At 38.8% G+C, this 521,163-nt stretch overlaps 3 protein-coding genes and 2 pseudogenes across 7 annotated transcripts; 3 read left to right on the forward strand and 2 right to left on the reverse strand.

The window, feature by feature from the left end:
- The first annotated feature begins 3,408 nt into the window (after positions 1 to 3,408).
- Positions 3,409 to 61,915, forward strand: CAPZA2 (capping actin protein of muscle Z-line subunit alpha 2). The gene is made up of 10 exons (XM_090287401.1): positions 3,409 to 3,564; positions 26,923 to 26,986; positions 30,643 to 30,694; positions 37,842 to 37,905; positions 42,639 to 42,845; positions 44,336 to 44,415; positions 49,565 to 49,643; positions 51,694 to 51,765; positions 59,785 to 59,847; positions 60,551 to 61,915. Exons 1-10 carry the CDS (start codon positions 3,526 to 3,528, stop codon positions 60,689 to 60,691), a joined length of 861 nt encoding a protein of 286 aa, XP_090143527.1. The 5' UTR covers positions 3,409 to 3,525; the 3' UTR covers positions 60,692 to 61,915.
- On the reverse strand, positions 55,845 to 58,236 carry LOC150001907 (uncharacterized). Its single transcript, XM_090287757.1, has 3 exons — positions 58,230 to 58,236; positions 57,612 to 58,056; positions 55,845 to 56,932 (listed from the first exon to the last, which is right to left on the reverse strand). The coding sequence occupies exons 1-3, from the start codon at positions 58,234 to 58,236 to the stop codon at positions 55,864 to 55,866; spliced, it is 1,521 nt and encodes a 506-aa protein (XP_090143883.1). The 3' UTR covers positions 55,845 to 55,863.
- A 69,801-nt stretch (positions 61,916 to 131,716) lies between the features above and the next one.
- On the forward strand, positions 131,717 to 480,287 carry ST7 (suppression of tumorigenicity 7). Of its 5 annotated transcripts, none has more exons than XR_016513065.1 (17): positions 131,717 to 132,032; positions 321,906 to 321,988; positions 338,913 to 339,072; positions 357,176 to 357,230; positions 357,875 to 357,990; positions 359,571 to 359,646; positions 361,724 to 361,792; positions 363,681 to 363,835; positions 365,904 to 366,001; positions 412,364 to 412,478; positions 437,632 to 437,704; positions 439,175 to 439,277; positions 460,196 to 460,346; positions 469,357 to 469,449; positions 472,348 to 472,487; positions 477,690 to 477,875; positions 479,968 to 480,031. XR_016513065.1 is itself a non-coding variant. In XM_090287402.1 (16 exons), exons 1-16 carry the CDS (start codon positions 131,882 to 131,884, stop codon positions 473,388 to 473,390), a joined length of 1,737 nt encoding a protein of 578 aa, XP_090143528.1. In that variant the 5' UTR covers positions 131,717 to 131,881; the 3' UTR covers positions 473,391 to 473,543. The 5 variants fall into 5 exon arrangements, 3 of the variants coding, with proteins under 3 accessions (XP_090143528.1, XP_090143529.1, XP_090143530.1); XR_016513066.1 differs by lacking the exon at positions 131,717 to 132,032 and adding an exon at positions 222,106 to 222,142; XM_090287402.1 differs by lacking the exons at positions 477,690 to 477,875; positions 479,968 to 480,031 and adding an exon at positions 473,292 to 473,543.
- LOC150001909 (U1 small nuclear ribonucleoprotein A-like) lies at positions 291,269 to 292,628 on the reverse strand (annotated as a pseudogene).
- Positions 480,288 to 483,231: 2,944 nt separating the features above from the next.
- On the forward strand, positions 483,232 to 484,468 carry LOC150001910 (eukaryotic initiation factor 4A-I pseudogene; annotated as a pseudogene).
- The last annotated feature ends 36,695 nt before the right edge of the window (positions 484,469 to 521,163 follow it).

Consider the following 521,163-nt stretch of genomic DNA (forward strand, 5'->3'; position numbering starts at 1 on the left):
TGACAGAGGGGCGTCCTCCTGCTATGAACCTTATGTCCCTTGAGTTCAGGGCATTAATGAGGTCTATTTCCTCGTTCTCCTTTTCTTCCTGTGTACTATCAGGAAGAGGTTTCAAGGCTCCTTGCCTTCTCTGCACCATTAAGTGGAACTCTGTCTCTGGTGAAATCCTATGCAATTTACATAAATGCCTTGACATAACGGATTTCACCCCATTTATGCAACTGTTGGCAATACTGTTCTAGTTGCATAACAGTACAGTAACCTAGGGAAACACCCATGGGCCATCTTTCCCCACAATCCAAAAGGTACATAGGCCACACAAGATTACAGTAATAAACCAATACTTCCTTGGACATTGGATAATGGTTATAAGTCCACTAAAATTCTACCCAGTGGGCTCCCTCCAGGAGCCAACACAGAACAGCCCTCACTGGCCCAGATGTACAGGCCTAAAGCTATGATGGAAAGAATGCAGGCAAACTGGGAACATATAAGGAAAACCTGAACCCACAACTCCATTATTCCAAAGAGTACTCACAAGCAAGCTTTCTACCAATCTCACAATCAGTGAACCCAGACAATGGCCTCCCCCAAAACAGCCAGCTCTCATCCAGACCCTGGTTCACAGCCCTAAAACTCAGTGATCCTTCCTCCTTCCCAGAGTTTGTTCCCTTTCCAGACCCAGTTTCTTTCCACCTGCCAGGCATGCTTAAGCAGCTGATTCTCCTAACTGGTGTGCAGAGAAATTCTCAGCAGCTGGAAAGCACTACCGGTCCCACTCCTTGGAGGTGGGGGGGAGGTGGTTGTCAACCTTCCACAAGCAGCTAGTGGGCTAGTGCCCCACGTTGGAAACCACTACTTTAATCAAACTAATGGGGTCCCACTGCCTGCCTCCTGTAGGCAATAATTCTGGAGACACAGTCTAGTAGAAGGGAAAATGGAATTTTTATTTATTTATAATGTAGGGGCATCAGCTATTCTCTGTAAAAAGTTGCAAAGGTCTGCTAAATATGCAGGGACTTTAGTTATTCTCTGTAAGAAGTTGCAAAGGTCTACTAAGAGGTATTGTTAGGGGACTAGGAGGTTACAGCCACTCAGTGATTTACCAGCTCATCTCCTTCCCATTTGCTTGAGACTTGTTTATAACTCTTGTGAAGTTATATTTTACAGGATATCTAGCCTTTTGAAGATAAATTGCTTTACAGAGAATTCGACCCTGAGTGGAGAGCTGCGCTGGTGCAACCAGAGATAACTTTATGGCCCTGAGAACTTTTGGCCCTGCAAACTTCTGTTCCTGTTACTGCTTGACACCCCAGCAGCCCTGTCCTGCCCCACCACTTCCCAAGGCTGCTTCCCACTGGAGAAGGGGCAAAAACTCTATATAAACCCTGCCCTGAACCCCTTTTGGGGTTGGTGCTTGTTAGAGGCCTGCTCAGGTCTCAGCCCGACCACTGGCAATAAACTTTTGCTTACTTTATATACTGCCTCAGAGTGTTCAGTCTCGCTTGTGTAGCCGCAACAATAATAGTAGATTTCTTGATGCCATCCCTGCTCCTACTGCCAGACTAATGAGCAGGCTGCTGACAGGTGGCTGTTGCAGCAGTTTCCCACATTGCTTTGCACAGCGGGGAGGGGCATGGAACTTGTCACCTGGCCACGCTGCATCCTGGTACCTGCCAGCCCAAATCTCCTCTCTCCACCCTGCCACTGCCTTCTTACTGGACTTGCTCCCAGCACCAGCAGTGCTCCTGGTCAGGCCCAAAGTGCTCAAGGAAGAACACGTGGCCTGACTCTTCCCAGCTGCATTGGGCCCATAGCCCACTGGCCCACACTGGTATGAAATACGGGTGGGCAGCAGTCACCATGGCTTCCCATGTGGGAAGGCACGTGGGGCTTCCCGGCTAGAGTCGCCAGCCCGAGCCTCCGCCAAGCACACTGGCCTGAGTCTCCCTTGCCTTGCCCTCCTATACAAAACCTGCTGAACCCCAGGACAAGTGGGTCCTACAGTGCTATGATAGGAGGCATTAGGAATTTCTCTGGCTAGGTCCCCAGCTCAGGAAATTCAGTCCTCAGCCACAGATCCACCAGCCAGGGGGTGGGGGAGCGAAAATGCCCAGTGCTTGTGTGCCCTCTGCCTTTTAAAGACCCCCTCCCATAGTCCCCCACAGCAGAGGTAGATGGGCCCTCCCAGCCGATCACCTTCCTAGTTTTTGGCACCAGCCTTGTGTGCCTCTTTTTTTTTTTCTGTCATGTGCGCATCCTCCCAGTTGTCAGGGCAATGCATGCATACCCCGTCTTTCCTGCTTCTCCACCCTTTCCCATTTCCTAGGGGGAGTAGCCCCGTTACACTCTCACGTGTCATTTACATGCAGCCATCAGATTCATTTTGAGGACATATTTCTGATGACTGTTCAAAAGTCAGTTTTCTACTGAATAAAATATTTTTAATATATATTTTCATTGACATATAACACTGTATTAGTTTTAATGTAGAACTTAATGATTTAAGTCTTAACTGCTATGTAAACTCAAAGGTCTTCTGGGAGTTTGTTAGAAATGCAGATTCTCTAGCCCTATCCTTAGACCTACTGAGTCAGCAAAATTCCTAGCCAAGTCATATATACGGCTTTGACTACATCGTAGTTATCTTGCTAAACTTGGGAAGGTTCAGAACTAGGGTTGCCACAGGTAGTAAATAAAAATAGTGGATGTCCAATAAAATTTGAAAACAATGGATAAAATTTTTTAGTATAAATACATCTCAAATGCTTCATGGGACATAATTATACTTAAAATACATATTCATTGTTTATCTGAAATTCAAATTTTATTGGGCTTTCTGTATTTAATTCAGAAGAATAGGATCCATGTCCTACATAACTTTGTATTCCCCTTCGATAGTACAGTGCCTTCCCCAACTGATCAATGTATGTTTGAAAACAGGTTTCTCTGGTTTTTGCTTATCATTGTATACCCCCAGAGACTAACACATTATCTGGCACACAATGAAGGACCTATAAGTATTCTTCATGAGTATATCTAGAGCAATCTTCCAATTACAGGCTGCGTTGTGTGTGTGTATTCTAATGAAACGTAAATATTTTTCTAGTAATTTTTTGAAAAACAGAATTTTTAAAAGCTTCTATTCGTACACTTTTTCACATTCTAGCGGAGAGAGTTCAGGACTTAATGGGAACATAATCAAGGGCGCAGAATGTACTTGTCGCAGACTGGATTCATATGGTCAAGAGTGAGGAAAGACTCCCACACTTGGGATGATGACAAGCCTACAGCAGGCAGCGGCGGGCAACTCCTCCCTCTCTCCCGCCTCCGCGCACGCGCACAGCCGCGCTCGGCCCCTCGGGAGGGGCTCCGGGGGCGCGTGCGCGGCGGCCTGGGCTGCTGGCTCCTCCCTTGGCGGGGGCGCGCCGCACGCAGGGCCGTCTGAGAGAGGGAAGTCAGGTGGCCGCTGCTGCTGCCGCCGTTGCCGCCGCCGTTAACGCCGCGGTTTGTCGCCGAAGGAAAATGGCGGACCTGGAGGAGCAGTTGTCTGATGAGGAGAAGGTAAGAGCTGCGGGGGTGGCGAAGCCCGTCGGGCCGGGAGCCAGCAGAGCCCCGGCCTATCAGTCTGGAGCCTGGCCGCGGGGGAAGGGCATTGGTCTGTGCCCTCGGCTGCCCTTCCTCCTCTTCTTTGCGCCCAAGTTCTTGTCCCTGTCAGTCACCCGAGGCCCCGCGCGGGGGCAGGTCTCCGCTTAGCCTGTGCTCCGCTCCTTGTAGGGCGTGTGCTCGGAAAATGGGAAGCGGGAGCGGCGCGGCTAGTGTGGGCACTGAGGGCGGCGAGGGCGGCGGCGGCGGCGTGGGGGACCCTGCCCGTCTATGTGGGCCGCGGGCCCGCGCCTGGTGGGGACTGCAGTGCAGTCTGGGTCCCGGCCTGCGAGAGGCCCCGGGGCAGTGCCCATCCGGACGGCCTGGTCGGAGTGTAGCCGGGGTCAGGGCTAAGGGGAAAACCCGCTTAGGAAGCAGACCTTCACTTCTCCCTTCGAATTCCTCCTTCCAAAAGCAAAATGCTCCCTTTCCTTGTCCTCGAGGCTTTTATTCCTTCTTTCTCGTTTTCTTTTTCCGTCTTTAGCTCTACGTTTTGTAGCTCCCGTATTTAACGGGAGTTGCTCACAAAAAAATCTCTACTAGCAGCAGTTTCCTGCCCAGGTAGGCAGCAATCCCCTGGGAGCTGTTTAGGTGGCGCCCCATCGTCCGGACAGGAATTTTTCCGAAGGAGGGAGATTGTGCAACTCCTTTTACTGTATCTTAAATACTGTGACAGCACTGAAACCAGATGAACGACTTTTCTCAGGCATTTAAATGGAAATCTGATCATTGAACTAGTTCTCTCATTTGCTGTTTCCGTTGGCTACTGTAAGGCCCCATTCCCGTGTCTGGGGAACCCTACAAATTTTGAGTTGTTTCCTGGAAAGGACTTTGATGTTTCTCAGACTCCCAAGTAACTGACATAGCGTATGCACCGGGTGGTTGCAGGTTTCAAAGTGTCCACTCTTAATTTAACACTATTTTTTTGAGTTGCAAAGCAGTACAGTCGTGTAGGAATTAGGAAACAAACTTATCACGGTGTTTTAAGAAGGCCTAGTGTAATTATGCCTAAGGATCCTTTCAGTTGGAACTCTCTACTCCGTGTTTATTTGTTTTATTTTTAATCCTCACCCGAGGATATGTTTATTGATTTTAGAGAGAGAGGAAGGGAGAGAAAGAAAGAAGCATTGATGTGAGAGAGAACATGAGAGAGAAACATCCATCTGTTGCCTCCCCTTGGCCCCTGACCAGGGATCAACGACAACCTTTTGGTGCAGGGTACATGCTCCAACCAACCGAGCCACCTGGCCAGGGCTGTTGCAAGTGTTTTTATATCCTGTGTTCTTGCCCCAAAATGTAATGTTCCATTTTACTTCCTCTTGTAATTGTGCAGATCAGCCTCATCTTCAGTTTTGAAAATATTTTTCTTTGTGCTTTCTGGTGAAGGTGATAATCAACAAAATAGGGATAGCAACAAGATTCTCCAGAACCCAGAACCTGGTAGGCAGGTAGATCCCTTTACACAAAAAGTTGCTGTGCAGTATTCACATGTAAATATTGGTAAATAACTATAAGCTGGTAACTAAAAATGTATGCTGGTATACACATGTTTAATATTAAGTAGTGCTAAAAAGTTTCTTAAGTGGTGACTACTAAGTAGGACATTTGGCTAGAAATCTAGCTTAGGAGAGTACTCAGTGGGGGAATTAATGTAGACCTGCATGTGTTGTAACTTATTGTAAGTTTGAGATATGTTTTATTATTACCATTTCACAGATAACTAAAATAAAGTTTCAGTAGCTTTAAGTAATTCACCCAAGGACACCTAAGAAGGAAGTGACAAAGGTGGTATTTAATCCTGAGTTTGTCTGATTCCAAAGTTGATGTTCTTGTGACACTACAGTTCCTTAAGCATTTGTTGATAATAAGACCCTCTTCTGGGTTTATATCTCTTTGTTTTTAATTTGTTGACAGCTTATTTTGAAAAAGGACAAAAGGTGGTTATTTTTGTTTTTAATAAAAATTGTAAATACTATAAATAGCGCTGGGTTCTAAATCAAATTCGTGTTTTGATCATTTTAGAACAAAGTATATTTAACACACTTAACAGTTATATACTACTGGTATTGTTTCACATATGTTTATGGTAGAAAACATTTTAGTACTGGTATAGTTTCACATGTGTTTATGGTAGAAAACATTTTAGAAATGAATGTAGAATTAAATCTTTGCTTTTTTAAGTCATGTAAAATTGTTCTTTGGCCACACAGGGTTAATAAGAAATGAGTTATCTGAAGAAGCACAGTGATGTTCTTTTTAAATTTTTTTCTTTAAAATCCACACCCAAAGACATTTTTTCATTGCTTTTGAGAGAGAAAGACAGAGAGAGACAGGCAGGCATGGGACAACGCTCCACCCAACTGAGCTACACTGGCAGAGCAGCACAGTGATTTTCTCTAAAGCTGTTCATTTGCAGTAGTGTGTTTAAGACTTTTTTTACATAAAGAAACTAAGCAAAAAATAGTTATGCTGTACTGTACTGTAAAGCATTTTTGTGAATTTGAAATTATATGAAATTGTGGCTCAAATGAGAAGAACCATTTCGAAACTCCTCTCCAGGTGAGAAATTTAATAAGTCACTCCAAGCTCCAGAAGAAAGACAGTTATTGCTTGAAAGGGATCTTTTTTTCTTTCTGTAAGCCCTCCCTTCTTTCCCTAGTGATTAGAATTATCCACTCCCATAGCTTCAACTTTTATATCTTTGTTGATGTGTCTCAAGTGCATAACTGGGCCCTAACTTCTCTCCTGAGCAGTGGTCACACATTTTTATCTGCTGATCCTGTTCTCAGGAGATGGTTAATGAGATACGTTTAAATGGAACCTGCCAAAAGCTAAATTCGTAAACTCCCCTCTCCTTTTCCTCTACACCAATGGGGGCAGAGATCTGTCGCCTCCTGCTCTTTCTTTTTTTTTTTTTTTAGGAGTGTTTGTAGGCTAAGGAATGATTGAGGGGAGAGAAAGAAATAGAAAATGTAAGACAAATAATAGCTTATGTAACTTTTTCAGTTAATGATCACTTTGGATTTGTGGGTTTCTTAGAATATTTAAAAAATGATAAAAACATATTTAAAGAAAAATTGATGTTGAATTTAGTAGATGACCTAGTTTAAAATGGGCTTTGTTTTTAATTACCTTTCAAAATTATAAGTATAAAGAAAAAAATTACGGAAAACTTTCTCAAACAGATTACCACTCTTAAGTAGATTCAAAATAAATTGGTCTGTAACACAGACACACAGTAGTGCTCATTGATCATAAATATGATAGAGCTTTAAAAAGTGGTTTTTATTGTATGTAACTCAAAGGCATAGGCAATTTTTAGAGAGTTATAGGGAAACAATACCAAATAATTAATATTGAAGTGGGAAAATGCTTAATAGCTCTCTACATCTTTACTACCTTTTTTAGTATTATATTCTTTGAGAATCAGGTGAACCCTAAGGCACTTCAGAAAAACCAAACACCTCAAATTATGCATCTACATACAGTCTCTTGCAGGGCAGTGGGTATAATATCTGGCCACCCATCAGAATCACCTTGGGTGGGGGGAGCAGTTTAAAATACAGATTTCTAGGTCTTAATTCTCTGAAGATTGATTCAGTAGGTCAGGGATGGGACACATGAATCTGTTTGGGGTGTTTTGTCTTATTTTTAAAGCTTTCCAGTGATTTTAGCAGACATCTGGATTTGGGAAATCTTTACCTTAATGTCTTCTGCCTTGATCAAGGAGGAGATAACTATGTGGGATAATGTCCAACATGTGGAAATTAGAGGGGTTGTTGACAGGGTTGTGGTTAAATTTGAATTTAAGATGAATTACAGATAATTTTTAGTTTATTTCCTATGCAGTATACTTTTGCGTGACTGTAGAGTGCAGGACTGTTCGGTTCCAGATAGCTATTTTTATGTGGTGTGTATGTCTGCTTTTTATAACTTCCATCTCCTCTCTTTTTCAGTTGCTCAGGGCTTTTTAAAATGGTTACATTTTTGTCAGCTTACTATAGTTAATAGCTGCGTTGGTGAGGGCTCCATTTCCTGCTAAAGAATGAAAGTTTTTTTCAGACAGTCTTAAAATCTAGAACTAAAATTTTACCTTAGTGTTTGTAAAAATCTTGCCAATTTACAGTGTCCAGCGAAAGCATCAGGAAAATCTGGAGAATACGTAGGCACAGGTAGTTGAAGTAACATTAATTTTGCTAATAATTTCTATAAATTTTTGGCAACAGTTAATTGACAACCTACAGTAAACTCTCCCACCCTGTTGTTTCTTCATGTTCTAGCTAGCAATCATAAAGTTTGAAGTAGCACTGCCAGAGGCTCACCTCTTCCAGTGAGAAATATATTTTAAAAAGGCAGGATAGGCTTTTCATTACTTCTACCCATGGCATTTCACCATGAAGCTTGGTTTTACTGAGAAAGGTGCATTCTGTAGCACTTATGCAAAGAGTGATAGAATCAAGGACTGAAAGGCAGAGAGCTACATGTGGAGTTTATATATAACCGGCCTTCCTTCCCTTTGTTTTCCTTCGCTGAGAAGTTTTTTAGTCTTACAGAGCAGTGTAGGTTTAAGGTAAGATTGTAGATTTTCAAAAACTTGATGTGTTGTACTAACTAGTTTTTCTGGGGCATGACAATTCCAATACATTGTTGATATTTGTCTGGATCATCAATGCATGCCTAATGACACCAAGAATGTTGATCACAGCTTCTTATATCAAATATGCCTTATCTTCCATTTATATCTGTTACAACACTGAAAGAACCAAGGAGTTGGAACGGCTTAAGAAAAGTAAGACTCACTGCTTCACAGGATTTAGCCCCAAGTAGTTTTCTTTCAGGGTATTGTGACTAATATCTTCCCATCAATGAGATAAAAGTTTAGCATCTTCAGATGTTAGTTCAACATGTATTCAAATGCCACACAACCTGTCAGTATTATTTGCTCATTATCTGGAGACACTGATTTTGTGTGTAAGCTCAGGGTGCAGTCATGGTCTGTGTAATATGAGGGGCATCCTGTCTCTTGTTGACAGCACACGAGGAACAAATTTGTGGCAGGCAGCATCCCAGCATTAGCATAAGAGTTTTTTCACTGTCTGCAATCTGACGCACCTCTGATCCTAAGTGATCATCTCCTGACATTTGCAAAAAAGAAAGTAGTGCTTGGAAGAAGGCAGGAGATAATTTCCCTTGAGGTTTATCAAAATGAACTGGATGGACAAGATGACGTTCTTTCCTCTTTTTCCTACAGAAAAGATTTGGGGGATTCTCTTAAAGAATAGAGGAATCAGCCCTGGACAAGTGGTTCAGTTGGTTGGAGCGGTGTCCCATACACCAAAAGGCTGCAAGTTTGATCCTTGGTCAGGACACACACCTGAGGTTGCAGGTTCAATCCCCAGTCAAGAGGCATCCAATCAATGTTTCTCTCTCACCCTCTTCCTCTCTCTAAAATCAATATATCCTTAAGTGAGGATTTAAAAAAAAAAATAGTGGAATCAACTTCATCTGCTATTGAAAGATAAATGTTCTTATTTTTCCCTTGTCTGAAAATTTAAAAATTTACAACTGAATTTTGTCCACATTCTTCAGGCATTTGTGGGGATTCTGATCCAAAGAAGGTTGAATAGAATCACAAACTACCAGGACAATGCAGAGTCATTTTTGAGGAACTCCATCACTTTCAGGTCTTCTAATTTGCTTCATCAAAGACTATTCCTCACTTCTTAGCAAACTAATTTTATGTTCTAATTTCTGAACTGGCAAGGAGTTCTCCTGGCCAAGGAGTAGAGAAGAGTGGAGAAGGTTACCTAAAGTTATAGAATTCATCTTCCATTCCACTGACCCCATCACAAGATTTTCCTGTTATATGCTCAGTCACTGGGTAGAGTTGCCAGTAGCTCTGGAGGTTTTGCACTGTTTATCTACATAATCTCATAATTCAAAATCCTCATCATTTTCATCTGAAAAGGTTATTGATGTAGCTTGTACTTATTCTCAAATAATTCACATACTGTACTATGAATTTTAGAGCTTTCTTTTCAAGAAGTTTGCTTAGCTTCTAAATTTCAGGATTTGATTTGTAATTATTTTTATTGTTGTTCTTATAAAGGAACTTTGTTTTTTACAGCCTTTGCAGGTAGGCTCAGATTCTTCCCTTTTAAAATTATAATTATCAGCCTTTCCCATCCTCCCTTCAAATCCATTGGAGGATAGGAAACTCGATAACCACACTTGTAAAATTCTACCTGAAATAAAAATAACGAAGATCTGTGAAGATTCTTTCCCATATATTTATTTATTTATTTGCTTGCTTGCTTAACTGAATTCATTGCTTCTAGTTCCCAATTACATATCTTAAATTCAAGCTTCCCCTATAAGTTAGGTTTTTTATTTGCCTCCTCTTCACTTTGTTGTTAAGAAAGGGGTTCCTGCCATATGGTTATAGGGAGGGCTGAATACACAACAGCTAACACTGGATAGATGAGATAAACAGCAGTTTATTAATCACATATGCTCGATAGCCCAGGACAGGGGGACACAACATGTATTGCAGGGCCACTTGGGGTTTGCACTCAGGAACAGTGAACAAGCAGAGGCCATTGGGGAGGCAAGCTTCGTAGCATCAAGAGGCTGGAGTGATCCCTGGTTCCTGCGGAAGAATGTGATTGACTTATTTTAATAATCCTGAAGGCTGCTACTTAGGAATAAGCAGGAAGCGTGCCTTTTTTTTGTGATAAAGAGGCTCTTTGGCTAGGGGCACCTTATCTGCAGGAGCAGAATAAGGAGGGGAACTTGATGTTAGGCCATTCAAGGCTCTCCCAGTTTTCCCCAGATGTCAGTGCACGCATAATATTGGCTCTTATTTTTAGGCTTTTATGCCACAGGTCTCAAAAGTATTAATCATTTCTAAATAAAATGTTTGCTAATGATTGTCGTACTAAATAATATGTCAAGTTTTTAATAGCATAATTTGATCTTAGAGTTTTTCTTTCTGTATGAACCTTTCTTCTGTCAATTTGCAAAGTTAAAGGTATTTTTTCCTACTGTGTACAATTTCACCACAAATAAAGATGGCCAAATCATATATATGCAATATAATATGGAGGCCTGAAAGACAAGAGTTCTTGTTGGAGATACTAAATGAGTGGTGAGGCTTTAGTACTGTGTATACATGGGATAAAAAAAAGAGTGGGTAGTTGTAGGAGCTAGTAAGTGGCAAAGAGAGTAAAAAGGTAATAGCTATTATCTGAGTGCTTACTCTGTGCCAAGCATTTACTGCAAGTGAGGAAACTGAATTCGCTAGTGGTAATACAGGTAGTGGGCAGTGTGGAACTGTAGTCTAAATCCATAACCCATAGTCTTAAGAGTTTATGTTGTTAACAATTACATTTTTACAGCTTTCAGATATGGACAATCCTTATATGTCATGCTAAGGGCTCTGGACTTCATCTTGTTGGCCCTGGGAGACAATTAGGTGATTTTAAGCAGGGGGAGAAAAAGACTTTATATTGAAAAACGTCAGTCTAGTGACAAGATGAAAAGTGAATTTTAATCCTCACCCGAGGGTATGTTTTATTGATTTTAGTGGGGGAAGGAGGGAGGAAGGGAGAGCAGGGGAGAGAGAGAGACAGACAGACAGAAACATCCATCAGTTGCCTCCTGTACATGGCCTGACTGGGGATCAAACCCACAACCTAGGATTGTGCCCTGACTGGGCATTGAACCTGAAACCTTTGCTATACCAGATGATGCTTCAAACAGCTAAATGAATTTTAGAGAAAGGTGTGACTACAGGCAGGCCTATTGTCACAACCTAGGAACAAAGTCACTGGGTCTGAACAGAATGGAACCAAAGAAAAGGAAATTGGATTTGTGGGAGAGGCAGAGACAGACACTCATTGTTCATGTGACAGACCTGGTGAGGGGGGGTGTGTGTGGAATGATTTCTAGGTGGTGCCAATAATTTTATCAAGGACAGAAGAGAGTGGATTTGAGAACAGTCTCAGGTATCTTTGAAGCATTGTAATGGAGATTTCTAACACATAAGTTATAGTGAGAAAAATGGATCCTGATCTTGAGAGAGGATGTGATATGAGGTGTATAGATTGAGAGCTATTGTTGCGGTAGATGAGTTTACTCAAGCATTTCTTTTCCCATTCTATCTTCTGAATTATAGAACAGTTATGTTGTATTGGAAAGCAGCTCTGTGAAAAGCCTTAGACTTTATTCAAACCCCCTTTCTGGGTCTCTTTTCTCTTTCAGAGAATAGTTGAAGATAATATTTTATCTAGCAGAGGCAAGGGTTTTAGAAAGTTAAAATATGATATATTTCATCTCCCTTAGTTTGCCTATTAAAAACAGATTTATAGAAGTTAAAAAAATTAAAACTTTGATGCAGATTATTTGTCTTGATTAGTTAAAAACCCAGATTTTAACTGCACATTGCCGCTATGCAGCTAGGAATTTAGCTTTTTCTCCTGTGTACTGTTATCACTAGTTTTTGAGATGGACAGAGTGAAGTAGAGTGGGAAGGGATGATTTCCAAGTGAGGAGATAGGTTGGTGTGTGGGAAGTGAATGCACTACAACAACCAAATGGGTGGGCATAAGCCACCTTGTACCACTCACTGTAGGGCACACACACAAAAAAGACATGTAATGCGAAAATGTTTCAGAGCTGTTTTATAAGAATATTGGAACTCTACTAATGCAAGTATACTTATTACTACTATTATTATTAACCCAAGTTCAAATAGCTAATGAATAGTGGAGATGAAAATCCAGCCCAATCTGTCTGGCTCCAGAGGTCATGCTTTATATTAGCATAAGTTTTTTGTGATTTTGAATATGTTATTTGAAAATCAACAGCCTACATATAAAATTGCATTAGCAATAACTCTTAGAATACTCATTTCACTGAAATACTACATCTCTGATTATTCTAAACAAATGAGAGTTTATTCTCATAGATTTATTCAACTCATAATAACTATCTACTAAGTGAGGATTGTAGGTCAGAGACAACAGGGATTCTGCCTTGCAGAGAGATTGAATATTTATTTACTCAATGATACTTAAGCACCTTCTATTTACTAGGCATGATTGATTCTAAGCACTCAAATATGGCAGTATATGGGCAAAAATCTCTTCCTCTCTGATTTCTTTTTCTTTTCCTTCTGATTTCTTTTTCTTCCTAGTCCCAGACATTGAGAATTTTGGAAGCAGAGGGGATGGAAATTTAGCCAATTTTTAAAAAGTTAATTTGATAGGAGATTTTAATATAATTTTCTGAAAACAAATTTTAACATTTGCCTAAGAGACTCTGGGTCCCTCGGAGTGGATGAAGAAACTACTCAGACACTCTCCATTTGAGGTCGGTCGTCAAAGTCTTTCAAACCATGCCTGCCTGTCTCCCACATACGACTATAACATATTTACAAGAATTTTGTATTGTTACTCTTTCAGCAGTTATTTTAATAAGGAAAACTAATAAAATAGCATTTTCACCTCAAATTTTGTATCATTAAGTTCAGTGATTTAGAGCTGAAGTGTAGGGATTTTTTACTTATACAGTATATTGCTTACTTGGTCTACAGTCTTCCATAGAACATCGTACTTCAGTGATCAGCTAAATCTTCCCTGTAAACAGAAACTAGTTGATGAAAACTAAGAGTTCGAATTGTAGAAATTTTATTGCTGTGAGATATCTTAGGAAGGTGACTTATGGAATGGTCAACTTCAGTTTATTCAGTGTGAGCACTGAAATTTCTTTCTTATAAATTGTACACTGATAAAGGTAATGGTGATTAGAGTAAAAACATTATCTGACCAGAGTCCGCAACTTAAGCAACAAAATGTCCCAATGTTTTTTAAGGAGACTGAAGCAAATGCTTTACAAATACAGATTTATGGCAACATACTGCTTTCTATGATTCAGAATGAAAGTCTGACCCCTTAATTTTTGTTTCTTTAAGCTTTTACCTTTAATTTTTTTACTGTATTTTTCATTAGAAAAACAAAAGGTTGGATAAATGCATTTTGCGAATTTTCAGCAATAAAAATTAATGTTAAAAGGTTTGTGGTAAATTAATTAGAAAATAAAGCTAATATTTGATTCCTTAATTATCATGGTTACCAAGTTTTTAAATTAATAAACATTTATAAAGAATAACAAATAATATATGCTATCATATATATGAGAGAATTGCTTAGCATTTTTTAAGTTAAGACATAATTTACCTACTATAAGTATACAAGTCTTAAATGTTTAGTTCAATGGATTTTCACAATTATATAAATCTATGCAACCATCATTTACTCAAAATAAAATAAAAGAACATTTTCTATCACCTTAAAAAGTTCCCTCCTGCCTTTTTCTGATCAATCCCCACACCCTTTTCCCAACCATATTCTTTATCACCATAGATTAGTTTTCCCTGGTTTGTGATGTCATATAAATGGAGTCATACAGTATATATTTTTTGTGTCTGGCTCCTTTCCATTTAGTATGTTTTTTGTATTTTGTTTTTTATTGATTTTTTAGAGAGAGAGAGAGAACCTTTGATTTGTTGTTCTACTTATTTATGCTTTCATTGGTTGATTATTGTCTGTGCCCTGACCCCAGGTATTGATCTGCAGCCTTGGTTTATCGGCATGATGCTCTAACCAATTGAGCTACCCAACCAGGACCTCAGCATGTTTCTGAGATTCATTCATGGCATTGCTTGTATCAGTACCTCAGTTTACTGAGCCATTTTTTCCTTGATGTACATCTGGGGCTAACATGAATAAGGCTGGTATGAAATCTTGTGCAATCTTTTTGTGGATATGCATTCATATCTCTTATGTAATACCTAGTTATAAAATTGCTGGGCCATAAGAGAACTTTGGAAGTAAACAATTTTGTTTTTGTCAAGTGAAAATTTGTGTTAAACAGATAACAAACCCTCCTGAAACACAAATTGTGTAGTTCTTTAATGATAACTTAAAGTGAAGTTAAATATGTTTAGCTATAGAAGAAGCATCAAAAAAATCACCCATTCACTTTGTTTTTATAAAGTCTAAACTAGAACAGTTTGGTTTTGGGTCTTGAAAATCATGAGTTGGTTCAAATAGTAGTAAACAAACAAAAGGTAGAGGTGATCATATCTTAATTAGAATTCAGATAATTAGAATCCTCTGTTTAACCCAAAATTGCTTAACTTGATTTTAAAGAGACAATGGCTCATGGTGAACTGTAACAGTGCCTAAATAACTGTACTAGAATATTTTGCATACAAAAATGAATTATTCATTACTTCTAGAGATAACCAAAGGAAGTCTAAACAAATTGTTCATGAGAAGAAATGGAATATTAATTTAATGTAACATCGCTTAATATTGATATTTCCTTAGTGTTAGCCAGTACCTCTGTAATAACTAGATAGTTATCTCTTCTTGCTGTTTACTGCTGTTATTGAATATTCAAAAGTTCCTTAAGCGAGTTACGTTCTTGCAATTACTACTTGAATGATCACTGCTAAATTCATTAGACATTTTTTCAGTAGCATTTTTGGAACTTATTAAAATTGTGACATGTGTTTAGTATATCTCTGACTTTATATAACTTGTGGTATCTGCTCTTTTACAAGCACAACATAATGGAACATACTTTTTATGTTATGTTTCTCTTCTCTATATGTTACACAAAATAATGTTTGGATCCAAGAGAAAGAAAAGAAGTATAGCTCTTTTAGCTTTTAGCCCAGGTTAATACATTAAGCTCTCCATTATAGGTTAACTTTTCAAAACTATACTTCTTGGTGCAATTGTTATGAGGTACACCTGTCAGCTGCAGGTGACCAACATAGGTAAGAGCTAATCTCCCATCTAGCCACATCTTCCCAACAAAACCAAGGCACCCCCCCCACCCCTAATCTAGAATCGCAGTTCAGAAATTCAATAAAAGTAATAACTTTGTTACAGATGGGGAAAGAGAGCCTCGAGTTAAGAGGCTCTCTCCTCTGTCACAGTTCTTGTCTTGCCAACAAGACACGAATTCAGTGAGAGACAAACATGTATAGTGGAAATGAGATAGGCGTCCTTAAAGTTGTTAGTAAGTTTGTTCTATACACTTGAGCCAAGGCTACAGTACTTAGCTAATCTAAGCATGCCAAATATTGGGGTTCAGCGGTTATATACCTCAGGCTGCTTTTATGGTCCTCCTCATTTTCCCCTTGGGAATAATGTACAGCTGCAAAGACTTTCTTTCTTAGTTAGCAAAGGCTCTTTGTCTTAGTGAAATTGTTACAGAGGCCCTCTTTCCCAGCATAGGCCCCCTCTTTCTCCTATGCAATTCCACACCCAGCAGTCTTAGTAAGATTGTTACAGAAGCCTCTTTTCTCAGCACAGTCTCAGGGATTCTCCCCTCATCCTGTGTTGTTTTGCTTGTCGTGCTTGGGACACCTGGCAGTCCTACCGCCAAGCTCAGGACTCCTGAGTTAATTGGTGAGACATGTTTTCCTTTTACTTCTAGCCTCCTGTATTAAGTTCTTTGTTAGATATAACAGCAAGAGCCCTGCCTTTTCTTCCCCTCTGGCCACTCACTCCTAGCTGCTGCCTAACAGCTCTTTCTTGAATCAGATTTCAATTTAGAAAGACTTGATTTCAAGTATCATATGGAGGAAGATGGTGGTTAATGAAGAAGATTCAGCAGTGGACCTAGGAATGTATCCGATAATTCACTGGGCTCTTCGGGGGGTGGGGGGCTGAATACTGTAATATTCCCAACAGTAAACAATATAATTCCATGTGTATTAGAAAATGTGTTTTGTTGTTTTCAGAAATTCATTCTCTTGGGACCTCTCATATAATCTTTTTTTCTTTCTTGGGTTTAGAAGTGAGATAGAGGAAATAATTTTTGAAATTAAAATGTCAGCTAGGAAGAATGGATGCTGGGGAATGTTGAGTCTGTAGCAGATGATTGAACTTTTTTTCAGGAAGCCTTTGCTGTGCCAGCCCCAGGCTAGACTGTGTAGCTCACAGTTCTGGCACTGGGAAAATAAAGCCTCATAGTTTCTGATTGGGGTTGGGGCAGCAGAAGAAACTGCCGGTCTAAGTTCATTTAGAAGGCCCCCAGGGTCCTAGAACGTACGCAAACCGACCTACTCTGGGAATCATCACCAAGGCAACATCTAGAGGGGTGCAGTCACGTACGGGAAGTGAATGAAGTGACTAGAAAGGGGGCAAGCAGTATTGTTCCCTTCTGACCCCTCCCCAACATCGTCGTCGTCGGCAGCCGTCCGTTTCGAGAGACGATGGTGTAGCTTCTTAAGAGTCTATCTGCACCGCCGAGAATGGCTGTGCAGTCCGACTTGGGAGTGACACGGTATCCGTCTCCTCCCGTGTTGAATCGACATCTTGCGATGACGCTGGAGTGTCCTCTCCAGTGAAGCTGAAGCTACAGAGCCTGGGCAGGGTGATATGGAGGGTCTGCTGTTGCCCATGCAGCAGACCCTCCCTCTCTTGGCAGCTGAACGGTCCAAGGGAAAGACGGAGTCAATACAGCTTGGCTTCAGGTGCGCCGCAGGAGTTGCCGGTGTTGACTACAACGTCGAACCGCCTTAGGGACTCCGGCTCCGGATTTTCTGTCGGGGTTTACTCCCTTAGCCTTTCCCCTGAAGAGGTATGCCGCAAGGCAGCGGAGGTTTTTTGGAGTCAGAGTTTTCCTTCTCCCCAACATACAGCAACACAAAAGTAGTGAAAGGGGTTGCCCCACACTGACGAATACCTAAGACTCCACCCCTAACAATGTAACAGGTGTGACAGCTCTAGCTAATACACAGAGGCAAAAACAGGAAAGCTCTCAGGTTGAGACAGAGAAGTATGGCCCAAAGGAGGAGCAGATCGAGGTTCCAGAGGGATAACTAAGCAAGAAGGACATAGACAACCTAACAGATGCAGAGTTCAAAACACTGGTGACAATGATGCTCAGAGAAATGATTGAGTACGGCAAATGCATAAGGGAAGAAATAAAAGCTACACGAAAAATTCACATGGAACTAATAGTGAAGGGAAAGAAACCAAGGTTCAAATCAATGTATTGTAACATAAGGAAGAAATAAACAGTCAACGAGTACAGAGTGAAGAAACAAGAATTGAATAAAACAGGTAGAGGCTTCGGAACCTCTGGGACAACTTCAAACGTACCAACATCCGAATCGGGTGCCAGGGGAGGAAGAGGAAGAGCAAGAAATTGAAAACTTATTTGAAAAAAATAATGAAAGAAAACTCTTAATTTGGCAAAGGAAATAGACATACAAGTCCAGGAAGCACAGAGTCCCAAACAAGGTGGACCCAAAGAGGACCACGCCAGGACACATCATAATTAAAATGCTAAAGGTTAAGGATAAAGAGAGAACCTTAAAAGCAGCAAGAGAAAAGAAGAGAGTTACCTACAAAGGAGTTCCCGTAAGACTATTAGCTGATTTCTCAAAAGAAACTTTGCAGGCAAGAAGGGGCTGGCAAGAAATGATGAAAAGCAAGGACCACCTACCAAGATTACTGTTTCCAGCAAAGCTATCACTTAGAATGAAAAGACAGATAAAGTGCTTCCCAAACAGGGTAAAGCTAAAGGAGCTCATTATCACCAAGCCTTTATTATCTGAAATGTTAAAGGGACTTATTTAAGAAAAAGAAGATCAAAACTTTGCACAGTAAAATGACAACAAACTCACAACTATCAACAAATGAATCTAAAAAACAAAAACAAACTAAGCAAACAATTAGAACAGGAACAGAACCATAGATATGGAGATCATATGGAGGGTTATCAGCTGGGAGGGAGAAGGAGGAGAATGGGAAACATAACTGGTAGGCACAAAAAAAGAAAGGGGAATGTTAAGAGTAAGTAGTAAAGGAAATGGAGAAACTGAAGAATTTATATGCATGACCCATGAACTAAGGGGAAGGGTAATATAAGGGAAAGGAGAAAAAATTGGGACAACTGCAATAGCATAATCAATAAAATATACTTTTTAAAAAATTGTTTCACTTAGTAATATTTTAACAAAAAAAGTTTATATTGTGGCAGTTGTTTGGGGGCTACATTGCTACATTCTACCTTGTTCAGTTTTGGCTGGCTGAATTTTACTCATTCTACCAAAACTTTTATATCTGAAAAGCAGCATAATTGTAAATAAAAGTGTAGATTCAGGAATCAGACTGACAGTTATATAAGTTCTGCTTCAGACACTTCATCTAAAAATGTGCAGATATAATAGTAACTACCTCATAGGGTTGTTGTGAAGAATAAATGACATAATCTGTGTAAAGGGCTTGGTAAGCACTAATTAGAGCATCCTAATTTTGTTATTATCTTCATCATTGTTACTGCTCAGTGCTATCCAACAACACAGATTTGCTTCAAACTCTTCAGTATTCCAGACTATAAAGGCTTTTCATTTTTTTTAATTGACATTTTCTAACCCTTTTAAGGCCTTGTCACATACGTGGCCTCTTAACTGGGAACATATTCATTCTAGGCATATGTACTTTTTCATCTGTGTCTTCTGAAAACTTAGATGCATGTACACACACACAACATATATGAGGTCTGTCCAGAAAATAGCTGTCAGCTGCCCTGTTGTATTTTCCTGAATCTCTATGGTTTGAAATCTCTTTCCTTTCAAAGGTGATTTTAGTTTTGGTTAAAGCCAGAAGTCACAGGGCACCAAATCTGGGCTGTAGGAGGGCTGAGTCACCTGGTGATTTGATGTGTCACAAAAAACTGCATGAGTGGGCACAGTGTCCTGATGAAGCTGCCCATCACCAGTTGCCCATAGCTGCAGCCTTCTGAATCGTCGGAATAGTTTCCATAGAGGAATGTTCAAGCTTAATGCAAAATTTGATGCAGATTTGTTCCTCTACTTGTTCAGTCATTTTGAATGTGACAGCCACACAGTACACACGCTCAGTCAGTGGCTTATACTTGCCCCCACTGACTAGTAGAGTGAAGTCATCATTGTTCATGCATGCGAATTATAGTCCACTCTCTTGGGCTGCCAGGTTACAGTGACATCTGGCAAACCATTCCCATTATATGAACAATGGCTGGACTTTTTCCAGACAGACCTCATGTGTATAAGCATAAATATTTTCTGTTCTTTCCATTATTTTTAGTTTCCACAACAACTTAAGTCACAATGCTATTAAAGTGGGAAATAAGAAAATAACCCAAAATTTCATTTTTGCAAGTATGGTCCCTAATTCAGTGAATCCTTGAATGTGTATTAAAAGGTCACCTGGAAAGCTTGTTTAAATAGTATTTCCTGGGCCTCACTTCCTGAGTAATTGAGTTGGTCAGGGTGAGACTCATGAATGTACATTTCAAACACAATCACTGGTGCTGCTTGCTGCTGCTGCTGCTGCTGCTGCTCCTTCAGAAACACTGCCTCATCTGAGTCCAATGTAAATGTGTAGTGGTTGGAAAACTTATAAACGCTGAAGACTTCTTCACTAAACTGTATTACGGGAATGCTGTTTAATATCTCTGATATATTTTCATTAGAGATTGGTCTCTTTATCAAACATAGTCTTTATTCTCTTAAAATATGCCTGTCAGTACACTTGTTGATATTTTCTCTGTCACTTACCATTGAACTAAAATTTCCTAGTATCTAGTCAGACCTACCATTCTTCCCCCTTCCTTTCTCTATTTTTTTTAAAAGTATATTTTATTGGAGACAGATACCGTGTCACTCCCGAGTCGGACTGCACAACCATTCTCGGCGGTGCAGATAGACTCTTAAGAAGCTACACCATCGTCTCTCGAGACGGACGGCTGCCGAACGATATTTTATTGATTATGTTGTTACAGTAGTCCCAATTTCTTTTCCCTTTGCTCCTATCTTCCCAGTACCCCCCTTCCCTCCAGCAGTCCCATACCCCTTCGTTCATGTCCATGGGTCATGTATATAAGTTCTTTGGCTTCACCCTTTCCTATATTATTCTTAACTTACCCCTGTCTATTTTGTACCAACCAATTATGCTTCTTAATCACCGCACCATTTCCCCATTTCTTCCCCTTCCCTCTGCCAGCTGATAACCCTCCAGATTATCCCCAAACCTATTATTCTGTACCTATTCTAGTTTGCTTATTTGGATTTTGTTCTTATTTTTTAGATTCCATTGTTGATAGTTGTGAGTTCGTTGTCATTTAAGTGTTCATAATTTTGATCTTCTTTTTCTTAAGCAAGTCCCGTTGACATTTCATATAATAATGGCTTGGTGATGATGAACTCCTTTCGCTTTACCTTGTCTGGGAAGCACTTCATCTGCCCTTCCATTCTAAATGATAGCTTTGCAGGATAGAGTAGTCCTGGTTGCAGGTTGCCTTTTCTCACATTGAATACTGCTTGCCAGTTCCTTCCTGCCTGCAAAGTGTCCTCTGAGAAATCAGCTGATAGTTCTATAGGCACCCCCCTATAGGCAACTCTGCCTCTCTCTGGCTGCACCCAGAACTGTCTTTATCTTTCACCTTTGGCATCTCAATCATGATGCGTCCTGGTGTGGTCCCCTCTGGGTCCAGCTCGCCGGGACCCTCTGTGCTTCCCAGACCTGTATGTCAATTTCCTTCGCAAAATTTGGGGAATTTCTCTCATTTTTTTCAATTCTAGCTTCCTCATTCAGCACTGGTTGACTGTTTTTTTTTCTTCCTTATGTTCCTTCCCTTCACCATTGGTGTTTGTGTGGATTTTCCTTCATTTCACTTAGCATAGCCTTCACTTCTTCCCTTATGCATTTGCCGTACTCTAGCGTATCTGTCAAGCCTGTGACCATCTTTATCACCAGTGTTTTGAACTCTGCATCTGTTAGGTTGGCTATCTCCTCGTAGCTCAGTTCTCCCACTGGAACCTTGATCTGTTTCTCCTTTTGGGCCATACTTCTCTGTCTTCTCATTCTGACAGGATCCAGTGTTTGTTTGCCTCTGCATCCCAGGTAGAGCTGTCGCTCCTGTTATGTTGTAAGGGGGGGAAGCATTAGTGATTTGTCAGTGTAGGGCGACCTTTTTCACCATGTTGTAGCGCTGTATGTGGAGGAGGGGTCTGAGAGGGAACAATGCTGTCTGCCCAGCAGTCACCCCTTTTCTAGGCACCTCTCCCACTTCTGCACCAGACTGGCGCCCTCCTAGCTGCTGCCCTGGCCGTCGTTCCCAGAGTGGGTGGGTCTGTGGAGGTTTTAGGACTGTGGGGGCCCTTTAAACAAGGGGACTGTGCTGAGAGACCGACAGTTTCAGCCTCCACGCCAACCCCCTCTGGTCTGCACAGTCTGAAGCAATGAGGCTTGATTTTCCCCGCTGCTGGGACCAGGAGATGGGAGGCCCCGTGAGGAGCTGAGAGCACTCCCCAGGTGTGCCTGCCAACTTTTTAAAAGGTGTGACTGTGCTTTCTGCAAGCCTGTTGCTGCTGCCGCTGCCACCACCACACCTCATCTTCTTCGCCCCGGCTCCACCCCTCCTACTTGTCTGGATGAGTATTTCTTCTTTATATCTTTGTTTGCTGGACTTACATGTAGTTTGGTTTTCTGGAACTTATGGTTGTTTCTAGTTTTGAGGAGTTGTATTCCTTATTAGTTGTGGAGGGAAACACAGCGTGTCTGTCTACACCTCCATCTTGGCCAGAAGTCTCAGCTGATAATCTAATAGGCACCCCTTTGTAGGTAACTCTCTGCTTTTCTCTTGCTGCTTTTAAGATTCTCTTTATTTTAAACCTTTGGCATTTTAATTATGATGTGTCTTGGTGTGGTCCTCTTTGGGTCTAGCTTGTTTGGGGTGCTCTGTGCTTCCTGGACTTGTATGTCTATTTCCTTCGCTAAATTTGGGAAGTTTTTCTTCATTATTTTTTCACATAAGCTTTCAGTTTCTTGCTCTTCCTCTTCTTCTGGCACCCCTGATTCGAATGTTGGCACGTTTAAAGTTTTCCTAGAGGTTCCTAATTCTCTCCTCATTTTTTTCAATTCTTGTGTCCTCATTCTGTACTGGTTGACTGTTTCTTTCTTCCTTATGTTCCAAATCATTTACTTGAACCCCAGTTTCCTTCCCTTCACCATTGGTTTTGTGTGGATTTTTCGTTTCACTTAGCATAGCCTTCACTTCTTCCCTTATGCGTTTGCTGTACTCTAACGTATCTGTCGAGCCTGAGCATCTTTATCACCAGTGTTTTGAACTCTGTGTCTGTTAGGTTGGCTATCTCCTCGTCGCTCAGTTCTCCCACTGGAACCTTGATCCATTCCCTCTTTTTGGCCATACTTCTCTGTTTCCTCATCTTGACAGGCTCCTGTGTTTGTTTGCTTCTGTATCTTAGGTAAGCTGCCGCTCCTGCTACGTTCTAAGGGGCGGAGCCTTAGGTTCAGTACAAGGCAACCCATTTCACCATGCTGTGGTGCTGTGTGGGGTGAAGGGGTCTGAGAGGGAACAATGCCGCCCGCTCAGCACTCACTGCTCTTCCAGGCACCTCTCCCACCACCCTATGGGACTGGCGCCTCTCTAGTTGTTGCCCTGGACATTGTTCCCAGAGTGGATGGATCTGCAGGTGTTCTAGTGTCATGGGAGCCCTTCAAACAAGCGGACTCTGCTGAGAGACTGGCAGTCTCCTCCACCCCAACCCCCACCGGCCTGTACAATCAGAAGCAATGAGGCTATTTTCCCTGGCATTGGGACTGTCAGCTGCGTGGACTGGGAACACTCCCCAGGTTACCCTCACGATTTTTTTAAATGTGTGACTGCGTTTTCTGCCGGCCTGCCACTGCAACATCTGCCACCACCACACCATATCCTCTCCACCCCTCCTACCTGTCTGGATGAGTATTTCTTCTTTATATCTTTGTTTGGTCCGTGCAGCTCAATTTTCTGGAACTTCTGGTTGTCTCTAGTTTTGAGGTAGTTGTATTCCTTCCTAGTTGTGGAGGGAGATGCAGCATGTTTGTCTACGCCTGCATCTTCACTGAGAGTTCCTCCTTTCTCTATTTTTGACTAATTTGTGACTTTATAAATACATAAATATCATTGTACTTAACTCTTTATTCTTCGCACATACAGATTTCCTTGATAAATATTTTTCCCATTTTAGTTTAAAAGAAAAATTTGTTTATAAAAAATTATTTATATGTAGGTAGCTTTGAAATCATAAATCCATGACATTACATATGTAAATATTTTTTCTTTTTAAAAAAATTTTTCTCCTACCTCTTCTCTTAACTCCAATCAGCAATATGCTCTACATATGTACATGAACTTAGAAACCTGAGTTTTTGCTTGGTTGGTTGGTTGGTTGGTTTAGACCCCACATATAAAAGGGAACAGAAGGATTTGTATTTCTCTGTCTGATTTATTTCATTTAGCACAATGCCCTTGAGCCCCTCCATGTTGTCACAAATGGGAAGATTTCACCTATTTGATGGCTGAAGAAAAATAATTTCATTCATTCATTTATTGTTGGACACTTTAGGTTGTTTTCATGCCTTGGCTATTATAATTAATGTTTGCGTGAATATGGGGGTGCAGATATCTTATTGAGTTAGTGTTCTCATTTTATTTGGATAAATAACCAGAAGTGAAATTGCTGAATCGTATATGGTAGTTCTATTTTTAATTTTTTTATGAACCTACATTGTTTTCCATTGTGGCTGACCAGTTTATATTACTACCAAAAGTCTACAAGGGTTTCCTTTTCTCCCTATCCTTGCCAACAGTTATTTCTTGTCTTTTTAATAATAACCATTGTAATGAATGTGAGGTTATATCATTGTGGTTTTGATTTGCAGTTCCCTGATGGTCAGTGATGTAGAGAACATCTTTTCATGTTAGCCATCTTTATTATGTCATTTTTGGGGAAAATGTCTATTTAGATATTCTGTCCACTTTTTAATCACATAGTTGGGTTTTTTGTTTTTGTTTTTTTGGCTATTGTTTTATGAGTTTTTTTTATATATTTTAGATATTAGCCCCTTATCAGATATATGATTTGCAAGTATTTACTCCAGTAGGTTGTCTTTTCATTTCGTTGATGATTTCCTTTACATGTTAATTAGATGTAGTTTTTGCTTTCTTTGCTTTTTTTGTTTTTGTTTTTTAGGTTTGTTTGTTTGTTTGTTTTTGGTGTCTAAGGTATAAAGTCATCACCAAGACTTATGTCAAGGAGCTTACTGTCTATCGTTTCCTCTAGGAGTTTTATGGTTTCAAGTCTCTAATCCGCTTTGAGTTCATTTTTGTATAGGGTGTAAGATAGTGGTCGTTTCATTCTTTTACATGTGACTGTCCAGTTTTCCCAACACCATTTATTGAAAAGACTGTCCTTTCCCCATTGTATTTTCTTACCTCCTTTGTCTTAAATCAATTGATCATATGCCTGTGGATTTATTTCTGGGATCTCTGTTCTGTTCTGTTGATTGATATATGTCTGTTATTATGCTAATATACTGCTTCATTATCATAGCTTTGTAATATAGTTTAAAATCAGGAGTGTCATGCCTCCAGCTTTGTTCTTCCTTCTCAAGATAGTTTTGGCTTTTCAGGGTCTTTTGTGGTTCCATACAAATTTTAGGATTTTTTTTTTCTGTGAAAAATGTCATTGGAATTTTGATAAGGGATTTACATTGAATGTATAGATTGTTTTAGGTAGTATGGACATTTTAACAATATTGATTCTTCCTGTACATGAGCATGGAATATCTTTCCATTTATTTGCTATATTTTTCAACTTCTTTCATTAATGTCTTGTAGTTCTCAATATACAGGTCTTTTACCTTCTTGGTTAAATCTATTCCTGGTTATTTTTATTCTTTTTGTTGTTTATAAACTGGGTTGTTTCTTAATATTCTCTTTCGAATAGTCCATTGTTAGTGGATAGCAGTAGTTTTCAACGAGTGTGCCACAAGAATTTTTAGGGCTTTTTGAATATGTCATCTGCAGATAGTAACAGTTTCACTTATTTGTTTCTAATTTAGATGCCTTTTATTTCTTCTCTGATTGTTATGGCTAGAAATTAAATGCTATGTCAACAAAAGTGGTAAGAGTGGGTATCCTTGTCTTTTTCCTGTTCTCAGAGGAAAAGCTTTCAGCTTCTTCCTTTGAGTATGTTGTTAGGTATGGGCTTGTTATATGACTTTTATTATGTTGAAGTATGTTCTCTCTGTATCTGCTTTGTTGAGAGTTTTTATCTTAAATTTATGTAGAATTTTGTCAGATACTTTTCCTTCATTTTTTGAGATGATAGTGTGATGATTACCCTTCATTTTGTTAATGTGCTCTATCACTGACTGATTTACAGATGTTGAACCATCCTTGTTTACATCCCTGGAATAAATTCCACTTGATAATATTATATGATTCTTTTAATGTGTTATTGAATTGTTTGCTAATATTTTGCTGAGGATTTTTGTATCTGTACATCAGGGAGATTGGCCTGTGATTTTCTTTTCATGTGGTGGTCTTGTCTAGTTCTGGTATCAGGGTAACACTGGCCGTTTAAAAGTTTGAAAGAGTTTCCACTTCTGTTTTTTTGAAAGAGTTTAAGAAGAACTGGTATTAATTATTCTTTGAACATTTGGTAGAATTCGCCAGTGAAGCTATCTGATCCTGAACTTTTTGTCTGTTGGAAGGTTCTTGGTTACTGATTTAATCTCCTTACTTGTTATTAGCCTGTTCAGATTTTCTATTTCATAATGATTCAGTCTTGGCAAGTTGTGTGTTTTTAGGAATTACCAGTTTCTTTTAGGCTGTCCAATTTTTTGGTTTATAATTGTTCATAGCAGTCTCTTATGAGCCTTTGTATTTCTGTATCGTTTGTAACAGTTCCTCTTTCATTTCTGATTTTATTTATGCGTCTTCTTTTTTCTTGGTATGTCTAGCTAAAAGGTCTTGTCAGTTTTGTTTATCTTTCCAAAGAACCTGCTCTTCGTTTTCTTGATCTTCTCTATTGTCTCTGTATCATTTATTTCTGCTCTAATTTTTGATACTTCTTCTTACTACTAATTGCGGATTTTGTTTGTTCTTTTATCTAATTCTTCCAGGTTGTTGATTAGAGACATATATTTTATCTACATTTAGCCTGTACATTATGATTTTAATAATAAATGATTAAAACAGTAACAACCTTTAGGTGTTTAACTAAAGTGTCACTGTCTTTAAATTTTTCTTAAGCCATTTCCCACAAAACTTTAAAATAGTATAATTTTGCATTTTCTGTTGCTATTTTGGTAGAGGCCTATACTATGGGAAATTATATCTTCATTTCTATTTTAGGTACGTATCGCAGCAAAATTCATCATTCATGCCCCTCCTGGAGAATTTAATGAGGTGTTTAATGGTGAGTGTTTAATTCATAACAGTAAGACTTGATATATCAAGCACTCTTTTTTAAAAGAATAAATGATATAACCAAAATAACTAAACTAAGGGGGAGTACGTAGGAGAAAATACTGTGAAAATTTTTGTCAATTTGGATTTTGTAATGGCTAGAATATAATATATTTGATATATATGATAATTATGTTTGAATAAATTAATCCTCTAAAAATTATTTTAAAAGACAAGTTTTTAATTATAACTACCTTTTGGAATTGGGAAATTCATTTTTGTATTTATTGTAAATAAAAACATACTAGATTAATATGAACAGCCAAAAAGAGGGGGTGGGGGAACATCATTTCACCATACTTAGATAACAGCACATGTAAAAACATTTGTTATTTAAATTATATCTCATATATTAGTTTACAGTATGCTTTTCTATAAACTGCACTGACATTTTTATAATTATTCACCTGTAGATCAAAAATATACACTCTTGTATAAATATACAGCAACTCCTGGTTTTAAGAATATGCTACACAAACACTTTAAGTGTGCTATTTCTAATTCATAGATATATTTGACCTTTACCATGTCTTAGAATAAAATTAATTTATACAGGGCTTTTTAATTTTCTTTTTAAAACCTTCTACCCAGAGTACACTATTTAAACATGTTTATTAAGAAGTTTAATCAGTCATTTTTATTCATAGTTTAAGACAGTAATTTTCAACCAGTGTGCTAAAAGGATTTTTAAAACATGCAGTACCTGACTATTTAGTCAGAGACACTGACTCTTTTCCCTCAGATTGTCAAATAAAAAATGACAACAGCCAATACAACAGTAGACAACTGGTGTGAATGAATCAAAGTTATACTTTTATTTTATTGTCTGATCAGCAAAAAATATAATATATATTTTGGTGTTCCACCGAATTTTAGTAATTAGTTTACATGTGTCATGAGATGGAAAAAATTGCACATCACTGGTGTAAGATAAAATGAAATCTCACCTCAGAAAAGATCAGGATTTAAAGGCAAAAGTTGTTCAAAGTTAAAAATACCCGTGAAAACCTCTTAAATCATTCACAAACTATAATAATACATGATTTAGTTTATGCAGTGACATATGATATTTTTATGCATTTAAAAATTTAACCACTGAGCTACACTTAGAAGCTAAGATTGGCAAGTCTACCTTGTAAAAAAAATCTGGAAATTAACATGATTCTGCCTTTTAGGATAGTTTTAAAATCTGTAGTAGTGAATTTAGAAGTTGGGGAGAATTCAGAAGTATTTCTTCTTTCTGTAGGTTTTAATTTCTCTTAATATTCAGCTTCAATAACCTAAGTATACATTAATAAATTTGATTGTTGGGACATTAAAGAAGATAAAGAAGTTACAGTCTCCTCTCCTGAGGTTCAAAAGTTAACATGTACAGCAACTTAAATTGATTAAGGATTAAACTGCACTAAAATCAATGGTCCTCAGACTTGTATACAATTCATAGAGAAAGAATAAATTATAATTCTAAGTAACTTTTTCACTTACTATTTTTACCCTGAATTAAATGCCCTACAAATTTGTTAATTGGAGCCTAAAAGAATGTATGAGTCTTAGAAATTACTTTTCTAAGTCTTATTGGGAATTGATATTGAATTGATACATTCTGTGTTGAGATACAGTAAATTTGGGCACTTTGGATGAACCATTCAGTAGGCCTGGGATGGAGAGTGAACTATAGACTAAAAATGGGTTCAGCTAAGGGGTTATTTTAGAGTATAAAAGTAATTAAATATTTGAGGGGGAATGTGTCACTTTAATTATTTTCATTTCATTCAATTTTTGTTGATAACATTGACATCAGAATGATTTCAAGAGGAGCCACAAATTTTAGAATTGCAGTCATAAAATCTTGTCAGTTCAGTGGTTCCCAAATATTATTTCCTATACCAGCTACATTAGAGTCATTGAAACAGATTTTGGTAGATCTGGGCTGGGATTCTGAAATACGTGCACCTTTTTTTTTTTTTAAGCCACCTGCCACTACTCTATGATCTGATGTGTAGCCTGGCTTAGAACCACAGCCTCAAGTCCCTTCATTAAGAGTAGTATTTTATTCAAATTCTATATTTCTTCCACTGTTCTCTGCTTATGATAAAAGCACGGTTTTATTTTTCAGAATAAAGCTACTTGATCAAATAGATTCTGCTTTTAAATTATTTTTTCATTTAAAACTGTAAAAGATACACTATCGTGCAATATCACATTTAATGATTGTTTTAAATATTGAAGATGAAAGAGTGATATTAATCAAATAGAACTTCCCAGTTTGCTTTGTGAGATAGGAATAACTATAATTGTTAATGATTGTGTTTTTTAGGCAGAAGCTACTGTTGTTTAAAATCAGTTAATTTAAAAATCAAATTAATATTATTTAGTGGTTAGCAGAAAAGATTGTTTTTTAAATCGAGTCCTACTACTAAAAAGAGGTATGTGAATAGGAACTATTTTTTCTTTTGGAATAGCTTTGTTATTTTTGTAAAAATCATTCCGTCATAAAGTACCAAAAAAAGAACAAAACCTAAAAATCACACAAAGTTCTGCCCTCTAGTTCTCCACTGTTTGAATGGAATTCTTTCGATATCTCTCAATTAGGTATACACATGACATTACATAAATATGATAGTAATGTATGTGCTGAGTTTCCCTTGTCCTGTTTATTGTAGTTTGGATGTTTTTTATTGTTGTTAAATACATATCTACATTAATTTTAATGGCTACCCAATTTCACATTGTTTATAAGAACTATAGTCCATTTATATATTATTAAACCAATTTCTTTATGGGAGATACTTAAGTAACTTGTGTTATTTGATTTAATGAAAAAATTAGGATACATTCTTGTATGTACTTTATCATAGCAACAATGTAAAACAGCCAAGGTCATAAGAGAAATAATGAAAAAAATATATACCAAGAGAAGAGTAGAAATTTGGTTGTTTTTGGTGAAATTGTGGGGTTTTTTTCTTTATGATTTACATAGATTTTCCAGGAAGAGTATTATTTAAAAGTCATGTTTTAATGATTAATAGACAAATGTCTGTATAATAATTAGGACAATTAAGAATTGATAACAAAAATGAGATTACTGAATCAAATAAAGCATCTGTCATAACGAACTAAATACGTTCCTCTTTCTTTGAAGATAAACTGAGGACAGAATTGCCTACTTCTGCACTCTGTTCACAAGTGTTTCTTGTTTAATCACTTTTCTATAGGGCAAGTTCATTTGAAACTCATGATAGTGTTGTCAAACTAGAGGCACAGAGATAAGTGCAAATCTTATTACACCATCTTTATGTTATCTGTTATCTTCAGTTCTTTGGAGATACATTACAGTCTGACTGCATTGACTATTAAGGGTATAAAACAACTTGTATTTCTAATTCATTTCCTCTTCTGTTTCCTAACAGATTTTTAAATTAATACCGTGATGTGTTTTCGTGCTTACTTTGGTCATCAGAGTGATATTTTGATCTTGCTTACATCTTGGGCTGGGGGTGGGGAGGCTGGAGGGTGGGTGTTAAAACATGACCAAAATAACCGCATTTATTGCATAGAAATTTCAAACATAGAAAAATAGTAACAGAAAACTATTTGTTTTTACAGATGTTCGGTTACTGCTTAATAATGATAATCTTCTCAGAGAAGGAGCAGCCCAGTAAGTATTATATATTATATTAACATAATGAAAGTAACTTAGGAAAAATATCAACTTTTGCAAAGTTGGATAAAATTATTTTAGAAACTTAAGATATTTAAAATTGTGATTACTTTCACTTTTATACAGTTTTTAATTTTTGCTTTATGTTTGACCCTAATAAGGAATTTTGAGGGTTATGAGATTTTATTCATCCATAAATACAGTACCTGACACATAATTACCTACAAATACTTACCAGATTTGTGAGTGATTCAGAGAACTAGACAATTCTACATCTCAACACATCATCCTGACCAGGTTCATTGCTTTGCCACAACTCTCTTAGGATTTCAGTATTGACTATATTCTCTATGTTATACTTGACATCCCCATGCCAATTTTGTAACTACCAATAAAATTTACCTTTTTAACCAGTTTTAGGGGTACAGTTCTCTGGCATTAAGTACATTCACATTGATTGTTATATAATCATTACCACCATCTGTATTCAGAACACTTCATTATCCCAAATCAAAACTCCATACCATTAAATGATAATTTCCCATTCTTTCCTCCCCCAAGCCCCTTGGCAACCACTACTCTATTTTCTGTCTCTATGAATTTGACTTCTCCAGGTACTTTATAAGTGAAATGATACAGCATTTGTCCGTTTGTGACTGTTTTATTCTACTTAGGATAATGTCTTAAAGGTTTAGCCATCTTGTTGCATGTGTCAGAATTTCTTTCCTTTTTAATACTTTATATCATATTTTGTTTATTCATCTGTCAATGGAACTTGGTTTGTTTCCACCCCTATTAATTATTACATTAAAATGCTTTATAGAAATCAGTTTATTTTATACCTTTGACTTTGGTTGTTAGCTGTTTAAGTTATTTTGTGTATTCAAGTGAAATTAATTTTCCTTCTAAGGCCATATAGCATGTCGACGAGTCTTATGAAAGTAAAGAAATATACAGTATTTATGAGCTTTTAACTTTGAAAGTAAATTTTTCTCTGAGTTCTCTATGGTAAATAAATTTGTGGGTTGTTTTAGGTAGATGTAAAAAGTAGTAGTTTTTTTAAGAAAATGAGAAACTTGATTTGTTGAAAGACAAGTTTTTCCCATGGCAGAATATGGTTTAATGAAGGTCAGATAAATATTCATAATTATGTAAGTGGTATGAAATATATTTGATTAAAAGATACTGAAAGTATTGAATTTTATTTGTCCTAACAGTATTTACCTGATGATGATTGTTATATTTAAATTAAATAACTTGGATTTGTTCTAAAAAGAAACTGGAATGTGAATTACATTTTTCTTTTATTATGAACCAGATTTCAAAGACAGTAGTGATCCATGTTTCAAAGGTATCCAAGGTCTGTCCAGAAAGTATCCAGCCACATAATGTGAAAAATAGAGACATTTATTGAAAAATATACAAGAAACATTGTACATAAGACAACGATACCTCAGTCCCCTTCAAAGTAGGCACCCTGGGACCTCACACAGTTCTCCCAGTTGCCATCAGTAGCCCCATCATATATTTTCCTGAATCTCATCTCATCGACAGTCTCAAATCTCTTCTCTTTCAAAGGTGATTTTAGTTTTGGGAAAAGCCGGAAGTTGCAGAGCACCAAATCTGGGTTGTATTGGGGCTGAGTCACCTACGTGATTTGATGTTTCACACAAAAAGTGCATGAGACATGATGTTTGAGTGGGCATGTTGTCCTGATGAAGCTGACAATCACCAGTTTCCCATAGCGGTGACCTTCTGAATCATGAATAGTTTCTGTGGAGGAATGTCCAAACTTAATGCAAAATTTTATTCAGATCCATTGCTCTACTCGCTCAGCCATTTTGAATGCAACGGCCACACAGTACAGATGCTTACTCAGCAGGTTTCTACCACCCCCACTGACTAGTACAGTGAAGTTGTCATTGTTCATGCATGTACATTCCAGTGCACTTTCCTTGGCTGCCAGGTTTCATCAACATTGGGCAAACCATTCTCATTATATTAACAATGGCTGGGCTTTTTTGGACAGCCTTATGTACATTGAAATGTCTGATACTCTGATTTTTTTTTTTTTCTTTAGAAAATGAATCTGTGGGGAAATAAATAACTAATGATAAAATGTTTATAGTATAATCCCAAGAAGAAATATTAAAACCTTCAGTAGAAACTTCAGATTCTTTTGCGTGTGGTTATACTCTCAGTAAATGATAGTAAACAAGTTGAACAAATAGAGAAAATATTGATGCTTTTTGTTGACTTCAGTAGTATTCTTGGTACAGAATTTCTCTAAAGTAAATACTCATTTGAGTTCATTTTGTGGACATCTAACGATAACTGAACTGCAGAAATATACTATACCATAAATCAGCAATTTTTAACCTTTTTCATTTCATGGCACACATAAACTACTAAAATTCTGACAAAAGCAAGTATAATTTTGATTCACACTGGATGGTATTTGTTGGCTGCTGTTATTTTTTTTATTTGACAGTCTAAAGGAAAAGAGATCAGTAGCCCCTGACTAAAGAGTCAGGTGTTGCTTGTTTTAAAAGTTCTTGCAGCATGCTCATTGAAAATTGCTATCTTAAATCATTGATTGACTTTGAAATCGTATTAATCTGGTTCACTGGGTCCTTTCTATGAAATATTTTCAAGCAAAAATAGTGTTACACCCATTGTTTCTGAATTATTTTGAAACATCTTCAAACCTGGTTTTACACTCAAAAGATAATTTACCACCTATCACCGAGGCCGTGCAAAACTACGTAAGCTTGGAAAGCATCATGAAAACATTTAGAATGTGTCCTAGTGGTAGTTTCACCAGATTAAATGGATAGCCATGGTTCTGTTTCTTCTTCAGTTGCATTTTTTGATATGAATTACTTTTATACAAGTACTTTCTGCCACATACATGTACCTCTTCCTTTTTTTCACCTCTTCCCTGTTGCTTTAACTCTTAATAATTTTTTTCTCATTTTACCTTATAAGAGGGAAAAAACATTTAAGGGTTATTCTAACTAGAAGTAAATAATTGGTATTCTCAATTCTAGCACACTTAGAAATATTCAGATATAGCCTTTATTCAACAGACATGAATGCTAAACTTCATTTTGATAATGAGATAAATAAGGCTCTTAGAGATTTTTCCAGTGGGGAATCAGACATGTTCATTATCAGGCCAAAGGAAGTAAAATATTATCATAACAGAAGCATAACAAAGGCCTCTGGAGCCCAATGGAAGAAATTTTAAATTTCTATTTAGAGTTGGTTTTTGAGCTGAGTTTAAATAATAGGATTTGAATAGTAAATAAGGGAAATGATGTGGGAAACACTGGTGAAAAATGTAAGATGTGATTAGTGAGTGATTAATATAGTCGTTGTCGTTGTCGTTGTCGTTGGCAGCCGTCCGTCTCGAGAGACGATGGTGTAGCTTAAGAGTCTATCTGCACCGCCGAGAATGGCTGTGCAGTCCGACTCGGGAGTGACACGGTATCTGTCTCCTCCCGTGTTGAATCGACATCTTGCGATGACGCTGAAGCTACAGAGCCTGGGCAGGGTAATATGGAGGGTCTGCTGTTGCCCATGCAGCAGACCCCCCCTCTCTTCGCAGCTGAAGGGTCCAAGGGAAAGACGGAGTCGATACAGCTTGGGTTCAGGTGCGCCGCAGGAGTTGCCGGTGTTGACTACAACGTCAAACCGCCTTAGGGACTCCGGCTCCGGATTTTCTGTCGGGGTTTACTCCCTTAGCCTTTCCCCTGAAGAGGTATGCCGCAAGGCAGCGGAGGTTTTTTGGAGTCAGAGTTTTCCTTCTCTGATGTACCCTGACTGGAAGATCGAACCAGCGACACTTAGCTCGCAGGCAGACGCTCAATCCACTGAGCTAAACCAGCCAGGGCATGATTAATATAGTAAAGTGTGTAAAAATCTACATACAAGAACAGGTGATGATTTGGCTACAAAACTACAAAGGCAAAGAAATCATTGTTTTACTATGTCTAACATACCTCTTCAGGGGAAAGGCTAAGGGAGTAAACCCCGACAGAAAATCCGGAGCCGGAGTCCCTAAGGCGGTTTGACGTTGTAGTCAACACCGGCAACTCCTGCGGCGCACCTGAACCCAAGCTGTATCGACTCCGTCTTTCCCTTGGACCCTTCAGCTGCGAAGAGAGGGGGGGTCTGCTGCATGGGCAACAGCAGACCCTCCATATTACCCTGCCCAGGCTCTGTAGCTTCAGCGTCATCGCAAGATGTCGATTCAACACGGGAGGAGACAGATACCATGTCACTCCCGAGTCGGACTGCACAGCCATTCTTGGCGGTGCAGATAGACTCTGAAGAAGCTACACCATCGTCTCTCGAGACGGACGGCTGCCGACGACGACGACGACGACTATGTCTAAGAGAGTGCTTTACACCTTAATATTTACATAGGTGTAGGGTTGAGTGAGAGGATGATGAACTGGAAGGGACTTTGGAAGTCGTTTAGTCCAAATCTCTCTTTTTATAGATAAGTTAAATAGGGCTCGTATTAGCTAGTTACAAGTTTTGAACAAAACATAGGTATTCTATATTCTGATTCCTAAGTTAGTGATTAGATTTCTGACTATCCTGTGTAACTGTCACCTATTTAACTTGCTTTGAACATTTAAGATAAAATTTTATCTATTTCATAGTCATTGTCTTCTTTTCAGATTTCCTGTTATCCATCTTCTCCCAAATTACAGATAGATGAAGAGTGTATTATTATGGGTAGTAAAAGGCCTAGGACCAAATTACTATACAAATTTATTATTTAAATGTCTTTTACTGGAAAATGAGTCCTAAATTCCAAGTGATTAGAAATAGTCCCGTGCCACTTAGCAACAGACATGTTCTGAAAAATGTGTCATTAGGTCGATTAATCATTGTGCAAAAGTGTATTTATACAGATTTAGATAGAATAGCCTACTACACACCTGGGCTGTGTGTTATAGCCTATTGCTCCTATACTGCAAACCTCTACAGCACATTATTACACAAAACAACACAAGATTAAATCAAGGACAAGAGAAAATGGTGCAGTCAAGAGATGTGATAAATGAGATGTGTGAGGCTGCTGGCATAACATGGCATGTGGCTTTACAGCCCACTTCTTGTAAGTTGAAAGAATACACTCTAAAATAACGATTAAAAGTACAGTACAGTAAGTACCTAAAAGAGTAACAGTTTATTATTATAAAGTATTATGTACTGTACATAATTATATGTTACGCTTTTATAAGACTAGAATGCAGGTTTGTCAACACCACCATTACTGCAGTGCATTAGACTTCACTAAGTGATAGGAAATTTTCAGCTTCATTATAATGTGGGACTATCATCTATATGATTCATCATTCACTGAAATATCCTTATACAGTGCATGACTGTACTTATGAGATAAGTTCATTTAAGGGTTATTAAGTGCCTGGCTGTGTTGAGGCTGTTCCCAGGAAAATTAAGAGTTTTAATGAATTAAGAAAATAAGAAGTGAATAGATACTTCTTTCTCCATCCCCATTCATGCAGTTCTATATTTACGTGCCCCCCCCCTTTTTTTTTTGGACATGCAGTGTCAGGAATTTGACAGTTGGTAATTTAATCTTACTTTGCTATTTTCACATTTACTAGTCTCCTGTTAACTCATGAATATTGCTTTGGTCAACAAAACATTCCTTTCTAGAGGATACTCAGTAGCTCATACCTGAAAATTCAGTGGATGTGTTGCCATCCAGAGTAATCTGGAAAGCTTCCAAATAGATTAGTTTTGATATATTCCTAAATTTTAAAATTCTCAATATCTTTTTTTAAGTGAAATAAAATTCTCAATTATAGATTTAATAAAACAATATAATCATTACATAATTCTAGATAATTATTTGTACTATGAGAGTTTTTCCTAGAAATGTATTATATAATTACATTATACAGTATTTACTCAAGTGAGAATAGAGGAAGGCTTTATTCTTGAATTTATATCATCACCATTTTCTAGTTCAGACTCAGCTGTTCTGGCAATAGTTGCTTCATTGCCCAATTTGTCAAACACAGTGCTGCCAAATTTATCTTCTTTAGAATGTATTTCTAGTTTTCCTTTCTCAGAAAACTTCTGTGATTATATGCTTCCCAAATGAAGAAATTATTCCATTATTCAAGCTTTTCAATTCAGTTCAGTAAATATAACACCTGCTATGTGCCAGGCATTGAGGTTGGTGCTTTCTGTGATGTTGGACCTAACCTATCTTTTCCTGTGTTTTGATCATCCTGGTTCCTCTAATTGAAATATCCCTTTTTTTTTTTTTTCCCTACCCCTCCAATTTCTACAAAACCAGAGACCTTACCTGGTATTTCAAGGCCATTAGGAAATCACCTGTAATTCTCTTTTCTTTTTACCCTTCAGAAGAATGTAATTTTAAAAAATGTATATTCTCCATGGTATTTTTCTGGTCATTTTCTTGTGTACTTTCTGTAATACTTTGTCTTATATTTATGTTTATCTATTATCTCTGCTGTTCAACTAAATAAGCCCTTTGATCACAGGATTAGTCTAATTACTATTTGCTCTCTCACAGGACCTACTTTGTTTCCCAATATGTGATATACTGAATATATGCCTGAATAATTGGATATGAATCTTATAGAGTTCTAACCTGTATTTTCAGAGTTTTGAATGAAAAGACTAATTATATTAAGTAGTTTAATTTTCATTTGCTAAACATTGAAAGCTGGGTATCATTCATCAGTTTTTTTGATAAGATTTAATTTTATTTGTTTTTTATTTATTTACTTTAGAGAGAGGGGAATGCAGATAGAGAAACTTCAATGTGCAAAAGAGAGACCTCTATCGGTTGCCTCGCACGCCCCCAACTGGGGACCTGGCCCCCAATCCAGGCATATGCCCTGACTGGGAATCAAACCTGAAGCCTTGCAATGTGCAGGCTGGCACTCAGTCCAGTGAACCCCACCAGCCAAGGCTTATTCATCGGTTTTAAAAATATAAGACCAATAACGAACACTTATAATTTTATTTTACTTGACATATGACTTTTATTGACAGATGAATTGTTTGAGATTTTTTAAGGGTATTAAATAAGTAATTTAAAGTAATTCACCTTCTTCTTTTTCAGTGCATTTGCACAATATAACTTGGACCAGTTTACTCCAGTAAAAATTGAAGGTTATGAAGATCAGGTATGTTTAATATAAACACCAGATCTGGCTGTTCTTTGTTTCAGTTTTAATGGTTAATGTTATCCTGCAAGAATTGTGAAGTAGCATAAAAAAAATGTTCTAAGATTTTAGAAAATAATTGCTTTAAACCTACTTTCTTGTTTTTTATAGAAAAAAAATCAATCCTATGTTAACACATTGTGTACGGGTGGCGAGAATTCTTGTCATTTCTAAAAGGTATTTAAATACCCCGGTACGCAACATGTTAACCCAAAATCTAGAATATATAGTAGTAGATTTATGCATAATTTGGTTGCTCTAGAGTTCTAGAGTTCTTCATGTGAATAACTTAGCATTTAGTAATTATTATATCTTTTCTTTCTGAAGTGTTAGTTAGAATTGCTCAGCTAAGAAAGGCCACAAAGGATCACTAGCATTCTTTTTATTTTTTTGGTTTAGAGTTACTAATAATTGAACCATGATTGTATTAATTAATACAGTGCTTATGTGAAGAACAATTTATATAAAACAACATTGCTGACTTTCACAATAAAAGTGAATATGTTGATTCATAAACCACAGAGTCCAAAGGAACTGGTAGGTGGAACATAAGACAGAGTGTAACGATTAGTTCTTAAAGACCAATTATATTAAAGCTTGTATTTGTCATTACTTGTTATGTAATATGTAGTTTTATAGTTAGAGGGGAAAAAGAGAGACTAGACAGAAGATGACTTATAACTGATTGGAAAACACAGCTTAAATATAGATATATGCATGTGTATATACACACATATATAAAAAACTATACAGTATTTCATTTTATTAATCTGCTAAATTTATTTTTTTATATCTAACAACATTTTGGCTTTTTGATTTTTTTTTTTTTGATGTTATAAACAAAGTTATATTGAACATCTTTGTACCCCCAGGCACATTGCCTATTATTTTCTTAAGATAAATCACTAAAAAATTTGTTAGGTCCAGGTAATGCATCTTTTTAAAATGTTGGAAAGCTCCCAAATTTATTTTATAAACCTAGCATAATTTTAATATTTAAATCTAATAAAACAAAAAGAAAGCAAACTCTGCAGTGATCTCACATACGACTATAGATTTAAAAACTTTAAATAGAAATTAACCATTAGAATTCAAGAAAACGAGGGGACCCGCCCACTCCCCTGCAAAAAAATAGAATTATCTTCTGGAGGGCAGGCCCCTTATAGCACAGGTTCCCCTGCTAGGTCAATGTTCTAGGAACCCATCTGTCTTCAGTGTACCAGCTTGCATTGTTGTGAGAGGCTGCATTCAGCTTCAGTGAATTATTTTTAAAGACTCTTTCAATACGTTTGCCCATTTCAGTTTGGGTGATTTATGAATGCACCTGCCCACGTGGCACTGAGTGTTCAGCAGTTTTTGACCCAAAACAGCATTACCCCTGTCCCCCCGCCCTTCTATTTCACGTGATTGCTCCCCAAGCACTTATTTTGTTTCCCTGGATGAAAATAGTCCTCAAAGGGAAACATTTTGCTGATGTCGAAGAGGTGAAACAAAAGACAAGGCACTAAACAGCGTCAAAATCGACCACTTCAAAAACTGTTTTGAAGCAGTGGAAAAATACCTCGATAGGTGTATTGCACCAAATGGAGAGTACGTTGAAGGTGACTAAAGTTTAAACATGTGAGAAATACACAATTTTTTAATAAATAAATTTAGACTTTTGGGTCACCCCCCCCCCCGTGTATTAACAAAAACCAAGAGTAAATACCATAAACTACAAACACGAATAACATTAATTAAAATAAAAATTAGCCAAGTATATCTATTACAATTTCTAATAAAAGGAGGTGTAGCAAATACAAGAGAATGAGAACTTTCAAAGCTTTAGAAAAGAAAAACTCATAGGTTATATGATTTATATATTTTAAAATACTGAGTGATTTTAGTAAAATTAACCACACAACCAAAAACATAGGTTTAAAATAATTCCCTGAGATGGCTGAATTTCAGGTAAGTATACAAAACTCATTAGCTTTCTTCTATTATAGCAAGTAAGTACTTAAAACTAGAAATGGTTGGAGTCTAGATCCATTTTAAAAAGTGGTGAAATTAGACATTAATCTAGAAATAACCTTGACAAGAAAGAAATAAGATCATAAAGAAAATGGTGGTTGTGTTCTTGAAATACAAAAAATAGGATCTGAGCAGTGGAAAGGCACACCACATTTCATTTTGAGGTAGAAAGTTAAATTATTTAAAAATTAAAATATGAATTTAAAGCTGTTTTATTATAGTCCTGATAGTTTTTTTAATTAGTTGGAATTTTTATAAGGTGTATGTGAAAAAATAAATGCTTTAAAAAAAAGAAAAATATATAAGAACAGTAAGAATGGTGAGAGAGAATTGCCTTACTAGATAGCACAAGATCCTTTATAATAATGTACAGGGTCTGTCCAGAAAAAGTCCAGCCATTGTTAATACGCATATAATGAGAATGGTTTGCATGACATCAATGTAACCTAGCAGCCCACGAGAATGGACTGGAATGCGCATGCATGAACAATGATGACTTTACTAGTCATTGGGGCTGGTAGATGCTTCTGAGTGAACATGTGTACTGTATGGCCATCACATTCAAAATGAGCACATAGAGCAATGAATCTGCCTCAGATTTTGTGTTAAGCTTGAACATTCCTCTGTGGAAACTATTTGGATAATTTAGAAGGCCATAGCTATGGGCAACTGGTGACTGGCAACTTCATCTCAACAATGTGCCTGTTTATACGTCACATCTCGTGCAGTTTTTTTGGGAAAAGTCACGTCACCCAGGTGACTTAGACCCCCTACAGCCCATATTTGGCACCTTGCCACTTCTGACTTTCTCCAAAACTAACATCACCTTTAAAAGGAAAGAGATTTCAAAACATTGATGAGATTCAAGAAAATATGATAGGGCAGCTGAGGCAATTGGGAGAACTGTGTGAGGTCCCAAGGTGCCTACTTTGAAGGGGACTGAATCATCATTGTCCTATGTATAGTATTTTTTGTATTTTCTTCAATAAATGTTCCTATTTTTCATATTATGTGGCTGGATACTTTCTGGACAGACCCCGTATAGTCAAATCAGGGTGGTATTGTATAAAATAAATCAGTAGAGCAGCATATAGAACCATGATTTAGTCCCAAAATACATGGAAAATTTTATACATGACAAGCTTATAATTTAAACAGACATATAATAAAAGATTTTTAATTTTTAAATATTTAGAGAAGGAGAGGAAGGTGGTGGGGGATAGAGAGAAACATCGATCTGTTCCACTGATTTATACATTCATTGGTTAATTCTTGTTTGCCTTCACTGGAGATCAAAATGCTACCTTGGCAAATCAGGGTGATGCTTTAACTAACTGAGCTACCTGGCCAGGGCTAATAAAAGGTACTGGCACAACTGGTTTTTATCAAAAAGAAGTTAAGTTGAGCCTCTGTCTCATACAATATACAGAAATAAATTTCAGGTGGATTAAAATTTTTTAAATGACCAAAATTTTAAAAAACATCTCTGGGTCGAGTGCTGACCTGTGAACTGAAAGGTCTCTGGGTTCGATTCCCTATCAGGGCATGTGCCTGGGTTGCAGGCCAGGATTCCAGTGGGGCATGAGAGAGGCAACCAAGTGATGTTTCTCTCACACATCAATGTTTCTTGCCCTCTCTTTCTCCCCCTCTTACCCACTCTGAAAAATAAATATTTTTTAGGGTGGGGCAGGGGAGAGCAGTGGGGGAAGAATGGGACAACTAATTGAAAGAACAATAAATTTTTAAAATAAATAAATATTGTTTTTAAAATTAAAAAAATAAATAAAAATAAAAACATGTGCAAGATAGGGTCAGGGAGACCATTTAAATAATACTGAAGATCTAGAAACTATAAAACTAATAATAATTATTTTAACTGTAGGATTAAACAGGTACCTTAAACAAAGCATTCCTTAAATTAATGAGAAAAAATAAACAGGAGAAAAATATTAAAGGGTATTTGTAGGATTGACTGAAAGAATTTTAAAAGGATACTTCTATGTTTTTATGATTTACATTAGAGAGATGGGAAAGTTTTGTCATAGATATGTCAAAAATTGGGAGAATTGCAAGGGAAGAAAAGGGGTAACTAAAAATAAAGCACAGAATATTGAATTTATGCATGTGTAATATAAATGTACATAAATGAATAAATTAGACTTCAAAAAATTTAGAAGTTTCTTGACAATAACTGTCAATGATTAGCTTATAAAAACAGGAGGGAGACACTTCAAAGTGGATGAGATTGTGGCCCTAGCAGCACTATAGGACACACTGAAGAGGAGTTTTAGTGGATTAAAACCATTCTTGTAAATGTCCTCATTGAAGGTTGTTATCATTTCCTTGGGTTTGTGGAGCTGCAGACTAATAACAGAAATAGTAAGCTGTTCATGCTTCTCAAAAAAAAAGATTAACTCCAGCATTGTATTAGAAGATGTATTTTTTCCACTGGAACCGGAAGTTGTGTTAGATCAGATCCGCTGATCCAGGCTGAATGAGAGTAGCCTCATTGTCTCTACAGTATACTCATTTGAAGCATTATAGTTGTGCCATATAGTTAAAGCAATTGTTTGGAGTAGACGTATTTTATAATATTAAGTAGAAAACTTAAGTGGATGTTTACTAATATATATCAGTATATTTTAAATACTTTTTTCCAAAAATTTATTGTATCATTGAAGGTATTGATAACAGAACATGGTGATGTGGGAAATGGAAAGTTTTTGGATCCAAAAAACAGAATCTGTTTCAAATTTGATCACTTAAGAAAGGAAGCAACTGATCCAAGACCATATGAAGCAGAGAATGCAGTTGAATCATGGAGAACTTCAGTAGAAACTGCTCTACGAGCTTACGTAAAAGAACATTATCCAAATGGGGTCTGCACTGTAAGTGTTCAATGTGTACCTGTTTCTGTCTTATGTAAATATGACTTTTTATGATCTCCTGAAATTTACAGTAATATGCAGAACTGACATTTTATAACTTGCCATTTTTTTTCTTGAAGTAAATATTTTAAAGGATGTTTACTATTTCTTCAAGAAATTCTGAATAGTAAATATATTATGATAGCCCCAAATGGAAAAATGTACTTTGAATAAAATTCAAGTAGGAATTTTCATGTTGAGGAGTGTGATTATTATGTAATTCTTTAATCTCATGTTTATGACTCATTTCAGTAAATTTACATCAAATCATTTTGATTAAATTACAAGATCTTATAACAAAACTATTTGAAATCATGTCCTCATGTGTTTTATAATAAAATTTCTTATTTCTTAAATGTTTTTCATAGGTTTAAGCTACTTTTATGTTTTCAGGGTGAAATATGTTAGAAACTAGGAGGGCTTTCTTTTTTCTTTCATAAGATTGTTTGTACTCAGATAGGCTTTTTAGTCCCCCACATTTTATTTATGCTACTGTGATCGCCATAGCAAGAGCAATCTTTTGAAATACCAATCAGATCATGAAAGTCCTCTTCTTAAAATCCTTCACCAATGCCCCATTGCACTTAGGATAGTGTCTAGGCATCTGCACATGGCTTTCAAGGCCGTATTGACCTGGCCTCCACCTACCTCTGCCACCTAAGGCGATCATATATCTGGTTTATACTTGCTGTCCCAACATAATTATTAATATTTCCAACAGAACCCTATTTCACTCTCAAAAGTTTCCTGGTTAAGACGGAAATTCATATGGTACTCTTAATTATCTAGTTTTCAGTAATTAATTGAGAAATATAGCAGCATAACCTAAAATACCTTGTAAGTCCTTTGAATTATAACCTTGTTGAATAGGATTATTTTGGAAGAATAACAAAAGATAGGTTGAGTTAGAGAGAACTTATTCCTAGGAGGTTGAAAGGCACAATTTAATCATTACTTTTAAAACAGTAGGCAAAAGATAAAATAACATTATTATAGCATCATAAGAATTTTTTTAAGAACCTTAGTTACAAGTAAATTAACTTCATTTATCTATCCAGATGCTTTTTAAAATGACTAGAGAAATTGCAATTCCTAGGATTTTGAAGTAAACAAAAATGATAATCATAATCTAGGTCTAGTTTTTATTTGCATGGAAACAGCCAGATTGGTATCTGTATATTTACACTTCTCATGATATTTGTATTTGGAATGAAAAGTATGGTATGTTTAGAATGTTTATGACTACTTTAGAGTACTATCAATTTTACTCAGTAAATAGTATTTTATGAATTGTGAGTTCTTTTAAAATCAACTAAGAATCTGTGATTAAGTGTACATATTGGAGTTTTATATGTTCCTGCCAAAGTGCTTACAATTATATTTTGTAGATGTTTAAAGTTGGACTTTCCAAGGCCCTACATTCACTTTTGTTTGTTTTCTTTACCATCAAGGTATATGGTAAAAAAATAGATGGACAGCAAACCATTATTGCATGCATAGAAAGCCACCAGTTCCAAGCAAAAAACTTTTGGTAAGTTAAAATTTTTGTGTATTGGGGACTTTTGAAATTGTTTATATTTTTGTAAAAGATTCTTACTCTATACTATACCTTGTTTGTGAATGATTGACTAAGCAATCTAAACATAATATAAAACTTCAGCATTTTTATGACTCAGAGATTTCACTTCTAGAAATCGTCGTCATCGTCGTCGTCGTCGGCAGCCGTCCGTCTCGAGAGACGATGGTGTAGCTTCTTAAGAGTCTATCTGCACCGCCGAGAATGGTTGTGCAGTCCGACTCGGGAGTGACACGGTATCTGTCTCCTCCCGTGTTGAATCGACGTCTTGCGATGACACTGGAGTGTCCTTTCCAGTGAAGCTGAAGCTACAGAGCTTCTAGAAATACATCTGAAGAAAGCCAAAACACTAATTTGAAAAAATATATGAATCTCTTTGTTCATTGTAGAGTTGTTTACAATAGCCAAAATATAGAGGTCCCCCAAGTGCCCTTCAGGAGACAAGTGGATAAAAAAGCTGTGGCATATACATACAATGGAATATTACTTAGCCATAAAACAGAATGAAATCTTAAGACAGCAAGGATAGACTAAGAGGGTATGCTCAGCACAATAAGTCAGTCAGGAAAGACAAATACGAGGGGGTACCAAATAAAAACCGGAATTATCTTCTGGAGGGTGGACCCCTTGTACAGGACCCCATCTGTATCTGTGTACCAGCTGGCGTTATGAGAGGCTGCATTCAGCTTCAATGAGTTTTTTTGTGAAGATTCTTTCAACATGTTTGCCCATTTCATGATGGGTGATTTATGAGGGCATCTGTCCATAACTCACTGAGTGTTCTGCAGTTTTTGACCAAAAACAGCATCACCCCACCCTGAGCAACTTCTTTTTGTTTCCCTGGATGAAAAAAGTCCTCAAAGAGAAACGTTTTACTGATGTGGAAGCAGTGAAAACAAAAAACAGTAGAAACACTAAAAGGCATCAAAATCTACGAGGTCAAAAACTTTTGAGCAGTGGGAAAAAATGTCTCGATAGGTGTATTGCATCAAATGGAGAGCACTTTCAAGGTGACTGAAGTTTAAACGTGTAAGAATAGATATACTTTTGTATAAACAAATTCTGGGATTTTTTTGGTCCCTCCCATCCCCCGATACCGTATGATTTCACTTATGTGTGAAATGTAAAGAACAGAATAAACGAACAAACAAAATTGAAACAGACTCATAGACAGAGAAAGCAAACTGGTGGTTGCCAGAAGGGTTGGGTATTGGGGGACTGGGTGAAAGAGGTGAAAGAATTAAGAAGTACAAATTTGTAATTGCAAAGTAGTCATGGGGATGTAAGTAAAGCACAGGGAATGTAGTCAGTAATATTGCAATTACTGTGTATGGTGCTAGTTGGGGTACTGGAAATATCAAGGGGAACATTATATAAAGTATATTATTATCTAACCAGTAAGCTGTAGACCTAAAACCAATACAAAATAAAATGGAGGTAGGGGGGACCTTCAGCCTTTCGGTATAAGAATAGTATCTGCTCTGTAATCAGCCTAATTATTTAAAGTTAGCAGTAAATCCATTGACACTCAATGAAAAGAGCATGGGAGAATATTGGGTGTTTTCAGAGACTAGCAAGCAGCATCCTAAGGCAACATGTGTGCCTGCAAGCAGACCAGTTAGAGGCCCATATGCTCATTCTGAGAAGGGGTTCCTGAATGAGACTTAATGAGAGAGGAGAACAGAGGTAATTATAGAGTGAATATTTGTGTGTGTGTGCCCTGGCTGGTTTAGCTCAGTGGATTGAGCGTCGGCCTGCGAGCTAAGTGTCGCTGGTTCGATCTTCCAGTCAGGGTACATCAGAGAAGGAAAACTCTGACTCCAAAAAACCTCCGCTGCCTTGCGGCATACCTCTTCAGGGGAAAGGCTAAGGGAGTAAACCCCGACAGAAAATCCGGAGCCGGAGTCCCTAAGGCGGTTTGACGTTGTAGTCAACACCGGCAACTCCTGCGGCGCACCTGAAGCCAAGCTGTATTGACTCCGTCTTTCCCTTGGACCCTTCAGCTGCGAAGAGAGGGGGGGTCTGCTGCATGGGCAACAGCAGACCCTCCATGTTGCCCTGCCCAGGCTCTGTAGCTTCAGCGTCCTCGCACAGGAGGAGACAGATACCGTGTCACTCCCGAGTCGGACTGCACAGCCATTCTCGGCGGTGCAGATGGACTCTTAAGAAGCTACACCATCGTCTCTCGAGACAGATGGCTGCCGACGTTATTTTTGTGTGTGTGTGTGTGTGTGTGTGTGTGTGTGTGTGTGTGAGAACTTTAGGGGCCCTGACGTAGATATTTTCACATGGATTGCCTTGTGCCTGGTTGGCCAATGTGAGGGAGTAATAACATATTTCACTATACAGACAAGCAAATTACAATCCTGCCTTACAATTTTGTGTACAAATCATTTGATTATTCCTTATTAAAGCCTGGTCCCCTAAAGCACTGACTTACCCTGTTAGTCTTTGATCTTTGACAAGTTGTTAGACCTTTATTATTTTTAGACAAGACTGTTTCTAAGGTATCTTCTCTTATAAAATTCTGAGGCTTTTTAGGAATTTATAAGTTCAGAATTAAATGAAATCCTTAGTTTTATATCCCCCTTTTTAGTTAATATATACTATGGTTATCAGAGTAAGTATGGTCATAATATTTACCTTTTAATATTAGTCTTCGACTTGTTAGACAGGTTGGTTGGTATTGCTCCTGAGGTATCAGTAACCCCTATGGACCATTTTGATCTGTGGCCCAAGCTTGCTCTACTACTTAACCATTTCAGAAATCAATCAAGGTTACAAGATTAACCAGAAACATTTGGAAGAATGTAGATACATTATCATGAATGGAAAATCAATTTCATATGTAAACATGCCAAAATGACAAGCCACAGTCACTTAAATATGCTGGTGCACAATGTTATTTTTGTATACTTAATATAAATGTAGTTTCTCCATTTTAGGCTTAAAATTTTGTACCATTAATATACCAGTATCCTAAATAAATAAATCTCCATAAAATCACTATTAATTTATGCTCTTTGTGCCAGGATATGTATAATAAAATCCATCTTGTTGAAATTGAACTACTTTGAGGGAAAAATTCTTGTTACTAAGTTTTACCTTAAAGTGTATTGGAGATATTCTAATAAATTTACTAATTAGTTTTCAAAAATATAATTTATTTGTGCTTTAGCATATGTAAAGTGGAGATAATGTCTGTTCTTGACTTTTCTGTTCTCACTATTTCACTTTACATATCTGAATATTTTTTTCCTGAACTACCACTATGAATATATCATTGAAGTTAAAAATGATTTCCACTTTTTGGAAAAGACCAAATTTATATGATATTCCAAAGTGCTAAGCATACATATGACAATGATCTCAGTAAAATATTAAAATCTAAATATTTGGGTACTTAGAAATACACTTTTAAGTCACTGAAAGTAGAGATAGAACAAAAATCAAAATATTAGTCATGAATCTTTTGTATATTTCACTAGGGACATTCTCTTCTTGGTATCTACTGTAGTTTCCCTAATGGCTAGCACTGTTGGGGACTTAATGTTTGTTGAATGAAGACGCATTAGTAATTACAGTGTTAATAGCGGGAGGAGGGGGAGATAATTAAAGGCTAGGACATCTTGACTGTTTACACCATGATGAAAGGGTACTATTTATTCTTACATATAATAATGTCTTTGGAAGGTCCTTTGAAATAGTTTTCAGCCTTTGGCAGTGTGGCTCAGCTGGTTGGAGGGTCGGTCGTCCCATAAACTGAAAGTTTGTGGATTCTATTCTGGTCAGGGCACATGCTTAGTTTATGGGTTTGGTCTCCAGTGGGGGCACATGCGAGAGGCAACCCATTGATTTTCCTCTCTCTCTTTCCCTTCTTCCCCCTCTTTCTAAAATCAATAAGTATGTCCTGGGGTGAGAATAATAAATGAATAAATACATAAATAAATAAATTTTAAAAAATGAAATGGTTCTTAAATTGGTACCATTACTTGATTTGGAGTTTTTCTTTTCACAATCAGTGATATGTGGATATTGTCATAATCAAACTGTATATGCTTAGAACTCACTAGTGCTTGATACTGATACCTAAATTAAAGGTATAACTTCTTTTGTAATCATGAAATAAAATGAATACATCTAGGTTCCAACTGAGCTCTTCTGGATAATTTTGGATGAGTCACTTAAAAGTTAAGATATGTTACACAGTTCTCTTATTTTGTACAACATATACATTATTCTGTTAATAGCACTTTTCAAATGTTAAGTGTTAACTTTAGGTGTGAGAATATCATTCTACAGATTTTCATGATTGGTTAGACTGCAAGAATATCAAAAATAATTAACTTTACATAATAATTAAATAATCTTATACCAAACACGGTATAGTGATCTGTTAGCCCTGTGATTATTTTAGAAATGTATACTATTCAAAAAAAGCTAACAGTTACAGATTTGCATATCAGAATGTCTTTAGCATGCAGAGAGCAAGTAAAGGTCAAAAATAAAGGAGTTGCTATGAAAAAGCTATCAAGAAAAAAAAAAAGGATCAAATTCACTACCTGGGAGACAAAGTGTTATTACATACCTGTTGCTTGTTTGTAACATCACAGTTTCCTTCCATGATGACTGTCTATTAATTTGTATACCAAAAGTCATTTCAAGAAGTAGGAGGAGGATGTGCCTTTTATGTGAAAACTTTAAACCTAAAATTGGAAAAGGGGGGAAAATTCTGATGCTCATAATTCTTTATAGCTCTTCCCAAATGTCAAAGCCTCTTTAAGAATGTTGTAATACTATCCATTCTTTTTCAATTACTTGGTACTTTGGACCACTCAGTGGATGTTAAATTGCATTAACCATATTTGCAAAAGCCCCTGATAATTGAATATTTATTCATTTTATTCTTAATTTAAACGTGAGTCAATTAAAGAAGTAGCTTAAAATTTTTCTCCAAAAGTACCTTATATATTTTAGTTTAATGAATGTTCACCATCCATCCCCAGTATTCTCTCATACTGTAACATTAAATTTAAATCTGGACCTTAAAATTTATTCAAATTATTTTCCCTACCTATTTACAGCTGCTGTTTTTATTTTTAAGGAATGGTCGTTGGAGGTCAGAGTGGAAGTTTACAATCACTCCTTCAACTGCTCAAGTGGTTGGCATCTTGAAAATTCAGGTATGAAAAAAAAATTTGTTCACTGATCTCTAAATGATTCTGAATAGAAAACTGATTCATAAGTTTAAATTTTCATAATTTATAATAGCCATTTTTTTTCAGATCTTCATGTTAAGGTAATGGGAAAAATAAGTAGTGCTGATTTCATCTTTTTAATAGCCTTATAGTTAATTCTCTATATTCATTGAAAATCTGCAAAAATAGCTGACAAATTCTAAAAACTCAACTACAATTATGTGCTATCATTTGGTCTTCTCTTTATATAATTTGTTCATATGAGCATCTTCTGTTATCTCAGTTGGGTGGAGTAGCGTGTAGTAGGATATTAATATATGCATGTTTATATCTATGAATATAGGTATTATATGTGTATATTAATATATGTACACAGTACATATATAAGTACCTTCTATACTTATATTTGACTTCTTATATGAAACCCATTAGAACTGAATTCTTTGACTTTTAATGTAAGCTCAAATGTTTATATAGAAGAACATTTGGTAACTAAGACCAAGTATTTCAGTATAGATACTACTAAATGAGTTAAAGGAAAATATTGATTAATCTTTTTCTATCTTGGCTCACACATTTATTCAATACATTTGTTGATCAGCTATCATGAAAGGTTCTGTGCCAAGAGCCATAAAGGCATAAAGATGAATTATCATCTGGCTCCAATATACATTTCTAGTTTATAGTCTTATATCCTATTACTTTTATGTCTTGGTGACTATCCCATAGGGACTAGAGAAATGAGGTTAAGAGCATGGATTTTGAAATCGAACTTCCTGAGTTTGAATCCCAGCTCTTTTTGTTTGTTTCTGAAAGTCATTTAAGCTCTTTGTTTGTTTCCTCATTAGCTTAAAAAATTTTTTTAGAAAGCTAATGTAACCATTTAAAGATTAGTTAATATGGATAAAATGGTTATAATAGAGGCAGACATAAAGTACGTAAGTGAATGGTAGCCATTTTTGTTGACATTCTTCCCTTTGGTTAGGCCTCAGCAGCTCTCACCTGGATAATTTGTAAAATGCTACCCCTGTTGGACCAAAGCTTGAGAGCCAGGGTTTTCTGGTTCACGTTTTCAATCTTCAGCACTTAGTATCATGCCTGACATATAATTATAACTTTATTTTGTTGAATTGCTGGACCTTTTGCCATTCCCTAATTGATTTTTTTTTCACACTGCCATCAAGAAGAATTATTTTTAAATTTAAAACTGGATATGTTAATTGCCTGTTTGCTGTCACTTTAGCAGTACACTCTCACCTGCTAAATAGTCCAGGCATATTTAAATGGCCTTCGGGCCCAAAGTTGACTTGACTTGTTCCCCACCTATATATATTTCTCCAGCCAATCTTCTCCCTCCCTGACCTCACACACATTTCATCCACTAGTATCTCCAAGCCTTCCTCAAGTATGCTGTTCTCTAAGCTCAGTTTCCTTATCTTCCATGATTAGTAAGTCATTTTATTAAACCCGAGTACAGTGTTGCCTCTTCTCTGAAGTCCTTTTTTAATGCTTAGAGAGAGTCTGGAGTATTACTAATCTGCTGTTTACATACCTCTTACGTTGGGTTGAAATATGAGTTTAGGACCTATCTTTTTAAAAGCTCTGTGTCCCTAGAACTTCTTAATAAGAGGCATATGAAGGAATCACTTAAGGTTTAGTGAATATCATGTCTTTGAACCTGAGGAATTAAATGGTTGGTAGAAATATACAAAAGAGGAGCAATGTTGGGGAGGGAGTATTGTGAGCTCCATTTTGGAATTCTTGAGTTTAGGTACTAGCAGAATGTCTGAGGTAAAAATGTCAAGCAATTAGGTCAGTGAAGGGCTTACCTGAGTAATTGCAGAAACTGCTAGCTAGTCTTCTCACTTGACTGAAGGCAGGAATTCTTAGTGGGGTTTGAAAGGTTAGGAGCTCATCAAAGAAGTAGGTTAGAGCTGAAATTGATAATCATCTATATTGATGTGATTGTGAAGCCATATGGGTCTTGATGGTTCCTGCTTATAATATGGTTTCTGTAATTCCCTTTTTTTAATAGGTTCATTATTATGAAGATGGTAATGTTCAGCTAGTGAGTCATAAAGATATACAAGATTCCCTAACAGTGTCTGTAAGTAATTAATTCTAAAATAAAATTTAAACAACATAATACTTCTATAAAACCAGAACAGCTTTGGAAGTAACATTTTAAGTAATATTTCTGCTTTAGATTAAGTGTTTTCAAATAGATTAAAGATGGGTAAGTAATGGAAATTGATACCTAACCTTTTTTAGCATCTTTATTGAGATATAATTTACATACCATTCATTTCACCCATTTCAACTGTAAAATTCGGTGTTTTTTTAGTATATTAAGAGGATTGTACAACAATCAGCAGTCTGATTTAGAGCATTTTTGTCCTCTAAAAATTCAGTACCCGTTATCGGTTGTTCCTTGTTTCCAGCTCCCCACCCTCCACCAGCTCTTTCCCTAAAACCACTCTCAGGCCTGGACAGCCATGAATTGATTTTCTGACTATGGATTTGCCTAGTCTTGACCTTTCATATAAATGTAATTCTACAATACAGCGTCTTTTGTGACTGGCTTTTTTCACTTAGCATATGTTTTCAGGGTTCATCCATGTTGGAGCATATATCAGTACTCCACTCCTTTTATTGCGCAATAATACTCCATATACCACATTTTATTTATCCATTTATTAGTTGATGAACATTTGTGTTTTTTTTCTACTTTTTGCTGCTATGAACCTTAATGTACTATTTTTTGTGCAGAAATTAGTTGTAATTTCTCTTTGGTATATATATATGTAGCTTTGGAATTGCAGGGTCATATGGTAGTTCTATATTTAACCTTTTAACGGCGCAACCTCTGAGGCCTTCCCAGTCAGCAGCGGAGTAAAGCAGGGCTGCGTCCTCGCGCCTACGCTGTTCGGAATCTTCTTCTCCATGCTCCTCCAATACGCCTTTAAGGACTGCAGCGAGGGTGTCTTCATTCACACCAGATCCGATGGCAAGCTCTACAACCTGGCCCGTCTACGAGCCAAGACCAAAGTCAAAGAGGTGCTCATCCGTGAGATGCTCTTCGCCGACGACGCAGCTTTGACATCACACTCCGAAGAGGGACTCCAGCAGCTAGTCACTTGCCTTTCCCATGCATGCAAGGAGTTCGGACTAGCCATCAGCCTGACGAAGACGAATGTTATGGCTCAAGGCACGGGGACTCCCCCATGCATCACCATCGATGGATACACCCTGGAGGTTGTCAACGACTTCACTTACCTCGGGTCCACCATCTCGAGCTCTCTGTCAGTCGACTTGGAGGTCAACCGGAGAATCGCCAGGGCAGCCACAGTTATGGCCAGACTGAACCGGCGAGCGTGGAACAATTCCAGCCTCACTGAGAAAACCAGACTGCGCATCTACCAAGCCTGCGTACTCAGCACTCTCCTCTATGGCAGCGAGACATGGACCACCTACGCAAGGCACGAAAGAAAACTCAACAGCTTCTACATGAGGTGCCTGCAACGCGTCCTGCATGTCGCCTAGCAGGATAAGGTCCCCAACACCGAGGTGCTGAAGCGAGCCAATATGAGCAGTTTGCATGCAGTTCTTAGTGAGAGACGCCTCAGGTGGCTCGGCCATGTCAAAAGAATGGATGCAGGCCGTATTCCCAAAGACCTCCTCTACGGCGAGCTAGCAGAAGGCAAGAGGATGACAGGGCGCCCAAAACTGCGGTTCAAAGACATCTGCAAAAAGGACATGACACAATGCTCCATCAATCTCAACACATGGGAAGTTCAAGCAGACGACCGCCTAGCCTGGAGGCTCGCGGTCAGGCAAGGTACGTCACGCGCGGAGGCTGCGCGCAACGAGGAGGCGGTCCAGAAAAGATCGAGGCGGAAGCAGCGTCAGCAGCAGCAACAACAGCCATCTGCCTTCACCTGTACCAAGTGCGGCAGGGATTGTCACTCCCGAATCGGACTGCACAGCCATTCTCGGCGGTGCAGATAGACTCTCAGGAAGCTACGCCATCGTCTCTCGAGACGGACGGCTGCCGACGACGACGATATTTAACCTTTTGAAAAACTGCCAGATAGTGTTTCCAAAGTGGCTGCACCATTTTACACTGCCATTAGTTATATATGAGGGTTCCAATTTTTCCACATCCTCACCAAAATTTATGTCTGTCTGTTTGGTTATAGCCGTCCTGGTCGGTATGAAATGATATCACATTGTGGTTTTTATTTACATATTCCTGACAGATGATGATAATGAGCATCTTTTTATGTGTTTATTGGTCCCTTAATGTATTGAAAATTTCTATTCAAATTCTTTGCCTATTTCTTGATTGGTTACTTGTGTTTTTATTGTTGAGTTGTAGTTTTTGCTTATGTATTTTGTATACAAATCCTGTATCACATATATGACTTGCAAATATTAGCTCCCATTCTGTATGTCTTTTCACTTTCTTGATAACATTATTTGCAGAACAAAAGATTTCAGTTTTGATATAGTCCAGTTTTTTTCTTTTGTTACTTAGGCTTTTGGTGTATGAGTAGCAGCCATTGTCTAACCCACTGTCATGAAGATTTATCTTGAGTGTTTTCTAAGAATATTATAGCTTTAGCTCTTAAATTTACATTTCTGATCCTGTATCTACCTTTATGTTTGTATTGTTTTTCCCCCTTTATCTATTGAGATTATGACTTAATGAAGTTTTTCTGAAGTTCAGCTTTCAAATCCAGTTGGTCACACATTCTTTCCATTGCACATGCAGCTATTTCATGGTAGAATTACTTTGCCCCAAGGATATTAATATAACATTAACGTGATGTTTTCCCATGAACATTTGTGTTGTATACCTAAAAGTACCATTCAGTATATTTTAAACATCAACTGCTGATATACAAAGTTAGTTGTCTTACAAATACTAAGGAGAAATTCATTTTTAATTTAAGTAAGCATTTGATTTAACATTAACATGTCTGAATGTGTTAAGCCAAATGCTACCTGAGAAAAGAAGAAAGCTGTTACTTTCTTTAAGTTTTCATTAGTACTTTGGTGATTTCAGCTTTTTTATTTTGCTAAGTAGTACTCTTTTTGCAAAATTTGCCAGTAAAAGAAACTTACAAATGTCTGTTTTTCCATGACACATTGTATTCAGTATAGTTCTATATCCTGAGTATACATGCAGTATTATTTGCTTAACAGGATACTTGGTTAATATCTTCTTGGGGAGCTTGATCTTGGGCAAAGATTCTTCCTAAGAGACATTTGTCTACATTTATATACTGGAGTTGTGGGAGGTGGTTATTATAGTAAACTAGCATGTCAATTTTTGCTGAGTTTTTTAGGAGTGTGTTCTATACTTTATCATATAGGGTTTTCATTGTTGTCTTATTATTTTTGGACAGAGAAAAATGCACTCATTAGAGATGTATAAATATATGTGTGTAAATATGTTGGGTTGGCCAAAAAGTCCATTTAGTTTTTCTCATAAAATAAGAGACACGTTTTTCATTTTCACCAATAACTTTACGGATTTGGATATTTTTAGTATGTTGGCTATGCCCGTGTGGTATAGTGTTGATTGTTCTTCAATTAATGTCTCAATTTAATCGCTGTCAACTTCAACGGGTCTACCTAACAAGTGGAGCATCATCCAGCGTGAAATCTTCAGCACGAAACTTCGCAAACCACTTTTGACACGTTGGTCAGTCACAGCGCCTTCTCCATACTCTGCACAAATCTTTTTTTGCATTGCAGTTGCATTTTAACCTTTCTTGAAATAATAAAGCATAACATGCCAAAAATGTTGCATATTCTTCCATCTTCAATGTTAAAATGGCTGCCCCAAAACTCATCAATTTTGATAAGTATTTTTTAAAATGCACGCTGATATGACAGCTGTGACAATACAGTCTACCAAAATTGTTATGAATGAAGTTAAAGACAACTAAGCGCTACTAGAACCATCTTACTGAACTAACCAAATGAACTTTTTGGCCAACCCAATATATAGTTGATTCTTAAACAATGTGGAGCTTAGAGGTGCTGACCTTCTTCACAGTTGAAAATCTGCATATAACTTTTTACTCCCCCAAAACTTAACTATTAATAGCCTACTGTTGACCAGAAGCCTTACCAATAACATAAATAATTAACACATATTTTATATATTTCCTTCATCCCTAATATTCAAGGCTTTCTAACAAGTATGGATTCTGTAGTGTTCAATGAGCTGTGCACCAAGAATAAAGGCCTGCCCACATTCTCTACATTCATAAGGTTTGATACCAGGATGAATTCTCTGATGTTCAGTAAGTTGTGAACTACGAATAAAGGCCATTCCACATTCCCTACATTGATAGGGTTTCTCACAAGTATGAATTCGCTGATGATGAGTCAGTTGTGAAACACGAATAAAGGCTTTCCCACATTCCTTACATACATAGGGTTTGTCACCTGTATGAATTCTTTGATGTTGAATAAGGTATGAACTACGACTAAAGGCCTTCCCACAGTCCTTACATTCATAGGATCTGTCACCAGTATGAACTCTTTGATGTCGAGTAAGCTGTGCATGCTGTCTAAAGGCCTTTCCACATTCCTTACACTCATAAGGTTTCTCCCCAGAATGAATTCTTTGATGTCGAGTAACTTCTGAGCTATGAATAAAGCCCTTCCCACATTCCTTACATTCATAGGGTTTCTCACCAGTATGAATTCTCTGATGCACAGTAAGTTGTGAATGCTGTCTAAAGGCCTTCCCACATTCTTTACACTGATAGGGTCTAGCACCTGTATGAATTCTCCGATGAACAGTAAGTTGTGAGCCGCGAATAAAAGCCTTCCCACAATCTTTACATACATAAGGTTTCTCACCCGTGTGAGTTCTTTGATGCAGAATAAGTTGTGAATGCTGTCTAAAGGTCTTTCCACATTGTTTACAGTCATAGGGTTTGACACCGGTATGAAGTCTCTGATGTAGAGTGAGTTCTGAAGTACGACCAAAGGCCTTCCCACAGTCCTTACAGCCATAAGGTTTCTCACCTGTATGAACTCTCTGATGTTGAACAAGGTGTGAGGCACGACTAAAGGCCTTCCCACACTCCTTACATTCAAAGGGTTTTTCTCCAGTATGAGTTTTCTGATGTTGCATAAGGTGTGAACCACGGCTAAATGCTTTCCCACACTCATTACATTCAATTAGTTTCTTGCCAAGCTCATTGCTCTGATGTAGAGTGAGGGATGTATGATGCTCAAAAGTGGGTATGAGATACCACCTTACACCAGTCAGAATGGCCATCATCAACAAATCAACAAGCAACAAGTGCTGGCGAGGATGTGGAGAAACGGGAACCCTACTGCACTGTTGGTGGGAATGCAGACTGGTGCAACCACTATGGAGAACAGTATGGAATTACCTCAAAAGATTAAAAATGGAACTGCCTTTTGAACCAGCGACTCCACTACTAGGATTATACCCGAAGAATCTTGAAACACCAATTCAAAAGAACTTATGCACCCCTATGTTCATAGCAGCACTGTTTACAATAGCTAAGTGCTGGAAACAACCTAAGTGCCCATCTGTAGATGAGTGGATCAAAAAACTGTGGTACATTTACACAATGGAATACTATGTAGCAGAAAGAAAGAAGGAACTCCTACCATTTGCAACAACATGGATGGAACTAGAGAGAATTATGCTTAGTGAAATAAGCCAGGCAAAGAAAGAAAAATACCATATGATATCACCTAAAGGGGGATAAGTAAGGGAAGGGTTTAATTAAAGAGCCTGTATGAAGGACTCATGGACATGGACAGCGGGGAGGGATATGATTGCGGGAGAGGGGGTGGGCTGGGTGGGGGAGAGAAATTGGGGGAAAAGGGGACAACTGTAATTGAAAAACCAAAATAAAAAAAAAAAAAAAAAAAAAAAAAAAAGTGGGTATGTTTTCATATGTGATTTTCACTTGCTTGAAATAACATTCCTGATTTACTTGTCTTTCAAATTGGTGTTTATATTCCCAGTCTTCTTTAAAACTAGAGCCTTCAAAACCACAGCATTTAAGGCTTTCCATTAGCTCCCAACTGAATGTCTTTAATTCAAAAATATCTTTTTGTGGAAATTTCTCACACCTGGACTCCAAGTCTGAGAACCATGGTCCTGCTATATCATTTGCAACCATCCAGGGTTCTTTCCCTTGCTCCAGTAAGGAGATGACATCAGGCTTAGAAAAGGAAAGTCCTAGTGAGACCAAGTTACTGAAGTTCTCCAAAGTTACATCCCTGTACAAGTCCCTCTGGGCAGGTTCCAGACACTTCCATTCTTCCTGAGAGAACTCTATGGCCACATCCCTGAATGTCACCAATCCCTTATAATATTGCACTTTATGTCCTATAAGATGTAATCATTCCATTATCTGGAGGACACTGAGTTTAAACAGGATTTGTTAATATTTATCACCCTTCACTTCTACTTTTTCCTGGGCCATGGCTTTTTAGAACTACCTGACCTGCTCAGATTTTTCTAGGTTCTTCTCTTGGACAAGTACAGAGTCCATACAATACCAGGCATGTTCCCTTTGGAAGCTTTGTTTGTTCTTTCTGGAATGTTCCTCTCCTAGATAGTCAAAGAGCTGGCTTTCTTCATTTATGAAGGTTTCTGCTTAAACTTCACCTCCAGCAAAGTTATCCTTTAGGTACGAAAGAGAAATAAAGGCTTTTTCCAGACATACAGAAGCTGAGGAAATTCACAAGACCCAAATTACAGGAAACTCTGAAGGGTGTTCTTCTACCTTCTGCCTCCCCTTAGTTGTGTCCCGGTCCCTACGGAGATAACGATCTCGCCACCACTTTGAGAGACTTAAAGTTTACACCTGACTTAACATCAGAGAAGGAAAACTCTGACTCCAAAAAACCTCCGCTGCCTTGCGGCATACCTCTTCAGGGGAAAGGCTAAGGGAGTAAACCCCGACAGAAAATCCGGAGCCGGAGTCCCTAAGGCGGTTTGACGTTGTAGTCGACACCGGCAACTCCTGCGGCGCACCTGAAGCCAAGCTGTATTGACTCCGTCTTTCCCTTGGACCCTTCAGCTGCGAAGAGAGGAGGGGTCTGCTGCATGGGCAACAGCAGACCCTCCATATCACCCTGCCCAGGCTCTGTAGCTTCAGCTTCACTGGAGAGGACACTCCAGCGTCATCGCAAGATGTCGATTCAACACGGGAGGAGACAGATACCGTGTCACTCCCGAGTCGGACTGCACAGCCATTTTCAGCGGTGCAGATAGACTCTTAAGAAGCTACACCATCGTCTCTCGAGACGGACGGCTGCCGACGACGACGACGACGATTTTATATATTTATTATATATTGTATTTTACAGTAAACTAGAGAAAACTTTAAAATCATAAGGAAAGTACATTTACAGTAGTGTATATTTTTTGAAAAAACTCCAAATGTAAAAGTGGATCCATGCAGTTCAAACCCATGTTGTTCAAGGTCAACTATAAATAATATATATATAAATAAGGTATTTGAGGATTTCATATTAATACTGTTTTATACTACAAAAGTCTAAATTTCCATTACATTTACTGATAGCAAAAAAAAAGAAAATACTCATATATTAGAAGATTTTATTTAATTCTCAGAAAATATTTAAACACTTCAGTAAATTTACCTTAAACTTTAAAATATGCTCTTCCTAATTGGTATTATTTTTATAATGAATTATGGCAGTAAATATGGTAAAGTAAATTTAACAATATTTACATATAGTAATTAAAAATCTTTGACTAAATTCTAACCTATAAAGATTGTCTATTAGAATATATGTCAAATGTTATAATTGCATTTTTCAACACTGTACATTATTAAAAATTTTTTTTCATTAGTGACACCCTGAGACCAGCCTCATTCTCTAGACTTAAAATATATTTGCCTAGATCCCCTTGAACTTACAATAATCCTCTTAAGAGTATTTTCCCTTTATTTATTATAATTTACATCTGTTATATATTAAATTATACAAATTGTTAACCATACATATATTGGCATACCTATTTAAAAATTATAGTAGTATAGTTTTAAGTTAATATTCACTTTTGTTTTTGTTTTTTATTCAGAATGAGGTACAGACAGCAAAAGAATTTATAAAGATTGTAGAAGCTGCAGAAAATGAATATCAGGTATGATTTAAAATTTTTTTTAATCTATATTTGCTTATAAATGACGGCACTGAAATTTTAGTCATAAACCTGAATATTTTTTTATTGTTTCATAATAATGAGATCTAGTCCTTTTACGTGTGTGTTTTTTTGCTGGTTTGCTTGTTTGTTTTTAGTTCAAGGGCAAACTTGCGAAAGCCTAGACAAAACTCAGAGTATTGGTCAAAATATGCCAAGGTTTTAAATGGTTATTGTGTTTCTGATCAGAAATTTTAACATAGGTGGTGTTTCCCAAAGCATCTGGATTATGTGTAGTTTGTTTAGATCATATTTTGTTTTGTACTCTGCTTTTTACATTATCAGCTTCTAAACTGCACTCTTAAAAATGTTTTTAATTTGTGGATTGGACAAGTTTTCACTCCTTACAGACAGTAATTTATGAAATTGTTATGAGTGAATAATAATAGATCTAAAATGAAGATACACAAATGTTAACTTTTATTTACATTTCATTTTATTGAATTTAATTATTGAAAATAATTATAAGCTTTTTCTTTTAGCTGCTTTTAAACAACTTTTAAAACCATATTTGGGTTTTTATTTTACTTTTAAAAGGGGTGAAACAGACTGCTTAAATAAACGTTTTTCCTAAGTCAGCTATATGTTTTAGAAATTGTGGTTTTCTTTTTAATTTCTTTAAAATTTTAACTACTGTTTTTCACAGACTGCCATCAGTGAAAATTATCAGACAATGTCGGACACTACTTTCAAAGCCTTACGTCGACAGTTGCCAGTTACACGCACTAAGATTGATTGGAACAAGATTCTTAGCTACAAGATTGGCAAAGAGATGCAGAATGCATAAGATGAACATTGCATGATTGGATCATTTTAGTGTCTTCGCATTTTTTTAAAAATCATTGCAAGAGTATTCAGAACTGTCAAGCTACCCAGATGGGCTGTTGCCATTTAAAAATCATTGTAATTAGTTTGGTTAGAGCACAAAGCTTAGCTAGTCAACCATTATTTTTCATTTCTTTTGTTCAAAGAGGATTGAAAATCATTTCAATTTAAATGTCTTTCACTTTCTGTTATGCCTTTCTTAAAATGAAGAGATGATTCCTCTAGTTTAATGTTAAAAGTTTTTGAAGGGTTTCAAAAATATTTTACTTAACGATAACCCTAAAATTGTTGTCCTTTGGTTTATGAAGTGTGTAACTTTTGATATTTGTCCAGTTCTTTTTAATGGGGTCAATAATGGACATTCTAGTCTAAGTTGGTTGATGGATTTAGCTGCTAAAGAAATTGTCTACCGTTTCTGAACCCTTAAGGGAAATCATTTTCTATATCAATTGTGTTTAAAGCTTTCAAGAAGGTTCTTCAGCTAGCTTGGTGTTTAACTAAACTTTTTTAAACAAGGCCAAGGTCTAATGCAGTTTTGAGATTCTGGAATTAAATGAAAAAACTTATTTCAGAAATGCTTTTAATGCTTTTTTCTTGTGACAGTTATGCAAATTAGCTTAAATTCCATATGTCCCTGAGTTATTTTTATCATAAAGCCACAAATGTATTATAACAAGGCAAATTGTAATATATATAATCCTAAACTCATTACTATGTCTCAGTTGATTTTTTTTCTTGGATTGAAAAGTACTCAAATTCAATGTGACATTAAAATGAAAAATTTCATATTTATTTGAGTAGAAAATCACTTAGCAGTGAGTCATACATTATTTTAAAATACTTTCTTTAAATATTGTGATTCTTGATGGGTTAAAAATTAGAAAAGCTTGGAGTACATAAGGTGTGCAGTTAGTCTCAATTTTTTCCATCTTCCTTGGCATCATATGCATGTTTGTAATATTTTTAAAAATACATTTACTGATGCTACAGGAATTTCAAGCCTGTGGTGAATGTCAGTATTTACTTTAGGGAGGAGAATGGACTGTAGTTTCAACAATTGAGTATCACTTACTATACTCCAGTAGAATTCTTTACTCACATACTCCTGCAGGTGTCTGGGCCTGGAAATATTTTTTTTTTAAGCACTACTTTTATTATGTACAATAAAATATTTCATTAGCTTGAAGTGTATAGGTTTTTTAATTTTTTCCTCAATGAAAGCATGTTATTTAATTTATTTTAAAAAATCATTGTTGGGCTTTGAAAGCATTGAAAATATATGAAATTACGAAAATGTTTATTAAATTGTTTAGTTTTAAAATACAAGTTTTGCCACTTTGGGATTCCTAAAAAAATGAATTGGCAAATTTAAGACATTTTCAACAATTTGGTGATGATTCTGAACTAAATAATAGATGAATCTTTAATTAATTAGCTCAGTTGTATCAGTTAGGCTATCGTGAGTTTGTATCCCCTAAAGGTCAATTACTTTGGCTCTGTTTTATGATCTAGAATGCTTTCTTGAAAATAACATCCAACTATTTTTAAGGTTATGTGTATGTGAAAGATAATATTTATCAAAATAATTCAGAACATAGTTTGAAATAATTGTTGTGCAATAGAGTAGTCTTTTATGGTCTAAGATTAGCATTTTATTAAGTGCAAGAATGGAAACCCAGTATAACTGAAAGTTCAGGGATGCATTTCTACTAGGATACGTAATATCTGTTGAATAGGCTGAAGTGTGGAGGCAAGGGCAGAATCAGGGAGAACAGTTAGGAGGCTATTTCAGTAATCTGGTTGAGAAAATGCTGGGTTGTCCTGAGGTCTCATAGCTGTAGGCTATAGAGCTGGTGACTTCTGGATATATGTTAAAGGTAAAATCAAGATTTGCCAAAAGACTGGTTGTGGAATGTGAGATAAAGACAGTGCCAAGGGTTTAGGGGTTGAAAAATTAGGAAAGACTAGGGTGGGGGGTACTGGTCAGAAGCTTGGTTTAAGATTTCAAGGGGAAATACCATAGCAGTCATATACTTTGGGTAGAGAAGTGCCCTGAGTTAGAAGAATGGGAAACATAGTTTGAAAGCCAGGCAAAATGAAAGACTCTTCAAGACTAGTGATAATTTAAAGTGAGACCAGTGAATATGGCTATTTTTCTTCAACCTTTTAAAGTTGCTTGGGTGCAGGCATAGAGTAGATAAATTGAATTTAACCAAGGTAGCCATTTTGTCAAGAGAGTATGACTGACCATATGGGCAAAGGGGCAAGGTTATAGTGATAATCTGTGGAATTTAAGCCAGGTAAGCAGAGAAGTGAAAACTTGACAGTAGGAGAAAGATAGTGAAAATTGTGGCACAATCCATGGATTATCAGCATAAGAAATGTCCAAACCTAAAATTTTTGTAAGATTTTATTTGAACCAAACTGACAGCAGACATTTGCAAGGAACAAGATCTAAAATGCTCCAGAGAAGGATAGTTTGCAGTTACTTTTATGCATTTGAGATTAAGAAGGGAACTTTAAGGAAAATTACATGAAGGTGGTAGAAAGCAGGGCGAGATTGGATTACAGGCTAGTTAAGACTAAATTATAGAATTCTGGCCAAGATGATAGCATAGACAGACATGCTGCGTCTCCCTCCACAACTAAGAAGGAATACAGCTACCACAAAACTAGAGACAACCAGAAGTTCCAGAAAATCAAAGTGCATGGAAGTCCAGCAAACAAAGATATAAAGAAGAAATACTCATCCAGACAGGTAGAAGGGGCGGCGCTGGGGCAGCAAGGACACGATGTGGTGGTGGCAACAGCAGCAACAGCAGCAGGCCAGCGGAAAGCACAGTTACACGTTTTAAAAAGTCAGGAGGGACACCTGGGAGTGTTCCCAGCTCCTCCCCAGACGGCGCAGCTCACTGTTCGAACACTGGGGAAAATCAAGCCTCATTGCTTTTGACTGTGCAAACCAGTGAGGGTTGGGACGGAGGCAGAAACTGCGGGTCTCAGCAGAGTCCGCTTGTTTAAAGGGCCCCCACAGACCTAGAACATCCACAGACCCACCCACTCTGGGAACGACAGCCAGGGCAGCAGCTAGATAGAGGGGCACCAGTCCGGTGCGGAAGTGGGAGAAGTGCCTGGAAAAGGGGCGAGTGCTGGGCAAGCAGCATTGTTCCTTCTCAGACCCTGCCCCCACATACAGTGCCACAACGTGGTGTAACAGGTTGCCTGTTACTGATGAATACCTAAGGCTCCACCCCTTACAACGCAGTAAGAGTGACAACTCTGCCTGGGACAGGGAAGTAAACAAATACAGGAGGCTTCCGGCCAAGATGGAGGCCTAGAATAACGGGGTTCATCTCCTTCCACAACTTAAGAAGGAATACAACTACCGCAAAACCAGAAATAACCAGAAGTTCCAGAAAATACATGGAAGTCTAACATATGAAGTTATAAACAAGTGCTCGTCCGGACAGATAGGAAGGGCCCAGCAGGGGGGAGAGGTCAAGCTGTTCTGACTGTGGCGGCAGCAGCAGCAGCAACGGAGGCAGGACAGCGGTAAGCACAGACACCCATATTTAGGGGGAGGCAAGAGGCGCCTGGGGAGCACCCCCAGCTGCAGACCAGACCCGTCAGCTTGCGATTCTAAAGCCGGGGAAGGCAGACCGCCATTGCCTGGGACTGTGAGGCCCTGAGGGTGTGGAGATGGAGGAGGAGGCTCCCGGTCTTAGCGGAGAGTGAATGGCAGGAATCTATCTTGGACCCCCAATGCTGCAGAAAACACCACAGCGTGGTGAGACAGGTCACCTGGTTGTGACGAGTGCACGGGGCTCTACCCCCTATAGCGTAGGAGGTGTGACAGCCCTGCCCAGGAAGCAAAGGTAAATACACAACAGGTCAGGATGGCACAGATCATGATAGAGATCCCGGTGATGCAGCTGACCAGACAGCAAATATCTAATCTAACAAAGCAGCAGATAGGAAATCTTTCTGAGGCCCAGTTCAGAGCTTTGGTTATATTATAAAAATGCTTACAGACCTAACAGCAGATCTTAAGATGGGGAAGGAATGAAGGCTAGTCCTGCTGAAATGAACAAAATTACATACAAAACTTGTGGTGAGGGAAAGAAAACCAGAGATCAACAAATCGGAACATAGGCAAGGAACAAACAGTCAACCAGTGCAGAAAGAGGAAACGAGACATGAGGGAAATGAGGAGAGGCTCAGAAACTTATCAGACAGCTATAAGCCGGCCAACATCCGAATCATAGGGCTGCCAGAAGGTGAAGAAGAACTAAAAATTGAAAAATTATATGAAAAAATAATGAAGCAGAACTTCCCTAACTTGGGGAAGGAAATAGACTTACAGGTCCAGGAAGCACAGAGAGTTCCAAAAACACTGGACCCAGGGAGAACCACACCAAGACACATTACAATCAAAATGTCAAAAATTAAGGATAAAGAGAGAATCTTAAAAGCAGCCAGAGAGAAGAGAATTACATACAAAGGGGTCCCAATAAGACTATCAGCTGATTTCTCAAAAGAAACTGCAGGCAAGAAGGAACTGTTAAGAAATATTCAAGGTAATGGAAAGCAAAAACCTACAACCACAATTACTCTATCCAGCGAAGCTGTCATTCAGAATAGAAGGGTAGAGAAAGTGCTACCAGGACAAAGTAAAACTGAAGGTATTCATCAGATCTTAACCACTGTTATATGAAATGTTAAAGGGACTTGTTTAGGAGAAGGAGGATCAAACTATGAACATTAAAATGAAAACTGTATCACAACAACCAACAACAGAAGCTAGGGAATTGAAACAAAGGCAGACTAATTAGGCAACGAGAGTGAAAAGAATTATAGGTATGGAGAACATTTTGGGGGGAGGTCAGCAGGGAGGGGGAGGGGGAAAGGGAGGGAGATGGTACAGGAATTAAGAAGCATAGTAGGAGGGAGTGGAGTAGATAGGAAGATGTTGAGAAGAACTATATGCATAACAAGTGGGCATGGACTTTGAGGGACAACTGGAGGGAGGGGGATCACTGGGTGGAGGGGAACAAAGGGAAAAGAAATTGGGACAACTGTAATAGCCTAAACAAGCATATTTTTAAAAACCTGAGAAACTGAAGAAAAAAATAAAAAGACTATGTTATATTCTCTCGGGGACAGTTATTATTCCTGGTATTTCAAAGGTGTGTTAACCTAGATGCACAAGGAAAATGGACAGGGCTTGCTTAAGGACCTCTTTAACTAAAGAAGTTACAAGCTTGGGGCACGACCACCCAGTATAACCTGCCTAGTTAGGGATTTATGATTTATTACAGAAACCCTTTTCTGTCCGTGGTATATTTAGAGTGGGGATACTAAAAGGAATGATCTCAAAAATGCAGGAAATGGTAGGTAGAGTGTGTGCTTAAACATGAGATTTTGAGGAGTTAAATTATTAGCTTGGTAAAGTTATTAGTAGTGTTACCGAGCAAAGGTATTGATGTGGTGCCTTGGTATAAGACCCAACAATTAGTGTTGAGAAAAACAGGTCTTTATTTACAATATTCCAGCTTGGCGGGGGGTGGGAGGGGATGCTGGGAGCACTGCTGCTCAGAGCCCTGTTCTGTGAGACCTCACACTTCCCTTGCTCCGCAAAAGGCTGTTTCCCAGACCAAAAAAAAAAAAAAAAAGGCAAAAAGAACACATAGCCACCAAATCAGATTTGCAATAGATGCTAAAGGGACTGCTTTAAGAAGATAAAAGAGAGAGAAGAACACAGGTACAAAGGTAGAAAACCACAATTAATAAGCATCTATCAATAATAACCTTAAATGGAAATGGATTAAGCCAACCCCAAACCCAATAGTTTCCCATTCCTTATCTGTCAGCTCTCCTTCCAGATCTGGGGTATGATGTCATCAACCTCCATATAATAGTCCAGAAAAGCAGGTAGTGCTCTACACTGGATGATGAAGTCCCAGAAAGGCACAAGCCCTAAGAGAGTGTCCTCTGCGTGTCCTGAGTTCAGAGAGTCCAGATAGAGTCCGGTCTACAAGGCAAAGTCCTTACTGGCTTCAGAATCAGCTGGAGCAGGCACAACCAAAGCAGCAGCACGCCTGCTTTCTTACTAGCCCAGGATGCACAGCTGGATCCTGACTACAAACTGCATGGCTAGTTCTTACATGGCTGCTACAACCTGCTTCTCTATCATGCTCCTCTAACATGCTTTTTCCATTGTGCTTCTTCTCATGGTGGACAGGAGCCCTTCTTCCCATCAGACTTCATGGAGGACTGATTGGGGTTCCTCTGAAGTCTTTCAAAACCATGTGGCCCAGTACCCCAAATGGCTGCTGCCTTTTTCCTTCTGGCTGGCTCCTTTCTTTCTGGCTCTACCCTTCTGTAAAGGCTAGGCTCTCTCCTTGCCATTGATACACAAAGTACCTTAAACAGTATCATCAACCCTTCTACCTGTCCTAGCTACCAGCCTGCCATAGCTATGCAAAGTACCTTAAAAGATGCACTGTTTCCTTCCCCCAGCCCCAAAACCAGGGGCTGTGGAGAGTTTGGGGAGGGCTCTCTGTTACAGTATGACCAAGGGAGTGGTCGGCTGAGGTGAAGAGAGGCAGAGGGTCCAGGTACCTGTGGGGCTGGAGCCTTGGATTGCTGAGGGTGCTAAAATCAAGTTAATGGTAGAGTTAAGTGTTCTGATATGAGTACTGTTTTTGTAGACTATACCTAGTATACAATTGTATGAATTAGATAAATATGTGATATTCATGAGGTTTTTCCTCAGTCAGGATTTTGGAAACTAAAGCGAAAACAAGCATTCAATGAAAGTTGTGGTAGAAGTCCTGGTTCAGTACAAATGTTTCTTTTTTCTATTTTAGAGGAAAGGAGAGAGGGAAAAAAACATCGATTTGTTGCTCCACTAACACATTTATTTACAAATGTTCTTGAAAAATGAAGTTCTTAGGGAAGTAATTAAGGACAGCTGTAGATAACTGTATATAGCATTTGGGTGGCCCTTTCTGTGCTTAAAATCATTTTTAACTTAATAATCACACCAAGATCCTTTGAAAAGATCTTTCATACTGATCATCAGTTTGTGCCTTTGCCAGCAGTTAACACAGGTGTTCTGTGTAATGCATGTATGTTACGAAACATCCTGAGAAGAATATGTGTTTCTGTTCACTTCTCTATGGTAGATTATTTAAAAGCAGAGTGACAATGTACTTGTATTCCTAAATTACAGTATTTTTGGCCTTGAAACAAACTTTTTAAAGGCAAAACTTTTGTATAGGCATTTTCAAATTTGACATTGTATATGCAAAAGCTATTGGAGAATATGCAAAATATTCACCCATTAAAATTAACCAGTTAAACTTCTAAGGTCTAATTGGTATCAGAAACTAATGTCAGGTCATTTGAGATTAATCACACTGTGTTCAGAGGATTGATTATTCCAGGCATTGTGGAGTCAGGAAAATATAAAGCTGTTTCTTAAAGGTGTCTACAGAGAACTCATGTGACCACATAGCAGTGTTTTCCAAACTTTACATCATAGCATATATAGAAAATGACACTTGTAAGTCACTCTAGGTGGAATGGACTGAGACACCATAGTGAAAAGCTAGCAAAATTCCTTGGTAAGGTGGAATAGGGAAACTGAAACAGCTGAACACAATAGCTGAGCAATTTACAGCCAGGTGCAGATGGTCACCAGGGCAGAAGGCACCCCAAGTGCCTGGCTGGGGACAAAACTGGGAAAACAAAGACTGCACCCCCAGGGTAACCTCTTCTCCCCTGGGCTTTCCTCCCTAGAGATAACATCTAGGGCTTAACATCTAGACCTCAGTTTTGTTTCAGTTCCAGGTCCAGAAAAGCAGCCAAAACCAGGTGGGCAAAGCCAGAACCAACTGCAGTGACTAAAGACCTGCCCTGTCACTGGCCAATCAGTGGAGACCATGACCCTGAAAAGTCACACCCGGAGAACTGTTGAATATTCTACTGAAACCCTCCCCCCAAGACCTCCCCTAAGATTCCTGCCTGCAAGAATGATAAAAGCCTCAAGATAAAGGCCCCAGGGTGTGCATGCTCCCCCTTTGGGGAGTAGCCAGCACCGTTACCTTTCTTTTCTTCTTACCCCTTACTCCTTTCTTCACAGGCATGAGTCTCTTAAACTCTGAGGCAATGGGCAGCTGGCAGCTTGTCCTAGATTGATCCTCTGAACCTGTACCCAAAGTTTCCTTTTCTCTGATTTCCTAGTGAGCTAAGGCAGCCTAACCTAGGCTCCCCTGTTGCTTCTATGCTAAGCCCTTCCTTATTTCATTATCCCTATGGACCCTCATAGTCACATGGACTCGTGTTGTGAAATCTTTCCTACACAAAGTCAAGAACCCACACACTACTACTGGCTGGCCCCAGGCAGACCCACTCAGGGCCAGGGTCCTGTCCAGTAACAAGATGAGGCTGGTTGCCAAATGCCCAACTGCTTGAGGCAGATGAGTATCTAGGTACACCTTGAGCCTATTTAGGAAGTTGTGCCATGGAGAACACATATAAAAGACTTTAAGATTGTTTACAAACTAACAGAAACCCTAACTTACGTAAGGTAGCTTTTAAAGGGACCACAGGCCGAATAAAGTTTTCCTGGAAAGAATGTGTTAAACTCTACTGCAGCACACTAATATTTTTGTAAGTATGCATGTATGTAACTGGTAGGAAATTCTGTTGTATTGTTACAGAGTGGCGGTCTCCAAAAATCCACAGAGCCTGCGGGTTGGGGGATGGGGAAAGGAAACAGCTTTTAAGATGCCTTCACATGCGTGTGGCTAGTGGCAAGTGACTTTGTTACACAAATGGCTTTGATACTTACAAGGTACAAAGAAGATGGGAAGGGTTTTTGGACCATGGGATGGTATGGAAAGAGCACACAGAGCCTGTGTAAGGTTCTGTGAATGGTCGAAACTGTTTACCATGCCCACTGCATCACAGGACGCCGCAGTCAGGGATTTAAAAATAAACGGCAGACATTTTTTAAGGAACACCATGCGGTTTTGGAAAGGAAAGGGAGAACTCCATGCAGTTTACAAGGAGGCTGGGAACTCCACGCGGTTCTGCATTAAAAGCTGGCAGGCACCACAACACAGGCAAAACCTCCCCAATCAGGATCGAATGATTGGCAGCTACCAGTAAAGCTGAACTGTGTCTAGGAAGTAGGGAAACAGTATCTCTAACTTTTCTAAAACTAGCCTGGTTTGGTAGGGGGAGTCAGAACTATGTGTTTGTGGCTGTTTTAAGGAAAATAAGACTTAACGGCAGAAATCTGCAAATAATCTAAATCTATATAACCATTAAATAAACAATTCTTTTTCTTTTCACTAAACTCTGGTACTAAGAGTTATACTTCTGGCAGCGGGCAATCAGGTCCCTAATAACTAAACAGCCCATGGGTTCTGTTTCAATCGGAGCAGCCTGTGGGTTCTGTTACAGTATCTCAATGAAACATCAAAGGTTTCTAGTATAACTCACTCAGATACATCATGGTTCAATAGTATTAGTTGAAAACTAAATCTGACTTTGCTTTTTTTTAATACATGTCACAGTACAAGATGGAGTATGGCTAATATGACACTAAATAATTTGTATCCTTGTTTTGGTATAATTAAGAAGAGTGTGCTTGTTAGTTTTAAAAATACAATGTTAAAAATCATTTTCATTGCAGTGTGACTGTATCAGACACTGACTAAAAAACATGCATATCACATGTTATATCAGCCACTCATTATATCAGCCACTCATTCTAGTAAGTCTTCACTCATTCTTGTAGGACTCCATGAAGTTAAAGCTCACTGAATTAATAAAAGACTTAAGGAAACAAAAGTTGGTATACCTAAGATGACTAGTTAGAGAAATTTGTAAGATGTCTATCTCTTACACCAAATAAATATCCAAGGAGTTCTCTTACTAAAAGGATGCCAACCCAATCCCCCCAAATCTTGTTGACTAAACTGTAAAAATCACTGCTGTCCTCTTTGCTTCAAGTTTTGTGCTGCTAATCTGCTGACTTAGTAGAATCTAAATACTGATGCAGTTCCTGGGCTTGCTTCTTGTCTCCCAAAAGTATACTAAAGAAAAATACTAAGGATCTGTAGCTCTCTGAATTAAAAATTGGATATTTAGGGAAGACTAATTCTTTTGGAATGCATAGGAAAATATAGGAGATCAGTGTTCCAGGATACTGTAAAGATCTCAAATGAAGAGAAAGCACTCATTTTCCCCTTTGGGGCTTTATGGCCAAGAAAGAAAAAAAAAGTAAATTTCATGCCAGAGATTTGTCATTTATCAATCTAAATATCCAACAGAGAATGAATACAGATACTGTAGTTTAACGTTGGGATAGCATGAAGCTTTTAAAAACTCATGAGCTGGAGCTTCATGTAACAACATAATATAAATGTTGAGAGAAATGTTGCAGAAAGGTAAGTTCAGTACAATATTTTGAGTAAGTTTTGTTTTAATAATAGCAAGTGGCCCTGGCTGTTGTGGCTCAGTAATTGAACACTGGCCTGTGAACAAAGGGCCACTGGTTTGATTCCCAGTTAGGGCACATGCCTGTGTTGTGGGCCAGGTTCCCAGTTGGGGTGCATGAGAGGCAACCACACATTGATGTTTCCCTCCCTCTCTGCCTTTCCCTCTCTGAAAATAAATAAAATCATTTTTAAAAATAGCAAGTGTATAAGACATGCAGTGGCGTTTTTACAAAATCAGGATATTATATGTGTGGGAAGGAATGTAGAGGAATTGGATTGGGGAACAGAGGTATTCAATTGTATCTAAGAATATATTTCTTAAAATGGGTGATAGGTACACAGGTATTCGTTAAAACATTCCCAGTTTTTTTTTATGTCTGATATATTCAGCAAATTAAAATATACAACTTATGCAAATATCTTTCTAACTCTGAGAAGGAACTAATATACAAAAAGTTATTAGACCCATATTTCACAGTGAATATTATTAAACTTCTCATATACAGATTATTTCTATTACAGAAATTACTCTGGATGGTAGAAAAAGATGAAAATTATTACATGAAACTAGCATAATCTTAAATAAGAAAAGCATTAGAAAAAGGAAAACTATTGAAAACTCCTTGTAAAATTAAAAGCAAAAATTCTTAATACAGTAATAACCAAAATTATTATTACCAAGTAGAATTTATCACTGGAATACAATAGTTGTTCCTTGTTAGCAAATTGAATAATGTAGCATTATTAATAGCATATTAAAGGAAAGAAACTTGTAATTCTCAGTAAATACCATTAAAATATTTCATAATTTTGTACTCAGTTCTGATTTTAAACACAGCATCAATAGTTAAAGATAAGTTACTCTACAAATAGTGTTGGGAAAACGGTAATCAGCTGGGGAAAAAAGTTAAACTGGATCCATGCATCACATCTTATACCAAGTTAAAATTAGATTCAAGATTTAATGGTATAATCATCATAAAGTTCTTGAAAGTTATGATAACAATTTTAAAATAATTTCAGAGTATTAGAAGACATAAGACAAAACCCTCAGGTTTCATACAATAAAGATGAATGTATCTGACATCACAAAAATCAAGATTTTCTATATGCCTTTTAATGCTCTAAGCAAAGACAGACCACCCACAGGAGAAAAATGAAACTTATGTGATAAATCGTTCATTTTCCTAATGTCTAATTGATAGGGGGATTCAAAAGTTAAAGATTTTAGCCTTAGTTGATAGGTTTAAGAGATTACTGCATGTGGAAAGCTGTTATTCCAGGAATTGGAATGCAAGACCAGTGATTCCAGGAGGTCACAAGCAATTCAATCTTTGTGCCCCAGGGGATCTGCAAGCAATGGAGATGGTATCTGAGCCATTGTGTTAGGGGACATCTGATGCACATAAAGAATTGTTGATTAACAGATAAAGAAGTATTAGGAAAGTCACCTCAAGACTGCAATTCTTAATTCAATTAATCTTTTCCCCAAACCCCTTACCCACTCTTTCTTCTCTTTATAAAAAGGTCAGCTTGAAATGAGATATTAAGATGGTTTTTGAGGATAATGAGATCGCCAGCCATCTGAATACAGTATTCCCTCACTTATCGCAGGTATTACGTTCTAGACCACCACCACCACCACCCCACAATAGGTGAAAATCCACGGAGTAGGAATCTTACATTTCTTTTAGTATTTATATATATTTTAAGGTTTTATAAACCCTTCCCACACACTTATAAACATTCCCAGTCCCTTATTAACCTTTCCCACTCCCTTATTAACCTTTCCCACACTTTCATAAACACTACTTATGTTCTTAAACATATTCTACACTTGTAAACCTACATAACTTTAACAACATGTATACAGTACTGTAAAATTTTATATGGGTACTCACCAGTGAAGTATACGACAACTTGAATGATGAAGATGAATTAGCTGTGCACTACTGATTACGATGAAGGTGATGAAGGTGAGATGAATGTATTGCACAGCAAAGAAGAGCATTACAGTTCTTCTAAAGGCACCACTTCATCAGGCACTTTTTCAGGTGGTGCAGTAGTATCTTCGGCCTCGTCCGTAACTTCTACTTCTGCTAAATGCATAGGCATAATTGACCTCTTCGTTCGAGTGATGAACATAGTTATGGGGAGTTCCTGGCGCTGCTTCTTCTTCTGATTGAGAATGTTTTTGTAAACTGACATGAGCTGTTGATTGAATTTGCAAACTGCAACGAACAAACCATATGGGAGTCCAATTCTTCAGCCACTAGTTGAAGTTCTTTAGCCATTCTGACTATGGTTGCAAGACGATCAAGTGTTAGGCCAACCTCCTCTTCTTCTTCAACCCGTTGTTCGTCTTGTTCCTCATCCTCTTCTTCACTTGCTGACTTAGTTAGCTCCTTCAGGTCTTCGTCCATCAACGGTTGAGAGTGCACACCAATCAGGATATTTATGTCTTCAGTACTCATGTCACTGAAGCCCTCTCCTCCCAGCATTTTTGCCAGCTTCATGGCCTTATCCACCGCAGAGTGATGGATTTCATCAGGAGCGAATCCCTTGTAATCATGGACCATTTATGGCCACAATTTTTTCCAGCTGACATTCAAAGTCTTATTCTTCATGTCCTTTGTGGCCTTTTGAATATTTTGCAGACACGATGCAATTGTGTACTCATGCCAGGATGCCTTTAGTGAGAAGTCTTCATCTGAGTCCATAGCTTCAATGAGGTTTTGCAGGGTATTTCTGGTGCAGAGTGCCTTAAAAGCGTGAATAACACCTTGATCCACTGGCTGAATGAGGAATGTGGTGTTCAGTGGCAAGAAGTCTTATCTGGACACCATCCATATGTCAGGTCGACAGCATGGCCTCCAGCATTGCCCATTATCAGAAGCACTTTGAAATCAAGGCCTTTTCCTGCCAGATAAACATTGACATTTGGGATAAAACATTGATGAAACCAATCAGTTGTGAGGAGTTTCGTGATCCAAACCTTAGGGTTGTGCATCCAGTACGCAGGCAACACATTCTTATTTTTGTTTTTTAGGGCCCTTGGGTTCTTGGACTTATAAATAAGCCCTGGCGTTATCATAAAGCCTGCAGCATTCCCGCACCTGATTAAAGCTACCCTATCTTTTCGGACCTTGAAACCAGGGGCTTTTGCTTCTTCCTTCATAATGAAAGTGCAAGATGGCATTCGTTTCCAGAATAAGCCCATTTCATCCATGTTGAAAACTTGTTCAGGCTTATAGCCTCCTTCTTCAATGATGTCTTTGAACATGTTGTTCATGTACTCCTCGGCTCTGGCTTTATCCACAGAGGCAGCCTCTCCTTGCAGAGGAATGCTCTTGAGTTCAAAGTATTTCTGAAATTTGTCAAACTAGCCCTTGCTGGCACTGAATGGGGTTGGTCTGGTTGGAGAAGCACTTGAAGGTCCTGCTTCACCATCGTCGTCGTTGTTGCCCTCTTCATTCTCATCACCATCATGATCATCCCTTTTTGCTGCTAAATGATCATACAGTTGCTTGGCCTTCATCTAGATGGTGTTTGTATCCAACGAGACATTCTTTTTTCTGCAATCATTTATCTACACAGCTAATGCTGACTCCATCTTCACAATGACCTTATTGTGGGAAGTAACCACCCTCTTTGCTATTTTGTTGAAAATCACTGATGCCATAGACCTGATATTCTTCTTGTCCTTCTTTATATAGCAAACCGTAGACTCGTTGATCCCAACAGATGCATAGCTTCTCCTTTCCTTCAACATGTCGAGAAGTTCCACCTTCTCTTTTATAATAAGCATCTTCCTCTGGCGCTTAGGTTCACTGCCAGAATCCCTAGAAGATGCAGAACGTTTGGGTGGCATCATAGGGCTTGCAATAAATTCAGTCTTTAAGGAAAATTTCACAAAACATAACACCGCAGAGCAAAACTACACACAGCGATCGGAGGTAGAAGTGAAATGGACAAGGCGAGATGTTGAACGTATGCACACAGTGTGGGATAGCAGACAGAGTGATGCTATGGTTACCGAGCCAATCAGCGCCCAGGATACACAAGACAATGCTCTGGTTGGTCCCCTTCCATCAATCAGCCAATCATGTGCCGTGAACAATCTCATATAGGCAAAGGAGCTTGAGCGTACATCTAGTTTTCAGTGTAATATATTGTTTGTCTGCAAAAAAAATACATACTGTAAACAGTATGCAGTATTTTATTTTGATTTAATATTCTTTTAATGTTAGAATCATTTATTATATATATATTTTTTGAAAAATTATAGAAAAAATCATTAAAATCATAAATACTACGCATATAAATACGTATACAGTACCCCGAAATTCTGCAATATAGCAAAAAATCCGTGATAAATAATTAAATATAATATTTTTAAAAATTCTGTGACACAGTGAGGCCGTGATAAGTGAACCATGATATAGAGAGGAACTACTGTAAAACACCCATAAAGATTCAATCCTTGTCTCTATTTATTGGTTCTGGTAGTAACAAGCAGCACAAACACCAACATTTCTGGTTTCATATTGAGCACCTACAACACAATAATTTAGATTCTAATTGAAAATTGAAAAGCAGATGTTATGAAGCTTGAGTACCTGACATGATGGAGAGCCTTACCTGTCTTGAACTGCCTAATCAAATTTTGAGAATAAACTTGTATCTTGTTTAAGCCACTGCTGTTTTGGCTTTTTCCTCCCATTTGAAACGCTCACTTTTGCCTCTCATCCTACATAGAATTTGGTACCAGAGATGTGGTCCTAAGAGTAACAAGACACTCCGGCCAAGATGGAGGTGTAGACAGACATGCTGCATCTCCCTCCACAACTAAGAAGGAATACAACTACCACAAAACTAGAAACAATCAGAAGTTCCAGAAAATCAAACTGCATGGAAGTCCGGCAAACAAAGATATAAAGAAGAAATACTCATCCAGACAGGTAGGAGGGCTGGAGCCAGGGTGGAGAGGATGCAGTGCAGTGGTGGCGGTGGCGGCGGCAGCGGCGGCGGCAGCAGTGGCAGCAGCAGCAGGCCACAGGAAAGCGTAGTCACACATTTTAAAAAGTCAGGAGGGACACCTGGGGAGCGTTTCCAGCTCCTCAAAGGACCTCGCAGCTCATGGTCCCAGAATCAGGGAAAATCAAGTCTCATTGCTTCTGACTGTGCAGACCAGTGGGGATTGGGGTGGAGGCAGAAACTGCTGGTCTCTTAGCAGAGTCTTCTTGTTTAAAGGGCCCCCACAGTCCTAGAAAGTCCGAAGACCCACCCACTCTGGGAATGAAAGCCAGGGCAGCAGCTAGAGGGGTGCCAGTCTGGTTCAGAAGTGGGAGAGGTGCCTGGAAAAGGGGAGAGTGCTGGGCTGGCGGCATTGTTCCATCTCGCATCCCTCCCCCACATACAGCGCCACAATGTGGTGAAACAGGTCGCCCTGTACTGATGAATCCCTAAGGCTCCTCCCCTTACAACGTAACAGAAGCAACAGCTCTATGTGGGACATGGAGGCAAACAAACACAGGAGTCTTTCAGAATGAGGAGACAGAGAAGTATGGCCCAAAAGGGGGAACAGATCAAGGTTTCAGTGGGAGAACTAAGTGACAAGGAGATAGTCAACCTAACAGATGAGGAGATAGACAACCTAACAGATGCAGAATTCAAAACACTGGTGATAAAGATGCTCACAGACGTGAAAAATATGCTTGAGTATGGCAAACGCATAAGAGAAGAAGTGAAGGCTATGCTAAATGAAACAAAGGAAAATCCACACAAAACCAATGGTGAAGGGAAGGAAACCTGGGTTCGAATCAATGATTTGGAACATAAAGAAGAAAAAACAGTTAACCAGTGCAGAATAAGGAAGCAAGAATTGAAAAAAATGAGAAAAACTTCCCAAATTTTGCGAAGGAGATGGACATACAGGCCCAGGAAGAACAGAGGGTCCTGGGCAAGCTCAACCCAGAGGGAACCACACCAGGATGCATCATGATTGAGATGCCAAAGGTGAAAGATAAAGAGAGAATCCTGGGGGCAGCAAGAGAGACACAGAGAGTTGCCTACAGGGGGGTGCCTATAGGACTATCAGCTGATTTCTCAGAGGACACTTCGCAGGCAGAAGGGACTGGCAAGCAGTATTCAATGTGATGAAAGGCAACCTGCAACCAGGATTATTCTATCCAGCAAAGCTACCATTTGGAATGGACGGGCACATAAAGTGCTTCTCAGACAAGGTAAAGCTAAAGGAGTTCATCATCACCAAGCCATTATTATATGAAATGTCAAAGGGACTTACTTAAGAAAAAGAAGATCAAAACTATGAACACTAAAGTGACAACAAACTCACAACTGTCAACAACTGAATCTAAAAAGTAAAAACAAAATCCAACTAAGCAAACCAGAATAAGAACAGAATCATAGTTATGGGGATCATTTGAAGGGTTATCAGCTGGGAGGGGGGGAGGGGGAGAAATGGGGATATGGTGCAGGGATTAAGAAGCATAATCGGTTGGTACAAAATAGACAGGGGGAAGTTAAGAATAATATAGGAAAGGGTGAAGCCAAAGAACTTAGAGACATGACCCATGGACATGAACTAAGGTGGGTGGGATAGCTGGAGGGAAGGGGGTTACTGGGCAGAGGGGAGCAAAGGGGAAAAGAATTGCAACTACTGTAACAACATAATCAATAAAATATACTTAAAAAAAAAAAAGAGTAACAAGACCTAAAATATTGCATTGGCTAAAAACAATGCACACTAACATTTGAATAAAATACAATGTGTAAACTTTGCACTCTAGTGCATTTATCACTTCTGCCCCAAGGCACCAAATGCCAATGGCAACACCTAATCCTTGTGACAATAAAAAATAACCCCCTAAAGGAAAGAAATATTGCTCCACTGGCCCTGGTTAGGCCATGACATTGAAATTCTTGCCTCTAATACCTTAGTGAGTAGAGTAACAATAGGAAAGATGACTGTGCATTTAAGCAGAAGATAGCTAATCTGAAAGATGAGATGCAAGGAAGCAGTTAATACCTGTACTTAATCCTTCCCACGTCTGGGATGCTTGAGAAGACATGAACGCAGTTGAACTTTCAACATCAAATCTCTTGCAAGTATTGCCATGTACTAATTACCAAGTCACAGTGGTTTTTGATAAATAATAATAATATGTAATTTCCATTTTGTTTATTTCTGAATTGGGGTTATTCTGTTCCTACACTTACATTTATATTGAGTGTTTTGGGTTAGATAACATCTTTTATAGTTTGCTGGATAATAAGGAGATACATTTGTTCCTGGTGAAGAGAACTACACATTCATCCAGATGTCTTGGACTTTGAGCTGACTGCAATAAAGGGAGAAGTGTTTGCTGTGTGGTAAGAAGGGTACCTTTACAAAGGCTAAAGGGTAATCTGTGGCAGAAATAGCTAGTTGCCCCCCTATATCCAGTTTTAGCCACTCATCTACTTTTGAAGAACAAAAACTATATTTCCCAGATTTAAGGAAAGCTGGGAGTGGCTATATGACTACATTCTGGCTAACTAGATAAGCAAAAGTGTTGGGTAAATTGAGAACATTTCTACAGTTCCAAACCTGTGTGCTCCCTTCTTGTTTCCCTCTTTTCCTGTGACCAGGAACTTGGATGCCACCATCTTGGACCATCAGGTCCAGGCATACGTGGTGCATGAACCCTTTGAGCACCATACCACCTTGAACTTTAACTGTCTACTTGGACTTTTACATGAGTAATAAACCTCTATCTTGTTTAAGCCACTGCTATTTTGTTTCTTGTCACCTGTGTTAGGGATAAAGAAGAAAGCCAGTGACTCAAACCAATAGGAGATAATTAACCGATGAATCATGGAAAAGGGGCAGGAAATGACATTCCGAAGCTCCTCACACATATCTCTGGGATCAAAAGGAGAAAGATTGTCACCAAACAGAGAGAAATGGGAAGATGTAGCTAGATAACTTTGCAAATAAGTTGGAGATAGACCTATAACTAGATTACCCTTACTTAATTACACCCTGAGTTATGCCCTGGCTGGTTTAGCTCAGTGGATTGAGCGTTGGCCTGCGAGCTAAGTGTCGCTGGTTCGATCTTCCAGTCAGGGTACATCAGAGAAGGAAAACTCTGACTCCAAAAAACCTCCGCTGCCTTGCGGCATACCTCTTCAGAGGAAAGGCTAAGGGAGTAAACCCCGACAGAAAATCCGGAGCCGGAGTCCCTAAGGCGGTTTGATGTTGTAGTCAACACTGGCAACTCCTGCGGCGCACCTGAACCCAAGCTGTATCGACTCCGTCTTTCCCTTGGACCCTTCAGCTGCGAAGAGAGGGGGGGTCTGCTGCATGGGCAACAGCAGACCCTCCATATTACCCTGCCCAGGCTCTGTAGCTTCAGCGTCATCGCAAGATGTCGATTCAACACGGGAGGAGACAGATACTATGTCACTCCCGAGTCGGACTGCACAGCCATTCTCGGCGGTGCAGATAGACTCTTAAGAAGCTACACCATCGTCTCTCGAGACGGACGGCTGCCTACGACGACGAATTACACCCTGAGTTAAATAGTTAATCACATTAGATTGAGAACCCGTATTAACCAGTATGGGGAAATGGGGGATAAAGATAGGGGAGGGGGAGCTAATGGCATTAGGGAGAGAGCTAATTCCATTAGTATAAGACCAGTTTTCTTTGTCTACTTTGCGTACACATTCTCCGGCTGGTGGTATGCCTGACTCTGCAGACTCATGAATAAATGCCTCACTTTGCTGCTCAAGTCCTGTATCCTGCTTTTTTATTGTGAGCACTCCTCACAATCTGGGGGCTCATCCGGGATCCTCTACCTGTGTGTGGGAAGGGTCACTGAGCTGAGGGAGGGAAACGCGTCCTACCCGCTTTTGGGTGGCCCGCTCGACCCAGGGCCCACCCACCTCACAGTGTCCGGAAACAGACCTGAGACTTTTTGTTGGGACAGCAGTAGAACCGATACAAGGGAGAAACAAAAGTAAACACCATGGTAACCAGGCAACCTCATACATGGGCCAAGGTAAGAAAATTGGGTTAATTACTGCCTCTGCATCCTCGGAGATCAAATGTGTGTGTGTGGCTGAGGGCTGTAAGCAAGAAACCCCCAATATGGGGGTTGAGCTCACAGACTTGTGTGCAAGAAATCTCCGATACAGGGGGTTAAGCACACAAGTTGTGGACAAGAAACCTCCAATAAAGGGGGTTGAGTTCACGGGCCATAGGCAAGAAACCTCCAATATGGAGGGTTGCGCTGATGGCATTTCCATATACAAGAAATCTCCAGTAAGGGGGGTTGAGTATTTGGGGTCTGTATACAAGAAACTTCCAGTATGGGGGGTTGAGTATACAATGTGTGAACAAGAATCTTCCAATACGGGGGGTTGAGCTCATGGGTTCGTGTTCAAGAAATCTCCAGTATGGGAGGTTGAGGACACAACAAGATTCAGCCACCGCCACAGGAATCAACTGAGGATGGGAAATAAAAATTCTAAGCCTAGGGAAACTAAAGAATTAGGGAAAATGTTAGAGCATTGTGGAGAAGATCCTCAGACCAAGACTAATAAAAATAAAAGAAAATGGTAAAATATTGCTATCTCCTTTGGCCAAAGGAACCCAATAAGGGACAATCTGTTTTCTGGCCCCAATTTGGGTCTGATGAAACTTGGGTTTGTCAAGCCCTGATCGTATATGTGAGTGATCAGGCATCAGCTTCTAGGGAAGAGAAGGAATATGCTCTCTGCTGGTTACAACATACCAGCAGGTCTACAGGTCTCTTCTCTGTAAAGAAAAAGAAGACAAAGCCTGAGACCCTCTTTCCTGTCTCCTGCCACCTTACAGCCCTGGCCAGCCAGCGGCCAATTTGGCACAAGCACCGCAGACAGACAGTACAGACAAATCAGGCCAGGGACACCTAACAGCTGCCCAACTGGTAGCTGTGCCCATGACACCTACGGCACTGGCAGGAACTTACTCTAGATTAAGGAAAGAATTAGAACAATGTAAGCAAGACCTGAAAAACTTTCCTATTCCCTCAGAGAAGCCAATGTTTCCCCTTAGGGAGGTCTCCATAGGCCCAGGACATATTGGATATGTCAAACGCTCCTTCAACAAGCACTGAAGTTAGAAACTTCAAGTGCAATATGAAGCATTTGGTAGAGACCCCTTTGGATTGGCAGAACAATTAGATCAGTTCTTTGGACCCAGCATATACATGTGGACAGAATTAATGTCTACGCTAGACATCTTCAGTGGGGAAGAGAGGTGAATGATCAGACGGGCTGCTATGAGGATATGGGAAAGGAAACATCCTCCCGGTCAGGGAATTGTCCTGGCAGAACAAAAGTTTTCCAGTATAGACCCTGAATGGGATAACAGGCCAGAGGATAGGGCTCAAATGAGAGACCTTAGGAGCCTCATTATCAGGGAAATCAAGGAGTCCATTCCCCAAGCACAGAATGTCTCCAAGGCATTTGAGATACACCTTATCAGCATTCCTACAGAAGCTCAGGGACCAGATGAGGAAGTATTCTGGTCTAAATCCAGAGAGTGCTCTAGGGCAGGGATTCTTAAAAGTCACCATTGTAATAGAAGCTGGCCAGATATTTGTAAGAAATTGCAGAAAGTAGATGAATGGACCATATAGAACAATTGAAAAACTCCTCAAGAATGCTCAGAAAGTATACATTAGAAAAGAAGAGGAGAAGCAGGAACTTCAAAAAGCTGCAGGATATCTCTGCAAATCCAGGCACTTTTAGCTGCCAGATACTGAGTTCGAGTATAGTCCTTCACAGTGTGGAAAAGAACAAGGATTGGAAGCATGTTATGATTAAATCTAAAGAAGTAAAGGGTATTTAGAAAGCCTGTGAATGTTGCAGAAGGTCTGTGGAAAATTGTAATGATAAAAAGGAAAGTTATGGAAGTTTAAAACCTGGGAAAAGGAAACCTCAGCTGCTTTTGTTCTGATTTTATGAAAGCATACTTTGGTCTGTTCTGCTGTGGCATTCTCTCTATTTGTTTTTGACCAATGAGACCTAGGAAAGGTTTTCGGTAAACCGGTTGGCAAAAATTCCTTTTGCTACCCAGGACCCAGGAAGGGTCATTCACGGCTGCTGAGTACTCCAGCCTGGGCGAGTGAACATGTCTCTGCCAAGGTCACGTCTCTCTAGGAGGCCAGTGGATATACTGGAGAGAGAGGGCCTAGCTATCTATGTTTTGAATTATTACTCTGTTTATGCTCTGAAAGGAAAAGTTGAGGTTTCCCAGGGAAAGTTAAAACTTCACATGAAACACAAGGAACCAGGGAATGTGTAAGATATGAAAATGGAAAGGTTTGTTAGAAGTTTATAAAGGTTTTGAAAAGAAATTGTACGGTTTTAGTAATGGAAGGTATAATGCATGGAAATGCAGTTTTGAAGGACAAGGTTTTTCCTTCACACCTTTATATTTTTCTCCCTGTCTGAACCCTTCAGTATTTGGCATTCTAAAGAAGTAAGAAATGACATAAGGTTCCTTTGCATAAAACTAATAAGACCAGTTGCTAATGGTGGTTTTTGTCAGCTGAGGCTTTGACTGGGATTCCATGCCTGAAGAAGGCATGCCTAGGCTCTGGTTGTTACCAGAAATCCCTGAGGAATGGAAGTTGACTTTCAAGGTTAATGAAAGCCAAGGAGGAAAAAGCCTGATACCCTAGTTGGTTGTGTGGTTCATGGCAATCTTTCTAGGGAAAGAACGAAGGTTGCTTTCCTGATAGATGGCTAGGAAGAACCTTAAGGCACAATGGAAAAACCTTAAGGACTTGTAAAAAGCATGGGTAAAACCCATGTAAAACAGGCAAGGCCAGATGGCAGGTGTGTGGCTCACTTCTGTGCCCAGAGGACAGACTGAAGGTCAACCTGAAGGTTCTTTGTGTTGCGTTGGTTGTGATTTCGGACACTGAAATAAATCCGGCAGCCAGGATGATTGACCAGTAACGAACGGAGGGCTGTGGCTCGCTCAGACCATCAGCGGAGAGCGAGAAGCCTCATCCTCTTTTTATTAGGGTTTCAAAAGTTACTAAAAATAGAACAGGGGGTGTGACATTCCAGCCAACAACAGGAGAATTTTACAAGTGAAAGAATTCTTACAGTAGCATTAATATGTAAAATACGGCCAGGGTAACTCCTGTTTTATCTAGCACCTATCAAGGAAGCAAGGCAGATCCACTAATCCTCAAGGCCAGCTCCATATCAAGACTTCATTAACAAGGAAGCAGATGGAGTACACAACAGAACCTGTTTTACCCAGGATTCCATGACTCAGTGGCCTCGACAGCCTAAAGCCGAAGGCGGAGACGAGAGTTGCTCATCATCTCCTGAGTCACGGGATGCCACCTGGGTGGTGGGGCATGAGAATGCCCCTACCCAGAGATCTGTCTTCCTGCAACATCTTTGTGTGAGTTCCAGCAAAGCAGACTTAAAAGATTATATGTGATCAACTGCTCCTCTTGTTGTGTTTATGCAAATGAATAGGCTAAATTAAAACTGGACTTAATGCAGTCCCCTTAATAACAAGGAGGGTTATCTTGAGAAAAATCATGATTTTTCCTCAGAAAATCAATGCTCAGTGGTAGACTATAAACTGGTGCAGCTAATTGTCTTTAAAAGTTTGTTTTCACTTAGAAGTTAAAACTAGGTTTGTAAAATCATTGAAAATGTTCAATCTATAGGCAAGGAGGACCTGTCAAATTGACACTGTTAAATATCATTCCAGCAAAGGCCCTGTGGCTGGATGTCTCTACAGTCTTACACATTCAGAGGCTGGTTTGTGGGTTATGTTGTGTGAATTAACATGTATATTCTTCCTTCTGTTTGCATAGGGCATAAGCCTATAATATCATTACCTGAGTAATTATCTGTATGTATAGGCCTCACTGAAGAAGCGCATCTGCATCGCCACCTCCTGAGACTCAATGTTTTGGCTGAACTAAGTGATTGGTTAGTAAAGTGTGGGGCAGTCTGTGGGCTTCACTTTAAAGGTGGTTTCTCTTTTTCTGTCCCATAGCTTGGACAGAAAGGGCCCAGAGTTCTGAGAAGGGGAAAATCCTAAAATATTCCCCTCAGCCCAAACTAAGTTTAGTATGTAAAAGGGCTTTGAACAGGTGTGACATGCCTTGCACACCTTCTGCCAAAGAAGCCAATTTTTTTCCTAATGTAGGACATTAAACATTAATCCCTGCCTATTGTCATCTAGTGGTTATAGTTTTAATTATGCCTTTTAATCCTGTTGCCAAATCTGTTGCCCCCAGAATATGACAAGGATGCCAGTTTGTTCAGTAGTGCCAGCCCTGGAAACTGAGCATGCCACTGCCTGGGGACAGCCAACTGACCTGGACTTTACAAAATCCTCCCCCATGTGGGAAGGCCATCCTTCCTTCCTCACTCCCACTCTATTAGGGATTTCTAGATCCAATGGTAGTAGGACGACGGCCATGTCCAGCTTGAAGCAGCTAAAGGAGCACGAGACATTTGCCCACTGTCCTTATAAAGGGTCTTAAGTCTAAGAAGGGGAATTGTTACAGAGTAAGCTCCCCCTAAATTCCCCAGAGCCTGTAGTTGGAGGGTGGGGGAAGAGGACAGCCTTCAAGATGCCTTTGTATAGCTATGGCTGGTAGCTAGAATCTTAGTTATACAAATGGTTTTGGTTCTTCCAAGGCCCCAAGGAGATGGGAGGGATTTTGACTATAAAATGGTGATGAAAAAGAGGTCAACAGCCGCTGGTGGATCGTTCGATCCTCACATCTATATCGATGCCACTAGGGTCCCTAAAGGAGCTCCAGAGAGTTTAAGGCTAGGAATCAAATAACGGCAGGGTTTGAGTCAGTCCTCTTCTGGTGGCCAACAATTAATAAGAATGTTGATTGGGTAAACTATATTTATTATAATGAGCAGAGATTTATTAATCATACCAGGGATATTATAGAAGAAATAGCTCAACAGTTAAATGCCACCAGTCGAATGACCTGGGAGAATAGGATTGTTACAGAACCCCTGGGCTGCTCCAGTTGAAAACAAACCCACGGGCTCTTTAGTTAGGGGCCCGATTGCCCGCCGCCAAAATTATAACTCTCAATACCAGAGTTTGGTGAAAAGAAAAAGAATTGTTTATTTAACAGTTATATAGATTTAGTTATTTGCGGATTTCTGTTGTTAAGTCTTATGCTCTTTAAAATACCCACAAACACATATCCTTGCCTCCCCCCCCCTTCCAAACCAGGCTAGTTTTAGGAAAGTCAGAGAAACCGTTTCCCTACTTTCCAAACACAGTTCAGCTTTACCAGCAGCTGCCAATCATTCAATCTGATTGGGGAGGTCCTTTCTGTGCTGTGGTGCCCTCCAGCTCTCAATGCAGAACCACCTGGATTCTCAGCCTCCTTGCAAACTGTCTTCTTCCTGAAAACTGCATGGATCTCCTTTCCTTCTCAAAACCGCATGGCGAGAGCCTCTTAAAGCAGCCTGGAGACCCCTTCTCCAAGCCACATGGAGAAGGCCCCTTCACCAAGCCACGTGGAGGGAGCACACGGGAGAGCGAGAGAGCGAGAGCCCGAGAGCGAGAGCGCGAGCTCGAGAGCGAGAGTCCCAGAGTGAGAGCATGAGCGAGAGCCAGAGCGCGAGAGAGCCCAAGTCAGAGAGCGAGAGAGTCTGAGAGTCTCAGAGAGCACGAGCGAGAGCCAGAGAGAGAGTCAGAGCGCCAGAGCCAGAGCGCGAGTGAGAACCCGAGTCAGAGAGCGAGAGTGTCAGAGTGAGAGCACGAGCGAGAGTCCGAGCGCCAGAGCCAGAGCGCGAGTGAGAGCCCGAGCGTGCCAGAGAGAGTCTGAGAGCGAGAGTCTGAGAGAGTCTCAGAGTGAGAGCACGAGCGAGAGCCAGAGAGAGTCTGAGAGAGAGTCTCAGAGTGCCAGTGAGAGCCAGAGCCTGAACGAGAGCTTGAGAGAGAGTCCCAGCTAAAATGTCTGCAGCTGCTTATATATCCCTGACTGCGTCATCTGACGCAGTGGGCGTTGCAAACAGTTCTGACCATTCACAGACACTTACGTAGGCTCTGTGTGCTTTCCATACCGTCCCCTGGTTCAAGACTCCTCCCATCTGCCTGAGGCTTTGGATGCATTAAAGCCATTTGCATAAGAAAGACAGTAGCCACCAGCCTCAGGCATGTGGAAGCATTTGAAAAGCTGCTTACTTCTCCCCATCCCCCAGCAGCAAACTCTGGGGATTTTTGGACTCCCCTGTTTCTGTAACAGGATGACACTAGGTATGATGCTAGCAGAAAAAGGAGGTGTATGTGTAATGCTCAGGGGACAGTGTTGCACTTTTATCCCCAATAATACAGCTCCTGATGGGACTATCACTAAGCCTCTACAGGGACTGACCACCCTAGCAAATGAACTAGCATAAAACTCAGGCATCAATAATCCTATAACAGGATGGTTAGAAAACTGGTTTGGCAATTGGAAAGGAATGATAATGTCGGCTCTTGTCTCCCCTCCCTCATTGTAGTAGCAGGCGTCCTTACTGCTTTAGGCTGCTGTATTATTCCCTGCATCAGAGGTTTAGTTCAGAGATTAATTGAGACTGCACTAACTAAACAGATGCCAGTAATTTACCAACAGAATAATGTCCTCCTCCTAGAGGCTGAAGAAAATCCTTGCTATGAGGCAGAGAATTGAGAAATCCTCATGAGTTTTGAAGGAACAAATTAGAGGTTTGAGTAGTCAATTTTTCAAAAGAGACAGAGGGAATTGTTAGGGATAAAGAAGCAAGCTGGTGACTCTCAAATCAGTAGGAGATAATTAATAGATGAATCATGGAAAAGGGGTGAGGAAATGACATTCCGCAGCTCCTCACACATATCTCTGGGATAGAAAGGAGGAAGGTTGTTGTCATCAAACACAGAGAAATGGGAAAATGTAGCTAGATAACTTTGCAAATAAGTTGTAGATAGACCTATAACTAGAATACCCTTACTTAATCACACCCTGAGTTAAGTAATTAATCGCATTAAATTGTGAAGCTGGATTAACCAGTAATGGAGAAACGGGAGAGGGGAGGGGGAGCTAATGGCATTAGGGAGGGGAGCTAATCGCATTAGTATAAAACCAATTTTCTTTGTCTACTTTGCACACACATTCTCTTGGCTGGTCGTGCACCTGACTGTAGACTCGTGAATAAATAACTTGCTTTGCTGCTCAAGTGTTGTATCCTGGTTTTTATTGTGAGCATTTCTCACACCTGCAACTTAACCTAATCCTAAAAGATAGAAAGAAACCCACTCCCTACCCAATTCCATCTGATTAAAACAAAATCCAAATGGCCTAAAGATCTAACCAAACTAAGGAGTGAATGTTTTTGGAACTAATAATCTTGAGGTTAAAAAAGAAAAAAAAAAGTCCTAAAAAACAGACAAAACTCAAAATAAGTCATAAGGGAAAAGGTTGACAGATTTCTTCTCTGAAAACATTTAACATGTTTGACCACAGAAGGAACTGTTGGTAGTGGTTACAATCTTTTTCTCTTCAGCATTGCTTTGTTTTCCAAGGAATATTTAATAAGGCAGATAACATGCTTTTCTAACATTTTTATATCACTGAAGCTAAGGCAAAACATCCTGTGCTTAGGTATCTTTTGTGTTAGGCATCTTCTGTGGTCAGAAATGGTATCACTACGTGTCTCATTGAGCAGTTCAAAATTCTGCTAAAAGGAAAAGCAGTTTGTGTTTCTGAGCATATGTTTGAATAGGATGATGTTACATTTCTGAAATTTTTACCAGAGAAATGGTTCACGTGGCAGTTCCTTAGAGAAGCCAGCAGGTGTCACTGTTTTCACTTAAGGCTTATGGCCATTCCAGATACACTGAAAGGCAAAAAATGAGGTCACCATGGGCTATGTCTGACCACGTGGAGTACCTGGGCATGTCATGACTTGGCAGTTGGTTACTCAGTGGAAGTGTTATAGAGCGAACCTGGCTACAGGTTCCATTAGTCCCATCTGGGGTCGCCAAAACTGTTACAGAGAGAAAGGAGGTTCTTTCACATGATGTGGTGCCTTAGTGTAATACCCAACAACTACTGTTGAGGAAAACAGGTCTTTATTTACAATATTCCAACCTGGGGAGGAGAGTGAGCACTTCAGCTCAGAGCCCTGTTCTCCCACAGGCCCAGCACTTCCCTTGCTCCCCAAAAGGCTAGAAGCCAAAAACATTCCCAGAAGTTCCCCATCCCTTATCTGTCAGCTGTTTCCTCCAGGATCTGGGGTACAATGTCATCAGCCTCTGTATAACCGTCCAGGAAAACATGTGCTTTGCCCTTTCAAAGCCACATGGTATTCCCCCTTTCGAAGCAGCATGGAGTTCTCTCTTCCTCTCTAAAATGGTTACTACCTTATTTTTAAATCCCTGACTGCATCCTGTGATGCAGTGGGTGTGGTAACCAGTTCTGACCATTCACAGAACCTTGCACCATTCCATGGTCAAAACACCTCCCATCTCCTTGGGGCCTTGGAAGAACCAAAGCCATTTACATAACTAAGGCACTAGCTACTAGCCATAGTCATGCAAAGTTGTTCCCTTTTCCCTATCCCCCAACCCACAGGCTCTAGGGATTTTTGGAGACCCCCACTCTGTAAAAGAAGGACACTGCTGGTTCTGGGGAAAAAAATTTTCATAGCATCCTAGGAAAGCCCTTTTGATATAGAAATATTCTCTCTCTCTCCCTACCTCCTTCTGAAATATTTAGCAATAAAATTAGGGTACTTCCCACTACAGTTGTATAAAATTTTGGGTATATTCAAGCCAATAGTACAGTGTTTCTTAACTATTTTTGAAGTTGAGGAGTCAGTTGGAAATCTGAAGACTACTATGATTCTTCTTAAGAAAATGCATATGTATCTGCATATTCATATCTACCAACACACACATACTTCATAAGAGTTTAATGGAGTTACTGGTCCCTATAACCTAATGTCTCCTGATCTAAGTAATATTCAGACATATTTTATAGAAAAAACTATTTTTCAGAACCCCACTGTTGGGGTTAAATTGTTCTTTTAAAGATTTAATTTATTTGTTTATTTGTTTGTTTATTTATTTATAGAGGGTAAGAGAAGGAGAGAAACATTGATTGGTTGCCTCTTGCACACCCCCAACTCGGCATGTGACCTGACTGGGAATTGACCTGGCAACCTTTTTGTATGCAGGCCAGCACTCAACCCACTGAGCCACACCAACCAGGGCAAATTATTATTTTAAATAAAGATTTATTTATTTTACTAAACTGTCCTCCAACTCTTCCCAGTGCCAGATACTGTTTTAGGCACTTAGGACTATGGCTGTAAATCAGACAGTGAAAAGTCCTTACTTGCTAAGGGAAAGACAGGTACTCAGCATGGAATTACACTGGAATTACAACTAAAATTTAGAAGAATAAACCTGAATAACCAACTGAAAAAAAAATGAAAAAGAAAATGCCAGATAGAGATAAGTGTATGAGGGAAACATAACAGAGAAAAGGCCTCTCTGAAGAGTTGTCATGTGAACTAATAAGTGAGACAGCAAAGGGACCTAGGCCCTAGAATAGAAAATACCAGGTGCTCAGAAGGAACTCAGGCAAAAATGGCACACACACACCCCCACCACCACCACTCCCTACACAAAAATGTAGAAGTAGTTGATTTTACCTCCCTTCTGCCTGCTTAAACTACTGACCTGCAGGCTCAGTTGATCAAGGTTTGGCCACTACAGGATCTTAGGGTGGTGGTAATAAGTGGTCTGCCATCTTGCCCCACATCTCAGGCACAAACACAATTACCAGGCAATATTGTTGGGAAAGGAAACCTCTGGACCCTGAAATGGAAAAGTCCACAAAGCTGCCAACCAGAGCCAGCCCCCCACCGCCCGCCCCAAACCAGTTCAGAGAACCCAACTTTCTTCTGCGCTAACTCCCTTGTGCTTGAGCATAAGCTTAGTACAATATGTCTAGAAATTTCTCTGGGGTTTCCTCTCAATTCCTATCTTGGAACTCTGATGTTGGTAACAGAAGGAGTATGGCAGAGGTGCCTCACACACCCTAGGCTCGGTTGGATGTTGCTCTGTCCAGCAGAGGCTTTGTGACCACGGCAGAACAAACTTTTACCCAGGACAATTTGTTATGTCTGGGGGAAGGAAGGTGACTGCCTCTCTATTGGAGACCAGCAATTAGACCTTCTTCCCTCATGCCTTTTATTGAGGAGGATACACATGAGAGATACAAGGTCAAGAGTCATGAATCATTAATAGTTTGGAGATGTTAGGGTTACAGCTAACAATAACAGATTACATGTACAAGTACAGGGGGCACAGTGACCAGTCTGTGTTATGGTTTATCAAACATTTTGATGCCACACTGACAGTAAGTGCAAGGTTTCATACATTCCTATCTAGAGATTGTTTATGTTATACTACAGATAAAGAAAGCAGAGCGAGTTCTAAAGCATAATATGCATTTTTCAAATCTAATTCTCATAGCAACCCTCTGAGTGGTTTTCAGTCATGTTCCACATGCAGCCTTATGTTGAAACTAAAAGACAGGCACGGCCAAGATTGCCGCCAGCAGTCATGCTCAGGCCTGGGCTACAATTCCCTAAACCACGAGGAATGGTTGCCCACAAAGGAGGAATAAAAAATACTCAGGTAAGAAAGTTTGTAGCAAGGGAACTACTCTTGCAAAGGCCCCTCATAGGTGATTAACTTGGCTGGATAGGTAGGGCTATGGCCATTTTCCTCAATTCCTCCCTTTCTCTCACCCCCACATCTAGCTGACAGCAAGCTCCACCAATTTGACTTCCAAAATATACCTTAAGTCCATTTCCCTCTATCACAATGTCATCGTCCGTCCTATAACAAAACACCTAGACTGTGGAAACAAACTGGTTTTCTGCTTCTACTCTTGTATCTTTCCAATCCATTTTCTATAGCCACAGCAGAATGATCTTTCTATACTGCATATTTTGTCATTTCCCTTTCCTACTTAAAAGTTCTCAACACCTCTTATTAATAAACAAGACCTCTGCCTGTCCAAGTCTCACATCATTCCTCTCTTTTCTTCCCCTTCTGGCTTCTTGGAACTGATCTCCTTTCTGTTCTGGAATGCATTAAGTACTCTCTACCACAGGGCACTGTACATGCTGCTCCCTTTCCCCCTCATCTCCTTTTTCCACTTCACCCTTCACAGGACTTGCATTTTCTATTCTGCAAGTCTCAGATCAATTATCAACTCCTGAGGTCTTTCCCAAATGACCTATCTCAAGTAGTCTTCCCTGCTTCCCCCACCCAAGTTATTTCCTAGCCAATCAAGCAATTTATTCCATTCACATTACTTACAGTAATCTCTCATTATCTTGTATATTTTTTTGGCGGGATGATATTTGAAGTATTGATTACATTGTTTCTTCATCCCTCCTTCCCCAAATTTTATTTAGACCAGGAGATGCAAAGCAACACCTGCCTAAGGGGAAAGAGAGAGCAAACAGGGAACAAGGACAAATGGTCTTGAATTTTACATTCAAAGGCTGGATCTGAGAGTTGTATGATAACAGCAAATATATTGAAAGTATATTGGGTGAGTCAGATTTTTACTCTCCCTCAATGCCAAATAAGACCTGTAACCTGGAACACAGGTTACAGGTAATTCCAGGGTTAGTTCAGCAACTCAGTAAGGACATCAAGAACACAGCCTTTGTATATTTCTTTGCTCCATAATTTATGACATGTGGATTTTGTGTTTTTTTGTTTGTTTAACTTTCCATGGTCACAAAATGACTGTTGAAGCCCAAGCTTTGCAACTGATAAAGGGAAATAAATTTAGACTGTTCATTTAGAAATGAGACATTTCAGCCAGTGTGGAACAGATACGGACAACAAAAGACCAGGATTAGACAATTGCACAATACTGCCAAGGCCAGCATAGACAGGACAGAAACTGAGAGGTAGATAAGATCTCCTCATACAATGGTGAAGCACAACATAAGCCCAGGGCTTAGAACTAAGCTGGTAAAAAACAAGGGGCAGAGGACAGGATACTATTGTGTATGTAGAGAACCCTAAAGATTCCACCAAAAGACTACTTACTAGAACTGACAAATGAATTTGGTAAAGTAGTAGGATATATAACAAATATTCAAAAATTGAATGCATTCTTATGCTTCAATAATAAACTATCAGAAAGGAAACTAAGAAAGTAATACCATTGACAACGGCATTAAAAAAAACAACAACTAGACTTCTGGCCAAGATGGAGGCATAGACAGACATGCTGTGTCTCCCTCCACAACTAAGAAGGAATACAACTACCTCAAAACTAGAAACAAACAGAAGTTCCAGAAAATTAAACTACATGGAAGTCCAGCAAAAAAAGATATAAAGAAGAAATACTCATCCAGACAGATAGGAGAGGTGAAGCTGAGGCGGAGAAGATGCGGAGTGGTGGCAGCATCAGTGGCGGGCCAGCGTAAAGTGCAGTCACACGTTTAAAAAAGTCAGGATAGACATTCCCAGCTCCTCACCGACCTCGCAGCTCATGGTTACAGCACTGGGAAAGATCATGCCTCATTGCTTCTGACTGTGCAGACCATTGGGGTTTGGGGTGGAGGCAGAAACTGCTGGTCTCAGCAGAGTCCACTTGTTTAAAGGGTCCCCACAGTCCTAGAACATCCACAGACCGACCCACTTGGGGAACGACAGCCAGGGCAGCAGCTAGAGGGGCACCAGTCTGGTGAGAAAGTGGGAGAGGTGCCTGGAAAAGGGGAGAGTGCTGGGCTGGCAACATTGCTCCCTCTCAGACCCCTCCCCCACATAGAGTGCCACAACGTGGTGAAACAGGTCACCCTGTACTGATGAATCCCTAAGGCTCCGCCCCTTACAATGTACCAGGAGTGACAGCTCTACCTGGGATGCAGAGGCAAACAAACACAGGAGTCTGTTGGGATGAGGAGACAGAGAAGTTAATTCAAAAAAGGGAATGGATCAAGGTTCCAGTGGGAGAACTAAGCGACAAGGAGATAACATAACAGACACAGAATTCAAAACACTGGTGATAAAGATGCTCACAGGCATGACAGATATGCTTGAGTACAGCAAACGCATAAGAGAAGGCTATACTAAGTGAAATGAAGAAAAATCCACACAAAACCAATGGTGAAGGGAAGAAAACCTGGGTTCGAATCAATGATTTGGAACATAAAGAAGAAAAAAACAGTCAACCAGTGCAGAGTGAGGAAGCAAGAATTGAAAAAAATGAGGAAAACTTCCAAAATTTTGTGAAAAGATGGACATACAGGTCCAGGAAGCATGGAGGGTCTCGGGCGAGCTGGACCCAGAGGGGACCACAGCAGGATGCATCATGATTGAGATGCCAAAGGTGAAAGATAAAGACAGAGGCCTAGAGGCAGCATGAGAGAGGCAGAGAGTTGTCTATAGGGGACTGCCTATAGGACTATCAGCTGATTTCTCAGAGGACACTTTGCAGGCAGAAGGGACTGGCAAGCAGTATTCAATGTGATAAAAGGCAACCTGCAACCAGGATTACTTTATCCAGCAAGGCTATTTGGAATGGAAGGGCAGATGAAGTGCTTCCCAGACAAGGTAAAGCTAAAGCTAAAGGAGATCATCATCACCAAGCTATTATTATATGAAATGTCAAAAGGACTTACTTGAGAAAAAGAAGATCAAAACTGAACACTAAAATGACAACAAACTCACAACTATCAACAATGAAATCTAAAAAATAAAAACAAAATCCACCTAGGCAAACAGAATAGGAACAGAATCATAGTTATGGGGATCATTTGGAGGTTTATCAGCTGCGAGGGGGGCGGGGGAGTAATGGGGATATAATGCAGAGATTAAGAAGCATAATCGGTTGGTACAAAATAGACAGGAGAATGTTAAGAATAATGTAGGAAAGGGTGAAGCCAAAGAACTTATATACACGACCCATGGACATGAACTAAGGGGGGTGGAATTGCTGGAGGGAAAAGGGGTACTGGGAAGAGAGAAGCAAAGGGGAAAAAATTGGAACTACTGTAACAACATAATCGATAAAATATACTAAAAAAAAAAAAACTAGGAGTGGCAGAGTCGGGGTGTAGAGGACATGGTATGGTGGCAGCAGTAACGGTGGCAGTGGCAGGCCAGTGGAAAGCACAGTCACACAGGGGGGGGTCACCTGGTGAGTGCTCCTAGCACCAGAGCAGACCACAGAGCTCACAGTCTCAGCACCGGGGAAAATAAAGTCTCATTGTTTCTGGCTGTGCAAATCAGTGCGGGTTGGGGCAGAAGAAGAAACTGCCAGTCTTTCAGTAGGGTCCGCTTGTTTAAAGGGCTCCCACAGTCCTAGAACATCCTCAGACCCACATACTCTGGGAAGGACGGCCAAGGCAACAGGTAGAGAGGTGCCAGTTCCATACAGGAAGTGGGAAAATTGCCTGAAAAAGAGGCAAGTGTTGAGTAAGTGGCATTGTTCCCTCTCAGACCTCTCCCCCACATACAGCGTCACAACGTGGTGAAATGGGTTGCCCATACTGACGAGTACCTAAGGCTCCGCCCCTTACAATGTAACAGGTATGACAGCTCTACCTAAGACACAGAGGCAAACAAACACAGGAGCCTGTCAAGATGAGGAGACAAAGAGGTATGGCCAAAAAGAGGGAAAAGATTAAGGTTCCAGTGGGAGAACTCAGTGAAGAGGAGATAGCCAACCTAATTGTTGCAGAATTTCAAATACTGGTGATAAAGATGTTCACAGGCTTGACAGATATGCTTAAGTATGGTAAATGCATAAGGGAAGAAGTGATGGCTATGCTAAATAAAAAGAAGGAAAATCCGCACAAAACCAATGGTGAAGGGAAGGAAACCAGGGTCCAAATCAATGATTTGGAACATAAGGAAGGAAAAAACAGTCAACCAGTACAGAAAGAGGAAACAAGAATTGAAAAAAATGAGGAGAGGCTTAGGAACTTCTGGGACAACTTTAAACATACCAACATCCGAATCATTGGGGTGCCAGAAGGAGTAGGGGAAGAGCAAGAAATTGAAAGCTTATGTGAGAAAATAATGAAGGAAAACTCCCCAAATATGGTGAAGAAAATAGACATACAAGTCCAGGAAGCACAGAAAGTCCCAAACAAGCTAGACCCAGAGCATACCACACCAAAACACATCATAATTAAAATGCTAAAGGTTAAAGATAAAGAGAGAATCTTAAAAGCAGCAAGAGAAAAGCATAGAGTTACCTACAAAGGGGTGCCTATAAGACTGTCAGCTGATTTCTCAAAAGAAATTTTTCAGGCAAGAAGGAACTGGCAAGAAGTATTCAAGGTGATGAAAAGCAAGGACTTACAACCAAGATTAGTCTATCCAGCAAAGCTATCATTTAGAGTGGAAGGGCAAAAGAAGTGCTTTCCAGACAAGCTAAAGTTAAAGGAGCTCATCATCACCAAGCCATTATTGTATGAAATGTCAAAGGGACTTACTTAAGAAAAAGAAGATCAAAATTATGAACATTAAAATGACAACAAACTTGCAACAGCCAACAACTGAATCTAAAAAATACAAACACATTCAAACTAAGCAAACCAGAATAGGAACAGAATCATAGTTATGGGGATCATTTGGAGGGTTATCAGCTGGGCAGGGGAAGGGGAAAAATGGGGAAATGTTGCAGGGGTTAAGAAACATAATTGGTTGGTACAAAATAGACAGGGGGAAATTAATAATGTAGGAAATGATGAAGCCAAAGAACTTAAATGCAAGACCCATGGACAAGAACTAAGGGGGCTGGGAATGCTGGAGGGAAGAGGGTTACTGGGCAGAGGGCAGCAAAGGGAAAAAAGTTGGGACTACTGTAACAACATAATCAATAAAATATACTTTAAAAAAGAGGGGGCTGGCAAGAAATATTCAGAGTGATGAAAAGCAAAGACCTACAACCTAGAAAAATAAAAGTCAGCCTAGGACTAAATTTAACTCAGAAAATTATAAGACACTGAAGAAATTGAGGAAGATATAAATTAATGAAAACATACACCATGCTCATGTATAGGAAGCATTAACATGAAAATGTTCATACTACTCCCTATAGATCAGTGCAATTCCTATCAAAATACTAATGGCATTTTACACAGATCTAGAACATATAAAATTATATGGTACCACAAAAGACTTTGAATAGCACAGCAATCTTGAGAGAAATGAACAACATTGAAGGTATGACATTACCTGACATCAAACCATACTACAAGATTAATAATTGAAATAGTATGGTACTGGCATAAAAACAGACACATATATCAATGGTATAGAATAAGACAGCCCAGAAATAAACCCACACCTATATGGTCAATTAATATATGACAAAGGAAGCAAGAACATACAGTGGAGTAAAGATATATTCAATAAATGGTGTTGGGAAAATCAGATAGATACATGCAAAAAAAATTAAACTAGACCACCTTCTTACACCATATGCAAGAATAAACATAAAATGAATTAAAGACTTAAATGTAAGGCCCTGGCTGGTGCGGCTCAGTGGATTGAGCACTGGTCTGTGAACCAAAGAGTCATCAGTTCAATTCCTGGTCAGGGTACATGCCTGGGTTACAGCCCAGGTCCCCAGTTGCAGGTGCACAAGAGGCAACCACACATTGATGCTTCTCTCCCTCTCTTCTTTCCTTCTCTTCTCTCTAAAAATAAATAAATAAAATATTTTTTAAAAATAAAAATAAATAAAAGTGTAAGATTCAAAACCATAACACTCCTAGAAGAAAACATAGGTAGTAAACTTGCTGACATTTCTGTTAGCAATATATTTTTTTATATATGTCCTTGGGGAAAGAAAACAAAACTAAACAAAACAAAATAAGCCACAAAGGACCCCTGGCTGAGTAGCTCAGTTGGTTAGGGTATCATCTTGATATGCCAAGGTTGTGGGTTTTATCCTTGGTCAGGGCATATATAAGAATCAACCAATGAATTATGGGTAACTGGAACAACAAATTGATGTTTGTCTCTCTAGCTCTCTCTTTCTCTCTAAAAATAAATTTTAAAATAATTTAAGTACAAATGGGACTGCACCAAACTAAAAAGTTTTTGCACAGCAAAGGAAACCATTAACAAAACAAAAATATAACCTACTGAACGGGAGAAGAAATTCACCAATGATACATCCAATAATATCCAAAATTTATACAAAACGCATATAACTCAACACCAAAATAACAAACAACCCAATTTAAAAATGGGCAAAGAAGCTGAACAGACACTTCTCCAAAGAGGATGTACGGATGGCCCATAGACATATGAAAAGATGCTCAAGGTCACTAATCATTAGGAAAATGCAAATTAAAACCACAATGGGATACCACCTCATACCTGTCAGAATGGCTATGGTTAATAAATCCACAAACAACAAATACTGATGAGGATGTGGAGAGAAAGGAACCCTTGTGAACTAGTGGAATACAAAGTAGAGCAGCCACTGTGGAAAGCAGTATGTAGGTTCCTCAAAAAATAAAAAAACAAAACTACCTTATGACCCAGTGATTCCACTTTTTGAAACATATCTGAAGGCCCAAGACACTAATTTGAAAGAATTTGTACACCCCCATGTACAAATTTCATTGCAGCATTATTTACAACACCCAAGATCTGGAGGCGTCAGGTGCTCATCAATGGACAAGTGGATAAAAAAATGGTGGTACATATATACAATGGAATATTACTTGACCATAGAAAAGAATGAAATCTTACCATTTGTGGCAATATGGATGAACCTAGAGGCTATTATGCTCAGTGCAATAAATCAGAGAAAACCAAATATGATATCACTTATATGTGGAATCTAAAGAGCAAAATAACTAAAATTAAAACAGACTCATAGATACAGAGAACAGACTAGACTGATGGTTGCCAGAGGGGGAAGGGGTTCGGGGGCTGAGTGAGGCAGGGAAGTTAGAATATGGAACAAAAGCCTCAAGCTCTGTCCCTCCCCTTTTCCATCCTGGCTGGAACATCACGGATGCAACCTTCACTGACTGCCTGTTCCCTGCTTCCCCCTGCCCAGTTTCCTTTAATTGAGAGGACCAAAAAAGAAAAAAAATTGCTGTCTGGGGAGTAGGGATGACAGTGAGCCCTATCAGCAGGACCACCCTATCCTCCCATCACCCTGACAACATTTAATAAAAACCTTCCACCCAGACGCCATCGGTGCATCTGTTCTCCAAGGTCACCCTCTTTCTTCTTGAGTGCATACTGTTACTTTAATAAATTTACCATGCTTGGCTAACTCTTTCTGTCACAATCTCTAATTCCTTCTTGGGTGGTGACAAGAACGTGGATTAGGTTGAGGCCTCCCTTGGCCTCTCCAGGTGCCACCTGGCATCAGAGATAACAAGTACAGATCAGCAGTCACAAAGTAGTCCCAGGATTGTAGAATGCAGCATGAGGAATGTAGTAAAAATATTGTGATGACTATTTGCAGTCCCAGTTGGATACTTGAAATATATGATAATGAGTCTACTATGCTATACACTTGAAACTAATAAAAAATAATGTTGAATATAAACTGTAAATAAGAAATAAAATTTTAAAAAAGGAGAAAAACTCTGAAAGTGACCAAATTAATCTGGAACATCACTAGAAATTAATCTGGATATGATAGAAATTAAGCTGTTAAAGATAATAAGGTCAGCTGCATGGGGGTAGATATCTTGTTTGTCTTATTCACTACTGTGGCAGATACTTCTGATTGCCAACTCAAAATGCTTCCTTTCGTTCCCCTCCTTCCTTCTTCCTTCTTCCTTCTCTTTTTGGTGCCTTTTGTCTTTTCCTCTCTCCCTCCCTTCTTTTTTTTTTCTCTCACAGCCCTCAAAGTATGCTGGGAGTGGCAATATGCCTGGTTAAAACATATATTTACCCAGTTTCCTTTGCAGCCAGGGCTGGCCATGTGATGAGATGTAAACACAAGTAGCTTGGTTGGGCTTTGTGAAATGGTCTGTGAAAGAAACAAACTCTTTGGCCTTTTGTCCTCTGCCCTTCTTCCACCCTGGGATGTGGGCCTGTTTCCTAGAGATGTGGTTGCCATCTCGCAGCCATGGGAGTAAAAGCTGCTCACTATACCAGAAGCAGAGGAGAGCACCCCGCAGAAGAAACCTGGACTTTGGTGACTTCCTTGAACAGCTGCATGAGCCCTAGACTCCAAACTTTTTTTTTATGTGAGGAGAAAAAGAGATCCCCTTTCACCTCCCCTTGTTTGGTTAAACTACTTTATTTCAGTTTTCTGGTACATCGACTGAACACAGTCTTGATGAAAATCTGAATCCCCCGCTCCTAAAATTGTACTGCTGTAGAAGATTCTCAGATCGAAGAAGATCTTCCAGTCAGGGCACATCAGAGAAGGAAAACTCTGACTCCAAAAAACCTCCGCTGCCTTGCGGCATACCTCTTCAGGGGAAAGGCTAAGGGAGTAAACCCCGACAGAAAATCCGGAGCCGGAGTCCCTAAGGCGGTTTGACGTTGTAGTCAACACCAGCAACTCCTGCGGCGCACCTGAAGCCAAGCTGTACTGACTCCATCTTTCCCTTGGACCCTTCAGCTGCGAAGAGAGGGGGGGTCTGCTGCATGGGCAACAGCAGACCCTCCATATCACCCTGCCCAGGCTCTGTAGCTTCAGCTTCACTGGAGAGGACACCCCAGTGTCATCGCAAGATGTCGATTCAACACGGGAGGAGACAGATACCGTGTCACTCCCGAGTCGGACTGCACAGCCATTTTCGGCGGTGCAGATAGACTCTTAAGAAGCTACACCATCGTCTCTCGAGACGGACGGCTGCCGACGAGAAGATTCTCAATAATCATTTATAAAATGAATGAATCAAATGCCAAGCCTTATGGCAATAGATGATTTTGTAGAAGGTAGTTAGACAGGTGTGAGCAGAGTAGGAACAATAGTCCAGGTGCAGAGGGTCACTGGGGCAGAGAGCCGTGGGTGCCTAGCAACAAGCAAAACTGCAAGCCTTTATGTGAATGCCTCCTTAAGGCATAATCCCTGGAGATGACATCTGGGCCACAGCTATGTTTCAGCTCCAGGTCCGATGAAACAGCAAAATCAGTTGGACGAGCTGCATTGACTGATGATCCCCTGCCCTTGCACCAACTAATCAGTAGAGACCACAACCCTGAGTGGGCACAAGTGAAAAGCTGAAGAATATCTATTGAGATCCTCTCCTGAGACCTCCAGATAAAAGCCCTTAAGACAGAGATCCCACACATGCTTTCTCTCTTTTTTTCACAGCACATCTGTGTCTTTCCTCCCTCTTTTCTCTCTCTCTCTCTCCCCCCTCCCCCCACCCTCCACCTCCCTATGCTCCAAAGGCCCTTCTTTTGCTTTAACTTGTTTCCTGATCCTATTTCTTCTGTGATTCAGTTCTTCTATCTCTGTGACTTCCTAAGTAAACTTTCTCTGATAGTTTGAGTCTTGGCTCTCAAATATTTCTTAGCCAGAACTCAAGGACCAAGATCTAACACCTGGTGCCCTTTTATTGCCAACAGTTTTAAGATGATGACAGGAACCAGAGAATTTCTTGCCCTCTTTGTGAACATCTCTCTTGGAGTACAAATTAGCACAGTGTGAATACCACCTCAGAAATTATGCAATATGGGGCACTGCCCAGGTCATCCCAAATGCATGTACCTCAGCTTTTCATGATTATCATGTAAATGACAAAACATAATTCAAAAGTTCTTCTAAAGATTCTTTAAAAACTCACAGATCTCCAAGAATATTTTACTCTGAGATATAATGTCTAGAAGAGCAATGTGGCTCCGAGGTTTTCAGGACAAAGAGGTGGCCACATTATGTGTGAAAGGTAGGTGCCTCCTTTGAACATTTTTTGTTGGTTGCCGTGGGCATTGTTTGCCATGATCTACTTGTATAACTTCAAGAGATGGAAAAAAAATGCCTATGTGTGCCTCCTCTTACTAAATGTTCTGCAACTTCCTGGTTAGACACCAGCACAGTTCAGTGCACAGGGTGGGACTACACTTTGTTTCAGCTACAACATACCTATTGATTACCACAGCAGATTCTTCATTCATAAAGCCCTTCTCATCTGCATCCTAAGGTAAACTGTTTTTGAATTCTAAACATAGGCATACAAGTATTACAGCTTGCTTTTATTAGGTACTCTTTAAAAGCACCCCTTTGCCCTGTCTGGGTGGCTCAGTGACTGGAGCATCATCCTGTGCACCAAAAGGTTGTGGGTTTGATTCCTAGTCAGGATACATTTCTAGGTTGTGGGTATGATCCTTATTTGAGGTGCGTACAGGAGGCAACCAATCAATGTTTCTCTCTCCCTCTCTCACTCTATCTCCCTTCCTCTCTCTTTAAAGTCAGTAGAATTATCTTCAGCTGAGGATTAAAAAGAAATTTTTTTTACAGCAATGCTTTCTACCCCCTCAGGGCACCTACGAATATCTACAACAAAAGGTATATAAGTCATTCAACAAATAAACCATTTATCTTAAATTTAGGGAAAGAAATATGGGGATTTCTTTTGTTTATTGTCTTTCATCCTTCCTTCCCTCCTGCCCTCCTGACCTCCTGTAGCCCACCTATCTGGGATATAAGCTCCACAGAGGCAGAGGTCTATGTTTTGTTCAGTGTAGCCCACACACCTAGAACATCGACCAGCATTGAATAATTTGTGATGAAAGAATGAACAAACTGGAACAATTTGTAATTAGTGTAATTGCATATTGTAGAGCCAGCAGTCCCAAAAGGTTTGGTATTTGAAGTATAAGAATAGATTATTTCATCCACAGAACAAGAATACTTTCTATTATAAATTATGAAAGATATAGAAATATTCCTAGAAGCATTTTCATAAAACTATTATACTGTAAGGTTCACTCTCACCCATACTTATCCCTTTGCTGAATTGCCTTTTTTTATTGTTGCTGTTTCTCTTCCTTCTACCTGTATGGCTGTCGTGAGTGATACTCTAACATTACATGTATCCATGCTATAGTCTTTCCTATAAGCCAGCCTCTAGCCTTTGCCATGGACTAGAGGCACGGGCTGCCTATACAACTACCAGCCATATAGGCAACACTGGCACCAAGGAATAACAGTGAGTAAACACTGGTGACTATGCTATTCACTCAGCTTTTATTAATGAAAGCTCAGTCCAAATCTATAATAACTTAATAGCAATAACAATCACTCAGAAACAATCAGTAATAACATCACACAAGAGAATTAGGGGATTACAAATCCTAGGCCCAAGAGTCCAGATCAGGTCCAGGTCCAGGAGGCAGCCAGTCAGCATCTGGCAAGGCAGAATCTATGGTGGGTTCAGAATGAGCTAGAGCAGGATCAATCAGAGCAGTGGGACAGTCTCAGCTTCTCTCTGCTGCCTCAGCTCTCTGTTTGAAGGCTTTTGCTTTCATATTTTTGTGTGATGCAGTGTTGCATCAGCCTTTGATTAACACATGTAGTTTTGTGCCACTTCAATAAGCTCATGGGGATTATGTTGTTCTACTGCACATGCTCTGAGAGGGTAGTGTTACCCTTCAGATAAACACATATTGTCTACCACATTGTACTGTGAATGTTTGAAGAATTGCATCATCCCTCTGAGTCATTGCTCTACTGTGCGTGTTCTAAACATGGCTTCTTAGTTGATAGGACTGATGCCATCTTAGTTCAGTCCTGCTCTCCACAATGCCCTTTCTACAAGTCCAAATTCGCCCTTACCTTAAGGATTGATTCAAGGGATAGATCCTCTAAAAAAGCCTTTTACAAATGGATTTCTCTCTCTTTTTGAATCCTTATAATACTTGATTTGTGCCTTTCTTAACAAGACTTTCTATTAAAAAATTTGTTACATTTATTGGGGGATATCTTAATGAATTGAGAGCCCATTTACCCTCATGGCTAAAACAACAACAAAACAAAATACATAAAACAATTTTCAAGACACTGGACATAAAGCAATAAAGGACAGTGATTCCCTAAGGTTTGAGAAAAAAATGAAATGAGTCCCAGCCTATTGCCTTGAGAGAGTTTCCAGACACAGTGCATGAAGGGGAGATTGCGGCAGAGCCTGACAATCTGAATCAAGGAGATACTGCTGAGAGTGTGGGGAAACTCAGACAGCTAGAATTCACAGGAAAGAGTGCTGGAGATACGAGAGCTACACATTAAGAAAACTCAGGAGATCTGCAGAGGGGCCTCCTCATATATTTGACAGAGTACTGATCAGTGCATGTGTGAGGAAACTACGTAATGCTGGAGAAAGGCATCCTAAACTAAGAATCACAGGAACTAATTAATACTTAGTGCTGACACAAGTCTAGAATATTGCCTGTTCCCCTCAGCCAAACTAGAAGACCTCATAATTCACAGAGCATTGGGTAAATTATTCAGAAGAGTCTTTCCTCAGTACTGGGTAATAAATAATTAGCCCTCAACTATGCACAGCTCTGGTCTCATTTAACAAATCTTAAAAGCAGGACCCAAAAGTATTAAGCTGTTTTCAAGTAGCCTGATTATATCCTCAAACAAAGCTCAAGAATAAAAAAATATCCAGCACCCAATAAGTGAAATTTGCTATATCTAGCATCCAATAAAAACTTATTAGGCATAGAAGGAAGCAGGAAAATGTGACTCATAATGATGATTAAGATTAATCAATAAAGCAGACCTGAAACTGACCTATATGTTAGAAAAACAGACAAACACTTTACAACAATTGTTACAACTGTACTCCATATGCCCTGATTGGTGTAGCTCAATGAGTTGGGTGTTGTCCTGCAAACCGAAAGGTTACCAGTTCAATTTCTAGTCAGGGCACATACTTGGGTTGCGGGCCTGGCCCCCAGCTGAGAGTGTTCAAGAGGCAACTGATTAATATTTCTTTTACACATTGATGTTTCCCTCTCTCTAAAAAAGTAAATAAATGAAATCTTAAAAAAAATTTTACTCCATATGATAAAAAGGTTAATCAAAGATATGACATACTTGGCACTGGCCAGTGTGGCTCAATTGGTGGGAGCATCGTCCTAAAATCAAAATGTCACTGGTTTGATTCCTGGCCAGGGCACATACTAGGCTGCAGGTTTGGTCCCACTCAGGGCACATTCAGGGCACCTTATTGATGTTTCTCACATCCATATCTCTCTGTCTCTCTTCCTCTCTCTCTGAAATCAATAAAGGTATCCTTGGGCAAGGATTTTAAAAAATTATTTAAAAAAAACACGGCATATCTGATAAAGAGCTAAATCAGACTCTAGAGATTAAAACTATACTATCTGAAATGAAAAATACACTGGATAAGACCAGTCAACTTGAAGACATAGCACTACAAAATATCCAAAATGGAACTAAATGGAGCTATAGGATAACTTCAAGTGGCCAAAGGAAAGAAAAGTGAGGAAAACAGAAATAATATTTGAGGAAATAATGACCAAGTATTTTCCAAATTCAATGAAAACTATAAATTCATAATTTAAAGAATTTTAATGAACTCCAAGCACAAGAAACATGAAGAAAACTATACCAAGTCACATCATAACCAAGCTTCTTTAAAAAAGTGAAAAAGAGAAAATCTTAAAAATAGTCAAAGAACAAAGATAAGGATGACATGTAATTTCTCATTGGAAACAATCCAAATGAGAAGTCAGTGGAAAAACATCTTTAAAATACTGAAAAAAAAATCTGTTAGCCTATATTTCTATGTATCTAGTACAAAAATCTTTCAAATATGAAAATGAAATAAGAATTTCTTTAGACTTAAAAAAGCTAAAGGAATTTATCATCAGTCAGCCTGCACTACAAAAAACATTAAAGGACTTTCTTCAGGCAGAAGGAAAACGGTTCCAGTTGAAAATACAGGTCTTCCCAAAGGAATGGAGCACACTGGAAGTGGTAGCTACATGGATCAATACACAGGGGCTTTTGTTTTTGTCTTATTATTTCTACATCTTTAAAATATAATTGACTATTTAAACCAAAATAATAATATAGTATGAAGGGTATATAGCAGATTTATAACTTATGCAAAGTAAAATATATGACATCATAACATGAAGATCAGGAGGAGAAAAATGTAAGTGCACTGTTCTAAGATTGTTATTCTTTTATAGGTATTTTTGTACCTAAGTCATCTTTCTTATTAGTCTGCGAGTATAATCTCTCTTTTTTTTAAATAAGATTTTGTGTGAACATATGCTTTTATTTCTCTTGGTTAGATACCTAAGAATAGAATTTCTGGGTCATATGGTAACTCTATGTATTAACCTTTTGAGGAACCCAGATGGTTTCCAAAGCAGTTGCAACATTTTACATTCTCACCAACAATGTCTAAGGGTTCCATTTTCTCTACATCCTTGCAAACACTGTGTCTTTCTGATTGTAGACCACACACTGGGGGTGAAGTGGGATCTCATTGTGGTTTTTTTAAATTAACAACTCCCCCCTCTCAGACTTAAGACTCTTTATAATCTTATAATGAACAATGGGAAAAGGTCTTGCACTCCTCTAACTGCTTCAAGCTGAACATGGTTGTTATCCTACCTACCCTTGGGTCCATAAATCCCTAATAAGAGTGGAGTTGTGGAGGGGAGGGTGGCCTTCCCACATGGGAAAGGATCTTGCAGACTCCAGGTCAGTTGGCCATCCCTGGACAGCAGCACGCTCAGTTTAGCAGGCTGGCATCCTTCTTGTATTCTGGGGGCAACAGATTTGGCAACAGGGTTAACAAGCATCAATAAATTCATAACCACTAGATGAAAAAAGGCAGGGATTAATTTTTCAATGTCCCACATTAGGGAAAAAAGGGATTTCTTTGGAGGAAGGTGTGCAAGGCATGTCACACCTGTCCAAAGCCCTTTTGCCCACTATACTTAGTTTGGGCTGAGGAGAATATTTCAGGTTTCCCCCCTGAGAGTATAATCTTTTTATGCTAAGATATTATTTATTCACTTTTTTGAAAAGTATATTTTATTGATTATGTTGTTACAGTAGTTCCAATTTTTTCCCTTTGCTCCTATCTGCCAAGTACCCCGCTTCCCTCCAGCAATCCCACCCGCCTTAGTTCTTGTCCATGGGTTGTGCATATAAGTTCTTTGGCTTCACCTTTTCCTATATTATACTTAACTTCCCCCTGCCTATTTTCTACCAACCGATTATGCTTCTTAATCCCTGCAACATTTCCCCATTTCTCCCCTTCCCGCTCCCACCTGATAACCCTCCAAATGCTCCCCATACCTATGATTCTGTTCCTATTCTGGTTTGCTTAGTTGGATTTTGTTTTTATTCTTTAAGTTCAGTTGTTGATAGTTGTAACTTTGTTATCATTTTAATGTTCATAATTTTGATCTTCTTTTTCTTAAGTAAGTCCCTTTGACATTTCATATAATAATAGCTTGAGGTGATGAGGAGCTCCTTTAGCTTTACCTTGTCTGGGAAGCACTTCATCTGCCTTTCCATTCTAAATGATAGCTTAGCTGGATAGAGTAATCTTGGTTGTAAGTCCTTGCTTTTCATCATTTTGAATACTTCTTGCCAGTTCCTTCTTGCCTGCAAAGTTTCTTTTGAGAAATCAGCTGACAGTCTTAAAGACACCCCTTTGTAGGTAACTCTCTTCTTTTCTCTTGCTGCTTTTAAGATTCTCTCATTATCTTTAACCTTTGGCATTATAATTACGATGTATCTTGGTGTGGTCCTTTTTGGGCCTAGCTTGTTTGGGACTCTCTGTGCTTCCTGGACTTGTATGTCTATTTCCTTCACCATATTTGGGGAGTTTTCCTTCATTATTTTCTCACATAAGTTTTCAATTTCTTGCTCTTCCTCTTTTCCTTCTGGCACCCATATGGTTTGGATGTTGACATGTATAAAGTTGTCCCAGAGGTTCCTAAGCCTCTCTTCATTTTTTTCAATTCTTGTTTCCTCATTCTGTACTGGTTGACTGTTTATTTCTTCCTTATGTTCCAAATCATTGATTGGAACCCTGGTTTTCTTCTCTTCACCATTGGTTTTGTGTGGATTTCCTTTGTTTCACTTAGCATAGCCTTCACTTCTTCCCTTATGCATTTACCATACTTAAGCATATCTGTCAAGCCTGTGAGCATCTTTATCACCAGTGTTTTAAGCTTTGCATCTGTTAGGTTGGCTATCTCCTTGTTGCTTAGTTTTCCCACTGGAACCTTGATCCATTCCCCTTTTAGGGCCATACTTCTCTGTCTCCTCATCCTGACATGCTCCTGTGTTTGTTTGCCTTTGTGTCTTAGGCAGAGCTGTCACTCCTGTTATGTTGTAAGGGGCAGAACCTTAGGTGTTCATCAGCACAGGGCAACATGTTTCACTACGTTGTAGTGCTGTGTATGGAGGGGGGTTCTGAGAGGGAACAATGCCACTTGCTCAGCACTCGCCCTTGTTCCAGGCACTTCTCCCACTTTGTATGGGACTGGTGCCTCTCTAGCTGTTGCCCTGGCTGTTGTTCCAAGAGTGGGTGGGTCTGCAGATGTTCTAGGACTGTGGGGGCCCTCTAAACAAGCAGACTTTGCTGAGAAACTGGCAGTTTCTTCCTCTGCTCTAACCCCCACTGGTTTGCTCAGTCAGAAGCAATGAGATTTTATTTTTGCTGGCGCTGGAACCGTGAGTTGCATGGTCTGGTCTGGTGCTGGGAGTGATCCCCAGGTGTCTCTCCTGACTTTTTAAAACATGTGACTGCGCTTTCCGCCAGCCAGCTGCTGCCGCTGCTCCTGCCACCACCACACCGCATACTCTCTGCCCTGGGTCCGCTGCTCCTACCTGTCTAGATGAGTATTTCTTCTTTATATCTTTGTTTGTTGGACTTCCATGCAGCTCAATTTTCTGGAACTTCTGTTTGTTTCTAGTTTTGAGGTAGTTGTATTCCTTCTTAGCTGTGGAGCGAGACACAGCATGTCTGTCTAGGCCTCCATCTTCTAGTTATTTACTTTTTCTAATCCTCACCTGGGGATATGTTTTTTGTTGCTTTCAGAGAAAGAGGGAGAGAGAGAAACAGAAACATCAGTGTTAGAGAGAAACATTAGTTGGTTGCCTCCCATAGGGACTGGCAATCTAGGTATGTGCCTTGACCAGAATCAAACCCACTACCTTTTGGTGCATGTGATGATGCTCCAATCCACTGGAACACCCAGCCAGAGCCCTACTTATTAGTCTTTTAAGATTATGTGTTGTAAAATAGTCTAATATACAACGAATTGAATGAATTGGCCTTGGCAGATGAGTCCTTTTTCTCTATTTGTCTTCCAGGTGAGTAAGTGGAGAGTGAAAAAGCTGACTAGATGAGAGATGGTGGCTTTGCATATCTGAGGAGATCTCCTGGGAAGGCTGTTTCACAAGGTATCTGCTTTGAGCCAATGAATACCCTATTTGCTTGTCTAGTTCTGTTATTTATCCTTAGTCTAAACTGCATTACTGAGAGCCTTGGCAAATTCACAATCTGAAGCTGTGAAAATAAAGAACAGTGAGGTAGATGTGTCTCACACACCCTAGGCTCTGTTGGAAGCTGCTCTGTCCAGCAGAGTCTTTGTGACTACGGCGGAACAAACTTTTACCCAGGACACTTTATTATGTCCGATGAACAAACTTTTACCTAAGACATTTTATTATGTCTGGGGGAAAGAAGGTGGCTGCCTCTTTAGTGGAGAACAGTAATTAGACCTTCTTCCCTCATGCCTTTTATTGAGGAGGATACACATGAGAGATACAAGGTCAAGATTCATGAATCATCAATAGTTTGGAGGTGTTAGGATTACAGTTGACAGTAACAGATTACATGTACCAGTACAGAGGGTACAGTGACCAGTCTGTGTCAGGGTCTATCAAACATCTTGATGCCACACTGGCAGTAGGTGCAAGGTTTCATACATTCCTTGCTAGAGATTGTTTATGTTACATTAATGATAAAGAAAGCAGAGCAAGTTCTAAAGCACAATAAGCATTCTTTAAATCTAATTTCCCTGGCAACCCTCTGACTGGTCTTCGGTTATGTTTCACACACAGTCTTATGTTGAGACTTAAAAACAAGCACAATGGAATGCCGGCTGCAGTCATGCTCAGGCCTGGGCTACAATTCCTTAAACCACGAGGAGCAGTTCCCTACAGAACAGTAGGAAAAAGTTATCAAAAAAGCCATAAGTCAACTTATAAAGACCAAGAGAACTGTTAGGCAGGATAGATAGCAAACCAAGGCAGGAATGGGGAAGACATGCTTCATTCATTACTCTGCTGTTCTAAGCCTGGTCAGATTATTAACTCAGGTCTTACCCATTAACTCAGCATTCCTGAGCCTGGTCATATAAGATTGCCAAATGTTCCAAAGGTCACAGGAGAATCCATGATAAGTGCAGGAGCAGAGAGACCTTTGAAATTCTGTGTGCATTGTTTCCACTATTTGAGAAAGGAAGGCTTTGAAGCTCTATGTTAATCCCAAGGCCAGGAAAAGGAGAGGGAGTCTGGAGGCTGGATGTAAGCATAAAATCCCTAAAACCCCCAATGGGTGGGGCAATCAGACTAGCTGGGTGCCCACTAGTAGGTTCATGCTCAAGTATATTTCATAAATAAACTTGCTACCTCATTTCCACTGTACCTTTTTTGTCTCTCACCTGAATTCTTTCTTGCAAGGGAGACAGAACTGAAGAGGGAAAGCCCTCCAACATGGGTCTCCCCAGTAACTTCGTTTTTGGCGCCATGACTTGGATTGCTGCTCACACTTTGTCTCCAGCTCAGAATGCAGTAAGTTTGGTCTCTCTGGGGATGGTGTTTTATTTGTTTGTTTGTTTTCGTTCTTTTCCCTATTTCATCTTTGGAGTTGAAAAAGAAGTTGCAAAACTGTAGGAGGGAGGTTATTCAAACATGCCAGGCCTCTGTTTGGAGGCAGAAACAAGGGTATAATCTAAAATGAGTGCTCTGGATTGCCCAAGCTCTGAAAATTGAAGAGGCACGTCCTTCCTCTGGTCTGGGTTCTTGAGTGTCCCTATGTGAATAGGGGCCTGGTGGAGATGTCTGTGATTTAATCCCTGAGACTCATCACTGTAATGTAAATGCAGGTCATCCGGGGATGTCCAAAATAAGGGTTGGTCACCCAGCACTCTGAGCTCCCCTGGATTGCCTTAGACAACCAGGGGAGAAACCAAGGTACATAAAATAGTTGGAGATTACCAAAGGTGTAATAGCCATTGGGAGCCCCACTCACAAGTAACACACTCAGACCCACTCCACAAATTCCCTAGTCTTTTATGCCTCTAAAACATAGCTGGGGGAAAAATAAGTTTAAATCATTGGCCTATTGTAAGTTTGCTGCACCTATCCTCTCCAGGTTACTTCTATCTGCAACTTTATTCCCCTTATAGGAGCTGCAAAGAGGGGCAATGTTGTGTAGGTCAGGCAGCCAAAAAGAGAACTAGTTGGGGCTCCCTCACATTTCAGAGAGACTATCCAAAAAGTCCAGAGGATGTCCCTCTCTTAGGCTGCCTGTATAAGCATTGTCATGAGAGGCATTGGCCCAGGTCATTAGTCCACATCTGGTAATAGTCTGTAGACAGAAACATCCTAGGAAGACTTTAATGGGGCAAATAGAGGGGAAGGTTTTAAGCTTTTTCTTAGATTGTTTAGGGCTTTACACTCTACCCCATTAATCCAGAAACTGGTTCCCCATCTGCTATGGAACAAGTTGGACCAGGGCACCTTTTTTTATTTTTTTATTTTTTATTCTTTTATTTTAAAAAATTATTTATTTATTTGTTTGTTTATTTTATTTTTAGAGAGGGGGGAAAGGAGAAAGAGAGGGAGAGAAACATCACTGTGTGGTTGCCTCTCACTTGCGCCCCCAACTGGGGACCCGACGTCCAACCTCGTCATGTGCCCTGGCTGGGAATTGAACCAGCGACACTTGGCTCGCAGGTTGACGCTCAATCCACTGAGCCACAGCAGCCAGGGCTGGGCACCTCTTTTAAAATGTACTTTATAAGAGCACTTATCCCAAGTTACAGTACACATTTATGGTTTGTTAAATATATAGAAAAAGCTGATAAAAATAACCAAAATGACAACTTTGCCCATAGGGACTCTACAAAGTTTGGGTGACTAAGGGGAATGGCTCTATGGATGTAGACCAAGAAGGAAATACCACATATATTCAAACATCTACTGTGTTTAGCCCCTCAGAATCCATGAGATTGGGAAATGACCAGATACTGTCAGGTGTTTAGGCATTTGAGTGATTATATCTATTGAATAAAAAATTTTTCCAAAAATCCAGAAATTGTATAAGAAATACAGGAGGTGTTCTCACTCCAATGGCTAGCAGACACATTCCTTCTTTGCTTTCTGTACAAGCAGGATATCTGGCACTTAATCAGGGCTAATAATTTAGGGATCTACCACCTACATAAGAAGGGTACACCCAGAGGGTGTGGAAGTTCCCTTCAAAATCCCCTCAAGGGAAGGTGAAGACTGAGAAGAATGAGGTTACTTCTCAACAATAGAGATATATTAGGGGTCTCATAAAACATGGCAGGCCAGCTTTGGGTTACACAGTAAGATCTATTAATTCTGGAAACCCAGGGCTGAGAAGACAAACTTTCTCCAGCCAGGCACATCTGAGTTACACAGTAAGACTAGTTAATTCTAGAAACTCACCATCAGAGAGGAGATGCTCTCTCCTGAAGGTATACAAACATGGGAGAAGAAGCCGGGGACACCAAGCTTCTCCCATGTTCTCCTCTATTCTCTTTCAGATGGGAAACCAAAGCTCAGTACCAGAAGATACAGCTCTGAGATGCATGCTTTAGAATTGGGATAAATTTGACCCCCAAACTTTAAAGAAAAAGAGATTACTATATTTCTGTAATACAGCATGGCCTCAATATAAATTAGGAGACAGGGAGGTTTGGCTGAGAATGACAATGTAAATTATAACACAATTTTACAATCAGATTTATTTTGTAGAAGGTAAGGAAAATGGACAGGGATACCATACATACAGGTTTTTATGGCATCAAAGAATGATATTGAGCTATGTAAAAGTCTTAAGGTAGATCCCACCCTCTTAGCAGTTATGAATAAAAGGGAACCAAAACCTAGGGAGGTAGAGGAAAATCCTGTTCCCCCACTGTGACATCCCAGGAGCCTGAAGCCCCTTCAGCTCTGGAACTAGCATCACCATATGCAGAGTCCTTAGACTGTAAAAGTGACAAGGTGACTAGGCCTAGAAAGGAATATAGACCATCACCTAGGGCAGCATCCCCTTAGCTCTTTCCCCTACAAGAAGCCTCAGGATTGGATGGGATAGTAAGGGTCTAGGCCTCATTCACCATACAGGATTTAATGGACATTCAAGATATATTAGATAGCTTCACAGATGATCTCAGTAAATTTATAAATGAATGGAAAAAAATAGTTTTGACGTTTGATCTGTCCTGGAAGGATATTAATTTAATCTTTCAAGAGGCCCTAACAACCTCTGAGAGAGAGAGCATTATGGGAAAGGCAATAACTTATGTCAATAAAGCACACATGCAAAATAATCATTATCTGCCAGAAACTGAGACATTACCCTATGTTGACCCCCACTGGCATTACAACTCATGGGATGGAAGATGGTTGAGAGACACAAAGGAAAAGACCATGTGAAGACTGAGGCAGATATTGAAGTTACTCTGCCACCAAGGAGAGCAACCAGAGGCAAGGAAAGAGTCTCCCTTAGAGCCTTTGGAAAGAGCATATCCATGCTGTCACCTTGATTTCAAATTTCTGGCTTCTGAATTGTGAGAGAGTAAATTTGTGTTGTTTTAACCCACCAAGTTTGTAGTCACTTGTTATAGTAGCTCTAGAAAATTAATACAGATAGTGTATTAACCAGTCCGTGAAGGGTTGTTCCTCAGAGTGAATTTTCATTGACTCTTTTCTAGACAACGAATAGATGAAGACTCTTGAGAATAAGATATAATTTCCAAGGGGGTGATGTATTATTCCAATGACTCGGTGTTAAGTGTTGCTTGCAGTGTACAGTGGTTTAAGTTTGCAAATTTGGAATTTTTCCGATAAACTGATAGAAGATAACTGTTGTTCACTGGGGATTAAGTTATTTTCTATTGTAGTTCATGAAAAATTTAGAAGGGAAAGTTTTTCATTTTATCAAGTCCATAGTCAAATTTCCACAGATTTTACCCAAAATATGAATTACGTAGCTTTGAGTAAATAAGTGGAAAATAAAATTATTTGCAATAAAAATAGGCATTTTCTCACCAGCTGCACTGCTTGTACCACAGATATGATTTAGCTGATTCACAAGGCAGAACTCCTAATGCATGTTGCACAACCATTTTCAACCATGCTATAGCTTCAATTTGTGGTTATTTAGGATTTTATACAGTCAGGATGAGTGGAGTTTTTAAAGATTGTTTTTGAAGAGCAACTGGGAAACATGTGTGAAGGAACTTTAAAATGTTCTTAACTTTGGAGACAAATAAAGATGGCGGTGTAGGTAAATGGCTCACCTCCTCATAAAACAACATTAAAATTACAAGTAAACTATAAAACAACCATCTTTCAGAATCATCAAGCATCAAGCTGAATGGAAGTCTTACAACTACATAATTAAAGAAGAAACATCCAGATTGGTAGGGGAGCAGAGACATGGAACAGACTGGTCCCACACCAACATGTAGCAGATAAAAATTGGGAAGGATATCTTGGGAGACAAGGGTCCTAGCCCCATACCAGGCCTCTGAGCCCAGGGTTCCAGTGCCAGGAGGAGAAGTCTCCATAATTTCTGGCTGTAAAAACCAGCAGGGATTAAGGCTGTGGAAGACAGAAACTGCTGAACTCCCTGGCAGTTACTCTTATTAAATCTTTTCTTTTTTAATTTGATTTCTTGGTTTTTCAATTACAGTTGTCCCATTTTTTCTCTATTGCTCCCCCGCCACCCAGTCCACCCCTTCTCCCACAATCACATTCCTCCCCATTGTCCATGTCCATGAGTCATTTATACATGTTCCTTGACTAAACCCTTCCCTTACTTATCCCCTTTCTCTCCCTCCCACCTCACCCCTATCGACTGCTATTCTGCTCTTTGTCCTATTTAGTTTGTTTGTTTGTGTTGTTCTTTAGTTTCCTCTATTAAGTGATATCATATGGTATTTTTCTTTCTTTGCCTGGATTATTTCACTAAGCATAATTCTCTATAGTTCCATCCATGTTGTTGCAAAGGGCAGGAGTTCCTTCTTTCTCTATGCTGCATAGTATTCCATTGTGTAAATGTACCACAGTTTTTTGATCCACTCATCCACATATGGGCTGTTGGCAGCATTTAGCTATTGTAAACAGTGCTGCTATGAATATAGGCATGCGTAAGTTCTTTTGAATTAGGGTTTTAGGATTTTTTGGGTATAATCCTAGCAGTGGAATCAGTGGTTCAAAAGGCAGGTCCAATTTTAGTTTTTTGAGGTAATTCCATACTGTTTTCCTTAGTGGTTGCACCAGTCTGCATTTCCACCAACAGTGCAGTAGGGTTCCCGTTTCTCCACATCCTCGCCAGCACTTGTTTGTTGATTTGTTGATGATAGCCATGCTGACAGGTGTAAAGTGGTATCTCACTGTGCTTTTTATTTGCATCTCTCTGACGGCTAGTGATGCTGAGCATTTTTCATGTGTCTACGGACTTTCTGTATGTCCTTTTTGGAGTAGTGTTTGTTCAGGTCCTTTGCTCATTTTTTAATTTAGTTGTCTGTTTTCTTGATGTTGAGTCGTATAAACTCTATATATTTTGGAGATCAGTCCCTTGTCTGAAATATCATTGGCAAATATGATTTCCCATATGGTTGTTTTCCTTTTCACCTTGCGGATGTTTTCTTTTGCTGAGCAGAAACTCTTTAGTTTGATGTAGTCCCATTTGTTTATTTTTTTCCTTTATTTCTCTTGCCTTAGGAGATGTATCCATGAAAATATTGTTACGTGGGATATCTGAAATTTTCCTGCCTATGTTTTCCTCTAGGACTTTTATGGTGTCACAGCTTACATTTAAGTCTTTGGTCCATCTTGAGTGTATTCTCATGTGTGGTGTAAGTTGATGGTCTAGTTTCATTTTTTTGCACGTGCCTGTCCAGTTCTCCCAGCACCATTTGTTGAAGAGGCTCTTCTCACTTCATTTTATGTTCCTTCCTCCTTTATCCAATATTAGTTGACCGTATAGTTCTGGATTTATTTCTGGACTCTATTCTGTTCCATTGATCTGTATGTCTGTTCTTATGCCAGTACCAGACTGTTTTGATCACAGTGGGTTTGTAGTATTGTTTGATGTCTGGTATTATGATTCCTCCTGCTGTGTTCTTCTGTCTTAAGATTGCTTTGGCTATTCGGGATCTTTTTTGGTTCCATATAAATTTTCAAAGTATCTGTTCTAGGTCTGTGAAATATGTCATTGGCATTTTAATAGGGTTGCATTGAATCTGTAAATTGCTTTGGGTAGTATGGCCATTCTGACGATGTTGATTCTTCCCATCCAAGAACATGGTATTTGCTTCCATTTATTTGTATCTTCCTTAATTTCTTTCTTCAATGTTACGTAATTCTCAGAGTACAGGTCTTTTATGTCTTTGGTTAAGTTTATTCCTAGGTACTTCATTTTTCTTGTTGCTATAGTAAATTGTGGTTTCTTTTTTGTCTCTGTCTCTGATATTTTATTGTTGGTGTACAGAAATACCTTAGATTTCTGTATATTTATCTTGTACCCTGCTATTTTACCAAATTGGATTATGTCCAGTAGGTTTTTAGTGGAGTCTATAGGGTTTTCTATGTATACTATCATGTCATCTGCATATAATGATAGTTTTACTTCCTCTTTTCCAGTCTGGATGCCTTTTATTTCTTTTTCTTGTCTTATTGCTGTGGCTAGGACTTCCAACATTATGTTGAATAGGAGTGGAGAGAGTGGACATCCTTGTCTTGTTCCTGATTTCAGGGGGAATGCTTTCAGTTTTTGTCCATTGAGTATGATGTTGGCTTCAGGTTTCTCATATATAGCCTTAATTATGTTAAGGTATGCTCCCTTTATTCCCATTTTGCTGAGTTTTTTCATCATAAATTGGTGTTGTACTTTATCAAATGCTTTTTCTGCATCTATTGATATGTTCATGTGATTTTTGTCTTTCATTTTGTTTAGGTGATGTATTATATTTATTGATTTGAGAATATTAAAGCATCCTTGCATCCCTGGGATGAATCCAACTTGATCGTGGTGTATGATCTTTTTAATGTATTGCTGGATCCTGTTTGCCAATATTTTATTGAGGTTTTTAGCATCTACGTTCATCAGTGATATTGGCCTGTCACTTTCTTTCTTTGTTGCATCTTGACCTAGTTTTGGAATTAGAGTAATACTGGTTTCATAGAAAGAGTTTGGGATTTTTCCCTTTTTTTTGGAAATTTTGGAATAGTTGAGGAGGGTAGGAGTTAGTTCTTCCCTAAATGTTTTGTAAAATTCACCTGTGAAGCCATCCGGTCCAGGGCTTTTGTGTGCAGGGAGATTTTTGATTGCTGTTTCAATTTCCTTCTTTGTTATTGGTCTGTTGAGACTTTCTACTTCTTCTTGATTCAGTTTTGGAAGGTTGTATGTTTCTAGAAATTTGTCCATTTCTTCTAGGTTGTCAAATTTCTTGCCATACAGTTGTTTGTAGTAATTTCTTACAATTGTTTGTGTATCTGTGGTATCAGTCGTCATTTCTCCTTTTTTGTTTCTGATTTTGTTTATTTGGGTCTTCTCTCTTTTTTTCTTGATGAGCCTGGCTAAGGCCTTATTGATTTTGTTTATTTTTTCAAAGAACCAACTCCTAGTTTTGTTGATTTTTTGGATTGTTCGTTTAGTTTCTATGTCGTTTAATTCTTCTTTGATCTTGATGATTTCCTTCCTTCTTCTTGCCCTAGGCTTTGTTTGTTGTTGTTGTTCTAGTTCTTGTAGCTTTAGGGTTAGATTTTTTATTTGAGATTCTTCAATCCTTTTCAGATATGCCTGTATTGCTATGAACTTCCCTCTTAAGACTGCTTTTGCTGTGTCTCATAGGCTTTGGGCTGTTGTGTGTTCATTATCATTAATTAATTTCCAGAAACTTCTTGATTTCTTCTTTGATGTCATTGTTAACTCATTCATTATTTAATACCACGTTATTCATTCTCCATGAGTTTGGATGTCTTTAATTTTTTTTTCTGAGGTTAATTTCTAGTTTCAAGGCATTGTGGTCTGAAAAGATGGTTGATATGATTTCAATTTTCTTGAATTTGTTGAGGCTTGTTTTATGTCCTATTATGTGGTCTATCTTTGAAAATGTCCCATGTGCATTTGAAAAGAATGTATATTTTGCTTCTTTGGGGTGAAAAGTTCTATATATATCAGTTAAGTCCATGTGGTTTAGTGTGTTGTTCAGTGCCTGTATATCCTTGGTGTTTCTTTGCTTCGAAGATCTGTCTATTGTTGATAATGGAGTGTTAAAGTCCCCTACTATGAGTGTGTTGCTGTTAATATCCTTCTTGTGGTCTTCTAGTATTTTCTTTATGTATTTGCGTGCTCCTATGTTGGGTGCATATATGTGTATCGGTGTTATATCTTCTTGATGGATTGTTCCCTTAAGTATTATGAAATGTCCTTCTTTGTCTCTTTTTATGGCCCTTGCTTTGAAATCCGTTTTGTCTGACATGAGTACTGCTACTCCAGCTTTTTTTTTTTTTTTATGTCTATTTGCTTGGAATACTTTTTTATATCCCTTTACTTTCAGTCTGTGTAAATCTTTTGTTTTGAGGTGTGTTTCTTGTAGAGAGCAAATATGTGGGTCCTGTTTTCTTATCCATTCCATTACCCTATGTCTTTTAAATTGGAGCATTTAATCCATTTATGTTTAAGGTTATTATTGACAGGTATTTATTCATTTCCCTTTGTACCTGTGTTCCTCTCTTCTTTTTTTCTTCTTTTTCTTAAAGCATTCCCTTTAGCATCTCTTGCAATGCTGGTTTGCTGGAGATGTATTCTTTTAGTCTTCTTTTGTCTGAGAAACTCCTTATTTTACTTTCCATTTTGAATGAAAGCCTTGTTGGGTAGAGTATTCTTGGTTGTAGGCCTTTGTTTTTCATTGCTTGAAATATTTTTGACCATTCCCTTCTGGCTTGTAGAGTTTCTGTTGAGAAATCAGTCGATAGCCTTATCGGAGCTCCCTTGTATGCTTTTTGTTGTTTTTATCTTGCTACTCTTCCTGGCAGTTACTCTTAAAAGGCCTGCACACAAACTTACTCAGACTCACTCCTTCTTGCTTCAGTGCTGGGGCAGAAGATCAAAAGGCAAGAAATATGATTGGAGGAACTGAATTGTCCAGCATCAGTGCAAGAGATGGGGAGCACATTTTACCCAGCCAGAAATGCTGCTTTCCAACTGCTTCTTCGCTGAACTTTCCCAAACAGAGCTGGCTGGTGGGTGCTATATCTGAATCTCCATCAACCTGGCTCACACTGTTTGCCAACATGGGAGATTCCCTGAGGCCCTTCCCAACCCAACTTTCCATCTCACTCACCTGTACCTCTCACTAAGATGCTCCAGGTCAGGCCCTAGTAATAGCTAGCCTTGGTTCACAGCTTGGTCTTTCCTGTGCACCTCCAAACCCAGCACAAGTAGCAGTCATCTGCACATCGCTTTGTAGCTTATGCTGTATGACCCTGATGGAATATGGGAAGTGGTGCCAACAGCAATGGAGACATAAGTACAACAGGAGGGTGTACACAGTCCAGACAGTGAATGCACCTTGGGTACCCAGCTTGGTAATAGGGGAGGCTGTGCCACTGGACCTTACAGTAAGCCACTCTAACAAGCCTGGGAAATGTAGCAGCTCTACCTAATACATAGAAAAAAACACAAGGAGGCTGCCAAAATGAGAAGACAATGAAGCATGGCCCAAATGAAAGGACAGAACAAAACTCCAGAAAAATAACTAAACAAAATGGAGACAAGCAATCTACTAGATGCAGAGTTCAAAACAATTGTTATAACAATGCTCAAGGAACTTAGTGAGAAATTCAGCAGCATGAAAAAGGACATTGAAACCATAAAAAAGAACCAATCAGAAATGAAGGATACACTAACTGAAATAAAGTATACAGGGAATCAACAGTAGAATGGATAAAGCTGAGAATCACATTAGTGATTTGGAATATAAGGAAGCACAAAGCAACCAATCAGGACAGCAAGAAGAAAAAAAGAATCCAAAAAAATGAAGATAGTGTAAAAAGTCTCTAGGACCAACATTCTCATCATGTGGGTGCTGGAAGGAGAAGAGAGAGCGTAAGAAATTGGAAACCTATTTGAAAAAATAATGACAGAAAACTTCCCTAAACTGGTGAAGAAAATAGACATAGAAGTTCAGGAAGCACAGGGAGTCCCAAACAAGAGACACTCGAAGAGGTCCACTTCAAGACACATTATAATAAAATTGCCAAAGGTTAAAAACAGAGAGAGAATCTTAAAAGCAGCAAGAGAAAAGCAGTTAGTTACCTACAAAGGAGCTCCCATAAGACTGTCATCTGATTTCTCAACACCAAATTTGCAGGCTAGAAGGGATTGGCAAGAAATATTCAAAGTAATGAAAAGCAAGGATCTCCAATAAAGATTACTCTACCTAGTAAAGCTATCATTTAGAATAGAAGGGCAGGTAAAGAGTTTTTTAGACAAGAAAAAACTAAAGGAGTTCATTATCATCAAACCGTTATTATGCAAAACATTAAAGGGATTTATTTAAGAAAAAAAAGATAAAACATATGAATACTAATATGGCAATAAATACATAGCTATCAAAAATTTATCTAAAGATAGATGTAAAGTACGGGATGTAAAGTCGTCGTCGTCGGCAGCCGTCCGTCTCGAGAGACGATGGTGTAGCTTCTTAAGAGTCTATCTGCACCGCCGAGAATGACAGTGCAGTCCGACTCGGGAGTGACACGGTATCTGTCTCCTCCCGTGTTGAATCGACATCTTGCGATGACGCTGGAGTGTCCTCTCCAGTGAAGCTGAAGCTACAGAGCCTGGGCGGGGTGATATGGAGGGTCTGCTGTTGCCCATGCAGCAGACCCCCCTCTCTTCGCAGCTGAAGGATCCAAGGGAAAGACGGAGTCGATACAGCTTGGCTTCAGGTGTGCCGCAGGAGTTGCCGGTGTTGACTACAACGTCAAACCGCCTTAGGGACTCCGGCTCCGGATTTTCTGTCGGGGTTTACTCCCCTAGCCTTTCCCCTGAAGAGGTATGCCGCAAGGCAGCGGAGGTTTTTTGGAGTCAAAGTACAGTATAGGAAATAAAATAGCCAAAGAACATATATGTTTGACTAAAGGACATGGACAATGGTGTGGAGATTTACTGAGGGAGTGGGGAGGGTTGCTTTTTGGGGTGGGGGGAAAATGGGGGAGAATTGGGACAACTGTAATAGCATAATCAATAAAATATAATAAAAAGTAAGTAAAGTGTTCTTAACTTTGACCACCAAATCCACTTCTGCATATCTAGCCCAATAAAATAACCATAAATTAAAAAATGAAAAGCTAAAAATGCAATAGTACTTATTATGGAATTATTTAAAATAATAAAATATTAATAAGTATAGTCATGGAATGATTTACAAATTTTATACCCTATGGAATATCATGTAATCATTAAATATGATGCTTTTGAAAACTTTATAGTAATGGAAAACATTTTAATAATAATATGTAAGAGCAACTTGCAAAAATGAACATAGAGAATGATTAAACCAGGGTAAAAATTATGCATGGAAAAATCAGTAGAGGGAAATACACTAAAACATTAACAGAATATTTATAGGGTCATTGTTTTCCTTTATTTTTATCTAATTTTTCTTATTTTCCAAATATTATTGTGAACTGACCAAAGCCAAATGGCTCCTATGCAACCACTGGCTTTTTTTTTGAAGGGGGATTGACATCAACAGCTACGAAGAGTTATATGTAGCTGTAGGTCTTTGTCCCCTCCTTCCCTTGTAGCCTCTACAACCTAGCTACCAGATAATATCTTAAACTGAAAACAATTCTAGACCAAATTCTGACATGCATTAGAAATAGACAGTATAAGAGTTTATATAACTTGTAAGCTAGGTAAAGTCCCCATTTTTTGAAATTTTTGGTGTTCTGCCACTGTTACATGAAAAAACTGCCTGGAAATGAAGAATATGGTTAACCATACAGTTGGCATGAGGTAACACAAAACCCTCCAACTACCAACTGGTCCCAGAATTGTTTAGAAATAATGCTTTTTGCACCATCCTCCCCCTTTTGTTTCTTTTTGGTATCCTGGGCTGTGTGTCTTTAAATATTTTAGACAGTTTCATATTGTGACTTGCACTAGTTTCATGAAGAAAACTTATTTTTAACATCCCTGCATTGCCTAGCAGAGAAAAAGGTAAACCCTCTCTAGTACATGGAAATGTCATCTGGAGCAGCCTCTATAATTCTTTTTATATACAATCATGAACATCCATTTAAAAAATTTTTAGACATATCAAGATAAAGCCAAGAGAGAAAGAAAACCCTGATAAATACTAGCAGTATATGAGCCAGATATTAAAGTTAACAGATATAGACTTTAAAATAATTATGACTAATATGTTCAAGAATAAAGAGAAAAAGATAAAGATAGATAAAAAGAATTTCTACATTTTTAAGAACTGGAATCTAAACAAAGAATAAAATAAAAATGCTAAAACCAAATACATTGCCATTATTATAACAGTGTTACATTTAGAAAAAAATTCCTGCCTTGGTCAGGTTGCTCAGTTGGTTGGAGCATAGTCCTGTACACCAAAAAAGGTTGCAAGTCCTATTCCTCGCCAGGGCACATACCTGGATTGCAGGTCATCCCAGTTCAGGTGCCTATGGGAGTCGATGGATCAATGTTCTCTCTTGCATCGATCTTCTCTCTCTCTCTCTCTCTGTCTCTCTCTCTCTCTCGCTCTTCCTCTCTCTAAAGTCAATAAACATATCTTCAGGTGATGATTAAAAATAGTAATAATATTAAAAATTCCCTGTTGAGTGTGAGCTGAGATAAAACTTTTGTAGAATTTGCTAACAACCTTTGCCACTCCTGTTAAATATTTTTATCCGCTGATTTATACATGGGCTAAGGAAACTTCTGGAAACTTATAGCCTCTGTGGAGGTTCAGACATAAACAGTCATATACTGATGAACTGGGCCATGCAAGAAAGCTGTGCAGAGTAGGATGAGACTTAGATGCAAGTAATACTGCTTGGGGCTCTCAGATGAGTGAGCAAAAAGATATCTCCGTCCAAACTCATTGTAGAATTAGCTGTGGTAAGCAGCAACATTGTTATGTAATTTAAGGGAACTGGTAATAATGAAGTAATAGTCAAAATACTAGTTCTTCAAACTACTGATCCTTAAAGTGGGGTGCCAGCAGTACAGAAATACATAGATAATCTGTTGGGTTTAAGGGAGGAGATGTTAAAACATATTTATATTCACCCCAACTTTGAAATGCCTATATACTTGTTTTTATTTTGTACATAGTATATAGGTATTGCAGAATATACTAACATAAATAAATAGATATACATACCTTTGGAGTGGGTTTATATTTTTTTTTAACTGCTAGCCAAACCTTGGAGACCATTCCTCTAACCCTACATATTCATTTACTGAATTCCATGTTGCTTCTACTATTGTATGATTAAATTCCCACCACTGCTAGTTAATGACTAAATTTGGAGTTTTATTTGCTTATCTCAGTTTACTCCAGCTATAATTTCTTATAATTCAGGTGTTTTGTGAACTAGACTAAAATAACTACCTTAACTTGCAGAAAGAAAAAGAGGTAGTTTTTCTCAAAATTAATTTTTCCATACATTCTTTAATTAAACCTTTTCTTATTATCATTTATTTTCTGCAGTCCCAGAAAATCATAAAACAGATGAGTAAGTAGTTAATCAGTAATAAAAGAAACAGTAAGCTATAGATGCTTTTTTAGCTTGTCTTCTTTTTTATTTTTAATGGATAACCACGCTCTTAGCTAGTGATTTTTAAAATTGCAAATGTATAATATACTCCATATTTATTTTAATATGTATAAGGGAATTAAACTTAACAGCATGTTATGGTTAGGTAAGGGCCTGCTGACTCCCAAGATATGCTGATACTTGCAAACACTTGAGAAGCATTATTTTATTTTATGGTTTTGATATATAGTACCTGTAAATAGCACTTGGAAAGAGTAACTTTTTTAATTCTTACCTGAGGACATTTTTTTAATTGCTTTTTTTTTTTTTTAGAGAGAAAGAAAGGGAAAGATAGAAACATTGATGAGAGATAAACATTGATCGGTTTGCTTCCTGTACTTCTGGGGACCAGGGAACCTGCAGCCTAGGTATGTGCCCTGACCGAGAATCGAACCCACAACCTTTAAGTTATGGGACACTTCAACCAACTTAGCCACACCAGCCAGGGTAGAAAGAGTAACTTTTTGAGTGGACACATATTTTATTTATGCATAAATAAACCAGTAGTTGGGAGAGCAGATATTGAGAACAGACAAGTGAAGAAGTGAAAGCGCTGGGTAGCTGAGGAAGAAAGAAAGCCTACTCAAAGATGTGGAAAACAAGCATTCTCCTACCTCTCATTTTTGCCTGAGGTTTGCCCTGCATCCTAGAATCTTATGAAACTCAAAGTCATTTAGCTCAGCTGTGACTAAGGGGGTTCTAGGACACAGGACTTTCAGTTTTAAAATTGAGAAGGTCTTTGCAAACCTCATGCAACCTCCCAGAGTCCGCAGGGATCACTTTCTACCTGATAAACACACGCTATTATTGTTCTCGGTTTACAGGCGAGGCTGGTAGGCGGCCAAATCTCTGTTAGAACATTCTCAGCAATTGAAAAGTAGGGTCTATTAGAGGCTTAAATACTTTCCCAGTCATTTATATCATTGGTCCTTTCTTACATGAAAATCACACAGAGCTTAAATCTTATAATTCTAGAAAACAAATTGTTTGAGGTGTCAAAAAAAATCAAACAATCCTATCTTTTTATCCTCTAGCTTTCACATAATCATTTCAATTCAATGAAATAGTCCTGGAAGGAATCTGATAAAAGAACATAGACCAATGAGTAAATCTATAACAAATAGTTAATACATGTATTTAAATAGCTTAAGATAAGTGTCTCTTTTGGAATAAAAGTGTAATCTGATAAGCATATGAGAAATACAAGTACTGATAATTAAATATGCACGATAGCAAGTAATTTCCTACAGTTTGTTCAATCAGCCAAATTTGACAAGTTAATTCATATTGACTGATTATGTGGACATCTTCAGATTGAATGAGAAACTTTGATCAAGAGAATACTGTAAAAACAGTATTTTAAAGATTATTTTGAGGAGGAGGAAAAACTGAAGGGAAACCACAGCTATAATTATAATCTATACTCACTGTCATCATTAACAAGGAGATATATCCCATTATGGTTGAATGTGCACAAGGTGCTTAATGTAGCTTCTGTACAATAGCATTGAAATGCAGAATTAAAGAAAAACCTGAAATAATGTTTGCAAGACAAAGTAAGGAATAGAGCTTAGAATTTCAGGAAGTCCTTACTTAATGTTTTGGATAAGTTCTTGAAAACTGACTTTAAGAGAAAAGATTATACCAATTTTGCCATAGGTTAATTGATATAAACCAGTTAAACTGATTTAACTGCATAATTCTGGTCTCAAAAACATCCTCACACTTCTAAATAAAGATCCCAAACTCTTCTAATATTAAACATTGAAATAAATGTGAGCTTTACATACATTAATAAAGATTAATAAAAACAAGTAAGATGATGATTTTCCAACCAGTTCAGGGTCTGTGGGTAGTGGGAGCCTCTCCCAACAGCTCAGCGCACAAGGACTGCACCCACCCTGAATAGGACACCTTTCCATCCCAGGGACATTCCCCCTGCCCCTACACTTACTCAGACTGATGTAGACACGCCAGTTTATTTCATTAGCACATCTTTGGGATGTGCGAGGAAACCCAAGGCCCCAGAGAGAACCCACACAGACACGGGAGAAGGTGCAAACTCCACAGACAGTGGCCTCAAATGGGAATCAATTTTTTTCCTCATTAACGTTGAAATGAAATGACATTGGATGAAATGATGTTATTCAGGGACCTGCTGTAATATTAGAAATATAATTAATTTAGCTGGAGTCAGCAATTGCATTACTTAATACTAGCCCGAAATGTCTCTAATAGAAAAATAATTTGATTATTCTTTCTTTCCCTTTTTTTAGATTAGGTTTTGACATAGGCCAAATATAGGAGATGACTATGAAATTTCCACTTTAATTTGCATGCCTATTTATATAGTCTTGCACATTAGAAATGAAAACAGCCCTGGCTGGTGTGGCTCAGTTAATTGGAGTGTCGTCCGGTAACCGAAAGGTTGCAGGTTCGATTCCTGGCCAGGGCACATACCTAGGCTGTGGTTCGTTCCCTGGTCTGGGTGCATGCAAGAGGCAACCAGTCAATGCTTCTCTCTCACATACATGTTCCTCTCTCTTCCTTCCTCTCTCTAAAAAAGCAATGAAAAAAAATGTCCTTGGGTGAGGATAAAAAAATAAATAAATGAGATCGAAATGAAATATAACTGATAAAATGTAAGGGAATATGTCTTGGTTAAATAATGGAATCAATTCTCAGAACTTAAAAGAAAGTGCTCTGTCAATAAAAACAGATCTAAGCTTATGTATGACTATCAAATGTTTCTTAGTTCTACCGATAATTCTATAACATCAGTCTAATCCTATTTCTGGATTTTTCAAAGCAACAGATTATGTAATTAATATGTCTAAATTTTTCAGGTGCTTTGGAGATTTGTGTGCATGAATTTGAAATTTGAAGCCAAAACCACAAAGTAACATGCTATGTACATAACAAGTAAACAGATAGAATATTATTTTTTATTAGTCTTAGAATTGTTTTATATGCTGGTTACCACTAGTGCTGGGTATTTTTGAAATAATATAATTTTTAGCAAAAACAAACAAACAAACTATATATATATATATATATGACTCGACTCCCTGAAACTCTAGCCAGTCATAGACAAAAATATTCAATTTAAAATAAAATAATAGTATAGGAATAGCTGCTGATGTTTTACATATACAGAACATTTCAGACGATAGATTTTTATTTTGATTAAAAGTGCCATAATGAAAAAACCTCTTAGGTTTGAGTATCATGAATAAAAAGAAAACTATCCTATTATTATTTCTATACTATTTAAAGTGCAACTGAAAAACTAATGCATCTTAGAGTGTCTTCCCAAGAGTAAAAAATATTGAACACTATAATCAAGAATAAAGACAGTAGGTAGTTTTGTTACTTCTCATGATTGATTAGCCTAGGAATCCAAAGATCACTCAGAACTTCAGAAGGTTCCTTATTAATACATATTTCTATTCTTGTTTTTGTTGAATACATCTATTTTCTGCTCTCAGAATGTTTTTTAAGTCTCATTCACTTTCCTCTGCTCTTCTCTCATGATTATATAACAACAGTGTAAAAGGGGAGGCTGTGTTGACTAGCTACTTCTTTCCAAAGGAATTTTATATTTTCGTTTCCTTTGGAAATGAGGAACCATTCTCCATTGACTGGAACAGGTTTTTAGGGGGATAATAGGGTTAGGTTGACTTCAGATTCTTTATACAAGGCTCTGATTGTCTTAGCTTGCACTCTTGCTAGCAGAAGTAGTCTATATGTCAACAATCTTTTCTTATTAAGATAATTTTGATTTTTTAAACAAGTCAGAGATGCTAAGGAACTGAGCGTATAAAAGGCTTTACATAGAAATCAAGATATCTTTTTTATGGAATAGAGAACAAAAGCAAATGTGGTTATAATTCATCATATAATTTATATATCTAGTCATTGTGAATCTTTCACTAAAGATTACAGTGTATGTGTATGTCAGTGATGGAAATGCATTCTTTCTTATACCTGCAATATTACATCTTGGGGACCTTCTCCCCAAGACTTTACTACCTATATCATCTTTTTAACTATATACAAATAGTTGAAGTTCCATCTTTTTAGTACAATATGAGAAAGTGTGTTGCCTTGAAGAAGAAACAGCAAATTCCTTTTCAAATTTGTTTGTCTGCTCTACTGGTTCTCAAAACTAAACTAGATTGGATTTGTACTTATCCAGGTCTAGGTGAGTCACTAAATATGGATATTCAGTTAGTTAGGATGTTATCCATGAGCATATAATATTGACTAATTCACAAATTCAACCAATAAATGTGGGTGAGATTTTAAAATTTTAACCAAAAATCAGAAGTTACTCCTTGCATTTAAATCTCAGGTGAACTCTGAAAACCATTTAAGAAAATAGATTTTTAAACTTATAACAAAGTATAAAACTAAAGACTATGAAAGCCAATATGTGCATATATACTTCCAAACTCCACTTAAAACACAAGAAACAATTGAGAATTAATTTTTAAAAAATGTGAAGTTCTTCCCTAATATGTTGGTTTCTTATTCAATTCAGATATTTTATCAGACTAAGATATACATTTAATCAAACATATAAACCAGTTTAAAAGTATATTTCTTTTGCACAATTTTCATAAATTAATCGTTATTTAACTCCTAATATATAATCCACAGTTGGTTACACCTCTGGAAGCAGATTTTCAAAGAAGCTCACAATGTAGTGGAAGATCAAATCTTAACTTTATCCCTGAATTAAATCCAAGTGTAGTATTCTTTGTGAAAGGTAAGCTTTGGAGTTTCTTTTGATATAATTGATTTTTTATTCCTTTATACACTAAATACTTATTGAGCATGTACCATGTGTTAAACACAGCACTATTTGTACGAGGAGGTACAGAGGATGACAATAAACAACAACAAATTATTTACCATTAAAGACCTCTATTTATTAACAGAGAGGAAATATATTGACTAGGAGTTGTGCTAAGCATTTTTAGTACATATCTCATTGAGTCTTCCCAACAACTGCATGTATGATAATAGGTACAAGTGTGACCTGTTGTACAGATGAAGAAACTGGCTCCAGGAAACTCAGAAACTTGAAAAGAGCACCCAGGTAGTGAACAGCAAGCTCAGGAACAGGGCCCAACATTGTCTGGCTTTAAGCCTGGGCTGTAACTGTTCACCATAAGCTTCCTTGGGCTGCATCTCAGGGAAGACACAGTAAACTGTGGGAGCAGGAGGGAGCTGGAGCTATGTCAGGAAGAGAAGGTTGGGTAAGAAGTATAGCACAGAGAAGTATACTATGGGCAGCAGATCCAAATATGTGAAAGAGAATCGCATGTTTGCCAAAATGCTGGTGGCATAAAGATTGTCTAGAGTGGGGTATGAGACTGCATAGGTTGGTAGGAGCACTCTGCATAGAGCATTGTGTAATATCTAGATTTTATCCTTTAGGTAGGCATTGATGTAGAGTTAAGAGTGAAGTGGATTGAGCCTTGAAGAATTTTAAGCAGGGAGTAAATGATCAGATTTATGCTTTTAAGGGTAACTCTGACAAATAAGCACAGAAGAAGGTGAATTAGAAGGTATGTGAGGGGGGTTGCTAGTGGTGGTGATGATGGTGGTAGTGTTGGTTGTGGGGAAACTGAAGCCAGGGAGCCCAATGCCTTTTTCTCCATGAGAGATGATCAGGCCATGAGAGACCAGAGGCTATTTTAGGAGAATAGAGAGAAGTGTTAGATCTGAGACATACCTTAAAATTTGATGCCCTCTTGAATGTGGAGAGGAAAGGAGGTGAATGAGAGAGAACATAGATGGAATTATCCTCAGATTTTTGAATTAGGGAGCTGAAAGGGTTGTGCCTATTCCCTAATGGAACTCTCTCTGGAAGGAGGAGCAGTTGGGAGTGAGGAAGTAAAGTGTTTGATTTTAGATGTAAAGAGCTTGAGGTGACTGTGTGCCATTCCATTGGTAGATGGTCAAGAGAGAGCTGAATATATCTGGGTTGTCACTATTTTATTTAAAGTCCCACTCAAGAGGTACCCTTTACCCTTTATCTTTCCCCAGCCTGTCCTATCAGTCACCAAGGCCTGTTAATTCTCCCTCCCTAATATTTCTTTAATCACCACTTAAGTCTCTGGATTGGTCATTTGGATTAGTGTGTGCAATGCCAAATAACTGTGAATACTTTAGTGTCTTTACAAGGCCCTTCAAACTCAGATCATCTTCAGTCTTCTCTCTCTTGACACTACTCCAGATAGAATCTGCACTCCAACTATACTGAAGGAACCTCAATTCCCAAGAGATCATGTTCTCTTACTTCTGTGTCCAAGCACATAGACACATTTCCAACCCAAAACTCCAGCCCTGGCTGCATACCTAAGGATGAATAAGACAGGGCTGACCCTCCAGGAGCACCTAGTTGACATCAGAAAATTGTAGTTCAGTGGAGTCAGATTTATGTTCCTTCTTTGAGATTTACTGACAGTTAAGAGCCAGGTCTTGGGATGTTCATTTAAATTAAGTGGAGAATCCTATCACAGAGAATCTTGTGGGTTACTTAATTATCACATAAAATAGTTGGTCATATGCTCATGTAGTTTTATTTTGCTGAGAATAGAGGTATCGTTATTAGATACAAAAATTGTTTGGTAGTGTACTGCCACAAATAGCTATAAAATATGTGTGTCAATTTCTCTTATCCTTGCCTGTACCTCACTGCTGTAATAGATGAAGTGTATGTTTGGGGAGCTGGATGAAAAAAGATAAAGGTATTAAGCAAAAAACAAAACAAAGAAAGAAAAAAAAAAACCAACCACACACACACACACACACACACACACACACACACACACACACAGAGAGAGACTATAGTGTGGTGATAGCCAGGAGGAAAGGGGGCTAGAGGTAGGTGGAGGTGGGGGAAGGGGGCAGAAATGACGGCAGAAAGAGACTTTGCATTTGCTTTAGGGTATGGGTACAAATGCAGTGTGCAGATGGTTTGTTGACTTGTACACTTGAAACCTGTATGGTTTTATGAACCAATGACATCTGATAAACTCAGTTAAAAAAAAGAGCCCTGCCTGACTTCTGTGGCTCAGTTGGTTGGAGAGTTGTCAGGTAAGTGAAAGGTCGCTCCTTAAATTCCCAGTCAGAGAACACATCCCAGTTGCAGGCTCCATTCCCCCACTGGGTCATGTGCAGGAGGCAACACATTGGTGTTTCTCTTTCACATAGATGTTTCTCTCTCTCCCTCCTCCTCTCTCTTGAGTGAGAATAAAATAAACCTTTATTAAAAAAAAAAATTATTGGCAAAAGAAGAGAATATTACTTGTTTTAAAAAATAAAAGAAAAAAAGAGAAACAAATAGCTGTGGGGTTGGAATTAGTGAAAATATGAGAGTAGTTCTATTATGTATGCCATAAGTAGGTTCTACATGTAAAAGTTAAAGGAGCTTGTTTTATTATGGAGCAAACTACAAGTAAGCTAAACAAAATATACAATAAAATATTCTGCTGAACGCTCAGAATTCTAAAAGACTTGACTGTAGATTGGATATCCTGCAATTACTTCATTACCATATAACATATAGAAAGTAAAATAATTTATAGACAGAAACAGACTTTAAAATTTTATTTGGGAAAGGCAACATTTTATTTATCACTGACACTAGACGTTTATGATTTACTTCCTGTTTAAAGTAGCCATTTCAGAGTAAGCCAAAATTATCCCAGAGAATTGTTTATATTAAAAACAGGCGAAGAGTTGTTTGAACTATGATTGCCCCCAAACCAAAGGTAAACGGCTTGTGCAACCCAAATCTTAAGAGTGATTTCTCTTCAGGTCTACTAACCGGCGACAGGAGCACACTTAATCTTTTTCTAGTTGCCCAGGGCTTGTTCACCCAACTGAGCCTTAATTCTGAGAGAAAAAAATAGTGAAGGGTTTAGGACCTCGTGCCCTGACACACGTCTTACTGCAATCGAATTCTGGCTCAAGTGTAAGGTAACGGTACTCAATCGCTTTGTGCCTCAGTTTTCCTACCTGTATAATGGGTGTTATTGAAGGATGAAGTGAAATTATACAGACCTTGGAGTGGTGCCTCAAATATAGGAAGCCCTCAGCATTTGTTATTATGTCAAGTTTCCCTCAGTGCCTCCTCGAATTATCTAAATGTGGGCATAATAAATATAAATGGCATCAGACCATGAGGGGGCAGGGGCCACGTGACCCCTCCACGAAAGCCACTTCTATGGGCTTCTGAGAATTAGCACTAAAGCTGGAAAAAGGAAGGCTAGCGCGCCCGCGACCAGGGCGGGCGGCAGTCGAGCGGGCTCCGGAGGCGCTGGGGCCGCGGCAGCTAGAGCAGCTCGAGCGGCGCCTCGGGGCTGGTGAATCATCCCGACAGACACAGAGAGCCGTGGCAGCAGAGAGCAACGCTGAAAAATGGCTGAAGCGGGCACGGGCTTTCTGGAGCAGCTCAAGTCCTGTATAGTTTGTTCTTGGACTTGTCTCTGGACCGTGTGGTTCTTTATCGTGCTCTTCCTGGTCTACATCTTGCGGGTACCCTTGAAACTCAACGACAACTTGAGCACAGGTAAGGCCCCGGCAGCCAGGCCTGTGGCGCTCTCCCCTCCCCCGCCCTGGAAAGTTAGTGCCACTCGAGCGGGGCCGAGGCCCGCACAGGCGGCGACTGGGGGCGCAGTCGGGGCTGCTCCAGGGCCCTTGCTCCGGACGCCCGTGGCCACCAGCTGAGGACCCTGCGCCTCGAGCTGCCGGGCTGGCGCGCGGGGCGCTTAGGGGCAGCCGGCCGCCTTCCCGGCCCCGCGCCTGCGGGGACTGCGGGGACGAGGTGCCGGGCACACGCCCGTGCTGGGCCCGGCAGGCGGCGATGGCACTTGGGCCCTAACCAGCCCCCTCCTTGGTGCTAGTCACCGGCGCCGGTAGGGGACGGATGTGGGGAGCGAGGGAGTTTCCGCGGACACCCCCTTGATGTCTGCGCATGAGCTCCGAGAGTTCCTTGTCGTTAGACCGTGCCCTTCCTCACACCCTCTCAGCTGTTCTGTGCTGAACGTCCCGAAGAGTAGTCGGGCGAGGTGTCTGTCCCCAACGCCGGCAGGACACAACCGGCCTCGAGCGCCCCCTGGGGTGCTGACCGAGGTGCCCAGCAGCTAAGCCCCCAAAAGGGGCTATCTCCGGACCCTGGGTCCGGGACGGTCCGAAGGTGCCCTCCATCCGCCCAAGTTTTAGCCCCCGTTTTTTTGAGTGGGGGAGAGGGACATCGCTCTTAACTGAGGCCGAGAGAGGGAGGGATTCCAGAAGGTACTCTTAAAGGTATGGGTGACGTCTCAGGTTACCAAACGGAATGTTGGAATGTCGAAGGGAAGAAAAGAAAGACGCTAAACCAGTGATCTCGACTCTCCTCTCTCCCCTCTCTCGGCCCGCATAAGGCTCTGGTAACCAGTCAGGGCCCGCAGGCGTCATCCAAGGTCCCAAGTACAGAAAGTAATTAGAATAGGATCTTTATAAACTTGCAGTCAGCCAATCCAGTCCTTAGAAAACAACCACAAAGAAAACTCACAGCAACAGTAACTCCAGCGACGCAAAGGATATTTTGCAGGAAGGGTTACAGTCCTTGAAGTCTGCAAATAGTTGTGGGATTGGTTAGATTATATATTTGTTTTTGTTTTTTAATATCCCAGTACTTTGGGAAATTCTTACAGTCCAGAATCTATGTATAAGTAATATCTATGTATATGTCTGTGTATATGTATATTTTCTACCAAGGGTGTGGTTTACATTCTTGGGGAGTCTAGGTCTGCAAATGCATTTTCCTGTGTGGTGTTAACTGTACTGACACAATTTTTAGAACATTTGAGATAATGTACTCACTAAGTTAGTACTTGTGCTTTTAAATATAAACCTTGGACATCTTGATTGCTTTAACTGGAACTCATGTTCATATTTACATTGGTTTCATAGTATCCTTTGGGTTAGTACCGCTGCCAAACATATAGGATTCTGCACCCTAGAATCACTTAATCATTTTAATAGCCATTGCTCAACCCTTGGATTCAGTCAAACCACAGGCCATGGTTTTCTGGCTTTTCATCTTTAGAGTGGCTGCTTGTCACAATACTGTCTTCCTTGCCTTATGTAAGTACATCTCTTAAGATACTTCTAGTCCCGAACTCCTGTAATTGTAAGAAGTTGTTTGCATACATGTAGTAAGAGGATCTTATATTTATGGGTAAGTAGGTTTGATTGTTTTTCCTCCCAAAAAAGGTAATTGTAGGGTTTTAAAAATGCGAATGTTCTCATTTAAACTTTTTTATTTCAGAATACATATCTGTATGCTACATTTTCTTAAAGTAGGTTAAATAATCATCCAGATGTGTATATGTGTGTATGTGCCCATAAATACTACATACCAATGCTTTATGAAGAACAGGTGAAAAGCAAAGTACATGTTGGGAACGTGTCGATTTTTAAGAAAGAAGTTGTTAGGTCTTCTTACAGCAATTTTAAATATTTTATTTGTTTACTTTTAGAGAGAGGGGAAGGGAGGAAGAAGGGGAAGGAGATAAACATTGATGTATTAGACATATATCAATCTGTTGCCTCCTGCAGCCCCCAACTGGGGACCTGGCCTGCAGTCGAGGCATGTGCCCTGACTGGGAATCGAACCAGTGACCTTTGGGTTTGTAGGCCAGCACTCAATCCACAGAGCCACTCCAGGGTATCTTACAGCAATTTTAAAGCTAGCATTTCTCAAAAGTACCTTTGTTCATTTGAATAGGTCCATTTCTCATTGAGCTTCTAAGAAAAAAAATATGAAGATGAGCAGGCCATCTGTTTTGAAACTCATCAGACACATGATAGATGAGTCTGAGGCTATTTCCCCCAGTGATGCTAGACTTCTGTTTTCACATTGGTTTTATGCACATTTTAGTCATAAAGGAAGGTAAAAGGAGAAGCACACTGAGAGCAGCTACCTCTGCTATTTCTATGAGAAGTAGGGGGAGAGGCAGGCATTGGACCCTCCAAGGGTGGAACTTGCTCTTGCAGAGAGATCTAAAGGAGTTATAATGGGACACATTTTGCTGGTCCTAAGCCCTGTGGTGCTTGCTCTTTCTGTGAGGTGAAGGCAAGTGGCGCCGGAGAGGAAGTTGAATCTAGAGCTGCTTTTAGGGAGCTGTGGTTGTTGCAGGCCTTCTTTCTCTGGAAACCGGAGGACATCACAGCGGGGCAGTAGATCCCTGAGGCAGCCAGGAGCCAGGACTTCCATGACACAGGCTCAGCTCTGCTCTTTTAAGGTCGTGAAATCTGGTAAAAATGTTCCCGAGTTGTTCTGGATGTCTCTTTGGCTCGTTTTTCTAAATATCTTCATTATTGGTGGCACCTTTAATATTTCTAACCTCTTTTGATCATATTTTGTGGTAAATGTGCTAAACCCATTAAAAAAATTCTTGAATGCCTTCTATGCATATGGCATTGTGACAGGTACTATGATGGGAAAGATAATACAAGTTTGTAAAAATCAGGCTAGTTTCTAATGTGGGTAGAACTTCCCATAATACAAAATGGGAGCTTCTCTTGAACTGAGTTTTGGAGGATGAGAATTCCACACTTGTGAGTTGGGGACACAGATGATAGGCCTCCCAAACAAAGGCATGAATATATGAAAGTACCAGTTGGTTTCAGGGAACTGTGAATCATGTGGAATTTAAAACAATAAAGGAAAAGGATTAGTGGACAATGAAACTTTACAGTTCTCTCATCATGTGTAGTTTTCCAAGGAAAAATACCTTCAGGGTTCTTTTCATGCTGTGCCTTAGTTTCAGTTTTCCTCTACTTCCACCGGTGGATTTGCTTGACCTTCATTGCATTGAGCCTGTGCCATTTAGGGTAGGAATAGAGTTCAAAGAATTCCACAGTATTCTGTTAGACCACATAGAGAAAACTTCATATAGGCAACCAAATCTTATAATGAAAAATGAATTTTAAGGAAAGTGGAGAAAGCAAACATATTAGGAATAGCATACACCGGTTAGCTTTGATAATTGCTTTTTTGATACTCTGCCCTTGAGTTGGATAGGAGAGTTAAAGTAATTTTATGATTTACTGAAAATACAATGAACTTTGAACAAGATTTTTTTTTTTTTATTCATTGGCTCCATCCTCACTGGTCAAGAGTAGCCCATGACATTTGTCTGTCTTCTGGTGTGCAAATAAAGAAATGCTGAGTTAATCCTCATGGGGTCTCATTCTCTTGGGAGGGAATGTTGGAGTGGGAAGTAGAAGTCTGGGCTGTTGATATAAGGTGGGGCACTGTTCACACCTGGTCAAAGCTGTACCACAGTAATGGGGTTAAGGGATTAGAAGCAGGGCACAGGAGTTACGCCCTTCCTGCACATATGAGCAAGATATAGACCATCTTCCTCTTTATTATCTACTTACCACCTTGCTTGATGCCTGGCCTATAGGAAGTACCCACTTAATATTCTTAATAAATGGATTAGTACACTGTAGAAATTTCTTTCTCTTTTTTTTTAAGTATATTTTATTGATTATGTTGTTACAATAGTTCCAATTTTTTCCCCTTTACTCCCCTCCACCCAGTATCTCCCTCCCCCAGCATCCCCCCCCCAAGTCCATACCCATGGTTCGTAAAAAATAACTATCCCTCCCTCTCAGATATTAAGACCCTTTGTAATCTTGTAAAGGACAATGGGCGAAGGTCTCAAGCTCCTCTAGCTGCTTCAAGCTGGACGTGGTCGTCGTCCTACCTACCCTTGGGTCCAGAAATCCCTAATAATAGTGGGGGTGTGGAGGGGAGGGTGGCCTTCCCACATGGGGAAGGATTGTGCAGACTCCAGGTCAGTTGGCTGTCTCCGGACAACGGCGTGCTTGGTTTAGCAGGCTGGCATCCTTGTTGTGTTCTGGGGGCCACAGATTTGGCAAAAAGGGTTAAAAAGCATCATTCAATCCATAACTACTAGGTGACAAAAGGCAGGGATTAATTTTTCAATGTTCCACATTAGGAGAAAAAAAAAAAAAAAAAGGGCTTCTTTGGAGGAAGGTGTGCTAGGCACATCTCGCCTGTCCAAAACCCTTTTGCCCATTATATTTAGTTTGGGCTGAGGGAAATAGTTTATGTTTCCCCCCTCTCAGACCTCTGGGCCCTTTCTGTCCAAGCCATTAGGATAGAAAAGAGAATTCAGTTTTAAAGTGAAGCCCACAGACCACCCCATTCTTCACCAACCCAGCCATTTAGTTCAGCCAAACTGTTGAATCTCAGGAGGCAGTGCTGCAGAGAGGATTAAGTGAGGCTTATGCGTACAGACAATCACTCAGGTAATGCGGTCATAGGCTTATGCCCATTGAAAACAGAAAACACATGTTAATTTATGTAACAGAACCCACAAACAAGTCTCTAAATCTGTAAGACTGTCTTATTGGGAAGACATCCAGTTGCAAGGCACTTGACATTCTACTTGCCTGCAACTTGAATCTCTTTGGTGATATCACAGATATGGTTTAATTTTCAAGTGAAACCATTTTTTAAATGAGAAGAAACTTTTAAGACGGTTAGCTGCCCTACTTTACAGTCTGCCACTGATCATTGTGATTTTCCTTGAATAATGATTTTTCTCCCTAAGATTACTCTCCTTGTCTTTAAAGGGACTACATTAAGTTCATTTTTAATTTATCCTGTTCGTTTGCATAAACACAACAAGAGCAGCAAATGATCACCTATGATCTTTAGTTCTGTTTTGCTGGAACTTACCCAAGGAACATTTAGGGTGGCCCTCAGTCTGCTCTTCAGGGCACAGAAGCTGGGCCACATACCTGGCATTCATCCTTGCCTGTACACACCTGTCCTTTCCAAGTCTTTCTGGTTTTCCATTGTGCCTTAAGGTCCCTTCTAGCCATCTTTCAGGAAAACAACCTTCGTTCCTTCCCTGGAGAGATTGCTGTGGACCGCACAACCAACCATGGCAGCAGGCCTTTTATTTCGCGGGCTTTTATTACCTTTGAAAGTCATTCCCAGTTCCTCAGAGCTTTTTGGTTACAACCTGAGCCCAAGCATGTCTCCTTTAGGCTTGACATTCCAGTCAAAGGCTTGGTCAGAAAAAGGAACCTCTATTAACAACTGGTCTTATTAGTTCTATGCAAAGAAACTTAAGTCATTACTTATTTGTTTAGAATGCCAAACTCTGGAGAGATCAAATAGGGAGAAAAATATACAACGTGAAGGAAAATCTTTGTCCTAATATTCACTGAACTGGCATTTCCATTCTTCATATTTTCATTTTCCCCCACTAAAAAATTTTTTTGTTTGTTTTTCCATTACAGTTGTCTCACTTTTTTTTCCCCTCTTGCTTCCCTGTATCCTGCCCCTCTCTTCCCCCACATTCAGTCCCCACTCAGTTGCCCATGTCTGTGGGTCATTTATACATGTTCTTTGATTTGACACTTCCCCTTTTTACCCCCTTTTCTCCCTCCCACCTCCCCCCTTGTTACTGTTAGTCTACTCCTTGTTTACATACCTCTGGTTCAATTTTGCTCATTTGTTTGTGTTGTTCATTAGTTTCCTGTAATAGGTGACAGCATAATGTATTTTTCTTTCGTTGCCTGGCTTATTTCGCTAAGCATAATTCTCTCTAGTTCCATCCATGTTGTTGCAAATGGTAGAAGTTCCTTCTTTCTTTCTGCTATGAACAAGATTTTTAAAAGCCTCTGAATTATATCATTACTTGTCAGTTTTCAAGTGATTTTTAACATCCTAAAACAATACTTTTCCAAAAGGGCAGAAATTTAATTAATAGGAGTAGCCATGCAGGATATTACTCACAAAGAACAATAAAATAGATTAGTTTAAAAAATAGTACCATAACTTACTTTGTACTGTGATGTTGATAGCACTTTCTCATCTACCTTACGTTCTGAGATTTTAGATGCTGAATTTAAAACACTTTGCATGATAATGCCTTTTATTAACATGTGCACTTTTGCCATTTTTGTTTGTACCATGCAACTTAAGTGATTTTTCAGTTTTTTTTTCTGTTTCCTGGAACGCAAGTTTTCAAAGATCTTTGAAATCCTATTTCATTCCATTTGTGAAACAAATGTAATAGTCTGACCTAGGCTATATTTATATTATAAAACGTGCGTTTGTGTCATTTAAGGTGATAAATACAGATGCAAAATTCTCATATTACTGAACTGAAGTGATACAATAAATACATAATTTCATGTACAGCTCAGTTTAGAGTATTTTCATTTGTAAATAGTTGCTCTAAATTTAATTAACACTGGACTTCTCATCTGGAGGGCCTGTTTTTGGTTTATCTACATCTTTTGCTCCCGCTGTGCCTGTTTAAAATCTTATCCCATCTGTAAATCCCACCCATCCTTCAAGGACTAGCTTACATGCTGGCTTCTGATTGTTTCAATTGAAGGAAATATTTCTTCCAACTTTCACAGAGTATTATCTGAGAGGGATGTTGGCAGTGTTTGTTTACCTTGCATTATATATAAAAGTGTGTCAGTGTGTGTAGGTGTCTCTTTCTGTATACATTTTTCATAGCTTCTGCTAGACTAGTTCTTTGTTTCCCAGTACAATTCTTTATGCATAGTGGGTTCTTACCATTCACTGCATGAAAGAATCTTTAATTTATTGTGTACCCAGTGAGTTGGGATAGGAACAGTGGAATTGATCAAATACATTACTGTGCATTATCTGGGTTTTCAGCTTTAGATTGAGCTGTCACAAAAACTTAAAATATTCTCTAATGGGTCATGTGCATCTAATTCATGGTGGCCCAGTGTATGAACACACAGAAAGAAAATTTTCTCATTAATGTCAGCTTTGAGTTGAGGATCCCAGACACCTTAGTTGCTCTTATTTTGGGAGACGTTTTTCTCAGCCATTAATGAAGCGGTCTGAATGATGCTTTTTTCCCGTCAGACCCTCAGTTGCCATAAATATACAATGCTGGCTTTACATTCCTTAAGGCTCTTTCTAGCTCTAGGATTCAGTTTCAGTCTCTTGGGATTAACTTCATTGAGTCCAGAGTATAGAACCAAACAATTGCAAGGACTTAATAAATGTTTTCCAGTTTGGACTCTTAATTCTTACTGAGTCGGCAGCCGTCCGTCTCGAGAGACGATGGTGTAGCTTCTCAAGAGTCTATCTGCACTGCCGAGAATGGTTGTGCAGTCCGACTCGGGAGTGACACGGTATCTGTCTCCTCCCGTGTTGAAGTGAAGCTGAAGCTACAGAGCCTGGGCAGGGTGATATGGAGGGTCTGCTGTTGCCCATGCAGCAGACCCCCCCTCTCTTCGCAGCTGAAGGATCCAAGGGAAAGACGGAGTCAATACAGCTTGGCTTCAGGTGCGCAGCAGGAGTTGCCGGTGTTGACTACAACGTCAAACCGCCTTAGGGACTCCGGCTCCGGATTTTCTGTCGGGGTTTACTCCCCTAGCCTTTCCCCTGAAGAGGTATGCCGCAAGGCAGCAGAGGTTTTTTGGAGTCAGAGTTTTCCTTCTCTGATGTGCCCTGACTGGAAGATCGAACCAGCGACACTTAGCTCGCAGGCCAACGCTCAATCCACTGAGCCACACCAGCCAGGGCTATCTTACTGAGTACAATTCCACATTTTGTGTGGCTTCCTTCAAAGGCTTTCCTTCTTAAAAGTAAACTCTATATGTACTGTCCTGGCTTACAGAGTCCCATGATCTGATCCCTTTCCACTCCTTCCATCTGAATTCCTACCATTCTTTGTTAAGGTCGCTACCTCCAGACATGTTCTGATTCTCTCTTATTCTTAAACATGTCTGCTTGACCTTCTGGCTTTTACACTAGCTATTTCTTCCACCAGAATGCTTTTCCATTTGATGTTTGCATCATAGTCTTCTTAGTAGTCACACCCCTGCTTAAATTTACTTCTTTTGAGGGATTTTCCTTTACAATTCATTCAAAAACGACCATCCAGTCATTGTTATATCACTGGATTTGAATTCTCTGCATAGCACTGAGCATGGTTTGATATAATTCATGTTTATTTATTTATTGCAGGAGTCAGATCATCAGACTTTGTGTGCCAGGGTAACAGTTGTCTCCCATATGTTTGTCTTGTTTTGTCTGTCTTGCTGTGTATCCCCAGGATCTCGAACAATGAGTATTTGGCCCTAACACATATTCAGTATGTATTTGTTGAGTGAATGAAAAACTATGTCAGTTGGTTGTAGTGACTCAGCAGTAATACTGTCCTTTAGGAAATGATTTTAAAATCTATCTTGTAGTCATTTCTTATGAGATTGAGAATTATGTTTACTGACTCAAAGTTATAAAGATTGCCCCCAAATATTAACTGATGTTCCAAAATAATAATGTTTTGATCCATTCTTAAGGGGTAGAATTTAAGGAAGGCTTATCCTTCTGGTTCTTATTGTAAATTAAATTTAATACAAAAAATGTTGAGTCAAAAATTGATTGCATTGGATACAATTTGTGTAGCATAATCTGGAACTTCAAAAATAGGTAGCACACTTACCACATTTACCATAAAAATGTGCAAATTTAAGTACCTCATATTAATTGTAAGGATGGAGCTTGGGGTTCTACTAATGTGCATATTTTTTCTAAAGAATTTCCAAAAATTACACTAAACAGGATAATGGATTGGTTGTAAACACACTACTGAATGTCTTTGGGGAAGGATGGGGTAATAGAAGAAAGATATGTCTGAGAAAATTTTCAGAAGAATATTGGCAAGCATTATGAAACTTAACATGTGGAAACATAATTTGAAGTGATGAGAAATATTTAAACACAATTTTAAGTTCATGTTTTTACACATCCCTTCCCTAACTATAGAAACCATTTCTAGGTTTATATGAGAAGCCATAGTGAAAATAGTTTTAGAATCATGGAAACTTGCTTTATTGCCAATTTTACTGGAATATTTCTTTCTCCATAAAGTAGTGCCATATTTATTGAAAGAACGAAATACCAGCTGTGTTGTGATGAAAAGCACCATTGGATTTAGGAATTTGAGTTCAAATCCCAGGACAATAATCTCTTTCATAGTTTTATTTGAACTCTAAATGAGATAACCTTTAGCATTGAGTCCTGAGCAGAGCACATAAATAATATTAGCAAGCATATATTGTATACCTGGTTGTTCTAGTCCATTTCACTGACTCTGAATTGTGTTCATTCACTGGTTAATTCATTCATCCATTGGTTTGTTTATTCATTCATTTGCAAAAGCAGGCATTGTAAAATTGAAGTTACATCATTCCTGTCAATTATTTTTGAGATACACAATCTCATGTCACTTGTATTCCTTCTAGTTTCTTTACTTTGTTTTCTGTGCTAAACAATTAATATCCCCTAATATGTTGCCAAGTTCACTAATGCTTCCAAGTATATTTTGCTCCCTATGAGCAAGGATTATATCTGGTTGAAATTAGATCTTAAATATAAGATTGAGTGTAAATCTGTAGATTGGAACTAGGAAGGGATGAGAAATGAACATATATTGAGTTCTTACATGAGCCAGGCACTGTGCTGCCTGCTTTATCAGTGGTCGTTAGGCTCCCTGGGCTTGTCCGCAAGTGTGTTTATACCCCATATAAACAACTATATAGCTGATATTTTTTTACCTTGGAATGAAAATTGTTCAAAGGAAAACTAGTACTGTTATAATACTAGTTGTCCTATTAAAGGAAGCATACAAGTGAACACATTTAAACATGTGTTTTAATGGAAAGCAGCTTAATTTATGGATGAGAATGAGAACTTGGTGGAGATTTTTGGAAGGGACTATTTCCTTAGTATACTCAGAAGAACTTGAGAATGGGGATTATGACTTTTTAATTTTTGTATTTCTGTCATATGGTTATTGCTCAGTGATGATACATGAAAAGAGGAATGCGTGGATACTTTGGGTGTTTTTAAGGCCTTCCAAGATTGATAGCACTGGTGGTTCTTGTTTTACTTCACCAACTAAAGTTTTTCTTTCCTTTGGTTCAGAGGGTTATTGCTAGTACTCTGCCTTCAAGGATGGGTTTATTTGGCTCACAAATGAAACTCACAGAGATAAAGGATACTTCTGAAGTAACCAGGGCAAGAGTTTGAAGGCAAAGGGAGGAAATAAAGTGTTCCGGTGTATTAGAGGGAGAAATTCAGAGCAGAAAAACACTGTGGACAAGAAGGGATAGTATAGTATAAGTGTGGCTGCTCAGATGGGTCAGGACAGCTTAGTGATTGTCTAGATGGCTGGAATAGGATTGATAGAAAGTATACAACTGGACAAATACTACTTAAGGAGTGTTCCTATGTATATAAACTGTAATAGGCACCACCCTGGGCATTCTGTGAATATTTGTGTGGTTGAGATAGTTGCCTTCGGCTTCCCAGCTTGGTGAATAATGGCTCCCTGGACTGGAATGCAACTTCATAGGAGATGGTAAAGTGAAAGGACAGCACTTTATAGATTGCAAATTACTATTTAAATCCAAGGCATTATAGTAGCTTGTTTCTGTAGAAGTTTGTATTCTAAGGGCTTTGTTTCTCACAATGAAATGACAGGTTAAAATACAATGGGATCTCATTTATCCTGCATATTCTTTCTAAAGAATATCCCAAAATTACACTAAACAGGATAACTGATTGTTTGTAACCACACTACTGAATGTCTATTTGTTGTAAACATGAAAGAATATCTCCTGATATCCTCATTCTATTTGCGATGTCATTGTGTAGATATCTATAAAGTGTTTTGAGTTTCCTGGAAGAGAGAATTTGTAATGAAATTCATTTTTGATGTTACAGTGGAGCAGGATAGTTGCCCATGTGTTCCTGTTACCAGTCCTTCAAACAGGCATTTCTGGGCTACCTACTGTGCTAAAATAAGAAACTTGACAGGCCCAGTTAGCTCTAGCAGTTTTTCATATTAGGCTGTGTCTGTGGCCAGAGGAGTCCCTGTTTAATTGGGGCTGCTAAAACTCTCAGCAAAATAAGGCATTTATCCGAGAGAGCATTCCGCTCCCCCCGCTGAATTTTAGGAAACTAAAAATATACTAGTTATAAACATACTTTTTGTTTGTTAAGTTGACCTCCAAATCTAATATAGGATTTGGGGTAAGTGTCAGTCTTTATAAAAATTTGAGCAAGCCTGTCAAGGATTTTAAAAGGATCTCTTAGGTGAGTGAGAAAGGCTTTTTTTTTTTTTTTTAATAAAAAATCTTAACAATGTAAAATAGCACAGTTACATGAGACTTTCTGAGGCATAAAATAGTCTTTATAAAATAAGTGGCTTTTAAAAAGCAGTTTGGATTTATGTGTGATTTAGAATTAGAAGGGGTTTTATGGTTTTGTTTTGTTTTTAAGCCAGTTGTAATACCATTCTAAAGTGTTATTAGATTAGCAATAGGTAATAGAATGCTTACAGTTTTTCCCTCTGCTAAGTTTTTCCACTTTCTAATTTCTTTTTGGGAATAAGAGAATGAAATTTATTTCTTTACCAAATTGACCTTTTTCATTTATTTGACAGGTCTTGTTTATTAAACGTTATTAATAGAACTAATAAAGTAGTGCTCTTCAGGTGTTTCTCAATTTATCACATCCACTTGACTTGATTGTTTTCCTTCTGTGACATATATTTAGATTCCTATAGTGTCACATACTAAGAACTGGTGTGATCTGATTTGTACTTTTTTCCTTGGGCTTTGCTGGAGGGGGAGGGGAATTCCTGTCCTCATTTATATCTTTTATTTAAAATAAAACAAAAATTATTCTTTTCTCAGTTCAGGCTCAGAGTACTTGACATTGAGGTTAGAGAGAAATTTTTTTCTTAGCTTACTTGGCCCTTTTAGCAAAGAGAGTGTCTTCAATTGTTACATTTACATTTGAGGGATACAGTGAGAGGCTAAATTGTTGTTTTTAAGTATTAGAAACTTGATTCTCAATTGTTTTCTTTTTCTCTCTAAGCTGTAAGTTGTATATATGCATTATCATTAGGTAAAAGTCTGAAACTGTAATATAAAAAATCTAATAGCAAATCCAATCAATTGGAAAAGCCATTTTCAGAATAAACTTTTCTTTCTTTTACATTATTTGAACAATCAGTCTTGGAGGGAGATACAGAAGTGATGACAACATAGCATCAATTATGTTTGAGCGAAGATGCAGACATTAATTAGTTTTGGCTATAAAAGTATTCCTAAAAATGTTTGTTTTTTGCATGAATAGTTATTTTTTTATTGCTTGCCTACAGAAAATAATGTAACAATATCTGGTAATTTTTTAAAACAAAGGAATTATAATTCCTGAAGAGGAGCAGTTTTAGTTTTAACTATGAGAGTATATGTGATAGAGAAGAGAAATAAGATACTGAAAAAATATAAGACATGTTTCTGCTCAGGCTGGAGAGGATGAAAATTCAAAGCTTGCATGAAAACTGTCTCCAGCTTCTAAGAGAAAACAAAGATTTATTACTACTCAGCCAAAGGGAAAACTTAAATGATATTAGTAAATATAGTGATTAGCAGGCTGGAACTAGCCAGGGAAATAGAATTATGTAACAATCAATGGTCACAAGCAAGTGTTTTTTTCCCCTGCTATGTCTTGAACATTATAATGGCCATCCATTGTTTCATGTCTAGCTCTCTTTCTAGGAATAAACATGATTTAGAATTAAAATGTAAAGTCTTTTTAATGTATATTCTTATGTTTGTAATGCCTGCAAGAACAAAAGAAGATATACAAATATTTAGACATTAAGATGGTATCTTATTAATGGATTACACTGCTTTGTTGCAATCATTTATTATTTTGATAAGGTGTTATATTTCCTTAAAAATATGCTATTGAGCCCTGGCTGGTGTGGTTCAGTGGATTGAGTGCCGGCCTGCAAACCAAAGGGTCCTGGGTTCTATTCTCAGTCAGGGCCCTTGCCTGGGTTGTGGGCCCGTTCCCTGGTTGGGGGTGAAGAGAGGCAAACCACACATTGATGTTTCTTTACCTCTTTCTCACTCCCTTCCCCTCCTTCTGAAAGAAAATAAATAAAATCTTTTAAAAAATTCTGTTGATATGTGAATGCTATTGATATTTAGCTTTATAGAAATCTCTTTTTAGCATTGACTAGCAACCCAAAGGTAACAAAGGGGCAGCTAGACAGTGTCAGTCCTTTCAAATAGTTTTACTTACAGGGGATTTTACATAGTTTAGGCAAAGTTCACATATTGTCCTAGACAGAAAGCCCAACTGTATTTGTGAAATGGCATTATTTTCATTTTGCATTTAAATGAAAATTGTTCTCTCCCAGTTCTGCTATATTGCTTTCAATCTCCTTTTCTTAGAGGTATCAATGAATAAGTAACCATTGCTTCTTGCAGCACAACGTTGTATCCCCATGATTCCCTGTCCTAGTTTTCTTACCATGGGATATAGCAAATTATCACAAATGGAATGCTAAAGTTCTCAGATCAATAAAAATTAATGTATCATATGTTACTTTAGAAGTAAGATGGCTGTTAGTAAATCAAATCACACATGATGTGATGAAGTGTTGTAAAATATCAAGGGATTCACTTTTCTGTTTGTGGGTTTCTGTAATTTCTGCTTCATTTTTTGTACTGATCACAAGGTAACTCAAATAAATCTGGATTTGTCAGACTATACTCAGTGGAGGGGTGGAAGACTAAGGATATGTTGGTATGAATAAATAGTAGTAACAATTCTGCCAGGAATAGCCACCAGTGCTCCAATGCCCCTACTGACAGCTAGTAATTCCCACTGCTGCCTGTGAGTGTTCAGTCTGCACTGTTGTCATTTCTAGCTCTTGGTGCTCAGGACCACTGTCCCATTTCCCCTCTCCCTGGTTCCCATTGTTCGGGACATTAAAGAGTGGCTTTGGTCAAGCAGCCTGTGCAAATCATGGTCCCAGGGGTAGGTCTGCAGGTCTAGTTGGTCCAGACAGTGTTCTGGAAGGCCTATGGGACCTTTTTTCCTGTTAATTGTATCTGGCCTTGCCATTCCTGAATTACTGATTGCAGTAAAATGTGTTGGTACCTTACCACATTTTAGCACAAAGTCATCGTGGGTTTAAGTCATTTACCATTTCTGAGATCTTAACACTGGTTGCTCTTTATCTGTAACTGAGGATAATAGGATTGTTAGGAGGATTAAATGAAATAAGTAAAGCCTCAGTACAGTACCTTAAGTGAATACATTTTAGACATTTAGTTGTAGCTACTGTTTCTGCTACTACTATAATATTGACCTTGTTCTGTAATTCTCAGTGCCTGACTCAATCAGCATTTTCTTTTGAGTCAGCCTCTAGACTGGTAGTTCTCTTTTGTCCGTCTGTTCCTCCCTCCCATCCTCCCTCCCTCCCATGCTCCCTCCCTCCCATCCTCCCTCCCCTGCTTCTTTTTCTTTCTTTCTTTAAATTTATCTCCTCTTCTTGTTACTTATATTATTTGTCCTCTGCATGTTTTCTGTTCCCCTTCAATTTTGAGGAGACATTTATAACAGTAGCAATAGGGGCTTCATTCCTGGTCAAAATGAATAAACTTTTTATTTTCTGTATCTTACCTTTACTCTTAACACTTTGTACTCTTTGTATCCATTTTCATAATTTTGCTGCAATGATTACTACTCATGGGTAATTTCAAAGCCAAATTCACTAATCTTTTTCCAGATCTTGTTCTTATTGCTATGTTGCACTGCAGAAAAGGATGTTTTATGTTGACTCTTTAGTCTTTTGCCATAAAATAATATTCATTGAATCATACTGTTAGCAAATTACTGTATGTGCTGTAGGTATAGAGGAATAGAAGGATGACCAAGTTGTCCTTTTCCTCGATTACCTAGTGCAGAGAGGGAAAGAGAAACACAACATGAATCCAAAATAAAATGTGTCCAGTACAAAGAAGCAAACAAGTACCATACAAGGGAATGAAAGGAGGTTTTACATTCCTGTTGGTAGTTCCTGAGTTGGGCCTTGGTCACAGAACCGTTGGCTAGTGGAACCGTATTAGCGAAGGAGTGTCATATGACTGGATAACTTCCGAGAAGGCAAGTGTGGCTGAAGGGAGGGCAAAAAAGGGAGAAAAATTAGAATCTGCTGGGGTTAAATTGCAGTTCATTCTGAAGGATTAAAACAATTGAAAAATTCTAATTATGATATATTTTACACATACAGAAAAGGACAGGAATTTAATGGGGTAATCTATTACCCATATTTAAACATTATGTTAACTTTTTTCCATAAGTATGCATATTGCTTTTCCTTTCTCTCTTTTTACTATAAGCTGTATAAATTATATTTTGTAGAACACTTTTAGATTTACAGAAAAATTACTGATAGTATATGGAGTTCCCTTATACCTCACACACATTTTCCCCTATTATTAGTATCTTATATTTGTATGATATGCAGTCAAACCTTGGTTCTCAAATGTCTCCCATCTTGAACTATTGGGTTCCTGATCATGTTGTTCACAGACAAAATGTCTTTTGGTGGTCGAACAAAACTTCAGTTCTTGACCCAACAACCCGTTCATGTATGATCACTCACCTTCATGATTTGGTTTTCAAACAAATTAGTTCTGGAACAGTCTTCCGGAACTAATTAAGTTCGAGAACCCACTGTATTTGTTACAATTAATGAACCAATATTGACACATAATTAGTAGTTGAAGTGCACACTTTATTCAGTTTTTCCTTGAATGTCCTTTTACATTTCAGGATTTCATCCAGGATATCACATTGCATTTAATAGTCATGTCTCCTTATATTTTTCTTGGATGTGACAGGTTTTCATACTTTTGTCATTTTTGATGACCTCGATAGTTTTAAGAAGTAATGATTAGGTGTTTTGTGGACTGTTCCTCAGTTGGGATGTCTGGTTTGTTTCTTTTTTTTTCTTTTTCTTTTCCCCTCTTGATTTTTCTGGGGTTATGAATTTTGGGGAAGTAGACCACACAGGTAAAATGCCATATCAAGGGTACAAACTATCAACTTGACTTACCACTGTTGATGTTGGACCTTGATTAGTTTGCTGAAGTGGTGTTTGTCAGGTTCTACACTGTAAAGTTACTCCTTCCCACCCTTTACACTGTATTCTTAGAATAGAGGTCACTTTGCACAGTCTGCACTTGAGGAGTGAAGAATTTTGCCTCTTTTTGTGGAAATAAACAAAGGCCACCCAAATAAAAATAATTAAATTCTATTCAGAGCTTGCTGTAGCAGGGGAGTCAGCCATCATCACTTGTTTTTGGCAGAGACTCAAAGGCAAGCAGAGAAGTGGGAAAGCTTGACCGAAAAAAGGGCATGCTTCAGATACGCCCTGATTGGAGGTTGTGGCGTGGGGAAGCATGTGGCAACTGGAAGCAGAATATCCTATGCCATTGGTTAGGGGAGCATATTTGGCTTTTTTGGGTTAATCCTAAATCAGAAGTGGAGACAAAAATTAGGAAAACTGTCAGTAATTGATCAAGTTGTGACTGTTCGGGCTGATTACTATAGAAATTGTAGTTTGAACTTTAGGACTGGTGTTGCAGGCTGTGGGTCAGAGTTCTGTTTTTACATATGGTTTGGTCATTGCCTGTTTGTATGCTCAACCTTTCACCCGTTTTTAAGGTGGAGTATCTACAACAATAATTGGGAATTCTGCATTGATTTATCTCATCTCCCTTTACTTCAGTATGGAACCTGTTTTATTTATTTTCTATTTTTGGTTATAATCCAATACTGCTTTATTATTTTGTTGCTCATACTGCTTTATTCATTTTGTTACTTATATTATTTCAGTTTTGGACACTGGGAGCTCTTTCTGTTGGCTCTGCATCCCTTTGGCATTTTTTTGGTTTGTTTTTGAGTACTTCTTTCCTCTGTAGCATTACAAGATGCTTCAGGCTCATTTTGTGTATTTTGTGGCCCATTTCCCTCTTAAAAAAACCCCCCACAAAACTCTTACCCATACAGGTAAAGCTACACCAAAATTGTTTTCCCCTTTCCTCTCTCTGTTCGTAACTATTTTCCTGAAGTTGGTATTGATGCCTTCTATTAAATGTATTCACAAACAATATATAGTAATTTTTGTGAGGTTAAAAAGTATACATGAATGGACTACTGCACAAACCTTTTTGCATGTTTCTGTTATCAGACATTATGTTTATGAGACTTTTTCATATTGTAGATCTACTTCATTTTATTTATTTATTTATTTTTAAGTTATAAGAGAACATTTATTTAGAAAGTTACAGAGTAAGTACAAGTGGGCCAGCTGGGCTCTGTAGGCTTAAGAAACAAGTTACAGAAACAAAAGCAGAGCCCTTGGAGTTTAGGAGAGAGAACGGCGAAGGTAAGGTGCTTGTGAGGAAGAAGAGGGAGAAGGGAAAGGCCCACATGTGCTCCCAAGAGGGAGAGGGCACAACTTTGTTTATTTTAATTATATTGTATTCCGTTGTGTGAATATACCGTGGCATAGCCATTCTACAACAACCAGACAATGAATGGTGCATGGACCTCCTTGTTCTTGTATTCTGTTTATCCAGGGAATGGGGTCATCAGTGGTGATGGGATGAAATAGGGAAAGTCTGGGAATATGTTGGGGAGACATTTTCAGTTATCACATGATTGGTATTGAGGGGGTGAGGACAAAAGATGCTTGATGATCTGCAATGTGTGTGTTTGCCTGTGTCACACATACTTTTTAAATACCCCTCTCAGGTATTCATTTAGGCAAAAATTCTGTTTATAATGATCTGACTCTAGAACCTTCATTTTGCATGTAAACCTGAAGTATTTTTGTCATGGTTTTATCATGTGCTATTGTTTTTAAGAATTTAAGCAACCATATAAACTGACTGAAGACTTTATGTTTTTCAGAAATTTACCAAAAATTTTTCACTATTAGAAACCTACCTTCAATAGCAATACCATTCATAGTATCTGAGTCACTAACACACAGTATCAATCTATATTTGTAGGTTTTGCGTCCATGCTGATGCTGTGAGGGTGTAGGTATCTTATTTCATTAAGTCTTTTAAAAAAGTCGTGAATACACTTGTTTTCTGAATCCTATTGTGTTATTTTAAACAGGGCCAGAACTAGGCAGGGTGAGGCAAGTGAGGTGCCTAGCTGCCAAACTTAAGGAGATACTCTCAGTGTCCTGCAAGTAACAGCTTCAGCCCTTGCACAACTTTGCCTCCTCAAATTTCCCCCCTTAGGCAACTTGCCTCATCCTAATGCTGATTAAAAATTATGTTCTGTAAATTTCTTCTTTATGTTATAGTTAGAACATTATGCTAATTTTTTGGGGAAATTTATATGGAAGAGTAGATAGATTATTATGTTTGTTACAGGATAGAAAGAGGATATTTAACATTATTCGTTTTAAAAAGGAGGTGTTAGAATTGATTGGGCTGAGAACCACTACTTTAGGGAACATACTTGGAATTGTCCATTTTTGGGCCATATGAGCATCTTCAACTTGATTGGATATTGCCAATTACTTTACAGATGGTTGTATTAGTCAGTGATTGCTGTAATAATGCTACATAAAACAAAACCAACCAAACAAAAATGCTTTGAAACTTAGTGGCTTAAAATAATAAGTACTTATATTTTCCCTTTCAGTCTCACATAAGCTATGCAGGATTCCAGACTTCAGACTCTGGATTCTACTCTGTAGGCTGCAGGTTGGGTTGATGCCTTTCATTCTCTTGGACAAGCAACTACCCATTTTTCTCATGGGAAATGGAGGGAGCAAAAAGAAGGCAAGTGGAAATATATAAAACTTCACATGGGTCATATATAGAACTTCTGCTCACTTTCCATTGGCCAGAGCAAGTCACATGGCCATGCCAAACATCTGTGGGGGTAGTAAAATATTCATTCTAGTAAGTAGTACTGCAAAGTGATCTGACAAGTATGTGGATTATAATTTTAATAAAGGGAGGGTGTGAAAAATTAGAAAACAATGAATGATTCAGTTTAGCACAATGGTTGTATCATTATATACTCTACTATTAATGTATGCAAGCTACTATTTCTTAACATCTTCACAAAGTCTTGACTGTTTTTGCTAGTTTGATGAGTGCTAAATAATATATTGTTATTTTAATTTGCATTTCCAATTGTATACATCTATTCAAAATATTTACTACATATTTGTTTTAAAGGGTTGGTTTTTCCTCTTCTATAAACTAGTGAGAATAATAAGACTTTTGGCAATTAAAACAAAAATTTGGAATCTGAGATTGTAATAGTTATAATTAGATACAAGCTTCAGCTACCAACTAATTTCTGTTTCTCTTTTGTTTCCATGTTGTCCAGTAGTCTGAGGAACATTAAAAATGTCTAGACTCTTTCTGAAAGGCCCTTGTAGTTCTAGCATTCTGATTCTGTAGACATTGTGCATTCACAATTTTCCTTCCACTCTGCAATCTAATTCTGTTGAACCCATTTAATAAGTAAGGCATAGGCTCTGTATTCCAAATGACTCTTCTGAAAATGTGACTGTATTCCAAAAAATGCAGATGTTGTGAGTTTTAATAAATGGATTTCTGGTGTATTTCTCTGGGAATAGAGTTTCCTGTTTATTGGCATTCTTATTTTGTAGAGGCAGTTTTTGTGGGAGAATTCATCCATCCAGATGAGAGAGGGGTGGAAAGGAAGAAAGACATCTACAGAGCTTCTACTTTGTAAATATAATCTCATTTTTGCAAGATCAGACCAGTTAGTCCCAGAATGGTGGTATTTAAAAAAAAAATCCTCACCTGAGGATATGTTTATTGATTTTAGAGAGAGAGGAAGGGATGGGGGGTTAAGGGGAGGAGGAGGAGGAGAATGGGAGAGAAAGAAAGAGAGGGAGGGTGGGGGAGAGAGAGAGAGAGAGAGGGAGAGAAGGAGAGAGGGAGAGAGTCCATTGCCTTCCATATGTGCCACGACTGGGATCAAACATGCAACCTTTTGGTGTACCGGATGAAGCTCCAATCAACTGAACCACATAGACAGGGGATGGTGGTATTTTTAAAGAAGCACAGTTCATACCAACAATAGTAAGAAGATGGTTGGAAAGGAATTTCATTCTTTTGGATGTATCTTGAAGGAGATACAATTCATTAACCCTAGTAGTGTTTGTAGGTGTATCCCCTTTGTCTCCTGTTTTTCATATTTTACTGCCCTTCTTGGTTCTCTTTCCTGTTCCAGTTAGCTGGGCTTTTATCCTCAGAACTTAATTGTAGACATTGATTCAACATCTTTCCAATAAGCCTTTCTCTTCCTCCTATTCTCTGAGGTCCCCCTCTTGCTTCTCAGGTCTAGTCCTTTTCTACCTTTTTTTTTCTTTTTTAATTCTGTGTCACAAAAAGCCTAGGAACCATGGACTAGCAGAGTCTGTTGGATTGGTGAGTCTATTGAGTGAAGGTTTTGGTAGAGTATCAATTTGAAATCTTTTTTGCAGGCCGTGGAAAGGGTGATTACCTGTATGCACATGCTAACATTAATACCTGCTGTGCTGTCACACAAGGAAGGAAAGGGTGACTTCTGGCTGTAAGAGTACGTCCAGTTCTTCCTGGTACCCAGCAGACTCTGGTCAGGAGCCATCCTTCAAAAAGAAGAATATGGATAGGAGTCCAGTCTATGTAGAACATGTCTTTTTCCAGGGAAAGAGAGGCTGCTTTCTGATCTGCAGAAGTAAGCTTTTCTGATGCCTCCAGAGTTTCTGATCCTTCCAGGGTTAGTAAGGATGAATCCTATTTCTGATGTCCTGGAGCCCAGCATCCTGAAGGTAACAGAGGAGACCAGAGATAGAATGGACTAATTTGAAAAAGGCTGTTGACTAGAACTTAGTATAAGGATTTTCTTTTTTTTGAAGTACAGTGGTACCTTGGTACTCGTTAATTCAGTCCAGAACTCATGACAAATGCCAAAACCAAGTACTGAATGAATTTTTCCCTAAGAAATAATGTAATGCGAAATAATTTATGAAACTTCCCCCGAACTTTCACATTTTACTGGGCTAATATTAGTTAATGATGTTGTTTTGTAATACAGAACCTTAAAACTAAACAGACATGGATAAAAATCAATTAATTACATAAAAGTAAAATATAATTTAACTTCACTTAACCTGTACTGAGAGGAATTCCTTGCATAATGGGATGGTGGCGAGATGGAGGAGAAGGAGGAGCAGGGTTAATTGTTGAAAGAGGAATCCTCTTCCAAGAAAATTTAAGATTTCTCAGGAGTTTCTTCTGTTTTCTGTCTCTTGGCTTCACTGAATACTGTTGGAGACTCAGATTTAGGGAGTTTCACTAAAAACCTATCAAGAGAAACTTGTTTTTGTTTTCAAAGTGTTTCTAAAGTGTGACGTTGTGTGTTCATTAAACAGGTCCACATTTCAGCTTGCTAGAGCTTTGGGTGATACTTTTCCACAATTTTGAACTTCAACCCATTTACTTGCACATTTCTTTTATCAGTGCAGTAGAGGCTTCCTCCCTTCTCTCTTAGTCACTTGTAGAAATTTCCTCAACTGCTATCTGTTGCTGCTCCTTCGGAAGTTTCTGCAGGTCCTCAGTGCTGAGCTCTGCTCTGTACTCCTTCACTAACTCTTCAACATCTTCACCATTGACCTCCAGGCCCATGTACTTCCCCAATGGCACAATATGCTCCTTTATTGGGGTACCAGGATCATTCTCAAAGCCTTCAAAGTCCCTTGGAGTTATAGATTCTGGCTACAATTTCTTCCAGAGAGAGTTCATGGTCTTGTAAAAGACTTCACATTAGGCTTCTCCTATGAGAGTAACACAATGGAAGATATTAAAATGGTCCTTCCAGAACTCTCAGAGTGTCAGTTCTGTGTCTGAGTTTACTTCAAAACACTTCTGGAAAAGGACCTTTGTATAGAGTTTTTTGAAGTTGGAAATGATGTGCTGATTCATGGGCTGGAGCAGAGGAGTTGTGTTAGGGAACAAGAATTTCATGGCTGTGAAACTGAACTCCAGTAAGTCTTCCTCCAAGCCTGGAGGGTGAGCAGGAGCATTGTCCATAATTAACAAAGCCCTTATAGGTGGTTCATCTTCCTGCAAATATTTTTCCACACTGGGCCCAAAACTTCATTCATCCGCTCTATAAAGGACAGCCTTGTCACCCAAGCTTTAATGTTGGTCCTCCACAACACACTTAACTTGCTTTTCATCACATTCTCTGTCTGGAAAACTTGCGGCCCTGGCTGGTGTGACTCAGTGGATTGAGTGCCGGCTTGCGAACCAAAGAGTCACTGCACATGCCTGGGTTGTGGGCCTGGTCCCCAGTTGGGGATGCGTGTGAGGCAACCACACAGTGATGTTTCTCTCCTCTCTTTCTCCCTTCTTTCCCCTCTCCTTAAAAATAAATAAATACAAAGTCTTAACAACAACAAATTGTGGGTTTTCACTGTGATACACTAGTGAAGGCTTATTTTAAATCCCCACTAGCATTCCCATACAACAGCAGAGTTAGCCTGTCCTTCATAAACTTGTGCCCTGGCAATGCCTTCTCCTCTTGAGTGATGTAGGTTCTGTTGGGCATTTTCTTCCAGAACAAACCAGTCTCGTCGCAGTTAAACACTTGTCAGGGGACAAAATCCTCAGCCTCTACATACTCCCTAAACTTGGTGACATAGCTTTTGGCAGATTTGTTGTTGGCACTGTCTGTCTTTTCGTGCCTCACCGTATTATGAATGCCAGTTCACTCTTTAAACTTATTGAACTATCCATGATTGGCTTTAAACATTTCAGTGCTCTCACCACGTGCTCTTGGCGTGTCTTTTAACAGATGAGCATGCAATTGCCCAGCTTTCTGGCAAATTATTTTCTCAGAAATGCTGCCACCTGCTGTTTTTCATTAACACAGGTATAAAGCAAGTTTTCAACTTCTAATGTCTGTAAATGGTGCTTATGCACAGACTTTACACCTTTAGCAACACTGGCTGCTTTAATTGCTTTCTGTTTCTCACTATCCTCAGTAAGAGCGATATCAGTCACATCTACACCCCTCTCATACTTAGTTATGATCTCCCCTTTCTTTTCTGGTAGGCTTTAGTGGTATCACTCTTAACCTTTTTGCAACCCATGGTTAGCATTTAAAATGCACAAAAATACAAGACAGTAATGATGAATATGTGGGGATTCTGCTCTGTTTGCAAGCTACTGTGAGACTGACACATTGACCTCAGTTTCATTCCGAGACAGGGGTGCTGAGTGGCGAGCATGTGATGAATGATGAAGCACTTTTTCTTGTGGGGTGGTGTGGTGACTCATACAAGTTTAACAAGTGCAATGAGTTCTGAGCAAGTGCTGAGTGCTGAAACATTTTTTTCTCATCAAAATGCAACAAGTACAGGGTTTGACGAGCTGATGAGTACCTTGGTATGACTATATAAAGATTTTTGAGTGGGGGAAATGAAATGTTTTGATATATGTTATGGAGAATAGTTGCTGAAAAAGATAGGGCACTATATTAATGAAAGTTTCAGCAGGAAACAGATCATACGTTCAAATTGCTAATTGAGAAGAATTTCAAATGTGGGCAGGGTAATAATAAAGGATATTTTACTAATAATATAAGGGTTCAATACCATGGAGCTAGCAGTAGTAGTCACCATTACCATCTCAGGTCTGAAGGGACAAGGGGAAGCAGCAGTTAATGGAACCTGGAGAGGTAGCTGTACAGAAGGGCTGTGGCCTTCACTAGAGAGATGGCTGATCTGTGACTCTGAGATTACATTACATGGAGAGCCAAAGGAAAAATGTTTTGTCCCTATTACCCTCCCACCATCTTAATTCCTTGTTGGGGACTGTCATTGGCTGAACCCAACCAGAAGCCAGAGGGCAAGTAGGGTTGGGGAAAGGTGGGAAGTAGACCTGGAGGGGCAAATGGAAAATACCTAGCATAAGGCATTTTTCTCTGATTCCTTGAACCATTTAAAAAAATGGTCTCTTTTTCCTAACAAGAGACATTTCTCAAGGTTATGTTTCAGCAACTTCTTTTCTTATGCTGTATCCTTCAGTAATCTCATATAGATGAAAGATCTGTATTTTATCTCTGAACTTCTCCTAACTTCAAGGTTTGCATTTTCAACTGCCTGTTAGATTTTATTGAGCTACAGATCACTAAATCCATCTCTTCTCCTCCCGACAGAGCTCAGTTTCTCTTAAGGATTCCACCAGTTTCAAGTCTCGTAATTATTTTCATCTGTGCTTTGCTTTACATATGTTCAGTTGGCAAAACCTGTCAAATTTTAGTGCCTTAAGAGTCTCTCTTTAATTCCTACTTCTGTCTGTATTTCAGACTTTATAATCTTACTACAATAATCTTCCAACTAATCTTCCTGCCTCTAATCTCAGCTAATCTATCCTACATACTGGGACTTTGCTTTCAAATCCTTTAGTATCTTTCTATTGCCTATTGTCTCAATAGAAATATTGTCTATAGGGACATCTAAACCTAACATTCTAAACCTACTTCCATTGGCTTCAGTGAACCTTTCTTGCATGATGGTCTGTGCTCTACTCAAAGTTTACTTCATGTACAATTTCATCATGCTCATACTTTCAAACATCTTAAAAATCACTCACTTTTCTCATTATGGAGGCCATATGATTCACCTTCAGGTTTACCTGAATTCAAATGTTTCCAAGTACCCCAAATTCTAAATGCCGCACATAATTTATTTATCTCATTAGCTCCCAATCTCCTTGTCCTGAGCCAAGATTCCTGAGGACTGTGATCTGTCCTTCCAGAGTCCTACAGCATGGTGTGTTCAGGACTATCAGCCCCTGGGCTCTGGGCCCTGGGGCCCTGGTGTTCTCCCTTCAGTGCATGTTCCTTCAGAAGCTAAGCCCTTCTATTTGATGCTGGTCCAGGGACAAATGACAGTCTATGTGGAGGCTCCTCTAGCAGTCCTGACTCACTTTTTTTTAAAGTAAAATTCTTTTGTAAAATAATTTCAAAGTTACAGAAAAGTTGAAAGGACAGTACAGTTTTTCTTTTAGGACCATTGGGGAGCACATTGCTGATGTATTATCTTACACTTGACTTTTGTATGTATTTTCTATAAACAAGAATGTTCTACATAACCACAGTAAAACTGTTACAGAAACAGGGGAGTCCAAAAATCCCCAGAGTTTGCTGCTGGGGGATGGGGAGAAGTAAGCAGCTTTTCAAATGCTTCCACATGCCTGAGGCTGGTGGCTACTGTCTTTCTTATGCAAATGGCTTTAATGCATCCAAAGCCTCAGGCAGATGGGAGGAGTCTTGAACCAGGGGACGGTATGGAAAGCACACAGAGCCTACGTAAGGTTCTGTGAATGATCAGAACTGTTTGCAACGCCCACTGCGTCAGATGATGCAGTCAGGGATATATAAGCAGCTGCAGACATTTTAGCTGAGACTCTCTCTCTGACTCTCTCGCTCTCGGACTCGGGCTCTCACTTGCGCTCTCGCTCTGGCGCTCTCGCTCTGGCGCTCTGACTCAGACTCTCTCAGACTCTCGCTCGGGGACTCTCTCTGGCTCTCGCTCGTGCTCTCACTCTGAGACTCTCTCGCTCTCTGACTCGGGCTCTCACTCGAGCTCTGGCTCTGGCGCTCTGACTCTCTCTCTGGCGCGCTCGCTCTCGCTCTCTTGTGTGCTCCCTCCACGTGGCTTGGTGAAGGGGCCTTCTCCATGTGGCTTGGAGAAGGGGTCTCCAGGCTGCGTTAAGAGGCTCTCGCCATGCGGTTTTGAGAAGGAGAGGAGATCCGCGCAGTTTGCAGGAAGAAGGCAGTTTGCAAGGAGGCTGAGAATCCAGGTGGTTCTGCATTGAGAGCTGGAGGGCACCACAGCACAGAAAGGACCTCCCCAATCAGATTGAATGATTGGCAGCTGCTGGTAAAGCTGAACTGTGTTTGGAAAGTAGGGAAACGGTTTCTCTGACTTTCCTAAAACTAGCCTGGTTTGGAAGGGGGGAGGCAAGGATATGTGTTTGTGGGTATTTTAAAGAGCATAAGACTTAACAACAGAAATCCGCAAATAACTAAATCTATATAACTGTTAAATAAACAATTCTTTTTCTTTTCACCAAACTCTGGTATTGAGAGTTATAATTTTGGCGGCGGGCAATCGGGCCCCTAACTAAAGAGCCCGTGGGTTTGTTTTCAACTGGAGCAGCCCAGGGGTTCTGTAACAAAACCACCAAAATTAGAAATTACACAGTACCACCACCTAGTTTCAGTCCCTATGTGAGTCTTGATAGCAAAAGGAGCCAGTTTGCAGTTGTGCACTGCATTTTGTTGCTCTGCCTCCAGTTTTCTTTAATTTGGAATAGTTCCTCAGTCTTTCCTTGACTTTTATGACTTAGATACTTTTGATAATACATTTGTAGAATGCCCTTCAATTTGGGTTTGGCCATTGGTTTTTTGTGATTAAGTTCAGGTTACATATACATCCTTGGCCACAATATCACAGTAGTGATTCTATGTTTTTCCTCATTGCATTGTATCAGGTAGTATATGATTTTTATTTGTCCCATTACTGATGGTGCTCATTTTAATCACCCGATTAAGGTGGTGTCTGCAAAGATTCCTTAAGTCATTCTGAGTCCTTTTGTAGTAAGAATTGTGGAACTGTAAATTCTTCATCAGACTTTTAAGGTATTTATTTATTTCTTTATACCAGTGTAGACTCCTGGTTTTCTGTTTTATTCAGTAGGCTATAATTTGTTACTATCTTTACTGTTTTCGTACTCAGATTGTTCCAGATTTGGCTAGTGTTAAGGACTTTTTAAGCTGGCTTCTGTATTCTTTTTACATGCCCCTGTCATTCTTTGAGGACTTCGATTACTTTCTAAGATGTTTCGTCTCAACTTGTGCTTTACTTGCTACAACCTTGGAATCAGTGATTTTTCTAATAATCTCCTTTTCATTTTACTGGAGAAAATATTTAGAAACCAAGATCTGGGTACAAGGTATTTTATTGCTATTGGGTGTCGCTGATCCCAGTCTTCTCTGAGGACAGAGAAGGGAAGAGTATGTGCACATTTACATGTATATTTCTTTATATCTATCCATTCCCTGCCTCTTTTGAAATCATAAATTCATGTTGATACCTAAAATTACAGCCTAGTCCTTCCAGGGCAGGGGTCCCCAACCTCCAGACTAGTACCAGTCAGTGGCCTGTTAGAAACTGGACCACACAGCAGGAGGTGAGTGGCGGTGGTAGAGCAGATTCACTTGCAGCTGACCTCCTGAGCGCCATGCTCCTGACTTTCCCCTTCCCCTGTCTTGGTTCCTGGTGCCAAAAAGATTAGGGACCGCTGCTCCAGGGTTCATTATAATTGTTTTCCTTTCAATATATTTTCATTCACTGACAGTGAGAACCTGGGTCCTATTATCCTTAACATGTCTACTTATTTGTTTAATATACCTGTATGTGACCAGAATATCTTAACATCCCCTCTCACCTGATTCTGGATCTGACATACTTATGTTCTAAACCACATGCTGAGCAGCCCTCCTCAGAGGTCTTGCTTATGCTGTTTTGGCTCCTACACCCAATACACTACACATGACTTCCCTCTTCCCCCAGGAGGATGCCCTCCTCACACTACTCAGCTCTTACACCATATGCGGGGTCACTTCCTGTTCTTAGATCCTTCTTACTCACTTGGGGTTGGACACCCCAACAGGATTTCTCGCATGTATGAACGCTCTCCTCACCCTGCTTTGGGCCTCTGTGCTGCCTCTATCCCCTACTGTGTATTACCACCCCAGTGTAGTTGCCCTGCCTTACTTTAGAACTGAATTATTTAGGATTGTCCCCCCTCAACCTTCTTTCTTAAAAAAAAAAAAAATCCAAATAATGTATTTTTCAGCGTTTTAAAAGCTAGGTTTAATTTTAATATTTTTACTTTTTGAATTTTATGGAATGTTAATTATATTTTTAAAAACTTATTTTTCAATTATCATTGACATATATTAGTTTCAGGCATATAACATAATAATTATGCATTTATATAGCTCACAAAGTGATCACTGTGATAAGTCTGGAACCCCTCTGACATTATACAATGTTATTACAATATTATTGACTATATTCCTTATGCTGTACATCCCATGAATGTTTTTATAATTGGTAATTTGTACTTCTTAATCCCTTTTACCTTTGTCACCCAGCCCCCCAACCCTCCTAATATCTGGCAACTGTATTACTGTAGAACTGGAATTTCACTAGACCTGGCTCCAAGATCTTGACTTTCTGATTAAGCTTTGCCACTATCTGTTGGTTATATCATTCAGTTCTTAAAATGGAATTGATCTAAATCTGTGAAGATGAAAGGACTTGAAGAATTGAGCCTTATTGTAAAGGGCATGTCTGCTGAAAAGCAGAAGTTTAAAGTAAAGTTGGTGAAGTAAAGTAAGTGAAATCCCAATTTGCACATATTCCATATTCATCTCAGTTGCATGTGTTGTGTGTGTGTGTGTGAGAGAGAGAGGAGAGTGAGAGAGTGAGGTGAGGGGGAGGGGGACAGGGAGAGGGAGAGAGAGATAGTGAGTTCTTGTAAACAGGCGGAGAGGGAGATGGAGCAAGAAGAAAGTTTTGAAAATTGGGAGGAATAATTTATAAAGGATTCTCTTGTGAAGGTAATAATCCTTACACAATTAAAAATCCTTTTTGCCTTAAATGAGGTTATGGATTAAGTGATCTCTGTCAGTGTGCCAGAAGACTTCCTTGTCTGTCATCTTCTCTACTAGACTGAAAATTATTCAGGGGCAGGAATGTAGGTTCTGTGAGAGGAGGTGTGTCTGCATGGCTGTGCTTTGCTAAAACTGAGTTAATATTAATTTGCTAACACTGGTTTGAACTTAGGCCTGAGACCGAAGTCCATGATCTTTTCTGCTATACCTCACTATGTTCAGGACAAAGATGAGCTCTGTCCTCTTTTAGCTAGCTAGCTGCCTGATTAGTTTCAAAGTCTGAGGGAATATCTGTTATCCAACAGCATATCTCTCTTGTCCATATTGGATTAGTCAGTTATATATGGCCCAAACTAAGTGCTTAGTGAGGTTGTATACACTTTGCTTATTGTATTTATTTTTCCCAAGGACCCAGGAGTAGTTAAATGAGCAGTAGATGGGGAGGTGACTTTATCACTTAATGTTTATATGATTTAATATAAATTATTTAATATCTGATGGTCAGTTTCCTCATTTGTACAGTTGGGATTCTAGTAAATTTCTTTCTGGGTTGTTTTGGGCTTAAATGAAATGTAGCATATGTGAATGTGCCCAACACATGGCAGAGTGAGTGCTCAGTGTATTAGTTCACTTTCTTCCATTTTAATTTTAAGAGATTCAATTGAGAACTTTAAAACAGCTCAACCTAGATTGTCCTAATGACCATTTAGTCTTAATATTTATCTTAAAACTGGTATTACTTTTGATTTAGTAGCCAAATGGTTATTGTTTTAACAAAATTGCATCCTGAATAACAAACTGTCCATGGTTTAGATTTTGGTAGGTAAATTCAGATATATGTGGCCCGCCCAGAAAGTATCCAGCCATGTGCTATGAAAAATGGAGACATTTATTGAAGAAGATACAAGATACAAGAAACATTGTACATGGGACAATGCTCCCTCAGTCCCCTTCAAAGTAGCCACCTTGGGACCTCACACAGTTCTCCCAATCGCCATCAGCTGCCCCACCGTATTTTCTTGAATCTCATTAATGGTCTGAAATCTCTTTCCCTTCAAAGGTGATTTTAGTTTTGGGAAAAGCCTAAAGTCTCAAGGCGTCAAATCTGGGTTATAGGGGGGCTGAGTCACATGGGTGATTTGATGTTTCTCAAAAACACTCTGCATGAGATATGATGCATGAGTGGGTATGTTGTCATGATGAAGCTGCCAGTCACCAGTTGCCCATAGCTGCAGCCTTCTGAATCACCTGAATAGTTCCTGTGGAAGAACGTTCAAGCTTAACACAAAATTTGATGCAGATTCATTGCTCTATTCAGTTATTTTGAATGCTATGGCCACACGGCACGCATGCTCACTCAACAGAGTCTACCACCCTCACTGGCTAGTACAGTGAAGTTATCATTGTTCATGCATGTGCATTCCAGTCAACTCTCCTTGGCTGCCAGATTACATCAATATTTTTGTAACTGTTCTTGTTATATTAACAATGGTTGGACTTTTTCCAGACAGACCTTGTACCCTTAGTGGTACCTTTTTCTGGAGTTAAGTCTTTTTGCCACTAAGTGGTGCTTGTCTCTGCATTTCTGAGGCTCTCCTATATAAAGTTATATTGTTTGTGGAAAATCACGTCATGTTGACCTTTGAGAATTCTCTATGTGGTGTTGATACTCATGCTCAATCTGTTGATTAGAAGTTTTAAGGTTAAACTGGAAGGTAGAGGCAGAAATTAGATGGGACTTTAAAGTACCTTTTAGATTATTCTGTTTATCACTATAATTCCCAACTTCCAAGTTTATGCATAAGATACTTACTAAAGAAAGAGTGAGATGGGAAGACTAACGTCAGTGAATCGGTATTCATTTTCTTGGGATGTGCACAAAATTTGACCTAGGCTAAATCATGAATTAGTTAGAAATATCAAGATAATAAAGAAGTACTTTGGAGGCCCATGTATAATTCTATCTTGATTTTTCAATATGGTCAGAAAGGCTTAACAGCCAGTCGATACTCATATATATTAGAAGTGGATAATCAACATTATATTAAACTCAGAGTGCATATAATTTGAAGTATGGTGATTGTTTTAAAATGTGAAGCATGGGGACACAGAGATTAGGGTACACGGTCTTTCCCTTTTATGAAGGCATACGTAATTAATTGTTTTACTGAGGTTAGCTGCTTAATAGAGATTGTGTGGGATCAGAGGAAGGTATTACAGTAGTCCCTCTCTATATCGCGATACAGTAGCCTCACTGTATCACGGGAGTTTTAAAAATATTATATTTAATTATCACGGATTTTTCGCTATATTGCGGGACTTTGCGGTACTGTATACGTATGCTGTTAAAGTTACATAGGTTTAAGAGTGTAGAATATGTAAGAACATAAGTAGTGTTTATAAAAGTGTGGAAAAGGTTAATAAGGGAGTGGGAACAGTTTATAAGTGTGTGGGAAGGATTTATAAAGCCTTAAAATATATATAAATACTAAAATAAACGTAAGGTTTCTACTTCGCAGATTTTCACCTATCACGGGGGTGTAATACCTGCGATAAGTGATAGAGTACTGTATCACAATTTATGGTATGGGACTATTTTAGATGAGCTGCAGGGCGAATTTTGTGAGAGATTTCCTACTCATTGTGTTTTCCATGAATAGCTGGACGTAACCAGTTTGGGAACAAATACTTTGGTGAAAGATAATTTTAGTTCTTAAGAGTTTCTCATGTCATAAAAATCAGTCTTGGGCATTGTGATTAGAGTTTTTTATAATTGGAAGTAGGAAAATTGTATGTTCACCTTAACTATTGGTTGAAAGGAGGAGAGAGGGGGCAAGGTTTAGTGATCAATGGGAGCTGGTGGTGGTAAAGCAGAGTCAGCCAGCTGAGGGCTAGTGGTTGTACCGAGTAAGGGGTTTTAGTTGCAAGCAACAGAAATTGACCCTGGCCAATTAAAGGAAAGGTGAAAAATTTCAGAATCTAATGAAAAGCTGAAGAATTAGATTCTAGAAAGGGCAAAATGTATAACATCTACAGGGATCTAGTAGCAGGAACTAATGGATAGTTTTCTCAAATGCCACTGTCAGAATGAATGAATTCCAGTTACTTCAATTTTTAAAAAATCATTGTTAATTATCAGATTTTTTGGAGAGAGACTTTATGCACCCATCCCAGTTGGCATCAAATAAGATGGGGAAGGCCACTTTGAGAGGAGCAGGTTTTAGGGGGAAGACTAGTTTTGGATTTGTTAATTTAGGGATATTCAGATGTTCAAATGGACATGTCAGTAGATAGTTGAATACATTAGTCTGGAGATAATCAGAGACATATTTTTACACACTCTCTATAGGTAGCATTTAAAGCCATGAGATTAGATAACATTACCGAAAGAATGAATATAAACAGAGAAGAGGCCCTAGATTGAGGTCTGTGGCTTTCCAACTCAAAGAGTTTGGGAAGAAGAGGAGCCTGCAAAGGAGACTGAGAAGGATGTTTAAAATATTCTTCTGCAGTTGGACCTTTTACGGAGAATTCTGGTGTGTGTTTTTATCCTTTGAGCCCTTTCACATATCCCTGTTCTGACCTGTAAGAATCCAAAGTGCTTGAGACAGTTTTATAATTTTGTAGAGGGCCTCAGGTATTTTCTTGAAGCAGTCCATCTCCAAACTCCATTTCTTGCTTTGATAAATCTGATAGAGTGTTTATTTGGCAGTATTTGGAGTGATAGTGGTGGCAAATTACGTTGCAAGTTGGCTACTTTAATAAAATTGAATTTTTATTGATATTTTTAAAATGACACTAAAGGATATTTTCTCTTCACCTTCCATTTGTTATGTTGGTTTACTCAAGGCCAGTATATTATATGCAATATTATGTTTTTACTATGTTTTTCTGAGTTTTTAAACATAGGTACAGATTTCATAGTTAAATTTATTTTAAAAATTTTGTAAAGCAAATTGATCGTTGTGAACAAATGTATTTATGCTAATAATATTATGAACACTAGAGGGCAGGCTTTAAAGTAAGGCAGATTTCATTTATTCTTAGAAATCTCTGTGATCATAACTATTGAAATAATTCAGACTAGTGATTAAAATGATCATTGTATCTAATAAAGTATGGTAGGAATAAATCATGATTTATAAAGTATACCAAAATATTTGTAAGTAGTAAATAAAAGATAAGAATAGACAGACAATTCAAGTTACTTACCTTTCCTTAGGATACACTTCCAAAACGACATGCTTGGAGACTAATGCTATGAAAACATGCATTATTTGTTTATTCAGTAAATACTTACTTGGAGTCTAATCTGCTTTGTGCTCTCTAGAGGACACAACACTTAGTTAGGTACAGTCCTTGTCCTCAATGAATGTGTATAATGTAGAACAGTACAATCTAGCAGAAATATAATTTACCAGCCACATATGAGCCACATATAAAATTAAAAATTTTTAGAAGCAACATTAAAATAGTAAAAATAAACCAATAAAATTAATTTTGGTAACATTTTATATAATCCAACATATTCAAAATGCTATCATTTCAACATGTACTAAATATAAAGAATTATTGAAGAGATAATTACAATATTGTTTTTTGTACTGGGATTTAGAAATACAGTTCATATTTTATATTTTTCACTCATCTTAACTCATTTGACCACAATTCAAGTGTTCAGTAGACACATACAGCTAGAGGCTCCCTTTTTGGATGGCTCAGCTCCTGTTCCCAGCATTCTCATTAGGCTACATCCTGAGAATTTAGGTTATGGCCTCACTATCATTGTGGAGCTATCTATATACCAAGAAATCCACCCATTGTATGTATAAAATTCTGTCATCTCCTTTTAAGAATAGCATCTGTTTTTGTCTAAGGACCTAATATCTTATCTCTCTGAGGATATATATACACACACACTGTATATTTAAGATTTCTTTTTCTATTTATTGTCTCTGTTTCTCTCATATGCCTTATTTAAAAAAAGGTGTTCGGTTTTTTGTTTTGTCACTATGTATTCTGTTGGAAATTTTCCTCATATGTCTGGTGATATTTGACTGGTAGAAAACTGTGGGTGTGGTATCTTCAGGAGTATGGAGGTTGGTGATTGTTTACCCTGTGACTTCACTGTTGAGTGAGTGAAAATGAGTAATTTCTCTTTCAATTTCTTTTTTCCCCCTCCAGTTTGGACCAGTTTCTTTACAGTCTGGGTAAATTCATCCCTTTGAGTTTTGTTCAGCATGCTAGCTGTGTCTGTGCCTGAGAATCCCCTTCCTCTAAGGGTTTAGTTTTTTTTCTTTATTGTTTGTTTTGTTTTGTTTTATATGTATACACATGGGAAACAACCTTTTAAAAAATAGTATGATCTAGGTTGTTATAATTCCACTAAAATAAGAACAGAAGGTAGAAAATAGGTGGACAGTTTTCTCTGTATTACATAAATTGCCAAATAAAAGCACAGGTTGAACTGTTTTACATACTATTCCTTAGAGAGCTGCATGGCTCACACCTTCATTTTTCGGTCAAATGTTACCTTCTCAGTCCTGCCTTCCTTGACACTTTAAAATTGTAAACCCCTTTCCATTCCCATCTACATACCTTGGCAACCTATTCTCTTTTCTTGTTTTGTATTTTCTTTATTGCACTTTATCACCATCTGACATACTATATACTTTATTCCTGTCTGTCTCCCCCAAATGAGAGCAGAAACTAAAATTTTAATTGACTGTAGCACTCATAAAAAAATTAGAAGGTCACAACTCAGTGAATTTTCATAAAAGGACAGACACATGTCACTCCCAGATTGAGATAGAACATTATCATGCCCCTTTGCATTGCTAACACTGATCTAAATCCCTTGCTCAGAGGTTTCCACTCTATGGCGTTCTTTGGCCATGTAGTAGTTTTATCTGTTTTTAATTTTATGTAAATGGAATTTACATAATACTATTGTATGTATTGTTTTTTGTCTGGCTTACCCCCCAACATTATATTTGTGAGTTTCATGTATGGCATTGTATTTATAGTTGTTCATTGCTGTGTAATACTCCACTGTATGACCATGATTTATCTATCCAATCCTCTGTTGACATATATGTGGGTGGTTTCCACCTGGGGCTATTACAGGTAGTTAGTCTTTTGTTTTGAAAAAGCCTGAAAAGCTCCCAGGTTACTAATTTTCCCACTAGGTCATGTCCTTCCTATGAGGCAATATGCAGGGCTGACTACTTATTTGCTTGAAACTGGGGAAAGAGGAAGTAGTATCCAGCCATGTTTGTGTCCTCCACTAACTGGCCTCTTTGACAACAGAAATCCTGCCTTAATTATCTTTGGAACTTCAGTGTCTAGCATGAGCCAGATAGTAGTTTGAAGATTGCTTCTGAAGAATTATATAAGCTTTATCCTCAGAATGGGTACTAGGGCTAGGGGAAATAGTTTGTGTAGAAGAATTAGGGATGAAATTGAGTCTTATTGTATAGATAAGTTAAGCCTCAAAATAACAGGAGTTCTAAATACATTGAAGACACAAATTTGGCTAAGGAATCAGTTGTAAAAGGCATTTTCAGATAGGAAAAGTAGAGAACAGAAATACTAAATGAATTTTTTTTTTTTTTTGGCCTTAATGTAAGGTACTTGTCAGGAGGTAGATGTCCTATCCTAAATTTTCTTTTTTTTAAAGTGGTAAAATAAACATAACATAGAATTTATGATTTCAACCATTTTTTAGTGTACAGTCCTGTGGCATTAAGTATATTCACATTGTTGTGCAGTGATCAATACCATCCATCTCCAGAACTTTTTCATCTTCCCCAACTGAAACACTGTATCTGTTAAATACTAAAATTCCCTCTTCCCCTGCTTCCCAGCCCCTGGGAACCACTGTTCTACTTTCTGTCTCTACAGATTTGAACACTCTAGGAACCTAACATAAAAGGTCTCACAATACTTGTCTGGTATTAAGGGAACAGTAAACTTTGTTTATTCCAGATATTCATTCATTCATCTGTCAACTGTTTACTGATAGGCACACAAAGTTATTCTTTCAGGATATACTGTCCTCATGGAACTTAAATTCTCATGATAGAAACTGATAGTGAAGAACTAACATAAATTCTTCATAGATTGTATCAAGAGAGAAGTAAACAGGAACTATGATAGAAAATAAGAGGGGCATATGCCAAACTTGATGTGTAGACAGGGCCTCTCTAAGAACATGATATTTAAACTGAGACTTAAAGAATAAGAAGGACCTGGCTCTCTGAACTACCAGGAAAAAAAATGTTCCACGAAGAAGGAACAGCATAGGCAAAAGTATTATTAACACAATACCTTGTGCCCTTACTGTGTGCTAAGCACTTTGCATGCTAATCTTTTAACCATTTCTCAGATGAGAACTTCAGTTTACCATGCAATCTTCCTGAGGTTTCAGAGCCTAGCAATTTGTGGTGGAAGAGGGATGGAATTCAGGCATGCCTGTGGTATACTGTCTTACAAATTAGTTGAGATTAAAAAATCCTCCCCCCACCCCTTTAAAAGTAGGCCTATTGATAAACTTTTACCAATTTGGAAAACTGTTTTATAAGGAATTATAACAGAATTAGTGTCCTGGTTTTAGGGTATCAAATAGTAGAGAGGAAGAAAAATAATTTTATAGTCTTATCAAATGCTTTTTCAAGAATTTACATACTTACCTAGATCCAAGAAGGTGGAGGAGTAAGTGGAAGCTACACTAACATCCTCCCAGGACCAATCTGGAATTACAACTTCATTGTGGAGAAATCATCTGGAATAACCAACTGAACACTAGCTGGAGAGAAGCCTTATAACCACGATAGAGAGAAAAGTTCGCTTCATCAGAACGTGACTGGTAGGAAGTGCGGAGATGCAAAAGGGCTGGCTGGGCTCCCATGGGTGGCAGCTGAAGGGTCTGAGAAACAGCTCAGAAGCCAGGGACTACCCCTGAGAAGGGCAGAGTGTAAATGCCTGGCTGGGATTCCCAGCCTACAGCAACAGAGGCAGAAAGTAAGAAGGCATCCAGCTTCAAAAAGTGAAAAGCAGCAGATTTTTTTTTTTCTGGCCTGAAAGAAATAGCTGGAGACAAAGAGCTCTTAAAGGGATAACACAAAAATTTATTGGGACCTGCTTATCCTGGGCTCCATCAGAGGGAGGGCAGAGAGGACTGGAGGCGTTTAAGGAGAGTTTGGGGTGGTGGCTTTGAGGAGAGAACTGAGGGAGCAGCCAACCGGGTCCCCATACTGAAGGCAAAGCGCTTCCCTCCAAGTGGCGTCAGCCTGAAGGGAAGCAATAGCCTCACACTCAGGAATTAATCTGCCCCCCACTTGGTGCTTAAGCCCGACAGCTGATCACAGATTGAATAGATTAACAACTAAAGGAGACAGACAAAGGCAGTAGATATCTAGACAGGCTGCCTAGGCCCAGACTGGGACATGATCTGATGCCATCAGGGAAAGATCCAGGAAGTGCAGGTCAGTCTAAGAAGCAGAAACAAACAAGAAGAGTCACAAGAAACAGGGAGACAAATAACCTCCATTGAACACAAAGGAGGAATACCCAGAAAGAGTGCTAAATGAAATAGAGGTAAGCAAACTATCAGACATGGAATTCAAAATATGGATTATAGGGAGCTCAATGAGATCAGCGAGCTCAAAGAAAACTACAAAGAACTCCAGGCAAATTAAAAGGAACTTACTGAGAATTATACCAGGATGAAAAATGACACAGAAGCTATCAAAAAGAGCTAGGAGGAAATGAAGAATACAATTTCTGAATTGAAGAACACAGTAGAAGGAATCAAGGGCAGGCTGGAGGAAGCAGAAGAGCGTTTTTAGTGAACTGGAGGACAGCATAGAAAAACATTCCCAGATAGTGCAACAAAATGAAAAAAGACTGAAAAAGAATGAAGGGTTTTAAGAGAGCTGTAGGACAACATGAAATTTAATAATATCCATATCATAGGGATACCAGAAGGAGAAGAGGAGCAAGGGATAGAAAACCTGTTTGAAAAACTAATGACAGACAGCTTCCCTAACTAGATGAGAGAAAAAGTCACGTAAATCCAGGAAGCACAGAGGGTCCCAATGAAGATGAACCCAAACAGGCCCACTCCAAGATACATCATAATTAAAGTGGCAACATTCAAAGACAAAGAGAGAATCCTAAAAGCAGCAAGAGAGAAACAGCTAATAACATACAAGGGAACTCCAATAAGGCTATCATCATATTTTTCAACAGAAACATTACAAGCCAGAAGGGAATGGCAAAAAATTATTCCAAGCAATGAAAAACAGGGGCCTACAACCAAGATTACCCAGCGAAGGTCTCATTCAAAATGGGAGATGAAATAAGGAGTTTGCCAGACAAAAGAAGGCTAAAAGAATACATCTCCACCAAACCATCATTACAAGAGATACTAAAGGGTCTGCTTTAAGAAGATGAAGAAACAGGGAGAGATAGAGAGGAACACAGATACAAAGGGGAAAAATGACAATGAATAAATACCTATCAATAATAACCTTAAATGTAAATGGATTAAATGCACCAATAAAAAGACATAGGGCAGCTGAATGCATTAGAAAGCGTGACCCACATATATGCTGTCTACAAGAGACCCACCTTAGAACAAAAGATCTACACAGACTGAAAATGAAGGGATAGGAAAAAGTATTTCAAGCAAACAAACATGAAAATAAGATAGGGTAGCAATACTTATATCAGACAAAAGAGATTTCACAGCAAAGGACATAAAAAGAAATAAAGAATGACATTTCATAATACTTAAGGAACAATCCATCAAGAAGATATAACACTTGTAAGTATATATGCACCCAACATAGGAGCACCCAAATATATAAGGAAAACCTAGAAGGACTTTAAGAAGGATATTGACAGCAACACACTCATAGTAGGGGACTTTAACACGTGATTGTAAACAATGGATAGATCTTTGAAGCAAAGAAACACCAAGGATATTGAGGCATTGAACAGCACTCTAGATCAAATGGACTTAATTGGTACATATAGAACTTTTCACCCCAAAGAAGCAAATATATATTCTTTTCAAGTGCACATGGAACATTTTCAAATATAGATCACATGGTAGGACACAAAACAAGCCTCAACAAATTCAAGAAAACTGAAATTTTATCAAGCACCTTCTCAGACCACAATGGCTTGAAACTGGAATTCAGCCTCAAGGAAAAAACTCAAAAACATTCAAACTCATGGAATATGAACAACATACTATTAAATAATGAATGGGTTAATAATGATGTCAAGGAAGAAATAAAAAAGTTTCTGGAAACAAAGATAATGAACACCCAACAGCCCCAAACCTATGGGACACAGCGAAAGCAGAACTGAGAGGACAGTTCATAGTAATACAGGGCTACCTAAAAGGATACAAGAATCTCAAATAAAAAATTGAATACAACAGTTACAAGAACTAGTGGAACAACAACAAACAAAGCCCAGAGCGAGTAGAAGGAAGAAAATCATCAAGGTCAGAGCTGAATTAAATGACATAGAGACTAAACAAACAATTAAAAAGATCAGTAAAATGAGGAGCTGGTTCTTAGAAAAGATAAACAAAATTGACAAGCCTTTAGCCAGGTTCATCAGGAAGAAAAGAGAGAGGATTCAAATAAACAAAATCAAAAGCAAAAGGGAGAAATCAGAACTGATACCACAGAAATGCAAAGGATTATAAGAAATTACTACGAACAACTATGACAAGAAATTTGACAACATAGATGAAATGGACACATTTATGGAAACATATAATCTTCCAAAACTGAATCAAGAAGAAGCAGAAGGCCTGAATAGACTGATAACAACTAGTGAAATTGAAGGAGCAATCAAAAAACTCCTGGCACGCAAAAGCACTGGACCTGATGGCTTCACAAGATGAATTTTACAAAACATGTAAGAACTAACTCTTACCCTTCTCAAACTATTCCAAGAAATCCAAGAAGAGAGAAGACTCCCAAACTCTTTCTATGAAGCCAGTATTACCCTAATTCCAAAACCAGCCCAAGACACAGCAAAGAAGGAAAACTACAGGCAAATATCGGTGATGAACATAGATGCTAAAATCCTGAACAAAATATTGGCAAACCAGATCCAGCAACACATTTAAAAGATCATACACTACGATTAATAGGGATTCATCCCAGGGATGCAAGGATGCTTTTAATATTTGCAAATCAATAAATGTAATATACAACATAAACAAAATGAAAGACAAAAATCACATGATCATATCTATAGATGCAGAAAAAAGCATTTGATAAAGTACAACACCCATTTATGATGAAAACTCTCAGCAAAATGGGAATAGAGGGAGTATACCTCAACATAATAAAGGCCATTGTGAGACACCTGAAGCCAACATCATACTCAATGGGTAAGAACTGAAAGCATTCCTCCTGAGGTCAGGAACAAGACAAGGATATCCACTCTCTCCACTATTATTCAACATAGTCCTAGCCACAGCAATCAGAGAAGAAAAGAAATAAAAGGCATCCAAATTGGAAAAAAGGAAGTAAAACTGTCATTATTTGCAGACGACATGATAGTGTACATAAAAAACCCTATAAAATCCACGAAAAAGAAAATACTCGACCTAATAAATGAATTTGGCTAAACAGCAGGGTACAAAGTCAATATTCAGAAACTGAAGGCATTTCTGCACACCAACAATAAAATATCAGAGATAGAAACTAGAAAAAAAAATCCCATTTACTATAGCAACAAGAAAAATAAAGTACCTAGGAATAAACTTAACCAAGGACATGAAAGACCTGTACTCGGAAAACTGTGTTAACAGTGAAGAAAGAAATTAACGAAGATATAAAGAAGTCGAAACATATACCATGTTCATGGATAGAAAGAATCAACATCATTAAAATGTGCATACTTCCCCAAGCAATTTATAGATTCAACGCAATCCCTAATAAAATACCAAAGACATATTTCACACACCTAGAACAAATCCTTCAAAAATTTATATGAAACTGACTTCAGGCCAAGCCGGAGGCCTAGACTGACAGGCTGCATCTCCCTCCACAACTAAGAAGGAATACAACTATCTCAAAACTAGAGACAACCAGAAGTTTCAGAAAACCAAACTGCATGGAAGTCCAAGAAACAAAAATATAAAGAAGAAATACTTATCCAGACAGGAGGGGCGGAGCCAGGGCAGAGAGGATTTGGTGTGGTGGCAACTGTGGCCGGCTGACAAAAAGCGCAGTCACACATTATAAAAAGTCAGGAGGGACACCTGAGGAGCGCTCCCAGCACCAGACCAGACGGCAGAGCTCACACTTCTAGGGCCGACTAAAATAAAGCCTCATTGCTTCTGACTGTGCAAACCAGTGGGAGTTGGGGTGGAGGAGGAAGCTGCGGTTTCTCAGTAGAGTCCGCCTCTTTAAATGGCCCCCACGGTCCTAGAACATCTGCAGACACACCCACTCTGGGAACGATGGACAGGGCAACAATATTCGAGGTCCTGGTCCCATTTGGAAATGGGAGAAGTGCCTGGAAAAGGGATGAGTTCTGAGCAAGTGGCATTGTTCCCTCTCAGACCCCTCCTTCTCATACGGCACCACAATTTGGTGAAACAGGTTGCCTGAACTGACGAGTACCTAAGGCCCCACCCCTTACGGCATAACAGGTGCGACAGCTCTACCTAAGACACAGAGGCAAACAAACATAGGAGTCAGTCAGGATGAGGAGACAGAGAAGTATAGCCCAAAAGAGGGAACTGATCAAGGTTCCAGTGGGAGAACTAAGCAACAAGGAGATAGCCAACCTAACAGATGCAGTGTTCAAAACACTGGTGTTAAAGATGCTTACAGGCTTGACAAATATGCTTAAGTATGGTAAATGCATAAGGGAAGAAGCAAAGGCTATACTAAGTGAAACGAAGGAAAATCCACAAAACCAGTGGTGAAGGGAAGGAAACGGGTTCAAATCAATGATCTGGAATATAAGGAAGAAAAAAACAGTCAACCAGTACAGAATGAGGAAACAAGACTGAAAAAAATGAGGAGAGGCTTAGGAACCTCTGGGACAACTTTAAACATGTCAACATCCAAACCATATGAGTGCCAGAAGGAGAAGAGGAAGAGCAAGAAATTGAAAACGTATATGAGGAAATAATGAAAAAGAACTTCCCAAATTTGGTGAAGGAAATAGGCATACAAGTCCAGAAAACACAGAGCGTCCCAAACAAGCTAGACCCAAAGAGGACCACACCAAGACACATCATAATTAAAATGCTAAAGGTTCAAGATAAAAAGAGAATCTTAAAAGCAGCAAGAGAGAAGCAGAGAGTTACCTACAAAGGGGTGCCTATAAGACTATCAGCTGATTTCTCAGAAGAAAATTTGCAGGCCAGAAGGGACTGGCAAGGAGTATTCAAAATGATGAAAAGCAAGGACTTACAACCAAGATTACTGTATCCAGCAAAGCTATCATTTAGAATGGAAGGGCAGATAAAGTGCTTCCCAGACAAGGTAAAGCTAAAGGAATTCATCATCACCAAGCCATTATTACATGAAATGTTAAAAGGACTTATTTAAGAAAAATAAGATCAAAATTATGAACACGAAAATGACAACAAACTCACAACTATCAACAACTGAATCTAAAAAATGAAAACAAAATCCAACTAACCAAACCAGAATAGGAACAGAATCATAGGTATGGGATTCATTGGGAGGGTTATCAACTGGGAAGGGATAGGGGAGAAATGGGGAAATGGTGCAGGGATTAGGAAGCATAATTGTTGGTACAAAATAGACAGGGGCAAGTTAAGAATAAGATAGAAGAGGCCAAAGACAAAGCACTTATATGCACGACCCATGGACAAGAACTAAGTGGGGAGAGATTGCTGGAGAGAAGTGGGATAGTGGGCAGAGGGGAGCAAAGGGAAAAAAATTGGGACTACTGTAGCAACATAATAAAATAACCTTGGAAATAAAACAATTGATATGGAACCAAAAAAGACCCCAAATAGTCACAGCAATCTTGAGGAAGAAGAACACAGTAGGAGGAATCACAATATCTGATATCAAACTATACTACAAGACCACTGTAATCAAAATAGTCTGGTACTGGCATAAGAACAGACATATAGATCAGTGGAACAGAATAGAAAGCCTAGAAATAAACCTAGGTCTATATGGTCAACTAATATTTGACAAAAGGAGAAGGAACATAAAATGGAGTGAAAAGAGCCTCTTTAACAAATGGTGCTGGGAGAACTGGACAGGGACATGCAAAAAAATGAAACTAGACCAACAACTTAAACCATACACCAGAATAAACTAAAGATGGATCAAAGACTTAAATGTAAGCTGTGACACCATAAAATTCCTAGAGGTAATCATAGGCAGGAAAATTTCAGATATCCCACGCAGAAATATTTTCACTGATGTATCTCCTAAGGCAAGGGAAATAAAGTAAAGAACAAAGAAATAGAAGTACATCAAACTAAAGAGTTTCTGCTCAGCAAAAGAAAACATCAGCAAGATGAAAAGGGAACCAACCATATGGGAAAACATATTTGCCAATGATACCTCAGACAAGGGATTGATCTCCAAAATGTATAAAGATCTTACACTTCTCCAAAGAGGACATACAGAGGCTCCAAAGGCATATGAAAGAATGCTCAATATCATTAGCCATCAGAGAGATTCAAATTAAATCCACAGTAAGATATCACTTTGCACAGATCAGAATGGCCATCATCAACAAATCAACAAACAAGTCCCGGCGAGGATGTGGAGAAAAGGGAATCCCAATGCGCTGTTGGTGGGAATGCAGATTGGTGCAACCACTATGGGAAACAGTGTGGAATTCCCTCAGAAAACTAAAAATGGAACTGCCTTTTGATCCAGTGATTTCATGGCTAGTATTATACCCAAAAAATCCTGAAACACCTATTCAAAAGAATCTATGCATCCCAATGTTCATAGCAGTACTATTTACAATAGCCAAGTGCTGGAAACAACCTTAAGTGCCCAACTGTAGATGAGTGGATCAAAAAACTGTGATACATTTACACAATGGAGTTCTATGTCGCAGAAAGAAAGAAGGAATGCCTACCATTTGCGATAACATTGATGGAAATAGATATAATTATGCTTAGTGAAGTAAGCCAGGTAGTGAAAGACAAATACCATATGATATCACCTAATACAGGAAACTAATGAACAACAGAAACAAAAGAGCAAAGTTGAACCAGAGACGTGTAATCAAGGAGCAGACTAAGAGTGACGGGGGTGGGGGGGGGAGGGAAAGCAGGTAAGAAGGGGAAGGCTGTAGTCAAGGAACTAGTATAAATTACCCATGGACATGGACAACAGGGTGGGGATTAATTGTGGGAGAAGGGATGGGTGGGGTGGGGTGACGTAATGGGGGGAGAATGTGGGACAACTGTAATAGAAAAACTATTAAAAATAATAATAATAGGGCCCAAAATTTTTCATACTAAATATTGTAGAATCTTGCGAGTCTAGCCTTCTGAGCTCCTTCTTGGGCACAATTCCAAGATGTAAGTGTGGAAACTACAAGCCCTGTGAGAAAGAGTGACAGATAAATGAAAAGGTAGGTGTCTGAATTTGGGAAGAGCAAATAGACATCTATACATTATCTCCCAGTGGATGTCTGAAACCGCAGATAAACCTCTATATATGCTTGTATTTTTCCTATACATACATAGCGTGATAAACTTTATAAGTTAGGCACAGATTCACAATAATGAATAATAAAATAGAACAATTATAACAATATATAACAATGTGGTCCCTCATTCTCAAAATGTCTAATTGTACTGTACTCACACTTCTTGTGATGATGTGAGATGACCAACTGCCAGACCTCGTCATGAATCTGTAGAACCATCCCTTACTTGCAATAATTGGCTCAGTATCACTTATTTCAGGGGATCCCTTGCCAAAATTTTTGCATAGAATCAATACTTTCTGGTGCAACTCATTGCAATCTATTGGTACAACATTCTGTTAGTGTTTTCCACCCACTAATTTAGTACCTTTTCCATCTTAACTTAGTACTTATCATGCTCTGTGGCCATAATTTTTGCAATATGAGATGCAACAGCAGAACTTTCACAAATTTCTTTTTCTTTCTTTACAATTTCATGGACAGAAGATTCATTCTTATCATAGATCTTAACAACTTAAGCATACAATTTTTTTTTTCTTTCTTCACTAAGATGGGAACTTGTACTTTCTCACTTAAAGGAAGCACTTTCTGGCTTCTCTTTGATATATCGAAATTGCCAGCATCACTACTCTTGCACTTTGGGACCATTAAGTAAAATAAGGATAAATGGAACACAAGCACTGCCATACTGTATCTGATAACTGAGATGGCTACTAAGTGACTAACTGGCTGGAGCGTATACAACATACAGACAATAAGGGGATGATTCATGTCCCGGACTGAATGGAGCTAGGTGTCATCATGCTACTCAGAACAGCACTTAATTTAAAACATGAATTGTTTTGTTTGTTTATTCATTTATTTAAAGATTTTATTTATTTATTTTTAGAGAGAGGGGAAGGGAGGGGAAAAAAGAGGAACAGAAACATTTATGTGTGAGAGAAACATTGATTGGTTGCCTCTCATACCCCTCCAAATGGGGACCTAGCCTGCAGCCCTGGCATGTGCCCTGACTGGGAATTGAACTGGTGACCTTACAGTTCCCAGGCTGGCACTCAATCCACTAAGCCATACCAGCCAGGGCGTACAAGAATTGTTTACTTCTGGAATTTTCCACTTAATATTTTGGGATGCCAGTTGATTGCTGGTACCTGAAACTATGGGAAGTGAAACTGCAGATGAGGGGAGACTACTACACCTCTCTGGCCCCAAAGAGCTACACAGAGCCCTGTGAAGGGCATGCTAGCCACTGGACAGTTTTTTGTTTTTTGTTGTTGTTGTTAATAAAATAAAGTTTGGTGCTTAGTGAATAATGTTTGGAGAAGAAAGTTTAGGCACCTTCCTACTTTCCTAGTATTATTTCACTGATCAGCATCATCTCCTAAACAGTTTGTTCAGGATATATAAAAGAACTGATCCATCTGTGGATTCTAATTAACTTGGTCTAATATTGAAGTTTCTGTTTGTTTTTTTTTAAGTATATTTTATTGATTATATTGTCACAATAGTTGCAATTTTTTCCCCTTTGCTCCCCTGTGCCCAGCACCCTGCTGTCCCAGGAATTCCCTCCTTGCCCCAGTCCTTGCCCGTGTGTCATGCATACACAAGCTATCCGGTTTCTCCCTTTCCTATATTATTATTAATGTTTAAATTAATTAATTATTTTTTTATAACAATAAAGAATAACAACTCCCCCCCTCAGACTTAAGACCCTTTATAATCTTATAGAGGACAATGGACGACCGTCCATGCTCCTCTAGCTGCTTCAAGCTGGGCATGGTTGTCATCCTATCTACCCTTGGGTCCAGAAATTCCTAATAAGAGTCGGGGTGTGGAGGGGAGGGTGGCCTTCCCACATGGGGAAGGATCTTGCATACTCTAAGTAGGTTGGCTGTCACCAGACAATGGCGTGCTTGGTTTAACAGGCTGGCAGCCTTGTTGTATTCTGGTGGCAACAGATTTGGCAACAGGTTAAAAGGCATCATTCAATCAATAACCACTAGATGACAAAAGACAGGTAATTAATTTTTCAGTGTTCCACATTAGGGAAAAAAAGGGCTTCTTTGGAAGAAGGTGTGTCAGGCACATCATACCAGTCCAAAACCTTTTTGTCCACTATACTTAGCTTGGGCTGAAGGAAATATTTTAGATTTCCCCCCTATCAGAACTCTGGGCCCTTTCTGTCCAAGCCATTAGAATAGAAAAGAGAAATCAGTTTTGAAGTGAAGCCCACAGATCACCCCATTTTTCACCAACCCAGCCACTTAGTTCTGCCAAACTGTTGAGTCTCAGGAGGCAGCAATGCAGACAGGATTAAGTGAGGCCTATGCATATAGACAATCACTCAGGTAATGAGATCATAGGCTTATGCCCTTTGAAAACAGAAAACACATGATAATTTATGCAACATAACCCACAAACCAGTCTCTAAATCTGTAAGACTGTCTTATTGGAAAGACATCCAGTTGCAAGGCATTTGACATTCTTCTTGCCTGTACATTAAGCATCTTTGATGATGCCACAGACCTAGTTTAACTTACAAATGAAAGAAACTTTAAAGACAGTTAGCTGCACTACTTTATAGTCTACCACAGAGCATTGTGATTTTCCTCGAATCATGATTTTTCTCCTTAAGATTACCCTCCTTGTCATTAAAGGGACTGCATTAAGTCCAGTTTTAATTTATCCTGTTTGTTTGCATAAACACAAGAGCAGCCAATGATCACTTATGATCCTTAAGTCTGCTTTGCTGGAACTTACACGAGGAACACTTAGGGTCACCTTCAGTCTGCCCTTCAGGGCACGAAAGCTGAGCCACGTACCTGCCATTCAACCTTGCCTGTAAACACCAGTCTTTTCCAAGTCCTTCAGGTTTTCCATTGTGCCTTAAGGTCCCTTCTAGCCATCTTTCAGGAAAGCAGCCTTCATTCCTTCCCTGGAGAGGTTGCCATGGACCGCACATCCAACCAAGGTACCAGGACTTTTATCTCTAGGGTTTTAATACCTTTGAAAGTCAATCCTAGTTCCTCAGGGCTTTTTGGTAACAACCAGAGCCCAAGCATGTCTCCTTTAGATATAACATTCCAGTCAAAGTCTTGGTCAACAAAGCCTCTATTAATTACTGGTCTTATTTGTTTATGCAAAGAACCTTGTCATTGCTTACTTCTTCAGAACGCGAAATTCTGGAGGGATCAGGCAGGGAGAAAAATATACAGTGTGGAGGAAAACTTTTGTCCTTCTAATATTGACTAGAATTGCATTTCCATTCTTTATATTTTCTTTTTTTCCCCTGCCTAATATTTTTGTTTGTTTGTTTGTTTTTCTATTACATTTGTCCCTCTTTTTTCCCTATTGCTTCGCTTCACCCTGCCCACCCTTTCTCCCACCATCAGTCCCCACCCAGTTGTCCATGTTCATGGGTCATTATACATGTTCTTTGACTAGACCCTTCCCCCTCTTTCCCCCTTCTCTCCCTAACCCGTCCCCCCTTGTCACTGTTAGTCTACTCCTTGTTTACATACCTCTGGTTCTATTTTGCTCATTTGCGTTGTTCATTAGTCTCCTGTAATAGGTGATACCATAAGGTATTTTTCTTTTGTTGCCTGGCTTATTTCACTAAGATAATTCTCTCTAGTTCCATCCATGTTGTTGCAAATGGTAGAAGTTCCTTCTTTCTGCTACATGGTACTCCATTGTGTTTTTTGATCCACTCATCTACAGATGGGCACTTAGGTTGTTTCCAGCACTTGGCTATTGTAAATAGTGCTGCTATGAACATAGGGATGCATAGATTCTTTTTAATTGGTGTTTCAGGATTTTTTGGGTATAATTCTAGCAGTGGAATTGTTGGTTCAAAAGGAAATTCCATTTTTAGTTTTTTGAGGAAATTCCAAACTGTTTTCCATAGTGGCTTTACCAGTCTGCATTCCCTTCACCAGTGCACCAGGGATCCCTTTTCTCCACATCCTCGCGCACAAGTTGTTTGTTGATTTGATGATGGCCATTCTGACTGGTATGAGGTGTTATCTCATTGTAGTTTTTATCTGCATCTCTCTGATGGTACTGATGTTGAGCATTATTTTATATGTCTATGGACCCTCTGTATGTCCTCTTTGGAGAAGTGATTGTTCAGGTCCTTTGCCGATTTTTGAATTGAGTCGTCTGTTCTTGTTCTTGAGTTGTATAAGTTCTTTATATATTTTGGAGATAAATGACTTGTCTGAGGTATCATTGGCAAATATATTTTCCCAATGGTTGGTTTCCTTTTGATCTTGCTGATGTTTTCTTTTGCTGAGCAGAAACTATTTAGTTTGATGTAGTCCTATTTGTTTATTCTTTTCTTATTTCCCTTGCCTTAGGAGATAGATATATCAGTGAAAATGTTGCTATGCAGGATATCTGAAATTTTCCTGCCTATGTTTTCCTCTAGAACTTTTATGGTGCCACGGTTTACATTAAATCCTTGATCCATCTTGAGTTTATTGTGGTATGCAGTGTAAGTTGGTGGTCTCTTTCATTTTTTTTGCATGTCCCTCTCCAGTTCTCCCAGCACCGTTTGTTAAAGAGGCTCTTTACACTCCATTTTATGTTCTTCTTTTATCAAATGCTAGTTGACCATATAGACCTAGGTTTATTTCTAGGCTCTCTATTGTGTTCCATTGATCTATATGTCTGTTCTTATGCCAGTACCAGACTGTTTTGATTACCGTGTCCTTACAGTTTAGTTTGATATATGGTATTGTGATTCCTCCTACTGTGTTCTTCTTCCTCAAGATTGCTGTGGCTATTTGGTCTTTTTTGGTTCCATATAAATTTTTGAAGTTTTTGTTCTAGGTAGGTGAAATATGTCATTGGTATTTTAATAGGGATTGCATTGAATCTATAAACTGCTTTGGGTAGTATGGACATTTTAATGATGTTGATTCTTCCCATCCATGAACATGGTTTATGCTTCCATTTATTTGTATGTTCCTTAATTTCTTTCTTCAGTGTTATGTAGTTTCCTGAGTGCAGGTCTTTTACCTCCTTGATTATGTTTATTCCTAGGTACTTTATTTTTCTTGTTGTTTTGGTAAATGGGATTTTTCTTTTAGATTCTTTCTCTGATATTTCATTTTTGGTTACAGAAATGTCTTCAATTTCTGAGTATTGACTTTGTACCCTCTCTTTAGCCAAATTCACTTATTAGGTCAAGTAGTTTTTTCATGGAGTCTGTAGGGTTTTTGATGTACACTATCATGTTGTCTGCAAAAAATGACAGTTTTACTTCCTCCTTTCCAATTTGGATGCCTTTTATTTCTCTTTCTTCTGATTGCTGTGGCTAGAACTTCCAAGACTATGTTGAATAGGAGTGGAGAGAGTGGACATCCTTGTGTTGTTCCTGATCTCAGGGGAAATGCTTTCAGTTTTTGCCCATTGAGTATGATGTCGGCTTCAGGCTTCTCATATATGGCCTTTATTATGTTGAGGTATGTTCCCTCTATTCCCATTTTGCTGTTTTCATCATAAATTGGTGTTGTGCTTTATCAAATGCTTTCTCTGCATCTATTGATATTGTCATGTGGTTTTTGTCTTTCCTTTTGTTTATGTGGTGTATTACGTTTATTGATTTGCGAATATTAAACATCCTTGCGTCCCTGGGATGAATCCCACTTGATTGTGGTGTATAATCTTCTAATGTGTTGTTGGATCCGGTTTTCCAATATTTTGTTGAACATTTTAGCATCTATGCTCATCAGCGATAATGGTCTGTAGTATTTCTTCTTTGTTGTGTATTGACCTGGTTTTGGAATTACAGTAATACTGGCTTCATCGAATGAGTTTTGGAGTCTTCCCTCTTCTTGGGTTTTGTGGAATAGTCTGAGAAGGAGAGGAGTTAGTTCTTTCCTAAATGCTTTATAAAATTCAGCTGTGTAGCCATCTGGTCCAGGACTTTTGTGTGCCGGGAGTTTTTTGATTACTGCTTCAATTTCACTAGTTGTTATCAATCTGTTCAGCCTTTCTGCTTCTTCTTGATTCAGTTTTGGAAGATTTTATGTTTCCAGAAATTTGTCCATTTCTTCTAGGTGGTCAAATTTCTTGTGATACAGTTGTTCGTAATAATTTCTTACAATCCTTTGTATTTCTGTGGTATCAGTCATGATTTCTCCTTTTTCGTTTCTGATTTTGTTTATTTGGGTCCTCTCTCTCTTTTTTTTTTTTTTTTTTTTTTTTTTGATGAGCCTGGTTAAAGGCTTGTTGATTTTGTTTATCTTTTCAAAGAACCAGGTCCTACTTTTGTTGATCTTTTGAATTGTTTGTTTAGTCTCTATGTCATTTAATTCTGCTCTGATCTTGATGATTTCCTTCCTTCTACTCACTCTGGACTTTGTTGTTGTTCCTCTAGTTCTTGTAGCTATAGGGTTAGATTTTTTATTAGAGATTCTTCTCTCATTTTTTAGGTAGGCCTGTATTGCTATAAACTTTCCTCTCAGGACCACTTTCACTGTATCCCATAGGTTTGGAGGTTTTGTGTGTTCATTATCATTTGTTTCCAGGAATTTTTTTATTTGTTCCTTGATGTCATTGTTAACCCATTTATTATTTAATAGCATATTATTCATTCTCCGTGAGTTTGAATGTTCTTGATTTTTTTCCTTGAAGTTGATTTTCAGTTTTAAGCGATTGTGATCTGAGAAGATGGTTGATAAAATTTCAATTTTCTTGAATTTCTCGAGGCTTTTTTTGTGTTCTACCATGTGGTCTCTCTTTGAAAATGTTCCATGTGCACTTGAAAAGAATATATATTTGCTTCTTTGAGGTGAAAAGTTCTATATATATCAACTAAGTCCATTTGATCTAGAGTGTTGTTCAATGCCTCAATATCTTTGGTGTTTCTTTGCTTTGAAGATCTGTCCATTGTTGACAATGGGGTGTTGACGTCCCCTACTATGAGTGTGTTGCTGTCTATATTCTTCCTGAAGTCTTTCAAAATTTTCCTTGCATATTTTGGTGCTCCTCTGTTGGGTGCATATATGTTTACCAGCATTATATCTTGTTGATGGATTTTACCCTTAAGTATTATGTAATATCCTTCTTTGTCTCTCTTTATGGCCTTCGTTGTGAAATCTGTTTTGTCTGATATAAGTATTGCTACCCCAGCTTTTTTTTAATATCCATTTGCTCGAAATACTTTTTTCTATCCCATCACTTTCAGCCTGTGTAAATCTTTTGTTTTGAGGTGTGTCTCTTGTAGACAGCATATATTTGGGTCATGTTTTTGTATCCATTCTGCTACCCTATGTTTTTTAATTTGATCATTTAATCCATTTACATTTAAGGTTATTATTGATAGGTATTATTCATTTCACTTTGTACTTGTGTTCCTCTCCTCTTTTTTTCTTCTTTTTCTTAAAGCATTCTCTTTAGCATCTCTTGCAATGCTGGTTTGCTGGAGATGTATTCTTTCAGTCTTCCTTTGTCAGGAAACTTCTTATTTCACCTTTCATTGAATGAGAGCCTTGCTGGGTAGAGTAGTCTTCGTTGTAGGCCTTTGTTTTTCATTGCTTGAAATATTTTGCCATTCCCTTTCGGCTTGTAGTGTTTTTGTTGAGAAGTCAGTTGATAGCCTTATTGGAGCTCACTTGTATGTTATTTGCTGTTTTTCTCTTGATACTTTTAGGATTCTCTCTTTGTCTTTGAATGGTGCCATTTTAATTATGATGTGCCTTGGAGTGGGCCTTTTTGGGTTTATTTTCATTTAGACCCTTTGTGCTTCCTGGATTTGCATGACTTTTTCTCTCACAGGTTAGGAAAATTTTCTGTCCTTTTTCCATCAGGTTTTCTATCTTTTTTTCCTCTTGTTCTTCTTGTATCTTTATGATTCTAATGTTGTTTAGTTTCATGTTGTTTTGCAGTTCTCTTAAACTGTCTTCATTCTTTTTAATATTTTTTTTCATTTTGTTGTATTGTCTGGGAATTTTTTTCTACTTTGTTCTCTAACTCACTGATCCAGTCTTCTGCTTCATTTAGATTGATTAATTCTACTGTGTTCTTCAGTTCAGAAATTGTATTCTTCAATTCTTCTTGGTCCTTATTAATAGTTTCTATGTCCTTTTTTATGTTGGTGTAGTTCTCTGTAAGTTACTTGTAGCTTCCCTGCAATTCTTTGTAGTTTTCTTGGAGTTGCTGGTTATTTCTCTGGAGTTTGTCGTAGTTTTCTTTGAGGTTGTCAAGGTTATTGAGCTTCTTTATAACCATTCTTTTCAGTTCCATGTATGATAGTTGGCTTATGTCTATTCCATCTATCTCTCTTTCTGGGGATTCCTCTTTTCCTTTCATTCAGAGGTTGTTTCTGTGTCTCCCTGTGTTGAATTCTTGTTTGTTTTTGTTTATTAGATTTTTCTGCTTTGATTTCCTGCTTTCGTGATATGAGATTCTTTACAGGAGACCTGGGGGATTCAGTGGTGTAGTCTCTTTGATTTTCTGAGCCTAATGCTCTTGTGTTGCCCTTTATGCCATTTGTTTAAGGTGTCTGGTTGTATTTCAGTTACTCTTTGGTGGATCCTTCACTCTGGCTAGTTGATTGAGAGTCACTCTGCCAACCTTGACTTGAGTACTTTTGTGGAGATGCTGTTAAAACATAGGCACACAACCCAGGCAAGAAACCCACACCCTCCAAAATATCCCCCACCCACAATCCCACTATCAGCAGCAAACGAGCCCGTATTAATATAAATGTACAGATATTAAGACTCATATTATAGGAAAAACAGATAGGAGTTGTTTTAAATGAAATACAACCAGACAGATTAAACAAATGACATAAAGGGCCACACAAGAGCATTAGGTTCAGAAGATCAAAGAGACTGCACACTGAACTCCCCAGGTCTCCTGTAAAGAATCTCATGTCACAGAAGTGGGAAATCAAAGCAGACAAATCTAATAAACAAAAGCAAACAAAAAGAATTCAACATGGGTAGACACACAAACAATCTCCCAATGAAAGGAAAAGAGGAATCCCCAGAAAGAGAGATAGATGGAATAGACATAAGCAAAATATCAGACATGGAATTTAAAAAAAAAAAGGTTATTATGAAGCTCAATGACCTTGACAACCTCAAAGAAAACTATGACAAACTCCAAGAAAATTATCAACAACTCAAAGGAAACTACAAAGAATTGCAGGGAAGCTACAAGGAACTTACGGAGAACTACACCAGCATAAAAAAAGGACATAGAAACTATTAATAAGAACCAGGAAGAAATGAAAAATACAATCTCTGAGTTGAAGAACACAGTAGAAACAATCAGAAGCAGGCTAAACGAAGCAGAAGATCAAATCAGTGAGTTAGAGGATAATGTAGAAAAAAATTCCCAGACAATACAACAAAATGAAAAAAGATTTAAAAAGAATGAAGAGAGTTTAAGAGAACTGTAGGAAAACATGAGACAAAACATCATTAGAATCATAGGGATACAAGAAGAAGAAGAGGAGAAAAAAGCGATAGGAAACCTGAAAAAAAAAATGAAAGAACGATGATTTTTGAGAGGGAAGGTGATAGAATAATAATAGCAGCAAGTAGGGTCAAGGCTATGCGAGAAAGTAAGTAATATTTACAATCTATTTTTAAAAAGGAAGGGAAGAATGCAGAATGAAGTGAGAGAGTGGAAGTGTGTAGTATTAGGTTTATATAGCAGTTGTTTGCTATGTGTTTAGTGTGAGAGGGAGGATAAACAAAGTAGACAAATAGACAAAAATTGAAGGAGAAGGATAGGAGGGATAGAAGGTAGAGAACAGATTAAAGGAAGAGTTTTTTTTTAAAAAAGAGAATTAAAAGAGAGAGAGAAAGAAAATAAGAGGAACGGAAGGGAAAAAAAAGAAAGGAAAGGGAAGGAAAAGAAAGAGGGGGAAAAAAGGAAGGAAGAAAGAGTTTTTACTTAGTTCAACTTTTAGGCACTGTCTCCTTTTTCCTGGATCCACCCTGGTCAAAATTCCATGGGTTTCAAATCTTTTCTGGTTGGTTGGCTGACTGTGGGGAGATCCAGCTTGATTGTGGGTTTGCTAGTCTCTTACTTGGGGGCCTACTGCTGTTCTGCTGTGAGCCGCACTTAGTTGAGTCCCCTCCTGCGGCACCCTCAGCCCTCCTCAGGCTTGTCTAGGAACGTTGGTCTGCTTGTGGGCCAGCTTGCGCCTGCCAGTAATCTCTGCTCTGCCACCAGTCCTGTCTCTCTATTCCCGAAATACAGCATCTGCTCACGTCCTTGCATATGCGCCTGCACGCACCACCTGCCGGCCTGGGGTCCCCAGTGAGTCTGCAGTTCCGCTGCAGCTTTCCCGTATGGGCCCCTCTCCTTGCCTCAAAACTGCCCCTTTGTTCATTAGGGCCCCGGTGTGATAGTTCAAAGCGCTGGGGCGTGCGCCTCCTGCTTGCGAGGGGTCCCCACCGAGTCCGAAGTTCCGCTGCGGCTTTCCCGTATGGGCCCCTCTCTGTGGCTCCAAGCTGCCCCTTTGCTCAATGGGGCCCTGATGTGAGTGCCGCGGGCACCCAGAGTGCAGGGCTTTCAGTTCCGGGTTGCAGCCAAGTGGGTCCCCACCTAGACTCAGTTCATACAGTTTCTCCTAGTCTGAGTTGTTCACTTTCCTCCCACGCCTCCAGCCTTTTCAGCCAAACCCTCTCGCTGACTCCCTGCACTCCTCCTCTCGCTGGTCGGTGCACCCCTGGCAGGGGGAAGCCTCCAAGCTGCTCCTGGCTAACTAGCTGGTCCCTAGCTGCCCCCCTCAGTGCGGTATGGGTGGTGCGTCAGTCCTGGAGGCCCAGCGACTCAGCCTGGACTGCGAGGCTGAACTTTCTGCCCTCCTTCACACTGCTCCCACACTCCCTTCCCTGTTCGTGCTGTCTGAAATCTGCACTCACTCACTTACTCTTCTCCGTGTTTGCACCCCAAGTCCTTCCGTGATGGGAGTGAACAGCACCGCTACCTACTCCACCGCCATCTTCTCCGTTCCTCCCGAAGTTTCTGTTTTTAATGTTGCTCATATTTGGAATTTTTTTCCAAAGCCAAATGTTAAAAAGAGAATGAATGGTGACTTTTTTGATACTGCCACTGAAGAATTCTACATCTTTTCTGTAAACTAACCTGAAAATGGCAGTGAAGTGCCTCATCGTATGCCTAGGAAACCTTAGAGCAGTGCTGTCTAATACAACTTTCTGTGATAATGGAAGTTTTCTATAATAAAGTGTCTGTAGACCATATGTTGCTGGTGTGACTTAGACCTGAATTATTAATTTAAATTTAAATAGTTCTATATAACTAGTGGGTACCATATTGGACAACACAGGCTTAGAGGTAACTTAACTACTTTTATGAGGGAAAAACAAGTGACCACAAAGCAAAGTGAATTTTGGGACATCTTCAAGCAGCATGTTAGGAGTTCCTTTCGGGTTTAGTCCCATGTCCCACATCACCTTCTTTTGCATCTCCAGTTACTTCTGTGGTGTATCTAAATAACTGAGTTACTGAGAAAAGCTTTTTTTGAGCTTTGTTTGACTTGTTTAATATAGTTTGGAGAGGGAGGTATAAGGGGACTAAATGGTATTGGAAAAAATACAGTAAAGATTAAACTAAAAAAGGGATGAAAAATAAGAAAAAAAATGATAGGGATGTTGCGGCTACACAAGCGAGACTGAACACTGAGGCAGTGTATAAAGCAGGCAAAGGTTTATTGCCAGGGGTCGGGCCGAGACCTGAGTCTCAAACAAAGCTCCGACCCGGAATGGGGTTTAGGGCAAGGCTTATATAGGGTTTTGCTTCTTCTTCGGTGAGAAGCAGCCTTGGAAAGCAGGACAGTGCTGCAGGGGCATCGTAACAGGAACAAAAGTTTGCAGGGCCACAAGGTTATCTCTGGTTGCAGCTTTTCAGTCAGGGTCAAATTCTTTGTGAAGCAACTATCTTCAAAAGACTAGATATCCTGTAAAATATAACTTTACAAGGGTTATAAACAAGTCACAAGCAAATGGAAGGAGGTAAGGGCTATATGAAGGAGCTGAGCTGGGGTCTCTCAGCTTGTAAATCATCGAGCGGCTCTAACATTCCTTCCTTCTAGTCCCGTAACAAGACTTCTTAGCAGACCTTTGCAACTTGTTACAGAGAGTAGCTGATGCCCCTACAGGGAAATACACTGTTAAGGTTGGAGGATAGTGCTCTCCCACTAGGGACAATGTGGAAATGTGTATGTGGGCTTCCTATTATTATAATGACAGGTCATTGTTACTGGCCTTTAATGCCTGCGGGCCAGGGGTGTTAATTGTAATATTATCCTGCTTAAAATACCCGTAGCACACTCATTGAGAAACACTTGGATCTTTTTGATAGTAAGAGTTATATTAAAGTTTAAAAATCTTATCATCCAAAACAAAGGGTTATATCTTATCTGTAAAATTAAGATGTTTGGAAGATATTCTTTAAAGCTCCTGGCCATGAGGTTTTTATGTTCTATAGCCTCTGGTGTGAATCAAGGACTAGTTTTTAGCACCAACCAATTAATAGAACATGTGAATGTTGATGTTGGAAAACACTGAAGAAGCAATATATTTGACTTTGTTTGGAGCAGAAGCAGTTGAACCTGTCACCCTATCCTGTATGCATCAAAATCCACAGGGATGATTAAATACTGTTCTGCCGTGAATGAATGGAAGAAAGCAGCGGTCACATCATTGTTAGCTGAAACCTTGCCCAAACAGTATTCACCTGTCTTTGTGTTAAAGGACAAATGAAACTACTTGTGGCATTATGTAGAAGAAGGCATGTATTTATAGAAGATATTTCCAAATTTAAAGGCCACTTTCTTCCTGAAGAATGTAGTAGGAAAGAAACTACCAATGCAACATGCAGTTGAAGGGTTGTACTGCTGTTTTCTGTTAGAGTCCTTTGTGCTCAGGTGTTTGTTTTCCTGGAAAGGAACTTTTCACTTGAGAAATGAACTGGAAAGACATGTTTCTTTTGTCTGTGTGAGTTACAGAACTACTTTGTAGTTAGTAAAGGTGGTAAAATTGTAGGGGTCAGGTAATAATATTTTCAAAAGCAATCCATGTAGTTTAACAGAGTGGACAAACCTTTAAAATTTTTCCTGGGCCAAACTTGTGAGAAAGTACATCTTGTGTAACTGTCATAGTAACTGGAGACCATTTTTTATATAGTTTGCTTTTACTATGCTTTTTTTGTAACTACGGGAGGGTAGATTGATAATTACATTTGTATCAATATAGTTAGTAGATTTAAAAAGGAAAAGATGACCAATTTTCTTTACTTTCCCTCTCAGTACATACTAGTGGCAGGATCCTATTTTGTTTTAGCAAAATATAACCTGATATTTCTCTTGCTGAAAGACAAATTATAATAAAAGTGAATGGAAACCTAAAAAGATATCATATTTTATGAGCACACTTTCTTAAACATTGAAGTATAGCGAAGTAATTTTAGCTGTAGATCAAGAAAATCTATTTTTGGGGAGAAATTGCAAGTTTCTGAAACAATATTGTTTTTATACAGTATTTGGATATGTTTACAAGCTTTTTAAATTACTGTTAGTTGATAGTTGAAAGAGATTGTATCGCTTTCAAATTGATTAAGTACAGGGAATCTCTGCCAGCTTCCGTAAGGGTTGTTGTTGTTGTTGTGTGTGTGTGTGTGTGTGTACGTGCTGGAATCCCCTCATTATGAACCATTAAGTGAAAAAAATTGTGCAAATCAATAATAAAATCAAATTTGTCAGATGCGTTTACTAAATTAGTTTTTTTTAAAGAATGTACTTCTCCTCCCCACTTGTAGGACTTTCCCCCTTCCTTTAGGAAACGGTTCTGAATGAATTGTCTGTAGGTCATCATTGCTGCTTATCTGATTCATGTCACTTGGAGGGTGTCTTTGCATGGTGACTGCAATCTCTGTTTTAGAGATCTCTCTTCCACTTTCAGTTGTTTCTACACATCTGAAGTCAGGTTCTTTCAAAAATGATGCTACCATCCATTATATTTTGTTTATTTTTTTAAATGAGAAAACTGACTTTTGTGGTATCCCACTATAAATTCTATTTAGGTTTTTAGTTTCTTTACAATTATATGGATTAATATTGTATAGGTAATATATCTTGACAGAATCACTTGATCCAGATGGATGACGATTGCCTTTTGGATATCGAGCAGTAAAATTGATAAATTAAGGAGGTAAACACTCAATGTCCTAAAACCAATTTCTTAGACAATGATAATTAGAGATCTAGGGGGATAGCAAAACAGTTCTTTGGCTTTGTTTTTGTATTATCAACTTGATTCAGAATTTTACCACTTCATCATGTTGACCATGTCTGGAGAGAAAGGATGAAATATTCAGCTTGGTGAAGCTCTTATTTCAAAAATGTTGAAAGAAATTAATAGTTTATAGATAGGCATTTTAATAATTTAGAGTCCTTGATTGACTCTTTTATGCCTTTTAACATAGAGTCCATCATTTTATGGTAAAGATGAAGAAAATGATTGTTATAATGTAATATATGAAAGTTTCTTTCATAGTATTTCTATTTGTATAACACATACTAAAGAACTCACTAAATGTTAGTTTTTATCTTTCTTTTCCTTTGAAAACATTTTCTGTTAAAAATATAAAGCAAGCATTTCTAGGATAATATATACTTTCTGAAAATATAATTACATTCTGATACTGAAATGAACTGTCAGAAAAGAATGCGTCACTCTGAAGGCATTGAATCCAAATTCAAAAGCTCCGTGCCTCCCACATACTTTATCAACCTAATATTTTGAGTGGATTTAGGGGACTTGTGCAACCAAGTTCTTGTTCTGTGCTCCGGGAGAAAAATGAAGAAGCTATCATTGAACTGTCTCCCAAATAACCTTAATAGTCACCTTTAGGAAAACCGTTTCCAAATAAGCATTGATTCTAGATGATAATCTCCATTCATTATTGAAATAAAACTTATTTTTCTTTCATACTTATATTTTACATTTAGTGTACTTATACTTTATATCTAGTGTTAAAGAATGTCTTTGAACCATTATTTTTATCTTATAAAGCTTTAGAGATAAGTGCTTTAATTTAGTATAGCTTAAAAATGGTATCTAATTTAAAAAATGGGTTACAGTAAACAATTAAAAAGATGACATATCTTTCATGGACTATTTTGGGTGGGAGAAGACATTTATGATACTTTAATCTATATTTCTATAAAGACTTGTTTCAAGTACAGTTAAAGAGTGTGTGGGTACCTAATATATTTTTATCTTTTGATTTCCTCAGATATTTCAAAATATGGCTATATTTAAGTGTATTGCTACTGCATAAGCTTGGAAGTTTACTAGCCTCTGTATTTTGTTCATTGTTATAGGAACTGTCCTCGAGATATAATAGTTATAGTTGTTTTTTTTTAAAGAAACATACATTTCTAGAATATTTTACATTCTTGATGAAATGCCAAGACATCAGTCTGTTGAATCGAATTTTACCTATGATTTATTACGAGGACTTTTTTTTTATTTTAGTAATTCATATTATGTAAAAAGTAAAATATAGTATTGTTTTAATGTTGTACAAAGCTGTTGATCCTAAGTCTAGCCTTGTTTCAATTTGCTTCACCTTGTTATTTCTTGTGGTAATGAGTCATAAATGGTCTTTGTTTTTCCTCAGTCTTTACATTGATTGTCACCATTAATTTTAAGACATTTCCAGTTTTCATGAGTAGTTATGTGTGTCAGATTTTTATGAAATATTTGAGGACAGTACTAATAGACCCCTGAGATTCAGTTCCTTGTTTGCATATCACACTTCCTGCCTAAGTGCTAGTGGACTGTGGAAACAGTGACGAACATGGAGTGCTGTTTTAAGATTCAGTATGCTGAATTTTCAGACAGCAATTTAAAAATAAATTATACTTATGAAAAGTATGTAGGTCATGTTTCTGCTAAAAAAAAAAGATAAAAAAAGAAAAAGGAAAAAAACGTCCTGGGAAAAATGTGACTTGAATTGCAAGAATGGGAGTACCATATAAAGAATGACTCAGTCAAAAGACAGATATTTGTTATTCTTTTATCTTTAATTAGGCATTTAACATATTCAAAAGCTGATGCATTTTGTCTGTTAAACTTAAAAATTACATAGGTCATGAATAGAAATGTTTCAGAGATGTTATTATTTCAGTAGAAAAGTTAATAATCGTAATTTAATAAAAAGTAATACTAACTCCTGACATTTTACCATTTATAAGGTGCTTTCACCCAAATCTTATGTGTACTTCACAGCAAGCCATTACCCATATTTCATGTCTGTGAAAACTGAGGCACACTGTTGACTAAAAGCAGGATCTCAAAGTGGATCTTGCTCTAATTACAGTAATTTTCCCACCTTACACCTTTTTTATTATTCATTTATAGCAGAGTCAATGTGACTTTTTAAGAGACAGTGTCCATATTTTATTGAAATAATATAGCTTTAAAAGGAGAAAAGTTGTTACAAGTCTGTCACCCTCTTCTTTTAACGTTTCAGCCCTTGTATTTTAGGGATGCTGCCACCAGTGGCTAATAGAATAATATAATTATTCTGAATGGTCTATGCATTTTCTGAGAGTCAAAAGTTGCTTTTTACTCATTTGTTCATTTATTTATTCAATAAGCATTGGTAGGCACTAGAATTAACAATGAAGTTTTAATTCTTTATTTGTATTTTTATGATGCCTTTGTATTTCAAATAAAAATTTAAATAAACTTTGCATAATGTCATTTGTAATTAATATTTCTTTACAAATTTAAGAACAGAAATATAATTCATTTTTGCCAATCCTTTATAATTCTTTCAGCCATTTGTTCTTGCCCGAATTATATGTATAGTTCCTGATTATAGTATTTACTTTTAATGTATCTGAAGACTTATTGGACCCTAACCTGCTAGATATCACAACTTTCAGGCTTTTAGGCTTACTTCACACATAAAATGAAATGCCATTTTTTTCTGGGTTGAATATTTTCCATAGTGAGCTTGTTCTGCTTTTGAACAGTGATAAAACAAAGTATGAAAGAAAGTGAAAATCACCAGTAATTGTACTGCCAGATATATACACTGTATGCTTTAAAAAGTGTTTTAAAATTTATATTGTTTTATTTAAAAATGCATTTAAATTTTTAAAATTCTGGTTAAGTATACATAACATAAGATTTGTCATCATAACTAGTTTTTAATTGTACAGTTCAATAGTGTTTAGTCACACTTGTGAAACGAATCTTCAGAATTATTTTCATTGTGCTAAAGTACTATAACCATTAAACAACAATTCCCCCTTTCCCTCCTTCCTCTGGGAACCTTTCTTTATGAATTTGGCCACTCTTGGTATCTCATGTAAGTGGAATTATATAGTATTTGTCTTTCTGCGACTGGCTTATTTCACTTAGCATAATATCCTCAACGTTCTTCCATATTGTAGCAGGTGTCAGAATTTCCTTCCTTTTTCCACTGTATGCTTTTTTAAAAAAGAAAAAGAACCTCCAAAATTCTATCATATTATTTTTGTTGCTTTGTAAATTATTTTTTCAAACCCAACAAGGTGTCTTCCCAAAGACACCAATACTTTAACACCCATTGCTACTAGGCTAGCATTCTTGTTCCACAGATGGGGAAAATGAGGCTTGGAGGTGAATAACTTTGAGTTTATAAGTAGCAATGTGCTTGATTCCAGAGTCAGACTGTAGTATGGTTTCTGTAGGGCAATGATATGATTATTGTGGAAAAATGAAGCAATTCTAAAGACAGATTTCTCTGGTAGTTAAAAGACCTGATTGTATGCTTTTGTTATGGGAAGCTCAACAACTTGAATATTATAATTTCAGCAGGCACAAATGCCTGTTTCTGGAAACAGCTTTCAAATATTATATTGCATTACATTTTCTCTTGTTTTACTCATATCTGTGTTAAGACTGGATTACTTTTGAGAGGGCAGCAGTTGTCCTGATCAGAAATATGTTTTCAATGGCCTTTCAAAAAACCAGAGATAAAAGCACAGAGAGGAATTACCTGCCTCTTATCTGAAGGGTACTGAAAAGTGAAAAACGCTGAAATACTCAGTGGTTTAGGCCAGATAGAATGATTAGTGTAACTCACTTGCAAATGCTTTAGAGCTAGAAAAGACCACAGAAATAATCTAAACCTACTTTTTAATTTCATAAACGAGGTATTGTTTTGAAATGGCTAACCAAGTGGTTAACTGTACAGTTAGGATTAAAATCCAAGTTTCTTATTTCTCAAGAATTCTTTTTAGCTATTGGTGAACAGGGCCATATTTGCTCTCACTTGCATTTTATACTATGAGTGTACTTTGAATATTTCCTGGCTTATGGTATAACTAAGGACTGTTAGAAGTCTTTTTAAAAAGTTTTAAATTTATTTTACTTTCTTATTGTTATTCTATTACAGTTGTCCCAATTCTCCCCCCCCATTTGTCCTCCTCTGCCCAGCCCTCCTCCTGCTCCCACAGTCAATCCCCACACTGTTGTCCATGTCCTTGGGCCATTCATATGTTTTTTGATAGAAATCTTAATGAATGGTTTTCATTTTTATAAAACCTTTGAGGGATGGAGATATACATATGTGTGTTGGAAATGTATTTGTTACCCTGGATTTCTCAAAGTCAATTCAGCACTTACCACTAGTTCTAATTGATAGGGAATGAACATGATAGTGTGGACTGTCAAGACTAGGTGTTGCTCATTGTATCATTAGAAAAGAAGGCTGAGATCCAAGATGGCAGAGGAGTAAGTGGAAGCTACTAACCTCCTCCCAGGACCAGTCAGGACTTACAACTTAAGTGTAGAGAAATCGTCTGGAATAACTAACTGAACACTAGTTGGAGAGAAGTCTTATAACCATGGAGAGACAGAAAAGGCTGCTTCATCACAACATGACCGGTAGGAAGTGCGGAGACACGAAAGGGCTCCCAGGGGTGGCAGTTGAAGGGACTGAGAAACAGCTCGGCAGCCGGGAGTTCCCCCTGAGAAGGGCAGTCCTAAACCACTCGGTTGTTAAGCCTGATGGATGATCACAGACTTAATAGATTAACAACTAAAGGAGACAGACAAAGGCAGTAGATCTCTGGTAGTCTCCAACAGGCTGCCTAGGCTCAGACTGGTACATGATCTGGCGCCACCAGGGCCAGATTCAAGAAGTGCAGATTAATCTAAGAAGCAGAAACAAACAAGAAGAGTCACAAAAATGGGGAGACAGAGAAACAACCAACCACCGAAAGGGAAGGAAGAATCCCCAGGAAGAGTGCTAAGTGAAATAGAGGGAAGCAAGCTATCAGATATAGAATTCAAAAGATGGATTATAAGGAAGCTCAATGAGATCAGCAAGCTCAAAGAAAACTACAAAGAACTCCAGGCAAACTACAAGGAACTCCAGGGAAACTACAAGGAACTTACTGGGGATTACACCAGCATGAAAAAGGACATAGAAGGTATGAATAAGAGGCAGGAGGAAATGAAGAATACAATTTCTGAATTGAAGAATACAGTAGAAGGAATTAAAAGCAGACAAGAGGAAGAAGAATATCGGATTAGCAAGCTGGAGGACAATGTAGAAAAAAAAACCCAGACAGTGCAACAAAATGAAAAAAAAAGACTGAAAAAGAATGAAGAGGTTTTAAGACAGCTGCAGGACAACATGAAATGTAATAATATCCATATCATAGCAATTCCAGAAGGAGAAGAGGAGCAAGGGTTAGAAAACCTGTTTGAAAAACTAATGACAGAAAACTTCCCTAACTTGATGAAAGAGTCATGCAAGTCCAGGAAGCACAGAGGGTCCCAATGAAGATGAATCCCAACAGGCCCACTTCAAGACACATCATAATTAAAATGGCAACATTCAAAGACAAAGAGTGAATCCTAAAAGGAGCAAGAGAAAACAGCAAATAACATACAAGGGAGCTCCAATAAGACTATCATCAGATTTCTCAGCAGAAACACTACAAGACAGAAGGGAATGGCAAAAAATATTCCAAGCAATGAAAAAAACAAAGGCCTACCACCAAGAATACTCTACTCAGCAAGACTCTCATTCAAAATGGAAGGTGAAATAAGGAGTTTCCAAGACAAAAGAAGGCTAAAAGAATACATCTCCACCAAACAAGCATTGCAAGAGATGCTAAAGGGTCTGCTTTAAGAAGATGAAGAAGCAGAGAGAGAAGAGAGAAACACAAGTACAAAGGGGGGAAAAGACAGTGAATAAGTACCTATCGATAATAACCCTAAACATAAATGGATTAAGTGCACCAATCAAAAATATAGGGCAGCTGAATGCATTAGAAAGCATGACCCACATATATGCTGTTTACAAGAGACCCACCTTAGAACAAATGATCTACACAGACTGAAAGTGAAGGGATAGAAAAAAATATTTCAAGAAAATGGATATGAAAAAAAACCTGGGGTAGCAATACTTATATCAGACAAAACAGATTTCACAGCAAAGTCCATAAAAAGAGACAAAGAAGGACATTACATAATACGTGAGGGAAAATTTCATCCAGGAAATATAATGCTTGTAAACATATATGCACCCAACAGAGGAGCACCCAAATATTTAAGGAAAACTCTGAAAGACTTCAGGAAGGATATAGAAAGCAACACACCCATAGTAGGGGACTTTAACACCCCATTGTCAACAATGGACAGATTTTCGAAGCAAAGAAATACCAAAAATATTGAGGCATTGAACAACACTCTAGATCAAATGGACTTAGCTTATATATATAGAACTTTTCACCCCAAAGTAGCAAAATATACATTCTTTTCAAGTGCACATGGAACATTTTCAAAGAGAGACCACATGGTAGAACACAAAAAAAGCCTCGAGAAATTCAAGAAAAGTGAAATTTTATCAACCATCTTCTCAGATCACAATCGCTTAAAACTGAAAATCAACTTCAAGGAAAAAAACTCAAGAACATTCAAACTAATGGAGAATGAATAACATGCTATGCAATAATGAATGGGTTAACAATGACATCAAGGAACAAATAAAAAAATTCCTGGAAACAAATGATAATGAACACACAAAACCTCCAAACCTATGGGATACAGTGAAAGTGGTCCTGAGAGGAAAGTTTATAGCAATACAGGCCTACCTAAAAATGATAGAAGAATCTCTAATAAAAAATCTAACCCTATAGCTACAAGAACTAGAGGAAGAACAACAAAGTCCAGAGTGAGTAGAAGGAAGGAAATCGTCAAGATCAGAGCAGAATTAAATGACATAGAGACTAAACAAACAATTCAAAAGATCAACAAAAGTAGGACCTGGTTCTTTGAAAAGATAAACAAAATCAACAAGCCTTTAACCAGGCTCATCAAAAAAAAAAAAAAAAAAAAAAAAAGAGAGAGAGAGGACCCAAATAAACAAAATCAGAAACGAAAAAGGAGAAATCATGACTGATACCACAGAAATACAAAGGATTGTAAGAAATTATTACGAACAACTGTATCACAAGAAATTTGACCACCTAGAAGAAATGGACAAATTTCTGGAAACATAAAATCTTCCAAAACTGAATCAAGAAGAAGCAGAAAGGCTGAACAGATCGATAACAACTAGTGAAATTGAAGCAGTAATCAAAAAACTCCCGGCACACAAAAGTCCTGGACCAGATGGCTACACAGCTGAATTTTATAAAGCATTTAGGAAAGAACTAACTCCTCTCCTTCTCAGACTATTCCAAAAAACCCAAGAAGAGGGAAGACTCCCAAACTCATACGATGAAGCCAGTATTACTGTAATTCCAAAACCAGGTCAATACACAACAAAGAAAGAAAACTGCATGCCAATATCGCTGATGAACATAGATGCTAAAATCCTCAACAAAACATTGGCAAACTGGATCCAGCAACACATTAGAAAGATCATACACCACAATCAAGTGGGATTCACCCCAGGAATGCAGGATGGTTTAATATTCGCAAATCAATAAAAGTAAAACACCACATTTAAATAACGAATGACAAAAAACATATATAATATCAATAGATTCAGAAAAAGCATTTGATAAAGTATAACACCCATTTATGATGAAAACTCTCAGCAAATTGGGAATAGAGGGAACATACCTCAACATAATAAAGGCCATATACGAGAAACCTGTAGCCAACATCATACTCAATGGGCAAAAACTGAAAGCATTTCCCCTGAGATCAGGAACAAGACAAGGATGTCAACTCTCTCCACTCCTATTCAACATAGTATTGGAAGTTCTAGCCACAGCAATCAGAAGAAAGAGAAATAAAAGGCATCCAAATTGGAAAGGAGGAAGTAAAACTGTCATTTTTTTGCAGACGACATGATAGTGTACACCGAAAACCCTACAGACTCCACGAAAAAATTACTCGACCTAATAAGTGAATTTGGCTAAACAGCAGGGTACAAGTCAATATTCAGAAATTGAAGGTATTTCTGTACACCAACAATGAAATATCAGAGATAGAAATTAAAAGAAAAATCCCATTTATCAAAGCAATAAGAAAAATAAAGTACCTAGGTAAAAGACCTGTATTCAGGAAACTACATAACACTGAAGAAAGAAATTAAGGAACATACAAAAAAATGGAAGCATATACCATGTTAATGGATGGGAAGAATCAACATCATTAAAATGTCCATACTGTCCAAAGCAATTTATAGATTCAATGGAATTTCTATTAAAATACCAATGACATATTTCACAGACCTAGAACAAATACTCAAAAATTTATATGGAACCAAAAAAGAGCCCGAATAGCCACAGCAATCTTGGGGAAGAAGAATACAGTAGGAGGAATCACAATACCTGATATCAAACTATATTACAAGGTCATGGTAATCAAAACAGTCTCTATTGGCATAAGAACAGACATATAGATCAATGGAACAGAATATAGAGCCCAGAAATAAACCCAGATCGATATAGTCAACTAATATTTGACAAAGGGGGAAGGAATATAAAATAAAGTGAAAAGAGCCTCTTTAACAAATGATGTTGGGAAAACTGGACATGGACTTGCAAAAAAATGAAATTGGATCACCAACTTACACCATACACCAGAATAAACTCAAGATGGATCAAAGACTTAAATGTAAGCCGTGGCACTCTAAAAGTCCTAGAGGAAAACATAGGCAGGAAAATTTCAGAGATCCTGTATAGCAACATTTTCACTGCTATATCTCTGAAAGCAAGGGAAATAAAGGAGAGAATAAACAAATGGGACTACATCAAACTAAAGAGTTTCTGCTCAGCAAAAGAAAACACCAGCAAGATGAAAAGGGAACCAACCGTATGGGAAAACATATTTGCCAATGATCCCTCAGACAAGTCATTTATCTCCAAAATATATAAAGAACTCATACGACTCAACACCAAGAAGACAGACAACCCAATTAAAAACTGGGCAAAGGACCTGAACAAACACTTCTCCAAAGAGGACATACAGAGGGTCCATAGACATATGAAAGAATGCTCAACACCACTAGCCATCAGAGAGATGCAAATAAAAACCGCAATGAGATACCACTTCACACCAGTCAGAATGGCCATCATCAACAAATCAACGAACAACTTGTACTGACGAGTATGCAAAGAAAAAGGAACCCTGGTACACTGCTGGTGATAATGCAGACTAGTGCAGTGACTATGGAAAACAGTATGGAGTTTCCTCCAAAAACTAAAAATGGAGCTGCCTTTTGAACCAGCAATTTCATTGCTAAGATTATATCCAAAGAATTCTGAAACACCAATTAAAAAGAACCTGTGCACTCCTGTGTTCATAACAGCACTATTTACAATAGCCAAGTGCTGGAAACAACCTAAGTGCCCATCTGTAGATGAATGGATCAAAAAACACAATGGAGTACCATGTAGCAGAAAGAAAGAAGGAACTTCTACCATTTGCAACAACATGGATGGAACTAGAGAGAATTATCTTAGTGAAATAAGCCAGGCAACAAAAGAAAAATACCTTATGGTATCACCTATTACAGGAGACTAATGAACAACGCAAATGAGCAAAATAGAACCAGAGGTATGTAAACAAGGAGTAGACTAACAGTGACAAGGGGGGACGGGTTAGGGAGAGAAGGGGGAAAGAGGGGGAAGGGTCTAGTCAAAGAACATGTATAATGACCCATGAACATGGACAACTGGGTGGGGACTGATGGTGGGAGAAAGGGTGGGCAGGGTGAAGCGAAGCAATAGGGAAAAAAGAGGGACAAATGTAATAGAAAAACAAACAAACAAACAAAAATATTAGGCAGGGGAAAAAAAGAATATAAAGAATGGAAATGCAATTCTAGTCAATATTAGAAGGACAAAAGTTTTCCTCCACACTGTATATTTTTCTCCCTGCCTGATCCCTCCAGAATTTCGCGTTCTGAAGAAGTAAGCAATGACAAGGTTCTTTGCATAAACAAATAAGACCAGTAATTAATAGAGGCTTTGTTGACCAAGACTTTGACTGGAATGTTATATCTAAAGGAGACATGCTTGGGCTCTGGTTGTTACCAAAAAGCCCTGAGGAACTAGGATTGACTTTCAAAGGTATTAAAACCCTAGAGATAAAAGTCCTGGTACCTTGGTTGGATGTGCGGTCCATGGCAACCTCTCCAGGGAAGGAATGAAGGCTGCTTTCCTGAAAGATGGCTAGAAGGGACCTTAAGGCACAATGGAAAACCTGAAGGACTTGGAAAAGACTGGTGTTTACAGGCAAGGTTGAATGGCAGGTACGTGGCTCAGCTTTCGTGCCCTGAAGGGCAGACTGAAGGTGACCCTAAGTGTTCCTCGTGTAAGTTCCAGCAAAGCAGACTTAAGGATCATAAGTGATCATTGGCTGCTCTTGTGTTTATGCAAACAAACAGGATAAGTTAAAACTGGACTTAATGCAGTCCCTTTAATTACAAGGAGGTTAATCTTAAGGACAGAGAAGGAAAACTCTGATTCCAAAAAACCTCCGCTGCCTTGCGGCATACCTCTTCAGGGGAAAGGCTAAGGGAGTAAACCCCGACAGAAAATCCGGAGCCGGAGTCCCTAAGGCGGTTTGATGTTGTAGTCAACACCGGCAACTCCTGCGGCGCACCTGAAGCCAAGCTGTATTGACTCCGTCTTTCCCTTGGATCCTTCAGCTGCGAAGAGAGGGGGGGTCTGCTGCATGGGCAACAGCAGATCCTCCATATCACCCTGCCCAGGCTCTGTAGCTTCAGCTTCACTGGAGAGGACACTCCAGCATCATCGCAAGATGTCGATTCAACATGGGAGGAGACAGATACCGTGTCACTCCCGAGTTGGACTGCACAGCCATTCTCGGCGGTGCAGATAGACTCTTAAGAAGCTACACCATCGTCTCTCGAGACGGACGGCTGCCGACGACGACGGAATCTTAAGGAGAAAAATCGTGATTCGAGGAAAATCACAATGCTCTGTGGTAGACTATAAAGTAGTGCAGCTAACTGTCTTTAAAGTTTCTTTTCATTTGTAAGTTAAACTAGGTCTGTGGCATCATCAAAGATGCTTAATGTACAGGCAAGAAGAATGTCAAATGCCTTGCAACTGGATGTCTTTCCAGTAAGACAGTCTTACAGATTTAGAGACTGGTTTGTGGGTTATGTTGCATAAATTATCATGTGTTTTCTGTTTTCAAAGGGCATAAGCCTATGATCTCATTACCTGAGTGATTGTCTATATGCATAGGCCTCACTTAATCCTGTCTGCATTGCTGCCTCCTGAGACTCAACAGTTTGGCAGAACTAAGTGGCTGGGTTGGTGAAAAATGGGATGGTCTGTGGTCTTCACTTCAAAACTGATTTCTCTTTTCTATTCTAATGGCTTGGACAGAAAGGGCCCAGAGGTCTGATAGGGGGGAAACCTAAAATATTTTCCTCAGCCCAAACTAAGTATATTGGGCAAAAGGGTTTTGGACAAGTGTGACGTGCCTTGCACACCTTCCTCCAAAGAAGCCCTTTTTTTTCTAATGTGGAACATTGAAAAATTAGTACTTGCCTTTTGTCATCTATTGACTGTGGATTGAATGATGCCTTTTAACCCTGTTGTCAGATCTGTTGCCCCCAGAATACAACAAGGCTGCCAGCCTGTTAAACCAAGCACGCTGTTGTCCGGGGACAGCCAACTGAACTGGAATCTGTAAGATCCTTCTTCATATGGGAAGACCACCCTTCCCTCCACACCCTCTCTGTTATTAGGGATTTCTGGACCGAAGGGTAGGTAGGACAACAACCATGTGCAGCTTGAAGCAGCCAACAGAGCACAAGACCTTCACCCATTGTCCTTTATAAGATTATAAAGGGTTGTAAATCTGAGTGGGGGGGGATTGTTATTTTTTATTGTTATAAAAAATTAATTAATTAAAAAAAATTTTAAAGAATAATATAGGAAAGGGTGAAGCCAGAGAAGTTGTATGCACGACCCATGGGTATGGACTGGGGGTCGTCGGATTGCTGGGGAGGGAGTTGCTGGGAAGAGGGAAGCAAAGGGGAAAAAATTGGAACTATTGTAACAATATATTCAATAAAATATACTTTTAAAAAAAGTCTCAAAAAAAAAAGAGATGAAGGGAATTGGGGTGACAGTTTTCTTTTCTCTTTTTTTTTTTAAAGGTATATGTTATTGATTATGGTGTTACAGTTGTCCCAAATTTCTTCCCTTTGCTCCCCTCTTCCCAGTACTTCTCTTCCCTCCAACAAGAAACCCTCATCCCCCCATCCCGTTCATGTCCTTGGATTGTGTATGTAAGTTCTTATAGCTTCACCCTTTCCTATACTAGTCTTTACATCCCCTGGTCTATTTTGTTCCTACCAGTATGCTTCTTGATCCCTGCACCATTTCCCACTTTCTCCCCCTTCCCTGTTATAGGTGATAACCTTGTAAATGACCCCTATACCTATGATTCTGTTCCTATTCTAGTTATTTGCTTAGTTTGTTTTTTAGATTCAGTTGTTCATAGTTGTGAATCTATTGCCATGTTAATGTTCATGTTTTGATATTCTTTTTCTTAAATAAGTCCCTTTAACATTTCATGTAGTAATGGCTCGGTGATGATGAATTCCTTTAGCTTTACCTTGTCTGGGAAGCACTTTATCTGCCTTTTCATTCTAAATAATAGCTTTTCTGGATAGAGTAATCTTGTTTGTAGGTCCTTGCTTTTCATCACTTTGAATACTTCTTGCCAGCCCCTTCTTGCCTGCAAAGTTTCTTTTGAGAAATGAGCTGTTACTCTTATGAGAATTTCTTTGTAGGTGACTCTCTTCTTTTTTCTTGTTGCTTTTAAGATTCTCTCTTTATCTTTATCTTTTGGCATTTTAATTGTGGTGTGTCTTGGTGTGGTCTTCTTTGGGTCTAGCTTGTTTGGGACTCTGTGTCCTTCCTGGACTTATATGTCTATTTTCTTCACTAAATTAGAAAAGTTTTCTTTCATTAATTTTTCAAATAGGTTTTCAGTTTCTTGCTTTTCTTCTCCTTCTGGCATGGGGTGACAGTTTTCTTGATCTGATCCATCAAGCAGTTGTTGATGGAAACCTTTTTGAATCTTGTCAATGGCAGAGATCTAATTGAAGATCAGAGGTCTTTCAGAGAAAGGTCAAATCAAACTATATTAAAAGTTATAGAACAGGGGTTGGCAAAGTATAGTCTAAAAGTTACCTATTTTTGTATGGTTTGCAAGCTAATGTTTTTTAAAAAGTATTTTCAAATGGTTGGAAAAAATTCAAAAGATTAATATGATACATGAAAATGATAAGAAATCCAATTTCACAGTCTGTAAATAGAGTTTTATTGGAATATAGCTATACTTGTTCATTTATGTATTGTTTATGGTTACTTTTGCACTAAAATTGCAGAGTTGAGTAGTTGTGACAGACTGGATGCTTCTACAAAATCTAAAATATTTACTGTTTGGTCCTATATAGAAAGAGTGTGCCGACCTTTGATATAAAGCATAAAGAATGATTTATGGTTTGGAGTGCCATGGAAATTTGTGACTTTCTTAGCTTACAAAAAACTAGCTCAATACTACCATATTTCTTGAATTTCTCCACTTTTGCCTCAGGGAAAACCCACAATAATCCATTCATGACTATTTTCCTTGACTTTCTTTGCTATTTTCCAGTGGTTCCTTTTGACAGCTAGGTGGACAGACCAAAACCACACAGGAAGGTATGCAGTTTGCTTAAAGAAGCATCTACAGAGGGATTATGTCTGGCTTGGGTACCTCTTTGCTTCTTGTAGAGGACCTGGACTTTGATTGTGGTATTCCCACTAAAGCTTTGATTCAAATTATAGAAAATGACCCTCGCTTTCAAAGTGTAAAATAAACATATTTATTGTTGGATCCATATTTGTGGGAAGAACACCTTAATCTTTCATGTTTTTTCAGGAATTTTATAATTATAGTCATGTTTCTTATGACTTAATTTTACATCAAGATTAATTGATATCTGTGTATATAATTTTTTTTTTTTTTTGGTTAGCTTTACTATTTTAAACTCATATCTCTTTTTACAATCTTCTGATGGAGTTAAAAAATAAAAGTATCAGTAGCTGGGAGACTATACTCTACCTCTCATAAAAGTTACTTCCCCTTTTTATCCAGCTCTGGTTACTTGATATGAGTTCTCTTGGTGTCATGTAAGAAAGGAGTGGCCCTGCTGTTTTCTAAGAGTCTGAGTTTTGTGGCCACTGGAGAACTTTGCATTTTGCTACCATTGCCACCATTCTTTTAAAGCATAACCAATAATAGGTGTTGCCTATCCAGAAGGAACCCTTACCTGAAGGTTTGGTCAAGCAGATCTTCTGTGAGATTTCACCATGACTTTGGTTACAACTGTGATTTTCTGCTTGCTGAAGATGATTCTTAACTTTGCCTTGGAGAATTTATAGTACTGGTCTGAGTTGAGCAATTGAGTTCCTTTCTTATTTCATAGAAGTATTTTGTTACCTGGTTGGTGCTTGATTTTCCTCTGTCCTAGCTTACTTAAAAATTTTGCGGTATGTGGAATAGAGCTCACTCACAGGAGAAGTTGGGCTCACTTTGTTCAAATATTTTTTCAAAGAATCCTTTTTGCAATAGAGTCTTCTAATATTTTGAGGTAGTCTTGGGGCATCATAAGCAAAGCCAGTAAAGGACGACAGAACATGAAAAGGAAATGCTGAGGTAGATGGAGCTGGGGTAGGTGGTAAGAAGCTTGGGAGAGCAGCAACATCTTAGGTAAAGTTGCTTCTCACCTGGAGTAAGGGGAAATTGCAATTTGATTTAACTCTGACTTGTTTATGAGGAGGGTGAGAATAGAGACTGGAGGGAAAACCCATATTACTGTATTTCTTAAATGTGGAAAATCAGGGTGTGTGTTTATAATCTGATCCTAAAGTTTTAACATGTGCAATAAAGTGAGTTTATTATATGGGTCGGAAATATGTTGTGAGATATAATGGTAAGATTATGGCTTTAGGGTTTAAGAAGGAAGAGTGAAGTGGAGCCATGGTCATTGTCCTTCTTTGGGAGGGGGAGGGGCTATGGACCTAAAGAGCAAGAACTACACCAAGTAAGAAAGCCAAGAAAGGGAGAGAGAGGAGAGCTTTGTCTCAGCCCCTGAGCTATCATCTACAGAAAATTTGGCTCTCCATGCCCAGGCTCTCTCAATCATGTCCTGCTCTCCCACAGAAGCTTTACTGCTGGCACACAGGCCTTGTCGTTATAAAGATGTGATTCACCAGACTATGAAACTTCCAGTAGGCAGGACCTCCAAAAATTATTTCTATGTGCTTTGTTGTTTGTATTTGTTTACTCATTTCTGGGTTAGGGGCCAGTCAAGAGAGGAACAGTGGGCTTGTGAACAAGTTGGAGGCTTCCTGGGAGTGTCAGCCACTCAGTGTAAATGCACTGGATTTGGACAGTGTACCCTGACCCTGGTTTCCCACACCTGAGGTGGGGTGTTCTCAAAGCTCCAGCAGAATGGAAGAGGGGAAGGCGTGGGCTAGAGGAGGAACAGTTACCTGAAGGGAGTTTCTTGGGCTTTCTCCTCCAGCTGTAGTTGGTTAAAAGTCAAATCCTAGATCATTAGAGTTAGATGAGATTTTAGGGATGATCCAGTTTAACCTCCTTATTTTACCAGTGAGGGAATGGACACCTACAGAGGTTCCAGGACTTATCAGACTATAGAGATAGTTAGTGGCAGTGTTGATACTAAAGCCCAGGTCTTTTGATTCAGTAACTATGCTTCTTCTAGCCTGCACCATGAAGGGTTAAATTGTAGCAGGAATCTGGGATGGGGTTTTTGGGGTGCAGTTTGGGCTGCTGCTGAGTTAGTAAGTTGAGTGGTCTCTGGGCGATAGGCTCCAACAAGTGACCCTAGAAGAAACTCTGACTCTGGTGACTTGTTACTGCATAGTGGGCAGTGATGTGATTGTTGCTGTGGAGGGTATATCCAGGCATTGGAGCAAGTTTCCTTTGCTGAGGGTGAGTTGGGGGTACAGAAGATTCTTGGGGAGAAACGTAGGGAGATTAGTTGGAAGCTCTCCTACTGAGTGAGTTTTGAAGTTAGAGGAAACAGTTAAAACTTCTTTTTAAAAAAAAGATTTTATTTTATTTTTAGAGAGAGGGGAAGGGAGGGAAAAAGAGAGGAAGAGAAACAGCAATAGGCTGCCTCTTGTATGCATTCCACCCCAACTGGGGACTGAACCCGCCACCCAGGCATATGCTCTGACTAGGAGTTGAACCAGCGACCTTTTGCTTTGCAGAACTATGCCCAGCCAACTCAGCCACACCAGTCAGGGCGAAACTGTTCAAACTCTTTAGAAACCAGGCAAGTAGTATATACTGTGACATTTAGAGAACTGAAAAGTAGAGAGGGAGGGACTTAGCGGTTGCTGGGAGTGGGAGGCAGTGTAATATAGGTCCTTTTAGAGTTATAACTTTCTGCACTTGAGTACTTCTGCTTAACTGGCTAATGCATCCCTATTGTAAGCTATCACAATGACTTTAAACATTATCTCTTTCATTCTGTTTCTCTAAGTTTTCCATTTATTGAAATTGAACATAGAATATAGAAAGAGATTTTTTCAAAAACTGAACTAAAATATTTGGCAAACTGCAGTATTGGTTTTATTGGAAAGAATGAACCTGTTTTTTTTGAAATGATTTTTATTTTTTTGCTTCCATTTATTGATCGCCTTCTTTTTAGTGGTTAAGCATAAGGACTCTGAGATAGGCTACTCGTGTTGAGTCCTGGATTTGGTATGTATAGTGTATGACATTAGGTAGGTTATTTACCCTCCATGCCTCGGTTTTTTCATTTATAAAATGAGGATAATAATTCATAGAGTTGTTGTGAGGGTTAAATAAGTTTATGCATGAGTTAGAACAATATCTGGTACACATTAAATGCTATTTACATGTTAGTTGTTATCAAGTTCCAGGAATTCATCTAGGACCTTTGTCACTTAATTTATGAGCAAACTGAGGCTTAAAGAGATTTAAAAACTTGCTTAGGATCATCTATCTAATAAATGGCTAAGGTGCAACTTGAACCTTTTCTATCTGACTCAAAGCCTGGCTCTTAACCACTCTACTGGATTTCTGAGGTGTGATCACTTAACTGTAGATTGCAGGTTTTATAGGTATCCATGTATTTATTCACCTATTATACGTTCTAATTTAGTTTTTCTCATTTGGTTAATAAAATGCATTTCCTTAAGCCCTGGCTGGTGTGGCTTAGTTGGTTGGAGCATTGTCTCATACACTAAAAGGTTGGGGGTTCAATTCCCAGGCAGGGCACATACCTAGGTTGTGGGTTTGATCACAGGTCGTGGTGCATGTGGGAGGCAGTGGATCGATGTTTTTCTCTCACATCCATGTTTCTTTCTCTCTCTCCCCCTTCCTCTCTCTCAAATCAATAAACATATTAAAAATTATTTTTAAAAATAAATTTTCTTAAAGTATCTGTAACTTAAGAATTATAAAATATAAAGGATAAAAATGAAACGGTTAAAATAATTAGATAACCTTAAAAATCCATGCTAACAGTGCTAAATTGTGAAAGACATAAAATATTATTTCATGTGACATCTGATAATGCCTGTCAGTGTTTGCACAAACTTGTAGGTTGTTTGGAAATTAAGACAGTTGTTATTAGGCCTTTTGAGCTTACCATTTTAAAACAGTCATGCCATTTATGTGTTAGCCATTTGCACATCTTGATTACTAGAAAGAAGTTACTATATCAAATTTTTATAGCTCATGGAAAGCTTTCCAACCAGTACTCTAGATTAAGATAAAGAGAATTAAGGTCTGGTAATGAAGCATTGACTAGATGGCTGAATAAAATGATGCTTTCTCATTTATTTTATAAAATTATTGGGGAGATCTGTTAAGTGATGATATTGAGCCCAGAATTTTTAGATTTCTGTACTATACTTTTGGTATTGTATTGAAAATTAGAAATCATATCTTATAGTATTGTCAACTTTGTAATTATAGAGAAACTCATTCAGTAGAAAGCAAAGTAGCAAAAAAAAAAAAAAAAAAAGAAAAAGAAAAAGAAAAAAAGAAGAAAAACAAAACATCCCACTATTCCAAAACCATTCTAGACAACTAATACCATATCTTCCTCAAAGTAGTTGCAATTTGGGGGAGTATTTAATATATCTCTAAATTAAAAATTGTTCAACAGTTCAGGTTGCTTGGGGGAAAAATGCTGTTAAAATTAAAAAAAATTATATCTGTCTTTGGGTAAGGTATAGAATTGTATCAAGATGAAATAGAGGTGGCCATTGTGAAAGTTTATTTAAAGTTTCAGCCAGGACACACACGATATCAAAACATTTGGCAATTAAGGAAATGATGGCTCAGCATACATCGTAATGTGACTTTAAAGACTGTATCAGATAGTGTCTCAGAAATGACCATATATTTTTTCCATCAGATGTCTGTTTCAGGACTCAGACAAATATGTTGAAAGTTTTAGATATGTGTTAAATGATTGTCTTTTAATTACCTTTATTTGGTGTGTTTACAAATTAATCAGATTTAAATGGATCAAATATGCATACTATGAAATGAATGAATATTCAGGCATAGGCATAACTCATTTTAATTTGCTTTATTGTGCTTCACAGATATTGTGTTTTTTACAAATTGAAAGTTTATGGCAATCCCATGTAGAGCAAGTCTATTGGTGCCATTTTTTTCAAAAGCATTCACTCTTTTTGTGTCTGTATCACATTTTCTTATTTACTGCAATATTGCCAACTTTTTTATTGTTATACTTGTTAAAGTTCTCTATGATCAGTGATCTTTCAAGTTACTATTGTGGGACTAAAAATATATAGTACTTTTCCTCCCATCTTCTAAATTTTTCTTGCTGGGTTAATAAATTAACAGAGTCAGATTAACAGAAGAAAATCAAAATTTTAAGACCTGTGCATGGGGAATTCACATAAGCATGAAAATTCGGAAGAGAGTGAGGTAACGTTGGGTATGTATGACACTTTGAACAAAGAAGAAAAGGGGGGAATGGGAGTCCTAGATTTAAGAAGTGAGAATAAGTGAATTATCAGTAGTTGAGGAAGAGTGGAACATACATGGCAGGCAATTTTTTGCTAGGCAACCCAGAAACAATGGAACACAGTGGGTGCCTAGCTTACAGGCCCTTGCTGGAAGCTCTCCTATTTACTATATTTCATTAAATTAAAGTGAATATCCTAAGATTTCTTTTGTGGAATAGGCCTTTTCATCTGAATCTCTTAGGCAGGAAGGGAGTGGGTCAAAGGTTCTTTCTGAGTCCTTTGTTTCTTAATAAATAGCTTAAAATAAGTATCCCAAAATGCAGCTTCAGGATGGCAAAACTGGTCCTCTTCACTTTTGTAATTGTTTCTGGGCATCACACACTGTGGCCATATAAGATGGCTACGTTAATAATGTATGTGTTCTGACTGCGTGTGTGTTCTGACTGCTCCACCAACCTACTCTTTCTTGTCTCTTTCCCTTTCCTTCAGTCTCCCTATTCCCGAGACACAACAATATTGAAATTAGGCCAACTAATAACTCCACATGGCCTCAAAGTGTTCGAGTGAAAGAAAGAGTCATGTCTCACTTTAAATCAAAAGCTATAGCCCTGGCCAGTGTGATTCAGTGGATTCGTGCCATCCTATGAAATGAAAGGTCGCTGGTTCAATTTCCAGTCAGGGCACATGCCTGGGTTGCAGGCCAAGTCCCCATTTGGGGGCATGTGAGAGATAATGGTTGATGTATCTCTCACACATGTTTCTCTCCCTCTCGTTCTCCCTCCTTCCTCCTCTCTCTAAAAATAAATAAGAGGGGGAAAAAAATGGGACAACTGTAATTGAAAAACCAAAAAATAAAAGAAATTATTAAAATAAATAAATAAATAAATAAATAAATAAATAAATAAATAAGATCTTTAAAAAAAAAAAAAGGACTAAGCTTACTTAGTGAGGCATGTTGAAAGCCTAGAGAGGCCTAAATCTAGACCTCTTGTGCCAGTTAGCCAAGTTGTAAATGCAAAGGAAAAGTTTTTGAAGGAAATTAAAAGTGTTACTTAACCAAACACATGAATACTAATTTAATGAAACTGCCTGTTGCTGCTATAGGAGAAAATTATAGTGGATAAAAGATCAAACTAGCCACATTGTTCTTTTAAGCCAAAACCTAATCCAGAGCAAAGTTGACTGACTCTCTTCAATTCTGTGAAGGCTGAGGAGAGGTAAGGAAGCTGCCAAAGAAAAGTTTGACTAGCAGAACTTGGTTTACAAGGTTTAAGAAAAGAAGCCATCTCCATAACATATATGTACAGCATGAATCAGCAAGTGCTGATGTAGAAGCTACAGGATAATTATCCAGAAGATCTGGCTAAGATAATTAATGAAGATGGTTACACTAAACTGAAGACTTTCCATGCAGATGAAAGAGCCGTATATTGGAAGAAAATGCCATTTTGGACATTCATAGGTGGCTTCAAAGCTTCAAAGGACAGGATGACTCTCTTGTTAGGGGCTAATGCAGCTGGTTGTTTTAAGTTGAAGCCAGTGCTCATTTACTATTCCAAAAATCCTGAGGCCTTTAAGAATTACGCTAAATCTACCTGTGCTCTATAAATGAAACAACAAAGCCTGGATGAAAGGACATCAGTTTAGAACATAGTTTACTAAATATTTTAAGCCCGCTGTTGAGACCAACGACTCAGAAAGAAGATTGTTTTCAAAATGTCACTGCTTATTGACAACGCATTTAGTCACCCAAAGAGATTGGAGATTAATGTTGTTCTCATACCTGCCAACATTAGCATCAATCTGCAGCCCATGGATTTGGAGTTTCAATTCCTGTTATTTAAGAAACACATCACATAAGGCTATAGCTGCCATAGTTAGCGATTTCTCTGATGGATCTGGGCAAAGTAAATTGAAAATCTTCTCGAAAGAATTAATCATTCTAGACACCATTAAGAACATTTGTGATACATGGGAAAAGGTCAAAATATCAACATTAAGAGGAGCTTGGAAGAAGTTGATTCCAGCCCTTGTGGATGACTGTGAAGGGTTCAAGACTTAAGTGGAGGAAATGGCAGAAGACCCAGAATTAGAAGTGGAGCCTGAAGATGTGACTGAATTGCTGGAATCTCATGATAAAACATGGGAGGAGTTGCTTCTCTTCCCCCTCCTCCCCCTTGCTACAGGAATATTGTTTATGAGAGGAAATCAGTTGATGAGGCAGACTTCATTGTCTTATTTTAAGAAATTGCCATAGCCACCCCAGCCTTCAACAACCAACATCCTGATCAGCAGCAGCCATCAACATTGAAGTGAGACCTTCCACCAGCAGAAAGATTTTGACTTGCTAAAGGCTCAGTTGTTGGTTAGTATTTTTTAGCAATAAAATATTTTTAAATTCAGGTATGTACAGTTTTTTTTTAACAGAATGCTATTGCATGTGTAATAGATTATAGTATAAACATAACTTTGATATGGACTGGGAAACCAAAAAAATCATGTGACCCTCTTTATTGTGATCCTTGCTTTCTGTAATGACAAAATTATATTCTTTTTAAAACTTTGGACACTAAATCCTTTCAGGTTATGTGGGTTTGTAAGACTGGGTACCAGGTAGAAGTGTAGATATCTTGTGTTTTCATTTAAGAGAGAGAAGAGGATTACTTTTTCCTAGTTTTAAACTAATATTTTAGGAAATAAATGGAAAGAAATAGCAATTCTTTTCTAAGAGAGTCTTTTCTATGATGACTTTGAAAGAACAGGCAAAGGAGAGCAAAGCCATGGCTTTTGCAGCTTTAGTTGAGATAAGCAGAAGTATGCATGTACTCTGTCACATGGCAAGGCTTTCCCCAGAGCACTTTGGCTGTCTGGGGAGCTGTTTCATTTCATGTCTGATAGAGTTGTACTTTGGAAAATACCTGGTTTCCTGCCTATTGCTTCATTATGGATTATACAGGTAAAATTAAAATATTTTCCAGCCATGTAGAATTGCTTAAAATATGATATTTTAAATTTATATTTAAAAATTATGCTAGCTGGATTTTTATTTTTAAAATATTGTGCATGAACTTATTCCTGAGTATGTATGAGTTTGTTGTATATAAATTGTGATAATTTAGGATAAGCACTTATGGGAATTGCTCAGATGTACCCTTGTTTCTTCTATTTCAGTTTGGGTCATACTCAAACAATCTTATACTACAACCTATATTCATCCACATTTCTCCCCTCTGGGCCAGAAGGCTTAGAGTACAAATATCTGAGTTCAGATTATGCCACAGAGAAAATAAAATATACACATAGTCTACAGAGAACTTGTGGTTTCTGTAAAACATTTTTGCCATTGTGGTGGTTATTTTGTGCATGTGTGTGGCCTGATCTTATAGGTGGAATTAATGTAATGAAGTGAATTGGAGAATTTCAATTTTTATCCTTAATCCTCTGAGGGTTAACATGTTCAGATTTTTTTTCTGATGGATAACTAGCCTTTTTAAAAAACCACACAGCCTTTTTCTTAATTTCTAGTTTCACTGAATAGTAAATTGGTACAGGTTTCAGAATAAAATTAAGGTTAGACTAACCATGGGTGGTGGTTGCTTGGTAAGTGGGTGACTCCCTTAGATTGGATGGGGTGAAAGTGGGGTGTGAGGTGAGGTGCTTATGAGGAAGTAAGAGTCTTTGCACAAAATGTGTACAGCTAATGCAAAATTATATTACCCTGAATTTGAACTTTTCAGTAATGGTAACACAGTTATCTGACAGGTGACAACTAAAGAACAAAGGCTTTTGGAAAATTTTTCACCAGGGCAGAGAGTCACTTTCCATACCCAGTATAATGACAAAATCCCAGTGGATGGACCTTTGGCAAGAGCTAATTATGGTTTACAAATCAGATTTTTGTGAAATTAGTCGTTTAAAATACAGCTTATAGGAGCTTGCTATGTAGTACTTTTGTGGTGAATACTTTTTGAAGATAAAACATCTTAAAGTAATTGCCATACACTTTAAAAAATAGTTTATGTTTCCTATTTTAGAGTTACTTTAAAGCAAGTATACTAGTACCCACCTCTCTCTCTGTCTCTCTCTCTCTTGTGTGTGTATTTTGAATTCATTTCCTCGTAAGATTAGTATACCAGAATTTTTGCTCTAGGGCTCAGGAATAAAATATACTTACTTTTTAGAAGGCTTACTATATCTGTGGTACTGTGTTGAAGCAGGAAGGAACACACTTTATGGCCATATACAAAGAAATCAAATTTCTAAAATACCTGGGAGCTTTACAATGAATATGCTTTTAATTTTAAATTTGTACTTCTTTTTTTTTAAATCAAAGAACAGAATAATTGATTCTTTCATTTTTTTTGTAGTTTATATATTATTAAAACACTTTTTTCTGTTTTTTAAATAATGCTTTATAAATGTTAGGTGGTATTCTAAAAGACACAACTTTAACATGCTAAATAGACATCAGGAAGAATACTAAAACAATAAAACTAATGTGAACAAAGGAGATGGCTTCAGAGAAAGTCCAGATATGACGCTTTCAAAATTAGTTACTGTGTCTACTCTAGAGAAAATATGTGGTTTAAGTTTTTACCACATTAATAACATGTTAATTAAATTAGTTGTCTGTGGTAGGAAGCTACTTTGAATGTTGATTCTATGGTGATTTTTATAAACATTTGTGTATTTGCATATATAGATATATTTAGTCTATTAAACCTTAAAGGGAAGAACACATGTTTTCAGTTCATTGGAGAGTAAATTCTTTAGGTTAGAAAAGATGATATTTTTGCTATCAAGCATAGTTCAGCACAACCACATTTGACATCATCATAGCACTGAAGGGGATATCTTCCATGGAACAATGATTCTTTTTTACCATTATTTTTTAATTTTTAATTATATTTTATTAATTATGCTATTACAGTTGTCCTGATTCTACCTCCCACCTCCAGCAACCCCCCAACACACACACACACAAACAATCCCCAACCATTGTTAATGTCCATGGGGTTTGTGCATAAGTTCTTTGGGTACTCCATTTCCTATACTGTACTGATATCCCCATGGCTATTCCTTTTTTTTTTTTTTTTTAATATGTTTTATTGATGATGCTGTTACAGTTGTCCCAATTTCTTTTCCCTCTGCTCCCCTCCACCCAGTGACCCCCTCTCCCTCCAGTTGTTCCCCCCTTTTAGTCCATGCCCATTGGTTGTGCATATAGTTCTTCTCAATCTCTTCCTGTCTACTTCATTTCCTCCTACTATGCTTCTTAATTCCTGCATCATCTCCCTCTCTTTTCCCCCCTCCCCCTCTCCTCTGACCACTCCCCAATGTGTTCCCCATGCCTATAATTCTTTTTCCACTCTTGTTGCCTACTTAGTTTGCCTTTGTTTCGATTCCCTAGCTTCTGTTGTTGGTTGTTGTGATACAGTTTTCATTTTAACGTTAATAGTTTTGATCCTTCTTCTCCTAAACAAGTCCCTTTAACATCTCATATAACAGTGGTTTGGATCTAATGAACTCGTTCAGTTTTACTTTGTCCTGGAAGCACTTTCTCTGTCCTTCTATTCTGAATGACAGCTTCGCTGGATAGAGTATTTGTGGCTGTAGGTTTTTGATTTTCATTACTTTGAATATCTCTTGCCAGTCCCTTCTCGCCTTCAGGGTTTCCTTTGAGAAATCAGCTGATAGTTTAACTGGGACTCCTTTGTACATAATTCTTCTCTTCTCTCTCGCTGCTTTTAAGGTTCTCTCTTTATCTTTAATTTTTGACATTTTGATTATAATGTGTCTTGGAGTGGTTCTCCCTGGGTCCAGTTTTTCTGGAACTCTCTGTGCTTCCTGGACCTGTAAGTCTATTTCCTTCCCCAAATTAGGGAAATTCTGCTTCATTATTTTTTCACATAATTTTTCAATTTCTAGTTCTTCTTCACCTTCTGGCAACCCTATTATTCTAATGTTTGTTTGCTTATAGCTGTCCCAGAGGTTTCTGAGCCTCTCCTCATATTCCTCACTTTTTGTATCCTCTTTTTGCACTGGTTGTCTGTTTATTCTTTCCCTATGTTCAGATTTGTTGATTTGATCTCTGGTTTTCGTTTCCTCACCACATGTCTCGTATGTGTTTTCGATCATTTCAGCATGACTAGCCTTCATTCCTTCCCGATCTTGTTCAATATCTTTTGTTAATTCTGTAAGCTGCCTTATGACTATGGCTCTGAACTGAGCCTCAGAAAGATGTTCTATTTGTTCATCGGTTAAGTCCCTTATTTGCTTTTTGGTTAGCTGCATGATTGGTATTTCAATCATTATTCCTGCCATCCTGACCATTTTCATTTATCTTTCCTTCTTGGGCAGGGCTGTCACACCTCCTACGCTATCGGGTGCAGAGCCCTGAGCACTTCTCACAACCCGGTGACCCTTCTCACCACACTGTGACGCTTCGTGTGGGGGCGGGGGTCCAAGATGGATTCCTGCCGTTACTCTGCTGACAGACTGGGAGCCTCTTCCTCCATCCCCACGACCTCTGGGCCTCACAGTCTGAGGCAATGCGGGTCTCCCTTCCTCAATGTTAGAATCGTGAGCTGACGGTCTCGACTGCAGCCAGGACTGCTCCCCTGATGTTTCTCGCAGTCCCGCCGCTGTAGCCACTGCTGCCGCTGACAGCACAGCTTGACCTATCCACCCTGGTTTCACCCCTCCTACCTGTCCGGACAAGCACCACTTGTTTATAACTTCATACATTGGACTTCTATGTAGTTTTATTTTTTGGAACTTCTGGTTATTTTTGGTTTTGCAGTAGTTGTAGTCCTTCTTAGATGTGGAGGGAGACAGAGTGTGTCGGTCTAAGCCTCCATCTTGGCCGGAAGTCCCCCATGGCTATTCTTTAACTACATATTTGTACTTCTTGATCCCCTCACCTCTTCATGCATTCCCCCACACCCCCTTCCCATCTGGCAACCATCAAAAGGCTCTTCGTATCCATGATTCTGTTTTCTGTTCTTCTTGTTTGCTTAGTTTGTTTTTTAGATTCAATTGTTGAAAGATATGTATTTTTGCCATTTTATTTTTCATAGTTTTGATGTTCCTCTTTTTTCTTAAATAAGTCCCTTTAACTTTTCCTATAATATGGCCTTGGTGATGATGAACTCCTTTAGCTTTTTGTTGTCTGGGAATCTCTCTCTGCCCTTCAGTTCTAAACAATAGCTTTGCTGGGTAAAGCAAACTTGACTTTAGGTCCCTGCTTTTCATGACTTTGAATATTTCTTGCCAATTCCTTCTAGCCTGCAAAATTTTTCTTGAGAAATCAGCTGGCTGTCTTATGGGAACTCTTTTGTAGGTAATTATCTGCTTTTCTATTGCTGCTTTTAAGATTCTCTCTTTATCTTTAACCTTCAACATTCTAATTATGATGTGTCTTGGAGTGGGCCTCTTGACATCCATCTTGTTTGGGACTTTCTCTGTTTCCTGGACGTGCATGTCTGTTTCTTTCACCAAATTAGGGAAATTTTCTTTCATTATTTTTTTAAATAGATTTCCAATCTTGCTCTTTCTCTTCTTCTGGTACCCCAATCATGTGAATGTTGGACCTCTTGAAGTTGTCCCAGAGGCTGCTTATACCATCCTCATTTTTTTTTATTCTTTTTTCCTTCTTGTTGTTCTGTGTGGTTGTTTTTTTGCTTCCATATGTTCCAAATCATTGATTTGGTTCTCGGCTTCATCCACTCTACTGTTATTTCACTGTAAATTGTTCTTTATTTCAATTAGTGTATCCTTGGTTTCTGACTGGATCTTTTTTATGCTGTTGAGGTCCTCACTAAGTTCCTTAAGCATACTTATAACCAGTGTTTTGAACTCTGCATCTGATAGAGTGCTTATTTCCATTTAATCTTGCTCTTTTTTTCAGGAATTCTGATCTGTTCTTTTATTTGGGCGATGTTTCTTTGTTTCCTCATTTTGACAGCCTCCCTGTGTTTGTTTCTGTGTACTAGGTAGAGAGATGCTTATCTTGGTAGTGTGGCCTAATGTAGTAGGGAACAATCATTCCTAATGATTCAAGAATAGATTTATTTTAATTATTTTTTTCTGGAATGCTTTTTCTCCCATCTGATTTCCATGTTATTTGTGTGGTTTTCCCTCAGTGTTTTTCTAGTCTCTGTTGAAATGTCATCTCTTTAAAAGGATGGCATTACCTGACAATTTTATCTAAACTACCCTTCCATTCAATCACTCTTCATCCTTTAATTCCCGTTATCTTTCTTTATAACACATACTACCACTCGACGTATTACATATTTGTTCTTCTATCTCACCCACTAGAATATAAGCTATATAGAAGAGGTAGAGGAGGGAGTTTGGCTGTGCCCCTACACTGCAGAACAGTAGGCTGCCTGGAGATAGTTGTTGACTAGATTTATGAATGGGTTTCCTCTAATAGTGACTATTAATTTACTTGAAGATTTCACCATTATTTTTCTTTATCAACCATATTCTAATTCAACAGTAGTTATTCTCAGCACTGATTATTTTGAATATTGATCTTTTCTTTCATTGCTAATTTTATCCTGAAATTAATAATACTCTCTTAACTAGTGGAAGGGAAAAGTGGCAGGCAGGCGGGCTGACAAAATTAGAACTGATAATTTACAGATCATTTTTCTTTTGGAATGTATTAATGTGATTTTTTTTTTTTTGGAGTGTTGTCAGGCATATCATATCAGTTTTATTTGTTCCATTTTTTTTTCCTTAGGCAATGCATTAAAATTTGTCTTCATTCTCTGAGCTCATGACAGCTAACTAAAGGAAAGAATTGGAGCAAGCTAAATTTTTGGAATCTATTTTGTCAAATATGTATCCCAAGTCTAAAGTGTTTAGAAATACCTCAGGCCTTCAGAGATTATAGAAAACTTAATAGGAGTCAGATACTGTCATTCGTGTCCAGTTGTGTTGGCAAGTGAGACACCTAATGTCTTTTAACATAGTTATAGTTTTCTAAAAAGCAGCCTTTTTGAAAAATATTGCGCCTTTTGCTTCTTTTAAATGTCTGTTCCAAGAAATAAGTATAGGCACTCAGAAAAATGCATTAATATGAGCAGATATACTTCCTTGCATATGAGCTGAGAAAAGGAGTTATATCAATGAGTAAGCAAGACAATTATTGTGTATAGACTGTGGCTTCTGGTTGAAAACCTCTCTTACCCAGGGATCATTTTCTCATTCTACTTTTCCTCTTGCCTTTCTGAAGGCCACATCCATCCATTATTTGTGTGACTTATTCGTGTTCAACATCTGGTATGCATTTAAAATATATCTTATGTAAGATAATATTCTGGTTTCAACTCTTCAGAAGTATATTGCCCTCTCTCACTTCCTATAGGTGTATCTCAACACCATTATTTAAATTCTCTCCTGGTTGTTGACCTGAATGATTATTTTGGGAGGGATGCATTTTTGTTAATTCTTGCAATTTTTGGCATAGTCCTTTCTGTCATTTTCTTTTCTCTTTTAAGGATTTTTTTCTCGACATTTAAAATTAATTTATATTTTTCTTTAATTTTAGTTGAATTTTTAAAATATAATTTTGGTAATTATGTATTTATATCTCAAAAGGCCTTATGGAAGTATAGTTAAAAGCATGTGTTTTGGAAGCAGATTGTGTAGGGTTGAATCTTAGCTTATCATTTACTACCCTTAGTAGCCTTGGCAAATTATTTCACCATATATCCATTGTGGGTAATAATGGTATCTACCTCGTAGGAATATTATGAAGATTAAATAAGTTAATACATGTTAAGTTCCCAGGATAGTATCTGGCACATAGTAGACATTCAATAAATACTAGTTATTGTTTTTCTTTTCTACAACAGAATATTTGCCCTTTATCTTATATTTAGCATCATTGCATTTTCTTAATTTTCAGTAAGATAAAGGTCAAATTACCTTGAATAAATTATGCTCCATGTAATGCAATATTATACAGCCATTGAAAGGATGGGATGGATTTGCTTATACTGACCAGAAAAGCTATTAATGATATTTTAGGTGATAATTTTCAGTTCCACATTTATACCAGAATTTAATGTTTAAAAGCTGTAATTATATAAAAACATCTTTGTGTAAACATAAGATAATATTGGAAAAAGTATATACTTTGGATGAATGAGTGGAGAGGAAATGAGCTCTTGAACTTCCTACTTTATATGATTTAAAAAGTGGAATTATGGGACTACATATACACACACGTATACACACATACACTTTGTACATTTCAGTATTTTTTTCTTGTCATTTTTTATCATTTCAATATTTTAAAAACATTAAAACAAAGTTTCTTTGTGTTGATTCTAATGAAAGTTTATACACCTTTAGCTTTTTTTTAAAAAACAGATTTCTAAGAGTAAAGATAATGTGTGAATGCCTTTATTTGTTAAGTGAGTTAAGAGACAAAACATTAACATCTTCAATTATTTCTTTGCGTGGGTAGGTCAAAAAGAACTATGTTTGTTGGTCATAATTGACCACTTACAAACAGGTATACACAGGTGTGTGCATGTAGCCTTAAAGTAACTGAGTTACTATGGAAAATGACAGGAATTCTCATTAGGAAAAAATAAGTTGAAAGGGATAGGATAGGAGAAATACATGTACATAACTATATTCAGAGCAGTGTTTTCACATTTGAATAATAGTTGCAAAATAACTAATGATGTAATCACTAACATTTGAGTGCTCACTGTGTGCCAAGCAGTGTTCTAAGCACTTACACTGTTCTTTTACTATTACATTTGTGTTTATTTATATGCCCAGAATGTGTGTTCAATAGTACACATATTTTCACATTTTTGTGATTGAGTATACTTCCCTTGATCTATCAGTCTACCATCAGCCTATAGAAAAAAAACGAATGAGTTCTATAGTTATTTTTAAAGGTAGATTATTTTTCTCAGTTTTTATATTCTTAATTCCCTTGCAAAGTTCTACTTGCTGCACAAAACCAAGAATGCTGCTCTGCATGATATTCTTGTGGTTAGTTGTTATAAAGCCAATACTTAAATTTCACTGAGTTCTTTTTTCGTGCCAGGTATCACAGGATGAAGATCTTGTCAGGAGGGGAAATATATATGTGCCTCTTGGTCTTGTGCATTTTGTGACAAAAGAATTCCCCTTTGAATTGCTGTTTTCCCTGAAGGCCCTGGAGCCTCTGGCTCAGCAGCACAGTTGGTCTGTGCAGTGTCTCTGACGTCATCAGTGTATGCATGAGCCCTGCTATTGTCTTACTGCTACAGCAGGGCTGAGGATTGCAGTATCCTCTGTTGCTGCTGCTCCCAGTTCTGCCTCTGCTGCTACTTAGTCCTGCCTCACCGCATCCCAGAAGAGCCACGTTGGCCTGCCTTTCCCTATTGGATTTCCAAAAGCAGCTCTTCGGTTCTGGTTTTTGGTGCTATAGGAAACCTTGTTTTTTAGTCACACGGAAGAACACTGAAGCTTCTAAGAGGAGAATCTGGCAGCTGGACACAGCTTGGACTGCATTGTCTGTCTTCAAAACCCCTGCTGTGTAGAGGCTCATCTCTTCATTCTTACACATACATTCTCCTTGATTTTTCTTCCTTCTCTTTTTTCCCCTTTCTTCAAATCTTTTTTTTTTTTTTAAAGCAGCCTTTGGAGCCAGCCATGTTTGGCACTGAATCTTCATGTAAGTAAATGGATCCCACTTATTTGCTGTTTAGAAATCTGCTTGCTGTCAGGGTTACATTGGCTTGGAGTGCATATCACTTTGCCTTAGGGCATTAACAGCCTTTGTATTTTTGCTCTAATTACAAAGGAATTGGTCTCAGAGAAGGGACTGTCCCTTAACTGGGTTATTTATCCTAAGGCCAGGGAGGTCAATGTGGTCAAAACCAGGCCTTCAGAAAGAAGGAAGGAGCACAGGAATCCAGTTAGCCTCACTAGAATGTGTTAATTGATAGGATCAAGTCTGTCACTGATCTCTTGTTATGGGTTCTGTAATGGTTCTTTAACCTTAAAAGAGATACTGGGGAGGATCAATGATGATAGTGTTTATTAGAAAGGAAAAAAGAGCTTACTTTTTTTTCATCTAAAAGGATAAAGGTATCACTATAACCTCTTCCTCCATATTTTTATAAAAACATAGGAATAGACATTTCATATGGGTTAAGAAAGAATAAGAAATATGCTTCATTTTTGAAGATGGATTTTTAAATTTGCACAATGGCTTCAATTTTGATATGCTGGCTAGCATTACAGTCCAGCAGCATCATATTTGTCTTAAAACTTATGCAATGAAATTGTTTTGGTGCAGAAGCAGGCCCTGCACAATGAACTGGGCTGGACAGCACTTGGAGACAGCTAAAATTGATTATTTATAAAATAATGACCGGCCTAAGTAATTTGAGGATTATTTAATGTTGGATGTTGAGTAATATAGCTTGTCAATCACACTACTGTAAATGTACTTTCCTTATGATTTTAAAGTTTTCTCTAGTTTACTGTAAAATACAATATATAATAAATATATAAAATCGTAATGCAGTTGTATAGGCTCTGCAGAACATTTGGTCATATCTATAAGCAAAGATGACAGTTAAGAATTTCTAAAGAGACTCAATATGCTAGCCTAGAACATTAAAAATTGGCAAGACACTATCTTTGAGAGGTGTAGGGGACTAGGGAAGAAATTTAAGAAACACGTTTCATAAGAATTTGTACTTTGACCTTTTCTTTCTGATTTCAAGTGATCAGTGTGACTATTTGTGCACAGCTGATGATTATTCTAGTATTTCTAATATTTCAAGAGACTATATAATCCTCAGTTCTTCTGTTTCTTGATTGGCTTTTTCAAAGGGTTAATTATTTTTGCTGTTTCACATGGTAGCTTCCCATTTCTGAAATTACCACATTGCCTAATCAAGGTCAAGATACATTAACAATAAGATGCAGTGTCTCATTCAGCATGTGACAATGTTATTTTCTAATAATTTAAAAATATTTTTTGAATTTACGTAATGGTACATTTGGAATTGTTGTGGGGGCTAAAAATATATGTAATACTTTTTCTCCCACCTTCTAAGTTCTTCTAGCTGGGCTAATTGTCAAAGTAACAGAGCCAGATTAACAGGAGGAAATCAGATTTTAATACATGCTCATGGGGAATTCACATAAGCATGAAAATTCCAAAGACAGTGAGGTAAAATTAGCTATATATGACATTTTGGACAAAGGAGAAAAATTGGGGGGCTGGGAATGGGATTTTAGATTTCACAAGTGAGAATGGGAGATTTACAAGTAATTGAGGAAAAGCAGAACACACATGGCAGGTAATTTTTTGTTAGGCAACCCAGAAACAATGAGACACGGGGTAATCTAATAAAACAGGCCTCTGTTTGATGCCCTCCCATCCACCATACTCAATTCAAACTAGGCTGCTAAGGCGAACATCCTAAGACTTCCTTCCTGGAATAAGTTTTCCGTCTGAATTTCATAGGCAGGAAAAGGGGGAGGGTCAAAAGGTTCTTCTATTTCTTAATAACCACCTTAAAAATCAGTATACCATAAGGCTAAATAAACTTTTGATCTTCTTCATTCTCATCCCAGAAATAGAAACAGCTTATTAAGAGGCAAAGACCTTCATGGTTTCATTTCAGTCATGGAATTTTGTTTATGTAGGAACCTAGGTATGAACAGAAATATTTATCTACTAAAGGGAAACTAATATTATTATTTGTGTAGCTGAAAGTGGAATCTGAAACTCAGTGTGGGGGATCTTTGGGTTCTTGGACTAGGGACTCTAGTCTGGCCAGGTTTACCAAGCAGACACAGCTTTTCTTCCTTTCTTTCTTCCTTTCTTTCTTCCTTCCTTCCTTCCTTCCTTCCTTCCTTCCTTCCTTCCTTCCTTCCTTCCTTCCTCACCCGAGGATACCTAAGGATATATTTTTGTTGATTTTAGAGAATGGCGAATAGAGAGAGGGAAAGAGAAAATCGATGCTCATGAGAGAGGAACATCCATGGGCTGCCTTCTGTTTGTGCCCCTATAGGGGATCGAACATACAACCTAGGTATATGCCCTTACCAGGGATTGAACCTGCGACCTTTGGTGTACTGGAATGATGTTCCAACCAACTAAGCCACTTGGCCAGGGCAACGTAGGCTTTCCCTTTATTTTACTTTTTAAAGATTTTATTTTTATTTTTGGAGAGGGGAAGGGAGGGAGAAAGGAAGAGAAACATCGACACGAGAGATATATCAATAGGTTGCCTCTTGTACGCCCCCAACCAGGGACCTAGCCCACAGCCCAGGCATGTGCCCTGACCCTTCAGTTCACAGGCAGGTGCCTAATCCCACGGAGCCATACTAGCCAGGGCACAACATAGCCTTTCTTGATCATTAAACCTGATGTTTTGTTAATATCACCATGTGCTATGTGGAAAACTGGTTTGCTTTTGGTCTGCATAGCTACCGGACTACCAAAGACAGAATATTGTTCAGAAGACAGAATATTGTCATACAAGTTTTTTTTTTTTTTTTAAGTTCAGAAAGGATCTTCCAAACTATCTGGGATAGTTTTACTAAATTTTTATAATAAATTCTTGGTAACTGTATTCCCTGCTGTACTAGATCCTGGAAAGGTGAATTATTTTCTAACATTTGATGTCATGATTCTTATCCTTAATTCTGAGTAATTCAATGTAATTGCAGTACTTTGCTTGTATTGGATACTTTTACTTTTTAAATTAAGATATGGTTTACATAAAATAAAATGCATTAAGTCAAACTGTGCAGCTTAGTTAATTTTTGCCTGTATTTACACTCATGGAACCACTACCCAGATCAAGATACAGAACATTTCTGTTACTGCAGAAAGTTCATTTTTGGTGACTGTTCCCAGTGAACATTACTTTTCATTAAAAGGTACTCACTATTCTGACTTCTGCTGCCATAGAGTCATGTATAACTGCCTCTTTTAAATTTTCTTTCCTACTTGCTCTTTGTCTGTAAGAGTAAGAAATGTCAGTGTCTTCATTTTTAAACACTGGATAGATTGAATTGACTTTATGTTTCAGAACTTGGAGGTCAAGAATTTGCAATAGCCTGGATATTACATTATATCATCTTCTTTTTTAATACATGTTTGCTGGATTATGCTATTACTGTTTTTTCGGTTTTCCCCCTTTTCCCCCCTCTGCCTGGTACCCCCATTCCCTCCAACAATACCCCCCTTAGTTCATGTCCATGGGTCGTGCATGTAAGTTCTTTGGCTTCTGCATTTCCTATACCACTCTTAGTATCCCCCTATCTATTTAGTGCCTACCAAGTGTACTTCATAATACCTGCACCTTTTCTCCCATTCTCCCCCTTCCCACTTTCAACTGATAACCCTCCAAATGACCTCCATTCCTATGATTCTGTTTTTGTTCTAGATGTTTTTTAGGTTTTTTTTTTTTTTAGATTCAGTTGTTGATAGTTGTGACTTTGTTGCCATTTTAATGTTCATAGTTTTGATCTTCTTTTTCTTAAATAAGTCCCTTTAACATTTCATATAATAAGGCCTCGGTGATGATGAACTCCTTTAGCTTTACCTTGCTGGGAAGCACTTTATCTGCCTTTGCATTCTAAATGATAGCTTTGCTGGATAGAGTAATTTTAGTTGTAGGTCCTTGCTGTTCATCACATTGAATACTTCTTGCCAGCCCCTTCTTGCCTGCAAAGTTTCTTTTGAGAAATCAGCTGAGTTTTATGGGAACTCCTTTGTAGGTAACTCTCTGCTTTTCTCTTGCTCCTTTTAAGATTCTGTTTTTATCTTTAACTTTTGGCGTTTTAATTGTGTTATTGTCTTTGGGTCCAACTTGTTTGGGACTCAGTGTGCTTCCTGGACTTGTATGTCTATTTCCTTCACCACATTAGGGAAGTTTTCTTTAATTATTTTTTCAAATAAGTTTTCAATTTCTCGCTCTTCCTCTTCTTCTGGCATCCCTATGAGTCACATGTTGGTACATTTGGAGATGTTCCAGAGATTTCTTACACTATCTTTGTTGTTTGAATCCTTGTTTCTGCTTGTTCTGGCTGAATGCTTATTTCTTCCTTATGTTCCAAATCATTGCTTTGAATCTTGGCTTTATTCCCTCCACTGTGGTTTCCTGTAGATTCTTCTTTATTTCACTTAGTGTAACCTTCATTTCTTCCTGGGTCTTTTTTATGTTGTTGCCGTACTCAATGAGTTCTTTGGGCATCCTGATAACCAGTGTTTTGAACTCTTCCTGTGATAGGTTGGCTATCTCCATTTCATTTAGTTCTTTTTCTGGGGTTTTGTTCTGTGCTTTCATTTGGGCCATATTTCTTTGTGTCCTCAATTTGGCAGCCTACATGTGTTTGTTTTCGTGTATTAGCTATAGCTGCTTTGACTCCCTGTCTTAGTAGCGTGGCCTATTGTAGAAAAGGCATATGGTAAATTGTATAGGATAGAGCCTTAGGTAATTGCCAGGGTAGGGCAACCCACTTCACTGCTTTGTGGCTCAGTGTGGTTGGAGGGCTCGGAGAGGGGACATAGCCACTGCCTGGCTTCTGGAGATTCACCTGGCACTGGCCTTGTTTCTAGTCACTTCACTTCCCATATGTGACTGGTGCCCCTCCAGCCATTGCCCTGGTACTGAATCCCAGAGTAGGTGGGTCTGTGTACGTGTAAGGCCATGTGGGTCCTTTAAGCAGAGTCTCCTAAAAATATAGCAGTTTCTTTAACCACCCCAGCCCCAACCCCTACTGGTTTTGACAGCTAGAAGTTATGGGGATTTATCTTCATGGTGCTGGAACACTCGGCTGTGCAGTCTGACCAGGGTCTGTAATTGCTTGCTCCCGAAGTATCCTTCCCAATTTTAGTCCACTACTCATGAATGTGGAACTGCCTGTTCTGCTGCCACTGCTTCTCCACACCACGCCATGTCTCCATGCCCCTCTCCTCCACCCCTCCTATCTGTCTGGATGAATTGGCTTCTTTAAATCCTTAGCTGTTGTACTTCCATACAGCTTGATTTTCTGATGGTTCTTGGTGTTATTTGTTTTGAGGCCTGGTTGTAATTTTTTCTGTAGCATGTTTACCTATGCCTCCATCTTGACTAGAAGTACTGGACAACTTTTCAGTATAAGCCCTCGTTCTTATTAAGTAATTGTATTCATAATTGTATGCTTTTCTTAGTATGTTTGACATGTTAGCACTGTATTTTGTTTTACCTTTTATTAGTTTCAAATGAAACTAGGTAATTTAGGAACACAGCAATTTTACCACTTTAATCTGCCTATTAGTATTTAGCTGTGTTGGATTTTAAATGCTTTCACATTACTTAAAGCAAAAATACAAATATATAAGTATATACACAAAGATAAAAAAACTCGAAAGTTTCCACTGAAAGCACTGAATGTAAAAAAAATTATTACATGAGTTTAGATAAGTAGAGTACTACAGATTGCTAAAATCACAGTTATGGAAAAATAATTATAGGTCATAGAGATTTATGTTGGGGCATGGTCATGTAGGAGCCTGGAAAGCTAAAGCATGTGTAACATTTTGACTTGTCTTACTGTGTCTTGTTTTCTTTCCTTCTGACAACATATGTTTTTATGTGAAATTACTTTTGTGTTTCTTGCCTATTAATAGTTGACATCATAATTTTTATTAAGAGAATATTTTAAACTAAATAAGATAGGAAACTTATTTTCTTCTTAATATTTATATACTTATTCTTTCACTCCAGAAATAGAATAGTAATACCCAGTGGGTAATTTTAAATTCTCAGATTACTGATTTTCACTTGCGTATTGGTTTCTGTAATTGTTATTCTGTAGTTTATTCATCAGAAATTACACCTGAGTTTTCAGTGATCTCTTGTTTTCATTGTCATAATGGAGCAGATTCATATCCTGTATAAACTGTGGGGAGTCTATGGGGGAAAATTACCATATATGGAAACTTTCCATATAGAATCCCCATGGAATTACAGAGGATGTGAATAGGATTCATTTTTGTTATGGATTCTGAGTCAGAAAAGTCACTGATAATGTGTATTTTTAACATTCGTAATAGTCACTGCATTGAATTATGCTCAAATGCTATTACAATTTTAATACAAGACCATACGAAATGCAAGAATAGGAAGTGTATGGTTTTAGGAGAGTATTGATATCCCTTCTTTATTTTCTAGTAAGTATAAAGCACTTATTAACCTACTTATTAATGTGTTTTAAATTAGCAGTTATATTTTTAGTTATTTAAAAGTCCTGTAATATATTCACATTTGCTGTGCTAGAATAATAAATAGTAATATTTTCTTCATAGAGATTTTATTTGTATCAACAGTAGATACACATGATTATGAACTGAAAGACAAAGATGCAGTGTAATACATGTAGAAATGGTAGCAACCACATGCCAGGTACTGTGACTAGGTGCAGAGGTTCTGGTACTCAGTTACCTGGATTCAGATAAGATCTCTACCACATTTTATGAGGGTTTGGCCATCCGCCATCTAAGCCCTTCTGGCCCAAATTGTTGCTTTCCATTGACCTCTTGGTATTAGGGGAATCTGCCTTTTTTGGGCCAGCACATTTGCACCAGGGTCGAACTTTTCCGGGATCAGCTGTGGAGGGTAGACCCCAGCATTGGGAATGACTGGCTGAAGAAAGGGAAATGTCACTTTCTAAGACTGGGAAGCAGTCCATCATGGGATCTTTGAAGGGATTCAGCAGGAGCTCTGAGGGGGAGAAGACTGCATGGACCTGGATGTACTGGGTCAGGGCTGGCAAGTACCCAGAGCATTTCTCACTGCTGGTGCCTCTGTGGCCACAGCACTCTTGTAGGATGGACTTAAGCCACCGAAGGTTGCAGTGTTTTCTACCTAAAACACTATCTGTGCAAATGTTTCCCACATTAGTGTGAATAATAATAGTCACATAAATAAATATTTAAATAAATTTGTAAAACTTAAGAAAAAGAGTTAGGGATCTTAAGTGTTTCAGTAACATCTGTTTAAGATGTGAAATAAACACACTATTCTGTGTTACATTGTAGTTCTTAGTAATGTCAGTGGGTTAATAACTCAAGATACCACTGAATGAAATTGAAGACGTATCCCCATAGTATAGCAGGGTAACCAAACATATACTAAGCACTCATTCTTCTCAAATTTGAAACTGCTGTGCTTTAAGGTAGTATGATGAGTGGGCTTTATAGGGGGTTAATATTGAGATTAATTAAATTTTCTAGGCTAAGGAGTTTATCACACATAACTGTCATATATCAGAAACATGTCAGTAAATAACTCTTACCTATCACCCTTTGGAGCTGGAGCAGGTGACAGAAACACAGCTGTGATGAACTTTTATTACTAAGTCCAAATGTGTTAGTGGCAAACTGCTAGATACTGATACTTTGCTGTATACTAATAACTTGACTACGTCTCATTAAATTCATGTATAATTTTTTAAGATTATTAAGTAAAACTATTGAGGTATTCTAATCACCCATTTATTTACAGCATAAGAACTGAGAATTGTTTCTTTACCAATCTTGATAAAATTTAAGTAATTGGAAAAATTATTTTCCATTGCTCTGTGAGAATTTCAGACTGCTGAGATTCAGGCTTATTAACATATTTTGGGGGATAGTGAGCCTGATTGGAATGCCTATAGATTAGAAAATCACAGTGTTCTATTAGAGTATTATTTACCACTTTCTTCATCACTGGCAACTTCTAGTATACCTAGAGATAGTGGGAGGCTTTGGAAGAGTTTGGTCCGGTGATATGCATGAATAGTCCAAGCCAGGGCTTGACTCAGAAGTGCGGAATTTCTTATCTGAAACATTCTTAGATTTATTTTAGTATAATGGTGTTTCAGTTATCTATTGCTATATAACAATCCACCTCCAAAGATAGAGGCTTCAAATAAGTGTTTATTATTATATTTCCCAGTCTTGTGGATTGACTGGACCCACTGGTGGTTCTCACGTAGGATCTTCAATTCAGTTGCAGTCAGATGTCTGTCGAGGCTGTAGTCATCCAAAGGCTCACCTGAGCTGGAAGTCCAGGATAATCCTCTTACATGAATGTTAGTTGAGGCTGGCTTTGGGACTCTGCTGGGGTTGTGGGCAGGAATGCCTGTATTTGGCTACTTCTTGAAGTTCAAACTTCTTACAGCATGATGTCTGGCTCTCAGAGGAAGCATCCTATGAAGCATTACAAGAGTCCTAGGAAGAAGTTGCAAGGTTTCTTATGACCTAGTCTTGAAAGTGTCAGAAGTCACTTCCATCATATTATATTGGCCAACAAAATTACTAAGATGAGCCCAGATTCAAAGGAAAGAGAATTAGATTCCTTTTGATGAGGGAGTGGTAAGGTTATATTGCAGAAGAACAAGTAGGATGGAAAATATTGTAGTGGCCAACTTTAAAAATACAGTTTGCCATAGTGGTTTCCAAACTCTACTTCATGAACTTGGTGCTGTGGGGATTATCTAAACAGGTGTTTGCAAACTTTCTGTAAAGGTCCACATGGTGAATATTTTAGACCTGTGGAACATACAGTCACTTTGTAACTACTTAACTGTGCTGTTGTAGCTTGCACAAAAGCAGCCATAGACAAAAGAGTGTATGGCTGTGTTCCATCCAAACTTTATTTATGGACATGGAAATTTGAATTTTATATAATTTTCACATATCAAAAATATTCTATTTTTTTCCATCCATTTGAAAATGTAGAAAATAAAAATCTTAGATCAAGGACCATGCAAAACCAGATGGTGGGCAGGCTTTGGCTCATTGGCTGTAGTTTGCTGATGTCCGCTCTTGATATTTGCTTTCAATTTTGTTTTTAATTACTAAGAAACTAAAACAACAGATAAATCCACATATTAAACGTAACTAATTTTGATATATTGGGTACTACCGATACATGAACTTATGTTCTTATTGGTTGGCTTTATTATTAAATGTTATAAATTTGAACTTATAAAAGTGTATCTGCTTTACATATTGGGCTCTTGTGAAATATTTTGTTTGAAAAAGTTGTGTTAAAAATGAAAGAAGAGATTAAACAAAATCCTAGGACATTTGATGAAGTCTCTAATTCTAGTGTGTTCTCATAACACCAGGTGACAACAGCAAGACAGGATATGTTTGATTCACTTTCACAAATAATTATTGATGCAGAGAAGTAGCATGTGATAAGAGATGAGAAAGGAAAACACTTCCAAGATATTTACAGTTCACATTGATATAGGAGTGTGGCAGTGAGAGAGGAAGAACGAAGAAGGTAATTATATTAAAACTATACGTTTCTTATTCAGTTAAAGCAGAACAGATGAGATTGTTTTTAACACCAGTGTCAGGACTCAAAGTAAAAATTCGCTTCCTTTGGAATTGGTGGTATATAATTTGCAGAACATAGCAGAGAAAACCAATTTTTTCTTTAAATAATTTTATTAAATAACAGTTTACATATGATGAAGTGTATCCATTTCAAAGGTACAGTTTGGGCCCTGGCTGGTGTGGCTCAGTGGCTTGAGCACCGGCCTATGAAACAAAGGGTCCCTAGTTTGATTCCCAGTCAGGGCACTTTCCTGTGATGCAGGCCAGGTCCCCAGTTGGGGGCATGCAAGAGGCAACCACACATTGATGTTTCTCTCCCTCTCTTTCTCCCTTCCTTCCCCTCTCTCTAAAAATAAATAAATAAAATATATTTTTAAATAAAGTAGTTTGGCCCTGACTGGTGTGGTTCAGTTGGTTGGGTTCTATAACGCAAAAGGTTGTCAATTCAATTCCCCGTCATGGTTCTGTCCCAGTTGGACACATACAAGAGGAAACCAATGCATGTTTCTCACATTGATATTTTGCTCCCTCTCTTTCTCCCTCCCTTCCCATGTCTCTAAAAATAAATAAAATCTTTTAAGAAAAGGTAAAGTTTGATGAATTTTGGCAAATGTATACATATGTATAATCATCGTCATTGCAATCAAGATATAGAACATTTTTATCATCCCAAAAAAGTTCCCTTGTGCTGCTTTGCAGTCAATCTCCATGTCTCTAGAATTTCATATAAATAGGATCATACAATATACACTACTTTTGTGTATTACTTCTTCTGTTCAACATGTTTTTAGCCATGTTGTGGTGGTTATTGGTAGTTCATTTTTTTTAAAAAAATTACTGAGTAGTAGAAGTAATTGGCTCAGCCACTTGCCCATTCATACTGAGTTATTTCTTGTTTTCAGGTTTATGAATAAAGCTGCTATATTTATTTACATATAATTCTCTGGGTGGACACAAGTTTTCATTTATCTTGGTTAAAGACCTAGCAATGCAGTTGTTGAGGAACTAACTGCCAAACTGTTTTCCAAAATGGTTAAACTTTTCTACATTCCCATCAAGAATGTATGGGAGTCAGTTGCTTCATATCCTTGTCAACACTTGGTATTGTCAGTCTTTTTAACTTTAGCTAATTTAATGGTTATGTAGTTGTATATTGTGATTTTAATTTGTATTTCCCTTATTCTAAAGATGTTGAACATGTAAACTGTAATAGAAAAAAAAAAGAATAACAGTATAAGGGTTAAAGCAGATGGACTACCATAGATACAATTTCCTCCTGTCAACATTTGAATACAAAGAACATCATGTCACAATTTTTGAGCTTTTTAAATATTTGAGCTTTCAGTATTTATTTGCTTTGTATTCATGCGGATTGTAATTTCAAAATACAAATTATGCCATATATTCAAAAGAAGAAAAAGATGTTGGACATCTTTTCATGTGCTTTTTAGCCATCCAGATATCTATTTTTTATTTTTTATTTAATTCTCACCCAAGGATACATTTATTGATTCCAGAGAAAGAGGAAAGGAGGGAGAGAAATATCGATGTGAAAGAGAACTATCAATTGCAGACTAAGCCCACACCTAGGCATGTGCCCTGACGGGGTTTAGAACCTCCAACCTTTCGGTTTACAGGACGATGCTCCAACCAATAGAGCCACACTGGCCAGGGTGCCATTGGTATATCTCAGACACTTTGTCCATTTTTAAAATTGGGTGGTTTGTCTCATTATTGAATTTTGAGAGTTCTTTATATAGATACAAGTTCTTGGATATAAAAGTATTGACAATATTTTCTTATAGTTTGTAGCTTTTCATTTTTTAAATGATGTTAAGTTTTTAATTTCGATAAAGTTCAATTTTCTGTTTCTTGTGTCCTATGTAAGAAATTTTTGCTTACCATAAGGTCATAAAGATTTTTTCCTATATTTTCTTACAAATGTTTTATGTGTTTTGCTTTTCTGGGTATTATGATTCATCTGGAATAAATTTTTGTTTATAGTGTGAGGTAATGAAGGATATTCATTTTAACACCAAAATCCAGTTGTTCCAGAAGCATTTCTGGAAAAGACAATCCTTTCCCCACTGAATTGGCAAGTCTATCAAACATCTATCAACCTTATGTTTCTGGTTTTTTTATTCCAGAGATTTGTGTGTTTATCCTTAGGTGGATACTATTGTCTTGATTGCTATAGCTTTATGATCACCTTTGAAATCAGGTGTGTAAGTCTTCCAGATCTGTTCTTCAAAATAGTTTTGGCTACACTTGATCCTTTCATATCCATAAAATGTTTTAAATTTGCTTGCCAATTTCTATAAAAAGCCCTGCTGCGATTGTGATTGAGAATGTGTTTAATCTATAAAGCAGTTTGGGGAGAGTTGACGTTTTAACAATATTGAGTCTTTCAATTCATGAACATGGTATATCTGTTTTTTTCATTTAGATCTTCTTTAAATTTTTCCCAGACATAGTAAAATGAGTTATGAAATTAAAAATATAGTTAGGATTTTTTCATTGGTAAAAGAATATTTTTCTGTAGTAGAGTAACTTACTTCACCTATTGAGATTGTTGGTTCCTAGGGGAAGTACAATAAAATATAAAAGTGGTGGTATTGGTAAAATTTTATTATTTTGGATTTGGAGGACTTGTTTGAATTTACGAAAAGTTTTAAATAGCCTGAAAAATGATACTTCACTAAAAAATGTTTCCATGAAGAAGTTTTTTTGGGATATGTTTTAACAAATAGATAAGAACGGTTTATAAGCAGAACACTTAAAATTATGTTCACGTAAAATGCTGCTTTTTATGGTCATTAAAACATTTGTTCTCTCAGCAAGATGAACTAATTCTTCCTCTTGTTTGTTATATCTTAGGAAATCACTTTATTATACTTGAGAACTAACTTCACTCCAGTTTTTGCCTAAATATTCACTTTTCTTTAATTAGAAGGTTGTGAATTTATGAATTTTTATATTTGTATATAGGATCTCCCTTTTTATGAAACTGATTCTATAGTCCTGTTAGGGTATAAGCTTTTTTTAAAAACCTGGTAAGTCTACAGATTTATGATTTCTAGAGATTTGAAGCCAATCACTCTAAAAATAGATTCAGGATGATATTTGTCACCTTTAAAAATTAAATTGAACTTGAATTGACTATTTTTTAAGAAGTTTTTCTAATTAATAGACATTAGTTGTGATAATTTCCAAAGTCTTCAAATTTCACAAAGCCCGGTCTGATAGCATATTGATCTGACATAGCATATTATGTATGTGTTATTATAAATATAAATTCACGAACATTTATCTAATGCATAAAGCAATTAATGTTAAATCCTGCCATCCTTGTTTTAGGCAGCTTATAAAAGAGTAATTAACTAATGTAGTGTCGAAAACTATGGAGATGAATGTATATACTTAATAGATTATGAGTTCATTTGTACTTAATTTTTCACCCTTTTTCTGAGTTAGTTCCAGGTACCCCTACTTTGTTAGTTATTTTTGGTATATGTAGCACAGCGCTTAAGAACCTTGACTTTGAGATAGGCAGACACAGAGGCCTAGTCTATTATGTTGCCTTGGGCATCTTGTGTCTTAGCCTCAGTTTGTTCATCTGTAAAATGGGGATATTTTATAGTAAACAAAATAATGTCAGTATCCTTTTTATTAAGGAAAATGTGAATGGAATTCATACCTTTGTAGTGTAGCATATTTAACTTATCTCAAGCCTGATATTTAAGGAGAATCTTTTATTTATTTTTTATTTTAAAAATATTTTATTTATTTATTTTTAGAGATGGGGAAGGGAGGGAGAAAGTGAGGGAATGAAATGTCAATGTGTGTTTGTCTCTTGCATGCCCCCAACGGGGGACGTGGCTTGCAACCCAGGCATGTGCCCTGACTGGGAATTGAACCAGTGACTCTTTGATTCACAGATGGTGCTCAATCCACTGAGCCACACCAGCCAGGGCCAGGGGAATCTTTTAAATACAAATATTAGTCCCTAATCTATCTGGATTATATGTTTGTCTTTTTGTTTGTTAAATTTTCTTCAAGTTATGCATGTCTATAATTTTTTTAAAAAGCTTTATGATACTTTGATACAGATGCTGCAGCATGCTTTGCATTGTTTAATCTCCATTTAAATTGATTGAGTGACATTTTTTCCTCTAAGGGATTTGGTAAACTACTCTTGATTCTTAATTAGAATAGGAAGAATTATCACAATTTAAGGAGGAATAATAAGGAAAGAAAAGACCTATGTGTTTACAATTTAGTTTGTTTCATTTAGGTTTTATAGTAGCATGTATTAGAAATATTTTTGTTGGCTATGTAAAAGGTAACAGCCAGCAGCATTGCTACTCTATCAAGTATTTGTGCATATTATAAAAGACTTTTACTGTGGTGCTGCAATATGTCTAGTTTCCCTTCAAGCTTTTACTAAGCAAAGGCACTCTGTGCTTACATTTGATTCCATGCTGAGGACTGGAGAGCTGGGTTTTTTAAGGTATAGAATACCCAGGTCCCTTGGGTCTTCATCTGCTGGGTAATCACCATCTGCACACCTGACTATAGTCTGTTTGTTTTTAATATTAAATTGGCCTTTTCCAGGCTACTTGTTGAGGAAGTGGGAGTCTGCATGACACCAGCTGTGTGTGGTGTCAGAATGGAACAATAATTCAGGGATGCTGAGTATGCCTTGCCTTTGTTTCCTGAAATTGTGCATTGATTTCTTTTGTCAGTAGGATATTTCAAATGAATGAAAACAACATTTTCTATTTTTAAGATTTCTGTTTTTTTGTGTGTGGTAGGTAGACTTCTTTTAAAAGCAAATATTTCATCTGCAATTTTAATTTTTATTTAGTACATTAATTGACAAAGTAAGACACATATGTATTAGAAATTTTAACTGAGTCTTTCAATTTCATAGTTGTTGGACTGTTTCTCTTCATAGCAACTTGATTATTGATTATTATTTTCTAGGCTTTTTCATTTTTAATAAATAAAGGAAACATGTTCATTCCAATTATTGTTGCCAGCAGGAGAACGGTTTCTTTTTCATAAATATTTTCAAGATTTTCTCTTACCTGACATTTTTAAGATGATAAAACTGAATTATGTTTACAGAGTTAATTTCTCCTTTTCTTTGATGTTGAATGTAGTACTCTAATTTGTAACTTCAAAACAGTAGGGTTAGTCCTTTTTTTCTTCTTAGTCATTCTTTGTAGAATAGACAATCTCAAAGAATTTGTTAGTTCAGGATCTAATATGAATCAGTATTTTCTGCTAACTAATATGAACAACCAGTTGACTGGGAATTCTTGAGAAGCATACAAAGAAAGTAAATGTAGTTTTATGCTTATTTTACAAGTCAATCTAGAGGTTTCTTGGGATATTAGCGTTGTAAGCCTGAGATAGTGATTTTTCATTTTCTGACCTGTACTGCATTTGTAGAGGTCCCAGGCTGAGAAGTATAATAGTTACTTTTTGTTTAATAAATCTGTCTGGGAAATGTTTGTTATTGTTTGGGAACCTCATTCCATGCATTTAGACTCAACTTTCCAGTGTTTTGCTAGAGTTCCTTATTTCTAAAGCACTAAAGTTCAGTTGAACCCCCTCCCTAATTGTAAACAGTGCTTTGCACCAATCAAGTCACTGTTGTCAATGACTGGCTGTCAGCCCAAATGATACAGCTTATATTATTTTATCATTTGTATTGTGTAGGGCTACCAAAATCACATCTGGAATAAGGGGCAGCATGACAAATATCACGAATCAGTAGAATCTGGATAGGAAATTGCTTGGTATTTTACTCATTTGGGTGACTGGACTTTATTTTTGGTTTTGAAAATTGATATCAGAAAGAAGGCTAAATAAAGTTTCAGCTGTGCTAGCTTTTATACTTAGTTTTCTTCTCAGCCACTATGAAAATAAGACATAATCATTTAAGCTGCCTTTTGAGAGAACCCTGTGGAACAGGTGGCAATTATGTCTTTCCCTAGGGCAACCATGTATCAGATTTATATACTTTAGGGTTTGGCTGCCCATTTTGTATTTTGAAAAAGTAGTTTCATAATAATAGAACAACCTACATTTGGTAGACAAACCAATTGCTTGGATCTCCTAATCCAATCTCAGTTTAAAATCCTTTCATAGCCCTGACTGGTGTGGCTCAGTGGGTTGTGTGTCAGGTCACCAATGTGATTCCCAGTTGGCACATGCCTGGGTTGCTGGCCAGGTCCCTGATTGGGGCCAACTAGAGGTCCTGTATCTCTACCACATTGATGTTTCTCTCCCTCTCTTTCTCCTGTCTTTCCTATCTCTCTAAAAATAAATAAATAATATGTTTAAACAAAAAATCCTTTCCTGGGGAGGAGTAGGCATAATAGTAGTGTCAGACTTTTCTTTTTCTCCATACTATTGTTAAGCACTTCAGCCTAAAAGCCCGTTATACTTTTACAGAATCCACTGACTCACTTCATAATAAATTTCCTCTTCTCTCTAACCAGATTTAAAAGTTGTTGGTTGGACCCAGCAAGCTAGCCCTAGGAATATTGTTAATACAAAAGGAGAGATCAGCTCTGCCTTGAACAGTTGTCATGGACGCCTTGTGGGCAGTGAGAACAATTGTGTGTGCCATGTTTTGTGAGGCACCCTTCCACTTAACCATTAGTATTTTATGCTGGTGATTAGAAGAATTTGACATTTGGAAGCAAGGTCCCGTGACCTTATATTTTGTATGAGCATGCACAGCATTGCATTTTTATGTTATGTCCTTAATGTACAGCCTGTCACAGAAGCTTCCTGAAGAGAGCCAATTTCAAGCTGAAGAGGAAGAGATTTAAATTGAGCAAGGCACTCAAATGTAGTTAGTTAGAATGAGCTGAAAACAGATAAGCCTATGATAAAAAAGACAGATCCAAAAGTTTGAACCCAGCCTCTGACCATCATCTCTCACATTGGTTGGACCTGAGTTACCAGTAAAACACTTTTTTTTGTGCCTCCCCCATACCCCGAATCAAGATAATTTCGTGCTATGATCTTTTCAAATTCTCCTATTGGAGATGGAGAGAATATTTTATTCAGTTTTTGTGAAACTTAAAATTATCCATGTTGCAATTAAGCATGTTGTATTACACTTAATTAAAAATTGTTTTTATTGCTCTTATGTTCCCTATAGGTTTTTACTGCTGGCCTATGCTTCTGAATGTGTGGAGGGATCAAATGAGACTTTTAATTATAGGACAAATACCATAATCCTGAATTTTGTCAAATTATTTCTAGATAGAGTTGAATCCAATATCTATTATTATAGTTTAGCTGATGACTTTCAGCATTTAAGCTGTCTAGTTAATAGTAAATGTATACTTCGGAAAATAATTTACTGCAGTAAGGTTCTGGGGATATTAGTGTTAGTCTGTATAGGAGAAAGAGCAACTTCAGACTACATTGAAATAGTTGTTTCAGATACTATGCCCAACCCGTGGAGATATTGAGGTGAGATTTTTTTGATATAAACTCTTAGTGCTCTATGTTCTTTAGGGGTTAATGATGAGAGGGGAGGAGGCTAGACTTTCTGTCACTACAACCTTAACTGAAAAATATTTGATAAAAAATGCTATGTGCTAAAAAGGTAGTCTAAAGTGATAACTCTTTAAAGGGATAATTATAGGTAGATCTAATGTGATAACTTTTTTAAAGAATTATTTTCTGTAATTTATCTGGAGTCCTCTTCATTGTTAAGGGTCATTCCTAAGCTAAGTGGAAAAATCCCAGTATGCTAACTAAAGGGGACCACAGTGAATGGCAGAGTTGGGCAGTTTCTACTTCTGGGAAAGGCTTGTTCACTTTAGTTCTTGTAATAACCTATGTGGGCCAGTTTTAGTCTTCCTTATAAATAAGATTTTCCCTGGTGAGTATTGATTGATAACCTAATGACATTTTTATTTCTCAAGGCTAAGGTGGGAGCTATTTTTAAAACACAAAACTTTAATCCTTTTGGTATACACCTAAAATACCATATTGTTTTCTTAACACACCAGAGTTCATTTTCAATGTAGAAATCTTGAATAACACAAATAATGAAAAAAGGGATGAAGAAGGAGTAGAAGTCTCTGTGCTTTGGAGCCAGACAGAGTTGGGATTGAATGTTGGTCTGCCTTTTTTTGGACAAATGATCTTTGGTAATTTTATAATCTTTCAATAGAGGACAATATCCAGCCCATGTTGAAAGGGTTAATGAAAGAGTATATGTAAATGACTTAAAACTGTTCCACATTTGCAGGTAGCCTTGCTCTGAGAAATCCCCCAGAGAACAGTCTAGGATTTTACAGCAGGTTTATCGAGGGAAGAGGGAGAAGGGGGTTGGAGGGAAGAGGAAACTCCCAGACTGACTCAACTTGAGGACCCGTAAGAGCAAGGGAAAAGGGAAAAGGGAAGGGGAATAGGGCTGGGGAAAGGGGGAAGGGAGTGGGAGTGAGGGAAGAGGAATAGGGATGGGAAAGAGGGAAGGGAGTAGGAGTGGAGACTCCTGATCACCCAAGCGGATCTGTAGGAATCACCTGCCTGTCTGGCTGCAGGCACTGTCTCCACATTTTTCCAAACATACATTTTGGTTAGGGTGAGTTTACCCATCAACGCCTTCAACAGGTCATTTACATCCCCCCGCTTTTCTCTCACCACGCCAGTCAACACATCGGGCTAGGTCCATCAACACCTCCTCTGGGAATGAGCAAAGTCCATTTTCATTTCCTATTGGAGGAGCGAAGACCAGGTTAATTTGCATACAGTTCATTTGCATATGTCAAAAGTCTTGCCCGGCAGTCCAGCTGCCGCCATGTTCTGATACACATTTAATAAGTGTTGACTATGTAGTTATACAAGCATAAATGTATTTTGAGTGCTTGTAGGGCAGTGTACTGAATGACTTACAGTATACAAAGCTGTGTGTGTGTATATAAAATCTAGTGACCATCTCCAGCTCTTTCTGTAGAGCCGCCCTCATTAAATGAGAGATTTTATGATTATTAATAATATCCCAAATCTTTATACCTGGTGATAATTTAATGTGTCTTAACATAAACTAGCCTTTGAGCGGTATGTATTTTATAGATAGTACTTTACAATTCGATTTTTAAAAATTTAATAATATTCTATAAATATTTTGCCACAATGCTAAACTTAACAGCTACAGAGTAGTTGTTGTAGCTTGAAACACATTTACCTAATTCTTTACTAATTTTTTTCCATTTTTTTTCCTCCTGTAAACAGATGTGGTAAACATTCTTGTGGTTATCTTTGCACAGAGCCATGTTATTATCCTTAGGATAAATTTCTAGAAATAGATTTGGAGAAGGCATGCAAAAATTTAAAATACTTGGTTTCTGTTACCAAAATACCCTGAGAATTTGTACTTCTTTGGTATATATTTTAAAGTATCTTTGTGGACGCTCAAAAGGTATAAGGTCATGGAAGAATGCTTTTAATTATAGCTTTTAACTTTTGTTTTTGTGCAAAAGAAAGGTGGCTGAAATTAATTCCTCCTCCCCACTCTGCACCTGAGCAGTTCTCAGGGGCAGTTTGGACTTTTGGTTAGGCTATGATCCTGGTGAGTCTGACTTGAGCTCAGTTTGGGCCAGTTTGCTAACTTTTATGTAGTTACAGACCTCACTGCCTAGCCCAGCCATCTTCTTGCAAACCTAGGACACAGTGGTACCTAATAATCTGTCATGGGAGCAAGAAGAGCCCAAGATGTTTCATTGACAACATCCTGCAAATGAAAAACAGTTCATTATAAGAAATTTAGACACAGTTATTTGGTGAGTAAGTATGTATTTACTCTATGCATTGTAAATTCCCCCCCGCCCTGGGTGGCAATTTAAACTTAGCAGGTTGCCTCATAATATGTCTCTAGGGGATGGTTTTAGTTAACTTCACTTTAAAGACTGGTGTCTTAATCTGTTGTTCCAGTTCATTTCTTTACCAATGGGCCTGGGTGTTCCTGTTTGTTACAGTGGAGTGCTGATAAGTGCCAGTTCCTTTTGGGAAACTGTGATTGGTTGGAAAAGTTGCTAATGTATTTAGACTTTCATATTTATAGTTAATATATAAGATATTAATACACAGCATCATTGCCAAAAGGATCTAAAATTAACTCTGAATTAATCCAGTGTCTCGAAGAATATTTTTCTCTAGTTTCAGTCTATAGAACTTAGTTTAAAGAATTACACATACACACATACACCATCAAACCTTTCTTTTTTGCCTCTCTTCTTCCCACCTCCTTCCACTATGTACCCACCCTTTTCCTTTTTTTTTTGCATTGAATTACTGAATTAGTTACCTTCATAGAAGATGCTTTTGGGAATGTTCAAGGATTTTTCTGGGAAAACAGTGTTCAGGGGCTGTATCTGCCTTGTGTGAAGGCTCTGTACATGAGCAAGAAAGCCTGGGTGATGTCTGTGCAAGTGTGTTAGCTGATTTCTGTTTAAGGGACTTAGAAATATGTCATCCTGAGCAAGGTTGAATTTTTACTGCATATTCATTTCTTCTACACTGAGAGTGTAACTTTAGTAAGTGAGCAAGTAGATTGGTTTTTCATTGCAGATTCTCCTGTTGCTGGAGTGTTCTGTGTTTCTCCTCCAGTGAAGCCTAAATAGAGATGTTTATGTGCCAAGGATTCATGTTACAGTCACTAAATTAGCCAGAGCTGTAAGACAGTGGTATGAATACTTTTAAAGACTTAATATTAGCAAAGAATAAAGATCACAAAGCAGTAGCTACTGGGAAAGTTTAGTTAATGCTTGTTGCTAACTGGATTGTCTCCCTCTTTTCCATACATCTTCTTATATATTGTTTCTCATTGCATTGTTACTGTGCATTTATATATATCTTTTAAAAAGATTACTTTTCTTATACATAAATGCCTATTCTGTCTGCATGCATATGTTCCATTTTCTCTAAAATAGCTGTATAGGCAATTTCAGCAAAGTATATTTTGATTTAAAATAAGAAATTCCTTTTCCCTAAACTGCATGCCTGTATCCATGCTAAGCAGAATAATGGCCTCCAAAGATATCCACGTCCTAAGCCCTGGAACCTATGGATATGTTACATCAAGTGGCAGTAGGAAATTAAAGTATCAAATAGAATTAATGTTGATAATGAGCTGACTTTAAAATATAGAGATAATCCTGAATTATCTAGGTGCACCCAGTGCAGTCACAAGGGTCTTTAAATGTGGAAGAGGGAGGCAGAAGAAGAGGCCAAAATAATGTGATGTGACAAGAACTCAACCTTCTGTTGCTGGTTTTGAAGATGAATGGGGGAAGTGCTATAGGCCAAGGGACTTGGGTGGCCATATATAACCTTCCAGAAATATTTTTGCATAATAAATGCATGTGTAGTTTTCCTCTTTTTATTTTACATAAACGGGAGCTTTTCATCCAATATTTTTAAATTCTTTGAGTCTTTTTTGCTTTCTAAGCCAAATTAGATGTAGAGACTTATCAATGAGATTGATTGCATTCTTTTTAGAAAACAGCTTTATAGTATTCTTTTATATGACTACCATAATTAATATAAATAGTCCTCTATTGATGGACTATTAGGTTGTTTTCAGTTTTGGCTATTACAAGTTGTCTTAGTTCATTCAGGCTGCTATAACAAAATAGCATAGACTGGGTGGCTTGTAAACAATAGAAATTTATTTCTACCAGTTCTGCAGGATGGGAAGATCAAGATCCAAGATTAAGGAGGTACTGGCCTGCTTGGATTCTGGTGAGAGCCCACTTCCTAGTTCATAGATTCTGTATTCTTGCTCTATCCTAAAGTGGCAGAAATGCAAGAGAGCTCTCTGGGGTCTCTTTTAGAAGGCACTAATCTCATTCATGAGGGCTCGTTCCTCTTGTCCTAGTCATGTCCCAAAAGACTTACCTCCAAATACCATCATTTTGGGGTTTAGGATTCAACATGAATTTTGTGGGGACACAAACATTCAGTCTACGACACAGGTCTTTGTGACAAGCATATTTGCAGCATAAATTACTAAAAGTTGTGTGGGTGGATATTCATAATATTAAATTTTTGATGGTTATTGCCAAATTACTCTCCAAAGAGGCCATCCAATGTCCACTCTGTTTTAGAGCCAATGTCTGGGCTAAATTAGAATGCATTTATTTTAGTCAAAATGAAGTAGAAAGTGCAATACACTAAGGGACAGAGATCAGATAGAGTGTCACTCTCTTTATTACCTGTTAAATACAATGCCAGACATTGTTTTTTGGTTGTCAGGATGATCTTGGTCTTAGAGCCAGTGTGGTTACTTTGGCAGTGTTGAGAGCAGGTTGCAATTGGAGTGCCATGTCCTACAGCATAGTTCCTGTGGGTTGACAGTAAAAATTCCAACATCGGGGAGGGGCAGCAGTGTGGCATCCAACCTTGTTGTTTTCCTTATTTGGGATACTGATGGACATAGGAACACAATATTTATATAGTGAACATGATTCCTGCATATAGTTCTTTTGTTTTGGAAATATGTAGCCTGTCTCTATGAGGGGCACAAGATTTTGGCATATCTTAATTTTTCAAGGACAGATAAGATGTTGGCATCATGAGAAGGAAAAAATCACAGAGCAGTTTCAGAGGCCATGGGCATGGGGTATAGGATATTTTTCTCCAGAAGTCTTCCATAAGATATTATCAGCAATAATGTATGAAAAGAGCTACTCACCTCAACTTTAAAAAAATGACAATTCTACTACTTCCTAGCTTTGTGATATTAGGAATTTCTTCAAAAAACTGAAAATGAAACGGCCTTTTGATCCAGTGATTCCACTGCTGGGATTATACCTGAAGAATCCTGAAACCCCAATTCAAAAGAACTTATGCACCCCTATGTTCATAGCAGTTCTGTTTACCATAGCCTAGTGCTGGAAACAGCCTAAGTGTCCGTCTGTAGATGAGTGGATCAAAAAACTGGTACATTTACACAATGGAATACTATGCAGCAGAAAGAAGGAACTCCTACCTTTTGCGACAGCATGGATGTAACTGGAGAGTATTATGCTTAGTGAAATAAGCCAGGTGGTGAAAGACAAATACCATATGATCTCACCTAATACAGGAACTTAATGGACAAAACAAACAAATGAGCAAAATAGAACCGGAGGCATGTAAACAAGGAACAGACTGACAGTGACCAGAGGGGAGGGGGAAGGGGAAAAGGGGTGAAAGAAGAGGAAAGGTCTAGTCAAGGAACTAGTATGAAGGACCCATGAACATGGAAAACAGAGTGGGGATTGACTGTGGGAGAGTGGGGAGGTGGGCGGAGAAGGGGAGAGCAATGAGGGCAAAGTGGGACAACTGTAATAGAACAATAATAAAAAAATGAAAAAACAACTTTGTTAGTCTCATGGGTAGAAATAATATTTAACTGTTTAATTATGAATGAGGTTGAACATTGTTCAATATGTATGCAAATTAATTTATTGATGTAGAATTCCTTATTTTATATTAAGAAGGTTAATTTTTGTCTGCTCTATATTGTGCAAATAACTTAAAAAATTTTTGTCATTTGTCTTTTGTACTTATTTATGGCATTCTTCTCTCGTGCAGATATTTTTAATACTTATGTAGTCAGATTTATAAATTTTTTTGTTTGTCTTTTGTGTCTTTCCTACAAAGGCCTTCTCTTTTCCAGGATTAAAAGAAATTATTGAAATCTCCTATATGTCTTTCAAGGATTTTTACACTCCTTTACTTTTGAATCTTTGATCTACTAATGGATTATTTATCTCTTTCCAAGGAAAAAAAATCATACAATTAAATATGAGATTTGGCACAATTTATAGGGTCTTTATGTTAAACATATAATATATTTTAGCAGAGTGGTTTTATTTATTTATTTATTTCATGATTTATGGGAGTTAATAATTTTTCTACTTTTGAGATTTTCAGTATAACTGTTTAAAGATAGAATAAATAATGTTTGCACAGTCATTGCAACACATGAAACAACTTACCTATTTATTTAATCATTTTTTAAGTATATTTTATTGATTATGTTGTTACAGTAGTTCCAATTTTTTCCCCTTTGCTCCCCTCCGCTCAGTACCTCCCTTCCCCCAGCAATCCTATCCCCCTTAGTTCATGTCCATGGGTCGTGCATATAAGTTCTCTGACTCCACCCTTTCCTATATTATTCTTAACTTCCCCCTGTCTATTTTGTACCAACCGATTATGCTTCTTAGTCCCTGCACCATTTCCCCTTTTCTCCCCCTCCTCTCTCCCAGCTGATAACCCTCCAAATGATCCCTATACCTATGATTCTGTTCCTATTCTGGATTGCTCAGTTGGATTTTGCTTTTACTTTTTAGATTCAGTTGTTGATAGTTGTGAATTTGTTATTATTTTAGTGTTCATAGTTTTGATCTTCTTTTTCTTAAGTAAGTCTCGTTAACCTTTCATACAATATGACTTGTTGATAATGAACTTTTAGCTTTACCTTGTCTGGGAAGCACTTCATCTTCTCTTCCATTCTAAATGATAGCTTTGCTGGATAGAGTAATCTTGGTTGTAGGTCCTTGCTTTTCATTATCTTGAATACTTCTTGCCAGCCCCTTCTTGCATGCAGTTTCTTTTGAGAAATCAGCTGATACTCTTATGGGAATTCCTTTGTAGGTGACTCTCTTCTTTTTTCTTGCTGCTTTTAAGATTCTTTCTTGTTCTTTATCTTTTGACATTTTAATTATGGTGTGGTCTTGGTGTGGTCCTCTTTGGGTCTAGCTTGTTTGAGACTCTCTGTGTTTCCTGGACTTGAATATCTATTTCCTTCACCAAATTTGGGAAGCTTTTCTTCATTATTTTTTCACATAAGCTTGCAGTTTCTTGCTCTTCCTCTTCTCTCTCTGGCACCCCTATGATTTGGATGTTGGCATGTTTAAAGTTGTCCCAGAGGTTCCTAAGCTTCTCCTCATTTTTTTTTCAATTCTTGTTTCCTCATTCTGTACTGGTTGACTGTTTATTTCTTCCTTATGTTCCAAATCATTGATTGGGACCCTGGTTTCCTTCCCTTCACCATTGGTTTTGTGTGGATTTTTCTTCGTTTCACTTAGCAGAACCTTCACTTCTTCCCTTATGCGTTTGCTGTACTTAAGCATATCTGTCAAGCCTGTGAGCATCTTTATCACCAGTGTTTTGAATTCTGCATCTGTTAGGTTGGCTGTCTCATCATCGCTTAGTTCTCCCACCGGAACCTTGATCCATTTCCCCTTTTGGGCCATACTTCTCTATCTCCTCTTCTTAACAGGCTCCTGTGTTTGTTTGCCTCTGTGTCTTAGGTAGAGCTGTTGCTCTTGTTACATTGTAAGGGGCGGAGCCTTAGGTATTCCTCAGTACAGGGCAACCTGTTTCACCACGTTGTGGCGCTGTATGTGGGGAGGGGTCATAGAGGGAACAATGCCGCTTGCTCAACACTTGCCCCTTTTCCAGGCACTTCTCCCACTTTTTTATGGGACTGGTGCCTCTCTAGCTGTTGCCCAGAGTGGGTGGGTCTGCAGATGTTCTAGGACTGTAGGGGCCCTTTAAACAAGTGGACTCTGCTGAGAGACTGGTAGTTTCTCCCTCCACCCCAACCCCCACTGATTTGCACAGTCTGAAGCAATGAGGTTTGATGTTCCCTGGTGCTGGGACCGTGAGCTGCGCGGTCTGGTCAGGAGCTGGGAACGCTCTCTAGATGTTCCTCCCGACTTTTTATAATGTGTGACTCTGCCTTCTGCCGGCCTGCGACTGCCAGCGGCACACTGCATCTTGTCTGCACTGACTCCGCCCCTCCTACCTGTCTGGATGAGTATTTCTTCTTTATTTCTTTGTTGGACTTCCATGCAGCTCAGTTTTCTGGAGCTTCTGGTTGTCTCTAGTTTTGAGGTAGTTATATTCCTTCTTAGTTGTGGAGGGAGACCCAGTGCGTTTGACTAGGCCTCCATCTTGGCCGGAAGTCAACAACTTACCTTTTTGTTTTAGAATTATCATAGTAGCCCACAAAGAATTTATAGTCAAGAATGAGTTATTGAAGCATCACAAAACACATGCTATTAATAATTAATCTTTGAAACAACTTGCTGTTATCTAGCTCTGCTTTCTTATGTCTGATTACAGTCGTTTGGGTCTGAAAAATATATTCAGTTTTAGTAATTTTTTTTATTTTGACTTGAGCCTCTCAGTAGGGAAATAAAGATGAATTATTTATGCTTTATAGTCTTAGAATTGTTGTTTCAAATTTGTTGATAAAAATAGTGACTAATGAAGCAAGCATTGATATTATATGTATTGCTGGTGTGATTGAGACTATTCCTTTTCAACTTTTTCATTGTGGCCTAACAATATTCTATTCTATATGAAGAAATCATGTGTTTGAGGCAAATTAAAATTTTAGGTTAAGAAATATTTTCTTGATTAAGTATGTATGACTTCTGTAGTAACTGCTTTGTTTTTCTGATTAATAGGACCTCCCAGAGGAGGTCAGGGAATTTCCTGTATTTAATTGCCTTTTTTCAATGTAGTGTTGTCATGAAGGGTGTCTAAAAGGAGACTGACCTCACCTCCCAAGATGAGGAAGTGATTGTCTACATCATCATGATACATAAATGTTGCTATTCAGTGAAGTCTCTCAGAATATTCCATAAATTTTCAGTTCTTTAGATTTTATCATTCGTGGTTTTGTTTTTAAGAGAACACAATTTTAACTACTTTGGTAGGCATTTCTTTCTTTCTTTTTTTTTTTTTTATTTTTTTTTTATTTTTTAGAGAGAAGAGAAGGAAGAGAGAAAGAGGGAGAGAAACGTCAAAGTGTGGTTGCCTCTCCTGCGCCCCCGACTGGAGACCTGGCCTGCAACCCAGGCACGTGCCCTGACTGGGAATTGAACCAGTGACCCTTTGGTTGGCAGGCCAGCACTCAATTCACTGTGCCACAACAGCTAGGACAGTGCTATTATTTTTGAAGTTCAGACTTGTAAAATAACACCAACACATTCTTGTAAGATAGCAAGTAATATCTTTGTTCCTAGTTGCAGAGATTCCAGTTGAGTATTAGTGCCTGCTTAGTTTGAGGATGAAGGTGCCAATCTGTGTTTCTTAACTTTCTAGACAGTTTTCCTTAATTACATTTGCATTTATCAGAGTCAGCTTTTCTCAGGGTCAAAGAGCTTTTGTGAAGATAATAGGAAACATACTCTTTTCAGTGATGGCAACAACTCTGAAGGAAGTAGTTTTTGATATTCTGCCTCTTAGTCCATTCCTGCCTCTTGTCATTATTAGGTTTCAACATGCATTATTCTTTCAAAGTACACAGCCCTGATGGGTATTTAATGCCCCCCTTTTCCCTTCCTTCTCTCTCAGGTGTCTTCTTTCCATGGCTTCATAAAGAAAGCAAAGGCAATTGTTGCAATTTTTATCTGCGCATCTGATTGGGACTTTCTTTTTTAGGGGAAGGAACAAGCAAGCATTAGGGAGGTAGGAGAAAGGGAAAGAGGAACCTTATTTTTCTAACAAAACATATTGTATAATATTATTCATTTGCTTAAAAACCTGTTAAACCCAGTACCATTTGAGCACTCAACACCAACCAAGAGGAAATTAATTCGGAAGAGTAGTAAAGAAGCTTGTTTTAGGTCATACAGTGTCTTGAGTCATGAATCAAACTCAGAACTTTATGACTTTAAAGTTAATGTTTGTTTATTCATCTATTTCTTATAGCTCTAAATACCATTTTTATGCAGCTCTCTCCCAAATTTATATCTCTAGACCTCTAAACCTGGTATGGACCGCTCTAGACTAGACCTCTCCTCTGAACTCCAGACCTGTTCATCCAGTGACCTACTCAACATCTTAATTAATACATGAAACTCAATATAGCCCCAAACCCCTGATTTCTAAATGCCTCCTCAACCTACTATTCCACCCATTCATTATCTTCCCAGGTTGTAACTATTCCATGATTACAGTTGCTCAGGGCACAGATCCCTTAAAGTCGTTGATGACTCCACCTGCACTCTGTTAGGAAATCTCATTGGCTTTGCTTTCAAACTATGTCAACTATTGCCTCCTTGGTTCTAGATGCCATTTTCTGCCTGGATCACTGCAAAGGTCTCCTTAATGGTGAACTTGCTTCCACCTTTGCTTCCTAATAAGTAGTCTAAACACATCAGCTAGCGGGACCCTTTTCAGACTTCATTCTAATTTCTCATCCTTTCCTCAAATCCTCCAAAAGCTTTTCTTCACCCTCAGAATTAAATCCCTACAGAATCTGGTCTGTTACCTCTCAGATTTACCTTTTCTTATATTCCCTCTTGCCAACCCACTCTAGCTTCATAGGCCTTTTTGCTATTCCTTTAACACACCAGACACATAGCTGCCTTAGGGTGTTTGCACTTTATGTTCCTTCTTCCTGAAATGCTCTCTCTCCAGGTACCTGCAATACTCACTCCCTCATTTTCTTCAGATCTTTGTCAAATGATATCCTGACCACTCCACTTGCTGGCACACCCCCATCTCTTTACCCTGTTTAAATTTCCTCCATTCCATTTATCACCATCTAGTAGATTAAATAATTTATTCATTAGTGCTTATTGCCTATCTCCCCCACCATTTACTCTTTCACCACCAACTGTAAGCTCCATGAAGGCAGGGATTATTTTTTTCTGTTTTTTTCTTTTGGTTTTGTTTGCCTAGCAATTATGTCAAGGTCTGGCACATTGTTGGTGATTAATGAAATCTGTGGGGTGAGTACATTTATTCACAAACCTTTATCAAGCGCTGCTTAGAGTGAGGAATCTAGAGGCCATCTCTGGTTCTCAAGCTTTTAATTGATTCCACTCTCAGGAGTTTTACCTTTTAGTTAAAGGTAAATCAAGATGAAAGGAACCAGCATGTGTTCAGCAGTCAGTTTGTATCAGATGTTTCATATAGATAAGATGCATTTATTTACACCTTAAAGCAACCTTATGAGGGATGTTATGTGTGTTTTGTAGTAAAGTGTGGTTCAGGGATATTATTCACCTTACTGAAAACCCATTAAGTGACATAAGGAAGAGTCAAAGCCATGTCTTTCTGTCTGTGCTTTTCCTGCTCTGCACACTGCCTCCCTAACAGCCCCCCATCACCTGTGGGGTGACCCCCATTTCCTAAGCATGCCACATAAGACCCTTTCATGCATGCTTTCTCAAAGGGTAAAATTTTCTTCTTTTTTATGGCCAAGTAGTATTCCATTGTGTAAATGTCCCAGAGTTGTTTTATCCACTCGTCTGCTGATGGACAGTGGGCTGCCTCCATATTTTGGAAATCGTAAATAATGCTGCAATGAACCATAGACGTGCTTATATTCTTTTGAATTAGTGTTTTGGGTTCCTTCAGATATTCCCAGAAATGGAATCGCTGGGTCAAAAGGAACATCCATTTTTAATTTTTAGAGATGTCTCCATACTGCTTTCCACAGTGGCTGCACAAGTCTGCATTCCCACTAATAGTGCAAAATGCTTCCCTTGTCTCCACATCCTTGACAGCACTTGTTGTTTGTTGATTTATTGATGACATTCTGACAGGTGTGAGATAGTATATCTTTGTGGTTTTAATTTGCATTTCTCTGATGATTAGTGATGTTGAGTATCCTTTCATATGTCTATTGGCCATTGGTATGTCCTCTTTGGAGAAGTGTCTACTCAGGTCCTTTACCCATTTTTTAATTGAGTTGTCCTTTTGGTGTTGAGTTTTGTAAATTCTTTAAAAATTTGGATATTTTATTGAAGCATTTAATCCATTTACTCAGACGAGTGTTTGATCTCCAAATATATAAAGAACTTATATGACTCAACACCAAGAAGACAGACAATCCAATTTAAAAATGGGCAAAGGACCTCAACAAACACCTCACCAAAGAGGACATACAGAGGGTCCAACGGCATATGAAAGAATGCTCAACATCACTAGCCATCAGAGAGATGCAAATTAAAGTCACAGTGAGATACCACCTCATACCGGTCAGAATGGCCATCATCAACAAGTCAACAAACAACAAGTTCTGGCAAGGATGTGGAGAAAAGGGAACCTTAGTGTACTGTTAGGGGTAACACTGACTGGTGCAGCCACTATGAAAAACAGTATGGAATTTCCTCGGAAAACTAAAAATGGAACTGCCTTTTGATCCAGCAATTCCATTGCTAGGATTGTACCTGGAGAATCCTGAAACACCAGTTCAAAAGAACCTAGGTACCCATATGTTCATATCAGCACTATTTACAATAACCAAGTGCTGGAAACAGCCTAAGTGCCCATCTCTAGATGAATGGATCCAAAAACTGTGGTACATTTACACAGTGGAATACTATGCAGCAGAAAGAAAGAAGGAACTCCTACCATTTGCAACAACATGGATGGAACTGGAGAGTATTATGCTTAGCGAAATAAGCCAGGCAGTGAAAGACAAATAACATATGATATCACCTAACACAGGACACTGATGAACAACACAAACAAATGAGCAAAATAGAACCAGAGGTATGTAAACAAGGAGCAGACTGACAGTGACCAGGGGAGATAAGGGAGAGGAGAAGGAGGGGAAAAAGGAGAAGGGTCTAGTCAAGGAACTAGTATAAATGACCCATAGACATGGACAATGGGGTAATAGGGTGGGGATGGACTGTGGGAGAAGGGGTGGGCAGGATAGGGGGGAGCAATGGGAGAAAAAGTGAGACAACTGTAATAGAAAAAAAAAACTAAATAAATTTTAAAAAATTTTGGATATTAACCCCTTATCAGATAGACTGGTGAATATGTTCTCCCATTCTGTGGTTTGTCTTTCTATTTTGTTGATGATTTCCCTTGCTCTGCAAAAACTTTTTAGTTTGATGTAGTCCTGTTTGTTTATTTTTTCTTTTACTTCTCTTGCCTGGGGAAATATATCTGATAAAATATTGCTACTTGTAATGTCTGAGCTTTTGGTGCCTATGTTTTTTCCTAGTATTTTTATGGTTTCAGGTTTAATATTTAAGTTTTTGATCTGTTTTGAATTTATTCCTGTGTGTGGTGTAAGAAGGTGGTCTAGTTTCATTTTTCTGCACTTATCTGTCCAATTTTCCCAACACCATTTATTGAGTAAACCATCTTTAGCCCATTGTATGTGCTTGTTTCCTCTGTTGAATATTAATTGACTGTAAAGGTGTGGGTTTATTTTTGGGCTCTCTATTCTGTTCCATTAATCTATGTGTCTGTTTTTATGCCAGTACCATGCTATTTTGATTACTGTGGCCCTATAGTATAGTTTGACATTAGGTAGCATGATTTCTCCAACTTTGTTCTTCTTCCTCAGAATCACTGTTGCTATGCATGCACAGCTTTTTGTAGTTCCATTATAAATTTTTGAAATATTGTCCTAGTTCTGTGAAATACATCATTGGAATCTTGATAGGAATTGCATTGAATTTGTAGATTTCTTTGAGTAGAATGGACATATTCATGATGTTATTCTTCTATCTGTGAACACTGTATGTGCTTCCACTTATTTGTATCTTCTTCTATTTCTTTCTTTAGTGTCTTGTAATTTTCAGAGTACAGGTTGTTTTACATTCTTGGTTAAACATTATGCTAAGTGAAATAAGTGAATCAGAGATAGGTAAATGCCATATGATTTCACTCATATGTGGAATCTATTGAACAAACTGAACTAACAAAGGAAATGGATACAGACTCATAGATGGAGAACTGGATACAGGTAGTGGAGTGGGGTAAGGGTGTGGAGGGATTGAGCAAAAAGGAAAAAGGACTCATAGGTATGGACAACATTGTGGTGATTGCTGGGGGGAGGGGGATATAAGGGGACTAAATGGTAATGGGAAAAGATACAATAAAGATAACATTTTTTTAAAAAAGATCCTTTCAATCTGTATTCAGCCTGTCATGTGAGCCTTAGTTTTTCTCTTTCTTCTTGGGCATTGCCAACTTCAGCTTGTCTTTAAAGTCTTGCTTTTTACCTAATAGGTCATATGCTGGTAATTTCACACCTCTGCAAAGTATTTTTCCACTAACTGAAATGCCTTTTCTTCCCTTTTCTGTCTGGGGAATCTCTGTTGGTTCTTAGAATCCCAGATCATGTTTACTTCCTCCATGAAACTTTTTTTAGCTTCTCTTGGGGAAGTAGTTGGTCACTGCATACTGCTCCCAGAATTCCACATATCAGGTGGGAAGGGGATTATCTGTCCTTGACATTATATTCTAGCTAGTCTCCTAGGAATGAAACTTTCTTCTATTCTTTGTTTTACCAGTACTTAGGATAGGGCCTAGAATTTACCATATACTATGTAAATGTTTTTCTTCAGTCCCCTGATAAAGATATGAACTATAATTGGTAAAACAAACACCTAGGGATTTTGAATTTAAAAACAGACTGACAGTGATAATCTGAGAAAAGTCTGGAAGACATCTCAGAAATGCTCTGTGGCTAAAATACTAATATATGCATTTATTGGTATAGGGTAGTTATAAGTGCATGACTTAATGGGTTTTACATCTAGTCCTGTCTTTTACTTCAGGCTTAACCTTGACAAGTTACTTATCTCTCTGAACCTTTCTGATCTACAAAATAGGGAATAATATTGATGGCTATCTAAGTGTTCATTGGGGGATTTAATGTCAATGAATATAAAGAGACTGCCATATATGTTAAGCATTAAATAAGTAAATATAATTACAGCAAAGCTTTCTGGAGAAGTTAATATTTTTATTACAAGGTCTTAGATTTAAGTTACATTGAATAGATATAGTAAAATACTAAACTTAGGACATTGGTCATAAAAAAAGAAAGCCACTTGTTTTTTTATGTTACATTGTGGGTTCATCCTTCAGAACTATTTCTGATTCTCATCTTTTTTTTTTGTATATCGAATTTTCATTTGAAGTAATAAGTTGAGTTTTTTAAACATTTAAATGAAGAAGGTTTAGAAATGATCATTATTATAAGGAAAACAGTTGGAACCTGAGAGTTTTGTTTCATTAGAACAATTTAATCACAAGCATATGACAGTCTTAGCATTGTTTGTGAAGTGGGTTAGGGAGAAGTTTTACCAAGTATTAGAACATTTGATTGCAAGAACTGAAACTTGCCCAGAATCTCTGTGGCAGGCCCTGTGATTTGGTGTTCATATATTAGAATTACGTTTAGAATGTCCTCTATGAACATTATAAAACTGCCAGTTGCAATATGATTTTACATTGATTTAATGTCTGGCATTTTATACTCTTTGTGCGTTGTCAGAAAACTTCCTAGGGTTGCAATATTAAAGTATTTGGTTTAAATAGATGTAATATGAAGTCTGTGACATCTCAAAGTAGGTTAGCCACCTTAATACCAGGTGTTTGGAGGCTGGGAATGTATTTTGTGGTTATAAGTCTCTGTGCCAAATGTTTTTCCTTGAAATTGGCCTGAGAGGGCATGCTGAGAAAATAAATATGAGGGAGGACCCCACACAAAAAACAGAATTATTGTCTGGAGGGTGGGCCCTTTGTCGTACACGCTTCCCTTGCTAGGTGTATGTTCTAGGAACACAGCTGTTATCAGTGTACCAGTTGGTTTTGTTTGTGAGAGGCTGCATTCGGCTTCAGTGAATTTTTTTTTTAAGATTCTTTGAATGCGTTTGCCTGTTACATGATGGGTGATTTACGAGCACACCAGCCCACACTGTGCTGAGTGTTTGGCAGTTTTTGACTCAAAATGGTATGACCCTGTGCCTCACCCTCCCTATTCACTCGATCTTGCCCCGAGCAACTTTTCTTTTTGTTTCTCCAGATGAAAAAAGTCCTCAAAGTGAAATTTTTGCTGATGTGGAAGAGGTGAAACAAAAAATGGCAGAAGCGCTAAAAGGCACCAAAACTGACGAGTTCAAAAACAGTTTTGAGCAGTAGAAAAAAATGTCTCGATAGGTGTATTGAATCTAATGGACAGTACTTTGAAGGTGACTGAAGTTTAAACATGTACGAATAAATATACAATTTTTTTATAAATAAATTCTGGGTTTTGGGGTCCTCCCTCATATAGAAGTTAAAAAATGACTTAAACAATGATCTTGGAAGTTAGGGATTTATTTTCCCTGTCCTGCTAGAGCATTTATATACTTGTAGAAATACTACAAATTACAGATGAAACAAAGAATTTTTTAATTAAGTATTAAAAGTATTCTTGTGTTTAGCTGCTAGCAATCCAACAGTGAACAAGATTAAAATGGTGCCTTCCCTCATGGAGTTTATAATTTTTTAAAAGATTTTATTTATTTATTTTTAGAGATAGGGGAAAGGAGGGAGAAAGAGAGGGAGCGAAACATCGATGTGAGAGAGAAATATCAATGGGCTTTCTCACCTATGGCGCCCTGACCAGGTACTGAACCTGCAATCCTGGCATGTGCTCTGACTGGGAATGAAACCATTGACACTTTCCTTTTCAGGATGACGCCCAACCAACTGAGCCATGCAGGTCAGGGCATAGAGTTTATAGTTTAATGGATAAAGCATACATCAATATTTACCAAATGGTGCAGAAGTTGAGGATAATTGGACTTTACAACAGATAAGATGGCCAGGAAAAGCTTTCTTGAGGACTTGAGAGTTAAGGTGCAGGATTCCAGGCAGTTAGCTTTGTCAAAAAGAGCATTTTAGGCAGGGAGGGACTTAGCCTATACAAAGGCTCTGAGGAGCCTTGTGGGTTTGGAAAAGAAGCTAGTATGGCTGCAATGGTGGAGCTGGTGTGCAAGTGAAACCGATTTTTAGGCTGTTGCGTAAGATGAGCAGAGATGGTGGTATGGATCAGGTGGCTGTTGGCGGAGAGATTTTCAGGATGTATCTGGAAGGTGGAACTAGTGGGAGTATTGGATTGGATGTGGGGTGTGAGGCAGTTGGTGAAATCAAGGAAGACTCCAAAGTTTTTAGCTTGAAGAATTGAATGGATGGGAGTGCTGTTAATCAAATAGGAGATTATCTGAAGGAGATAGAGGACACAGGACAAAGGACAAAGGAAATTGAAGGTTGGCAACCCTTAGTACAGTCTAGCAACTCACATATTTTTATTCCTTTTATCCTGCTTTTTACCAAAATAAAAGCTTTTTATCTTTTGTAGACTCTTTGAACACAGTGCAACCTCATGTCATGTATAATTTATGCATTGTTCTCAAGGAAAAATATTAGTATCCAAGGCCTTGGAATTCTAATCTGGTTTCCCAGAATATTTCACAGGACAGATATGAAAGGGAAGATTTAAACCCCAAAATGCCATCATTTACTAGTAAGGTGTAATTTAAAGGGCCATAATTAAATTTTACCCAGGGTCACTCATTTTTATAGGTGTATGATTTAAATATAAAGGTTATTTTTTTTTCCAGGACCTATTGTATTGTACTAACACCTCTATCCTATTTATAGAAAGCTAAACAGGGTTGATTGCATACCAATGTATATTTTGCTTTCAGCTAAAATTTTTAACTGTATATACCTCCAGAAAGGCTTTAGGAGGTTATAGCTTTGAGACCTTCGATGTGACATCATCAGCAGTTACTTTTTCAGAAAAGTAATTAACCTCATTTATTCTTTTTTTTGCTTTGCAATTCAGAAGTGTTATATTATATTCACTGTTTGATAAGCAATAATGCACATTGTACAAAATGCAACACAGCAAAAGGGTCAATGGGGAAAAAGAAATTTTTTTTATATCCCCTTTCCTCCAGCTTCTCTCTCCAGATGTAACCACTAACAACTTGCTTCTTTGCTATAGGCAGTATTTATGGTTACTTTATACAATTTTTCAAAATTGTTCATTAGTTATACTCATTATTATTATTTTAATAATAAGTAACTTTCTTATTATAAATAAAATACCTTAACTGTAGATATTTTGTAAAGTACAGAGTTAGACAATCCCTTAAAATCCAAACAATAAAAGTAATGTTTTCTTTGTCTTAAAAAAATTAATCAGTGTGATGCTTCACTCTATATGCAGTTTTGTATCCTCAATTTCTTCAGTTAACATTTTTTTTTTTACAGGTTACTTTCAATTGCATTTTGTATTAGTTTCAGGTGTATAGCTTAGTGGTTATATAATCATATACGTACTTTATAAAGTGTTCCCCTCGATACTTCCAGCACCCAACTGACACCATTCATAGTTATCGCAATATTATTGACTACATGAGGTCTGTCCAGAAGGTATCCAGTCATGTAATATGAAAAATAGAGACATTTATTGAAGAAGATACAAGAAATATTGTACATAGGACAATGATACCTCAGTCATCTTCAAAGTAGTCACTTTGGAACCTCACTACAGTTCCAATTGCCATCAGCTGCCCTGTCATATTTTCCTGAATCTCATCGATGGTCTGAAATTTCTTCCTTTTCAAAGGTGATTTTTGTTTTGGGAAAAGTCATAGTCACAGGTGCCAAATCTGGGCTGTAGGGGGGCTGAGTCATGTGGGTGATTTGATGCGAAAGAACTCTATATGAGACACTATGTATGAATAGGCACACTGTGTTGAAGCTGCCAGTCACCAGTTGCCCATAGTTGCAGCAGCCTTCTGAAACATCCGAATAGTTTCCGTGGAGGAATGTTCAAGCTTATACAAAATTTGATGCAGTTTGTTGCTTTACTCACTCAGTCATTTTGAATGTAATGGCCACATAGTATACATGCTCACTCAGTGGCGTCTATCACCCCCCCACTGACTAGTACAGTGAAATTGTCATTGTTCATGTGTGTGCATTCCAGTCCACTCCATGGGCCACTTTGGGTTCATTTTGTTTGTGACTATCTGTACTTCGTAGACCTGTGTGTTGTGTGTGGTCCCCCCCCCGCCCCCCGCCGCCCAGCAGTTTAGGGAAGTTTTCAACCACTTTTGTTTCAAACAGGTTCTTGATTCTTCCTTGCTCTCTCCCTTCTTTTTCTGGTACCCCTGAGAGGTGGATGATTTTACATTTCATGTTGTTCCAGAGAACCCTTAGACTATCATTTTTTAGAAGTCTTTTTCTTTTTGTTGTTCTGATTGGGTGTTTTCTGCTACCTTGTCTTCCAAATCAGTGATTCAGTTCTCTACTTCATTTAGTCTACTGTTGATTCCTTCTAATGTGTTCTTCATTTCAGATATTATATTCTTTACTCCTTTTTAAAAATCCTTACCCGAGGATATGTTTTTTCAAATATTGGTTTTATAGAGTGGAAGGGGAGAAAGAGAGATCATGAGAAAGAAACATTGGTCAGTTGCCTCTTGTATGTGCCTCAACCAGGGATGGAACCTGCAACTTTTTTGACATTTTAGTGTATGGGACAATGCTCCAATCAACTCAGCCACATGGCTAGGGCTATATTCTTCATATCTTACTTAAAAAAATAGTTTTATGTCTTTATTTTTGCTTGCTATCTCTTTTTTAAAGTTCTCACAAAGTTTATTGAGCATTCTTATAACCATTGTTTTGAACTGTCTATCTGGTAGCTTGCTCGCCTCCATTTCATTTAGTTGTATTTTTGGGGATTTTTCCTATTCTTTTATTTGGGGAATGTTTCTTCATCTCTTCATTTTGGCTGCCTCTCTGTATTTGTTTCTGTGTGGTGGCCTTTTGTAGTAGGTGTCTTATGGGACTCAGAGCAGCAAGTCTCCCTGATCACTTGAGGTAGGTGCTCCAGGAATGTCCCTTGAGTGGTTTATGTGAGCTGTAGTTGAGACTTGATTGCTGTTGGCTTTTTCAATGGGTTGGGTTGCCCCTTCACTGTCTATGAGCATTGGCCATAAGTTCAGTGTTTGAGCTGCTTTGTGGGGACTGACTCCACAAAGCTGAATTTTCATCAACAGGGTCTGGTGTCTGCTGAGCTCTCCCTTTGTATATGTTGCTTGTGGAGTTAATTGGATCATATATTGATGTGGTCTCAACCTCTGGGTGTGTTGGTTTTGGGACCACTTGGGAGGGGAATCCAGTGCCTGTCAATATCAAATGCTGCCTGTGACTGGCCCTGGGCTTCCTGTTTGGAGCTATGAAGTGATCCACAGTTTGTGCTGCCTCTGCTGGGCCTGTGTATGCATGGTAGGGGCCTGGTTGTACACCAACCAATTTCTACCAGCACTGAGCCCAGGGGCAGTTCTGCAAAAGGCCCCAGGCTTTCCTTACCTCTTAGCCACTTGTTAGTTTCAGTCACTGGAAGAGCTTCTGGTGGTGTGCGAATTACAGGAGGGGAGGTACTCAGTCACCATATAGGGAAGGGTGGTGTTCACCAGATTGGCACAGATTCAAACTCAGAGCTGGTGCTGGGTTTTAGGCCACTCAGCAACAGTCTCAGGGTACACCAAGGTCAGCTGCCACCTGCCAAATGCCCATAAACCTATGTGGTGGAACAGGGTCTCATGTATTTATCAGGGTGAGGTCAGCAATGTTCATCAGGCCCAAACCAACCAAGATTTGGTGGTTTGAAGAGAGAGTTCTGCACAGGTAAAGTGGCACTGGTCTGGCCTGGGATGGAAAAAAGTGTTCCTGCCCAAGAGCCACACAACTCAGTTTTTCCCAGAGTCTATCCAGACCTCCTGGAGAGTCTTCTGCATTGGGAGGGGTTGAGGGGGTGAGGATAACCAAGCTGGCCACAGCCCACTGACAGTATTTCCAAGCACAAGCTCAGCAGGTCAGGGCTACTGGGAGTCAGGAGGGTGGGTCTAAATGGTTCTTTCCTGTTGGGGTTAGTGGATCTCTCCTGGGCACGAGGGACAAGAAATACTACTCTGGCCTGCATGGGATGGATTTGCAGCTTCTCTGGTGCCACATGTGCATGGGGAAGCTACTCTGGGCCAGCTGGTGGTGGTGGGGTGGAGGGAGTGGGGGTGTTGGAATGCTGCAGGCGACGCTGCTGCTCAGGAGCACTCTGAGGTGGGATACATGTCCTCTGCCCCAGAGCCACGAAATGGTGTCTTTGATTCTCCCTGAGATTGCTCTCAAGATCTCTTTAAGAAAGTTTATACCACAGCCTTAGGAAAGGACTCTTCTGTACAGTAGAGCAGAGCTGGCAGGGTGAGGAGGCAGGGAGGGTGGGGCTTGTTTAGTTCCCGTAGGTCAGTGTAATTTGGAGGGGAGTGCTTGACCCAGGAAAGATGGCATCTGTGGGCCATCTGGGAGAGGGTCTCAGTACAGGGTCCTTGGTGGCTGACCCCTGAGCTCTCTTCCTAGAGCCACACAATCTAGTCTGTCCTCACTTGACTATAGTCCGTCCACTGCAAACCCCTCTCCCTCTGCTGGAGCCCAGCTTGTGTGGCTGCAAATGAGATTTTGTACCTTGGCCCTTTAAGAGGACTTCTGGGTTTCTAGCAGACTCCAGTCTTTCCCTGGTGGACAGACTCCTTGCTGATTTTATGTGAGCATCTCTTCCTGGCTTTGTGGCTTCAGACTGAGGAGCCTGGGTTGAATGGGGGTCCTTCGCATCTGAGAGATCTCTCTGGATTCTCAGTTGCCACATGTGGATGCAGGGCCAGCCCTTTTTGCATCTCTGACCTTCGTATCAGTCTCCATCTAGATTCTGTAAATCCTTGGTTGTAAGACTTCTGTTCAGCTAGTCTTCACTTGGATATTCAGGTTGTTGATTGTTCTTTAATTCCAGTTCAGGTCTAGGAAGAGGTGAGTGTAACTTCCACCTGCTCCACCACCATCTTCTTCCCTGTCAGTTAACACTGTTGTGACTGTTTTCTATATATTATTAACTATTATTCAAAGATGATTTTAAATGGCTATGTGCTATTACCTGGCATGGAGCATTTAATCATTTTACTGTTGTTTAGCATTTAGGTTATTTGCTGTTCTTTGTAGAACAATTTTAAGTTCATGAAAAAAGTCAACAGTTTTTACAGAACACAATGTTTTAAGAAAAGAAACAAACTTCTACTCAAACCAGTGTCTTCTAAAGGCAGCTTTAGAAGAATGATCCTAGTCTCCTGGACTCTGCTCTCTCAGTTCTTCTCTTGCCCTGGGAGGTGCCAGAGCTAAAAATAGACTCCGTTTAGTAAGTTCCTCAGCACCATTGCTCTCTGGGATCATCGCCCTGGTCCTCTGAAGCTTTTCTGTATTTCCATTTGTAGCTGGCACTTTGGGATCTTGTCTTGCAGTATTGGCCGGGACTGGGGAGAGAGACAGGGTATGGCCCTCTTACCACAGTTTGGGGCTGCCAGATTTTCATTGCTTTGTCCTCAGCTCAGCTCTCCTCTTTGGCAGTCCCTCAGATGTCAGCAGGTCTTCCAGCTGTCTATCCACTCAACACTATTTATTGAGCACCTACCATATTCCAGGAAACTGGGTTACATATTGGGGATATGATGGGAAGACAGATAAAACTCTCCTCATAGTTTATGCTTGGTGGGAAGTAACTACATGGGAGAGAGTATAGATTGTTAGGTGTGGTTTGGGAGAGTGATGTACAAAAACAGTGTTCTAGGTAGTTCAGACCTCAGCTAGCTTTCCCACATATACTGAGCACCCTCTACATATTATATATTTTACAATATAGTATACTTTTCTTTCTTTTTTAAAGTATATTTTATTGATTATTCTGTTACAGTTATCCCAATTTTTTTCCCTTCCCCCACCTCCACCCAGTACCCTCCTTCCCTCCAGCAATCCCTCCCTTTGTTCATGTCCATGGATTGTGCATATAAGTTCCTTGGCATCTCCATTTCCTTTACTATTCTTTTTTGTTTTTAATTTAAAAAAATACTTATTTATTTTTAGAGAGAGGGGAAAGGAGAAAGAGAGGGAGAGAAACATCACTGTGTGGTTGCCTCTCACTTGCGCTCCCAACTGGGGACCTGATGTGCAACGTAGTCATGTGCCCTGACTGGGAATTGAACCAGCAACACTTGGCTCGCAGGCCGATGCTCAATCCACTGAACCACAGCAGCCAGGGCTTTCCTTTACTATTCTTAACATCCACTTTCCATTTTGTACCTACCAATTATGCTTCTTAATTCCTGCGCCTTTTCCCCCATTCTTCCCCTTCTCTGTCCCAGCTGATAACCCTCCAAATGATATCTATAACTATGATTCTGTTTCTGTTCTAGTTGTTTGCTTAGTTTGTTTTTTTGTTTTTTAAATTCGGTTGTTGATAGTTGTGAGTTTGTTGGTCATTTTACTGTTCATAGTTCTGACCTTCTTCTTTTTCTTAAATAAGTCCCTTTAACATTTCCTATGATAAAGATTTGGTGATAATGGACTCCGTTAGCTTTACCTTGTCTGGGAAACACTTTATCTGCCTTCCATTCTAAAGGATAGCTTTTCTGGATGGAGTAATTTTGTTTGTAGGTCCTGCTTTGCATCACTTTGAATACTTCTTGCCAGCCCCTTCTTGACTACAAAGTTTCTTTTGAGAAGTCAGCTGACAGTCTTATGGGAATTTCTTTGTAAGTAACTCTCTTCTCATTTCTTTTAAGATTCTCTTTTTATCTTTAACCTTTGGCATTTTAATTATGATGTGTCTTGGTGTTGTCCTCTTTGGGTCCAACTTGTTTAGGACTCTGTGCTTCTTGGATTTGTATGTATATTTCCTTCACCAAATTAGGGAAGTTTTCTTTATTTTTTCAAATAAATTTTCAATTTTTTGCTCTTCTGCTTCTCCTTCTGGCATCCCTATGATTGAGATGTTGGCAGTTTTGAGGATGTCTCAGTCTTCTTATTCTCCCCTCATTTGTTTGTTTTTTAAATTCTTGTTTCTTCATTCTGTACTGGTTGATTTTTTTATTTCTTCCTTATCTTCCAATTCATTTATTTGAACCCCAACTTCCTTCCCTTCACTATTGATTCCCTGTGGATTTTTCTTTATTTCACTAGTGTACTCTTCATTTCTTCCCCTTATGCGTTTGTTGTACTCAGTGAGTTCTCTGAGCATCCTTACCACCAGTGTTTTGAACTCTGCATCTTATAGGTTAGTTATCTCCATTTTGTTTTGTTCTTTTTCTGGACTTTTGATCTGTTCTTTCATTTGGGCCATATTTCTTTGTCTCCTCAATTTTGCAGCCTGTGTTTGTTTCTGTCTATTAGATATAGCTGCCACACCTGTTACATTGTAAGAGGCCGAGCCTTAGGTATTTGTCAGTGCAGGGCAACCCCTTTCATGCTTCGTGGTGCTGTATGTGGGGGGTGGGTCAGAGGGAACAATGCCGCTTGCTTGGCACTTGCCCCTTTTCCAGGCACTTCACCCACTTCTCGCATGCAACTGGCACCCCTTTCTTGTTGTTCTGGTGGTGGTTCCTAGAGTGGGTGGGTTTGCATATGTTCTATGGCTGTGGAGTTCCTCTAAACAGATGGTCCTGAGTGATGGATAGTTTCTTCCACTGCTGCAACACCACTGCTTTTCACAGTCAGAAGCTATGAGGCTTCATTTTCCTGGCGCTGGATGGAACCCTGTGCATTGTGGTCTGGCCTGGAGCCGGGATGGCTCCCAAGTGTCCCTCCTGGCTTTTATCTACCACACATGAGTGTGGCACTGCTGTTCCACTGCTGCTCCACTGCCGCTTTGCTTCTGCCACACCATGTCCTCTTCACTCCGGCTCCCTGTCTCTGCCCCTCCTACCCATCTTGATGAATATTTCATTTTGAAATCTTTGGTTGTTGGACTTCCATACAGTTCGATTTTCTGGCAGTTTTGGTTGTTATTGGTTTTGAGGTTAGTTGTAATCCTTCTTACGGTTGCATGAAGAGGTGAAGCATGTCTACCTATGCCTCCATCTTGGCTGGAAGTTGTATCTCCATCCATTCTTAATATGTCTGTCAGAATTTGCTTTTCTGTTGCTTGTATCTATGAGTGATAGCTGGCTCAGGATAAAAAATAAATTGGAATTTAAAATTTGTTAAACCAGAGACTGTGCCTTCTACTTTTTTGTTTTTCTCAACATTATATTTTAGTTTTAACTAATACCGTTTCCATAATGTTGAATTGATATGAATATTTAAGAAGTAATAACTAAGCCTTAGGGAGCTGTGAGATATTTGTTTATATGCTTTGAGATTGTATGATCTCAAACACGTCCATACTTGGTGAGTTGCTTCAAATGCATAAACCTAGCAAATATAAGCCTAATTAAAGACTTGTCACCTCAACTAGTTATGTTATTTCAGACCCATACTTAATCATCAATTTGAATGTAGTACGAGTATTACCAAACAAAGGGGGGGCTCGATCATGTGGTGCCTTGGTATAATACCCAACAAATAGTGTTGAGAAAAACAGGTCTTTATTTACAGTATTCCAACCTGGGGGTGGGGGCGGGCTGGGAGCAGTCCTGCTCAGAGCCCTGTTCTCCCTCGTCACCTAGCACTTCCCTTGTTCGCCTAAATGCTATAAGCCAAAACCAAACCCAGTAGTTCCCCATTCCTTGTCTGTCAGCTCTCTCCTTCAGGATTTGGGGTATGATATCATCAGCCTCCATATAACAGTCCAGAAAAGCATGTGCCATTTTTCACTGGATCATGGTGAAGTCTCAGAAAGGCACAAGTCTAAGAGAGTGCCCTTTCCACATGTCCCGAGTTCTAAGAGTCCAAATAGAATCCGGGTCTGCAAGGCGGAGTCCTCGCTGGCTTTGGAGTCAGGTAGAGCCGGTACAATCAAAGCAGCAGCATGCTTGCTTTTTTACCATCTCAGGCTGCATGGCTGGAAGCATAGCTGCTTCTTCCTTCTTACTGCGGACCAGCTTCACTACAAAGCTGTCTCCTGCTACATTTGGCTCTCCTCCTACGCACCAGACCTCATGGCATGGTTGTTCTGCAGTTTTTCAAACCACACAGCTCAGTGCCTCAAATGGCTGCCACCTTATTTTTAAACCCTGACAGTGGCTTGTGACGAAGTCAGTGTGGTGACTGGTCCTGGCCACTCGCAGAATCTTGGGCAGGCCCTGTAAGCTTTTTTTGTCACCTTTCTTTGGTCAAATCCCCTCCCATCTCCTTGGGACTGTGGAGTGGCCATAGCCAATTGCATAACTAAGACACTAGCTACCTGCCATAGATATGTAAAGGCATCTCTCAAGAAAACGGCTGTGCTCCACTGAGTCCCATCTCCTAACTTCTGAGGCTTCTGTCCACTCTCTTACACAAGGAACTTATTTATTGGGATTTATTTTTCCTCTTAACAGAATACCTTTGAAAAAAGGCAGTGATGCAGTAGAAAGAATCAAGAGACCTGAGTTTCATGACTACTAGTATATGAATTTGAGCCTGTCACTTAACTTCTTGGGACCACCAATTTGTGCTATAAAGTATGAGGGTTAAAAATCCAGATCCCTTCCGATTCCTTTTCAAGTCCTATTACCATCTGTAGAGTCTGGAGACTACAGTAATACTATCAAAGTGGGATATTTTGCAGACCATAGTTGGTTTGAGGCAGTGCCCCTCAGGATTCTTGTGTGTGGACCACAGATTTCAGGATTTACATAAGTTGCCATTGAAATGGAGGCTCATTTATCATGAATTTTTATTTTTTAACTCTTAATTGTTGTATTTGGAAGTGGGTGTCAAGAGTATAAGGAATATTGACTTAAGTTGTGTGAGTGAGTAGGTTGGATACACATCTGTTTTTGCTTTTTGAGGATGATCATTCTTTAGCCAGTCAGGTCATTTATCTAGATAAGACAGGGAAATCAATAACACATTTTCTTTTTGCAGAAGAGCAGTTATCTCCTATAAAATTTGCAGATGTTATTTTTTGTTTTTATTTCCCAGTAAAGTATAAACACTCAACTTTCTTTGCTTTATCTGTCTTCAGTAATGGTCACTTTACATAAAAACAGTTCATGTGGAAAACTTAAAATATGTTCTCTTTAATACCAGTTGTTATACATCTTTTTCTGTTGGTTGTTAGTGAAGACCTCTTTATGCTGAAGACACACTGTGCTTTTTACTTGAAGACTAAATTTGATTTCTTGGTTCATTCTGTTGAAATTCAGTATCATAGTTCTTAAGAGGAAGCCAAGTATCAAAAAAAGAGAAGTGCTTAAGAATTATATATCTTATTTTTGTATCTATCCTGTATTTTATGAGAAATTACAATATAGAAAAAATTTAACTCAGCTTTTAAGTCAATTGATTGGCTATATTTATACAATTGCTGTGTGATGGTATCAGAAATAACAAATATAATTTCTGCTCTTGAATATATAATTATTTTTTTATTATTTTTTAAATTTTTTTATTTTTGGTTTTTCAATTACAGTTGTCCCCTTTTCTCCCAATTTCTCTCCCCCACCCAACCCACCCCTTCTCCCGCAATCATATCCCTCCCCGTTGTCCATGTCCATGAGTCTTTTATACGGGTTCTTTGACTAGACCCTTCCCTTACTTATCCCCCTTCTCTCCCTCCCCCCTCCCCCCTATTGACTGCTATTCTGCTGTTTGTTCTATTTAGTTCTTTTGTTTGTGTTGTTCTTTAGTTTCCTGTATTAGGTGATATCATATGGTATTTTTCTTTCTTTGCCTGGCTTATTTCACTAAGCAAAATTCTCTCTAGTTCCATCCATGTTGTTGCAAATGGCAGGAGTTCCTTCTTTCTTTCTGCTACATAGCATTCCATTGTGTAAATGTACCAAAGTTTTTTGATCCACTCATTTACAGATGGGCACTTAGGTTGTTTCCAGCACTTAGCTATTGTAAACAGTGCTGCAATGAACATAGGGGTGCATAAGTTCTTTTGAATTGGTGTTTTAAGATTCTTCAGGTATAATCCTAGTAGTGGAGTAGCTGGTTCAAAAGGCAGTTCCATTTTTAATTTTTTGAGGTAATTCCATACTGTTTTCTATAGTGGCTGCACCAGTCTTCATTCCCACCAACAGTGCAGTAGGGTTCCCGTTTCTCCACATCCTCGCCAGCACTTGTTGTTTGTTGATTTGTTGATGATGGCCATTCTGACTGGTGTAAAATGGTATCTCATTGTGGTTTTTATTTGCATCTCCCTGATGGCTAATGATGTTGAGCATTTTTTCATGTGTCTATGGACCTTCTGTATGTCCTCTTTGGAGAAGTGTTTGTTCAGGTCCTTTGCCCATTTTTTAATTGGGTTGTTTGTTTTCTTGATGTTGAGTCGTATCATTGGCAAATATGTTTTCCCATATGATTGGTTTCCTTTTCATCTTGCTGATGTTTTCTTTTGCTGAGCAGAAACTTTTTAGTTTGATGTAATCCCATTTATTTATTTTTTCCTTTATTTCTCTTACTTTAGGAGATGTATCCGTGAAGAAATTGTTACGTGAGATATCTGATATTTTCTTGCCTATGTTTTCCTCTAGGACTTTTATGGTGTCACGGCTTACATTTAAGTCTTTGATCCATCTTGAGTTTATTCTCATGTGTGGTGTAAGTTGGTGGTCTAGTTTCATTTTTTTGCAGGTCCCTATCCAGTTCTCCCAGCACCATTAGTTAAAGAGGCTCTTCTCACTCCATTTTATGTTCCTTCCTCCTTTATCAAATATTAGTTGACCATAGAGGCCTGGGTTTATTTCTGGACTCTCTATTCTGTTCCACTGATCTATATGTCTTCAGCTTCACTGGAGAGGACACTCCAGCGTCATCGCAAGATGACGATTCAACACGGGAGGAGACAGATACCGTGTCACTCCCGAGTCGGACTGCACAGCCATTCTCGGCGGTGCAGATAGACTCTTAAGAAGCTACACCATCGTCTCTCGAGACGGACGGCTGCCGACGATCTATATGTCTGTTTTTATGCCAGTACCAGACTGTTTTGATTACAGTGGCTTTGTAGTATTGTTTGATATCTGGTGTTGTGATTCCTCCTGCTGTGTTCTTCCGTCTCAAGATTGCTTTTGCTATTCGGGGTCTTTTTTGGTTCCATGTGAATTTTTGGAGTATTTGTTCTAGGTCTGTGAAATATGTCATGGGTATTTTAATAGGGATTGCATTGAATCTGTAAATTGCTTTGGGTAGTATGGCCATTTTAATGATGTCGATTCTTCCCATCCAAGAACATGGTATTTGCTTCCATTTATTTGTATCTTCCTTAATTTCTTTCTTCAATGTTATGTAATTTTCAGAGTACAGGTCTTTTATCTCTTTGGTTAAGTTTACTCCTAGGTACTTCATTTTTCTTGTTGCTATAGTAAATGGTATTTTCTTTTTCATTTCTGTCTCTGATATTTTATTGTTGGTATACAGAAATGCCTTAGATTTCTGTATATTTATTTTGTACTCTGCTATTTTGCCAAATTCACTTATTATATGAGTAGTCTTTTAGTGGAGTTTACAGAATTTTCTAGGTATACTATCATGTCATCTGCATATAATGAAAGTTTTACTTCCTCTTTCCCAATTTGGATGCTTTTTATTTCTTTTTCTTGTCTGATTGCTGTGGCTAGGACTTCCAACACTATGTTGAATAGGAGTGGAGAGAGTGGACAACCTTGTCTAGTTCCTGAATTCAGGGGGAATGATTTTAGTTTTTGTCCATTGAGTATGATGTTGGCCTCAGGCTTCTCTAATATAGCCTTAATTATGTTAAGGTATGCTCCTTCTATTCCCATTTTGCTGAGTGTTTTCATCGTAAATGGGTGTTGTACTTTATGAAATGCTTTTCTGCATCTATTGATATGATCATATGATTTTTATCTTTCATCTTGTTTAGGTGATGTATTATATTTATTGATTTGTGAATATTAAACCATCCTTGCATCCCTGGGATGAATCCCACTTGATCGTGCTGTATGATCTTTTTGATGTATTGCTGGATCCTGTTTGCCAATATTTTATTGAGGATTTTAGCATCTATGTTCATCAGTGATGTTGGCCTGTAGTTTTCTTTCTTTGTTGTGTCTTGACCTGGTTTGGTGATTAGAATAATACTGGCTTCATAGAAAGAGTTTGGGATTTTCCTCTCTTCTTGGATTTTTTGGAACAGTTTGAGGAGGATAGGAGTTAGTTCTTCCCTGAATGTTTTGTAGAATTCGCCTGTGAATCCATCCGGTCCAGGGCTTTTGTGTGCAGGGAGATTTTGGATTACTGTTTCAATTTCCTTTTTTGTTATTGGTCTGTTGAGACTTTCCACTTCTTCTTGATTCAGTTTTGGAAGGTTGTATGTTTCTAGAAATTTGTCCATTTGTTCTAGGTTGTCAAATTTTTTGCCATAGAGTTGTCTGTAGTAATTTCTAACTATCATTTGTATTTCTGTGGTATCAGTCATGATTTCTCCTCTTTCATTTCTGATTTTGTTTATTTGGGTCTTCTCCCTTTTTTTCTTGATGAACCTGGCTAGAGGCTTGTCGATTTTGTTTATTTTTTTGAAGAACCAGCTCCTAGTTTTGTTGATCTTTTGGATTGTTTGTTTAGTCTCTATGTCATTTAGTTCTGCCCTGATCTTGATGATTTCGTTCCTTCTTCTTGCCCTAGGCTTTGTTTTTTGTTGTTGTTCTAGTTCTTGTAGCTTTATGGTTAGGTTTTTTATTTGAGATTCTTATATCCTTTTCAGATATGCCTGTATTGCTATGAACTTCCCTCTCAGGACTGCTTTTGCTGTGTCCCACAGGTTTTGGGCTGTTGTGTTCTCATTATCATTAGTTTCTAGAAATTTCTTGATTTCTTTTTTGATGTCATTGTTAATCCATTAATTATTTAATAGCATGTTATTTAATCTCCATGAGTTTGTGTGTCTTTGATTTTTTTTCTCTGAGGTTGATTTCTAGTTTCAAGGCATTGTGATCTGAAAAGATGCTTGATATGATTTCAATTTTCTTGAATTTGTTGAGGCTTGTTTTGTGTCCTATTATGTGGTCTATCTTTGAAAATGTCTCATGTGCATTTGAAAAGAATGTATATTTTGCTTCTTTGGGGTGAAAAGTTCTATATATATCAGTTAAGTCCATGTGGTGTAGTGTGTTGTTCAATGCCTGTATATCCTTGGTGTTTCTTTGCTTGGATGATCTGTCTATTGTTGATAATGGCGTGTTGAAGTCCCCTACTATGAGTGTGTTGTTGTTGATATCCTTTTTGTGGTCTTCTAGTATTTGCTTTATGTATTTGGGTGCTCCTATGTTGGGTGCATATATGTTTATCAAAGTCTTATCTTCTTGATGGATTGTTCCTTTAAGTATTATGAAATGTCCTTCTTTGTCTCTTTTTATTGCCCTTTCTTTGAAATCCATTTTGTCTGATATGAGGACTGCTACCCCGGCTTTTTTTCCCGGCCCGTTGGCTTGGAATATTTTTTTATATCCCTTTACTTTCAGCCTGTGTAAATCTTTTGTTTTGAGGTGTGTTTCTTGTAGACAGCAAATCTGTGGGTCCTGTTTTCTTATCCATTCCGTTACCCTATGTCTTTTAATTGGAGCATTTAATCCATTTACATTTAAGGTTATTATTGACGTGTATTTATTCATTTCCCTTTGTACCTCTGTTCCTCTCCTCTCTTGTTCTTTCCTTCTTTTTTCTTAGAACACACCCTTTAGCATCTCTTGCAATGCTGGTTTGCTGGAGATGTATTCTTTCAGTCTTCCTTTGTCTGAGAAACTCCTTATTTCACCTTCTATTTGAATGAGAGCCTTGCTGGGTAGAGTATTCTTGGTTGTAGGCCTTTGTTTTTCATTGCTTGAAATATTTTTGACCATTCCCTTCTGGCTTGTAATGTTTCTGTTGAGAAATCAGTTGATAGCCTTATTGGAGCTCCCTTGTATGTTATTTGCTGTTTTTCTCTTGCTGCTTTTAGGATTCTCTCTTTGTCTTGAAATGTTGCCATTTTAATTATGATATGCCTTGGAGTGGGTTTTTGGGGGTTCCTCTTCATTGGAACTCTCTGTGCTTCCTGAACTTGTATAACTTTTTCTCTCGTCAGATTCGGAAAGTTTTCTGTCATTATTTCTCCTATCAGTTTTTCAATTCCATGCTCCTTTTCTTCTCCCTCTCTAATTCCAATGATCCTATTATTTTTTCTCATGCTATCCTGTAATTCCCTTACATCTTTTTCATATTTTTTTAGTCTTTTTTTCATTTTGCTGTATTGTCTGGGAATTTTTCTCTACATTATCTTCTAACTCACTGATCCGATCCTCTGCTTCGTTTAGTCTGCTTTTGACTGATTCTACTGTGTTTTTCAGTTCAGAGATTGAATTCTTCAATTCTTCGTGGTTCTTGTACAGTTTCTATGTCTTTTTTTATGCTGGTGTAGTTCTCGGCAAGTTCCCTGTAATTTTCTTGGAGCTGCTGGTAATTTCCTTGGAGGTTGTCATAGTTGTTTTTAAGGATGGCGAGTATATTGAGCTTCTTTACCACCATTGTTTTGAATTCCATGTCTGACATTTGGGCTATGTCTATTTCATCTATCTCTCTTTCTGAGGATTCCTCTTTTCTTTTCATTGAGGGGTTTTTTTTGCGTCTTATCATGTTGGATTCTTTTTGTTTTTATTTATTTATTTATTTGTTTTTTTGGTGGGATGGTCTGCTTTGACTTCCCTCCTTTGTGGTATGAGATTCTTTATTGGAGATCTGGGGATTTCAATGGTGCAGTCTCTTTGACATCCTGAGCTTGATGTTCTTGAGTTACTCTTTATGTCGTTTGTTTATGCTGTCTGGTTATATTTCAGATGTTCTTTGGTAGGATCTTCCTTCTGGCTAGTTGGTTGGGAGTTACTCTCTCCACTTTGTCTTGAGTTCTTTTGTGGAGATGCTGTTAAACACATAAACACACAGTCCAGGCAGGAGACCCACACCCTCAAAAAATATCCCCCACCCTCTATCCCGCTATCGTCTGCCAACAAGCCTGTATTAATATAAATGTAAAGAGATTTGAGCTTTTATACTATAAGAAGAATAGATAAGAGTTGTTTTTAGGGAGGAAAAATATAATTTTTGATAGAGGGGGTGATAGATTAATAATAGTTGAGACTATGCAAGCCAGTAGGTAATATTTACATTGTATGTTAATAAAAATAGAAGAAAAGGATGGAATAATGCATAATATAGTAAGAAAGTGGGATTGTATTGTATTGGGTTTATATAGTAATTATATTCTATTATTTAGAGTGATGGGGGGCTAAACGAGACACACAAAGAAATAAACAACGATTGAAGAGAAAGGATGAGAAGAAGAGGTTATATGCAACACGTTTGAGATAGTTTGTTTTTCTTTTGGAATGGAAAAAAACCAACAAAAAAACAAGAAAGAAAAGAAGAAAGAAAGAAAGAGAGAGAGAAAAGAAAGAAGAAAGGAAGAAGAAAGAAAGAAAAAAGAAGAAAAGAAATAAAAATTAAAAAATTAAAAAAATTAAAAAGAAATCCCAAGAAAAAAGAAGAAAGAAAAGAATAAAGAAAGAAAGAAAAGAAAGAATAAAGAAGAAAGAAAGAAGAAAGAGAAAAAAAAAAGAAAAAGGATGTTTTTACTCCATTTTAGCCTTGGTGTGTCGCCTTCTTTTTCTTCGTCCGCAGCTGGTCTAGTGTGGCGGTTCAGAGGTTTTTGTTTCTTGCATCACTAGTATGCACCCGCGGTTGCCAGCACGGCGCGTTCCCTTGCTGCCCGCTGGAGCCAGCTGAGGTGTCCTTGCATGGGCGCCCCTGCACGCGCAGGAGGCCGGAGAGCTTGTCCCGCGATTGGCGCCTATTGTCCCCGGCTGAGGTGTTTTCGAGCTCGCGTGCCCGTGCCCTTAGTCCCGCTGAGCTGAGCTCCGGGAGTTGGTCTCTCACCTCTTAGGGCAGGGCCCCGGACACTTGTGCACAGTGGAAGTGAGCATCTGTGAGTCGCTGCTGCCTGCTGTTCCCGTGCCGCAGCCAGCCGCCTCCCCTCACCCATCTGGGCGGCACGAACAGAGCCTGAGCTAGTGGTCTGCTTTCCGGCCTGGGGCCCGGCGCCCACTGGCGCTGGCTAGGGGTGTCTGTGCATGGTCCTCTGCGTGTTCAGTGGGCCTTCCCTGTGCCCGTTGGGGCACTGATCTTATGTCCGTTGGGGAGTGTCCGAGGGACGTCTGGACTCATGGTCCCGCACACCTGGGCCAGTGAGTGAGAGCACTTCCCTATGCGCGCCCCCGGGACCCAAGGGGAGGGTTGGGGAGTGGATGAGCGCGCCTCTGCGCCTGCGCTCCTCAAGAATGGCCTACCACCCCCAAACTTTCCTCCCCTCTCCACCGTCCACTAGAGAAAAATATAAAGGAGAATTATGTTCTCACTTGCCCGGCAGCATGCTGTCTCCTGTCCTTTAGCGCCAATGCCCCTTGGTCAAGTCCCGTCTCTGCCAGGGGGCAGAAATCCGCTCTCCTCCCGACTCCTCTCTGGGGAAGCCTGTGGTCGCCAAAAAGCCTTTGTGTACTTCCAGCCGCAGCTCAGGCAGCCGCCCCAGTCAGGAATCCCGTTTCGTCCCCTTTTCCTCCGCTATCCTCACTAAACAGGTTGTTCCCAGATGGATTTTCTCTAATCCAGTAGTGCCAAGGCTCGACTCCTGCCAGTGTCCAGCTGCTCACTGAGATGTTCTGTCTGCAATTAGCCCAAACTGCAGACGGGTCTCGGGAGCCTGAAACCGCAGCCTCCCCTCACTCCTCCACCATCTTCTCCTTTGAATATATAATTATTTAAAGGGAGAAGAGAAAGAGGGTTCAAGTAAGGAATGTTTTATTTTTTGCCTATTAACAGGTGTTAGAATGAATACAAATCATGGCAAAATTGTGTGTGTGTGTGTGTGTGTGTGTAGTTTTTCTGGTGTTTTATATATATATATGTATATATAATCTTTCTCTGTATATATATAAATTTATATGTATATATAAATTCCTACTAATTTTAGATATATAGATGTAGACATTCTGGAGTGGAGAATGATGCCATCCTTCAGACATTTGATTTCATGGAAGTGGTGCTTCTGGGCAGAAGTACTGTAGTTTGTACTATTGATATTGAATCAAATTCTTATATACCAACTAACATTAGCTGTATTTTATTTTTATAATGTATTGATTTTGGAGCGAGAGGAAGGGAGAGAGGGAGAGAGACAGCAATTTGTTGTTCCACTTATTTATGCATTTATTGGTTGATTCTTGTATGTGCCCTGACAGGGATTGAACCCACAACCTTGGCATATCACAATGCACTAACCAACTGAGCTACCCGGCCAGGGCTGTTAGTTATTTTAATTTATTTTTGACCTTGGGCCTTAGGCTTCCACCAATTTTCAGGATTTGTTGAAGTATTAAAATTTAGTTTTGATATTTCACAACCATTTCATCAGTGTAACCCAGTACAGTAGGATCCTTTGGTGTGAAGGTCTGCAGGTAGCTATGTAGCCTGGTCAGGGAAGTACGAATCCACTAGATATAGCTTTTGGATGTTTAGAGAAGAGCTATGGATAATGAAAGTCAAATGAGTTGAGAATCTATGGAAATCAGTTGAAGCAGGAAATGCAGACACGGTAAGAATACCAACTCAAGACTGCAACACTATTGTATAAGACAAAGTTTCTAATTACAGTGCTGGAACTAATTTCGTTCTACCTCTTTCATGATCCCAGCTGAGTGGATAACCTTGCCTCTTTCCAGACGTTTTATAGTAGAAGACATGGTGAGCCTTTAAGTAGGTTCTGAACTAAGTAAAGGCTGGACATGGAAATAGAATTACAGAGAACTTGTTATATAAACAACACTCTTAGGAAATGGACATGAAGCTTCTTCACCCTCAAGAGAGATTAAAAGGTGTGTGTAGTATTTTAATTTATAAATCAACCCCACCTTTCAAAGTTAATTTATGCATGTAATACCATTTCAGCCAAAACCATTCTGGGATTTTGGGGGGAACTATAATCTAATGGAAAAATAAACACAAGAGCTTGCCAAGGAACTTTCCAAAAAGAAGAGCAATGAGTAATAATGATTAAAAAGTGAAAACACACATCTATGGAACAATAGTTGAGTCTAGAAATAGATTCAACAGTATATAAATAATAAAATAAAACGCTTCCTCCAAAAAAGGAAGGGTTGCAGTGGTGTTGGGAGCCGAGTAACAGCTTTTAAAAAATAGTTACGTTACAGAACCCCTGGGCTGCTCCAATTGAAACCTAGCACCCACGGGCTGTTTAGTTAGGGGCCCGCTGCCAGAATTATAACTCTCAATACCAGAGTTTAGTGAAAAGAAAAAGAATTGTTTATTTAACAGTTATATAGACTTAAATTATTTGCAGATTTGTGCCGTGAAGTCTTATGTTCCTTAAAACACCCACAAACACATATTTCTTCCTCCCCCTACCAAATCAGGCTAGTTTTAGAAAAGTTAGAGAAACAGTTTCCCTACTCCTTAGACACAGTTCGGCTTTACTGGTAGCTTCCAATCATTCAATTCTGATTGGGAAGGTCTTTCTGTGTTGTGGTGCCCACCAGCTTCCAATCCAGAACCGCGTGAATTCCCAGCTTCCTTGTAAGCTGCATGGAGTTTTCCCTTAAAGCAGCATGGTGTACCTTCTTTTGTAATCCACACGGAGAACTTCTCAAAACCGCATGGTCAGTGTATCTCCCCTCTTAAAACAGCATGGAGAACCTAGCTAAAATGTCTGCTGCCTATTTTTAAAATCCCTGACTGCATCCTGTGATGGAGTGGCATGGTCCCAAGTTCTGACCATTCACAGAACCTCATGCAGGCTCTGTGTGCTTTTTCCATACCATCCCCCTGTCCAAGACCCCACCCATCTTCCCAGGCCTTGGATGCTTTAAACCTATTATGCATAACAAAGACACTAGCCCCTTGCCTCAGGCATGTGGAGGCATCCTGAAAGCTGCTTCCTTCGCCCTATCCCCAGCCGCCCTATCCCCAGCCGCAAGCTCTGGTGGTTTTTGGACACCCCCGCTTCTGTAACAGTTACAGCAACATCTTTTACTATCTACCAATATAAATTTGAAATAAATTTGTGGACTTGATTAGTTAATGAAATTAATGAAAAAATCATGTTATAAAAAGACCAAAGGAAAATAGAATATGTAATAGAACCATTAAAGGATAGTCTTTTTAGTTTTAAAGGAATAGAAAAAATGAAGAAAAAGATTTGAAAAATATTTTAAATATATGTTCAATGATAATAGTTTTTTAATAGGACAGTAGCACAGTGGGAAAATAGATTTGCATCAACATGACAGAAAAGAATATCTATATAAAATATGAAGTGCTTGTTCATTTTTATCCTTCAAACATTCAGACTTTTTATAGATAAATGGACAAAACAGAAAAGTTACACGAAGGAAAATACAATTAGTAAAGTGAACCTGAAAAAACGTTTGTCATAATTTGTGATCAAAAGTCTTGTTCAAATTTATAGCTCATAGAAATCGTTACATAATTATTGATGTAATTCCCCTCTTATCACAAAAGAGAACATCTCATGGGAAAATTTGCAATAAAATTATTCTAGTCCCCTTGGGGGAAAAAAAAGGCAAATTAAAGGAAAAGTCAAAAATGTACTGAAACCCTTTAGCCTGGCAATTTCATTTCTAAGGAACCTATCCCAATGAAATATGTGTGCACAGCATGACCAGAACCTATTATTTCCCACAATAGCAAATGATTAAAAATAACCTCATTGTTTATCAAAAGAGAATTGGACTATTAGTGACAGAATCTAAGTCATTACAATAAGTAGTATGAAGACCAAATACTTGGGCAATGTATTTAAGGGGTAATGTTAAATAGAATAGAATCCACAATACAATTTCAAGGATAGTAAGTGTGAGAAAAAGCTAATAGGCAATAATGAAAGAAATTCCATTAAAATGATAGTGTGGACTAAAAAGAGGCTCTGTAATAAATCTAATTGAAAGTAACCTCATAGAGTGATCTCATCATAAATTCCTAACTGTGCGGGTCATAGTGGGTAGTAACACTCCAGGCCTATAAAAGGTTTATCTTTGCCCTTAAGCAAGCCCTGTGCAATGTTTTTGTGTATCTAGGTTAACATACCTTTGAAATGCCTATTTTTAAGTCTCAAGAAAGCACATAATCTTGTTAACTATCCTGTAATGCCTTGCTTTCTTCCACTTCCATGCAATCTTCCTTATGTTCCCTCCTAATTCCAAATGTATACAAGAAGCTGCAGCTGTCATTCTGGGAAGCATTTTTCTTAGTCTGTTGAAATGTTGCTTCTAGGGGTGTCCTCTATTTGGCTCTAATAGACTCTAATAAATGCTTATAGAACTTTTGTAGAGGTTTGGACATTCTTATGTCAACAATAGTTAACAGGATAGTTTAAAATAATTAAGATAATGTTTAATATAATATTGCTATTCCCACGAATAAATAAGAAATCCAATTCTTGCCCTTGTGAAGCCAATGGTAAGCATCATGAAATTGAAATTACAGAACACAGAGTTTCAGGTCTCTGACGTAAATGAATGTTAGGGAACCAGACATATTGACAGTTTGCTGAAGTCCAAGTTTTGCAATTCAGCTCTAAAAACTCCTTCACTAACAGGGGAAGCAGAGAAGGTAGGTTTCACAAGATTCAAGCTCATTAGACCAGCCTTTTCACTGGTCAGCTTGCTGAAATTTATTTGAACTTTACTTCGTATGTGTGTATATGTGTGTGTGTGCATGTGTGTGTGTGTGTATGTGTGTGTGTATTGGGACAGGGAAGTAGAAGTAGTAGAAATAACTTATGATGCTGTTTACAAGTAATTTGATGCAAATGATTTATCATGTAAGATGCTTGGAAACCCAAAGAACAATTTATGTAAATGATCTCAATCCCAGATTAAGGATAAGAAAAAATTAGATGAAAATGCTATGATTTCCATATAACATTAGTCAGAAATTTTACATTTTACTTCTGAAAAGGGACAGAGGGAGAATATAAGTTGTAGTACTATAAGTGGCAGCACTGGGTCTACAGACATAGCAGAGAGGCAGACATAAATTTGTAAGTCCTGACGGGTGACACTGACATTAAAAGGAAATGTATAGTCATTGCTATGCTAGAAAAGGAAAATAATTCTTATACTTGTCACTGGACAATTAATATGTAGGACAAAATTTTAAATCAAATTTTCAGATTATATTTCTGTTTTGTCCTCTATTCAAAGGGGTGTCCTGTTTGTCATAGATTTGATGAACTGTTAGTCATTTCAGGCTGCCATTTACAAATACACTGTGATGTGCTAAAACAAAACAAAACAAAGAACAACTGCAAGGTGGAAATGTGCTTCTGTTGAATCTGAAGCCAATATAACAGTTTCTCATTGCAACTATATATTAATATTTAATTAAAATTTTTCTCTGACTTATTGTCATGCTTACCCTGACATATTTTGCCACCTCATCTAAACTCTCACATTAGATTAAGTGTGATTTCCGCATTTTTGTACAATCCTCCTATACCCACTCTCACTCCCCAAAAAGTTTTTGGACTCTATAGGAGAGACAGTCAAAAATTACAAGAGTACTTGAGAAGTACCCCCTGGCTGGTTTGGCTCAGTGGATTGAGCGTTGGCCTGCGAGCTAAGTGTCGCTGGTTCGATCTTCCAGTCAGGGCACACCAGAGAAGGAAAACTCTGACTCCAAAAAACCTCCGCTGCCTTGCGGCATACCTCTTCAGGGGAAAGGCTAAGGAGAAGGGAAACTCTGACTCCAAACCTCCGCTGCCTTGCGGCATACCTCCTCAGGGGAAAGGCTAAGGGAGTAAACCCCGACAGAAAATCCGGAGCCGGAGTCCCTAAGGCGGTTTGACGTTGTAGTCAACACCGGCAACTCCTGCGGCGCACCTGAAGCCAAGCTGTATTGACTCTGTCTTTCCCCTTGGATCCTTCAGCTGCGAAGAGAGGGGGGGTCTGCTGCATGGGCAACAGCTGGCCCTCCATATCACCCTGCCCAGGCTCTGTAGCTTCAGCTTCACTGGAGAGGACACTCCAGCGTCATCGCAAGATGTCGACTTAACAGGGGAAGAGACAGTTACCGGTTATAAGCTCATCCAATTGGCGAAGGAAACGAGCACCAGGGGTCTCCTCTGACGGTGGGAGAGGTCATCGCACCTCACTGGACAGCTACCGCCCACCTCAAGCTGGGCAGCCCCCAGCCAATTAGGTGCCGTCTCGCCATGGCTCGCCTGCCCCACTGGGTGCGTGGGGATCAGAGAGGCATCTCTTGAAAAGTGGGCCACAAAACACTCGCACCAGGCAATTCCAAGAAAACAACAAGAAAGAAGCCTCCAGCTCTTCGCCTCGCTAGCTGGAACATCAGGACCATGTGTCCCGGACTTACTGCAGACCTTCTGTGGATCAATGGTGCCAGGAAAACCGCCGTCATCGACAGGGAACTGGCACGACTAAACATCGACATTGCGGCTCTACAGGAGACCCGGTTGGCCGACAACGGAACTATCAGAGAAACCAACTACACCTTCTACTGGCAAGGGAAGTCTCCAGACCAACCAAGACAGCACGGTGTTGGGTTCGCTGTGAAGAACACGCTTGTTAACTCCATAGAGCCACCCACAGGAGGCACAGAGAGATTACTTACCCTCCGATTGTCAACAACTTTCGGCCCAGTCAGCATTCTTAGCGCGTATGCCCCAACCCTCTGCGCCACCACTGAAGAGAAAGAACAGTTCTACCATGCACTGGACGAAGCATTATCCAAGATCCCCAGAAGTAACGCTCTTTATCTCCTTGGAGACTTCAACACAAGAGTAGGAGCCGACCACATGGCCTGGCCCACCTGCCTTGGAAACTTTGGGAGAGGAAAGATCAATGAGAATGGTCAGCGACTGCTTGAGCTTTTGTGTCACCACGGCCTGTGTGTGACAAACACATTCTTCAAGTGCAAAGAGATCCACCAGGTGTCATGGAGGCACCCCCGCTCCCGCCACTGGCACCAGCTTGACCTCATCATCACCAGAAGAATGGATATTGGCAGCACCCTCCTCACCCGCAGCTACCACAGTGCAGACTGCGACACGGACCATGCCCTCGTGGTAAGCAAGGTGCGCATAATGCCGAAGAGGTTGCACCACTCCAAGATGAAGGGTCGCCCACGCATCAACACCAGTTGTGCCAGCAACCCAGTAAAGACCCAGCAATTCATCAACAGGATGGAAGATGCACTTGGCGAGGGAATGGTGGCAGAGGACATTATCGAATCCAATTGGCCACGTCTCCGCGACGCCATATACAACTCCGCCATTATTGCTTATGGGAAGAAAGAGTGGAAGAACGCTGACTGGTACGAGGCTCACTGGGAAGAAATGGAACCCGTGATTGAGGCTAAGAGGAAGGCCCTACTGGCTTACAAGGCCACGCCCACTCCCAGTACACTTCAAGCCCTACGGGCTGCCAGGAGCAAAGTCCAGAAGACCGCCCGCCACTGTGCCAACACCTATTGGCTAAACCTGTGCAGAAGCATCCAGGAAGCCACCGATATAGGCAACGCACGAGGAATGTATGAGGGTATCAAGAAGGCAACAGGCCCAATCCCCTCCAAGATCGCCCCCCTTAAGTCCAAGACAGGTGAGGTCATCACTGACCAGGAACAGCAAATGCGGCGGTGGACCGAGCACTACCTCGAGCTGTACGCAACGAGGAACACCGTAACAGACACTGCTCTTAACGCCATCCCAGACCTACCAGTCATGGAGGAGCTAGACACTCCACCTACTGCGGCAGAGCTCGGCAAAGCCATCGACCGCCTCGCTTGCGGGAAAGCACCAGGAAGCGACGGAATCCCTCCAGAAATCCTAAAGAGCGGGAAACCAGTCCTGCTACAGCCGCTCCACCATCTACTCTGTCTCTGCTGGAAGGAGGGTTACATCCCCCAGGATATGAGATACGCCAACATTATCACCATGTACAAGAACAAAGGAGACCGCAGCGACTGCAACAACTACCGGGGCATCTCTCTCCTCAGCGTCGTCGGCAAAGTATTCGCCTGGTTTGCTCTTGCCCGCCTGCAGACCCTTGCTTCCCGCGTCTACCCAGAGTCCCAGTGTGGCTTCAGAGCTGGCCGATCAACAGTGGACATGATCTTCTCCCTACGCCAGCTGCAGGAGAAGTGTCACGAGCAGCATAAACCACTCTACCTCGCCTTTATCGACCTCACGAAGGCGTTTGATCTGGTCAGTCGAAGCGGACTCTTCAGCTTGCTACGGAAGATTGGCTGTCCACCACATCTGCTTGCTGTGGTCATGTCCTTTCACGACAACATGCACAGCACGGTGTCCTACAACGGCGCAACCTCTGAGGCCTTCCCAGTCAGCAGCGGAGTAAAGCAGGGCTGTGTCCTCGCGCCTACGCTGTTCGGAATCTTCTTCTCCATGCTCCTCCAATACGCCTTTAAGGACTGCAGCGAGGGTGTCTTCATTCACACGAGATCTGATGGCAAGCTCTACAACCTGGCCCGTCTACGAGCCAAGACCAAAGTCAAAGAGGTGCTCATCCGTGAGATGCTCTTCGCCGACGATGCAGCCTTGACATCACACTCCGAAGAGGGACTCCAGCAGCTAGTCACTTGCCTTTCCCACGCATGCAAGGAGTTCGGACTAGCCATCAGCCTGACGAAGACGAACGTTATGGCTCAAGGCACGGGGACTCCCCCATGCATCACCATCGACGGATACACCCTGGAGGTTGTCAACGACTTCACTTACCTCGGGTCCACCATCTCGAGCTCTCTGTCAGTTGACTTGGAGGTCAACCGGAGAATCGCCAGGGCAGCCACAGTTATGGCCAAACTGAACCGGCGAGTGTGGAACAATTCCAGCCTCACTGAGAAAACCAGACTGCGCATCTACCAAGCCTGCGTACTCAGCACTCTCCTCTATGGCAGCGAGACGTGGACCACCTACGCAAGGCACGAAAGGAAACTCAACAGCTTCCACATGAGGTGCCTGCGACGTGTCCTGCATGTCGCCTGGCGGGATAAGGTTCCCAACACAGAGGTGCTGAAGCGAGCCAACATGAGCAGTTTGCATGCAGTTCTTAGTGAGAGACGCCTCAGGTGGCTCGGCCATGTCAAAAGAATGGATGCAGGCCGTATTCCCAAAGACCTCCTCTACGGCGAGCTAGCAGAAGGCCAGAGGATGACAGGGCGCCCAAAACTGCGGTTCAGAGACATCTGCAAAAAGGACATGGCACAATGCTCCATCAATCTCAACACATGGGAAGTTCTAGCAGACGACCGCCTAGCCTGGAGGCTCGCGGTCAGGCAAGGTACGTCACGCGCAGAGGCTGCGCGCAACGAGGAGGCGGTCCAGAAAAGATCGAGGCGGAAGCAGTGTCAACAGCAGCAACAACAGCCATCTGCCTTCACCTGTAACAAGTGCGGCAGGGATTGTCACTCCCGAGTCGGACTGCACAGCCATTCTCGGCGGTGCAGATAGACTCTCAAGAAGCTACGCCATCGTCTCTCGAGACGGACGGCTGCCGATGATAGATGACTTAAACAACAGAAGTTTATTTCACACAGTATTGGAGGCTGGGAATCCTAACATCAAAGTGTGATTTACTTCCCTGGTGATGGCTCACTTCCTGGCTTGGAGACAACTTCCTTTCTGCTATATTCTCACATGGCAGAAACAGAGAAATCTATCTGTTGTCTTGGCCTATAGGTGTACTAATCTGATCATGAAGATTTCACTCTTGGCCTCAACTAAACCTAATTATCTCCTAAAGGTCTATCTCCCAATATTATCTTATTGAGGGTTAAGCCTTCGACATGAGTTTTACACAGGTGGTGAGTAATCTTGCCAACAGGGACCCTATTCTAAACATTTTATTATTATTTATTTATCTTTATTGTATTTTCCCCCATTACCATATAGTCCCCTTATACTCTCCTCTCCCCAGCAGTCACCTCATTGTTGTCCATGTCCACGAGTCCTTTTCCTTTTTGCTCAAACCCTGCACCCCTTAACCTCCCCCCCACCACTAGCTGTCATCCTGCTCTCCATCTGTGAGTCTGTCCTCATTTTCCTTGTTAGTTCAATTTGTTTATTAAATTCCTCATCTGAGTGAAATCATATGGTATTTGTCTTTCTCAGACTGGCTTATTTCACCTAACATAATGTTTTCTAGGTCCATCCATACTGTTACAAAGGGTAAAATTTTCTTCTTTTTTATGGGCAAGTAGTATTCCATTGTGTAAATGTCCCATAATTGTTTTGTCCACTCATGTGTTGCTGGACACTTGGGCTCCTTTCATACCTTGGAGATTATAAATAATGCTGCAATAAACATAGGGGTCTTATGTTCTTTCTGTGGGTTATCTTTTTATTTTGTTGATGATTTCCTTTGTTGTGCAAAAGTATTTTAGTTTGATATAGTTCCATTTGTTTATATATATTTTTTTCTTCCCTTGCTTGGGAGGATATATCCAATAAAATATTGCTACAAGCAATGTCCAAGATTTTGCTGCCTATGTTTTCTTCTAGGATTTTTATGGTTTCAGGCTTGACATTTAAGTTTTTGATCCATTTTGAATTTATTCTTTATTTTTTAAAGTATATTTTATTGATTATGTTGTTACAGTAGTTCCAATTTTTTTCCACTTTGCTCCCCTCTGCCCAGTATCCGCCTTCCCTCCAGCAATCCCACCCCACTGAGTTCATGTCCATGGGTCATGCATGTAAGTTCTTTGACTTCACCCTTTTCTATATTATTCTTAACTTCCCCCTATTTTGTACCAATTGATTATGCTTCTTAGTCCCTGCACCATTCCCCACTTCTCCCCCTCACTTCTCCTAGCTGATGACCCTCCCAATGATCCCCATACTATGATTCTGTTCCTATTCTGGTTTGCTTAGTTAGATTTAGTTTTTATTTTTTAGATTCCATTGTTGATAGTTGTGAGTTTGTTGTAATTTTAGTGTTCATAGTTTTGATCTTCTTTTTCTTAAGTAATCCCCTTTGACATTTCATATAATAATGGCTTGGTGATGCTGAACTCCTTTAGCTTCACCTTGTTTGGGAAGCACTTCATCTGCCCTTCCATTCCAAATGATAGTTTTGCTGGATAGAGTAATCTTGGTTGTAGGTTGCTTTTCATCACATTGAATACTACTTGTCAGTCCCTTCCTGCCTGCAAAGTGTCCTCTGAGAAATCAGCTGATAGTCCTATAGGCACACCCTCGCCCCCCCACCCCCCCACCCCACCCCCACCCCGGTAGGCAACTCTCCGCCTCTCTCTTGCTTCCACCAGGACTCTGTCTTTATCTTTCACCTTTGGCATCTCAGTCATGATGTGTCCTGGTGTGGTCCCTTCTGGGTTCAGCTCGCCCAAGACCCTCCGTGCTTTCCGGGCCTGTATGTCTAACTCCTTCGCAAAATTTGGAAAGTTTTCCTCATTTTTTTCAATTCTTGTTTCCTGATTCTGTACTAGTTGACTGTTTTTTTCTTCCTTATGGTTCAAATCATTGATTTCAACCCAGGTTTCCTTCCCTTCACCATTGGTTTTGTGTGGATTTTCCTTTGTTTCACTTAGCATAGCTTTCACTTCTTCTCTTATGCGTTTGCCGTACTCAAGCATATCTGTCAAGCCTGTGAGCATCTTTATCACCAGTGTTTGGAATTCTGCATTTGTTAGCTTGTCTATCTCCTCATCTGTGAGGTTGACTGTCTCCTCGTTGCTTAGTTCTCCCACTGGAACATTGATCCGTTCCTCCTTTTGGGCCATACTTCTCTGTCTCCTCATTCTGACAGGCTCCTGTGTTTGTTTGCCTTCACATCCCAGGTAGAGCTGTCGCTCCTGTTACATTGTAAGGGGTGGAGCCTTAGGGATTCATCAGTACAGGGCAACCTATTTCACCACGTGTGGTGCTGTATGTGGGGGAAGGTTCCAAGAGGGAACAATGCTGCCTGCCCAGCACTCGCCCCTTTTCCAGGCACCTCTTCCACTTCCACACCAGACTGGCACCCCTCTAGCTGCTGCCTTGGCCATCGTTCCCAGAGTGGGTGGGTCTGTGGACGTTCTAGGACCGTGGGGGCCCTTTAAACAGCGGACTCTGCTGAGATCAGCAGTTTCCGCCTCCACCCCAACCCCCACTGATCTGCATAGTCAAAAGCAATGAGGCTTGATTTTTCCCTGGTGCTGGGACCGTGAGCTGTGCAAGGTCTGGTGAGGAGCTAGGGGTGCTCCCCAGGAGTCCCTCTTCACTTTTTAAAATGTGTGACTGCGCTTTCTGCTGGCCTGCCACTGCCGCTGCCACCGCCACTGGTGCTGCTGCCAGCACACCACATCCTCTCCACCCCTCCTAGCTGTCTGGATGAGTATTTCTTATTTATATCTTTGTTTGTTGGACTTCCATGCAGCTCGGTTTTCTGGAACTTCTGGTTGCTCATAGTTTTGAGGTAGTTGTATTCCTTGTTAGTTGTGGAGGGAGATGCAGCATGTCTGTCTACGCCTCTGTCTTGGCCAGAAGTCTTAAATTTATTCTTGTGTGTGGTGTAAGAAGGTGGTCTAGTTTCATTTTTCTGCACTTATTTGTCCAATTTTCTTTCCCAACACCATTTATTGAATAAACGATCTTTAGCTCATTGTATGTGCTTGTTTCCTGTGTTGAATATTAATGGACTATAAAGGTGTGTGTTTATTTTGTGGCTCTCTGTTCTGTTCCATTGATCTATGTGTCTGTTTTTATGCGAGTACCATGCTGTTTTGATTACTATGACCCTATAGTATAGTTTGACATTAGGTAGCATGATTTCTCCAACTTTGTTCTTCCTCAGAATTGCTGTTGCTATGTAGGGCTTTTTGTGGCTCCATATAATTTTACCAAACATTCTGAGAAAAACTAACACCTCTCCTTCTCAAACTATTTATTAAATACAAGAGGAGGGAAGGCTCGCAAACTTATTTTACGAGGCCAGCATTATCCTAATTCCAAAACCAGATAAATACACTACAAAGAAAGAAAATTATATCACTTATGATGAACATAAATGCTAAAATTCTCAACAAAATATTAGCAAACCGAATACCGCAATGCATCAAAAAGATCATACACCATGATCAAGTGGGATTTATTCCAGGAATTCAAGGTTGGTACAGCATTTGCAAGTCAATAAATGTGATTCACCACATAAACAAAGTGAAGGATAAAAACCACCTGGTCATATTAATAGATGCAGAAAAGCTTTTGATGAAATCTAACACCCATTTATGGTAAGAACTCTCAGCAAAGTGGGAATAGAGGGAACATACTTAAAGATAGTAAAGGCCATATATGACAAACCCAATGTCAGCATCGTACTCAAGGGGCAAAAACTACAAGCGTTCCCCTTAAGATCAGGAATAAGACAGGGATGTTTGCTTTCACCTTTCTTATTCGTCATAGTCCTAGAAGTCCTAGCCACATCAGTCAGACAAGAAGAAGAAATAAAAGGCATCCAAATTGGAAAGGAAGAAGTAAAATTGTCTTTATTTGTAGATGACATGATGCTGTTCATAGGGTTCGCCAAAGATTCCACCAAGAAACTACTAGAACTGGTCAATGAATTCAGCAAAGTAGCAGGATACAAAATTAATATCCAGAAATCAGTTGCATTTTTATATGCCAATAATGAACTATCAGAAAGAGAAATTAAAACAATCCTATTCACAAGTGCTTCAAAAAGAATAAATAACTAGGAATAAACCTAAGAATGTAAAAGACCTATACTTGGAAGATTATAAAACACTGAAGAAATAAACTGAAGATACAAATAAGTGGAAACACATACCGTGTTCATGGATAGGAAGAATTAACATCATTAAAATGTCCATACTACCCAATGCAATATATAGATTCAATGTGATTCCTATCAGGATTCCAATGACATATTTCACAGAACAAGAATAAATAATCTTATTCTAGACTTTTAAAATCTCCAAGTAGAGAGTTCATTCTAGTGCCACATATGCTGTCATGTAGGTCAGAAACGGTATTGGTTAGTTAAAGATGATAGCTTATTAATCTTTTGGTCATTGTGATATGAAATTCAATCACACTTTTACAGTATTCTATGGAATTTATTTCATTGAGTTAACCTATTAAAATAGCAGTTCAGTTCATGTATTTTAATTATTTTCTTTTCCTTTTCTAGGACATTAACATATTTTATATGTGTTAAATTTTCTAGTATACAATACATTTGTGAAAGCACCTCAAAATGTATAATCACATTAGTTCTTCAAAGATAAATTTAATTTAGGTTCTTATTAGGAAAAATGTTAATGTTTATGTACTTTGTGTATCAAACATTGGATAAACTTCAGAACGAGAGACAAAAGCAGAAATGGTTTCTCCTGAGCTTGGCCAGCACTTCTTGTGACCAACATATTATGTTCTGTGCTAAAAATAACGGGTTAGATCTGTCACTTCAGTTAGAATTATTGTCAGGTAGAGTGGAGCACCAAAAGGAAACTTTCCTTTAGTTTTTTAGTGTTCAAGAGGAAGAAAGAGAAAATTAAGAAATCTTTCAGTTTTGACTTGTGCTGAGACTCTTAATCTATATCGAATGATACTTCAAAGTACTGATTTTTAGGCAGACTGTAATAGGTGCATAATCCTGTACATGGAAAAAAAATCACAATGAAAATAAAAATAAGTAGAATCTTAAGTGTTTGCTTTTTTTTGTTTGCTCTTGGGCTATTGTTTTTTTTAATGTCATTCAGTTCTGTTTTGTGATCCTAGGCAGAATTAAATTAGAAAGAAAATCTGGGTGATAGATTATTTCTATAATATTCTGATGATTTTACATAAATAATAAAATGCAGTTCCAATTCTTCCCTTTTTTTTTTTTTTTTTTGCTTTAAGTCCCGCACAAAAATAAAAGGTTTTCAGATGGTAAAGTTTTGTTTTCATTCACTGCATTTCCTTCACTGAAGAGATTTCCTTCACTGAACAGGCTGTGGAGAAAGATTTTTATGTCTCTGTTTGCATAAAATAATTTCATATGCTGATTTCTTGGTGTCTGTCATCTTTTTACCATTTTATATAGAAGCATAATTTATTTGTTTCTTTAAAGGAAGCAGGATTTTGAAAACCACACAGTAACTCAGAAAATATCTGTGGTATTTATCCTCCAGTGTCTCATTTCTTTCTACCCAGGGGACATAATTTACATATATAATCTTTATCACTGTCTTTGTATAATATTTGAAGTACAGTAATTTTCAGAACATTAAATCCTATTCAGGAAAATAATTTAATTTCCTTATATTTACTCAATAATTAACATAGCTATAACAACATAATATGGCATTTAAAGATTTTTTTGATTTGCTACCTTTGAATTTTTAATGTGCTATTTTATTAAGCCATAAAACAAAATTTTTTTCTGTTGAAGACAAAAATTTATGCGACAGTATACATGGGAAAGGTTTTTTTTTTAAACATTTTTCATTATCTGACTCAATTTACTAGTAAATAAACACATAGTCCTTTGATTTTCTCTAAGTTGTTGCTTTCTTAGAAATTTTTAAGAAGTATGATGTAATAGAAAAAGTCAGCAAAAAATTAATGAAATATCAAGGTAACTAAAAAACTACTTTTCTATATGGGCTGCTGTCAGGAGCTTCCAGAAAAGTCTCAGAATTTGCTTTTTTCACAACCATTTAACTTCAGAAAAGTCCCAAGTGTACCCTTACTACAAATATGTTTCAGAAAAGGTGGTGACTCTAATGTGTACAGAGGTATCATCACCTTCATCAGGAATACCAAAGTGTTGGTTTTTTCACGCGGAATTTGTGTATAATTTATAAATCTCAGAAGTTTAAACATATAAAAAAGATAAATTTGTCATGAACTTTGCCAGAATATCTCCTAAAATCAACCCTCATGCTCCCTTCATACACTTATTTTATAGCAAAATGTTCACTGCTTTTCTGCAGATTGTATTCCCTGGTCTGGGCTTCTTCAGTGAAAAACTTTCTTTAAATAACACTTGATCCCAGAGATAGGCCTCTGGAAGAGGACTTTTATCTGCAATAACTGTACAGGTTTCCCAGCAAGTAAGTGCCATGGAACAGAAGTAGATAGATCCCTACTGTGTTCTGTATAGGCTGGAGTATATTTAAGAACCTTATTATATGTTCATTAAAACAAAACAACCAAAAAGCAAATTGTTCCTTAATATTAATCATGATCTGTATTTTGTATTTGTTCTGGGTATATCTCTTAAATTGACTGGCCGTTATAGAGCACTCTGCCTGATACTCTGCAGACACTTTCACATAGTCAGTTGTCTTCGAGTATCCTGTGAGGTTGGGTGCTCTTATTCTAATTATACTGATAAGGAACAGGCTCAAGGAGAATGTATGTGCCAAGATTCTGTAGTTGGTTGGGAGTAGAATCAGGAATTTGAGGGCTTTTTGATTCAAGTCTGGTACGGTACATTTTCTTCTACAGCATGTTCACTTGTCCTTTTATGTTCTATGCAGTGCAGGCTGGGTATGTAAAACAGAAAGGAAGGGATTCTGCCATTATTCCTTGTTTTCATTTTTGTATCTCAGCCCAGAATCACCACTTGGGATCTCTACCAAAGTATAATCCAAGTCACCATTATCTTTCCTCTGGAACACAGCAGTAGCCTTCTGACTGCATGTTCTTCCCACTTTGAAATATTATTTGGATCATATCCTTCTTTAAAAGCCTTCAGTGATTTTTCCATTGTACTTAGAGTAAAATTTGAAATACTTATTTTGGTCTACAAAACCCAGCACATTATTTCTCTTGCTTATCTTTCCCTCACTTATTTAGTGTCCCCTGACCTTACATAGTTCCTGGAATGCCTCATACCCTTGATTGCCTCAAGACCTTTGTACTTGCACTTTTCTTTGTCTGCAGTTCTTTAAGAATTTTTCTGACAATGTTCAACTGATCCATCTTTTAGGTTTCAGCCTCACTGTTATTTCTTGAAGAGATACCTTCCAATCTAAGCTCTCCTGTTTTGTTTATATTCTTTCTCTCTCCCGGCATTTATAATTTGCCTTTATATTCACTTAATAATAATAACTAACAATTAGGGTGCCCTTCCAATATGCCAGTCACTGAGTATGACCTTTAACTGTTTATAGATGAGGAAGAAGATACTTCCCCAGATAACAACAGTAAATCGTGAGCCAGGATTTAAACCCAGGCTTCCTGTATAAGACTATAAACTCTGGGAGGGCAGGAACCATGTCTATGTATTGTTTTATTCCCAGTGCCTGGCATATATATGGTAAGCCCTCAAGAAATATATACTGAACAAATTACATTTAAAAAAAAAATAAAATCAAACATCCAAAAAACAAAAACAAACAAAAACAAACCCTTTAATTCCAGCCTACCTATGCCAAGTGAAATGTCTGGAGACACTATTTGGGTACAGTGCCATGTAACTATTCATTTACATATGAGGCTCCAAGAAGGCCTCTGAGGGGGACTTAACCTTCCAGGAGCTGAGCCAATGGAAGGCCCCTAAAGGGGTAGGGGCAGGCACAGGGAAAAAGGCACTACTTCTAGGCAAAGGAGATCTTCATGGAGTTGTTCTTGGTGATCTTGACGCCCTTTGGGCATCATGGGCTGCCCCTGCCTGCATCTCATTGTTAAGTTCCATGGAGGCGATGTTGTGCCACTTTGGAACCAGCCGGACCTCCTTGAAGCCAGTGTAAGGGGCAGAGAAACTGGTGACTCTCAAACCAGTAGAAAATAATTAGCAGCGAAGGACAAATGTAATCTTGAATTAGGGGGTCTCCGAGCCTGAGTAAACAGTATTAGCACACTTACAAGTCAGGAAGGGCCATTCCACGGCTCAACATAAATGCCTCTGAGATCAAAGGGGAAGATATTCATCACCAAACAGGGAAATGGGAAAATGTAGCTAGACAGCCCAGCAAACAAGTTAGAGAAACTTAAAAGGAGAGCTGGAGACAGACCAATAACCAGATTACCCTTAGTTAATTACTACCCTCAATTAATTTAGTTAATCACTCCAGAGAATCCAGCATGGAAAAACGGAGGAGGAGGAGGGGAGGAGAGAAGTGGGGGTTTACTCGTGTTAGGATAAAACTAGTAAGCTCTGTTTGATGGTGCATACCTTTGATTTGGCTGTCCCTGGAGCTGCAGATCTGTGAATAAACAACTGCCTCGGTTACTGCTGAAGTCCTGTGTCCTGGTGTTTTTATTGTGAGCGTATCTCACACCAGGAACTAGTTTAAAAGCACGGACAGCATGAACTCATTGGTTTCCCCTGGCAGGTTGTAGGAACAAGATATGATTTACTGGGTTTTCTGAAGGAGGCTGGGCAGGTGGCATCTGGCCTGGCATGAGCTGCTATAGGGGTATGGTCCCTGATGGGATGTGGCCGGTACGAGGCCTGGAGGTGGGATCATGCCAGGGGGCGGCATGTAGGGAGGCTGACTCTGCACATGATGCATGATGCAGCGTGCCTGTGACATTGGCATGCCTGGACAGGCCCCGGGGCTGCCTCCTACTATGAAGGTAAGTGCCCTGCCATGCGTTTCCTTCTTGACAGCTTGACCCTCTTGGCTCTTGGGCTTCCTCTTCCACTATGGTCTCACTCCACGAAGTTGCCCTTCATCTTGGCAATGATATCCCAAGTCAGTCTTGGTGTACTGGATGCGCATGCGCTTGTTGTAGAAGGAAACCCTGTGTGGAGCACAGGGCATTGGTGGCACTGCTGACCTGGAAGATGACAAAAGCCTGGCCCCTTGTCTTCAGGCTCCATGACACCAGGATATCCAGGATCTGGCTAAACTGGAGGAGATGGCATACAGGGACTTCTTGAGCTAATCCTTCTTGATCTTCTCATTGAGTTGTTGATACAGTGTGTTTGGGGCAGGTTTGAGGAACTCCCATGGAGAGTGGTGCCAAGTAGGGCAACAGAGCCATTGCTCTGGCAAGTGGCTTCTGCTAGGTTTCTGGGTCAAATGACTTTTTTTTATATATAATAACAGCTTTACTGAAATATAATTCATATACAGTAAAACTTGCCCTGTTGAAGTATACAATTCCGTGGGTTTTAGAGCTGTGCAATTGTCATCACTATCTAATTTTAGAGCATTTGCATCACCCCAAAAGAAACTCACCCATTAGAAGGCATGTCCCATTACCCGCCCCCCTCTCCTCACACACACATCCATTGGAAAGCACCAATCTACTTTCTGTCTCTGGATTTCCTTATTCTGGAAATTTCATATAAATGGAATCATACAACATAATGACCTTTTGTGAGACTGACTTCTTCAGTTTTGCACAATGTTTTCAAGGTCCATCAGTGTTAGGGCATGTATCAGTGCTTCATTCCTCTCTATTGTTGAATGTAATTCTGTTGTATGGCTATACCACATTTTATTATCCATTCATCATTTGATGATGATTTGGGTAGTTTCTTTTTCCTGGCCTTATGAATACTGCCATGAACATTTGTATACAAGTTTTTGTGAAGACATGTTTTTTTCAATTCTCATGGAAATCTTGTGGTAACTCTATGTTTAACATTTTTAAGAAATGTCAAACTGTTTTCCAGACTGGCACAATGACTAAAACCTGTCAAAGAAAACCAGAGCTGGATGGTAGAGCAGTAAATACAAATTTTGTTCAGGACAATTGCAACAGGGAGAAGGAGACCTCAATATAGAACTAGGCTCAATTCAGATACAAGAAAAAGTGGGGATATATAGCCAAGAAGCAGGGTAGGAGTTGGGGGGCGAGGAATCAGTAGATGGAAAACTACTAAGAGGGTTAGGCAATTTCTTGCTAAACTTACCTAACAGGATTCTTGCTGAAGGAAGACTAGGATGATCAGCTATCACTTGGTCAGATATTGAGGGTAATAAAATAGTTGGGGGATTCTGGCTGAACCTACTTAATAAGATTCTTGATAAAACTGGGTGATGCAAAGGCAGACAGGCAAGTCTAAAAGTCAAGGCCCAGTTGGAAAGGGGATTCAGAAGATCCCGATTAAAGCCTAGTCAAAGAGAGACTCTGTCAGACCCATAACAGGTAATTCAGGAATTACTTTCCAGTGTTTTTCCTCAACTGTATTAGAAAGGAGGTTCCAATAAATTCTTTTACATTCCCTTAAATTCTACACAGTGACATTTCATTCAGCATCCAACAGATATTTATTGACACAGTGTTGGGTTATGGACTATTTTCTGGAAGCCTCTGCAGCTTTTTTATTTTCAATTTCATGCTTACAAATTAGTATTTTTTTGTTTGTTTTTAGGTCTGTTAAAAAAAATTTAGCAAATCTGATGTTTAGGCCTCTTTGGTATTCTCATTATACACTGTAAAGAGTGAAAGGCAATATCATATATTTTTGTGAGGCTCGTAGTTTAGGACACTTGTCTCATTTGAGTAAATTACTATTCTTGCCATAAATGTACATTTTAAGCTTAATGAATTTTTCTTTTATTCCTTTTTCACTATTCTTCTCTTGAATAAAAATAATTTTCTTTCTGTGCTTCAGGGTGGTGGTAGCTCTGATCCGGTACTAACTTGTTTTGAAACTGGAAAAGCTGGTGTTCATGCTGCCTGTCATCTACCAGACCCAATAAGCAGAGACAGGGATTGAATCTTTATGGGTGCTTTATTCAGATGGTCGGTAATCTGAGAAGACAATGGGTTTGTACCCTAATAGACTATTTTAAATTCCATCATAAATGGGCCCTTTTTATAAAGAGAAGAAAAGTGTAAGGGGTTTGTGATTCAGGGAAAAGGTTAATTAGATAAAGCTGCAGCTTTTTTTCATCTGTGTCCTGGGTGGAATCTCACCCTGGGGTGTAATGGCTCAGATAACATCTTGGTTGCTTGCAATCCTCCTGAGGCACAAACATGGAACTGCTTATGGCTTCCTGGAGTCAAGGTGGGTCATACTGTGAGAAACGCTCAGAATAAAATACTGGGACACAGAACTTGAGTGAAATCAAGGTGCATGCCGAAAAGATGGAGCTGGCTGTTTTTATCCTAATGCGAGTAAAAGTCCCCCCCCACTTCCCCTCTCCCCCTCTTTCTCCTCCATTTTTCCATGCTGGATACTCCAGAGTTACAATCTAACATGATTCACTAAATTAACTGAGGGTGAAAATTAACTCAGGGTGATCTGGTTATAGGTCTGTCTCCAGCTCTTCTTTGAAATTTCTCTATCTTGTTTGCTGGGCTGTCTAGCTACATTTTCCCATTTCCCAGAGTTTGGTGATGACTATCTCCCCCCGCCCCCCCTTCAATCTCAGATAGCCTTTGTCCTCAGAAGCATTTGTGCTGAGCTGGGGAATGCCCCTTCTGGCTCAGAGACCCTCTAATTACATTTGCCCTTTGCTGCTAATTATTTTCTACTGGTTTGGGAGTCACCAGTTTCCTTGCCCCTTACACATACATTGATTACTAAGCTTATTAGCTGTTACCTGAAACTAGAATTTTCCAACATTTGAGTCCCCCATCAGTTTTATTGCTATTATGACTTTATCCCACTTACTGAAACATTGTTAGGTTGTTTATAAATTAATAGCAACTGCTAAGGATGATTTTAACTTTCTCACAAACTATTCAATCCTATGTTTTTTTCTACTTTACTCCTACCTATTTGCAGTATGTCATGTATTTTCAATTAATGCAAATTCAAATTTATTTTGAGACTTTAGTAATGCTCCTGAAAATAATTGGCTGTCTTAGGAATCCAGAGTTGTCAATTAGTAAAAGGAAGGCCTCCTCTGAATGACTAAAGTAGAGCTTCCTAACTTTCACTAAGGTTAGCTGCAGCTTCTTTTGTGCAGAGAGTAACTAATGTGTGCCAGCTCTCTTTGTAATGATTATACTTGTTTGGGTTATATTAATACTCATGGCGCATGCCTCTCACCTATGTGGCACTCATTCTGTTTCTTTGACTAATGTACCATTTGCCTTCCATTTTGGGATGGGGAACCGTGATTTTAGGGGATATAAAACTAGGGGAAGAATGAATACTCAGAACCCAGTGCCAGAATTAACATACTGATGCAGATTCTGAGAAGAGATCTTTTGAGACAGGTTAAAAGAAAACACCAAGTGGAATTGCAGTCAGGCTTGCCCTGGCACGTGATGCTAATGAAAGAGGTACTTCGCTTCACTGTGCTGCATTTTGTACTTGGGTTGCTGCCAGCTGCTTAGGCACAGCTGAAGTAAATGCAAGAAAATTATCACAGTAGTCCCTCTATATCGCGATTTGCTTATCACGGCTGTGTCACTGTATCATGGGATTTTTAAAAATATATTTAATTATTTATCGCGGATTTTTCGCTGTATCGCAGGATTTTGCGGTACTGTATATATATGTTGTTAAAGTTACGTAGGATTAAGAGTGTAGAATATGTTTAAGAACATAAGTAGTGTTTATAAAAGTGTGGAAAAGGTTAATACGGAAGTGGGAAAGGTTAATAAGGGAGTGGGAACGGTTTAAAAGTGTGTGGGAAGGGTTTATAAAGCCTTAAAATATATATAAGTACTAAAATAAATGTAAGGTTTCTTCTTCGCGTATTTTCACCTATCGCGGGTGTGTGTGTGTGTGTGTGTGTGTGTGTGTCTAGAACGTAATACCCACCATAAGTGAGGGAATACTGTATTTTGTTTCAAAAGAAAAGAAATAATGATCATAACTTGAAACTGTACAAGGGTACTATCTCAAGTGTTGATTAAAGAAATAATAATAATAGAATAAAACTACAATTTTGTGAATATAGTAACAGCTATCATGGAAAGCTTATATTAGGTGCCCAACACAGCCTTAGGAGCTCCTTGCTGCTCTTATTAATCCTCCTTAAGTCCAGAATACTAAGGTATTTATGGCAGCCTTGAGTGCTTTGATTTTAAATGCTCTTCAAATTATTCTTTTCGATGTTTTGGATTCAGAAAAATGTTTGGACATCTTACTACAATTAGTTAAACTAAGTTTATTGAAACTTTCTTCAGATCATAGCATTTTCATAGAAACTGTTTCAGGTGTGATTTGATATAACATGTAAGAGAAGTTTTAATAATTTTATCTTCTTCTTACTGTCATAGTTTCTCTAAGACATAAAGACTTTCACGATTTAAATGACCAACCAATCAGTATTCTGTGTTTTCAAGTAGTTTTTATTTAGCTTGGTTTTACTCTTTTACAATTTAGGTTTGCGAGATGGAAATGAGAAATTCAGATGTAAAGTGTTGAGGAATGGCAGCATCATTTGAGTACTGATTATTTCCCCACAGCATTTGAAGGGGCAAATGGTTACAATATTTAAATATATGCTTTTCAAACAGGTTTATGACTCCCCTGGAGTACATACTTAAATTTCTTCTGCCATTAGAGGAATGTTATAGAAAATACCAGAGAAGCACTGATTTTATTTAATGTAGACAAGGAATCAGCAAACTGTTTCTCTAAAGAGCCAAATAATGTTTCCAGCTTTGTAGGCCATAGAGTTTCTGTCATAACTGTTCATCTCTGCTGTTGTAACATGAAACAGCCATAGACAATACGTAAACTAATGAGAATGGCAGTGTTCACAGAAACTTTATTTACTAACACAGATAGTGGTCTGTAGTTTCCCAACCTCTGATTTGCCCATCTCTGAAGTATATGTGTTATTGGTGAAATAGTACAACAGTGTTACTGGCGATTGGAACTTGGTTCAGCAACCTTGGTACTTGAGTTCTGGCTAAGAAAGAATTCAGAGATAATACTCAAATACAAGCAAAAGTTTATTTAGAAAATCATAGAGGTAGAAGTGAGCCAGCTGGGCTGCATGGGCTCAGGAAACAAGTTACAGAGGCAAAAGAAGTGCTCTTGGAACTCAGGAGAAAGAAAGCAAGGATATGCACACTTGGGTTAAGGAGAGGGGGGAAAGGTGGGAGAGTGCTCCAGAGAGGGAGCCACTCTAGGGATAGCAGAGGGTGGGAAAAGGTGTGGGCATGCTTGAGAGAGAGAGCCAATCTGGGTCCTCTGTCCTGAGGTTTTTTTTTTATCCCCTCTCTAAAGGCAGGGATCTTAGGGGAGGTCCCAGGTGAGCGTTTCAATAGAATATTCATTAGCTCTTTTAAGTGTGTTCTTTCATGGTCTCTAATGATTCTGGCACTAGGGGATGAAGTCATTAGTCATCGCATTTGGTTCTGATGTCATCCATGGCGTTGCCCTGCCTGGCCTTGCTGATTTTTTGGGCTTGGAACTTAAATACAACTGAGGCCTAGATCTTATCTCTAATTTGACCAAGACTCTGTCTCAATGCTCAAAAGACCCAAGGCTTTGCACTAGGGAACAAAATTTTCATTGAGTTAGATCTGACACTTGTTTTTGACTAACTTTTGACATCTGAATCCAAAAATAACCCCAGTTTTTCTTTGTTGCGTCAACTTTTTAAGGTACAGGATACCCTTCCTTTGTCCCAAAAATCATACAGAATGTACATACAAAGGAAAATAAAGGAAAAATTACCTGAATAGACTTTATTTAGAGTTATTTTGTTCATATAAAGGCTATATATTGTTACTATAAGTCAAATTTTGTACAAGTAGTAAAGTTCTGCTACCAACCACACATATTAAGATATTTTATCTTTTCTTTTTTTGTATGTTTTATTGATTATGCTGTTATAGTTGTCCCAATTTCTTTTCCCTTTGCTCCCCTCCACCCAGAAACACCCCTCCCTCCAGCAGTCCCTCACCCTTAGTCCATGTCCATGGGTTGTACATAAAGCTCTTCTCAACATCCCCCTGTCTATTCCCCACCCTCCTACCTTGCTTCTTAATTCCTGCACCATTTCCCTCCCTCTCCCCGTTCCCCCTCCCAGCTGACCTCCCCCCACATGCTCTCCATATCATAGGATTCTGTTCCCACTCTAGTTGTCTGCTTAGTTTACCTTTGTTTCATCCCCTAGCTTCTGTTGTTGATAGTTGTGATACTGTTTTCATTTTAATGTTCATAGTTTTGATATCCTTTTTCTTAAATAAGTCCCTTTAACATTTCATATAATAATGGCTTGGTGATGATGAACTCCTTCAGCTTAACTTTGTCTGGGAAGCACTATATATGCCCTTCCATTCTGAATGATAGCTTTGCTGGATAGAGTAATCTTGATTGTAGAGCCTTGCTTTTCATCACTTTGAATATTTCCTGCCAGTCCCTTCTTGCCTGCAAAGTTTCTTTTGAGAAATGAGTTGACAGTCTTATAGGTGACCCTTTATAGGTAATGCTCCTCTTCTCTCTTGCTCCTTTTAAGATTCTCTCTTTACCCTTAACCTTTGGCATTTTGATTATGTGTCTTGGTGTGGTCTTCCCTAGGTATAGTTTGTTTGGGACCCTCTGTGTTTCCTGGACCTGTATGTCCATTTCCTTCCCCAAATTAGGGAAGTTTTCCTTCATTATTTTCTCACATAATTTTCAGTTTCTTGCTCTCCTTCTTCACCTTCTGGCAACCCTATGATTCGGATGTTGGCACGTTCATAGCTGTCCCAGAGGTTTCTAAGCCTCTCCTCATTTTTTGAAATTCTTATTTCCTCCTTCTGTACTGGTTGGCTGTTTTGTTTCTTCATTATGTTCCAATTTGTTGATTTGAACCCTGCTTTCCTTTCCTTCACCACTTGTTTCATATGGATTTCCTTTCATTTCAGCCAGGATAGCCTTCATTCTTTCCCCGTCCTGTTTAATCTTCATTGTCAGAGTTGTGAGCATCCTAATCACCAATGCCTTAAACTGTGCTTCTGTTAAGTTATCTATCTCCTCATCCGTTAGGCATGCTATCTGCTCATTGCTTAGTTGTGCTGTTGCGGCTACATGAGCGAGATTGAACACTCCGGAGCAATGGATTAAAGCAAGCAAAGTTTATTAGCGGCTGGTGGGCAGAGAACTTGTCTCAAACAGAGCTCCGACTCCCTGGGATTTTTAGCTAGGGGATTATATAGGATCTGGCTCTCTTCTCTCTCTCTCTAGTGAGAAGCAGCTTGTTGGGAAGTGGGGTGGAAGGACAGGGCTGCAGGAGTGTCAAACAGGAATAAAGAATAAAGTTCTCAGGGCCAGAAGTTCGCAAGGCCAAAAGTTCGCAGGGCCATAAAGTTATCTCCGGAGGCAGCATAGCTCTCCAGCCAGGGACAAATTCTCTGCGAAGCAATTTATCTTTGAAGGGCTAGATATCCTGTAAAGTATAACTTTCACAAATGTTATAAATAAGACACAAGCAAATGGAAGGTGATAGAGGCTGAGGTCCTTTTAGCTTGTAAATCACCAATTGCTACAACACTCCTCCCTGCATTCCTCTCTCCAAGGCTTTTTGGCAAGTTCTTGCTGCTTCTTACAGAGAACATCTGAAGCCCTTGCATATTTACATATTTAGCAAACCTCTGCGACTTTTTACAGAGAATAGCTGATGCCTCTACAGTGCCACTGGGACCTTGATCTGCCGCTACTTCTGGGTCGTACTTCTCTGTCTCCTCATCTTTCTGTGTTTGCCTCTGTGATTTGGACCAGGGCTGTCGCACCTCTTATGTAATAGGGGGCGGAGCCTTAGGTATTTGTCAGTACAGGGCGACCCATTTCACCATGCTGTGCTGTATGTGGGGGAGGGCTCAGAGAGGGAACAGTGCCGCTAGCTGAGCACTTGCCCCTTTTCCAGAAATTTATCCCACTTTCATATGGGATTGGCATCTCTCTAGCTGTTGCCCTGGCTGTTGTTCCCAGAGTGGGTGGGTCTGCAGATGTTCTAGGACTGTGGAGGCCCTTTAAACAAGTGGACTCTGCTGAGAGACCGGCAGTTTCTTCCTCTTCCCCAACCCCCACTGGTCTGCACAGTCAGAAGCAATGAGGCTTGTTTTTCCCTGGTGCTGGAACTGTGATCTGTGGGATCAGGTCAGGAGCTGGGAACACTCCCCAGGTGTCCCTCCTGATTATTTAAAACATGTAACTGCGCTTTCTGCTGGCCTGCCACTGCCACTGCCACACCAAGTCCTCTCTGCCCCGGCTCTGCCCCTCCTACATGTCTGGATGCGTATTTCTTCATATCTTTGTTTGTTGGACTTCCATGCAGCTCGGTTTTCTGGAACTTCTGGTTATCTCTTGTTTTGAGGTAGTTGTATTCCTTCTTAGTTGTGGAGGAAGATGCAGCATATCTGTCTATGCTTCAATCTTGACTGGAAGTTGAAACATATATTTAAAAGTAGGGCCTGATGAGTTTTTTTTTTTTTTTTTTTTTGTCTCCATAAGGATGGTATTGTATTGGTCATTTTGCAGATAATGATTTGACTTATATCAAAGGTAGTATTTTGCAAATTACTTAGCTGTACTTCTTACTGAGTAATTATGTTCAATATTTCTTTGTGTTCTAGTCTTTACATCTTGTCAGTTTGCATGATTTTATCTTAGCAATTATTCATAAGAAAAATATAGCCTGTGTTATCATCAGTAGTGCTGGTGTGCTAGTTTTGCTTTTCCTTTTGGCAGAATGGGGAGGGAGTAGTGATTTAAGTTTTTGTCTTTATATTTTAGAATGTTTTGGAAAAACCTTAAAAATTAATCCACTTTTTTTCTTTTAAAATGGGGCTGTTGTAATGTGATGGTTGGTCTCCCCTTGGTAATACTCATTTGTGAAAAGGTGCCTTTTGAGTTTGTGGCACAGGATTTCTTGGTATGAGGTTCACTGACTCATTCAGACTCAGGACTGTGGCCTCCTTAACCTTGGGTTTAAACTAACTACTGATCTACCTGAAGGTAGACTGCCTGGACTTTGAGGTATGCATAGCATTAGGCAGTTGCTAATTAAAGACATGCAAACTTCTTTCTATCTTTCTTTCTTTTTTTATAGGTACAAGGATGTTTATTTTGTTACTCTTTTTTTACATTACAGATGAATGGGTCATTCGTAGAGATACTTGTCAATGCCTGAAAACTATTTGAGATAGAAATAATTTGAAAGGGAGAAACTGGCCGTTCACAGGGATTGGGAGCATTTGTATTAGGGATGACACAGGACATCTGGAATTTATTTGCATCTCTTAATAGATTTAAAAAAAACTGTCTTACCAATATTTGAAAATATCAGTGCTCCAATTCCCATTGACTATCACATATAGATGTTACTTAAAGCCAGGTGCATTTGTGATTTACCACTTATAATTTTCGACCAGCCCTGGATCTGGGGAGATAATTTCAGGTGCCCTCTGGAAGAGCAGTAACTTGTCACTTGATGCAAATGTAAAGCCAAATCTAGTTACTGGAATTGGAAATAATGAAGCTTTACTCTGGACAATCAGGCAAGTAGAGCAGCTGACTACTAAAATATTGGCCTGTCTAGTGGTTTCCCCTGTGACTTGTTATCTCTTTGGGTTATGCACCCTCATCCAGAGGGAAAAACAGTTTTCAGCAGACCTTCTGTTATGGGGCAGCTTTGCACTCAAAAGATGAGTTAGCAGTTGAACTGTTAGAGAATGTAATGCAAAGAAATAGCTAACTTAAAAAGTCCAATTTGAATTTTACTACCCCATGGTCTTTCCTTCCTTCTCTGGCGCAAACCATAATCTTCCTTTGAGGTAGATGTTTTAGCTGTAAGTTAGCAGATGATTTCAAAGCAGAACAAGTAAATTAATAGAAAATGCAAAAATCAGCATAAATAGAATAGGAAATAGATTTATTTTTACTTCGTCACTTAATCATAACTGATAAAATGGGAATAAACATATATGTAATTGTCAGGTTCAAAGTCCTTTCAAATAAAGTGCTTCATTCTGTTTTAGTCATTCTTTTAGGATTTCTCAGCGGGACTGATCTTGTTGCAATGAAATAAAGGTTTGAGTTTTATTCCTAATTCACATACTAACTCATATGGTGCTATTTATATTTTCTTTTAACTTAAGTCACACTTAATGATATAAGGCCTCATCTCTTTACTGCCGGACTTCCTGTAGAAGTAGTCTGTGCTTGCTGCCATAATTTCCTTACCACTCACTGTCTCTAATCACTTGCATTTTGACTTTGGCCCTACTTAACCAACTTTCTCCAGACTCTCACCATTTTTGTCACATTGTTAAGAACCACATCCTGTTGAATTTACCTCTGCAACATGATATGCCCAACTTTCCACCCTAATGGTATTACAGGAACTCCCCTCTGAAATATCTCCCAAAGCTATACATTTTACATACTACTTCATCACTACTAAACACATCTTTCTTGGTCACATCTCTGTTCATGAATGGCAGGTATCTTCTCAATATTTGCCACATGAAATCTGAGTATCTTGAAGTGACATTTGAGCCAGCATTCTCTACCCGTTTCTCCTCATCCTCCTTGCATGCCAACTTAATTCCTTTGTGTGTGCTGTAAAATTGGTCTGGAATCCTTATCATCTCTTTTCTCCAATCTCATGTTCAAAGCTTATCCTTCTTTCAAAGCCCAGAAGGACATATTATCCATTAAGATTCTCTCACCCTTCTGTGACAGAGCCCCATCCCCAAATTCCCCACAGCCCGTGGTTTTGGGGATGAGGGGGGAGGAGATAATACAGCTTTTAAGGTACTTTGCATATCTATGGTAGCCTGATAGCTAGGGCTGGTAAAAGGCTGGATGATACTGTTTAAAATACTTTGCATATCAATCACAAGGAGATAGCTGAGACTTTCCTGAAGGGAAGAGCCATAATGAAAGGAGAGCCATAAGGAAGGGGGCTATGCTATTTGAAAGAATGAAGAAGGGCCCTGCCATTGGCCATGGAGTCTAATGTGAAAGACCGGCCATGAGGTTTGAAAGGACATAGAAGGGCACTGTTTGCCATGAGAAGAAGCACGATGGAAGGAGCGTGTTGGAGGAGCATGATGGAGAAGCATGTTGTAGCAGCCATGTGAGAACTAGCCATGCAGTTTGTAGTCAGGATCCAGCTAGGTGGCCTGGGCTTATGAGAAAGCAGGCGTGCTGCTGCTTTGGTTGTGCCTGCTCCAGCTGACTCTGAAGCCTCCAAGAACTCTATCTTGCAGACTCGGACTCTGTCTGGACTCTTGGAACTCAGGACATATGGAGAGGACACTTTTAGGACTTGTGCCTCTCTGGTACTTCACCATGACACAGTGTAACATGGCACATGCTTTTCTGAACTGTTATATGGAGGATGAGGACAGTGTACTCCAGACCCTGAAGGAGAGAGCTGACAAATAAGAAATGGGGAGCTATTGGGCTTGGTTTTGGTTTACAGACTTTTGGCAAGCAAGGGAAGTTCTGTGTCTTGGGAGGAAACAGTGCTCCGAGCTGAAGTGCTCCGAGCCCCCCACTCCCCCCAGGTTGGAATATTGTAAATAAAGACCTGTTTTTCTCAACACACTAATTGTTGGGTCATACACCAAGGTGCCATGTGAATGAGCCCCTCTTTGCCTGGTAACAGTTTTGGTGACCCAGATGGAAACTATCGCCAGGTTCTAGCCACATGGGAAGGACCAACCCCTGGAGCATGGGTGTGGGAATTCCCAGTCTCAGGAAACTGCCCCAGCTCAAGGTGCCAATTGCCAGGACCCACAATGGTGTAAGAAAACAAATTTGGGGAGGAAGGGAACCCCTAGGCTCTGTGAATTGAGCCCACATGCATGTCAGGGATCGGACACTGAGCCACATAGGCATGTCACCATTTTGAGTGAGTCATGTGGGTGCTCTGCCATCTTGTGGGTGGTATGTGGTTACTCTGCCATCTTGGATGATGCTGCACATGAGGGTGCTGCCATCTTGGAAGTGGAAAAGGTGGTGGGCTAGGTGTACTCTTCAGGTGATGTGCTGTGTGGGCTCTGGCAGTCAGTTTCTGTGTAGCTGGGTTATGATATGGATGGCTGTGGTCCTGAAGGTCATGAACAGGTGTCCAATAGGGACAGTCCTCATTCTGAGGGCCATGAACTGGGGTCCGAGAATGACTATCCAAGCTCTGTATGCCATGGCCCAGCATCCAATGGGGATTGCTCTGAGAGCCACAAACAGGGCTCTGAGCAGGAGTGCTCACAGCCCCACGAAGGTTGGAATATTGTAAATAAAGACCTGCTTTGCTCAACAGTAATTGTTGGGTCTTACACCAAGGCGACACATGAATAAGACCCCCTTTGCTCGGTTACACTTCAAGTTGGAAGTAATATTTCCTTCCTTTAGATTTTATCTGTACCTCTCTGCTGATATGTTTCATATTCTGTCCTGTGTTATTTGTGTGGGCATCTGATTTTCCCTTCTCAAGGGGAGGATCAGTCTTACCTTTTTATTTTTCAACTCCGGGGTCTGGTTGAGTGAGAGTCTTGTACTTTTTATAAGTTAAGTACATTTGGATAAATGAATGAGAAAGCTGATATTAATAAATTAGAGCATTTACTGGAAAATTTTAAAATATGAGTGGTTATTCCATTACTCTTGTTATTATTCTTTTTACCTTTTTTAGTTCCTTCTTGCGTTTTAAGATTTAACAGTTAATCTGTTCAAACAGCTGATTGCCACAAGTATTTTGAACACATTTAGGTCCTTATCTCTATTCTGGCCCATTAAGTAATGAATTTCTACATTTAACTTTGCAAGCCTTACAAAGTTTCTGTATTTTTTTAAAGAACTTCCAGTAAAGGAGAGATAGATGAGAAGTTGGTGAACAAATTCTCAAGATGATGGAATAGTTCAAGCACATTTTGCATGGCTGATGCTGTAAGGAGCCTGTTGGAACACCAGTGTGAACACAAGAACCACTGAAAGTGTTCTTTTACAACACTAATTACAACTATCCTATAGAATTATTTATTACAGCTCACTGTAGTGATACCTGACCTTTCTAGAACTCAGCAATTCAGTCATTTCAACTCCCCAAACCACCAAGCTCTAAGAAAAAAAGAGTGTACATGGCACATACAGATGAAAAGAGTTACCAATAGGAAACCAAAGGTCTTATTTTACATAGTTCTAATGCATATCCTTGGGGCTCTACTTAGCAGCTTTCTCATTCTGTCCCCCACCCCAGCCTAAGGCTGAGTTAGAAGTACAGACTCTATTTCCAGAGCAACAATCGGAATTGTAATTGCCTGTTGCTTTGTTTCCACACCTGCCTCTTCTACAAAACCCAGAGCTCCTTTGGTGCAGAGCTCCTTTACACAGCCTGCCATATATTAAACACAAATATTTGTTGAATGAGCAAAATTAGTTACTTGTCTTGGAAGTAGCAATAGATTTTGAGTAGCGTGTTATAAGTGCAGTTTGAAGCAGGTGTTACAGAGCGAAAAGGGGTTCTTTCACGTGGCACCTTGGTGTAAAACCCAACAACTAGTGTTGAGTAAAACAGGTCTTTATTTACAGTGTTCCAACCTGGGGAGGGCAGTGAGCACTTCAGCTCAGAGCCCTGTTCTCTCACGGGACCCAGCACTTCCCTTGTTCCCCAAAAGGCTAGAAGCCAAAAACATTCCCAGAAGTTCCCCTTGTTTTACCTGTCAGCTCTCTCCTTCAGGATCTGGGGTACGATGTCATCATCCTCCGTATAACAGTCCAGGAAAACATGTGCTTTGCCCTTTCAAAGCTACATGGTATTGTCCCGTTCAAAGCAGCATGGAGTTCTCCCTCTCCTTTCCAAGCTGCATCGAGTTCTCCCTTTCCTTTCAAAGCAACATAGAGTTCTCTCTTTCCTTTCCAAGCCTCATGGAGTTCTCTCCTTCCTTTCCAAGCTGCGTGGAGTTCTCTCTTTCCTTTCCAAGCTGCACGGAGTTCTCTCTTTCCTTTCCAAGCTGCGTGGAGTTCTGTCTCCCTTTCAAAGCTGCATGGAGTTCCTTCTCTGCCTTCCTTGCAAACCGTGTGGATCTCCTCTCCTCCTCTTTCTAAAATGTCTGCCGCCTATTTTTAAATCCCTGCGGCCTGTGACGCAGTGGGCATGGTAACTGGTTCTGACCATTCACAGAACCTTTTGCAGGCTCTGTATGCTCTTTCCTCACTATTTCATAGTCAAATTCCCTCCTATCTCCTTGGGGCCTTGGAAGAACCAAAACTGTTTGCATAACTAAGATACTTGCTACTAGCCATAGTCATGCAAAGGCATCTTAAATGCTGTTCCCTTTTCCCCATTCCCCAACCCACAGGCTCTGGAGGATTTTTGGAGACCCCTACTTTGTAACACAGGCACACAATAACCACAAATAATAATTAATACCTGATAGCATGTCAGGTGAGAAAAATAGTATGATAGAGACTCAAAAAGCACCTTAGTCTGGGATCACTTCATTTTGGCTGCAAAAAACATAGAGTACTTGAAGAGTTTCTGAAAACATTGATGCTTGTTTACACAGTACTATAGTTCATTTTGATGACTTACAGCCATTAGTTAAAGATTGAAATACTTCTAGGATATTCTTTTTAAAGATACAGTCAACTATAGAATGCATTTTGGAAAGATTTCTTTGTAAAAATTTTTTTAAAAAGAAAAGTGTTTTGAAGTTTCATAGGATAAGCCCTTAAGTATCCCAAATTAATAATTTGTGAGAGTTCTATAGCTAAGATCTTGCTGTGTGAGGATAATATAAATGTGTCTGGGACCATCTTGATTTTTCAATGAGTAGTGGTCATTCAGTCTACCTAATGAGCATCTCACACTGTACAAGTAGTGTAACAGAACCCCTGGGCTCTCCGATCGAAACAGAACCGATAGGCTGTTTTGTTAGGGGCCCGATTGCCTGCCGCCAGAATTATAACTCTCAGTACCAGAGTTTAGTGAAAAGAAAAAAATTGTTTATTTAATAGTTATATAGACTTAGATTATTTGCAGATTTCTGCGGTTAAGTCTTATTTTCTTTAAAACACCCACCAACACATAATTCTGCCTCCCCTTACCAAACCAGGCTAGTTTTAAAAAAGTTAGAGATACTGTTTCCCTACTTCCTAGACACAGTTCAGCTTTACCGGTAGCTGCCAATCATTTGATTCTGATTTGGGGGGGCCTTTCTGTGTTGTGGTGCCCTCCAGCTTTTAATCCAGAACTACGTGGATTTCCCTTCTTTTGCTTTCCAAAACCACAAAGGTATTCCCCTTTCTCCAAGCCGCAAGGTATTCTCAAAGCTGCATAGTGTTCCTTCCTTTTCAAAGCCACATGGTGTCCCCTTCTCAAAACCCCATGGTGTACCCAGTTAAAATGTCTGCTGCTTATTTTTAAATCCCTGACTGTGTCCTGTGACACAGTGGGCATGATACCCAGTTCTGACCATTCACAGAACCTCATGCAGGCTCTGTGTGCTCTTTCCATACCATCCCACCATCCAAGACCCCTCCCATCTTCTTGGGCCTTGGAAGTATCAAAGCCATTTTGCATAACAAAGACACTAGCCACTAGCCCCAGGCATGTAAAGGCATCCTGAAAGCTGCTTCCTTTTCCTCATCCCCCAGCCTGCAGGCTCTGGGGGTTTTTGAACACCCCCATTCTGTAACAGTACTATGGCTATAGAAACACACACACACACACACACTCTCTCTCTCTCTCTCTCTCTCTCTCTCTCTCTCTCTCTCTCTCTCTTTCTCTCTCTCTCTCTCCCTCAGAAGACAAGGTACCAGCCATCGAAGGTTTTCAGTTTTGTAAGATATAGGACATTTTTTAAAATCAGAAATCCTGGGGAATGGTTGTTGCAACTTTACCACCTAGCACTGTGCCCTTATGCAGTCATTTAGTGTTCATCAAACATTGAGTACCTCTCTGGACGAGGCTTTGTGCTGGGTGCTGGAGGATTGAGGCACAGTGAGTGCTTGTAAGCTACAGGTGCCCAAAGCCCAGAGCACAATTTCTCCACAAGGCCTCTGTCTCTTTGTAGCATAACTATGTGGAAGGTCTTCTCCCATTAAAGGCGGATATATCTTCTTTTTCCTTCCTGATGTTGAATAGTTCACGAGAAACAGAAAGATTCATAAAATGATCTTCGACCCTAAATCAAAACATATTTTAAATAGCTAATAATGTAATCAGACTTTTACAAGCCTTTCTCCTGTTCTTAACCAGTTTAGTTCCTCATTATCAGCCTGTTTGTAAATTAAAGGGGACAGATAATTTGAGATCTTGCTTCACTTGTCCCTGAGGGTTACTGAGGTTTGTAGGTAACGGGCTTTGGACAGTTCTTCATGGCTGGACAAATGCCCTTCCTTCAGCAAGGGACAAGGAGCCATGAAGACTAATACTGCTTCAGTATAGTTCCCCAGATCACAGCTGAGAAAAGAAAGAATGTGCTTAGCTCTACTCCTGGGTAGAGTCAGATCCCCAGTGAAGAAGAAACAGTATACCTGTCAAGTTGCCAAGACAACATCATGGGTACGGGAAAGAATAAGCAGAATGATTTATGAGAGTTTCTTGCCATAGGAATGGCTCTAAAAATGCACCTCTATGTCTTTTTTTCTGACAAGGATAAATGCCACAGAATTTATCAAGGGAATGGTTATGCATAAAATCTCAAGACCTTATAAGAAAGAGCCTAAGGAGACCTGGGTGAAGGGCAAGGAGAGGGGAAGCAGAAGCAAAAAATTTTAAAAAGTGCGCACAGCGTGCTTTCAGTCTTCTATTGAACTGATGCTGTGTCCAGATATAAAACTAAGGGTTTTTGAAATATACAAATGTATATTTAAAATGTGCATAGAATTAGACCACTCTCTGATGTAAAATGAAGATACTTGATTTCTATATTTTAAAAAATATTTTCTCTCAGTTTCTACTTTAATATTAGTGGATTTGCAAACACAATTGCATATCATCATGTCATGGCAGCAGAGTTTAAAGGTGCATTTTATTTATGAAAGAAATTCTTGGGGCAGATAGAGTTGGCATGTCTTAACATCCTTTCTGGGCATACTGCAATTAGCCAGAGTTGTCAGATGTCCACACTGATTTTCACTCTCATGAACTATGATTAGTTTTATATTGCTATATAACAAATGACTACAGATGTAGCAGCTTAAAACAACACATTTATTATCTCATGATTTCTATGGGTCAGGAGTACAAGCACAGTTTAGCTTGTCTTTGGCCCTGGGTCTCACCAGGGTGTAATCATGGCGTTGACCAGGCTGTGATCTTACCTGCACGCTCAACCGAAGGAGAATCTACTTCCAAGTTCATTCAGGCCATTGGCAGAAATCATTGCTGTAGAACCAAGGACTTCATTTTCATATTGGCTGTTGGCAGAGGCTACCCTCAGACCCTAGAAGCTTCTTATAGTCAGTTGCCACATGGGCTTCTCAATATGGCCTCTTAATTAAACTAGCAAGGAGAATCTCTGCATGTCTGCTACCAACATGGTATCCTACATGTGTTTGTTAGAAGCAAGTTACATGTCCCACCCACATTGAAGGAGAGAATGTTGCATAAAGATATGAAATGAACACTAGGAGGTTGAGGGCACCTTAGGGTTTTGTCCATCACAATGTCAAGTCTGTAATTTTAAATCCTGTGCAATCTGGAAATCTGTTCAAAATTAGCATGTGTGTAAGCTAAGCTATTAAAATGTCTATTTTCACTCTTTGGTAAATGAAGAAGGTCAATAGTGGAGTTTCAGCCTTAATGGAAAGTGACAGGAAGGAAGAGAGGTTTAATAGGTTTGAAAGAACAATGAAGTGAAAGAAGAGAATATTTACTGTCCTCACAGGAAAAAATGCAAATGATGGATTAAACTATTTTAGTATGTTCTCTAATCCACTTTGGAAGTCTGAGAAAACAGTTTGATAGAAAATTCCTGATAGACTAACGTGTGCCTTAATGTGCTTTCTATAGACATGGGACACTATGTGTACTTTCTGTAACTAAATCAGAAATGTTGCTTTGCATGAAATTAACAATTTGCCAGTCTACCTTGATGTCTCTGTCTCAGGGCCTGGACAGAAAGTGGCCTTGATTATTTGTCCCTTGCAAGGAAAATATTTGCAAACCAGCATTCTTAGGTTATGATTTTTAGGCTTTAATATAGGGTACATCCTATACCATGAGGACACTTGAAGAGCACTAAAGACAGGATTGCATGCAGGAGGTTCCCATGTAACCTGTGGCTGAATTGATTGTTCCCACAGAATCTAATAAGGTAGAGATCAGAAATTTAGGAACATAGTCGACTTTCAGAATTCAGCGATTTTATTACCTTCTAAAATGGCTGCCTTCAAATTCACCCTCAAGTTTAATACCTCCTCAAGCAACTAGAATCCAGTTAAAAGGATCCTTCTAGTAAATGGCTCTTTATTTGTTTTGTAGAGCATCCGTGTTTAGCACAAGGACAAATCACAGTGTAGATGGCTAGACACATAGAAGTTGCTCAGTAAATGCTAGTACAGCTGCTATTACTCTTATTGTAATGTATACATTCACCCAGTCTTCTGGGCTTTCTACAACTATAGTAATGCAAGATGCCAAACTAAAGGAAGAGTAACATAAACATAAAAACATATTATTTGGTGAGGTCTGCGGTGTTAGGCAGTTTATCTACATTAACATATTTGGTCCTCACTACTATCCTGCAATATAACCATTATTCATCTTATTTTATAGATAATGAAACATCTTCAAAGGTACAGATTTTCACCTGTGTTGAAATAAATGTTACTTATGTTTATTTACTAAGAAAAGTAAGTAAACAGAAGTCCCAATTTCTTAAGCATTTTTTTTTTTTTTTTTTTTTGTGGGGTGAGGGGTTAGGTTGCATTATTTTTCCATAAATAATTTTGGAGAAGACACAACAGCAGTGAACATTTCATTTTTAGAAATACAGTTTTGACCTGTTCTAATTTGTCTCATCTGAGCAATATTCCATGTATTTGTATAACAGGCACTTTAGGAAATACTTCACGTATCTAATAGTAATTTCCCATTAGTGCCTCAACTTGCACATACATCTCTTAGGTACCTGCACTGCTCTTCTCCTTCCTTCCACAGGCACCTTCAGGCCCCTGGGCTGCAGGTTTCTGAGTAGAATGCTCCACTGCTCTTCCTCTCACTGTTCCCTTGTAGTCATAGGTAACTTCACCAGGATAACTCCTGATTCATCATTCTACAAGTCTCAGATGGAATGCTTTTTCTTGGCAGAAATTTTTCTTTATCTCCTAATCCCTTTGGGTGCCCTGTGTCCTCATAGCTCCCTAAGGTGACTTCTTTGATATTTGCTTATTCACCTACTTGTCTGTCTCACGCATTAGATTGTGAGTCCCTTGGGGTCAGGGACAGTGCTCTCTTTGCTGTGGTATCCCAAGCATCTGGCCCAAGTGGGCACTCAGCTTATATGTCCTGAAATTACGAGAGAGAGCAACTCTGGAAGGGTGTTGGACTCTCTTGGGGCCACCACACCACAGCTGGTTTCACATTTGGAGACTAAATCTCCTAATCCTGATCTTTTTCTCAGGCATAATGCTTTTACATAAAATGTCTTAATTTTTTTTTTTCCATCCAGCCTAAACAAACTTAGTTTCTTTAGCCTTTATTTCTAGTGACTTTTTTTCCCTAACTTTTGAAATGATTGCTAACTTTCTAGGTTTTTTTTTCCTCCTATCTCACATGCCATATTTTAGCAAGGCATTAAAGGGAACACTGAACAAAGCAGACCCATATTTTTGGGTGTTGTAGACTTTATCATGCTGCTTATTCACTTTTGTCTAGTCTGTCCCTCCAAGTCTTTGATGCTGCCTTAACCTCTTCATTCAGAGCTTCTCTGTGTGAGGTGCACTGTATCTGTGGAGACACACACACAGGGCTATGTGCTCACTGTTTCACAGGAGGTCTTCTCCAGGAGTGTACCTTGGGAATACAGTATTCCCTCACTTATCGCGGGTATTACATTCTAGACCTCCCCGCGAAGTAGGAACCTTACATTTATTCTACACTTTTAAACCTATGTAACTTTAACAACATGTGTATATAGTACCGCAAAATCCTGCAATATAGCAAAAAATCTGCAGTAAATAATTAATTATAATATTTTTAAAAATCCCACAATACAGTTAGGCTGCGATAAGTGAACCACGATATATAGAGAGACTACTATAATATACTGTAATTATATTTAATTATTTATCGTGGATTTTTCTCTATATTGCAGGATTTTGCGGTACTGTGTACATACGTTGTTAAAGTACGTAGGTTTAAGAGTGTAGAGCCCAGAGGTCATTCAAGTGACTGTTACTTTGTACAGTGAAAACATCAGGATATAACAACAAAAATAAATGTAAAATAGAGTATCCTAGTTTACCATCAGCTATACGCCCAGTGCCTCATTCAGCTGAAATCCCAGTGCCAGTTTTCATTGAACTACCCTCTTTCAAAAAACAGGAGTATGGTGAAGAACTAAGTGACAGCAATGATGAAGATTTTGAAATTGAAGATGACTGAGTTCATAAGGGATTTGATCAGCATGAGTTGAATGATTTGGCACGAGGTTTGGGACTATCCAAAAAGGCTTCAGAACTCCTAGCATCAAGACTTCACGAGAAAAACTTGCTTGAAAAAGTTGCGAAGGTATCCTACTTTTGATCAAGAGAAAGTGCATTTCTGCAGTACTTTTGAAGTGATGGTGGCTTTGTATATTGCCATAACATACATGGTTTAATAGAGGAACTGGGAATTCCAACCTATGACGCAACTGAATGGCAACTGTTCATCAATAGCTCAGAGCGGAGCTTGAAGTGTGTCCTCCTCCACAATGGCAATCTATTTGGTGCTGTCGCAATTAGCCATTCAGTTTGTTTTTGTGAAGAATATGAAGTCATAAAGAGAGTCATTGATCTGTTGCAATATCACAAACACAATTCGATCTTCTGTGTTGACCTTCATATGATCTGCTTCCTTCTTGATCAGCAACACAGATACACCAAGTATCCCTGTTTTCTGTATATGTGGGACAGCAGAGCTTGTGAGAAGCATTGGGTGGAGTTGAATTTGCCTCCAAGATCTGACCTCAAACCTGGTGATCCAAACATTCTACATGAGCCACTTGTTGACAGAAAGAACATTATATTCCCACCTCTGCACATGAAGCAATTTGTGAAAGCTTTGCCAGCTGAAGGAGACTGTTTCAAGTATCTCATTTTGGCGTTTCCTAGCTTGTCATTTGAAAAGATAAAATATATATGTTTGGTAGCAGAACTTTATTACTTGCACACAATTTGACTTACAGTAACAATATATAGCCTTTATATGAATAAAATAACTCTAAACAAACAGTACATTCTGGTAATTTTTCTTTTACTTTCCTTTCTAAGTATATTTTTTATGATTTTTGGGACAAAGGGAGGGTATCCTGTACCTTAAAAAGTTGACGTGCCAGAGAAAAACTGGGGTCATTTTTGGATTCAGATGCCAAAAGTTAGTCAAAAACAGGTGTCAGATGTAAAAATTGTGTTCCCCAGTGTTATCTTCTCTCTTCTGTGATTCATAGAGATCATTTAATTTTTAATGCTTGTATCTATCTTTCCTACCAAGTTTCCTTTTAGGGCCATACGCTGTTCCTTCCCAGTTGCTGAGTAATTAAATGAGAAGACTATGCCAAGTTAAAAGTTAGCATCTTCAGAATGCTGCATGGTGCAGTTCCAGAGGCTGCTTTTGAGTAACTGACGACAATATTCTTTGAGCAATGACCTGTTAGGAGTGCCCAGCTGGATTAAATGAAAAGCCTTCTGATTTATTAATTTTTGTCTCTGGGTTTAAGTAGGACATTAGGAAAATTTTATAAATTTATTAATCACAAAGCTAGATTAGTCTTTACCTGTTTGTTTTGCCTAGCCTCAGCAGGGCTATTAATGTGCCTGTGCATTTCAGGAAAATCCAGTTTATTTTTCAAAGCATATACCCTAATTTTTAGGTACTGGCCCAATTTTTAGGTACTTTACCAAGGCTAAAATCTTTAAAAAAATAATCGCTAATGACCCTAGTGAAAACATGCAAGATATTCCTTGGGTTTAAGGCTGTCTGACTTGCAGTGTACAGCCCTAATGTAATGGGGAAACCTTTTAACTAGATTCTTCCCTCTTTCAGGGTGGCTTTCTGCCTTTCCATCCTGGGGCAGCACACAACAATGATAAGGTCACAGTGGACTTATTTTTAAAGGTCAGAGAGAAAATTAGGACAGTATTAAAAACATTCATTATTTACAGCTTCCTTTCCTTTTCTAATAAAAGGCTACTATTTTCCCTTTGCTGTTTTGTTCCTTAATGCTTTCATCAGTATCTCCACGTGCACCATCATGCCATGAGCCTGAGATTTGAGGGCAGGACAACTGGTGATCAGGTTTTTGCCAAGCCTTCAGCTGTGATGTAGGATGAACAATAATATTGACCTTAGCCAGGTACGGAGTTGAAGTGAAAATTAAATTCTGTAATATGTGAAAGTTTTTTTGTTATAAACATTAAATAATAGGTAAATAGATTGAAGTTGCAAGTACTAAGCAATGATATTATGCCCACAATTGCCAAATGCAATGATTCAGTGATTTTAGCCAGAAGATCCGTGAGACTGTAAGGTTAATACATTTTCAAATGAGCAACTTCCACTCTCTAAATGTTTCCGTTTCTGCTTTTTTCTTTATTTGTGTCTCTATTTCTTTAAATGTCTACCATTATCTCTCCCAACTGTAGTCAGCTTTCTATAACCAGGCATAATGGAGAAGTATGTTCTAATTTTTAATTACTACTGCTATACAATCTTAATTAAATAAAACCAAATGAGTGAAATGTTTACTTTTATTTCTTTAAAAAACTCAAAAAAATTTTATTTTTCAATTAATTCTTGATAATCAGTGGACCAGTAAATAAGTGATTTTCAGTAGAAAAGCTTTCCCCTCCATTGCTTTGTGTTTTGTTTCTGGGGAGTTAACAGCAGGTCTGCTAATGCCTTTTAATTCAGGCAAACCTTTTTCTATGTCTTTTAGAAGTGTAGATTTCATAGAATTAATTCTGTGCTCACTTTGTCATTAGAAACTTGTTGAAAAGTATATGGCAAAGTTATGAATGTTCATAATTACAGAATAACAAACAAGTTTTCTTTTTTGGTGACTATTTTTTAAATAATGGGAAATATGGGATCATTCATAATATAAGAAAGGGAATTTTGAGTATTTTAGGCACCTCAGAGTCAGACTGGCAGTTGCTAGCTCTAGGTTTGTAACTAGGGTTGATTTTTTTTTCCTTTTTAGAAATTTGCCTCCTTCCAGGCACTTGAGTAGGAAATGACAAATCACTATGTTTTTTTTTTTTTTTTTTAATGACCAAGCAAAGCCACCTCAACTGTACCTACTTTTGTCTTACAGCTCTAGGCTGATCTTTCTCTTCCATGCCTTTCTCTACTGCCTGGAAAGTGTCCTCTTAATGAAGTCATGACTATTGACTGAGCACATGGTGTTAGTCCAGACTCATGATTACAAATGACAGACTACAAGTCAATTTTATTTTAAGAGGGGTATAGGGAGAAGAGGGTTTGTTGAGAGGATGTCCAGTAGCTAGGAAGGATGGATTCAGTGTACTCTTCCACATCTGCATCTTTGCAAAGGTTCATAGCTCAAGTTACTTCCCTCCTCAACCAGTGCAACTGCTTAAAAAGGCTGTGCATTTGCTCAGCACCTCAAGACAGGCCCCTTCATTTGCTCACATTGCCCTTCCATCCTTCCTCCTGACTGCTTTTGTCTGGTTAAGGCCTACTTACTCTCCTGGACCTCTTCCCAGACCTCCAGCCTGAGATGTGTCCTTTTTATGTGTTTTCATTAAGTTCTGTACATAGGAACTGTCTATATATTTTTCCAACTTTATAGTAATTGCCTGGTTATTTATCTGTTCCCCAGCTAGCCGGTGGCTATAGTAATTGCTTGTTTACTTGTCTGTTTCCCAATTAGACTGTGACTTTGTGTAAGTGGGAACTGACTCTGATTCATGTTTCCATTCTTTGTCCATGGTCTTATTCATAAACAGAGAGAGCATATTGAATGAGCCTGGGATCTCTATTCATGGTAGTGACTTTGCTTTTTGGGGCTGAGCTCAATACAGATGCCAAAGCCCCCTTAATGACATGGAAATCCTGCTCCTAACATCTTTCATTTTAAAACTGTACTTGATATCCCTTTCTACAAACAAATTCAGTAAATAAATGTGAATATGTGCACAAAAAGCCCTTTAAGTCCTTGTTGTTTTGGTAATAGTCAAAGCTTTGTGCAATATCTATATATAAATGATAATGACTAAAATATATTTATAAAATATATAACTTTTCCATTTATTTACTTCTTCAATTATAGGTGACATTCAATATTGTTTTAGGTATACAGCATAGTGGGGCAAAATGGGATTCAGCCACCTACTGCTGTACACAACTATAAAACAGAGATTGGTGGGGAAGGGAAAATATTTTATTAACAGGGTGCCCGATTTTGGGGAGCTGGGATCTCTGCTGCTCCAAGCCATTCCCTTGTACAAAACACAGAACTCCCTTTGTTCCTAAAAAGACTGAAATCCAAATCCATGCCCAAAGGCCCCCACCCCCTCTATTCTTATCTGCCCCTTTGGAGTATAGGCTGCTACAAGGGTGAGTCTTCCTATCTCCAGCTCCAGGCTCTTTTTCTCTCTCTCGAGTGCAGACTTGTGAAGCCAGCATCTCCATTGCCCCGCCACAACCTTCTCACTCTCGTGGGGCCAGCAAACGTTCAGCTGGCCCATCTGTGCACTGTGCTGAGGATGAGAGAGAATGAGAGCAGTCCAGGACTCCTGCCGTGTGGCGTGCAGGGGTTGGGGAGGGCTGTAGCGTCCCACTGGAGTCTGGGGCTGGCGAGGTAGGCGTCTCACATGAGCCTGCTTCAGACACTGTGAACAGGACAAGGCAAGAGCTGTGAGCTGGGCCTGGCATCCTGTGGGCTGCCAATGGTTGGGAGTGCATCCTGTATGCAGTCAGCCTCCTCCGGCTGGCTCCCCACCGTGCAAACGAGGGGAAGGAAAAAGGTAAACGCTTCTGTGCATCCTCTGTTTGAAATCTTTTACGCAAAATTCTACGTGCTGTGGGAGTGTCTAAATTCCCAGCCAGTTCAGGCCACCGCACACCATGAGTGTCAGTCCGCACTGTAAGTTGGCTCCTCCTCTGACTGCCATGGTCTAGAAGCAGGTGGGAGGGTTTAGTAGTCGCATAGGGGCACCTTGTCTCCGCCCAGGGCAGGGAGTCACTTTGTTACACGTGTGTTGTGATCTTTTCGAACTCCAACAGCCCTCACAGGCTCTGTGCAAGCTGTGTCAGGAGCTGCGTTAGTAGTTTACTTGGGTGTATGGAATCACGCCCCAGCTCCGGTTTTGATCTCCAGCTGCTTTAGGCACTTCCCACCCCTTTTAGTGTTCCCTCCCTTCTCCAGCACTGCAGGCTCTTTCACCAGCTTCTGCTTCAATCTGCTGCCTTGGGATTTCCATCAACCCCTCCCTTCTCTGGGGGCTGCCCGCTGGATCGGGGTTTCTCTGCCCCCCCACCCCTCGCCCTCACCCCCAGCGATCTGGCCACAGGCCCCTTCCTGTTACAGTTAGAACATTATATAATTTACAATTGATCTCTCTGATATTCAAGCACCCATCTGGCACTGCATACATAGTTATTAACAATATTGTTGACTATATTCCTTATGCTGTGTTTACATCCCTGTAACTGTTTTGTAACTACCAATTTGTACTTCTAATCTCTTCATCTTTTTCACCCTGTCTCCTTACCCACCCCCAATCTGGCAACCGTCAGTCTTTTCTCTGTATCTATGGGTCTGTTTCTGTTTTGTTTGTTAATTTATTTTGTCCTTTAGATTTTACATATAAACAAAATGTTATGCTGTTTGTCTTTCTCTGACTTATTTTACTTAACATAATATCCTCTAGGTCCCTCCATGTTGTCACAACTGATCAGATTTCATTCCAAGTCGTCGTCGTCGGCAGCCGTCCGTCTCGAGAGACGATGGTGTAGCTTCTTAAGAGTCTATCTGCACCGCCGAAAATGGCTGTGCAGTCCGACTCGGGAGTGACACGGTATCTGTCTCCTCCCATGTTGAATCGACATCTTGCGATGACGCTGGAGTGTCCTCTCCAGTGAAGCTGAAGCTACAGAGCCTGGGCAGGGTGATATGGAGGGCCAGCTGTTGCCCATGCAGCAGACCCCCCCTCTCTTCGCAGCTGAAGGGTCCAAGGGAAAGACGGAGTCAATACAGCTTGGCTTCAGGTGCGCCGCAGGAGTTGCCGGTGTTGACTACAACGTCAAACCGCCTTAGGGACTCCGGCTCCGGATTTTCTGTCGGTGTTTACTCCCTTAGCCTTTCCCCTGAAGAGGTATGCCGCAAGGCAGCGGAGGTTTTTTGGAATCAGAGTTTTCCTTATATATATATATATCTCGCATCTTCTTTATCCACTTATCTATTGATGGGGACTTGGTTTGCTTCCATATCTTGGCTATTGTAACTAACACAGCAATGAATATAGGGGTGCATATATCCTTTCAGATTAGTCTTTGGATTTCTTTGGATATGTACCAAGAAGTAGAATTGCTGGGTCATAAGGGAGTAGTATTTTGAAGTTTTTGAGGAAACTCCATACTGTTTTCTATAATGGCTGTACCAAAAGTACACAAGGGTCCTTTTGTTCACATCCTGGCCAACATGTAGTTTGTTGATTTATTAATGATGGCCATTCTTATGGGTGTGAGGTACTATCTCATTGTAGTTTGAACTTGCATTTCTCTGACAATTAGTGATGTTGAGCATCTTTTCATATATCTATTGGCCATTTGTATGTCCTCCTCTTCAGAAAAATGTCTATTAAGGTCCTCTGCCTATTTTTAAATTGTATTTAAAATATTTTTTGGTGTTGAGATTTATAAGTTCTTTATAAATTTTGGATATTAACCCTTTATCAGATGTATCATTGGCAAATATTTTTTTCCATTCAGTAGATTGTCTTGTTATGTTGATGGTCTACTTTGCTGTACAAAAACTTTTTGTTTGATATAGCCTCATTTGTTTATTTCATTTTGTCTCCCTTGCCTGAGAAGATACATCAGGAAAAAAATATTACTAAAAGAAATGTCGAAAGTTTTTTTTTGCCTGTGTTTTCTTCTAGAGTTTTAATGATTTCAAGTCTTACATTGAAGTCTTTAATCCATTTTAAGTTTAACCTTGTGTATGGTATAAAAAAGGTGGTCAAGTTTCTTTTTTTGTTTTTTTGCATGTAATCTATCCAAATTTCCCAACACCATTTATTGAATAAACTGTCTTTATTCCGTTGTATGCTCCTGCTCCTTTATGAGGGAACCTTTCTTAATGGGGAACCAGATCAACTGTATAGTTGATATGAACGAAGTGCCAGTATTACTGAGTGAAAGGGGGTTCTTTCACATGGTGCCTTAATGTAGAACACAACAACTAGTGTTGAGGAAAACAGGTCTTTCTTTATTTACAATATTCCAACCTGGACTGGAGCAGGGCGCTGGGAGCACTCCTGCTCAAAGCTCTGTTTTCCCACAGGGCCCAGCACTTCCCTTGCTCCCCAAAAGGCTATAAGCCAAAAACTTGCTCAGAAGTTCCCCATCCCTTATCTTTCAGTTTTCTCCTTCAGGTTCCGGGGTACATGTCATCAGCCTCTGTATAACAGTCCAGAAAAACATGTGCCATGTTGCACTGGATCACATAGAGTTCTTTCTCTGCCCTTTCAAAGCCTCATGGATCTCTTCTAAAACTGCGTGGTGCTCTCTTTCTGTCTCCTTACAAACCGTGTGGCGTTCCCTCTCCTCTACCTTGTTGCAAACCATGTAGATCTCTCTCCTCGATCTCCTTGCAAACTGTGTGGATCTCTCCACCCCAAAATGGTTGCTGCCTTATTGTTATGGCAGATTCAGTGAGAATAAACCACTTGGAGACAGTGGATAAGGAAAGCAAAGGGTTTATTGCCGGTGGCTGGGCTGAGACCAAGTCTCCAAAATGGCACCGACCCCAAATGGGGTTTAGGGTAGGGTTTATTTAGGATCTTTCCCTTCAGCAGGAAAACGACCCTGGCAGGAAGTGGGGGTGGGGCAGCTGTAGGTAGGTGTGTGCGTGACATCTGGCAGCAACAGGGACAAGGTTTACAAGGTTATCTTCAGTAGTAGTTGGCTGCTTAGCTGGATTCTTTGCAGGACAGACAGCTCTGCAAAAAAGCCAATACTCTGCAAGAGAAAAGCCTCAAAGAGGCAATTACTTAATGCTAGCAGCAGGCATTTGCAAATTTTTATAGGCCTTAGGCAATGGGGAAGCTAGGGGATGACTGGAATTCCTTACAAGGAATGGCTGAAGCCCCTATATTATTTTTATATCCCCAACCGTGACCTTTGAGATAGTGGGCAGTGTAACTGGTTCTTACCATTCACAGAATCCTGAGCAGGCCCTTTATGCTCCTTCCTCACCATTCTGTGGTCAAAACCCCTCCCATTTCCCTGGGGACCTGGAAGAACCAAAGCCATTTGCGTAATAGATATGCAAAGGCATCTTGAAAGCTGTCCCCTTCCCCCATCCCCCAAATGCAGGCTCTGGGGAATTTTGGGGACCCCACTCTGTAACACCAGGAACCAGTCAGGAAAATTTCTGGTAGTGAACATTCATTTTTAGTTATTTTTCATCTTTTTTTTTTTAATTGAATCTAATTATTTTGATGACTTTGTTAGTAAGCTGAAAAACCTTTTACTAATATGTGCTAACTTTTGTCAGTTTGTCCTTCCTTTTTAGGTGTAGTATAATCTTTAATAACTGTTGAATATAGTTATTTTCCATTTATTCTAAGGTTGAAATACTGCTGTTGTTTCATCAAGAATTCTGATGTGTGAGTCCCACAAAACATATAGAGCATCTTCCCTATTTGACTGACAGTTATAACTAGTTTTAATTAGACTTTTCAGGGGTTCAGAATCCATGAAAACCATCCACAACAATAGTTTGGAGAGGCAGAAACTAAAAAAACCCTAACTTTTGTTCTTGTCTGTAGCATTTTCTTTCAGGATATGTAACTTGACACCAAGTATTCTGAGCTTGTGTAGTGCTTAACCATTTTAATGGGGCTTTGTTATGGTTCTAAGATTTCTTATCACCAGAAACAAATGATTTCAAAAGAAAGGAAAGTGAAGCAATCAGTTTTATTAGCATACTCATGCATTCATTGTTCTTGTCCCTCTCTTTTTTTTTCAGTGAGCATGTTTTTGAACACATTAACACCGAAGTTCTATGTGGCCCTGACAGGTACTTCCTCACTAATATCGGGGCTTATTTTGGTAAGTAATGGAATTTTTCCTATTTAAAAACATGCTGAGTATCAATAGACATATATATTAGTATATGTACAGGCAAAAAACCTAGAAGAATATATACTAGAAGCTTTGTGATTATCTTTCATGTGTGTATATGTTGGGTGAGCACTTATAGAGACCTTTCACTACTTAGGTTACATATTTCTAAAATATTTTTTGAAAACTTTAGACAAGTATATATTATTTTTATTGAAATGAAAAACAAATGTAACTAAAATAGAAAATAAAGGAAAATGATTCTGTCAAATTCTAGTGCCTAAGATGCTATAAAATAAATGTGACTCAGTTCAAATAAAAATATTTTTATTACTCTTCACAATAAGTTATTGGACATAAATAAGATCAGTAGAAATATAGTTCAGTGTTTTTAAATTTATTGACTTGGGAATGGCAAGTCTAAGCTTTTTTCCTCTGATCTCCTATTCTCTTAAAATTTACACTTATTTCCCTATTGTTTCTTTTAAAAAATTCTAAATAGGTGAAAAGCAATATGATAATCATATCTCTGACTCTATTATATTATGCTTGAAAATTTTTATAGGTGTGATAAATGATAATACCTGAAGTCATTTTCTTTACTTTAAGCACCTTAAATAGGACCGTCTAAACTCAGTAGAATCATTCTCATATAATTAAATGACCTTTAAGAAGAAAGTGATTTTAGAAACCTTTTTTCTATACACAAAAGCGTTTATTAATTATTATAGAAGTAGGACAAGAAAGATATCACAGAGTTTATGTTAAGAGAATATAGAAAAACAAGTTTTTGGGGGAAAGGGCACCAAGATGTGAAGCAAGAACATAACATAAGGGAACATAGATGAACAGAGGATTTCAGAAGCTTGAGCTTATAAGGAGCAGAGTAAAAAGGTGGATCAATGTGTGCAGGGCAGAAACTTGCAAACAGATGAGAGTGATGGTGGTAGTGTGGCAAGCACCTTTTTGGTGGTCAGAGCATATTCAGGTTAATCATGTGGGCTGCTGGACTCAAGGGAAGATGTATTTAAAGTTGATACTATTGGACCAGGAATGTGAAGAACATCAGTAAGGGGCACTCAAGATTGTTGTACTCGAGATTGTTATGTAAGTGGAGATCCAGATAGCTCTGAGACCAAACCAAGGTTCCTTCTTAAAATGGGTTGAAATGAGGTGTGTGTATAATTTGTACCATATTGCTGCTTAAATGCAGAACCACCCACGCATCTGTGCCTGAAGCCTATCTTGTTCTGTGAGGACATAAGAAAAATAAAGACTTTATAGGGAGTTGCTCATAAAGCTGTAAGTGATTTGCCTATGTTCATGTTGATTTGTAGCAAAGCCAGATTTAGAACCTATGTCTCAGGTTCCCACCTTAATAGCTTAAATGGACTGAAGAAACTTGAAACTTGAAGAGTGCTTTCACCTGCTTGATAAATTATTAATAAGTATATGTTGAAAACATAGCAACCTTTTAGCATATATATATATTTGGGGGGGAATGAGGTGGTATTACAAATCTCTAATGCTGATCACATTTAAAATAACATTTTAGTATTTTTTCTAAAACATCTTGAAAATATTTTTGATTAAGCAAATAAAAAAATTATTAACATTTTTGTTTACAATCTGAATAGCAATTTCGTACTGAAACCAGTAATTCACTCTGATGTTGAAAGGTACCTTTGTGCGTTTCTCTCAGGACGTTCACTTAAGAACATTATGTACTTAGGTGGTGCTTACTGTGTGCCAGGCACTTTACATGCTAACCAATTTACTCTTCACAACAGTACAATGAGGTAATTGCTAGTATTGTTTCCATTTTACTTATGCATAAACTGGGTGGTAGAATAGGCACGTAGGGAATCTGCCTTAGGTCACACATTTGGCAAATAGTGAAGCTGGGTTTCTACCCAGACAGTTGAGCTTTTTCCTTTTAAAAATTTGTATTTATTGATTTTTTTTTAAGAGAGAGAGAAAGAAACATCGATTTGTTGCTCCACTTCATGTGTTGTTCCACTTCATGCATTTATTGGTTGACTCTTGTATGTCCCCTGTACAGGGATTGAACCTGCAATTGGTGTGTTGAGATGACGCTCTAACCAACTAAGCTACCTGGCCAGGGCCAGTCATGCTTTTTCACTCATTTCACCACCTCTTGGTTAATTTCTCAGCTCTTTTTCTTGGTTTGCTGAATAAATGGCAGGCCTGGCTTTTATTCTAGCAGTATATTGATATGGGAGCATTAGGCTTTAAATTAATTTCAATAGTGTGGGTCATTTGCTTTCACTCTAGTAAGCTAGGATCCAAACAGTCCTTTTTCCTTCTAACTCAGGGATGGTGAATTCCCATCAGCTTGCTTTTCTTGTTCTCCAAATAAAGGGATTTCTTTAGCCCATGGCCATTTTTGCAGATCCAGGCTGGTGAAGCTTTTTCCCTGGTCTGTAGACTGCAGCTGCTGAAACTTGGTGATCACTGCCGTGCTGCATTATGGAATATTTACATTGCAGTATTCTCAGGAAGCAGAGGATGTTGCTGACTGATGTGGTACTTTGAGCAAAGGAAAACCTTTAATGTGTGAAGATTTTGAAAGGCCTTTCTCAAGAATGGTTGATCTGTACTGAGGGCAAAGTAATTACAAACGTGGGAATAGTTCTTGATAGCTTTAGGCTTCTGCTTTAGATTGTTGACACTGGTGTCCAGCCTTTGGGGACTCAGCTTCCCTAACCTTCAAAATGTGTCTAGGATGGAGCTTTCTGTTCAGCCACAACCTTTTCTGCCAGGTACATTTCATGAAGAAGCAGTGTTGAGGTAAAGGGTCAGGTGCTTTGAAAAACAGCTGCTTAGGGGTTTGTTTCCTGGCACCAGAGAGACAATTATCTAACTACTCTCCCTTGAGCAATGTTAGGAGAGCCAAGCAGTGAACATTCAAAGCACAGGGCTGCCCCTGGGAAATTTTTCATTTGAGGACCTCAGGAGTCCTATGCTGGAGACTGAGATTATTATGTAATACAATGTTTTTGGAGAAGAGAGGTAAAAAGAAACAAACAAAAATCCCTAGTATTTCTTTTGTGAAGAAAAAGTCAATTAACTGACCAAAATATTCATAGAAATAAAATGGGTTTGCCAGGTGCTGCTCTCCTTTACACTAATGTATTTTAAAATAAATGAAGACTAATCTGTATGCATTTTACTAGATGTCACAGCTAATTCTTATTTTCACAAGTTGAAAACAGCAATGAGTTATACTACCTACCTCTCACTCTTCCCTTTTGGTTCCTGTGCCCAGGTACCCATTCAGGCAGCTCTCTCTCTTGCTTAACTTCAAGCTTTCTCTCTGCTGGCTTGGCACAAGCCTTTTCACCTCAGTCCTGTTCTAGCCACAGGAACTGCACCTGTCATCACAGCCCAAATCTACCAATTTCATCTTTTATCTGCTGTAGCAAGGACATGCCCAGTCTGCTTGAAGTAGCCTCTGCAGGCAATGTTTATTTCACTGGAGAAAATTTCTGGGTTTTACTTTTGCTTTTGAGAGTGGTCAGGTGGATATATGGAGAAAATGCTCCCCTCAGTTTTCTCAAAATGTTGGTAGAATGGAGAAAATTCTGTTATGTTTTATTGACATTTGTGCATAGATCACTGTCTCCTCATTGACACACACACACACACACACACAGACAAGCTCCTACAACTACATTTTTACCTGTATTAAATGGAGAGATAGAAAGTAGGCATCCAGAGCATACTTTTTAAAAGCAAGAATCAAGAAAAAAATGCAGAAAATTAGAATAGTAAATGAAAGAAATAATTAGTTCATGGATTAGTTGTGAAAGAATTATGTTTTGGGGAAAGTGGTAGAAGAGATAATAGATCAGGTAGGAAATTTGTTGTAACAAAGGTCCATTTCTTGAGTTTCCCATTCTATTCCAGGTACTGTTTTAAGCAGTTTGCATATATTATTTTATTTCCATTGAAATTCTAAGTTGTAGATATATCCAGTGCCTTTGTGCTGCTGAGTAGAAATGTACACAAAGTTTAAATAATTTGGCCAAGGTTATATAGCAGTCACATGGTGGAATTTGAATCTGGACCTGTTTGATCATGCTCTCTGTCCCTCTTGTTCAAAAGTAAGGGAGTGGGCCTGGAAGACTGTTATGGCTCCTTTTGACTTTTTATCACTTATCTACAGAACTTGACCTGCACTTGAGGTAGCACTTTGATAGGCATATGCATCACCCAAGTGAGGCTGTGCTGAAAGTGAAAAAAGACTCAGGGAAACTTGGTTGGAAGGGCTCTTGGTGTGTGGGAAGTAGCATATAAATGTCAGGTTGTCTCCATTATGAAGCAGCGTGTCTCTTGGCTCTGGAATAAAGAATGAGAGGGATGCTGCGGGAGCTAGATGGCCTGGGAGCCTGCAGACAGTGGGAGGAAACTAAGGCTCATTCAGCCTTAATCAGGTTAAAGCTTCTTGGTGTCATCATGAAAATTAATGATGTTCTGCAGGATGCCAAGTGCCACAGAGTAGATAGATGCCTGTCAGGGTCTGACTATGGATGTAAGTGGATTAGATTAATGATTAGAGATGGTGAAGAAGAGGAAAATGCTAATTGCAGATTACAGGACAAAACCACTCTTTTGGCTTTTAAGTTTATGTTTGAGCAGAAATTGAGAGGCTTGAAAATTATGCACTTGAAAGGCTGGAGGTGGGAACCCTCAGAAAAGAAGCCATGCAATTTAAACCAGGGAAGACCTAAGGACCAGATATCCAGGAAGTTTCTGACTTACCCAGGTCACCTTGCTAGAGAAGGGTGAAGTGAGGACTAGGATTTAAATTTCCACTGCTTTGCCACAGCATCATTCTGCCTCTCATGGAGGTGTTGACTAGGCAGGTGGATAGCAGCAGTGCCTAGCAGTTGGTGTTTTCATATTAACAGACTTACAGAAATAGGTCAGGTAGATAAAAAGGGGGATGGGGGAGAGAAGAAAAGAAAAGAAAAAGGGAGCAAGACTGCAACCTTTTCTGGAGGAGCCACTTTTTCTTTTTTCCTATTGACCATGGATTAGGTCAGATTTGGCTAGTCTAGAACATAGACCACCACTTACCACAGTTTATATTTTTTGTTTCATTATGTATTGTTTTTGTTCTCTTTATAAAGGAATCTTCACAAAGGCTGGAAAAATATCTGTTTTTGTATACTACTGTATAATGCCTGAGTAAACAGGGATATTTGTTGATTGCACAGAGATCTAGTTAGTGAAGGAATTAACCAACTGCATCAAAATTATCTGGGGAGTTTATTTGTTTGTTTTCATATGTATATTTCCTTTATATTTTTCATTTTTTAGTAGTTTAGTTTGTTGTATATTTTTCATTACCATTTATCCCCCTTATATCCTCTTCTACAGCCATCCATCTCTTCCCCTGCAATCACCACACTGTTGTCCTTGTCCATGAGTTCTTTTTCTTTTTTGCTTGATCGTTCCACCCTCCAACCCCGACCAAGAGCTGTCAGCCTGCTCTCTATGAGTCTGTCTCTATTTTGCTTGTTAGTTCAGTTTGTTCATTAGATTTTACATATGAGTGAGATCATAGGGTATTTGTCTTTCTCTAACTGGCTTTTTTCACTTAGCATAATGTTCTCCATGTCCATTTATGCTTTTGCAAAGGGTAAGGTCCTCTTCTTCTTTTTTTATGGCTGAGTAGTATTCCACTGTGTAAATATATCATAGTTGTTTAATCCACTCATCTACTGATGGAAACTTTGGCTGCTTCCATATCTTGGCTATTGTAAATTATGCTTCAATGAACATAGGGGAGCATATATTCTTTTGAATTAGTGTTTCAGGTTTCTTTGCATAAATTCCCAAAAGTGGAATCACTGGGTCATAAGGCAGTTCCATTTTTAATTTTTTGTGGAAACTCCATATGGCTCTCCACAATGACTGCACCAATTTGCATTCCCACAAACAGTGCAAAAGGGTTTGCACTTGTTGTTTGATAATTTATTGATGATAACCATTCTGACAGGTGTGAGGTGACAGCTCATTGTGGTTTTAATTTGCATTTCCCTGACAATTAGTGACGCTGAGCATCTTTTCATATGTGTACTGACTATCTGTATGTCCTCTTTGGAGAAGAAGTGTTTGTTAAGGTCCTTTCCCTATTTTGTAATTGGAATATTTGTTTTTTTGGTGTTGAGTTAAGTTCGTTATAAATTTTGAATATTAACCTCTTATTAGATGTATTGGTGAATATGTTCTTGCATTCAGTAAGTTATCTTTCCATTTTGTTGATGGTTTTCTTTGCTGTGCAAAAACTTTAATTTGATGTAGTCTTGTTTCTTTTTTCTTTTGTTTTACTAGCCTGAGGACATATATCAGAAAAAATATTGCTACAATCAATGTCTGAGGTTTTACTGCCTATCTATTCTTCTAGGATTTTTATGGCTTTGAGTCTGACATTTAAGTCTTTGATCCATTTTGAATTTATTATGGCGTGTGATATAATAAGGTGGCCTAGTTTCATTTTTCTGCTCATATCTGTCCAGTTTTCCCAACACCATTTATTGAATACACTATTGTTAGCCCATTTTATGTGTTTGCCTCCTTTGTCAAATATTAACTGACTATAAATGCTCTCTGTTCTGTTCCATTGATGTATGTGTCTGTTTTTATGCCAGTACCATGCTGTTTTGATTACTATGGCCTTATAGTATAGTTTTATATTAGGTAGTGTGATTCTTCCAACTTTATTCTTATTTCTCAAGATCACTATTGCTATGCAGGGCCTTTTGTGGTTCCATATAAATTTCTGAAATATTTGTTCTAGTTATGTAAAATATATAGTTGGTATATTGATATTGTGTTGAATCTATAAATTGCTTTGGGTAGTATGGACATTTTAATGATGTTAATTCTTCCCATCCATGAACATGGTATATGCCCCACTTATTTGTATTCTCTTAAATTTCTTTCTTCAGTGTCTTATAATTTTCAGAGTACAGGTTTTTTACATCCCTAGTTAGGTTTATTCCTAGGTATTTTATTCTTTTAGAAGCAGTTGTGAATGAGATTGTATTCTTAATTTCCCTTTCTGATAGTTCATGATTGACATATAAAAATGCACTTGATTCCTGTGAGCCAAGTGTCGCTGGTTTGATTCCCAGTCAGGGCACATTACTAGGTTGCACGTCAGGTCCCCAGTTGGGGGCACGTGAGAGGCAACCACACAGTGACGTTTCTCTCCCTTTCTTTCTCCTTTCCCCTCTTTCTAAGAATAAATAAACAAACAAACAAATTATTTTTTTAAAATGCACTTGATTTCTGAATATTAATTTTGCATCCTACTACTTTACTGACTACTCATCAGTTATGCTAGTTTCTTAGTGGAATCTTTGGGGTTGTCTATGTACAGTATCATGTCATCTGCAAATAATAAAAATGTTACTTCTTCTTTTCTAATTTGGATGCCTTTTATTTCTTCTTGTCTGATTGCTGTGGTGAGGACTTCCAGTACTATGTTATATAAGAGAGGTGAAAGCAGACATCCCTGTCTTGTTCCCGATATTAAGGGGAACACTTATAGTTTTTGCCCATTAAGTATGATGCTGGCAGTGAGTTTTTCATATATGGCCTTTATTACATTTAGATATATGTTCCCTCTATTCCCACTTTGCTGAGAGTTTTTTTTATCATAAATGGGTGCTGGATTTTATGAAATGCTTTTTCTGCATCTATTCACATGGTCATGTAGTTATTATCCTTCATTTTTTAATGTGGTGTATCATATTTATTGATTTACAAATATCGTACCAACTTTGCATATCCAGAATAAAAACTCACTTGGTCATGATGTATGATCTCTTGATGTATTGCTGTATTGAGTTTGCTAATATATTGTTGAGGATATTTGCATCTGTGTTCATTAGGGGTATTGGCCAATACTTTAATTTTCTAGTCTGTTTTTCTGGTTTTGGAATTAGGATAATGCTGGTCTCATAAAATGGGTTTAGGAGTCTTCTCTAGAATGTTTTGGAATAATCTGAGAAGGAGAGGTGTAAGTTCTTCTCAGAATATTTGGTAAAATACACCTGTGAAGCCATCCAGTCCAGGGCTTTAGTTTGTTGGGAGTTTTTTGATCACTGTTTCAGTTTCATTAGTTGTAATATTTGTATATCTGTTTAGATTCTCTTGATTCTTCCTGATTAATTTTGGAATATTGTATGTTTCCAGGAATGTATCCATTTTGTCCAGATTGTCCAATTAGTTGGCATATAGTTGTTCATAATGTTTTCTTAGCAATCCTTTGTATTTCTTTGTGTCAGTTGTTACTAATCTTATTTCATTTCTTATATTATTTATTTGGGTCCTCCCTTTTTCTTGATGAATATGGCTAAAGGTTTTTCAATCTTGTTTATTTTTTCAAAGAATCAGCTCTTGGATTTATTGATCTTTTGTGTTTTTTTGTAGACTCAATTCTGTTGCTTTCTGCTCTGATTTTTATTATTTCCTTCCTTCTACTCACTCTGGGCTTTGTTTGTTGTTCTTTTTCAAGTTCCTGTGAGTGTCTAGTTAGATTGTTTATTTGACCTTTTTCTTGTTTCTCGAGGTAAGACTGTAATGCTATGATTTTCCGTCTTAGGACTGCTTTCCCTGTGTCCCTCAGATTTTGGGTTGCTGTGTTCTCATTTTCATTTATTTCAAGGTATCTTTTGATTTCTTCCTTGATCTCATTTTTGACCCATTCATTGTTTAATAACATGTTATTTATCTTTCAGGTTTTTGTGTGTTTTTCAGTTTCCTTCTTGTAATTGATTTCTAGTTTCATAGCATTGTGGTCAGAGAAGATGCTTGATAAGATTTCAGTCTCCTTAAAGTTATTGAGACTTGTTTTTCATCCTAACACATGGTCTATCCTAGAAAACATTCCATGTGCACTTGGGAAGTGTGTGTATTCTGCTGTTTTGGGATGAAATGCTCTGAAGATATCAATTAAATTCATTTGATCTAGTGTGTTGTTTAAGCCGCTTTCTCCTTGTTGATTTTCTGTCTAGACGATCTGTCCATTGGAGTCAATGGTGTGTTAAAATCCCCTACTATTACTGTATTTCTGTGGATCTTTCCCTTAATGTCCATGAAGGTTTGCTTTACATATTTAGGTGCGCCTATGTTGGTTGCATAACTATTTATTTACTAGGGTTATATCCTTTTTTTGAATTGTCCCATTATCGTTATGTAGTGTCCTTTTTTGTCTCTTACTATAGCATTGGTTTTAAAGTCAATTTTGTAAGATATAAGTATTGCTACCCTAGATTAATTTTCCCTCTCCATTTACATGAAATATTTTTTTCCATGCCTTTACATTTAGTCTGTGTGTATCTATTCTGAGGTGGGTCTCTGAAGACAGCTTGTATGTGGGTCGTGTTTTCTTATCCATTCAGCTATTCTATGTTTTTTGATAGTACCATTTAAGCTATTTACAGTTAAAGTGGTTATTTATATACATATTTATTGCCATTTCCTGTTAAAAACTTTTCCTTTGTTCTTCTTCTTCCCCTTCTCCTCTTCCTTTTTCTTCTTCAAGCAAGCCCTTTAACATTTGTTGCAGTGCTTGTTTGGTGGTAACAAACTCCTTTAGCTTTTTCTTGTCTGGGAAGCTCTTTATTTCTCCTTCAATTTTAAATGATAGCGTTGCTGGGTAAAGTAGCCTTTGTTGTAGGTCCTTACTTTTCATCACCTTGAATATTTCATGCCAATCCCTTCTGGTGTTGTAGGTAACTAACTGCTTTTTTCTTGTAGCTTTTAAGATTCTCTCCTTGTCTTCAAGTTTTGCCATTTTAATTGGTGTGGGCTTCTTTTGATCAATCTTCTTTGATACTCTCTGTACTTCCTGGACTTGTGTGTCTTTTTCTTTCAAGTTTTTGGTTATTATTTCCTCAAATAGGTTCTAGATCTCTTGCTCTCTCTCTTCTCCTTCTGGTATTTCCAAAACGAGGGTATTGTTACATTTTATGTTGTCCTGAGGTCCTTTAAACTATCCTCATTTAAATTATTTTTCTTTTTGCTGCTCTGCTTAGGTGATTTTTTTTGACCTTTGATTTGATCCTCTGCTTCATCTATCCTACTGTGTATTCCTTCCAGTGTATTATTTATTTCAGATATTCTATTCTTCATTTCTTACCAATTCTTTTTATGGTCTCTTTGTCTTTTTTTTTTTCTTCTTCTGGACAATTCTCTTTTCTTTCATTTGGGGCCTGTTTCTTTGTCATCCCATTTGTCTACATCTTTGTGTTTGTTTCTGTGTGTTAGGTAGATCTGCAAAGACTTGTGTAGTTCTATATCAGATGTGGCCTGTGACTAGCTCTGGGCAACCTGTTTGGAGCCATCAGTGATCCACAGCTTGTGGCTCCTTTTTCTGGGCTTAGGTGTGTGCAGAAAGAACCAAAATGTGCAGCGTGGCTGACTTTTACTAGCACTGAGACTGGGGGAGGTCTGGGGTACTTATTTAAAGTGATGGACTCTGAGCACCATTCCAGACCAAGAATATGTCCTGGGACACATGGCACAGGCTGGCTTCTCCCAATTGTCTGTAGTCTCCATAATTTCATTCCATGAGAGTGATCTTTCCCTCTAAGCCACAGTCAGTAATGCTACAAAGGAAAATCTCATTCTGTGAATATAACAGACACTGAGTTAGGATTGATCACTGACCGTTGACTTTGAAGAGAACCTTAGTTCTTTGTTATCTCTTTTCTTAAAGACAATAGGTGAACAGGAAAGGGCATGGGAGGACATGAATACCAGTTCTTCACCCAACTCCCTCAACTGTTTAGGGAAATAGATGACTGAAGAGGGATCAGCAGAAATCAAGGAAGCAGGCAATCCAGACTCCTCTATAGCTTCTTCAGTATTCCTAAACAAAAGAGACAAGATCCAGGAGTAAAAAAAAAAAAAAAAGTCTGTCATGAGGAATTGGGAGGGACTTTGAGAAGGTAGGTGAGTATGGAGAAAGGAATATACTTGAAAATTCTACTGGGAAACTAAAACATTTATGGATCTTACTATATAATTCATGACCACTGCCTTACTTTATCTTGTTTAAGCCCAGAGTATTATTCCCTTTTGTCAAAACACTGTTTACCACCAGATATATTGCTGAATATTTAGAGCAGGTATCAATCTGGCAGTTTTTCTATAGGAGTAGACTGCTAGGAAGTTTCATAGTTCCTCTTTAATCTTCACTCTCACTGTATCTACTTTCTTGTGTTATCCTCATATACTTTAATCTTCAAGAAGCACTTAGTCAATTAAAGACTGTGACATTTTTGTATTTCCCCTGGACTTAATGGAATTGGCGTGGAATTACTAAGGTGCTGCTATATGGGGATCTTAGAGTATTTTTTTAAATGTGATTTACTGTATAGGGAAGTTCCCTGATTTGTGGAGAGACGTCTTTTATATACAGTATTCCCTCACTGATCGTGGGTATTACATTCTAGACCCCTCCCTGCGATAGGTGAAAATCCATGAAATAGGAACCTTACATTTATTTTAGTATTTATATATATTTTAAGGCTTTATAAACCCTTCCCACACACTTATAAACTGTTCCCAGTCCCGTATTAACCTTTTCCATACTTTTATAAACACTACTTATGTTCTTAAACATATTGTACACTCTTAAACCTATGTAACTTTAACAACATACATATACAGTACCACAAAATCCGGCAATATAGCAAAAAATCCGTGATAAATAATTAAATATAATATTTTTAAAAATCCTGCGATACAGTGAGGCCATGATAAGTAAATCCTGACATAGAGAGGGACTACTGTAGAGAATATGCAGTTCAAGAAGAGGAGGTCTTATTGGCTCGGAAGAATCTAGACATCTTTAGGAAAGATCCAGCTGTTAGGTCTGCAAGACAGATGGAAGGGCCTTGCCTGTTATTCCTTTGTCATATTTTTGTTTCTTCCCTACAAAAGAAGGTGAGACAAGTTTGCACCTTAGGCCAGCTGCCAACCTGGATCTCCACCTCAATCCCCAATCCCAGGGCTCTTTAGTCATCCTCTCTTCTTCTGTCAACTAGTAATGGAGGAGGTCACAAGGCATTGTTAACTGAGACCTTGGCAAATAGGTGTTTGTTTTAAATATGATCTGGGCCCTGAGTATAGCTTATGGCCCTTCTGTTCTGCAACATATAGATTCAGACCACTTCTTCCGTCCTCACATTCCCAATTCCATTTCCACATCTTTTACCGAGAAGATAAACTTTATTTGCATCTCTACCAAGATCAGTGTCACCCAGTTTTTATCCCTTTGTTGTCTTCTTAATGTGAAATAGCTCTATCACACCCTACTTTCCAAAATAGAATGTATCCCTGTATTCATTTATCCTTCCCCATTTTTTCTGGCTCAGAGCAAGAAGTGGTAGGTTACTTTTCAAGGCAGGGTGGGTGTGTTTTGTGGGCTCTTGGCATCTTGCCTCTTGGTTATTTGTACTCTTCTGCATCTACAATATCTCTCTTTCCACTAGGTTCTTTCCTGTTCCACAAATCTATGTAGGCCTTTCTTTTTTATTACAAAGAAAATGAACATAAACCCTTTCACTGGTCCTAATGATTTTAAAAATTATATACCATTAAATCACCAGGCCAGTCCTTATCATCCATCCACACACCTATCCAGCCAGCATCCACCCATCCATCCAACATTAACTGTTTACTGTGACCTTATATTACACATTAGATAACTGGGTCCCAGAGAATCAAGAGTACCAACCAAAGTCATACAATTTAGCTATCATGAAGTGTATTAGAGTTTTTACCTTTCAGCTAGATGGTAGGGTCACTGTTGGTTCCTAAATGTTAAACCCAATTGATGGTTTTTAGTTTTCATTTTACCTGATCTGTGTAATCCTTGGGGTGGAACATGAGTATGAAGAAATACTAGAAAGATTACATTTTTAAGACTATTAAATGAGTAAATTTATATTTTAATTTTATTATTGTCAGGTCAGAAATTGTTTAATCTGTGGGTGGCTCAGTTGGTTGGAGCGTCATCCTGTACACCAAAAGGTCACAGGTTCAATACCTGGTCAGGGCACATACTTAGGTTGCTGGTTTGATCCCTGCTTGTGGTGCGTATGGTGTGAGAAACGCTCACAATAAAAACTGGGACACAGGACTTGAGCAGTAAAACGAGGCCTTTATTCACGAGTCTGCAGAGCTGGGCGCACCCTCATAGCCAGGAGAATGTGCGCCCCAAGTAGACAAAGGAACCTGGTTTTATAGTCTTAGCTTCCCCACCCTAGCGCAACTAGTTTCCCCTCCCCTCTCCTCCTTCCCCATTTCTCCATGACTGGATACTCCGGAGGTACAATCTAACGCGTTCATCTAAATGCCCCTATTGTGATTTGTGAATATGCTAATGTTATCCACTCCCTTCTCAGAGATCCTTTAATTACATTTGCCCTTAAGACCCTTTAATTACATTTTCCTTTTGTTACCAATGACTTTGCTGCTGGTTTGGGAGTCACTATGACCTTGTTTCTAACATGGGAGGTATCTGATTGATGTTTTTTCATATCAATGGCTCTCTCTCTGTGTCTCTGAGAGACATCTGATTGTTGTTTCTCACATTGATATTTCTCTCTCTCACTCCTTCCTTTCCTCTCTCTCTGAAATCAATAAACAGATCATTGGATGAAGATTAAAAAAAACTGTTTTGTTGCACTGTGGCAAGCCCAGTTAGCTATTAACATGTCCAAAAACTAATTTTAAAATCTACATTTGTTTATGAGAGCTTTGTGGTTTACATTGTTGGTTGTGCACCATGGAGAAGAATTCAAAGTGACAACAAATATGTGCATGTTAGATAACACCATCTGTCCATTTGGATCAGTGCAACTCTTCCAAAATACTGTGGCTCCAAGTCCTTTCCTTCTTCCTTTCAGTAGTTGCTGTATTAACCCGAATTGTAGACTGACAAAAAAGGGATGTATTCATAGCAGTATGTGACCTGTGCTTTACTTACATCCCCATGACTACTTTGCAATTACAAATTTGTACTTCTTAATTCTTTCACCTCTTTCACCCAGTCCCCCAATACCCAACCCTTCTGGCAACCACCAGTTTGCTTTCTCTGTCTATGAGTCTGTTTCAATTTTGTTTGTTCGTTTATTCTGTTCTTTACATTTCACACATAAGTGAAATCATACGGTATCGGGGGATGGGAGGGACCAAAAAAATCCCAGAATTTGTTTATACAAAAGTATATCTATTCTTACACGTTTAAACTTCAGTCACCTTGAAAGTGCTCTCCATTTGATGCAATACACCTATCGAGACATTTTTTCCCACTGCTCAAAAGTTTTTGACCTCGTAGATTTTGATGCCTTTTAGTGTTTCTACTGTTTTTTGTTTTCACTGCTTCCACATCAGTAAAACTTAATGAGAGAGGAGAACAGAGGTAATTATAGAGTGAATATTTGTGTGTGTGTGCCCTGGCTGGTTTAGCTCAGTGGATTGAGCGTCGGCCTGCGAGCTAAGTGTCGCTGGTTCGATCTTCCAGTCAGGGTACATCAGAGAAGGAAAACTCTGACTCCAAAAAACCTCCGCTGCCTTGCGGCATACCTCTTCAGGGGAAAGGCTAAGGGAGTAAACCCCGACAGAAAATCCGGAGCCGGAGTCCCTAAGGCGGTTTGACGTTGTAGTCAACACCGGCAACTCCTGCGGCGCACCTGAAGCCAAGCTGTATTGACTCCGTCTTTCCCTTGGACCCTTCAGCTGCGAAGAGAGGGGGGGGTCTGCTGCATGGGCAACAGCAGACCCTCCATGTTGCCCTGCCCAGGCTCTGTAGCTTCAGCGTCATCGCACAGGAGGAGACAGATACCGTGTCACTCCCGAGTCGGACTGCACAGCCATTCTCGGCGGTGCAGATGGACTCTTAAGAAGCTACACCATCGTCTCTCGAGACAGATGGCTGCCGACGACGTTATGTGACCTGTGCTGCCCATGGGAGGTGGATCATCAATGCAATAAAAGACAGCTTTGCTGTTAACTTTTGAGAACCATTTATGCAGCAACTGCTGAACTAGGTCTTTTATATCGGGATTGAGACTAGGTGTTTTACATGGCCATGAAAATTGAGGACCCTTAATAATAAATGTATTCTTTTTTTTTTTTCCCCTTACCCAAGGACATTCTTATTGATTTTAGAGAGCAGGGAAAGAAGAGAGGGAGAGAGAGAGGGAGAGAAACATCAGTATGAGAGAGGAAAATTGATTGGCTGCCTCTTGAATACACCCTGACTAGGGATTGAACCCACAATTTAGGTATGTGCCTTGACTGAGAATCAGACTTGCAACCTGTGGGTTTATGGAACAGTGCTCCAACCAGCTGAGCCACATCAGGCAGGGCAATATATGTATTCTTAATAGTGAATATAACATGATAAATAATGAATATGATTTCCACTTTACAGGTGAAGAAACTGATGTTCAGTTAGATTAACTAACTCACCTAAGGTTACAAACTCTCTTCTGAATCCATGGTTTATAAATTTACCATTCTTAAACTTTCTTCCTTCTTTAAGCAAGATCTCTTATTCTTAGCATTTTAAATGTTATAGACTAGTCCTGTTTCTTTTTTGTTTCCATATCAGATTCTCTCATCTACCCAGAGAAATTACTTGAGCTTGAAGTCTTAACATGTGGAAATTCATATGGTCAGAAGGGATAACTCTTTGGGATTAAATCAAGTTGTCCTATTCTAGGTTTGGAAATATTTGGTCTAATTGACGTTTTCTTTTGGTCATTCATAGATGTTTTTTCTGTCGTTTTAAAGGAAATTTTTGATAAAGCAGAAGAGGGAAGACATCAATTTTAAAATAACAGCCCAAAGGCCATTCTAGAGTAGATATCAAAATCTTGTTGTTATGAAATAAGTAAAGATAAAGGTAATTGATTCTATGTTAATTTTACATTCTATATTATTATATTGCCGTGAGACGATGGAATATAGTTGTTTCTTAAATTTCTTCTGTATATTGATTTGCGACTGCTTAAGAAACATATTCCAAATCAGACAGGGAGGAGAGAAAAGGAAGCAGGAGAGAGCAACTTTGAACAGTGTTAGAAAGGCAATCACTGGAAGGGCAGGGGAACCAGGTAAGAAGGGTTGTTGGGAGAGGTTTCTTGCTCCCTCAGTGCTTAGTCTAGTCATGTGAGTATCATTGCTTCTTTTCTTTTATTAATGAAAGTTATTTCTTTTCTCCTTTGCAATCCATAGTACATAACAAATGGTAAGCTTGCGAATGAAGAAACCTTCGTGGTAAACAACAGATGCTTGTGTTTTTAAAGTACTCTTAGCAAGTGGGACATTGCTGAATCTCTTAGCAGTTGGAACTCTTTGTGAAACCAACATTTCTCTAAGGAGATAGTTTTTTTGTCTTTTTAAATGAAATTTTGCTATCTTAATTTTATGCAGGTATAGCTTTATCAGAATCTAAAGTGCCAAGAATTGGTATATTTCATAAGCCATACTCCTAAGAGGCTTCTGGAGTTCTCTTTCAGCTATAATGATTTTGTTATTAGAATGATATGTAAATTTAGAGGAAAATAATATTGAGCAAGTCTTACAATGTTCTTTCATCCATGGTTATAGCTATAGATTTTTCTTCAAAACCAATATTAAGTGGATAAAACAGCATTAAAAATTGAAAGTGTAATTGGTGTATTAACTTCTATGAACTTTAATTTTTAGAATAAATTAAAATTTTGGCATAAAATTGTTTAAGTGTTTAAGGTAGATATAATTAGTAAGTGCAACATATTTTATGGACATGTGTACAAAAATTATAAACAATAACAAAAACCATAATTATGCTTATTATATTTTTCTATTCTAGATATTTGAATGGTGGTACTTTCGCAAGTATGGGACATCATTCATTGAACAAGTCTCAGTAAGCCACTTGCGCCCCCTTCTGGGTGGAGTTGACAACAACTCCTCCAACAATTCTAACTCCAGTAATGGGGACTCAGATTCCAACAGGCAAAGCGTCTCAGGTATGTAAAGTCCTTCAATTTGCAGCAGTATTTGCTTACTTTTACTAAATTATTATGACTGTATGACAGTAATAATGTTGTTATTTAAACAGACTTTAGAGAAAAATCAGTTTATTTTCCTGAGACGTAGACAGTCCTTACAAAGAATTAGTATATAAGCATCCCAGGGAAAGGAATATTTATCTTGTTTAATTTTACTGTTGCTTTCATTGGATTTAGCTAATGGTCATTTAGGTCATTGTTCCCAACTTGAGTGTCAAGTCTACTTGTCCCTGGTTTCTCAAACATTATTGAATGTATTGATTCTCTTTCGTGCTAATTATACAATATTGTATCTAACTAGAGCTGATAGTATTGCTCCTCTTCTTAAAAGGCTTCATTGGTTCTCATTACACTGAAGATAAAGCCTAAATTCCTTTTCACAGCATAAGCTACTTCTGACTTATTTTTGCCAACCTTGGCTTCTGTCACAATCTAGTCTCTCTCCTTTACATTTCTTGAACATGACATGTTTTTTGAAGCCCCTCTGCTGAGAAGACTCTCTTCCTGTCTTCCTGTCTCTTGGATTTGCTCTACTTTCACAGCCCAACTCAAATGTTATCTCCTAGGAAGCCTTCTGTGATAGGTTGTACAACATCTCTCCACACTCATTGACTCTTAATATTTTTATCTTTAGCAACATTGATCAAATTGTACTATAATTTTTAAACTGACTGTTTCATTACAGTACCTCCAGTATTTTGCAGTGCCTGTTATAGAAACTCAGTGAATGAACGAATGAGCACATATATAAGGCCTGTGTTTTCTCCACTCATAAAAGATAGAAGAATGTAATCTTCTAGGTTGGTCTCCTCATCAGCTCAGTAAACATTTCTGAAGTCCCTAATATGAACCTGGCCTTGTAGGTTCTTATGCAAATTATGTCCTTATGGAACTCTCATATCTACTGATGGAGACAAAGTAATAACTTCTCTGACTGTATGAGGGAAACATCCAGTGCTATAGAGGACAAAGGTGGGGTTCTTGACTCAAACTGGAGGAAGTCTTGGCTTTTTGAAAGAAAGGATGCAAATTCTGAGACTTGAAGAATGAAGAGGAAGAAATTAAAGAGATAGGTTAGATGTTTTTCCTTCCTCTCTAGAAAAACTCAGTCCACATTTCATAACGGCCTAGCCAGGTGATAAGTATCAAATATAATTGTGTATATATAATATTTTACTTCTGATGTTGATTTCAGTGCTCTTTGCCAGCTAGCCAGGAGTGGCAATAGACACCTCTAGGTATACATTTATTTCATCCTAAAGGGTACATGTGTAAGAGATGGCACACACAGGTGACAGAATTGTCTAGAACTTTGTAATTTTATGCACTTTGTGAAAGAAACAGAAAGATACCTGAACAAAGTGCACCATTACTTTAATTAGCTAGTTTGAGTGTGGCATGTTATGCTAATGAGGATCTTGATTATTTAGTTATCATCACATAAGCAGTTGTGGGTAGTTACCAACACTTTGCATCTGCTGTGAAGATCCCAGAGATTAAATGTGCTCTTGTCTGATTACTGTAGTCTTTGAATAATTCAGAACATCGTAGAAAATTAACAGACTGAAAGCAGAAAGCAGCCTCATTTGAGGCCACTCTTTATTGTGAATACATTTTTATTTTCATTAAAATTATCTCTACCTGATTTAAGTCTCTTGACCTCATGCTCTTCTTGTCACTATAATTTTGCTGTCTCTCTTTGCGAATGCCTTGAATAAGGCTTTTATAAAAATATAGTCAACAATAATAATCATGGAAATCAAGGACTTCCAACCAAGATGGAGGCCTAGACAGACACGCTGCGTCTCTCTCCATAACTAAGAAGGAATACAACTACCTCAAAACTAGAGACAACCAGAAGTTCCAGAAAATCGAGATGTATGGAAGTCCAACAAACAAAGATATAAAGAAGAAATACTCATCCAGACGGGAGGAGAGGGGCTGGGTCGGAAAGGATGCAGTGTGGTGGTGGCGGAAGCGGCAGTGGCAGGCCAGCAGAAAGCACAGTCAAACACTTAAAAAAAGGCAAGAGGGACATGTGGAGAGTACTCCCAGCACCACCTAGACTGCACAACTCATGGTTCCAGCACCAGGGACAATAAAACCTCATTGCTTCTGATTGCAAATCAGTGGGAGTTGGGGCAGAGGCTGAAACTGCAGGTCTCTCAGCAGAGTCCACTTGTTTAAAGGGCCCCCATGGTCCTAGAACGTCCCCAGACCCACCCACTCTGGGAACAATGGGCAGGGCAACAGCTAGAGAGGCGTCAGGCCCATATGGAAGTGGGAGAAGTGCCTGGAAAAGGGGGGAGTGCTGAGCAAGTGACATTGTTCCCTCTCAGACCCCTCTCCCACACACAGCACAACAGTGTGGTGAAATGGGTTGACCTGTACTGACAAATACCTAAGGCTCTGCCGCTTACAATGTCACAGGTGCTACCTAAGACACAGAGGCAAACAAACACAGGATCCTGTCAGAATGAGGAGACAGAGAAGTATGGCCCAAAAGAGGGAACGGATCAAGGTTCTAGTGGGAGAACCAAGCAACGAAGAGATAGCCAACCTAACAGATGAGGAAATAGCCAACCTAACAGACCAAGAGTTCAAAATACTGGTGATAAAGATGGTCACAGGCTTGACAGATATGCTTAAGTGTGGCAAATGCATAAGGGAAGAAGTGAAGGCTATGCTAAATGAAATGAAGAAAGATCCACAGAAAATCAATGGTGAAGAGAAGGAAACCAGGGTTCAAATCAATGATTTGGAATATAAGGAAGAAAAAAAAAGTCAACCAGTACAAAATGAGGAAACAAAAATTGAAAAAAATGAGGAGAGGCTTAGGAACCTTGGGGACAACTTTAAATGTGCCAACATTCAAATCATAGGGGTGCCAGAGGAGAAGAGGAAGAACAAGAAATTGAAAGCTTATGTGAAAAAGTAATAAAGGGAAACTTCCCAAATTTGGTGAAGAAAATAGGCATACAAGTCCAGGAAATACAGAGAATCCTAAAGAAGCTAGACCCAAAGAAGACCACACGAAGACATATAATGAAAATGCCAAAGGTTAAAGATAAAGAGAATCTTAAAAGCGGGAAGAGAAAGCAGACAGTTACCTACAAAGGGGTGCCTATAAGACTTTGATTTCTCAAAAGAAACTTTGCAGACAAGAAGGGACTGGCAAGAAGTATTCAATGTGATGAAAAGGAAGGACCTACAACAAAGACTACTCTGTCCAGCAAAGCTATTATTTAGAATGGAAGGGCAGATGAAGTCTCTCCCAGACAAGGTAAAGCTAAAAGTAGAGTTCATCATCACCAAGCCATTATTATATGAAATGTTAAAGGGACTTATTTAAGAAAAATAAAATCAACACTATAAACATTAAAATGATAACAAATTCACAACTATCAACAACTGAATCTAAAAAATAAAAACAAAAACTAAGCAAACAACAAGAACAGGAACAGAATCATAGGTGTGGGGATCATTTGTAGGTTTATCAGCTGGGAGGGGGAAGGGGGAGAAATGGGGAAATGGTGCAGGGACTAAGAAGCATAATTGGTTGGTACAAAATAGAGAGGGGGAAGTTAAAAATAATATAGGAAAGAGTGAAGCCAAAGAACTTATATGCATGACCCAGGGACATGAACTAAGGAGGGGTGGGATTGCTGGAGGGAAGGGGGTTACTGGGCAGAGGGGAGCAAATAGAAGAGAAATTGGGACTACTGTAACAACATAATTAATAAAATATACTTAAAAAATAATCATGGAAATTATGGAAATTCCCAATTTTATTTGTATTATGTTATTATTACCTGGCAAAGACAGAGCTTTTGAATATTATTAATTCAGATCCTCTTGCATTTACTGAATGTCTACTACTGTGCATTAAATATTTATATTCATAGTATATATAGTATTTATGATGTGATTTCATAACAATGTTCAAATAGTTACATTTAGGAAAATGGAAGTTATAATTATCTTAAGTATTTTTAGGTTCAATATGCCCACTTTTTGACATTTGTATTTCTAATATTTGGCTATCTCTGCTCAACAAATGTATGATGATATGGAAATACCAGGTTCCGTGGGACTAATGCCATTTTCCTCATCTTTTTTTCTTGTGGTGATTTTTATTTTTTTAATAAAAATATTATAAAATTGTCTGTGTTTATCTCTTAATCACTTTATGTAATCTGGCTTCAGCTAAGTATAAAGGAAAAAGAAGGTCAAAACTGAGGATAATAAAAATATTTTCTTAAAATAATTTGTTTAAAGGTTCCTATTGCCTTAATAATAATAAAATGACTATTGCCTTAATAACAGAAGGGTGAATCTATTGAATTTCTTGGAGCAACATAAGACAGTTCTTTGCTGAATCTTACATGAAATACAACATGGCTAACAAAGTTCCATGGACATTGACAAATGCACTTTAATGACTTGCTTATTTGAGAAAATCATTGAAAAAGCTAAAAATAAACTGAAATTATTGATCTTTATGAAAACTCATAGTGTAGCTTTTTTCTTCAAGAATCATTTGTTTTGATTAAAAGCAGAAAGACCTGGCCTATCTAAGAATAATTTGGGATGCAGAGAATGGGGAGTGAGAAGTTTGTGATTGTTACAGGGCAGACTGTTCATATATTTGTTTAACTTCTGAATCTGTGCAAATTGACCGGAGCACAGATCCTCCCAAAATTTACAGTGATCTTTATCTTAATGTAGCCAAGTTTCAGATTGTTTGGCTTAGGTTAACTTTTGTGAACATATCACTTGTTTTGCATTATTTGGGAAGTGTTTTTTCTACAAATATACAGTTTCTGATAAATCCTGCTGATATATTTTCCATGTCACCATGTCTTGCTGCCATTTCTCAATTTAGTTTAGCTTTTGAATAGGGATTTGATGATGCATAGGGATTTGAAACGTGGCCAACTTCTCCCTGTCACAAGGGAATGAATTCTCAGAGCCCAGGAACATTCTAAATTTGGGTTTATGTAAACATCTGTTTGATGATTTGCCCTATTCTCAAATAAGGTACCATAAAGACAAGGTTTGCAGCATTGTTTCTTCAAGATATTTGGAAAAGTGTAGGGTGTTCCATCATGTGAGAAGTATCCTTGCCAGAACCAAGTTTATATTCTATGAGACATTTTAATAGCCTCTTATATAGAACTGGATCTTTAGACAAACTGGTTATAGTCACTTGACTTCTTGTCACAAATCATCTAATTTTAATCTTCTTTAATTAATATGATACATATCTTAAAAAACTTAAAAAAATAATTTCACCTCAAATTCTAACTTAAAGTTTATTACATTGCAAGAACCAGTTCAAGCACTGGTTAATAATAAAGAAAAGCAATGGAGATGAAGAAACTTAGGTAGAGTGCTAAGATATATCCTAAGACCTTCATAGATCCTTGAATTCTTATAACACCAGAGCAAATAATTTTCCCCATAGAAAGCCATATAGTTACAAATAATAATAATGGACACTCTTAGTGCCTACTGTCAACTTTACATCTATTAACTCATTTAATCCTCACAATAACCCCGTGAAGCAAATAATGTTATCATCTATCTGTATTTTACAGTGGAGGGAGCTGAGGTACAGGAAGTTGAACTCATCTTCCCGAGGTCACATTGCTGGTAACCTGGGTGGGTCTCACTTAAGAGTTCAAGGTCTTAAGCACTAACTACGAATTTTAGTCCAGATCCTCTGTGAGATCTATAAACTCAAAACTAATGTAGTTATTAAGCAATTAAAACAAGTAATTTCCTTAAAACCCTATAGTATAGTAGAGAACATTATTGCTAAAGTGACATTAGCCAAACTTACTTTAGAAACAATGCGGGATTGCTGATGGTTGAGAGCTCAGGCGCTGGGGTCAGTTGTATGTGGCCCTGATCTTGGCTTACAGATTGTGACCTTGGGCAAGTCACTTTAACCTTCTTTAATAGCTTAATTTTCACACATGGAAATGATGATAGTATCTACTTCATGGAGCATTAAATAAGGTCATGCAGAAATAATCAAGTCAGGGGACAACCATTTGGCAGTGTTCTCCAGATGAACCGACTTCTCTATGAATATGATAGGAGAAGTATGGCAGTATGATTCAGGGTTCAGCCAGGTTATTCACTATTTCAGTGACTCACTATTATGACCAGGCCTTTCAGTGGTTACATTTCAAATGAATCCCTCAGCAAAACTGCAAATTGCTACATGTCAAAGACCCTTGGAGTTGCTCTACAATACAGTCGTCGGCAGCCGTCCGTCTCGAGAGACGATGGTGTAGCTTCTCAAGAGTCTATCTGCACCGCCGAGAATGGCTGTGCAGTCCGACTCGGGAGTGACATGGTATCTGTCTCCTCCCGTGTTGAATTGACATCTTGTGATGACGCTGAAGCTACAGAGCCTGGGCAGGGTAATATGGAGGGTCTGCTGTTGCCCATGCAGCAGACCCCCCCTCTCTTCGCAGCTGAAGGGTCCAAGGGAAAGACGGAGTCGATACAGCTTGGCTTCAGGTGCGCCACAGGAGTTGCCGGTGTTGACTACAACGTCAAATCGCCTTAGGGACTCCGGCTCCGGATTTTCTGTCGGGGTTTACTCCCTTAGCCTTTCTCCTGAAGAGGTATGCCGCAAGGCAGCGGAGGTTTTTTGGAGTCAGAGTTTTCCTTCTCTGATGTACCCTGACTGGAAGATCGAACCAGCGACACTTAGCTCGCAGGCCGACGCTCAATCCACTGAGCTAAACCAGCCAGGGCCTACAATACAGTATTCCCTCACTTATCGCGGGTATTACATTCTAGACACCCCTCCCCCACCCCCACTCCGCGATAGGTGAAAATCCGTGAAGTAGGAACCCTACACTCTTAAACCTACGTAAATTTAACAACATATATATACAGTACCGCAAAATCCCGCAATATAGTGAAAAATCCGCAATAAATAATTAAATATAGTGTTTTAAAAAATTCCATGATACAGTGAGGCCGTGATAAGTGAACTGCAATATAGGAGAGGGACTACTGTAGTGTCAATTAGGGGGAAATCAATTTGTACTTGCCAAAATCTATGTGTTGAAAATGATTGTTTTAGTCAATGCTTATTGCATCTTTTGAAATCTTTTGCAACTAAAATTTATGTTCTGGTATAGATTAGATTTCTAGTTGAATGGTGAAAATGCACAAAACAGCTTTATTCCCTGGTGAACATTAATTCACAATTTCTACATTATTTGGTAGAGTTGATTGATTTAGGTCAGAAATGACCAATGAGAAATGTATGAGATACAATTAATGATTCAACCATCTTGGCAATATTCTTGAAGAAGGTAGTACAGTATCTTGAATTAAGCAGATCACTAAAAATGGCCTTAAAACTCATAATTATTTATACTTTTTCATTCCATAAAAGAATTTGAGTAACACTTTTTGAATTGAAAACTACCAATATGTTACTTTGTAACTTCTAATAATTTTTTAAATAATTATTTTGAAAAGTTATGAAAACAGTTAAAGCTTAGTTATTTAATAAAATGGATATTTTGTTACTCTTAATGATTGCTTAAGTGGACCTGTATGATGTTCATTTCTAGATATCAAAAGTAATAAATATATGCAGAATCACATGTCAGAAATTGACTGGCTTGGGGTAATCTTGATTGTTCCAATACATCTGATGATACTTTAGGGCTCTTTTCTGTTGTACTATGGAACTAAAGTGTTTAAAACTATTACTAAAAAGTGCCTAACGATTTTCCAGAGGAGTTTTCAAAACTGTTTCTCTAGTGGAAAATTTAATTGATGAGGGCACAGGATTTTAAAAACATGATGTTGCAGGGTAGCTGGTCTGTTGTACATAAGAGTAATTGTTGGGCAGTCTGGATACCAGGCCTTCATTGCAATTAATATGAACCTTGGGGAAATTACAAAGCTTTTTTTCTTCCTTCCTTCTTTCCTCCCTCCCTCCCTCCCTTCCTCCATCCCTCTCTCTTCCTCCTTCTCTCCCTCCTACCGCCCCCTTGCTGGATGTTGACAGATAACCATCATGGGGTTTTTGTTTCTTTGTTTTACATTTTTATTGAATTTATTGAATAATACCGGTTAACCAAATCATACAGATATCAGGTCCACAGTTCTACAACATATCATCTGTACACTGCATTGTGTGTTCATCACCCCAAGTCAAGTCTCCCCCAGCAATCACAACACTATTGTTCATATCTGTGAGTTTTTTCTCTTTTTCAATCCCTCCATCCCCCTAGTCCCTGCAACAGCTGTCAGCCTGCTCTCTATTTATGAGTCTGTCACTACTTTGCTTGTTAGTTCATTTTGTCTATTAGAGTCCACATATGAGTGAAATTATATGGTACTTATCTTTCTCTGACTTATTGCACTTAGCATAACATTCTTCAGGTCCATCCACACTGTTGCAAAGGGTAATATTTCCCTTTTTTATGGCTGAGTAGTATTCCATTGTATAACTGTACCACAGCTTTTTTTATCTACTCAAGCACTGATGGACACTTGGGCTACTTCCAAATCTTGGCTATTGTATTGGGTTGGCCAAAAATTTCATTTATTTATTTTTCTGTAAGATGGCTTTCATAGTACTTAGTTGTTTTTAACTTCATTCAAAACAATTTTGTTAAATTGTGTTGTGACAGCTGTCATACAGTGTGTATTTTTTTAAAAAGTATCCAAATTTTTGACTTTTGTATAGCCATTAATATTGAAAATGGAAGAAAATAAGCAACAATTTTTGGCATATTATGCTTTATTATTACAAGAAATGTAAAAATGCAGCTGAAACTCAATAAAAGATTTGTGCAGTGTATGGAGAAGATGCTGTGACTGATCAAAAGTGTCAAAAGTGGCTGTGACCACTGACCATCAACTTCCGTCCTCTGTGGAGAATCAGCTGAGCAGGGACAGGGTGGTGGTCTATAGCTGTTCACTAGGTACGCAGGCTTTGGAGTTTCCAGGGCAGTGCAGGCCAAGATCATCCCCAACCTGTGTTCGGCCTGGTACCACCCTGCCTGAGCTATAAAGCAATCTGAGATGGCTGCTACTTGTGCTGAGCTCAGAGATTTCCAGGCTAAGCCAAAATATGAATCTAGGCTGTCTGCTGCTAGTGCCAGCTCTGGGGCCACTTAGTAAGAGGTATGGTGTGCACTGAGGCTGACTATTGCTTGTTTGAGAGGATTTAGGAAGTTGTGAAGCATGAGCTAGGACCAGCCCATTCATGTGGAAAGGTCACTATGATGGGACCCGTAATTTGGGTTGGATGGAGTCTCGGAATCTCCAGGGTGGGACAAACAGTATTAGCAAGGTTGATGGAGTCTCAGATATGGCACCTGCCTGCTGGCTTTATGGCTTTGTGGAATTAGGGTTAAGAGAGGGACAATTGCCTCTGCCCACCTTTTTGTCTGGAAGAATGCTGTCTCCTAGCTCTCACCTTGATGCCAGATACTACAGTTCCTTCCTGTATACCACTGTTCCTGTATACCCCTGGCTGGTTTGGCTCAGTGGATTGAGCGTCGGCCTGCGAGCTAAGTGTCGCTGGTTCGATCTTCCAGTCAGGGCACATCAGAGAAGGAAAACTCTGATTCCAAAAAACCTCCGCTGCCTTGCGGCATACCTCTTCAGGGGAAAGGCTAAGGGAGTAAACCCCGACAGAAAATCCGGAGCCGGAGTCCCTAAGGCGGTTTGACGTTGTAGTCAACACCGGCAACTCCTGAGGCGCACCTGAAGCCAAGCTGTATTGACTCCGTCTTTCCCTTGGATCCTTCAGCTGCGAAGAGAGGGGGGGTCTGCTGCATGGGCAATAGCAGACCCTCCATATCACCCTGCCCAGGCTCTGTAGCTTCAGCTTCACTGGAGAGGACACTCCAGCGACATCGCAAGATGTCGATTCAACATGGGAGGAGACAGATACCGTGTCACTCCCGAGTCGGACTGCACAGCCATTCTTGGCGGCGCAGATAGACTCTTAAGAAGCTACACCATCGTCTCTCGAGGCTCTGTAGCTTCAGCTTCACTGGAGAGGACACTCCAGCGTCATCGCAAGATGTCGATTCAACACGGTAGGAGACAGATACCGTGTCACTCCCGAGTCGGACTGCACAACCATTCTCGGCGGTGCAGATAGACTCTTAAGAAGCTACACCATCGTCTCTCGAGACGGACGGCTGCCGACGACGACCACTGTTGCCTTTTAAGCTGCTATCCCAGTCCTTGAGCTTAGAGGGATTGAGTCTGATTCAGTCCATGTGTGGCTTTTTGAAGATGAACTGTTTGAGACTCCAAAAGTTTCTTCCACCAATTTCTGCTGGTTTTTGCAATCTGATGTTATGAGGGCTTATCTTCCTGACATTGGAACCCTGGGCCCAGGGGGCCAGGTGTGGGGCTGGGACTCCTGGCTCCTGAGATATCGCTCCTGAGTTTTTATTCACCACATGTAAGTGTGAGACCAGCCTGTTCCATGTCTCTGTCCCTTCTACCAGTCTGGATGAATGTGGTTTCTGTACTTCCATTGTTGTCACACTTCCATTCAACTTGATTTCTGATGGTTATGAGTGATGGTTGTTCTATATTTTACTTGTTATTTTGATGTGGCTATGCATGGAGGCAAGCTGTGTTTACCTGTGTCGCCATCTTAACTGGAAGTCCCTCCTTTCTGATCTTACTTATTTCGGTCCTCTTTCTTATATTCTTGATGAATCTGGTTAAGGTTTGTCCATCTTGTTTATCTTTTTAAAGAACCAGCTCTTGGTTCCACTCATCTTTTGTATTGTTTTTAATACTCTATTTCGTTTAGTTTTGCTCTGATCCTTATTATTTTGTTCCTCCTACTCACTATGGGCTTTGTTTGTTGTTCTTTTTCAGTTCTTTTAAGTGTAAAGTTAGATTGTTTATTTGAGATTTTTCTTGTTTCTTGAGATAGGCCTGTAATGTCACGAATTCCCTGCTTAGGACTACTTTTGCTCTGTCCCATTGTTTCAGAACCCCAGCCTATGCTATCCTGGAACTGCTGTGGGGTCTGATTGCCTACTGCCAAGAAGTGTGACTCCCAATACAGAAGTTTGGTGAAAAAGGAAAGGGGGTTTATTTAAAGTTTTAAAGATTCAGAATAATGGCAGGTTTTTACCATTATGTCCCATTCCCTTTAAAACACCCCAAAACACTTAGTACTGCCTTCCCCTGTCAAACCAGGCCAGTTTCAGAATAGGCCGGTGAGAGGTACTATCTTTCAGAAAAGCAGAAGTCCATGGCTCCGTATTCCTACTTGCAGTTCGGCATTTCAGGCATTTCCAACTAATCCATGCTTGGTTAGGCAGGTCCCCGCAATTCCAGCCTCATCATCCATGCTGCCCTGTTCTCCAGGCAGGTTTCCCAGTTGGCCTCCTTCTTACTCCAGACCTTGTGGTAGACTCTCTCTCCAAACCACATGGCTTCCCCCTTATACACCAGACCTCCTAGCTGAATCCCTTCTACACTCTTAGACCATGTGGCTTCTCCTTTTATGGCTGCCTACTCTTATTTTAAATGCTGACCCAGAGCACCATTAGTTATTGTTATGAAAAGTCTCTTAAGCCTATCATCTTCCCTTTTAACTGGGGGCAGCATAAAAATGTCTTAAGCCCATCACCTGCCCTTTTGCCCTGGGCTGCAGCACAACTATTATCTAGTTATCAACTTACCATAGATATGCAAAGCACTTCAAAAGCTCTATTATCTCCTTCCCTATCCCCAAAACCATGAGCTGTGGGGACTTTGCGGAGGGCCCCTGCTCTGTTACACCATAGGTTTTGGGTTTGTGTTCTCATTTTCTTTTATTTTTTTTTTTTGAGGGTTGGTTATATATTTTTTTAGGATGATATTTTTGTTTTTACTTTAATTTTTTCCATTCTTTTTATTGTTCAATTACAGTTGAAATACAATATCATATTAGTCTCAGGTGCACACATAGTGATTAGACAGTATGTAAGTTACTAAGTGATCGTCCTGATAAATCTCATGCCCATCTGACACCATCCATAGTTACTAGAATATTATTGACTGTATCCCCATACTGTACTTTACATCTCCATGACTGTTTCGTAACTACCAATTTGTACTTCTTAATCCTTTCACCTCTTTCACCCATCCCCCCAACACCCTCCCTTCTTTCAACCATTCAAATGTCTTTGTATCTATGAGTCTGTTTCAGTTCTGCCTGTTAGTTTATTTTGTTTTTTATATTCAATTGTTGATAGGTATATATTTATTGTCATTATATTGTTAATATTTTTGATCTTTTGGTTTTTAGAAACCCTGCTGATTTTTACAACCAGGTGTTATATGGGCACCTCTACCTGGCTCTGTTGCTCTGGGCTGGGGAGCCTGGCTTGGGGTTTACATTCCATGCTTCTCAGGTGGACTTCCCCCGTAGCTGTGATATCTATCTGGAACCTCAGCCACCATTTGCAGGAGCAGAGCCAGACCTTTTCAGGGCTCTACCCTTCTTGCCAGTCTTGATGCAGCTTCTTCTGTAAATCCTTGGTTATAAGACTTCTCTTTAGACGGTCTTCAGTTGGTTGTTCATGATGATTGTTCTATAATTTAGTTGTAATTCCAGTTTGGTCCAGAGAGAAGGTTTAGTAAAGCTTCCAACTTACTCTGCTACTTTCTTGGATCACCCTATGTAGCTTTTCTATTCTTTACTCTTTAATTCTGTAAAAAGGCCTACTATACGTTCCTCTTGCTAACTTACATACAGGATATAGATCAGGGGTCCCCAACCTCCGGGCCATGGACTGATACCACTAGCGAAGCTCACCTGAGCTCCACCTCTATTTAACCCACTCCCCACATCTTCCATGAAACCGGTCCCTGGTGCCAAAAAGGTTGGGACAGAAGATGACTTGAGCTTTAAGCCCCTTTATTAAAAGGTTCAATGAAAATAAAAGCTTATAGCTATAATAAAAGTTGCTGTTGCTACTGTTTGTAATAATAATATTACCAACCTTATCAGATTTTAGACTCTGGGAAGAGGTGGTAACTTTTTAGTATGAGAAATCTTCCTAGGCTATGAATTAGTAATTTACATAATTGACGATTCCAGGGATGGGAATTTTATATCTTTTTAAAACGTTTTATGAATAAAAAGTTTTCACAGTTAAGTAGTTGGATGTAGAATAATATTTTCCTCCATGTTATTAAAAGTACCATGCTGTTAGAACCTTTTAATTTTTTTAAGAATTAAGTTCTCTTTTTCCTTGAGGATTGTGACAAAGGGAAAATCTGGTTCTCTCAGAACAATTATTCCTTCTGTAGAGCTTCTGTTGGATATCAGATTAATGGTTCAATGCCCTTTTCATTTTTCTACCAAGGCTATAACCTCCTCTCTGCATAAACTGTATCTTTTTTTTTTTTTTTGTAATGCAGGATTTAGTGCCGGGACTAATGCATAATATCTACTATGTACATATTTAAGCCACACAGTCCTATGAGTGATAGATGAGCACTTTAGAGGAGTACCTGAGTATGAAAAGTCATGAAATAAGCATCATTGAGAGGGAAAGTTTTAGTAGGGAACAGTGAGATGGAAGACCAAAGTAAAGATGGGAGCTTGATTTTAAAGTCCTTGGTGATAGGTAGCATTTTTTTATGTTCTTTGCGTCCTATACAGAAACTTAGCATCCTATTATGACAAAGGAGAGAATCTTTTCTGTAGGCTTTGGGAACTAAGCAAGAGCTACTCTGTTATTTACTGCTTCTCTTAGTCTAATTGCATTCTTGCCAGCATGCTGAGGTCTGATCATTTCTCTCAGCAGCTGGGTGCTAAGATATATCCTAAGACCTTCATAGATCCTTGAATTCTCATAACACCAGAGCAAATAATTTTCCCCATAGAAAGCCATATAGTTACAAATAATAATAACTGACACTCTTAGTGCTGAGAGACTGGCAATTTCTTCCTCTGCGCTAACCCCCACTGGTTTGCACAGTCAGAAGCAATGAAGCTTTATCTTCCCTGGTGCAGGAACTGTGAGCTGTGGGCTACTGTGGATGGAACCATAGAGAACAATTACCCTTATATACAACAGACCAGCTACCCTGTAACATCATGTTTTTAAAATCCTGTGCCCTCATCAATTAAATTTTCCACTAGAGAAACAGTTTTGAAAACTCCTCTGGAAAATCGTTAGGCACTTTTTAGTAATAGTTTTAAACACTTTAGTTCCATAGTACAACAGAAAAGAGCCCTAAAGTATCATCAGATGTATTGGAACAATCAAGATTACCCCAAGCCAGTCAATTTCTGACATGTGATTCTGCATATATTTATTACCTTTGATACCTAGACATGAACATCATACAGGTCCACTTAAGCAATCATTAAGAGTAACAGAATATCCATTTTATTAAATAATTAAGCTTTACCTGTTTTCATAACTTTTCAAAATAATTATTTAAAAAATTATTAGAAGTTACAAAGTAACACACTGGTAGTTTTCAATTCAAAAAGTGTTACTCCCTCAAATTCTTTTATGCCTAATTCAAGATATTGCCCCTCTTACCTGTCTGGATGAGTATTTCTTCTTCATATCTTTGTTTGTTGGACTTCCATGCAGCTCGATTTTCTGCGACTTCTGTTTGTCTCTACATTTGAGATAGCTGTATTCCTTCTTAGTTGTGGAGGGAGACACAGCATGTCTATCTAGACCTCCATCTTGGTCAGAAGCCCCAAGGGCATTTTTTAAAAATGAACTATTAACAATGTTAGCAAGCCTTTGAAGAAGTCCTAGTCAAGTTTGAGTGTTCTAAAGAGTACTGAAATTGTTGGTATTATGAGGAATGAAAAATTTTTTGGAGGTAAACTTTTAATTGTAACTTAGATAAGGAATTTATTTCTCAATGTCACAAATAAGAATCTTGACCTCATATGGAAAAATTTTTACCCTCTAGAAACCTGAATTTAATTTGCTGACTTAAATCTTCATATTTTAATACATTTGGAAAACTCAACCTTAGCCCATATCATGAAACCATTAGTCAATCTGATTTTATGTTGTAGGTTCCCCTAGAGTGATTCCAGATTAAGAGTTTTTGTGGTAAAGATAAGATTATGAAACAGAGCAGCAAAGAAGAAATTAATGTACATATGACCTAATTTGAAGTGAAACATTCACATGTGTTCATATTTGACCTCTAGATTGCTTGTTCTTGAAGGAAAATTATACCTTCCCTGCACCCTCAATTTGAAGGATATAGCTAATGAATATAATTATGTATTTTTTTCATCACATGTTATTTCTCACTCAGAGTATTTTACATTTTTTACAATTATTAGATCCTAATTCCCAAAGTTCAGGGATAGTTCAAGACACTGAGTATAGACCACATGTATGACACTAATGTTAACAATAATCTTTTTACTACTATGTTTCATTTTAAATATTATTATTGAGTTCTTTTTTTAATGAAAGGTGAAGACCATTTTGCTCTCCCCAGTTTTTGGTTTTGATTAGTTGTATTTTTCCTTTAAAAAAATTATTTTCTATTACGGTTGATATACATTTGGCATTAGTTTTAGATATACAATACAATGATGACAAAGTGATCACGCCAGTAAGTCTAGTATCCACCTGACACCATACAATATTACAATATCATTGACTATATTTCCTATGCTGTTCTTTACTTCCTTATGACTATTTTTATAGTTGGCAATGTGTACTTCTCAGTGCCTTTAAAAAGAAATTCAGTTCTCTAAAAACAGTATTTCAAAATGTTTTAGCACCCCCTGTTGACTACATGTGGCACTTCCTAAATAAAGAGAGCACTTCAGATATTGGTCAATAATACTTTAGGTATGCACACCATTTCTCTTTGGAGTTATTTTTATTTAGAAATAATTTTATTTTTATCCAATATATAAAGTTATATTGATATTTTAATTGAAGGCAATTTGCTTTGTAATTTGTCAGTTGGTATTTGAACAGTGCTTATCCTCGCAGGCAATGTAATGATATATTTGCTGGAGACAAACTATTTGCCATAGCTTTTTAAAATAATATTTCAGATGAAGTTCAGTGAGAGAGAGTCATCTCCCCAAATATTACCTATTTTACTGTAAATAATGCCACCATGAGCATCTTTGTACATAAATGTGAGTGCATATTTATTGTATGCTAAATACAAAGCATGCAATATTTGTAAAGTTTTAAGAGGAACACTTTGAATTTTGAAAGACATTCTCTGAAGGGGGGTTTGGAGTGGTAAGGACCAAAGAATTATAAAACCACAAAGACATTCATCATGATTGTTTGGCTCACCACTGTGATTCAAGCTATGATCTGGAGTGCATTAGTGACACCTCTTAGGGGCTTTTCATTTGAGAAAAAAGCAATTATTTAAGGGAAGCATAATTTTTAGTTTGTGATAACAACTGAATTTCAATTTCTTAAGAATAAAATTCAAAGATGCTGAACTTAGCAAAGATAATTTCCTAAATGACAAGCTAAGTGACAAAATTTAGGGCAATTGTTTATAAACATGGATCAAATTTTAAGTGAGATTTTGCCCTAATTTAAAGATAGTTATGTCTTTTAAATAAAAACATGTCTTCCTGTTATGTGTATACTCCTTATTCACTATTTTAACAACAATTTATTGCAGTTATACAGTGTTTCCATAGTGCTTCATGGTTTTCATTTTCACACTGTATTGTAATAATGGTTTACTTGTTTCCCCCACTGGTTGTTCAGTGCTCATTGGATGGATGGATGGATCGGTGGATGGGTGGATGGGTGAAAGAATGGATATAGAATGTAACAGGACTGAGGGTAGAATCTTAATGTCTTACCCATGGCCTTTAATGTTCCTTTGATTTCTACAATAATTGCTCACTTTCATGTGTATATGTTATTAGGTGTGTTTTTTGTCTAACTACACACACACACACACACACACACACTCACAGATGTTTTAAGTACTGTTAACTAATTTTATTTTCTAATAAAACATTATTCATCCAAAGAAATATGATATTCTGAATCAGTAGAAAATCTTAATCGTAGATGTCTTAAAAGAATTGCAGCTTGTTAGTCACACATATACTATTACATAGTCCTAAAAGATAGTGATATACTTTTCTTTTTTTTACTTTTTTTCCTATTGCTTCCCCACACCCTGCCCACCCCTTCTCCCACAGTCAGTCCCCACCCAGTTGTCCATGTCCATGGGTCATTTATACATATTCTTTGACTAGACCCTTCCCCTTTTTATCCCCTTCTCTCCCTCCTCCTCCCTGCTTGTCACTGTTGGTCTACTCCTTGTTTACATACCTCTGGTTCGACTTTTCTAAGTTAAGGTTCTATTGTAAATTTTTGTGGTCCTTGTATAACAAAGATGTATAATCTATTAGTACATGCTAACATTATATTAGTATGATTTTTAATACACATATCTGTATAAGTGAGCAATATTAAATGTTTTAAAACAATTTAATTTCATAGCATTTCTCCCCAAAATAATGTTGACTGTATTAATTTCCCTATCACTCCTTTATGGCACTTTGGTGAATTATCACAAAATCAATATTAACATAGACCCTAATTAAAAATCTAAGGCTCTTTGCATATTGTACTATAGAGTGTAAGTTTAGTCTGTCATATGTAAAGTTATTATAAGATACATTTTAGAGTAATCTAAAGTAGTTTTACTTCTACCTCTATCTTCTACGTATAATTTTAGAAGTAAACTTACAGAATCTGTTTACACCTCTTAAAATGATTGTAGAAGTTATAAGATAGCTGATTTTGGCACATACCTTGAACTAATAAATGAGGAAACTTGGGCCCAGAGAGATTAGGCAAAACTTTCCAAAGTCCTGGTTCCTGAGCTATATTTCCTGAGTTTCCCACGTTGCTTTCTATGTAGAGGATAGAGAATAAAATTATCTTATCAAATGGCCAGGAAGGGTGTTTTGCTGAATTAATTAGCTTGTAGCTGTAGTGTCTCTGAACTATGTATAACATTTTCATATTTCTCTTTGTTACAGAATGCAAAGTATGGCGAAATCCACTAAATTTATTTCGGGGTGCTGAATATAATCGGTAAGCATTTTGATAGCTTGGGAAATAAATGAGTAGTTCAGAGAGGAAAGACAACAGCAAATGTTTTTGCTGGTTCATTTAGAGGTCATTGTAAGAGTTTATTTAGTGCTTCCATTTTTTGATACTACCCTCAACTGTTTTGATTTTTCTGTTTTATAAATATCTTAGCATTGAAATTGAGATACTATACAAAAATATGTACTTTTTGGAAATTTTTATATTATGGTTATTCTTTTCATTATATATTATACAGTCAAAATATTTTGAAGCTTACCTGGAACACGGTTATAAAGATGCCACAGAAGTGATGTTGAAATTTAATTTTGTGGAGTAATTAGGCAAGTCAAAAATGTCATAGCTTTTGGGAAATGTCTATTTATAATACTAATTAGGGAAGGTTTTCATTAACTAGTGCTGGTGAAATTTTAAGACACAAATGTCGGGGAAATGTTTACTTCTTTCCTACTGATATATTTCCTGAAGGAAGAATATGATGATTAAAACAATATTTTTTAAAATTCACTGGCAAAGCTGTTTTAGTACTCAGTTAATGCTTTGTAGTTCAACTCCTATGCAGCTTAATATTGTGTAGGTCTTGCTTTCCTCTCTCAAAGGTGTCTGATTATCTTATTTCCCCTTTACAGGTACACTTGGGTGACAGGACGAGAACCTCTGACTTACTATGACATGAATCTCTCTGCCCAGGACCACCAGACATTCTTTACTTGTGACTCGGACCATCTTCGTCCTGCAGATGCAAGTATGGAAAACTTTAGCTGCTGAGTGGGAGGGCTTTCTTTGTCTTTTAAATAGTAAGATTATTAACTTTTAGAATATCTGCTTCAGGAAAGTCCCAACAACTAAATATTAAGTTGGACATTGACTAATGGAACCCAGAATTCTGATACCTGAATAAAAGCTTTATCACAATGAAGTAGTGATGTAGAAATGAGTCCTCTCATTATAATTTAAAATATTATTTAAAAAAATACCAAAGTTTTCCCTGAGTGATATAGCTCAGTGGTTTGGGCATTGTCCTGCGAACCAAAGGATTGCCAGTTTGATTCCCAGCCAGGGCACGTGCCTCGGTTGCCGGCCAGGTCCCCAGTTGGGGGTGTGAAAGAGGCGGCCAATCGATGTTTCTTTCACACATTGATGTTTCTCTCACACATTGATGTTTCTCTCCCTCTCTTTCTCCATCACTTCCTCTCTCTCTAAAAATAAATAAATATTTTAAAAAAACCAAAGTTTGATTTACATATTATGAAGAAATGTAATTAAATCCTTGATTGAGATAGAATGAAGGGTCATGACTTCTTAATGATATTCTAGTTAGAAATTGGGATTCAGTGAATCCAAACAATTAAAGGGTATATTATAGTGACCTATATGCCTATTTATTGTATCATTAGCATTGAATGGGGGCAAGACCTTGGCTGTTGGAATCCATATTTTTTTCCATCCTGGAAAAGACTTTGTTGAGCACGCATTTAACATTGCTTGAGTTATAAATAATCCTATTGATATTTTTGATATTACTAAACTTAAAGAAAATAGGTGAAAAAATCTTTTAAGAAAAAGAATACATACATGCTCCTAAGAAACTAACTTAAAAGATACAAATTTATAGAACTTATTAAATAAGGAGATTGTTACTCCTTTTTTAAGTGGTACTCTTTGTCATGGTGGAACATCATAGTAAAATAAATATTCCAAGCATTGAACTTCCCACCATATATGTACAAACTGATTTGATATATGAAAACTAGGTTTGCACCAAACACTGGAAACAGGTATACATATTAAGCAAAAGCTAAAAGTACTTTCTTCTGACCCTACTCACAAATCTTCAAGTGGTTTTAAAAGTTCAAATATCCAGAGCCTGCAGCAAGTGTTTGGGGAGGTGACCAATAAAATTATGTTGTGTCTAAGTAGAAGGAAGAGATTAGCAGCAATGTCATCTCAAAATGTGTAAAATAATACATATTATTTAACAACAAATAACATTATGAGCCAAAGAAATGTTGAATCTCTGTTAGAGTGCCTTTTCTTGATTAAGGAATCTTAATCAAGATTATAGAGTATAAATTAGTCTATAAGATTTAGATCTGTTGTTTTATGAGCGTAAGAAGGATTGGATGTCAGCAATTGAAGGACAGTTGGATAGCAAGTTTAGAATGTATTTGTGTGCCTTTGGAGGTTTGGGATGATCCTTTTGGTAAGTGAAAATATTCCTTTGTAATCTGAGCCTAAAACAACTAATTGAGCCGTTGTCCTGTATTAAGTCTTGCTGATTACGTATATTGATTGACTTGCTTTTTCTCTCTTTTTCTAAAATAGTAATGCAGAAAGCCTGGAGAGAAAGAAACCCCCAAGCTAGGATTTCTGCGGCTCATGAAGCCTTAGAGATAAACGAGTAAGTGGAGGAAGGTCTTGCTTTTAAAAAGGAAATCTTATTCTTTGCTAAATGTATTCAGTTGCCAGTGATGGGATACTGATATTAAACTATGCATTTGAACTTGAGGATTATTTGAGGGGGCATTAGTTTATTAAAAAAAAACATTTTTGTGGAGGAGGTTTTAGTCATTTTAGAGAACAATTCAGTGGTTTGCTATGACCCTAAAATGCAGTTCTTTACATATCTCAAACATTTTGACAGGGAAATTTTTACAGGTGTAGAATGCTTGTCTGTGCCATCACATTTTCTAGACAGAACTTCTGCTAGTAGGGAAAACACAGTAAAAACCTAAGGTGAAAAAATTTACACTTTAAAAGTATTTCAAGATCAAGGCAAAGATAAGAGGAAATGCTGTGTTTAGTGTTGTTAAACATTCTATGGGTTACCAAGGAAGACTGGGAAATCTCTCCTGGAGATCTCAGAAACCGAGTAAAATTCTTAAACTTGGAGTCATAAAAGCTCAGGTTTGGCAGAGACCTTAAAGGTCATTTAGCTCAGCCACCCATCTGGTGCTTGAATCACCTCGGCACTCTCCCTGCCAAGTGGTCATTGTTAAACTATTTTATGATTTTTTTTTCTAAAGAAGGTTACAGAATCTTCTTCAGTGGTCTTAGAAAAAATATTCATTTGAGAGTTGAAAATCTGGCAATTATAACCTGTTAATCTATTTGGTTCCTGATTCTGTCATGCAGCATATTTATTTTCCAGTTACTTGTCATCTGCAAAATTGATGTGCCTGTCTTCTGTATGTCATTCCATGTTTCTGATAAAAATATCTGGGTCAGGGATAGATCCCTGTGACATGACATATGGAAACCACCCTGAAGGTTCATGTCTTCATGAATTATTATCCTTTGGTATTGTTCAATTAATTAGTAAGCCATCAGTTACACCTCGAATCAGCCCACATTTCTCCATTTTAATCTTAAGATTGCCAGTTATAGCTATGGATCTTTAATGGATAGTAAATCTATTAGAGTAAACGAAGCTAGCACAAACTGATTTGTTTAGTCTTACTGAATTTAAGCTAGCTCCAGTGTTCAGTTTCTTTTTAAAATGCTTGGAAATTATTCCTTTTATAATCCTTTAGAATATCTTTCCAAATCACTGTTCTGTAGTTTGGGAAGTCTGCCTCTCCCCCTTTTTGAACATTTATGCTACATTTGTCATCTAATCTTCTAGTACCTCTCCATTCTTTGTGAGTCCTTAACTATCCACAGATGGCAGTTTCTTTGGCCTGCCTATATTTGTTGGCTTCCTGGGCTTTGCCCATCCCAGTATAGTAGTTCATTTAGGATAGACCAGTTATTTGCTATCTTACATCTTTTTACCCATTTTAGAGTTAATTTCTTCTCCCTTTTTCTGTCTGACAGTCACTCTCCTTGATGGAGAAGCCAGGAACAAAGTAGGAATTAGAAAGCTTTGCTTTCTCTTTATTTGCTGCTACTAACTATAAACTTTTCTTGTTTTGATGTTGTTGTTGTGTTGTCATTTTTGTTTACTTACTTATGTGATAATTTTGGAGACATGTGGGTGGCGATAGGGCCTTACACATGATTTAAAAACAGGGAATAGATGGTTGTTTTAGCATTTTGTTTTGTTTTTATTTTGTTTTGTAAGCTTAAGCTAATTTGGCATTTAGCTCTCCTAACATTATTCTTATAAGCTCATTTCACTCTTTTATAGTCCTTCATTACATGCCCTCTTTCCATCTTTTTTTTACATGTCCTCTAAAAATCTGACCTCATGGGAGGTCTCTGTGTAGCCATATTGATTACTTAATTGTCACCCTTCTTTCCTTCCCTAGAGGATCATAGTGACTGCAGTTACAGTTGAACATTTGAAAGCTACTCAACCTTCTTAAGCCATTTTTTCCTTCTGAATCTCATGCCATTGAATCATGCCTCTTTTCTTTGAATTTTTTGAGGTTCACCTTACCGTCTTTGATAACCCCAAACTCCAAAATGACAAGTAACTCTCTCTGAAAGTTTCTATCAATTTTCATTTCACCAACTATTTTTTTCTTCTTGGTCAGAATTAGGTCCAGAGTTGAAGTTCCCCTAATTGCTTCCTCTACCATCTGGGAGATAAAATTGTTACCAAAGTAAGTCAAGAACCTATTGGATACCCTACTTCTAACCAAATGAGGTTTCTAGCAGATATCTGGATGGTCAACACCCCCATCACTACACTTTCTTGCTTCTGTATGTGTATTGTGTTGTGACAAGGATGCATCATCTGTATCTTTCATTGAGCTGAACAGTCTGTTCTGTACTCCCCAACCATTAGCACTTCTATTACTCTTTCCTTTCTCCTTCACTCACAAGCTTTTAGCATGTTTCTACCCCAGACTCATGAATTTCCACATAGATGTATATATTCTTGACCAGTAGTGCTACTCTGCCTCTCCTCCTGAGATACTGTTTGAAATATAAATGACCAAGCAAATAAACTAGCCCCAACCTGCCTTGAGTTTCCAGCCCACCAACCGTAATCTTATAGCTAATTCCTCGGATACTGAATCTACCACTCAGTATTATAATCTCGATTTTCATTCCATTACCCTTGACCCATACTTATATGTCAGTATCTGAAGCCTTAAGTATTGCTTCCTGATGCCTATCCCAGGTGTTTTCTCTAGTGAGTCACTGGGCAGTTTCAGCATCAAGTTTCTTTTCAAGTCATATCTACTGCCCTCCATGGTAATTGGTTTGCAGCTTTTTTTCTGGGCATTTTTCTCCCTACTTCATCACATTCTGTTTAAGCTCCATCGATCAGTCCTGCCTGAAACTGGATGGACTGTCTAAAGAACTTACAAGACCCCTCCTCAAAGCTAAGATTAACTAATAACCTAAAAGCTCACATTAGCCATAGTTCAACTTCCTTTTCCTCGCTGGCTATTGTAGTTTATGAATAGTGACATTTGGTTTTACTTTGTGTTTATTTTCTCTCTTGTGGTCTGATGGAGGTTCTGTTAAGTAGGGAAATGACCACAAGAGAGGCAGTGGAGAAGAAGGAAACCAAAGGGATCTGTTCAAATGAGGACATGTGTGGTCTATTCTGGCCTCAGCATTTCTCTATTACATTCCCTTTCTTTGGAAGTTGGGTTGTTCTTATATGATTTGGAAGGTTTAAATTTCCAAGTGTTTCCCTTGTTCATTAGTTAACTGCATATCCTTTCTGGCTTCCTACCTTCGGGGATTATTAAAAGGATTAAATGAGACGATGTGTGTTAAGTGCCTGGTACAGTGCTTAGTACATACTGTATAATACACAACAAGTAATAGCTATTATTGTTAAAGGCATGAATGAGACTGAACTCTTGTTTGCTACTGAGGTTGAATCAGATTTTGAGTTCTTCAGAAGTAACGTTGCTTGCAGGTTCTAGTGTTCTTCTCTGACATAGAAAATCAGTGCTAACTGTAATGAGATGTTGAAGCACTGTTTTCTTCAATTAGTAACTTACTTGATTACTGGACCTATATTTGAGAATAGGGACTCTTATGTTTACTAAACTAAAGTAAACATATATTACCTTTAACTTTGAGTGTTGGGAGGATATAATAACAGCTATTATCATCGCCATCGATAGTTGACATTCATTGAGCATGTACCACATGCTGGCTACTGTACTGAGCACTTTACATGCATCACCTTACTTAACCTACACAACAACACTTTGAATAGATTTCATGTTGTTCTCCATCAGGGAGGCAGAGTAATAATAACTTTCCCAAAGTGACACATTGATAAGGGGGCAGAGTCCACATGTGAGCCCCATTCTTCCTAACATTGTGCATCCCACCTCTCAAGCTAAAATACAGACATTTCTTTTATACCATCACTTTGTGTTAACAACTACAAATGGGTGCATGACCCAGTTGGCCACTCTGCATGTTTTGATGTTAATTCCTTGCCCTCTGCATGCGCTCCTATAGCTATTACATGTCCTCGAATTTGTAATTGATGGTGGCTATTATCTGAATGGACAGGTGTGCAACTGCTTATATTCTCTTGGCTGAAGAGGAAGCAACAACCATTGCTGAAGCAGAAAAGCTGTTTAAACAGGCCCTGAAGGCTGGAGATGGCTGTTACCGGCGTTCTCAGCAGCTACAGCATCATGGATCCCAGTATGAAGCCCAACATAGTAAGGTTTCCTCCCGATTGAGGTGTTGGGGATCAGAACTGTAACATGATTAATCAGAGAAGATTTTCAAGCCAGTTCAAAATATGATTATCCTAGATGGGAATTAAAGCTGGTTTTTACTTTTTTTTTTTTATTTTTTCCTTCCCATAAGAACACAATACATAATTATAGCTTCATTACTGTTCAAATTAATGTTCAGATTCTCTTTTCTGCCTTTCCGTCCCATAACTTTAAGTCCTACTTGGGAAATGACTTAAATTAGTGTTGATGTTATCTAAGGTTTTATTTTATGGGTCTTCTACAGCATAGATTGAAATAAGATCATTAAGAATATAATAGTTATTTGTGATTGTCAGCTCTTATTTAGGAAGCATTGATGTTGATTTCCGAAGAGAAAGAGCCATGAGCTCCTAATTAATCTCTTTTACATAATAAATAATGACTTATTTTATATAAGATAACTTTAAAACGAGACCTTTAATGTCACTACAGTAAACTGAGAGTCGGTCGTATTTTTCGGTTATGGCATAAAAATAAGACAACAAAATTGTTTCTGGAATTCTCCCAGCCCCTTGACTTGTCATTTTATTGGTTGTTTAATAGAAATCCAGCAATACTTATGAGAGTGAGTGTTTTTATCATCCAACTTAACTTTGGGTTGTTTCCTTAAGGTAGAATTTCTCTCACCTCATTCCTTCCTCCTGCCACTTGGACAATAAGAGTGTATCTCCTTCATATTTAAGATTATAAAAGTAAATTTTAGTGTTAAACTTGGATTTGGTGCAGAAACTGAGTGTGCTACTCCCCATGGTAAAGGTGCAGCAAAATCTTTTCATTATGGCCTATGTATACATGAGTAGGCCCACACAACATATTACTAAACAGGTTTTATTTTACTTTGCAGTAAGCATATGTTAATCAAGTTTCTAATCACCATCTGTATCTTGTTTTTAAAAATGTGTAACAATAAATTTTGAACTAAATGAAGATTAATACATAAAATTACATAGCCTACACTATAACTTAAGAAGTTTTTAAAATTTCTTTTCTTCTGTAAATTAAGTCCTTTCAACCTCTTGCTTAAATATATCCAAAAATATAATCACATCTTTAAAATAATTTGTAGGTACTTGGCAGATTTTCAGCACGCATCTTGTTCTCATTGTTTAAAACTTGAAATGTTAGGATTTTAGTCTTAACATTTTCTAATAGCTGCATATTATACATACACTTAATTTATAACAGGTGTGTCATTTTTCTCAAACATGGTAATTTTATTGAGGATTAACCACATACATATTTTCATTGGTTTGGAAACATACCCAAAAAGACATAATTAAATAAAATCTTAAGATAAGAAGTTGTTAATGTACTTTTTAAGAGCCATTTTGGTGACTATTATTATAGCTATTTAGCTTGTCAGTTCTTTCTCTAACACTAGGGTAGATTTTCATTTTGTTGCATATTCTATTGTCATATCTGGAATGTGTTAAATTGCCATCTAAAATCAACTGCTTTGGGGACCTGGAGATGATTATGATGTCACTAATGTTTGGGAAAGAATAATATAAAACAGAAGTTCAAGATGAGGCTTCTCCATACTTAATGTCAAGGAGAAAAAAAAAAAAGCTCATCAGGATGCAACCTGAAATTCCCCCCCTCTTGCATCTTCACCAAAAGCATGCACACTTGAAGAATGTGGAATTCTTGCTTGTAAACCATGTGCAATGTGGATATTTTCATTTCCCCGGCACTTTGCGGCAGATGATTTTATTTGTCAAATATTCAACATAGTAACTGAAAAGCATAGATTAGAGAATCAATCACATCATTTAACCTTTGGAAGTCTAAGTACTTTGACTTTACTCTGTGTGCATTCTATTAGCTAAGTTGTCAGTGCTCCTGGAAGTAAGGAAAAACAAAGGAGTAGTGTGTTCTCTGTGAGGTTTTACTTTAAGGGCATGGGAAATCAATCTCTATTTTTTCTTGCTGATCAACTGAAAGCTCTTGTTTTTGCTTTTTTTTTTTTTTTTTTTTAAATTTTCATGTTCTGTATCTCCCTTTTTAGGACGAGACACCAATGTCTTGGTCTACATCAAAAGACGGCTAGCAATGTGTGCCAGAAGACTTGGGAGGACCAGGGAAGCAGTGAAAATGATGAGAGACGTGAGTTCGAATTTGTGTTTGAGAATGGTAGCAGTGAACCTGACTTAGGGAAGGAGGACTAGTGATGGTGTGATGGTCCCATGGGCATTGGATCCAGACTGTCTGGGATTCAGCTCTAGTTCCCAATGTGCTAGATGAATGATATCGAGCAAGTTACTCAACTTATGTGCCCTGTTTCCTCATCTGTAAAATGAGGATAATGATAACAATACAATAATAATAATAATAATTACTACTTGGAATTGTTGCAAATGTTAAATTAGGTAATGCATGCAAGGTTTTTAATAGAGTGACTGGCATATTAAAGAAATCTTAATAGATGTCCCTACTCAACTTCTGAGTCTGTAGTTAGAAGCCAAGACTGACTTTTTAAATGTGTGGTTGTTGGTAAGATTTGAACAAAATTATGGGTCAGTTTGCTACCCCTAAATTGAATAATATTGCCCTGGTCAGTGAGGCTCAGTTGATTGGAGTGTCATCCCACAAGACAAAAGGTTGGAGGTTTGATTCCCAATGAGGACACATAGCTAGGTTGTGGGTTCAGTCCTGGGTAAGGGCCTATATGGGAGGCAAGCGATTGATGTATCTCTCTTTCTCTGTCTCCCTTCCTCTCTCTTTAAAAATCAATAAACATATTTTAAAATTATTTTAAAAATAAATACTATGATCTGATCTTATTATAGTCATTTCAAGCATTTTCCTACATTCTGGAATCAGGATACTTTATTAGTAGTGTTCAACATAAGAGGAGAAGAAAAAGAGTTTTAAAATGAAAGAGAACGTCGTCGGCAGCCGTCTGTCTCGAGAGACGATGGTGTAGCTTCTTAAGAGTCTATCTGCACCACCGAGAATGGCTGTGCAGTCCGACTCGGGAGTGACACGGTATCTGTCTCCTCCCGTGTTGAATCAACATCTTGCGATGACGCTGGAGTGTCCTCTCCAGTGAAGCTGAAGCTACAGAGCCTGGGCAGGGTGATATGGAGGGTCTGCTGTTGCCCATGCAGCAGACCCCCCCTCTCTTCGCAGCTGAAGGGTCCAAGGGAAAGACGGAGTCAATACAGCTTGATTTCAGGTGCGCCGCAGGAGTTGCCGGTGTTGACTACAACGTCAAACCGCCTTAGGGACTCCGGCTCCGGATTTTCTGTCGGGGTTTACTCCCTTAGCCTTTCCCCTGAAGAGGTATGCCGCAAGGCAGCGGAGGTTTTTTGGAATCAGAGTTTTCCTTCTCTGATGTGCCCTGACTGGAAGATCGAACCAGCGACACTTAGCTCGCAGGCCGACGCTCAATCCACTGAGCCAAACCAGCCAGGGAACAAGGGAAGTAAAAATCAAAACAGTGATTTTAAGGGAAATCAGTTGAGGAACTTTTACTTCCACACTTTTAAAAAATAAGAAATACTTTTTATAAAGAAACTGAAACAAGTATGAATTGTATTTATAAGCCACTTTCTTTTTAAAAACCACCTCAGAAAACGTTGGTCAGCATTTCATTTTTCTGCTGTCTTCCTGGATTAGGAGACTAGGTAAACCTGTTCATTATAACAGTGAAAGAACCATGGACAAGATAAAAATGGTGTCTTGTCCAATTCTCAGCTTTTGGATTTTAGAACAGGACTGTATAGATCTAGTGAGTCTTTTCTCAATTTGTCTCTGGAAGGTCAGTGATTCATGTGAATTCTGAGTCACTCTGTGGAGGGTGGGGCCTTCACTGCAGGCCCACCCCTGGTTATTTCTGCAATTATAGCATCATGTAAAGGCCAGAGTGAGACACATGCTTGCATTCTGGTTACTCCATATATGACAGCAGTATCATCTCCAGACCTGAGGATAGGAGCAAAAGGACAAAGATTCTGAAGTAACTATTTGACTGAAGGTGATAGGTGCACTGCAAAGGGGATCTCTCAGGATTAAATTATTTTGGTTGATGAAAGAATTTAATGTTTGTTTTAAAATATGTGCTAATTTTAAGGAAAGGAGATTTCTGCAGAGACATGGACTTGTCCTTAGGTGTTTTAACTTGGCAGAAGTTTCATCCTTTGATATAGCGAAGAAACTACCAGTTCTTTCAGCTCGGAAAGAACTGAGAAATTTATGAAGGATAGGGTATTTCTCTATCTTAGCCTAGCACAGCTGCATTCAGCCTTTAATAGGTGCTTTATATTTGTTATCTTAACCTTAATTAGTCTGGTATAGGCATACATGGAAGAGCAGACTTTGGTGATTTTCTATATTATATGCTTAAGCAACTTCGTAGGAAAAACAAACTCAGGTGATTTGAATTCCAGTGATTTTTCTACCAGTTTCTTTCTGATTATATCATTTTAAGTATATACATATAAAATTTCACATGATCAAAACCAATAGATTTTTTATGTTTTGGTTTTTATTTAATATTATTTTATACTTAGAATTCCATTTATTGACCTAATCAAAATATAGATCTTAGAGGAAAGTCTGAGTTGTAGAGGAATGAATGCTGGGTAGAGATTCAGAAAACCTGGATGTGAATCTCAGCTTTGCTCTTCACTAGCTTTGTGACCCAGGACAACTCACTTCCCTTTTATGGGCTTTTCATTCATCTTAAGTTAATTGGACATTATGATTCTCACCTAAAATGGTAATTGAGGGGAGTGGTGGGGAGAATGAAATATGATTATGTGAAAACAACTAGCATATAGTAGATATGCTTACAGTTTTTATTTCTCTATTTTTTCTCCATTATATTAGTATACCTTAATTTTAGGTTATTTTTGATTTCTTTCTCTTGAATGAATCAATCAGTCAAGCATTCTCTCTCTTTTTCTCTACATATATGCAACAAACATATTTATGTTTGTATCTGTATTTATGTGTTTGTTTCTAGGGTTACTTTTCTTTAAAAATCTGTCATATTATTAAAATATCAATACATGTTGCCTTTGATTGTAGAGCATCCATTAGATACGGGCTCTGTAGGAACAGTCCTGTGAAAGACATTGTCAACATGCTGGAGATGTGCTGTTTTTTGTTTGTTTCCCAATGTTAAAATATTGCTTTATTTTTATTCTGTTTTAAAATTACATTATATTCAATTTAATGGCTACTTCTGAGGCTTCATCGTCATCATCGGCAGCCGTCCGTCTCGAGAGACGATGGTGTAGCTTCTTAAGAGTCTATCTGCACCGCCGAGAATGGCTGTGCAGTCCAACTCGGGAGTGACACGGCATCCGTCCCCTCCCGTGTTGAATCGACATCTTGCGATGACGCTGGAGTGTCCTCTCCAGTGAAGCTGAAGCTACAGAGCCTGGGCAGGGTGATATGGAGGGTCTGCTGTTGCCCATGCAGCAGACCCCCCCTCTCTTCGCAGCTGAAGGATCCAAGGGAAAGACGGAGTCAATACAGCTTGGCTTCAGGTGCGCCGCAGGAGTTGCCGGTGTTGACTACAACGTCAAACCGCCTTAGGGACTCCGGCTCCGGATTTTCTGTCGGTGTTTACTCCCTTAGCCTTTCCCCTGAAGAGGTATGCCGCAAGGCAGCGGAGGTTTTTTGGAATCAGAGTTTTCCTTCTCTGATGTGCCCTGACTGGAAGATCGAACCAGCGACACTTAGCTCGCAGGCCGACGCTCAATCCACTGAGCCAAACCAGCCAGGGACTTCTGAGGCTTAACCAACACAAAACTGTTGGTCTAATTCAGGATATTTGCAACTTCATATGGTGCTATGAAGACAGCAGTATGTAACCTCATTTGATGCTTCAACCTTTCTACATGTACCCTGGGAAGGAAAACATTTAAGGTACTGATTGTAATTGGCATCTGAAAAAATTAAACCCAGTACACCAAATAAGTGTTTTCTTATAGCTGTGGTCTACTTAACCATGAGCTCCACTTTACTGAAAGTGTGCATATATTTTATTTATTTATTTATTTACTTACTTATTTATTATTTATAATATGCTTTATTGTTTATGCTTTTCCCTTTGTTCCCCTCCACCCAGTGACCTCCCTCCCTCCAGTTGTCACCTGCCTTAGTCCATGTCCATTGGTTGTGCATATAGTTCTTCTCAACATCTTCCTATCTACTCCACTCCCTCCTACTATGCTTCTTAATTCCTGTACCATCTCCCTCCCTTTCCCCCTTCCCCCTCCCCACTGGCCTTCCCCCAAATTGTTCCCCATACCTATAATTCTTTTCCCACTCTCATTGCCTACTTAGTTTGCTTTTGTTTCTGTTCCCTAGCTTATGTTGTTGGTTCTTGTGATGCAGTTTTCATTTTAATGTTCATAGTTTTGATCCTCCTTCTCCTAAACAAGTCCCTTTAACATTTCATATAAAGTAGTTTAGATCTGATAAACTCCGTCAGTTTTACTTTGTCCTGGAAGCACTTTCTCTACCCTTCTATTCTGAATGACAGTTTCACCGGATAGAGTAATCGTGGTTGTAGGATTTTGCTTTTCATTCCTTTGAATATTTGTTGCCAGTCCCTTCTTGCCTGCAGAGTTGTTTTTTTCTTAATATGTTTTATTGATTATACTGTTCCAGTTGCCCCAATTTTCCTTCCCTCTGCTCCCCTCCACCCGGTGGCCCCCCTCCCTCCAATTGTCCCCCCCTTTTAGTCCATGTCCATTGGTTGTGCATATAGTTCTTCTCAACCTCTTCCTGTCTACTCCATTCCCTCCTACCATGCTTCTTAATTCCTGTACCATCTCCCTCCCTTACCCCCTTACCCCCTTACCCTTCCCTGCTGACCTCCCCCCAATATGTTCCCCATACCTGTAGTTCTTTTCCCACTCTCGTTGCCTATTTAGTCTGCCTTTGTTTCAATTCCCTAGCTGCTGTTGGTTGTTGTGATACAGCTTTCATTTTAATGTTGATAGTTTTGATCCTCCTTTTTCTAAACGAGTCCCTTTAACATTTCATATAATAGTGGTTTGGATCTAATGAACTCTTTCAGTTTTATTTTGTCCTGGCAGCACTTTCTCTGCTCTTCTATTCTGAATGAGAATTTCTCTGGATAGAGTATTCGTGGCTGTAGGTTTTGGATTTTCATTACTTTGAATATTTCTTGCCAGTCCCTTCTTGCCTGCAGGGTCTCCCTTGAGAAGTCAGCTGATAGTCTAATTGGGACCCCTTTTTACATGATTCTTTTCTTCTCTCTTGCTGCTTTTAAGATTCTCTCTTTATCTTTAATTTTTGACAATTTGATTAAAATGTGTCTTGGAGTGGTTCTCCCTGGGTCTAGTTTTTCTGGAACTCTCTGTGCTTCCTGGATCTGTAAGTCTGTTTCCTTCCCCAAGTTTGGGAAGTTGTGCTTTATTATATTTTCACTTAATTTTTCAATTTCTAGTTTTTTTTCTTCACCCTCTGGCAATTCTATAATTTGTATGTTTGATCTCTTATAGCTGTCCCAGAGATTTCTGATCCTCTTCTCACTTTCCTTGCTTCCTGTTTCCTCTTTCCGCACTGGTTGACTGTTCCTTCTCTTATGTTCTGGTTTGTTGATTTAATCTCTGGATTTTATTTCCTCATCACTTGTCTCGTATGTGTTTTTGTTCTTTTCAGTATGAGTGGCTTTCAGTCCTTTCTTGTCTTGTTCCAAATCTTTTGTTCATTCTGTAAGCCACCTAATAACTATAGCTCTGAATTGAACCTCTGACAGGTTTCTTATTTGTTCATCTGTCAGATTCTTCATCTGTTGCCTGGTAAGCTGCATCACCGGGATTTCTATAGCTGTCTGCCTCATTTTGACATATTTGCATTTTGCTTTGCATCTGGGGCAGGCTAAAGGGGGCGGAGCCTGTGTACTCGTCACAACCCAGCGACTGGCAGCGATCCACAACCTATTTCGAGGTGCTGTGGCACTTTTTGTGGGGGCAGGGATCCAAGATGGATTCCTGCCGTTATTCTCTGCTGGGAAACCGGGATGCGTCCTCCCGCCCTCTGGCCCTCATTGTCTGAGGCAATGCAGTGGCTGCTTTTCCCAGCGTTGGGATTGGGTGCTGCTGGGGCTCGACTGCATCTGGGATTGCTCTCCCTGCCGCTATCCCCACTGCTACCACAAACAGCACCACCTGATTTTGCCCCTCCTACCAGTCTGATGAGCACCGCTGGTTTATAACTTCATATGTTGGGCTTCCATATAGTTTTAGTTTCTGGAATTTCTAGTTATCATTTGTTTTGAGGTAGTTGTATTTCTTTCTAGTTGTAGAGGGAGATCGAGTGTGTCAGTCTAAGACTCCATCTTGGCCGGAAGCCCTGCAGAGTTTCTTTTGAGAAATCAGCTGATAGTCTTATTGAGACCCCTTTCTATGTAATTCTCTTCTTCTTTCTGGCTGCTTTTAAGATTCTCTCTTTATCCTTAATTTTTGACATTTTGATTATAATGTGTCTTGGTGCGGTCCTCCCTGGGTCCAGCCTATCCAGAACTCTCTGTGCTTCCTGGACCTGTAAGTTCATTTCCTTCCCCAAGTTAGGGAAGTTCTGCTTCATTATTTTTTCACATAATTTTTCAATTTCTAGTTCTTCTTCACATTCTGGCAGCCCTGTGATTTGGATGTTGGTCCACTTATAGCTGTCCAATAAGTTTCTGAGCCTCTTCTCATTTTCCTCACTTCTCGTTTCCTCTTTCTGCACTGGTTGACTGTTTGTTCCTTGCCTATGTTCCAATTTGTTGATTTGATCCCTGGTTTTCTTGCCCTCACCACAAGTTTCATATGTGTTTTTTTTTTCATTTCAGCAGGACTAGCTTTCATTCCTTCCCTGTCTTGTTTAAGATGTGCTGTTAGGTCTGTAAGCATTTTTATAACCAAAGCTCTGAACTAGCCTCAGAAAGATTTCCTATCTGTTGCTTTGTTAGATTAGATATTTGCTGTCTGGTCAGCTGTGTCACTGGGATCTCTGTGATGATCTGTGCCATCCTGACCATTTTGTGTTTACCTTTGCTTCCTGGGCAGGGCTGTCACACCTCCTATGCTAAAGGTGGCGGAGCCCCATGCACTTGTCACAACCAGGTGACCCTTCTCACCACGCTGTGGCATTTTCTGCGGGGGTGGGGGTCAAAGATGGATTCCTGCCGTTCACTCTCCACTGAGAGACCGGGAGCCTCCTCCTCTGTCCCCACCCCCTCCGGGCCTCACAGTACAAAGCAATGAAGTCTGCCTTCCCCGGCTTTGGAATCGCAAGCTGACGGGTCTGGTATGCAACCAGGGGTGCTCCCCAGGTGCTTCTTGCCTCCCCTTAAATGTTGGTGTCTGTGTTTACCGCTGTCCTGCGTCCATCACTGCTGCTGCCGCCACTAGCACAGCTTGACCTCTCTGCCCCGGCTTCGCCCCTCCTACCTGTCCGGATGAGTACCAATTCTTTATAACTTCATACATTGGACTTCCATTTATTTTCTGGTACTTCTGATTATTTATGGTTTTGCGGTAGTTGTGTTCCTTCTTAGTTGTAGAGGAAGATGGAGCGTGTCATTCTAGGCCTCCATCTTGGCCAGAAGTCTCCTGTGTTTGTTTGCTTTTGTGTCCTGGGGAGAGCTGTCACTCCTACTACGTTGTAAGGGGCAGAACCTTAGGTATTCATCAGTAGCAGGTGACCTGTTTCACCACGTTGTGGTGCTGTATGCGGGGGAGGGGTGTGAGAAGAAACAATGCCACTTGCTCAGCACTCTCCCCTTTTCGAGGAACTTCTTCCACTTCTGCACCAGACTGGTGCCCCTCTAAGCTGCTGCCCTGGCAATCGTTCCCAGAGTGGGTGGTTCTGCGGATATTCTAGGTCCATGGGGGTCCTTTAAACAAGCGGACTCTCCTGCGAGACTGGCAGTTTCTGCCTCCATCCCAACCCCCACTGGTTTGCACAGTCAAAAGCAAAGAGGCTTGATTTTCCTCGGTGCTATGACAGTGAACTACATAGTCTGGTGAGGAGCTGGGAACGCTCCCCAGGGGTCCCTCCTGACTTTTTAAAATGTGTAGCTGCGCTTTCCGCCAGCCTGCTGCTATTGCCGCTGCTGCCACCACCACACCGTGTCCTCTCTGCCCCGGCTCTGCCCCTCCTACCTGTCTAGATTAGTATTTCTGCTTTATATCTTTGTTTGCTGGACTTCCATGCACTTTGATTTTCTGGAACTTCTGGTTGTTTCTAGTTTTGAGGTAGTTGTATTCCTACTTAGTTGTGGAGGGAGATGCAGCATGTCTGTCTATGCCTCCATCTTGGCTGGAAGTCTTGAGATGTGTTTCGAAGAGAAATATTGCAAGTACTTTTTTCTTCAGAAACTCCTGGCATCCAAATGGAGATGGAGGAGAAGAGTTTGAGGATCCTTCTCTCTGTTAAAGCTGCAGTTGGTCCCAGTCTTGAAGGAGACAATTGTTGGTTGGGCCTGACTCCTCTCATGTCAGGGTTTATGCATAAACAGGGACTTCACTGTGGGGTTCACCTCTTTAACAACATGCACATAAACCATCTTACTGGGAAGCTTCCTCTGATAAAACAACACATTGAATTCCGGGCAACATGCTGATAAAGTCTTTAGGCAGGAGGATCTAATTTTTCATTAAGACATAACCATCCTCTTCCCATGTGCATTGGTTGAAACTTTCCTCATGCAGATTTTTAAAGTGGAAGTAGAAGTGCTAGAGTCAGAATGTTACCAAGGAAAGGGGAGCTTGGTCACGTGGTGCCTCAGTGTTTGACCCAACAATTAGTGTTGAGAAAAACAGGTCTTTATTCACAAGATTCCAACTGGGGGGGTGATGGGGTGGTGGTGGTTTGAGCACTGCAGCGTGGAGCCCTGTTTTCCCATGAGACACAGTGCTTCCCTTGCTCCCCAAAAGGCTATAAAGCAAAACCAAGCCCAATAGTTCCCTATTCCTTATCTGTCAGCTCTCTCCTTCAGGATCTGGGGTACGATGTCATCAGCCTCCATATAATAGTCCAGAAAAGCATGTGCCGTGTTACACTGTGTCATGGTGAAGTCCAGGAAAGGCACAAGTCCTAAGAGAGTGTTCTCTCCATATGTCACAAGTTCCAAGAGTCCATTTAGAGTCCGGGTCTGCAAGGCATGGTCCTTGGTGACTTCAGAGTCAGCTAGAGCTGGTATGTCCAAAGCAGCAACATGCCTGCTTTCTTACTATCCCAGACTGCATGGCTGAATCCTGACTACAAACTGCATATTTACTTCTTCTCACATGGCTGCTACAACCTGCTGATCCATCATGCTCTTCTAGCAGGCTCCTTCTGTTGTGCCTCTTCTCATGGAGAACGGTGCCCTTCTATGTCCTTTAAAACTGCATGGCGCCCTTCTTTCACATTAGACTTCATTGCAGACAGCAGGGTCCCTCTGCAGTCTTTCAAATTCCGTGGCCCAGTGCAAAAAATGGTTGCCACCTTTTGTTTAAATCCTAACCGTGGCCTATGTAGCAGTGAGTATGGTGACCAGTCATGACCACTCACAGGAATCTCACGCAGGCCCCATGAGCTCTCCACCACCACTCTATGGTCAAAGTCCCTCCCTTCTCCCTAGCACCAGGCAGTGGTCATGACTATCTGTATAACTAAGAAACTGGCTACCAACCATAGATATGAAAGGCATCTCTTAGGAATTGGCTGTGCTCCTACTGTGAGTTCCATTCCCCAAACTCTGAGGCCCCTCTGTCCACTCTATTACAACAACTCCTTCCATCTAGAGAGTAGACTCTAAAAAATTTTCTCTGGAAACCCCTTAAGGAAGGGCAAACTTAATTGGTTGGATGTCCTGAAAGAGAATGAAAGAAAATTTCAGGAAGTCCAGCTATAGATGATTATGGGTCTAATAAAATATTGAAACTGTGAGAGAAATATTGATGAGATAAGAACACATAGGTTCCTTAATGTCAAGATTTATGGCTTCTCATTTTTTAAAGCAACACATGAATTATTTTGCATTCCCAGGATATTTTCCCAAAACACTCACTTTAATTAGCCTACTTTTGCAATCAAGGAAGTGGAAGCACCTTACTGAAGGAATGTTTTCACAGTGAGTAGGGCTAAGAGAGCATGCTAGGTTTTGAACTTCACTCTAAAGTGTTATTCAAAATGAAAAGGGTTGCATTTTCTGCTTTCTAAAATTTAAAGAAAAATTGTTTGCTTGTTCTGATTTTTGGTAATTGTGCCTCTTTAACATTTGATATGACACAATTTCTTTTTTCTTTTTAACTTTTACCATTAAGCTAGCCTCAAGCTTTTCTCTATCTTTCCCTGGCCTATTTGAGCAGACTTGGAATAGAATTCATAAGACTGACTGTTTGATCCAGCCCCTTAGCCATAGTCAGAACTGGCGTAGGTAACTGGTATGGATGGGATTGTTTGCCTATATGAAAGAAACCAAAAACTCCTCTTGCTTCAGGTTTAGAGTAGCATTTCTGAGTCTCGGCATTATTGACATTTTAGACTATGTAAGTCCTTGTTGTGGAGGGCTGTACTTTGCATTGTAGGATGTTTAGCAACATCCCTGGCACCTACTCGATAGATGCCAGTATCAACCTGCCCCGTTTTGCTCCCCATTGTTACAATCAGAAAAACATCTTGAGACATTGCTAAATGTCCAATTGGAGGCAAAATTGCTTCCCATTTAGAATCACTGATTTAGAGAATCCTGAAGTGATAGATCTGTTCAAGGCAGACATCAGGTTTCATTCACTCTACTTGTTAGTAGTCTGAGCTCCCCCTACTGTGGAACAAGCCTCTAAAGTCTCCCTAGATTTGACCAGTTTCTACTGGAGCCCTTCACCTGGGACCAGGATGGTTTGGAGGCCTGTTTTGTCTCAGATGGGGTTCCCTGAAGAGGTACATAACCTGAGGTATGAAGGGTAAATGAACTAAAAGGTTTTGGTGCAGCTCTGGAGGGATGGGAAAGAGAGAGGACAATGTGAAGCCCTAATACAGGGTAGTGGTCTTCTTGCTTCTTGTGCATGCTTCCAGATCATTCTCTGCCCTTCTTCCCTAAAATCTGTAGCTCCTTTGAAAATTGAAGATAGGTTCTTAGACTCTATTACCTGTTTTCTCACCTTTTTGTAGTCTTCTGCAGACTTCTGAGTTATTTCCCCTCATTATTATTTCACTCTTGTCTCTGCAATACTACTTCTTTCAATAGCCTGTCTTTTCATTTGACATAGATCATCACAACCTTCTAGAAACACTTTATTTTCTTGATTTTTAGGAAACCATGTTCTCTTAGTTCTTCTAATATCTCACAGTCTTCCTGGCTAGATTCTCCTCAGCTTCCTGACTTCCAAAATTAGAAGTATTCCCTGGCCAATCTTGAGCCTTCTTTTCTATCTCCATCTGCAATCCTGGATGACTACATTTGGATTCAGAGTTTTAAATACTATCTAAATGCTGACAAATTATAGTGTTTACTGTGTTCTAGCCATTGTTTTAAGTGCTTTACAAATGTAAACTCCTTACTTCTCATAACAACCCTCAACATAGGTCCTGTTCAAATTTACATAGCTAGTGAGTCTTTCTGAGGTGTAGTCTACCAGTCACCTGCATCAGAAGCAGCCAGGATTCTAGCTGAGTACCTACCTCATAGGGTTGATGCACTAATAAAATTGAATAATCCATGCAAAGCACTTGGCACAGGACTTCACGAATAGTAAATACTCAGTGTTGCTTTTCTTATCATTATTGTCCAGGATATATTGTTAAGTGAAAAGGAAAAGTGTAAATATTAGGTATATTTTTATTATATATTTCTTTCAATTAAAAACAGATGCTTTCTTTCTGCTGCAGAGTATTCCATTGTGTAAATGTACCACCATTTAGTGAAATAAGCCAGGCAGCAAAAGACAAATATGATCTCACCGAGTACAGGAAACTAATGAACAAAACAAACAAATAAGCAAAATAGAACCAGAGCATGTAAACAAGGAACAGACTGATAGTGACCAGAAGGGAGGGAGGGGGGAGTGGGAAAAGGGGGGAAAGAAGGGGAAGGGTCTAGTCAAGAAACTAGTATAAATGGCCCATGGACATGGACAACAGGGTGGGGATTGACTGGGTCAGGGAGGTGGGCAGGGTAAGGGGGAGCAATGGAGGGGGGAAATGGGACAACTGTAATAGAAAAACAATAAAAAAAGAAAGAAAATAATATTAAAGAAATAGATGCTAATATTGACCAGTGGTTCTCAAAGGTTTTGGTCTCAGAACCCATTTAAAATTACTAAGGAGCCACCCTGGCCAGGTAGCTTAGTTGGTTAGAGCATTGTCCCAATACACAAAGGTTATAGGTTCGATCCCTGCTAAGGGCACATACAAGAATCAACCAATGAATGCATAAATAAGTGGAACAACAAGTTGATGTCTCTCTCTCCCTCTCTCTCTCTCTCTGTGTCTCTTTTCCTTTCTCTCTTTAAAAATGAATAAATAAAAAAATAAAACATTTAAAAATTACTAAAGACCCCTGAACTTTTGTTTTTGTGGGGTTATTTATTGGTATTTATCATTTTATCTCTAGATAATTATTATGTGTATCATTTTTCAACTAAAACTGAGTTTTAAAAATATTCATTTCAAAACATTTTATGGAAAGTAACTTTTTCAAACAGAAAAATTTATGAGAATAGTGACATTGTTTTCTCACTTTTGTAAGTCTTTTTAGTGTCCAGCTGACTAGGAGACAACCAGAGTTTCATATCTGCTCTGCATTTAGTCTATTGTGGTATCAGCCAACATGTGGCCTGTGGAAATGCCCCTATGTTTACTCATGACAGGAGAGTGAAAAGTCAAAAGATTTATTATGCGAAGTTTTGACCTAAGGATTCCCTGAGAAGGTGTCAGGAAACCCCCTGATTATACTTTTGAGAATCATTGTATAAGAAAAAAACCTTAAAATATAGAGAAAATAACAGTAAGATTATAGCTATCTTTATACTTTAAGAATTTATTTAACATTAAATTATTAAAATGAGCATGTTATTCTTATTTTCTCATAATGATAAAAATAAAACTTAAAAAAATAATGACTGAGATCACTTTTAAAAAGCAAATTAGTGGATGTAAAAAATTAAAAAGTAGGATAGACACAGGAAAATGCCGATAGCAAAGAAGAAAAATCCGCGCACCTAAAGCTTTAGCTTAATATCAACTTGTGATTTATGACCAGGTGTATTTATTTCTGAGGACCGTGGTAAGAAAGCACCACATACTGGGTGGCTTAAGTAACAGAAATGTGTCCTCTCACAATTGAGGGGACCAGCAGTCCAAAATCCAGATGTAAGCAGGGCCATGCATACTTCCCCTGAAGGCTCTAGGAAAAAAATCTTTTCTTGCTGGTAATCCTTGACATTCCTTGACCTGTAGGTGCATTACTCCAATCTCTGCCTCTGTCTTCACATAGTATCTCTGTGTCCAAATTTTCATAAAAACACCAGTCATTGGATTTATGACTTAATCTTAACTTGATTACATCCACAAGACTCTATTTCCAGATAAGGTCACATTCATAGACACCAACACTTAGGATATCAATATATCTTTTTAGAGGACACAATTCAACCCACAAGACCAGACCTTATATAAAATCAAAATATAGATACTCTGTATATACTTTCATTCTTTCTAAAACTTCGCTACCTATATCAGGTCAGCTGAAGGCATGTTCTATATGCCTTTGTGTCAAAAGTGCTCAGGCTAGCCGGTAAAGATGATAACTGCTAACCATTCTTCTTGTGCTCTTAGTTATGACTCTTTGTAAAAAATAGCCAGGGAAAACTGCAGTTACCTCATCCCTAGGCTTGGTCCTTCCTGTATTTTCATCATCTTCCCTAGTTTAGAACTAGAGGGTTTTCAGTTTTTGTCATTAGTAAGTTACATGAGTAACTTTCTGTCATCAGTAAGTTACAAGTGCCAGGCATTTCATTGAAAAGTTTATGCAGACTATTTCATTTAATTCTCACACACGAAGGGTGTCCTATTAAATTATAGAAATAATTTATATGCATTGTAACAAATCAAAGAAGAAGGAAGTTAATGATATCTTCTCCATTCCTACCATGCTTTCTCACTGAAGTAACTAACACTTATGGTTCAATATGTATTTTTCTACCCCCTTTTCTTTGCTCCTACAAATACATACCTGATCATGTAAGGATTTTGAACAGAGCAGATTTGTATCTTACTGAAATTTCCATATGAGAATTAAGCTTTCATGGGGATGCTTAATATCTGAGCCTCTTTTGTCGGGCTCCCTCACTAAAGAAAACATAAGTTTTGAGATAATATAAGTACTATTTATCCTGACCTCTTGTTTCACAATTTTCCTATCTTCAGTTTTTATCTCAAATCACTTACTCATGTGATCCCTTCATTAAGGAAACATTAGGGCTAAATGAACAGAGAGAGACAGGATTTTTGAGCTGAATTTTAAAAGCATACAAAAGGATAATTGAGCCCTGGCCAGGTGACTCGGTTGGAGTGTCATCCTGTACCCCAAAAGGTATCAGTTTCAATTCCTGGTCAGAGCACATAGCTAGATTGTGGATTAGATCCCTGATTGGGGTGCATATGGGAGGCAGCTGATCAATGTTTCTCACATTAATATTTCTCCCTCTCCCTCTCTCCCCCTTTCTCTCCCTAAAACATATCTATCCCTGGGTGAGGATTTTTTTTAAAAAGGGATAATTAAAGTTAACTACATTTTCAGCTTCTAGAGTGCTGGTATAGTATTTATTTTTCTTGTGTTACTCCCGCCCCCAGCCAACTGTGGAACAATATCTTGTAGATAGACACAGTCAAAAAAATATTTAAATTGGTGAATCAGAGCTATAGCATACAAATTCCCAGTTAGAGTTTTGTACCTGTGACCTTTGATTCCCAGCTTTTTGTTAATTATGACACTTCTTTGTTACTGGTTTAATTATACTGATTTTTCATCTTCATTAGAAGTGGTAACATTTATTTTTAAATAATGTAAATTAAATGACTTTCATTTAGAAAATTATTGTAGATTTCATTATATATATCCCTTTTAGGTCATTAGACATATCCTAGGGTGTGAGCTATGGACCTTTGGGAATTAGTTTAGTCATATCAATAGTAAGAGGGTGCCTTTCAAATGATTTTTTTAAAAGGAGAACTTTTAAAGAAAGTGTACTTTAAAAAATGTATATCACAGGGACTAATCAAAGCCTTTGGAGCATTCAGGACTGTTGATTTGCATTTTTGCCTACTTACGTTCATGAAAAAAGTCCTCATAAGTCAATGATTTTTCAAAGAGAACTATTATGCCCTTCCCAAACTGTTTTTTAAATTCATTGATGGGCTATTCTGCAAGAGAAATATTCTGCTCTTATTGCACAGGTAAAGATTTTTAGAAGGGAAATTCTAAATGAATATTTTGGGTGTGAATTTCTATTTTCTTTAATGTCTTTTTCCTCATTCTTCTTATTTTATTTTATTTTATTTTTTATTTTATTTTTTGATTTTTCAATTACAGTTGTCCCATTTTCCCCCCATTGCTCCCCACCACCCCAGCCTACCCCTTATCCCACAATCATATCCCTCCCCGTTGTCCATGTCCATGAGTCACTTATACACATTCCTTGACTAAACCCTTCCCTTACTTATCCCCCTTCTCTCCCTCCCTCTCCCCGCTATTGACTGTTATTCTGTTCCTTGTCCTATTTAGTTCATTTGTTTATATTGTTCTTTAGTTTCCTGTATTAAGTGATATCATATGGTATTTTTCTTTCTTTGCCTGGCTTATTTCACTGAGCATAATTCTCTCTAGTTCCATCCATGTCGCAAATGGCAGGAGTTCCTTCCTTCTCTCTGCTACATAGTATTCCATTGTGTACCACAGTTTTTTGATCCACTCATCTACAGATGGGCACTTAGGTTGTTTCCAGCACTTAGCTATTGTAAACAGTGCTGCAATGAACATAGGGGTGCATAAGTGCTTTTGAGTTAGGGTTTTACGATTCTTCGGGTTTAATCCTAGCAGTGGAATCGCTGGTTCAAAAGGCAGTTCCATTTTTAGTTTTTTGAGGTAATTCCATACTGTTTTCTATAGTGGCTGCACCAGTCTGCATTCCCACCAACAGTGCAGTAGGGTTCCCGTTTCTCCACATCCTCACCAGCACTTGTTGTTTGTTGATTTGTTGATGATGGCCATTCTGACTGGTGTAAAGTGGTATCTCATTCTGGTTTTTATTTGCATCTCTCTGATGGCCAATGATGTTGAGCATTTTTTCATGGGTCTATGGATCTTCTGTATGTCCTCTTTGGAGAAGTGTTTGTTCAGTTACTTTGCCCATTTTTTATATGGGTTGTCTGTTTTCTTGATGTTGAGTTGTATAAGCTCTTTATATATTTTGGAGATCGGTCCCCTGTCTGAGATATCATTGGCAAATACGATTTCCCATATGGTTGGTTTCCTTTTCATCTTGCTGATGTTTTCTTTTGCTGAGCAGAAACTCTTTAGTTTGATGTAGTCCCATTTGTTTATTTTTCCTTTTATTTCTCTTGCCTTAGGAGATGTATCCGTGAAAATATTGCTATGTGGGATATCTGAAATTTTCCTGCCTATGTTTTCCTCTAGGACTTTTATGGTATCAAGGCTTACATTTAAGTCTTTGGTCCATCTTGAGTTTATTCTCATGTGTGGTGTAAGTTGGTGGCCTAGTTTCATTTTTCTGCACGTCCCTGTCCAGTTCTCCCAGCACCATTTTGTTAAAGAGGCTCTTCTCACTCCATTTTATGTTCCTTCCTCCTTTATTAAATATTAGTTGGCCATAGAAGCCTGGGTTTATTTCTGGACTCTCTATTCTGTTCCACTGCTCTATATGTCTGTTCTTATGCCAGTACCAGACTGTTTTGATCACAGTGGGTTTGTAGTATTGTTTGATGTCTGGTATTGTGATTCCTCCTGCTGTGTTCTTCTGTCTCAAGATTGCTTTTGCTATTTGGGGTCTTTTTTGGTTCCATGTGAATTTTTGGAGTATTTGTTCTAGGTCTGTGAAATATGTCATTGGTATTTTAATAGGGATTGCATTGAATCTGTAAATTGCTTTGGGTAGTATGGTCATTTTGATGATGTTGATTCTTCCCATCCAAGAACATGGTATTTGCTTCCATTTATTTGTATCTTCCTTAATTTCTTTCTTCACTGTTATCTAATTTTCAGAGTACAGGATTTTTATCTCTTTGGTTAAGTTTATTCCTAGGTACTTTATTTTTCTTGTTGTTATAGTAAATGGTATTTTCTTTTTTGTCTCTGTCTCTGATATTTTATTGTTGGTGTACAGAAATGCCTTATATTTCTGTACATTTATTTTGTATCCTGCTGTTTTGCCAAATTCACTTATTATATCGAGTAGTCTTTTAGTGGAGTTTATAGGGTTTTCTGTGTATACTGTCATGTCATCTGCATATAACGATAGTTTTAAACTTCTTCTTTTCCAAGTTGGATGCCTTTTATTTCCCTTTCCTGTCTGATTGCTGTGGCTAGGACTTCCAACACTAAGTTGAATAGGAGTGGAGAGAGTGGACAGCCTTGTCTAGTTCCTGATTTCAGGGGGAATGCTTTCAGTCTTTGTCCATTGAGTATGATGTTGGCTTCAGGCTTCTCATATATAGCCTTAATTATGTTAAGGTATGCTCCCTCTATTCCCATTTTGCTGAGTGTTTTCATCATAAATGGGTGTTGTACTTTATCACATGCTTTTTTTTTTGCATCTATTTATATGATCATGCGATTTTTGTCTTTCATTTTGTTTAGGTGATGTATTACATTTATTGATTTGCGAATATTAAACCATCCTTGCATCCCTGGAATGAATCCCACTTGATCGTGGTATATGATCTTTTTGATGTATTGCTGGATCCTGTTTGCCAATATTTTATGGAGGATTTTAGCATCTATGTTCATCAGTGATATTGGCCTGTAGTTTTCTTTCTTTGTTGTCTCTTGACCTGGTTTTGGGATTAGGGTAATACGGGCTTCATAGAAAGAGTTCGGGATTTTTTCCACTTCTTGGATTTTTTGGAATAGTTTGAGGAGGGTAGGAGTTAGTTCTTCCCTAAATGTTTTGTAAAATTCGCCTGTGAAGCCATCCGGTCCAGGGCTTTTGTGTGTCGGGAGATTTTTGATTACATTTCAAGTTCCTTCTTTGTTATTGGTCTGTTGAGACTTTCTACTTCTTCTTGGTTCAGTTTTGGAAGGTTATATGTTTCTAGAAATTTGTCCATTTCTTTTAGGTTGTCAAATTTCTTGCTTTACAGTTGTTTGTAGTAATTTCTTACAGTCCTTTGTATTTAGGTGGTATCAGTCGTGATTTCTCCTTTTTTGTTTCTGATTTTGTTTATTTTGGTCTTTTCTCTTTTTTTCTTGATGATTCTGGCTAGAGGCTTGTCAATTTTGTTTATTTTTTCAAAGAACCAACTCCTAGTTTCGTTGATCTTTTGAACTGTTTGTTTAGTCTCTATGCCATTTAATTCTGCTCTGATTTGATGATTTCCTTCCTTCTTCTTGCCCTAGGCTTTGTTTGTTGTTCTAGTTCTTGTAGCTTTAGAGTTAGATTTTTTATTTGAGATTCTTCTATCCTTTTCAGATATGCCTGTATTGCTGTGAACTTCCCTCTTAGGACTGCTTTTGCTATGTCCCACAGGTTTTGGGCTATAGTGTGTTCATTATCATTAGTTTACAGGAATTTCTTGACTTCTTCTTTGATGTCATTGTTAACCCATTCATTATTTAATAGCATGTTATTCATTCTCCATGAGTTTGGGTGTCTTTGATTTTTTTCTCTGAGGTTGATTTTTAGTTTGAAGGCATTGTGGTCTGAAAAGATGGTTGATGTGATTTCAGTTTTCTTGAATTTGTTGAGGCTTGTTTTGCGTCCTATCATGTGGTCTATCTTTGAAAATGTCTCATGTGCATTTGAAAAGAATGTATATTTTGCTTCTTTGGGGTGAAAAGTTCTATATATATCAGTTAAGTTCATGTGGTTTAGTGTGTTGTTCAATGCTTGTATATCCTTGGTGTTTCTTTGCTTCGATGATCTGTCTATTGTTGATAATGGTGTGTTGAAGTCCCCTACTATGAGTGTGTTGTTGTTAATATCCTTCTTGTGGTCTTCTAGTATTTTCTTTATGTGTTTGGGTTCTTCTATATTGGGTGCATATATGTTTATCAGTGTTATATCTTCTTGATGGATTGTTCCCTTAAATATTATGAAATATCCTTCTTTGTCTCTTAATTGCCCTTGCTTTGACATCTGTTTTGTCTGATATGAGTACTGCTACCCCAGCTTTTTTTTCATGTTCGTTTGCTTGGAATACTTTTTGGTATCCCTTCACTTTCAGTCTATGTAAATCTTTTGTTTTGAGGTGTGTTTCTTGTAGGCAGCAAATATGTGGGTCCTGTTTTCTTATCCATGCTGTTACCCTATGTCTTTTAATTGGAGCATTTAATCCATTTACATTCAAGGTTATTATTGACATGTATTTATTCATTTCCCTTTGTACCTGTGTTTCTCTCCTTTTTTTTTTCTTTTCCTTAAAACATTCCCTTTAACATCTCTTATGGTTTGCTGGAGATGTATTCTTTTAGTCTTTCTTTGTCTGGGAAACTCCTTATTTCACCTTCTATTTTGAATGAGAGCCTTGCTGGGTAGCGTATTCTTGGTTGTAGGCCTTTGTTTTTCATTGCTTGAAATATTTTTGACCATTCCCTTCTGGCTTGTAGTGTTTCTATTGAGAAATTGGTCAATAGCCTTATCAGAGCTCCCTTGTGTTATTTGCTTTTTTTCTCTTGCTGCTTTTAGGATTCTCTCTGTCTTTGAATCTTGCCGTTTTAATTATGATGTGCCTTGGAGTGGGTTTTTTTGGGTTTCTCTTCATTGGTACTCTCTGTGCTTCCTGAACTTGCATAACTTTTTCTCTCATCAGGTTGGGAAAATTTTTTGTCATTATTTCTCCTATCAGCTTTTCTATTCCTGGTTCTTTTTCTTCTCCCTCTTTTATTCCAGTGACTGAGATGTTATTCTTCCTCATGTTATCCTGTAATTCCCTTACATCTTGTTTATATTTTTTTAATCTTTTTTCATTTTGTTGTATTGTCTGGGAATTTTTTTCTACATTGTCCTCTAAGTCACTGATCCGATCCTCTGCTTCGTTTAACCTGCTTTTGATTGATTCTACTTTGTTTTTTAGTTCAGAGATTGTATTCTTCATTTCTTCCTGGTTCTTATTAATAGTTTCTGTGTCCTTTTTTATGCCAGTGTAGTTATCTGTAAGTTCCCTATAATTTTCTTGGGGCTGTTGGTAACTTCCTTGGAAGCTGTTGTAGTTGTTTTTGAGGTTGTCAATTATATTGAGCTTCTTCACCATCATTGTTTTGAATTCCATGTCTGACATTTGGGCTATGTCTATTCCATCTACCTCTCTTTCTGGGATTCCTCTTTTCTTTTCATTGAGAGGTTGTTTCTGCGTCTTACCATGTTAGGTACTTCTTATTTGTTTTTGTTTTTTGGCTTTGTCTGCTTTGAGTTCCCACCTTTGTGGTATGAGATTATTTATAGGAGAACTGGGGGTTTCAGTGGTGCTGTCTCTTTGATCTCCTGAGCCTGATGTTCTTGGGTTACCCTTTATGTCGTTTGTTTATGCTCTCTGGTTATATTTCAGATGTTCTCTGGTGGGATCTTCCCTCTGGCTACTTCATTGAGAGTCACTCTGTCCATATTGTCTTGAGTTCTTTTGTGGAGATGCTGTTAAAGACATAAACACACAGCCCAGGCAGGAGACACACACCCTCAAAAATAACCCCCACCCTCTATCCCGCTATCATCAGCAAATGAGCCAGTATTAATATAAATGTAGACAGGTTAGGGCTTTTATACTATAGGAAAAATAGATAAGAGTTGTTTTTAAAGAGGATAAATATGATTTTTGAGAGAGGGGATGATAGGTTAGTAATAATAGCAAGTAGTGTCGAGACTGTGCAAGACAGTACATAATATTTACATTGTATGTTAATAATGATAAAAGAAAAAGAGGGAAGAATGCAAAATATAGTAAGAAAGTGGAATTGTATAGTATTAGATTTATATAGTAGGTATATTCTATTTATTTAGTGTGAAAGGGAGGCTAAACTAGGCAAACAAATAAAAATTAAAGAGGAAGGATGAGAAGGAGATATGGTATGAAACAAATTAAAGAAATAGTTTTTAAAAATAAATTATTTTTAAAAAATAAAAGTAAAACTTATAATTAAAATAAAAAATAAGAAATTAAAAAATTAAAATAAAATACAAATAAAAAAACTAAAATAGAAATAAAAATTTAAAAATATATATATACAAAAGGAAAGTTTTTACTCAGTTCAGTTTTTGTGTGTCGTCTTTTTCTGGATCCACAGCTGGTCTAATGAGGCAGGCCAGAGGTTCCTGATCTTTGCAGGTTTGGTGTCTGTTTGGAGCTGGCCAAGGTGCTTGTGCGCGTGCGCCTGGGCCCTGAGCAAGGCGGCCTTCGTGCAACACTCAGGCCTGCCGAGCCGCGCCCTGGAAGTTGGTCTCTGGCCCCTTGGGGCGGGGCCCCGGACACTTGTGCATGGTGGAAATGAGCGTCTGTGAGTCGCTGCCCCTCACTGTTCCTGCATCACAGCCACCCGCCATTCCCACACCCGCCTGGGCAGGTCAAAGGGAGCCTGTGAAAGTGGTCTGCACTCCGGCCTGGCGCCCACTGTGGCTGGCCAGGGGTGTCAGCGTCCATTCATCTGCGTGCCCTGCGGACCCTCCCTGCGCCAATTGGGGCACTGATCTTATGTCTGTTGGGGTGTGCCCAAGGGGCACCCAGACGTGCAGACGGCGACCTGGTTGCCGGCCTGGGCCAGTATATGAGGGCACTTCCCTGTGCGTACCCATGCTACCCGAGGGGAGGGTTGGGGAGTGGGCGAGCGCTCTTCTGTGCCTGTGCTCCTCAAGAATGTCCTATCACCCCCAACCTTTCCTCTCCTCTCTGCAGTCCACAAGATAAAAAGATAAAGAAAAATTACATTCTCACATGCACAGCAGTATGCTGTTTCTTGTCTTTCAGCGCCAGATGCCACCTGGTCCTCTCCTGGCTCTGCCAGTGGGCAGAGATCCGCTCTCCTCCCGATTCCTCTCTGGGGAAGCCTGTGGTCACTAAAAAGCCTTTGTGTACTTCCAGCCGCAGCTCAGGCAGCTGCCCCAGTCAGGAATCCCGTTTCGTCCCTTTTTCCTCCACTATCCTCACTAAACAGGTTGTTCCCAGATGGTTTTCTCTAATCCAGCAGTGCCATGGCTCGACTCCTGCCAGTGTCCAGCTGCTCACTGAGATGTTCTGTCTGCAATTAGCCCAAACTACAGACGGGTCTCGGGAGCCAGAAAGCGCAGCCTCCCCTCACTCCGCCGCCATCCTTCCTCATTCTTAAATCCACTAATTTTGTTCCTTTCTTCTCTCTCCTTACTAATTCCACAGGTCACATTCTCTCTTTTCTTTCTTTCTTTTTTTTTAAACATTTTATTTATTTATTTTTTGGAGAGAAGGGAAGGGGGGAGGGAGGAAGAGAGGAAGAGAAATATCAATGTGTGATTGCTTCTCGCATATCCCCAACTAGGGACCTGGCCTGCAACCCAGGCATGTGTCCTGATGGGGAATCGAACTGGTGACCCTTTGGTTCACAGACCAGCACTCAATCCACTGAGCCACACCAGTCAGGGAAGGTCACATTATTTCCCTTTTATTCAATATTTCTTTTTTTATTTTCCTTTTAAAATTGTCACAGATTATTATGGATAATTTGGTTGATGAACTGATTCAGAAGATGTTAAGCCTGATTATTGAAGGAAGTAAAGTACCATTATTTGGGTTTAGGAGATGGGAAAGAGTAATATTTTAATATGTTCAGGCAACCAGGAGTCACTTGGACACAGCTACTACTTTTAAGCTTTTAAGATAACCAGATGTATCATTGAACTAAAGACAGAATATATAATGAATAATGTTAGCTCCTAGTGTTTCTGATGTGATTGTTGGCATGTTTCTAATTCTGTATTTGCTGTACTTACAAATAAAGGAAAAGTAAACCTTGAAAGCAAGTACTGTAAATAATAATTCACTGATCTTCAAAGTTAGACTTTATGTGAACACTTGCTTTCTTTTTTGTCTTAATTGCTTTTCTGGGTTTGCCTGATATGTTAAGTTGACTTATTTAGTAAATTGTTGGCAAATAGTGATTTATATAGAAAGTGAAAATATTTAATAAGAGAAAATAACAGGTTTACTAATTATTGATTTACTTGTTGCATCAGTAATGATGAAACTGGTTTTATCAGCATTGTACTCTGTATTTATTGTATAAAGCCGGGGGAAGATAATCCCTTATGTGGATGAGAGTTTTGGGTAGAAAGAGTGTTATTTTATTTAGCATTAGATATGTCATTTACATTGAAGTCTCACTTATGGCATAATAAATATACAGTTTATAACCTAAACTGTCACTATCAGGATTTTTCATATTCTGGATGTACATTTTTATTGTGGTGCATAGTATCCACTACTGAGTAGTCTTCAGTGTATGGGGCTGGCCTATGAGCAGGTCTAGACAGATGTGTTTCATCTGGGAGATTGATACAGCTTTCCTCCTGCAAACTCTGGTTGTTGACCTACCTTGTCTGATATTGATCTATGGCTTCTGCTTCCCAGTTCTCTTGGATTACTGCTGTTCTGTACTTATCTTCCTATGACTCCCTTCTAGTTTTATTCAGTGGCTCCAGTCATGCTCGTTGTTTCTCTAGTTTCACATCTTCTCTTCATTTGTCCCCACAGCCCTCACTTCGGTCCTGCTGTACCCACATTGCACTAAACCACCCAGTCATTTATCCATTTACTCATTCAGTGGAAATGAATTGAATGAACCTCTATTTCATGCCAGTCTCAGTTCTGGGTAATTGGTATAACCAGTGAACAAAACATAGAATCCTGATCTTAAGCATTTTACATTTTAGCAGGGAGTGGAGATAAAAAGTAATAAACATAATCATGTATTAGAAATTGATAAGTACTGTGGAAAATAATAAAGTAGAATAAGATAAAGAGGATTAGGAAAGCCAGTGGGCAGAAAATGGGGAGGCCACAAAAGTCACAGTTTTAGTAGGATGGTCAGATACATGCGATAGAGAAGGTCACATTTTACCAAAGACTGAAGGAAGTGTGAAAGTCAGTCTGTGATATATGCTTAAAGGCCCTGAGGGAAGAGTATGCCTGGTGTGCAGAGGTAACAGCAAAAGAGTCCAGGTGGGTGAAACAGAGTAATCCAGGGGAGGAAAGGGGGCATAGGGTTACACATCGTGCAGGAATTATGGGTCATAGCAATGCCCTCAGTTTTTACCCTGGGTGAAATGGGGAACCTTGGAAGTGTTTGAGCAGAGAAGTGATATGATCAGCCTTCAGTTTTACAGGCTATCGTGTGGTGAGGGCGAAGGAGGAAGATCAATCAGGAGGCTCTTCTATTAATCTAGTCAGGAGACAATGGTGGCTTAGACCAGAGTGGTAACAAAGGAGGTGGTGAGAAGGGGTCATATTCTAGATGTTTTATGAAGGTAAGACCAACAGAATTTGCTGATAATCAATGTTCAGTGTGAGAAAAAGAGAGAAGTAAAGCACGGTTCCAAGGATTTTTTTCTTGCAATGAGAAGAGTTTCTGTTAAAATGTGGAAACCTATAGGTGGAATCGTTTTTGGGGGGGAGAGGGGGAGGTTAGTAGTTTATTTTTGAACATGCTGCATGTGCGTTTTTATCTTAAACAATGACTTCTTGACTTTTATGGACCATAACAAAGTTTTGCTTTGTTGAGGTGATGAAGCCATTAAGAAAGTAATGGGAATTCAGATTTGATAGAATCTCTTCTAAATATTGTTGGTGAGGAACTTCTGTTAGAGTATCATTCATTTTTAAAATGCCAGGATGATGAAACTTAGTTGATTTTAGAGAAACTATAACTATGACAATTTTACAAAATATGTAATGCAGTGGCACAAGTGTGTTTGATTTACCTGTCCATGGATTTTCTCTTTTTCTTACTGTTTTCACTCAGTACAATTTTTCAGGTCTATCCATTTTGCTCTATGTACCTTTAATACTTAACTTCTAGTTTTTATTTCATATTATGCTCTTACTCTATCTTACTTAACCTTTTCCTTACTGAAGGACCCCCCCCCCAATGTCTCCCACTTCCCATTATTCCAGCAGTGCTACAGTGAACATCCTTATAGGCATGTGACAGGCTTTTCACTATGGTGTATACCCAGGAGGAAGATTTCTGGATAGTAGGGCATGTGCATGTTGGATTTCAGTGTGTCCTGCTAGTATACTTTCCAGAATGGCTGCTTATGATTGTTTAAATTTTCATCAGTGATACATGACTGTGCCCATGTTTCTCAGTACTAGGTTGGTTTCATATATATATTTCAAACTTGTTATTTCACAGTTTTAAAAGTACTGTTATTTTTCTCTCTTTTCATTTTATATTTCATTTTATTTGCCCTTTTTTACTTCTATTTTCTCTGATTAGTATTACCAGAGGTGTGTCTATTTTATTAATCTTTCAAAAATAACTAGGATTTGGTTTTATTTATTTTCTCAACTTTCTCCTAGTTTTCTCTGCCCATATTGTACTATTTTGTCTTCTCCTCCATTTACTGTTGCCTTTTTTTTAATACCAATTTCTTAAATTGAACACTTAGTTCCATTTGATTTTAAGTATTTCTTTATTCCTTTATAATTTTATCTTGTTCTATATGTTATATTTTTAGCTCCTTGTCATTGATTTTAATTTTTTTTACATCATGCTTAGAGAACATGGATCATATAATATTGATTTGGAGAGCATTTATGTAGGCTTTGTTTGAGATCTTGTACGTGATTAGTTTTCACAGAAGTTATATCTGTGTTGAAAGTAATATGGTCCCTATTTGTTATCAAAGTTTGTACATACTTACTAGTTTGAGCTTATTACCCATGTTGTTCAGATTTTTGTATCTTAGCTTATTTTGTCTGCTTGCTCTTTCAGTTTCTGAGAGGCATATGGTAGAATATTCACTTTCAGTTGTTTATTTACCTGTTTTTTCCATATTACATTAATTGTTGCTTCATATATTTTAAAGCTGTATTTTTAGGTGCATTTATGTTGGTGATTATTCTGATGATATAAAATTAAGAGTATATAATGCTGTTTCTTTGCCCCTTATATTTTTCTGCCTTAATTTCCTTTTTAACTTGTGTTAATAAGATAAGCTACTCATCTTATCTGGATTTGGATTTGCCTGATATATTTATTTCCAGATTTTATAATCAAGTTTTCTATAACTTTGTGATGGACTATTTGGATCTGTAAAACTTTTGCTGAATATTGTCTTTATTCAAATTTGAGAGTTTTGTAGTTTTGGTTAATATATTTTACCATTTGTGTTTATTGTCATTATTTTTCCATTTAGTTTTGCTCTCTTTCATGTTTTATATCAATTATACTTTTCCCTCTTTCTTCTTTTACACTGAATAAACCTACTGGTTCAACATTTAAAAGGTATATGTATTTTATCCTTCTTGTGGTTCCTATTTACTAAGATTCATACTTATGTTTATTGATCATTTATTAAGCATATCAATATCTATATCTTCTTCCTAAATTAAAGTTAAGTTACCCTGTGCCTGCCCTCTGTATAAATTCAAAGCAACCAGGGAAATTTGTAAGCAGCTTTTCCATCTGTGAGACGTGCAGAAAGCACTGATGTCTGAGTCTCAGCTGGCCTGGCTGATTTGCTTCTGTGGCCAGTGAAGCTATTGCCTTCTATATTGAACAGATAGATTACCACTGGAAAAAATCATATTGGCTGACCTGTACTAGGAACTGAGACCATAAAGCAAGGAAAGCCAGTAATGCATGTGATGACCAGAGAAGCCAATGAGCTGGGTCTCTTGAGTTTCCTTTTTTAATAATCTATGCAAAACCATTGAGTGTATCTCCTTCCTAGGCTATTTGTCTATCTTACTTATTAAGAGCAGATACCCTAATAGTGATACCCTTCTCCATGGAATTGGGGACTCTACCTTTGTGATTCAAGAGCTCTTTGGTATACAAGGTTACTTGTGAGAACTGAGTCGCATTGAGCCCTTTAAATGTAAGTCTCTAGCAGGGCACCTTGCTAGACTCTCCCACCAGGAAAATTTTTACTGCTTATGTAAAATAAAAGCAGTTACCATTTTTTTTCTTACTCCCAAATGCTGTTTGCTTCACCTTCCATATTCAGTTAATAAGTACTCTAATGTCAAAATGTATACACAGTCTTTTCACCTTTTTTCAGCTGTACTGCTCTGATCCTCATTCAGGTCACCGTTGTCTTTCATCTGAACTATGCAGTTGGTCTCCAGGCTTTCTCTGCGGCCCTCTAGAGTCCCTTCTGCAGAAAGTAACCAAGTAACATTTTAAAACTCAGATCAGAACTTGTCACTTTCCTGTGTTAATAACTCCGGTGTTCTCATACATCCCTGATTACAAACAGGGAAATTTATTTAGACCTTTCACTAAAGAATAAGAGTTCGTTTTATACTGCTGAAACTGAGCACATGATCCTTTTCAAAAGAGAGAAATGTCACTTCTGTCTTATACAGTTTCTTTTTTCAACCTTGACTTCTACTCTTCAGTAGTAAAGAGACATTCACATCCAAATGCTCTGGGATTTTTGTAAAAATAACCCCAACTGAATTCTAGGTCCAATGAAGTTGGAGACTGGATACGTTTCTTTCTTTCTTTTTTTTTTTTTTTCTCTTTATTTCTTTTTTTCTTTCTATTTTTACTTTCAGATGTTGAGTATTGTGTGTGAGAGAGAGCAAGAAGAAGTCAGTCATAGATGACTTCTGGATTTCTTGCTTGGGAACTGGGAAGATAATGGTGTTATCATAAGGACTGACATTGTAATGTAACTACAGAATTCCCTCACTTATCATGGGTTTTACATTCTAGATTCCCCCCGCGATAGGTGAAATTCTGTGAAGTAGGAACCTTACATTTATTTTTGTATATATTTTAAGGCTTTATAAACCTTTGCCACACATTATAAACCATTCCCAGTCCTTTATTAACCTTTCCCACTCCGTTATTAACCTTTTCCACATTTTTATAAACACTACTTATGTTCTTAAACATATTCTACACCCTTAAACCTACATAACTTTAACAACATGTGTATGCAGTACCACAAAATCCTGCGATATAGCAAAAGTCCGCAATAACTAATTAAATATAATGTTTGAAAAAATCCCGTGATGCAGTGAGGACGCGATAAGTGAACCGCGATATAAAGAGGGACTACTATAGTTGGTTTGGGTTGGGGTGGGTAAGCCAGAAAGAATTATTTCAATTTTAGCTATGCTACTTTTGCAGTGCCTATGTGTCATCTAAGTAGAACTACATGGTAGGGAGAACCTAAGCTTAAGAGAGAGACCTAGGCTAGGGGAAGTTCCTGTTCAATGACTTTACCAGCCATTCTTCCCAGACCCTTTGCTGTTTTCATTGCAGGTATGTATTTTTCTCCTTTTGTACCACTTTCCTATCATTTCAAAAGTTTTGCAGGAGGAAAAGGAGGTAGACATGTTTGTTCAGTCTTCTGTCTTGATTTGAAAGCCCTTGGCTAAGTGCTTTTACTGCAATGATGGGGTTGCATAAAGTCTTGCAGAGATAGTGGGTAACTAGGGCAGGACTAACTTACATAATTGGTCTGGGAGGGTATCCATGAGGGGGTAACATTGTTGAGACATGAAGCCATGAAGATTAGGGGATGATTTTACGGAGGAAGGACTAATGCAGAGACTCTGAGACTGAAAAGAGTTTGGTAAGTAAAGGGCAAGTCAGAATGAGATGAATTTAAAAAGGTAGGCAGGAGCTGTGTTATTCTGGACTTTGAAGGAAATATTCGGGAGTTTACATTTCATTTTAAGTACAGTGGGAAGGCATTAAAATATGTAAAACAGAGGAGGGGTATAAACTAACTTGTGTTTTTATAAGAGTACTGGGTACATTGTTGAGAAAGGAAGGCAAGAATGGCATTAAGGAGTCCAGGTAAGCAGCTATAATAGTAATCCAGACATGAGCTGATCAGGATGTGGAATTTGGAGTGGCAGTGGAGAAGTAGGTGGATTTGAGACATATTTGGACATAGAATCAACAGGATTTGACTACTGTAAATTCTATTGGCTCCACCTTTAAAATATATTTAGAATCCTATCACTTCTACTCTGTCTATAGCCAATCTCTTGATCTAAACACATACTGTCTTACACTTGGGTTGCAATAACCTTTCAACTGGTTTCCCACATCTATTCCTGTCCCCTTGTATGTACTCTCCACAGAGAGGCTAGAATGAGCCATTTAAAACATGTTAGACCATGTCATTCTTTGGCTTAAAACCTTCCAGTGGTCTATTATCTCACTCAGAATTTAAACTCTAAAAGTGGCCTATAAGGCTCTGTATAATCTAGCCCTTGTTTCTGCCGTGTGTTCACTGTGCTCCAGCCATACTGGCCTTGCTGTTTGTTGAACCTGCCAGACTCACTCCCACCTCAGGACCTTACTGTAACCCTTTGTTGAATGTTCCTCTTCCAGACATTCTGATGATATGCTCCCTCAACTGCTTCAGCTTCTGCTTAAATGTTATCTTTACAATCTTTGCAATCTGCCTTCCCTATCCAGCCTTCACTGACTGCTCTATTTAAAATTGCATCTGCCTGCCTGCCACCCAATATCCCCTGCTTTATTTATTCTCTGAATGAATCACCACTTGACAGTCTTCGTATTTACTTACCTGCTTGTTTTCTGTCTCTCTTCACTAGAAGGTCACTTTCAGGTGGGAAAGAATTTTTAAAATCTGTTTACTACTTTATCCCAGTACAACAGCACTGAGCACATACTAGCTTCTCAATAACGAATTGAAAATTTAATTACTGAATGCATTGGATATGAAAAGAAAGAAATTATATAATCAAGGAAATCTAGGAGTCCACAAGTTTCTAGCCTGAGTAGCTTGGTGATGGTCATACCATTTATGCAAAGGAGGACGACAAAGAGAGGAAGATTTTTGTTGTAAAGCAGGGATTCTGTTTTGGCCATCATGTTTGAAATGCCTGTTTTACTTCTAGGTGGAAATTTCATAAAGACTATTGGATATGTGTCTAGAACTCAGAGGTGAGGAGTTTGGGGTTATCAGGATATATATAGGATTTAAAGCTATGGTATTGAGATCATGTAGGTAGAGATGTAGATACGGAAGAAAGAAAGTTAAGAAGTGAACCAGTGGTCTCCAACATTGGCAGGCAGGGTAAAGGAAAAAAATCTAATGGATTTTAAGAAGGAGCACTTATAAAGGTAAAAGGAACACTAGGAGAGTGTGATATCGTGGAAGCTAAAAGAAGAAACAACTTAATAATGGTAGTGGCCTAGGAAAGATAGAGACAAAAAATAAGTGGAGAGGATAGGACACTGGTGATCTTAATGAAGTTAAAGAGGAAGTTTAGTGTGAATAATGGTGTAAGATAACTAAAGGTTGGTACATTATGTTTAGAGAGCTGTATATTTTAGATGGGACATGTCTATATGTCAAGGTTCAGGGTTTGGCTATGACCTTGAGTTACTTAATTGTAGCAGAAGGACAGTGTTTTGCTCTGAAACAGTAAAACAATCAAAAGTCTAGGATATTAGATGGATGTTTACATAGACTGTGATCATCTACAGTGAGAGCAGGGCTTGAGGTTAAGAGTAAGAATATGGAACAAGGTGCCAGAGTTGTCAGTGTATGTGGATCTATTACATGGATAGAAAACATGGTCAAAGGATGGGGGCAGATGTTGGAGCATTATGGCATGAACTTCAGAGAGGCAGGAACTGCCTCCCAGGGGCTGAACAGTAATGGTTTGGATATGCTTTGGAGAACTGGAAGAAGTCAGCCCTACATCTATCCTGGTAGGTACAAGTTCCATAGGCAAATTTAAGGGCTGCAGCAGAAGCAGTGAATGCAGGCTTGTGTTCTGTGAATAAATTATGGATGTGTCAGGAAATTTGTATATCACAGAGTCAGGTTCTAGGGGAGTATTGCAGAAAGACTAGGGAAGATAAGAGAATATTGGAATGCAAAGTGATTACAGAGCAGTGTCAGGATAGATGTCAAAAGTACTGACCTTCTGCCTGTTGCTATAAATGGATCTTTCAAAATAATTAACTTTTAGCATGACCCTATTGTGAAATGCCTGCCAGGATGAGCATTTATTAACTGTGCTCCAGATAACCAAATGAGTTAATTTCTTGGTTAGAGTTATTTACCATAACCCATGTGAATGTGGAAGTGTGTCTCCCAAACACAGTTACTATGGTTTTGGCATAAAAAGTCTTTTCTGACAGTAATTGTTGACTGATATATTTAGCTGCTCATTGAGGCCACCCCTGGGACAAGAGAACAATGCCATATCATCACAGAGAGAAGGTGCTTATTGTCCTGTTTTCCGATATCAGGCTGCTTCTGAGCCATTTGAAATATGCATCAGATTGTTCAGATTTGTTCATGATCCCAGGGCTAAGGCACAGCCTTAATCAAAGCTGTTTAAGGTGATAGAGCAAATGTTGTACTCAAGTGTTACCTTTCAGTTTTGAGGAGGATATTATTCTTTTCCCCAAGATAGGATGAGGCTGATTTCTTCCCTGACCTCTCTTCCACCTTCACCCTTGGGGTTCTTGAAGCTGCAGTTTACCATGGAGTTTAGATAGCAATTAAAAAAGTGGTGCTATCAGACTCTTTCTTTAGGAAGGGAAGGTTTTTAGATGTCTTGAAAGGAGGTAAAGGATTGTTGCTGAGGAGGGTAGAGGTTGAAGAAGGAAATCTTTGAAGACTTCTAAGTTCTGACTGGGGTTGTGCTTGTTTTATCTGATTAGGGACAAACTTATTAAGGAACTGCTTGAATACCAAATGGAAGAGAAACCTCGTCTAATGCTGAAATGCAAAGCTTGTCTCATTCACTAGAAATTTTTCCTTCTCTGGAATGACATGAGCATAATTTTGACAGGAAAAGTAGATAATTGTTTAGCTAAGCTTCTAGCCCTTTGATTCTTCCAGCGATATGGAGCTGTCATTGGATGACCTATCATTGTTCCTGCAACTATTAGTTCTCCTTCAGTTCTCAGTGGTGGATGTATTTACGTTATGTGCTCAATTCAGCAAAGAACCAGTTAACTTGTAATTTAACTTTCCATATAGGTCATATATTGATCATTTTACTTTTCAGTAGATGCAGCTTAATAATTTTACTTCATATTAGCCCTGAGAATGACATTTTCTTATTAATGTATACTTAAGCCTCCCAGGACTGCATTTTATATAGTTGTCTGTGTAAATGGAGCTCTCCTGGGCAGATGAGGACTTGGATAAAACAATTTATTCTTTACATTCATGGGCCTTAGTGTCAGTAAAAATCACTGACAGAATAATAACCATGCAATACACGGTGTCATTTCTATTTTCTGTTTATGCCTTCATTTGAACTATAATTAAATAATGTCAAACTTGTAACTATAACAAAATAGTATCTGCTGTTTGAATATAATACAGGCCAAATTCTGTAAGCTTTAATTAGGCCAAGCTTGCATTGACCTCAGTAGGAATCTGGCTGAGAATCTCTTTTAATTACCTCTTACTTAAAATATGTAAGAATTTTCACATTTCTTTTCTCACTCAAGGAACAATGCATGGATAACTAAACTAATAAAATGTTTAAGTAGATACAAATAAAACTTGAAGGTTTAAACAGTTGTTTTTATCCTGTAAATCAGCTGAAAAAAAGCATACTAAATACTGTAGTTTTAAATTATCTCTGTAGAGCATTTCAGATCCAGGAAATTAACGCTCCTTTTTTTTTTCAATTTAAACTCATAAATGTTAACCTCACAAGTGCCTCAAATTCTTCATTGAAATAAACTTGAATTGACAATAGCCAGATGATGTACAATTGAAACTGAAATTCTGTCCCTGGTCCATCCCATGTTCTTCCCCAGAGGTATTAGAGGAGTCATAGAAGAGTTAGTGTTTTCATTGTATGTGATCTGTAATATTTAGACAAAATCGGCATATAAATTTCTTACTGCCCAGAGAAAGCAGGGATCAGTTTGGAGAAGATAGCTGGCAATAAATAAACAGAACTATGCTAGATAGTGAGCAAGTTTAAACATATCTTTAGAATGACTTGGCTTACAGAAAATAGGTTTTTTATATTTATCATATGCCTTCATTTAAGTTTCTTAATAGAAAGGCCAATTATGTCACCAAGCCATTTTTATATGCTATTTTAGAATAAATAAATAAATTGAAATATGCTGTATTGTACAACTCAAACCAATAAGGGTTTTATACAGCAAAACAAACAAATAGCACTTTGAAAATGTAGTATACCTATCTTTTTTTTTTTAATGTGTTTTATTGATTATAATGTTACATTTGTCCCAATTTCCCTTCCCTCTGTTCCCCTCCACCCGGTGGCCTCCCACCCTCCAGTTGTCCCCCCCTTTTAGACCATGTCCATTAGTTGTGCATATAGTTCTTCTCAACCTCTCTCTATTCCATTCCCTCCTACCATGATCCTTAATTCCTATATCATCTCCCTTCCTCTCCCCGTTCCCCCTCCCTGCTGACCTCCCCCCAATATGTTCCCCATACCTATAGTTCTTTTTCCACTCTCGTTGCCTGTTTAGTTTGCCTTTGTTTCAATTCCCTAGCTTCTGTTGTTGTTCCTAGTGATGCAGTTTTCATTTTAGATTTCATAGTTTTGATCCTCCTTTTTCTAAACCAGTCCCTTTAACATCTCATATAACAGTGGTTTGGATCTAATGAACTCTTTCAGTTTTGTTTTGTCCTGGAAACACTTTCTCTGCCCTTCTATTCTGAATGACATTTTCGCTGGATAGAGTATTCGTGGTTGTAGGTTTTTGCTTTTCATTACTTTGAATATTTCTTGCCAGTCCCTTCTTGCCTGCAGGGTCTCCCTTGAGAAGTCAGCTGATAGTCTAATTGGGACCCCTTTGTACATGATTCTTTTCTTCTCTCTTGCTGCTTTTAAGATTCTCTCTTTATCTTTAACTTTTGACATTTTGATTATAATGTGTCTTGGAGTGGTTCTCCGTGGGTCCAGTTTTTTTGGAACTCTCTGTGCTTCCTGGACCTGTAAGTCTATTTCCTTCCCCAAGTTTGGGAAGTTCTGCTTTATTATATTTTCACTTAATTTTTCAATTTCTAGTTCATCTTCTTCGCCCTCTGGCAAACCAATGATTCTTATGTTGGGCCTTTTATAGCTGTCCCAGAGGTTTCTGATCCTCTCATCCTTGCTTCCCGTTTTTTCTCTCTGCACTGGTTGACTGTTTGTTCCTTCTCTATGTTCTGGTTTGTTGATTTGAACTCTGGATTTTTTTTTCCTCACCATCTGTCTCATATGTGGTTTTGTTCCTTTCATTATGAGTGTTTTTCGATTCTTTCTCATCTTTTTTCAGATCTTTTGTTAATTCTGTAAGCCATCTGATAACAATGGCCCTGAACTGAGCCTCTGACAGGTTTCTTATTTGTTCATCTGTCAGATTTTTCATCTGTTGCCTGGTGAGCTGCACCACCGGGATTTCTATAGTTGTCTGCCTCATTTTGACAGATGCGTTTTGTTTTCTTGGGCCGGCTATAGGGGGCAATGCCTGTGTACTCGTCACAACCCAGCGACCGGCGCCGTTCCGCAACCTTTCTCGCCGGCGCTTTGTCGTCACTGCCCAGCGACTGGCGCATTCCACAGCCTTTCTCGCTGCGTTGTGGTGCTTTGTCGTCACAACCCAGCAACCGGCGCCTATCCGCAACCTATTTCGCAGCGCTGTGGCGCTTTGTGTGGGGGCGGGGTCCAAGATGGATTCACACAGTTATTCCACTAGGGGACCGGGATCCGTCCTCCCGCCCTCTGGGCCTCACTGTTCAAGGCGATGTGGTGGCTGCTTTCCCCAGCGTTGGGGTTGCAAGCTGCTGGGGGTTCGACTGCAGCCGGGTTTGTTCTCCCTGCAGCTGGGATTGTCCTCCCTGCCTCTGGGATTGTTCTCCCTGCCGCTGTCCCTGGTGCAACCGCAAACAGCACCACCCACTTTCGCTCTTACCTGCCCAAAGGGCGCCGATGGTTTATAACTTCATACGTTGGGCTTCCGTGTAGTTTTATTTTCTGGAATTTCTAGTTATCTTTTGTTTTGAAGTAGTTGTATTCCTCTCTAGTTGTGGAGGGAGACCGAGCGTGTCCGTCTAAGCCTCCATCTTGGCCGGAAGTCTAGTAATCGTAGTATACCTATCTTAATGGTATTATGTAAGGATAATGAAGCCCCCATGTTATGTTTGGGTGCACTGTGAGCTGGGAGTTATCCTTGTTTTGCACACACACACACACACACATACACACACAAATCAATTCACCTTGTGCTAAAAACCTCTACTGTCCCTGAATATGTGAACTCAGATCCTTCCAAAGGCAGTGATGCTCTTGACTTCTATATGTGCCACCTTTCCAGCTGCCCCAGTGCCTTCTCTTTTATTTTGAAGTCAGTGTGCCACAGGAATCTTTGAAATGGTCCTGGAGAGAGGGAACAAGCAGGAATTTTATGACAGAATTTTCTTATTAGGTAGTCTTATCTAAGCCTAATCTCTGCCTCAGTGTTAAGTGGTAAAAAGGGAAGGAGCTTACGTTATAGTCAGTTTAACTCTGAAGATTTCTTCAAGGTGAAGTAATAGTTTTTATAATTCCTTTCACTACATCCGTCAGTGAGTCTGCTCTCTGGAACTCAGAAGAAGAGTTAAAGAGTGTCTAAGCTGTGGTTCATCTGAGATCAGCAATTATTAACTTGATATCACTACAGAATTCAAATACATTGTATTAAAATCTATTAGATCAAATTATTTTTTGAGGAAATTCTCTACATGTGGTGTAGTCAGACACTGACCTATTTTTAAAGGCTCTAGCAATATTTTAAGGAGCTACAGAGTCAAAGTCACAATGGAAAAAAAAGAATTTTGTCTTAAAGGCATTTAGAAAATAGGAAAACAAATCAAAATCTAAATGATGAAACATTGAACTCTTCATGGCTTGAGGAATTACCATAGAAAAGTACATCCTATATTTGAGGAAGTGACTTAAAGATATATATATAAAATATTAAAAACAGCCCCACTACCATAAATAGTAATAACTTAATAATTAATTAAAACTTTTTGGTCATCTTTGTTCACCTTTTTTAGTGAACATAAGTAAAACAGAGACTTCCAGTCAAGATGGAGGCACAGGTAGTAAACATGGCTTGCCTCCTCACACAACCACACCAAAAATCACAACTAGACTACAAAACAAATATAACCCAGAATCATCAGAAAATTGAGCTGTATGAAAGTCCAACAACTAAAAAATTAAAGAAGCCACTTATATATAGACGGATAGGAGGGGTGGAGATGGAAGACACACAGAGAAGCGCAGCAAAACGGAGATGCAGAACAGGCAGTCCCACACCCACATATGGTGGATAAACATCAGGAGGGATACCTCAGGAGCAAGGCATCCCAGCCCCACACCAGACCATCCAGCCCAGGGTTCCAGTGCCAGAAAGATAAGTCTTCTGGCTGTAAAAACCAGTTGGGGTTGAGGCAGTGGAAGAAACCGCGGGATTCTCAGGAGTCTCTTAAAAGACCCACAACAGACAGGACTTAAGCAGGCTCACTGCCTCTGGGCTTAGCACCGGGGCAACAGCTGGATGGGCAGCAATGGCATATGGGGAGAAATTGAAGTATCTGGCATTAGGGTGAATGCCAGGGGACAGCTTCTTCCCAGACAAAACTCCAGAGGCCAGGCAGCATCACTGTCCCCTTTCTGAGCCCTCCCCCACACAGACCCACAGAGCAGGGACTTCGTCAACCTGGTTTATGTAGGATGTCCCACTCTGGCACATACCTAGGCATGTATCTAAGGCTCCACCCTATCCAATTTACTGGTATGCTTTTCTACACTAGGTCATGCTCCTAAGACAGAGAGTCAAAACAGTTCTACGTAAACATAGAAACAAACACAGGGAGGCTGCCAAAATGAGAAGACAAAGATATATGGTTGAAATGAAAGAACAGAACAAAATTCCAGAAAAACCGCTAAACAAATGGAGATAATCATTCTATCAGATACAAAGTTCAAAATGTTGGTTATTAGGATGCTCAAGAAACTCATCAGGTACTTCAACAGCATAAAAAAAAAAAAAAAAAAAAAAAAAAAAAAAGACCCAGGCAGAAATGAAGGTTACACTTAGCGAAATAAAGAAAAATCTACAGGTAATCAACAGTGTAGTGGATGAAGCCAAAAATCAAATCAATGATTTGAAACACAGGGAAGAAGAAAACATTCAGTCAGAACAGCAAGAAGAAAAAAGAATCCAAAATAAACAAGGATAGGCTAAGAGGCTTCTGGGACAATTTCAGATGTACCAATATTCAAATCATAGGCGTGCTAGAAGGAGAAGAGAAAAAGCAAGTGAAAACTTATTTGAAAAAATAATGAAAGAAAACTTCCCTAATTTGGTGAAGGAAATAGATATACAAGTCCAGGAAGCACAGAGATCTCAGACAAATTGAACCCAAAGAGGACCACACCAATCATATCATAATTAAAATGCCAAAGGTTAAAGATAAAGAGAGTATCTTAAAAGCAACGAGAGAGACTTCCGGCCAAGGTGGAGGCCAAGAGAGACAGGCTGCATCTCCCTCCACAACTAAGAAGGAACACAACTATCTCAAAACTAGAGGCAACCAAAGTTTCAGAAAATCGAGCTTCATGGAAGTCCAACAAACAAAGATGTGAAGAAGAAATACTCATGCAGGCAAGTGAAAGGGGTGGAACCAGGGCAGAGAGGAAGCAGTGTGGCGGCAGCAGCAGCAGGGGCAGTGGTAGGCAAGGGCAAAGCACAGTCACATGTTTTAAAAAGTAGGGAGGGACACCTGGGAAGTGCTCCCAGCACCAGACCAGACTGCACAGCTCACAGTTCCAGTGCCAGGGGAAATAAAGCCTCATTGCTTCTGACTGTGAAAATCAGTCGGGGTTGGGGTGGAGGAAGAAACTGCCTGTCTCTCAGCAGAGTCCGCTTACTTAAAGGGCCCCCAAGGTGTTAGAAGTTCTGCAAACCCACCTACTCTGGGAATGATGGCCAGGGTAACAGCTAGAGGGGTGCCAGTCCCATACGGAAAGTGGGAGAAGTGCCTGGAAAAGGGGTGAGTGCTGGGCAAGCAGCATTGTTCCCTCTCAGACCCCTCCCCCACATACAGCGCCACAACATAGTGAAACGGGCCACCCCATACTGATAAAAACCTACGGCTTTGCCTGTCACAACATAACAGATGTGAGAGCTCTACCTAAGACACAGAGGCAAACAAACACAGGAGCCTGTCAAAATGAGGAGACAGAGAAGTATGGCCCAAAAGAGGGAACAGATCAAGGTTCCAGTGGAAGAACTAAGTGATGAGGAGATAGCCAACCTCACAGACGAGGAGATAGCCAACCTAACATATGCAGAGTTCAAAACACTGGTGTTAAAGATGATCACAGACTTGACAGACATGCTTAAGTACAGCAAATGCAGAAAGGAAGAAGTGAAGACTATGCTAAGTGAAATGAAGGAAAATCCACACGAAACCAATGGTGAAGGGAAAGAAACCGGGGTTCAAATCAATGATTTGGAACATAAGGAAGAAATAAACAGCCAACCAGTACAGAAGGAGGAAACAAGAATTGAAAAAAATGAGGAGAGGCTTGGGAGCCTCTGGGATAACTTTAAACGTGCCAACATCCAAATCATAGGGATGCCATAAGGAGAAGAGGAAGAACAAGAAATTGCAAGCTTATGTGAAAAAGTAATGAAGGAAAACTTCCCTAATTTGGCAAAGGAAATAGACATACAGGTCCAGGAAGTACAGAGAGTCCCAAAGAAGCTAGACCCAAAGAGGACTACACCAAGACACATCGTAATTAAAATGCCAAAGATTAAAGATAAAGAGAGAATCTTAATAGCAGCAATAGAAAAGCAGAGAGTTACCTACAAAGGAGTGCCTATAAGACTGTCAGCTGATTTCTCAAAAGCCACTACAGGCAAGAAGGGATCAGCAAGAAGTGTTCAAAGTGATGAAAAGCAAGGACCTACAACCAAAATTACTCTATTCCATTTAGAATGGAAGGGCAGATAAAAAGTGCTCTCCAGATGAGGTAAAACTAAAAGGAATTTATTATCACCAAGCCATTATTACATGAAATGTTAAAGGGACTTACATAGATCAAAACTATGAACATAATAATGGCAATAAATTCACAACTATCAACAATTGAATCTAAAAAATAAACTAAGCAAACAAGCAGAACAGAAACAGAATCATAGATTTAGAGATCATTTGGAGGGTTATTAGCTGGGAGGGGGAAGAAGGAGAATGGGGGAAAAGGTGCAGGGATTAAGAAGTACAATTGGTAGGTATAGAATAGACAGCAGAATGTTAAGAACAGTGTAGGAAATGCATTAGCCAAAGAGCTTATATGCATGACCCATGGACATGAACTAAGGGGGTGGGAGATTGCCAGAGGGAGGGTACCATATGGAGGGGGGCAAAGGGGAAAATATAGTGACAACTGTAATAGCATAATCAATAAAATATATTGATTAAAATATATTGAAATAAAAATATAAAGCCATAGCCCCCATGTGATCACCACTCACACCATTTACCTCCCTTGAGGTACCACCAAGTTGGTGTTCTCATTTTTATAATATGATAAATACCCATAAGTGATGTGTAGAATTGTTTTGTATGCATTTTAAAACTTAAGTAAATTGTATCATATTCTGCAATGTATTTCCCTACAGAGTTTTATTTTTTCACTCAAAACTGCTTGATATTTGTCTACATTAAAATATACAAATCTTAATTTAGTCCTTTTGCCTGCTAAGTTGCATTTTGTCATATGTGTGTGTACCTCATTGATCTATCCACTCCGCTGTTTATGACAGTACTCCCCATCTTGTGTGGATAGCCTAGTATGAGACTCTTCAGAAACCTTTGTGAATAGAGTCTAGGGAAGGGAGCTGGAGAAAAAGTGTTGAGTTAGAGGGTAGGTCTTTTTCAATTTTACCAGGGTCTACCAAACCAAATGTGTATAAGATATGTATGTTTTTCAAATATATCACTATGTAACATTTTATAAAAACATTTTTAACCAGGGATTAGCAAACAAGGGCCTGTGGGCCAAATCTTGGCTTCAGCCTGTTTTTTATAAGTAAAGTTTCGTTTTGTTTTTAAATGCTCATTCAAGGACATTTTTTCCCATTGCTTTTAGAGAGAGAGGAAGGGAGAGAGAGAAGCTTCGATGTGAGAGGGAAGCATCAATTGATTGCCTCCCAGACACACCCAGACTGGGGATCGCATGCCTGCACTGGGGATTGTTTGTACCTGGAACAGGGATCAAACCCGCAACCTTCTGGTGTATGGGATGACTTTCCAACCAACTGAGCCACACCGGCCAGGGCTGTAAAGTTTAATTGGAACATATCGTCACTCATTCATCTATGTACTGTTTATGACTGCTTTCACACTGCAATGTCAGAATTGAGTAGTTGCAAAAGAGACCATATGGCTTGCAAAGCCCCAAATAATTTACTCTTTGGCTCTTTACAAAAAAAAATTTTCTGACCCTTGTAATAGTAGTATTACCTACTATAACTTTGTTTAATTCTTATTTTGTTTTCTTATTACATTATCTAATATGTAGCCACATAAATAAGATGATTTCAGAATGTGATAGAAGCAATGGAAAATGGGGATGTGAGTGGGATGACCATATTAGATAGGGTGATAGAGAGTCTGAAAAGATGCCATATGAGCTGAGACCTAGAAGATGAGGGAATCCAGGCTCACAGAGGTTAAGTAATTTGTACAAAATCACACAGTTAGTAAGTGGCAGGAATAACTCTAAATATAGGGCTCTTTCCTCAGCTGTCTTCTTACAGTCTGTAAACACTATACACATCAGATATGTAAGTGTAGCAGAGAAGCATAAGTAAAATGGGTTAGTTCTCCTGAGTTGGCAGCCCAGAGACTGGGGTTCTGATATGCTAAAATTTGGAATCAAAACGGATGACTAGGCTTGATTCATGGTCCCATAACTAACTTTGGCTGAATCACTTATATTTTCAGCTGTCATTGTTTTTTGGTGGAACAAGGGTGGGAAGGACTGAGTTGGTAAACCAAGGAGGGTGCTTGGGTGATCTCCATGGGCTCTGCTGGCTCTCATTTTAATGATGCTTTGACTTGAGGAGGTGGCATTTGATCTGGGCTTTGGAGGGTGGGGTGATTTTGACAGGCTGCCTTGTCAATGAAGGGAAAAGGTATTCCAGGTGGTGAGAACATTTTGAGCAAAAACACAGTGACTAGTAACTGGAGAAAGAATTCTGGGAATGGTGGATAATAGTCTAGTCTGAAAGGCTAGAATTTTAACCTTATAGAAAACAGAAGAGGCAAGAAGGGTCTGGCACTGAGCTGAGGGAGGGCCTGAGAGTTATGTTAAGGGGCTGGGAAGTTTTCCCCTGGAATTACAGGACTGGAAACATTCTGGGCCTTTTTTTTTTTTTAATTTAAAAAGTTCCTGTTCAGTGACTGGCTTTTCTCTATATGAATAGTTCCAGTGATGGAGACATCTCTAGACCATCAATTCCATTTTCAGGCAGCTCTAAGTGTAGGAAAATTCTTCCTTACATTAAGGCAAAGGTGATGGGTTCTAGCTGTACCTTTTTCAAGGTATAGATAGTGGAAGGTCATTGGAAGATTTTAAAAGGTAGAGGAACAATTTCAGGGATATGTAACCCAAAGGTCTGACATAAGCCTGTGGCAGCACACATATAATGTGGACTCCAAAGGAAGAGTACTTTAAAAAGCATTCCATTCATGAAATATGTATTGAGCACCTGTGATGAGTCAGTTAGTGACCAAGAATCTATTAATAAGAAAGACTTCCTGCTCTCACACTCTTCTCAGGATCATGGAAAGATGGACCATAGATCATTGTGACATGGACTCTGGGAATTTGGGGCAGGAGTACTTAACCTGGCAGGTAGAGGCAACAGGCCAGGAGTCAAAGGGTAGGTTCTTGGAAGTTGGAGAGCTGGCCAGATGGAATAAGGAGGCAGAGGGAGAGCACCCAAGGGGAGAGGGAGTGTGGAGATAGAAACATGAGTAAATGTGGCCTGTTTAAGAAACTGAAAGTTGTTCTGTGGTGAGAGTGTGGTGTGTGTACAGTAAAGTGGCTACAGATGAGGCTGGTGCAGTGGACAGGGACTTGTCATAAGGAGCTGTGTTTGCCGTGCTAAGCATTTTATATCCTGACTTTGATGAGAATATATATATATGTATATATATATATAGTATTTCCTGCCCAATTTATAGATGTACATATACTTATTTAAAAGTATTAGAACATATGAACAGTATGAAGGAAGAAATAAAACTCACTTTTAATCTCACTAACCAGAAATAACCACTGTTAAAGCATTTGTTCATTTTTTACCAAGTGTGTTTCTATAAATAAATATATATATATATGTATATAAAAGCATGACCTTACTGCACAATATAATTTGCATCCTGCTTTTTCTAATGTAACTTTGTATGTCAGCATTTCCCAGGCCATGACATTAAAAATTATTTGACAGTTATAGCCAAAAATATGACTATATCTTATACTTAAATGTCTCATAATGGGTTAAATTTTAAGTTGCTTGCATTTTTAACTATTATAAATAATATTTGTAAATTTGTATTCACATCTGCTGATTTCCTTGGGATCAGTCCAGCCATGTCTGTAGTTGCCTGTTAAACAGGGGCGTGATGGACTCCAGTGTGTATATTTGAAAAGCTGTTATGACAATATTGTGAAGAGTGGATTGGAAAGAGGTGATCCAGAGGCAAGAAGAGCAATTTAGGCCAAGCATAAACTAAGGTATTAGCAGCAAGGTCAGAGAAACGAGGAGATGGTAATGATTCTTAACCCTCATGTTTGCTTGTTTGTTGTTTGGGTGTGTAACAGCTTTCTGTGAACCCGATGAAAGCTATTGGCAATTTTTACATATTAATTCAGGTGTTTAGGGACCTCAAAGTGCTGTTGCAGGTAGGGCAAAGAGGGCAACAGGGAAATGGTTTTCTTCTCCAAGGTCAGAAATACCAAGGGTGAAGAACAGGTTTGAAGGGTTGGATAGGGGAGGAAGGATTAATGAACCCAATATTAGGTGTATCAGGTAAAACTGTCAGGGAGATAGTTTATAAATTGACCTAATATAATTGTTTAGGAGAGAGGTCAGAGCAGGATGTGAGGGTTGGGGAGCTAGCCCGACAAAGATAGTGGTATTGAGACCCTGATCACGAAAGTAGTTCTATAGATCAGGGTGTTTATAAGAGTACTTGGGACATAACCAGAGAGACTACTTCTAAGTAGCTGACAAATGGGAAACTGGAGAAGGAGCTAAGAGATAACCAGAAGAAAACCAGAAGAGAATGGTGTCGAGGAAGCCCAGAGAGACAAGAACTTCAAAGAAGAAGTCATCATACTTTCAAATATTGCAGAGGTCAAGTAGGAAAAGGACCGGAGGAATTTAAGTCACCTGTAAATGTGGGATGAGCAGATTCAGAGGAATTGTGGGGTTGGAAGCCAGATCGTAGCTGTATGGTGAGGAGTAAAGAGAGCTGAGGGAGTCGTGTTCATGGTTTTTTTCTAATACAGCTTGTGAAAGGCTAGAGAGGATAAGATAATAGCTGAAGTGAGATGGGGCAGCAGGCAGCAGAAGTTCACTTTTTCTTTATTAAACAAAGAAAGCTAGATTTCTAAATTGTCATATGACTTCAGTTGCCCCTCCATCACTATGATTAAAGTCCTTTTGTTGGTGATTTTTAAAATTTTTTTTGGGGGGGGGGGCACATTATAATCTCTGTCCAAATAGCTGCCCAAGGTCCTAGGATCTTTCTTCAAGTTTGGCTTCGACAAGCCAAAACGTCCATGTTTGTTCATATAGTCTCGCTGGATTTTAATGGGACTCCTCTCAGTTTTTAAGCTTCAACATACTAATATTTGGAATTGCAGTTTTTAAATTGCAGAATATAAAAAAAAAATTGCAGAATATGACTTGTGTCCTTGAAGTTTGACCTTTACCTGAAGAAGTGGTCAAAAATGGTAAATGTTTAAATGTTGCAGTTTAGAGAATGTCTTTATTGTGTTGCCAAATGCTGAATGACTGAGGGCTTTAATTCTAACAAGCTCTAATTAGGAGGAAAAAAAAATCAAAGGGTGATGTCAACTAGAATCAAAGTAACCAGAACAAGAAATACTCTTATTGATTACAGAACATCAACAATGTGTGGTATAGTCTTACTCACTTACTTGACAGGCAATAAAAATACTGCATGGTGTCTCTAGAGGGTTCAGATAGTCTTATTGAACACATAATCATTTTGATAGATGTTTTTCCTTAGTAATGTAATGCTCTTTGGGGCTGCAGAAAATTATTTTTAGAGCTATGCTAAATGATTCTTGGCTTTATAAAACAAAACAATATGGCAAATGTTTCTAATGTAAGAAGTGATAGTCAATGCAATGTATCCAGTGGTGTCTTGCTTAAAGGTGAATTAGCCTATTTTTGAGTATTATTTCTCTCAGCATAATTGCTTTAATAATGGTATGTCAAAAAGTTATCACTTTTTTTAGATTATTGTGTTATATTAGAAAACAGTTATTCATGTAGAAGATTAAATAGATGATATATACACATATCTTACATCTATATAATTTTTCTTTAGAAAGAACCTGGTTATCTTTCCATTAAGATGAGATTTACCTTTCTTTAAGATAAAGTTTTTACTCTGAAATGTTGGTCCTTTCTTATTTCTCTTTGCTTTCCAGTGAAGTTCAGTATTCTATTTTTTAATTCCTTTTGGACCTCTCTTTCTCCCTTCCTGCCTAGAACTTAAATTAAGGCCATTCATTCTTTTAATTTTTCTTTCACCATTCTTGTTAACTCTCTTGCTCCTTGACTTTTCATTGACTCTAATTCAGTTTGCCTAGGCTCAGCCTAACTCATTTGACATCTTTGCTACTGGACCTGGACTGCTGTCAGCTAAAACTTGACAATCATGCCAATTGTAGCCTCTATAAATTCATTGTCTCTAATTTCTTAGGTCCTCAAGATGGCTTTGGCAATCTTTGAATATTTCCCTAAGTAGTTCTCCCCTTTGTGGCTATTCTGCACTTATACCCTCATCTTCAAACTTCCTCCCTGCCACTTATTCCTTCAGTCTCAGAAACTGATCTTGGTTCCTGTTTTATTGAGGGCAGCAGGCAAGGGCTACCACTCCCCTTCACTACCTACATATTTTCTCAATCCATATCACCTTTGTTCTTTACCTACATTTCCTCCTTAACTTTGTCAGTAGGCCCGCTTACTTCCCTTTCTGTTCTCTAGCTTCCATCCAAACTGTTTTTCATGATGTTTAACTGTTAACACTTGAGAGATAGTTTTCAACCTTCACTTTACTTGGCCTATATGGTATTTCAAAATTACTGAGCACTACCCATAAGCATCTCCCTCAGTTTTTATGAAACCCCCTCTTTTGGATTGTTTTCCACCTTAGGTTCTCACAAATTCAAAGTTGCCATTTTTCCAAAATACAGTAGTCCCTCTCTATATCATGGCCTCACTGTATTGTGGGATTTTAAAAAATACTATATTTAATTATTTATCGCATATTTTTCACTATATCGCGGGATTTTGCGGTACTGTATACGTATGTTGTTAAAGTTACATAGGTTTAAGAGTGTAGAATATGTTTAAGAACATAGGTAGTGTTTATAAAAGTGTGGAAAAGGTTAATAAGGGAGTGGGAAAGGTTGATGAGGGACTGGGAACAGTTTGTAAGTGTGTGGGAAGGGTTTATAAATCCTTAAAATATATATAAATACTAAAATAAATATAAGGTTCCCTACTTTGTGGATTTTCACACATTGCAGGGGGGTATAGAATGTAATACCTGTGATAAGTGAGGGAATACTGTAGTAGGAAAAATTTAAACATTTAATGATTTACAAAATAATAATTGGTGTGAATGCTTATAATTCAATATTAACTGTACTCCTAAAAATTACATTATATGTTTATATTACATAAATATATCACAATTAAATATTAGTTATAATTTTTAATGAGAAGTATAGTTAATTATTCCTTGGTTTCTTCTTTCCTAGTTAATGAAGGAGTTTCCCTTGTTAAGCATGTTCAACATCCACGAAAATCTTTTAGAAGCCCTTCTGGAACTACAAGCATATGCTGATGTTCAGGCAGTCTTAGCAAAGTATGATGGTAAGTCCTTGGATCTGTTTATCTACTTGAGTATTCCTCTTTTTGATGTATTTTAATGATTAGATTGGAAGGATCATTTTAAATAGCATAGCACTTTGATAACTATTCTCTTAGAGAATTTTTATCAACAGTTTTATGATGGTATTTATAGAATCTTAGAATTTAATGGTTAGTGGGAGCCAGAAATGTTCAGTGTCACATGACACATTCCTTTTCTTCCCTGCCAGCAGGTTCCCCTCACACTCTCCCTGTCAACAAGATTTATGTGTGTTCCGCTTTATTACCTCCATGGCCAGGAATCACTCAGAACCTCTGCAGGCAGCACAGACCCTGCTGGGATAGCACTGATGTTCAGGCTCCTGCTATGACCCTCACATCAGTTGACTGACCACTACCTGTTGGTCATGTTGATCCTTTGAAGCAGTTTTGAACAGCTAGTAGATCTTGTTCCAGACCTTGAATAACTCAGTAAACATTTGAAGATAAACTCATGTCCCCTTCATCCTAGGTCTTCTCCTCATTATCAGAATATCCTCATTTTTTTTTTTTTTTATGTTTTATGTTGATACTAGCAAATATTTTTTATTTTTTTAACACAGTTTTTATTTTATTTTATTTTTTAACTACATTTTTTTTATTGTCCTATTACAATTGTCCCAATATTTTCCCCATTGTTCTCCCCTGCCCCGCCTAGCCCCTGCTGCCAGAATTCAATCCCCACTCTGTTGTCCATGTCTATGGATCATTTATACTTGTTCCTTAACTAGGCCCTTCCCCTTCTTTCCACCATTATCTTCCTTGGTCCTGCCCTCTGGTCACTGTCAATCTGTTCCTGGTTTCTATGCCTCTGGTTCTATTTTTCTCGTTTGTTTGTTTTATTCGTTAGGTTCCTCTTATAGGTGAGATCATATGGTATTTGTCTTTTATTGCCTGGCTCATTTCACTTAGCATAATATTCTCCAGTTCCATCCATGCTGTTGTGAAAGGTATGAGATTCCTTCTTTCTTTCTGCTGCGTAGTATTTCATTGTGTAAATGTACCACAGATTTTTGATCCACTCATTTGCTGATGAGCACTTAGGCTATTACCAGCACTTGGCTATTGTAACTAACATTGCTATGAACATAGGGGTGCACTGGTTCTTTTGAATTGGTGTTTCAGGATTCTTCCAGTATAATCCCAGCAGTAGAATCACTGGGTCAAAAGGCAATTCCGTTTTTAGTTTTTTGAGGAAATTTCATACTGTTTTCCATAGTTGCTGCACCAGTCTGCATTCCCAACAACAGTGCACTGGGGTTCCCTTTACTCCACATCCTCACAGGCACTTGTTGTTTATTGATTTATTAATGATAGTCATTCTGACCAGTGTGAGGTGGTATCTCATGGGTTTGCATCTCTCTGATGGCTAGTGAGGTTGAGAATCCTTTCATATGTCTATGAGCCCTCTATATGTCCTCCTTGGAGAAATGTCTGTTCAGTTCCTTTGCCCATTTTTCAATTGGATTGTCTGTCTTCCTGGTGTTGAGTTGTATGAGTTCTTTATATATCTTGGAGATCAAACCCTTGTCTGAGGTATCATTGGCAAATATGTTTTCCCATACAGTTGGTTCCCTTTTCATTTTGATGATGTTTTCTTTAGCCAAGCAGGTGCTTTTTAGTTTGGTATAGTCTTGTTTGTTTATTTTTGCTTTATTTCCCTTGCCCTGGGAGCTACACTGGTGAAAATATTGCTGCGTGTGATAGCTGAAATTTTACTGCCTATGTTTTCCTCTAAAACATTTACGGTGTCATGGCTTACATTTAAGTCTTTTATCCATCTTGAGTTTATTCTGGTGTATGGTTTAAGTTGGTGATCTAGTTTAAATTTTTTTGCATGTACCTATCCAGATCTCCCAACACCATTTATTAAAGAGGGTATTTGTATTTTATTTTATGCTCCTGCTCCCTTTGTCAAATATTAATTGATCATAGAGAGATGAGTTTAATTCTGGGCTCTCTATTCTGTTCTTTTGTTCAATGTGTCTGTTCTTATGCCAGTACCAGACTGTTTTGATTACGATGCCCTTGTAGTATAGTTTGATATCAGGTATTTTGATTCCTCTTACTTGGTTCTTTCTCAGGATTGCTGAGGCTATTTGAGGTCATTCTTGGTCCCATATAAATTTTTGAAATACTTGTTTTAAATCTGTGAAATATGTCATTGGTGTTTTAATACATATTGCTTTGAATCTATTTATAGCTTTGGGTAGAATGGACACTTTAATGATGTTAATTCTTCCAATCCATGAACATGGTATATGCTTCCATTTCTTTGTATCTTCCTTAATTGCTTTCTTCAGTGTTCAGTAGTTTTCTGAGCATACTTCTTTTACCTCCTTGGTTAAATTTATTCCTAGGTACTTTATTTTTCTTGTTGCTATAGTAAATGGGATTTTACCCCCAGTTTCTGTTTCTGATGTTTTATTGTTGGTGTACAAAAATGCCTTCAATTTTTGAATATTGACATTGTATTCCATTATTTCATCAAGTTTACTTCTTAGGTTGAGTAGTTTTTTGGTAGTCTAAAGGGATTTCTTTGTCCACTATCATGTCATCTGCTAATAGTGACAGTTTTACTTTCTCCTTCCCAATTTGGATGCCTTTGATTTCTTTTTCTTGTTTTTTGCTGTGGCTAGAACTTCCAATACTATGTGAATAAAAGTGGTAAAAGCGGACACCCTTGTTTTGTTACTGATCTTAGGCGGAAGCTTTTAGTTTTTGGCTGTTGAGCATGATGTTGTTTGTAGGTTTCTTGTAATATGGCCTTTAGAGGTATGCTGCCTCTACTCCCACATTGCTGAGTGTTTTTTATCATAAATGGGTACTGTATTTTATTGAATGCTTTTTCAGCATCTATTGATATGATCATGTGATTTCTGTCTTTCATTTTGTTTATGTGGTGTATTATGTTTATTGATTTAGGAATATTATACCATCCTTGAATCCCTGGGATGAATCCCACTTGATCATGGTGTATTACACAGGGGAACAATTTTTAACATAATTCCTGTTGAGTTCAATTTTTCAGCTGTTTTAGACTAGAATAGGCATGCTGATTTCAAAACTGCAGTTAGTTTTCTTCTATCACGTCAAGGTTTTTCTGTACAGCTTATCTTAATGTGACCACTCTAAGCTGGATTGTGCCTGGATCAAGGGAAGCACTAGTGCTCTCCTATTGGCTGTGAACAAACCACCCTCGCCTGGGGAGGGGTTGGGAATGACCTTGGAGACCAGCAACAGGTTCATACTTCTCTAGGCTATTCAGTTACACATGAGACAGTGTGGTGACAGGTTGTGTGCCACTCTATATAATGAATCGTATTCCAAGTATAGTCCGAGTTCTTGTCTGTATACATGGAGTTAGCAGAATTTATTTTTTATTTTTTTAAATAATTTATTTGTTTATTTATTTATTTTTAGAGAGAGGGGAAAGGAGAAAGAGAGGGAGAGAAACATCACTGTGTGGTTGCCTCTCACTCGCGCCCCCAACTGGGGACCTGATGTGCAACCTAGTCATGTGCCCTGACTGGGAATCGAACCAGCAACACTTGGCTCGCAGGACGACACTCAATCCACTGAGCCACAGCAGCCAGGGATATTTTTTATTTACATATGTACTTACTTCCTTTCCTTCAGATCATGTCTGCCTCTGCTTTTTCTCATCATAAGTGCCTAAACAACCCTGATTTGTTTTGTTATATCTGTGGCAGTTTCACCATTCCCAGTCAAAGGACAAACATCAGTGCATTTGTCAGGCAAGCCTATTTTGCATATTTTAAAGTAAAACTTGGTGATTGAGATAAGTTTTAGGCTCCTCACAAGGTGTGCAAGCAGTGTGTTGAGAGTTTACAGATGTGGATGAAGGGAACACATGATAAATTGCCATTTGGTATACCTATGGTTTGGCGAGAGCCCAGAGATCATTCAAGTGACTGTTACTTTTGTGTAGTGAAAACATCAGGTTATAACAAGAAAAATAACTGTAAAATAGAGTATCCTATTCTACCATCAGCTATACACCCAGTGCCTCATTCAGCTGAAATCCCAGTGCCAGTTTTCATTGAACTACCCTCTTTCAAAAAACAGGAGTATGGTGAAGAACTAAGTGGCAGCAACGATGAAGATTTTGAAATTGAAGATGACTGAGTTCGTAAGGGATTTGATCAGCATGCATTGAATGATTTGGCATAAGATTTGGGACTATCCAAAAGGGCTTCAGAACTCCTAGCATCAAGACTGCATGAGAAAAACTTGCTTGAAAAAGGAGCAAGAGAAAGTGCATTTCTGCTGTACTTTGGAAATGACGGTGGCTTTGTGTATTGCCATAGCATACATGGTTTAATGGAGGAATTGGGAATTCCAATCTATAATGCAACTGAATGGTGACTGTTCATCGATAGCTCAAAGCAGAGCTTGAAGTATGTCCTCCTTCACAATGGCAATTTATTTCGTGCTGTCCCAATTGGCCATTCAGTTTGTTTTCATGAAGAATATGAAGACATAAAGAGAGTCATTGATCTGTTGCAATATCACAAGCACAATTCGATCATCTGTGTTGGCCTTCATATGATCTGCTTCCTTCTTGGTCAGCAACACGGATACACCCAAGTATCCCTGTTTTCTGTGTATGTGGGACAGCAGAGCTTGTGAGAAGCATTGGGTGGAGTTGAATTTGCATCCAAGATCTGACCTCAAACCTGGTGATCCAAACGTTCTACATGAGCCACTTGTTGATAGAAGGAACATTATATTCCCACCTCCTCATGTAAAACTGGGTCTCATGAAGCAATTTGTGAAAGCTTTGCCAACTGAAGGAGACGGTTTCAAGTATCTCATTTTGGCATTTCCTAGCCTGTCATTTGAAAAGGTTTAAAATACCTTAATATGTATGTTTGGTAGCATAACTTTACTACTTGTACACAATTTGACTTATAGTAACAATATAGAGCCTTTATATGAATAAAATAACTCTAAATAAACAGTCTATTCAGGTAATTTTTTCTTTGTTTTCCTTTGTTGTATATTTTGTATGATGTTTGAAACAAAGGAAGGGTATCCTGTATCTTAAAAAGTTGATGTGACAGAGAAAACCCAAAAGTTAGTGTCAGATCTAACTCACCAAAAATTGTGTTCCCCAGTGTTATCTTTTTAATGTATTGCTGGATCTGGTTTGACAAAATTCGTTGAGGATTTTAGCACCTATATTCATCAGTGATATTGGCCTGTGGCTTCTTTACATGGTTTTGGAATTAGGGTAATACTGGCCTCATAGAAAGAGTTTAGGAGTCTTCCCTCTTCTTGAATTTTCTGCAATAGTTTGAGGAGGATAGGAGTTGGCTCTCCCCTAACTGCTTGCTAAAATTCGCTCGTGAAGTCGTCTAGTCCAGGGCTTTTGTTGTCTGGGAGTTCTTTGCTGCTTCAGTTTCACTAGTTGTTATCGGTTAGTTTATTCAGGTTTTCTGCCTTAGGCCCAGGAGAGGTTCCTTTATTGGCCAGAGAGGACTTCTAGTACCTTCTCCACCTGCCTCCACAAGGGACCTCTGATGCAATTGGGTGGGTAGATACCCTGGGTTACTCCCAGGAGGCACTATTCATTCTTCACTATTCAGGGAAGATGTCAGGAGTGTTTCCCTATCTGTCACCACAAGTCTTAGTCTGTCCCAGATTCTTTCCAATAATGTATAGTTTCTGGTGAATTAGTTGTCCATTTCCTGTGAGGGGTCAATCTGTGTAAAAGGGGCAGCTCTTTCCTGCTTGGTGCAGACAGCAGCTCTGTCTGGATGCTGAGGCAGGGTGAGGCCCTAAACCCCTCTTATTATGCCTGTCTCCATTCTCTCTGCTCTACTGGGTTTAGTAGATCAGGGCCCGAGGATCAGTATAGCTTGTGGTATCTGCTGAAGGGCCCTTTCAGAGCTTTTTAATCTTTCCCCTGTGGAAATGTACCCAGCAGGATGCTCCTGATCCTGGCCTCACTGGTCTGCAGAGCCTGTAAACCCACAGGTTGGGGTTGGGCTCACCTGTCTATGAAGGGATCTGGCTGGCTGCAGCGAATCTCAGGCATTTGTCTCCTGGCCTTTCAGATGCCAGCCTGCCTCTGTCTCGCAGGAGGATTGGGCCTGCATGCTCTGCTCTGAACAGGCCCCTTCTCACCAGCCTTGCTGGGCAGGACCCACAGACTCTTCAGTGTGACTTTATCCCCCTGAGTTCTCTGTTAGCAGAGACGCTATGCCCATGCACATGCACACCTTGGGTTCCTACCAAGTCTCAGGTCTTGCCTCAGCTCCCCTTTTAAAAGTTTCTGTGTGGTCCCCATACTGCAGCACCAATCCCTGAGGGGCCTGTTCTCCTCATGGTCCTCCTTCCCAAAAATCACAGTCTGTCATGGTCAGGCTTGGCCACCGCCTGTCAGAGCCTCTGATAGTGTAAGATAAAGTTTCTCTCTGGATCTTTCCAGGATAGCGTTGGGAAAAACCTTGCAGCTGTACTATATAACACAGGGCAGTGGTGGGGTGCTGTCCCTGCTCCCTCCAGAGATTTTCAGCCTGGGGCAGACCTGCTCCCACCACGCTGTTTCTGGAGCCAGCATCTCTCTGGTCATCTCTCTCTGCCCCGGCGCTCATGGCTCCTGTGTACATCCATAGCAGCCTTGGCTCTGCGCAGCTGAAAGTTCTGGTTTGGGCCACAGTGACAGCAGTTGCTCTGCTTGGAGAGCCCAGGCTGCTGGCTCCTGGGTGCCCTGCAGTCAGGTAGGCCCTTGCCCACTCCCTCCGATTTCCTGCGCTCTCCACCACACACACGCTCACTCACTCATGCTCTCACATGCTGCCGGATCCTTAAGTTGATTACTCAGTGGTTAGGCTGCTGGACCGGTTCTGGTCTGGGAGTCAGTGGGCAGAGCTTCCAGCTACTCTGCAGCCATCTTGGATCCCTGTTCGAATACCCTCGTTTCTTTCTTTCTTTCTTTTTTTTTTTGAATTGTTCTTTTTTTTCAATTTTTTAAAATTTTATTGATTATGCTTTTACAGTTGTCCCAATTTCTTTCTCCTCTGTTCCCCCCCGCCCTCTAGTTGTCCTCCCCCCACTTAGTGTCCATGCCCATTGGTTGTGCATATGGTTCTTCTCAACATCTTCCTGTCTACTCTACTCCCTCCTTCTATGCTTCTTAATTCCTGCATCATCTCCCTCCCTTTCCCCCCTCCCCCCTCCCTGCTGACCTCCCCCCGATATGTTCCCCATACCTATAATTTTTTTCCACTCTCATTGCCTACTTAGTTTGCCTTTGTTTCGATTCCCTAGCTTCTGTAGTTGGTTGTTGTGATACAGTTTTCATTTTAATGTTCATAGTTTTGATCCTCCTTCTTCTAAACAAGTCCCTGTAACATTTCATATAACAGTGGTTTGGATCTAACAAACTCCTTCAGTTTTACTTTGTCCTGGAAATACTTCCTCTGCCCTTATATTCTGAATGACAGCTTCACTGGATAGAGTAATCGTGGTTCTAAGTTTTTTATTTTCATTACTTTGAATATTTCTTGCCAATTCCTTCTTGCCTGTAAAGTCTCCTTTGAGAAATCAGCTGGTAGTCTAATTGGGACCCCTTTGTACATAATTCTTCTCTCCTCTCTTGCTGCTTTTAAGATTCTCTTTTTATCTTTTAATTTTTGACATTTTGATGATAATGTGTCTTGGTGTGGTCCTCCCTGGGTCCAGCCTATCCAGAACTCTGTGCTTCCTGGACCTGTAAGTTTATTTCCTTCCCCAAGTTAGGGAAGTTCTGCTTCATTGTTTTTTCACATAATTTTTCAATTTCTACTTCTCCTTCTTCACCCTCTGGCAATTCTATAATTCGAATGTTCGTTAGCTTCTAGCTGTCCCAGAGGTTTCTGAGCCTCTCCTCATATTTCTCGCTTTTTGTTTCCTCCTTCTGCACTGGTTGACTGTTTGTTCCCACCCTATGTTCTGATTTGTTGATTTGATCCATGGCTTTCCCTTCCTCACCACTTGTCTTGTATGTATTTTTGTTCATTTCAGCAGGACTAGCCTTCATTCCTTCCTTGTCTTGATTCAGCCCTGCTGTTAGGTCTGTAAGCTGCCTTATGACTATAGCTCTGAACTGAGCCTCAGCAAGATTCACTATTTGTTCATTGGTCAAGGCCTTTATTTGTGTTTTTTGTTAGCTGTGTGATTGATATTTCAATCATTAATTCTGCCATTCTGACCATTTTGTTTATCTTTCCTTCTTGGGTGAGGCGCTGTCACACCTCCTACGCTATATTGGGCGGAGCCCCATGTGCTTGTCACAACCTGGCGACCTTTCTCACCACACTGTGGTGCTTTGCGTGGGGGCGGGGGTCCAAGATGGATTCCTGCTGTTACTCTCCGCTGGGGAACCAGGAGCCTCCTCCCAATGGGGTCTGCCTTCCCGGGCATTGGAATCGCGAGCCGACGGATCTGGTCTGCAGCCTGGCCAGCTCCCAGGTGCTTCTCTCCTCCCCTCAAAATAAAGGTGTCTGCTTACCGGGTCACGCTGTTCACTGCTGCGGCTGCTGCCTCTAGTACAGCTTGATCTTTCTCAGCCGCGGGCTCGCACTTCCTACCCATCCAGACGAGCACCACTTGTTTATGACTTCATACATTGGACTTCCATGTAGCTTTATTTTCTGGAACTTATTATTTTTGGTTTTGCGGTAGTTGTGATCCTTCTTAGTTGTGGAGGGAGACAGAGTGTGTTGGTCTATGCCTCCATCTAGGCCAGAAAAATACCCTCGTTTCTTTACATGAGGGACTTTGAAGTCCTTCAGCCATTCTGGTTACTCACCCGTGAGCTTATTTCATTTTGCCTGTTCTTAATAAGCCAGAAAAATAAACTGACACAGGCTAGAGATTTGAAAACTCTTCTACTTCTGCTACCATTGTCTGTGAATCACTATTTGATCAATTGTACAAAAATTATCCACATATTACCTGCCATGACATGGCGACTGAAATCTCTACAGAATTTCATACTATTCTGTCTTATTTCACTAACTCTTTTCCTAAATAAACATGATTACTTATAAAAGGGATGTTAGGGAGTAATTACTTATATTACATAATCATTTTGTACTTTATAAAATATTCTTTCTTTAGTGTTTTAAGTGCATTGAACACATTATTCAAGTCAAAATTTCCAGGAATTTATCAAACATATAGAGCAAACTGTATCATTTAAGTTTTGTTTTTGACACATAGTTCTTCATGAGAAATCTCTGAAATAGGCTGTAGTTGTTAGCCTCTACAGAGGGGGAAACTGAAGCATTGTAACGCTGTATTTGTTTTGTTTTGTTGTTAATTCTTGCTCAAAATGATGGAACCTGAAAGCCCTCTGCAGTGATGGCATCTCTTGGCTTATGCAAACACAGCACTGTGTATCACAGGATACACGCTACCTAGCACAGAAGTGATTTTAGAGAAAGAGAAAAGTATTTGTGGCACACTTTGTAGTAAACAAAATGAAGACTGTTTGGCCTTCACATCAGCTCACTTTTGTTCTCTGTTTGGCTGACTTTGGGAGTCTAAGCCATGAGACTACCTTACAGGCAAAATGTTCACACATTTGGTACCAAAGGAACCCAGTCCCATGCATTTGGGTTCAGGTGCCCATGCACTTTTCCAAGTGCCACCCTTTAGCCATCAGTGCCATAGCAAGATTCCAGTGTTCTTATCCCCAGTGCTAACCTGTACTCAACCTGATAAAAAAAAATTTAACCAATAGAGCCTTTGAGTTCTCAAATCTCTTAAGGCTCCTTCATGAAAATCTCAGTTTATTAGAGAAATCATCAGCTTTGTGTTATAAGACAGATTGTAAAATAAAGAAATGAACTCATTCGGAGCTCTCTGTCATCTCTCTCTATCCCACTGCACCACCTCTGTTTTACAACAGAAAGCTGATTTACTAGACTCTGATAACATATGTTCACATTATTTGTTACAACAGCTGTCCCACCCTCTACTAGAATTTGGCTCACACATTGCAAAATTCCTTTTTGTAAATGGACAAACTCACCATACCAAGACTCTTGTGTTGAGCTTTGTTTATGTTGTATACCTGGCAACAGAGATGATGTTCTTGTTCATTATTCATGGAAAAAGAGCCTCATTAGTGGCAGGATACGTACTGTTGCTGAGATGCCTCATTAGGGGTTTTGAGTTCAGCAGTTGTCAATAGACTGCAGATGACCTAACCCGTACTGAATTCTGAAGTGTGTTTTGGTGAGGACTTGACTCAGGCCTGTGTCATTTACAGTAGAAATATAATGAAGTTACTGTTCTTGAGGACTGAGCTACAACCACACAAGATTATTAAAAACCTGCCTCTTGTTTCTCACATGATTCCATAAAATGGGCTCTTTCAGGTTCATCCCTGCTGCTTTTCCTTGGAGACCCAAAGGACCTCTACTGAGTTGTCCCATTTTCTGGCCCTGTGTGAGGAAGTGGGTGCTTTAGAGGGCTTAGAGTATAGACAACAAGTACGGGTGCCCTGTTCTTCACCCTGGTTCAGATGTCACACTTCTAATCCATGAGATGCTGGAGACAGCACTTTGAATCCCAGACTCTTCATGCCTCTCCATAGAGTCATACCCAAAGCAACAGGATTTTGTGCTATCTTCACAAATTGGAATGCTCTGGTTGAGTAGTTGTTTCTTGGGTTGTGAATGGGAACAGCAATCCCTTATTACTTTTGGTAGGTGGCTGAATTTTTTAAGTAGTGTGTCGGGAACTGACACAATGGGATTAGTGCTGCTTTTTTGATCTTTGCAAAATGGATTTAGAAAGATTAAGGCACAGGGAGAAGGTATGTGGAAACATCGTATTCTGAGGGAAGGAGGAAGGCAACATGTATCCCTTTTCCTCATATTTCTTCAGTTTTTTGGTGTGTGTGTGTTTGGCTTTGAGTTTTAAAAGTGACATTCACAAACTCCTTTTAAAGTGAAGTACTTTGGAAGCCCTGGGTCCCTAGAAGGATTACCAGTTATTTGGTCACACATCCTTATAATCTGCAGTCTACTTTTGATTTTGCCCTTGAGCTAACTTCTCTATTCCAGTCATTAGTCTGAAATGCTATCTTGCCATCCTCAGAAGGTTTCATACTCTCTCATTTTCAATTCATTAACAAACATTATGGGTGAGTAGTTTTCATCCAGGTGGTTTGTCCTGGTTTTGGAGTGTGCTTCACACAATGACTAAAATAACAGCAGCAGCAATAACTAGCATTTATTCCATTCTTATAATGTGTCAGGGTCAGACATAATTCTAAGCTCCACATGGACAAACTCATTTATTCCCAACAAAGCATATGAGGTAGATACTATTATGAGCCCTCCTATACAGCTGTGGTAAGTGGTGCAGAGACAAGTTAAGTCACTTGTTCAGATTAAAAGCCTCAGTTGTCCAAGTAAAGCCATGAACATCTTATATTAAGAAAGAGATAAACTGAGAACATTTGTTTTCCAATAAGAGGTGAACTCAATGAAGAGAAGAAAGCCAGGATAAAAACTAAGGTGGTCTGACTCCAGGCCTAGAGAGTTAACCATCACACTTCCATGGTCTGCTGTTAGTAATATTTTATTTATTGTTTTTATTAACATGGTTGTTGTTATTATTAGCTGCAGTTTATTAAGAAACTATCATGTGCCAAGTATGTTATACACATTACCTTTAACCCTCACAATAACCTTGCAAGGAGGTAACTATTCTATTTTAGCAGATATAGAAAATAAGGCTTGTGAATTTAAATAATATTCAAGCCCATATAATCCTTTAAAACTGCAGAATTGGGATTCAAATCCAGGTCTGTCTGGATCTAAAAGCCTGTGTGTTTTCCATAAACATAAGCCTTACTGGAGGGACTTACTCTGCCTCTTTCTCTTTACAAAGGCGAGAATCAGGCAGGCTGGAGCTGTGGTACAGAATTTCAGCAATGCCAAATTGTCTTTTAAGATACCTTTTTAATCATTCCTTGAGAACGGGGTATGTCTACCTTTGCTTGTCTTTCTGAAACTATCTTCAAATATGATTTTCCATCTTCAATCAACTTGTGTCTGATTTCTTGAGTCACAAAGGGGATTTTATGCGTGGTGTTCAATTATTTTGAGATTTATCTTCTCTTTTTTTTCTCCAGTCGTACATTGGCTATAAAGACAGAAATGTTTTTAAGATTATTGAGTTATCAGAACCTTCTTTTAGAAGGCATTATGGAAGTTGTTACAAGCTTTAGATTGCCTTTCAAAGAAGTTTTTAGGCTACCCAGGTTGAAAGCTTAAGTCTCAAAGATTAGGGTGGTAATGTGGAGAAGAACTCATGTTTGTCTTATTTATTATCATTTGCACATTCCAATTTTAGAAGAATCTCATAGAACAAGTAAGAATGTGAATGTGAATGCTGTAAGCTACCTTTGGGAGCATCTGTTTCTGTCTATCTTTTAGGGATACAAAGGTAGTCACTGGTGATGGTGAAGAGTCCAGCCTTGGTGGCAGCCTGCTGAGATCAAGCGCAGCTCTGCCCCACTGGCAGAGTGAATTCAGCAAATTACTTAACTTTTCAAGCCTTGGTTTCTTTCTCAGAAAATGGAATGGAAGCTTAAAAAGGCTAAGTAACTTACTCAAGATCACCCAGCTGGGAATTTGTTATGAGGACTAAAGCAGTTAATCTATGTTAAGTGTTTAGAATAGTGTGGAGCACACAGTAAGTGTTCAGTAACTATTAGCTATAATATAGAGCCAAGATTACCACTCCTGAACTTTACCACAATTCTCAATTAATTTTGTCTAAAATTGTCAGTTAAAATATGAGATTAAGAGCTCAGGCTTGTTCCCCCCAAAAAGCAATGCTATGGCCTGTTTCAGAATCAATTATGGATCTAATAGGACCTATGAATTGATATTTGATAAGAACAGAAATGCTTAGTTCTATCTACAACAATTCTTGCACTTTTGGAAAGCTCATAGAAAAATGCCAGGGATTTTTACTCCTGATCAAAAGACAAATTGTTGCAGTCTTGGGACAGTTTGTACCGATGTAAATACAAGTCCAAGCCCTTTTGGATATTTATTCCATTAGGCCAGTTAGTGATTGCCCTAAATTAGGGGAAAACAACTTCCCTGTGATGGACAACTGATGTCTTTTGCAGTCACGAATGTTATATAAATGCAATGACTATATCAAGACCATTTTTACTGATAATATCAAGGCCATCTTAAATTAGCATTGTTATTTGCCATCTGGTATTGTGAAAACGGTATACTTTTAAGGACAGGACATATTTCTAATATTGGGGAAAATACTGTTATCTCAGGAAATTGAAAACAAGTTCTTAATGTATTAGGTAATCACTCTATGTTGAGAATAAGCTTTTTTCTTTCTTTTTTTTTTTTTTTTTTTGGTTTTTCAATTACAGTTGTCCCCTTTTCCCCTAATTTCTCTCCCCCACCCAACCCACCCCCTCTCCCTCAATCATATCCCTCCCCGTTGTCCATGTCCATGAGTCTTTTATACAGGTTCTTTGACTAAACCCTTCCCTTACTTATGAGAATAAGCTTTTTGATTATATTAGTTTGCAAAGTCAACATGTAGTTATATTTAAGTAAAAATTTCATAAACCTGTTCATTGCCCAATGCCTTATAACTAGCACAAGGTATTCAACTTATCATCACAGTTCCTTTGACATGATCACTGGATACCCTGTATTTTGGTTAGGCTCTTTTCCATTCACTTGAGGAACAGGAAGAATAAGAGGGATTTGAGATGCCAGGAGGACCAGTGAGTAAAATCTCTACTCAGGTTATCAGCATCAGGCTATCCAGACCAACAAAACAGTGCTTTTCAGTCAAGTACATACATAATTTGGTGCCACCAGCACAAGCAGCTTCTGAGATACACCCACTGCAAAATTAGGCTGCATTTGAGAAAGGATTGAAATGCTGTCAGTCCCTGGTAACAGACTCTGAGCCTAGTCTAGTACCCTTCCTTGGGTTGGCTATTATGGAAAAGGTAAGGATACCAGGCAGATGTTGAAGTAAATTCTTGTGTAAAAAATGGGCAAATGAATCACATTGCTGCTTCAAAAAAGAAAACAATTGTAAGTAATGCTGCGGTGAACATAGGGTGTATATATTCTTTCGAATTAGTGTGTTGAATTTCTTTGGATAAATCCCCAGAATTGGAATTTCTGGGTCATAAGCAGTTCCATTTTTAATTTTTTTGATATCTCATTGAGGTTTTAATTTGCATTTCTCTGCCAATTAGTGACATTGAGAATCTTTTCATATGTCTGTTTGCCATCTATATGTCCTCTTTGGAGAGTGTCTATTAATAGACATATTTTCATATATCTATTGGCCATCTGTATATCCTCTTAAGAGAGTGTCTTTTAAATTGGTTTTTTTTTTTATGCTGAGTAGTATGAGTTCTTTATAAATTTTGGATATTAACCCATTATCAGATGTGTTATTGGTAAATGTTTTCTCATTTAGTAGATTGTCTTTTTGTTTTTTTGATGATTTCCTTTGCTGTGCAAAAACTTTGGCCCAAGTGTTCATCGATGGACGAGTGGATAAAAAAGCTGAGGTACATATATACAATGGAATATTACTTGGCCATACAAGAAGAATGAAATACTACTATTTGCGACGGCATGGATGGACCTAGAGGATATTATATTCAATGAAATAAGACAGAGAAAGACAGATAATATATAAATTGACTCATATGTGCAATGTAAAACGTAATAAATGAACAAACAAAATTGAAACAGACTCCTAGATACAGAGAACAGACTGATGGTTGCCAGAGGAGTGGGAGTTTTGGGACTGGGAGTAGTCCCAGTAGTTACAAAAATAGTCACAGGGATGTGAAGTACAGCACAGGGAATATCATCAATAATACTGTGTTAACTACATATGGTGCAAGTTGGATACTGGAAATATCAAGAGGAACACTATGATTGTCTAATCACTAAGCTGTACACCTGAAGCCAATGCAAAATAATATTGAAAACAAACTAATTGAAAAATTCAAAACAAAAATAAAAATAAATTCGACAAATAAGAAGAAAATAATTATCATCACTATGGCTTCAGGCTGGTATGCACAAGTCACTAAGAAACTATGGTCCTGTATAGTTTTGCACCGGGTGCCTTGCAAGCTTGGAAACTAAGAGGTAGATCTGTCAAGAGAACTAGGTCTTTGAGGTTACAAAATGATTCACTGTCATGCTATGCATGCAATGAATAGGAGTTCTGATAATAAATGTTATTTCAGTGAAGACTGTATGCATAAGAATCTTCTGTTGTCTCTGATGATGAAAGAAGACATTTTATTAATGCATACATCTGTAATTTACATAGTTGGCACATGGACAAACACTCTAAATTTACGTTGTCTTTTTAGTAATTCTTATTGCCCAGTTATAGTAATTTACCAAGGCAACATTCCTCTCCAGCCAGAGAAAGGCCCTCTGACACAGACCATAATGGCTGCGTTTGTCTTTTCAATTTAGTATTTTGGGTTTTTTTTCGATAAATACCCCAGAAGTGGAATTGTTGGGTCTTTCTTTGTGTCTTGTTATATATAGCCTTTTTTTTTTAATCTTTTTTTTTTTTTTTGTCTGGTATAAGTATTGCTATCCCAACTTTTTGTTTGTCTATTCTGTTTTAATGAAATGTCTTTTTTCATCTTTTTACTTTCAGTCTGTGTGTCTTTCCATCTGAAGTGAGTCTCTTGCAGACAGTATATATAAGGATCTTGTTTTATTATTCATTCAGTATCCATTAATGTTTTGATTAGAACATTTAATCCATTTGCATTTAAAGTAATTGTTGGTAGATATGTATTTATTTACATTTTATCATTCATATTTTTGATCTTTTGTTCTTCTTAAAAAAGACTTTTTTAAATTTCTTATAATACTGGCCTGGTATAGTGATGAACTCCTTTAGCTTTTTCTTGTCCTGGAAGCTCTTTACCTATCCTTTGATTTTAAGTGATAGCTTTGCTGGGTAAAGTAATCTTGGTTATAAGTCCTTGCTTTTCATCACTTTGAATATTTCTTGCCAATGCCTTCTGGCCTGCACAGTTTCTGTTGAGAAATCAGCTGACAGTCAGTCTAATGGAAGCTCCCTTGTAGATAACTTAACGCTTTTGTCTTACTGGTTTTAAGATTCCCTGGTTGTCTTTAACCTTCAGTGTTTTAATTATGATGTGTCTCAGTATGGGCCTCTTTGGGTTTATCCTGTTTGGGACTTGGCACTTCCTAGGCTTGTATGTCTATTTTCTTCACTGGATTAGGGAAGTTTTCTGTCATTATATTTTCACGTAGGTTTTGAATTCCTTGTTCTCTCTTTTCTCCTTCCAACACCACCGTGATGTGAATGTTGGTATGCTGGAAGTTGTCCCACAGGCTCCTTATAGTATCTTTTTTTTTTTTTAATTTTTTTGTTTGTTTGTTTTCTGTTTGGGCATTTTTTGCTTCTTATCTTCCAGATCTTGACTTGATCATCTGCTTCATCTACTCCACACCTGATTTCCTGTAATGTATTCTTCATTTCAGCTAGTGTAGTCTTCATCTCTGTTTCTTTTTTATGTTTTCTGTCCGTTTTTATGTTTCTTATCTCTTTGTTGCAATTCTCACTAAGTTTATCTACTTTTCTCCTGAGTTCACTGAGCATCCTTATAACCAGTGTTTTTGTTTCCTCACCCAAGGATATGTTCATTGATTTTAGAGAGAGAGGGAAAGAGAAAGAGAGAGAAACATCAATGTTAGAAACATTGATCGGCTGCTTCCCATACACACCCCAACCGGGGATTGACCCTGCAATCTAGGTATGTGCCCTGACCGGAAATCAATCCTGCTACCTTTTGGTTTATGGGACAATGCTCCAACCAACTGAGACACCCGGCCAGGGCCTTATAATCAGTGTTTTGAATTCTGCATCTAGTAGATCGCTTGTCTCCATTTTGTTTAGTTCTTTTTCTGGGCTTTTGTTCTGTTTTTTTTTATTTGGGGCACATTTCTTTGGCTTCTCATTTTGACTGCCTCCCTGTGTATGTTTCTGTGTATTAGGTAGAGCTGCTATGTCTCTCAGCCTTGGTAGAGTGGCCTTATTTAGTAGGTATCCTATAGGATCCAGCAGCATCACCTTCCTGATCCCTTGGGCTAGTTAGTGTACCCCCTGTGTGGGCTATGTACACTCTCCTGTTGTAGTTGAGCCTTGATTGCTGTTGGCACCTCAGTGGGAGGGGTTTATCCCCAGGTTGATCAGCTGTAAGGGCTGGCTTTGACCACTTTGTAGGATCAGCTGTGTAGAGGGCTCACACCATGGAGAAGTACTTACTTCAGCAGGGCTCTGGTACCTGCTGAGTCTGCCCCGTGAATGTGTCCATTGTGGAGGAGGTGGTGGGGTGGCTTCGACATGGTCTGAAGCTGTCCATAAGGGGCACTGGCTCTGGGGCCTCCTTGTGCGTGCAGGCCAAGGTCAGCTGCCACTGGTTCCCTGCCTGGAGCCACTAGCATGAGCTACAAAACAATTTGCAGATGGCTGCTAGTTGTGCTGGGCTTGGAGGTGCCTAGGAGAGGCCAGGCTGCAAACCAAGGCTGGTTGCTCTGGGCCCCCTGGCAGTTAGGAAGAGATATGGTGTACCCCAAGGCCAGGTGGTGCTTGTTTGAGAGGTTTTAGGAAAGTCTGAAGCATCAGCCAAAAGAGGAGCCAGTTGTATGGAAAAGCCACTGGAAAAAGCTTGGGTGGGCCTGCAAGTTGGGTGGGGTGGGGTCTCAAAGAATCTGCAGGGCACAGCAAACAGTGTTAGTCAGGTAGATGGAGACTTGATATGGCACCAGCCTACAGGCTGTGTGGGGCAGGCCCAGAAAAGGAATAGTGGTCTCTGCCAGCACTTCTGTATGGGAGAAAGGTGCCCCTCCAGCCCTCAGCTTGATGCCAGACAACCTAGTATCTTCCAAGCTGCTGTCCCAGTGCTGGAGCTCAGAGCAAGTGAGTTTAAGTACATCTGTGCATGGGCTGTTAAAGTGTAACTGCCTGGGCTGTTAAAGAGGACTTTCGCTATTAAAGAGGAACTACAGAAGTCCTCTGTCTCACTCAGTCATAATCCCTGCTGGTGTTCAGAGCGAGAAGTTATGGGGACTTCTTGGCACTGGAACCCTGGGCTGGGGGCCTTCACTCCTGAGGGGGTACCTCTGCATCTAACATATCCATCCCAATTTTTATCTACCACCTAGGGTGTGGGACCAGCTTATTCTGCATCTCTCCCCCTCCTATAAGTCTCCTTGTGGCTTCTTCTTTATATCCTTGATTGTAGGACTTCTGTTCAGCTAGATTTCAGGTGGTTCTGAATGATGGTTGTTCTATAGTTTAGTTGTAATTTTGGTTCTGGGAGGATCCAAGTACCATAGGTAACTATGCCACTATCTTGATCAGAGTACCCTCAAAATGTTGATAATACCATTTTCATCACTACTGTTGGTCACTCTATTACCCTTATCATTTTATATATTTCCCTAGTGGAAATAGCATAAAATCATAGCAGGCAGGCCTAACTATAGAGATAGAAAACAGATTAGTGGTCACCAGGGGACAGGTGTGGATGGGGAGGGTACAAATAAAGCTGTAGCATGAGAGAGTTCCTTTGCAACAGTTGTGTTTAATGATGGTGGTGGTTACATGAATGCAGGCATAAGATAAAATAAAATAGAACTCCATGCTTGCATATACACATGAGTCCACATAAAACTGAACAATGTCTGTAATTGACTTAACAGTACTGTACCAGTGTCAATTTCTTGATTTTTGATACTGTACTATAGTTCTGTAAGATGTCACCATTAGAGGAAGCTGAGGGAAGAATTTACAGAATTCTGAGTATAATTTTCACAGCTTTTCGTGAGCCTATAATTATTTTAAAATAATAAGTTTAAAAATTATAATAGGTGATGGCAAGCAAGTCTTGTCCTTTGGTTTGGTTTTGCTTTGTTTTTGTGTTTTATTGATTATGCTGTTACAGTTGTCCCAATTTCTTTTCCCTTTGCTCCCTTCCACCCAGCAATCCCCTCCCTCCAGCAGTCCCACCCCCTTTAGTCCATGTCCATGAGTCGTACTTATAAGCTCTTCTCTACATCCCCCTATCTATTCTGCACCCTCCTACTATGTTTCTTACTTCATGCACCATTGCCCTCCTTCTTCTTCTGTCCCCCTCCCACCTGTTTCCCCTACTTATGCTTCTGTTCCCACTCTGGTTGTCTGCTTAGTTTGTTTTTGTTTTTATTTTTTAGCTTCTGAGGTTGTTACATGTGATTTTGTTGTTATTTTAATGTTAATAGTCTTGATCTTATTTTTCTTAAATAAGTCCCAGTTAATGTTTCATATAATAATGGCTTGGTGATGATGAATTGCTTCAGCTTTACCTTGTCTGGGAAGCTCTTTCCCTGCCCTTCTATTCTAAATGATAGCTTTACCGGATAGAGTAATCATGGTTTAGGTCCTTGCCTCTTGTCACTTTGAATATTTTCTGCCAGCCCCTTCTTGCCTACAAAGTTTTTTTTTGAGAAATCAGCTGACAGTCTTATAGGTACCCATTTGTAGGTGATTCTCTTCTTTTCTCTTGCTGCTTTTAAGATTCTCTCTTTATCTTTAACCTTTGGTATTTTGATTATGATATATCTTGGTGTGGTCCTCTTTGGGTCTGGCTTGTTTGGGACTCTGTGCTTCCCAGACCTGTATGTCCATTTCCTTCCCCAAATTGGGGAAGTTTTCCTTCATTATTCGTTCACATAATTTTTCAATTTCTTGCTCTTCCTCTTCTCCTTTTGACACCCCTATGATTTGTTTAAAGCCATCCCAGAGGTTTCTAAGCTGCTCCTCAGTTTTTAAAATTCTTGTTTCCTCCTCTGTACTGGTTGATTGTTTATTTCTCCCATATGTTCCAACTTGTTGATTTGAGCCCTGGTTTCCTTTCCTTCATGCCTAGTTTTGTGTGGATTTTCCTTCATTTCACTTACTATAGCCTTCATTTCTTCCCTGTCATGCTTAATCTTTTCTGTCCAGTCTATAAGCATCTTTTCACCAGTACTTTGAACTGTGCATCTTTTGAGTTGGTTATCTCTTCATCTGTTAGGTTTGCTATCTCCTTATCACTTAGTTCTCCCACTGGAACCTTGATCTGCCCCCTCTTTTGTGCTGTACTTCTCTGTCTTCTCATCTTGACAGCTCTCTGTGTTTGGTTCTGTGTCTTAGGTAGAGCTCTCACTCCTGTTACATTGTAAAGGGGTGGGCCTTAGGTATTCCTCACTGCTAGTGACCTATTTCACCGTGTTGTGGTGCTGTATGTTGGGGAGGAGTCTGAGAGGGAACAGTGCTGCTTGCCCCATTCTTGCCCCTTTTCCAGGCACTTCTCTCCCTTCCTGTTCTAAACAAGCTGCCTTCACTGAGAGACTGGTAGTTTCTTCCTCTGCCCCTATTCCCCACTGGTCTTCACAGCCAGAAGCAATGTGGCTCTATTTTTCCCTGGCTCTGGAACCACAAGTTGCATAGTCTGGTTTGGGGATGGGATCGCTTCCCAGGTTTAAAATGTATGACGGTGCTTTTCGCCGCTGCTGCTGCCAAGTTCTGCCCCCGTAGCTGCTTCCACAGCCCCGAACCTCCATCCCGCCTTTCCAGCTCTGCCCCTCCTACCTTTTTGGCTATCTCTTCTTTATTTTCTTGCTGAACTTCCCTATAGTTTCAATTTGCTGGGTTTTCTGGGTTTTTCAATTTTGAAGTGATTGTAAATTCCTTCGTAGTTGTGAGGGAGATGTAGCATGTCTATCTACACCTCCATCTTGGCCGGAAGTCCTGTTTTTAAGAAGTGAAAGAGGTAGTGCTCATGAGGCAAACAGCCCATGATAATTAGCTTTGTCCTAAAGGTAGTATAAATTTTTTTTTTCCTTAAAAGTGAGCCAAAACATGCAGTCCCTGCCTCTGATTTAGATGTTAGGCAGTTATTAGATGAAAATATATTTAATGGGTGCATACTGTAAAAGGAACGTACTAACTTTCACAAAGGCAGGTAAGTGCACCCAGTAGATCTACAGGCTGACAGCTCTTTGTGTAAGTTGTACCTTTGCTTGTCTATGCTTCAGTGTCTGGCTCCACCAATGTATTTGCCCAAGAACATGCTTCAGATAATTTGTAGAACTGAATTCTTCCATTTAGCATCATTGTTATTTCTTTAAAAAATTCACTTACTACATGTACATCACAGAAAGGTTTGGAAATACAGATAAACAATAGAAAAATATTACCTATAATCCACTATTGGTATTTGGTACACGTAATTGCAGCCTTTTATCTCTGTGCATATAAATGCTTTTTAAAAAATATATGAAATCATAATTTTTGTGTACTTGTTTTACTTATTGATGTGGACACAAAACTGCAACATTTCCCTGGTCATTAAAATGCTTTTTTACTATATGATTTAATGACTACATAGAACTGTAACCTTTGGATGTAAGACATTTTAACCATGTCCTGTGATTGGACATTTAGATTGTTTCCAGTTTTCTACCATTAGAAACATTTCTAAAACTAAATCTTCATGCAGTCATGATAATTTCCCTTGAGACAGTTTCAGAAGTGGAATTGCTGGTAAGCAAAATGTTAAAGTTTTGATTTATATTGCCAAAGATAAGCATCATTTAAAAAATATATGTAAACAAAAATCTTATTTGAATAACAAGATGCATCACCTGAAGGGAAATTTAGAATCAATTTCTTTCGAGTAATAATGCATCCCTCCTTAGAAACAAATTGCCATTACCAAGTAGATATATTGTTTTGACAGAATTAAAAAATGTTGAAAATACACCTGACCCTTGAACAATATAGGTTTGAACTAAGCTGGTCTACTTATATGCTTATTTTTTTCAATAAAATCATATGGTACCGTAAATGTATTTTCCTTTTGATTTTCTTAATAGCATTTTCTTTTCTTTAGCTTTATTATAAGAATATAGTACAGTAGTCCCTTTCTATATCATGGTTCACTTATTGCAGCCTCATTTATCGCAGGATTTAAAAAAATATTATATTTAATTATTTATCGGGGATTTTTCGCCATATTGCGGGATTTTGCGGTACAGTACTGTATATGTATGTTGTTAAAGTTACGTAGGTTTAAGAGTGTAGAATATGTTTAAGAACATAAGTAGTGTTTATAAAAGTGTGGAAAAGGTTAATAAGGGAGTGGGAAAGGTTAATGAGGGACTGGGAACGGTTTATAAGTGTGTGGGAAGGGTTTATAAATCCTTAAAATATATATAAATACTAAAATAAATGTAAGGTTCCTACTTCGCGGATTTTCACCTATCATGGGGGAGGGGGCGTCTAGAATGTAATACCTGCGATAAGTGAGAGAATATTGTATATAATACAAATAACCCAAAAAACATGTTAATCAACTGTTTATCAGTAAGGCTTCTGGTGAACAGTAGGCTGTTAGTTTTGGGGGGGAGTCAATAGTTATGTGTGGATTTTTTATTTGTGTTGGGGTTGTCACCCCAACCTCCACATTGTTCAAGGGTCAGCTGTATCTAAATAAAAAAGATAAGCAAGAATTTTTGCTATTTTTAGTTTTTGTTAAATAGTGAGAGCAAAAGAATACACTGGAGTAAAAAAGATAAATTGAATGAACATATCCCCCTCCACTCATTTAATATTGATTAAAATGTATTTTTAGTTATTTTTTAAGCATTATGACTGTGCACATATACATTTTTACATACAATGAAGGAGTAAAAATTTTTCTAAAGGGGAAAATGTACTATACAGGAGTCCCTCACTTATCGCGGGTATTATGTTCTGGACACCCCCGTGATAGGTGAAAATTCGCGAAGTAGGAACCTTATATTTATCTTAGTATTTATATATATTTTAAGGCTTTATAAACCCTTTCCACACACTTATAAACTGTTCCCACTCCCTTATTAACCTTTTCCACACTTTTATAAACACTACTTATGTTCTTAAACATATTCTACACTCTTAAACCTATGTAACTTTAACAACATACGTATACCGTACCACAAAATCCCACAATATAGCGAAAAATCCCCGATAAATAATTAAATATAATATTTTTTTAAATCCCGCGATACAGTGAGGCCGCGATAAGTGAACTGTGATATAGAGAGGGACTACTGATATAATAGTCATAATGTTGCAAAACTCTGTTGTATGTTTCCAGTTGTCAATGTCCTGTCTGTGGGTGTGAGGGGGTCTGGTTCTGGATTTAAAGATCATCTTTGATTAGGCATCTCTAGTATTCTGCTGGAACACTTCAGTTCTATCTTTTTCTGCATTTCTAACTAGGTGAATGTGTCTCTTTGCTTGATCTTTCTCACTGAGAAGCTAAATTCTTCACACGTTTTCTTTAGTTTATCAAGTGAAGCTCCATCCTGTACTGTCACCTTCAAATATTTATGACCACTGTTTTCAGCCTAAGCTTCTTAGGACTTTTCATTGGTCACCACTTCATAGAAAGGTACTAGGTTGACACAGGAGGAACACAGATCACACTAGGAAGGGTGGAAACATGACTTGGATAATTTTTTTAAAAAGGCCTGAACTTTTAAGTAAGTAAAATGTGTATTACTTTTAAGTAAGTAAAATGTGTATTAAAAAAAAAAAAAAAACTTTCAGTAACAGTCGATGTGTGAGTGGACCATAGCAAGCAACATGTCTGATTCCTAGATTGATTTCCCACACTGGGAAGTGGTTAAATGTTTAGATATTGGAAAAGTAACAAAGCAAATCTGTGAGTGTCTGATGTTTTTATTTGGTTTTAGTTTGAATATAATATATGAAATCAGGGTTACAAAGACCTCTTTCCCTTTCAATTCTGTGTTGGTGTTTTCTATGATTATTTGTATTTTATCAATGTTATTGAAATTTCTCTCAAAGAGAAATTCATAATGCTGAAACTGATGGTAAATACTTGTTATTGGATGAGGGATTGGTTGTCTTTTATGAAATTAATTTTCTTCTGCTTCTGTCTTTTCGCTAGTTGAGGGACTTCCCTTTCCATTCCTACTGTAATATAATTTTAAGTTGAAAACAGCTTTGCAAAGAAACTTAGAAGGCATTCCAGGTGTTAAGAGTTCCTCTAGCTCAGAATGAATTTTGCAGCTCTGGGAATGGTCTGAATTAAGAAGGTGTTCTGTGTCATAGCATAAATTTGGTTGAGTAGTAAAGAAACAGATTTTCTAGTAAAAAATAAAAATCATAATTTAAAAACAAATTTCCCCCCAAAGGACTACTGGCTTTGAATTTATCAACTCTCAGTTGTACTCTGTACTTTTAATTCCCTGTAAACTCATTATCTGAACCTGTTACCCACTGCCACATCTTCATCTGAGATTTTCCACTCAAACTAAGAGGAAGTTGTTGTGGGAAACAAATTAGGGTTTATATGAAAGGGTATTGAATGATCAAAAATTGTATAGTTTTTTAAACAATTTCTTACATATCCTTATAAATATATATAAAAATTTATCACATAGATTATATATAATATATGTTACCTCTTTAACAAAAATACTGACTGTGAATTCCTTGAAATTTCATTCAAAAGAAATATGGTTTAAGCTGTGGGGTTTTTTTTCATTGTTTTTTAATCCAGGTAATATTTTTTTTCTTCACATTAGTATTTCATATACCTGTTGAGAAATTTTTGTCACAAAGAGGTCCTATTTGCCTTTCATGATATCAAGGGAATTCATGTAACATTTAAATTGATATATTTATAGCTATTCTCTGTTTAAATAAACAACATATGAAAATACAGATTTTAGAATAGACGATTGCTCTAGTCAGTCTGGTGGATTTTAAACATAAATTATTCACAAAAATGTAAATCACTCTTAGTTGCACATACCACCCTGATATATAGGAACAGCTGTGTACTGTGTGCATTAAAATATTCTTAATTAATGTTTTATTAGACTTAATGATTAAAATAAAAGTGTATTAAAAATCATTACTCCTTATTTCTGCAAACTTATAAGATTTCCTACTTTCTTTTTCTTAACAGATATAAGTTTACCAAAGTCGGCAACAATATGCTACACAGCTGCCTTGCTCAAAGCAAGAGCTGTCTCTGACAAGTAAGTGAATGCATACTAAATGCCTGACCCAACCTAAGGAGATGTGTTGCTTCTGAGAGTTTCTCTGGAAGTTTCTCTTAGTCTGTGAGACTGCTGCTTTTGAGCATCCATTTTCCAAAATCTGCTGATCTTTTCTGTCACTACTAGAAGGAGGGAATTTGCACCCTGAGGTACTGTAGGGTTGTTTGAGTCCCTAAAGAGGGATTTATGTGAAGTTCCATGCCTCCGAGGTGACCTTTTTTTTTTCTTCAGATAACAGATACCAAAAGACCTGCTTGGGACTTAAACAAAATGCCTTTCTTTTATTCTTTATTTTTATTTTTTATTTTATATTCTTTTGCATATTCCTCTCATATTCCTCTTCCTTCAGCAGTAGAAGACTGGGTAGTAGTATGTAATATGGCAGAGGGGATGGTCATCTCCCATTCTTTGCCTTATCAATTCTGAACTAACTCCCAACCCAGGGTCTGTTTACTTTGAGTCACCATCTTAGTTGGACATTTGCCCACTTTACTCAGGCAGGTGACTGTGGCATAGAGAATTTCCCTAAACATCCAAGATGACTGGCAGGTGAAAGAGAATAGATGGCTTAACTCTTTTTCAGTTCTGAAATGTTTACACTACTCCAATACACTCCCTTGATAGCGTTGAAAATCAGATAACAGGAAAAGAAAATAGCCTCTGCTATGTCAGACAGGTTTGCTGTTAAGTGTGTGTGCACTTCAAGACCGAAGTAATTGTCTTTCATTCTTTTTTATCCTGTAGATCGCCAGTACCTACTGCAACATCTTTTCTCCCTACACAGCGACTCCAGCTTGGGAGGGCAGGGCCAGGGTTGTCACAGCTTTCCCTGTGGTGTCTGCCTGCCAAGCACAGCTCTGGAGTTAGCCCTGGGTGTGAGGTGAGAAAGAGATTGCATGGTCTGGTTTTTTTCATTCACTTGGGCAGGTGTCTCGCCCGCAGTTTGGGCATGCACACCCCCCTTCCGGAACGACCCCAAGCAGGCTCTCCTGCTACTGAAGCTGCAACGATTTAACCCTCCATGGCAGCATCGACATTGGATTGGGAGCCTCCTTTAAAATTCTCCCCAGTTCTGTTTTTAACCAAGTACGCTCTCCTGGAATCTAGTATTCTCTTTTTCCTATACTGTCTACCCTCGTCAGTCCTGCCCCCTCTCCTGACTTAAGCAGGTACCCCATAGAAAATTTAGATTAGCTATTTAGCTAGAGAGACTTAACAGCTGAATTTAATCCCTGCCGTGATTAGATGCAAACACGCTTTCTGCTGCTGCTGGGGTTTTTGTTGGCCTCGGTCTGAGGGGTCACTCAGAGGTTTCATGTAGTGGAGGTTTGGAAAGGTCACGCCATTGGCTCTCTGTGGTTTTATGGGCCCTTTATGTGTAGATGCCTCTCTGGGTTGATGCCCAAGCAGTGTTCCCAACTGGATTGTGTTTGTCTTTCTGCTTTTCAGATTCTCTCCTGAGGCTGCATCTCGGCGGGGGCTGAGCACAGCAGAGATGAATGCAGTCGAGGCCATTCATAGAGCTGTGGAATTCAATCCTCACGTGCCAAAAGTGAGTATGTGTAATCCCCTCAGGAACTTGTTATGATAACAGAGAAAGTATTCTGTGACCAGAATATCATGTTTTGAATACAGTTATAAAAAAATGAATTGCAACCTACGTATGATGAGGCCCTGTATAGCCTATGATTATTTAAGCAAAAGCTACATTCAAGAGCATTTGGGGCTGATTTTCAGGCTTCATATAATAAGGGTAAATTGATAGACCTGACTTAGGCAGACCAGGTCAAGAAATCTAAAATGGGCAAAATATGGAGATCTCAAGGGTGTTGATGTATTTGACAGGAATTTCATACCAGTTTTTAGTCTTACACCCAACTTAGGAAATAAACCTTGTTATAAATAAAAGTGGTAAAAAATACTTACCAATGTGACCTTCTATGTCTATAAATAAATGATAGTTAATTAGCATTGGCAAGAAAATAATAGGGAAAACCTCAAAGTGTGAAGAAATGTTTTTCTTTCGACTTGTGAGTGCCATTTTAGTAGGTATATGTAATAGGAAATATTTGTCTTAATTATTAACCACATGATTGACCAGTTTATAACTACTCATAATAAATACCAATTTAATATTTCTAATATATTTTTTCTGAACTCCATTTTTAAGGGAGTCTGATATTGGTAGAAATACAGAGGTAATTCTATAGTCTTTTATTCAAGAGATGGATGTATATGTATGACTTATCTGTATTTGAGTGCCTACTATGTGATAGGCATATCATTTAACATTTTCAGTTTCTTTATATTATAAAGCACATCTTGACTTCTAGGAAACTATTCCCGAAGTTCATAACAGGTACTATAGGGAAAAATGTTTGATGAAGACTTTTATTAGTGAAAATTATGAAAGAAGGCTGTTTTCTTTTTTCTTGTCTTGTTGTAGTACTGTAGCAAAAGGGTGGTGTGCATGCATGCATGTGTGTGTGTGTGTGATTATGGAGTAACTTATTTTAATTAATTTTGTTGATATGATATCCAGAATGACAGATAAATGATCTAATATCAGTCCTTAGGTTTTACTTAGGTCATGATCATCCTTTCACAAATAAGGAAACTGAAGAATGGTGCACAGTACCATGTATTTATCCACTCTAGTTCCTGAGCATAATAACCAACATAGTATCTGTAGACTTGGGTATTGTATATAGAGTGGTATAAAATACATATTTTTACTTAATATTTTTTCAGCTAAGTTAAAAATGTTCATTCAAATTTTATTAAAATTTAAAACTAATCATGAATATTGTCCTGAATTATAGTAAACTAAAGTTATCAATTTTTATGAATGCCATTCTCTAACTACAGAGCTATCCTATAAGCATAAATAAGGCTTTTAGAAGCAGTATTGGCAATAAAGTCCTAGATTCTGAGACAAAAACTGGCATTCAACTTCTGGCTCTGTTACTTATTAGCCATGGGACCTTGGGTGCACAGTTCAAAAAGACAAAGAGATCTCTCAACTATTAGAGTATGTTTTACATTTAATGGGATTGAAATAGGAGCTTTGAATATAAAGGGAGTATTCTTCATTTTTTAAAGAAAATTTCATGTGATGCTGGACAAATGAAGGGCTATACTCATCTCAGTTCTATACCTTCATCTATGTGTTGTTATATATTATTGGATTTTTAGCTTTAGCTTTAGCTTTTCTATTCCTGCTTTCCCTGAAAATATGTTTCCCCACTCACCCTGCTCTTCATTATCAATGTTCAGATATACATGAGGGAGGGCACATTTCTATCAGTGATTCATCACTCTATACACATTTGAGTTTTCACTAGTGCTGTGTACTCTTGGGGTGCTATATATACATTGTGAGGCTTTCCCTGTAGAGAGACATATTTTTGGTTTAGAGGCTATTACATTAACCCTTTCAGTGTACAAAAGATAAATTTTCATTTATTAACAGATTTACAAAAAGAAACTAAATTATTGGTTTGTTACTCCCAGTATTAGGTATTTTTTTTCCTTTGTGGTAGTATTATAAAAATAAATTAATTTTTATATTAGAGAAATATATAAAGAAATCCATCCTTCACAGTCCCATCATATAGTCATATTTCCTTCTAGCTTTTTATTCTGTACATTTTTAATTCTTAGGAATCATAGTCACACAGCATATTTATATTTTTTAAAAATATGGGGCTCTTGGACTTCATGTTTGGGTGTTAGGAGTATAGCTATTCTTTCTTGGGGAGGATCATCAGATCATCCTTAAAAAGGCTATCCTCTAACTTAACATTAATGTTCAAGTCTTAGCCATGTGCCTTTAAACACTTTAAAATATTTTCAGTTAACTATTTTCTAGATGATCTACTTTCTTCAGTAGTGAACTTGGGGGGCATAAAGATTTTTAGGTATATTTAGGATTATTTCCTTAGGAGAGATGTACAGAATGGGACTTACTGAGTAACATATAAGAGCACTTTAGGGCTCTTGATATTTATTGCCAAATTGCTTACCTAAAATGATGGTAGCAGTTTACACTCCATCAAGAGGTTATCCTTTAGTATTTCATCACACCCTTGACAGCACTGAGCAGTTTGTTTAAAACAAAAAGAAGAAAGATAGATTTGAAGATGATAGTGGAGTAGGGATAAGCTCCACTCACTTACTCCCAGGACCAAACTGGAATTGTAACTAAAGAACAATCATCCTGGAAAACCATCTAAAGACTAGCTGAAAAAGAGTCTTATAACCAAGGATTTACAGAGGAAGCCACATCGAGACTGGTAGGAAGGGTGGAGATACAAAAAAAAGGCTGGCTTCACTCACATGGGTGATGACTGGGGGTTCTGGAAGAATATCTCAGCTGCAGTCAGCCAGCCTGAGGGTTGATCCCATGAATGAATGAGCCAATAACAATCAAGATTCAGTTATAATAGGAGGGCCCACGTAACCCACACAAGGGATGTTCCAAGAGCACCCAGCTCAGGTGATCAAGAAGACTGCATAACTAGGTCCCACAGGACACCTACTACGTATGGCCATGCCATGAAGCTGCAAGTCATAGGAGTTCCACGTAATACATAGAAACAAACACAAATGCAGCCAAAATGGTGAGACAAAGAAACAAGGTTCAAATGAATGAACAGACAAAATCTCCAGAAAAAGAGCTCAATGAAATGGAGGCAAGCAATTTATCAGATAGAGATTTCAACATAACGGATAAAAGGAATCAAGGAACTTAGTGAGAATTACAGCAGCATGAAAAAGAACATAGAAAAAACTTTAAAAGGACTGATCAGAAATGAAGAATACAGTCTCTGACATCAAGAATAATACACTGGCCCTTGCCAGGTGGCTCAGTTGGTTAGAACATTGTCCTGTACATCAAAAGGTTGTGGGTTCAATCCCTGGTCGTGGTGCATATGATGCACAACTGATTGATGTTTTTCTCTCACATCGATGTTGGTCTCTCTCTCTCTCTTTCTCTCTCTCTTCCCCTTCCTTCCTCTCTCTCTAAAATGAAAAATATATATCCTTGAGTGAGGATTAAAAATAAAAAGAATACACTGGAAGGAATAAGCAGTAGGTTGGATGAAGAAGCAGAATGAATCAGTGATTTGGAAGACAAGGTAGGAAAAAACAGCCAATCAGGGCAACAAAAAGAAAAAAAATAACTTAAAAGAATGAGGATATTTTGGACTTCCAGCCAATATGAAGGCATAGGTAGACACACTTTGCCATAAGACAAACAGAGCCATAAGAAGGATAACAACTACTTCAAAACAAAGAACAACCAAAAGTGCCAGAAAATTGAACTGTACGGAAGTACAGCAATCAAGGATTTAAGAAGAAATATTCATCCAGAAGGGTAGGAGGAGTTGAGCCGGGCAGCCAGGGCAAAGAGGACATGGTGTACAGGAGGTGAGGTGGCAAGGCAGAGGCTGTGGCTGGTGGACTGAGTGGTCCTGCATTCATGTATAGCAGATAAAAGTCAAGAGGGACACCTGGGGAGTGAACCCAGCCCCAGGCTGGACCACACAGCTCACAGCTCCAGCGTGAAGAAAATAAAGCCTCATAGCTTCTGGCTGTGAAAACAAGTGGGGGTTGGGCCAGTGGAAGAAACTTCCCATCTCTTAGCAGAGACTGTGTAGAGGGCCCCCACGGTCCCAGAACATACACAGATCCATCCACTCTGGGAACCACCACCAGAACAACAGCTAGAGGGGTGCCAGTCCCATATAGGAAGTAGGTGAAGTGACTAGAAAAGGGGCAAGTGCCGAGCAAGCAGCACTGTTCCCTCTCGGACCCATCCCCTACACACAGTGCCACAAAGCAGTGAAACAGGTCACCCCTCTCAGACAAATACCTAAGACTCCGCCTCTTACAACATAACAGGTGCAGCAGTTCTACCTAATACACAGAAGCAAATAGAGGGAGGCTGTCAAATTGAGGAGACAAAGAAGTATGGCCCAAATAAAAGAACATATCAAAACCCCAGAAGGAGAACTAAGCAAAAATGATATAGCCAACCTATCACATGAAGAGTTCAGAACACTGGTGATAAGGATGCTCAGAGAAATGATTGAGTATGGCCACAAAATAAAGAAAGAAGTGAAGGTTATACAAAGTGAAATAAAAATATATAAGGAACCAACAGTGATGGGAAGGAAGCCAGGATTCAAATCAACTGTTTTGAACATGAGGAAGAAATAAACATTCAACCACAACAAAATGAAGAAACAATAATTTTTAAAAATGAGGAGAGTTTAAGAAGACGCTGAGACATCTCCACAAGTGCCAACATACGAATAACAGTGATGCCAGAAGGAGAAGAGGAAGAGCAAGAAACTGGAAACTTATTTGAAAAAATAATGGAAGAAAACTTATCTAATTCAGTGAAGGAAATAGACATGTAAGTACAGGAAGCACAGGAAGTCCCAAAGAAGCTAGACCCAAAGAGGACCACACCAAGACACATCATAATTAAAATACCAAAGGCCAAAGATAGAATCTTATAAGCAGCAAGAGAAAAGAAGAGAGTTCCCTACAAAGGAGGTCCGTAAGACTATCAGCTAATTTCTCAAAAGAAACTTTGCAGGCAAGAAGGGACTGGCAAGAAATATTCAAAGTAATGAAAAGCAAGGACCTACAACCAAAATTATTCTATCCAACAAAGCTATCATTTAGAATGGAAGCACAGATAAAGTGTTTCTCAGACAAGGTAAACCTAAAGGAGTTCATCATCTCCAAGCCCTTAATATGTAAAATGTTAAAGGGACACATTTTAAAAAAAGAAGATCAAAACTATGACAGTAAAGTGACAACAAATTCATAACTATCAAGTCAACAAAAACAACTTAAACCAACACCTAGAATAGAATCAGAATCATAGATATGGAGATTATATGAAGGGTTATCAGCAGGGAGGGTAAAGAGGAGGAAGGGAGAAAAGGTACAGGGATTAAGAAGCATTATTGATAGGTACAAAATAGACAAGGTGATGTTAAGGATCGTATAGGAAATGGAGAAGCCAAATACCTTATATGCATAACCCATGGACATTAACTAAGGGTGGGGAGTGCTGGAGGGAGGGGGACTGTACCAGGCAGAGGTGGGAAAAGGGAGAAAAAATGTGATAACTTTAATAGCATAATCAATAAAATATATTTTAAAAAATAAATTAGACTAATAATTTTACTATATTTTAAATTTGTGGGGTGATTAACCTATTATACAACAATAAGTCCTCGTTTAACATTGTCAACAGTGAGTTAAGTAAAATGACATATAATGAAACCAATTTTACTATAAGCTAATTGTTATAAACAAGAATTAGGATCCTACAGCACCTCATCAATGTTATAACAAAATGACATTGAATGAAACAATGTTACTAGAGAACCTGCTGTATATTGTTCATGTGATGGCAATGTGCATATGATTTGTTTTCCAATCTGCTAAATAAATATAGACAAATTAGTAGGTAGGATATATACTATGTTCCTTTTCAATGGTCTGTTGATATCCCATGTGTATTTTGAGGATATTCTGGACAAGACCTTATGACCTAAAATATCAAGTCTACTGGGAGATATTCTGATGTTGTGTTTTGTGAACATATGGAGGTGTCAGGTCGGTAGTTGGATGTATGTTCAGAGAGCAGAGAAGTGGTCTAAACTACAGATATGAATGTGTAATTCATTAAGAGATGGTTTTTGAAGTATGGCATTAGATAACAACAGCTAGAGATAGTGTAGGTGGAAGAGGGCTGGAATATAGCTGAGGTTTAGAGATCTGAGAGAAAGAACGGAGTCCAAGAAAGAGGAGTAAGGTAGAACCAGAAAGGTAACAAGAAAATGAGATGGAAGTAGCATCATAAAAATGAGAGAAGAAAGTATCACAAGAAGAAGGATTTTTCCATGGCATAAATACTTGTGAGAGGTTGAGGGAGACAACTGTAATAGGATAATCAGTAAAATATACCTTAAGAAAAAGAATGAGGATATTTTAAGGCAAGGGCCCGTAACCACTGAACTGGGCTGCACAGCAGGAGGTGAGTGGCAGGCGAGCACACAAAGTTTCACTCACATGCATACATGCATTACTGCCTGACTGCCTGAGTTCTACTTCCTGTCTCCTCCCCCCACCTCCATGAAACTGATCCATGGTGCCAAAAAAGGTTGGGAACAGCTGCTTTAAGGGACCTTTGGGACAACATCGAGCATAACAGCATTACATCATAGGGGTATCAGGAGAAAAAAGAGCATAAGGAATTGAGAACCTGTTTGAAGAAATAATGACTTAAAACTGCTGGTGAAGGTAAAAAACAAACACACACCAGCCCTGAAAGTACAGAGTCCAAAACAAGATGAACCCAAAGAGGCCCACACCAAGACACATCATAATTAAAATGTCAAATATTAAAAAAGAGAATTTTAAAAGCCACACTAAAAAGTTACTTACAAGGGAGTTCCTATAAGACTGTCAGCTGATTTCTCAACAGAAACGTTTCAGGCCAGAAGGGATTGGCATGAAATATTTAAACTAATGAAAAGTAAGAACCTACCACCAAGACTACTTTACTCAGCAAGGCTACCCTTTAAAATTGAAAGAGAAATAAAAAGCTTCCCATACAAGAAAAAGATAAAGGAATTTGCCAAAACATTATTACAAGAAATGTTAAGGAGCCTGCATTAAGAAGTAGAAAAAAAGAAAAAGAAAAAAAAAAAAAAAAAAAAAACAGAGAAGCATAGTTAAAGAAATAAATGGCAGTAAATATGTACCTACCAATAATCACTTTAATTGTAAATGGCCTAAGTGCTCAAATTGAAATACAAGGGTAGCTAAATGGACAAGAAAACAAGACCCATGTGTATGCTGTCTACATGAGACTTACCTCAGAATGAAAGATACACAGAAACTAAAAGTAGAGGGATGTAGAAAGATATTTAATGCAAATAGAAATGAAGAAATGGCTGGGGTGCAATACTTATATCTGAAAAAAATAGATTTTGAAACAGGGGCTATAGTAAGAGACAAAGAAGAATATTACCTAATGATAAAAGGAGCAATTCAACAAGAGACTTGTTAACATTTATACACCCACCATAGGAGGACCTAAATATATAAAGCAAATCTTGATGGACACAAAGGGAGAGACTGACAGTAATACAGTCATTGATATCAATGGACAGATCTCCCAGACAGAAAATCTACAAAGAAATGGTGGGCTTAAATGACACACAGATCAAATGGATTTAATTGATATCATCAGAGCATTTCACCGCAAAGCAGCAGAATATACATTCTTTTTAAGTCCACGTGTAACATTTTCTAGAATAGACCACATGTTAGGACAGAAACCAAGTCTCAATAAATTTAAGAAGATTAAAATCTTATAAAGCATCTTCTCTGACATTTAAGGTATGAAATTAGAAATCAATCATGATAAAAAAATGGAAAAACACACAAAGACATGGAGGCTAAATAACATCTTACTAAACAGTGAATGGGTTAAAAATGAGATTAAGGAAAAAAATCAAAGGACCTTGAAACACAACAACCCAAAATCTATGGGATATAGTGAAAGCAATCCTAAGAGGGAAATTGATAGCATTAGAGGCTTACCTCAGAAACAAGAAAAATCTCAAATAAACACTCTAACTTTGCACTTAATGAAACTGGAAAAAGAACAACAAACAAAGCCCAAAGTGAACAGAGAGAATGAAATCATAAAGATCACAGGAGAAATAAATAAAATAGAGTTTTAAAAAACAATACAAAAGATTAATTAAACCTACAGCTGGTTCTTTGAGTAGATAAAGAAGATTGACAAACCTTTAACCAGACTCATCAAGAAAAAGAGAAGACACAAATGAATAAAATCAGAAATAAAATGAGAAATAACAACTGACATGACATAAATACAAAGGATTGTAATAAAATATTACAACTAACTACATGCCAACAAATTGAGATGGAAACATTTCTAGAAACTTACAGTCTTCCAAAGCTGAATCAGAAAGAATCAGAGAATCTGAATAGACAGATTAAAACTAATGAAAATGAAGCAGTAATTAAAAAAAAAAAAAAAACAATTTCTGGATGAGGTGGCTTTACAGCTGAATTTTATAACATTCAAAGAAGTAACACGTCTTCTTCTCAAACTATTGAAAAATATTCAAGAGGAGGGAATACTCCCAAGCTCATTTTGCAAGGCCAGCATTATCCTAATTTCAAAGCCAGACAAAGATGATGTAAAGAAAGGAAATTATAAGCTAATATCCCTGATGAACATAGATGCTAAAATTCTCAACAACATATTATCAAACTGGTTCCAGCAATATATTAAAAAGATCATACACCATGATTAAGTGGATTTATTTCAGAGATGCAAGTTTGGTACATTTTCACCATCAATAAATGTTGTACACCACATAAACAAAATGAAGAATAAAAACCATATGATCATATCAGTAGATGCAGAAAAATACATTTGTAAAAATCCAGGACCCATTTATAATAAACTCTCAGTAAAGTGGGAATAGAGGGAACATAGCACAACATAATAAAAACCATATATGACAAACCCAAAGCCAACATCATACTCAGTGGGAAAAAACTACAAGCCTTTCCCTTAAGATGGGGAACAAGTCAGGGATGTCCACTCTCCCCGCTTTTATTCAACATAGTACTGAAAGTCCTAGCGACAGCAGTTAGAGAAGAAGAAGACATAAAAGGCATCCAAATTGGAAAAGAACTAAAACTGTCATTAGCTGCAGATGGCAAGCTACTGTATATAAAGAGAACTATAAAGATTCCACCAAAAAACTACTATAACTGATAAACAAATTCAGTAAAGTAGCAGGATACAAAATAAGTAACCAAAAATCAGTTGCATTAAAGATTTTTTTAATCCTCAGAACATTTTTTTCATTGCTTTTGGAAAGTGAGGGAGAGAGACAGACAGACATTGATATGAGAGAGAAACATTGATCAGTTGCTTCGTGTACCCGCCCCCACTGGGACCAAACCCACAACCTCTCTTTGTGCCCTGATCAGGAATTGAACCCATGACCTTTTGGTTAATGGACAATGCTTCAACCAGCTGAGCCACAATGGCCAAGGCTCAGTTGAATTTTTATACACCAACAATAAACTATCAGAAAGAGGAATTAAGTAAACAGTTGCATTCAAAATTGTTTCAAAAAGAAAAGAAATACCTAGGAATAAATTTAACCAGCAATGCAAAAGACCTCAACTCGGAAAATTATAAGACATTGAAGAAAGAAATTGAAGAAAATACAAATAAGTGGAAGCATATAAAATGTTCATGGATAAGAAGAATTAACTGTTAAAATGTCCATATTCCTCAAAGCCATCTATAGATTCAGTGCAATTCCTATTAAGATACCAATGGCGTATATCACAGAACTAGAACAAATATTCCAAACATTTATATGAACCACAAAAGACCCTGAATAGCAACCGCGATCTTGAGAAAGAAGAACAAAGTTGGAGGAATCATGCCACCTGGTATCAAACTATACTACAAGGCCATGTAATTTAAATAGCATGATACTGGCATAAAAACAGACACATAGATCAGTGGAACAGAATAGAGAGCCCGAAAATAAGCCCACACCTTTATATTCTGTTAATGTTTTGACAAAGGAGGCAAAAACATACAATGAGGTAAAGATATTTTGCAAAAAAAGTAAAACTAAACCACCTTCTTATACCATATACAAGAATAAAGTCAAAATGGATTTAAGACAATGTCAGACTTGAAACCATAAAAATCTTAGAAGATAACATAGGCAGTAAAATCTTGGACCTTTCTCGTAGCAATATTTTTTCTGACCTATGTCTTGGTCAAGGGAAACAAAAGAAAAAAAATAAACAAATAGGACTACATCAAACTAAAAAGTTTTTACACAGCAAAGGAAACCATCAACAAAATAGAAGACAAACCACTGAATGGGAGATCATATTTGTTGATACATCTGATAAGGGCTTAGTATTCAAAATTTATAAGGAACTTATAAAACTCAACACCAAAAATAAAAACAATCCAATTAAAAAATGGGCAAAGGATCTGAATAGACACTTCTCCAAAGAGGACATACAGATGGCCAATAGACCTGTGAAGGGATGCTCAGTGTCACTAATCATCAGAAAAATGCAAATTACAACCACAATGAGATATCGTCACCTCACACTTGTCTGAATGGCTATCATCAATAAATCAGCAAACATCAACTGCTGGCGAGGACATGGAGAAAAGGGAACCCTCGTGCTCTATGGTGGAAATTCAGATTGGTGCAGCCACTGTGGAAAGCAGTATGGAGTTTCCTCAAAAAATTAAAAATGGAACTGCCTTATGACCCAGTGATTCCACTTGTGGAAATTTATCCAAAGAAATCAAAATGTTAATTCAAAAGAATATATGCACCCTATGTTCACTGCAACACTGTTTACAATAGCCAGGATTAGGAAGCACCCCAAGTGTCCATCAGTAGATGAGTGGATATAACAGTGGTGGCACATTTACACAATGGAATACTGAATACTACTTGGGCATACAAAAGTAGGAAATCTTTCCCTTTGCGACAATATGGATGAACCTTTAAGACATTATGCTAAGTGAAATAAGTCAGTCAGAGAAGGGTAAGTACCAAATGATTTCACTGTATATAGAATCAAATAAACAACATGAACTAACAAAGTGGAGACGGACTCTTGGGTACAGAAAACTGACTGACAGCTGTCAGAGGGGTGGGTTTGGGGGGATGGGTGAGAGGGTGAAAGAATTAAGCAACAAAATTAAAGACTCTCGAATACAGACAACTGTATAGTGTTTGCCAAAGGGAAGGGTGGGTGGAGGAGGTGGGAGAGGATAAAGGGAGGATAAATAGTCATGGAAGAAGACCTGACTTTGGGTGGTGAACACACAAAACAATATACAAATGATGTACTGTAGGATTGTATACCTGAAACATATAATTTTATTAACCAATGTCACTTCAATAAATTCAAAAAAATAGAAATTTAAAAAGAAGAGAAATAAGAAAAACAAAATACATTTATGCTTTCATTAGGTACAAATGGAATTCTTTTTTTTAGTTTGTACTTTTTTTAGCTACTACTAATAAGCAAAATAGACTACCTATTATGGGTAAACATACTGATTATAAAGATGCAGCAAGAGGTAGCAACATAAAGGCAGGCAGACCTGTGAAGTGTTATTGAAAAGGAATCCCACTACTTCCTGTCTATAAACCAGAGGTAACTGGGAAGAGGGAGTTAATTAGCTCCTTGCCAATTTCCTTTTTGATAAAACGGGGATAAAAATAAAGGCTTCATAGGGTTGATGAAAAGTAAGCAGAATTACATTGAGTAATTCATCCATTATGTAGTAGTTGCTCAATTCATGTTGGCTCCTTCATCATCCCTTCCCTTACACCTTCAGCTCTATTTCTGCACTTGCAGGCTAGGTGAAAATAGAGGCTAACTGGAAACAGGCATTAATTGGCATTTTTTGGGTCACCCTAGTCTGAGGAAAGTCAATGAGAGAGTGTAACAGTGGTACTATCATGCCGTTGACCTTGAGAACGTATAGGGTGCCTTCAGGTCTCCAGATTTGAGGGGAGGCTTTAACATGTTCTAGCTTCAGTTGAGTCTTCAGGAATTCTCAGTTTGTATTTGGTAAGTCCTTTCTTGTGGCTGATTAAAGTTATCCATTTCCAACCTCTGGCTTGTATAGGCTGGTGCAAAGGTAGATTTACAGTTGTTCATATGGAACATAATATAATAATTAATGATAACACATAATAAACTGTTTTGCATATTCACAACTGTAAACCTACTTTTGCCACACGCTATATTATTTTAGCATAGCCATCCAGGGATGCAGGAGAAGAGTGCTCAGAGATTCAAGAGTGATACAGAGAAAAGGGAGCAGGGAGCCAACATGGCCCCAAATAGGGAAAGTGGTCAGTGGGACCCAGTGCTGAGGAGATATGAAATCTCACTCCACAGTCACAAAAGCCACTGACTAATAATGGTTCAGTACTATTTGTTAAAGCAGTAAACATTTTTTCCTCCTAATATAATCTTATACGAAACATTAATGAATAAAGCAAGTAAAAGAAGAACTGCTCTGGATGAAACTGGGATGAGAAGGCAGATAGCCCAGCAACTCCAAGGCACCTCTGTATTAGGTTTAGAAAAGAACAGGAGCCATCACCACCGCGGACAAGACAATCCCAGGCTTTCAAGGCCCCACCCATAGAACAGTAAGTGCCACACCCATTCTGAGCAGCAGAATTGCCTAGGGTGCCTGCATGTTGTAGGTACAGCTGTTGAGGGAGAAAAATCAAGAAAAATCACCAGCACCAATGGGGAAAAGCTTTCATCTTCATCTTGCCTAAAATCCCAGCACTATTAAACCATGAGCTCTTCTTACTGAGTCCACCCTGGGGAGAACAGGGGGTGCAGTGAGCAGTCCTTGTAGTGCTTGGGGAAGGGGACTCACCATGTTCTTGCAGCTAATTTTATCAACAAGGAAGCCTGAACTTGGCAGAATATTGAAGTGAGGACCCCCTAATAATATGTAGTTTTTAAGTTATCAGTCTAGGAATGTAGAAAGTCATGAGAAAAGAGAGAGGAAAGAATACAGAATGTTATAACAGAAATATATTCCCATTAGAAATTACATTTTTAAAAAACCTCTTCTAATGTTAATCTAGAATGTCGAATTTCATGAGGATTTCAAGAGGCTTATGGGGGAAAACATCCTGGTAATTGTATATGCTAATGGAGTATCCATAGTACTTTGTTAGATGATGGAAACTATTTCATGCAAACACTAACACAATCTTTCTTTTATATCTTGGTAAAGCTGATTGACAAAGTGTAAAATTGCATTTTAATCCAATTTAGGACTCAAAACACGTAGTGGGTTTAAGCATTCAAAAATGCTTGAAGCGTGGAAGTAAAAACTCAGAATACCCTAGCAGGTTGTCTATGATAATGTACATCAATGGTCCATTACAGAAATATTATTTCAATATAAGTTTCTTTGAATTGAGTCATATTTATTCCAAAGCTTTTTTGAATTAGAGTAAGGAGAATGTATTGAGGAAATATGACCCAGAGAAAATAGAACAGAAATGAGATTTTAGCCACATTTCACAAGAATAGTACCATATTTTTTGCACTATAAGATGCACCTAGGTTTAGAGGAGGAAAACAAGAAAAAAATATTCTGAACCAAATGGTGTACTAAAATATTTAACAAAATATAACAATATTTCAACCATGTAAAGTGAACAGCAGTCAACATCACTGTCATTAACAAATGAGTAGAGACTTTAAGATTCAAGTACTCTTCTAGTTTTCTGGGAACCCCAAGAACTCATCATCCCTAGTGTCAGAATTTATCAGGGCCTTACAGGCATCGAGGGAGTTAAGAGGTATCACTAGTTGTAACAGTCACTGAGCGTATCACTATCCTAGTTACAGGTTCTAGCGGACTACCCTCAGTGCCTGTTATGGCTAGTGAAACGGCTTAGTCCCCTCAGTGCCTGTGTTACTACTAGAATAGTGACCCCACCATAACTCCCTTTATATACTACAAACTTCAGCATTTATGGCTGCTTACCCAGTTGCTGCTGGCCTCCTCACACAGAAATCTGGTGTGCACTGGAAACAGTATGGAGGTAGATGAGACAGCTGTAGCATCTAACGGAGCCACTAGCCAGCCGAGAACAAGTTACTTCTGCCCCACCCATCTGCCTCTCGTGATTGGCAGAGCTTAAGACACAGTGATTGGTGATTGGAGGCTGTTCTACTGACACAGACCCCACCCAGTGTCAAAGACAATTGACAATTGGCACTGTGCCTCATACCCATTATTAGCCTCAGCTGATTCAACAGGTCAACGGTTGTAGCTGAGAGTGTCAGGTGGCTCTCTGAACGCTCCCAGGTCCCAGGTGATGGGCAGAGGCGGACGGCAACTGACCAGATGCCCTGAGATTCAGCAGTAAAGTGGGACATTTAAGCGTCCCCAGGCGTTTTGCATGGGCCCACCACTTTCTCTTCTAACAGCTGTCGCCACCGCTGACAGGTCAGGTAATACACATCACGGCCCGTGATGCAATATTTGCTCCATAAGACGCACAGACATTTCCCCGCACTTTGGGTGGGGGGGGTGGGGGGTGGATCTTATGGAGCGAAAAATTCGGTATGTTTCTGAGAGGTATCTTTCTTTAACAGAAAGCACTGTAGCTACTCCTACCAAGGTCACAACCACCAAGGCCACCCTTCATCACTAGATCCTTGGCCTCTTGTGAAACCTCATGCTACTTCATCTCTCCTCAGCATTGGGACCCACTAAACACTTTTTCTATCTGGAGGCCATTTTGGCTCCTTGCTACCTTCTCTCTGTGTCACTCTTGCCCCGTTTTCTTCCCTGCCCATCCCTCAGGCTGCTTCTCTGGGGGACATCATTGCTTGCTGCTCTCCTGAGAGATCTCATGCGTTCCCACTGCTTCAGCTTCCGCCTTGCTCCGCACACCCTAAACCATGTCTCCAACTTCTCTCCCAAACTGTCTTCAGGCCATTATTCCAGGGTTGTTTTGCAGGCACTGCCAACTGTTTTTGTTACCTTTGCACTGCTAAGCCTCTTCCTCCTCAGGTGTCTTTATCTTAGCTATTTATTGATCTTATTACTGGGCAGGGGGCCTGGACCTGAGTGGGTCTGCCTAGAGCCAGCCAATAGTGTGTGGGTTCTTGACTTTGTGTAGAAAAGATTTCACAACATGAGGCCAGGTGACAATGAGAGTGTTTATTGAAGTTGGGGACAGTGAAATAAGGATGGGCTTAGGGTAGAAGAAGCAACAGCAGAGCGCCTAGGCTGGGCTGCCTTCCTCTCTGGGAACTCAGAGAAAAGATGGCCTTGGGGACAGGTTCAGGGGATTAGCCTGGGACAAGCTGCAGCAACCCATTGCTTTAGAGATTAGGAGCTGTGTGCCTGTAAGGGAAGAAGAGAAGGAAGAACAAAATGGTGCCAGCTGCTCCCCAAAGGATAGCACAGGTGCAGCTGGGTCCTTTGTCTTGAGCCTCTCTCTTGCAGGGGGAGTCTTAGGGGAGGTCTCAGGGAGGGTTTCAGCAGAATATGCCTCAGTTTTCCATGTGTGTCCTTTTAGGGTTTGTGGTGTTCTGATTGGTCAGTGCCAGGGTAGGGGGTCATTAGTCATTGCAGTTGGTCCTGGTGTTGCCTATCTACTTTTGCTATTTTTCTGGGCCTGGAGCTGAAATACAACTGGGACCTAGATGTTATCTGTAAGGGGGGTGCCTTTTGTATCTGGTTGTAAAATGCTGGACCATTGCTTTCAAGTATCAGTCCATTTTCCTATTCTACTTGCCTGGCAATTTGTACTTCTTAATCCCTTTCACCTTTTTTCTGTGTGGTTTGCTTTTTGTATTTTTGATGCAATTCTAGAAAATAGGTGAGTATTACACATATACATACATACATACATACATGAATACATATATATACTTATATATATATACTTTATATATATATAGAGAGAGAGAGAGAGAGAGAGAGAGAGGAGAGAGAAAGGGATGGGGGGAGAGAAATGTTTACTACAGAAAACTTGGAAATCATAAGAAAGCACAAAAGAATTAATCGCCCATAAAATCAAATATTTAGCCACCATTAACATTCAATCCAGACCTTCCAATAATTTTTAATGCCTACGCATACATTTTTATTACCAAAATCATAATCTGTATGGTCGTCTTCGGCAGCCGTCCGTCTCGAGAGACGATGGTGTAGCTTCTTAAGAGTCTCTCTGCACCGCCGAGAATGGCTGTGCAGTCCGACTCGGGAGTGACACGGTATCTGTCTCCTCCCGTGTTGAATCGACATCTTGCGATGACGCTGGGGTGTCCTCTCCAGTGAAGCTGAAGCTACAGAGCCTGGGCAGGGTGATATGGAGGGTCTGCTGTTGCCCATGCAGCAGACCCCCCCTCTCTTCGCAGCTGAAGGGTCCAAGGGAAAGACGGAGTCAATACAGCTTGGTTTCAGGTGCGCCGCAGGAGTTGCCGGTGTTGACTACAACGTCAAACCGCCTTAGGGACTCCGGCTCCGGATTTTCTGTCGGGGTTTACTCCCTTAGCCTTTCCCCTGAAGAGGTATGCCGCAAGGCAGCGGAGATTTTTTGGAGTCAGAGTTTTCCTTCTCTGATGTGCCCTGACTGGAAGATCGAACCAGCGACACTTAGCTCGCAGGCCGACGCTCAATCCACTGAGCCAAACCAGCCAGGGAATCTGTATGGTACACTTTTGTATTTAGTAATATATTATGAAAACTTCCTCACGCTAATAAATGTTCTTCTGCCACCTGCTTTTTTGGGAGCAACTCGATAGCTATTATCTAAATGTGCTGTAATTTAATTAACATAGTCTTTCTCATTTTGTTTATTCCCATTTTTTTTGCTAATAATTTTCATATGACTTCTGCTATTGTTATTGAAAATCCAAAAATTGTGTATAAATAAATTTCTTGGCATTAATATCTATATGAAGCATAACTTTAAGATCATTTTCACTCAAATTATTTATAGAATTTTAAGACCTTAACAAAAAAGATATGGGCAGTCACCTGGGGTGGCCTCTGACAGGCTGAATTTCTCCTGTGGCTTTCCTGACAGGTAAACCACCCTCTGCTCATATACCTCCATAAGTAGGCATTACTCACACATCATAAGTAGGCACTACTCAGCTCCTCCTTATATGTTCTAAATTTATATGTTCCTATATTGAGCATAAGGCACTCAATTCTGACTAATAGATTTTGAGAGTTGCTTCCGAAACCTTTAGAAGCCTGTACTTAGAAATCAGTATGATTTGAGAACCTGGGAAGGAAGTTAGAAGCAGGATGGCAGGCAAGATAGCATGGAATTCAGGCTTAGCTAATCGGCGCCAAATAATTATTATAGACAGGCAGAGAGTGTTCTCTGATTTGCGCGTTACAGTTATTCTAATTGATTTCTGCATACTGTGGATAGGGATCTGCCCTTTTCCATTTATTTTTCACTTGATAAGTAAGATGTGAAATGTTCCATGCCTTTCTAATTTAAATGTTGCACATGTTGAGAACCGATCTTGCCAGCCATTATAAGCCTGGCCAAAAACATAACACATTGTTACTATTAGCCTTCATCATTTGGTTAGAGCCAACATTTTGTTTGGAACCATTCAGGAGTATAAATCTCCTTCATAGGCATAGCCTATTTCTGCCATAAAGTAGAGGTGATGAGAAGGCAACTAAGTTTCCTTGGTGAGTTGCTCTGGTTAGCCTCATGAGGCTGATTAGGCCAAGGATGCTCATTTAGAGACTTCTTGGGAAGTGAGATTCATGCTCTTGAGGATCTTATGATTAAGCTGAGGGGAAAGACACATGGATAACTAATAAAGGTGGTATGTGAGAAGCACACATATGCGTAGATCAGAGGGACCTTAAGGGATAAACAGAGCATTACATCACGGCCCATATTTGAGGCTGTGAACAATGTCCTTGAAGCCATATGCACCACATTTCAGCCTGCAGGCTGAGTAAAGCGTCCATCTCATACGCGTGTACTACTGTTTTCCAGATATATGTAGATGCCCTGATGGCCAACAATGCTTTTATTTATTTATTTTTTCCAACAATGCTTTTAAATGAATTTTTGTTTTGTCACATTTATTGTAGCTTTTGCCATATTGTGTATTTTTAATCAATAGCTACAAAACTACACTTATAATTCCTTTATAATGGGTGTCTATGAAATTTTTTCATGTTAAGAATTGTTTGTTTATTGAAGATTGGAAACTTCCATTGTCTTCAGCAGTGCTGTACAATAGAATTTCAGTGATAATGGGAATATCTTTGCATTGCTCAGCATAGTCTTCATTAACTACATGTAGCAGTTGAAGAATTGAAATATGACTAGTGGGACTGAAGAACTGAATTTTATATTTTATTTGATTTTCAATGATTTAAGTTTAAATAGCCACATGTGGTAGAGGCTCCCATGTTTGACAGCGCAGATCTGTTGTATCCCTTTGTAGGTAATATTAAAAAAAATTCTCACCCCTAAGTTTCCTCAGTCCCACCCCCTCTTGGTTTGTTTCAACTTTAACCAACAAATGTGGTGGCTACCAGGCTCACTTCTTCTTAGGTACCCCTATTCCTGAAGGTTTCTTAAGCCAAGAGAAGAGTTCTCTCATAGATGCTTAATCAAATGGCTTTGAAAGCTTTTCCTAATCATGGAAATAAAAGGAATGGTAGTTTACACTTTTCTTTCAGCCACTATCTGATTATCAGGGACTTGAAGAGATTTCTGTATACATGGGACACATGAGCTACTGGTTTTCATGTTTAGTTTGTTTTGAAGTTCACACAGCATGATCCTTCTTTCAAAGTGGCCTATTTGATAGTCAAGGAGGCTATAAATTATTAGAGAACTCAGAAATCAAAATCTTATTCTAAGGCTTTCATTAGGTAAGAAATTTACCCTTTCTTTTATTCTTTTGATGATTATTAAGAGTAACCAAATGGTCTTCCTTCTCTAATTTGCTTTTAAACAATTAATACAATTCATAGCACTTTATAAGTTATATATCTTTCTCATGACTCATAGCCTTTGGGGTCTTTTAAGAGCATCTGTGTTAGTAGCAACAGATAGTCTAATGACTACTATTATGGGAACAAAATCACGAGAGAATAGTCAAGTATCTCGGAACATAAAATTCACCTTTATATTTACATTATGGCTTGTATTCATTATAAATATAGTACTAGTTGGATTTCTAGGTAATGCAAAATCGTTATTTTTTCCAAAAGATTTTTTCCTTCTATTGTTTCAAAACAAGATGGAGAAGAAAAGCAGTAACTTGTAAAATTAAAAAAGGCATGGGACCAAAAAGTTCTTTGGAAACTCATATTTGAAGAATTCCCATCAAAATAATAAACACCTTTCATGGACTGGCCTGAGAAAAGATTTTTCTGTTGAGGAAGGCCTTCTTTCCCACCCATCCCTCCCTGTTTTTTACTACACTTTGGGAGGGCTCTCATACTTCCATACTCTTCCTGCTTTGAGGCCTGAGGCTTGGAAATTTCTTTAAATATCAGAACCAGAGCAAGGAAAGTTTCATTTGTTGAATCAGAAATGTGTCCTCCTGGCTCTGCTGGGCAGTACACCCTGACACCACATGTGCCACAGGAGTGGAAGCTCAAAGGCAACTGCACCAAGCAGACCCAAGGCATATAAATCCACAGCGAGATGATAATGAAACATTGATAGGTGTATCATTATCTCCATTCCATATACCAGGACTCTTTCTTTCTTCAGCTTCTTTTATAAATTTCCATTGACAGTTAAATCCGCAGGCAGTTTTTTGTGATGTTAAAATTGTTGAACATCTCCTAGCATCTTTGTTTGCCGTGTTTGTTCCATATTAATTACACATCTCTCCATCATCCACTTGTCTCCATTTGAAAGGAGATGCATAGTCTGGTATGATGGTGGTTGGAGGTGGTGATGTAGGTGTGTGTGCTGGGGACAAATGGGAAGGGAAGATCATGAGTGTCAGAACACAGGGAGAATACCAGCCAGGAGAGATAAGTTAACATTTGCAAAATATATCATCCTAAATTTGTTTCCTTTTCATTCTAAACACACACAAAAAACTACAAATAGACACTTAATCTTCTTAGAGCCTCCATGAAAAATATTTATTCTTGCCTTGTACTTCTACCTCCTTTGTAGAAGATAGGAATGAAGAGGCGTAAGCTGAGAATCCTCTGGTCTTTAGGAAAGGACCTAAAAGGACATTGTATTTTGGAGTCTGTACTGTTCCCTTCCCTTCAGCCATCCTATGCCCTGGCTGCTGCCTCTCTTCCCTCCAGCATCTGAGCAGTGAAGGGTGGCCCTTTGCACAGTACTAAATCCTTTTCCTTGACTCATTTGTATAGAAAAAATAATGGGCAGTGCTAGTCAATTTCAAGTCTCTCTAGCACAGTTGGTTTGTCATATGACTTCTTAACTTTCATGTGTCCGTTTTATATATTTTCATTCTCATTACAAAATTATGCCAAAATATTGTCTTCTAAATTTTCCTTTTTGCTCTTTGAGTCTATATTTATTTATTTGATTCGAGTATCTTAGCCTAAAAGCCTCTGATCTTCACTGTACTAAACTATTACAAAGCTAATTATCTGTAAGCAAACTTTGAATTGATGGATGTTTTATTAATTGCCTTCAAATGTAGTAATAGGGTTGCAGGTTTGATGAAATGCTTATGAGTGGTGGCTTTTGGCAAAATAACCTTTCTATTTTCAATATTGAATTTCAAATTACTATGTATTAATGCCTCTGTCTCCTGCCTTTTTTATTTCAGTACCTACTAGAAATGAAAAGCTTAATCCTTCCCCCAGAACATATCCTGAAGAGAGGGGACAGTGAAGCAATAGCATATGCATTCTTTCATCTGGCACACTGGAAGAGGGTGGAAGGGGCTTTGAATCTTTTGCATTGTACATGGGAAGGCAGTAAGTAATTTTCTTTCTTTCAAACATTTTTTTAAAAGCATAAAAAGATGCTAAAACTGTTTTTACCCTGAGTGTCTGTGATGAATAATCAAGATCTGCACATCAATAGCTGTTCCTCTCTGTGATGGTGAATTACTCGGGCTCTCTAATTTCCCATGGTGGCGGGCATTAATGTGGTGGTGCCATCTCTATAGCTCAGCAAGACAAGTTTATACAGTGGATGGGATGAATCTGGACTGTTCTGACAGAGGATCATTCTACAGATGAAAACCCTCTTTGGAAACCTGGACAGCCCCTGAGCATCATAGGAACCTTTAGCCTGAGGTTAGGCCTTGTACTGGGCTCTGATGACCACTTCTAGATGGGAGGGTTGGCTAAAGAGCCACAGTTCTGCTTTACTGGAGCCAGATGGCCAAACACACAAGCAGGAGTTATGTTTCAGAACAAGAACAGTGGCCATTGGACACTAGTGTTTGGTAGCAGGTTATGGTAGATGACTTTAGTATGTGTTAGCTATCATCATTCTGTGTAAGGAGGAGAGGTTCTAATGGCAGATGAAACATGCCCCCTGCCCCCTGCCCTGGAAAAGTGTCTCGTCTAGTTGGGAATAGTAATCAGCAGCATGTAACAGTTGCACAGTGGTTTTTCAGAGAGAGAGGTCTGTGAGGTGGAGTGGGTCATATGGGATTTGAACCTAGCCTTATGAATCATATGGGATTTGAACCTAGGACAGTATTATAAGTGAGGACACTGGGAGAATGTACATTAAGGAAAAAGACCCAAGATTATGGGTTATTGGACAATGTGTGTGTTGAAACTCTGTTGTCATTAGTTTAAGCAAAACAAGTGTAACATGTACCCTGAGCTTTCCCCCCACTTTCCTTGGGGAAATAAAACAAATATTAGAGTATTCTGTTAATTTTTTCTTAGTTCATCTCCACTCTTATCAGTCTCACAGATGAATGTCTTTTTAATTCCTTTCACTCTGTTTATCTTAGCTGCTTCCATTTTCATTTTGCTTATCTTTTGCTCTTCCCTTTTCCTGTCCTTCCCTAACCTAGCAAGAATCTAAATTGGTGCAGGAAGGGAGCAGGGGCAGCCAGATGGAATGGGGTAAGAAGAGTAAGTTGACAGAGATGGGACTCAAGTTGATTTAAAGTTTTTTGTTTGGTTGTTTTGAAAATAATTTTTTAGAGAATTAATAGCAGATCTACTTAATTTACTGTTTATAACTTGAGGGAGATTGACTTGATCAGTGCTTCTACCCACCTCCACTTCATAAGTCCATTAGCATGCTCCAGGTGTCCTAGTCCTGGTATTTGGGTGTGTTAGGACAACACACAATACTCAGGCATGTGTGAGCACATGTTCAATCCCCTCTGGCTTGGGCTTATTATTGTTGCATTTAATGTGTTCTATCCAGACAAGACAAAAGGAATTTTTATTAAAATATGAGAAAAAGAAAAAACAAAACAAAACAGAAAAACCCCAGCAAAATTGAACATGAGAGGCATCACCTAGTGTTAACTGTGCAAAAATTAAATGTACAGAATGACTTACCAAATAAGAACATATTTATATATCAGCATCTTGGAAACATAGTAATAGAAGCTTATCAATTGGATCTGATAGTTAAAAAAAGTTACTAGTCCTATATAAAGGATAAAAAAGGGGAAGCAAGAAGTGAGAGAGATACTGTGTTAGGAATGGCAGAACCATAAAAAAAAAATCCAATGAAAAATAACTGGAAATTCTGTTTGGAAATTAGTTATAATTAATTATAATAATTTAACAATGGACAGATGCTTTGGCTTAACTGGAAGGACTATGAGATTTCAAGAAATGCAAAGTGACATGGTGAGCTCCAAAATCAAGCTGAATAGCAATGGTGGACAAATGTAATTACTTCAAAGTACATGGGCAGAACACTTTATTAGAATTTTTAAAAAGAATTGAGTTTGTAGACATAAAGGAGTATGGCAAGGCAACCAGAGACCTATAGGAAAGGGAAATTCTGCACTTGGTTCTTAGCAATAAACAGGAACCACTCCAGGGAGGTTACACTGCTGTTCAGTTTTTGAACAGAGATCCATGAGAGTGCTTACTGGGTACTAAATACCTTGTGGAATACCAAGAACCTTAAAGAGTATTTGTATACCTGGGCAATTTTAGAAAGGGTTTGCATTTCCATCATTTCATATACTCTCCCTGAAAATGTTATGAGTTAGGCAGGACAGAGGTGTCCATCTCAGTTGCTCAAGAGAGGAACAGATTAATTGCAATGAGGAACTTGTTGAATGTAGTGCAGCCATTGTTGGTAAAGCCAGAATGTAAAACCAAGTTCATTTTTTCTTCACTCCTCTGTTCTATAATACCAGGGGTTCAGGCCTTTCCTAATAGAATGATAAGGGGATCAGTCATCTTTGAAACATTTGCTTGGAAGCCCTCAATGTTTACATCACTACTTACAGGCTAGGGTATACTTATTCCCTTCCTAGTGTTTATAAAGTTAATCATCCTATATAAAACCATATTTTTATTGTTGAATATGGACTTAAATATTTTAACTGTAAAATGAGCCCAGTTTTATAAAAAAATGAAGAAATTCTATATGTAAACAAAGAAAAGAGACTGGAAATAAATACATCTTTAAAAGGATTTTAAGTGATTTCTTTTTTTCCTTCATATTTGTATCTTTTTAATTTTCTACCAACCTACATATGTATATATACAGGTGTGTGTATATGTATATGCATATATTTGGAAAAATGATCTTTCATTACAAACACTTTTGGTCCTTTTAATGACAAAGCTATAAATCTGTTGTGCGATTTAGATGAAAGAATTACCACTCCAGCTTCAGACAATTGTGTGCAATCTTGTGCTTTCACTTCTAGATTTGTGTCCTTTCAAAGTCAAATGGAGGCATCAGAACTCTGGATTTTATTTTATTTTGACTTATTTTTAGTGAGGTGTAATTGACACGTTAGTTTCAGGTGTACAATGCAATGATTTGATATTTGTATATATTTAATATCTACTGTTAGCAACTTTCAATTATGCAATACAGTATTAACTGTAGTAACCATGCTGTACATTATATATTTATTTTGTAACTGGATGTTTTTTCCCTTTGACCCCCTTTACTTGTTTCACCCCCACACCTTTGGTAACCACCAGTCTGTTCTCTGTATTTATGATGAGCTCCAGATTTTAAATCAGAAGACTTGAATTAGAATTCTGACTTGGCTGCTTACAGTGGTATTAACTTACCCAATTTTTGAACTCTGTGAAGCACTGGTGATACTGAACACCATCACGGTGGTGGACATGAGTGCAACTGCTCTCAGAGCAGTTACAGTACCAGAGCTGCAGCTCCTTCTCTCTCTTGGAAGTCAGTGCCCAACCCCAACCCCAACCCCAGCCCTCACCCCCCACCCACAGTCTGTACAGGATGCTGCACTTCCTCTAGTGCACCACATGATGGAGCCTTTTGACATCTCCAGACGCGAGGTTTTCTCCTTTAAATCATGTTTATTCTTCATTCTGAAATTAAAGGGCATCTCCCAACTCCCTTCCAACACCACCATTTCATTAGAAAGGGAATTAATGGAGGAAGGTAACAGTACCTAATTTCACTAGTTTCCATGTTAAAGATGAGTATTCTTTTAGTCAATTTATGTATTGGAGATTTAAAAATACCTGTCAAAAATGTTGTTTAGGGGTGAAGATGGAGGTATATTTTGCTTTGTTTTAATGAGTTTTTTTTAAATGTTGGACCATTAGTCATCTTATGAAATTAAGTGAGTTTTCCAACAATCAGACTGAAATAACTCACATTTTTGATAAAACCTCAAAATCCAGCTAATGCATGGCAGAGATTGTTTGGGTTTGAAACATATGGTGGTTAAAAAAAAGAGAGAGGGAGAGCCCTCAAACCACAAATACATCAGCATTTCAAAGGTTTCTAAAATGTTTGATTCATCACTGCCCCAACTCCTGAAGTTACACAATATGTTCAGGATAATCAAGAAAGAAGAAAAGTTTTAATTTATAAGATTTAAAAATATGTTTATTAGTTCATTAGACCTTATCTGAATTATACTTATTTTAAACATTGTACGTTCTGATTACACACACACACACACAATTAAGGAAAAAGGATTCATGGACATGGACAACAATGTGGGGATTCCTGGGGGAATGGGGTTATAAGGGGACTAAATGATGATGGAAGAATACAATAGAGATTAAATTTTAAATTTTATAAGCATATGAATGTATGAATGCGGATTTCACTTGCACTGGGTCTTATTTACAATGGTAGTGTGCCTTTTGGGGCCCTGTTTTAAATGGCACATCTTCTGTTTTACCTGTATTAAATACTGATGTGGCCTTATTTCCCTCTTACATAGATATTTTCAAGGCTGTTTTGGCTATATTTATTTTATAAAGCAGGGTAGTCTACTGATTTTAACTGTAAAGTTTAAGATTTAATTTTCTACTTCTATATATTAGAAGCCTAGTATGCCATGGGGTATATCACTTAGCCTTTCTTTGTTTCCATTTTTTTTTACACTTGACCAAGTAAGACTCTTTATTTTCTTTTTGGAGATTTTTTTCCCCAAAGAATTCACTAAATAATGTATAAGATATGAGGGTGGTGTTTTTTAGGAGGACTAAGGCAGAGTATTTCCTTTGAGAGGAGAAAATAGCCCATTGTTGCAGCATAGGATGAAATTCTGATTCTAATTTATTCTCTTTGAACCTAATGGTAAATGCTCCTTGCTGTAAAATGTGGGCCTTAGGGCATTTCCTCTAACTAAACCTTTACCCCAAAAGGCTGGCCCCTTTTGGACTGCTGAGGATAGATCCCCACCCCCACCCCACCACCCCATACATCGAAGATATTGTTTCTTGGGAGAACAATAGTTAGCTACAGTCCCTGGTGATGGTTACTGTTTAGTAACTTCCAGTCTCCAGATCCTGGACACTGCTTTCCCACCTTCTGCCCAGGGGTACCAGCTTGCTCCTTTCTCTGTTCAGTCTTGGTGACTGACTACAATTTGGATCCACCTGAGTTTTTAAAGGGAAAATTCTGCTCTTCCTGATTGTGCATTAATTTGTTCATTCCTTTACTCAACAGAAATGTATTGAGTCCCTCCTTTGTGCCAGGTATGTGTTGGGGATACCAAGATTAATAAGACTCTGAAATGCTTTGGGAGAAACATGTGCATATATGTGTGCCATGATATACTCACATATACATATGTACACACGTGTGTGTGTGTGTATAAACTATACTGTCATGGAAGTAGGAAAGAGTGTTAGGGTTACTAAGAAGTTACAAATCTGCTGTAAAACTTTAGAATTTCTCTTCAGAATTAGAATGGAACATCATTTAATCTAACTAAGGGAAACTGATTTTCCCAAGGCCACATGACTAGATACTGAAAGAAAGTGGATCAGAACGCAGGGTTTTGACTTCTATAATTTCTTAATTGTGGTGCCCAAATGCCTCACAAAAGACAGATGGCCTTCATGTCAGTTTCCTACAATGCAGTAAAAAGTGAGAATTTGTATTTTGACAGTTTTCTAGTCTATTATTTGTACTTCTAATTGTTTACAAACAAGCAGCGTTTCTATTTATAAACTAGAGTATCCCCTAATACAGAAAGTACAAATCTTAGGGTTAGTAGAAAGAGAAGGTAAAGAGAAAACTAACTTTTATTGAGCAGCCAGGCACTGTGTTTAGGCATTGTTGACCTCTGTTCTCACACGTAGTCCATTCAACAGCCTTGCAAGGTCCATGGTATTCTCATTTTTACAGATAAAGAGACTGGATGCACACTAATGACCCAACCAAAGACAGGCAGTTCTTAGCGTGGTCAAGTTCAGGTCATTCTTTAGCTGTCACCTTTACTCCTCTTTTAGGTATACACAGTCCCAAGGATCTCTCCTTCCAGGAGCTATCACAGTGGGAACTTTCACACATATTTTTATGATTATTGGATCATTCGTTTCTGCCCTGGGTGGTGAGCTCTATCAGTTATGGACCATCTGAGCTTGGCTCACTTTTCTATCCTTGGTGCATGAGGGAGACACTCACATTTTGAGGAGGTGAAGCTGGGATTCAGATTAAGTTCTCACTATTATGAGTAATCTGTCTGTATTAATGGTCTCTGAGATCTTATATGAAAGACAACCTAGACAAACAAAACGTCAAACACCGAGTGGCCTAGCTTCTTTGTTTTGTTTTTAAACAAATGCATGTATATCCTTACTTGCTTGGAAATGTGTGTTTTCTCAGAAAAGATTTTTAGAAAGTTTGTGATCACTCATGAAATAGATCATATGGATCAAATTAATAAAACAGATCAATCAAATGACCCATTTTTTCATTCTTATTTTCACTGCCAAATCAGTGTGTTAATATTTGCCCTTGTAAAATTTCTGGACATTCAGTTAAAGCCATGAGGTTCTTGTGGAACAATTAGCACACATGTCTTTGCTGTGAAAGGGACCAGGAGGAGGCATGAGAGGAAGCTGGCAAGGCAGGAGCAGCACCTCTTTCCTCTCTCCCCAGACTCCATTGCTTATCTCACACTTTGCTGACCCTGCACTGCAGGGCGGCTGAAGAACAGAATCACAAACAGAAATTGGATTTGCTTTTGTCTAGTGAAGCCAAGAGTCTTAATATTATTTTATGAACTCAATGTAGATAACAAATGACATGAGAAAGCAATTTTTAAGAGCACCGTAAGCATCTTTACAATCATGGGGGTGGTTGGCGGGACAATATAAGAAGTGTGTGTGTGTGTGTGTGTGCGTGTGTGTGTGTGTGTCTGTGTGTTCTTTTTTAAGTTGTATATAATCAATGTCTCCACCCTCTCCAAGGAGACTAGAACTCATTAAAAGAAGAAGGCTAATTTGATGCACAAAGTTCAGTATGCATGCCAAATACTGGAGTAAAAAAAACACTTGGCGTCTGACTGAAAAAATACCAACTAACCATTTGATTTCTATAGTTAAACACTCTCAAGATCTTGCACTCCTGTATTTCATTTTAAAAATTGCTCCCTGAAGTGCAAACTGACTTCAATTTTTGAATAAAATCTAGCATTCAAATTTATAGCCACTTGAAAACTGGGGGTTTATTTATATCAGATAAACCCAAACAAATTCTTAATTGTAGCAGTCCAGTTGCACATGGAGAATCTGGATTTCAATAAATAAATGAGTAATTAAATAAATAAATAACTTCCACATAAGTTTTTCCACATTTTTGGGATGTTTTCATAGGAACCATTATTTATGGGAAATGGTATTAAAATCCTGCCATATTGCAGTTTAAATTTAAGTGCACCACTTCCCAGAAGAGATTTTAGTGTACTCTATAAAGGCACTAAAAAGGTTTTTTTGGTTTTGTAGCTTTTTCCCTTCTCTCGCAGGCTTAGTTCTGTTAGGAGAGTTGTGGTTTTTTCCAGTGAACTTTGTGTGTTAACCTGTGTGGGGAGCTCTTCTCTTGGCAGGCAAAAGTCATCTTTGTTTGCTTGAAAGTTAAGGTCTGATTGAACGAGGGTGAGCCTTTCATTTAAAGAATAAAGGCTGGGGTGTTTTTAATGTTTTAATCTCTGTTTAAGAGGTTTCTGTTATGAGAGGAAAATTGATAACATTTTTACCTCAGCAAACTGCCAGCAAACTGGCTCTGCTCTAATCCCACGTTTATAGTGATTTATATTCTTCGTGGCAATGTGCTGTAACCTTGGAATGATACCACTGTGGTGTAGATTGACTGCATTCCGAATGCTGGAATCACATACATAATGTTTTTACTTTTAAATAATATTCAGACACCAGAATAAATACCATATGTCCACCGATGCTGGTTACAATGGAACCTTGTCATTTCTTGTGAGGGAGAACATTCTTTGTTTCTGATTCCTGTTTGAAATAAGTATGCAAAAGATAAATATGTACATTGACAGCATTTTGAGAAGGCTTAGGTAATCACACAGCTAAGGATGTAGCTACGATTTCTTGAAATGTTGCATTTAAAACTGAAAAGAATCCTGTGTTGCCACCACCCCTCTTTGACACAAATGAAGGCAAGGTTTGATATCCAGCATTCCCAATGTAGGGTTCAGTTTTTATATTTTATACCTACAGCATGCTGTAGATAAAGGACATCTGTTGAAGAAAAATCACCTCTGTGAGCAGTGTTCATAGGAACAGTGAGACTAACATGCTGATGACATTGTAATAGGGAGAGTAACACATGTGATAATAGGAAGGGATGGATTGATTGGAAAGCCGTAATTCAGTGTGAGACCTAATGTTATCTGATGCCACAAAAGCAGAATTAAGGTGGCCTGACATCAAAATACAGATAATCAGTCTCTCCTAATACATTTTTCCCCCACATGATATTGAAGATTTAAAAGTTTTATAATATTTAGAAATATTTACCAAGTTATGCATTTTTAGATTTTTTATTTTATCCATCTTGGTTGGAATTCTAATCTACACGGACATATTTTTTAAATAGACATGGTAGAATGCCTTTCATATTTGTACATTTGTAACAAGCTCCAACAAGTCAGTCCACATTTGCTTCTTGGGGAAGCATTTCAATCCAGGTTTGCACTATTGCCATCAGTTGAGCTATATTGAGTTAGTGTTCATGACATTTTGATAATATTTTGTAGATGAGGAAATGCTGGACATTGGAATTGATGGCTTCCCTACTACTCCTCTGCACCCTATCCCCACCCAGTTTTGTGAGGTTTGCCCAGAATATATAGTATGAGATTAATGTGTGAGTCATACATCATGATATACCTCTGACATTATCTGGCACATGCCTCAGAGCTTGGGGAAGTCTTGCATCCATTCTGGAAGTTCTTTGAAGAAGTATTCCCCGTTATAAGAATGCTCAAAAGGCCCTTTTTGAAATTGAGAAGTTATGAGACAAATATTAAACCTCTAACATATTATCTCTCCTTTTCAGCTTTTCGGATGATCCCTTATCCCTTAGAGAAGGGGCATCTATTTTATCCTTACCCGATCTGCACAGAAACAGCAGACCGAGAACTGCTTCCGTGTAAGTCTCACCTCTCTATATTTTCCCTTCAGGGAGAGTTGGGAATGATACATGTTTATAATGTTCTTGTCTTTTATTACTCTTCTCCCAAACCCTGTCCTTATGTGATAGCATATGTATTAGAGTGAGTTTTGTGAGTGGGTTTGGCTTCCTGCTCCTCCAACTCTCTTCAGATTCATCAAAGGGAAAGACCCCAGAAGACTGAAATTTAGATGAAGAGGCATCATGTTGGCCTGAGCACAGAGACCTCCAGTTTGGGGCTGATGTTGACTGGGCTGGTCCAGCATGCAAGGTGCTGCCTGGTCTCTCCACTGGTCAGATGCGGTCCGCACAGACTGGAGTTTGTAGAGGAAGCACAGACTTCAGTGGGAATTGCAGATGAGTCACAGATGGAAGGGCAGCACCAGGATCCTGGCGCCATCGTTGGAGGTGGAGCATGGAGTGGGGCAGGAGTGCTCTCTGCAGTGATGCTCTTGGCCAGAGGGATTTCCCTGGAGCACTTTGGGATTGCACATAGTGCATTGTATATCATGTGCAGAACACACGTGCAGCTTCACTGAATACAGCACAAAGAGGGAGACCCTACCCTCGAGCACTATACAAGCTAGCAGTCTGGTGACCCATACCACATGTGGAAAGTATGATTTGGTTTACTATAATACAACATTGTTTTGACAGTTCTGGCTAACTGGTTTTTATCAAATTATACTGTGCATAGGATCATGTCCAGGTTCTTCATGTGGCCCTGACCTAGGACATATTTTGCTCCCTCAGATAATAAGCTCAAAAATTTTGGCTATTCCCTTTTCCCCATCCACTCTCCTGTCACCCTTCCCTTATACCAGCCCCAGTTATATCATAGCTATAACATATTTAAATATTTCGCCCAGAGGAATAGTATAACTTTGGAGCCCTGAGTGCATAGTAAATTGTCCAATACCAGCTTTAGTGAGTCAGTCATCAATCTCCAACATGGTGGGGTCTGGGTGCAGAACAAATCACTGTCTCAAACTGAAGTAGCAGGAGGTGGCTTACTTGCTTCCTTGCTAGCCAGCCCCAATGTGAACTTTGTTACTTAGGGAACTGGGAGATCTCAGTGACATGTGTCTCACTGTCTGAATTTTATTTTGAGAAGGGTCTGGTGTCTCATACTACATTAGATTTGATTTCAGAAATCCCTGTTATGTTCCTGTGCTTTATTTTTGACTTCCCTTTCAGTGAGAAACTTTACCTTTTGTTAAAGTTTGAGTTTTCTGGTATAATAGAGTTTTCTGAAAGGTACATTGTTTTAAAATGTTCTATTCGAGTCGTTAAGTTTCTGTGGGGATAGATGTTCTATTAGAATAAGATTACAGTTCTTAATAGAAGCTCTACCTGGCTACTGTGGCTCAGTGGATTGACCGTCGGCCTGCAAACCAAGTGTCGCTGGTTCGATTCCCAGTCAGGGCACATGACTAGGTTGCACACATCAGGTCCCCAGTTGGAGGCGCGAGTGAGAGGCAACCACACAGTGTTGTTTCTCTCCCTCTCTTTCTCCTTTCCCCTCTCTCTAAAAATAAATAAATAGACAAACAAATTATTTTTTTAAAAAAGAAAACTCTATAGGAATAATCCTTATAAGCCTTAGATAGAAAATTATGGCTCACGTTTATTTAATTGAATGCAATGATCCAAGTCTGATCTCCCCTCAAAATTTTTGGGGGGGCTGAATTTTGAGGGTGAGGATACAGAGAAGGTCAGTTGGTTTAAGTACTACACCCATTTTGTATGCTAAAAAGTATCGTTGCCACAGTGGCTCCAAGCACACCTCCGCCATATGTTTGAATCCTAGCAGGTTGACTTCCCTGGATTCAGGTGCATGTGCTTATTTGTGCTTTGTCCCTCTCTCCCTCCCAGCCCATCTCCACCATTGGTTTCAGCAGAGTAGATTACTGTTTAGGGACCTAAGTAATGAGAGCTGAGTGATCGAGGAAAGGCCTTGAACGTCTTGGATTTCCTGAGGAAAGTGGAATGCTCAGATCATTTTTGATGCAACAGCAGGATTGCTCACTGCAGTTTCCCTGCTTCCCTGCACCAGGAGCTCAGCAGCTGCTGCTTTTCTTGCTGGCAGGCCCACGGCACAGGCAGCCACAGAGCCTCAGGAAGCAGGAAAGTTAATTTTCTCAACTTTTGTGCCACAGTTTTTTTGGTTTCCCCAAACCTAACATTTGAAATTTAAAAGTTATGAAAGGCACTCTAAAGAGCACCAGCTATTTTTTGGGGGTGGGAGTTGGAAGCATATTTATCATCAAGAGTCTCTTACAGTTGTGCCAAATGACCCTTGCAGCCTTTCTCTCCATCCCTGCAGACTGAATGGGCCAGCAAAGGAGGTCCTTGCTGAATGTCTCTATCTGGGTGGCCTCTCCATCAACATACCTACAGTGTGCCAGGAAAAAATACAAGATAAACTGATATCGTTGCATTACAATGATTAAAAATTACAGGAAGGTAAAAATCTAGAGACAGGATTCTTTTTTCAGTATACTTTATTTTGGATTTTCCAGGATCTATACAATGAACACATGTTTGATAATTTGAATAAAGTTTTCTTTCATTTGTATTTGCTTCTGAGAAAGGTATATTACATATTAGGCACAGCTGATGTAACTGTCCCTGCCTATGAATGTGTGACATCCCCAAATAAGCTCTATTATGCTTCTAGATGGAGTGCCAAAGATTGCGCATGGAGTTGGGAGAGGCCCTTAGGCAGCCAAGGGCAGCTCTGATGTTCGAGTGCCCTGCCTTTTTCATTTGCAATAGGCTTTAGCCAAAGCTCTAAGGATTCCATCCCACATAGAGAAATCCCCTGAGAATGCATTTATTCCAGCCCTGACATTTCCCTTATGATCTTTTCCACAGCTTTCCATGAAGTCTCAGTTTACCCAAAGAAGGAGCTTCCCTTCTTTATTCTCTTTACTGCTGGATTGTGTTCCTTCACAGCCATGCTGGCCCTCCTTACACACCAGTTCCCGGAACTTATGGGGGTCTTTGCAAAAGCTGTGAGTACTTGACAGAGGGAGGCCTCAAGGAAGGGGCAGGAAAAGCAAGAGAAGCAACATAAGAGAAATGGAGTGTTGTATAGAAATGGATATGCCTGTAATGATCATTTGCTTACTGTTTAATTTTCGTTATCATCAGGGGAATCAAAGGGTTGAGGGTCAAATGAGAAAGTGTAGGTTATTTGTTAATGTATGCTTTGCCTTGTTTCATTCACAAAAAAGTTCTCAACGGTTCCCCCCCAAATGCATGAAGTCTAAAAGGGTTAAATAAATAATTCAGGGTATCCTAGCAAATAAAAATGTGCAGGGAGATTATGCAGTTTGTATAAACTGAATGACATTATTTCCAGTCTTTAGATATTGTAGGCCTTTTTTCAAGAAAAATGAGATTTACATTTTCAAAGATTATTTAAATTAAAATTTTAATGATTACAAACCTTTGACTTATTTGGGAAATGAATTAAGAGGGTGTGAAGAGCTTGTAGTAGTAAGTATATTTGGATGTGATGTTTAGAAATATGAAAATCCTTTAAGAGTATTTAAACAGGGTTGTGGGGGGGAGCTTTAATCAGAAAAGCCATCTGCATTCACAATCAAGAACCATTGTTTTATTGTTGTTGTTGTTGAAAACTGACCATGGCAACCTGCTCGTGGTAAGTTTACTGATTTTGCCACAGATGAGTTTTGAACAGGAGTAAGGAAATGTGTATCTGTTGTTTTCCTGGAACTCCATTCTGATTTCAAGCGGGTGCAGTCAGAAAGGATGATTTCTAACTTGCCTGGGTTGATTTAATCCCTTTCCAGATGATTGACATTTTCTGCTCGGCAGAGTTCAGGGACTGGAATTGCAAGAGTATTTTCATGAGCATTGAAGATGAACTGGAAATCCCACCGGCACCTTAATCTCAACATTTCCAAAACTGAACTCATCACCCTTCTTCCCCCACCGGCAAAACTGCTCTCCTCCTGTATCCCTGATGTGTGCCAGTGGCACTGCCATCCACTCAGTCATTCAAGCCAGAAAGTCAGCAGCCCCCCTGAGCTCTTTGCTCTCTTACTCCCCACATCCCATCTTTCTCAGCCTCCAAAATCTGTTGGGTGTAACCTGCTAAGCCTCTAGACATTCAGTCAATTTAATTCAGGTCTTCTGCTCCTCTTTCTCCCCCCACAGCCTCTTTCTTGGTTTAGGTCTTCATTATTTATTGCCTGGACTTCTGTAAAAATCTTGACTGGTCTTCTTGCTTCCAGTCCTATTTTTTTTCAGTCTTTCTTTTATATTGACACAGAAATGATCTTACTAAATTGCAAATCTAAGTGTGTTGCTTCCTTGCTTGAATTTCTCCAATGGTTTCCCACCATCTTCAAGATAAGGTACCAGCTCTTTATGATCTGGCCCTTGATTGCCTCTTCAGCCTCATCTCTCCCTACTCATGCATAGAAACTGCTCTTGGACCTTAGTGAATTACTCCCCCTTCCCAGATGCACCAGTGTCTTGTATACCTCAGTACTTTTGCACGTGATATTTTCTCTGCATGGAATATTCTTCCCCGTCACCACTTCCACTTGTCCACTTTGCTAATGCCTCTTTATTCTTTATACTCAGCTTTCTATGTTTCTCCTAAGCTGAGTAAGATCTCCTCTATGATCCCAGAGTATTCCATGAATACCTATATTATCACATTTGTTGTAATATTATGTAATTCTTGAAAACTTGTCTGTCCCCGTTTTAGAATGGGAGCTCCTTGAGAGCAGGACTGTGTCTTCCTCATCTCTGTAACCCTAAAGCATTGCACGGTGCCTTGCACGTAGTAGGTTTTCAATAAATGATTATTAAATAAATAAGTAAATAAATGGTTGGTTTCTGCAGAAAGAATCGGTGTAAAAATCAAAAACAGCCTAGCATTTCTTCTTTTCTGCTTATAATCATAGACTCTAGGAGTTATAGGGACCTTAACCAAATTGCCTTCAATAGTAGGTCAATTTGGTGGTCATCTACATTCATCTTGAATACTTTCCTTCACCAATGGGGAGCTCACTCATTTGACATCAAAGCCCATTTCATTGTTGGATCATTCAGAACTTCTCTATATATTGATAAAATTGCCCTCTCTTTAGCTTCCACTGTTCCTATTCTGCCCTCTGAAACTATCAGTCTCTTTCCTCTTGCAAATTCTTAACACAGCTAATATATTTATGGCTACCTCTACCTTCTAACTGATACCTCTTCTTTTCACCAGGCAGAAGATCTTAAATTTCCTTACAACTTCTGTACATGGCATGATTTCTGTACCCAGTATCACCCAAGTTGCCTCCTTGGATGCTCCCTATTTTATTAAGGCCTATGCTGTTCATTACTCTACTCCTAAGCAACTTAGTAAATTTTTAAATAAGAATATATTTACAACATTAGACAGTTAATGTTCCTCCTATGTTCATACTCTCTTAAACATTTTTAGGGCACATTTGTAAAAATATGTCATTGGCTCCATATTCTTTATTAAAAATTAGCACTTGGTGGGAGTTTTGGACCAGAACAGAGATTCTCAGCCTCTAGTATACATAAAATTCACATGGCCCCACCACCAGAAATTCAGAATTGTGAGTGTTAGCATCCAGAAATCTGTATTTTTAAGGAGCACCACAGCAGATTCTGAGGATGGAGGTTGAGGACCATATTTCCTTTCAACAGCATTTGCAGGAGTGTGGTGTGCTGTCGAGCTGTTGAGGTGAACACTTCCAGGGATCAGTGGTTCCACCCTGGCTGCACCTTGGAATCATCAAGGGAAATTAACAATTACCAATGCCTCCCCCAACCCCCCAGTCCCCAAGGCAGTCTGACTTGATTGGTTTGTGATGCAGCATGGGCATCTAAGTTTTTCAGACACTCTCCAGATGATTCATGGGTAGAACTGGGACTGAGAACCGCTGCACTGAATGAAATGACTAATCACCTGAAACTGCTTTAACTAGGTTGGGGTTGGGAGGATGAGGGGACAGTAAATAGAATAAGACTGGGTGTTCTCTAGGAAAGGCTGTGCAGCCTCCAGAGTATTAGAGAGATGTGTTCATTTTGGATGTTAGACAAGGGAGCACTCTCCTTATGGAATGTTCTCAAGTTTTGGTTTTGAGTCTAAGATCAAATGGTTAAGTAAGAGAGAAGTTTACCTTTACTGGGCTCATATTTTACACTCTTATCAAGGTATGGTCGTTTGGTCAGCTACTTATAATTTTCATATGTGGTTTAGATAAATTTGCTTTTAAACCTGTCTGGATGACCGCATTTATCTTGCCCTTCATTAAGGTTTAGCAGTTTCCAAAATGTCTGGAGAGACTTCGCAGGGAAGGAAGATGGATGGCCTGAAAGAGACGAGCCGCATCACCCTCCTTCCCCACCTTCCCCCACTGCCCCGATAGTCTTCTCCACATTTTTACTCTTCTAACTTCAGAGGGCCCCTTATGAAGCCCCCTGCAGGTTATCACAGCTGCCCTATAGGCTGCCTGCAACCATTTGCAGCTTGTGAAAATTATTTTCTCAGCCTTTGCCTGAGATATGTCCCTGGGATAATGACTTTTAGTAGATGCAGAGATTGCACTGCTGCCCCTCAGGCCACATGGAGCTTGGGAATTCTCCAGGGTGTTTACATGTTGATATGCAGCCAGTAAGGAAGCCCACAGAAAAGTATGAGCCACTGGAAAATAGTAAAATGAGAGGCTTCAACAGGCTTTCCTCCTAATCTAATCTACCTCAATGACTTAGGACTAACTCTTTCTAGAATGTTTGGTTACCAAGATAAGGTTGCTCATATAAATAAGTTATGTTCTAAACCCAGCCCCTTGCAGAATGGAGGAAGGTCAGCATTCTGACCTGTTCCGCTTTCAACGGCCCTGTCTTTACTCCTGTAGACTTTCTCTTTCTTTCCCTGAGATTGAGCCGATGATTTTTGACTCTCGTCTTCACTTATAGGCCCTGACCTCTTTGAAGTCTGATATTGATTACAGTGAAATGTCCATCGTCTGATTGCATTGGGCACCTGGAACTTATTCAGATAAGCAGAGGCGTTTTGAATGTTAACAAAGTATGGGAGCCATGACCTTCTTCTAAGTAATGGTGCCTTGGAAAAAGAAGTATCAGGCAATCGAAGTGTCACTCTCTTTTTTAATAGTTCAGTTGCTTTTTTTCACCACAAGACACTGATTGAATCATGGTGCATTTTGGACGAGGTATCTCTGTCCTCTGGACAGAAATTTTGAGCATTGAGAGAGAGGAGCTGATCCAGGGTTGCCTGAGGTTGCTCATTCAGACTTAATTCTTCAGGCAATTAATTTCCCAAGCCTATGAGTGAAACTGCTGTTACTCTATGTGCATTTGTTGTGTGTCTGGCCAAAAATAAAAAGAACTGATTTTCAAACACGCAAAGAAATATAAATGAGCACCCCAAGCAAGGCAGGTTCCACCAAACTTTTTTTTTTTTAATGCATTTGATGAAAGCTGCTGACCTTTATTTGGTTCCTAAATGAAAGGGCACAGCACCTTCTGACATCTTATTATATTGTCTGCTTCTCCCTGTGGGTGAGTATGGGAAGGAGGATGTGGGGCAGCGTGCTAAGGAGAAAAGTCGCTTAACAATAAAGGGTGCACATCACAACTGAGTGCTGTGAGAGAATTAGGGTCTCTAGGAAAATGTTCAAGGGATTCTTTTCTCAATTTCCCAAGGATTGAACCTTCTAGAGTGAGGGAGAGCAGTAAATTACCACAAACTTTGGAGGTATGGGACTTAAATCTCTTGCGAAAACTTGTTGAGAAGATAGGTGTAGTCCAGGGAGGCAGGCCCCACAGTGTCTTGCTGCACCTTGTGGAAAGAGGGGCAGTTACAGACATCACACAGGGAGAGAGTCTCACCTCTTGATTTCCAGAGGCCTTTCCTTTTGCACTTTTTATCAAAATCAGCTCAGTGCCCAAGACAAAAAAGCAAACAAACACATAGTGCTTTAACAAACTTTGTAATGACATCTCTGTTCATTCTGCTGCCCAGGCTGAGGATCCCTGATGTCCCCATGCTATAGTGCATGGCATTGCCCAGCGCACAGACCTTTGAGTGATGCCTTCCATCCAACTGCACTGGCTCATGCTAACACTTCAGTAGTTCCTTCCCCTCAATCATAACTGCAACAGTTTTAAATCTTGTTTTTGGTCGTCTTTAGGATATGATAATTTCACCAGCAATATCACCTTGTTCACTGAGATCCACCTTCCAACCTTTGTCAGCATGTCTGGTTCAACCAGACCACTTCAGCACCTAGATAATCTTTATGGAACTGAGGACTATAGGCAAATGTTGTGATTTATGAAGCATGGTGGTCTCTGAACACATAAGTAAGAGAGTACGGGTATGTATTTTTAATTTTATAATGTTATCATCTTGGGTTAATGCAATCATTAGACTTGTTCCATATTATCCTCTCATAACCAGGATTTTAAAAAACTCATTCAGAGGCAACCTGGAAGTAATTACTAATTTCTGGCCAAATATCTCCCATGATGCCTTACAACTGCATTCAACTCTAAACTGAAAAGGGTAGACAGGCCATTCTGTAGGGTGAGCATCTCCAGTGGTTCTGTACATTCAAAGGATAATTTTAGAAGGTTATTGGAAATTGTCATGTATCTAACACACACTTGAGGAAAGAAAGAGCCATCCATCTTTGCTCAAGTACTAACATGGCTGCCTATGTCTTAACTACAAGTCCAGCCTGGCCTTCAGGCCCTCCTCAGCATCCTGTAGCTCTTGCACCAAAGCTAAACTATTTACTGTCTTCTGGTCATACCACTTGATTTCCCATTTCTCTTCCAGTTGTTTATTGAGCCTGGAGGGCCTATCCACTCATATTCTTTGCTTGTCATCCTTACCCCATTTCTGTCTTTTGATATCCAGCCATTCATCAGAGTCTATTTCAATTGTCTCATTTTAAGTTTTTCCTCATCCTTTCAACAGAAAGGATTCTCTCTTTTCTGAACCTTCCTGGTGCTTCTTCTATTCTCTCCTGGTCTATCTGGTATTATTACTTTGCTGTGTGCAGGTCTTAGTTCCCCCTCCCAACTCCAGGCTGTGAGGTTTCTGACAGTGGGAGTTTGGTCCTAAACTCCTTTATTTCTCACCCAGCACTTAAGTGCCTTACTGAATAAATACACTTAATTGCTGTAAAAGACACAGCACAAAGAAAGACTCCAAATCTTATACTATCTTGAGTTTCCTTTACATCCTCACACTTGATGATCCAGCTGTGATGTACTACAGGCCTTCTCAGTTCATATTCTACTGGTTCCTTTAAAAAAAGAAGAAGAAGGAAAGATTCTGAGGTCAAATGAATTTGGGAAACTTGTCTACCATACTGCTTTGAAGACCCACAATCCATAGATTATATGAGCAGTAGAGAAGCCTGTTTTAACTTCACTAAATGTGCTGTCCACTCATTTTTTTGACCTAATAATCATGTTCCCCCTTTGCATATATACTCACATCCTACTATACTTCTATGGGAAATTCTTGATGGTATAGACAATGATGTGCTATGGACAAGGGATTAGGACAAAGAACTCCACAGTACACAAACTAGGTATTGAATCCTAGTGAGGTGATACCTTGGTTCTGAAGAGACATAGGGCAAGGAAAGCATCCTAACACCCTTCTCACGCCTGGCTGGGGGGCCTGTGAAGTGAAGCTCATTCTTCACAAGAACATAATCAGAACAGTTTTGAGATTATGTTAAATGGGTCTGAGACGAAACACTTGGCTTTCTTAAAAGGCAAGTTAATGTGCTAAATTATTCTCTATATGTAAAGCAGAAAGGAGTTTAGTAACCAAATTAAATAGACCCCATAGATCTCCTCAGAGCCGCACCTCTTCAACAAGACATGCCATCCGTGGACTGACCCGTTTACCACCTTCCCCCAGGCTCCCATGAGGCATGTCACTAAGCAGGTAGTTCAGAAATGACAATGGGCTGCTCAGATGTTTGGGAGACTATAGGATCCCAAAGCAGTACACAACCATACAACAAACTTGACTTTTTAAAAATTCCCTTTTTCACTTAGTGAGCTATACCCAGCTATTAAGCAGGTGGTCACCATTTTTTAACTCTTCACACACTTCCTACTTATCTCAGTCCCTTTCAGCGGTCATCTGCATGGGCAGCTAGGACATCCTGAAAGCTAATTGGGAGGCCTCAGAACTGTGGGGAAGCTATCAAAGAGGCAAAGCGAGCTGCTAGCAGACACTCTCCCCTTTATCTTTCAGTGCTCAGGGTCCAGGCCTGGAAAGCAGATTTGATCATCAATTGGTGTTTATAAACACAAATGTGAAACTGTTGCTTTCTGAGACTTTTATAATGCAGAGGCTTTAGATGAAGGGTTGGAGAGGATTATTTTATAATATTGAATGAGATCTCCCCTGACATCTCTTTCTTTCTGGTTTCTTTGCAGTTCCTCAGCACTTTGTTTGCCCCCTTGAACTTTGTCATGGAGAAAGTGGAGAGCATCCTCCCATCCAGTCTGTGGCACCAGCTGACTCGAATCTAGCAAAGCCCATCTGTCCTTCCACTCCTTGCACTCAGTGGGCTGCCACCATTTCTTCCATGCCAATTCCTTCCAGAGTGCAAGAAAGCATGACTGAGATTTTTAAAACATTCATGGACTGTCTGTTCCACATCGAAAGCTGTTTTGTTGTACAAAATTTGTTGATGTTTATTTCTATTATATTTTGCCTTCAAAAAAGAGAAAGGTCAATAATAAACTTTTGTGTATTGCAGTAACCAGTTGTTACCTTCCTATGTCTTCCAACCCTAAAAGTTTTGGTATCCCAATAAACCTATCGGTTTTCATTTAATTTACTAGGGACCCGGATCTGCTGAAGGTCATACAGTAGTTTTCTTTGCTCATGGAACTCAGCAGGCCCTTAGAACTCCTATAGTCAGTAGCTTGGAAAATGGAATTTCTTTAGTTCAAAAGTACCATCTTTTTCAGCCCCATACTGAGTGTCCTCCTGGGCCAAATGCACACACACACAAAAAAGCTTCCAGAATGAATGACAGTAAGTGTGAATGAAATGACACGTGTGTACCATAACAAATTGATTCAGTTCAGAGACTCTACTCAGTGAATGGAACACAACACTGCAATTCTAGGAATCATTTTGGTTTTGCTTTCTGCCTATTTGTTGTGAGAAAACTTTTGATGAGCTAAAGACTCAGTAGTTTGTTGTAGAATCTGACCACTTTACCAACATTGCCATTTTAAAATGTTTTCTTAGAAGGGTACTTTTAAAAATATGTTTGCATTACTTGGAATATGAGCATTCTTTGAGTATTTTAGTTATTGAAACCAAAATGATCATGTGTCCTCACCACCTATAAAAAAAGATTTCTACATGATTCACTCCTGCTAAGCAAAAGAGGAAAATAATTAACCTTGAATCCTCTATCTGAAGTGAAAAGTACCTCTATTTAGAATCTCAATACAGTGCTTTAAAAAATAAAGGGATTGTCCTTCACAAAATTTGTTTTCCCTTTTATTAGGATCCTGAATCATTACTCAAGAGTGTTAAAAAATAGGCAGCATGTGGGAAAGCACCACACCACATCTTCACAGTTGGACTTCCCGCAGCCTCCTGGTCTTCAACCAAGAGCAAAGTCAAGCAGGCAGGTAATGTTTAGATAGCCAAGGGCTTTTCATGCTTTTGGAAAGCTTTTCTTTGCAAAGGCCTGATGGAGACATACAGCTTGCTCCTGCTCTAGGGACATTTTCTTGGAAGAGGCTGAACTTTTACATGCACACAAGTAGTGCTGCTCTTGAGGGCAAGGACCATGTCTGCCTTGTTGGCCTCTTTACCACTTATTCCCCCAACACAAACGATGAATTGAAGAAATTGACGCAATGTGTGACAGGCATAGGTAAACTTTTGTTAATGTTCAGAGTAGAGAGATTGGTTCCAGCAGCCAAGGATCAGGGAAGGCATAGAATTACAATTTTGAGCTGGAATAATAAGTAGTTGTCAATACAGTTATTTGATTTACTAGATGGGAAACCAAAGTCCAAAGTGATCTGGTTGAGTAGGTAATAAGCCTTGAATGAAAAGTTCTAGAACGTACCATAGGTAGTGGCAAGTGAAAATGGCCCAAATGTGAGTAGATGTTAGGAACCCTAGTTCCAGGAAATGCAGTAAAGAAATGTAACACAAGGATTTAATAGCACCGTGTAAATTTAATAGACTTGAAAGCAGTTTCATTAAGAGGGGAGGCAGAAGTTAGACCTCAAGGAGCAGAAAGAGTGAATGGGAGAGTTGAAGGTAGAGAAAGGTGGTGACGGAATGAAGACACCAGCTGTAGTAACGAGTTGTTGAAGGAAATGGGTCCAAGATACTAGAAGGAGCTAATGACATGAAAACTTGTATGAACTTAATAGCCCTTTCACCTCATAACTATGAGTAACTCTTCAGACAGAAGCTGTGACCCCCAAAGCTCCCTTTCTTCGGCTTCTCTCTTTAACTGCTCTGCTCAACTCTTGAGAGCAATTCTGACTCACTGTTGCCTCTTTGGCGTCCCTGGGACTGGATGCCAGGGAGGTTGCTGTCTTCCCAGCTTCTGCCTGTTTTGCAACCTCTGAGGACAAGCATTCAGGTCCTTTTTGTTTTGAGACTTTTATACTTAACTGTGGAGAGGAAGAGCTAGAGCAACCAATATATAACAGCAGTTTTTAAAAATGATCATTTTCAATGTTTTTTTTTTTTGAAGGTGACTATTTTTAAATTTATTTATTTATTTATCTGTTGTTGTTTTAGAGAGAGGGAAAATGAGGAACAGAAGAGAGAAACATCAATGTGTGGTTGCCCTTCACGTGCCCCCAACAGGGGACCTGGCATGCAACCTAGGCATGTGCCCTGACTGGGAATTGGACCAGTGTTCAAATGGTTCTTAAACATCTCACCGCAAGTTCATAGTTCCTGACAGTTCCTGACTTCTTACTGAAATAGCAACTGGAATCCAAGTTGCATTCCTGCCTTTTGGTTTTGTCTAGATGAGACATCAAAAGTCATTCTGATGGACTTTCCTCTATGAAGATCTTCCCACAGGACAATAAGTCTTAGTCTCAACTTTTATGTGTTGGAATACAAATTCAAACATTCTAAATGAAATATTGGAGAATTGGGTCTCATACAGGGAATAATCCAGTATGACCAAATGGATCTCTAGGCTTTTTTTTTTTTAACTTCTTATCAGTACTTAGTATGAAAGTCATTCTGCCTTTATAAAAAGAACTGGGACGCTTTCTGTATTTTAATATGGTCCAGAATAATTAAAACACTGAAATGATCTGCTCTTCAAGGATTACAAAAAAAAAACACAAATATGAAACATCTGATTTTTGCTTTGTGCTTTGTTAATGATAGGTCTTTGATCATGTTTTTACTATCTGCTATGGTGATCAGTCCATTTCTTCTTACATTTAGGTTGTATATTTTTCTAGGAAGCAACCATTTTCTCTCACCATTCAACTCTATTACCAGGAGTTTCTAAGCGTCATGTGTGCAAGTCAGGATTCCTGGAACTGGTGGGGGTTGGGTTGGGGAGTGAAGATGGCATCATGCAAGGCCGGGTTCTGGTAGGAAGAACTGGCTATCAGGCTTTCTAACGTGCCTCTCAGTATACTCACACTATAAGCCAATGGATACAGAGACAATGGCTCCCTGGAATGGAACCTGAAGGCATCATCTAGAGTAAGTGGAATATGATTGTTGACAGCTTTGATGACATGAACCTCTCAGAGTGCCACCTCCATGGCATCTATGCTTGTGGTTTTGAGAAACCCTCTGCCATCCAGCAGTAATCCATTCTTCCTTGTATCAAGGGTTATGATATGATCACTCCAGCCCAATCTGGGAAAGGAAAAATGGCCACTTTTCCTATGTCGATTCTGCAAAGATTGAATTGGACCTAAAAACCACCCAGGCCTTGGTTCTGACACCCACTAGGCAATTGACATAGCAGATACAGAAGGTAGTCATGATTTTAGAAGATTACACTGGTGCCTCCTGCCATGCCTGCATTGGGGATACCAATATGCATGCTGAAGAGCAAATGCTGCAGTTGGAGACTAACCATATTACTGTGGGTACCCCAGGCTGTGTGTCTGATATGATTCACTGCAAATGCCTGTCTCCCAAATACATCAAGGTGTTTGTACTGGATGAAGCTGATAAAATGTTAAGCTGTGGATTCAGGGACCAGATCTATGACAAAGAGCTCAACAGCAACACCCAGGTGGTTTTGCTCACAGCTACAATGTCTTCCAATGTGCTTGAGGTGACCAAGAAGTTCACGAGGGATCCGATTTGGATTTTTGTCAAGAAGGAAGGGTTGACTCTTGAGGGTATCCGCCAGTTCTACATCAATGTAGAACAAGATGAGTGGAAGCTGGACACTGTGTGACTTGTATGAAGCCCTCACCCTCACCCAGGCCACCATCTTCATCAACACTCGAAGAAAGGTTGATTGGCTCACTGAGAAGATGCATGCCCAAGACTTCACCATCTCTGCCATGCATGGAGATATGGACCGAAAGGACTGAGATGTAATCATGAGGGAGTTCTGCTCTGGCTCTAGCAGGGTATTGATTACCACTGACCTGCTGACCAGAGGCATTGATGTGCAGGAATTTTCTTTAGTCATCAACTTATGATCTTCCCACCAACAGGGAAAACTATAGCCATAGAATCATTCAGCTGGGGTGGACATTTTGGCCATAAGGTTGTGGCTATTAATGTGGTGACAGAAGACAAGAGGTCTCTGAGACATTGAGACCTTCTACATCATCTCCATTGAGGAGATGCCCTTCAATGTTGCTGAATTAATCTGAGAGGGTCTGGCCTGCCAGAGTTCAGTCCTTGGAGGGATGAGGAAGAGTAGGAGGTGGCAGGGAAGAAAGCCAAGGGATGGGCATCTTGTCTTTTTCTTTTTTTTCCTTTGAATAAAGAAGGAACAGTGAACATTTTAGATACCCTCTACTTTGGAGTAGGCTCTTGCCCCAGGTGCCATCTCTTCTCCCCAAAACACTAATACACTTCCCTAACACATTTTTACATTGTTTTGAATAGTATTTATTGATTCAGGAAACAAACATAAAATTCTGACTAAAATTATTTGGAAACTGGAAAAAACTGTGTTACCACAGAGTTACTTGGGTGTATAATTTATATTACATATTTAATGTATTTGATTATTTCTCTTTTCTCATAATTAATTTTGTGTATTTTTGCTGTATGTTCTCTTTTTACCCCTTTAATCAGCCTCACAAAGTTTGTCTAATCTAGTCTTTCAAAGAAACAAGTTTTGGATATACTAATGCATTAACCATATGAGTGTTTGCTTGTAGGCATTTCCTAATAATTTGCTTCCATTATTGCCTTCAAGGAATTTATTTATTTTTTATAATTTATTTGTTTGTTTGTTTGTTTAGAGAGAGGGGAAAGGAGAAAGAGAGGGAGAGAAACATCACTGTGTGGTCGCCTCTCACTTGCGCCTCCAATTGAGGACCTGACGTGCAACCTAGTCATGTGCCCTGACTGGGAATCAAACCAGCGACACTTGGCTCGCAGGCCGATGCTCAATTCACTGAGCCACAGCAGCCAGGGCCAAGGAATTTATTTTTCATGTTACTTTGCAATATATAATTAAAACATCAAATATGTTCAACTACCTGCGCCCAAATACAGTTAACCTTAATACCTCACACCCAAAAGGTAATCTAAGTTACCTTTTAATCCCTCTTTCAATCATTAAAAATAATACATCTTTCTTTAATGTGAAACTCAGAGGCAATGTTAAAATGTTTAAAACATGTTTGTGTTCCACCACTGTTCATATTGTTTTTCTCCTTGCCCCATGACCATGAACTTTACTAGGCTAAATCAAATCTGTGTGCTGAGTAGACACAGGTGAGTGATACCCCCTGAGTATGTGCTGAAAATGAGGGAGAAGGGGTGCCTCTACGATGTTTCCATCACATATTTTTGGCTTCTGCTCTGCAGTAGTGACAGCTTGGGCTGTACTAGAAATTGACATTTGGCGGGGGTTGCAGAGAGGGAGCTGGACGGGGGCTTGAAGGAACTAGTCTTGTAGTTCTGCCTTTTGAGAGTCAAGAATGGCTAAGGTCAAACAGACAAGAACTGCCTAAAAATGGGAAATATCTAATGAGGGGTGGGTTGGCCCTCTATCAGGAGTGCTCCAGAGACTTGCAGGGAGCTTAGGGGACAGACGACCTTCAGGTAACATCTGTTTCCTTCCGAGTAATAGCTATATTCTCTAGCAGGAGCAAAGAGGGCAGAAAGGACGCAGTTTCTCTTTCCCTCTTTCTCCAGCATGTCTCTGATGTCCAGCTCTAGCTAATTTCACAGCCTTGAAGCTTGTGTGTGGACCAGCCTTATGCAGAAAACTTTGGAATTGGAAACCTCAACTGACCACCATCAAAAGTCAAGGAAACTCACCCTGATCACGTGGCTCAGTTGGTTGGAGCATTGTACTGTACACCAAAGGGTTGCGGGTCCGATCCTTGGTCAGACCACTTATGGGAGGCAATAGGTTGATGTTTCTCTCTCCCTCTCTTCTTCTCTCCCTCAAATCAATAAATGTATCCTTGGGTGAGGATTTTTTTTTTTTTTAAAGGCAAGAAAACTCAGATTGTGTATTTGCCTAAGGAAAGGGCAGTAAGTTATGTTTTTAAAGAGTGTACAAGGAACAAAATGAAAAAAAATTTTTTTCTTCTAACCATCTACTTCCTGCTCTGAGCCCCCATCCACAAAACTTGTGCTGGCTTGTCATTCAAGCCCGTGGGGTCCCTGAATTCTGGTGGCTCTCTGTTTCTGTGGCCTGCATAGGCTGTAGGACCTGACATTCCCCTGTGCCAAGCTTCCCCATGTATATCTAAGCCACCCTGTCTGAGGTCTGGGCGCTGCTCACAGGCTCACGTCCCACACCTGACGCCTCTCAGCTTCTCCACTTTCCCTTGTGCACACCCATGACAGTCTCTGCAGTGGAAGTTTGTCCTTCCATACACAGGTTCTTTCAGGCTGCTTCCTTGATAGTTATCTGGGGCAAAGAAGCGTAAAATCTGTACACTTAACTGGAGAATAATGATAAAATGGAGAATGCAGGGAGAAAATATAAATTAACATCACAAGCATATTTTGCCCCTCAAATCAACGATAACCTCTTTTACATCAGTGTATATTAGATTCACTTGTTCACTCTGCTTTACTCAGTTGAAATGTATTGAGGACCCACTGTGTCCCAGCAATATTGTCATGTTCTCCAATTGCACCTTGAATTATAGCCCTTAGCATCCTATGTTTTACTTGTACTTTTACTAGTTTGTCTCCCACACTGAACCATAAGAAATTCAAGTTTCACATCATGGTATTCATTTTCATACCCTCATCTAGAACTAGATATTCCCTCCTCTAGAGTATTGAAGTTCAGTAAATATTAGTAGGAAGGAAGAACAGACAGGGTAGAGGAGAGGATGGTGCTAAAACAGAACTGAATATTGTTTTACAGAAGTCCAGGGAGAATATTAAAATGAAGTAAAATTATTTTATTTTGGAATAGCAGCTCAATGAGAAACTTTTGTAAAAACTGCCAAATTATAATATAATTTTGGGACATATTATTTCTTCATATCCCATATTTCCCAAATGATCATTTGTTCTTACTTACTGTGCATCAGGTACTTCATGTGCATGATGTCTTGCAATTCTCCAAACCATTCTGTGAGGTGGTTGGTACTAATGTCATCCGCATTGAGCAGCTCCAGTGTTACAGAGCTGGGTTTGAACCCCACGTACCTGGACACCAGCCATGACACAGCCTCCCTCTAACTTCCTGCTCACCTGGTCTCCCAGCTGACCTTTAGCCCAAAGGAAAGTGCACCAGGGACACTCCCTGGAAAATCCCCTGGAAAGGTGCAGAGCCTGAGCAGATCTCAGCAGACAATGTGACTTCACATTTTTCTTCACCATATGTGTTATGATAAAATTTACTGAACTAATGTTTCTAGACCAGACAATGGAAGCACAAACATAAGTGGAATGCTGTGTATGGATTTGAAACAGGAAGAAGATCCCCCTAACAAATAGAGACCAGTGTTTCCCACAATGGGTTTTGAGAAGCATTAGTCCAGTAAAATGCTTTCTTGGGGTGAAAACATTGCAACTTTTACCATTCTCTTGGAAGTCACAATGTCAGGAAGCCCTGAGAAGTCTCATAGTAAAGAAATCTGTTTAGCATTTCCAATGAGGTCATAGAGCACTCTCCCCTTTTATAAAGCATGCTTATGAACATCTCACAACACATATTTTGGAAAACATTAGACAAGGCCTATGCTGAATCAAAAGGAGGGTCCCATGAACTAGATGTGTTGTCCTTCTGAGCATCTCATCTATCCTAACCAGGTGGGGCCTACCAGACAATTCCAAGAGGAATCCATGCTGCACCCAGCTGTGAAATGATGTCATGGTCCCTAGCAGGGCATCATGTGCTCTGTACCCACTCCTGGCCTGCCTATGTGTTCCCCTTGGTGCTGGTCATGGACTCCTAGGAAGGCCTGGGGTCTTTTAACTGTCCACGGATACCAGTATAGCTGAACAGAGTGGAGGAATTAAGGACTGGGGCGGCTGTTCAAGTGTTCTGTTTTTCCTCCAGTCATCCAAGAAACTCCCAGTTATAGTACCTGAGAGAGATCTGTTTCTTTGGCTATGGTGACTAGTTAATAACAATCACTCTGCTGGGGGCCACACCAAGTAGGGTTTTTCACCAGTCCAAGGCTATAGGTCTTATAGAAAACAAATTATATTTTACATTTTTTTAAGTTGGTTAGTGACAACTAAGATGGTCCCTTTGCAATTAGAATCTGATGTCAGAGTGAGAAAATCCCCTGTTCACTGCAACTCCCATGTCATTCATGCTGTATTAATGATATTTGTTCTCCTTCATTGTTTTATTCTTAAAAAATGGCTCCCCTGGTTGCAATGTTATGTTAAGCATATTACATGTTACTCCAATGTCAGTTCATATATTATAGGTCATTCCACTCTTGGGTATACATTTCTGAATAGCTCTCACTCCACAGTTCCAGTTCCACATTAAATATGGGCTGCCATGAGTGAGCCTGAGAGGGTTGTCTGTCCATTCCTGGCTCCTTGTTTTTCCTGGAAGTTTTCTTCTCCCTCTCATCTATACTCCTCAGGGAAGATGTAGCTTCTACTAAGAAAAGTCTACCTGGAGAAGGTAGAAAGCATTTTTCTCTAGAATTTTCTGGGAGGGAGTTAGAAAGTGGCAGCTGTTTGGGCAGAGTGCTTGGCTCTGTGTAGGCCAGCAACTGTTTTGGAATATGAGTGGCCACACTCATAAGAGGGGGCAGTAGATGGGGGTGCCAGAATCCATCAAGACCATAGATGAAAAGCCACATCTTACAACATCTTTTTTTCTGCAACATTAACATCAAAATGAGCTTTTGTCCTCTTTAGCCATTCGGTTTTAGTCTGACTAGTATGCTCTTAAATATCTGTGTTGTAGCATTATTAACAGACATGTGAAATCTCTAAAATTTCAAGATTGAAGCACAAAGTTCTAAAGAACCACCAGATTCTTTCTCTGCTCCATTCATTTATTCATTCAACATATATGATGCATTGAGTTCCATCAATGAACAAGAAAAAAATCCAGTGTATGAGGGCCACAGGCTTTTGCAGGGAATGTCTCTGAGATGTGGCACCTGTGACCCTCTCATCTGGTGTGGCTCTCTGGAGTAATAAACAAACAAACAAAAAAAAATGGGACAGCTGGCATGTCATACCCTAGGGGGCTTAGGAAATTATTTTTGATGGGCTCCGAAGGCTCTCAAAAGGTGAACAAGTCAAGAGCCACTTTCTTCTTGTGCAAGTTTGCCAGTTATGATCTTCCCACATGGTTTCTTTCAAACAATCTTAGCCACTGTCCTACACAATGTGACAAGGCACCTCTCTTCTTCAAGATAAGGGAGGATCTTCAGAGGAAAAGTGACTGCCACAAGGCCAGGGTATGACAGCCTCTGGAGCCCACTGCTCTCTCTCTCGGCTGCAAAGGCAAAGGCATGAGACGCTTGAGAAATGAGGATCAGATTGTGTCCAAAATACATCTCAATCTCTTGGCGCTGTCTGTAGCTATATAAGGAGCTGGTCAAGAGCTATTTATCAGAGAAGTTCTTGAGGGCAAAGAGAACCTACATGGCACTTCAGTTAGCTGAGAAGTCCCTGGACCAGCTTTCATGTGCCTGTAGCTGTCACCAGGAGGGATATCTGCTATTCAAATGGCACTGCTATGATTTCATATGCAAGGGCTGCATAGGGCCCCTTTCTCTTTCCTCACTCCTTTGAGCATCTTTGCCCATATTTGCCCAGGGTCTTGGACTCTAGGAAATGTTAGTCTAAAAATAGTCAAGCTATAGGCAAGTAGGTGTTTTAATCACCTACTTTAATCAAAGCATCAAAAGAGATTGCCCAACACTCAGTGGTCACCACAGTCAAGAAAACATCTGAAAAGGGTCATTAAGGTAATCCACCTGCTTTTTCTCTCATGATTCAAAAACAGAGAATGTGAGTCATGACAGCTGCCCCAAGCTCTAATTTCTCTGCCTTGCTTCACTGCAATTGTATCCACTGACAGCCTCAAACCCAAGGGGCCCTGCCTGCAGCATCCATAAGACTAACAAGTTCCATTTGAATCTGAGTAAGAAATGTTTTCATAAATGCAGATTTTCAGCACTCATAAGAATATTTGCCTTTAAAAATATCTCTAGATGTGTTTTAGTTCAGAAAGATCTCACCTGATAGTTAAAAAGCACATCGGATTTTCAAAAACCGGGAGCTCCACACATCTCACAGCCAGTTTTTGCCACAGAAAGAACTGAACCAAGCTTTGAGATAATTACTTCAATTTTATCTCTGAAGAATGTTTTCTCCATCTCTCCTATAAAATACTTGAATCCTGATTTGATTTGCCTTGTCATATAAAAGAAGCTTTTTCAAAAATTCTCTCTGTTGATACTATTATGACAGCACTCAGAATTTCATATTTTAATGTCTCTTTTTATCTTCCTATAGGTTGTAAACTTATTTATTTTTGTATTCCCAACATTTAGCACAGTGTTGCATTGGTGGTGGTCAATAAATGCTGAGCAGAAGGAAGGAGGGAGGAAAGAGGGGTGGTCAAGGTCAGAGAAGTGCTTTTCTCCCAAGCTATATCATGTGAGAACTTTAGCTCCCAGGGCTCATGGCTCAGACTCTGGCACACTTTGTATGATGTTGTCTGGTAGTTGAAATTGAGCCAATTTATAGCAATCACCTGAAAATTTTCTCCACATATGAGTGGTCATTTTCTCAAGAGTGCAACGTGCCCCATTCAGAGGGTGAATGTGTATCACCTTCGGGCTGACACAGCCAAATAATCAGTGAGGACATCCAAAGCACATGTGGGTTTCAGTCTTTACCTCATTTTATATTTCAAACAAAATGAAAGGATAATAGTACTCTGTATCAGTTTCTTAGGGCTGCAGAAACAAATTACCACAAAGTACATGGCTTAAAACAATAGACATTTGTTCTCTCACAGTTCTGGTGGTCAGAAGTTCAAAATCAAAGTATTAGCAGGGTCGTGCTCCCTCCAAAGATTCTAAAGGAGAAGAAGACCTTCCTTGCCTTTTCCTGTTTCTAGTAGTTCTAGGCCCTTCTGTTCTGTGTGTCTCTTATAAGGTCGTTGGATTTAGGGCCCACCTGAATAATCTAGGATGTTCTCATCTTGAGATACTTAATCACATCTGCAAAGACCCTCTCCCTCCCTCTCTTATCTCTGCTCCCACACATCCCGTTCTGTTTCTATATTGATATTTGGAAGCAATAAATTTGTGGAACAAGCAGCAACATAATATGCAGCCCTGTGCCCTGAGAAAGGCTGGCTTGTTAACAGCACATGTGCTGGGCAACCAACCCTCTGTGGCTGGTGGAACCTGGTTGGAGACTTCTGAGTATGCAGTTTCAATGAGCTTAAACCTCTAAACATGTGAGAGTCATCGCCAAGCACCAACAAAGATCAGAACCAATGGCTAACTTACCACTTCACACTAAGACAACCAGTTTCTTGTTTTGCCTTAGTTCAGCTTTTCAAAGAGATTTCAAGACTTTGAATTTTGAGATTGTTGCCAGATCTTCCCTACCTGGCATCTTTTTTCCTCTAAAAAGAAAAATTTGAAAGGCCTAACTAATCCAGCCATTCCTAGCCTCTGATTAGTCGGAGGACTATACCCTGGGCAGGGTCAGTGGGTTTCCTCAAGGCCAGGAATGCAGCCTGGGGGCTAACATGAGCTAGCATCCCACACAGTATTCACACACCCTTCACCCTGTCCTTCTAGTCTGTAGCCCAACCCTGCCTCCTTGATCTGCCATGACAACCCAAGATGTAGCTCTTACCACCCAACTACTTTATCCCCTTCCTTGGACTCTCTGTACTCTGCCAACCCTTCCTTTAGGTCTTTTACACTATGATTTCTCTCCTTCATTTAAAAAAAAAATCTTATTCATTTATATTTAGAGAGAGGAAAAGGGAAGAAGGAAAAAAGGGAGAGAAACATTAACATGAGAGAAACATCTATTGGTTACCTCTCTTATACGCCCCACCCAAAGACTGAAACCACAATCCAGGCATGTGCCCTGATGAGGAATCAAACCAATGACCCTTTGCTCGGTGGAACAACACTCAATTAGCTGAGCCACACCAGTCAGGGCTACTATGGGTTTCTTAGTGGGACTTCCCATATCCTCTCCACCGCTGGATTTAATGAAGTCTTGATTTTCCTCTTGAGCTACACATGCCCAACATTTCTGTTCTTTACTCCAGCCTCTGCTGAGTGGCCCTGAACCCTATGAAGCTCTCCAGGAAAGGAGACACCTGACCTCTAAACAACCAATCCAGAGGTGGCAAGAGCCCCTTGAAATGCCTGGTGAGAAAGACTTAGTTTCTTTCTCTCATTGAACCAGGAAAGAGAACAAGAAGGGCAGGGTGTGAGAAGTGTGAGGTTATGAAGGAGGGTTGGAGCCAGCAGTCATGTTGGGCTGTGTGAAATTTAAGCAAGTGAAGGAAGAGGCCAAGAAAGAGAAAGAGGAAGCTTAACTACAGAGAAAAGCAGAAGGGCCAGCACCGTGAATGAGAAGTGAAGAAGAGCTACCTTAGTCTTTGACATCTTTCTAGAAAGAAATGTCAGTTCATTGGAAGTCCAGCTGAACTTTGCTTCTTGTCAGGAATTCTGCCAGAGCTCTGTATTCTTGCAATAACCTGCTGTTTTGGGGGGGTTATTTTGAGTGGATTTCTGTTTGTTGTAACCAAAAGTCTTTCTTAAACATTCTTGATGATTGTATTGCCTTCAATATCTATCATGTGGAGATTGTTCTCCCATGTCCAGGGAGTGTTCCTTCCAGATGTTTCTGCGACACCTTTTAAAAAAATGTATTTATTTATTTTTAGAAAGAGGGGGATGGAGGGAGAAAGAGAGGAAGAGAAACATCCATGTGTGAGAGAGAAACAATTGGTTGCCTCTCGCATGACACTAATAGGGACCGGGTCCACAACCCAGTCATGTGCGCTGACTGGGAATCAAACCAGTGACTTTTCAGTTCACAGGCCAACACTCAGTTCACTGAACCACACCAGCCAGGGTTCTGCAATACTTTTTCAAAACCAACCTTTTGTTTAAGTCCATGTACAACATGAGAACAGATTATTCTCTTCCCTGTCATCTACTGATATCTGGACACTTTTCCATATTCCCTAATAAACAGAAAGTTCCCCTCCCCTTCCTTCCCTTGCTATCATCCTGGGCAACCTCAGTGTCCACATGGATAATTCATGCACCAGGAATGCCCTAGAGTACTTCAATCTATACCCTAGCATTCTTGAACCTACCTATTCCAAAAATAATGAAAACAATATATAAAAAGGATTAGTACTTTATAGCTTAGGAAATATTTTCCTAGTCATAATCTCATTTTGTTTTGATTTTTGAACTCCACTCCCAAAGCCAAACCATACATAGCCTGATCTCCTTACACTGCCTTATTTCCAAAACCTGGATGTCTTAGTTTTGCTTTCATTGAAGACAATTTCTTAGGCTCTTATTCTTTCCCCTTTAGTTTCTCCTTTGAGGATTCATCAAGACCTTATTTAATCTCATAGGATCCTAGGTCCCTTCAGGTTCCCTTCCCAATTCAGCCAGGGTCCCAAGCTTGGCCTTTGAGATGCTACATGACCAGCACCACAGATTCTCTCATCCCTTGGTCTTCACTGCACTCCCTTTGTCGATTTTCAATTTTGCTTATTCTTCTGCAAACACCTGATCTTGCTGCACAGCCTCTGATCCTTCAAGCATATCATTCTCTCTCTCATCTCAGGTGGCCCTCAATGCCATTTAAAAATATTTACCTAACTTTTCATCAAGTCTTGATCTTCATTTTCTTCTTCCAAGTCTTTCTCCTTCTACCTGCATTGTTACTCTTTTCACTCCAAGCTCCTCCAGGATACCACATTATCACACACACACCCTTTCTCTACTGTCTTCTTCTATACTGCCCCCCTTTTCTTGACCTCAATGAATTGTCAAATATTTTTATATAAACCAACCTGCCTTTAATCTCACTTCTCCCTGAAGCTATCATTTAGTATCTTCCCACCCTCTTCTTTGGCATTTATACTTAATACTCTTGTCTCTGGTATCTCCTGACACACTCCTTCAACCTTTCCAACCTACTTTTTCAAAGGAGAATAATGACTGCCTGATTCCTCATTCCAATTTCCCATGAAGTCCTGGGACCTCTCCTCCTTTGGCTTTTTGAGGCACTCTTTAGATTCCCCCTTGAAATTCTCTGATCTATGTTTCCTTTGTCACCATTTAAATGTGAGCCTCTCCCAAAGTTCTCATCTTGGCCCTGGAGGGCCTTCAGGCTTTGTTTATCTCCCAGGTCTGTCTCATTATCTCCCACAACTTCACCCATATGCTTTCAATCACTTTGACTCCGCCCCATCTCTTCTGAGCTCCTGACCTACATTTTCATCTGCCAATGGGACATCTCACTTCAAACTTGGCATGTCTCAAACTGAGCTAAGGGTCTTTCCCCTAAACCAATCCCTCATCTTGTATAAATAACACCAAAAACTAGCCATGCACATAGAAACACTGGAGGGTAAACTCCCCCAATGAAGTGGTAGCTCATAGGGCCAGGTGGCCATAGAGTTTTGTGTCCATTCTGTAATTCAGGGCCTAACTCCCCCTCCCAACCAATTGCCACAACCCTTTGCTGGTTTGTCTGCCTCCAAACACAGATTTAATGACATGATTTCTTCCCTGGCAATAGCACTGATTCACTGTGAGCAGGGCAAGGCTCAGACTCCTTGGAGGGATATTCAGGCCCTCTGTGTTATCAGTAACCTATCCCCTTGCAGTGACACAAATCTCCTTGCTGATCCCTAAACCTGCTCATTTTTATCCTGTGCTTCTACATGTTGTTCCTTCTGTTAGGAAGGTATTTATCATCACTTTCTGCCAATACAAATGTACCCTCCCATAAGTCAAGCTCATACACTGGCCACCGCTTCTGTGAAGCCTTCTTTGATGCTCCTTTGACAGAAGTAGCAGTTGCTCCTCTTGTCTCCTTCAATGCATTACTTTTAGTATTTAATTGACTCTGCTCTGAATTATATTTGGTTATTTTTATTTCTATGAGTTGTTTTTAAATAACTGTTTATTGAGTAACATGTATTTTTTATTTTTATCACCTCATTTAATATTTACCACAACTTTTCAAAGTGGTGTTGGTGTCTCCCTTTGTCAAGAGGAATCTGGGGCTCAAAAAGGCTACATTTCTTCTTAAGGTCACATAGCTGGTAAGTGGAAGAACCTGAACATGAACCTAGGTTTGGTTTACTCCAAAGCTCAGTCTCTTTCCCTAAACTAGTTTTTTCCTGTCTTCACTGTACATTAAAATCATTTGGGAAATCTTTAAAATATATTAACCTACTCAGATATCCCAATGACGTGGTATGGAGTATAACCTGGACATCAGGACTTGTGTTCTTTCTTAAGTTATACAGGTGATTCCAGTGTGCAGAATTTGGGAACTACTATTGTAGGTGATTCAGTGCTTCCAGTTTCTGGAACATAATGTGTTTTGTACATGTCTGCACTAAATCTTTTTTCTCCACATTTCCCCAGTACACTAGATTCTAAGGTTGGCAAAAATTCAAAAGCAGAGAAAGAAAGTAATTGTCTGTCTAATATGAGCCTCAAATTTACTTCCAATGAAATTTTACTAATCAATATAAAGTAAGTAAGAAGCACAGGCCAAAGTTAATTTTTAACTAATGGACCCTCAATTGCCTTTCTTTGGTGAGAGAAACCTGCCTCCTTGGCATCTTCTGGTCCCCCCTCTTTTTCATCAGTACAGAAGCTGCATGTTGACATGACTTGTCTTTGCAGATTGATCCCAAGGCAGAGACTACCTCCTTTGGAGGGGAAGTTGAGGCTCTCAGGAAAAGTACATGTGGAAGTGCAGAGCATGGCAACAATCAGGTCGTGCTCCCTGAGTGCTCAATGCTGCTCATCCTGCAGGCAGTCACAGCCATGCACTGACCCCAAAATGGCTGGAGAAAAAAATCCCATGAGTTCAGTCATGGCCCTTGCTGCCTTCACTCTCTTCTTTGCATAATTTTAGGTTCTTTTATTACAGCCAAATTTGTGGAAGAACATTTGAAAACTAGACTGTCTCTTTAAATAGTTTTGTCCTATCAATACTTATAACTTATAGTATTAAATTCCATCAACAAGAAAACATTACCTGATAAAACTGTGCTGTGAATTTACATGAACTTTCTGTCTAATGAATAGGATATACATTCTTATAAAATTCTATTAAAACTTTTATTTTGCTGCATCTCAGGAGCAATCAACTCAGAAGACCTTTCAGCCTCTATGAAAGCCAGAAAACTTCTCTTTTCAGATGTTATTGGATTCAAAAGTTGGACATTGCTAGCAATAATCTAGAATAGGAGAGGTAATGTGCATCCCTTCTGTGGGCTCAAAGTTCTTGATTAATGAAATAATTAATTCACAAATTCACCAAGCTTTACTTGTAGTCCTCCCCACATCCTCACGCACAACACTGCATCTGTAGTACAGGGCCAAGTACTATTTGGAGCTCTGTGAGTCACACAGCAGTGCTCCTTTACAAAGATGCCTAACTTAAACAGTATCAGTTAAATGGTATCCTAAAGCAGTAATTGAGGAGATGCTACAAGGCCTCAAATGACTGGAGGCTAAGAGAATGGTCCAGACAGGTGGCTTGTTGTGGAAGGTAGATGAGAGACCCAGGGGGAGGTCCTGCGTTTAACTAAGTTTTGAACCTCCCCTTCTTTGATTGCAAGACAAGACAGTCATATCAGAAATTTATTTCCAAGGTAATCCCAGCTTTCGTCTGGGGTGATCACGTATGAGAGTCTGTTCATAGGCTGGGATGGCCATGGAGGCCTTCTTGCAATGAGTTGTGTACTGAACTTGGGAGAAGGGAAGTGTTGGGAAGGATATCAGCCACTATCCATTCAGTAAATAAACACCACACCTGTTGTATTAATGGAGAATTTAACATAAAGAATTAGTACCCAGGTTTCAGAGAACATAAAGGAAACCCTGAGTTATTACAGACAGGGAATGCAGGAAACAGCTACCACCCCTAGGGTTAAAAGGACAAGGAAAAAGTTGGGATTATTAGAAATTATAAACTTGAAGAAGAGGTCCCAGAGCTGAAGCAGAGGTCCTGCTCAGATGGTGCTGGTGTCTCTTAGAACCACAATGAGGCTGGTTGTGGAGTGTGGGGAAACCTGCAAACTGGAACTAGCTGCTGCTACAGGAAGAACTGTTGCTGAAATAACATCCACAGGAACATCCAACAGAAAGAACATCCCATTCTCCTCAGGCCTTGCAGTCTTTCTCTAGGCTTCCTTCTGAAAGAGCCTATCAACAAGCAGCTGGCAAAGCTGAAACTTGGTTTGCAGCTGAGGCCTCAGCCCTCAGCCCTAAACTGAACATGGAAGGGTGAATTTGGAGCTGGGAGACAACAGTCTAATAACCTGACCTAATAAGAATGGGAATAAGGCAGCTACTGGAAAATGGTTTAAGTAAAGTACTAATACTATCTACCATGTTCAAAGATCTATTATATATCATCATACCCATTTACTCATTAATCCTCAGAACAACCTTGTGAAATCAGTACTGTTATTCACCTGTGGCAAAGGTAGAGTTGCAGCTCCAGAGGTTAAATAACCTCTCACACTTACCCAGCAAGTGAGGTGCAGAATGTGGATCCGAACATGGGATTATCACATTGCAAAGCTCTTCTCTTAGCAGGATATGGTGTTTGCTGAAAATATGTGTATAAGCAGCCATGGTCATTTGGTTAGCAGAATGGGAAATAGACTAGGAAAAGTGTGTTTTGGCTCTTTTACGGAGGGATAAGGGATTTGGGTCTTTTAGGCAATGGGAGCCAGTAAAGATTAGGAGAGCAACAGCGACATGATAGAAACATGTTTTAAGAGATTTATTTGGAAAGAGCAAGATAGAATGAAGAGAGAAATGTCTGGTGTCAGAGAGCCTCATTGTAAATTAATTACAATAATTTAGAAATAAGGTGCTAAGGGCTTTGGTTTGAGAGGTGGCCAAGAGAAAGGAGAAAGGGGAGAAATATTTAGAAGAAAGAATAAAAAAAGAATGGTTGGAAAAGATGTTTTATGAAAAGATAATTCTGAAGTTTTGAGGTATAGATAACTAGCAGAATAATGGTACTTTACTGCCTTCAGATATAGAAATTCTGGGAATTCTAAAATATTTTTCCTTTAGAATATGGCCTCTGCCTACCTGCACTGCCCTCATTCCCCAATGCACTGTGATAGCACAGTGTTCCCAAAGCTCTGCTGTCTCCTCCTGAATTATCATCAGTAAAGTTGATAATTTAGAATTAGTTGAGAGGTAACCACTTACTGTGTAGCCAGGGAAATATTAGATTGTAGATTAGGAACTGGATTCTACTATCATCCTGCTTTTATTTACTATATATTTAACTTTATCCATGTTATTTAACAGTGTGATGAAGAGAATTCATTGGATATTGATGGTTCTCTAACTTTAGTATTCATCATAATCATCTGATCATCTGGGGAGCTTTTAAAAATACCAACACCTCGGACATCAGAATCTGACTGAATCTTAAGATAAACCTTTTTTTTTTTTTTTTTGCTGTGGGTGGACCTGGCTAGGGCAGATAGGGGTAGGGAGGCTAGGAGGTGGAATGAGGAGGGTTGGGGGATGGCTGAGACCTAGATTTTTTTTTTCCTTTAAAATTATTTTTCAATTACAGTTGACACATTATATTAGTTTTATGTGTACAACATAGTGGTTAGACATTTAATAACTTACAAAGTGGTCACCTTCATAAGTCTATTACCCACCTGGCACCATACATAGTTATTACAGTATTATTTCCTATGCTGTACTTGACATCCCTATGACTTTTTATAACTGGCAAATTGTACTTCTTCACAGCATCTCTGGTTACCTATTTGGGTGCATTCTTGACTTACCCCAGAGAATACACTAATGCAAACCCCAGGCCCAAGGGTTGTCAGCACAGAAGACCTTTCCCCAGGATTGATTTAACCCAATAAGGAATATGGTGAGCATTTTCCAAGATAAAGGGGTTAGAGAAAAAGACATCTGTTTGCCATAGCTTCAATGAAAACACATTTAAAATTTAAATTGGACTTATGTAAGGCAAAAATCTGCCACTCTTATCTTTCTAATTTGTTGTGGGTACCATGAGGTTCTCTGAGAGAGATAGGTTCTGCATATGACTACAGTTCTTAGAAGGGCAACATATTATATTTAAGTAGCCAAAACCTAGTAAGTCCAATTTACCCAGAGGGTGGGGGTTAAAATCAGCACTTAAAGCAAAGTAGAATCAAAACTACATTTGAAATTTCCTCTTAATATTTTACAGTGGAGCTCTGCTCACACAGTTCAACAGTTTTCCCTCCACTGTTGAAACATTACTTATTCTTCCTTGAGTCCTTAAGGGATGGTTGGTTTGTGCTAAAAAATGAGTCATTTGTGCATAAAACCAATACCTTTAATATAAAATTCACACTGAAAGGGCTGAGAAGCTCAGGCTGAGATAGGCTGGCCTAGAGGTAAGGACGCTTAGGGGAGGAAAGTTGTCACAGTAGGAGTGGTGGCCTGCTCCTGCTTACTACATTTTACCTAAAAGAAGAGGGTCGGGATTAAAGAGTTAACATTTTTTAAATCTCTTTACTAAGTAGGAAATTATGTATTTTCTGGTTTGTTAGTCTTAAAATTTTAGCATGTTCACTTAAGTGTCTAAAATTTATTAATATTTCTACTTTCCTTCTCAACAATATAAAAAAACTTAAAATGCTTAAACTTGATCACCTCCCTTCTATGTTGATATTCTTTCCAGTACTTTATTTCACTTTCTTTATTACCATAAATTGGTAATTACTGGTTATTTTTATGTATTCAGTATTGTAAACTTAACTGCATATGTATACATATTTTTCCTCATCATTTTCTCTTGCATTCATTTGGAATATGAGTTATCTTTCCTTTTTCCTGAAGTTCTTATGCTAGGGTCTGCTCTTGGTAGATTTTGTTTGTCTGAAACTGTCTTGATTTTGCCTTTTTTCAGCTGTATATAGAGTTATAAGTTGACATCATTTTATTTCAGAGTTTAAAAATTATTATTCCATTACCTTCTTATTTCCATCATTGCTTTGGATAAGTCTGCTTTTGAGTATCTTCTCTCTTTCTTTTACTTTGTACTTTGTATGCAATATGTTTTGGGTGTGTATTTATTTTGTTTGGAACTTCTGCTTCTTGAAACTGAAGGTTTATGTTTTTTGCCCATTCTGGAAAATGCTCATCTTTTTCATTTTCTCTCTTCCTTCTTTCTGGAATTCTTATTATAAGATACATGATGAATCGGTTCATTCTACCTTTCATCTCTCTTAACTCCTTTCATATTTTCCATTTCTTTATATCTTGGAAAGCATTCTGAGTAGGTTTTTTTTAGGTCTAGCTTCCACTTCACTAATTTTCTCTTTAGCTGTATCTACTTTTCTGTTCACCACTGAATTTTTTTATGTGTGTGTATTTTACACCCCCCCCAGCTTTACTGACAAATAAAATTGTAATATATTTAAAGTATACAATGTGATGATTTGATATATGCATATACTGTGAAAGGATTCCCACAAACAAGTTGAATAGCATATTTATCACCTGACATTTACCTTTTTTTTCCAGTGAAAATGCTGAAGATCGGCTCTTTCACAATTCATTTCTTTAAATATGTTATTTATGTATTTTTAGAGAGAGGAGAAAGAAGGATAAAGAGAGGGAGAAGAACATCAATATGTGAGAGAAATATCAATTGGCTGCCTCAAGAATGTGCCCCAACCAGAGACTGAGCTCACAACCCAGGCATGTGCTCTAATTGGGAGTCATCTTGTGGTGCAATGTCCAAACAACTGAGCCACACCAGTCAGAGCTACTGTCTCAGAATTTCAATACAGTGTTATTAATGATGGTTATCATGCTATACACTAGATCCTCAAAACTTATTCATGAGATTTTAAACACATTTAATCAGCATCATGATCAGATTATTACATTTAGCAATGAACAAATGAACACGAAAAACCCTACATTAAAAACCTTTGTTCGCATGCCTTGCACTTTCCACAGAACAGAAACTAAAATACCTGTTTTACAGTTCATCATACAGTCCTTATTTTTTTAAGGGCCATAGGAGTATTTTCTAAAACATGTCTTCATGTAGCAGTTAAGTCCTGCCACAGTGGTTGGCTGAGTTCAGAAACCTAGTGTAAGTTACAGTTTTTCTGTTACTTCTTTGGCTCTCCTCTTCTGATAAGTTTTTTTTTTTCTCTCTTGGAAGTAATTAAAATCTTCTGCCATTGCCATACTACTGGTGTTGCTGGAATGCCCATAACCACCTTGGTTTTGTTGTTTGGCAAAGTATTGGTCTATACCACCATAAGAACCAGAGCTTCTGCCTCCAAAGTTTTCTCCCTTCATGGGTTCAGAATTTGAAGATTGATTGTTGTAATTGCTAAAGTTTTTGTAGCTTCCACTACCTACAGAACTGCTTCCATCATTACCCAATCCATTATTACCATTATATCCATCAGCACCATGGCTGCCACCAAAGCCTTCAGAAGAACTGAAGTTTCCTTCATGAACAAAGTTGTCACTCCTTCTAAAACAATCTCCATAACTACTGCCAGTTTTCAGAAACACTTTTGGATGAGGCCCTAGCCATCTCTTGCTTATCCAGGGCTCTCTTTACTTCACAGTTATGGCTATTCACAGTATGGTATTTTTGAATGACAGTCTTATTCATGGAGTGATTATAGCTACCAAAGATTACAAAAGCAAAGCCTCTCTTCTTGTCATTGCCCTAGTTGTTAATAATTTTGATCACCTCAGTCCTCCTGTATGGCTCAAAATAATCTCTTACATGATGTTCTTCAGTGTCTTCTTTAATGCCACATTTTTATAGGTAACTGGGCACCTGGTCTTTGAGACCTGCTCTTGAGACAGTTCTTTGATTCCACAGCTCTTCCATTTATCTTGTGTGACCTTGCATTAATGACTGAGTCTTCTTGCACCACAGTGATATATGTGACAGACTGGAGTGCTTGGTGTTTGAATCTTTCATTACCACATAAGTCTGTGAGTGTTTCCCTGGCTCAAAATGGTTCCTCAGTCTCTTGTTGGTTATTTTAAAGTCCAAACCTTTAATAATGAGTTTCTGCAGCATTTTGGGAGACTCTGAATTAGATAAAATGGCAGAAGAGTAAAGACTTTGACAATGTTTTCTTTGCTGTGGCCACAGGCAGAAACTCACTAACTTTTAATATCAGTGGTTATATTTTTAATTTATTGATGTTTTTATTTTTTTGTATAGCTTTTTTCCTTTAAATACTAAATATCTTATTCATGTTTATTATTGAATTTTAATTTTATTTTATCATTCCTAGACAGATTTATTTTATAGTCTATGTATAATAGTTTTACTATCTAATATTCTTGGGAGTCTAAATTTATGGTTTGTTTTTTCTGTAACACCTGATCTTCATGGCTTACTTCTTGGTGTGCTTTGTAATTTTAGATTATGAACTCAGGTTTGGTGAAGTTTTATTTGTGAAAATACTTTACAACCTAGTTAAAAATGTGACCCTCAAAGAGGTTTTGTTGTATCTGCCTGGCACCTCAATCTAGAATTGTTCTGTTTTGTTTTGTTTTTAAGGTTAATTATCTGGGTAGGCAATTTCTTGAGCATACAAGTTATATAAATTCTAACAACAAACTAAGGTGAAGAGAGGCTGGTAGCTGTAAATGGTAAGAGTTGTAAATTTATTTTAATTAACTAATTTTTTCCTATCCTAATTTCATTTCATAACAAACTAGTCCCCAGTTTGTTCACTGTGTTGATTGTCAGATTTATTCTTTTATTGAACATACAGCACTTTGAATTTTCCGACTTTATGTAGGAAGGGATGGAATCTTGCATCCTAATTCCAAGTCTTCATTTTAAGAAAGCCTAAGACTTGTTTTCTGCATGGAAAGAGATTTTAGAACCCTATTTTCTAGAGAGGGAGATTAGTTAATCTCTACATAGTACCAAAGCTTGAGTTTTCAGCTTCTTCTTTATTTTCGGCCTTTGGAGCTTTCCTGTATTTGAGGGTAGGGGTGGGAAGATTTTACAATACATATCAAAGAATGCTTATTTTACTTGAAGTCAAATTTCTAGCTTTTGGCAGCAAGAGACTTCTGTTTTGGATATTTAGTCAGCCAGATTACCAGAAATACAAGTCTCATTTATTTCATTTCCCTGATTCCATACTGTTTCCCCAACAGAGGGGAAAATATTTAGGAGATGAAAAATTGTGCCAGATAGTTGGTGAATAAATAACTGTTGAATTAAGGAATAAAACTGAATAACATTTGTGCATTTTAAAAGAAAACTTCTTAAAATAGGTTCTTAATCTCCAGGTAATATTGATAAGGGTAAGAATTTTAGGTCTCATTTAAGAACCATAAAAAGAAAAGGACATTTGAGAATGAGTTGTCCCCCACCCCATAGTTGTTAGCATAATCTACCTCGGGATCTGGTTGTTATAGTTGTTATAAGCAAAAATGCTTACATGTCCAGGAAATAGGAAAATTGCATTTGGACATAATTTCACCCTATTTATTGCTCCAAAAGAATGAACCACATTCTAGGTAGGATTATACTCCCTAGATTTTATTTATTTACTTTAAGGACCACCTTCTCACAAATTAAAATTCATATCTGGGGAGGTTTTTTTTCATCATGAATAAACATGAGTATAAATCTATTCCATATACTTCTAGAGTGATTGTAATAAAAATTCTCCACCCTCTCCCCTGATCCATCATTTAAGATTTCGTGTAAATGAAGTTTCTCTCCTACTCTCTTACATGCTTCAGATATTCATGTAAAGACTTGGTCTTCGGGGGGACTTCCGGCCAAGATGGAGGCTTAGACGGACGCGCTAGGTCTCCCTCTACAACTAGAGAGGAATACAACTACTTCAAAACAAAGGATAACTAGAAATTCCAGAAAATAAAACTACACGGAAGCCCAACATATGAAGTTATAAACCAGCGGCGCCCTTTGGGCAGGTAAGAGCGAAAGGGGGCGGCACTGTTTGCGGTCGCACCTGGGACAGCGGCGGGGAGAACAATCCCGGCTGCAGTCGAACCCCGGCAGCTCGCGACCCCAACGCTGGGGAAAGCAGCCACCACATCACCTTGAACAGTGAGGCCCAGGGGGGCGGGAGGACGGATCCCGGTCTCCTAGCGGAATAACTGTGTGAATCCATCTTGGACCCCCGCCCCCAAAGAAAGCGCCACAGGGCTGCGAAATAGGTCGCGGACAGGCACCGGTCACTGGATTGTGACGACAAAGCACCACGGCACAGCAAGAAAGGTTGCCGAACAGCGCCGGTCGCTGGGTCATTACGAGTACACAGGCATTGCCCCCTACAGCCGGCCCAAGAAAACAAAACGCATCTGTCAAAATGAGGCAGACAACTATAGAAATCCCGGTGGCACAGCTCACCAGGCAACAGATGGAGAACCTGACAGATGAACAGATAAGAAACCTGTCAGATGCTCAGTTCTGGGCCATTGTTATCAGGTGGCTTACAGAATTCACAAAAGATCTGGAAAAAGATGAGAAAGAAGCGAAAAACACTCATAACGAAAGGAACAAAACCACATACGAGACAGATGGTGAGGAAAAAAAATCCAGAGTTCATTTCAACAAACTGGAATATGGAGAAGGAACAAGCAGTCAACCAATGGAGAGAGAGGAAATGGGAAGCAACGATGAGAGGATCAGAAACCTCTGGGACAGCTATAAAAGGCCCAACATAAGAATCATTGGTTTGCCAGAGGGCGAAGAAGATGAACTAGAACTTGAAAAATTGAGTGAAAATATAATAAAGGAGAACTTCCCAGAATTGGGGAAGGAAATAGACTTACAGGTCCAGGAAGCACAGAGAGTTCCAAAAAAACTAGACCCAGGGAGAACCACTCCAAGACACATTATAATCAAAATGTCAAAAATTAAAGATAAAGAGAGAATCTTAAAAGCAGCAAGAGAGAAGAAAAGAATTATGTACAAAGGGGTCCCAATTAGACTATCAGCTGACTTCTCAAGGGAGACCCTGCAGGCAAGAAGGGACTGGCAAGAAATATTCAAAGTAATGAAAATCCAAAACCTACAACCACGAATACTCTATCCAGCGAAATTGTCATTCAGAATAGAAGGACAGAGAAAGTGTTTCCAGGACAAAATAAAACTGAAAGAGTTCATTAGATCCAAACCACTGTTATATGAGATGTTAAAGGGACTGGTTTAGAAAAAGGAGGATCAAGACAATGAAATCTAAAATGAAAACTGCATCACAAGAAACAACAGAAGCTAGGGAATTGAAACAAAGGCAAAACTAAACAGGCAACGAGAGTGGAAAAAGAACTATAGGTACGGGGAACATATTGGGGGGAGTTCAGCAGGGAGGGGGAAGGGGGAGAGGGAGGGAGATGATATAGGAATTAAGGATCATGGTAGGAGGGAATGGAATAGACAGAGAGAGGTTGAGAAGAACTGTATGCACAACTAATGGACATGATCTAAAAGCGGGGGACAACTGGAGGGAGAGGGGCCACCGGGTGGAGGGGAGCAGAGGGAAGGGAAATTGGCACAAATGTAATATTATAATCAGAACACATTAAAAAAAATGGGCAAAAAAAAAAAAAAAAGACTTGGTCTTCGGTTCACTTACATTCTGAAGAAACATTCCTTTTGCTGATTTGGCCACCATCAGAAACAATCTTAACCACAAGTCTGGCCTAAGTGAGCAGTCCCTTAAAGATCAACTGAAGGTCAGTGCCAGCAACATGTACTGCTCCAGTCCTACTGAACTGTTTCTAGATCAGAAGATTGAGAAGAGATCATCTATTACTCCTAGAAATATTAGCTAATAATCTAGGATTATACCCATCTTCCCAGTTTGCTTAATGGAAAGACCACCAATAGTTTATGGTAAACAAGGGGAAAATATTGCTAGTAGGTGCTCATATGTATATATATTTTGTACCTTTAAAAATATTTTTAAATAGTTAGATATGAATGTAATTCTTAAAAAAAATAATTTGGGGGCATTGTTGCTAAAATTATTTTACTGTCTCCCTTATTTCCAGGGTTAACTAACGGTCATTAGTGCCAACTTAATGCAAACAGCAAGCCCCACTTTGGGATGCAGTTGTTTCTCAACAGCAAGTTGGGGTCCTGCTGCCCACCACCACCCTCTAGGCAAAATTCCAGAGGCAAAGTTTTGGTTATAAAGGAAAGGAGTCTATTCAAAAGCAGTCACTTAAACTTAAGTCACAGCTTTAATTACTTAAGCCTATCAATTTAGGCTAAACTCTAACATCTGGATTCTCCTATCTTTTCCCTGTTAATCTCTATAGGGTTTATTTACAAACTAAAACAACATAATACACAAAAGCTGAACAATTCTGGAAGAATGGCAGGCTTCTGCCTCAGAGCCTGTTCCCTCTATAATACCCAAATATTAAACCTGCCACCCTCTGCCAGGCCAGCTGGATCCTAGGCTGTGCCCAGCATTCCTTTCCTTACAAGATACCGTCTATTGGAAAATGCAGGCAGCTTTGGCACCATCATCCAGGTATCCTTGAGGAAGAGGCTGAGAGTGAGCTTGAGAGCCACAGCCAGAACCTGAGCCTAGCCAGAGCCTGGGCCAGAGCCAACTCAGGAGCCAGGAAAGCTCAAAAAGCTCATGAGCCAAAGAGCCAACCATCTTTTTATTTCCATTGGCTCTGGAGGCATTCAGCTTCTCAGACAATCTAGTCTTAGACCGCTTTCCATTGCCTCCACAAACTCCTCCTGCAGCCCCTCCTACTTCTCCCAAGTGATCTTAATTAGATCTCTCTGCGTCACAGTGAAGAAGGAAACTTTATTCAGGCAAACAGCTCAACAATGATACAGAATGACTATGAAAACAGCTCTGCTATGGAACAGCTCAGTTGTGATGCAGCACAACTGTAAAGCAGCCCGGCTCTACTTTGCTTTGGCAAGACAGTGTTTTCAGCTAGAAAGATGAAGTTCTCAGTCTTTGGTGGAAAGGGAAATTGCACTCCCTGAGCCAGAGGGGAGCTGGATTATATGGACAGGGAATCTTCCCTGGTCCCTATTTGGTCTGTCCTCACGCAAATCAGGATGCTGAATCCTTGTACTTTTGCCCAAAAGGTACTGTCCTGATTGGTCAGAATAGAGCTGCTCAATTAGCTAGAGCTGTGCAGCTCCTATTGGATGAGGAAAGCCTCAATCCTATCAAGTGAAATAGGGTTCTGGGAAACCTTCCTAAGGGCTGGCTCACATAGCAGAAACACAGTGCAGGTAGGCATTTTAGCACAGGGGCCTCTCCACGAAGTACAGTTTGTGGGAGAAGGCCCTATCCAGAAATGGCTGGTAGGCTCTGCTTTTTAAAATTTGATCCAGTTAGTCACCAGAAGCCCTTCTTAGTAAGTGTCTTTTTTCCACCCCTCAGGTTTCACAAGGGTAACAGGGAAAGACTTATGAAAAATATTTTTATAATTATTGACATGTTGATTCAATCTGGGTAATCAAACATTAAGTAGGAGTTTGGAGAGAGAAAACTCTTAAATAAATCATGATTCATATCATGTTTGAGTTGATACATAATATTTTTGAACCATTTTCAATTGTGAATTGAAGCTATACATGGTAGAGAACGTAGATTTCTTATGACCAGGTATATCAGATTTTCTATAATGTGAAAACTACTTTATTTTAAATAAAAGTACAGAGGACTCGGGAAGATGGCGGAGGAGTGAGGGGAGGCTGCGCCCTCAGGCTCCCGAGACCCATCTGTAGTTTGGACTAATTGCAGACAGAACATCTCAGTGAGCAACTGGACACTGGCAGGAGTCGAGCCCTGGCACCGCTGAATTAGAGAAAAACCTTCTGGGAACAACCTGTTTAGTGAGGATAGTGGAAGAAAAAGGGACAAAACAGGATTCCTGACTGGGGTGGCTGCCTGAGCTGCAGCTGGAAGGACACAAATGCTTTATGGTGACCACAGGCTTCCCCAGAGGAGAGTCAGGAGGAAAGCGGATCTCTGCCCGCTGGCAGAGACGGGATTCGACCAGGTGGCATTGACGCTGGAAGACGGGACACAGCGTGCTGTTCTGCAAGTGAAAACGTAATTTTTCCTTTGTATTTTTCTCTTGTGAACTGCAGGGGGGGGAGTTTGGGGGTGATAGGACATTCTTGAGGAGCACATGCGCAGAAGTGCGCTCACCCACTCCCCAACCCTCCCCTTGGGTCTCGCGGCGCGCATAGGGAAGTGCCCTCATTCACTGGCCTAGGTGCGCAGGGCCGCGCGTTCAGGTGCCCCTTGGACACACCCCAACAGACATAAGATCAGTGCCCCAACAGGTGCAGAGAGGGCCCACTGGAAATGCAGAAGACTGTGCGCAGTCACCCCTGGCCAGCTCCAGTGGGCGCCAGGCCGGAGTGCCAGGCTGGAGCGCAGAGCACTTGCTCAGGCTCTGCTCGTGCCTGCCCAGGTGGGCGCAGGAACGGTGGGTGGCTGCAGCGTGGGAACAGCGGGCAGCAACGACTCACAGACACTTCTACCGAGCACAAGTGTCCAGGGCCCCGCCCTAAGAGGCGAGAGACCAACTCCCGGAACGCGGAGTGGCAGGCCTGAGTCTAGCTCCCCAGCCACCTTGGGCACGCACGGGTGCGCACAGGCGCCCGAGCGCAAAAGCACCCGCCAATCGCTCACTTCCACTGTGCACAGTGTCTGGGGCCCAGCATTGGGAGGCGAGAGACCAACTCCCAGAGAGCAGCTTGGCAGGCCTGAGGTGGGCTCTCGGGCACCTTGCGCGCAGGGGCACCTCAGCTAGCTCCAGTGGGTGCCAAAGGAACGCCCTGTGCTGGCCACTGCATGCACACCGCTGCTGCAAGGAATAGGAACCTCTGAGCCACCACATTAGACCAGCTGTGGACGCAAAAAAAGAAGAGGACACACAAAGGCTGAATTGAGTAAAAACATTCCTTTTTTTTTTTTTCCTTTTTCTTTTTCTTCCTGAAAAAAAAATATATACATATCTCTAATTTGTTTCATACAATCTCTCTTTCTCATCCTTCCTCTTTAATTATTGTTTATTTGTGAGTCTAGTTTAGCCTCCCTTTCACTCTAAATAAATAGAATATAACTACTATATAAACCCAATACTATACAATTCCACTTTGCTACTATATTCTGTGCTCTTCCCTTTTTTTTCTATAGTTATTAACATACAATGTAAATATTACCTACTGTCTTGCACAGTCTCAACTATTATTAGTCTATTATCCTCTCTCTCAAAAATAATATTTTTCCTCCCTAAAAACAACTCTTATCTATTCTTCCTATAGTATAAAAGCTCTAATCTCTCTACATTTATATTAATACTGGCTCATTGGCTGATGATAGCGGGATAGAGGGTGGGGGATATTTTTGAGGGTGCAGGTCTCCTGCCTGGGCTGTATATTTATGTTTGTAACAGCATCTCCGTGAAAAAACTCAAGACAAAGTGATAGAGTGACTCTCAATCAACTAGCCAGAAGGAAGATCCTAACAAAGAGCATCTGAAATATAACCAGACAGCATAAAGAAACGACATAAAGGGTACCCTAAGAACATCAGGCTCAGGAGATCAAAGAGACTACACCACTGAAACCCCTAGATCTCCCATAAAGAATCTCATACCACAAAGGTGGGAAGTCAAAGCAGACAAACCCAAAAAACAAACATAAGCAAGAAGAATCCAACATGGTAAGATGCAGAAACAACCTCTCAATGAAAAGAAAAGAGGAATCCCCAGAAAGAGAGGTAGATGGAATAGACATAGCCCAAATATCAGATACGAAATTCAAAACAATGGTGGTGAAGAAGCTCAATATACTTGACAACCTTAAAAACAACTATGACAACCTCTAAGGAAGTTACCAACAGCTCCAAGAAAATTACAGGGTACTTGCAGAGAACTACAGCAGCATAGAAAAAGACATAGAAACTATCAACAAGAACCAGGAAGAAATGAAGAGTGCAATCTCTGAACTGAACTGAAAAACACAATAGAATCAGTCAAAAGCAGAGGATCAGATTAGTGAGTTAGAAGATAATGTAGAGAAAAATTCTCAGACGAGAGAGCAAAATGATAAAAGATTGAAAAAGTATGAAGAAGAGGTAAGGGAATTACAGGATAGCATAAGGAAGAACAATATCAGAGTCATTGAAATTAAAGAGGGATCAGAAGAACAAGGAATAGATAAACTGATAGGAGAAATAGTGATGGAAAATTTTCCCAACCTGATGAGAGAAAAAGTTATGCAAGTTCAGGAAGCACAGAGTTCCAATGAAGAGGAATCCCCAAAAACCCACTCCAAGGAACATCATAGTTAAAATGGCAACATTCCAAGACAAAGAGAGAATCCTAAAAGCAGCAAAAGAAAAAAAGCAAATAACATACAAGGGAGCTCTGATGAGGCTACCGACCAATTTCTCAACAGAAACACTACAAGCCAGAAGGGAATGGTCAAAAATATTTCAAGCAATGAAAAACAAAGGCCTACAACCAAGAATACTCTACCCAGCAAGGCTCTCATTCAAAATCGAAGGTGAAATAAGGAGTTTCTCAGACAAAGGAAGACTAAAAGAATACATCTCCACCAAACCAACATTGCAAGAGATGCTAAAGGGATTATTCTACGAAAAAGGAAGAGAAAAAAAGAGGAGAAGAACAGAGGTATAAAGGGAAATGAGTAAATACATGCCAATAATAACCTTAAATGTAAATGGATTAAATGCTCCAATTAAAAGACATAGGGTAACGGAATGGATAAGAAAACAGGACCCACATATTTGCTGCCTACAAGAAACACACCTCAAAACAAAAGATTTACATAGACTGAAAGTAAAGGGATATAAAAAAATATTCCAAGCAAATGGACCTGAAAGAAAAGCTGGGGTAGCAGTCCTCATATCAGACAAAACAGATTTCAAAGCAAGGGCAATAAAAAGAGACAAAGAAGGACATTTTATAATACTTAAAGGAACAATCCATCAAGAAGATATAACACTGTAAACATATATGCACCCGACATAGGAGCACCCAAATACATAAAGCAAATACTAGAAGACCACAAAAAGGATATCAACAACAACACAATCATAGTAGGGGGCTTCAACACACCATTATCAACAATAGACAGATCATCGAAGCAAAGAAAAACCAAGGATATACAGGCACTGAACAACACACTAAACCACATGGACTTAACTGATATACATCGAACTTTTCACCCCAAAGAAGCAAAATATACATTCTTTTCAAATGCACATGGGACATTTTCAAAGATAGACCACATGATAGGACACAAAACAAGCCTCAACAAATTCAAGAAAATTGAAATCATATCAAGCATCTTTTAAGTCCACAATGCCTTGAAACTAGAAATCAACCTCAGAGAAAAAAATCAAAGACACCCAAACTCATGGAGAATGAATAACATGCTATTAAACAATGAATGGGTTAACAATGACATCAAAGAAGAAATCAAGAAATTTTTAGAAATTAATGATAATACGCACACAACATCCCAAAACCTATGGGACACAGCAAAAGCAGTCCTAAGAGGGAAGTTCATAGAAATACAGGCATATCTGAAAAGGATAGAAGAAGCTCAAATAAAAAATCTAATTCTAAAGCTACAAGAACTAGAACAACAACAACAAACAAAACCTAGGGCAAGAAGAAGGAAGGAAATCATCATGATTAGGGCAGAATTAAATGACATAGAGACGAAACAAACAATCCAAAAAATCAACAAAACTAGGAGCTGGTTCTTTGAAAAAATAAACAAAATCGACAAGCCTCTAGCCAGGCTCATCAAGAAAAAAATAGAGAAGACTCAAATAAACAAAATCAGAAAAGAAAGTGGAGAAATCACGACTGATACCAGAGAAATACAAACAATTGCAAGAAATTACTACAAACGACAGTATGGCAAGAAATTTGACAACGTATAAGAAATGGAAAAATTTCTAGAAACATATAACCTTCCAAAACTGAACCAAGAAGAAGTAGAAAGTCTCAACAGACCAATAACAAAGAAGGAAATTGAAAGAGTAATCAAAAATCTCCCTGCACACAAAAGCCCTGGACCGGATGGCTTCACAGGCAGATTTTACAAAACATTTAGGAAAGAACTAACTCCTACCCTCCTCAAACTATTCCAAAAAATTCAAGAAGAGGGAAAAATCCCAAACTCTTTCTATGAAGCCAGTATTACCCTACTCCCAAAACCAGGTCAAGACACAACGAAGAAAGAAAACTACAGGCCAACATCACTGATGAACATAGATGCTAAGATCCTCAATAAAATATTGGCAAACAGGATCCAGCAATACATCAAAAAGATCATACAGCACGATCAAGTGGGATTCATCCCAGGGATGCAAGGATGGTTTAATATTCACAAATCAATAAATATAATACATCACCTAAACAAAATGAAAGACAAAAATCACATGATCATATCAATAGATGCAGAAAAAGCATTTGATAAAGTACAACACCCATTTATGATGAAAACACTCAGCAAAATGGGAATAAAGGGAGCATACATTAACATAATTGAGGCTATATATGAGAAGTCTGAAGCCAACATCATACTCAATGGACAAAAACTGAAAGCATTCCCCCTGAAATCAGGAACTAGACAGGGCTGTCCACTCTCTCCACTCCTATTCAACTTAGTGTTGGAAGTCCTAGCCACAGCAATCAGACAAGAAAGAGAAATAAAAGGCATACAAATTGGGAAAGAAGAAATAAAGCTATCATTATATGCAGATGACATGATAGTATACCTAGAAAACCCTATAAACTCCACTAAAAGACTATTCAATATAATAAGTGAATTTGGCAAAATAGCAGGGTACAAAATAAATATACAGAAATCTAAGGCATTTCTGTACACCAACAATAAAATATCAGAGACAGAGACAAAATACAAAATACCACTGACTATAGCAACAAGAAAAATAAAGTACCTAATAAACTTAACCAAAGAGATAAAAGACCTGTACTCTGAAAATTACGTAACATTGAAGAAAGAAATTAAGGAAGATACAAATAAATGGAAGCAAATACCATGTTCTTGGATGGGAAGAATCAACATCATCAAAATGGCCATGCTACCCAAAGCAATTTACAGATTCAATGCAATCCCTATTAAAATACCAATGACGTATTTCACAGATCTAAAACAAATACTTCAAAAATTCATATGGAACCAAAAAAGACCCCAAATAGCCAAAGCAGTCCTGACACAGAAGAACACAGCAGGAGGAATCACAATACCAGACATCAAACAATACTACAAAGCCACTGTGATCAAAACAGTCTGGTACTGGCATAAGACCAGACATATTGATCAATGGAACAGAATAGAGAGCCCGGAAATTAATCCAGGAATAAACGGTCAACTAATATTTGATAAAGGAGGAAGGAACATAAAATGGAGTGTGAAGAGCCTCTTTAACAAATGGTGCTGGGAGAACTGGACAGGGACGTGCAAAAAAATGAAACTAGACCACCAACTTACACCACACACCAGAATAAACTCAAGTTGGATCAAAGACTTAAATGTAAGCCGTGACACCATAAAATCCTAGAGGAAAACATAGGCAGGAAAATTTCAGATATCCCACGTAACAATATCTTCATGGATGCATCTCTTAAGGCAAGAGAAATAAAGGGAACAAATAAACAAATGGGACTACATCAAACTAAAGAGTTTCTGCTCAGCAAAAGAAAACATCAGCAAGATAAAAAGGAAACCAACCATATGGGAAAACATATTTGCCAATGATATCACAGACAGGGGACTGATCTCCAAAATATATAAAGAGCTTATACGACTCAACATCAAGAAAACAAAGAACCCAATTAAAAAATGGGCGAAGGACCTGAACAAACACTTCTCCAAAGAGGACATACAGAAGGTCCATAGACACATGAAAAAATGCTCAACATCATTGGCCATCAGAGAGATGCAAATAAAAACCACAATGAGATACCACTTTACACCAGTCAGAATGGCCATCATCAACAAATCAACAAACAACAAATGCTGGTGAGGATATGGAGAAATGGGAATGCAGACTAGTGCACCCACTATGGAAAAGAGTATGGAATTACCTAAAAAAAAACTAAAAATGGAACTGCCTTTTGAACCAGCGATCTCACTGCTAGGATTATACCTGAAAAATCCTAAAACCCTAATTCAAAAAAACTTATGCACCCCTATGTTCATAGCAGCACTGTTTACAATAGCTATGTGCTGGAAACAGCCTAAGTGCCCATCTGTAGATGAGTGGATCAAAAAACTGTGGTACATTTACACAATGGAATACTATGTAGCAGAGAGAAAGAAGGAATTCCTGCCATTTGCAACAACATGGATAGAACTAAAGAGAGTTATGGTTAGTGTAATAAGCCAGGCAAAGAAAGAAAAATACCATATGATATCACCTAATACAGGAAACTAAAGAACAACACAAACAAATGAACTAAAGGGGACAAAGAGTAGAATAGTAGTCAATAAGAGGGAGGGGGGAGGGAGAGAAGGGGGATAAGTAAGGGAAGGGTCTAGTCAAGGAACATGTATAAATGACTCATGGACATGTACAACAGGGAGGGATATGATTGCAGGAGAAGGGGTGGGTTTGGTGGGGGGGAGCAATGAGGGAAAAATGGGACAACTGTAATTGAAAAACCAAAAAATAAAAGGAATAAATAAATAAATAAAAGTACATTGTTAAATGTATAACTAAAACTCACTTGCTTTCTGGTAGAGTTTTGTTAAATGTGTATCTACATATAATTTTGTCTGGATTTTAATAAATGAAATCAGAAAGCACAGAAATTCTCTTGTAGTCCACCCATCCTCATTTACATTTGGAGAATATGGTCACAAAATCAATAAGGTAATTTTCAATAGCCCATCAGACAGAACACTGAGTTTTAATCAAAGGGAGCTCTGATATACTGAAAACAACAACAACAGCACTGGAATGAGAGTTAGAAGACAAAATATTTGAGTCCAGGTTCTGCCTCTTTCAAGCCTTTTTATGGTGTTGGGAAAATTGCTAAATCTTTCTGAGAGTTGCCTCATTTCTAAAAAGAGGGTAATCATATTGATATCTAAGGGTGGTTCTAAGGACTAAATTTCATCATGCATTTAAAAGTACTTGTAAAGTAAGAAGTAGTGTGCATATAGCATGCTAGTGCTCCCGGAAGACTCTAAGGAAGGGCACGTCTATCTTAGTCACTATTAACATTTCCAGTATGCAGCACAGCAGTTGACTCACAGGACATGTTCAATACAGACTGACTGAATGAATAATAACTGTTCTTCCTTGAAGATGATTCAGTGCCTTGCTTACATCACGGTCCAAACCATGAAATTTCTTTCGTTTTCCCATGAATCAAATGTGAAGATGTTGGAGTAACTTATGTGCATTAGTTCTTCCCAATGTGACGTTCTGATTCCATGAATCCTCACTCTCAGGATCCTGAAAGTGTCATGGAAACTCACTGCTCTGTTGAAGTCCCATATTCGTATAAAAGAACACCATAGCTTTCAGAAACTGATTAATAACTTGCCTACAAATGTAAACCAGAGGGATCATTTGACCCAATTATTCAGTTAGTTCAGGAAAAAAAAAATCAGCAGTGAATGAATGGTTAATAGCCAGAAGTCAAATTTGTTTGTCTGTATAGACAGTCTACTGAGTAATTCTTACTCCATTACTCAGTCCTGTAGAAGAAGAAACTTTCTCATCTGTGAATCACAATTCTAATGAAATCTCCAGGGGCTGGTAAAAATACTTTAAAAGACATTAGTGCTTATTATTTCATGAGAGTTGCTGAGAAGATAACATATTGTTTATAGTTACAGCAATATATAGGAAAATTAATCCCTTCTCCTTCTAGTTGTATTCTTAGGCTGCAAACATTTATCTTGATTAAGCATGATTCCACAATGATGACTCAGAGTTCAAGGTCTTTCATGAAGTCTTTATTACTATTGGAGAATAATGGTCAAGGAGCAGATGCCAAAGTTTATATGGGTAGGTAGACTTTTAAGAGACTCCAACTCAGATTTTATTTTCTGTGTTTCTCCTATTTGGCTGGTGTATGACCTCCACCTGTAACATGACACTCCTAAATATTTACAGATGGGTTTGTCAAGCTTCCCAGCCTCTGCTGAAGTAACCAGTGTGAAAAATGTGGCTGAGTAGGTACTGGATGCATCTTCATCATTTATTATTTGAATTGGGCTTAAGGGGAGTAGTGTGATTCCTCTCATCTGTGGAACTTAGGAGAAGATTGCAAGACTATTAAAATAGAATTGGGTGACCTGTGTGGAGAAATCCAGAGCCTGTGACTCAATTATGGGGTTTTCACAGGCCATTCATTACTCGGAAATTACAAAATCAAGTTACGAGTTTAAAAACAGTCCAAATGGTTTATTGATCATGTTGATCATATTTCAATCATGCTATATTATCTAGAATTAGATAAAAGTATGAGGGAACAAATACAGTTATTTACTCATCCAAATGGTTCCCATGTGCTCTTTACTCCTATGGGCAGCCAGAAATACAAATTCAGTTTGGTCCATGAAAATCTGTCAAGTAGAAGACAGGCTTTCTTCCTTCTTTCCGACAGTTATATGCCCCCAATTTTTCAGCAACTGGAGTTACCTTTTATTTTGCCTATCATCTAGGCTTCTTCTTTCTCCACTCTACCCCATATTGCATTCAGCCTATGTTGTCCTTCCCCACCTTTATTTACACATGTTGGACACACTCTGATTTCTTCATGCTACTAAAATGTCACTCATACAGGCTAGAGTTACCTGGGATAGGGACATCTGGGAGTATGTGTGTGCATGTGTGGTGATGGGGGTCTTTCAATGAACAACCCTCCAGATGATACCTCTACCTCACCTTAAACTGGAAATTCACACTGTCTCAGCTTGAAATTCAGACTTTCTCCATTTTGCAGTGTCCCCTCTTTATTATTATCCTCTCTGTGTCCCGAGAGACTCAAATTACTCAACTATTTTAGGCAGAGATAGAATATCTCACTCCTCCACCTTCTAGGCCACATTTTGGGGTTGTTTTTCCATTGAGCATTGTGAAACTGAGGAATTCCTAACAAGAATTCTGCTGCCAGGTTCTAAAACCACATTATTTCTCCTTGCTAAACTTCCATCCTTTTTTGATTCCCACCATCCAGGGACATGCAGTGTGGCCTAAATGAGCTTCAGGTCTCAGCTCATCTCATTCTGCCCATGATGCTGAGGAGTTCTATGACTATACCCCTTTCCATAAGTTCCCAACTGGTCTGATACACTAATACTGTTAAACTAATATACCCAGTGAGGTATTTCTAACTGAAAATGACAGAGATATAGATGACTCACATTTGCATAAAGGACTTAACCCAACGTGTCAGATCAGTGGTTTCGAAACAGGAAGTTTCACTCTCACCTCTCACTGGGGACATTTGGCAATGTCCAGAGACACTGGAGGGTCCAAACTGGGGAGCAGTGGAATTGCTTCTCTCATCTAATGGGTAGAGACCAGGGCTGCTTCTAGAGCTCCGACAATGTGCAGAACAGCCCTCTCACCCAAAGATAACAAGGTAACAAGGAAATACAGTATCACTGACAATGTTTAGGCAAAAATTTTGGGGGAAATGCACTTTGCAAAACACACACCGACACATGTGACACCATGTCTTCTTTAGATTCATCTGAGCGAGGAAGTTTCTGGAAGGAACGATGGAATCCTAGAGGGATAGTGAGCAGTCTGACTATGGAGCCACATTGGGGTCAGCACCTTGCTTAGTTAGGTTACCCCAAAACATAGTTCATCAGGGAGAAGAAAATGGCAATGGATTTCCTTTGCAGGGGAGAATTTGTTTCCGTGTTCTTAGCTTTTGCTGCTTATATATAAGCAGCACACACAATCAGGATGCACAGATCTCAATAAAGGGGTGAGAGGTTTTATGTTTTTAATCAATCTGAAAAATATTATTTCAGCCCAGATCAAGCAAGTACATGGAAAGCAACAATTCACAGAAGTCATCAGGGTGGGTCTAGCTGCTGTGGATAGACACTGAATTTATAACGTTGCAAAGCATACTGGCACTGAGAGGGCGCAGGCCCTCACCTGGTAACCACAGAACACAGGGTGGAAACCTGGAATAATTTCTTAGCTCAGAATATGTCTTACCCATTAACTCACTAGAGCAGTTATCAGTAAATTAAGTCAATGGCTTTCCCCCCAAGTTTTTACAAACTTGAAAGAGGCCTCTTGATCAGGTTGTGTTAAATGTGGTCCTGAGAAGAGACAAGGGGATAATTCCCATAACCTTCAGGGATTTCTTTTCACCAGAGGGTTTGGCAAGACATCACATTTTAAAATAACAAAGTCAACACTGAAAATTCACTTTATTATGTTTTGATTTCACAGAAAATGTAGACTTGTAAATAACAATAGTTCTTTGTAACAATCTGCGTGACACTTTTATTAGCTTGTGGAAGTGGGAGGTTTGGTTAAAAAGGAATCCATGTGAATATCAGGGAAAAAAACCCTAAAGCTGGAACAACAATGATTTAGAAAAATAATGATCTTGTTGGGCTTTGTAAACCACCTGTCACCTCACTGATCCCCAGAAAAATGTAAAGAACATTCTCATGGATGACTGAATATTTTCTCTGCTGATGTAAGGAAAAGGTCAGAATAAGCACGCCTTAGCTGTCAGCTTGCACCAGTGCATTGCTTTTCAGAAGGTCAGTGCAGACCTGACAAAAGTAATTCACCAACTTTGAAACTAGTGAGGTCTATTTGTTAAGAGTACAATTGTTGCTCTTATGATAAGGAAACCTTGATTGAAGTACAGTAAATAGACACAAAAGAATGGTTCTGGTCCATTGGATGCTTCTCTGAGCCTTTATTTCGAGAGTGGGCTAGAGGGGAGATGAATATTCTGCAGCTGAGCGAGACAATACCAGCCCTGGGCCAACCTTTAATAAATGAGAAGTAATAACAAAATCCTGGCTTGAAAATGCCACCAAACTCAAGAGCATGCATGGTCATGTTGGCTGCTTCTGAGAGAGAAAGGCCATACTTCAGGCCTTGAAAGAGATATTTTTAAGCTACATAGTAACTCCAATAAAAAAGAATATGGTTGTGACAATTATTGGCAGCCTCTAGCATAGCTATATAGCTACACAGTAGGTATGGAGGGTCTGGGCAAGGGCTGAGGCCCCAAGCCTCGAAAAAGGTGCTGGGACAGGACAGGGGAGCAACAGCAGAAGGAAGGGTGGAGGTTATCAACAAGAGCTGAAAGAGTCAGTCTCTGCCTTCACCAACATCACTTCAGCTGATCACCTGCCAACAGCTGCCTTGCTCTTTCCCTCTCATTCCCCTTCCCAACATCTGGCCCCATGCAGACTGCATTGTCATTCGATAGATCCTTCTGGGATGCTCATTTTAATCTGTGACACTCAAATAAGATAGTCAGTGTTCTGAGGGGCCCTATGCCCCTCCCACTTCCATCCTGAGTCCTCTGTGGTCCGATAACATGCCAGGGGCACAGAGCCAGAGCCAAGTGTGGTACTGGCATTGGGGGCTTTTGTGCCGGTGCCAGTTGAGGAGGTAAAGTGTTCTTTAAAGTCAGGGGCATGAGGGGCTGTCCAGGAAACTGTTAACTAGAATGTACCTTGACAAGAATGTTCATAAAAGGCAGATAGATCAGTCTACTTTAGGGAGGCAAACTCTTGAAGAAAACAACCCATTTGCTAAGTCTCAGAGTCATGTACAGATTTTATCTTTATGGAAGACAACTCCAGTGAGTTAGTCAAGATCTCCTATTGGAACTTTTTCAGATATTGCAGGAAATTAATGGATATTATCTTGGGTTTAACAAACTTCTATTTAAAATAAGATTTTTACTGGGAGGCAATTTATAAGGGGATCTGACCTGAATAGAATCTCTCATTTTGTTTTGGGTAATTCATGCTATGCATTCCCTTAAAAGCCTCAGATAGTCAAGAGTTTACTATATTTTTAGATTCAAGGAATATTAATCTTCACTAAGCCCTAACAAGATTAAATTTGAAATTATCTTCACTTCTTTTTTTCAATTTTTTTAAGTAATGGAAATTTCCTCTTTCAGAAGTAAGAGCAGGTAAAAATAATTTGCTCTCTTATGCCCTCCAAAGTGGCCACATTGACTGACATTGAGATGGTTGCCAGAGTCTCACTTACAAATCAGGACAATTTATGCAGGTCTCTACATGGATATGCCCTGTCCCCTTGCTCCCTATAAGGAAAGATGCATTTCAGCATGGAAAGAAAGTCAGATCTAAACATCCCAGGAATTTTTTAAAAATGAACATTGCCTTTGGATGCAAAAATTTATAATCTACTGAATTGATTCTGAGACAAACTAGTTTCATTTAATAGATAAAGTGCTTAACTTTCTTGAATACTCTTGGAGTATGGTCCTATTTGTGAAGGAGGACTGGGGTAATGGCTGATATTTGCCTGTGCAAATATCCTTTCACCTCGCTTCATCTCAGTTTCCCCAGATAAAAACTAAGGGTAGCTGAGATGTCCTCTAAGACCCTTTCCATGTCTAAATATTTTCCTGGATTTATGACTTCATATTTCATCCAGGTAGAAAAAGGGC

This window comes from Furipterus horrens, unplaced genomic scaffold, assembly GCF_987537825.1.
Source record: "Furipterus horrens unplaced genomic scaffold, mFurHor1.1.pri manual_scaffold_9, whole genome shotgun sequence".
In the NCBI taxonomy this organism is placed as follows: Eukaryota; Metazoa; Chordata; class Mammalia; order Chiroptera; family Furipteridae; genus Furipterus; species Furipterus horrens.

Excerpts from the sequence above, each read along its gene's own strand:
- ST7 (XM_090287402.1), top strand. The coding sequence starts at position 131,882 with ATGGCTGAAGCGGGCACGGGCTTTCTGGAGCAGCTCAAGTCCTGTATA. Across the intron at positions 359,647-361,723 it reads GAAGCCTTAGAGATAAACGA|AATTAGGTCCAGAGTTGAAG; the intron begins GTAAGTGGAGGA and ends CTTCTTGGTCAG. Across the intron at positions 460,347-469,356 it reads GCATTGTACATGGGAAGGCA|CTTTTCGGATGATCCCTTAT; the intron begins GTAAGTAATTTT and ends TCTCCTTTTCAG.
- LOC150001907 (XM_090287757.1), bottom strand. Across the intron at positions 56,933-57,611 it reads GTGAAAATCACATATGAAAA|CATACCCACTTTTGAGCATC; the intron begins CATACCCACTTT and ends AAGGTGGTATCT.
- CAPZA2 (XM_090287401.1), top strand. The coding sequence starts at position 3,526 with ATGGCGGACCTGGAGGAGCAGTTGTCTGATGAGGAGAAG. Across the intron at positions 44,416-49,564 it reads TTCCAAGCAAAAAACTTTTG|GAATGGTCGTTGGAGGTCAG; the intron begins GTAAGTTAAAAT and ends TTTATTTTTAAG. Across the intron at positions 59,848-60,550 it reads CTGCAGAAAATGAATATCAG|ACTGCCATCAGTGAAAATTA; the intron begins GTATGATTTAAA and ends TGTTTTTCACAG.